This window comes from Chiloscyllium punctatum, chromosome 10 (assembly GCF_047496795.1).
Source record: "Chiloscyllium punctatum isolate Juve2018m chromosome 10, sChiPun1.3, whole genome shotgun sequence".
Classification (NCBI taxonomy): Eukaryota; Metazoa; Chordata; class Chondrichthyes; order Orectolobiformes; family Hemiscylliidae; genus Chiloscyllium; species Chiloscyllium punctatum.
This window is the reverse complement of record NC_092748.1, coordinates 97,915,929-98,460,693: the sequence shown is the minus strand read 5'-3', so window position 1 is coordinate 98,460,693 and position 544,765 is coordinate 97,915,929. Positions and strand designations below refer to the sequence as shown.

At 40.0% G+C, this 544,765-nt stretch overlaps 4 protein-coding genes across 50 annotated transcripts; 2 read left to right on the top strand and 2 right to left on the bottom strand.

Moving 5' to 3' along the window:
* The first annotated feature begins 7,084 nt into the window (after positions 1-7,084).
* On the top strand, positions 7,085-42,334 carry arl5a (ADP-ribosylation factor-like 5A). 2 transcript variants are annotated; one of them, XR_011961721.1, is made up of 7 exons: positions 7,085-7,452; positions 13,647-13,707; positions 21,098-21,245; positions 25,536-25,619; positions 33,410-33,561; positions 34,009-34,357; positions 41,685-42,334. XR_011961721.1 is itself a non-coding variant. In XM_072579846.1 (6 exons), the coding sequence occupies exons 1-6, from the start codon at positions 7,407-7,409 to the stop codon at positions 34,055-34,057; spliced, it is 540 nt and encodes a 179-aa protein (XP_072435947.1). In that variant the 5' UTR covers positions 7,085-7,406; the 3' UTR covers positions 34,058-42,334. The 2 variants fall into 2 exon arrangements, 1 of the variants encoding a protein (XP_072435947.1); XM_072579846.1 differs by having other exon boundaries at positions 34,009-42,334.
* A 30,873-nt stretch (positions 42,335-73,207) lies between these two features.
* Positions 73,208-366,276, top strand: neb (nebulin). Of its 41 annotated transcripts, none has more exons than XM_072579805.1 (154): positions 73,208-73,308; positions 73,937-74,063; positions 74,268-74,367; positions 86,153-86,191; positions 89,870-89,899; positions 90,664-90,693; positions 91,514-91,543; positions 91,635-91,760; positions 93,767-93,874; positions 94,675-94,779; positions 94,914-95,018; positions 96,248-96,352; positions 98,149-98,253; positions 100,087-100,188; positions 104,505-104,612; positions 105,426-105,542; positions 110,078-110,179; positions 110,269-110,376; positions 110,477-110,581; positions 115,608-115,706; positions 116,220-116,324; positions 118,992-119,099; positions 122,616-122,729; positions 127,349-127,546; positions 127,745-127,852; positions 128,109-128,207; positions 130,162-130,266; positions 131,834-131,941; positions 133,682-133,993; positions 138,709-138,915; positions 139,622-139,726; positions 141,350-141,457; positions 142,928-143,239; positions 144,079-144,285; positions 145,423-145,527; positions 151,682-151,789; positions 153,752-154,063; positions 155,995-156,201; positions 158,007-158,111; positions 160,701-160,808; positions 162,210-162,521; positions 165,038-165,244; positions 165,340-165,444; positions 166,862-166,969; positions 167,959-168,270; positions 169,269-169,472; positions 173,375-173,479; positions 173,568-173,675; positions 175,798-176,109; positions 177,658-177,861; positions 177,956-178,060; positions 180,969-181,076; positions 181,201-181,512; positions 183,848-184,051; positions 184,151-184,255; positions 193,565-193,672; positions 193,805-194,116; positions 199,247-199,450; positions 199,999-200,103; positions 200,195-200,302; positions 200,425-200,736; positions 204,037-204,240; positions 204,332-204,436; positions 206,589-206,696; positions 206,822-207,133; positions 208,467-208,670; positions 208,762-208,866; positions 213,413-213,520; positions 213,639-213,950; positions 215,180-215,383; positions 216,396-216,500; positions 216,598-216,705; positions 216,829-217,140; positions 220,446-220,649; positions 221,893-221,997; positions 223,374-223,481; positions 224,588-224,899; positions 228,325-228,528; positions 228,641-228,745; positions 229,492-229,596; positions 232,230-232,541; positions 233,595-233,699; positions 235,741-235,839; positions 235,937-236,038; positions 237,866-237,973; positions 238,359-238,670; positions 239,281-239,385; positions 239,491-239,595; positions 242,590-242,694; positions 243,817-243,924; positions 244,024-244,137; positions 246,554-246,751; positions 247,706-247,810; positions 250,997-251,101; positions 252,836-252,940; positions 255,268-255,375; positions 255,527-255,640; positions 256,235-256,432; positions 257,804-257,908; positions 258,034-258,138; positions 258,860-258,967; positions 259,051-259,158; positions 263,381-263,488; positions 263,587-263,691; positions 263,791-263,895; positions 263,988-264,086; positions 264,800-264,904; positions 270,051-270,155; positions 270,490-270,594; positions 271,011-271,115; positions 271,214-271,318; positions 272,711-272,815; positions 273,948-274,052; positions 281,226-281,330; positions 282,930-283,034; positions 284,139-284,243; positions 285,877-285,984; positions 286,802-286,906; positions 290,419-290,523; positions 292,205-292,315; positions 295,007-295,111; positions 296,605-296,715; positions 297,491-297,601; positions 299,520-299,621; positions 299,719-299,823; positions 304,855-304,953; positions 306,339-306,452; positions 308,846-308,950; positions 311,101-311,205; positions 311,966-312,070; positions 315,939-316,049; positions 316,505-316,615; positions 322,699-322,812; positions 326,209-326,313; positions 328,463-328,567; positions 330,462-330,566; positions 331,019-331,111; positions 333,782-333,874; positions 335,124-335,216; positions 336,617-336,709; positions 337,910-338,002; positions 339,363-339,455; positions 340,652-340,744; positions 342,235-342,327; positions 343,486-343,578; positions 344,669-344,761; positions 346,270-346,362; positions 347,513-347,605; positions 349,412-349,519; positions 355,834-356,017; positions 361,039-361,131; positions 361,558-361,704; positions 364,288-364,394; positions 365,407-366,276. In XM_072579805.1, the coding sequence occupies exons 3-154, from the start codon at positions 74,296-74,298 to the stop codon at positions 365,578-365,580; spliced, it is 20,499 nt and encodes a 6,832-aa protein (XP_072435906.1). In that variant the 5' UTR covers positions 73,208-73,308; positions 73,937-74,063; positions 74,268-74,295; the 3' UTR covers positions 365,581-366,276. The 41 variants fall into 41 exon arrangements, with proteins under 41 accessions (XP_072435906.1, XP_072435905.1, XP_072435908.1 ...); XM_072579804.1 differs by lacking the exon at positions 282,930-283,034 and adding an exon at positions 282,580-282,684; XM_072579807.1 differs by lacking the exons at positions 90,664-90,693; positions 282,930-283,034 and adding an exon at positions 282,580-282,684.
* A 4,895-nt stretch (positions 366,277-371,171) lies between these two features.
* rif1 (replication timing regulatory factor 1) lies at positions 371,172-466,110 on the bottom strand. 6 transcript variants are annotated; one of them, XM_072579798.1, is made up of 36 exons: positions 465,890-466,110; positions 460,397-460,525; positions 459,391-459,469; positions 455,181-455,277; positions 447,368-447,498; positions 445,775-445,866; positions 442,523-442,712; positions 441,699-441,791; positions 439,785-439,923; positions 435,683-435,834; positions 434,761-434,881; positions 434,492-434,665; positions 433,691-433,801; positions 433,163-433,228; positions 432,613-432,713; positions 431,462-431,548; positions 418,552-418,625; positions 416,779-416,959; positions 416,480-416,587; positions 414,267-414,416; positions 412,859-412,955; positions 411,297-411,576; positions 404,177-404,225; positions 400,589-400,791; positions 397,545-397,644; positions 396,464-396,589; positions 395,875-396,020; positions 395,298-395,387; positions 391,518-391,575; positions 386,521-389,685; positions 379,665-379,826; positions 378,444-378,521; positions 377,125-377,240; positions 376,538-376,691; positions 374,703-374,811; positions 371,172-373,598 (listed from the first exon to the last, which is right to left on the bottom strand). In XM_072579798.1, the coding sequence occupies exons 2-36, from the start codon at positions 460,507-460,509 to the stop codon at positions 373,384-373,386; spliced, it is 7,407 nt and encodes a 2,468-aa protein (XP_072435899.1). In that variant the 5' UTR covers positions 460,510-460,525; positions 465,890-466,110; the 3' UTR covers positions 371,172-373,383. The 6 variants fall into 6 exon arrangements, with proteins under 6 accessions (XP_072435899.1, XP_072435902.1, XP_072435904.1 ...); XM_072579801.1 differs by having other exon boundaries at positions 374,703-374,808; XM_072579803.1 differs by having other exon boundaries at positions 431,486-431,548.
* A 7,873-nt stretch (positions 466,111-473,983) lies between these two features.
* On the bottom strand, positions 473,984-528,711 carry tnfaip6 (tumor necrosis factor, alpha-induced protein 6). The gene is made up of 6 exons (XM_072579796.1): positions 528,465-528,711; positions 520,776-520,913; positions 486,829-486,990; positions 483,135-483,363; positions 481,448-481,488; positions 473,984-477,714 (listed from the first exon to the last, which is right to left on the bottom strand). The coding sequence occupies exons 1-6, from the start codon at positions 528,556-528,558 to the stop codon at positions 477,566-477,568; spliced, it is 813 nt and encodes a 270-aa protein (XP_072435897.1). The 5' UTR covers positions 528,559-528,711; the 3' UTR covers positions 473,984-477,565.
* Between the last annotated feature and the right edge of the window lie 16,054 nt (positions 528,712-544,765).

Genomic DNA, 544,765 nt, shown 5'->3' with positions numbered 1-544,765 from the left:
GGCCTGTACTATCTAGAGTTTAGAAGAATGAGAGGAGATCCAGTAAAGTTATATAAAATACGAAAGGGGATTGACATAGAAAGAATGTTGGCAAATCTAGAATGAGAGATCATGATTTTAGGATGAGGGATAAATTTAAACCAGAGATGAGCAATTACTTCTTTCAAAGGGTCATGAATCTCTGGAATACCCCAGAGAGTGTTGAATGCTGGAACACTCAGTAAATGTCAGGAAGAGAGAGACAGATTTTTAATTAGTAATGGGTTGGAGGGTTATGGGGAGCAGGAAGTAAAGTGGGATTGAAGCCAAGATAAGATCCTTAATTGCATCAAATGGTGGAGCAGGCTTGAGGGTTTGAACCACCTAGTCCTGGTCATAGTTCTTAAGTTCTTAATTTATTTCTAGGATAAATACTATATTTGCTTCTGACCTCAGTCCTGCCTCCTTCAAAACTACCCTACAAACTTTCAGTCTCTGGATTTTCTCAGCTAAAATCAATCCTTTCAATCTTTACACCCCTGTCAGAAACCCTACAGTTTCATCAACCTTCTGTTCACACTCCAGGAGTTTGCAATCAACTACTGTCTGACACAAATGGAGTTAGGTCACTGTTCTAGAAAGAATTGTTTGATTTGAAATCTAAGCTCTAGAAATGGTAGTAAAATAAATCCCAAAGTTTCATCACAAGGAATAATTTGATCCAACTCTTTTTTGCGTTATACTGGGTTTTACAGGCATGCCACATCTGAAAAGGTATATCTAAATCTAATCATTCTCGGCATCTAAGCATCGTCAGTAAAGCCAGCACTGAATGCCTGTCTATAGTTCCCCTGAGAAAATGATACTGTGCCTTTTTAATAAAATTGCAGCAGTTGGAACATAGGATTGCAACTTACTAAACCTGGAAAAAAGCTTTTTTAGATCCAGAAGATATATATAAGCAGGAAAGTGAGATGGCATTCAACTCATCCAACTGGTCCAAAGCATGAGTCTTTATCCGGCAAGTATGAAATTACAATTCAGCTATTTTTAGCCTGCTGAACACAATTATGCTTTTATCTTATTTCACTCATGCACAAATATGCAACATAAAAGCTTAAGAAATAGGACCAAGAATGAACAATACAGGCCTTGAAGCCTGCACACCTGTTCATTCATTCAATAAGATTATAGACGAAGTTCTCCCTCGCAATGCTTCTTTGCCCCTTATTATTCTCAATCTTGAAGTCAGTGAACATGTACATCCCCTCGGGTGGAGAATTATTCACAGCCCTCTGTGTGAAGACATTTCTTCCTTGTTCTAATTGGTTTATCCCTTAGCCTGAGACAACATTCCATAGTGCTAGACACTCCAGCGGAATAAAATAGGTTCACAGCATGTGATATTATAGACTTCAAAACTTTAATAACTGTTCATGGATTGAATGGATCAACAAAAGATAAACTGTTACACACAAAGAAGCAGCAATACCTCTCTCTGGAATAAGCTATTATGGGACAGGGATCTAAAGCAATTAGCCATGCCTGGAAGTTGAAGCTACATGAATAAAACTGTTTTGACATCTGCTTGATAACTGGATGCTTGATGACACAAGGACAACTGATTGCCCTGCAGAAGAAATTAAGGAGTTAATTGCAGGAAAGCTGTGTCTTCAAACAAACAGTCAATATCAAATGTAATAAGGACCAAAAAACCTACTTTTGATAAGAAGACAAGCTGCAGCCTTGCTATAATTTGGATGAAAGTATTTAAAGAATCGTCAGTATTACCACATCACAGACCTGGAGGACGAAAATCTGTATCAGAATCTAAAACCAGAACTTCCCTTTGGCAGAACTTCATCTTGTGTTCTACGTAGTAAGCCTATTCTAAGAGGAAATGTGGCAAAATGAGGAAGGGTGAAAATCCATTATGTCTTAAAAAAGACATTTCTAGCAGAGTCGCATTCCTGCTGCTCTGACTAGTGCAGTCATATTTATATAGTACATCCACTTTCCTTGAATAACAGGCTATTGTCAATCCAACTGGTCTGAGGGGAAAGGAACCAGTTGAATCAAGAATGCAATATGTGTAAAGTTGTCTAGCCACATAGAACATTCCCATGTCACCTGTAAGAAGTTGTAACAGTTAATGAGTTCTGAGGTTGATCATAAATGAAGAAACTGGTGAGGTTCACTGTTCTCTTATCATGGTCACTTGGATTGCTGACAATATGGACTAACGTCTTAAGGAAGAGTAGAAACATCAGGGCTAGAGGGCTGAAGGGAACCCAAAATTAAAATGAAAGGAGGCATACTAAGGACTGAGAACATTGTAACTTGAACAAAACTTGCATAAGTGCCATCAGCATTGGCAAGGTCCATCAAGGATTCATAATGGCGAGGACGTCAATGGAGGTGAGATGGCACTAATGATTGGCAACTTTCATTCCAGCAGCAGTGGTGAAGGGGAATTATGCATGGCAAAATGACCCATGACAGAGCACTTAACAAAAAGAACTGTAAATTTGAATGCTTTTTAAAAATTTCTTCATTTCTGTGACTTTGTATTCTATGTTTTTGGTTTATTTTTCAGCATTTTAACAATGGCATCAGAGTGGTGACACTGTACAATACTTTTCACTGCATTTTGTAACAAAATACATGTGACAATAAATAAATGAATATTTACTCAACACCTTGAGATCAACTTTCCCTTTAACCCAGCAAGCTGTTTGCAACACATATTTCCTCAAAAGAGCATGTTCATTTAATAAATGCAATTCAATCAACATTGACAATTTATGCTAACATCTCATTTCTTCTTTGACAGCTGGAATTTAGACAAAACTGGGTAGTCTGCATAATGAGAGGATATTTGCATGTAATTATGGCAATTTTACAATTCAACCTATCTCATTTTGTCAGTAATAACAAGTTAATTGCATCTTCAATCTAGCTGAGCCAGGAGTTTGACTTTACAAACTTTAACAAGCTTGTTATAATTTGTAAATTTCTGTTGGGAATTCAATCATAGTATACTCAAGTACTTGGATTGAGTAAAGTGACTCAAGGATGACATTGAGACCTATACAATGGTATATAGAAAATACAGCTGAACGTGATTTAACTTCATATAATTACAAATCTATCTGTATAGGTACGTGGTGCACAACACTTTCTGAACGCTTCAATGCTTATTTTTAGTAGATGTTTCACTTAGTATTTCTTGTCCTGCGTGGAACATTCGTAACTGTAAAACTGACTTAAAAAATTCAGCACAGTAATAAACTAAACAAGCTTATCCTAGTTTGAAGCCAGTCATTTTGTTTAAGGGTCAACAATTATAAAAATAAATGTAATTATTTGAAGATGCTTTTTTGATTAAATCTTTTATATTGACAGCCCACCAGCCATTCTGCTAATGGCTTCATTTAGGAACCAGCAGAGTGCAATTATTCAGTCGGAGATGTCGGCTTCGCTAGCTTTCCACCATTTATTCTTTATTCCAAATAGCAAGGCAGAGATGAGTGATTTCTGGAACAATGGTAATCAAGTGTAGGTGCTCAAAGTATATTTAAGGAGAGAGTACCAAGATTCCGACCTAGTGACAAGAAAAACAATATTAGTCCAAGTCAGGATGATGATTGATTTGGAGTGAAACTTTCAGGTGATGGTATTCCCATGTATCTGATGCCCTTGTCCTCTTAGTCAGTAATGATCATGATAAGCTGTAAGGCATTTCAGCCTTAAGTGTTGTTTCTCCAGCTTGTGTTGAGCATGACTGGAGCACTGCAGCGGACCAGTGACTCAATATATAGTTTAACAATTCAAGACCTCCTTCCGTGTCTATTACTTACCCACACAACCTCAGGTCCTGTCACGGAATGGGTTGCTCTCAGTACCCATTTTCAATTACTCATAGTCCCCATTATCAACTATCTAGCTCTTTTTGTCCCTGGCTTTCCATCAACAATTTCTTCATCTGCCTATCCTTTCTTTCGAGGCTTTGTCTCTATCTCTCCCCCACTCCTATCATCAGCTTTTCCTAGTTGGTTCTAGTTCTGAAAAAGTGACATTGGACTTGAAAGGTTAACACTGTGTTCTATTCAATGCCTTCTGCTTCCATTGGTGAGGATGTCCTTGGATTCTGCAGAAGTACTAGAAGATTGGAAAACTGCCAATGTGACACCCCTATTGAAAACGTATTGTTGAAAATTTATTGGAATCAATTCTTAAGGAACAATACAAAGGAGGAGAACACGCCCCCATCTACATCAATGGTGCAGAGGTTGAGATGGTTGAGAATGTCACGTTTCTCGGAGTGATGATACCGACACTCTGTCCTGGACTTCCTATGTAAATGTGACAGTTAAGAAGGCACAACAATGCCTCTTCTTTCTCAGACAGCTCAGGAAACATGGCATGTCCATAAGGACCCTCACCAACTTTTACAGATGTATCACAGAAAGCATACTGTCCAGGTGCATAGTGGCCAGGTCTTCCCAGGACAGTATGAAACTATAGAAGGTTGTGTGCACACCCCAGACCATCACAGAAGCCAACCTTCGGTCCATGGACTCCACTTACACCTCTCGTTGCTGTGTAAAGGCTGCCAACATCATCAAAGACCAATCTCACTCTGGTAATGCTCTCCCAGGACCTCTTCCGTCAGGCAGAAGGTAGAGAAACTTGAACACTGCACCAGCAAGTTCTAGAATAGCTTCTTCCCAACCATTATTAGAATGAAGAATGGATTCTCTAACTTCAAATAATACTGATCTTGTTAATGTGTATCTTGCCTTGCTCACGTCCTATGTTGTTTAACTTGTTTGCCTCACCTTTCCAAGTTCTTTTTCATCCTACAATTTGTATGTCCTTGTTTACTATGATCTGCCTGCTCTGCTCACCTACAAAGCTTTTCATTGTACTTAGGTATGCATGACAATAAATCCAATTATATCATAGCAGAAAATTTGGAAATTCATAACTTAGTCAAGCAGAGTCAACATGGCTTCATGAAAGGGAAATCATGTCGGACTAATTTATTAGAGTTTTTTGAAGAAGTGGATCAGAGTGGATAGAGGGGAACCAGTAGATGTATTGCATTTGGACTTCCAGAAGGCATTCAACAAGGTATCTCACAATAGGTTAAGTCGTAAGATCCCACAGCGTTTGGGATATGATATTGGCATGGATAGAGTACTGGCTAATGAATAGAAAAGAGTGAGTGGGATGCGGGGTTCTTTTTAGGTTGATGACCCATAACCAGTAGAGGTCTACAGGGATCAATTCTAGGTAGGAAGTGAACGTACAGCAGTCAATTTTGCAGACAATACAAAAATAAATAGAAGACAGGTTGAGAGGGATACAGTTTGCAGAGAGATACTTAAAGGTTAAGTGAGCAAGAAGTTGGCAAATGGAGTAAAATATGGGAAAATGTGAAGTTGTCCATTTTAGAAGGGAGAACCAAAGAACATTATTATTTAAATGGAGGAAAACTGCAGAAAGCTGCAACACAAAGGGTGGAAGGAGTACTTGTGCATGAAACACAGAAAGCTAGCACACGGGTGCTGCAAGTAATCAGAAAGGCTAATGGAAGCTTAGCTCTTATTTCAAACAAGTTGACGTATAGAATCATAAATCCCTACAGTGCAGAAAGAGGCCATTTGGCCCATTTAGTCTGCACTGAACCTGCAAAGAGCATCCCATCCAGACCCACACTCCACCCAATCCCTGTAACACCACATTTACCATGGCTAATCCAACGAGCCTGCACATCCCTGGATGCTACGATGTAACTTATTACAAGAATAGGGAAATCTTACTGCAACAAGGTGTTCATGAAATCATATTGGAAGTATTGAGTAGTTTTAGTGCCAATAATGAAGAAAAACTTCTTATTTCATTGTAGGCTGTTCAGAGAAGAATCACTGGAATGATTAGACTAGATTAGATTCCCTACAATGTGTAAACAGCCCTTCAGCCCAACAATTCCACACTGACTCTCCGAACAGTAACCCACTCCCCTACATTTACCCCTGACTAATGCATCTAACACTATGAGCAATTTAGCATGACAATTCACTTAACCTGCACATCTTTGGATTGTGGGAGGAAACCAGAGCACCTGGAGGAAACCCACGCAGACATGGGGAGAACGTGCAAACACCACACAAACAGTTGTTTGAGACCAGAATCAAACCCTGGTCCCTGGCCAATGATCCTTGGTACAGATGGACAGTCTTATGAATAACGGTTAATCGGACTCTATCATTGGTGTATAGAAGAATGAGAGATGATCGTATTGAAACATATAGAATTCTTAAGAGAAAACGTTTCTCCCCTGTGGGAGAGTCTAGGGCCAGAAGACATACTCTCAGAATTTTGTCATCACTTTCCTAAAAGCAACTGCTGGTCGGCGACATGTGTCCCAAAGCAAATCCATACCAGCCTTTATCTTCAATCTCATTTGCTGGAGATGCCAACTACACATGCCCAGAAAGCCTGGACATTCATAAACAAATGCTCAGGGGAGAAATTTCCTTTCTCAAAAGATTGTGAGTCTTGACACATTGATTCGTAATCAGTCAGGAGTAACTGGGTGAAAGGGAAGGTTCAAGTTAGGAATATAGGATCCTCCTCTTAAATAGCAGAGCGACTCAATGGTCTGATTGGCCTACTCCTGTTCCTTTTTCTTATGGTCTTATATCAAAGTGCACACATCTTGTGCGAGTTGGTGACGGAGAGGTAAAAATCACAGAACGCAAACCAATTTGGAGAGGCCGTTTATGCTACAGGTGCAGCCCCATCATGCAGGCATTCAAATTTCAGCGCGCAGGCGCATTCCCGTAAAGTTAAACCTGCAACGTCAGCGGCTGCGCGAGAGGTGTGACGGCACACAGATTGCAGGACCAGCTGTGGAGCGGTGCAAATGGTCCGAGAAACGGGCAGCCTGCGCGTGCGCGTTATTCTGCTTCGGTGCGGGTGACAGGTGTAGCCCGCCGGCGCAGCCGCAGTATGTGAAATAGGTTGGATGAGGCGGGGTAGGGAGAAAAGCAATACGGGCTGCGCAGGCGCAATTGCGTGTCCGGCCCCGGGCTGGGTGCGCATGTGCAGTCGGGATCCCCCGGCGCTTAGCGCTAGCGGATGAGACGGAACGTGAGGGGCTGGTGGCGATGGAATTTGCTTCGGGAGACACGTCGCTGACCGGCGGTTGCCATTAGGAAAGTGGCGTCGCGAACCAGACGGGTGGTCTGATATTTGTCTTTTCGCTGTGTAAACGGAGAGCATAAGGCGAGAGGCCGGAGTCCGGGACCACAGGCGCCAACCGCCGCCGCTGTTGTTGTTGTAGCCGGGCTCCTGGGCAGGAGGCCCCGGCCTTGTCGCTGGCGAGACCGTTGCTACAGGCCCTGCCTGCCTGGAGAATGGGAATCATCTTCACCAAACTCTGGAGACTCTTCAACCACCAAGGTGGGGCCCAGACCTGGTAATCTGGCCGGGAGACTGCTGAGGATTGTCTTGCTGCTTACTCGACCCCTTCCTTTGCACAGTCCAAGAGTGTGGCGCTGGAAAAGCACAGCCGGTCAGGCAGCATCCGAGGAGCAGGAGAGTCGGCATAAAGCTCATCAGGAATGAAGGGCTTATGCTCGAAACGTCGACTCTCCTGCTCCTTGGCTGCTGCCTGACCGGCTGTGCTTTTCAAACGCCACACTCTTGTGCTCTGATCTCCAGTATCTACAGTCCTCACTTTTACCTTCCATCGCGCACTTGGGTGTTTCACGGTGTACTACCAGTGCACTTAACGCTGAACAGTCCCGATAACAACTTCAGAGATCAGGCGTCTGCAGTTCCCGCTAGTTGTTAAACTTGATTCATTCATTCAATACCCCATCTGTTATCTCTCGATCAATCGCATTCCTATCAATTTTATCCAATTATTTATTTCAAAATGAACCCCAGTCTAACTTATAGGGCACGTGTTATAAGAAATAGGACAGGGGAGTGCAGTTCGGCCCCTCGAGCTTGCTCTGTCATTCACTAGGATCATGGCTTATCCAATATTCCTCAAGTTTACTTTCCTGCCCTGTACCAGAAACCTTGATTCTCTTACTGATTAAGAATCTATCTATCTATCTGAACTTTATCTATACACAAGGACTCTGCTCTATAGCTCTCTGGCAAGGAGTTACAAGGACTGTAAATCTCTGCAAAAAGAAATTCATCCTCTTCTCAGAGTTAAATTGGTGTCCCTTTATTCTGAATCTATTTATTAGACACTTCTAGGTAAAAAAATTATCTCACTTATGTTTGATTTGTCATATATGATTCACTTAATTTCAGATCCATTGAGCTTCACTGGTATCTGAGATACCCAATCTGTTTCAATTTATTTACCTTTGGTCTAATTGAAATGGTGGGGCTGAACTTTTAATTAGTCTGATTTTATTACTTTCTGTTTCTGTTTGGCTATTCAAGTGCTAACTTTCATATAAGTATGAAAAGGTAAACAGTCATTATAATTTTTTGATTGCCACTGCAATGCATTTTTATTGGGATGTGAAATACTTCAAATATTCCAGTGTTACACTTAGCTCTGTGTGAAATTGAAGGTGATTTTGTTATTTGTACAAAGTTAAAAATCACACAACACCAGGTTATAGTCCAACAGGTTTAATTGGAAGCACACTAGCTTTCGGAGCGACGCTCCTTCATCAGGTGATTGTGGAGGGCTCGATCTTAACACAGAATTTATAGCCTATATTCTGTGTTATAAATTCTGTGTTATGATCGAGCCCTCCACAATCACCTGATGAAGGAGCGTCGCTCCGAAAGCTAGTGTGCTTCCAATTAAACCTGTTGGACTATAACCTGGTGTTGTGTGATTTTTAACTTTGTACACCCCAGTCCAACACCGGCATCTCCGAATCATTGTTATTTGTATTTTGACTTTCCCTGAAGTAAATAGGTTTTTTTCTTTCAGTATAAAATTAAACTTCTGGAACTGCAAATAAAAGTCAGAACAGTTCTCTATTATTAGTAATATTAATGAATTCTGTAGAAAATCAGAAATGAGCAACAGGAGTTAGGGGAAATGGAAGCATTGCAATAAATTTTGTCGATGTGGCAAAATAGATAAGACAAGTTCTGATTTGCAATACAGGGCAAGTGATTGACCTTAAAATTCTGGTTTATTATACTGCAGTTGGTCACAGCCTGATAGCTGTAAACATCAAAGTGCAACTAATAATAAGATATATTGCAGGCTGGGAATATATTTAGCTCAAATTGGAAGTGTTATTTCCCCTTCAGAAAAAGAACCAGAAGTGATATCACCCATTGCAACAGACCAAGACACACACATAGCAAGCGAGATAGAACACCAGCACTTCATTGGAGGCTTAGATGATGTTACTATCATAGTGACGAAATGCATGAGAACAAATCTACCAGTTCAGTGAGCTACTTACAACCTGGTGATTTCCGCAATAGCTACCTTTTTTTAAAGGAGAGGAGGGGTGTGGGTCTCATTGCTTTACTTGTGCTCTATGCAAAGCCATCTTCACTCCTCATCTCTCATAATGAAGTACACCACATTCAGACTCAAATGATCTGAACTCCAGAAGGTCATTCATAATAGGTTTGATTTTAAATCCAGAGGTGATCTGTTTGAGTTAGAGGCCCACATACAGATGATTTCTTTAATTTCTTAACTGCTATAAATGAGCTTTTAACTAAGATATTTTCTATTTGTATTGATGCATTGTGCCACAATTAGTTTCCTGTAATATGAGAGACATTTTACAGTAGAAATAATCATAGAACATAGAACATAGAACAATACAGCGCAGTACAGGCCCTTCGGCCCTCGATGTTGCGCCGATCAAAGCCCACCTAACCTACACTAACCCACTATCCTCCATATACCTATCCAATGCCCGCTTAAATACGCATATAGAGGGAGAGTCCACCATCATGTTATGGTTTTGCCAAGTTAAAGATGTAAAATGACAGAAGTTGCAGATTGGATGTGGAATCAGATATTGGCATGTTCAGCCTAATGTTTGTGTGAGGCGACAAGAACCAATTCCCACTTTTCAGTTGTTGGTTATTGTCCTTGTGGGTGATCGCATTTTAAGTTCCAAACTTAAGTATTTTAGAAAGGTGTGGGTTTCTAACTTCGTCACTCTTCAACTTTTGGGTTCCAGATCCTTATCAGCCTCTGGGTGAACACATTTCTCCTTAATTCAGCTTCACTTCTCTTCCCAGGTAAACATCTCCTGTAACTTTAAAATAAATATAGGTCTGGAAGTATCTGTAAAAAGAGATTAATATTTGGGATACTATTCCTTTAAACTGACATTCAATAGCATTGGACACAGAAGAGCAAACAAATTCTACTAATTGCAGATGAGAGGTTTATTGACTGTATATTGCTTATTTGATAAACAAAGTTGGTGGATGTAAATGAACATATATAAAGTAATATAAAGACATTTAAAACAATCTGTGCAGTACTATTGGCAAATCATTGTATATCATAGTACAAATTCTTCCATTATTTAATGGTGTGAGTTAAATATGTTGAGCGTTGTTTGTTTGTTGTATCTGAGAACAACAGTATATATTGTACAAGGCATGATTGCTCAGGCACACAATATAAACAATGGGGTTTATGCTAGCTAAACCACTGAGTGGCACTATGAACTTTATATGAGTATATTAACATGAATTAGGAGACCACTTAGCCCCTTGAATCTGCTCTGTCATTGAAGAAGATCTGGCTGCTCCAATTACTCCACCTTTCTTCAATAATCTTTCAACAACTTCCTTACCAATAATCTTTATATACCTGCTTTGAAAAGATTCTGTTCCTCAAAAGCAAGTAGACGTGGAATCCTATGGCCTCATCACCCTCTGAGGGGGACAAAATAATTCTTCTTTCTGTGCATTTAAAGGGTGACCCTTATTTTGAAATAATGACCCATGGTTCTTGAATTTTCCAAAAAAAAATCTTTTCACATCCAACCTAAAAGGATCCCTCAATATCTTGGTGTTTTAATCCGAAATCTTGGACCTCTTCTAAACTCCAGTGGATTCAAGCCCTGCCCGACAATCTATCCATTCAGGGACAACCTCTCCAAACTATTCCCAATGCATTTACATCCTTTCTTAAATGAGACCAGTATTATACATGATACTGAAGTAATATTCAATTTAATATTTTAATTTTCAGTTCATTGGTTTGCATATATCTGCCATACTGCTGTTAGGTGTTATACCATCATTCTGGATTGAATTTAATCCTGAGTTAGAAGGATAATTTGAACATCAATTCACATTCTTCAAATGGTAATTTTGTCTTCTGTCTCTAAATCTATCAAATTGGCGAAAATGAGAACCAACTGTTTGCTTCAATTATTATTCTATGTAATATGCTACATTATTCTGATAACTTCATCTACCAAAGTCTGTTCTGCCAATACACAAAGGAGGCTAAGGCTTGAAATGAGTCTTTTGGGGGCGAGGATCAAAAATTGATTTTTCAGATTAAACTTCAAAATGGAAATAAATAGCACTTGCTCGTGATAGGCAGACAGTAGTCGACAACCTAATAAATGCATTTAGTTTCTTATCTTCTAAAGTTACTAAGGTGTGTCTGAAATGGAACACTGCACAAAGTCTGCATCACCTTGAATAATGAGCCAAAAAATAGCTGTTGAGTCTTGTAGTCATTGCAGACAGCTACTTTAAGGGAACATTTTGAGCTAGATAATTTTGGCAGTGTCTATTGAGTAGTTGTGTTTTTAAACAAAAATTTTCAAACACTCGGGAAGTTTACAATTTTCATATTTTGATTAAAATAAAAGAATTGTTAAAGTTTGGATTATTAATCTAACTTGCTTTTGAGTCAAGGAATTGGGTTTCATTGTCCTTCTGGATTTGAGCCCATAATCTAAACTGACATGTAACTGAGGGTGTGTTCTACTGCTGGAAGTATTGTATCACCTTCAGGCTTAACTGATCGTTGAAAAATAATCCTGGCAACCTAACAGCCTAACATGTTGAGTGCAAACTTTGACTGTGATGCGTAGTGATAATGTCAGTGGCCTGATTATCCAGAGGTGGTGGTGATGAGGGGTGGGGGGGGTGGAGAGGAGAGACTAGTTTGACTAATAACTCTTGGAATTGAAAGCTAGCCCCTGTAATGATACTATAAAACTGACATTGCTGAAAAAATGTATTTGGTTTGCTAATGTTCTTTGCGGGAAAGAAATCTGCCATTGTTCTGTCTCACTATTAAGCCATTTTGAATAATTGTCAAGTCACCGTTTTGAACATTCAGTAACAAGCTCCTCCCAGTCTGGAAGTCAATGATGCTGGACTTCAAGAAGAGCCTTTCTTTATCTGTCCCTGAATGTATGTCATTTGGGAGTTAAGAAAACAGGACCTGACATAGAAAAATGCTTTTTGGTCATCTGGGCACAGTGTCCAGTTAATTTTGCAGGAGATGATTTCAAGAATGTTGATTTGTTTTTAACTGGACCTCATTGAATCTGTGGAATGCAACCGAGGTATTGCTGGTAGAATTCCTCAAACTCTGCACTGCTCATACACAGTCCAGGTCTTGCTGCAAGAGTGTGGTGACAATAAAATGACTTTGGCTTGTGGATGTCTCCATTGTCAAATGCTTTTTGCAATATATAGAAGGCTGAGCAGGTCCAGTGATCGAATGCAGCCAATTTCTTTGTTCAAAGTGGCTTTTTTTTTGAGAAGTGGCTGCCAAGGTAAGGGAAGTACTCAACATATTGCAGCATCTCATTCAACAGAGTGGAATATTTGATTGACAATGTTTTGCCAATGTTCAACGATTGGCAGAGTTTCTAAATAGAAAGTTGAAAAGGTTAAGGGTGTCTTGCAAATGCAGAGTGGGTAGCAACATTGCAGTCTTCTGAAATATGGATCATGTAGTCAATTGTGGTCAATTTAGTTTTGGCATGGAGATGACAGGTTCAAGTTTTCTATCCATAAACCAGAATACTAGAAACCAGCTGAACTGTGAGGTGAATAACTCTTTCAGGTAATTGATAAACCACATCTGGGCTATTACACAGCACATGTTTTTATCTTGGTCTGGATTGTGTTTTAGATCTTCCCCTCAATGCTGCTGTGGTTATGTCATCATAAAGTAGTTGCATGATTATGAAGTTTCTTGAACACTGAAATTTTTGGAAAACATTCTTCAGAGTCTTGCGATTAACTGATGCTTTAGCAAAATTGAATGCAGTAAAGAGTTTCTTATGTTCAAATTTTGAAAACTCTTTTGATAAAGAAATGTAAAACAAACAAAAAAAAGTAGCAATTTGGATTAAGGGGACATAGATAAGAGATAGCAATATTCCTTACAGAGATCATAAACCACCTACGTCCATAGTTTTGTTCCTATTTTGATGTAAAGATCTTTAAATCTGATCCCTTGGTACCCATTGATGGTATTGAACTGTAAGACTAATTAACATATCTTTCTGTTAGACCATTTATTTCTAAAAGTATTTCCAATACCTATTCACCTACTGGAAAATCTGACATTTTTCATTTTGGTTTTTGAAACAGTAGTGTTGATGTCTTTGAAATTCATTAAGATTATTGATCCATTTCTCTTTCAGAACATAAAGTAATTATTGTTGGGTTGGATAATGCTGGGAAGACAACAATTCTTTATCAGTTGTAAGTATTAAGAAAACTCGAGAATACTTCACTTTCAGCTATCTCCTTGAATGCAAATATGTGGTGGATAATGTTCTTTCCTATTTTAATGTTTCACAGTTTTCAAAGTTAAACTTTAATCTAACAAGCTCAAGTTGTTGCAGTTATGTTTTGGGTAAAACAAACTAGTATTTAAGCATTTTGTTTTCTAAAAAGAAAAGTCGTTTCTAATTTAATTTTATGCATTTGGTTCAAGGTATAATTAATTATTCAATATTTTTGCTGGTGGTCTAAGCTTTCACCTGTTGAATGTTGGTAATAAAGCAACATTATGGCAAAGCTTCTTATCGTCAGGACTAGTGATCTTAACCCTTATCTATAAAACTTATTTTTACAGATTTAAATACTTTTAAATACTGCAAGTTTGCCCAATATATTTGTATTTCTTTGCTGCATCCTGTTTTTCTCATTATTTTTTAATGTTCAATTTCTTTTACTCAGTTCATCTTTTCTAAACTTTACTTCCATATAAACAATGGTCCAATCTTTTTGTGAGACATAAACTGTTGTAATGGTGTATCAATGTTTAAGGACCCACTTTGCAGGGGAAAAGTCCCAGAATTTTGGCATGAATATCACATTTCATGTGATTTTAGTGAATTAATATTGCTATTCTCCATGTTGAAGCAGTGGAATAACTATTGTCAATTCTAATCATTGTTTAGGTTGCATTAATGCTACTGTAATTGCCACTTTGACTGCAGCAGAATAGCCCCAATGGCTGAGTGCGTTTGGAGTTTCATGTTATGTAATATGTGCAAATTCCTTTTGAAAAGCATTTCCTATTAATTTTATAAATTAATTGCCGGATAACTGCGAAATGTTTGGAAAACCGGCACTCATACATTACTGCTTGTTTCCGGTTATCCAAATAATCAATTATCCAAACAAAATCCTCCTTGCTTGTTTCGTTTGGATAATTAAAGTTCTACTGTGTACAGAATGTGATACAGCAATTTTACTTCTGTGTCAATAACTATTATAAGTAACATTATATCTAACATTGTGCAAATATTTAATTGTTGCAAAAGTTACTTTTACTGTTACTGTCTTTAAACAATCTTAATATTAGCATGTACTCAATTGATACCAGTGCACTAGCATTGCAGTTCCCCTGCTACTAATACTTTCTGTTATGGCGAGAACACTGTTTGTTAGTCGTACCATTCAGTCCGAGCATCAGGATCAACTTTGCTAAAAGAAACCCACGTTTACTGTTTTGTTAATTACTTTTTCTCATTAATAGTTATTGATAAAGAAGTGTGGGCATTTTTTGGATATTCAGCAGGAAGTACTGTAGAATCTCAATTATCCGAACATCAATCATCTGAATTTTGGATTATCCAAGCACGATCTCACGGCATTGGGCAACTCAGCATTCCGTTATCAGTTTAATGGCATTATGGGGTACGTTGCCGGATAACTGAGAAATGTTTGGAAAACCGGCACGCATAGATTACTGCTTGTTTCCGGTTATCCAAATAATCAATTATCCAAACAAAATACTCCCTGCCTGTTTCGTTTGGATAATTAAGGTTCTACTGTGTACAGGATGTGATAGAGCAATATCACTTCTGTGTCAATAACTATTATAAGTAACAGTAATCAGCAAAACAGTGAATGTGAATTTAAAAGTGTTTCTTTTCTAAATCCGCACTCACTGTTTTGCTGATTGCTTTTTCTCATAATTATTGATATAGAAGTTTTGTTCCTCTATCGCATCCTGTACGCTTCCTTCTAAATGTAAAAAAAAAGCGCAGTTCCGAACTAAATTCCAATTTGTATGCATGGAATTCTTACTATTTAGGTCAGGGCTTCCCAAATTGTGGGCCGCAATCATTGTTGGGATAGTGAAATGAAACTCTGGGGGCAGCTTCAAAGTAGCAATAAGTGTCATTGACCTTGAATAGAATGCTAACAGCCCCTTCTAATTTTTTTTAATGGTATGTGTGATCTAACTTTGAGGCTGAATTTCTGCTCCAAAAAAGGTTACAGAAAAGATCACTTTTTTTTCTCTCTAAAATCCATGTTAAACATGTCCCTCCTTATAATGGATTTATTTCCTTCATAACTAATACCATTTAAATAAATTATTTCATGAAGTATGCTGATTAATAGAATAAAGATTTGGCTTAAACTAGTGCAAAATGTGGATTTATTTTTATATGAAGTGCAAGTGGATTAAGTTCAACAAAATTAAATGCAATTATATTGTTACAGCTGAAACGCAAAGTGTTGCAGTATTTAGCTTATGGTCATGTCCTGATTGTTTTGTAGTACCTGCTGACTCAGTTTAGATATCAGTAATCATTTTCAAATAAAAGTGGAAATTCATAACTATTGACACTATATTTTATTTTCTAACTCCACTGGTTTGTTCATTAATAAGAGAATTTTGTTAAAATGGATACAGATCCCTGAGAACAAAGTATATCTAATGGAAAACTCTCTTGTCTCCATATTACTAAACATATGTTATTTGCATTGCTGTGTCTAATTTGCAATGCTATTTGTGCAGTATGTTCTGATAAGTTTTTTCAGAACACTTAGGGTACCTTTTCCACTGGAGAGCCAAGCTGTAAAATGTCCTTTGTAGCCCATATAGACCACAGCAATTATGTTACTCTCATCAACACTCCTTACATTGCAGGAAATTTGTCAAATGTGGCCTTCCCTAAACAAATCCTTGCTGATTAACTATGGTTTAATCTGTGTTTCCTCAAATGCAGATATTTTCTTTCCCTTGAATTCTTTATATCTTTGCCACCATTTTACACTTGCCTGGATGAATGTGACTCCAACAATGCAAGGAGAAGCCACAGAGGGAAAAATAGTTCTCTTGATCGGCACCCTGGACACAACCTTCCACATCCATTCTGTTCACTACCAGTGACCACTAGTAGAAGTGTGTACCATCTACAAGATGCACTGCACGCAGCTCACTAAGGCTGCCATGACAGCACCTTTCCAACCCATGAACTCTGATACCCAGAAAAACAAGGCTGGCAGATGCATAAGAGTACCACAAATCCATTCCAGCTACACCCAATCCTGACATGGAACGAAATTACTACTCCTTTGCTTTCACTGGATCAAGATCCTGGACATTTGTTCCTCATGGCACTGAGTGTGTTCTTACACTGAGGTTCAAGAAAGTACTCAGATGGTAATAAACGTTAACTGCATCTCATGATTGAATTAAAATAAGAACTGCTCAATTTCAAGTTTGTGCCGAGTTTCCCTTTTGCATCCAAGTAGGTTTTCAGTGAGGTAAACCTGATTGTAAAAACATTTTTGAAGAGCAAAGATAAAATGCCATGCATCTTCCCAGATGAATTTAAAGTGTACGAATATCAAAGATAAATGAACATACTTTTTAATTATATATTTGTAGCAACAAATGCAAACTGCACTGGTAGTGCATTACATTTTAGATTAGATGAGTTCCTGATTTTTAATCCAGTTCATGAGTGCACCTAGTTTCCTTTTTAAATAGGATAGGTGAAGAAAAAGTAATAAAATGAGTTGTTGCTTCTCCTATGGTTACTCAGTTATTCCAAAGAACAAGATGATCAATCTGCTTTCCAGGCAGCAAATGATCATTCTCACAGGATGGAATTGTGCAAAGAAAATGTTTTTAGAAGGGTGTGGGACTAGTATAGAATGATAAACTGCGTCATGGGCTCTTTATTGAAAGCAATAATCCTATTGCATTCATAGAATTACACCAATATTGTTTACGTGGTCAAATAAGATCCACTGTGCTTGTAGCTAGATTGGATTACCTGATCTTTGGCAAACGCGCTCTCATTCCATGACGTTTGAATAGTATTTGCCAGCATTCTCTGTGATATGGATTTAGTTGTTGAATGAGATACTTATCTGGTACTCATCTTGCCTGTTTTCTTTTCAGCTTGATAGCTTTGTAGTAATACTTAGTTTATGGCTGAGTTGATGGTGAAATAATTTTGTCTGATTTAAAAGAATGGGAAATATTTCCCATCTGAAGCTTTCTCTCATTTACTTATTTTTCTTCTTGCATTACTTTGCACATATTAGATTTCAACCACTCATAAACACCTAATGATGAGCAGAATAACCTGTAACTGCAAAATAATATAAATGCACACTTGTAATAGTTAACACTGGAAAAATTGCTGTTTGTAACTAGAATTCCTAAAAAAAATAGTTAAACGGCAGGGGAATAGAATTGCAAATTTACTTCGGTTCAATGGATGTAGTGTGTCGCTCAGACTACTTCAAGTTTCATACACGCCCCAAGAAAAATTAGATTGAGCACTACATTTCGGGTATGATCCTTTGTCAATTTTGGTATAATGTCGTATTTGTCCATTTTTCACACTGGTTTGTACAATGAGTGGCTAAAATCTTTTTCTTGAACTCTTGAAGTTGTGCAAAAACATTTTAGTTCTCATGGAAATATACTACATACATGTTTTGACTTCTCCTGTACAGGCTCATATAAACTGAAGCAAACTGTACATTAGGATAGACAATAGTACTGACTACCTCAAATAATGTTCACAATCCAAAAGTTAATATTGCTTGTTAAGAGATCTTGTCAACTTGGACTGTGAAGGAAAAATGGTCTATTTCTGCACTTCAGCTTGTTACTTTCTGATTGCAAAACAAAGTTGACAGATTTTCATGTTTCCTTCTGTAGTTCTGAAGGAAGATATATGTATATGTATATGTAACAATTTTTAAAAATATCTTGGGACTTATTGGAAATAATCTTGGGATTTGGCAAAATTGTGTAAATAGTAAGTGCTTACCAAAGCCCATCAGCTCTGTATATAGCTTTTATTTGTTCATAGGTCATCACTGACTTGGCCAGCATTTATTGTTCATCTCTAATTTTCATTGCAAAAGTTGTTGGTGAGCTATTGCCTTAAATTGCTGCAGTCAAATTGAGTAAAAACACCCACGATACTGGGAGGAGGGGGAAGTCTGAGATTTTGACTCAGCGGTAGCGAAAGCCAGGTGGACTAAGTGAATGATTTGTTTCTGCCTTTTCCTGAGGGCTTCAGCATCACAGATGCCACTCTTCAACCAATTGATTCACTTTATGTGATGTCAAGCAATAACTGAAGGTATTGGTGCTACAAAGGGTCATGAGAGCAATCTGGCAATAGTACTGATGACTTGTGCCCAGAACTTGCATGCCCTGGTCTCAGCCATTCTAGTACAGCTACAACAGCAATGTGGAAGTTCTGCTAATACATCTTGATTACAAAAAGTGCAACAAATAAAAGCCAACTAATTACTGCATGGTCAGTCCACACTTCATCACTTTGCTGATGGTTGAAAGTGTTGTCCACAGTACTATAAAGCAGTGGCAAAACAATAACCTGTTCGCTGATTTGCTGGAAACACTTAGCAGGTTTGACAACATCTGTGGGGAGAAAGCAGAGTTAATGTTTTGAGTCCAGTTAATTTTGATCAAGTAATTGGATTCAAAACATTAACTCTGCTTCTTTCCCACAGATGCTGCCCGATGTGCTGAGTTTCTCCAGAAATTTCTGTTCTTATTTCACATAACCAGCATTTGCAGTTCTTTGTTTTATTTCACTTATTCTCATTTTGGTTTCTGCCTAGACCATTCAACTCCTGATTTCATTGCAGCCTTGGTTCAAATATGCACAAAAGGGTTAAAAGTCCAGAAGTAATATGGAAGTGACTGTCTCGATAACGAGGTAGCATTTAATCAGGTGTGGCTAAAGGCGCCTGAACAGAATTGGAGTCAATGGGATTCGGGTAAACCCCACTGGTTGGAATCATACTTAGCACACAACAAGATGGCTTTGGTAGTTGAAGGTCAATCATCTCTTCAGGTATTCCTCAGGATTCCTCTTTAGCCCAAACATCTTCAGATGCTTTCTTAAATGACCTTCTCTTAATCATAAGGTCTGACGTGGCAAAATTTGCTACTGATTGCGTAATGTTCAGAACCATTCGCAACTCCTCAGGCAATGAAACCGCCCATGTCTATGAGCAGTTTGACCTGGATAACATCAAGGTTTAGACTGATAAGTAGCAAATTACATTCATGCCACATGAGTGTTTATAATAACTTCCAATAGACAAGAATTCAGCCATCATCCCTTTAAGTTCAATGGCACTACCAATGCTGAATCCTCCATTATCAACATTGAGGTCACCATTCAGCAGAAATGGAACTGGACTATCTATATAAAGTATTGTTACCTCCAAGATCAGGTTAAAGGCTGTGAATTATGTGGCAAGTAACTTGCCTCCTATCCACAATCTATAAATGCAAATCAGGAGTGTAATTGAATACCCTCCATCAATGTCCAAGGAGCTTGACACCATTCTGGAAAACGCGGCCTGCCTGATTGGCATACTATTCACCTTCAAAGTTCTCACCCATTGAGACATAGTGGCAGCAGTGTGTTCCATTTATAAGACAATGACGTATTCGTGAAGGCTTTTCGATAGCATGCTCCAACCTCGTGACCTGTACCAACGAGGAGAAGGAGGGCTATAGATGCGTGCGAACATCACTGTTCAAGTCCCCTCCAAGCCACACTCCATCCTGACTTGGAGCTATGTTGTTGTTCCTTCACAATCGCTGGTCAAAATCCTGGAACTCTGTAACACCACTGTTGGTTTACCAACACTCAGCAGTTCAAGAAGGCAGCTCACCTCTGCCTTCTCCGGAGTGGTTAGGGATAGATAGTAAATGCTGATCTGACCACATCCCAATAACAAATAAAGAAAAATCAAATGGACAACTTTTTTTTTTAAATTCACTCGTGGGTGAGGGGATCACTGCCTGGCCAGCATTTATTGTCCATCCCTAGTTTCCCATGAGAAGGTAATGATGAACTTGGTGAAGTTTCCATATGCTGTAGATTGATGCCCAATGCCCTTAAGGAGGGAATTCCAGAAGTTTAACCTAATGACAATTAAGGAGCAGCTATGTATTTCCAAGTCAGGGTGGTGAGCGAAGAGAACTTGCAGGTGGTGATGTTGCCATATATGTGCTGCCCTTGTCTTTCAAGATGGAAGTGGTCATGGGTTTGGAAGGTGCTGTCTAAGAATCTTTGGTGAATTTCTGCAGTGCATCTTCTAGATAGTACACACTCCCACTAGTGAGCATCAGTGGTGGAAGGAGTGGGTGCTTATGGATGTGGTGCCAATCAAGCAGGCTGCTTTGTCCCGGACGGTGTTAAGATTCTTGAGTGTTGTTGGAGCTGCACCCATTCAGATAAGTGGAGAGTATCACCCATCACACTTCTAACTTGTGTGTCTTTTTAAAGATTGTCAGGTTTCTTGCTTATTTGTCATGGTGTATTTTTCTTTCCAGTTCCATGAATGAAGTTGTACATACATCACCTACAATAGGCAGCAACGTAGAAGAGATAGTGGTGAATAATACACATTTCCTGATGTGGGATATCGGAGGTCAGGAGTCATTGCGTTCATCGTGGAATACCTATTATACTAATACAGAGGTGAGATTCAATTTGGGGCTTTTTACTGATCTATCAAACCAAAAACATCTTGTGTAGTCTGATGTTCTTTGATTGTATATTCTGTGAATTTTATTAAAGTGCATTAAGATTACCTCAAACCTTTTTAAGCTAATGAAGCCATTGTTAGTCCAATGTGTCTGTTAAGAATATGAGAAAGTTATCTTAAATAAATCTATCTTTCTGTTGTCTCCTTATTATGCTTTTGCTTCATATTCCAACCCAATAAATCATCCAGATCTCATTCTTGTGTTATCTGTCCTATTCTGGAACCATTTAGTATAGATTCAGATTGTAGTTCATTCCCTTACTTATTAATATCATCTTGCACTATTCTACATTAATAACCATTTTTTTCTTGATCAATCTTGCATTCCAAACTATCCAAATCTCTTAGTTGATTTGTTTCCTTCGTATTGTGTACATTTTCAAACAAAGCTAGTTGGGGAAATACATAGCAAGCAGAATTCAAAGGAATATTCACAGATTAAATGAAAGGGCATGAATGTGACAGGGGATAGAATGTGGGAAAATTTGGAATAATCCACTTTGGCAACTGTAAAAAAAGCAGATCAAATTTTTTTTTCAAAACAAAAAGGTGCACAGGTTGGTAGGCAAACACAAAATTTAACATGCAGGTACAGCAAGAAGTTAGGAAGGTAATTGCCATGAAAGCCTTTATTGCAAGAAGACTGGAGCATAACAGTAAGGGAATTTGGATGCATTTATGTAGGGCTTTGATGAAATCACATCTAGAGTTGTGTGGACAGTTTTGGCCAACTTACCTAAATGAAGATATATATGCTTTTATCTTCCACTTGTAGTTTATAGTGGGTCTTAAAAGAAGAGTTTTTACTCATTCCATCCAATATTTGCCTCTTTGAAAAAAATCTAGGGAAACAGATGAAACAAAGTTTCACTATGTAATCAAATCTGTATATCAAACATCTACCTTGCTCTGAACAATTGCCGTCTAGATTAGAGTGGTGTTGGAAAAGCACAGCAGCATCTGAGGAGCAGGAAACTTGACGCTTCGGGCAATTCTGAACAATTGCTGTCAACTTTGTTTTAAATATCTCTCATCAATTTCTTTTCCTCCTTCCTGTTTGTTTGTTTTAATGCTTTTCTGTCCTAGTTGTCTTAAATTCTCCCGATTACCTTATGAGCCATTTTATAAAGACATTAAATATATGAGGACAGACTTTTGAGGCAAAGTATGACTTCTAGATTCATAGAGTTTTATAGCACAGAAAGGAATCATCTGTCCAACTCATCCATTCCAATCAGACATCCCAATCAGACCTAGTCCTATTTGCTTGTCTTTGGCCCATATCCCTCTAAACCCTTCCTATTCAGATGCCTTTTAAATATTGTAATTGTAACTGGCTCCACCACTTTCTCTGGCAGCTAATTCCATAAACTCACCATTCTCTGTCTGAAAACGTTGCCCTTGAGGTCCTTTTAAAATTTTTCTACTCTTGCATCATGCCTTTGCCCTCTAGTTTTGGACTCCCCTACTCTAGGAAAAACACCCTGACTATTCACCCTATCCATGCCCTTCATGATTTTATAAATCTGTATAAGGCCACCCCTCAGGCCAGGGGAAAAAATGCCACAGTCTATTCAGCCTCTCCTGACAGTTGAAACCCTCCAATCCTAGCAACATCCTTGAAAATCTTTTCTGCACCCTATCAAGAATAACAACACCATTCCTATAGAAGGTTGACTAGAATTATACGCAGTATTCCGAAAGTGGCCTCACCAGTGTCTTATGTGCCCATAACATGACATCCTAACTCGTCTATTCAATGTTATGAACAATGAAGGTAAGCATGCCAAATGCTGCCTTCACCACCCTGCGACTCCATTTTCCAGGAACTATGCACCTGCACCTTTAGGTCCCTTGGTTCAGCAACACTTCCCAAGACCCTACCATTAAATGTATAATGCCTTGGTTTGCCTTGCCAAACTGCAACATCTCGCGTTTTATCTAAATTAAAATGCATTTGCCACTCCTTGGCCCATCTGATCAATGTCCCATTGTATTCTGAAATAATCTTTTTCACTATCCACTAGACCACCAATTTTAATGTCATCTGCAAACTTGCTAACTGTACCTCCTAAATTCACATCTAAATTATTGGTGACTTGAACCCAAAGGTTCTGGTCCAGTGGTAGATACACTATCACTGCACCAAAACAGCCCTTACAAAGATGCAGTTTTTCATCCTCCTTGAAATCAGGTGTAATTTACCCCAAATAGTTCTGGTTCTACATATTTCTTCAGTCAGCGATGATATTCCATCTAAGATCACAACTATTTGTGCCTTCAGTATTGCTTGTCATATTTTCTGTAGATATTTTCCAATCAACTTGTGAGAGATAGTAATACACGTCTCTGTACGTGAACCCGAACTTACTGGTCCAGAACTAAGGACAGGAATGAGGACCCAAACATGACAACAGACCCTTTCCTACTATCTTCATCTGTGAAGAATCTGCCATCATCACTAGCAATCCAATTCACATGAACCTTCACAAATGGCATAGCCTCCAGGGTTTGCCCCAGAGTTTCCAGAATAAGTAATAAGACACAGTATGGAAACAGTCAGGAAGGGACAACTATGAGAAGGTGGGTGGGAGAGGCAGTCAATGCAGGACTGATGGTTTTTATGTAACAGGAAGGCTGCTGAAGGATTTGGTCATGCTTGGCAAGTGGGCAAAGAAATGACAGTTGGAATACAATGCGGCCAAGTGTGAGGAAAATTTTGGTAGGAAGAATAAAGGCATAGACTTATTTTCTAAATAGGGAAAGGCTTCAGAAATCCAAAGCGCAAGAGAGACTTAGGACTCCTAGTTCAGAATTCTTTTGTTTAACATGCAGGTTAGTTTGATGGTTAGGAAGGCAAATGCAATGTTAGCATTCATTTCAAGAGGACTAGATTACAAGAACAGAGATGTACTGCTCAGGCTGTATAAGGCTCTGGTCAGACCGCATTTGGAATATTGTGAGCGGTTTTGGGCCCGGTATCTAAGGAAAGATGTGCTGGCATTGGAGGGGGTCCAAAAGAGGTTTACAAGGATGATCCTGGGATCGAGGACTTGTCACATGAGGGACAGTTGAAGACTGAAACTTCTATTCCGAGAGTGGCCTGGGTGTGGAGAAGATGTTTTCAGTAGTAGGAGAAACTAGGACCCAGGGGCAAAACCTCAGGGTGAAGGAACTACTCTTTTTAGAACTGAGATGAGGAAGTTATTCAGCTAGAGGATTGTGACTGTATGGAACTCATTGCTTCAGGGGACTGTGGAAGTTATTGAAGTATTTAAGACAGAGATAGATATGTTCTTGATTAGTAATGGGATCAAGAGTTAGAGGGAGAAGGTGGGAGAATGGGATTGAGAAACATCAGCCATGATCAAATGGCAGAGCAGATTTTGAGCTGAATGGCCTAATTCTGCTCCTATATCTTATGATTACAATTTACCATGATTTGAAAGCCTAGCTATTACAGTAACCTTTTGGTTGTGTCTTTGACTCATCTAATCTGCTTCTCACTCAATTGGATACGTGGAATAAACATTTTAGTTTGTTAAATCCTAATCCTATCATATTTTATCTTAAATTAATTGGTAGATGTATTCATTCCCAGCTGGAAATCAGCCAGACATACAGCTGACCCATTAAGAAATTTGATTCTAAAACAGAAATTGTTGGACAAACTCAGCAGTATCAGCACCTCGAGTGGCAGCATCTGTGGAGAGAAAATAAAGTTAATGTTTTGAGATCGGTGACCCTTCACTGAAATTTGACTTTCTGGACAGTTTTTAAATGTCTTACTCTGCATTTAACATGTAACCACCAGCCACGCTGCACAGTGGTGCAATAAGATTTTCCATGCTGTCAGTTAAATGTACTTGTTTTATTTATTTATGGGATGTGGGTATTGCTGGCTGGCCAGCATTTATTGCCTGACCCTGATTACCCTTGGTGTTGGTGTTGAGAGTTTACCCTTGCAATGAAAATAAAACATTAATCACCAATATAATTCATGTTTTTTGGAGGATTGACCCATTCACATGATTTGGGTATGAATTAAAAATCTCACCCTTTCTGAGTTAGTCCTTTGCAGACTCAGAAGCTTCAGAACTTAGCTTTGTATACTTGCAAGATCTGCCCTAAGCTGGGTTCTACAGTTGGTTTTATAAGTAGTGTAATCATATTGTAAAGAAAAATCAGTGCATTCATTTTTGCTCTTAATTAATGTGTTTCAGTTTGTAATCGTGGTTGTAGACAGTATGGACAGGGAGAGGATAGCAATAACCAGAGATGAGCTTTACAAAATGTTGGCGCACGAGGTAAGGAAGCATTTTGATTATCTGTTTAAACTGTCCAATTTTTCTTAAGTTCCTTATCTGAATTGTAGATTGCTTGGAAATAGTAAAGAAGGTAAATTAAACATTCCTCCACTATCTTATAGAAATGCCTTATTTTTTGATACATTTTTTTATGTAATAATGCCTGAAACTGTCAATACATATGAGAGTGTTTTTAATATCAGTTATGGAAATAACATTTTATTAAAGGAGTCCAAGCACTTCGCAATTCAATGTATTTCCCTTGTTCAGTCTTCTCTGGTTATTTACTGAATGTTGAATTTGTTTATTTATTTAAAGCAGTAAAATGTCCAGTTTAGAATTGTACCCCAATTTGGTCTGAAGGTCATAATTGGAATGGATTATATACATCTCTCTTTATGCTATGAAAGTAATATGTCTTCATTCTGAAGTTGCGCTCCATCTACAGAGAGAGCGTTTTTTTTCCATCAGATTATTTCTTTCTTGTTCCCTTTAAGTGTTTCCCAAAAAGCATTTTTCTAACTTTTAAATTTGCATTCATCTATCTGTGAATCTTGCACTCTCAAAACATTCATTGTGTCACATGCAAAGGTGTTGCATTAGAAAGTGTCCTCAGTTTCTGTCTGTCATCCTTACAAATTCATACGTAGTTGAAATTAGGCTTTGTTACTATAATTTGACATTTATTTGACTAAATGCAAATGAATCTAAAGATATTTGATTCAGTTAGTGTTTAGTAGTGAGAAATAAGCAAGCAGTAGCAAAAGCAATCAAGTCCCTAAATTCCCTCAATCCACATACCAGGAGCAACCTACTGTAAACTAAGTTACTCAACTTGTACCCCAATGAATGTTATAGTTGGGCCTAAACTTTCATCATCTGCCATATTGGATATTTTGTGTATGTTTATTAATATTATCAGGGTGTCATGTTCTCTTGATTTCATTCTTGAAAGCCCAATTTCAAGTCCAGGTTTTCATCAAATCAATGACACAGAAGGACAGTTCAAAAGAAGAGGGTATTCGAGTTGTTTACCATGAACACCAGACTGGAGAGGATCAGAAATTGAGGAATTTTGTTTTGAATAACATGGGTGAGACCTCTCTATGCCGGAGTTTGTAAAGGTTTCTGTCTCAATGGAGAGATAAAAATTGTATCTTTGTGGGGGAAGAGGAGGAAGTGAATGTGAAGATCATAGTACATAATTGGTTGAGGGAGGGTGACCGAAAGTGAAAATAAAATTATCGAAAATAAGCTGCAAAGGTAGCAATCCTATGAAAAGGAAATGTTTGTCACAGAAAATTGGTTCTGTTGGTATAGAAGTGGTACTATTGGTAATTAACTATCTTTCCTGTGATGATTATAAATGTAACCTCTTCCTTACAGGAATTTCTTTAATCTTGTATTAGTTCCTTGGGATGTCCAAAGGTGCTTCATGACCAGTCACTGTAGTGTCAGTAAACATAGCTGTCAATTTTTAAGTTCTGAGATCTCTGAAACAGCAGCTGAAATGAATGACTGATTGAAAAATGAATATTTATTGCATTCATCTGATAATCCTTTGGCAATTCTGTTCACATTTTATTTTGATTAATTTTGTCCCAGAATGACAGCATTTCCTTCGTGCAACATTCAAAGCAAACCAAGTTCCTGCACTGTTCTCTAATCCAGAAGTGGACCTTAATCTACAGGCTTTTCACTCTTCTGAATATCGTTAGCTGATACAGCCCATTATTTTAAATTATAATTTATATTTTTAGCTCAAAGTTGCTTTATTTAGCCAATTGGAAGTTCAGTTTTTTTTTTGTTCAGAGGAGAAATTATTAGGAAAGCACAAGACTGAAATATGGAGAGAAGTGTTAAGTGTGGAAATTACTAATTGTATACAAATCTATATATGATTTGGAGATGCCGGTGTTGTACTGGGGTGTAAAAGTTAAAAATCACATAACACCAAGTTATAGTCCAACAGTTTAATTGGAAGCACTAGCTTTCGGAGCAGCGAAAGCTGGTGTGTGATTTTTAACTTTGAATCTATATAAGTTTGTTGCTTTGGCATGGATTATCTGGATCCTAAAATACACTGAACTCACTCCAGCCTCAAATAGGTGTTGGCATTAATAAGTCTTATTTTAATAGTTATAGGTAGTATTAGATTTTAACATGTACCCCTGAAGGCTCAAGGTTACAAGTAAGGGTTGTTCTGCAGTTTTATCTTTTTAATGGGGGGCGGGGAGAGAATAGGACAATTTGGGAAGGTTGCAACTTCAGGCTGTTTGGAAGCCATAATTCAAATGCTCATGAGATGTTAAGTCTTGAGCCACTGGTTTTTTATTTCATCCCTGAGCATAGTCTTGAATACAAGGTTTTAACTTTTTAACATGCACCCTTTAGATTGACACTGCATCTTGGTAGTATTGCTTTTAATTAATTTGATTGTTTGATACCTCCTTCTCATAGATTCATAGAGATGTACAGAATGTAAACAGACACTTCAGTCCAACCCGTCCATGCCGACCAAATATTCCAACCTAATCTAGTCCCACCTGCCAGCACCCGGCCCATATCCCTCCAAACTTTTCCTATTCATATGGATTTAATACTGCATTCAAATGTTTACTTATCTCTGACATAATACATCCTGCAAGTATGTTAATTTCTGTGAGACTTTTAAAAATGAGTAAGCTGTAATATATACTGTTTCCTTGTTTGTTCATGCTTTACTACCATATTTTGACTAGAACTTTGAGAGAAGTTAATTTACTCATGTCACCTGAATTCCCACTAGATTTGTGAAGTTAAAGAAATGGCATGGGGGTTGGCCTGCACATTTTGATGGGTTTGGAGTTTAATTTTGATTTTGAGTAATTGTGACAAATAAAGTATTCTCCTTCTAAAAGTGAGTTTATGGTTCAGAAACATGAATGTAAAAAGAGTCGGCATTGGCTTGGGTTATTCAAAATGAAAAAGAGAGTATGGTTGAAATAAATGTGTTAATTGTTCTTCAAAAACTCACTGAGAAGAAAATTAGATTTGCACCATCAAGGGAGATAACCCAGATTTTATCTTGGAATGTCAAAAGAATGTTATGGGTTCAACCTGATGGTTATTGATGTAGTTGATCTTTGGATTCAGTTAAAGCCTAACTTTATTATGATTCTATGAAAATCAAAAATCTGAACAGCAGCCTACAGCTGTTTTCTTAATTTATTAAAGCAGCACATGGTCCTTGATGGATTTTGCTTCTCATGTCCAACCTTAGATGCGATTCCATAATTGAATATTCACTACAAAATCCTGAATGTGCAAGAATTGTACCAACAACCAGTTCAGGATCATCACTCGGGCTAACTATGTGACACATTTTGTACATACTTGAAGTGGCGTATATGAATATACAGGGTCTTGCTCTTTGCAAACAGAACATGTACATGCCCTGTGCCTGTTTGAGTGTAACAAAGGGGTGATTTCCATTCTCTGATTCATTAGTTAAGGCATTGCTTTGAGAAATCAGTCACTCTGCCTTGTTTAAAATTTAAACAAATCATGGCTGTTAACTGCCAGCCATCATTAAGTGATGCAAAACTTCCACCAGTCACTGTTCACTTGCCAACAAAGCAGTCGGACTCTGACTTTAAATGTTATTTTCCCCTTATTTTTGGTATTTCTTGTGAATGGTCCTGTTGAAAGCATGATAAAGATGTTGAAAAGGTATAGGTTTTTAAAAACTCTTGTCATGAAAACTGCTGCATTATTTTTTTAGATATTTGATCCTTTGGCTGCCTCCTATCTTTGAAAAACATATCAGTATCCTCCCACTGTACCAGCCATCATGCTTTCTCTAACGTATATGATCAAATTGATTCACAAAGGGCACTGCTGTTTTTGAAGCTCTTGATACATGGGAAATTGTTGTCTCATCAAGTGATGTAGAAATTATACTGGAAGCAGTTTGTTTAATCTGAATAATTCACATTGGTGCTTAACTTCCATATGAGCTGTCATTCAGCTGAATAGCCCTTTTGTTTTAAAAAGTTTTGTCATATACCTTAAAATGTAATCTGTGTGCCTTATTTTCAAATCCTCAGTTACTGGAAAATGCCTTTCTATGTAATAGAACAAAGAACTGCACTTGCTGGAGACCAGAAACAAACAAGTATAGAAAATTCTGGAGAAACTCAGCATGCAGAGAGAGAAACAAAAGTTAATGCTTCAAGTCCTGTGACTCTTCTGAAGAAAGGTTACTAGACTCGAAATGTGAATAGTTTACTCTCCACAAATGCTGCCAAACCTGCTGAATTTCTCTAGCATTTTCTGTTTTTGTCTATTTCTGTTTAGCTTGCACAGTTTCAGAGTTTTTCCTTCTGCTGACTCCAACTTTCATTCTCTGTAAAGAGCCCCAGTTTTTCTATGTATTTCTGCACACACTGCAGTAATCCAAGTGAACTTGTACTGAACCTATACATTAGCTTCAACATTCTTCCTGTAGTGCAAAAATATATACAACATGCAAGCCATGATCTTAAGCTTTATATGCATGCATATTGCAATTCATTTTTATTTTCTATAATTTTGAATAAATCATTGCGCTTGAAAGCACATACATAATCTGTTAAAGAACAAGAGATTGTTAAAAAGTAAAGTTGCCATAGTCTTCAGACCATAGGGCCACACAGTCATTAAAGAGACCAACTAGTGTTGGTTTAGACTGAGGGTCACCACACCTCCGGCGTGGATAGTGGTTGAGAAGGAGAGTCCTCCATGGTAACCTTAGCTGATATATGAATTGAACACATGCTATTGGCATTGCATATTAATTCAACATGCCTCTTGAATGAAGATTTTATTTTTGTGTGTATACTTGGGTGTCCATGTATGTATTATCCCCCAACAAAAGTTTTTATTAATTCATAACATGTAGGTGTCATTGGTTGGGCCTGAGTTTGCTGTCCATTTATGGTTGCTCTTGAAGTGTAGGTGCTGAGCTGTTTTCTTGAACTGCTACAGTTACCTGATTTAGGTACACCCATGATGCTGTTGGGAGGGAGCTCTTGAGCTTTGACTGAACAAAATTGAAGGAATAATATTTCCGAGTCAGGACGGCGAATGGCTTGAAGAGAAAAATGCAGGTGGCGGTGTTCCTATGTATTTGTTGCCTTTGTCCTTCTAGATGATAGTAATCATAGGTTTGGAAGATACTGTCTTAGGAGTCTTGGTGAATTTCTGTGCATTTGTAGATGGTAAAAATGCTGTTGCTGGTGAGGGAGTGAATGTGGTTGTGATGCCAGTCAAGGAGGCTGCTTTGCTCTGAATAGTTCCAAGCTTGTGTTGTTGGGGCTGCACTCATCTAGTCTAGTGGGGAATATTGTATCACACTTGTGCTTTACAGATGGTAGACAGTGTTTGAAGAGTCAGGAGATGTTCTTTGAGTTGCTCACTGCCTGGTTCCTAGACTCTGACCTTCTCTCTCAGCTGTAGAATCAAATGACGAATTTAGTTCAGTTTCTGGTTAATGGTAATTCCCATGATATTATTAATGGGGATTCAATGATGATATCACCATTGAATGGCAAAGGTGATGGTTTGATTCTTTTTTGCTTAAGGTAATCATTATCTGACACTTAGCTAATGTTGGAATTTTTTTGCCCAAGTTTGGAGATGGTCCAGGTCTTACTGCAATAGTCCAAACATAACTTCTGAGGAGTCATGAATGATGCTGAACATTGTATATCAGTGAACTAATGTGAAAGAAATCAGTCTTTCTGACCATGTGATGGAGAGAATGTCATTGATGCAACAGCCATAAGAGCAGATGATATAATAGGCTTTCTCTATGTTAAAATGTTTCTATGCAAGTTGGTGGTTTGGTCAGACACTTAGTATTGAACTTAATGTGGATTTGATTCTAGGCATTCATTTTGAGAATACAACCTTACTCAGCCACACCATCTTGCTATTTTACATCCTGCAGTTCTGATGTAAAGATGAACTTTTGAACATATGAATAGACGTTCTACGATCAGTATTAAAATATTGAGAAAATAAAAGTTAAAAATCACACAACACCAGGTTATAGTCCAACAGGTTTAATTGGAAGCAGTAGCTTTCGGAGCGCCGCTCCTTCATCAAGTGATTGTGGAGGACACAATTGTAAGACACAATTTATCGCAAAAGTTTACAGTGTGATGTAACTGAAATTATACATTGAAAAATACCTTGTTTGTTGAGTCTTTCATCTGTTTGAACACCATGATTGTTTCACTTCTTTCATGTGTAAATCACAAAACTTTTGTTTTAAAAGTTGCATTCTCAGGTTAACTGTAACAATTGATGTTAGTGAGACAATATGTTGAAGTTGTTAGCCCCATGTGTTCTCTGCCTGTGCCATGATGTTCAGACTGATTCTAATCTACAGAGTGAGATAACAGAGTCTTACATGAATTCATGCAGTTTTTGAGCAAAGTACAATGTAACTCTGCAAGTACAAATTCACCACACAAACGTATCTGTATATGTGTGCACGTGGGTCTTTGTGTGTCTGTCTGTCTGAGTTGGGGGGTTGAGTGTGAGAGAGTGTATATGTGAGTGTAGAGTGCCTTAAGTCTGTGAGGGGGTGGATGTGAGAGTGTGGGAGTGTGTGTGTGTCTGTCTGTCTGGGGTGGGGGGTTGAGAGTGTCTGAGAGAGAGAGAGAGTGTATATGTTTGTGCGTGAGTGTAGATTGGTCTAAGTCTCTGAGAGGATGCATGTGGCAGTGTGTCTCTCTAAGGGTGTGTGAATGTGTGTGTGTGCATGTCTGTGTATACATGTGCGTATAGGAATGTCTGTGTGTGTGTGTATAGTGCAATGGTGGTCACCTGTAGTGTGACATGAACCCAAGGTCCCGGTTGAGTCCTCCCTTTGGGTATGGAATTTAGTTATCAGCCTCTGCTCGGCCATTTTTCGCTGCTGCCTGGCCTGAAGTCTGCCTTGGAGGATGGTCACCCGAAGGTCTGAGGTTGAATGTCCTGGACTGCTGAAGTGTTCCCCAACTGGGAGGGAACACTCCTGTCTGTTGATTGTTGTGCGGTGCCCATTCATCCGTTGTCGTAGCCTTTGCTCGGTTTCCCCATTGTACCATCCTTGCCTGCAACATATAAGATAGACAATATTGGCTGAGTCACATGAGTACCTGCCACATATATGGTGGCAGGTAATCATGTGACATCAGTTAACCTGAGAATGCAACTATTAAAAAAAGTTTTGTGATTTACACATGAAAAAAGTGAAACTATCATGATATTTGAACAGATGAAAGACTCAACAGACAATCAAGGTATTTTTCAACGTATAATTTCAGTTACATCACACTGTAAACTTTTGCTATAAATTCTGTCATACAATTGTCCTCCACAACCACCTGATGAAGGAGCGGTACTCTGAAAGCTACTGCTTCCAATTAAACCTGTTGAACTATAACTTGGTGTTTTGTGATTTTTAACTTTGTACACCCCAGTCCAACACCGGTGTCTCCAAATCAAGAAAATACAATGTAGAGAATGTCTATAAAAGAATGAAACTACTTTTTTCTTCCCTTTGCCACATTGACATCTTGAAGCAACCAGTGTACTGTATTTCTTTCGTATTAGCTTACATGTGATAGCCCAGAGTTTTAAGGAAAGTAGCTCACAATGCTTTTACTTCAGTCTTTATTGGGGTCTGTTCTTAAAAGTTAAAACTTGAAAATCAAGTCTGTAGAAATAACAAGATATACTGTTAAGAATAAAACAATATTTTGTGTTTTGCAATTCAGGATTTGAAGAAAGCAGGACTGCTGATCTTTGCCAACAAACAAGATGTTAAAGAATGCATGACTGTAGCTGAAATTTCTCAATACCTTAAATTGACCTCAATTAAAGACCATCAATGGCATATTCAAGCTTGTTGTGCTCTAACAGGAGAAGGGTGAGTGGTTAGAATTGTACTATTTAGGTGTTTTCTTTTATCTGCGAGCTTATATGACAGAATTAAAATCTAGGATTGGACATCATAGGCTATGGGCAACTGGTGGGAAATAGTATTAAGATAGATGGCTGTTTATTGCCCCACATCATGATGGGCAGAATGGCCTATTTCAATGTTGTAAAAAAAATCAATCTGATATCTGTTGACATTTTTAGTAGTGCTCAACTGCTCTAAAGTAACTATTTGTAATCATTTCTTTATGGGGGTTAGCTATGGATAGGAGCTTGCTTTTTGCAGTATTCCTATGCACCTAGTTTGCTTTTTTGTTCAAGGTAGTGTGCATGTGCTTTCTGGGTGAGGGAAGAGAGGGGACTAACCTCAATTTATTTTTCTGTAATTAAGCATATTGAACAATACTTCTAGTAAGTGCTTTGTCTACCTTTGCAGGTTATGTCAGGGATTAGAATGGATGACATCAAGACTTAAAGTCAGATGACCTCCATGGATGCGGATGCATGGACCATTAATTTCTAAACTGTATATTTCTTCCAGCGCTAACAGCTCCATGCTTGCTGGATTTATTGGTATTTATTTTTTCGACTGAATAAAGTTTACTACTTTCACACTTGCTTCAAGTACAAGTTTGGAAAGACTTTCCTTAAGGATCAAGATTGAGTTCAAGACTCCGAATTCAATTGATCATTTGTAGCTTTTCTTTTAAAGATGGCTGTGATTAATTGACACTTTTTTTTTGGAACCAGCACATTCTGCTCAGGGTAGAGTTTTATAATATTTGGTAAGTATTCGGAGGGGAAGAAGTAAATTTGTATTTCAGCATCATCATATTAATTGCCATTTACTTTGTTAAATAAAAGAAACTATGATCTCAATGGAACACTGTTATAATGTTCACAGCTGGAATCAGCAAGTTCTGGCTGAGCTACCTGTTGCTATTTTGATCTGGTTATGAATGACATTGCTGTGCTGTGAAGAAACTCAAATATTATAACCATTTTTGTTGTTTAAGTGAACAACAAGCAGAATGTTTTATATAATTTTCACTAAACTACATAGGAATGCTTTGGAAATGAATTGCATGATGTAAGAAAGATTAATACTAAAGCCACTAAAAATATTATCAATGTTTAACTGAGAAAAAGGTGTACAAGTAATTTGGTTTTAAATCCTCTTCTTGATTATTTACCTAAACACTACTTCACATAAATTATATTAGTGCAATTATCATAGAGAATTTGGCAAATTTTTAATACTTTTGCATACCTTCATACTGAATATGACAGTTTAGCACAATGAAACTTTGATCCTGCAAAATTTGAAAATGCACTTCGGACTTGGTGATCTTGTTCTGTACTTTCATCAAAGTGAAGATGTGCTTTTAGATTTTGAAATCAAATTTTTCTTTTAGTAAAATGGGGATTTGAAACTTGAGGATATCTGGACAATATTGAAACTGTCAAAGGTGATAACCTGCTTTCTTATAGCTTTATTTGAATTCCCAGCAGAAGTTATTTTCTTGTAATTTAAAAACACTTGGCAATTTTGTGGTACCAGGTTGATTGGAATTGGTATAGAGAATATCCCTCGGGTCCCAATTACAATCTGATAGATCTTTTTTTAAAGTTGTATCAAGCTAGTACATAGCAACTGGGTATGAAATCAAGACTTGAAATCCACTGCTTTTAGCATTTGTGGCCAATATAACTTTGCACAGAAGCTTCTTTCAGGGCTTTGAATTGTGTGGAAGGCTGAGACGCTAAATTATTTGTAGTACTGAAAGATGTCAGTGACAAAGTGGAAAGATCAATCCCAAATGCCTGAACCCAGAAGTTTTGTGTTATGTTTTGGCCTGGGTAGTGGGATGTTGTTGTGATACATAGTTATTAAATAGGAAATCTTGTATTAAACTCTAAATGGAAATGTTGTTTCTAATATATACATATATTTGTATGTGGCAATTCTCCTTACTGATATGGGCAGATCTATTTTTCCGATCTGTAACTAGCATCCAAATTGCAATGTTGCGTATTTACTATATTATTTTAAAAAACTTGTGCATATCTCCAAATTTTAGCACGAGAAGGAACAAGCACATTTTAAAGCAAATGCTTGTACTAAAGGCTTATTTATTCTTCTCTCAAGTGTTCAAAGCACATTTCATTAGATGAAAAATGTTCCAGATTGGTAAGAAGACATTAAATGTTAAATGATCAGCCTTTCTTTGGTACCAGTACATTACTGATAATGGTTTATGGAATAACTATTCCAATTCACAGGGCGAGACTAATTTTTTTTTCTACAATTATTTGTGAAACCAGTGATGTATATTGTGAATCTGACTTCGTGAAAGCAATCAATATGATTAGTAAAATTGGATTTCACCAACCCCGATGTGCTATAATTTGTTTTACAGTACAGGTGAAAAATGTACCAATGACATTTTATTTATGTTGCACATTCAATTTGTGGGAATGCAAGCTAATATTATGATTTTGACATCTGCATTCTGGTATCAATTTGAATTGAGTTTTCAAAAATATTTGCTGCGTTGTAGTTTGATTTTCCTTTTTCTTGAGAGGTAGACAACATAATATAATACAGAGTAACCTTGATTATCCGAACAAGACGGACAGGGAATATTTTGTTTGGATAACGTTTTTAAAGGACCATGACATCTTGTTCGGATAATCTGAAATTCGAATAATTGACGTTTGGTTAATCGAGGCTGCCATGTATGCAGTTATCAGTATTATTTTCATTGTGGATTTTTGAATCAGTCTGGCCTGTTAGCCAAACTGGATTTTGGTGGTAGGCACCCTTTCCTAAGGGATATAACTGAACTCGTTATGATGGTGGACATGGTGGACAACCTTGCAGGGACCTACAATTCAATACTTATGGCCTTCATACAAATTTGGAAGTCTTAATATGATTTTGCATTGCAGTGTGCCTTTGTGCATGGGAAATTGTCTTGCTAACTTGACTGAATTCTTTGAGGAGGTGACAAAGAAGTTTGAAGGCAGAGTAGTAGATGTTTTCTACATGGACTTCAGTAAAGTGTTCGACAAGGTTCCACATGGGAGACTGAATAGTAAGGCCAGATCACATGAGGGAGCTAGCCAATTGGATGCAAAAATTGGCTTGAAGGTGGAGACAGAGGGTGGTGATGGAGGGATGTTTTTCAGACTAGAGGCCTGTGACAAGTGGTGTGTCTCAAGGATCAGTGCTTTTTTGTTGTTTATGTAAATGATTTGGATGTGAATATAGAAGATATGGTTAGTAAGTTTGCAGATGACATCAAAATTGGTAGTCTAGTGGATAGCGAAAAAGATTGAGTACAATGGGACAGCGCTCAGGTGGGCAAGTGGGCCAAGGAGTGGCAGGTGGAGTTTAATTCCGATAAATATGAGGTGTTGTAATTTGGTAAAGCAAACTTGGCAGGACTTGTATGCTCAATGGCAGGGCCCTGGGAGCGTTGCCAAACAGAGACCTGCAGGTGTAACTGTACAGTGCCTGGAAAGTAGAGTTGCAGGTAGATGAAGTGGTGAAGAACGCATTTGGCATGCTTACTCTGTTATGAATAAAAGAAGTATGAATTGGGATGTCGTGGCTGTACAGGACATTGGGTGAGGCCACTTTTGGAATAGTGCGTACAATTCCGGCTGCCCATCTATAGGAAGGATGTTGTTAAACTTGAGAGGGTGCAGAAAGGATTTACAAGGACGGTGCTGGGAGTAGAGGGTTTGAGTTAGAAGTAGAGGCTGTATAGGCTGGGGCTTATTTTCCATGGAGCATCGGAGGCTGAGGGGTGACCATGTAAAGATTTATAGAATCATGTTGAGTAGCCAAGCTTTATTGCTTTGGTAGAGGAAGAGTCCAAAACTAGAGGACACAGGTTTAACCTTAGAACCCCTACAGTGTGGAAACAGGCCATTTGGCCCAACAAATCCACACGGACCCTCCGAAGAGTAACCTACCCAGACCCATTCCTCTACTTTATTATGGTACATTTACCTCTGACTAATGTGGCTAACCTACATATTCCTGAACACAATGGGCAATTTAGCATGGCCTATTCACCTAACCTGCACATCTTTGGATTGTGGGAGAAAACTGAAGCACTTGGAGGAAACCCATGCACACATGGAGAGAATGCGCAAACTCCACACACAGTTGCCAGAGACTGGAATTGAACCCAGGTCTCTGGAGCTGTGAGGCTGCAGTGCTAACCACTGAGTCACTGTGCTGCCATTTAAAGTGAGAGGGAAAGATTTCAAAAGGACCCGAGGGGTAACTTTTTTCACGCAAGGGGTGATGTGTGTATAGAATGAACTACCAAAGGAAGTGATGGAGCTACCAATGGAAGTGATGGAGGCTGGTACAATTACGACATTTAAAGGGCACATGGATCGGTGTATGAATACGAAGATTTCAGAGGGATATGGTCCAAATGCTGGCAAATGGGATATCTGGTCAGTGTGATTTGGACCAAAGGGTCTGTTTCTATGCTGTATGTCTCCATAATTTCCATCATATTTTAATTACATATTTGACTCATTTTTAAATTGCAGAGAAGCCAGATTCCATTTTTGTGATTAACTGAACTAAATACTGGCCAACTGACATTGCGTGCTGTCAAGGTTTCAGATGATTTTTTCACTTCTTTCATCAGATGAGTGTCCCTCAGCATGTCTTTCATCTTCTGCTTCTGTACATACCCTAGGATAGATAACTTATAATGTAAGCTACACAATGTAAAAACAAGCCATTAATTCCATTCAGTCCAGGTGAATCACCTCCTTGCTTTCCACAACTAAACGTATCAACATAAGTCTCACTTACTTCACCTTTGTATAGTTTCCAGCATCCCCTTAACCACAGCTATACTCTAGATCTATATCATTTAGTCATTTCCTGTGCTATATTGTTTTACATCATCTTCACTCTCCAGATTAAGAAGTCGATCTTAATTTTCTGACAACTGAACGCCATGTAAAAAATATAACATACAGTCCTGATGCTGCCACAGTTTTTAAAAGTTTAAACATATTATTTGCTAATGTTGGATCAAAATGTGCTAAGAGAGTATGAATTTCAAATGGATTAAACTTTCACAACCTTCTGATTGGTGTTATCAACTAAGTCACTTATTTTAAAACAAAACCTGTTCGCTTGTACTTCAAATGCCTTGAGAATTTTTCAACAAATTGAATACTGTAACTTGTACAGAAAAGGTAGTTGTATTACATTCAATTTTTCTCTGCTAAATTAGTAATTTGACTAGATTGGAAAAATTTCACATCTAACATTACAGCACAATCCCTCTGCATTTTATAAGCTAGTTACTATCTAAGTCCTTGAATTTATCTTGCTTTGCTGGTACTGCAGATCAAGTTGGTAAACTCATGTTAGGTCTGTGTTCAGTGTGGATGTTAGCTAGATTTTAATTAAGACTCCATTATTGAATTGCTTTTGGTAACATTCTGCAGAAAGTCATTAAAGCTTTATTCATTGTTTTCAGCTCAGGAAAAGGAAAACATTAAAACAAAAGTCTGGAATCATTCCAGTGTACAGTATTTTTGATATGTGAATGAGGAAAAAAAATCAAACTGAATTTTTTTTAAAGAAAGTAACCAAAAGTATTTGGTTCACATTTACTCTTTATCAGTCTCTATCTCAAGTTTGTTTTATTTCAAAACATAGAAACTTACAAAAAGATGATGTGCCCATAAGGAAATGAATTTTTTTTTGGAGGCATGGTTGGGTTATGTATTGGTTGGGGTAGAAATTTAGTTTTCCTGCATTCTGCCACTGAATCACCAGATATGATCTTGAAATTCAACTGACCTCAACCATAAGCAATCCAGCTGTTTTTTTTAACGAGATTTACAAGTGGATTCAATAAATATGAATCTTCTAAACAATGGCACTTCTGACAATGTAGCACTATTTGAGTTAAATATCTCAGGTCCTGGAGAAAATGTGGAACTTGACTAAGGCATAGGTATTGCCAAGTGGCATTTAGAATGAAAATGTCTGTAGAAAATTGAGAGCACGAAGAATATACTTAATATCATCTGACTTTTTGAGTCTCTGTATAATGTCAAAACAGAACCATTTTTCAGGCTGAAACACACAGCTGGCATTTAACACAGCCAATTGTATGTAGACTAATCTGATTGGACAAATATATCTTGGTAGCCACATTGACAGATTGAAAGAGGTAATGGTAAAACTGCCATACTTTTGCCATTGGGCTGTTCTCTCATTAGAGAGAGACGACGAGTGGTGATTCATCCTGACACTCGCCATGCCTCAGGCAAGGGGAAAGTTTGAGCGAGAGAGTCATTCATGGTCACCTCAGCTGGCATGGGATTTGTCCTCAGTTTGAGTTACAAGCCACACTGTCCAGCCAACTGAGCTAAACGACCTCTTGAAAGATGTGAACAACTATATTTAATCTTTAGGGTTAATCTGTAAGGTGTTTGGAATCAGTACACATTTTTCTTTGCATAATGAGCTGAACACCTTGCTTCTTTAATGCAAATTTGAAGCTTCAGTCCCATTAGCATTTTACTATTTACACATAGAATTTTTTAAGCTCCTGAGGTGGCAACATTTACCAAAGTTTGATGATTGCTGTGTTGAACTGGAATGGATGCGTTTTGTGGGAAAGCAGTTTTGGAATCTTGAAAATTCTTGAGGTTTGAACATCACTGACAAGGCCAGCATTTGTATCTGATCCCTTATTGCCTTTGAATTGAATGGCTTGCTAGTGATGAGTTCTGACTGTGATAAGTTGAACAAAAAGCATTTTGTATTATCAACCCTTTTGTATCTTTAGGCCTCCCCACCACATACTTTCTAAAACTAGAGAAAATGAAATATAAATCCAACTTGCAGCTAGGTTAAGCTATTCTAATAGATATAACTGTATCAACTGTATTTAAGACCTGCTCCACCATACTTTTAGGGCTCCATGTATGTAGATTACGAGGGTAAGGAGATTGTATTGACCCAAATGTTACCTCCATTCTGTCACTCCAAAGATGCTGCCTGACCTGCTGAGTATTTTTTGACATTTTCTGTTTCTCGTTTACTGGACATGAGGTAGAAAAATTGGATCAATATTCTGCCTAACGTTTTTATAAAACATCTGCACTGTTTGTAATTCTTCGATTATCTGAAGATACAGTTTTTGTTTGCTTGTTTTGTAGAATCTGTCCAATGCATTGCACAGAGATCCAGAGGAAGATGTCTATCAGATGTTTAAATAATTTTCTGTAAATTACAAGAAATACCCTCAAATATTGCCTATGTAAATGTGTGTATTATCTACATATAAGGATTGCACATGGTTAAACATGTGATAGACTTAACTATCTCAAAGTTTATTTTTAAATTCTCTCTTTCTCGATAAATGTCACTTCTTTTGCGTATACAAGTTCTGGTATTTGAATAAAACCTAAAATGCTGTTGTAATGTAGATCATACTTTCTGTCCTGCAAAGGGTGCACCAGCTTTATATTTTTTAAGAAACAGAAAACACAGAAATCCTCCAAAAATTTCTCCACTTGTGTCCAGTGTGGGTATTCAATGCCTTCGTGGTCTTTTTTAAGTGTGGTTCAGTAAAGACATCTCTTATGAGACTTCAACAAAAAATGTAATTTAAAACTACTTCATAATGAGCATGAATGATTTCTTACTGTTTCTTGGTTTACAAATCACTTAAATGATGTCTTATTTCAGATTGCCTACTGCAATCTTTCTGCTTTTCTACTATCTACTGTAACTGTTAAAGCTGTCGCATGCAAAACTAAGCTTAACTTCTGGCACAACCTGCTGAAACATGCTGTATAGCAGTTGGAAGGATGTACTAGCAAGCAAGAAATTGTGAACCACATATTTAACAATAAAATAAATACAAATTTAATGCAGTAAATTAGTCTAATTTGAACATACTTAACATGTTAAGTGTAACTTCTGATTCATTTGGATCCTAAATCTACAGAAGGAAGATTGCTGATATTATTTTTAAGTAAATTTATCAGTTTATTATCTAAGTGAATTCACTTTCTGACCGGTATTTATTTCTTCTTAATAAGGGACCTCTTGTAGCCCCGCAGTTTCTCCCTGCCTGGAATGTACAAGAAGAGCCTACAGTATGCAGTTCCTCTGTAGCAGGAATGCCAGCACACTGAGCCAGTAGGGGGCATTATAGCCAAATCCAATTTCGCTGTCAGCCATGTGTACAGTTTTAAACATGCCATTAACTTGTAATCAAGGGAAACTGTGATAAAAATAGTTGAGGTCAAAATGGAGGTGGTAATCTGGTATATTTTAATCATGTAAGTAGCAAGAATTTAGTCTCTAAGCCATTTAGGTTGATCAAGTAAACTGAAACTAAGGAGCTTCATTCTAGCTACAATTTCAATTGTATGCTGTCAAAATCCAGTGGAGTTATGGTTAATTGCTTATTAGCAATCTATATAATCACTCCTTTGGCAACACTGCCTGCAAATGCTGTTGATTTGTGTAATACTTGTAATATTTGTGTAAGGGTGAATAATTTTGTGGGTACCTGGGAGTTTGTCCTCCAAGTGTTCCGTCTCTTAAAAGACAAGCTCATTCTTTCAGCAAAACTGTACTGCCAGTAAATAGCTTTCTAATCTATTATCTGTTCTGTAAGTATTGTACTGTTAAATACTTTGATGTTTTTTTGCTTCTGTATTTTTTCAATAAATATGAACTGGTATTTTTAGTCTGTACATTTTTCTGCCACTTTGACGAATATGGTAAGCATCCCACATACTGAGTGTAAATTGTCGTTATTATTTCTAGTGCTGAATTAACACCAGAAAGCTAGCATTATTTTATGTATATATTAGTGAGTTGGAGTTCTTTTTGTTAATATGACTTCATTTTGAGGAATGCTTTGAATTGCTATATTGTTAGGTCTAAAGTGAATTTACATACGTTTCTAGTTTTGCTTTTAAGTCCAATTTCAGGACAATTCTATAAATTTTCAATACTTAAATTGTGAAATTTCATAATCAGCAATCTGGAACTCTTTCTCTTACAGTATACTAAGACATCCCACTTAAGCTATTTTACTCATGTGATACGATATTGTAATACCAACAGTTAAGTGGTAATTTGAAGTGGTAGTACTACCGTTAATTACATAAGATGAATTAAGCTGAAACCAGCTTATAATTAAAAATTTAATTGTGTGGTATTTTTGACAGTATTCTTTAAAACATCAAAAGACAGTAGTCCTCATCTGTTTAACTCGGATAGTTAGAAGCATTAGCCTACATTATCAATTACGCATGTCTTGAATTGGACCTATTTCTTCTTAGTTACCTAACTAACCTTCAGCCATACATATTAAAACGGTTTACTGTGTGCCCCTCCAGTTAATTCAGTACATCTTAATCTGTGGATGAAGATGAAGTACAGTAATGTTAGTTTCAAGTAATAAGTGCTTTACTGCTTAGTTTGGAGTTGAACAAAAGGAATGATGAATTTATTTTGTAAGGTAAAAGGTATTGTTGCAAAATAAAACTGTGTTCTTTGTTTAGTACCTTACATAATTGAGAGACCAGTTAGAGCAAATTTCATGTAGATATTAAGTTGTTATAGTAAAGTACCTTGTTTCTAGAGGAAACTGCCTACAAATGAAATATTTTCTGCAACAAGTTGCTTAAGCATGAACTATGAAAAGCGAATTATGAAATGGGAGCAGAAGTAGACCATTCAGTTCCTCTAGTCTATGCCAGCATCCCATAAGATCAAGGCTGATCTGATTTTGTTATAAATTACCCATCTGCCCTCCAACTCGTGATTTCCTTGCCTAACAGAAATCTATATACTTCTGACTTTAAAATGTTCAATGAATCACAAGAGGAAACATCGTCCCATATTCACTTTAAGACCCTTCAGGGGTCAAATCACCCCTCTTCTAAATTCCAGTGGAAACAAGACCAGTCTGTCCAACCTTTCTTGTAAGATAACTAATTCATTGTAATTTTCAATCTAGTAAAACTGAACTGCCTCAAATGTTACTCTGCAAGTTGCTCAGAAAATTATGATTTCTATTCCAAGAAAATAACTTGGTTATTTAAGTTGAGAAAAGGGAATCATGCAAAGGTCCCTTATGTTTGGTTCACTAATAAAATCAATGCCGATCTTTCATCTGAACTTCCCTTTCAAGCAACTTCCTGATCAAGCATCTGAATTCAATAGGTTTCAAAAATCTATTGATCCCAGCCCCAAACCTATTCCAAGCTTGTGCAACGCTCTAAAGCTGAGATTTATAAAGACTTGGGGAGCCTCCTGAAGAAATTTCTTACCTCAGTCTGGAAGGACAATCCTGGATCCTGAAATGACCCAGAGTTCTCGATTTCAAGTGGTGAAAATAGGTTTTCATAATCATAAGCTGTTCTGAAGGCTCACTGGCCTTAACTTCAATTCTGTTTTCTCTCCCCAGATGCTACCAGACCCGCTGAGCTTCTCCAGCAATTTTTGTTTCAGATTTCCAGCACCTGTAGTTTTCATATTATTTCGTAATCTACTTTGTAAGATAGCCTCTTATTTTTTTGAACTTGAGAATTGTACTGTTCAGTTACACACTATTTCTAGGATGAGATTTTCCAATATTCAGTGAACAATCATAGCTTTTTTTTCCATCCTTCCTTGGTTGTAGCGATCAAAACTAAATGGTCAATATGGACTCCCCAAAGTTCTGTATAATTGTGGAAAGACCACTAATTATTCTGCACAAAGCTCCTATCAATTTGATTCCTAATTGCTCCTTGTTTAATAGGCATGCTAACTTGTTTCATGTAAAGAAAATTCAAATGTCTCTGAACACCAACATTTAAATAGTTCTTTGTGATTATAATCCAAGAGGGAATTAGAAATCAAGAGTTCAGGAAAAGTGTTTCCCCAAAGAGTAGTAAGAATTGGAACTTGTCACCATTGGAAGTGGTTGAATTGGATAGTACAAATGTTTTCAGGAAAAGCCAAGTAGTAATGAAGGGGAGAATGAAATGGATGGTTACACTGGTTGGTTACATGCATTAAAAATAGGAGAAAAGTTGAGGAAGCATCTTCATGCATGGTTGGACCAAATGGCCTATTGCATTATCCTACATAGTTTCTCATTCTTTTCTTTTTCTATTTCTACTTAAGTAATCTCACATTTCACTTCATTTCGATTCTATGCATGAACTTAATGCCAATCAAGTTATAAATCTGGCTTTTGTTTTGGATACCGATTGAGTTCTCTTCACAAGTTACTTAAACTTTTTATTGTCCGTGATCTTGCATGGATTGCACTTGGTTTCCTTCATCTAATCTTTTTAAATAAAGCAAAGTTGCCATAGTTCCATAGGACTTCTCTCTCAGTAGACTGAGCCCTTAGGGTCACCACACCTCAGATGAGGGGAGAGTTTGAGAAAGAGAATCCATCATGGTAACCTCAACCAGTGCAGGAATTGCTGTTGGCATCCCTTTCCATTGCAAACCAGTATTCCAACCAATTCAGCTAACTAATCCCAATGTTTAAAATAGATTGTGAATAATTAAAGCCTTCTACCATGCTACTAGTAACAAACTGACAATGACCTGCTAATTCTTACATTCTCACATTAAATGTAATGGTAAGAAATGGTCCAGAGTACAGATATTCAAATCAAAATACTAGTATTACAAGTTAATAAGGTAATTAAAATAAGCAAACAGACCCAGCATTGATTTCTCGATGGTTAGAACTGTAATGCAATAATGTGCTGAACTTGTGTAGAACCTTTGGTAGGCCATAGTTAGAATGCTATGCACAAGTCTAGACATCCATTTGTTAGTTTTGCTATTGTCCTTGAAAATACTTTGAGGTTATACCCAACAAAGAGATGTGGCTTTTGGAAAAGTGAGAACTTCCTAACAGCATAAAATAATTTGCTAAGGTAGATGAAAAGAGAGTACTTCCACTGGGGTGCTCCAAAACTAAAGGTTATACATTGCCAAAGAACAAAGAAAATTTACAGCTCAGGAACAGGCCCTTCGGCCCTCCAGGTCTGAACCGATCCAAATGTATTGTCTAAAACTGTCGGTCAATTCCTAAGCATCTGTATCCCTCTGCTCCCCACCTTCTCATGCATCTGACCAGATACATCGTAAATGAATCTACCATGCCTGCCTCTACCACCTTTGCTGGCAACGTGTTCCAACGCCCACCAACCTTTGTGAAGTACTTGCTGGGTGTATCCCCCTTATGCTTTCAAAGTGACAAGTGGAAAGTTTGACGTCTCATTATTGAATCCTTCACCCTGGGAAAAAGCTAGTGTCTATCCACTCTCTATACCCTTCATGATTTTGTAAACCTCAATCAGGTCCCCCTTCAATCTCCTTTTTTCTAGTGAAAATAAACATAACCTACTCAACCACTCTTCATAGCTAGCACTTTCCATACCAGGTAACATCCTCGTAAACCTTCTCTGCACCCTCTCCAAAGCGTCCACATCCTTTTGGTAATGTGGCGACCAGAACTGTACACAGTATTCTAACTGCGGCCGAACCAATGTCTTGTACAATTTTAACATGACTTGCCAGCTCTTATACTCAATACCCCTCCAATGAAGGCAAGCATACTATATGCCTTTTTGACCACTCTATCCACATGTGCAGCAACCTTCAGGGTACAGTGGACCTGCACTCCCACATCTTTCTGCTTATCAACTTTTCCCAAGGCTCTTCCATTCATTGTATAATTCGCTCTAGAATTAGACTTGCCTAAATGCATCACCTCACATTTTTCTGGATTGAAAGCCATCTGCCACTTTTTTTGCTCAACTCTTCAGTCTATGTATATCCTCCTGTATTCTCTGACAGTCCCTTATGCTTTCTGCCACTCCACCAATCTTTGTGTCATCTGCAAACTTGCTGATCATATCAACAGTGCCCTCTTCTAGATCATTTATGTATATTACAAACAACAGTGGCCCCAATACTGACCCCTGTGGAACACCACTGGTCACCTTTCTCCATTTCAAGAAACACCCTTCAACTACTACTCTGTCTCCTGTTGCTCAACCAGTTCTTTAACCACCTAGCTAGAACACCCTGCACACCATGTGACTTAAGGTTCCCCATTGTAGACTAATGGAGAAAGTTAGCAAACACCTTACTAAAGTCCATGTATACGACATCAACAGCCCTTCCTTCATCTAACAACTTTGTCACTTCCTCAAAGAACTCTATCTTTGATCTCCCCTGCACAAATCCATGTCGCCCATCACCGATAAGCTCATTCCTTTCCAAATATCAATAGATCCTATCTCTCAGTACCCTCTCCAGCAACTTCCCTACCACCGATGTCAGACTCACTGGTCTGTAGTTACCTGGAATATCCCTACTACCCTTCTTGTATAGGGGGACAACATGAGCAACCTTCCAGTCCTCCGGCACCTCATCTGTATTAAAGGATGCCACAAAGATCTGTCAGGGCCCCAGCTATTTCCCCTCTCACCTCCCTCAGCAACCTGGGATAGATCCCATACAATCCTGGGGATTTGTCCACCTTAATAGCCTCTAGCATTCCCAACACATCTTCCCTACTTATGCCAACGTGATCCAGACCAATCAAACTTCTATCTCTAATCTCAAGATTCATCATGTCCCTCTCCTCTGTGAACACTGATGCAAAGTTACCATTCAGAATCTCACCCATTCTCTCAGGTCTGGCACATAGGCTTCCTTCATTATCTTTTAGTGGACCAATCCTTTCTCTAGTTACCTGCTTGCTTCTTATATAAGAATAAAATGTTTTGGGATTTTCCTTAATTCTGCTAGCTAAAGCCATTTTCATGACCCTTTTTAGTCCACTTGGTTCCTTGTTTAAGACTTGTCTGACTCTTCCGATATTCCTCCAGGGCCTGGTCTGTCCTCAGCTGCCTAGACCTTACGTACACTTCCCTTTTCCTTTTGGCTAGTCACAATTTCTCCTGTCATCCACGGTTCATGAATCTTGCCTTTCCTATCCTTTACCTTCAATGGGACATGCCTATCCTGCACTATCTTTAACCTATCTTTGAAAGTCTCCCACATCTCAAATGTGGACTTCCCTTCAAATAGCTGTGTCCAATCCACATTTCCAAGCCCCTGCCTAATGTTGATAGAATTGGCTTTGGCCCAGTTTAGCATGCTTCCCTTAGGACCACTCTCTTCTTTATGGACGAGTATTCTAAAATTTACAGAATTGTGGTCACTGTTCCCAAAGAAATCCCCCACTGCAACTTCTACCACTTGTCCTGGCTCGTTCCCCAGTACCAGGTCCAATATGGCCCCTTCCCTTGTCGGACTACTGCTCTGGAAAACTCTCCTGGACACTTCATACAAATTCTACTCCATCCAGACTTCTGGCGCTAAGTGTATCCCAGTCAATGTTGGGAAAATTAAAATCTCCCATCACCACTACCCTATTGCCTTTACATCTATTCATAATCTGTTTACCTATTTGTTCTTCTACCTCACGCTCACTGTTGGGAAGTCTGTAATACAGCCCCAACAATGTAACTGCACGCTTCTTATTTCTCAGCTCCACCCATAATGCCTCACTACCCAAGACCGCCTTTAGCACAGCCGTGATATTAGATTAGATTAGATTACTTACAGTGTGGAAACAGGCCCTTCGGCCCAACAAGTCCACACCGACCCGCCGAAGCGCAACCCACCCATGCCCCTACATTTACCCCTTACCTAACACTACGGGCAATTTAGCATGGCCAATTCACCTGACCTGTACATCTTTGGACTGTGGGAGGAAACCGGAGCACCCGGGGGAAATCCACGCAGACACGGGGAGAATGTGCAAACTCCACACAGTCAGTCGCCTAAAGCGGGAATTGAACCCGGGTCTCTGGCGCTGTGAGGCACCAGTGCTAACCACTGTGCCACCGTGCCGCCCTAATGTCCCTGACCAGCAATGCAACTCCACCCCCTCTTTTACTTCCCTCCCTGTCCTGTCTGCAATGTCTATATCCTGGAACATTAGTTGCCAATCATCATGCCCTTCCTTCAACCAAGTCTCTGAATGGCAATAACATCATACTCCCAGGCACCAATCCAAGCCTTAATTCATCTGCCTTACACACTATACTCCTTGCATTAAAGTAGATGCATTTCAGGCCACCAGTTCTTTTGCGCTCACCTGCTCTCTGTCTATTCTTCCCTTTATTAATGCTATCTTCATGATTCTTACAGTCTCCAGTCTCCACCTCACTGCCTACTTGTTTTCTCTCTGGTTCCCAGCCCTCTGCCACATTAGTTTAAAACCTTCCCAACAACAGTAGCAAAAACTCCCCCAAGGACATTGGTTCCGGTCTGGTTCAGATGTAGACCGTCCCTTTTGTAATAGTCCCACCTTCCCCAGAACCGGTCCTAATGTCCAACAAATCTGAACCCCTCCCTCCTACACCATCTCGCAAGCCACATGTTCATCCTGCCTATTTTTTCATTTCTACACTGGCTAGCACGTGGCACTGGTAGTAATCCAGAGATCACCACCTTTGAGGTCCTCCCTTTTAACTTCTCTCCTAGCTCCCCGAATTCTTCTTTCAGGACCTCATCTTGCTTTCTACTTATATCGTTGGTGCCTATATGCACCAACGCAACAAGCTGTTAACCCTCCCCTTTTAGAATGCTCTGCAGCCAATCAATGACATCTCCGACTCGAGCACCTGGGAGGCAACATACCATCCAGGAGTCCTGTTTTCAGCCACAGAATAGCCTATCTACTCCCCTCACAATAGAATCCCCTATGACTATGGCCCTACGTGACTTTTTCCTGACCTTCTGAACAGCAGTGCCCACCACGGTGCCATGATCTTGACAACTGCTGCCCTCCCCTGGTGAGCCACCTCCCCCAACAGTATCCAAAACGGTATACCTGTTTTGGAGGGAGATGACCGCAGGGGACACCTGCACTGCCTTCCTCCTCTTTTTCTGTCATTCCTGATGACAGACCGTAAGGAAACTAAGATGGAATAGTAAGGATGTGGAATTGGCCACCATGAGGAGTCATTGCAATGAATGATGGACAAATTTTAAGTTAGAAGCTTAAACATTAAGGAGAAAAAAATAGGTTATGGGAATTGGTTTATATGAAGAAACCAGGAAGATGGTTTGTGTGGAATATAAATATTGGCATAAACCAGTAGTGGCAATGGTCTGTGGGTGGTATAAATTCTGTAATTTACTTGGCAAGTATGTAGTTTACTGTTACTGTGATGTTCTGTTGCTACAGCTAATTTCCCAAGTGTACAACCTTTCCATGTACAGGACAAGGATGCACTCTGAGTTGGTCACATTATCCTCTTGAAACCTTTTTGTTATTTCATCCATTTTTGTGGGATGATTTGCTTTACCATGAGATTATAAATAAGGGGTAGAAAAGCCCACTCTCTTTAAAGAATAATCTGTAGTATTTTGAGAACTTGTTGTAAAGTATAATTTGAATCTTAGAATGAAGAGTACAGAAATGACCTTCAGCACTACTGGACTAACCATAGCCAGCTTTCCATCCTGTGAATATTTGCTTCCTTCATTTCAGCTGTCATTTATTGTCTCAATCTTGTGGCCGGATGTCACATTCCAATCCTATTCTGCTCTTTCTATTTTAAATTACTATGATAAATAACAATACTGATATCATAGTCTGCTGAGCAAAATAGATGTTTACGCCATGGTTATCTGAATTCTGACGGGGAGAATCATGATGAATATTGGAAGAATGGTGAATCATTCATACATCTAAAATATTAATCTGCAGTGAATTTGCAGATCTCCACTTTTTTGTCCAACTTTAAATCTTTTTATGTAGCATTTTTCCATTCCGTCCTAATTTTCCAAACATTTTATCGTAAAGTGTTTCTTTTCATTCAAAATACAAGAATCCATCAGCTTTAGCTTTGTACTGTTTGGAAGCCTTTGTCATCTTAGTTACTGTTATTCTTATCTATTAATAACAAAACAATTTTATTCAGTTGATAGTACAGACTGCCCCAGTCTGAGAGCTATGTATTTACACTCCAAATTCGGACACTTCACTATAGGTTTTCCAATGTTCTGGCTGGATTGTTTTACATCCTTATGTTTATCTGATTTAGGAACAAGTGATTCTCAGACCTGCTGGGTTTCCCATTAAAAAGTTACTTGTCCAATTCAGGACAAGAACTGCAGTCAGGGATGCCCTATAGAGTAGCAACACTTGAGGCTCTTCAACACCGTTTCAACAAAACATAGGCAGTAAAAGCTGCCCAAGTATTTAAGTAAAATAATGCCAATTATATAGGCCTTTTATTGCTCTTGAAGCCTACTCCACTATTTGCTACAATCATAGCTGACCCTGGGCTTCAACTTGACTTTTCCACCTTAATATCTTGAGAGATCAAAAGTCTGTCTATTTTAGCCTTAAATATAAGCAATAATGGAATGTTAATAACCTTTTCAGGTACATAATTCCAAATATAAATGTCAAACATTTCTCATCTCAGTTGTGACTGATAGCTCACTTTGTCTGAGATTCATTCTCTATTCTAAATTCCCCAGCAGAAACAACCTCTCTGTCTACTTTGTCAAGCCCCTTGGGATTCTTGCGTATTTTTCATAAGATCATTTCTCTTCTCTTAACTCCAGACAACGTGGGTCCAATTTACTCACCCTGTGATCACAAAACATCCCTTGGAGGAATTAAGTGAATGTTTGTTATTGTCTTCCAGTACATCCTTTCTTAACTATGGAAACAAAACATTTGTATAAAAACCCTGTATGATTGTGTGAACACTTCTTTATTTCTGTTGCTCATTATTCCCCTTATAATGAAGGTCACTGTACCATTCACCATCCTAATTGATTGTTGGATCTGCATGCTGTCTATGTAGTTGCTCATACAACTACATCCAAGTCTCTGAATATCAATATTTACATGTTTAGTGGTTTTGAAAAAATCTATAACCGTGCATAACCTCACATGTTATCTTAAATTTGCCACATTGTCCACTCACTTAACCTGCCCTTTCTCCCCTTGTAGCCTTTTTGTCCTCCCAAATTACACTCTACCTAATTTTGTATTGTAAGCAAACTTATGTATGCTACTTTCATAGAAACATAAACATAGAAAAAAAAGTGCAGGAGTAAGCCATCCAGCTCTTCACTACTGTGCCACTTAGACGGTGACCCCTAGTTCTGAACTTCCCCAACGTCAGGAACATTCTTCCCATACCTAGCCTGTTCAGTCCCATACATTTTTGAGATTTCGCACTCCCCAGTCTTCTAAATGCCAGTGAGTACAAGCCCAGTCGACCCAGTCTTTATTAATTTGTCAGTCCTGCCCTCGTGGAATCAGGAGTAGAGTGGTGCTGGAAAAGCACAGCAGTTCAGGCAGCATCTGAGGAGCAGTAAAATCAATGATTCTGGCAAAAGGCCTTCATCAGGAATACAGGTAGAGTGCCTAAAGGGTGGAGGGATAAATGAAAGGGGGGGTGGGGAGAAAGTAGCATAGAGTACAATAGGTGAGTGGGGATGGGGGTGAAGGTGATAGGTCAGGGAAGAGGATGGGGGAAGGTAGCAAAGAGTACAGTGGGTGGATGGGGGTGGGATGAAGGTGATCGGTCGGAGAGGAGGGTGGAGTGGATAGGTGGAAAAGAAGATAGGCCGGTAGGACAGGTCTTGGGGATGGTGCTGAGGTGGGGGGGGGAAGGGGAAATGAGGAAACTGGTGAAGTTCACATTGATGCCTTGGGGTTGTAGTGTTTCGAGGCAGAAGATGAGGCATTCTTCCTCCAGGCGTCGGGTGGTGAGGGAGCGGTGGTGAAGGAGGCCCAGAACCTCCATGTCCTCGGCTGAGTGGGAGGGGGAAGTTTAAATGTTGGACCACAGGCCGGTGTGGTTGATTGGTGCAGGTGTCCCAGAGATGTTCCCTAAAGCGCTCTGCAAGGAGGCGCCCAGTTTCCCCAATGTAGAGGAGACCACATTGGGAGCAACGGATACAATAAATGATACTGGTGGATGTGCAGGTAAAACTTTTGATGGATGTGGAAGGCTCCTTTAGGGCCTTGGAGGGAGGTGAGGGAGGAGGTGTGGGTGCAGGTTTTGCAGTTCCTGCGGTGGCAGGGGAAGGTGCCAGGATGGGAGGGTGGGTTGTTGGAGGGTGTGAACCTGACCAGGTAGTCACGGAGGGAACGGTCTTTGCGGAAGGTGGGGAGGGAAATATATCCCTGGTGGTGGGGTCCGTTTGGAGGTGGCGGAAATGTTGGTGGATGATTTGGTTTATGCGAAGGTTGGTAGGGTGGAAGGTGAGCACCAGGGGCGTTCTGTCCTTGTTACGGTTGGAGGGGTGGGGTCTGAGAGCAGAGGTGCAGGATGTGGACAAGATGCGTTGGGGGGCATCTTTAACCATGTGGGAAGGGAAATTGTGGTCTCTAAAGAAGGAGGCCATCTGGTGTGTTCTGTGGTGGAACTGGTCCTCATAGGAGCAGAGTCGGAGAAATTAGGAATACAGGATGGCATTTTTGCAGGCGATAGGGTATGAAGAGGTGTAATCCAGGTAGCTGTGGGTGTCGGTGGGTTTGTCAAAAATGTCAGTGTCAAGTCAGTCGTCATTAATGGAGATGGAGAGGTCCAGGAAGGGGAGGGAGGTGTCAGAGATAGTCCAGGTAAATTTAAGGTCAGGGTGGAATGTGTTGGTGAAGTTGATGAATTGCTCAACCTCCTCACGGGAGCGCGAGGTGGTGCCAATGCAGTCATCAATGTAGCGGAGGAAGAGGTGGGTTGTGGTGCCGGTGTAACTACGGAAGATGGACTGTTCTACGTAGCCAACAAAGAGACTGGCAAAGCTGGGGCCCATATGGGTGCCCATGGCTACCCCTTTGGTCTGGAGGGAGTGGGGGGATTCAAAGGAGAAATTGTTAAGGGTAAGGACCAGTTCGGCCAAACGAATGAGAGTGTCGGTGGAAGGGTACTGTTGGGGACGTCGGGAGAGGAAGAAACAGAGGGCTTGGAGGCCCTGGTCATGATTGATGGAGGTGTAGAGGGATTGGATATCCATGGTGAAGATGAAGCGTTGGGGCTGGGGAAATGGAAGTATTGGAGGAGGTGGAGGGCATGGGTGGTGTCTCGAACGTATGTGAGGAGTTCCTGGACGAGGGGGGGGGGGGATAGGACAGTGTTGAGGTAGGTACTAGGGGGAATAGGACAGTGTCGAGGTAGTTCAGTCTGGTGCACCTTTGCTGGACTCCCTCAATAACGAGAATGTCCTTCCTCAGACTAGGAGATTAAAACTGAACACAGTACTCGGATTGTTGCCTCACCAAGGCCCTGTACAACTGCAGCAAGGCATTCTTACTCCAATACTCAAATCCTCTTGCTATGAAGGCCAGCATGCCATCAGCTTTCCTCACCACCTGGTGCATCTGCATACCAACCTTCAGCAAGGGTTCAGAAGAGATTTACCAGGATGTTGCCGGATATGGAAAGTTTGAGTTATAAAACTGGGACATAGAACTTTGAGAGATGACCTTATTGAAGTTTCTTAAAATAATGAGGGGTATAGATAGAGTTAATGGTAGTTGTCTTTTCTCCAGGATGGGGGATTTTTAGATTAGGGAGCACAATTTTAACTCTTCCAGAGACTGCACAATGCTGGAAAATAATCACCAACACATTCACCACTTCAAAGATCACTTCCTTAACTACTCTGGGATGTGGAGTATCAGGCCCTAGGGCCTTGTCAGGCTTTTAACCCCAACAATTTCCCCAATTCCATTTCCTGACTAATAAGGAATTCCTTAAGTTCCTCTTTCATGTTTGATCCTCTGTCCCCTGAAAATTATTTGTGTCCTTATCAGTGAAGACAGATCCAAAGTATTTGTTCAACTGGTGAGTCACTTCTTTGTTATCCATTATGAGTTCACTTAATTCTAGCTGCAAGGGACGTACATTTGACTTCACCAGTGCTTTTCTCTTCACATATCTGTAGAAGCTTTTTCAGTCAGTTTTTATGTTTACTGCAAGCTTTCTCTCCTATTCTACTTTTCCCTTTACAAATTAAACCCTTTGTTCTCCTCTGCTAAATTTTAAATTACTCCCAAGTCCTCAGGTGCTGCTTTTTCTGGCCAATGTATATGCCACCTCTGTGGCTTTAACACAATCCCTGATTTCCCTTGTTAGCTGTGGTTCCCTGTTTTACCCCAGGTAGGGATGGACAATTGTTGAAGTGCATCCATGTGTTCTTTAAATGTCTGCCATTAGCCTATTCATCATCCACTCTTCAGCATCCTTGGACAGCTTATCCTAGCCAATGCAAGCCAAAGTTAACTTTAATCTCAAAGCGGAGGCTTCCTGTGTCTTCTACTCAGTCATTAAGGTAGATTTTAAAAAGTTGAGTTAACAGACTGCTAACAGTAGAGTATCTTACAAATGCCTACTTTTTGCTTCTCGACTATTAACCAATCCTGTATCCATGCTAATAAATTACATCTGACTAAAAAAACCCTTATCTTGCAAATAAACCTAGCATGTAACACTTTATTGACTGCATTGAACAATCCCTTCATTTAGCCTAATAAATTCCTCCTCAAAAACCTTTAAGAAATTGGTCAAACAATTGCTGACTCTGCCTCATTGTGCCATGATTTTATAAGTATATTATTAAGACTTCCTGAAGATTTGTTCATATTTTAATTGAAAATGTATGTTTTTACTTCCCTTTGCACTACCTCCACCAAATTAATCTTTCTGAATGCTTAGTATTGTTATGTTCTTTGGTTTATCATGGAATTGATATAGAAAAGGAGCAGCTCACAAAATATAGGTCAAATAAGAATTTTGATGAAAAAGATTTTACTGAAAATAGTGATATTAATGTTCAATAAAAGTTTGACTTTTAAGCAATTATTAATTCTTTGCATTTCAACATACGCTGATACCTATTCTATTTATAATTTATATTGTTCATACATTTCAATTTGAATCTGATTTGCAATGTGTTGCTGTTGACACTGAAAACTTGGCTGACAAAGTTAGGTTGGTGTTTTTTCTGCCTTTTAACCACGATTCCAAGTGATTTCAATTGTGCAGGGACAATTAAACAATGGAGAGCCAATGAAAGTAATGCTCAACATGCAACAAATAAAGTAATTTAGGTATCTTAAGTTCTACTTTGAAATAACTAATGAAAACCTAGAAGCAAGCATTTCCTGAAAACAAAAAAGTAGTGCTGGAAATCGCAGCTTCATCAAAGTCATCTAAATTTGAAATGTTCGCTTGCTCTCTCCCCATGATACTGCCTGACCCGCTTGTTTTCAGCAAGCTTTCCTTGTCCATTTTCAAAAGAAAGTGCAAGAGATACAAACCAGTTACTTATTCTGTAGGTTAGTCAGGTGCTAACTGCCAATATTTTAAATTTGTCATTACTTTAAAAATATTTTTTAAAAAGGAATTTACAGCTTAACAACCGATTATTCACTTCCAATAGTCTATTCCAATGATTTTGATCCACACAGGCTTCCTTCGCCTCTCTTCATCTCCACTTATCAGTATTTCTTTCAAGTGTTTATCTACCTTCTGCGTTAAATATGCCCCTGATACATGGTTCAATTTACTTGTAGGAAGATCCATATTCTTGCTACTCTTTGGACTCTCCTTTTCTTTCTTACTATTGACTATCTTGCACCTATGCCCTCTGGTTTTGATGATAGGTATTTTATTTATGGACTGCAGCACATACAAGTGTCTATATATGTAAGCTTGCCATCTCATATATTCCATTCCAAGTGACCCAGACCATATATTTAGAAGTGCTTAAGAACATTGCTTCTTGAGAACTGTTAATATTAGCACCCTTGCTTATTCCCATGGAGTGGCAAGATTAGCTTACGCTTCCTACCTTTGTCTGGGAACTTTACCAACTCTTTAAACTAAAATATTGAGGTAAACCAGGTAAAATCTTGATTAATTTCTACAATTGAAACTGCCGATTGTGTATTAATGTTGGGGTTGGCCAACCATGTAAATCTTTGAAAAATCTTACAAATATTACTCGTTTGGTCTATTCTTTTTCTTTTACCCACAATTCCAAGGAATTTCAATTGGACGGGAACAATTAAGCAGTGGAGCCATTTAAAGTAATGCTCATCAGGCAACAATTTAAAAAAAAGAAAGCTTTTCCTGCCCAACATGAACAGAGAGATGAAGAGATACAAGCTAGCTTTGATTCCAAACCAGTTATTCATCCTGAAGATTAGTCAGGTGCTAACCGCAATGTGTTTTGGCTGTAGAATGAGTGTTTTATGAGAAGGCATGCAACCCACTGTGGGCTGATTCCATTTACTTTTAGCTTTCATGTGGTTACTTTTCTTGTAAGTTAAAGCCCAGTCACTAACACAATTGATTTACTACATGGTATTTTGAACAGAGAGGAGAATGTTGTGGACATTCAATCAAGTCATTTTTAGTCCTGTAGTTAGTTTTTTAGATTCGATTAGATTACTTACAGTGTGGAAACAGGCCCTTCGGCCCAACAAGTCCACACCGCCCCGCCGAAGCGTAACCCACCCATACCCCTACATCTACATTTACCCCTTACCTAACACTATGGGCAATTTAGCATGGCCAATTCACCTGGCCTGCACATCTTTGGACTGTGGGAGGAAACCGGAGCACCCGGAGGAAACCCACGCAGACACGGGGAGAACGTGCAAACTCCACACAGTCAGTCGCCTGAGGCGGGAATTGAACCCGGGTCTCTGACGCTGTGAGGCCGCAGTGCTAACCACTGTGCCACCGTGCCGCCCACCTCAAGAGTCACAATCAATAGTCTGGATGCAAATGTTTGAACAGTAGGTTCAAGCTATGAAACTGGTATGTCCATTCATCCAATATATAGTTCAGAGAAACATTAATCCCATAGTGACAATTGGATGCATTTAAAAAATCTCAAAAAAATCATTTCGTATATTCCGCATTAAACAAACATTTTAATGCAAATCAATAAATGTCCGTCATGCAGACCTTTTGAAATATCAATGATAGTAATCACAAGCATTCAAAACATCTTTATCATGTGGAAATAAACATTGTGCAATAAACAGATCAAAGATTCAGATCTATCAGAATTTTTTGTGGGTTCAGGTGTTTTGACAGACTAATGGATGCCTAGGCTCTTAGTTGAGCCTCAATGTGCATTCTTGGTGTTTTTAGAGTTTTACAGCATTTCTTCTATCTTCACTTAAAGCCTAATCTTTATTTTTCACTGCAGGGGTGCAAACAGAAACATAACTGCTAACCCCTGTAGAATGTCCCTAGATTGTTCGGCATCAGTCTGAATATCTTTTAAAAATGCTGTCTTATAGTTAATCTTTGCCTCCAATTTATGCTGTCTAAATCTTCTTCCATTAACCCTGCTGGTTTTCTCAGTTCTATTCTATTAATTTTATATTCTACTCATTTCTTTTTTTAAATTCCAGTTTTCTGACCTGTTTTGAATCATTAGCCAAACCCTAATTCTAAGTGATCTTTTGCATCTACTCTATTCATCTCACCTACACTCATAGCAGTTTACTACAGGTTTTCTGTTTGTAGTGAAACTTACAATCTGATCCATATTTTCCTCTGGAGTTCCCTTTTCAGACTCCCTCTTATGAATGACAGCAAGAACCATGGACTTCACTTTCCAGCATTCTGAATGAAGATATCCCACTTTAGTAACAGGGAAATACTTTGGATTTTCACCCATTGAGGAATGGTCACCGGACCTGAAACGTTCACTCTGATTTCTCTGCACAGATGCTGCCAGACCTGCTGAGCTTTTCCGACAATTCCTATTTTGATTCCTGATTTACAGCATCTGTGGTTCTTTTGGTTTTCATTTTGGATTTTCACCTCACCTTCAACACCTTCCTTTCTGATCTGATGAGAAGATCTTGAGGCATGCTGAGAGGTCCTTCCTTTAACAAAAACACAAATTGCTGGGGAAACTCAACAGGTCTGGTTGCATCTGTGGAAAGAAATAGATTTAATGTTTCAGGTCCAGTGACCCTCCTTTCATTACCTTGGCTTTTTGTCTTCCTTTCGCTCTTTTTTAGTTTATGGATCAGATTATCAGCAGCAGCTATTATTATTATCTGTCTAGCTATGACTTCAAATTTATTCACCCCCATAATAGGTAATAATGATTTGAGGAACACTGTCTACAGCCGACTACTCACATTAAATGGTCAATAACAGCCGGCTCTGCTAGATTCTCTGTCATAAAGGCAGAACTGATTAGCAATACTTTAGAGTTGATCAAATGCTATGAAGGTTCAAACTTTTGTCATTGCAAATTCTGTAAAGCCCACTCTCAAATGTACATGAAATTAAATCTCGCAAAGATGAATTCAACATGTATTGATAGAGAAGTCAGCAGCCTTTCTGGTTAGGCAGTAATTTTATTTGTCTGTACCAAGACGAATAGGCCTGAATGAGTGGACACAATTTTGTAAATGATGATGGGTGTCTCTCAGTGAAAGTAATTCTGCTCAAAAATCTCTGGCACTCTAACAAAGCTAATAGGCAGACTCGTTGATCATCTACAGAAATCCTAGTTATGGCTGCTGTCAGAACTCTGGGATAGTGCCCTGGAAATCAGGCCCCACAATTGCTGCAGTCATCACAAATATGAAAAGATTGAATCAAGCTATGCTGGTGAGAAACTAGACAACTCTGAAAGTCAGAGTGGGTACTGGGCAGTTCCAGTTACCTCTTGGTCCTATGGATCTCTAGCCTGGACAGAATTCACCAACATCTCTGCTTATACTTCATGGACAGCAACTGCCTGCAGCCACCACCACCCTCCCCCCCCCAACCCAGTCCAAAGTGTTTGGCTTTAGACACACACCAGTCTCAGCAAACCATCATGGTTCATCTCCAGTCCACTTAGAATTGAGTTCTCCATTTTAATACTGTCCTCCAGAACGTACTGGCACTTCTCACTGTTGCTGCCAGGAAACTTTCCACAGTGAGAAACATCCATTTCAAGAACTGGACCAGAGTGTTTCTCAGAGCTCCTCGCTTGTTCCCTTTATGGTCACTCATTTTAGACCTACTTGGATGCTCACATCATCTATTCCTTGCCTTTTTTCACTCTGTGTTGCCTTAACATTTAGTACAGCCACAAAGCCAGGCACCTTGGCATGATTGTCAGCAGTGACCAGTAAAGAATGTGGATGTGTTGCTATCCGGCTCTGTGCTACATCAGTGTTATATGAGTCATAGAGATGTACAGCATGGAAACAGACCCTTCGCTCCAACCCATCCATACCGACCAGATATCCCAACCCAGTCTAGCCCCACCTGCCAACACCGGCCCATACCCCTCCAAACACTTCCTATTCATATACCCATCCAAATGGCTCTTAAATGTTGCAATTGTACCAGCGTCCACTGCTTCCTCTAGCAGCACATTTGGTACATGTACCACCCTCTGTGTGAAAAAGTTCAACCAAATGGCCACATTTCAAAATCCAAGGCAGCAGTATTCTCTCTAATACTTTGTTCAACTATGCAGATCTCTGATGTCTGTGCATGACAGTGAAGGAGATATTGATGAGCTGATATGCTGATTAGAGTACATGGAAGCTCCCAGTGGCTGTGCAGCCTCGAGGGAATACTGGAGGGGGACTGTCATCAGTCAGGGGTAGCATTTGATCTCAATCCAGTGGTATGAACATGGTAATTCAGCCATTTGGGCCAGGGATTCTATAAATCAATATAGCTTAGAGAGTGAGCCAAGATCAGTCCTGCTGGCCTAGTGCAACCTATCCTGAGATTTGTGATAACTCATACAGGGAACTGCTCCATGGCAATCAGTCAAGGCTACCTGTCCAAGTTGGTCGGTGGGAGAACAGGGACAATTTGTGGAAAACCCTAGTCTTTCCTAGGGGCCACAGAACCATACAGCATAGAAAGAGATCCTTTAGCCCAGTCCATGCCAAATATAATTCCAAAAGAAAATAGTTCGACTTGCTTGCTTCTGGCCCACATTTGTATAAAAAAATTTCCCCCATGTCATTTTTTAAATCTTTCTTCTCTCAGCTTAAAAATGTACCCCCTAGTCTTAATCTCCCATCCTAGGGAAAAGACAATTACCATTAACTCTATCTATACCCCTCATTATTTTACAATCTTCTATAAAGTCACGTCTCAACCTCCTATACACCAGTGAGAAAAGCCCCAGCCTTTCTTTATAACTCATTCCATACCCGCAACATCCCGGTAAATCTCTTCTGAACATTCTCCAGCTTCATAATATCCTACATTCAGAGGAGTTATTAGGGGCCAGGGCTGTCATCTGTGGGGAATGGATGCAGCGGACTGGGAGGGGGAGCTGAACATATTGGGCGGCACGGCGGCACAGTGGTTAGCACTGCTGCCTCACAGCGCTAGAGACCAGAGTTCAATTCCCGCCTCAAGCGACTGACTGTGTGGAGTTTGCACATTCTCCCTGTGTCTGCGTGGGTTTCCTCCGGCTAATCCGGTTTCCTCCCACAGTCCGAAAATGTGCAGGTTAGATGAATTGGCTGTGCTAAATTGCCCGTAGTGTTAGGTGCAGGGGTAAATGTAGAGGAATGGGTCTGGGTGGGTTTGCTTCGGTGGGTCGGTGAGGACTTGTTGGGCCGGAGGGCCTGTTTCCACATTGTAACTAATCTAATCTAATCTAATAGTGGGAAGTGTGATGAAGCTGCTCCTTTTTTCAGAGACATCATAAACAACAAACATCGTAACATCTGGGGTTGAAGGGTTTTAGAGTCAATCCGTTTACAACTAACAGATACTGCCTCAGGCAGACGGCTTTCTAGTTTTAAAAAAGAACATCTGTACAATGAAAGGGAAGTGGTTTTCAGCTTTTTCTCTGGTTTGGTTTGGTTTGGTTTTAGCAGTAGTGTCAAAAAAGCTGCTGCACCCAAAGAAGCAGCTCCAGGCTGGTACTCTCTCTAACTTCTGTCCTGTAAGAATCTGCGTTGGATTTTACCTTTTGTGCCAAGGGCTGTTTATGGGGAATGTTGCAAGTTTTGGAACAGCATCATTTATGTTGGGATAATCTATTGGGTTTTCCGAGGGGTTAAGTTATTCGGTATTCTGTTATTTGTGTTTCTGTCAGTAATTTTGTAAATAAACTCTGTTTTGTTTAAAACTACATGGTTTGACCATTGGCATTTCTCCTGGAATATCCGCGTTACATTTGCTTAAAACAACTAGCAAGGTTAGGCTCTGGGCGACCTTCTTGAAATGTTTTGAGAGGTTCGGCCTGGTCCATAACAGAAGTGATCGTGCATTGAAGGATGTGGATGACTGCAGTGGGAAGGGGGATGGTGAGAGTGGAGATTATCAATGGTAATAACAACCTTAATGGGGGAGCAGTACATCCCGATGTTTGGCATGGCTAAGCTGCAGTGCCAAGGCTCAAATATTTTAGGAGATGACAATATAAATTAAAGAGATAGGCAGAGATGTACGGAAGCTCCGTTTTGATGGAGTAAGCAGGGAGTGAAAGGAAAGAAGGAACTTGGTAGGGTTGGGAGTGGCCAATTGGTTACTTCACTGATTCTGCAGCTCACTCTGCTAAACATGATTGTGTGCCAACTCCAATCCTTATCTGAAACACAAAAGTGTGATTGAATGTGGAAAATGGCTGCAAAGACACTCACTATTTCTTCATGGGAAATGAATATCATTGGCTGATCCAGCATTAATTGCCTGTCTCTAGTTGCCCTTGAGGAGAAGGTGATAAACCTTTTTGAATGGCTGTAGCCCACTTGCTATAGGGAGACCCACATTGCCATTAGGGTGGGAGTTCTAGGATTTTGGTCCAGCAACACTGAAGAAACAGTGAGAATCTGTGGTGGTAAATGGCTTGTAGGATTGGTAGTTAGCAACTTGGTGATGTTCCAATTTGTTTGCTGCCCTTGTCTCTCTAGGTCATAGTGTTGGGTTTGGAAGGTGTTGTCTCAGATGATTTGGTGAGTTTCTGCAGTGCATGGGTTGTCCACACAGCTGCTACTGAATGTTGATGGTGGAGAATGGCTGCTTGTGGATGTGAAGCAAATGAAGTGGGCTGGTTGTACTGCATGGTGTCAACCTTCTTGAGTGTTGTTGGAGCTGCACCCATCCAGGCAAGTGGAGAGTATTCCATCATACTCCTGACGTCTGACTTGTAGAAGGTGGACTGCCTATTTGCTCAAATACAAGCTTCCAGGTTAAGACAAAACTTCTGGTCTAAAATAAATGCTTTTGCTAAGGCCAAGTCAGAAGAAATTGTAAACAATTTGTACTTTTTTAAACTAATATTGTACATATGTGTCATAATTAAAAGTTACCTGACCATTTTAATGAAGTATTTGGAGATCTCGTGATTAATAAACAGAAGAGGCAGATCGTACTTTGTTGGATTTTGAAACCTTCTTTGTCTCTCATCATTTTCACCCTTGACAGCTCTACCTCCTTATTACACTGCATTCAGTATATGTAGCGGATGAAAACCAGCTTTAAGCCATCTTTAGCCACAGTGCCAATGCATCTTTTCCAACAGTAGCAAGACCCAGACGGCTGCTCCTGTCAATCATGAAAAAAGAACACAGAGAAATTCTCTTTTAAAAAAACTATGGTGAGATTATCAAAGACGAAGACATCCTGAATTGTTTATACTTGTGCAGTCCGTAATCAGTCAACTTGGGAATCAGACTCCAATAATCATCCAGAATATCAAGTGTAAGAACTTTTTGATTCTAAACTGAATGTAAATAGCATGGTCTTGATCTCTGAACTCAAACCGAGTTATTTATAAACTCATGCAGCAATGAATTACATTATTTTTATGTAACAGCCTGGAGACAACGTTTGGACAGAGGAGTTTCTGTACAATGTATTTGATAAGTATCTATATGGTAGCACTAATTTCTAACTGCTGATGTACTTCAACACTGACTATTAACATATTGCATAGCTATGAGTATATTTTTGTAATGACAAGAAAAAGGTACCCAAAGCAAATAGTAAAACAATTTTAAAAACCTTATAAACCTCAACAAAGAATTTAGACATCTTTGAGAAACCTTAAAATTTTATAGAGGGCAACTTACTAATAGCATTCTTTTGTCACTGATACATGATTGTTCCAAATGTTAAGGCTCTTAAAATAATTAGATGAATTTCAGGGTTACTTGAGGTCACAGTGCTTCTTGATAATGTTGATCTGCAGTGTCAGGATTTTCATTGTAAAGTCCAGATTTAGTCAAGAGCCCAAAATGCAAGTAATTAACTGATACTAGCAGATCTCCCTTGGTGCTGCTGAAAGTGATGTACGATATTAACCTGACAATGTGAGATTGGTGAAGTGCTTATAAATGGTGACGGCAATTGGGCCCTAGGTAGAAAGCTCTTAACACTTTACAAATTAATCTCTTCCATCATTGCATATGGAGACATAGAATATCTTCTGTGAGCATTAATGGAAGTTATTACAGCACCATTCTGCAGATATTAACTACACTAAAATTTCCAGCTAAAAGTATTAGAATTCATGAAACTTAAAATGGTGTAAATGAGCAGAAACAATTACAACACAAGTGCTGAACCCAAACCGAAATATTTGAAGACATATGGAAATATACTTCACAGCACAGAAACAGGCTGTTCAGCCCAAGAGACCACACCAACATATTTACTCCATCTTTTCTCATCTAACTCCATCTGTAGAATCCTCTATCCTCTTTGTTCTCATATGCTAATGTAGCTTCCCTTTAAATCAGTGCTTCACAAACTATCTTTCAAAATGGTCCCATTTTAACACTTGAAAATTAAGATGCCAAACAGAAACATTACAGTAATAAAATATCAAATTAACATTCAGTATATAATTGTTAAAGTTTGTGTGTTCTCGATCAACATTTAAACACATCATACAAAACGTGCATGTGTGCTTTGAAAGTAATTTGTAAAAATATGGTTTTACCTACTCACTGGTCCATTATTGTGAGCTGTTCCAGCTCTTGTACTTGACATGGTAATAGTAGATGAGTTTGCATTCAGCACGACTGATCAAGAGCACCATCAAGTTCCCTAAATGCCATCTGGACCTCATTGATTCCAATGTAACACAAGTGAAATAAACTTTTAATTTTCTATTACATTGACTATCTTTGCAGCTACTTCCTTTTAAATCCAAGGGTACAACCCATTAACCTTTAGCCTCAATTTTCAAAGTACTTTTTCTTTAGTGATAGTTATTGTGATTTTCTCTGCCCTACCTTTAGCCTCTTCATTATTAATATGTATGAAGTGCTATTAGTATCTTCTGCAATGAAGACTGAGGCAAAGTATTTATTAAACACCATTTCCTGCCTCCCCATTATTATTTCTCCAGCCTCATTCTTTGACATACTAATGTTCATTGTTGCTTCTCTCTTCCTTTTTATATATTTGAAGATGCTCTTACTATCTGTTTTTATCTTACTTGCCAGTTTACTTATAGTTCGTCTTCTCCCTCTTAATTATATTTGGGTTCCATTTTGGTGCATTTTTAAAGCTTTCCCAGCTCCCTGATTTACCACATATCTTTGGAACACATTATATGTTATTTTCTTTCAACTTGATATAATCCCAACTTCCCTGGTTCTTCATGTTTGGTTTGCTCATTCCTGATGAAGGGCTTTTGCCTGAGACTGCTCCTCAGATACTGCCTGACCTGCTTTAATCTTGACTCATGTTTGGTCTATCCCTATCCTAGTATCCATGTTCCTCGCTGGGATTTATGAGTCATGAACTTTTCTTTTAAACTTGTCATTGTTCGTCAACTGTCTTTCCGATTCACTCCCTTCCTGGTCGACTCCAACCCCAAGTCTACCCTCATTCCCATGGAATTACCCTTATTTAAGTTTAGTCATTGATTCCAACATACGTTTCTCTCTCTCAAATTGCTAGATTCTACCACGGTATTGTCACAGTTCCCTTTTAGTCTGAGGTCATTTATTAAACCTGCCTCATTACACATTGCCAGGTCAAAAATAGCTTGACCCAACAATTTGCTTTAGGAAACTATCCTGAATGCACTCTATGAATATGTCCTTACAGCTCATTTGCTAATTTGTTTTACCCAATTGATATGAAGATTAAAGTCATCCATGATTAATATATGGCTTTTTTCATTTGTTCTCATTACCTTCTGATATATTCTCTGTGCTATCAAGCATTTATTGTTAGAAAGCCTAGATTCCTACAGTGTCTTCTTCCCTTTGTTGTTTCTCTCCTCCAACTATCTGGATTCTATATCATTAGATCCAAGATCATTTCTTGCTAATGTACTAATTCCATCTTGTACTAACAATATTACCCCTTCATCCTTCTCTTCCTGTGTTTTTCAAAAGGTCACATACCTCTGAAGGTTCACTTTGATCTTTTAATTCTCACTCCACAATGATTGTCAGACCATATCCATTAACCTCATTTGTGTCATTAATTTACCTTATTCCAAGTCCTACATGCATTCAAGGGCCATTGATTTTGTCGTATTAGCATTTGTTTTCCTATTTGTTCCTATTTGCCTTTTTTACACTTATATACTTTGTCTCTTTCTGTCCCCTATTTGTCAAAATAGTTGTCCCACAATGCTGTCTTATCCCTTTGTTATAAAAACTTAGTTCCCTTGTCTCAAACCTCTCACCCTCTAATTAGTTTGAAGTCTCTCTACAGCCTTATTTATTTGATTTGTCAGGACTTGTTCCCAACACAGTTCAAGTGAAGACCATTATTCCACCAAAGCAGATCTTTATATACCAGTACTGGTCTCAGTGCTTCATTGCCAAAACTTAACCACCTGATTCCTGGAGGAAGAATGCCTCATCTTCCGCCTTGGGACCTTACAACCACATGGGATCAATGTGGACTTCACCAGTTTCCTCATTTTCCCTCTCCCCCACCTTATCCCAATCCCAAGCCTCCAAACTCGGCACCACCCTTGACTGGTCCTACCTGTCCATCTTCCCTCCTTCCCACCTATCTGTTCCACCTTCCCCTCCAACCTATCACTTCCACTCGCACCTTCATCTATTTATCACATTCCTAGCTACCTTCTCCCCAGCCTCATTCCCCCCTCCCACTTATCTCTCAGCGTCCTGGTGCACAAGCCTAATTTCTGATGAAGGACTTATGCCCAAAATGTCCACTCTCCTGCTCCTCTGATGCTGCCTGACCTGCTGTGCTTTTCCAGTACCACACTCACGACTCTGATCTCCAGCATCTGCAGTCCTCACTTTCTCTTAGCTTGGAAAGAGGAAAGGCTTATTGGGATGTTATGACATTTGAGTCCCAGGTAAGCCAGCCTATGGTTTCACCCTGGATCTAGAATCATCAACTTGTGACATGAACGTTCAGAGACATGGAGAAGATATTAGCGCCTTTGGAGGCTAACCTTCTGCATCCAACTAACTGGAGCTAACAATGAGAAACAGTTGCTTCCTCGTACATGTATCTATATATAACATCACAGTATCGATAATCAATGTCTCCATGTGGATTAAGGCACGAAGGGTGAATCTCGATCTGCCAACCCAAAATTTCCTCTGCTGTTTTGTTTCTGAACATGAAATAAATCTAGGATAGAACCAGTAACTTGCAAAAACATCAGTTAAAAAGATCCTGCAGATCAAAGAAATAGAAGGAAAAAAAGCAAAAGTCAGACAAGTGTGCCCCATATTACCGGGTACATAACATCAGTCAGAAACTTTGATTGAGGATGTTGGTTCTTTTAGTAGCTGCCAAAGTTTGATATCAACTTTTCTAATAACCTTAGCATGTTAACTATGATATATAATCAAGAAATTAGGGAACGAAACTTGTACTTTAAAAATAGATAGGTTAGTTAAAACTTAGTTGAAAGAAGTCAGTAAGGATGTTTCCTTCTCAATAGGGGACCAGTTGGAAATCTGAACCCTCTTTAAATCTGAATTCTATTAGTATTTTCCATGCAACATGAGTGCCACAGCTGAATTTCACCTTCTACAAATGTAAACAAATCACTAGCGTATAAAAACAAAAGGAAAGAAGACAAGGATCACAAGAATCACTGAGGTCACCATTCCCGATTGAATTGGTATTAACAGTACCATATCTGGCACCATATATACTCTATTATCAATGTATTGTTTGGGAAAACAAGAAGCTTTTGGTCTTAGAAAGAATGGTTAACTAACTCAAAGATAAAGATGGGCAAGGGCTCAATGGTCACTAAGGTGTGTGAGAGAGAGCAAGAAATGAACAAAGACGTACTATTAAAATCTGTTACCATCAAGCACCACAAAACCTCAGAACTCCAAAACACATGGGTTGACGGTCTCAGTTTCTGCATTTTACAGAACAGCTTCAGGACTGGTAAAGCACACTCAACTGCAATAGGTCATAAATTTCCTTTCCTTGTCTGATTAAATACTGTTTCATACTTAAACTGCTGCTTCTTAAACTCAATAAACTTGCAAAATAATTGAGTGTCAATATTGCAGGTAACTGTGATCATGAAACCCCTGGCCAAAGCCAACAGAGCTGTGAAACAGGGGTAGAAGTTTTAACAATACATTCACAGTGATGATAATGGGAGAGCAGCACAGCATTTGACAATGAATTGGCTCAGGCTTAGATGGCCGAAGGGCCTGTTCCTGGGCTGTAAATTTTCTTTGTTCTTTCTTCTTTGAATCCTACTTGGTTGCTGGGAACATGGACGTCTTGGCTTCACTGCCTGAGCAATTGCTACCTTCTCCTATAAAAGCAAAGATCTTGATGGAGAAAGATGTTGGGCATCCTATCAACCATCTTGGCTGTCTTTGGTACATTATGGCTGTTTTCTTCTGGAATAAGACAAAAAGAGGGATGGAATGAGACTAAAGTAGCTGACAGGAATGGTGGTATGTTGGGAGGGGGTGTGGGGGCAATGTGATTGGATGTTCTGAGTCAGTAGGCAGTATAGCAAGCATACAAGGTTAGTAGTGTGGGGCTTTGGGGCAGTGAGAGCAAATGAGAGAAGATGTTCCAGCAATAGTGGTGATGAGAGCCTTGGTGGGAGGTGGGTGCACTGGCAGAGTTTGCAGGAATATGGGGTTTTCTGTAGAAAGTCTTCAAATTATCAACAACAGAAAGGATTGATTATGATAACTATTCCACTGGTTAGTGATTCTGGAACTAGGGGTGTAGCCTGAGAATTTGAGCCTGACCTTTCAGGAGAGCAGTTAGGAAGCACTTCTACACGCAAAGGGTGGTAGAGGTTTGGAATGCTCCTCCCAAAATGGCAGTAGATGCTGGATCAGTTCCTAGTTTTCAATATAAGATAGATTTGTTTTTTTATCAAGCACCATTATTAAGGGATATGGGCCAAAGGCACGAATATGGAGTTGGGCCACAGAGCAGCCATGAACTCACTGAATGACAGAACAGACTTGAGGGGCTGACTGGCCTACTCCTATTCCTAGAGAGAAGATGGTGGTCATTTCCCTCACAGAGCATAGAAGGTCATTAGCCATGTTGCAACATTACTGGGTGTTTGTCCCCACTGTGGACACTGCACTGATCTGGGTGGCAATTTCAGGCCAGGATCTCGTGCTGTGGTCTCCTCAGATGGACCTGAGGGAAGAGCACAGACTTCTTCCACCCTACCATGTATAGTAGCCTCTCCGGGTTAGCAAATTAGGGAGCTAATGTCTCTTCCTCAAGTATCTCTGGGTAATTCTTCACACCCAGGATCTGTAAAGGGCAGTTCCCAATTGACAGCATGTGACATGATAGGTGGCTACATTTTAAACATACTGCTAAGATTCACAGGCAGTCCCTGTAATGCTGAGTACATCCACCATTGCTGAACGTATGATAGCATGAGTGGAGTACAATACAGGGTGCTGCAATACAGGGTGATGTGAGCTGCAGAGAAATTCCTGCATGAGAAAACGTACTAGAGTTCATGTAGGAACACTTCATGAAACGTAGCTGATTTTTGGTAAAGTTCAGATAAGCTCTCTATATTCCCTGGCAGCAGAACACTCAATGCATCATCATTCCTACCATCCCCTCACAGTTACAATGCAGGCCAGTGAGCTGGTTGAAGGAGAAAGTTAGGGGTTCAGCTCTGATGGCCTCAGCCTGAGCCCAAGTGCTGCTTCTGCCCTTTGGGTAACAATTTTCAATGGTATTCAGAAGAAGGCCAGCAGTGCCATAACTGGATCCAGTAGCAAGGTTTAAGAGGAGAAGGAATATTTTTTTCTTCAACTAGTTTATTTCACACCAATAATGCACAATGATATGATCTGGAGAGAGAGAGGCCAAGAGAAGAACAGGGCAAGTGTTGCTGCCTGGCCGTTACAAGGGCCATTCTCAGGGGAGGGGGAGCTTGCAATTCCAATCATCTCTCTGCAACCCCAGGTGGGGGTCACCCCATAGTTTTGGAGCCACTGCCTTAAATGCATCAAAAGTATTGACCATTTATGTATTATCTATGTCTACACGACCACTCCCTCTAGTAGTTCTACATTGTCACCACTGCCTGGGGGTAAACAAGTTACACTGCATGACCAGCATGGTAGCTCAATGATGAGGACTGCTGCCTCCCGTTGCCAGGGATCCAGGTTCGATTCCAGCCCTCTGCTGCCTGTCTGTGTGGAGTTTGCACATTTTCCGTGTGTTTGTGTAGGCTTCTTCCAGGTGCTCTGGTTTCCTCCCACAGTCAAAAGATGTGCAATTTAAGCGGATTGGCCACGCTTTGTGGGCGGCACGGTGGCACAGTGGTTAGCACTGCTGCCTCACAGCGCCTGAGACCCGGGTTCAATTCCCGCCTCAGGTGACTCTCTGTGTGGAGTTTGCACATTCTCCCCGTGTCTGCGTGGGTTTCCTCCGGGTGCTCCGGTTTCCTCCCACAGTCCAAAGATGTGCAGGTCAGGTGAATTGACCATGCTAAATTGCCCATAGTGTTAGGTAAGGGGTAGATGTAGATGTAGGGGTATGGGTGGGTTGCGCTTCGGCGGGGCGGTGTGGACTTGTTGGGCCGAAGGGCCTGTTTCCACACTGTAAGTAATCTAATCTAATCTAAAGTGTCCAGGCGAAAGTTGGTCCTGCAGATGCTGGAGATTAGAGTAGAGCTGGAAAAGCCCAGCAGGTCAGGCAGGATCCGAGGAACAAGAAAATCAATGTTTCGGGCAAAAGCCCTTCACCAGAAGTGAGGCAGGGAGCCCCCCATGCTAAGGTGTCCCAAAGTGTCCAGGAATGTGTAGTCTAAATGGATTAAGCATGGGGTTATGGGATATAGTAGGAGGCTAGGTCTGGGTGAAACATTTTTCAAAGGATTGGTATGGACTCAGTGGGCTATATAGCCTCCTTCTGCACTGTCGAAATTCTATGAAGCCTACTGGATTTTTTATATTAATGGCACCTAGTCATGCTGTTTCCCACTAATCCACTTATTCCAAGAAAAAGATTTCATCATATAGAAGACCTCTTTTAGCTCATGCTTTAGTCACCTCATCTCAAGAAAATGTGATCGAGTTTTCTCAATGGATATAAACTTCCCAATCCCATTTCTTGATATTCTTGTAAATCTTTTCTTTTAACAAATATGAGTTTCAACTCATTCAGCTACCTTTCAGGTGCACAGGTACAGTGCCCTGGTGACCAGTGCAGCTTCAAATTTTTAATTTTTAACCTAGGCTAAACCTCCTTTAAAAAGTTAATGAAATCAGGTTGTTATATGAAGGCAGCTTCTCAGTTCATGCAATAGCAGGAATCTACAACAAGAGAATCTATAAAGTCACGTTCTGGCGAGTGTGCACTCATGCTTTTAGGCAGGTGAATGTTGATCAATCAATTAATTTCGTTACCTGTCCTACGTTAAATAAATCATGCCTCAATTGCAGACTAAACGTTGACCTGTTAAGAATGTGCACTTAAGCTGCCAATCAAGCATAAAGTTAGTCCTGTGGGCAATATTTGGTGTATTCCTGTAGATCTGAGTAGAGGCCGAGGGTGACTTTCTATCACTTACTTAAAAAATGAACAGATAAAAGAGGCATACTCTATTTTCTAGGAGACATGCAGCCTGCCTGTTTGAATAGTTGTGGTGCTGAATCTGACCAAATTACCAAATATGGGACATAAAAATTTGCACATTTGATAAATAATTTGCAAGATCTAAAACTCCCCCCTGAATCGCTCCATCTCCTTCTCCTTCTTTAAGGCACATCTTAAAACATACAACTTAAACCAAGCTTCTGAACACTTATTTTCATTACTCTTCATATGGCTTGATGTGATGTTTTGTCTAATAATGCACATGTCAAATGGCTTTGGATGTAGCTCTTGTATTATGGCAGTGAACTGAGAATAGTCAACTGAAAAGTTAGATCATATGTTGGCCATTTGCTGTACACCACCACTATCTCTAACTATTGCTTTTGTTTTTAAAAACATAATAATAATTTGCTCAATTTGAACTATATTATCAATGTTTTGGTTACATCTAGTCATTCATAGCCATTCAATGCAACTGCGCAATCTCAAAAGGTATAAGCTAGAAAGATTTCAGCAGATGACACAAATCCCTGTTATAGGGTATCAAGAATGGGCAGCATTGATCAGGACTAACTGTCATCAGCTCACCTGAAAATAATTCATTCATAAAATATATCTCCAAACAGACAAACAGAAATCATGTCCAAACCATGGACCATGTACAAAATGGTGCAGTTGGGGTGATATGGTGCGTTTGAAAATCTAAAGAAAATGAATGAGGGGCAGCCTGAAAATAAACAAATATATTGTCTGAAGAGCATTGGGTGGAAGGAATTGTCCAGTGGAAGAGACTAAATATAACTTAGAATTTCCGTCACATTGCTACTAATTCACTAATCCAATTAATTATACTTAACTCAAACATTTCAGAAATAAGCCTTTTTCTGATTAAGTGCACCATATTTATGGAAACAAAAGAAAGCGCTGTGGATGCTGGAAATACTCAGCAGACCAAGTGGGCATCTATGAAGAGAAAGAGTTAACCTTCCTTTAGATCTGATGGAATATCGTTGACCTGAAGTATTCATACTGTTTCTCTCTGCATACATTGCCTTATCTATTGACAGTTCCCAGCAATTTCAGTTCAAATTTTACATTTGTTGAACTTATTTCCATCCATCCTTTCCATGCAACTACTGGATCATAAAATGTGTCAAAATTAAACATTAGCAACATGAAGAGAAATGATGAAACATTGTTAAGTTTAATGTTTTGAACTCACTGCCTTATACTTAATATACCAATGAAAATGATGAATTGTAAAATTTAGGAGGAAAACTCTCCACTGCTGCAAATTTGAAAAGAAAGCAACACTTCCCTGGAAGCTTCAGCCACTGAATTTGCATTGTCTGAGGTCATCCAAGCTTTTGACCAGCGTCACTGGTGTCCCTCCTCGGGTTTGCTGAACAGGTGGCTATTAAAGGGGTCACTAGGTATATTTAGCAACTGAAACTTGAGTAAAATCGCTCTGTGATTGGTCTGCCAGTTCACATGTTAATTTAGACGCTGATGCAGCCTGTAGCTCTTGCCCAGCGTTTCTTGGGAGGGGAACGTTGGGGAGGCTGTAGCTGCTGGGGAAAATTACTTTTAAATATCACGGGTAAGATTTTGTGATTTGTCTTCATGTCCGGATTGTAAGATGTTCTTGCAAAGAGGTGCTATACTTACTATGTGCTTTAATTACTATACAGTATATCTGATCAGATCAGAATCGATTTGGTCTTCAATTAGTGCACAGTAAATCTTTGAAGTTATTATTCTGTTTGATCCTTTGTTTAAGGATATTTCCAACATGGTGTAACAGCCACTCTGGTTTTGTTGTAATTGTGGAATCGTGTAGAAGATGCTGCTTATTTTATTAGAATATTAGAACATCCAGAGAGAAAAAAAAGTTCAACGGACTCTGTTCCTAAATTTAACTCTGTGCACTTTGCTTGCCTCAGAAGGAATTGCAACTCAGCTAGCTAAACTAAACCAGCCAATCGCACAGTACCATTAACTTATGTGACAAATTTCTCGAAGCATAGGAGCAGCTGTTGCAAACCCTTGCTACTTGATCTAAACACTTCCCTCCCCTCCCCATGTATTGTGCCATCCATGGAGACTTAATACTGACAGTGCAAGCAAATCATTCCTTGAACAAAACTTTGCAAATAAATACTTAGATCTTCATTTTGTTTAATTATTTGTCATCAGCACTTAACTTACTTTCCCCCTCCTTTTTACAGCTGTAAATTTAAGAGTGCAGAAACTGAAGGGAGTACATTCCTATGGTAATTGGACAGTGTCAAGTCTCATTTCTATGAGGTCGTTAGTTATACTTTTTTGCTGACGCCCAGCAAGTATTTTTGTACGGTATGTCTGCCATACATTATTTGTCTATCTAGATGTGTATATAGAGCACCTCAAGGGTTGATTCTTTCTGGATCCCATAACGGAGCCCTTTAAGATAATTTACATTTACAGATTTTCTTTAATGCATCTTCTTTGACTTACCTGTGCATTTTAATCTTCCATTTGGTGCATTGTACTAGAATCTAACAACTTGCTTTGCTTTAGGACGCTCAACCAGTGATAAACAGTAAAAATGGAAGACGATGAGGGAGAATATGAGGAATATGAAGAGTATGAGGAGTATGAAGTGGAGGAGTATATTACGGTAAGAAATGTAAAAGGGTTGTGAGAAACAGGATCAGCTAGGGAAAAAAACAGCAACAAATCTTCTTTCTTACTGCAGTTTTGACTAATATAGTGAACACTTAAAGAGCTATTTTCTAATTATATAGTCCACCAATCAACATAGTCATTTTGATACTGGTTAAATCATTATAGCAATGATTTTTTGAAAACCATTAATGTTAGCACAAGTACACTCTCAAGTCTGGCTGTCCAAACCTCATGCGATCAGAAAACAGGACTGTTTTATGATTGTTCCCCCCCCCCATTCTAAATGGGTTGCACTGATGTATGAAACTTGTAGAGCCATGCGACTTACTAAATCCATTGTATTTTCTCAACAAACCTGGTCAGAGGTGGTATTACACACCTTTGGAACAGGTGGGACTTGAACCCTGGCACTGCTGCACCACAAAAGCCCTTTTTATGAAAAAAAACTCTATTTTTCTAATCAACCTGTTTAGAGGTGTTCTTACACAGTTCTAGAGCAGATGGAACTTGAGCACAGTCCTCCCCGTCTGGAGTATGGACACTACCACTGCACTACAGAGCCATTATTGAAAAAGTACCTTTAATCAACCTGTTCAGAATTGCTATAATTCATCTCTGGAACAGGTGGGACATGAATCCAGGCCTCTCGGTTCAGAGTTAGGGACATTATCACTGCACCGCAAAAGCTCTTATTAATGGGTAAGAGATCAATTAATATCAGCAGTAATACTGCCATTAAGCTGAAGTGTTTTGCAATCAGATCATTTGGTTTCCTTCCAGCGCCTTGGGGTTCCGATCTGTACCAATTTATTACTGAAAACGGCCAAGTTTCACAATTAGGCATTGCCTCCTTTCTGAAGCTGTTGGTTGTTATGAATAAGTCTACCTGCATTTAATCTGCAAAAAATTCACCTTAATGATCAAGTACAGTTATATGTAATCTCCAGCTAAAATTGGGAGGTTGACCTCAACAATTAAGCGATATCTTTTCCCCTAACAGCACAAAAATGTTTCTTCACATCAACAAACAGCAGGCATGTTGTTATTTCTGTATACAGACTCCAACCCCCCCAATAGCAGCAACTCTTTATCTTACAGCTCTTAAATAGAAACGTACGTTTCATATGAAAACAGAACTGAATAAGATTAAACAAAAATGGATTTTTCAACAATTAAAATAAAGTTACACTTGCCTCAAGGTACCGAAATAAAAACTTCAAGTCAAGTTATTTTAATTACTCATTGCAGCTTTCTCAGTTCGTGCCAGAGTCATTCGCTGGACTCAGATAGTTTAGCAGTCAGCATTTAATAAAAGGCACGCTGAACATGCAGAAAGAATTCAGCATCCGTGTTCAATCCGGCTGAGCACTCACTTCTCAAGTGGTTGATAGGGTAAAAGCTGCTCTAACAGATCTGGAATAAAATAATCGGCGATCAAATCCAACGGGAACTAACCGGTCTTCAGTATCGTTATATATTACATACATATACCGTGCCTCGAGAATTGGGCGATGTCCGAAAATCAGGCTTTTTTAAAAAGCTGCGACCACGATTTTTATTTTAAAAAGTTATGAATAACGAAGAAAATAACTTCCTGGCCTTTCAGGCTCAGCTAGATGTTGCTTTGGCTTGGCGCCGCACCGACTAGTTGTTGGTCTTTTCAGGCATTCCAAGTACTCCCTTGAGCCGACCCGAACCCCCCCAACACTTTTCCCCATCCTCTCACCACCCCCATCTGTATTCCTGCATGGATTCAGTCCCAAGTTTGTTTTAGTTTTGAAACGCTGCACTTGTATTGATTTTAGATAAATAATGGACAGTCATAGAGATGTACAGCATAAAAACTGCCTCTTTGGTCCAATTTGTCCATACTGACCAGATGTTCTAAATTAATCTAGTCCCATTTGCCAGCTTTTGGCCCATGTCTCTCCAAACCCTTCCTATTCATGTACCCATCCAGATGCCTTTTAAATGCTGTACCACTTCCACCAGCCTCCACCACTTCCTCTGGCAGCTCATTCCATGCATGCACCACCCTTTGTGTGAAAAAGTTGCCCCTAAGCTTCCTTTTAAGTCTTTTCCCTCTCCCTTAAACTTAGTTATAAATCACATATCACCAGGTTATAGTCCAATAGGTTTACTTGGACTATAACCTGGTGTTGTGTGATTTTTACCTTTGTCCACCCCAGTCCAACACTGGCACTTCCACATCATGGCTACCCTTAAGTCTATGCCTTTAGTTTTGGACTCTCCCACCCTGGGGAAAAGACCTTGGCTATTCACCCTATCCATCTCCCTTATGATTTTATACAGTAATGTAAGGTCACCCCTTAACCTCAAGCTCCAAGGAAAATAGCCCTAGCCTTTTCAGTCTCTCCCAGCAGCTCAAGCCCTCCAGCCCTGGCAAAACCCTAGTAAATCTTTTCTGAACCCTTTCAAGTTTCATAACATTTTTCTATAGCATGGAGACCAGGATTGAACATGATATTCCAAAAGTAGTCTAACCAAATTCCTGTACAACCACAACATGATCTCCCAACTCTTATACTCAATGCTCTAACCAATAATGGCAAGCGCACCAAACACTTTCTTCACTATCCTATCCACCTCCAATTCCACTTTCAAGGACCTATGAACCCAGCACTCCAAGGTCTCTTTGTTTGGCAATACTGCCTAGGACTTTCCCATTAAGTGTATAAGTCCTGCGCTGATTTGCCTGACCAAAATGTAGAACCTCACATTTATCTAAATTAATCTGCTACTTCTCAGCTCATCGGGCCATCCAATCAAGGTCCCATTTTACTCTGGGGTAACCTTCATGGCTGTCCATGACACCATATTCATTATTTATCAGGAATAAGTGATCAAATCTTAATTTCTTCCTTTTTGACAGTTTGCTAATATGTTTTCATAATATTCTGTGATAACTGAAATTTATACTTGGTCAACTTCCTCAATATTTTTAAAATCATTGTTTATTGTCATGGTGAGACTTTGTTTCCTTCCATCTTGTAGACTGCTAATTTACAGCAAAAATCAATCTTTAATTAAACCAATGAATATACATTTGATTTGTTCAATCTATATATTTTTACCTGCAGCTTGAAATTTTCTGATGAATTATAGTGGCAGCCAATCCTTGTTAGCAGGAGTTTTATTAGATTATTCACTTTAGAAAGCAGGATGATTAGTGTTGAATTGGCACGCTGATAGAATAATTTCTCCAAATATAAAGCTCACACCAATAGCACAGAGTTCTCCTGTTTAACTCTTACTAATTAAGTGCACAGATTAATGTATTGAGCTGTTAGATGCACTTTGGAGGTTGGTCTAGACTTGATGAGCTGAATGGTCTCTATCTGCACTGTAGGAATTCTCTGAATTGGTGGCAGGGTTCTGTAATTGACTGTAACATCATGGATTTAGGAAGGAAAACAACTCATGACAATTTTCACTGTTGGTCACCAGGAAGTGACATCTAGTGGAAAATATATGCACGCAGTCAGTGTAAGGTGACTGATCAGGCTCAGTTGTAATTCCCTCAAGAATCAAAAGTGCTCACTGAAATTGTCTGCGTTCTAATGAACAGTTGTGAGAAACTACATTGGGCATTTCAACCTTAGAAGAGGACAGAAAGAAATTTGGACAAAATTATTAATCACCCCTCCCAAATGCAGTATTTGGTGCTGAAATATACCAGTTTTCTTTCCCCCACTTTCTCCTCCAGGAATAAAAATGACAATTAGAACATAGCAACTATTGCTTCAGGTGAAATTAGGAAATGTAGCATAGGCTGAGAATTAAACTTAGTCCCACTAATTCTATAGTACAATATACTACAAATGCTATAATCAACAATCAACAAATCATAGTATGATGTACTATGTTTATTTTCAACCACAATAACTAATAAAAATGATAATTGAAATATATAGAATTCATAGAGGGCTGCATGGATTAGATGGTGTAGGGTTTACTCTTCTGATGATCTAGAACTGGAGATCATTCAAGTTAATCAATCACATATAGGATTTGAAAATTTGGAAATCTTTGGAATTCTGCAGCCCAGAGGACTTTGCATATATCTATTGCGCACTTTCATAACTGAGATTGTTGGATCTTTAAGCATAAAGGATATGGTGATAGGGGGAGAATGTGGAGTTATGAAGTTCAGCCGTGATCTTGAATCATATGGCGTACTCTTAATCCTTTATCTTATGTTATTTATATGCTTGATTTTTCTCACGGCAGTTATCTAGCTAATCCTTCAGTTCCATTAAGATATACAATCAATGTCAGGGCAATGGGATGAACAATAAATTTTGAAATACAAAATTTGAGAGTACATTTGCCTATCAAGCCATCATGGAAATTGGGAAAAAGGTTAGTCAATTGTATTATTCTAAAATGAGAGCACAGAGAAATATTAGTCTTGCAAATATTGAGAGGTGGATAAAGTAATAGGACTTATAATAGGGTATAGTTTGGTTATATTAGAAATCTGTCATAATAACATTGTGTCTTCTAGAAAAAATATGCCACATTTAGCATAATCAGAGTCAGGGAGTCATGCAGCGTAGAAACAGGCCTTTCAGCCCATCAAATCTGTGCTGACCAAAAAGAACAAGAATAACGATTGGCAGCCCTTATAATATATTCTGTTCAAAATCAAAACTAACAAGATTAATCCAAATAAAAAAGTGATGCTGATAAAGAACTGTGATTAAGTGTTCCCAAATCCAAATGTAAAAGTTGTGAGAATATTTTAAGAACCAAGTGCAAATATGTTAATCTATGTTGAGCTAGTTTTCCTGTTGATTGTGTTGATGAATAAAAAAAACTTTATTCATTTTATTGTGTATGTATTGTTTAGCACTCCACTCGCTTGAATGAAGGTGTCATAAGTCACCGCATGCCTCCATTGTGATATGTGTACTTTTTATCTGCTCGTTATGCATTTTTCCATACCCAGGATGCTGGTAATCTTGTAATCATTTTCCCAGCTACATTCTCCATCATTCAGATAATAATCATAATCATGGCCTTTTGTTGAACACTTTCACGTTACTTTCAGAGAAACGTTTGCAGTGTTGTATCAAGCAATAAATGTTGTCCAAGTCAAAGATTGTTTTTCATACCATCAACACGATGAGTGGCTCATTTTCATCCATGCCAAATTTGTTCCATGTTGTCATTGTTTTCTTGACAATGGCTGAGAACCAGCTCTGGAGCGAGTCCATGCAGTCTTGTTAAATAATTGAATTTGAAGTTGCAGCCAGTTACACGACAATGTTTCAAACCTTAAACTGAGTGGGAGATTCTAGTCTAGTGACAGGAGATCGTAGAAAATATGAGTCAGCCTCAGGCTAGTTATAATGAGCTAAATCCACCAAAAATAGACTTGGGTACACAATTACACCAGCTTCAAAATGACTGATGTGAATCAGGTAGCTTGCACTATGGGGATTACAAAAGGTCATCTGAACAGTCTATCCATATCCCAGTTCAGCTACTGACATCATAACAAAATAACTCATGCAGTTGATGTTTTCTTAATGATCTACAGACTTTTTTTTAAACCAGCCTGTTCAGAGATATCATTACATGTGCTTGGAGTAGGTGTGACTTTAAATCAAGCCTCCTAGCCTAGAGGTAGAGACACCATCAGTATACCACAAGGGCCCTTAAGAAATTTGCATTCGATCCACAGTTCCCATCAGATCAATAAGCAGTCATTCCTCGACTGGGAATCAAACATGGGCCGTGGTGATAGCACCAAATTCCAACCATTAGACCATCAGAGAAACTCTTCATGATCGATGATAGACCAAATGTTATTAATTATAGCTGGGAAAATATTGCTGATTTCAGCCATTTAAAGCATTGTCCACTTTAATTTAATTGAATAAACCTCATTTTATTTTGAATAATAACTAATAAATACAATGAAATAATAAATGAAGCTGCTCAGCAATATTTTGTATGTGTTATTTTATTTAAACATCAAGATTTTAACTAATTTTACAATGATTACAACATATAATTAGATAGCTTTAGATATGTTCTGTTGATTAATTGCCTGCACTGGAATAATCCCTTCCCACTGATAATTCTAAAGTTTTGATAAACTTGATTTCTAAACACTCTCTAAGTTGCAAAGTTCAAAGTTCAAGAACCATGCCAGGGCTTGAACACAACAATCCAGGCTAACATAGTTTTGCAAAGCTGTAGGAGTGCTATACTATCAGAGGCGCTGTCTTTTGGATGAAGTGTTAGACAGAGGCACCATGTGCTCTCTTAGATGTAAAGATCCCATGGCATTATTCCAAAGAAGAGCAGGAGAGTTATCCCTGATATTGCGGCCAATATTTATCCTTCAATCAGCATCCCAGCAAAACAAATTATCTGGTCATTATCACGTTGCTGTTTGCGGAAGTTTGCACTGTGCAAATTGGCTGCTGTGTTTCCTATAATACACCAGTGTTGACACTTTAGAAGTTCTTCATTGGCCATTATGTTTGGTGGGCATATCTCCATTCCTACTAGTTGCAGTATGCTCATTTCTCTCATTGGGCAGAGAGAAAAAAAAAATACTTTTGAACTATTTTGGGACACTCTGATGCGAAAGGTGTCTATTTATATCTGCTTTTTGAGGAGATAATTGCCTGTAGTTCCCAGGGATGGGGGATTTCAGTTATGTGAGAGCAGAGGTGATTAACGTGTGATTTAACAGAAGTCATCAAAATTATGAGGGGTTTTGATAGAGGGAATAAAAAGAAACTATTTCCACAAATGAGAAGGTGGTAACCAGAGAGCACAGATTTATGATAATTAGCAAAAGAACCAAAGGGGATATCATCAGAATTTTGCTTTGTACATCGAGTGCTATGATCTCGAATGGTGGAAACAGATTCAGTAGTATCTTGAAAAATTTGAGGAATAAATAAGCAAGAGTTAACTGTATCAAAATGCCATCACATGGATGATGAGCCAAATGTCACCAGTCAGTGTTGTAAGGTTCTGAGATTATGTCTTTGCATTCAGTTTAGCACGGAAAGTAAATCTTCACTCATAATCTTCAAATATAGGGACCCACATGATATTGTATTGAACTCTCATTCTTCTGTCTCCCTTAGTGTAAGTCAAGAGCATTTTTGTCTTGTTGAAAGTATACTCCAGAGATTGCTTCTTAGTAATAAAGAAAATGTTGCTGTCAATATAGTTCAATCAGCCATCAAGCCATAGAGCTTTTATGGCACAGAAGATTATTCAGTCAATGGAGTTTCTGTAGAGGAATCCAATCAGTTCCATTCCTCTCTTAGCTAATTTCCCTCAAGTACTATCTTTATTGAATCATTCTCCCTATTATTGTTTATAAAACTTTACCCATCTCTGAGGTGAAATAGTTCAGTCTAAACTTGCTAGGAGAGACTTTCTTGAATAAATGTCACATTTCCCATTTTTTATCCCTTTGGCACCTTGAAATGTTCAATAGAAATTGGAAAATTAAGGAAAACCTTTCTTCATTTTCCCCAGCCGATTAGATACATGAATAAAAGAACCAACGTATACTTAAAGATAAGTGATTAACACCATCAATTGCATGTGATCTAAACTGAAACAATGTAAGTGTCTGACTGTGACCTCAGAAGCTACGTCCTTTCTTCTATAATACCAGGAGTTACTGTAGTTCAACTGAGTAGTCATTAATTTCAATCACTCCATAGCAAGTTGTAAGCTTATTTTAATAAATCTTCTGGCACCAGGGGAGGGGAATAAGATGTTCATTTAAGATACATTTTAAAAAGTCATCTCCTTCACCGATAATATTCAGGAAAGGAAACCTGTAGATTCCAGGTCCACACTAAATGGTTGCTTCTTATAAACTCACCCAGCCATTCGATTGCAAACAGTAAAAGAAAGAACTGGTATTTTATATCGTGACTTTCACAACCTTAGGACACAACAAAGCACTTCAAAACCATCAAGTGCTCTTTAAGAATTTTGTTTGTAGGAAATCTGATTTTATGCACAGACAGGTCTAATAGCAGCATTGAGAAAAATGACAAGATAGTCTGTTTTAGTCAGGCCCATTGAGGGATGATATTGTCCCAGGGGCCAAGAATAATTCCTTTGCTTTGCTGAAATAGAGAACCTTTTATGTTCACCTGAGAGAGCAGATGTTTAAAGACTCATCTGTTGGTAATGTAGCACTGATGATCCAACCGAACTGTTCTGCCCAAGTCTCTGGAAAAGGCCTTTAACCCCAAACCCTTTGATAGAGATCTGAGTAAGGCTGCTGAACTGGAACAAATACATTTTTATCACCATGAAAGGATGGGTAATAAGGAAAGCCTTGAAAGAATTAACCACATCCCTAACAGATTGCATTAATGGAAACCAGGAAAAGCCTTTAAAAGACACTGAAGTTTCATCACATGTTCGTATTTATATTAGCCCTCATAGAATTACATGAAGAATACAAAATGAAAATCGATGGTTAATCCAATGTAGCATTTTGCATATCTCCCACATGAACAAAACTGCTAATCATGTGTACCCACACTCCCCAATGACAATTTGATTTCCCATTCTTTCAACCAACGATCATAGCCTATTCTGAAAAGTTGACCTGATCTCGCTTCAGTGTCATGGAAATCTGAATTGCTCTCCTCTAAGGTCTGTTGAGCTGAGGTCAGCTGAAATGATAAAAGTAAAATTAATAAGAGTTTTTATCAGCCAAGCATATTCATTAATGTAGGGCAAAGTTATGTTAGTAGAGTTTCAATACAACACATCCACAACTCAATCTATTGATGGAACAGGTTCATGGGGTTGAATAGCCTACCATTGACTCTATAATCCTAATCATAAATTGATGCAATGCAAGTATCCCCAGGTAGTTTGAAGAATATCAATTACAATAAGTCAATCTTGAAGGCTTTTAATGGACTCGCACAAGAGTTGGAAAATAATGGGATAAAGTGATAACTTTTTTTGTCTTTGATTCTCTGTGGGATTTGGCCTGTTGTAGTACCATACATATGAAGGTGAAAAGGTGATAAAGGGAAAAGAGATTACAAAGGTTACAGAGGTAACAAAGGTAATTGCCTGTACCCTATATGTTACAGGCATGCATGAAACAGTTGGTTATGTGGGCTGCTGAGTTAAATATAGTGGCTGAAGTGAACTGTCTAGCTGGAAAAAGCCAAATTTGCCAACTTGCATGAGAGCTTCCTGATAGTCGTTTTATCATTATCCTTTCCTGAGAAGCATCAGGTGTGCAGTTAAACAGGCTGCTATTGATATGTCCGATTCAGATGCTGTCTGACTGAAACCCTTACCCTGAAGCCATATGCTTTGCTGATCTTCAAAGCCACCAGAGTGATACACAACACAAGCCAAATGTTAGCATTTCTATGTGAATAAATTAATCTCCAAAAGAACAGGTTGTGTACAGAATTAAGTAAATTACCACGTTCAAATGCACTTTCAAGTCACTTACTGATTACTATCATCATCACAACTTCCTTATGAGCAATTCAGACCAGTTTCCCAATTCAGATAAATGAATGGAATGTTGTTGTTTCAACCATTGTTGTGAAAGACTTGGAATTTACTTGAATTAGCCTTTGCTCTGGGTGTAATCAGCCTATGAAAACCAACAAAAGAGAAGTGAATGAAAAAGATTGAATGAACTGAATTATATAATGTCATAAATGTGGCTAAGAGTTAAATCTAAGAAATGCATAGCATAACAAACTTTAGAGATCTTCATGCAAGCTGATAGATATTGGTCCAACCTCAGGTAGTATCTTTCCACTGTATACATCCTGTAATAGTGAACATTCTCTCATTGGTGCCGCATTGTAATGTGGTGCTGGTCATACTGGGTAAGTGTCAGTAAGGTGAAGGCATGATTTGTGATTTCTTTAACGACCTGCTAAAACATTTGGAAACTCAATCTGTTTAGAATTGAAAATGCTTGCGGTATCGGACTGTGTCTGATGAGCAGCATTGGGTCTTCACAATAAGCTGCATGGATAATGTTTGATGGATTGTCTGGCTAGAGACCAAGGTTCGAGTTTATGGTTTGAAATATTGTAGAAGAATTCTTCTGAAGAAATTTTTTTTCCCCAGATTTTAAAATGTGTGCATTATTGCTTACTTTGGTTTCAGGCTCACTCTTACATAACTGGCTTATGTAAATTTACAACGTAGTCTTTACCAAGTCGGAAATTATCACGGTTGTTTCTGTCGTACACAATGTACTTGCAAGCAACTTTGTTGCACCTTAGCATTTTTTCTTAAATTGCATCCAATAATTCATAGAATAATTAGTATCAAACACTTTAATTGTCTTTGTATGTCTTGACTTAAAAATAACAAAAGAAGAACTGTACAGAACTGCCAAAATTAGTTGGGGTCGTGGTGACAACATCTCCATCACTAAAAAAAAAAATTCAGACTAGAAAACCTTATTCTTTAAGGCTGATGAACACTTTCAGGAATAGTGTCCACACCTTTTATTCTAATTCTTTCATGGGATGTGGGTATTGCTGGAGAGGTCAGCATTTTGTAGTCCAGCCCTAATTACCTCCAAACTGGTAGAACATTTGAGAGCACAGTTGATAAAGAGTCAACCACGTTACTGTAGATCTGGATTCAGACCATATAAGGTGGCAGACTTACACCCCAAAAGAACATTAATGCACCAAATGAATTTTAAACAACAATCAATGATAGTTTCATGGTACTATTACAGAGAATAACTTTACATTCCAGAATTATCCACTGAATCTAAATTCCATCAGCTGTTGCAGTAGAGTTTGAACCCATGCCCACAGAACCTGGAATACTAGACATTTTCCTATGCCATCTCTCTGCTCAAGAAAAAGGCTAATCTTAATGAGATGATAAACAGCTGAAAAAATGGCATGCCAAAAGTATTGGAAATTCAGAGCTCCAATCAGCTTTTGAGATATATGGATAAGTTAATATATTAGATGTGCCATTTATTATTAGAATCTTGAGATCAAATGTTTCAAACATATGGGTTGATAGTAATGCATGATATTACTAACAAATACAGTGAACCTGATTTTACTCAACCCCCATATCCTAACATTGTTAAAATAGCTCTCAGCACTGCATTATGAAATTTCCCTTGTCTTCAACTTTAAAAATCCTTAATGGCACATCTGTTGTCAACAGGTTAGAAATGAACTGAAAAATGTAAAGTAACCATAGTCTTACCAGACCTTAAGACTACTCTCTTAATAGATAGAAACAAAACGACTAGTGGTGGTTTATCCTGAGAGATATCATGTCTCAGGTGTGGGAAGAGGTTGAGAAGGAGAATCTTCCATAATTACCTCAGCTGGTGCAGGAATTGAACCCACACTGTTGGTATCACTCTTTGTTGTAAACCAGCCATCCAGCCAACTGAACTTGGACAATGTGTTCAACTTGTTTGTGATAAAGCACACAACAATTTCATCCCATTAGCCTTTCTATTCAGGTTTAATTACAGGTAATTTCCTTGGTTTTAAACAAAGAAAGTAAATAATATGTCAAAGTTTCCTGCTTTATGCTTCATAAAAATAAAATTGCCAGCATGGCAATTAAAAAATGAGTTTATTGAATGCTTTGTAACAGGCTGGGTATTGCATGGCTATTCTAAGTAGACTATCTGCCTATCAGCAAAAGTACTGCATGTAACTTAAATGTGACAATGTTTATTTCACTGCTCAGTCAACATGTCTCTTTCCTTGAAGGGGTCAGAGCCACAAACAATCATTCGAGAAGTGAGAACAGTAAGTAACAAGTTGAATATTTTGTGACTGTCAGCTTTTAAATTAAATTTAATCATTTTTTTTCCTGCTGTAAATACTCTGAAAGAACTCTGCAAGTAACCATGTTATGAGCTGCTGTAGCTAGGTCTATGGAACATGTTTTTTTCCACAGACCCAAGATTGTCTGTTGTCCTTTCACGATTTCTATACAATCTCCAGTCTTTGGTGCATTGGGTCGCTACACTGCACTCTTAGAGGCTGTACTGATACTGCTCAGAGTTCATTGCATCTCTAGCTAACTAGGATTAAGGCCCCCTCACTTGCAGTGATACTGAAAAGTCTTTATTTAGATTGTGGTACATGTTTTACTGAATGTAGCTTTCTTGTAAGTTTCATCTTCTGCTCTTTTCAAGTCTCAATCACATGCTTCTCTTTGCTGTGCACTGCTAATGTCAGGTTAGTATGTATCTTCCATCTAAAGGCATATAAATCTAATGATAGCGTCTGTCAACATCTATCCAGAAGTGGAGACAGTTGGAGGCAGGAATAGCTCCAATGGCATGGACTATTGATGGCATCTATATGACAAGGTTATATAAAATTCTTTCTTGGTTTTAGAATCACTGGCCTCTATACAAACTGTTGAATACATGCTCTGTAGTTAGTGATTCCTTGCCATCTACAATTGTCATTTTAGGACTTCTTCCTTGTGGACTCTGGTATAATCAATCTGCAGTTTCATCATTGAAGATGAAGATTTGTCTGTCAGCCTGATCCACTATTGCTCCTGATAGTGCATCAGCTATAACCTGGGCCTTAACTGGGATACAGATTGTCATGTACTCATATATCAGCAATCTGATTCAGAATCTCGATATTCCCAATGGCATTGTCAATTCTTCTTGATTCTACCATAGTGGTCATGGTCTGTTTTATCCTGAAATCTCAACCCCATGAGACGATCCAAGAACATTCGCATACCAGTGTGATTACTAATGCCTCTTCCTCAGCGGTGGCATAGAACTGCTTCATTTCTGCCTATGATTGTGATGCAAAGTACACATGTCTCCTGCTTCTATCATGCTGAACTTGAATGAGTACTGCACCTAATCCTATTGTAGATAATCTTGTGTTGTATTGAGATAACATGTCTGAGAAGAATAGATACTTATTATTCTCCTTAAAAACTGTAGTTGCTCCCCCACTTCAATGCGATTGTTGGCCTTCCTTTAGAAGCTCTCTTAATTGGTTGTGTAAGACTAGCTAGGGTAGAAATTAACTCTCTACTTAGTTTGCCATTCTTTAGAAGAGTTAACTATGATTGATGCATTTCCATTGTGGAACTCACTTATGACTCTTGTCTTTTTGGGGTCCATTGCCATGCCATGCTCTTGAGTCACATGTTCCAAAATCATGATTTTCGTCTTTGAGAATTGACAGTTTTCATTGAGAATAAGGCTGGCATTTTGTTGTGCTTGTAAGACTTCTCTGACTCTGTGGTCATGTTCCTTTCTGGTCTCACCATGGTCTAGTATGTCATCTATATGACAGCTTGTACATTGCTTGCTTTTAAGAAACTGTGACATGGCACACTGGAAGATTTCTAGAGCTGATAAATTTCCAAAAGATAGATGATTGAAATAAATTCATCCAATTAGTGTGGCAAAAGTAATTAAGAATCTTGACTTGTCATCTCGGGTTATTGACCAAAAAACTGTTCTTCACCTCCAATTTCTCGAGTCCTATTCTTTCACATTACTACCACTGAGCTCCCTCTGCTGGACATTCATTGCATTTGTGATATTGCCTCGAACACATTCTTGTAAATCCTAATATGGGATTGTTTCTCCCTTTTTTACTATTTTGTCAGGATTTCTGGAGGCTAAGGTACTATCTTTGGGTACTACATTGGAATAAGCCACAGTATTATTTCCAACAATTGATCAGTTTTGGACACTAGGCTTCGCTTCTGTGGAATATTGCATCGGTTACATGAGTTCCTCTTTTGACTGAAGAAAATAGGACATTTCTCATCCCGAATGCCTGCAATGACCTGATCTCTTATTATTCAACCTGTTCAGGGATGTTATTACACAGCTTTAGAGTAGACAGTACTTAAAGCCAGGCTTACCACTGCACCACAAGTCCTCACCCTTACCTCTTCTAAGCTTATTTTTAAGAGCTCTGCATTCACAGCAACCCACTAATGTCATTTAAAGTGATTCAATCAGATCCTCTTGTTTCTGCAATCTTTCATTAAATCATAGAATCCCTACAGTGTGGAAAATGGCCATTTGGCCCAACAGGTCAACACTGACCCTCCGAAGAGTAACCCATCCAGACCCATTCCCTGACCCTATTACTCTACATTTACCCCTGACTAATGCATCTAACCTACACATCTCTGGACCCTATGGGCAATGTAGCATGGCCAATTCACCTAACCTGCACATCTTTGGAATGTGGGAGGAAAGATTAGATTAGATTACATTACAGTGTGGAAACAGACCCTTCGGCCCAACAAGTCCACACCGACCTGCCAAAGTGCAACCCACCCATACCCCTACATTTATCCCTTACCTAACACTACGGGCAATTTTAGCATAGCCAAATCACCTGACCTGCACATCTTTGGACTGTGAGAGGAAACCGGAGCACCCGGAGGAAACCCACGCAGACACTGGGAGAACGTGCAAACTCCACACAGACAGTCGGCCAAGGCTGGAATTGAATCCAGATCCCTGGTGCTATGAGGCAGCAGTACTAACCACTGAGCCACCGTGCCACCTGATGTACTTGTTCTTACCTGTTCTATTACAGATTCCTCTGTGGACTGAAATGCACATTAAATGTCTTGATTAGAGATTCAGTGGTGCATGAGAACATAATTGACTATAGGTTCAATTGCTTGTAGGTACATACTAACCTGATAGTTTTGTTCTTTTGTGTGCAACCCTGATGCTACCCTGGATCTCACCTTCTACTGTTCTGCCATTGAATTCTTCCAACTTTCTGTTCATCATGGCGGGGTCTTCTTCTGCTTTGTGGACCATGATCTGGCTTAAATTCAATGATATTGAAGTTTCACATGTTGTCACCATACTTTGAGAGAACTCTGTGCTATCAATGCTTTGTACTACTGTAGCTAAGCGAAAGGATTTGCTTTTCCTACACATGCGAGGCTCTCTGGTTGACCTGTATGAATTCTATGCACTTTTGATTCACGAGAGCACTGTGTGTCTACACTGCACTCTTAGAGGTTGCACAGTCTTATCAGACTTCTACTGTTATGAGTAGCTTGCATCTCCATCTTATTATATATGTCATTCATTTTTGAGCTTGAATTGGGAACTAATGGTATGTAGGTTATGATTGAACCAGATTTCAGTCTGAAATCTGACCAGTCCAGGAACAACATCATCTGGGATCATAACACTCGTAAGTCTCTCTCCTTATCAGTAATACTGTAATAATTTTAATTATAATATAGTATACATTATACTGAATGCTCCCCTTCGAGACTCAGATGTATGATTCTCTTTGCTTTGCTGATGTCAGAGAAGCATGATCTTTTATATAATCATCATCATTTACATCATCTTTAACATCATCATCATTAATATATTCACACTCGATTATACTAAAGTAAACATGACCCATTTTTATTTATCTAATCAAAAACATTCTCCTTTCCCCAAGGTTTCTGAACCACAAACATTCATTCGAGAGGTGAGCATTATAAAACACAATATTTGCAAATACAAGTATTAGTAAATAATACCTTTAGTAAGGTGTTAAATGACTTTTGTTCTCTCCTAAAAGTTTTACAACCACATAGAGTCATCCGAGATGTAAGATGTTAACATTTTAAACAGGTTAAAAGATTGGTAAATGGCCGAGATTTTGCTGTGAAATTGTTAGATCTCGTCATCATTGTATGTGTTAATTTTTATTTTGCTTTTGCTAAAATGATTAAAAAGAGGAGGTACTAGTGTTTTTACTTAATGTTTTGCTGTCTTTGAGAATTGTTCAAAATACCTGACAGCTTAGCATGCTTAGTGACATCATTGATCCTGGGTGCAGGAAAGCTCCGTGAACTGATTAAAAACCGAAAGAACTGTGGATGTTGTAAATCAGAAACAAAAATAGAAATTGCTGGAAAAGCTCAGCAAGTCATGCAGCATCTGTGGAAAGAAATCAGAGTTAACCTTTTGGGTCAAGTGACCGTTTCTCAAAACTGATGATAGCTATGAAACAATTAGTTCATATACAGAAGATGGGGTAGGGGAAGAGGTTAAAGAGTAAATAATAGGTGGGGATAGAGCCCAAAGAAAGGAAATAACTATTGGATAGACGTTAATTCTCATTTCTCCTCACAGATGCTGTCAGAGCTGCTGAGTTTTTCCAGAAACTTCTGTTTTTGATTCAGAATTAATGCTATACCTATTGCAATAATTTATTCATCTACTAAAGGACAATTTTTCTTCCCATAGGTCACGCAACCATACACGGTGGTTGAAGAGGTGAGCATAAGTGACATGTTAACCGAATATTGAAAGTTTTTTTTAGTTAATTGTGTAAAACTAATATTATGAAAATGCTGGCTTATATGCAGAAGAGAGGGTGAGGGAAAGGGGGTAAGGAGTAAATGATAGGTGGGGATAGAGCGCAAAGAAAGAAAAGAACAGTTTGACAGAAAAAGACATGGATAACGATTTGGTTAGAAGGGTGAATGGCTGTTAGTGGAGACTGTTAATGGTTAAGGTAGGTTGTGTGTAATAGCAGACTATGTAATAACAAGAAATGATACTGGAATCAAACTAAAATTGGGAAGGGGAAATTCATGCCTCAGAGATCACTGCATCTTTCGGGTAGCTTTCATAAAGTTACCATCGTTTTGCCATTGATTTTGGTGGTGCGTTTGTTCATTCAAACAGAATTAACACTATAAAATAAAAACTAAAAGAACTGTGAATGTTGTAAACCAGAAACAAAAGCAAGAATGAGTGGAAAATCTCAGCGGGTCTGGCAGCATCCACGGAAACAAATCAGAGTTAACTTTTCGAGTCGAGTGACCCTTCCTCAGACCTGATGGTTGCTATGAAGCAATTAGTTCATATGCAGAAGATGTGATGGGGGAAGAGGTTAAAGAGTAAATGATAGATGGGGATAGAGCCCAAAGAAAGAAAATAACTATTGGATAGACGTTAATTCTCATTTCTCCTCACAGATGCTGTCAAAGCTGCTGAGTTTTTCCAGCAACTTCTGTTTTGATTCAGAATTAACACTATACCTGTTGCAATCATTTATTCATCTACTAAAGGACAATTTTCCTTCCCATAGATTACGCAACCATACACGGTTGTTCAAGAGGTGAGCATAAGTGACACATTAACTGAATATGGAAAACTTGTTTTTTTTAGTTAACTGTGTAAAACTAATATTATTTTATTCATTTTATTAGGTGGTTCATAAGTCTGGCTCAGGTCTACCTGTCAGAGAAGTGAGAAGGAGGAAGAAGGTGGACAAGTCAAAGTTTACGACTCCTTACCTTGAACACAGCCATAAGATGAAGGACCTGTTCAGTTCGGTAAGAAGTTTGAATCAACGATTTGCTTTGTGCATCCATTTATTGGTTAAGTCTCAGAAGCACCAAAGGAGTTTTGTCCACTTTGGTCCAAGTTATTAAAGGAACAACTTATAGTGTTAAAGCACATTGAGTGTGCAACTGGTACAATGAGAATTGCTAAGGGAAGACATCACTAGAAATATGCTTTGTTTTTCTTTTGTAAAATAGTTGGCCAAATGACATGACTACAAACGAGAAGCTAGGAGCAGGGGTGGGCCATTAACCCCTTTAAGCCCAAGGAGGCCTGCGTAATAAGATTGGTAATTGCACAGTACACAGTCTGCATTGGCGTGTTCCCTGGCTGCTTTCTCAGTGGAGAGGTCTAAAAAACTGTCATGTATACACTCCAGGGAATGTTCCTCCACAATACCATTGCTAGTTTGTTTTATTCAATCTATGTGTGATTACAGTTGTACTCTTGTTACATGCATCCCTGATTTCTTGTTTAATACCTTCCCTTAAATCTCCACTACTGTTTGGAGACCTATAACAAAACCCCTCAAACAATATTTTCTGCCCCTTGGTGTTTCGTATCTCCCTCCACACAGATTTCATGCCATGATTTTCTGTGACAATATCCTTCCTCACTATTGCATTGAATTCTTCCTTTATTAACAATGTTACTCCACCTCCCTCCCTTCATCTGTCCTTCCTTAATAATGAGTACCCCTGGATTTTCTCTTCCTATCCTTGGTCACCCTGCAGCCATGTCTCTGTATTTGCAACTATATCATGACCATTTATATTTATTCATCTACCCTATTTCAAATGCTCTGTGCATTAAGACACAAAGACTTTAAAATCTAAGGGTTGTGGAATGATATCCTGCATATTTTAAAAGAAAGTCACCTGACACACATTGCAATTGCTGTTCACACTGTTATTTGTTTGAGCAGTGAATGAGGTTAATCAGGAAAGCTGGAGATAAGGACATGTATATAGATGGAAATTCAGCTGAAAACAAATAGCTGATTGGTCCATGGTGTGATAGCCACTTGCTGATGACAAAGGCTTTCAGCCTGCCAACAGCTATGTGATTGGCTCTCAGGCAGCTGAACCGCTTGTGAGTGTAGATGTTTGGTCAGAGGACATCAGATCTTCAAAGGAAGCAATGCTCCTGTTCTTTGCAGTGAAAATATACCTCAAACATGAAGAAAACCATTTTATTTTCCCTTGTCACATTCTGTAAGCTGCAGTTATTAACAAAGTCTAACATACTGGTCCAGATGCAGCCATTTGTATGTTAAAGTTACAATTGTGATCCTTAAGGCTCTTGTGGTGCAGTGATAGTGTCCCTATCTCTGAGCCAGGAGGCTTAGGCCCAAATCTCTCCTGCTCTGAATATTTCTGAACTGATTGATTAAGGAAAATATCTACAATTGTGTTCCTACAGCCAATTGACAGGTCCTCTTTTAAAAACCTTGTTGAAAATTAAATCAGGCAGGAAAATGGGTATGTAAAATGTCTGCTCTAACTTCCTCTGTTGGTCACCAATTGTTTTACATACAAAGCATAATTTTTCATCTTGTAATTAGTGTTATCTTTTCAAAATTATCAAGTCATATATTTTTCCATGGATTAATATGTAACCCATTTCAAGCCTCCATCTCCCTCCCCCAAGAACGTTGACTATTGTCGAAGGGAGACGGGACCTGAGCAGACCTGTGCTGTGATCTGCAATATGACAGCAGACCATTCCTGATTGTTTCTGCTGTGTCAAAGGCTTTGATTAACACTCTGCAGCTTGTAGAATTTGTTAACATGCTCACGTTTCCCCAGAACCTTTTGGGTTATACAAGCACTGTCTGTAGTGCAATAATTTCCCCTGAAATGACATTGTACCTCAGGGAGAACAGAAGCAATGAGCATAAAAGCGAATGTTTAAGAAATACTCGTGTATTTTCCCAGCAATTGTCACCATATCAATGGATTTTTTTAAAAAAAACTGACAATGTTGTTGTTTTTAGAACAAGTATAAGGAAGAATTTGAGAAGGAGAAAGGAAAGCCGTATGCTGTTATCTCAGACACTCCGGAGCTGAAGAGAATTCGGAAGGCTCAGGAACAGCTGAGTGAGGTGAAGAAAATAGATTTGACAAGGTTGGCTCATCCATTTGGGCTAGTGGTTATCAAAACTGACCTATACATTGGAAAATGTATATTAACTAACGTTAATTAGTTACCGTTTTTTTCTCCCTGTTCCATCAGTCGCATTAATCTCTGCTCCACCATGAGCTAGAAACCTTTCCTGTTCATGCAGTACTCAAATCAATGTCCTTGCATCTACATGAGATGATGAACATTCTCCAAATCAGACCTGTTTGAGATGGGAAAAGCTTTATGTAGTAACATTGCTGATGGCTGCAGACAGCAATTCCTGAAGGGCAGGTCCTTCCATTAGTGTCAAACAGGAAATGGATACAAGTTAATACCCCTGCTGCATACTTATCCTTCAGCTCAGCAATGCCAATGGAACCAAATACCAACAAAATGATACACCTGAATGTTGATGGAAAGGATCTTTCTCTAGAACTGTTTCTGCACATAATTGAGCTTGATTGGCCTGGGTAGATCATCGAATGGAGGTTCATTCAAGTAAAAATCACAAAGTTTAAAGTGCAGTTTTCTGTTACGGTATTACTCCCACAACTCCATAAGATCATGGAGATAGGAGCAGAAGTGATCTGTTCGGCCCTTCATGTCTGCTCTGCCATTCAATGAGATGGCTGATCTGATAATCCATAACTCCACTTTCCTGCCTTATTCCCAAAATCCTTACTTCCCTTACTGATTAAAAATATGTCTACCTCAGCTTTGAATATGCTCAATGATCAAGCCTCGGTAGCCTCGGATTAACTTGTTATTTAAATTATAAAGGTCAAGTATCGTTCAGATGGTGACAAGGCAAAGACAATGTGCCACGTTGATGGGACGGCCCGGGATATTGAACACGCCAAAAATGTTTCACAGTTGGTTAGCAAGGTAATATTGCCAACATTAGCTGTCAACATCAAGACCGGGTTTGGGTTGTACCCTAAGTTATTCTTTTGTGTAATACAAATTTATGGCATCTCCTAATCAGCTTAGTGACGTATCTGTTGAACTGTCTGCTTCAGGTGCTGTACAAACAGAAATGGGAAGATACCAAGGATGTTTATCAACTGCCACCAGATGCTCCAGAGCTTGTCCGAGCTGTGAAATTTGCCGAAAACTTCAGTCCGGTAAAGAAATCTAATCAAAATAAGCAGTATCAAATGCCTAGCAAATATCACTCTTGCAATCTTCTTCATCTTTTGTCAGAATTGTGGCATTGTTTTCACATAAAATTCATTCTGCAAATGAATAACTAAGTTGCCCTGGTGATTAACAGAGGGGTTGAACTGATAGTGGAGAGGTTTAACTCTCGTGTGAGTCTTGCTGGATTGCCTGCAAACCAATGTCACCTAATTTTGAGAATTTGCAGTTTTATTGGATAGCCTTGTGAAGGTGAGGTCTCTGCCAGACCCTTTGGTAAGAAGTTACAGTAACAAGGGAGAAGACTCACAGTTGCACGTACTGGTGCCCCACATCCCATTGCAGATCATTTACCTGCTCCTCCAGGGGCAACTAGCTGGTCCAGAGCAAGCAGGTCTCTCTTGGGTTCAAGTAACTTTGGGGATGCAGATCTCTGAAACATGGAGATGTTAAAGTTGTGCTCAGAAAGCCTTTGTAAAGGTGAGTTTGGGTGAGGGTCCATGGGGGGAAGGTGTTCATGGGCAGCACATATATTAAGATAGTTCTGCTACTTTGCTACTTGAAGGTTTTGCACCACACGCAAGTGCACCTTTTCTCCCCCTTTAAAATCGTTGTGAATCTAGAATCTTCCGTAGATGGGTGGGTGGGTGGAGGTGCTCTAGGATTGATCTATAAGTTCTAAGACCATACTGAGACTTGCTCTTGTTTTATATTCAGTGCTCACCAGCTTTGGTGGTATCGATTCACTGTGGTTATGACCTTGGTATATTAGTGAGCTGACGCCCCCATACATTTTCCAGGTCAAAATGTTTATTATTATCTTCTGGGGAGCCATTTCAAGAATATCAAAGAATGATAAAAGCATAATATTTGCCAACAGAGAAATGTCTGCTACAGAAAATGCCCACACAATGAAAGTTCAAGATCATGAATTGAGTCGACAAATGAAGATTATTAGACCAAAGTTTCCAGCTTCTTAATTCTTCAAAGGCAAATTCTGCTACTCAAGGCACCAATGAGCTATCTGATACCTCTCTGACCCTTACTTTGAACTGTTACTGTACCAGTTACAAGAAGTGTTTCAGTTTCAATGTTGGCATTTATTTCATGAAAAAAACAATTATTTTTGATGCCAAGTTGTATGCCACTGTTAGAGTTATAACTTTCATTCTACAATTAAGTTAAATTAATATTGACTGTTTTTCTCCCCATGAAGAAATTATATAAAGAGGCCTGGGAAGAAGAAAAGCCTTTCTATTACCCTTACACTGACAGTCCAGAGCTGAGACGAGTTGCCAATGCTCAGAAAGCTCTGAGTGATGTAAGTGACTTGAAAATGAAGTGTTTGGGGCTTTTGAGTGTGTCAGTTTTTGATGTAATGATCACAAAAATTAAAATGATGTTTGATTAGTTCTGCAGTTATCAACAAAGGAAGGACAATGAGGAAGAAATGCTTTACAAGGTTACAGAGACATGCAGGGCAGCAGGCCATTTGATATATCATTCCCGTGTTGGCTCTTTGAATAAGAAATCCAATCAGTCTCAGTCCCCCAGTTCCTTTACAACCAACTAGAAAATGTCTCCTTTCCAACTACATCTCTAAAATCCTTTTAAAAATTGTGAGTGAGTTGAGTTTCGGACTCCATCATGAGTGCATTCCATTGTGGAAATAAAATGGAAATTCATCCTCATAGTTGTAATAAGATAAAAGATTGAAGCTTGTGCTATTTTCTATTACTCTCAGGGTTTCATTCAATAATATTTTAAAGTCCTAAATATGTTCACTTTAACCCTTCCAAGTTATTTCTCTGAAAAGCTGAAAATACCCAACCTTCTTTAGCTGCTAGTTACTCTTGACACTCTCAAAGCCAGTCCATATCTACAAGGTACAAAGGACGGCATGGTGACTCAGTGATTATCACTGCTGCTTCACAGCGCCAGGGACCCGGGTTTGATTCCGGCCTTGGGCGACTGTATGGAGTTTGCACATTCTCCCTGTGTCTGTGTGGGTTTCCTCCGGTTTTCTCTCACAGTCCAAAGATGTGCAGGTTAGGTGAATTGGCTAAGTTAAATTGCTCATAGTGTTAGGTGCATTAGTCAGGGGTAAATGTAGGGAAATGAGTCTAGGTGGGTTTCTCTCTGGAGGATCGGTGTGGACTTGTTGGCCCGAAGGGCCTGTTTCCACACTGTAGGGAATCTAATCTAATCTAAAAATCAGGAGTGTGGTGGAATACTTCCCACTTGCCTAGATCAGTGCAGCTCCAGTAACACTCAGTAAACCCAACACCATCCAGGACAAAGCAGCCTGCTTGATTGGTATACCACCTTCAACACTCACTCTACCCATCCTGGCAATAGGATGTACCATCTACAAGATGTACTGCACCAACTTACCAAGGCTCCTTCAACTACTTCTTCCACACATGTGACCTTCACTACCACGAAGGGCAAGAGCAACAGATGCCATTTGCAAGTTCCCCTCCAAGCCAAACACCACCCTGACTTGGAACCATATCACTGTTGTGATCAAAATCCTGGACCTTCAATCATACCAGCATTTGGGATTTCCTCTAATTCACAGACTGCAGCAGGCTACAGAAAGCAGCTCACCACCATTTTCTCCAGGGCAATAAATGCTGGCCTAGGCAACGATGCCCACAACCCATGAATACATTTTAACAAATTGAGCAGTTTTGATGCTCTGTTTTCCATCCTCCTGACCTGAATATATCCTATCTGATCAAAACTGATGACAACACTCTGGTGATCAGTATACTGTACAATTTATCACAACTTCCATTAAAACTGTGCAGTTTTGTCAATATAGATGGTTGGTTGCTGTTCTACAATTATCTGGCATATTATAACATCACCACATCTCTTTCAAATTGAGAATCAACTATTTCAGCCTTTTCTATTAAACACTTGTGTTGCTGGTTGCTTGGATCTGTGTGCAGGATTTATATAGTTAAGTACTAACTATATATTTTATTACTAAAATGGCAAGTATCAAATCATTAAGTATTGGGAAAGAGGAACTATCCACATCTCAATGAGGAGTCCAAGGAGTCAAGCTATTTATTTTCATTCATAAGCCAATTTTCTCTTTCTACCCAGATTGAGTACAAGAAAAACCACAATGAACATCTGTCAAAATACACCTCATTGCCCGATCCACCAGATGTCGAGATGGCAAAAAAGGTTGTCAATCAGCTCAGTGATGTGAGTACCAGTAACAACAACAAATATAAGAGCAAATACTATTCCAAGGCATGTGATAAAACGGAATCGAGCAACAAATAGATGACGAGTTTAAGAAGGGGTTATTATACTGACTAATATTATAGCGAAAGGGATATTTCAAAGTGGACTTTCAAGGTGGAGAGGCTGGAGGATGGTTGAGTAGGATGTGTGGTTGAGAGATGGAACTTTATCAAGGATCCATCAGTGACCCCTTGTCTGATGCATCCATGTCATGTCCCTTGATGACAAAATTCAATGACATGACTTCCCTTTCACATATGTGTTGAAGGTCTCACATGTACCTCTGCAGCTTTTCTTTCCACTCTTGCATTGATCCTCTTTGTCCATCGACTGTCCAATAGCCAGCTCCAAATTCCTCCAAAGTCATTGGCTTCAGATTCCAGCTCATGCTCTCATTTCAAGCATTTACAATAACTAGAGAGGTGGTACTGTATAATTATACCCACTGGCGGTTAGCAGAATGACAAGCATGTCAGATTCTGAGGCACTTTGATAGGATAGATGTGGAAAGGGCGGTTCCTGTTACGGGAGAATCTAGAACTTAGGGCTACTGTTTGAAAATAAGGAGTGATTCTTTCAAAATAAAGATGAGGCAAAAATTATTTTCTCACAAAGTGTTATGAATGTTTGGAACTTCCTTTCTGAAAAGGCAGTGGAAGCAGAATCTTTGAATGATTTTAAGGCAGAGTGGGATGGATTCTTGTTCAGTAAAGGAGTAAAAGTTTATTGGGTAGGTGAATTTTAAGTACAATCTGATTAAGCATGGTCTCGTCAGCCAACTTGAGAGTCCGAATAGACTACCTCTGCCCCTTAATTATATGACAATGGCATCAAATGTAAAGAAGAAGGATTGGTTGAGTGGATTGACAGCAGCAGGAGTAACTCAGCTGGTAGTTGTTCAAGGCTAAGCAGTTAGTCAGGTTTAATTTTAATTGTAGTGACTATGGAGTGGGATTCAATCAGCTCCTGGAGGTTTTATCACATGACCTGACCCACACTCCAGCTATCAGTTGGCCAACCCTTAAGAAATACCGACACACTATCCAAATTGGAAAGCAAATTGTTTGAATGAACACATTTGGATTTTCCTCATTTGTGTCTCAAATGAACAGGTATTTAGTATGTGGGAGTTAACTTTGCATCTTCCAATATCCAGTGGGCTACTTCATATTGTAATTCTGCTTTCGGCAAAATTTGTCCAGAGAATAATTGTATTGATAGATGTGTCTTTTACATTAGTTGATTTTTTTTTCAAACAAACAATCTGAAGTAGAAAGCGTTGGTTCAAGGAATGAACAACTGCTCCAGAAATGTGTAATAATGTCTCTGAACAGGTTAATTTGTAAATATCTACCAAGAATCAGATTTGGAGCTTTAAGATATGTGCATTGCTCCACTCTTATTAATCTTAATCCTGTCTCTGGCATCTAATCGTTAGGGTTATTTGAGTATCTTAATAATAGTTGAAATAAATATTCACCAGGTATTGTATTAGAACTGATTAGAATGCCGGAGAGAGTGAACCTCATCCAATTTAATCAATCAAGCAAGAAACTATCTCAGATGTGTTTAACAATTGAAAATTCTCTAGTAATTCTTCTGCACTCCTGAAGTGTTATCAAGGAGAAATACCTTTAAGATTAGCCAAATTTAGATTATTTTTCTTTTGTCACTTTAATAAACTCTTTTCATAATTTTTGCATCCATTTTACCTATATCTTACATCAAGTCTACTTGATTTCCCAAATATAATTAAGAATGACAATAATTTGGCCTTCTATTTTCTTGCAGATTAAGTACCACAAAGACTACAACAAAAATAAGGGCAAGTGGAGCCAGACACCTTGCTATGATGTCGCAGTAGCCCGAATGAATGCTGACAATTTGAGCACTGTAAGTACTCTTTTAATTTCTGTCCTGCTATTCATGTAAAATATGCTGAGGTGAAGAAGAAGCTAAGGGAATTGGTATGTATGCTGTCCAGTCACTAAACCAGCTCAATCCCAGGTTCAGTTTCCTCTCTGTTGATCTAATTGGCCTCGCATTGCCATAGGTTCCAACCAGAAAGGGAGAAAAACAATTTAAAGTTTTCATTTTGATCTCTATTATTGGGTTCAGAGATATCTGTCTCCAGTGCATAACCTAATATAAACATGTATATAGATTGGCTCCAGTTGTATCCTTCACTAGTTGGTTTATCTGGAGAAGGAAAGGTTGAAATCTACAGATTGTAGGGTAGAACATAGAACATAGAACAATACAGCGCAGAACAGACTCTTCGGCCCTCTTGTTGCGCCGACATGTGAACTATTCTCAGCTCATCCCCCAACACGATCCCATCATCATCCATGTGCTTATCCAAGGATTGTTTAAATCTTCCTAATTGGCAGGTAGGGCATTCCACGCCCTTGCCACTCTCTGAGTAAAGAACCTGCGTCTGATATCTGTCTTAAATCTATCACCCCTCAATTTGTAGTTAGGCCCTCTCGTACAACCTGACGTCATCAATCGAGGAACAAGACTTTCACTGTCTACCCTATCTAATCCTCTGATCATCTTGTATGTCTCTATCAAATCCCCTCTTCGCCTTCTTTTTTCCAATGAGAACATTCCTAAGTTTCTCAGCCTTTCCTCATAAGACCTTCTCTCCAGACCAGGCAACATCCTGGTAAATCTCCTCTGCACCTTTTCCAATGCTTCCACATCTTTCCCGAAATATGGTGACCAGAACTGTACACAATATTCCAAGTGTGGCCGCACCAGCATTTTGTATATTTTCAGCATGATATTGCAGTTCCGGAACTCAATCCCTCTACCAATGAAACCTAACACACCGTATGTCTTCTTAACAGCACTATCAACCTGGATGGCAACTTTCAGGGATCTATGTACATGGACTCCGAGATCACTCTGCACATGCATACTACCAAGAATCTTTCCATTGACCCAGTCCTCTGCCTTCGTGTTATTCTTTCCAAAGTGAATCACCTCACATGTAGCTGCATTGAACTCCATTTGTCACTTCTCAACCCAATTCTACAGTTTATCCAAGTCCCCCTGCAACCTGAAACATTCTTTCAAACTGTCCACTACTCTACTGACTTTAGTGTCATCTACAAATTTACTAATCCATCCACCTATGCCTGTGTCTAAGTAATTTATAAAAATGACCAACAGCAGTGTGGTCCCAAAACAAATCCGTGTCACACACCACTCATAACCGGACACCAGGCTGAATATTTTCCATCAACCACCACTCACTGCCTTCTTACAGAAAGCCAGTTTCTAATCCAAACTGCTAAATCACCCTCAATTCCATTTCTCCACATTTTCTCCAACAGCTTACCATGTGGAATTTTATCAAAGGCTTTACTGAAGTCCATGTACACCATGTCAACTGCCCTACCCTCATCTACATGCTTGGTCACCTTCTCAAAAACCCAATGAGGTTTGTGAGACACGACCTGCCCTTGACGAAACCATGTTGACTATCTGAAATCAAAATGTTGCTTGCTAGATGATGATAAATCTTATCTCTTATAATCCTTTCCAAAACCTTTCCTACAACAGAAGTAAGGCTCACTGGTCTATAATCACCTGGGTCATTTCTACTGCCCTTCTTGAACAAGGGCACAAGATTTGCAATCCTCCAGTCCTCTGGTACTAAACCTGTTGACAATGATGACTCATTCCTATACTGCGCTGTATTCTTCTATGTTCTATAGTGTAGGTTAGGTGGGCTTTGATCGGCGCAACATCGAGGGCCGAAGGGCCTGTACTGCGCTGTATTCTTCTATGTTCTATGTTCTATGTAAAGATCAAAGCCAAAGGCTCTGCTATCTCCTTCCTAGCTTCCCAGAGAATCCTTGGATAAATCCCATCCAGTCCAGGGGACTTATCTACTTTCACTCCTTCTAGAACTGATAACACTTGTTCGTAACTGACCTCGATCCTTTCAAGTCTAATATCTCATATCTCATTCTTCTCCTCTACAATATTCTCCTTTTCCTGAGTGAACACCGATGAGAAATGTTCATTTAGTACATCTCCGATCTCGATAGGATCCACACTCAACTTCCCACTTCTGTCTTTGACTGGCCCTATTCCTATCCTGGTCATCCTTTTATTCCTCATATACCTATAGAAAGCTTTAGGGTTCTCCTTTATTCTATTTGCTAAAGACTGCTCGTGTCCTCTCTTTGCTCTTCTTAGCTCTCTGTTTAAATCCTTCCTAGCTGATCTGTAACTCTCCATCGCCTCATCTGTACCATCTTGTCTCATTCCTCTTCCGCTTAACAAGTGATGCAATTTCTGTAGTAAACCACGGTTCCCTTACCCTATCACTTCCTCCCTGCCTGACAAGGACATACCTATCAAGGACATGCAATATCTGTTCCTTAAACCAGCTCCACATTTCCATTGCCTGCATCCCCTGCATTTTATTACACCTTTCTATGCATCCTGATTTTTGCCTAATTGCATTATAATTGCTCTTGCCCCATCGATAATTCTTGACCTGTGGCATGTACCTATCCCTTTCCATCGCTAAACTAAATGTAACTAAATTATGGTCACTCTCTCCAAAGTGTTCACATGCCACTAAATCAAACACCTGGCCTAGTTCATTACCAAGCACCAGATCCAGTGTGGCCTCCCCTCTTGTCGGCCCTTCAACATACTGTGTCAGGAAACCCTCCTGAACACGTTGGACAGAGTGGGATAAGGGTGTTTTGAGCTGAATATTTAAAGGAAGTGGAGATGTATTTAGAACAAAGAACAAAGAAGATCAGGAACAGGCCCATCGGCCCTCTAAGCCTGAGCCGATCCAAATGTACTGTTCAAACCTGTTGGTCAATTCCTAAGCATTTGTATCCCTCTGCTCTCTACCTACTCATACATCTGTCCAGACACATCTTAAATGAATCTAATGTGCCTGCCTCTACCATGTCTGCTGGCAACATGTTCCAAATGCCCACCACCCTCCATGTGAAGTACTTGCCGCGTGTATCCCCCTTAAACTTTCCACCTCTCACCTTGAAAGCATGACCTCTCATCATTGAATCCTTCACCCTGGGAAAAGCTTGTCTCTATCCACCCTGTCTATACCCTTCATGATTTTGTAAACCTCAATCAGGTCCCCCTTAATCTCCTTTTTCCTAGTGAAAAAAACCTAACCTACTCAACCTCTGTCACATATTTGTCACATATTGAATTGCAACTCAGAATCATGGAACTAGAAGGCGGAAGATTGACCAATTGCAAACAGTGAGGAGGTATCATTATTGGCAGAAGACCTGCTTGAGGAGTTCTGGGGACCACTCCTCTCCATCTTGGTCCACAAGGCCTAGAAAGTACAGGTAGCTCCTTTTTCTGTTTGAGTCCAGGGGAATTCCAGCTATCAGCAGCTCAATTTAAATCAGACTCTCAGTTGATCCCTTAAATGATGAGTCCTCCCTCTCCAGGACAGATACACAACACAATTCATTGCACTCAAAAATAAAGTAGTTGTGTATATGGGATTACTATCATAGACTCCCTACAGTGAGGAAACAGGCCATTTGGCCAATCAAGTCCACACCAACCCTCCAAAGAGTATCCCAGCCAGACCTATTCCCCGATCCTTTCATTTTATATTTTTTCTGACGAATGCACCTAACCTATACATCCCTGGACACTACGGACAATTTAGCTTGGCCAATTCACATAACCTGCACTTTTTTGGACTGTGGGAGGAAACTGGAGCACCCAGAGGAAACCCACACAGACACATGGAGAATCTGCAAACTCCACACAGTTGTCCAAGACTAGAATTGTGCACATACTTCTGGTGCTGTGAGGCAGCCGTGTTAACCACTGAGCCACCATATCAACCATATGTCTGTAAAGTGAAGAAAACCAAATTTTAAGTCTATCTGAGATAATTAAGATTGAAGCAAAGAATCATTCTTGCAGCACCCCTGTAAATCTATTCTAAAGACCTCATAATAATTCACAGTTTGAAGGTAAAACAGATGCAGGATCTTAAATATGGTCAAGCCAAGGTTCTGTGGAAGAAACAGGATTTTGTTTTATCCTGAATGATCTTATTAGTATAACCACACAAACTATTTGCTTTGATAATGGCTTCTCAGCTTGAGTTAGTGAACTATCAGATGATGATGAACCATCTGAAACAATAGCTTGATTTATGTTTTTGTACTTTTAATTAGAAAAAATACAATGAGGGCTATGAGGAAATGAAAGACCAAATTTACTTCATGCAAACTGAAACTCCCGAATATGTAGCCAACAAGCGTACTCAGGCAGCTACTAGTCCGGTAAGTGATTCCCGCTTGAATATATTCATCTGATGTTCTGACTGCCACTTCCTTTGTACCAAAATTAATCAATGCTCCTTCTGTGGAAATTTGGAGTGGTACTTAGTGGAAGTAATAGGTATCTCAGCTATTGGCTGGATAGCTGATGAAAACTGCACATCAACACTTTTACTGGGTTATGAGTGAGGTTCAGATAAAACAAATTGATCTAATATAGAAAGTGAGACAACACAGTGAGATCATTGGTTTGCATTTGCAGCAAATATGAATGGTCAAGTGTGGGAAGAAGCATTTCATTTTGGGTGGGTTTTCAGGTAGCTGACCACATTGAGAAGGTAAACTTCAGAAGTATTTTGTTATTGGTATCCAATACTCTTCTTTCATGTTTTCTATGATTAAGACTAGAAAGCTGGTTTCTTTGAAAGTTGTCCTTGTGCCTCATAAGTTCAAATCACATTAGATACAGTAGTTCCCCTATACACGTGCGGGATACATTCCAATACCTACCACAGAAGTCCGAAAACACGGATATGAGTGAATGCATTCATTTAACTGGGAAATGTACCTTCCTGGCTGCCTCTTGGTCCTTGGTTCTGGAACATTCCCTTTTATATGTTTGGGCCACAGTAAACTAGGTAAGTGAAACTGCGGTAACCGGAACCGCGAATACAGGGTCGTCCTGTATTGGCACCTCTGCACTTCAACCATCAGCTGACCTGTCTCCAAAAACACATGTTGGCTTTATGCATTAAGTACCAGCTATCTTATAAGTGAAAGAATTCTATTAATTATTATCCTCTCTTGCTTCTTTAGGTAAAATACAGACAAGATTATGAGAAGACCAAAGATAAAACTGATTACAACACCCTACCAGCTACAGAAAATCCTCTGCTTCAGCAGTTGAAGAAAGCCGGTGATATAGCAAGTGACGTAAGTATTTACAAGCACAATATGCCTTTAAACAGTGAGCACCATTCCTATTGCACATTATCATGGTGCAGAAAGGGGCCACTTGGTCCATTGAGCCTGTACCGGCTCTATTATCTGTCTGTCTTTATTATCCCAGGACTAATCTACTGCCTGTTCCCAAAGTCCCTACATACCATTACTATCCAAATTAAATATCCAATGCCATTATGAATGCATCAATTGAATCTGCCTCCTCCACATTTACAGGCAGTGTATCCCATACATGAACAACCCACTTCATGAAAAATACTTTTTTCACATCGCCCTTGTTTCATTTGCACATTACTTTAAATTTAAGCCCTCTTGTTCTTGTCTTTTTTTAACAAGAAAAACAGCTTCTTCCTACTTACTCTGTGCAGCCCGCTCAATGGTTTTGAACACCTCAATCAGAGCTTCTCTCATCCTCATTCTATGCAGGGACAACAGTCCCAACATGTTCAATCTATCCTCAGGAGTTTCTCATACCTGGGACCATGCTAGTAAATTGTTTCTCTCCAATGTATTCATATGATGTGCAACCCACAACAGTACTCAATACTCCTGCTGGGACAATCCCTTGACAATGCACCAGTGGAAAAAAATACAGAGGACAAAGGAATAAAAATACAAAGGAGGCATGGAAAAATTAAAAATTGCTCATGCTGGAGGTCGAAATTAAAAGACAAACAAGCTGGAAACATTCTGCAGCATTTACAGAGTGAGAATCAGAAATGACTATTCAAGTCAATGACAAACCATGGGAAGGTGTAGGAAAGATTTTTAAAATTTATTTTTGTGGAATATGGGTGTTGCAGGCTGGCCAGCATTAATGGCCTGTCCCTTGCTGCCCCTTGAGAAGGTGGGGGTGAGCTGCCTCTGCAATCCACCTGCTATGGGTTGACCCATAATGCTATAAGGGTGGGAATCCCAGGATGTTGACCCAGTGACAGTGAAGGAGTGGTCAGCATAGTGAGTAGCTTGAAGAGGCATTTGAAGATGGTGGTGTTCCCATGTATGTGCTGTCCTTGTCCTTCCAGATATAAGTGGTCATGTTTTTTTTTAGATTACTTACAGCGTGGAAACAGGCCCTTCGGCCCAACAAGTCCACACCGACCCACCGAAGCGTAATCCACCCAGACCCATTCTCCTACATTTACCCCTTCACCTAACACCACGGGCAATTTAGCATGGTCAATTCACCTAACCTGCACATTTTTGGATTGTGGGAGGAAACCGGAGCACCTGGAGGAAACCCACGCAGACACGGGGAGAATGTGCAAACTCCACACAGAGGCGGGAATTGAACCCAGGTCTCTGGCGCTGTGAGGCAGCAGTGTTAACCACTGTGCCACCGTGCCGCCCACCTTCCCGTTTTGGAAGGTGCTGTCTGAAGATCCTTGGTGAATTTATGCAGTGCATCTTGTACTTAGTACACACTGCTGCCACTGTGCATTGGTGATGGAGAAAGTGGATGCTTGTAGATATGGTGCCAATCAAAAATGCTGCTTGGTCCAGGATGGTGCCAAGCTTCTTGAGTGTTGCTAGAACTGCACCATCCAGGCAAATGGGAAGTATTCCATCACACTCCTGATCTGAGGCTTGTAGATGGTGGACAGGTTTTGGTGCGTCAGGAGATGAGTCACTCACTACTGTAATCCTAGCGTCTAGCCTGCTTTTATAGTCACTGTGTTCATGTGGTGAGTCCAGTTCAGTTTCTGGTCAATGGTAACCCCCAGGATATTGGTCTTAGGGGATTCAGTGATGACAACACCATTGAATGTCGAGGAACAGTGGTTAGTTTGATGGTCATAGCCTAGCATTTGTGTAGTGCAAATGCTACTTGCTTCTTGATAGCACAAGCCTGAATATTGTCCAGATCTTGATGCACTTCAACAAGGATTGCTTCAGTATCTGAGGAGTCATGAATGGTGCTGAACATTGTGCTATTGTAAGCGAACATCCCACTTCTGATCTTATGCTAGAAGGAAGGTCATGGAATGAACAGCTGAAGATGGGTAGGCCTAGGACACTATCTTTAGGAACTCCTGCAGAGATGTCCTGGAGCTGAGCTGACTGACCACCGACACCCATGACCATCTTCCTATGTGTCAGGTATGACTCAGCCAGTGGAGAGTTTGCTCCCTATTACCCACTGATTCCAGTTTTGCTAAGGCTCCTTGATATCATACTTGGTCAAATGCAGCCTTGATGTCAAGGCTGTTATCCTCACCTCACCTCTGGAATTCAACTCTTTTGTTCATGTTTGAACCAAGGCAGTACTAACATCAGGAGTTCAGTGCTCCTGGCGGAACTGAAACTGGGTTTCACTGAGCAGGTTATTGCTGATCAGGTGCTGCGTGATAGCACTGTTGATGATACCTTCCATCATTTTACTGACGATTGAGAGAAGGCTGATGGGGTGGTATTTGGTTGGGTTGGATTTGTCCTGCTTTTTATGTATAGGATATATCTGGACAATTTTCCACATTGTCAGGAAGATATCAGTGATGTAACTGTGCTGTAAGAGCTTGGCTAGGGGAATGTCATATTCTGAAGCACCAATCTTCAGTACTATTGCTGGAATGTTGTCAGGGCCTGCAGTCTTTCCAGTATCCAGTGCCTTCATTTCTTGATATAACATAGAATGAAGCGAATTGGCTGAAGACTGGTATCTGTGATGCTTGGGACCACTGGAGGAGCCTGAGATGGATCATCCGTGCAGCACTTCTGACTGAAGATTGCTGTTAATGCTTCAGCCTTACATTTTTCACTGATGTGCTGTGCTCCTCCACCTTTGAGGATGGGGATATTTGTGGATCCTTCTCCTCCAGTGAGCTGTTTAATTGTCCATCACCATTCTCAAATCTGTTTATGCTGTATTGCATGCAAACAGTCCTGTTTGGTACTTTCACTAAGCTGACACCTCATTTTTATGTATGCGTCAAGCTGCTCCTGGCATATCCTCCTGCATTCTCCATTAAACCAGGGTTGATCCCTTGGCTTGATGGTAATGGTTGAGTGGCAGATATGTTGGGCCATAAGGTTACTGATTTGTGCTGGAGTACAATTCTGCTTCTGTTGGTGGCCCACAGTACCTCATGGATGCCCAGTCTTGAGTTGCCTGATCTGTTTGAAGTCTATTCTGTTTAGCACAGTGATAGTGCCATGCATAACAATGGAGGTTATTCTCAATAGGAAGGCAGGATTTCGTCTCAACAAGGACTGTGTGGTGGTTGCTCTTACTGATAATGGAATGGATAGCTGCATCTGCAGCTGTCAGATTGGAAAGGATGAGGTCAAGTATGTTTATTTTCCTCTTGTTGGTTCCCTCACCACCTGCTGCAGACCCAATTAGTAACTATGTCCCTTAGGACCCAACCAGCTCGATCAGTGTTACGGTTTCCGAGCCACTCTTGGTGGTGTGCATCAAAATCCCCGACCTAGAGTATATTTTGTACTCTTGCCATCCTCAGTGCTTCTTCCAAGTATTGTTCAACATGGGGGAGTATCAATTTGTCAGCTGAGTAAGGTAAGTACGTGATAATCAGCAGGAGTTTTCCTTGAACATGTTTAACCTGAAGCCATGAAGTTTCATAGGGCCCGGGGTCAATGTTGAGGACTCCCAGGATAATTCCCTCTCAACTGTATACCACTGTGCAAATACCTCTGCTGGGTCTGTCTTGCTGGGGGACAGGACATATCCAGGGGTGATGATGATGGTGTCTGGGACATTTTCTGTAAAACATGATTCTGTGAGTACGACTATATCAGACTAGTCCGTGAGACAGATCTCTCAATTTTGTCACTAGCCCCCAGTTGTTAGGACCTTGCAGGGTTGACAGGGCTTATTCTGCCCTCGTCTTTTCTGGTGCTGAGGTCAAGGCCAGGTGATACGTGTGGTTTCATTTCTTTGAGACTTTGTAGTGATTGATACAAATCAATGGCTTGCTAGTCCATTTCAGAGGGAAATTGAGAGTCAACTACATTGCTGTGGGTCTGGGGTCACATGTAGGCCAGACCAGGTAAGAACATTACAAACCAGATGGGTTTTCCGACAATGGAGAATGGTTTCAAGGTCGTTCGTAGATGCTTAATTTTTTTCATTGAATTCAAATTTAACAATCTGCTATGTTGGGATTGAAACCTGGGTTCCCAGAACATAAGTTGAGTTTCTGGATTAATAGTTTTGCAGCAATTCCAAACAGCCATCGCATCCCCAGTCAAAAGCTTGGTGGTGAGAGGTATGGGGAGATAGAAAGGTTTAGGGGGAGCATTCAGAAGGTGCAGCTGAAACAGCTGAAGGATCTGCCATAATATTAAAGGTGGCGTTGGGTGCACTTGATGAAGAAAGAACAAAGTGGGAGTCCAGACACATGTGGGAAGGTATGGTCACAGATATTGGTTGGGCTGAGACATTGAGGAGTTTGAAGATGACATTGAGCATTTTAATTTCTATTGAGTATCAAATAAGTAAATTCTACTTTGCAAACCTGTCACTCGTTGCTTTACTTTTGCAGAAGAAGTACAAGGATGATTACGAAAAGGCTCGCAAAAGTAGCATGAACTACTGTGAAACGCCAAAATTCAAAACTGACCAAACGCTGGCAAATCTCAGTGATGTAAGTACAGGAGTGGTCCACTAACCTAAGGGGTAAAGTACAGTATTTGAACTCAGCTGACATCGCTGCTCTGGATATTTCCATTTTAGGTCAAGTATAAACAGATTTATGAAGATAATATCAAGGGCCATTATGTTGGCAGTCATGAGGATCCATACATGATTCACTGTTTGAAAGTTGGAGCAATGAAGAGTGATGTAAGTAAACAAAATTTAGTTTGGGAACAACCAGTAAATTGATTATGGCCTATCATGTTATCTCTGCCAATAAATAATACTATATTATCTTCTCCTGAAGAAAAATTATAAGGCCGACTATGAGATGGATAAAGGAAACTGTTATTTCCCTCAAACTGTTACCCCAGAGTATGAAGCTATGAAGAATTCTTACCAGTGTAAAGATGTAAGTATCTAAAATGTGTATGATCATGAGCATCTCAATTCAACCACTTCATTCAGAATTCTCATTGTCTGTTCACAAAACCAGCTCCTAATGTTTCATTGAACTAACGTTTTTGAAGAACAGAAGAGTTAACATTTCATGTGATTCTAAGAGTCAAGTGAGAGGGACAGCTTTTCCTCACTGTAGATGAAGTTCAAAAAAGTTCAGATAACTTTGCTTTAGAGTAAAGAAACTACCTCTGACATCTATACTAAATCTGTCACCTCTCAATTTAAAGCTATGTCTCCTTGTGCTAGCAATCGCCATCCGAGAAAAAAGGCTCTCATTGTCCACCCAAGCTAATCCTCTGATTAAATCAATTAAATCACCTCTCACCCTTCTTCTCTCTGACGAAAACAGCCTCAAGTCCTTCAACATTTCCTCAGAAGACCTTCCCTCCATATCAGGCAATGTCCTAATAAATTTCCTCTGCACCCTTTCGAAAGCTTCCACGTCCTTCCTACAATGCGGTGACCAGAACTGTATGCAATACTCTAAGTGAGGCTGTACCAGAGTTTTGTACAGCTGCAGCATGAATTCATAGATCTGAGACTCAATACCTCTACCAATAAAAGCTAACACACCATATGCCTTAACAACCCTATCAACCTGGCTGGCAACTTTCAAGGTTCAATGGAGCTGGACACTGAGATCCCTCTGCTCATCTACACTACTAAGGATCTTACCATTAGCCCAATAATCTGCATTCCTGTTAATCCTTCCAAAGTGAATCACCTAACACTTTTCCACATTAAACTCCATTTGTCATCTCTCAGCCCAGGTCTACAGCTTACTTATGTCCCTCTGTAACCTACAATGTCCTTCGTCAGTATACACAACTCTACCAACCTGAGTGGCATCTGCAAATTTACGAACACATCCTTCGATGCCCTCATCCAGGTCAATTATAAGAATGACAAACAGCAGTGGCCCCAAAACAGATCCTTGCGTTACACTACTAGTAACTGAACTCCAAGATGAATATTTCCCGTCAGCTACCACCCTCTCTCTTCTTTCAGCTAGCCAATTTCTGATCCAAACTGCTAAATCACCCTCAACCCCATGTCTCCATATGTTGTGCAATAGCCTATGGTGGGGAACCTTTTCAATTGCCTTACTGAAATCCATATACACCAAATCAACTGCTTTACCCTTATCCACCTGTTTGATCCCCTTCCCAAAGAACTCAATAAGGTTTATGAGGCACAACCTCCCCTTCACAAAACATTGTTAACTATCAATTTATCAACTTATTCCTTTCTAGATGATTATAAATCGTATCTCTTATAACCCCTTCCAACACTTTACCCACAACTGAAGTAAGGCTCACTGATTTATAATTACCAGTGTTGTCTCTATTCCCCTTCTTGAACAAGGGGAATCCTCCCTTTTGGCACTATTCCTGTAGACAACGACGACATAAAGATCAAAACCAAAGGCTCGGCAATCTCCTCCCTGGCTTCCAGAGAATTCTAGGATAAATCCCATCCGGCCCAATGAACTTATCTATTTTTACACTTTCCAGAATTGCTAACAACTCCTCCTTTGTGAATCTCAATCCCATCTAGGTTCTGGATTAGTGGTGCTGGAAGAGCACAGCAGTTCAGGCAGCATCCAAGGAGCAGTGAAATTGACGTTTCGGGCAAAAGCCCTTCATCAGTAATAAAGGCAGTGAGCCTGAAGTGTGGAGAGGTCAGGTCAGGTCCCCCTCCCCCCTACAACCCACCCTCCCATCCTGGCACCTTCCCCTGCCACCGCAGGAACTGTAAAGCCTGCGTCCACACCTCCTCCCTCACCTCTATCCAAGGCCCTAAAGGAGCCTTTTACATCCATCAAAGTTTTACTTGCACATCCACTAATATCATTTATTGTATCCGTTGCTCCCGATGCGGTCTCCTCTACATTGGGGAGACCGGGCGTCTCCGAGCAGAGTGCTTTAGGGAACATCTCCAGGACACCTGCACCAATCAACTACACCGCCCCATGGCCCAACATTTCAACTCCCCCTCCCACTCTGCCGAGGACATGGAGGTCCTGGGCTTCCTTCACCGCCGCTCCCTCACCACCAGACGCCTGGAGGAAGAACACCTCATCTTCTGCCTCGGACCACTTCAACCCCAGGGCATCAATGTGGACTTCAACAGTTTCCTCATTTCCCCTTCCCCCACCTCACCCTAGTTCCAAATTTCCAGCTCAGCACTGTCCCCATAACTTGTCCGGACCTGTCCTACCTGCCTATCTCCTTTGCCACCTATCCACTCCACCCTCTCCTCCCTGACCTATCACCTTCATCCCCTCCCCCACTCACCCTTTGTACTCTATGCTACTTTCTCCCCACCCCCAATCTCCTCTAGCTTATCTCTCCACGCTTCAAACTCACTTTATTTCTGATGAAGGGCTTTTGCCCGAAACGTCGATTTTGCTGCTCCTTGGATGCTCCCTGAACTGCTGTACTCTTCCAGCACCACTAATCCAGAATCTGGTTTCCAGCATCTGCAGTCATTGTTTTTACCTCAATCCCATCTAGTCTAGTAGCCTGTATCTCAGTATTCTCCTTGATGACATTGTCTTTTTCTAGTGTGAATACTGATGAAAAGTATTCATTTAGTGCTTCCCCTATCTCCTCTGACTCCATGCACAACTTCCCACTACTATCCTGCTTGGTCCTAATCTTACTCTCATCATTCTTTTATTCCTGATATACCAATAGAAAGCTTTTCCTTGATTCTGTTTCAAGGTTTTCCTTGATCCTGTCCATCAATAACTTATCATGTCCCCTCCTGGCTCTTCTTAGTTTTCTCTTTAGGTCTTTCCTAGCTAACTTGTAACTCTAAAGCGCCTAAACTGAGCCATGATATCTCATCGTAACATAAGCCTTCTTCTTCCTCTTGACGAGTTTCAACTTTCTTAGTAAAGCATGGCTCCCGCGCTCGACAACTTCCTCCCTGCCTGACCGGTACATACTTATCAAAGATCTGCAATGGCTGTTCCTTGAATAAGCTCCACGTTTCAATTGTATCCATCCCCTACCGTTTCCTTCCCCATCCTATGCATCCTAAATCCTGCCTAATTGCATCGTAATTGCCTTTTCCCCCAGCTATAACTCCTGCCCTGTGGTATATACCTATCCCTTTCCATCATGAAAGCAAACATAACCGAATTATGGTCGCTATCACCAAAGTGCTCACCTACCTCCAAATCTAACACCTGGCCAGGTTCATTAACCTGTACCAAATCTAATGTGGCCTCACTCATTGTTGGCCTGTCTACATACTGTGTCAGGAAACCCTGCTGCACACATTGGATAAAAACTGACCCAAATAAAGCACTTGAACTGTAGTATTCCCAAACGAGAGTGCAGTGCTGGAAAAGCACAGCAGGTCATACAGCATCCAAGGAGCAGGAGAATCAATGTTTCAGGCATAAGCTCTTCCTGATGAAGGGCTTAAGCCAGAAACATCGATTCATCTGCTCCTCGGATGCTGCTTGATCTGCTGTGCTTTTCTAGCACCATACTTTTTGACTCTGATCTCCAGCACCTGCAGTCCTCACTTTCTTTTAATATTCCCAGTCAATATATGGAAAGTTAAAGTCCCCCATAACAACTACCCTGTCACTCTCGCTCCTACCGAGGATCACCTTTGCTATCCTTTGCTGTACATCTCTGGAACTATTCAGAGGCCTGTAAAAAAACTCACAACAGGATGACATCTTCTTTCCTGTCTCTAACCTCAGCCCATATTACTTCAGTAGACGAGTCCTCAAACGTCCTTTCTGCAACCATAATACTGTCCTTGACTAACAGTGCCAAACTACTCCCTCTTTTTCCATTTTCTCTGTTCTTAATGAAACATGTAAATCCCGGACCTTCAATAACCATTCCTGCCCCTGCTCTATCCATGTCTCCAAAATGGCCACACTAATGAAATCCCAAGTACCAACCCATGCTGCAAATTCACCCACCTTATTTCAAATGCTCTTGGCGTTGAAGTAGACACACTTTAAACCAACTTTTTGCTGGCCAATACCTTCTTGCAACCCTGAAATCTTATTTCTGACCTCACTACTCTCAATCGCCTATATACTCCAACTACAATCCCCCTGCTGAGTTAGTTTAAACCTACCCGAAGCGCATTCGTAAATTCATCCCCCAGGATATTGGTACCCCTCTGGTTCAGGTGAAGACTGTCTTATTTGTAGAGGTCCCACCTACCCCAGAAAGAGCCCCAATTATCCAGGAATACTTTGATTATACAGAATTTACTTTGCAAAATAAATACAATCCCATATTTTAAGTGGAGGTTTTCCTTCCTTTAAAATTATATGTTATATTTTGCTGATGCTCACAGTTCTACAAAACATGCCTTAGTAAATCTATTCAACTGAACACAGCTCTTTTTAGTTATCCAAAGGGAACAGCCTCTAATTCTATTATGTGCTATAACAGATCCTTTGTGTGGAGAACAGCACCCAACTAGTGGGCAGAGTATAGACTGACATGGGAGATAACTTCATCTTCCAATATTCAGAAAAGCTTATTCTTAAAATAAAACAATTAGATTATTTTAGCAATTACAATAAAACATGATGCAATTAAATGTTTGAAACCTAGCTCAATTGGAAAATATATTTGATGTAATGGATAATTTGCTTGATTAGCACAACTCTCCATGTTGTATCTAACCTTATGAGTAGCTTCATTATGAAAACCTAACCCAGCAGAATGTAGCCAAGTTTTCCTTGGCAAAGAATGGTATTACCAAAATTTAATGGGAGCATTGGCAAAACTATATAGCTTTGGATCTCCTCATAACTGGGTCCATTGCTTAGTTGAAACAGGGAGATGGCCTCTGTCTAACTCCTCTTTAAAACAAAATAATTTATTGATTGGTATACCAATGTCCATCAATGAATTGGTGCTATCAGTTTGAACGGTATTTGTTCTAAACTATGTACAAACTGTTTTTGTTCCTTATTTTAATTACAGCAAGTCTATAAGATGCATCCTGATAAAATCAAGTTTACTCAAGTGGCTGATTCTCCAGTGATGTTGCAAGCACAGCTCAATGCTAAACAACTGAGTGACGTGAGTATCTATAAATGCGGCAACTTTCTCACAAGTGTTATTAAAGTTAAATAGTTCTCCTGATTTTGGTCTCGTACATTCTTATATATTTGACTTGAAATGTTCTATCAATTCTAAGACCTCTGTATCCAAGCATTTGCACAATTTTGTGAGTATTGAAATTTGTACAGGCTCAAACACTTGCAAGTATATCATTATATTTTCCACTTCATCACTACAATTAGTGATCTAAAGTAAAAAATATCATCCACAATTTCTTGTTTTAACTAAGAAAGGAAGGTTTACATTAATAAAGTTTCTTCCAAATATGTGTTGCATGTGGGAAGTATTCAGTATGAACCATCTGTTACCAGCAACTCATAAAGTCAACATTATAGGTTATATTGTCCAGCCACAAACAAGTTTATATTTGCAGTCAATGCTTTTCAAATATTATGTGCTGTGGTCCAGTGCTGCATGAAGTATTTTCCACATTATTTATCATCCTAAATTTCATTTTGTTATTTTCCACAGCTAAATTACAAAGCAGACTATGAGAAGAAGAAGTTCAAATGCACTATGCCTCCTGATAACCCCTTTTTCATCCAGTCAAGGGTGAATGCATACAACCTGAGTGATGTAAGTACTTTCAGGGCTTCAGATATTTTCTTTTATTCCAGTTTTCATTCTCATTTTATTGTAAATGGAGATTTCTGACTATGGGTGGATCTTGGTTTACAAGATGTCAAAAATGCCATTGTTTTTGTAAAATCCCTCTTTAAAATAATTAAATTTATTATAGTAGTTAAAGCTTGGGGGTGTGGGATGGTTGGAAGATTGCGGGATGAGAAGAAAGTTGTTGATCAGGTCCCATTTTGAACTGGACCCATTTATTCATTGACCTACTCTATGGGGAATCATTAGTACCTGGATCACTTCAATGGGATGAAAATTGGGGAATTTTGGTAATGGTGGGCAATTTGAATCAGCTTATTCCTTCTGGGGATGCACATGCAAATCACATTCCTTGTGCCATCCATTTCAGGAAACACAGGAGACAGTCTGAGTAACCTGGGGAAGCAAGCTTGGTTGACACTTTGTGACCAACTCCAGATAAGACATGTGGTCAAGAACCAAATTGAAAGACAGATGGAAAGCAAGTGGATAGGGTCCCATACATTGGGAAGTTAACTGGGGATGTTTACTGAGAAGGCCTATTGCAAAAATCACAGTAGCTATATCAAATCACAAGATGGGTGTTTCAGAATATGGCTTCGGTTTCACTATCATGCTACACACCCACCATTAGGTGTCTGCCGAGTGCTCATAGGGATGTATTTTATGCTCTCCCATCAGCAGATTTGAAAGTGGGGAAATAGATAACATATATGTTTGCTGTTTAAGTGAGTTGAGCCCTTTAAGTTGCCATTAAATAGCCTCACCCCAGCCATGCAAGTATTTCCCCAGACTGTGGAGGGCCAATACAGGAAAGCCTACTGACATTTTAACTGTATGTTAGAGGATTATAATGGGAATCATGGGACCCAGGAAAATCCAGCCCTCTGTCTATAAGGTGTCTTTGAACCAATCTCATGCTTTGCTGTGGAATCTTCTGCTTTTAGTTGAATTCAAAATCGTTTGACTAAAGGCTTGCTTTGTTGTCAAGGGGGAGTGATGAACTCATTCTAATTTTACGTTGGCTTTAACACACATAGACTTGCAACCCAGCTGTTTAGAATAGTTTCCAATTGCCTGTATGTGATGTTTGACTTGTATCCATGCTGACTGTGATCAAATTTATTGCTTTTCAAACATTGATTTGCATGGTACAAATACCTTTTCTGATTTGTCTACTGCAAATGTCTCCCTGGCCTCATCTGAAGGATTTCATTAGTTTTTCATCCCTTTAACTCATTAAGTAGATCTATGATACTGATTTTCAATCTGTCCTGGATACAGTATATCCTACTAAAATTCAACTTATTCTTGATTTTTGCTGAGTAATTGTAGTAAAGTATTAATTTAATATTTTATCAGTTGAACCTTCAGTTCCTATGTCCCGTTCAAAACTGAATTGTAACTCCACCTCTAAAAATTCTTACTCTGTGAATGTTTCAGTGTCAGATTAAACATTCATCACTCTGCTGGCCTCTGGAGCCCTTTAGACACATCTAATATCCTTCTTCGTCTATTATGGCTTAACTCCAGACATCTTGAGTTCATCTATTCCTTTTTCTTGTACTCTTTGTATGACTTTGTTGTAATATTAGTTGTTAATTCCCCTTAAACTTTAATTTATATTTATTTTACTTCCATATTTGGTGTTCTATGTTTTCTTAACCAAGAAATCTTGCAGGAAAATTCCACAATTAAATTATTTGAATTAATCTTCTGTGCTTTGAAATTTTCCATTGTAAAATCATATATTTTCTGGTTTGATGACCATACTCTTGACTTTTATTGTGTTGTCATTAATGGTACCCAAAACGTCCCCTGTTGACATTTTTTATCACTAACTGTTGGGACACATTTCCACGCAAACTGAGAGTTCAAAAATATGCACGTGAAGAATTTCAAATACCATTTTGAGTCTTGCAACTCATGGTAGATCACACACTGTAAAGCTACATATTGACATGTAAATTTTGAAATCATTAACAATTGTTGGACATTTAGGGCTAGGTTTTTTTATTTGGTGTCGAAACTCTGATGTTTGAATCATGTCTGGTTCCGATGTTGCACTCTGTCAGAAATAATTACCTGACGCAATTTTGGAAGGAACAACAAGTTAGTGAATAGGCGGTGAACTTGCCATCCAATTAAAGAGGTTCCAGTGATACTTAGCAGCTACACAGTCCCTAGTGGGAGCTGCTGATGTAGGTCAGAGGAAAAGAAAGGGCACTTTGAACTTGAAGCATTCTTTGAGCACCTTTGAGATAAAAATGTAAGCAGATGAGAAAAGGTCAGAGTTGGCAGATCATCCTCAGAAGGGGGAGGCCTTGCATTGGGTGGACTGAGGCCTCAGCTGTGGACATCAAATACAGTATGGTGACTGAAGTGAGATCTAGCCCTGGGATTGCCCTAATATGCCTAATAATGGCCTCAATTGGCTACACATCAGTTGTAGGATGAGTAGATCCTGTGCCCTCTACCTGACCCTTTTGGAAAATGGTTTGGGATTGGAAAAATGCTGACAAAATGGTAGCTAAAGGATGGGAAATCCTGGTCATCCCCAATTCAAGATCTGCCCCCAACACACTTTGTAAGATTGGCTATTACATTTATTATTTGTTTCTTTCTTGCTAGAATTGTTACAACTATGACTGGAACAGAGAAAAAGCCAAACATTGCAACATTAGAGAGGATTCAATCCCTGTTGTTGCAGCAAAGGCACATGCAGAGATTGCAAGTGATGTAAGTAATCTTGGGTGATGTTTAACCTCAATATTTGGAGCCAATTGGAAAATTCTTTGAAAAAGCAATCAACAAAGAGGTGCTGTCACAGGGCACCATGCTGACCACAAGAAGTTGAGGTTAATAGGTTAATGTCAGGACGAGCAAGATAAACAGACAGGGAAGAATGGGAATGAAGGACCATACTGGTGGGGTTAAGTGAAATAGAGATGGAAGATTTTGTTCAAATCTATGGGATGAATGCTTTCTCTGTTTACTGGCTCTAAGGGGCAAATCAGATTTGATTTGTAAAACTATGTGATTGTAATAATTGCGGATTTTAATGTTCCACATATTGACTGGGACTGCCATAGTATTTAAGGTTTGGATGGTGAGGAATTTGTTAAATGTATTCAAGAAAATTACTTGATCAACATATAAATGTTCCTACCAGGGAAGGAACAAAACTTGATCTTCTCTTGGGAAATTAAGACAGGGCAAGTAACTGAAGTGTTAGTGGTCATAATTCTATTAGTTTTAAAATAGTTATGGAAAAGGATAAGCTTTCCATAAAAGTCAAAGTTCTTAATTGGTGTAAGGCAAATTTTAATAGTATGAGACAAGAACTTTCAAAAGTCGATTGGAGTAAACTGTTCACAGTTAAGTTAAAGGAATGACAGACAACAAGGAGGCTTTCAAAAGTGTGATAATAAGAGTTCAGATGTATTTGTTCCTGTTAGAGTAAAAGGTAAGACTAGTAAGATTAGGGAATAATGGATGAATAAAGATATTGAGGTTCTAGTCAAGGATAAAAAAGAATCATATGTTAGATATAGACAGCTGAGATCAAATGAATCTCTTAAAGAGTATAAAAGACTTGGGTTATTCTTAAGAGGGAATTCAGAAAGGCAAAGAGGGATATGAGAGAGCCTTGGTAGATAAGGTTAAGCATAATCCAAAGAGCAAAAGAGCAACTGGAGAGAGAGTAGAACCTCTTAAAGATCAACGAGGTTGTCATTGTGTTGAACCTCAACACGTGAGAAAGATATTAAATGAATACTTTTTGGTCAACTTTTACTGTAGAAAGAAATGGAGGCTAGAGAACTCAGAGAAATAAATATTGATGTTTTGAAAACTGTTCACATTATAGAAGAGGAAGTGCTGGAATTTTTAGAAAACATAAAGGTGGATAAATCTCTGAGATATGACCTAGTGTATCCCAGGATGTTGTGAGAAGTTTGGGAGGAAGTTGTGGCATCTCAGGAGAAATATTTGTGTTATCTATAACCACAAGTGAGGACTGGAAGGTAGCTAATGTTGTGCCTTTATTTAAGAAAGTTTGTAAGGCGAAGCCTTGGAGCTATAAACCTGTGAGTCTGACATCATTGGTGAAGAGGTTGGTGGAAGTGATTCTGAAAGATAGAAATCACATACATTTAGAGAGGCAAGGACTAATTAGGGATAGCCAGATGGTTTTTATGTGAGGGAAATCATGTCTCACAAACTTGATTGTGTTTTTTGAGAAAGTGACCAAACACTTGAGGACAGAGCGATAGATGTTGCTTAGTTGGACTTTACTAAAGCCTTTTATGAGGTTCAGCATGGTAGATTAATTGGTAAAGTTAGATCACATGGAATTGAGGGTGAGTTTACCAATTGGATACAAAATTGGCTTGATGGTAGGAGATAGAGGGTGGTGGCACAGGGATTTTTTTGGACTGTAGACCTGTAGCCTGGGGAGTTCCACAGGGATTGGCACTGGGTCCTTTTTTTATTTGTCATTTATATAAATGATTTTGATGAGAATATAGATGGCATCGTTAGTAAGTTTGCAGATGAGACCAAAATCGGTGGCATAGTGGACAGTGAAGAAGATTATCTAAGATTACCAAAGAGATTTTGATAAATTAGGTAAGTGGACTGAGGTGCATCAAATGAAGTTTAATTTGGATAAATGTGAGGTATTGCATTTAAAACAAACAAGGCTTATACAGTTAATGGTGGAAACCTGGATAGTGTTGTAGAACAGAAAGACCTAGGGGTCCAGATAAATTTCAAAATATTATGTATGTCATAGGCACACAGGGTAGCTGAGAAGGCATTTAGTATGCTTGCCTTCATTTCTCAGACCTTTGAGTAAAGAACGTAGATTCCTGCTTTCTATAGAACATAGAACAGTACAGCACAGTATAGGCCCTTTGGTCCTTGATGTTATGCCAGTGTTCTATCTTACTGTAAGATCAGACTAACCTACGTACCCTTCAGTGTACTGACTTCCATGTGCCATAGGAATTGGGATGTCATGTTGAAGTTATATGGAATGTTAGTGAGGCCTCTTCTGGACTGCTGTATGCAGTTCTGGGTGTCCTTAATAGGAAGAATATAATTACAGTGATTTTAGAAAAGATTCAGAAAAGATTTACCAGGATGTTGTTGGGAATGGAGAGTTTGAGTTATAAAAATACTTTGGGACTTTTTTTCACTGGAGTGTAGGAGGTTGAGGCATGACTTTGTAGGGGTTTCTAAAATCATGAAGGGCATAGATAAGATGAATTGCAAATTATTTTCCTGAAGAAGGGATACGTTCAAACCTAGGGTTTTTTTTAAGGTGAGAGGAGAAAGATTTAAAAGAACCTGAGGGGCTACTTGTTTACACCGAATGGTTAGTGTGTGAAATGAACTGCCGGAGGAAGTAATGAATGTAGGCACAGTTACAACATTTAAAAGACATTTGGATAAGTACATGAATAGGACAGGTTTGGAGGGATATGGACCAAATGCAGGCAGAAAGGACTAGTTTAGGACTAGGGACATGGTTGTGGACTAGTTGGACTGAAGGGTCTGTTTCCATGCAGTATGACTCTCTGCTAGTTTTGCATTAGGTAATTTTTCATGGATGTGGGTTTGTTTACTGAGCTAGGAGGTTCATTTCCAAACGTTTTGTCACCCTACTAGTAACATTTCCAGTGGGCCTCAGTAGAAGCAGTGTACGTGATTCCTGCTTTCTATTTATATGTTTGGGTTTCTTTGGGTTGGTGATGTTATTTCCTGGTTGGTTGTTCACCATAGGAAATAACATCACCAACCCAAAGAGACCCAAACATATAAATAGAAAGCAGGAATCATGTACGTTGCTTCGCATGAGGCCCACTGAAAATGTTACCTAGTAGGATGACGAAACATCTAGAAATGAACCTCCCAGCTCAGCAAGCAAATTTACATCCAGAACCTCAACCTGAGCTGCAAATCCTCTCAAAACTCATCATTTTTCATGTATACAACCATTATGTGGGAAATGTACTTGTTCATTGAAGTTGGAAATGAGATGCATCTTTAACACAGAAAAGAAAGAACTTTGTCTTGTGTTAAACTGTAAAATGTCTTCCCAGAATACTCTAATAATCTTGAAACTGATAATGGCTATTAAAATGGAATTAATGTATGATTTCTTTTCATCTAATCTTCTCACTTGATACTCTTAAATCAAGTATTGAAATGAAATTCTCACCTTATTAACTCTCAGTGTCTACCTTTCAGGTCAAATATAAACAAAGCTATGAAAAGGCTCGTGGGAAGCATATTGGAGCTCGCTCAATAGAAGATGATCCTAAGATCTTACACTCTGTGCATGTGGCAAAGATGCAGAGTGAGGTGAGCAAAAAGTCTGACTGGAAGGATTCAAATGTGGACTTTAAACAAAAAAATAGCATGAGAAGCAAAACATTAGAACAAACAAAATAGAGCACTATTCGACCATTTGGACAATCAAACCTGTTCTGCCATTCAGTAAGATCTTAGCTGGTCTGCCTATGTCTCAAATTTCACCTTCCCTTCTCTTCATGATAACCTTTGATTCCCTTGCCCAACAAGAATCATCAACACCTCTGTCTTAAAAATATCCAATGACCTCGCCTGTACTGCTTTCTGAGGCAGAGAATTCCAAAGCTGCACAACCCTTTGAGAGAAATTTAAATTCCTAACATCTCCATCTCAAATGAACAACTCTTAAGTTTAGTACAGTGCCACTTAGTTCTGGACTCATCCTAAAAAGGAGACATTCTTTCCACATCTATTTTGTCAGAACCATTCACTATCCTGTATTTTTTCCATTAAGACACTCCTTACTCTTAGAGTCATAGTTGTACAGCACAGAAACAGACCCTTTGGTTCAACATGCCAACCAGATATCTTAAATTAATCTAGTCCCATTTGCCAGTACTTGGCCCATATGCCTTTAAATCCTTCCTATTTATATACCCATCCAGATGCCTCTTAAATGTTGTAATTGTACCAGCTTCCACCATCTCCTCTGGCAGCTAAATTCATACATGTACCACCCTTTGCGTGAAAAAGTTACCCCTAAAGTCACTTTTAAATCTTTCTCTTCTCACCGTCAACCTATGCCCTCTAGTTTTGGACTCCTTCACCCTGAGAACAAAACCTTTACTATTCAACCTATCTATGCCCATCATGATTTTATAAACCTCTATAAGGTCACCCCTCAGCCTCTGACACTCCAGGGAAAACAGCCCCAGCCTATTCAGCCTCTCCCTATAGCTCAAACCTTCCAACCCTGGCAACATCCTTGTAAATCTTTTCTGAACCCTTTCAAGCCTCATAACTCCAGTGGAAATAAGCCCATCCTGTCCAACTTAACCTTTTGAGACATGTTGAAGGGTATTCAAGAAGAAGGGAAAGTTTGAGGAGATGATAGCTTTCAAGGACACTGGGGTCAACGTGACATGCAAATGAAGGCTGATGGATTAATTATCCATGGTCCTTTTGCTGGCCTCCTTAGCCAAGCACCAAACTCACTGCACGCAGGGTATGCTTTAATACTTTTGCAAACGTTTGCACGTGGATACAGTTTTGTTGTTGACTTACAACACAAAGCCTACCGACACTTTAAAGGCACGCCTCAACCAGAACTGCAAAGTTGAGAATGTCACATTAATCAAAACAGATTAATATCAAAAGAGTTATCCCTCTGGACAGTAAACTTAATACCAAAGTTTTTATTTCAGGTTGTAGTTGAATGAGCCACAAATTTCCTCAATTCCCAGACCAGTTTGTCTATTTTCCTGTAACTCTGATTTCTATTTTGACAGGTTGAGGTCAGGGACTGATAGTTTGGCACCAAAAGATGGTGCAAATGCATTTGGGTTTAACATTTCAAAAGCCAAATTCAGTTGCTGATATAATCAATCGGAAAAATGTGTTGCTGGAAAAGCGCAGCAGGTCAGGCAGCATCCAAGGAGCAGGAGAATCGACATTTCGGGCATAAGCCCTTCTTCAGGAATGAGGAAGGTGTGCCAAGCAAGCTAAGATAAAAGGTAGGGAGGAGAGACTTGTGGGAGGGGTGTTGGGAATGCGATAGGTGGAAGGAGGTTAAGGTGAGGGTGATAGGCTGGAGAGGGGGTGGGGGCGGAGAGGTAGGGAAGAAGATCGCAGGTCAAGAAGGCGGTGCTGAGCCTGAGGTATAGGACTGAGATAAGCAGGGGGGGAGGGGAAATGAGGAAGCAGGAGAAATCTGCATTCATCCCGTGTGGTTGGGGTTCCTAGGCGGAAGATGAGGCGCTCTTTCTCCAGGCGTCGTGTTGCCATGGTCTGGCGATGGAAGAGGCCAAGGACTTACATGTCCTTGGTGGAGTGGGAGGGGGAGTTAAAGTGTTCAACCACAGGGTGGTTGGGTTGGTTGGTGCGGGTGTCCCAGAGGTGTTCTCTGAAACGTTCTACAAGTAGGCAGCCTGTCTCCCCATGTAGAGGAGGCCACATTGGGTGCAGCGGATGCAGTAAATGATGTGTGTGGAGGTGCAGGTGAATTTGTGATGGATATGGAAGGATCCCTTGGGGCCTTGGAGGGAAGTGAGGGTGGGAGGGGGTGTAATCTAGGTAGCTGTGGGAGTCGGTTCGTTTATAGTGCACCTCCTCCCACCCTGCCCCCTGTAAAAACGCCATCCCATATTCCCAATCCCTTCACCTCCGCCGCATCTGCTCCCAGGAGGACCAATTCCAATACCGAACAACCCAGATGGCCTCCTTCTTCAAAGACCACAATTTCCCCTCAGACATGGTTGATGATGCTTTCCACCACATCTCCTCCACTTCCTGCTCCTCCGCCCTTGAGCCCCGCCCCTCCAATCGCCACCAGGACAGAACCCCACTGGTCCTCACCTACCACCCCACCAACCTCCAGATACATCGTATCATCCTTCATCATTTCCGCCACCTCCAAACGGACCCCAGCACCAAGGATATATTTCCCTCCCCTCCCCTATCAGCATTCCGGAAAGACCACTCCCTCTGCGACTCCCTTGTCAGGTCCACACCCCCCACCAACCCAACCTCCACTCCCGGCACCTTCCCCTGCAACCGCAAGAAATGCAAAACTTGCGCCCACACCTCCCCCCGATGAGAGCATTGTCAACCACGTCTGAGGGGAAATTGCGGTCTTTGAAGAAGGAGGCTATCTGGGTTGTTCGGTATTGGAATAGGTCCTCCTGGGAGCAGATGCGGCGGAGGCGAAGGAATTGGAAATATGGGATGGCGTTTTTACAGGGGGCAAGGTGGGAGGAGGTGTAGTATAGGTTTATAAACCGACCGATTCCCACAGCTACCTAGATTACACCTCCTCCCTCCCTCACTTCCCTCCAAGGTCCCAAGGGATCCTTCCATATCCATCACAAATTCACCTGCACCTCCACACACATCATTTACTGCATCTGCTGCACCCAATGTGGCCTCCTCTACATTGGGGAGACAGGCCGCCTACTTGCGGAACGTTTCAGAGAACACCTCTGGGACACCCACACCAACCAACCCAACCGCCCTGTGGTTGAACACTTTAACTCCCTCTCCCATTCCGCCAAGAACATGCAGGTCCTTGGCCTCCTCCATTGCCAGACCATGGCAACACGACGCCTGGAGGAAGAGCGCCTCATCTTCCGCGTAGGAACCCTCCAACCACAAGGGATGAATGCAGATTTCTCCTGCTTCTTCATTTCCCCTCACCCCCTCCTTATCTCAGTCCCATACCTCGGACTCAGCACCGCCTTCTTGACCTGCGATCTTCTTCCCGACCTCTCTGCCCCCACCCTCTCTCCGGCCTATCACCCTCACCTTAACCTCCTTCCACCTATTGCATTCCCAACACTCCTCCCTACCTTTTATCTTAGCCGGCAAGGTACACCTTCCTCATTGCTGAAGAAGGGCTTATGCCCGAAACGTCGATTCTCCTGCTCCTTGGATGTTGCCTGACCTGCTGCGCTTTTCCAGCAACACATTTTTCAGCTCTGATCTCCAGCATCTGCAGTCCTCACTTTCTCATAATCAATCAGAAGTAAATGACACATCAGAGGCTGAGGGGTGACCTTGTAGAGGCTTATAAAATCAATAGGGGCATGCTTGGGAGAAATAGACAAGGTCTTTTCCCTGGGGTGGGTGAGTTCAGAGCTAGAGGGCGTAGGTTTAGGGTGAGAGGGGAAAGATATAAAAGTGACCTAAGGGGCAACCTTTTCATACAGAGGGCGGTGCATGTATAGAATGAGCTGCCAGAGAAGTGGTAGAGGTTGGTACAATTGCAGCATTTAAAAGGCATCTGTTTGGATATATGAATAACAATGCCATTCAGGGGTATGGGCCACGTGCTGGCAAATGGGATTAGATTAGGCTAGGATATCTGTTTGGCATGGACGAATTGGTCCGAAGGGTTTGTTTCCGTGCTGTATATCTCTGATTCTATGAGTCTAAGTAATGCTCATCACCTTTCAGAGATCAATTCGGCCTCCTTTGAAAGCTGTCTGGACCGTATTTATATGTTCACTGAGTCCCAAGTAGCAAGACAGAAATCATCGCTTCAACAAGCAGCTAATACAGTTTTATTTAAAACTCACAATGTATTAGCTCATGTAAAATTCACATGACAGTTAAATTGACAATTTATGATTTGAACTGAGGTGGGTTCTGCTCCTATCAAGAAAGGTGCATGGATGCTTTCAGATCAGCTTTAGCAGAATAGACAGCATCAGAAAGATTTGACAGTCTTACTTTTATATTGTATATCTAATACACTCAAATCTTAATTGTGGCTGAAGACAGCAAGCTGAACTCACCTCAAGACCTTTCGTAAGGTGCTGCATTATTGTCAGATCTTATCCCCATCTCTCTCAACTCCCTGTTTTGGTCAAGTGCAATCTGCCAATTGTGTCATGATTTGAGAATGTGAGATGGTCTGAAAAGCAAAAATTTATCTGTTTATTCTCTCATTTCAGCGTGCTTATAAAAAGGACTATGAAGACACAAAGACTAAGTATCATACTCCACTTGATATGATCAATGTCTCCCAGGCCAAAAAGGCTCAGGAAATTGCCAGCAACTCATTCTATAAGCAACCAATAAGTCATTATTGTATGCCTCCTGACAGTTTGCCTCTGAATTTGGCTAAGAAATCCTACAGTTTGCAGAGCGATGTAAGTATTTGGTTTAGTTGTTTAATTTAATTCACTTTGTTATTATTTGGGCTCAAGCTGTTTCTTCCCTATATTATTGGACTCACAGGTTCAAATTAGATATCCAAAGCCCTGCTGGGACCTGAATAACAATGTATTGATTATTGATAAGATTGATTATTAGTAAGTAATGTTCCTCTCTGTGTATTTGCTTAACAGAATGAGTATAAAGCTGATTATAATAACTGGCAAAAAGGCATCGGTTGGGTTCCTTTTGGCTCCTTGGATGTTGAAAAGGCTAAGAGAGCTATGGATATCCTCAATGAGGTAGGTCACAATACTGGAGTATCTTTGCATTTGACTGTTCTAAAGCAGCAATTGAACACATTACATGAGCACAACAGTGATTCAGTAGAACTGCGAAAGGAAGAAATTCTCTCACTGTGGTGTAATAATGTATGTTGAGCTTAATAACGCAAACACATTAAAGGATACATGTACCTGAATCTGATTTTACTATGAAGCATCCGATGGCGCTAAATGGAATGATACCTTAACAAGAATCTTTCTTTATCTATAACAGAGAAAGTACCGCCAGCCACCAGACACCATTAAATTCACTTCAATAGAAGATGCCCCAGAAACAGTCTTGGCAAAGGCTAACCAAGCACAGAGGAGTGATGTGAGTAGAGCACTTAGTAAATCTCTTCATCTCAGTTCTAAGGAGCAAAAAAAATTGAACCCTGGAGTACTTTGTAAAAATGGATAAAACTGCTTTGCCTCTCATTCTAAAACATGCTGAAATTAAATGCTTGATTAATGATTATTTCTCTGCAAGATATTTGTTCTTCTACTGGTATTCTTCACTCAATGTTTACTTGCATGGAAACTCTAATTCAACAAGTAAGTTACGCTGTTAAAAATCAACTACGTGAAAGTGAGGGTTGCAGATGCTGGAGATTAGAGTTGAGAGTGTGGTGCTGGAAAAGCACAGCAGGTCAGGCAGCATCCGAAGAGCAGGAGAATTGACGTTTCAGGCAAAAATCCTTCATCAGCATTCAGAAAAAAAATTCAGATGTCAAAATTACTAGACATAACAACATAAGCTTATACGAAGTCGGAGCAGAATTAGCCGTTCAGCTTATTGAGCCTGCCCTGCCAATCAATGAGATCATCGTTCCATGACACATCCATTTTCCCCCAACCCTTGACTCCCTTATCAATCAAGTTTCGGTCAAGCTTGAACTTGAATATAGTCTATGACCAATCCTCCACTGCTCACTTGGGAGTGAATTCTACTGACTAATGATCCTCTGAGGAAAAAAAAATCTTTCTAATCTCCATCTTCAGTGTGAGATTGTTTATTCTGCAAGTGTGCCACCCCGTCTTGCATTTGTCAGTGACAGGAAGCTCCCCAGAACCTTGCATGTTTGAATAAGACCACATCTCTTTTGCTAAACTTTAATGAGTATTGCTTAACAGCTCAACATTCTTCATAAGACTTGTCCTTCATCCCAGGAATCAGTCTCGTGAATCTTCTTTGATCTATTTTCAATATTTCTGATGTATGTATGCAAATGCGTGTAACCAACATTGCACACACCTGTCTCAATAATGCAGTTGTAGCAAGAATTGCCTTTTCTCACTCTAACCCCCTCCCAATAAACACCAGCATTCTGTTTGCCTTCTTAATTACTTGCTGTACTTTCGAGCTGAATTTTTATTATTCATGAACAATGACAGCTATATCCCACTGTACTGTAGCATTCAGCAACCTCCGTCTGCTTAAACTATATACTGGTTTTCTAATCTTCCTGCTAAGGTGGACAAGTTCATATTTTCCCATATTATATTCCAACTGCCAAATTTTGTCCATCGACTTAAGCTACCTTTGTTGCTAATTCTTGTATCCTCCTCAGAACTTGTTTTCCAATCTATCTCCATATCTTCAGTAAATATAGTTATAATACAGTTAATCACTTCATCACAGCCATGAATATTGTTTATAATTAGTTGAAGACACAGCAATAATCCCTTCACTACTGCACTCATTACAATTGTCAACCATAACTGATCTATTTATCCACATTCTCTGTTATGTTTAGTTGGTCAGCCTTGTACCCAATGCTAATATATCACACTCAACATCATATGCTCTTCTTGTTTTGTCGTCAATGTTTCACTGTTGACAGCATCATAAATAATCCCATTGTTGTCCTAAAATTCTGGTGGAGTTGCCTTCTGGAACTACTAGATAATGATTAAGAGGAGGAACTGTGTTTGCTTTTCTCTTCTACAGAACATTTTCTCACCTCTGCTTCAGATACGCTGATGAAGCACAGATCAAGCAACAACTCCAACACGTTTATGATCCATGTGGCATGTTGCAGACTGAGCAGTGCTACATGTTTTTATACATTTGAAACCATTCCACGAGCAATGTAATAATGTGCAACAGACTCAAATCTCTGAAAGACTCAACAATTGTCTCGTCTCCTCATTTACCTGTACATTTAACATGCTTCACGTTTCAATGCTAACAGCCTGTTAACTTATTCTGAATATTAGTTTTGTAATGCTAACAATTTCTTAAAAATCACAGTCTCACATTTTTGAATTTTTGTTTTACCATTTAGATAAACTACAAAGCCAAAGGAGAGAAGATCATTCACAAGTACACTTATCCACCCGATGTGCCAGAGTTTATTCAGGCTAAAGTCAATGCTATTAATGCCAGTGATGTAAGTATATTTGAGTGAATCTGTTCAAACACTGCAGCCACTTTTCCTACCAAATGGAGTTGAGGTTCTCCATGCCCTAACTGAATGACAGAGTAGGCTCATAGGATTCCATTTGTTGCATTACTATGTAGCAATAGTCGATTATGAACAAACAAGTGACAGTTAGTGGTACTTTATATTCAATAATATTCAAAGTGCAGCTGTTTCAATGTCTCAATAGTATTCAGAACATACGCCTAACAAGCACACAAGGAAGTTCCAATATTTCAGACATATTTCAAGAGTCAGACTCAGGTTCTCAGCTTATCCACTTGCCAGTTTCCATTGCTGCCATTTCTTTTAATACACAGGTAAATCACGGGCTGATAGCATAGAAGTAGAAAGCCTGAGCCTTCAACTCCAGATATAGAAGGCATGGTTAAAAAAGCATTTGGCACGCTTGTCTTCATTGCTCAGTCCTTTGAGTATAAGAGATGGGAAGTCATGTAGAAATTGTACAGGACATTGGTGAGGCCTTTCTTGGAATAATGTGTTCAGTTCTGGTTGCCCAGTTATGGGAAGAATATTATTAAGCTGGAGAGAGTTCAGAAGAGATTTACCAGGATGTTGCCAGGTATGGAACGTTTGAGTTATACAAAAAGCCTCGAAAGGCCAGGACGTTTTTCACTGGAACGTAGGAGGTTGAGAAGCAACCTGACGAAAGTTTATAAAATAATGAGAGCACAAATAAAGTTAATAGTAATTGTCTTTTCTCTAGGATGGGGAATCTTGAGACCAGGGGGCACATTTTTTAAAGTAAGAGAGAGATTTAAATAAGACTTGAGAAGCAGTTTTTTTCCACCAAAGTGGTTTGCATGTGGAATGAACTTCCTGCTTAAAAGATATTTGGAGAGGGCCATAAATAGGGAAGGTTTGGACGGATTTGAGCCAGGAGCAGGCAGGTAGGTTTAGTTTAATTTGGGATTATGTCAGGCATGGACTGGTTGCACTGAAGGGTCTGTTTCCATACAGTATGACTCTATGGAATCAACATCAGAGATTTCAGAGGTTTAATATAAAAACCTAGATCTTAATTATGTTAAAATATAGTTGGAAATGAAAACCTGGTATCAGTAAACATGACTGTGACACTGTCAGATGATCAGGAAAAGACAATTCATTCACCAATGTCCTGCAGGAAACAGTAAATACTGTCTTAAACAGAACTCCAATATAGTTGTCACTTAGTTCTCTCCCTGATGTGACATGGCAACCATTTCATTGTATCCAAATCAGGGCATCAAGAGACGGCCAGTAAATATTGCCCGTAATGCAGAAATGGATATTATTTTTAAAACTCTCCTCATTGCACAAAACAATAATTTCCTCTTTTGTTTTAATGCTTTAGAGATATAACCAAGGGGTTCAACACAATATGAGGTGATAGGGATCTTTTGTCAGTCAGAATGGTTACACAGCAGACCAAATAATATACCAGCTCAGCTCAATATATGGCTTTTTTCTTGTAGTCCTGAGTCTACAATGTGATTTAAAAAAAAAATAATTTAATGATCATTTTCCTTTGCAGAATTGCTACAAAGAAGCATGGAAAAAGGATTTATCAAAGGGCTGTAGCATAACTTTTGACGCTATTCCAATTATTGCTGCTAAATCTGCCCGGCATAATGCTAGTGATGTAAGTATATAGTATTCATACTTTTAAATGTACTTTATTATACTATTTCCCCTATAGTATTTTATTTTCCCAATTTTCATTCACCTTACATTGTGTGGTAAGGATAAATTGCAGAAACAAGAATGATAAAATTAATCTTATTGATCTTGTACAAGGAATGTAGGAGGAAAGAACAAAAAAGCAAAATTCACAAGCCTATGGCAGATCAAAGGAGAGAATAAAATTTAGCCTCACGATGTAGCTATGTGAAACAAATGTCGAGACAGAGTATTTGACAAAATTGTATTTAAGTCTTTATATAGGTGACAGGGTTCAACAATTGTTGGACCAGTTGTCTGCAAAAGTTCTGGGATCCTGTTGGAAAGAAGGATTGAGTTCTATCATGATATTAATACTGCAGATGTTATCCAAATGGGATAGGGGAGGGAGTTAGTGATAAGGGATCAACAGGGAGCAATGGAGATAAGTCCATAAAGGAGGAAGTAGGCATAGCTCAGAATCTCCTTAGTATTTCTTATGTTTGTAGTCACAATTTTGACTTAAATGTAGCAAAATCTGAGCATAAATGCATTTCTCTGTATTTTCACCAAAGTTAGAGGGTAAAGTTGGAGAGGTTTGGAGGAAATTTTCACCTCCTCTTTGGATGGAATAGGCTTATTGGATTGGGTGACCGTTATTTACTCCACATCCTCTAATGCATCATGTTCTTGAAAAGACATTCAAACAGCCGTGTAGGCCCTTTTTAATGGTCCATCATCACTTGTGTCTTACATTTCCCTAGTGGATGTGAAGGTACATAGGGATACTTCTCTGATCCAGGAGGATCTTCAGAAAATGTGTGCTGGTGAACTCAGGCCTCATGTCACAGATCCATGCCCAGTCTATGCTAAGTATAAATCTGGAATCTATTGGATCATGGAATCATCCCTGCTGTTTCTGCTCACTCTTATTGCACTCTAAGCTGGACAGAATGCGCGTTGACTGTGGGCGTTTATTTGAACACTGTGATTTGATGCTATTTGACAGAAATATTAGGCTGTTTAATATCTGCAATTTTCTGCTGCAATACTGTTTAAGACTGTACTAATAAACAAGTTTAATCAAAATGAAAATTCAAGACTGAAGAAGTATCCTGTAATATCAGTTTTAGTTCACAATCCTCCAAATTTTGTAAAGTAATTACAATGGTGTTTGGAAAATATTTGTACCCTATTTTAGAAAATACTACATGAACTAAAGGTGCTAAAGTTGCAGTAGCATGGCAAATATAAACATTTCAAAGAAGCATGCTAGGCTTATATTTGAAAAGCAACTTACAATGTAAATGTTACAATGTTTGTTGACAAAATTAAAAAATCACACAACACCAGATTATAGTCCAACAGGTTTAATTGGGAGCACTAGCTTTCGGAGCGCTGCTCCTTCATCAGGTGGCTGTGTCACAAATGTCAAAACCACCTGATGAAGTACCAGCGCTATGAAAGCTAGTGCTTCTAAATAAACCTGTTGGACTACAACCTGGTGTTGTGATTTTCAACTTTGTCCACCCCAGTCCAACACTGGCACCTCCAAATAATGTTTGTTGAGATGTTATTATTGATTGCTTACAGAAACCCAAGGCTGTTAATATTTTTATCTTTGTGTACATACTTTTTATTTTAATGGTGATATTGCTCAGTTGCTGAGATGAGTACTTGTGCTGTACCACCTTCTGTAGTAATTTGAACAATTACCTTACAGGTAAAATACAAGAAAGCTTATGAGCAAGAGAAGGGAAAACATTTCGGCTTCCAGAGCCTCCAAGATGATCCAAAGCTGGTCCATTCCATGCATGTAGCCAAGCTTCAGTCTGACCGTGAATACAAAAAAGACTATGAGAAAAGCAAGACCAAATACCACACGCCACTGGACATGGTCAACATTTCCACTGCCAAAAAGTCCCAGGAAGTAGCCAGCAACAGTAACTACAAGCAACCGATCCATCACTATACCTATCTGCCAGATGCCATGAGCTTGAAACTGTCAAAGAACATGATGAATTTACAGAGTGACGTAAGTCACAATGTTAATTTTTGCTTTATATTATTATAATATTTAAATATTTATCGTGACTTGAATGGGTAAAGAGTACAGATAGATGGAGCGGAGAGGGATTTGGAGGTCTTTGTGCATGAAACAACAAAAAAAGCTAGAACAAAGTTCAGTGGGTAATAGGGAAGGCAAATAGAATCTTTGCCTTTATTTCCAATGGAATGGAATATAAACGTAAGGAGGTCTAGCTAAAGCTATACAAGACACTACTCAGATCACAGCTGGAATATCGTGAACAGTTTTGGTCCCTTTATCCAAGGGAAGGTATACTGACACAGGAGGCAGTCCAAAGAAGGCTCACATGGTTTGGAGTGATTTTCTCATGAGAAGAGGTTGAGTAGATTGAGCTTGTACTCCTTGCTGTTTGGAAGAATAGGAGAAGATCTTATTCAATGGTATTCAAGATACTTAGGGGCTCAACAAGATAAATGCTGAGAGATTATTTCTCCTTTTGAGAGGGGGGGTCATCCATTTATGACAGATGTGGAGGAATTTATTCTTTCAGTGGGTAGTGAATCTAATAGTAATCTTCACCATGCAGGGCTGTCGAGGTTGGATCATTAAGTATATTCAAGTATAGGCAGGTTTTTAATCAATAAGGGAATCGAGATTTATAAGGAAAAGGCAGGAAAGTGTGGAGTTGTGCAATATTGGATCTCACTGATCTTAATAAGTGGAGGAGCAGACTCAAACTCAATTGGCAAATGATCCACTTCTGCTCCAACAACTTATGGTCTTTCTTTCTACTGCAGCACAGGGGGCTTCGATTTCCAAACAGCTCAAGAATTCTGCAGCACCTTTGCTGTGCTCAGTTGGTAGTGTGTGTGCTTCCATACATAGGGAGAGATGTAAAATAACTAATCTGAGAACGTGAAAACAATAGCAGCAGAAATTGTTTTAAATAAAGTGAAGGCTGCAAAAGTTACTCATCTTTCTTTCCATAAAGTCAGAGAATCAAATCTTGAAAACAGAAGTTTGCATAGATAGCTCTTGGTATTTTCCAGCACACTGAGGATTGCTCTGAGCTTGTACTTTATCAAGATGGAGTCATAGAGTCATAAAGATGTGCAGCACAAAAACAGACCCTTCGGTCCAATTCGTCCATGCTGACCAGATATCCTAAATTAATCTAGCCCCATTTGCCAGTAGTTGGCCTGTATCTCTTGAAGCTCTTCCTATTCATACACCCATCCAGTTGCCTTTTAAATGATGTAATAGTACCAGCCTCTACCATCTCCTCTGGCAGCTCATTTCATACGTGCGCCACCCTTCACGTGAAAACATTGTCCCTTAGGTCACTTAAATCATTCTCCCCTCACCTTAAACCTATGTCCTCTAGTTTTGGACTTCCCTACTCTGGGGCGATGTAGACAGTTATTAACCAAGAAAACAGCTTTCATTTGTATGTCACTGTAAATGTAGTAAAACATCTGAAATAATTTCTTAAAACCATTAACAGACAAAATTTGGCACTGAGCCAGAGGTTTTAGGGCAGTAGCAAAAAGCATGAAGAAATAAATAGTTGGAAAAGCCAGAAAACCATCTTAAAGAATTAAAAGATGAAAGAATGTTGAATATATGGAGGTTTTTGAGACAGTTCTAAAGCTGAGGCATAGCAAACTGTAATCTTGTCCACCAATAATGACATAAAAAAACATTAGGATGCACAGCTCCATAACAGGATTGCAAAGTTTCAGGAGGTTTCAGAGATTCAAAGCAATGACATTAATAAACATAAATTACAACAGACTGACAAATCAAGTCAGTTCGAGAGAATGCAAGGAGCAAGTCTAATAAGTTGTCTAGGGACCAAGTAGTTAAGGGACCACAAGCCAATGAGGAAGATACACTGCATTGCCCAAAAAGGATGGACATGTAATCAAATAACTCTGACTTTAAATGAAAGACCCATTATAACACGCTGTATTGGTTCAAAGACGAGATAGACAGGAGTCATTAGTAATGACTTAAAGAATTGTGGAGAATTGGCAGGAAAGTGGAGTTGGCGCTGAGGTGAGATAAGCCATGATCGTGTCAAAGGATGGGGTTAAATTGCCGACTCCTGCTCCTGGTTCTTGTATTGGTGAGTGTATGAAAAATTATTTAACTGAATGTTTATTGAAAATAGAACAAATGCTTACTTATTATGTATGGTTTGTTCATTTCTACATGGAAAAGTCTCAATAAGTCTTTCCTGGGGTACGTTAATGATACAATAGAAATCCTAACCAATATAATGAATTCTCAGTCTTGCTGGACAGGAGCAGATGTTATACATAGTGTTAAACAGAATTCAATCCAAAAGGTATGACAGAAACAAAGCAAGACAATACAAATGGATTCTGAGATATTTATAAAATCATGAGAGACATTCATAGGGTGAATAGCCAAGGTCTTATCTCCAGGGTAATGGAGTCTAAAACTAGAGGGCATAGGTTTAAGGTGAAAGAGGAAAAATTTAAAAGGGACCAAAGTGACAACTTTTTTGCGCAGAGGGTGGTGCGTGTATTGAATGAGCTGCCAGAGGAAGTGATAGAGGCTGGTACAATTACAACATTTAAAAGGCATCTGGATGGGTTTATGAAAGGAAGGGTTTAGAGGGATATTTGCTGTCAAATGGAACCAGATTGATTTGGAATATCTGATCAGCATGGACAGGTTGGACTGAAGGGTCTGTTTTATGCTGTACAGCTCTATGGTTCTATGACTGAAGAGAAGCAGGGCCAATCTTGGGGTTGATGTTTACAGACCCCAGAGGATGAAAATCAGTTAAGAAAGATGGTCAAGACTGTAAATGTTGCTTTTAAGAAAGATGGTCAAGACTGTAAATGTTGCAGAACCCTCATTGCATTTAAATAACACTTGGATCAGCATTTGAGCACTTGAGATTGTAACCTACAGGGCTGTGGACCATGAGTTGGAAGGTGGAATGAGAACAGATAGCTCTTGTTCAGTCAACACAGACACAAAGTATGCCTAATAGCCTTATGGGTGCCATAAATTGTCTTGTGTTTCTAATTCACTGTATTGTTAGGCCAATTAATTCTGTGAACTATAGACCGGTGAACCTGATGTCGGTGGTGGGCAAGTTGTTGGAGGGAATCCTGAGGGACAGGATGTACATGTATTTGGAAAGGCAAGGACTGATTAGGGATAGTTAACATGGCTTTATGCGTGGGAAATCATGTCTCACAAACTTGATTGAGTTTTTAAAGGAAGTAACAAAGAGGACTGATGAGGGCAGAGCAGTAGATGTGATCTATATGGACATCAGTAAGGCGCTCGACAAAGTTCCCCATGGGAGACTGATTAGCAAGGTTAGATCGCATGGAATACAGGGAGAACTAGCCATTTAGATACAGAACATGCCTCAAGGGTAGAAGACAGAGGGTGGTGATGGAGGGTTGTTTTTCAGACTGGAGGCCTGTGACCAGTGGAGTGCCACAAGGATCGGTGCTGGGTCCTCTACTTTTTGTCATTTACATAAATGATTTGGATGCGAGTATAAGAGGTGCAGTTTGTAAGTTTGCAGATGACTCCAAAATTGGAGGTGGAGTGGACAGTGAAGAGGGTTACCTCAGATTACAACAGGATCTTGACCAGATGGGCCAACGGGCTGAGAAGTGTCAGATGGAGTTTAATTTGGATAAATGCGAGGTGCTGCATTTTGGGAAAGCAAATCTTAGCAGGACTTATACACTTAATGGTAAGGTCTGAGGCAGTGTTGCTGAACAAAGAGACATTGGAGTGCAGGTTCTTAGCTCCTTGAAAGTGGAGTCACAGGTAGATAGGATAGTGAAGAAGGCATTTGGTATGCTTTCCTTTATTGGTCAGAATATTGAGAACAGGAGTTGGGAGGTCATGTTGCGGCTGTACAGGACATTGGCTAGGCCACTGTTGGAATATTGCATCCAATTCTGGTCTCCTTCCTATCGGAAAGATGTTGTGAAACTTGAAAGTGTTCAGAAAAGATGTTGCCAGGGTTGGAGGATTTGAGATATAGGGAGAGGATGGATTGGCTGGGACTGTTTTCCCTGGAGCGTCGGAGGTTGAGGGTTGACCTTATAGAGGTTTACAAAATTATGAGGGGCATGGATAGGGTAAATAGGCAAAGTCTCTTCCCTGGGGTCAGGGAGTCCAGAATTAGAGTGCTTAGTTTTAAGGTGAGAGGGGAAAGATATAAAAGAGACCTAAGGGGCAACTTTTTCACACATATAGTGGTATGTGTATGGAATGAGCTGCCAGAGGAAGTGGTGGAGGCTGGTACAATTGCAACATTTAAGAGGCATTTGGATGAGTATATGATTGGGAGGGTTTGGAGGGATATGGGCTGGGTGCTGGCAGGTGGGACTAGATTGGGTTGGGATATCTGGTTGGCATGGATGGGTTGGACTGAAGGGTCTGTTTCTATGCTGTACATTTCTATGACTCTATGACTCTATGACCCAAGCTCCTATCAATAGAGTGAATAAGATTTACCACATACTGCTGTGGAAAACTCCATAATATTCTAAGACCGGTACTCTCTTAAACTCAGCATTATTGGGAAAATGATGATCGATATCAAAGTCTCCTATCTCTTTGTCAAATACATGAACAGTGTGACTAATGTCAATTTGGTAGCAGTTTTGCCATAATTAATATTCCACATTTAAATTGATCTCTTTTTCTTAAAGAACCTGTACAAATCTGATTACAATAACTGGTTTAGAGGCATTGGCTGGAGTCCACTTGGCTCGATAGATGTGGAGAAAGTGAAGAAAGCTGGACAAGTACTCAATGAGCATAATTACAGACAGCACCCAGGTAAACTCAAGTTTACCAGTGTGCCTGACTCCGTTGAAATGGTGCTGGCGAAAACCAATGCACGACAGCTTAATGATGTAAGTGGATCTTCACAGAATATCATTGTTTATCTTACTTTTCAATTTATCTGAGTATCTTTCAATAATTTGTGCTTTTGTTAGCATAGTTCAGCAATAGGCAGTCTGGGAGTTCCTGCCCAATTTCTTTCCAATCATTGCTTTTCAATGTTCAGTGAGAAGTATGCTTGTTATGGGCAAGGAAAATCTTTAACAACTTCTCCTTCAAACCCTCAATAGCATATTGCATTTCCATAATGCTGCTTGTCTGAAGGCAGCTGCCAAATCCCGAAAGAATCTGCTCGCGAGTTGGAATGTTAGCTTCTGCTCAGTTATGACCAGGATGAAAGACCTCTAAATTCACCTTCATGGAATACAGATGTGATGCTACTGATGGCACTAATTGGGTTTTCTACCGATCCTAACCGATTTTCAAGTCCTCGTTGCATTCAGTTTGTACACATGATGACTCATTTAGTTCTTTGGTAGAGGAAGGTCTTTGGTGCTCATGTTTGTCACAGAAACATTGTCTGGGGTTCCTTTGTTAAACACCTCGTCCTTATTATGTCACTATCCAAAGTTTGCAGCAAAATCTATCACATTTGATGATGATCTAAGTGATTTTCCAGTCTCCCATCAAAACTGAGGATCCCCAGGAGAGTTACTGTGTGAAAACACGATGTGCATGCAAGTGGTGATCTTCTTATGACTTGGTTTTACTTTATAGAAACTGTACAGATCTGGTGGAGAGAAGATCAAGCACAAGTATACTTTGCCATCAGATGTTCCACAGTTCGTTCAAGCTCAATGGAATGCTTTCAACCTCAGTGATGTAAGTATTAGTCAACTTGAATTATTTCTCTAGCTTGTTACAAACTCTTCCTGCTAACCTTCTTAAAGACTAGGATACCAATCCGAATCAGGGTTAAGTGATCTTTGCCCTTTTACAATCCCTGAAACACCTGTATTCTTGGTTTGACCCTTTGCAGAGCTCTTTCCCACATTAATTTTCAGTTTCCCTTCTGTCAAACTTTTAAAATTTAAAATTCTATCAAATGGAGTTGCATTACCACCAATGGTATGATTCAGGACTTTTCTGTTAATCAACCTCTTCTGAGTGATCTTGTTGAGATTCTTGAGAATTACCATTACAATCTGATCAGCTCAATTGAATTAAAAGTATAATTTAACAATGGTTTATACAATTCTATATCATTTATTCTCTATGAATGTATATTAGACAGCTGCACAAAAATACTTTCTGTAGAGGCAAAGTCAGCAATACAAAGGTCATATTTTCAATAGTTTTCATTCAGCATCAAAAGATCAAAATTGTGTTTTATTAAGTTTCTTAACTTCAGTCTGTGACTCCTAACCAAGCTTAAGGGGTAGATTTTAGCTACTGAAATGAACAACTTGATTTGGAAAATTCCTTCACTTGATGGACTTTTCTCGGTAAAAAAAATACATTGAATCATAGTACATTTTCATTCTGGATGTGAAGATTGAGAAGAGGTCAGTGAGTATGGAATGAAGTCGAGTTCACATACTCTCAAGACAGATACTTAATAGCCAGAGGTTAGAAAGACTATCTAATTCTCTGGGACTTGGCCAGTTGTTTCAGATGATTTTCAGCCCTCGAGCCCTCATCCCTCTCAATCTTAAACTCTACCCATGCTACCTGGCCCCTTATAGTTCAATGCCAACTCAATGTCAACTGATCTACCACCACTCCACTCCCCCCCCCCCCCCACTTCACCCCCCAACCCCTGCCCTGCCATGACCTTCATAACCCTCAATTTCAGAGAAATAGATTTAACATTTCAGATCAATGTTTTGATGAGAGGTCATCGACTTAAAACATTATCTATGTTTCCCTGCACAGGTGCAGCTGGCTTGCTGAGTTTTTCCAGCATGTTTTTTTTGAAACAATTACTGAAAACTGTAGTTATTTATTATTTTGCAGTTTAAAAAACAGGACATTTAGAAAAAACAGGAAGTTCAATAAATAATTTGTATCATGACAGTCAACAGAACTTATCTGGTCTTCAAGAGGATTATGCTGACTCCATCAATTTGTGACTCCCAGTCTATGGATTAAGGAACAGCTAAAGTGAAATCCATTTGAAATCAGCACTGAGCCTTTCAGATGCTGAAAATATCTGTGCTTAACACAGATGCACCAATGATCTAATATTGGCTACAGGACAAAATTGGCAGAGTTTTAAGATTTTAGTTCTTTTCCAACTCTTAGCCAGACAAGGATACTCAGCTCAGGCAGAGATAAACAAAAGAAAAAGGTAAATCAGAAGTAGATAGAGCACTGAAATTAATGCATGAAAACCTCCCTTAGTCTTGCTGCTGTTACAGATATTTATGCTGCATGCTATTTTCCAATATTTAAGTCTTCAATAAACAGTGTATTCTCATTAAAGTTTCTCTAATCGTTTTACAGAATTGCTACAAAGACAAATGGAAGAAGTCACTAGCTAAAGGATATCATCTTAAGCCTGACGCAATCCCTATTGTTGCAGCCAAATCATCAAGACGTATTGCTAGTGATGTAAGTGCCCAATGTCATTAGCTCAAGTGTGGCTTTTTATGTAAATACTCACAGGTCTTCCTTAATTTCCCAAAGAACTGTTAAATGTGAGGAGGGGGTCGTGACTGAAAAAACATAAATTAGGAAGAGTTGCAAGTTAAGGTTCTCTGGATGAATTAATGTATTGAATTGTAGGTCAGCAGTATAATATTGTGTGTTTTAGACTGAACTGGAAATGAAAAAAAAGACTCAAAAACTAAAATGACAGAATATTAAAACACATTTCAGAATCTTCATGAGTGAACCATTAGAGATAAGATGGAAGGAGAGTTTGGCACACAGAACTTTACAGTGTATGTAAAAGGATATTGTTAACTGTCGGATGAAATCCCTGAAAGAAAATGATAGCCAATTTATAGATGATGATCAAATTGGGGAAGAGGTGCTTAGTAAATACTTTGTATTGGGGCTGCCTCTCAAATGTTTAAGAGTGAGATGAATACTATTTGCAGAAAAGGGAAATTGTAGCGAAAATAATCAGCCAAAAAGGAAAGAACAACACCATGATTTGATGGATAGAGGTGAAAAACACAATTACAAAGGCCCTAGGCATTGCCAAAATCTATTATGTAGGGATACACTCTGGAAAACTGAAGATATGCCAATGATGATTGGGTGGATATTTGATCAAAACTTCACCTTGGGATTGCATACGATATACTGAGGTTATAATTGCCTGGTCCAACTCTTTCCAGGGTGAGAATAGAAAGTTCAGAGGGACAGAATGTAGATGGATATAGGATGATACAGGTTGTTCTGCTATAACATGCATTTCAGAAACATGAATTCGCTATAACACGATTGAGGAATTAGGGAACTGGTTCTAAAACGCAAAGTTTTAAAACCTCTGTTGGCTGTAATGCAATTACATCACCAACAACTTAAGCACTGTTACTAAAGTGCGATTTTTCTATAGAAGAAAGCACAAGAACACAACCAACACATTATAAAAGAATTACTCTACAGGAAAATGATCAATGGCTTTACAGGTATCCCCCGCTTGTCGAAATTTCCCTTTTTATGCCACTTTGCTTTTATGAAAATCCTATATTAGTACCTGTTTTCTCTAACTGAAAGAAATCCAAAGAGGATTTTTGATTTTATGGAAAAAGACAACATTTTTCCCATACAAATTAATGCTTCATCGCTTTACATCATTTTGACTTAGGAAAGGATTCATAGTAATGCTCTACTTTTGGATAGCGGGGGAAACCTGTAACTGTAACATTTGCTATTTCTTGCATTAAGTTTGCTTATTCTTGACAACTGCAATAGCAAACCCCATCATGTCCATTATCTACTTGAAAATTTACCTTTTTTATGATTCACAAGATGTCAAAGAATGGTGAATGTACAGCTTTTGAAAAGAAAGCTCTAGTGAATGAATCCTAAAGCTCCAGTTTGTCACTAAATGCATTATTATTGTTCCAGTACAAATATAAAGAGGCCTATGAGAAGGAAAAGGGCAAACACGTTGGTTTTCGCAGTCTGCGAGATGACCCTAAGCTGGTCCATTCCATGCATATAGCCAAGCTCCAGTCTGACCGTGAATATAAGAAAGATTATGAGAAAAGCAAGACCAAATACCACACACCGCTAGACATGGTCAACATTACCACTGCCAAAAGGTCCCAGGAAGTAGCCAGCAACAGTAACTACAAGCAGCCGGTCCATCACTATACCTATCTGCCAGATGCCATGAGCTTGGAACTGTCGAAGAACATGATGAACATACAGAGCGATGTAAGTCACCAATTAAAGGAAAATTTTCTATCAGTCATGAGTACAGCAACTTCCCACTTCCAGCCAAAATAGATGATCTTCGTTATCAAATATGCAGAGAAAATGCTAGAGTAACTCAGCAAGTCTGGGGACAGAACAGTCCTAAAGAAGAGTCATATTGGACTCAAAACGCTGACTCTATTTTCCAAACACAGATGTTGTCAGCCTTGTGAGGTTTTTCCACCATTTTCTCTGTCAGTTTCAAATTTTTGTAGCATTCAGAGAATTTTGCTTTTATTTCAATGTTCCTCAGTAAGTTGGCTTAACTCAGTCTTGCCTTTCGGCAGATATACGTTTAAAGCCTAAATCAAAAGTTTGAGTTGATCTCTGAGCTGGCAAAGATTGGTAGAGTGGCGTGGGAAGACATTGGTGGTGTCAGCCATTGGAAAGAAGTCTTGCAGGATGCCAACTTGGTGCCAATTAAAGGCCACTTCCAACCTTTGTGACATTTTGCCAATAGGGCTGGGGTGCTCAGCTGAGTGGGAACACTGTTCACTGGAACCTGGTGGACATGCATTGGAGAAAGGGGTCCTGCTATTATCTGGCCCATGGAGGGCACCACCCCCAGCAGCATTGGTTTTCACCAATGGCAAAGACACCATCTGACCATTAAGAATCCCCCAAACCCACTCCTTCGTGGCTGATCTGTATTTGATATGCATTTACCTGCCTTAGTTCCATGTATATTCATGACCTTACCAAACAAAAACCTGAATCTTCAAAGCTCCAATAGATGCATCCTGTCCTTTTTAGTGCTGTGAAATTGGCTCAAATATTTCTGCAACTCTTTGTTTTACCAGAATCTGTATAAGCAAGACTACAATTCCTGGCAAAAGGGAATAGGGTGGATCCCGATTGGTTCGCTTGATGTGGAGAAGGCCAAGAAAGCAGGAGAGGTCTTGAATGAACAAAAGTACCGTCAGCATCCAGACACGCTGAAATTTACCAGTGTCCCTGACTCCGTCAATATGGTTCTTGCCACAAGTAACACAAAACAGCTGAATGAAGTAAGTGGTTTTGTTCTTACACTCAGATCTGTGGCCTCCAGTTGAGTGTTACTGATGGCACAATGCCAAAAGGTAATGATGTTGAAGTGTAAATATAGATTCCTATCTTTGCAAACTGGATGCTTGAGATAATCATAGCAATGTGAAGAAGGATTGCCCTTGTATTTCCCATCCTGGGTCATTTTCATTGCTCTGGTTCAGGTCCAACCTTTGCTGGACTTAGAACTAGAAGGAGGGAAGGAAACGTATTGCTATACTCCAGGCAGTCCTGAAATTATATTTAGGCCCACTGCTTAAAGTCCACTTGGATGTTTGGGGATGGTGAGTAGTGAGGGAGAGTGGGAGGGTGGGAATGCCTCAAAAATGGTGAGATATTTGTCAATCTGTCCTGGCGTTATATCCAACAACTCTCATGCAAATCCCATTGGTATGTCTCTTGGGCACCGCTGGACCCTCCACAATGGGTTACTCAAGTATAGGAGAAAGTGAGAAGAAATAGGAATTTCATCTCTATTGAATGAGTACAGTGGACCTCTATCTATCCAAGCACACACCTGATACAGTCAATTTGGGAAATCCCAGGAAAACATTGAAATCTGATGGTATATCTGATGTACACTCTATCTTCATATTTGTTTCATCATTCTTACAGCCAGGGAACTCAATATATCCCAAGTCCTCTGTAACAGAAATCTCCACTATATTCCTTGGTTTCTATCAGGGAATTTTGAAAAAGGAAAGAATTTTCAAGTGACGACCTTGATTTTGATAACACATTTATAAGGCCTTGTAATAAATTTCTGTTTGGAATCCTTATGCTCAACTTGTATTGCAGCATATTTGTGGAAAATGATTGGGTGAATATTAGAAAATTAAATCTGTTCTCATTTAAGATTTTATCAAGCAGTGAAGGAGCATTTTAAATGGTCTTCTGGTTCTCTTCCAATGGTCCTGAAATAATTTAATTTAACCTTTTTTTGTCATGAGGGAGAATTGGCAAATAAAGATATCTCAAATTAGATGTTGATCTTTGGATTTTCTTTGACAAAGACGAAGATATTAATATTAGTAGTTTTGTTTTTGCACAGTCCATCAGCTTTCATTCAACTGCTAATGATTTTTCCACTTTGCTTTCAGTTTAACTATAGAAAGTCTGGCGAAGATGTGAAGCACAAGTATACTCTTGACATTCAATATCCACCATTCGTACAAGCTAAAGTCAACGCTCATAACTTAAGTGAAGTAAGTACTCAGAAGGATAGCGTTGAAATGGTTCATGTGATTATTTCAGTAAGAGTTAGGCCTTTTGTTCTACTGAGGAAAGGAATTACTTCATTCAGATGCTCGAGATTCTCTGAAGTTCTCTACCTCAGAGGATTATGGATGCTCAGCCATTCAGACAGTAAAAGACAAACCAAATGATTTCTAAATTTCAATGGATATGGGGATAATAGTTTGGAGGTAGAAGATCATCCAAGATCAAGTTAAATGCCGGAGCAGACTCGGGGATCGAAATCAAAGAATCATCGAATCCCTGCAGTGCAGAATGGTCACCTCCTGTTTCTAATGTCTATGCTCCTAGTATTTTATTGGCCAACTGCATATCATTTCTCAATAAACCTGCAAAAATATGAAAAAAAATGCATCGCGAAGTGAAAAGGAATTTTAAACAAACTTAAAATTGGCACCCGAATGTGGAAAAGCAAAGTTTACCACATAATTGGAAGCTTTCTTGTGAATTATGGCCTTTCTGTAACTCCTGCATATCCATTATTCTATAAATAATCTCAATATTTGCTATAAATGTCAACATAGCACAATATCAGAAAAAGTCCAATGTTCCTTCAAAAGGAAAGTTCATCAGATGTTGACAATACATCAGAATGACCAGGTCAATAATGGGGTGTGAAGAATGAAAATGCCATTATTACAATTTATTTTTCTAGAAGTGAACTTATTAACTTATTAATATTAATGTTAACTTATGAACTTATTAATAAAGCAGTTGGTAATTACACAAAGAAAAAATTGTACAAAATATCAATAGCTTTCTAATTTTTAAAATTCACGAATAAACATACAAAAGTCATGAGCTGGGGAAAACCAATCAGTGCAACAGGTAAATTTATCTTTGCTGCCTGGTTGACAATGTAATCAGACATATTGTCTACCATTGGAGAAACTAATTTTAGTTCATTGGAAACAGTAAACTGTAAATTAAGAAGGTTCTTTAAAGGGTGGATTATCATTCAAATGCTGAAGTCAAAAATCTACTCCATTAGGCATTTTAAGGAATCTTAGATAAATATTAGAAAATAGAAAATAAATAAACAGGTATCTAGGACATTCATCATTATGAGTGCAAATCAATGGGATTAGTTTAGGATAACTGGAGCAAAATGCCAGCAGATATGATGGGCCAATGGCTTCCTTCTGTGATGCAAAGCTCAATGGTTCCATCTGGACTCTGTCAGCAAAAACTGAATAATTCCAATGTCAACCTGTCTATTTTGGCAGGAAGGGTAAAACAAAAGCATATTACTTATGGGCGGCATGGTGGTACAGTGGTTAGCACTGCTGCCTCACAGCGCCAGAGACCCGGGTTCAATTCCCTCAGGCGACTGATTGTGTGGAGTTTGTACGTTCTCCCCATGTCTGCGTGGGTTTCCTCCGGGTGCTCTGGTTTCCTCCCACAGTCCAAAGATGTGCAGGTCAGGTGAATTGGCCATGCTAAATTGCCCGTAGTGTTCGGTAAGGGGTAGATGTAGGGGTATGGGTGGGTTGCGCTTCGGCGGGTCGGTGTGGACTTGTTGGGCCGAAGGGCCTGTTTCCACACTGTAAGTAATCTAATCTAATCTAATCTAAATTGTGAGGGATTGTAGATCTCTGAGTTGTAAATTCATCCAGGAGCCCTTGTAATTGATTCACAAAAACGTAATCTGCATATGCACCAAATAATTCAGAAAACTAATGGAATGTTATAGAGTCATAGAAAAATACAGCATGAAAACAATGCTTCAGTCCAACATGTCCATGCCGACCAGTTATCCAAAAATAATCTAGTCCCATTTGCCAGCATTTTGCCCATATCCCTCCAACTCCTTCCAATTCATATACCCATCCAATGCCTTTTAAATTTTGTAATTGTCCCAGCCTCCACCACTTCCCCTAGCAGCTTATTCCATTCACGCACCACCATTTGTGTGAAAAAAATTACCCCTTAGGTCCCTTTTAAATCTTTCCCCTCTCACCTTAAACCTATGCCCTCCAGTTCTGGGCTTCCCTACCTTGTGGAAAAGATCTTGGCTATCCATGCCACTCATGATTTTGTAAACATCTATAAGATCATCCCTCAGCCTCAGATGCTCCAAGGAAAACAGCCCCAGCCTATTCAACCTTGCCCTATCGCTCAAAACCTCCAACCCTGGGAACATCCTTGTAATTCATTTCTGAACCCTTTCAAGTTTCACAACATCCTTCCTATAGCAGGTAGACCAGAATTGCACGCAGTATTCCAAAAGTGGCCTAACCAATGCCTGTACAGCTGCAACATGACCTCCCAACTCCTATACTCAATGCTCTGACCAATAAAGGAAAACATACAAAATACCTTCTTCACTATCCTACCTACCTGGGATTCCACTTTCAATGAACTGCACTCCAAAATCTCTTTATTCAGCAACTCTCCCCAGGACCTTACCATTATGTGTTTAAGTCCTGCCCTGATTTACTTTTCCAAAATGCACCTCACATTTACCTAAGTTAAACTCCAACTGCCACTCCGTAGCCCATTGGCCCATCTGATCAAGATCTTATTGTACTCTGAGGTAACCACCTTCACTATTCACTACACCTCCAATTTTGATGTTACTTACCAATCATACCTCCTACGTTCACATCCAAATCATTTATATAGATGACAAAAAGCAATAGACCCAGCACTGATCCTTGTGGCACATCACTGGTCACAGGCCTTCAGCTAGAAAAGCAACCCTCTATCACCATTCTCTGTCTTCTACCTTTGAGCCATTTCTATATCCAAATGACTAGTTCTCCTTGTATTCCATGTGACCTAACCTTGCTAACCAGTCTACCATGAGGAACATGGTTGAACGCCTTATTGAAGTTCTTATAGATCACATCTACTGTCCTGTCCTCATCAATCCTCTTCTTTACTTCTTCAATGTACTCAATTAAGTTAGTGAGACATAATTGCCCTTGCACAAAGCCATATTGATTATTCCTAATTAGTCCTTGCCTTTCTGAATACATGTAAATCCTGTCCCTCAGGATTTCCTCCTGAATGTTATTAATTATTGTGGTAAAGTTTGGATACAAAGGTTTAGAGACTGTGCTTTAGTTGTACATGAGACTATTGAAACCACAGCTGAAGTAATATATGCAGTATTGATCTACTTATTTACGGAAGGAAGTTCAGAATGTTTAGATTACTTACAGCGTGGAAACAGGCCTTTCGGCCCAACAAGTCCACACCGACCCGCCAAAGCGCAACCCACCCAGACCCATTCTCCTACATTTACCCCTTCACCTAACACTACGGGCAATTTAGCATGGCCAATTCACCTTACCTGCACATTTTTTTTTGACTGTGGGAGGAAACCAGAGCAGCCGGAGGAAACCCACGCAGACACGGGGAGAATGTGCAATCTCCACACAGTCAGTCGCCTGAGGCGGGAATTGAACCCAGGTCTCTCGCGCTGTGAGGCAGCAGTGCTAACCACTGTGCTACCGTGCCGCCCATAGACTAGTACCTGGAGGAATGTGTTGTCTTAAGGGGAAAAGTTGGACAGGTTTGGCTTGTATTCTCTGGAGTTTTGAAGAGTAAAAGGTGTCTTGATTCAAACATATAAGCGCCTGAGGGGAGTTGGCAGAAAGGAAAGGATATTTCTTCTTGTGGAAAAACCTAGGACTAGAGGTAACAAAAACAGAAATCCCTGGAAGAACTCAGCAGGTCTGGCAGCATCTGTGGAGAGAAAGCACAATGAACATATCGGGTTCACTGACCCTTCTTTAGAAAAAAATCCTGTCAGAGAGAGGAGCAGAACTTATTTAATGTGGCCAGCAATTATTGGAAAAATTCAGCAGGTCTGGGAGATGTGGCAGTGAGTTAAACACTAAACCAAGAAACCATAGAACTGTGAAAGCTGGAAATTAAAAATGAAAACACTCAGCCCATCATCTGCTTTGCCATTCAATCATGACTGATATGTTTCTCAACCCCATTCTCCTGCCTTCTCCCAGTAACCCCTGATCTCCTTATGAATCAAGATTCTAATTATCTCTGTCTTATATACACTGAGTGGCTTATCCTCCACAGTCTTCTGTGGCAGTGAGTTCCACAGATTCACCACCCTCTGGCTGAATAAATTCCATATCTTCTCATTTGTAAAAGATTGTCACTTCACTCTGAGGCTGGGCCTTCTGATCCTAGTTTCTCACACTTGTGGAAACATATTCTCCAAATTCATTCTATCAAGGCCTCTCAGTATTCTATATGTTTGAATGAAATCCCTCTCATCGTCCTAAAGTCCATTGAGTATAGACCAGTGTCTTCAACCATTCCTCAAATAGCAAGTGCTTCATTCCCAGGATCATTTATGTAAACCTCCTCTGGACCCCCTTCAAAGCTAGCCCATCTTCCTTTAGAGGTAAAAACAATAACTGCAGATGCTGGAAACCAAATTCTGGATTCATGGTGCTGGAAGAGCACAGCAGTTCAGGCAGCATCCAACAAGCAGCGAAATCAACATTTCGGGCAAAAGCCCTTCATCACGTTTCAAAACTGCTCACAATATTCCATGGTCTGACCAGAGCATTATACAACCTCAGCAGTACACCTCTGCTTTAGTATTCTAACCCCTTTGAAATGAATGCTAACATTTGCCTCCAAACTACCAACTGAACCTGCATGTCAATCTTAAGAGGATCCTGAATTAAGACTCGTAAGTCCCTTTGCACGTAAGATTTCCAAAGGCTTTTCCAATTGGAAAATAGTCTAAATGTCTGCTCTTCTTACCAAAGTACATAACCTCACACATTCCCACATTGTATTCCATCTGACACTTCTTTGGCCTTTCTCCTAGCCTTTCCACTTCTGCAGCCTCTCCACTTCCTCAACACTACCTATTCCTCCACCTATGGGCAGTACGGTGGCTCAGTGGTTAGCACTGCTGCCTCCCAGCACCAGAGTCCTGGGTTCAATTCCCGCCCGTCTGTGTGGAGTTTTCACATTCTCCCCGTGTCTGTGTGGGTTTCCTCCGGGTGCTCCGGTTTCCTCCCACAATCCAAAGATGTGCAGGTCAGGTGAATTGGCCATACTAAATTACCCACAGTGTTAGGTGCGTTTGTCAGGGGTAAATATAAGGTTGGGGAATAGGTTTGGGTGGGTTTCTGTTCGGAGGGGCAGTGTGCACTTGTTGGGCCGAAAGGCCTGTTTCCACACTGTAAAGAATCTAATCTATCTCTGTGTCGTGCCTTGTATGCAGTGAGCAAACTATTAGAAAATTAAGTGCAAGACATATCTGATTTTCTAATCTAATTTTCAGTTCGATATAATTACACCTATATTTGTGATAACTGAGTAACGCTCATATATTTCCGTCATATCAGGGAATGTTATGACCCTTAGTCCTGTGCTGGTGGAGAGAAAGACTTGTTTTATCAAATTACGTTTTTCCCACTGCAATGACTAGAGTTTTTCTGGCTGCTTTACATGACCGTACTGTTCTCTACCCGTGATAACAAGACAATGGCTCAGTGGTTAGCAACTGCTGCCTCACAACGCCAGGGATTGGGTTTGATTGCAGCCTATGGAACACTATGGGTAATTTAGCTTGGCCAATTCACTTGACCTTCACATATTTGGACTGTGGGAGAAAACTGGAGCACCCGGAGGAAACCCACGCAGACACTGGGAGAATGTGCAAACTCCACACAGACAGTCGCCCAAGGCTGGAATCAAACCTGGGACCCTGATGCTGTGAGGCAGCAGTGCTAATCACTGAGCCACCGTGCCGTCCTAGTCAGAGGTAAATATAGGGTAGAGGAATGGGTCTGCGTGGGTTACTCTTCGGAGGGTCAGTGTGGACCTGTTGAGCCAAATGCCCTGTTCCACACTGTCGGTAATCTAATCAAACACAGCTAGATGTGGCACAGAGACTTCAGGCATAAACCATCTGACAACTATTTAGTACAATCTACAATTCAGCGTGAAATTCAATGGTAATTAATTCCCAAGCTCTTCAAACTCCATGGTGTGTGACCATTTTGTGTATGACTTGATAAGAATGTCACATAAATGAATTTATAATTCATTATGCTCCATAATTATTTAACCAAGCTAGCCTAAAATTATTCTTCATGTTTTCTTTTCAAGCAACGCTATAAGCAAGCCTGGCTGAAGACAATAGCTCAAGGCCATGATATCCGGGAAGATGCCATTCCAATTGTTGCAGCCAAAGCTTCAAGAAACATTGCAAGTGATGTGAGTAAATTCATTTTTTAGTATAATTTCGACCATCTAATTCACTTAGGACAGTCCTTTCCTCAACTCAATGACAAGATAAGAGAATCTATTAGTGTCCTATACAAAATAAGACTGTTCCCATTGGCTTCTGAAATAAGGACCATGGGTCTCAGATTTAAGGTTTTGAGTAAAAAATGCAGGGCTGATATAAAGAAGTACTTTTTTATGTAGCCAACATCTGGTCATCATCTGGAACTTACTGCTCATGAGAAATGGTCAATGATTTCAAAACAAAATTGTGTGGTAATATCAAGGAGATGAATTTGGCACAGTGAAGAAGAATGGGACTAAATGGATTGCAATTTGAACTGCTAGCATAGATGCGATAGACTGAATGGCCTTCTTCTCTACCTTATAATAGTCTGTGAAATAGATTTTCAAAAGGCAGCTAGAATTTAGGCACATGGAATTTAAGACAATGCAACAACATTGATTAAAAAAAGGTGATAGGAAGCAAACATCAGTTAAAAAGAATATTTCATTTATCAGACATCAACAAGTGATATCTGACATTGACTGGTGCTGGTGAGGTGATCTGGAATTGGGTATAGTCAAAATGAAAGCAAATTTGCAGTTTTGCTGTCATGAATTGTGAAACAAAGAGGAAAAATGATAAAGACATAGTTAACAGGTGGGACTATTGATCGCAAATACAGTTTATATAATTTGGTCATACAGTTTTAAACATAGGAATGGGAGGTGGGCATACAAATATAGCGTAGAAATGAAGGAACGGGGATTATATATATAAAACATATAACTGAATAGAAGTTAGCTTAAGGGCCAAAAAAGCTGCCAAAATGTCTAATTGGATGATGTTCTTTTCTCACATGAGGCAAAGCACATAAAAGCTAGGCCAGATGTTGTATTAAACAGTGGAGTAATAATACTTACTCTTGACATTGATAAAAGCCTACAAAGATCCAACACTATCTGTGACATGGATCTTACTTTTCTCTGATGCCCATTTAAGCCTGAGCCTAAGCCAAGCAATTTGGGTGGGGTCCCAAAACCATGACCTGTGGTGGAGAGCTGAATCACCAACAGCAATGTCTACACTTCTGTACTGCTTCACGTCTGGAATCCTGAAGCCGTTGTCATGTTCAGTGGAGTAATGACAATGTAGGGTAACACTTCCACCATCATTGTCATCAGGAAATCCAGACATCATTTAACAAGGTGGTAATGAGAGGAAAACATTTGAAATCAAAATAAAAACAATGAAAAGGGAGATTAGAAAGATTAGTTTGCATGGAAGGCAGTTAACATTTCTACTTCTTTGCTATGAAATATTGCTAAAGAAAAGTTGATGAATTTTTTTTCCATTCAATTCAAATAGCTGCTTCAAAAAATATAAAGATATTAAATAATATGGGGTACAAGTAAGATCTTGTGATTAGAGAAGGGCTTATTTAGGGAAAAAAGCAATTGAATGAAATGTTTCCAAACTGCAATGTGGAATGGCCTCCTGTTTCATTTTAATAGCTCTATACTCATGATGTCATTCCTAGTGAATTATTTAAATTTCAGTTTTGATGCAAATGTTAATCACAAATTAGTTTCATAGCACAGATGATACACTAGGCAATTCATATAGTGCGTCTTAAGAGTGAATGAACAAAAAAAAATCTGCCCATAAAACCTGTTTGAATCATAACTTAAATAGGCAGAAAGCAAGATGCATTGTACATCTTTCCACTGTGGAAAATGTATAATTAAGAAAAAATCAAACAATAAGAGCTCACTAGCATGCATTTAGACCATCATTAGAGGTAATATTGCAAAAAAATGCATTTTGTTGAAACTTTTCATCTTGTACACATTAGGACAATTCACAATAACGCTTAAGCACAGATATAACTGTGAATTGTATAGCACAATTATACTTGATCATATTAACTTTCTACTTTCTCATTATAGTATCGATACAAAGCAGCCTACGAGAAGCAAAAAGGTAAACAAGTTGGCTTCCGCAGCCTCCAAGATGACCCTAAGCTGGTCCATTCCATGCACATCGCCAAGATTCAGTCTGAACGTGAATACAAGAAAGACTACGAGAAGAGCAAAACCAAGTATCACACCCCACCTGATATGCTCAATATTACCTCTGCCAAGAAATCCCAGGAAGTGGCCAGCAACAGCAACTACAGGAATTTAATCCACAATTACACCTATTTGCCAGACGCCATGAGTGTGGCACTGTCCAGGAACATGATGGATATACAGAGTGATGTAAGCAAACTCACTTTACTACATGAAATAAATCTGTAATATTATTAAAATCCAGGTTAGTATCTGTCTCTGAGGATGAAATGCTGTCTCATTAATCTCTAAGTACTTAATTAAGGATGTGCAGAAAAGAGGAGCTTTAGAATTCAAGTAAAGATGACTGGGTGGGTGCGCTTCGGCAGGTCAGTGTGGACTTGTTGGGCCGAAGGGCCTGTTTCCACACTGTAAGTAATCTAAACTAATAAGGAATTTTATTTCCGTGTGGAGATTCGGGAGGCCAGGTTTTTTATCCTCAAAGCAAAGAGTGAAAAGGAGAGATTTAATACAGGTGTTCAAAATTTTAAAGTGTTTTAACAGATTAATTAAGAAGGACCATAACCAGAGGAGACAGTTTTAAGATAATCAACAAAAGATCCAGACGGACGATGAGGAGAAACATCTTCACCCGACAAGTTATGACCTGGAATTTAATGGTTTAAAGCAAGCTGGTTGATTTAATAGCATGTTTTGAGTCTTTCAGCCCTGTAGTGGGCTATATTCTCCTAGAGTGAGAAAGAGGCAGCTATTAATGGAGATGAAAATGCAAGACACACTTGTAACTTTTAATGTAACGGGGGGTGGGGGGGGGGGGGGGTCACAATTAAGTGAGTTGGCAGTGCTGTGGGAATGGGAGAGCTTCTTCAAGGAAGGCATCCTTGCAAGAGGATTCGCAGTAGGTTAAAATCAACGAGGAGAAAGTGAGGACTGCAGATGCTGGAAATCAGAGCTTAAAAATGTGTTGCTGGAAAAGCGCAGCAGGTCACGCAGCATCAAAGGAGCAGGAGAATCGACGTTTTGGGTATGATTCCTGAAGAAGGGCTTATGCCCGAAATGTCGATTCTCCTGCTCCTTTGATGCTGCCTGACCTGCTGCGCTTTTCCAGCAACATATTTTTAAGCTCTGATCTCCAGCATCTGCAGTCCTCACTTTCTCCCAGTGCTGTGGGAATGCAGAGTTAATGATGTCATAGTTTGGGATGGACAACAGCAAGTGAGAGAAGATGTTGCAGGCAACAGTATGAGTGATAGAGTATGGGCCTTGGTGGGAGATGGATAGAGTAGCAGAGATAAAGTGAGAATTAAACATTGGAAGAAAGATGGTGATATTTAGCCTGGCAGAGTGGAGAAGGGCATTGCTGAGCAATCTCCACATGTCTGAGACTGTACGAATCCAGGTAGCAACCTCAGACCAGGTGTCATGGTTTCCTCTGGTCCTGGTAGAAAGGAACATTCTTTATCTGTATCACCCCATTCACCAGGACCATCAGGTCCCTGTCCATTAAATGAGGCATCAACTTTCCCTTCTTTCTCAAGACTGGGCCAAATATCAGGAGCAATGAAGGACAGCTCTGGACTAATAATGGTTTGGCCGCAGGTGCAACACCTTTTCACGATGGAGCCAGTGCCAGGAATGCCAGCCCAAAGCAGCAGTGGCGAGTTGCTCTTGTAAGGTCAGGTGGTAGGATGGGGCAGAAATTGCAGGAGAGGAACCATAGTAGTGGGGTAGGTAGTTAATATAGTCAGTTTGATAAAATACGATGAGAAAGCTAACTGGGCCTGTGGAGAGATACACTCCTTGAGACCTGATAAAACCAATAGTTTGTCAAGGAAAATGTAAGATTCAGCCCAACATTTCCAAGTTGCTTTGTTAATGAGTATTTTATTCTATACTTCACCAACTATCCTCTCACATCAAACACTAATGGGATTCTGGTCTGAAAGCCAATTAATTCTTAATGTAGCATAATTTTCATCTCACAGCCAACTGTTATGGCTTTTTTTTTGGATACTGGGCATTTGTCTGTGAGCATTCTAAAATGCAAATAAAAGAATCTGTTAAATCTGCATGTTTGTACTATTTCACTCAAAGTGCTTTGTACTGATTTCTCTTTGCAGAATAATTACAAATTGGATTATAATACCTGGTTTAAAGGTCTTGGCTGGGTTCCTATTGGCTCCTTGGATGTAGAGAAGGCAAAGAAAGCAACAGACATAGCAAGTGAGAAGAAATACCGCCAACATCCAGAAAAATTTGCATTCACAAGCATCCCTGATTCTCTTGAAATGGTTTTGGCCAAGACTAATGCACAGATAATGAACAAGGTAAAGGTTACCCTGGACGTAATCCTCCTCTGCATCAATTTTCAAAGATTTAAATTGTGAATTTCCTCTTTCCTCTGAAGGACATAGGTCCTCAGGTGCACCTCAGCTAAGTCCTTTGTTCTTCTCGAGCAGTTTCTGCATCTTCTGAATGTACTGAGTAACATACAAGAACTCTGGTGATTCATTCCTAGCTCTAGGCAGCTAAGCCAACCGTATAGCTGCAACTGTAACACTTCCTAGTACGAAAACAAGTCTTGAATTTATATAACACCACCTTCATGATCATCAGACATCCAAAGCACTTTATGTTCAACAAAGTACTTTTTGAAATGTAGTCACCATTTTAAGGTAGGAAGCCATAGTCAATTAAATCTAGTTACATGTTGCCTAAGGGAAACCATTCCACAAGCATGGGGAAATGTGAGTAGGCAATCTTCATGAAAGACCATAACAATCTACGGAATTGAGTCCACATTATTGGCTTTACTTTGCACCATATCCTAGTCATCTATGCTACCGGCTCAAGTCCTTGTTGAAATGTAGGAAATAGGGCATTTAATTTGCACACAACAAAACTTTCACAAACAGCAATTGATACTGACCAAACAATCTGCTTGATTTGTAATATTGATTGTAGGTTAAATATTGTCCAGGACACACACCGGGGATAACACCCCTACTCTATCAGAGTACTACACAGAAATTTCCAATTCCATCTGCAGACAGATGAAAATGTCAGTCTTATATCAATTTCATCTGGGGTGGCACTGTGACTCAGTGGTTAGCATTGTTGCCTTGCAGCTCCAGGGACCTGGGTTTGATTCCACCTGGGTTTGATTTGACTGTCTGTGTGGAGTTTGCACTTTCTCCCCGAGTTTACATTGTTTCCTCTGGGTACTCCGATTTCCTCTCACAGTCCAAAGATGTTCATGCTAATTGGATAGGCCATGCTAAGTTGCCCCATAGTATCCAGGGATGTGTAGGTTATGTGGATGAGTTATGGGAAATGCAGGGTTACTGGGAGAGGGTAGGGGATAGGTCTAGGTGGGGCACTCTTCAGAGGGTCAGTGTAAACCAAATGTCTTGCTTCCACACTGTAGGGATTCTATGATACCATGAAAGAGTGCAGTTTCAGAACTACACTGAAGTTCCAGCCTTGATTTTTGTCCTCAAGGTGAATTTGAGCCAAACACTCAAATGTGAGAGTTTTTGACTTATAGCTGATACAAAACACACACACAGACACACACAGACACACACAGACACAGACTCACACAGACTCACACAGACTCACACACACAGACACAGACTCACACAGACTCACACAGACTCACACAGACAGACACAGACACACACACAGACACAATTCTGGAGCCTAATGATACGCTTGGGTTGGTGTCTTTTCTGGCTTTATCAATTGGATCACTCATGGCAGAGGTGGAAGGAGTGGAATTAGGAGAGACTGAGTCTGTTCTTCTGACATTACGACGAATTATCCATGGTGAAAGACACAGTTGTTGTTACATGAAATACTAATAAATGCCTGACTGAAGATGAGTGCTCTCCTGATGTTGGAAGGATTCCTACGCTTCCTACAGAACCTTCCAATTCCCACCACTCCACAGAATGACATGTTTGAGCTGAGAACTTACCTAGTGATCTAACTGTGGCAGGGAGTTATGCTCTACCATAGGCTGAGCTGGAAGGCTCTCCTTGGTAAAACGTTCATGATTGCTGCTATCTCGAGCCCGACTCATTCAACTTTCTTTTAATATCATGGGAATTATTCTTCTACTTTTTGACAGAAATTATACACTCAAGCTTGGGATGAAGACAAGAACAAAGTCCATGTTATGCCTGATACACCAGAAATTGTGTTATCCAAAGTCAATCAAATGAATATGAGTGAGGTAAGTCATCACTGAATTGTGACAAAAAATGAAAATAACCTATGGCTTCTCCTGTGTCTGTGATCCAACTGTGATTGCTGGTGAATCCAGTTGCTGAGGGATTATTTTTCAAACTTTGAAAGCTAATTTAGCAAACACTGGTGTCAAAATTGTAAAATTCATAGCTTAGCATGAATGGGATAAACAATACCAGGTAAAGTTGCATGTCGCGAGGTTTGAAATCAGCCATTTGGAAAAGATAAATTGGAAAATTGTCTTAGTAGTGGGATGCTGGGAATCTGTAGAGGAGCAAAGAGATGCAAGACTCATTATGAAACCAAAAGGTGACAAAAATGGGTCACAAGAATGAGACCTTTACCAGGAGAGATGGAATCTAAAAATGAGGGAGTGCTTTTAGATTTTAGAATAAATGGCAGGTAATATTTATTTGCCTTGAACAGCAGATTCACTGGAGTGATACCAAGGTTGATCAATGAGGATCAATTGCCTTCTATTCCCTTGAGTTTAGAGGGCGATCAGTTCTAGTTCTCTAATAGCATGAAGAGATTTAATAAGACAGATGTAGTTATTTTTCCTTTGGTGGAGGAATACCTAGCATACGTGAGGAATAAGAGAATGATCAGGGAGAAGGTAGGGCTGATCAGGGATAGCGGAGGGAACTTGTGCCTGAAGTCTGAAGAGGTATAGGAGTCTGAAGTCTGAAGAGGTATAGGAGTTTTTTGCTTAGGTTTTCACCAAGGAAAGGGAATTTGTTGTAAATGAAAACTTAGAGGAGCTGGGATACAGTCTTGACCAGATCAATATTAATGAAGTTGATGTGCTAGAAATTTTGGAAAACATTAAGATTGATAAATCCCCAGGGCCAAACCAGATTTATCTGAGGCTGCTCTGGGAAGCGAGAAAGGAGGTTGCTAAGCCTCTGGCAAGGATATTTCCCTCCTCACTCTCCACGGGAGTCGTACCGGAGGATTGGAAGGAGGCGAATGTTGTTCCTCTTTTCAAGAAGGGTAATAGGGAAATCACTGGCAATTATAGACAAGTCAGTCTTGCGTCTGTGATCAGCAAAGTTTTGGAAAGAATTCTGAGGCATAGGATTTATGACTATTTGGCAAAGCATAGTGTGATTAAAGGCAGTCAGCATGGCTTTGTGAGGGGCAGGTCATGCCTCACAAATCTTATTGAATTCTTTTGAGGAGGTGTCAAGATAGGTTGACGAAGGTCGAGCAGTGGATGTGGTGTATATGGATTTCAGCAAGGCATTTGATAGGGTTCCCCATGGTAGGCTCATTCATAAAGTCAGGACGTATGGGATACAGGAAGATTTGGCTACCTGGATTCAGAATTGGCTGGCTGACAGAAGGCAAAGAGTGATTGTAGATGGAAAGTATTCTACCTGGAGGACAGTGTTGAGTGGGGTCCCGCAGGGCTCTGTACTTGGGCCTCTGCTCTTTGTAGATTTTATAAATGACTTGGATGAGGAGGTTGAGGCATGGGTTAGTAAATTTGCAGATGACAGAAAGGTTGGAGGTATTGTCGATAGTATAGAGGGCTACTGCAGGCGGCAGTACGACATAGACAGGATGCAGAGCTGGGCTGAGAAATGGCAGATGGAGTTTAACCTGGATAAATACGAAGGGATGCATTTTGGAAGGTTGAACTTGAATGCTGAATATCGGATTAAAGGCAGGATTCTTGGCAGTATGGAGGAACAGAGGGATCTGGGTGTGCAAGTACATAGATCTCACAAAGTTGACACGCAAGTGGGAAAGTGTTGTTAAGAAAGTATATGGTGTTTTGGCTTTCATCAACAGGGAGATAGAGTTTAAGAGCCATGAGGTTTTGCTGCAGCTCTACAAGTCCGTGGTGAGGCCACACTTGGAATATTGTGTCCAATTCTGGTCACCCTACTATAGGAAAGATACAGAGGCTTTGGAGAGGGTGCAAAGAAGGTTTACTAGGATGCTGCCTGGACTGGAGTGCTTGCCTTATGAAGAAAGGTTGAATAGGCTTGGACTTTTCTCTCTAGAGAGAAGGAGGAAGAGAGGAGACCTGACAGAGGTGTCCAAAATAATGAGAGGTTAGATAGAGTCAATAGCCAGAGACATTTCCCTAGGGCAGGATTGACTGGTACATGAAGTCATAGTTGAAGATATTAGGAGGAAGGTATAAAGGAGACATCAGAGGTAGGTTTTATACACAGAAAGTTGTGAATGCATGGAATGTGTTGCCAGTGGTGGTGGTGAAAGCAGAGTCATTGGGGACATGTAAGCAACTGCTGGACATGCACATGGATAACAGTGAGTTGAGGGGTGCGTAGGTTGTTACAATATTTTACATTAGGATTAAATCTCGGCACAACATCGTGGGCCAAAGATCCTGTTCTGTGCTGTACTTTTCTATGTTCTATGTTCTATGAAAGAATATAATGTTAAAAATTAACGCTAAGCCAGTTAGATGTGAAATTAGAAAGTGAACAGTAATTCTTGAAGGATTCACAAGTATTTTATGATAAAGCAGATTACAGGATCCAGTCCATCAAATAACGAATGTTAATATTGATTTCCTTTTTCCGGCTCCTTTTTTTTTCAGAAATTATACAGGTCTGGCTGGGAAAATGCAAAGAAGAAAGGCTATAACCTGATGCCTGATGCCATTTCAATAAAAGCAGCGAAGGCCAATAGGGATATAGCCAGTGATGTAAGTTTATTTTTTCTGATATTGTTACCAGATATCATCTGATATACAATTACGCCCTAGGACAGCTAAGTTTCAGTGTTGTCATATAAACCATATACATGTCCCCATGCAGCAGATACTATTACAGTCATTGTACAGAGGATAATAGATGGTTTGGATTACAGGTTGTTCTGTTATAACGCACAATTCATTAACGCATATTCACTATAATGATTGACGAATTGGGAACTCTGTTTCTAAAGTTTAAACTTTTAAGTGTATACTTGTTATAATGCGATTCCAATTCCATTAATTTAAATGGTGCTACTGTTACAAGATTTTTTTTATAACACATGGTTGCACAATAAAGGAACTACCACGTTATTGCAAAACCGACTGTATCTTATTTGTTTTAAATTGCCCTTCGTTTGAAGTTGAATGATTACTGCTTGCAAAAACTAAAAAATATTTTTCCTTAGTTTTATTATAATTAATTTTTCAGTTTCAATTCTTTGGGGTTCAGAAGCCCCAGAATTTCAGAACCAAGGTATATTCTTGACGATTTTAATCTTTTGATTATGAAAGTAATATTTATGAAAGTGAGTGCTAAAATCCAAGCATTCAGTGTTTACCTTTGGTTTTTACCTATCAGATTATTAAATTAATCAGGTTTTGAATCATAATTAGAATTTTGTTAGATTTTAGTTTATTCCATTGCAGTTTACCCATGTTCATTTTCACCCCAAGACACTTGGGCTAATCCATTGGTCTCAAGCAAATTGGGCTTTTACGCAAGTACATATGGTAGAAATTGCAATACATATATTCTTTGCATTTGATTGAATTATAACATATAAACTTAATCCCAGCATTCTTATTTCTTATTTGTTTTGCACAGAAGTTATTGATTTTTATTGGTGTTACCAATTGAAATGGCAGAATTAAAGTTTGTGAACAGAAATGTATACTTGCTTAATAAGTCAACAACAAAAGAAATAAAGCTTAAACAGATTTCCCTACTTTCCATTACTGCTGATGAACCTCATCCTACATCTGCTCTGCAGATCTGGAAGCCAGTATTGGAAATCAGTATACTGCCCGGGATCTTTTAGTTTTAAATATTAATGGATAAAAATTCTATGGTATCATAGTACCCTTTCCCAATGCAGGCATCATAAATAATGTTTTTTTTCTCTCTTGAACTCAACATAATCCCAGATACTGAGGTAGTAATCCCTAAAGATTCAAAAGCCTTTGAAATGAACGTGGCCATTACATATAGCAAATTTCACATCAGAGAACAGCATTATGGTTAGATGAGAACAATATGAGTTAACAATTATGTAGACACAAGTTAAATGTAACAAACCTATTGTGCACAATAAGAGCTGTTCAAGTAATACTTGTGCTGTTTTTCGTTAGTATAAATACAAGCTTGCCTACGAAAAGGCAAAAGGAAAACACATTGGTTTCCGTAGCCTGCAGGATGACCCCAAGCTAGTCCACTTCATGAATGTTGCCAAACTTCAATCGGATCGTGAGTACAAAAAAGATTATCAGAAGTCTAAGACAAAGTATAATACACCGATGGACATGGTCAGTATTACAGCTGCTAAACAGTCTCAGGATGTAGCCAGCAACATCAACTACAAGCACCTCATCCATCACTATATAATTCCTCCTGATGCAATGAACTTGGAACTGGCCAAGAACATGATGAACATACAGAGTGATGTAAGTGATTAAAGTGAAATTATTAGACCTTTATCAGTTCCAGTATTGTCCATTTTATATCAATGTTTCATGTGCAGAAGAGGGAATGACTCTGCTACCAAGGCAATGAATGCTTAATATACACCATCAGCTCAGTTCCCTCTTTCCCATTAGATCAGTTAGTTAAGATAGTGAGTTGCTGAGCAACAGAGAGGATATTTGGATCCAACAACTGGTTTAGGGAATTCCACTGAGTCATTGTCTTCTTTCTTCGGAGTCAAGTAATTGTGGGTTCAATAATATAATATAAAGAGTATGGGCTGGGTCTTGGCAGGTGGGACTAGATTGGGTTGGAATATCTGGTCGGCGTGGACATGTTGGACCGGAGGGTCTGTTTCCGTGCTGTACATCACTATGACTCTAAACATTTCAGTGCAGTAGTCGGCAGAGAAAGGACTTGCATTCATACTGTGCCTTTCATCTGCTCAGAATGTTCTGAAGCACTTTGCAAAATAAAAACCATATGCTTTTATTGATGTAAAGTCACAGCTGACGTGCAAGAAGTAGTAGTGTGGTCATTTTTATGTTACTTGATGAACTATCTTTGTCTTTCAAAGTCTATGTAAGATCCCATTAATTATTTGAAGAAAAGTATGAAGTTTCCCAAAGTTCCTAAGTGACATTTATCCCTCAAGCACTATGACTAAAAAATACTAAAGAGATAATAAATGGACATCCTGTCTGCTTGCTCGAATAGATGTCAAAGATTCAACGAAATGTGGAAATGGTTAAAGAATAGTTTCTACATTAGACAAACTTGAAGTACATTGGTTGTTTTTCTGATAGAACAAATATGTCTATTTTCTTCATTCTGTCAGTGCTTTGTGGAGTTACGCAGGGTTGTTGTAGATCTTTCAAACATATCTGTTATGAAATTGTTAAAGTAAAATGAGGAAAGGTTAAAATGGATCTAAGGGCAAGCTCCATTTACAGTTGCTACTTATATCACTGTGTGAAATTAGTAAGGGTAAGGCTCTGCATATGTTGGGGCCAGAGGGCCTGTTCTGCGATGAATTGTTCTATTATTCTAAACGTACACATCCCTAGAATTCCCATGCCATTGTGACTACTAATACTAGAAAATAACTGAACAAATAAGCAATGTGTTTGGAATCATTAAATTATAACTTTAGTTTTAGATGAAGGGTTTTGTCCTTCTTGCTGAGTTTGCACTAATGATTTCCATATGATAACCCCAATTGCCTGATGTAATTGTATCTGTTTTTTAGAGTCATAGAGAATCAGAGTTTTTACAGCATGGAAGAAGGTCCTTTGGCCCATTGTGTCCATACTGGCCATCAAACACCTATCCATTCTAATCCCGTTTTCCAGCACATGACCTGTAGCCTTGAATGTTATGGATTTCAAGTGCTCACCTAAATAGTTTTAAAATAACTTGAGGGTTCCTGTTTCTACTGTGCTTTTAGCCATTGAATTTCAGATACCTACACTTTCTGGGTAAAAGGTTTTTCTTTAGATTCCTTCTAAACCTCCTGCTCCTTACCTTAAAACTGTGCCTCTAGTTATTGATCCCTTTACTGAAAGGAAAGCTTTCTTCCTATCTTCTTAATCTTCCCTCAGAACTTTGTACACCTCTTCCAGCCTTCTCTGCTCTTAAAAAAACCCCCAGCCTGTCTAGTCTCTCTTCATAGCTGAATCACTCCAGCCCAGGCAACATCTTGGTGAATTTTTTCTGCAACCTCTCTAGTGCAATCACATCCTTCCTATGGTGTGGCTATCAGAATACACAGTATTCCAGCTGTGGCCTCACCAACATTCTCTACAGCTCTAACATAATTTCTCTCCTCTTGTATTCAATTCTTGACTATCGTCTTAACCTGTTTATCCTGTCGGCTTCAAAAATTCTACAGATGTATATCGTGGCTATTAGATTTGCTTAAGATATAGACCTGGACAGGATGGTTTAATTGCAGCTATTCATAGTAGAAAACATGTATCTAGCATTTATGTGGTGTCACTACATTGGTGCAACAATCTTTGCTTTAATGCACTACAGGACACAGTAATAACAAAGTGGGAGTTTTATTCAAAACAATACGTGTACCTTTAATGACTAAAATTTGATAAGTGAAGTGGTCCTCCCTTAACCCAATGATGGGCTGTATCTATGATTTCAGAAAACTTTTGTTTCATTCTGAGTCATGATGGAATAGGGCCAGATATTTTCCAAGGTGCTGTGATGAAAAATGACAGTCAAAGAAGCAAAGATTAAGAAGAAGACCTCAGTTACCCAACAAACTTGTCAATAATGCAGAGTTTGTGGCATATTTATAATTGTCGACATCATGCCGGCCTCTATTATGTCAACTTTCATCCTTCATTTGCTTTGGTGTCTCAATTCTTCTGTCTGACCTTCTTACTCTTCATAGCAATGAGTAATACTTTTACACAAGCTGATTCATTTATATATTTTTGGCCTTGTGGCATTCTTGTAACCTTTCTGTCTGTTATTTCAGCTTCTCTATAAATCAGAGTACACTGGCTTTTTGAGAGGTATGGGCTGGATGTCCATTGGCTCACTGGAGGATGAAAAGAACAAGCGAGCTTCAAATATCCTGTGTGAGAAAAGATATCGTCAACACCCAGAGACTTTAAAATACACCATTGATATGGAATCCATGCCTATGGAGTTGGCAAAGGTCAATGCCAAAATCATGAATAGGGTAAGAAGATCTTTTCTTAAAAAAACATTGATTGTGGATGGTACTTCATTATCATTGAGAGCACCCATTACTTATCAACAATTATTATTCTGCAGCATTTGTACAAGGAAGCCTGGGAAAAAGACAAGACACAAGTCCATGTGATGCCAGACACACCAGAAATTGCTCTAGCTAAAGTAAACCAGTACAACATCAGTGAGGTAAGCAGAGTGCATTAACCTGAATTCCTCCCTATTGTCATATATATTGGATACATACAAGTGGATTGAAAGTCTGATTTAGCAAAGCAAGTCACTCCAATTTAAGTTATTACAAGGAAAGTCAAGCAAGTGTATACTTTAAAATGGATCCAAGAGTACTTGTCTGTAAGATAGTAGCCAGTAAAAGTACTTCACATTAATAGTCCCCTTGAAAACTCAGAAATAATATACCTGAGTAGACACAAGAGTCATTAACTTTCTGATTCAAAGATCCACTGTGAAATCAAATATCAATAGAAGACAATTTGTACTGGGTGTCACTGAAAAGCCAAAATTGGACCAGCTACAGAGGATGAAGCAACAATTTAATTATTCTTTTTCAGATTCCAGCAAATAAAGTAAAAGTAGATAGAATCACTGCCCCAATCCTCTGGAGAACCTGAAACAACAATATTTGAGTTTGAAACAAAATGAAAAAATAGTGACATGTAAAGTGCAGTTGTTAAAGTAAAGGGCCTGAAATTATGTTGTTGTACTGTACCTGTCAGACATTTTTGTCCTGTCTGATGAACTGTTCAGTCACAGACTGGATTTAAATTGTATGCAATTCTTCTAAAAATAAAGTGAAAATATTTTGGTGTCCATATACACAAATCCTTAAAGATGGTAGGACAGCTTGATAAAATGACTAAAACCTGAGTATGTAGTAGAGATATAGAATCTAAAAACAAAGAGGTTATGCTAATACTTTATGAATTGCAAACTGGTTCTCAGCTGGAACATTGTGAACCTGCAGATCAGAGGATGATGTTTATCATGTTGTTACAATGGAGGAGGGTCTCAGTTATTAAGACTTTCAAAATGTTAGGACACCCATCCTTAGAACAATGGAGATTCTGACATAACCAAAGAGATAGTGAGCGAATTTAATAGAAGGGTTGGAGAAAACCTGTTACCTCGGACCAGTGAACCAATAACACAATTCTTGGCAAAACACCTATAAGAGAAGAGAATTTTCTTCACTTAAATTTGTTGGGCTCTTTCTGAAAAGGTGGAAACTGAGTCCTGAATTTAATTTAGAGGTGATTTAGACAGGTATTTGAAGATGAAGAACTAACCGGGTTATGGACGAAACATGAGAGCAAATGTTCAAAAAAACTAGCACGAATACAATGGGTCAAATGGCTTTGTTTTGGTGCTGCAGATATATATGATTTTCTGAAAATTTCACTTAAAAACTGGCACGATAATGAATGACTGATAGTGTAGTAAGTTTAGTTCTATTTCGTAAAAATGCTTAGAGAAAAAAGCTAGTAGCTTTGTATCACCTTTTTGTACACTTCCTTGACTTGCTTGATTTAGTTTATTTTGTCTAGAAGAATCCAATAATTTTAGTTTATATTGTCCTCCTTTATAGAAAATGTACAGGCAGAGCATGGAAGAGGATAAGAAGAAGGGACATGATCTCCGTGCTGATGCCATTCCGATCAAAGCTGCCAAAGCCTCAACTAATATTGCTAGTGATGTAAGTGTTTTGCAGTGGTCATGAAATCCATGACCTCCCTTTGTCTTATTTTGTACCAGCTCCTCCGCTATAAAAATGGTCTTGTGCAAGTGACCACCTGCATGATGTTGAGAATTCTTTCTGCTGCTTCCTTAACAGTTTACATACAGTTGCACTTTGCTAGTTAGCGTAATGTTCAAGTGAATTAACCAGATGGACTTTATTATTCAATTGCTTCAAATTGCAAGAGGTGTGGTCATCTTTCCCATCCTGACGCCAACATTCCAAGGCCAAACAGTAACCATTCCACTGGTTAAGAGCAAAATCAACAGTGATTAAGGATTTTACCTGAATTTTGTTCTGTTTGAACCAGTTTAAATTGAAGGAATTGTTCTGTTTCAATTTTATAATGTAGGTATGGATAGGGTAACAGGTTAAGAACCTGGCCACCAGCACAATAAACAATATATTATGTTGCTATTTTTGAATGCACCTCCTAAGTTTGAAATTCTCCAGCTCAGAGAGCTGTGGATGGTCAGTCATTGAATAAAATCAAGACAGGCATCAACAGATTTTGGATGCAAAGGGACATGGTGATAATGTGGGAAGATATAGTTGAGACAGAGGTTGATCCATGGTCTTCTTAAATGATGAAGCAGGCAAGGAGAAACAATTGGCCTACATATTCTACCATTCCTTATATTTTTCTAAAGCATTTTAAAGGTATCTCTTTAATAAACATCACAATGATGTTTGAGTCTGTGCAAAGTTTGGATATGAATCAACCAAGCTTTACAAAAGCTTGTCAACTTCATAACTTTCACCATAGTGAGCTTACATTATTTTTGAGTGAAACATTCAAAGTTTGTTTTCTGCTCAAAACTGGAGGAAAATAGTTTCAAAGCACTGTTTTTTTTCCCCATGATCGGGGCAATGAGATTTGTCATAATTTGGATGGGTTTTTTTTAAACTTGCAAGTGTAATTGTTTTTGACCTTCACTTTCTTACAGTATAAATATAAACAAGCTTACGAGAAAGATAGAGGGAGGCAGATTGGTTTCAAGAATTTGCAGGATGACCCTAAGCTGGTCCATTCCATGCGTGTAGCCAAGCTGCAGTCTGAACGTGAATATAAGAAGGATTATGAAAAGACCAAGACCAAGTACCACATGCCATTGGATATGCTCAGTCTTATGACTGCTAAGAAGTCCCAGGAGGTAGCCACTAATGTGAACTACAAGCAAGAATTCCGCAATTTCACATATCTACCTGATGCCATGAACTTGGAACTTTCCAGAAAGATGATGAACATACAGAGTGATGTAAGCTCACTTTTTTTTTGTTGACACTATTTTACAATTCTGAACTGAATTTAATATCTTCACTGACAATTCACATCTGTGATGCTTATTTTTTAAACCTAGCCTGTCCAGTCTTTTGTGGGACTATTAACATCATCCTCATTGTAACTTCAGCAAAATGAAATACAACTCCAGTGCATTTAATGACCAGTGTTATTTATTTTCCACTTAAAATACGTGCTTGTTGTCAAATCCACTTATACCCACAACAATCTATAATAGGTTGCTACATTATTGTTCGGCTTTTATATCCTCAAACTTTTAAATAGAATGAATATATCTGCATTGTTCTTCATCAGAATAAATTGTACACTATTTTAAAAGTATAATAGTAAGAAATAGTAAACATGAGTTATAAATTAAGGTTATAAGTATAACCTAAATAAATTAGTTATTTTATAGTGCATGATAATCACGGTGGCACAGTGGTTAGCACTGCTGCCTCACAGCGCCAGAGACCCGGGTTCAATTTCCGCCTCAGGCGACTAACTGTGTGGAGTTTGCACGTTCTCCCCGTGTCTGCGTGGGTGCTCCGGTTTCCTCCCACACTCCAAAGATGTGCAGGTCAGGTGAATTGGCCATGCTAAATTGCCCGTAGTGTTAGGTAAAGGGGTAGATGTAGATGTAGGGGTAAGGGTGGGTTACGCTTCGGCGGGGCGGTGTGGACTTGTTGGGCCGAAGGGCCTGTTTCCACACTGTAAGTAATCTAATCTAATAATCAAGGTTATATTAGGCGCTAAACAAAATTAGGCTATATTTCAAAAATGAACTCTGCAGTATTGTAGAATCAACATTTATCGTAGCACATGAGAAATTGATCTACATCTCTGTATTGTAATTAATATACAATATATGTTCAGGTTAAAGTTGATACTTTATATAACATTGTTTTGTCTTAATTTTATGGAACCAGTGTAGAATTTATAACAATTGAAGTGTTGCTGTCTCTGAATTGCTAGAACAATTATAAAGCCGACCTTCAGTGGCTGAGGGGGATTGGTTGGAGTCCGATTGGGTCATTAGACGTTGAGAAGGCGAAGAAAGCAACAGAGATTGCGAGTGAGAAGAAGTACCGCCAGCATCCAGAGGCCTTCCAGTTCACAAGCCCGCCAGACTCTATTGAGATGGTCTTGGCTAAGACTAACACACAAACAATGAAAAAGGTAGGCATTTGGAAAATAAATATTTCAGTGTCATAGTCATCTTTCAACCCTTTTTTTTAACAATACGCTTCCCAACTCTCCTGAAGATATTCACTCCTCATTTATACATCGTTCCATAATTACAAGTTTAAGTCTCCTCTCAGAGCCCATTATATCTGGGTGAGAGCTGGGGAATGGTGAGGAATCATTCCAGGCGATGCCAATTATGTCTTTACCTGACATGCACCTAGACTGCAATCAGGAATAGGAACTTGGTGCTTTCTTTCCCACCCTGTTCTAATTTTAATATTCCTGAACATTTCATCACTAAGGGTAGGGATGGAAGCTTCCCGTGCTTAACATCTAGATATTAAGCAAACAAATCATGTGGCGGAGTTTGGCTGGGGATTTGGTGTTTGATGCATGCAGGGGCCATAATGATTCCTTTAGAGCTTTCTGCAAGATGACTAGAAGTGCTTTGATTGCATAATTGCTGAAACTATGTGTCAAATGGTTTAAGATGGAAACAAAGAAACACTATTAGTCATGAGGTGTGGGTATTGCTGACTAGGTCAGCACTTATTGCCCATCCGGAATTGTTCTTGAGAAGGTAACCTACCTTTCAAGAACACGTGCTATTCAAGGCTACACGTGCTACACGTGCTATCGTAAGGACAGACTGACGGCCAGAGGGGGTGGGGTGGCCTTGTTGGTAAGGGAGAATATTCAGTCCCTTGTGCGGGGGGGCCTAGAGTCAGGGGATGTAGAGTCAGTGTGGATAGAGCTGCAAAATACTAAGGGCAAAAAGACCCTCTTTGGAGTCATCTACAGGCCCCCAAACAGTAGTCTGGATGCTGGATGTAAGTTGAATCAGGAGCTGAAATTGGCCTGTTGCAAAGATGTTACGACAGTTGTTATGGGGGATTTTAACATGCAGGTAGACTGGGAGAATCAGGATGGTATTGGACCTCAAGAAAGACACTTTGTGGAGTGCCTCAGAGATGGATTCTTAGAGCAGCTGATGCTGGAGCCGACCAGGGAGAAGGCAATTCTGGATCTGGTATTGTGTAACGAACCAGAATTGGTCAGAGACCTCGAAGTGAAGGAGCCATTGGGAAGTAGTGACCATAATACATTAAGCTTCAATCTGCAATTTGAGAGGGAGAGGGTACAGTCAGAAGTGACAGTACTTCTGTTAAATAAAGGGAACTATGGAGCTATGAGGGAGGAGCTGGCCAAAGTTCAATGGTGCAATACCTTAGCAGGGATGACCGTGGAGGAACAATGGCGGATACTTCTTTGTATAATGCAGAAGTTGCATGATCAGTTCATTCCTAAAAGGAAGAAAGATCCCAGGAGGAGGCAGGGGCGGCTGTGGCTGACGAGGGAAGTTAAGAAACATATAAAGTTAAAAGAGAAAAAGTATAACATAGCAAAGACAAGTGGGAAAACTGAGGACTGGGAAGCTTTTAAAGAGCAACAGAGGATTACTAAGAAGGAAATACGCAGAGGAAAAATGAGGTACGAAGGTAAACTGGCCAATACTATAAAGGAGGATAGTAAAAGCTTTTTTAAGTATGTGCAAGGCAAAAAACTGATTAGGACTAAAATTGGGCCCTTGAAGACAGAAACAGTGGAATATATTACGGGGAACAAAGAAATGGCAGAAGAATTAAATGGGTACTTCAGATCTGTGTTCACTGGGGAAGACACAAGCAATGTCCCTGAGGTAATAGTGGCTGAAGGCCCTGAACTTAAGGGAACTTATATTTGCCAGGATTTGGTGTTGGAGAGACTGTTAGGTCTGAAGGTTGATAAGTCTCTGGGCCCTGATGGTCTACATCCCAGGGTACTGAAGGAGGTGGCTCGGGAAATCGTGGATGCGTTGGTGATTATTTTCCAGAATTCGATAGATTTGGGGTCAGTTCCTAAGGATTGGAGGGTGGCTAATGTTATACCACTTTTTAAGAAAGGTGGGAGAGAGAAAGCAGGAAATTATAGACCAGTTAGTCTGACCTCAGTGGTGGGAAAGATGCTTGAGTCTATTATAAAGGATGAAATTACGGCACATCTGGATAGTAGTAACAGGATAGGTCAGAGTCAGCATGGATTTATGAAGGGGAAATCATGCTTGACTAATCTTCTGGAATTTTTTGAGGATGTAACTCTGAAGATGGACGAGGGAGATCCAGTAGAGGTAGTGTACCTGGACTTTCAGAAAGCTTTTGATAAAGTCCCATACAGGAGGTTAGTGAGTAAAATTAGGGCGCATGGTATTGGGGGCAAAGTACTAGATTGGATTGAAAATTGGTTGGATGATAGGAAACAAAGGGTAGTGATAAACCGCTCCATTTCGGAATGGCAGGCAGTGACCAGTGAGGTACCGCAGGGATCCGTGCTGGGACCGCAGCTTTTTACAATATATGTTAATGATATAGAAGATGGTATCAGCAATAAATTAGCAAATTTGCTGATGATACAAAGCTGGGTGGCAGGGTGAAATGTGATGAGGATGTTAGGAGATTACAGGGTGACCTGGACAAGTTAGGTGAGTGGGCAGATGCATGGCAGATGCAGTTTAATGTGGATAAATGTATGGTTATCCACTTTGGTGGCAAGAACAGGAAGGCAGATTACTACCTTAATGGAATCAATTTAGGTAAAGGGGCAGTACAGAGAGATCTGGGTGTTCTTGTACACCAGTCAATGAAGGCAAGCATGCAGGTACAGCAGGTAGTGAAGAAGGCTAATAGCATGCTGGCCTTCATAACAAGAGGAATTGAGTATAGAAGCAAAGAGGTGCTTCTGCAGCTGTACAGGGCCCTGGTGAGACCACACCTGGAGTACTGTGTGTAGTTCTAGTCTCCAAATTTGAGGAAAGACATTCTGGCTATTGAGGCAGTGCAGCGTAGGTTCACAAGGTCAATTCCTGGAATGGCAGGATTACCTTACACTGAAAGACTGAAGCGACTGGGCTTGTATATCCTTGAGTTTAGAAGACTGAGAGGGGATCTGATTGAAACATATAAGATTATGAAAGGATTGGACACTCTGGCAGCAGGAAACATGTTTCCGCTGATGGGTGAGTGCCGAACCAGAGGACACAGCTTAAAAATATGGTGTTGACCATTTAGGACAGAGATGAGGAGAAAATTCTTCACCCAGAGAGTGGTGGCTGTGTGGAATACTCTGCCACAGAGGCCAGTGGAGGCCCAGTCTCTGGATTCATTTAAGAAAGAGTTGGAGAGAGCTCTCAAAGATAGTGGAATCAAGGGTTATGGAGATAAGGCAGGAAGAGGATACTGATTAGGAATGATCAGCCATGATTATATTGAATGGCGGTGCAGGCTCGAAGGGCTGAATGGCCTACTCCTGCACCTATTGTCTATTGTCTTTTTGAACCACTATAGTGCACTGGTATAGATACACCCTCCATCCAGTTAGGCAGCGAGATCCAGAATTTAGAACTAGTGATAATGAAGAAATGGAGGTATATTTCTAAATCAGGATAGCTTGTGGATTAGAAGGAAAGGTGTAGTGTTTTCATGCATTTGCTGTTGTTGTCCTCCTTGGCAGTAGTGATCATGGTCTTGAAAGCAACTGTCAAAGGTGTCTTATTGAGTTAAAGTTATAGTCATAGAGTCATACAGCACAGAAACAGACCTTTCGGTCCAACCTGTCCACGCTGACCAGACATCTAATCTGACTTAGTCCCATTTGCTGCTGTAGTGTATCTTGTCAGAACTACACTCTGTGGCCACGATGTACTAGTGGTGGATGAAGTGAATGTTGAAGGAGGATTAGATATAATTGCAGTAATTTCACAATAGTTAAATCAATCCTGAGTCTGCAGTGTTTCTTTTCAGAGCTCTTACAACAATTTCTAAAGAAGCTCAGATGTACATTCCTTTTTATTTTCACAGAATCTGTATACAGACGCCTGGGAGAAAGACAAAACTAAGGTCCACGTGACACTGGATCATCCAGATATCTTACAAGCTAAGGCCAATGCTCATATGTTCAGTAATGTAAGACATTTTAAAAAGAATTCTAATTTAAATAAAATAAAGATTTAAGTCCAGGATTGTAAGCACTAAATGTCTTCTCTCTTTGTAGAACATATATAAGTTGGGCTGGGAACAATCCAAGAAGAAAGGTTATGACCTCAGACCTGATGCTATATCAATAAAGGCTGCAAAGGCATCTACAAATATTGCAAGTGATGTAAGTAAGAAGAATTTTTCAAGTTTATAAATAATTTATATAAAATATTAGTTTTGAATGAATTATTATTAAAATCACAATAAGCTCGATTCAATCTGGTGGTGAACTAAGCAGTCTGGCATGAGGTTGTAATGGAGGCAGATAGGTCAAAACAGACTCCTGGTAGTTTGTCATTTTGCTTAATGAGTTAATTGCTAAGAGCAATAAACTAAGTTTGTTGAGGTCGGGTCCCAGCAGTGTGAAATAGTATCTCTGAAAAGGTTGGTTAAAAATGTCTAATAAGGACAATGTAGTGTTCTTGTGGTGTAGTGGTAGTGTTCTTACCTCTGGGCCAGAAGACTTGGATTCAAGTCCCATCTGTCCCACAGGTGTGTTCTAGCAAATTCTAACTGATTCATTTTTAGTTCAATGTGGCACAATAACAATGTCCCTGCCTTTGAGCCAGGAGGCCTCGGTTCAAGTTTCATTGCTGCAGAGTTTATAATAAGATCTGTGAACACATTGACTAGAAACTGTCTAGAAAGATGAATAGTTAAGTGAGTGCCCGGTGAACTCTGTAGGGGCTAAGGTGCATCATCACCCTGGACAATGATGTTTTGATTTAATAAGTTAATTTTTTTTTATAAGCTACTGTTAACCATTTGATTATGTGTTTATTACATTGTCCCATCAGGGGCTGTTTAACCATTTGATGACTTGCTGTTTTAAGAAAGTAAGAAGGAAAAAGAACTACCTCAACCATAAACCATTAGTGGATGATGCCCAGAGACCAATGTAAATTCATTAAAGATGTTTCGATCCATGTCTAACAATAATAAATGTGGTTTTCAACATTAATTCTCTTTGCTGAAGGCCTTTAATGCAACTGAAAGCTTTTCTTCAACAGAAGGTGGACGTTAAGTGCAGCATGTTCAAACCGAACTCAGTCCAACATGCTCCTCACCTAATCCTTTACTTTTTCATTTCTACTTAAATGCTTCATCAGCTTATTTAAACTGCTGATTCTGTTGCGTCAGGTACCTTGTCCTTCTTGTTTTATTATTGACTCTTCTCTGCTCAAATGTTTATCCTCCATTTGAAACTTACACAAGTGGCAGGAGTGCCTATGATTTTGAATATCCTTGTTGCTCCTTCGACTCCATTTCTTAAATCTAACTTTCCAGCAAAGAACTTCTTTTTTGTTAATATGGAGTTTTGCTTAGCTCTACAGAGGTTATTTGTGATCATGTGCCCCTATTGAGGACTGCCATTTGAAGGAAATGGATCTCATGAAATCTATGCCAATGCAATCCATTAGTCTCCATCCATTGCAGTATTCCTGCATTGTCCTGAGTTTTTCCATCTGTAACAATCCTTTACCAATGGAGTTCCAGTGGACAGACACATCCCTTTAAATGCAGTTGCTACCAGTTGTGCTGATCAACTATTCCAATTTGGCAAAATTCTTCACTTTTGAACCAAAGAATGTGGTAGGATCAGGCCTTATTCTCTGTTAAGTCAACATTCCTATCATAATAACATAATAGAAACATAGAAACAATAGCATGGCCTACGTCATTTGGCCTTTCAAGCTTTTTCTGTCATTCAGCAGAACCATAGTCGATCCTTTATCTCAATGCCACTTTCCTGCTATTTGCACATACCTCTAGATGTATTTAAAATTTTAAAAAATTTCAATGCCTGTCTTCCTTAGGAGATTCCTTCTAAAAGCTCTCTCCTTTACCATCTCTTAAAAAGCGCTGTCAATGTTTTTTCAACTCAGCCTTTGTTTCACCCTCATTACCAACCTAGTCTTCTTCAGACTCGTGACTTTTCTGCTTCTGCTTTAGTTATGTTGCCATCATGGGCAAATATCTGTATTCCAGCTGAGTTTTATACTACATCTATCTAACCAGGCCTTTTGTGCTGAGGTGGTAGACCTGATTTTCTTGTAATGCACTCTGAGAAACTGTTTTCTACAATTAGAATAAGATGATACTGGTGTATAACCCAAGTTGCCACAAGTATGCACATTTGTCACCATGAATGTAACTCTTCTGAGAAATGCGACTGTTTTGAGATTGCAAAATTGTTTTCATTTCACTGTAGGAAATACCACTAAATGTTCATAACTATTTTTCAGTACAAATACAAAACAGCCTATCGCCAGCAGCTTGGCCACCACATTGGATGCCGTAACATTCAAGATGACCCCAAGATGGTTTGGTCCATGCACGTGGCCAAGATCCAGAGCGACCGGGAATACAAGAAGAACTTTGAGAAGACGAAGACCAAGTTCAACATGCCAGTTGACATGCTGGACATCCTGTTGGCCAAGAAGTGCCAGACTCTGGTCAGTGACATTGATTACAGACGGTACCTGCACCAATGGACCTGTCTGCCAGACCAGACTGATGTGATCCAGGCAAAGAAGGCCTATGATCTGCAAAGTGATGTGAGTATCTCACCAATGGTATAATGGAGTTAGTCATTCTGTTCAAATCTTTTCCCCAATGTTGATCACTCTAAATTATTATGAAGTCATTCCAAATTTGAAAGTTCTATACAATCAAGTCTTGGCACCTAAGAACCTTGTGTTCACTGTTCAACCTTTTTCCTTAATTTTAGCTCAGATAAGTTGATACATGAATGCACAGACATCAGAAAAGCCATTCAATTATGCCATAGTAATGTGGTTATTGGCAATAAATACTGGCCTAGACTGTGATGCCCTCATCCTGTGAGTTTGAAAAACATTCAGTAAGGTCACGCCTGATCTGCATTCTAATTCAATCTGGGCTATTCTTAATTCCATGAGTAGCTTTGAAAATCATAAAAAGACAATCTTTCTCAATTATTACATTTCAATTGATCTACTTCAATAGCATTTATGGGGGCTGAACTTCTCGATTCTCACTGCTGTTCACTTGTGTCAATACATGTTCTGTGATATCACCTCTGTATTCCCCACTTTTATTTTTATGGTTAATTGCCCTTGTTTTGGAATTGAATTGAAAAATGTGATGCTGGAAAAGCACAGCAGGTCAGGCAACATCCAAGGAGCAGGAGAATCGAATGTCAGGCACTAGCCTGAAACATCGATTCTCCTGCTCCCCAGATGCTGCCTGACCTGCTGTGCTTTTCCAGCACCAAACTCTTCAACTCTGATCCCCAGCATCTGCAGACCTCATTTTCTTCTTGTTTGGGATTTCCTCACCTGGAAACATATTTTGTTCTATCAACCTCGTAGGCTTTTGTTTCAACAGATACCTATCTAACTCAACTCATGACACTCCAGCCGAGAGTTGTCACAAAAAACAGGGAATTTTTTTGTTGCTATTCTACCTGCAAATGAGGAATATTTTGACTCCGACTCTCTACTTTGTTACTTGGACCTCTGCAAGGCAGTGCTTTCTGACTGTCAAGTTAGGCCTTGGATCCAAAAAGAACCTACTCCTTCATCCTCCTTCTTGACACTGCATCCTGAAATTAAATAACGCACATTTGGGAAACACAGCAGAGGCAATGTATTCAAAAGCAGAGGTTGCTGGAAAAGCTCAACAGATTTGGCAGCATCTGTGAAGAGAAATCAAGGTTAACATTTTGGGTCCAGTCACCCTTCCTCAGATCATTCTGAGAAAGAGTCACTGGACCTAAGATGTTAATTTTGATTTCTCTGCACAGATGCTGCCAGACCTGCTGAGCTTTTCCAGCAACTTCTGTTTTTGTTTCTGATTTACAGCATCAGCAGTTCTTTCAGTTTTTAGAGGCAATGCATTGTTCAATTACTTACCATTATTAGTATTATTGCACATTGGCATCAATATTATGTTGGAAAAACCTGTGAGTAAGGGTGGTGAACCAAAATTTGAGATGGCAGAGTGAAGTCCAACCTTCTCCTTTGTAATTGTCTGAGAAAGAATAAGGGGGATGGCAGACATTTTAGTTCACTGTAGATTTGCACGGTAGTGCAAGTAATCAATGATTTTTCATTACCTTCCAGAATCTATACAAAGCAGACCTTGGGTGGCTAAAAGGTATCGGATGGTCTCCTCTGGAATCACTAGATGTGGGCAAAGTCAAAAGAGCTGGAGAGATCCTGAGTGAGACCAAATACCGCCAGCATCCTTCCAAGTTGAAATTCAACAGTTTATCTGACTCCATGGACATGACCCTGGCAAAGAATAATGCACATATAATGAACAAGGCAAGAGTATTTTACACATAGATGGTTTAGTTGATGTGGTAAACATAATCCCATGCCCTTGTTACTCTAATTACATTTCTTATATTTATAACAGCGACTTTACACAGAAGCCTGGGAGAAGGACAAGGTGAAGATTCATGTCATGCCTGACACTCCTGAGATTGAACAGGCCAAAACAAACACACTGAACTTTAGTAATGTAAGTGTCCTTTCTGATGTGCAAATTTCATTAACTTTTCACTCATCTGCGTAATAGTCAATATTGCATATAACAAGGGGAATATTAATGCATTTCACTCAAGGTGTTAGACCACTGACTTGCTGATTTCTCCAGGGGTCAATATAATTTTCTTTGGGTGGGCTTTTCTTGATTTTTCTCGAGAGTTATGTTTAGGTTTTCTATGATATATTTTTCATTTTCACAAACCCATTTATTAGGTTATTCTGTTACATTTTTTTAAAATGCCACCTGTATTTGTGCTGATATATGGGATATTTACTTTACACAGAAATGGAAGGAGAAGAATTAATTAATATCATCAATAATTATTAATCCTCCATTCAACTTAAAACTGCAGCATCGACAAAAGCGTTAATTTTCCAGACACCACAGTGTTTCAATTGACATGAGACAAATGCACATATTGTACAAACACTTTTTCAAAATAACCGACATACACTTCTACTCATAAACAAAAGTGACCCTAAATATGCTCTTTATAGACTAGTGAAGTTCAAGCTAATTCCCACTATAGATCCACAAAGCTGAAATGTTTTAATTAGGCAATTAGTATGCTTTTATCTACATCTCAAATCTCAATCTCACATTTAAATTTAACAATTAACAGAGTGTTCATCATAATGGAATCTAATAAACATTTTTCCATTTGAAAGGATCAAGAACTTATGGAGCTTTAACATAAGGTTCCACATTCCTTTTTAAGAAATCCATTACCTCAGTAATTTGAGTTTATTCTAGTGAGTTGAGAATTCCTTTGTTAATGGGTTTGAAACTACATTTCCTCCTTTCAATCTTGTAGACTTCCTCTCCTCAACCCTTTTCTCTCTTTCTCTCTTCCTGCAGCCACATTCTTCCTAGTGTACATAGCCCCTTTTCCCAATATTCATGTCACAGCCTTCTAGCCCACGCCTGTTACCACAACCTCCTTCCCTAACCATCCCCCATATTCTTTGGAGCCTCCTTCACCCCACATCTTTCTTTCAGTCTCCATGTCCTCCATCCAGAACCCCCCAATCCATTTGCAGCCTTCTTCCCACTTCCACAAAGCTATCCCTTTACCCAGTCCCATGGCCTCTTCCAATCCCATGCCAAATTATAGAACTTCCTGTTGACACTTGCACAAAGTATTGACTGAATGTTAATCATAGGCTACCAATAAACTCGATGATGACAACCCTCATGTTGGGTCGGATGAGGTGCCATTGGATGTGGTGGGGGTTGCACTGTCTGGTATGTGACATGCATGAGAAATGAAAGAGGGTGTTGAGGAAGTGTGTTGAATGAGGGCTAGAGGGTGTGATGATTTTCATTATAAAGTGGAAGAAGTTCCACTGAGAAGTGACAAGCATTTTACGCAGCCCAGATCAACACCTTGTAACCCATGTAGTTCTGCGCAGAACTTTCTCAAGTTAGCTGGTCGAATTTCAATCCATTCTGCGTGACCCTCCCACACCCCTAGCAGTAAGATCCCACCTTTCCAAATGCTTTCTCGGAAGACAGGTATATGAAGTCACCTGCCACGACCAACCTTGACAATAAAAATACAGGTCGTGGAGAGGGAATTCCAGAGCTTATACTATAGACGGCTGAAGGGACATCAGCCAGGTTTGGGGGTAAGGGAGCTAAGTGCAAAAGTAGCTGAATTAGAGGAACACAGAGTTCTTGGTGAGTGGATGCTTCTGAGTTAAAATGCTTTGATTGTCTATAAAATGCAGGGGATAGGGAATAACAACTGACACAATCTTACTGCAAATCCATCCATTTTGTAATGAGAAAAATGTTTAAAAACTTAAAGCATTACAAAGCAATTGTATAAACAAACAGTTGCTTGCCAGATGGTCAGCTGAGGTTGACTTGAATTTATGGGATCTAACCTGACTAGCATTGTTTTGCTTCCAAACAAGACTTCCTTCATGGTCTTGCTCCAAATACAACTTGCCTAAATGAGCTTTTCTTTCCATATGTTGATGACAAAGCAACTGACCTCATGTTTAGATCAGAGTGGTGCTGGAAAAGCACAGCAGGTCAGGCAGCATCCGAGGAGCAGGGATATCGACAGTTCAGGCAAAAGCCCTTCATCAGTCCTCACTTTTGCCTGCCTGACTGATCTCATGTTGACCATTCTGCATTCTTTGGTTTCTGAAATGCATGATTGGTTTGTAATTGTTTCAGTTTGAGCTCTACTTCATTCCAAAATATTGTCAGTTTTCCCATAGGTGTCTAACCACAGGATGTCCAGCCTATTTACCTGTTTTATTTTTCGAAGTTCATACTGTCTCACAAGTAGTTGTGAGACCATTTGACAAATAAGCTTTTGTCTGGACCAAAATCATTTGAGTGAATGCAACAGTAGAATTTTTTTTGTGGAAGTCTAAACGTTTTTGAGATTCATAACTCATTCCAAGAACTGGAGGATAGCAAATGTTGTTCCCCTATTCAAGAAGGGGAGTAGAGACAACCCTGGTAATTATAATCTGGTGAGCCTTACTTTGGTTGTGGGTAAAGTGTTTTAGCCAGCAGTGTTAAAACGTAAAAATATATTTTAACCAGATTTTCATGTATCTAGACTACTTCCCTTTTTTTACCTCGTTCTTCCCACCTCAATGAACAATTTTTTGATTCCTTCAATGATACTTGGCTGGGATGAGCATGTATTAGAGCTAAGGTTTATGTTTGTTTTGCCATTGTGTGGGAACCAACAGTGCCCGTCCCAACCTTGGTAATGCCTTTTTAACTGTAAAGTGAAATAGAGTCTCCAAATAAAGCTTACAAATATCTTCCACACAGTTCAGCTAAAATCAGGAACATAAAAAGAAACCACTGTTGGTGTAATCCTGATGCTGAAACTATTACTTCTTTTTCTCAGAAACTGTACAGACTCGCTATGGAGGAGGATAAGAAGAAGGGCTATGATTTGCGCCCTGATGCCATTTCCATCAAAGCAGCAAAAGCATCCCGCGATATCGCCAGTGATGTAAGTGAACCTGCTATTTTGACTCAGGGAGTTCTATATTAAAAACCGAGATGCCCATACCCGTTCTTTGAATTTAAAGTTAGTGATTCAATTAACCATTATTTGTTTGACCTCTGTGTTTCAGTATAAATACAAAACAGCCTATCGCCAGCAACTTGGCCACCATATTGGATGCCGAAACCTTCAAGATGATCCCAAGATGGTTTGGTCCATGCATGTGGCCAAGATCCAGAGCGACCGGGAATACAAAAAGGACTTTGAAAAAACAAAGACCAAGTTCAACATGCCAGTCGACATGCTGGACATCCTGTTGGCCAAGAAGTGCCAGACTCTGGTCAGCGACATTGATTACAGACGGTACCTGCATCAGTGGACCTGTCTGCCAGACCAGACTGATGTGATCCAGGCAAAGAAAGCCTATGATTTGCAGAGTGATGTATGTATTGGAAATCAAGAGGAACAATTATTTGTGTGATAATACTATCTCACTGTAACAAATGTTAGAAATATATGCAGCTTTTACATGGTTATTATTAGCAACATCTTCAAGGTAATCCTGTATTGAAAAAAATAGTTTGAGCTTTGCTTCATTTATTCCATGAGTCCTTATTTTCTAAATTCAATCATACGTTGAAACGGAGATAGAATCACAGTGTCATACAGTAGGGAAACAGACCTTCGGTCCAACCAGTCCATACTTGCAATGTTCCCAAACTTACACATCCCATCTGCCTGCAGTTAGCCCATATACCTCCAAACCTTTCCTTATCATGTACTTATCCAAATGTCTTTTAAAGGTTGTAACTGCACCCGGATCCAACACTTCCTTTGACTGTTCATTCCACACACTAACCATACACTGTGTTAAAAAAGTTGCTCCTCTTGCCCTTTTTAAATCCTTCTCCTCTCACCTTCATAATATGACCCCTATTTTAAATTCCCCCACCTTAAGGAAAAGATCTTTGCTGTTCACCTTATGTATGCCCCTCATGATTTTGCAAACGTCTATAAGATCACCCTTCAACCTCCTACGCTCTACTGGAAGAAGTTCCAACCTATCCAGCCTATTTTTATAACTCAAACACTCCATTTCTAGCAACATTCAAGTAAATCTTTTCTGAACCCTTTCCAGTTTAATATTATCCATCTGATAAAAGTGCATCCATAACTGCACACAGTATTGCAGAAGAGGCCTCACCAATGTCCTATACAACCTCAACATGTTGTCCCAGCTCCTATATTTAAAGGTCTGAACAATGAAGGCAAGCATGCTAATGCCTTCTCAACCATCCTGTCTACCTGTGGCAAAAATTTCAAATAATTGTGTACCTGAGCCCCTAGTCCTCTCAGTTCTACAAAATTACCCAGGGTCCTACCATTAATTGTATAGATCCTGCATGGTTATTTACCTAAATGCAATCTCATTTGTCAAAATTAAACTCCATCTGGCAATCCTCAGCCAATTGACCCAATTGGTCAAGATCTCTTCGTAACCTTAGATAACCTTCTTCGCTGTCCACTATACCACCAATTTTGGTGTCACCCACAAACTTATTAACTATTCTTCCTACATTCTCATCCATTTCATTTATATAAATGGCAAATAAAAATGGACCCAGTACGAATCCCTGTGGAACACCGCTGTTCCGACAAAGAACCCTCCACCTTATGTTTCCCACCAGAAAGCCAATTTTGTATCCAATTGGCCAGTTCACCCTGAATCCCATGTGATCTAATGCTATTAATTAGTTGGCCATGCAGGAATTTGTCAAAGGCTTTACTAAAGTCCAACTCAACAACGTTTACTGCTCTGCCTTCATCAATCTTTTAGGTTACTTCCTCAAAATATTCAATCAAATTTGTGAGATATGATTTCTCTCATAGAAAACTATGCTGACTATCCCTAATCATCCCTTGCCTCTCCAAATGAATGTAAATTTGGTCTTTCAGAATCATCTGTTTTGATATTAAAATGTGAACAATTATATATAATTAATAAAATAACATGCAGAGTTCAAATTTTCCAAAGATGACCCATTAAATTTCAGAATATCTGTTGACATCAATATGTCAATAAGTTATAAATAAGCTTGACTAACCTTTGAAAGGTAAACTTTATTCTCCACAATCTTTATTAAAATTCCTAACACACAACTTGGTTATTTTTGATGCTGCAGAGGTGGATTCATCCTTGCATCTTGATGTTGGAATGAATTGTTGATTATTTCAAGTATGAAAAATTTATTTGGAATATAAAAATCATGAGTTTTTTTCTGTACGTCACCACAGGACCATTACTGAGAGCACAGACTAAGCACTAACTGTGGCCTGCTCCTCCTTTATCAGTATGTCTCTGCAATGTCTTGTTGTAAGCTTTTATTAACAGCACTGCTGTGCAATGTTGCCAGAATTCAAGTTCAGGAAAATTCCCTTTGAATGTGGAAAATAGTTTTAAAACATCAGGCCACCCTTTCATTTCCTATTGGTACTCCTTATAGTCCAAAGAAATTGACTCATTACAAATCATAGCAAACTCTGAAGAAAGCATAAACGTATTTATAAATGTATTTTCTGTTACACAAATAAAGCGTGGTTCGGGACTGCAATCGAAATCAAATCGTTGATGAGAAAATCTTACAATTTAAATAGTATGCCTTTGCCCTAACCCATCCCTTCAACCTTTAACCATTTCACTTGTCTTTATTTAGATGTAACCTCGATAACACTTAACTCAATGTGAAAACAGTAAATAACTTTTTATTGCTTTCCAGAATCTATACAAAGCAGATCTTGGGTGGCTAAAGGGTATCGGATGGTCTCCTCTGGAATCACTAGACGTGGCCAAAGTCAAAAGAGCTGGAGAGATTCTGAGTGAGACCAATTACCGCCAGCATCCTTCCAAGTTGAAATTCAGCAGTTTGTCTGACTCCATGGACATGACCCTGGCAAAGAATAATGCGCGTATAATGAACAAGGTTGAATCACTTCGCTTTTTAAAATTTCTTTGAAAATACTCATTGTTCAATTGACTTCTTTGGTCAATTGACATACTAACACATGTGTATATTTTTCAGCGTGCGTACCTTGAAGCCTGGGAAGCAGACAAGACTAAAATTCATGTCATGCCAGATACACCAGAAATAATATTAGCAAAACAGAATCAGATCACCTGCAGTGATGTAAGTGTGTGCAAGTATTTTGAAGAAGTAATCCCGTATGTTTCTCTTTAGAAAAGGAATGGAGATTTGGGAGCTCAGACTGGTTTTAGCATACATTGATTAACAAAGATCTAGTCACTTTACATGCATGGGGTTGGACCAGAATTGTGCAAGTCACATTTTCAGAAGCCAGTGTTTCAACACTGATGTTGCAAATTTAATAATCTGCTAATTTATTGGGTAGTGCTGGGAAAAGTAGCCATGAAAACTTTTAGAGTGTAATCTAGTTCACCATACTGAGTTGTATATACATGAATACAAGTCATTACTGGGCTTGGAGGCACACAAACCTCTGTGTGTAGAAGAAGGAAGTTAAAAAGGGGCATTGATAGAATTTGTGTGAGGGCACAACTGTAGCATGTGAAGTTCAATGTTGGGAAATGCTAGGTTATTCTCTTTGGATTCAAACAGCACTATTTGTAATGTTTCCTTCAATGTGAGAGTCCTAGAGAAGCAGCACAATGCAAATGTCTATGAATGTACATTATTGGCTCAGTAAATAGTCAACTGTTAAATGTAACATTAATAGAATTAAAAAGGCAGTAGCTGCATAGATACAAATATGGTTTGGAGGTGGCAAGGGTAATAGAGCCTGAAGAAGGGCTCATGCCCGAAACGTTGATTCTCCTGCTCCTTGGATGATGCCTGACCTGCTGCACTTTTCCAGCAACATATTTTCAGGAATAGAGCATACTGAGCAGTTCACTGAGACCTCCACCAGCAGATGGTGATAGTGCGGGAGGCAGATGGAACAGTTGAAGTGACTCTTGTTGGGAATAAAAATGTGTTGTTGATGAAAGCAGGACTGATGGGAAGGAGGAGCAGAAGGGCTTATTCAGGCCAATGTAATCCACAGACCTTGTTTCATGTACATAGTGTAAATAGTTCCCTGTTTATCCTTAATGCCCCTTCCTGTTTGGAATGACCTGATGCTGATGAAATAAAGAATCACTGCTTTTTGGTCTTTGAGCCTTCCATGTGTTCAAATCTCAAGTTACATAAGGGATGGGAAGCAGAGAGGAATGGTGAATAGTTGTTTTCCGGTCTGGGAATAATTGTACAGTCGAATTCACCAAGTTTCAGTGTTGGGATATTCTTATTTTGAGCTAAGTTAAATGACCTGGATTTAGATAATAAACTAGCGGAAGATCCAAAATTCAAAATGTAGCAAGATATGAGGAGATAGTAATAGACCTCAGGAGGACTTGGAGACAGGTGAACTGGGCAGACACATCACAAATTAAATATTGATTATTGTGAAGGGATATGACTTTGTAGAAGACCTAGGACAAGCAATATAAAATTAAAGGCATGCAAGAGCAGGGAGACTGGAAAGTCCATAATTCCTTGAAGGTGGCAGGACAAGTTAAAAATGCTCCATTACTATTGCTAGCTTTATTATTGAATAAAGAATAGAAGTTATGCTAAACCTTTATAAACGCTAGTTCAGCCTCAACCGAGTACTGTTACGTTCTGAGTACTACACTTTAGAAATTGCGAAAGAAATTTCCTCGAATGGTAGATGGAATGAGGAACTTATGTGAAGAAACAGGAATAGCTGGAATTGGTCTCCTCAGAGCAGAAACACATGAGAGGAGGTTTGATAGAGTTCTTCAATTCCACGACTAACTTTGACAGAGTGGGAGAGGGAGAAACTGTTTCCAGTGGCAAAATGGCCACAGGTAAGAGGCCACTGATTGGGAAAAGCATGAGTGGCCACAAGAGAAATCAATTTTAAAAAGCAATTTGTTTATAGAATCTGGACATTGCTGGCTAGGCAGCATTTATTACCCTTCCCCTAATTGCCCAGAATGCAGCTCAGAGTCAGCCACATTCCTGCAGGTCTGGAGTCACATGGAAGCCAGACCAGGTAAGGATGGCAGATTTCCTTCCCGAAAGAACCTGAGTTCTTCACAATAATTTGCTATCATTATGTATTTGCTTTGTAACTCATTATTTTCATTGAATTTAAATTTCAAATGAGGCAATTTGACCTTATACCCTGAGAAATTAGCCTGTGGTTCTGGATTGATAGTGCACTGCGTCCTTTCGGTTTTCTTTAACACATTGAGTTGTGATCTGAAATACATGGCTAGAAAGCCTGGTGAAAGCAAATTAAACAGTAGCATTCATAAGAGAACTAGATAAATGCATGAAGGATAAAAGTACTGATCAGGCTCTTTGGAAAGAACAATTGGAAAATACTTAAAAAAAAAGGACTGGTACAGATACAATGGCCTAAATGGCCTCCTCCTGTATAGTGCCACTCTCTGATGCTATGAGAAGGCCACTGAAATGTTGACCTTTATCTCAAGGGGGTAATAATGCAATCGTGAGGAAATAACATTTTAGTTGTGAACAACCTTGTTCAGACTTTAACAGGATACCACATCTCACGAAGAAAATATCTATTCAATTTGAACAGACTGCTGCCAGGCAAAGGACTAAATTATAAAAACATGTTGTTTAGTATTCCCTTGAATTTAAGGTTAATGGATGTTCTCATTAACATTGATTCACATTGTAATTTTAACATAAGGGTGAACATATGAAATTTACAAATTAGGAGCATAAGTAGACATTTCAGCCCATAAAATCATGGCCGATTTGATAATGGCCACATTCCTGCTTACCTCTAATAATTGTCGATTTTGGAATTACTTCTTTTGGTAGCTTCATCTTAAAATTAAAGCAAAGTCTTTAGAATTGAAATTGGAAATCAGGCTTTAAAACAAAAAAGGTTAGTGGAATCTGGAACACTCTTCCCCAAGAAGATACAGATGCTAAGTCTTTTAAAATATTCAAAATGGAGATTGACAAGTGTGTTGTAAGTAAGGGTATTGAGGGAACATGGAATAAGTTTTAAGTTAATGGAATTGAGGGGCAAATCATCCATAATCAAATTGTGGAGATGTTGGTGTTTGGCTGGGGTGGACAATGTGGTCACTTCATCTGAAGAAGGAGCATTATTCTTAAAACTTGTGATTTTAAAAAAACCTGTTGAACTATAACCTGTTTTTATGTGACTTCTGACATAATCATATTGAATAATAGGACTGGTTTGAGTGATGGATTGATCGTACTCCTTGTTTAAAATTCTAAATTAGTCCATTAAATGTCTGGGAAGGAAATATGTTATCCTTACTGGCGTAAGAAAGACTGCAATTCCCCCACTATACGATTAAATCTTAATATACTCAGAATCATGTCCACAGCATGAGTACAAATACATAATCAATAAAATAAGAGAGGGAGAAAGTAAACATTGAGGGTAAAATTCCAAGGAGTATCGGGGTGTACAACAAGAGCTTCTTTAAATATTTAAAAGAAAGAGAGATGCCAATGTGAGGCTAGGGCCCCTTGAGAATGAGTCTGCAAAAATAATAATGGAAAACCAGAAAATAGCAGAGGAGTTGAATTAAGTTTTGTATCAGACTGAACAGTAGAAGATATGACTACTATTCCAAAAATACAAATTGTTAAAGGGAGTTAGGAGGAGATGAAATAAGTATAAAAACAATCATCAATGTGCTGGAGATAAATGGGGTGAAAAGTCCCATGGCCCTGCCCTCCAATGCATCTCATCTACATCCTGCACCTCCGCCCTCAGACCCCACCCCTCCAACCGTAACAAGGACAGAATGCCCCTGGTGCTCACCTTCCTCCCTACCAACCTTCGCATAAACCAAATCATCCACCAACATTTCTGCCACCTCCAAAAAGACCCCACCACCAGGGATATATTTCCCTCCCCACCCCTTTCCACCTTCTACAAAGACCGTTCCCTCCATGACTACCTGGTCAGATCCACGCCCCCCCCTACAACCCACCCTCCCATCCTGGCACCTTCCCCTGCCACCGCAAGAACTGCAAAACCTGCACCCACACCTCCTCCCTCACCTCCATCCAAGGCCCTAAAGGTGCCTTCCACATCCATCAAAGTTTTACCTGCACATCCACTAATATCATTTATTGCATCCGTTGCTCCCGATGCAGTCTCCTCTACATTGGGGAGACTGGACGCCTCCTAGCAGAGCGCTTTAGGGAACATCTCCGGGACACCCACACCAATCAACCACACCACCCTGTGGCCCAACATTTCAATTCCCCCTCCCACTCTGCCGAGGACATGGAGGTCCTGGGCCTCCTTCACCGCCGCTCCCTCACCACCAGACGCCTGGAGGAAGAATGCCTTATCTTCTGTCTCGGAACACTTCAATCCCAGGGCGTCAATGTGGACTTCAACAGTTTCCTCATTTCCCCTTCCCCCACCTCACCCTAGTTCCAAACTTCCAGCTCAGCACTGTCCCCATGACTAGTCCTACCTGCCTATCTCCTTTTCCACCTATCCACTCCACCCTCCTCCCTGACCTATCACCTTCATCACCCCCCCCCCCCCCACTCACCTATTGTACTCCATGCTACTTTCTTCCCACCCCCACCCTCCTCTAGCTTATCTCTCCACGCTTCAAGCTCACTTTATTCCTGATGAAGGGCTTTTGCCTGAAACGTCGATTTTGCTGCTCCTTGGATGCTGCCTGAACTGCTGTGTTCTTCGAGCACCACTAATCCAAAACTTGATGGGATATATCCTAGGACGTTAAAAGAAGTAGCTAAAGTGATAGTAGACGTACTGTTAGTCATCTTCCAAGAATACTTAGATTCTGGAAAAGTCCCGGGAATTGGAAAACTGCCAATTTAATACCTATACTTAAAAAGGGAAAGAGGCATAAAAGAAGCAACTATAGGCCAGTTTAGCTTAACATCTGCTTTGGGAAGTTATTAGTCTATTATAAAGAATGTAATAGAAGAGCATTTAAAAATATAGATAAACATCCAGTTGAGTCAGTATGAATTTATGGAGCGGAAACAAATTCATGAGAATTCTTTGAGGAGCTAACAAGTAGGATAAAGGGGTAAGCAAAGGACGTAATATAATTGGATTTCTAAAAAGCATTTGATAAACTACCACATTTAACAAGATAACAGCCATCTGTATTGGAGGTCATATGTTAGCACGATTAAGGGATGTTTTTAAACTAATACAAGACAGAGTTTTGGGCTAAGGGGGACATTTTCAGGATGACAACTTGAAGCTAGTCGAGTGCCACAGGGATCAGAGCTGGAGATACAATTATTTACTATAATGACTCGGATGAAGAAAGTCTAAATGTATTATAACAAAGTTTGCTGCTAACACAAAAATAGGTGGGAAGGTAAATGGTCAGGATGATACAGAGTCCACAGAGGGAAATAGACAGGTTAAGTGAATGATCAAAAACTTGGCAGATTGAATGTAATGTGGGAAAATGTGAGGTTGTGCTGTGTGGCTAGAACAGAAGAGCTGAAAGGGAAAGCAACAGGGAGAATGGAGACAAATACAAAGGTAAGCAGCAGGTTAGCATGTGTGCAGGGTTTAGGTTCGAGGCAGACTAGGAATGAAGCAAAAAGGAAGGAGAACTTAGGAATATTACTGGAGATGATGGAAATCATGAGGATAAGAAAATTAGCATTAAGGTACTTTACCTGAATGCTCATAGTGTTTGTAACAGCATAAATCATGGTGAATGATTATGAGGTGGTAGGCATCACAGAGATGTAGTTGCAAGGCTTTCAGGACTGACAGTTAAACATCCAAGGATTCACAACCTATTGAAAAGACAGGGAGATGGACAGTGGGGTAGGGGTTGCCTTGTTAGTCAAGCATGAAATTAAATCTGTGGCACTGAATGACATAGGGTCAGCTGATGTGGTGTCTGTGTGGGTGGAGTTGAGGAACCACAATAGCAAAAAACTGTGATGGGAGTTATGTATAGATCTCCCAGCAGTGGTCAGGATCAGGGGCGCAAGATTTATCAAAAAATAGATTGGGCATGTCAGAAAGACAAGGTCATGGTGATCATGGGGGACTTCAATATGCAAATGGACTGCGTGAATAATGTTGCCAGTGGATCCAAAGAAAGGGAATTCATGGAATGCTTACAGGATGGCTTTTTGGAACAACTTGTGATGGAGCCCACAAGGGACGAGCCTATGTAATGAGCCAGACTTTATAAAATATCTTAAAGTAAGGGAATACTTAGGAGGCCGAGATCATAATATGGTACAGTTCAGCCTGCAGTTGAAAGAGAGAAGGCAAAATCACATGTAATGGTGTTACAGTTAAATAAAGATAATTACACGGGCATGAGAGAGGAACTGATGAAAATCGACTGGAATCAGAGCCTAGTGGGGAAGACAGTGGAGCACCAATGGCAGGAGTTTCTGTGTGTAATTGAATACAGAGGTTCATCCCAAAGAAAAGAAAGATTATCTGGGGAGAGGTTAGACAGCCATGGCTAACAAAGGAAGTCAGGAAATGTATCAAAGAAAAAGGGAGAGTGTATAAAGTAGCCAAGAGCACTGGGAAATCAGAAGCTTGGGAAGACGACAAAAATAAACAGAAGATAGCAAAGAGAGAAATAAGGAAGGAGAAGATCAAATATGAAGGTAAACTAGCCAGTAATATTAGGAATAATAGTAAAAGTTTCTTTCAATACATAATAAACAAATGAGAGGCAAAAGTAGAGATTGAGCCGCTCCAAATTGATGCAGAAAGGCTAATGATGGGAGATAAGGAAAGAGCTAAAGAACTTAATACTCTATGTCAGTCTTCACAGTGGAAGACATGAGTAATATCCAAACAATTAAGGAGAGTTAAGAGATAGAGTTGAATATGGTAGACATTACAAAAGAGAAAGTGCTGGAAAAGCTAGAAGTCTAAAAATTGATAAATCTGGCCCGGATGGGCTACATCCTCGAGGTCTGAGAGAGTTGGCTGAAGAAATAGTGGAGGCGTTGGCTGTAATCTTTCAAAAATCACTGGAGTCAGGGAAAGTCCCAGATGATTGGAAAATCACTATTGTAACCCCCTTTTTCAAGAAAGGATCAAGACAAAAGATGGAAAATTATAAGCTGATTAGCCTATCCTCAGTTGCAGGTAAAATTCTAGAATCCATCATTAAGGATGAGGTTTCTAAATTCTTGGAAGTGCAGGTTCGGATTAGAATAAATCAGCATAGACTTAGTGAGGGGAAGTCGTGCCTGACAAACCTGTTAGAATTCTTTGAAGAGGAAACAAGTAGGTTAGACCAGGGAAACCTAGTGGATGTTATCTACCTAGACTTCCAAAAGGCCTTTGAAAAGGTGCCTATTGGGAGGCTGCTGAGTAAGGTGAGGGCCCATGGTGTTCAAGGTGAGCTACTGGCATGGATTGAAGATTGGGTGTTTGACAGAAGGCAGGGAGTTGGGATAAAAGGCTCTTTTTCAGAATGGCAGCTGGTGACAAGTGGGGTCCTGCAGGGTTCAGTGTTGGGGTCGTTCACTTTATATATTAATGATCTGGATGAAGGGACTGAGGGCATTCTGGCAAAGTTCACCGATGATATGCAGTTAGGTGGACAGGCAGGTAGTTCTGAGGAGGTGGGGAGGCTGAAGAAAGATTTAGATAGTTCAGGAGAATTGTCCAAGAAATGGCTGATGAAATTCAATGTGAACAAATGTGAGGTCTTGCACTTTGGAAAAAATAATACAGGCATGGAATAATTTATAAATGGTGAGAAACTTCATATAGCCAAAGTGAAAGGGACCTGAGAGTGCTCGTCCAGGATTCTCTGAAGGTTGACTTGTAGGTTAAGTCCATGGTTAAGAAAGCAAATGTAATGTTGTCATTTATCTCAAGACGGTTGGAATGTAAAAGCAGCAATCTGCTACTGAGACTTTATAAAACTCTGGTTAGGCCCCATCTAGAATACTGTGTTCAGTTTTGGGCCCCACACCTCAGGAAGGACATACTAGCACTGGAGTGTGTCCAGCAGAGATTCACAAGGATGATCCCTGGAATGGTAGGCCTAACATATGATGAACGGCTAAGGATCCTGGGATTGTATTCCTTGGAGTTTAGAAGGTTGACGGGAGATCTAATAGAAATTTAGAAGATAATGCATGGCTTAGAAAGGGTGGATACTGGGAATTTGTTTCTGTTAGGCAGGGATACTAGGAACCATGGGCACAGCCTTAGAATTAGAGGGGGTCGATTTAGAATGGAAATGAGGAGACATTTCTTCAGCCAGAGTGTGGTGGGTCTGTGGAATTCATTGCCACAGAGCACAGTGGAGGCCAGGACGTTAAATGTCTTCAGGGCAGAGATTGACAAATTCTTGGTCTCGCAAGGAATTAAGGGCTTCAGGGAGAGTGCAGGTAAGACGCTTTGAAATGCCCATCAGCCATCATTGAATGGTGGGATAGACTCGTTGGGCTGAATGGTCTTACTTTTATTCCTATGTCTTGTGGTCTTATGGTCTTATTTGAATTAATTACAAACATCTAATACCAAAGTTCAATAGGTAACAAGGAAGGCAAATGGAATGTTGGTGTTTATTTCAAAGGGAATGTAGTATAAAAATAAGGAAAAATAGGGAATTGCTGAAACTTTGCAATGCACAAGTCAGACTACAGTTAGAATACTGTAAATGGTTTTGGTCCCCTTTACTGAAGAAAGATATATTGGCATTGGAGGCAGTCCAGAGAAAGATGACTAGGTCGATACCAGGTATGGAGGGATTGGCTTATGAGAAGAATTCAAGTGGGTTAGCCCTGTAATCATTGGATTTTTGAAGAATGAAAGGTGACATTATTAAAACATGAAAGTTTCTGAAGGGATTTCACAGGGTCAATATGGAAAGGTTGTTTCTCCTTGTGGGAGAATCTAGGAACAGAGGGCATAATCTCAGAATAGGGGTTCACCATTTAGGACAGAGATGAGATTTTTTTTCTCTCAGAGTGTAGTGAATCTGTGGAATTTCCTACCACTGAGGGCTATAGAGGTTAGGTAATTAAGTATATTCAAGGTTGAGATGGACAGATTTTTAATCAGCAAAGGAATCAAGATCATGGGACAAGGGTAAGAAAGTGGAGTTGACAATTATCAGAACAGCAATCATATCTCTGAATAGCAGAGCAGATTTGATGGCCTGAATGGCCTGCTTCTACTTCTGTGTCTTATGGTCTTCTGATGATTTGTGTACACAATAAATCAGTTCACTTTTAGATGAAAAGTTAACAAGCTGAAGAAACACAATACAAAAAGAGGAAGAAGTCGATACAGCGTAAAAGTCTGATGTTGAAAGACAGAGCCCACTCCAACCCAGCTCCAAAAAGTCAGGTTTAGAAAGTTGTTGGAAGATTGACAATTTTGGACTTTCACTGAACATGTTACTATTATCCCCACAGAAACTGTACAGACTCGGTATGGAGGAGTCAAAGAAGAAAGGTCATAACTTGAATGCTGACGCCATTCCAATTAAGGCAGCGAAAGCATCCCGAGATATTGCGAGTGATGTGAGTTGAAACATTTATCTGGTTATGGAATGCTAAATTAGAAATGGCAATACTAAGCATTTTCCAAGTGTATTTACATCAAATTAAATTTAGTAAATGATTGAGATTATTATTGCTTGACTTCTTATTCAGTACAAGTATAAAACAGCCTACCGCAAGCAGCTTGGCCACCATGTTGGATGCCGTAACATTCAAGATGACCCTAAGATGGTTTGGTCCATGCATGTGGCTAAGATTCAGAGTGATCGGGAATACAAGAAGAACTTTGAGAAGACAAAGACCAATTTCAACATGCCAGTCGACATGCTGGACATCTTGTTGGCCAAGAAGTGCCAAACTCTGGTCAGCGACATTGACTACAGACGGTATCTGCACCAGTGGACCTGTCTGCCTGACCAGAATGATGTGATCCATGCCAAGAAGGCTTATGACCTGCAAAGTGATGTGAGTATATAAATTCTTAGTGATATGCATTGTACTTGCCTATTGTTAACAGAAAATTAGATAGTTTTCTGAGCAGTTGGTATATTGTAGCAAATTCTGTCTCTACAACTCAAATCTGTAGAAGTGAACATGTATGCTTCCTAATTTCAGACTGAGAAGATGGGCTGGATTGGGAATCAGTAGAGGTGACCAGCAAAAAGCAGGTGAAACTGCCTGATTCCCAAGGCAAGCTGTGTGGGAAGACTGTCTGGAGTCTCAAGCACTGAGTTGAAAGTTTAAATGAAGATTAAACATGAAAAGTCTCTTCCACTCTCAAAGAATGAGAGGGGATATCATTGAACTCCATAAAGTTCAAACAGGACTAGATGTAGGAAGGATGTTCCCATTGATGAGGGAGTCTAGAACCAGGGTCACACTCTAAGGATATGGTGTTAACCATTTAGGACTGAGATGAGTAGAAATTTCTCCACCCAGTGAATGATGAGCCTATTGAATTCATTACCACAGAAAGCAGTCAAGACCAAAATATTATATGATTTCAAGAAAGAGTTGGATTTAGCACTTGTGACTAAAAGAATCAAAAGATATGGTGAACAGGCTATTCATTTAGATGATTAGCCATGATCATCATGAACGGCAAACCCCACCCCAACCCTCACCTCAAATAGCCAATTACTGCCGCTATTTTCTATTCTTCTATGTGTCTATCCTCTTTTTTTACCTTACTCATCCTACCCGGTCAACTTAAACTTGTGCCACCTAATGCCCATACATGTTCCATGGCTCATCATACCCTTCTGACAACCTTATCTCCAGTCTCCATTCTTCATGGCTTCTGTAACTATTCTCCAAGGCCTCTTACACCCCGCACCAATCTGGACCCATCTACCTATATCCCATGGCCTCTCATGCTTGTGCTCCAAATCATCCCAGAGTCCAGGATAACTGATGGAAACTCATATCTCTCACAGATATTCCTCCTCACCCTTCTCTCTCCATTCCAAATCATCTGTTGTCTATTGTGGACATACATCAGAATGCAGTCGAGGATGTGGTGCTGGAAAAGCACAGCAGGTCAGGCATCATCCGAAGAGCAGGAAAATTGATGTTTTGGCCCGATGAAGGATTTTTGATCGAAACTTCGATTTTCCTGCTCTTCGGATTGTGCCTTACCTGCTGTGCTTTTCCAACACCACACTCTCGACTCTAATCTCTAGCATTTGCAGTCCTCACGTTCGCCTGTACATCAGAAGTCATGCTAAAAGAAAATAAAAATATTATATCACCACTGAAAAAAAATCCTTATAACACAAAACAATTCAATGTATCAAAATTAATTTAACTAATCCCTTATGCAAACAGATATTTCAGTTAAGTGTTCAGTTATCTGCATTGGTAAACACGTATTTATATTCTATAAGCAGTCAGAGCTATCCATCAAAATGCTCATTTAATAGGCATCCCAGTTTGAAAATGACAGCTTGCAAACTCAACCAGCGTAATCCTAGATTGGCTGATGTCAACACAAACATTAATGTACTTCATGCTCTTTAAGGACAGCCCCTTCAGTTTTGCCATTGTCAATCATAATCGCAGTTATCAGCAAAATGATGAAAAGGGTCGCTCACAGTAATGTAAAACAGCACTTGCTCAGCAATAACCTGCTCAACGATACTCAGTTTGGGTTCTGCCAGGGCTACTTAGCTCCTCGCCTAATTACAAACTAGTCTAAACATGGACAAAAGAGTGGAATGTCAGAGGTGAAGTGAGAGCGGCTGCCCTTGATATCAAGTTTTGATTTAATATTTTGACCGAGAATAGTAAGAAGGAAAGCTAGCAAAACTAGAATCAATAAAATTTGAGGGGAATAATTTGGAGTCATGCCTGGCACAAAGGAAGGTGGTTGTGGTTGTCGGAGATCAATCTTTTTAAACCCAAGACTTTATTGCTGGAGTTCCTCAGGGCAGTGTCCAAGGCTAAATGATCTTCAGCTGCTTTATTAATAACCTTCCCTTCATCATAGGGTCATATGATTACACCTGGTCAGCACCATTAGCAGCCTGACACTGAAGCATCCCATGTCTATGTGAGACAATACCTGAACAACATCTAATTTGGGTGGGTAAGAGGCAAATAGCATTCATGTCACAAAAGGGCCAGGTAGTAACCATATCCAACAAGAAAGAGTCTAATCATCTCCATTTGAAGTTTAATTGTATTGCCAATGCTGAATCTCCCAGTATCAACACCATGAGAGTTACCATTGACCAGCTGGTATTGAAGACAGTTCAGACAAGGTTCTCTGGGCTGATATCAGATATGGAAGGTCAGTCTTATTAGAAGAGATTGAGTAGGTTGGGTCTGTGCTCGGTTGGAATGTTGAAGAATGAGAGGTGACGTTATTGAAACATACAAGATCCTTAGAGACTTGACAGGGTAAGTGTGAAATGTGGAATACAATGTGGAATGTAGAATTGATGCGTTTTCCCTTCTGGGGGAGTTTAGGATCAGAAAACATAACTTTAGAATAAGGGGCTCAGTGGATAGAATTCATTACTACAAAGGCTTGTAGAAGTTGGGTCTTTAAGTATTTTAATGGTTGAAATAGACAGTTTTTTTTTAGAAATTAATAAAGGAATTTTTGGATTACAGGGAAAGGATGGGAAAGTAGTGTTGAGGATTATCAGATCAGCCATGATCTCATTGAATGGCAGAGCAGACTTGAGCAGCTGAATAGCCTATTTCTGCTCCTATAATTTATGTTCTTAGGCAACCATTTACAAACACAAACACAGGTCAAAAGCTGAGATTTCTGTGTTGAGTAACCTATCTCCTACCTCCCCACTGCCTTTCCACCATCTACAAGACGCATAAATCAGGAAAGTGATTGAATACTTTCCACTTGACTGGATACCAGCTCCAAACATGTTTCATAAGGATGACACCATCCAGGACAAAACAGCCCATTTGATTCTTGCCCAATCCGCCACTTTAAACATTCACTTCCTTCACCACCAATGCACAGCAGCAGCAGTGTGTACCATTTGCAAGATTCACTGTAGTAATTCACCAAAGATCCTAAGACAACATCTTCCAGATCTGCAACCTCTTCTACTAAGAAGGACAAGGGCAGCAGATGCATGGAAACACCACCACCTCTAACATTCCCCTCAAGCCTCTCACCATCTCATCTCACATTGCTATTCCTGCAGTGTTAATGGGTCAAAATCCTGGAGCTCCCTTCCCAACAACACTGTGGGTGTCTCTCCATCCAAAGACTACAGTGGTTCAGAAGGCACCTTATCACTCCTCCCGAGGGCAATTAGATTGGTCAATAACTGCAAAAGTCATATTCCGTGAATGACTAAAAAAGAGTTTATACACTTCTTACACATAAGCATATCTAATATTTTACAATCCCAAAAGGTGTCTCACCCTCCACCAAAGAATACTTTCGCTCTTTTAAAAGTGTCCTAGAATGAGATCCAAAGGGTCTTACCTTTCCAAGAGGATATCTTAGCTATTTAAAAGAATCACATTGAGAATAGACTCTCTGTTAATGGGTTTAACCTGCACACTCAGGGTTCCATAGTCGGGGTTCAAAATCCAATTTCTTTGGAGTCATTTGGTCATTTCAGTGTCAAGCCCAGCCATCTCCAGAAGCTACACTTGTGCAAACAATTTGACCCCAGTCCTGGCCTCATGATAAAGAGTGATGGTAGGATTAGGGGTGGGGGTGGGGGGGAGGGGAGGTGTCGAACTGGAGATTCAAAACTTCTTCCTCTTTTGCCACAACTGAGAAATTGGAACCTCAGTCTCTGTTATTGAATTTTTCATGCATTGAAGTGAATGCATGAGACTGCGTGGTATGTAATTAAATAGATAGCAAAGAAAAAAGAAATGCAGCTTCCTTGTTCTGATTGTATTGCTAGTATTAAGAACGAATTTTAAAAAGCCACTAAATAGTTTTATCCCAGTTTCATAACACAGAACTGATGATAATTCAGCAGCAAAATCCTTGTCCTTTTTGAAACCAAAAGGTAATTCTCTCTGCTCTTAGACTTACGATATTTCCTTCTGGAGCAAAGTCTGTTTTCCATGAATTGACTCATTTTCACGCCTGCTTTTGAGGTTTTTGATCCTGTACATTTTCTGAAATAAGGCCTGAAGCATAGAAACACTGCAAGTAGGATCATTGCTCTCCTGATCAGCCTTGGCATTTCAAGCACCTCCCTGCTCCCATGTTATGGCAAGAGCAGATCTTGCAGACTGAACCCTTAGTAATGGAAAATTGCATTAGCTTCAAAAAACAGTCAAATGTGCTTCAGGGACAAAATTCATGGAGTATGTTACAGAACCATCACCTTTTTGATGATTTATCTAAGTTATCAGTAATGAGATATCGAGTCATAGAGATGGACAGCATGGAAACAGACCCTTCGGTCCAACCCTTCCATGCCGACCAGATATCCCAACCCAATCTAGTCCCACCTGCCAGCACCCAGCCCATATCCCTCCAAACCCTTCCTATTCATATACCCATCCAAATGCCTCTTAGATGTTGCAATTGTACCAGTCTCCACCACTTCCTCTGGCAGCTCATTCCATACATGTACCACCCTCTGTGTGAAAAAGTTGCCCCTTAGGTCTCTTTTATATCTTTCCCCTCTCACCCTAAACCTATGCCCTCTAGTTGTGGACTCCCCCACCCCAGGGAAAAGACTTTGTCTATTTACCCTATCCATGCCCCTCATAATTTTGTATAAGGTCACTCCTCAGCCTCCGACGCTCCAGGGAAAACAGCCTCAGCCTGTTTAGCCTCTCCCTATAGAGTTAAATATTTCAGTAGTTTACAGCAGAGCTACTTGAAACCAATAAATCTGAGTTAAGATACAACAACAGCTTGTTGTGTTTGTAATGGGCTATGTTTCTCCATTATTATGCTCACCTTCAATGACAGATTGCATAATCAGTGTTGCATTACATTTTATGATGTAAAAAGATCATCTTGGCAATAATTCAAATAAATTGCGTTGGGTAGACTGGGCAAAAGTGGTATTTGATTGCAATGAATATCATTGGAAAATGTTTGGCAATATAATCTAAGATTGTTTTATTTGTGTGACACAGCTCCAATACAAGGCTGATCTTCAGTGGCTAAAAGGCATTGGTTGGATCCCAACTGGATCTCTGGATGTTGAAAAGGCTAAAAAAGCCAGCGAAATTCTTAGTGAGAGAAATTACCGTCAGCCCCCAAGCACTTTCAAGTTCAGCAGTTTGCTCGATTCCATGGCTTTAGTCCTGGCGAAGCATAATTCAAAAACTCTTAACCAGGTAATGTGCTTCTTAATGCAAGAAATTACCTTCCTTATTATATGCAGGTTACACCTTCAAGTCTTTCTTATCCTTGATATGTGTGGGTGTTGGTGAGCTCAGTTGGCTGATTGGTCTGTTTGTGTTTGTGATGCCAACTTTGTAGGTTCAATTCCTGCATTAGCCGTGGTTTTCCTGAAGGTCCCACCTTCTCAACCCTACCCCTTGCCTGAGGCACATGATCCTCAGGTTAGGCCTCACCATCAGTCATCTCCCTTTAATGAGAGAGCACCCGTATGGTCCAATAGAAAAATGGTGACTTTGTATTTTACCTCGCAACCAGATTACTTTATAAATAACACACGGTACTGACAAATAATAAGCAGCTGTGAACAGTGAAAAAGTAAGTTACAACATACAGGATTATTCCCTCACTTTAATCTGTGGAGAATAAGAAATATTATTCAGCATGTATGTGTGGGATATATTTAATTGAAAAATTCATTTATGAATGTTTTATCTAGGTCACTGCATTAATTTTTTTACCTAATAATTTAATCTCTTTGCAGCGTTTGTACACTGAAGCATGGGAAAAGGATAAGCTGCAAATCCATATTATGCCAGATACACCAGAGATATTGCTGGCAAGTCAGAACAAGATAAATTATAGCGATGTGAGTAAATAAAATTGTGTTTTTTGAGAAAGCCTAACTACTCCACCTATTCCGATGTAATATTACACTTATTTACAATTTCTATGCCTAGAAACAATACCGACTTGCACTGGAAGAATCAAAGAAAAAAGGATATGATCTACGCCCTGATGCCATTTCTATTAAGGCAGCCAAGGCTTCAAGAGACATTGCCAGTGATGTAAGTCTATTTGTGATAATTTTATTTGAAATTGGTTTGATTAATTTTTGGGATGTTATTTCAGATTTTCCTTCATTTCTATTTTTGTCATTTTTAAGCACTAATAATTTTCTTTTTAACAGTACAAATATAAAACAGCCTATCGCCAGCAGCTTGGCCACCATGTTGGATGCCGTAACATTCAAGATGATCCCAAGATGGTTTGGTCCATGCACGTGGCCAAGATCCAGAGCGACCGGGAATACAAAAAGGACTTTGAGAAAACAAAGACCAAGTTCAACATGCCAGTTGACATGCTGGACATCCTGTTGGCCAAGAAGTGCCAGACTCTGGTCAGTGACATTGACTACAGACATTATCTGCACCAGTGGACCTGTCTGCCAGACCAGAACGATGTGATCCAGGCAAAGAAGGCATATGAATTGCAGAGTGATGTGAGTACCTTGTTGAAACTGTGAAAATATCTTTGAAAATTCTTGAGAGGTTGGTCAGGAAATCTGAAGAATCATATTCTTTACAATCATGAACGTAATAGGGTATTGATCCTGCTCAGTTGACCAACTTACAATTAAAGGAGAGTGGTGAATATTTCATCAAATTGACGTTCTTATTGGGCCCATATCTAAGGAAGGAATTGCTGGTATTGGAGAGGGTCCAGAAGAAGTTTGCAAAAAGTGATCCCAGGGAGAAAGAACATGTCATATAAGTAACAATTCAGGACTCTGAGTCAGAACTTGATGGAGTTTATGAGGATGAGGGCGGGTGGGGCGGGTGGGGGTGGACTCTCACTGAAACTTACATAACACTAAGATATCTTGATAAAATAGACATGGAGAAGCTGTATCCACTAGTAGGAGAATGAGGATGTGAGGACAAAGCATCAGAGCGAAAGGATGACCCTTTGGAAATGAGATGAGGGGGAGTTTCTTCAGCCAGAGGATGATTAATTTATGTAACTCATTATCTCATAAGGCTAAGCTATCAAATGTATTTAAGGCAGAGATAGGTTCTTGATTATTAAGAGGATCAAGGATTATGGAGAGAAGGCTGGAGAATGGGATTGAGAAATATATCAGCCATGATATATTGGAGGCACAGTGTCTCAGTGGTTAGCACTGCTTCCTCACAGCACCAGGGTCCCAGGTTCAATTCCAGCCTTGGGCGACTATCTGTGTGGAGTTTGCACATTCTCTCTGTGTCTGTGTGGGTTTCCTCTGGGTGCTCGGGTTTCCTCCCACAGTCCAAAGATGTGCAGGCCAGGTGAATTGGCGATGCTAAATTGCCCCATAGTGTTAGGCCAATTGGTCAGAGGGAAATGGGTCTGGGTGTGTTACTCTTCGGAGTGTCGGTGTGGACTGGTTGGGTCGAAGGGCCTGTTTCCACACTGTAGGGAATCTAACCTAATCTCATGACTGAATAGTGGAGTAGGCTCAGTGGACTGAATGGCTTATTTCTGCTCCTACACTGTGTGGTCTTATGGCCAATGGAGTCCAGTTTCTGAAGAAATGTCAGCTGGTAGAATCATTGATGGAATCCTGATATAGAAAGCTGACGCAATTGATTGAAGTACTTCCTAATAGTACAAAAATAATTTGAATATTTGCAGATGAATACCAGCAATGGTGGGCAATATATTTCCTTTCAACCAATATCCAATTGATCATTGTATTGAAGGCAAGTTTAAAGACAGGCCAAATTGGATTCTCATTGGTAGTGAATTCAAACTTTTGATTGGTATTGCTGAATCATCATTTGCTTTTGTATTTGTATGTCAACTTACAAATAATATAGATCTGAGCCTGTGTATTTTCAAATGAAGTTCAAAATGTTCTCCTTCAAATTATATTAAATATAAAGTTGGGGACAGAATTTAAGAAAAGAACTGAAGTTTGTTCTTGAATGGTTACAAAGTGACCAGTGGGAGATATACGTACAGTAAGAAATACTATTAAACTGGCAATTGGGCCTATATTCCATTTTGAACATACAAAACAAAAAAACAGTATTTCAGAAATTGCTGAAGAAGGGTCACTGGACCTGAAACACTAACTGTTTTCTCTCCACAGATGCTGCCAGTCCTGTTGACTTTTTCCAGCAATTTCCATTTTTGTTTCCATGATGTGCAGGTGCCAGTGTTTGACTGGGATGGACAAGGTCAGAAGTCACACGTCACCAGATTATAGTCCCACAGGTTTATTTGAGATCTCAAGCTTTCGGAGCACTGTTCCTTCATCAGCTGAAGTGAAGAAAAGCATATACACAAATGGAATTTATAGGCAGAGAGATCAAAAGATCATACAAGTGGTGTGAGTGGAGTGTCAATAGACTGAGTATTAAGTTCTCTATTCCTGATGAAAGGCTTTTACCCGAAACGTCGATTTTCCTGCTCCTCTGATGCTGCCTGACCTGCTGTGCTTTTCCAGCACCGCTCTAATCTAGACTCTGAATAATAAGTCTTTGCAGGTGATCATAAGTGTCAGGCAGTGTGAGTAAAGAATCAATAGCTGAATAGTAAGTGAAGGGATGACTTACAATCTGATCAATTGGGGCAGGGAGATAATTACAAAAAAATAAAAATAAAGTGGTGCTGGAGACAAACCAAATGGCTGGAATAATAGGTATAAGAGTCACATACCAAGGGTCTAACCAAAGTAACAGGCAATCCAAAACTGTGCAAACCAATTTAATCCCTTCTCTTACTTTCAGCTGATATTACTCGCACCATATGACACTTAAAATTACCTGCAGAAACCTATTATTCCACCTATTGACACTCCACTCACACCATTTGTATGATATTTTGATCTCCCTGCTGATTGATCACTCTGCCTGTAAATTCTGTGCCTGTATGCTTTTCTTCACCTGATGAAAGAGCAGCGCTCCGAAAGCTTGTGATTTTGAACAAACCTGTTGGACTATAACCTGGTGTTGTGTAACTTCTGTTTTTGTTGCAAAAGACAAAGGGGTTATTAATCTTTGGAAGCAGAGCAAATAGATCTCAAAAGGATGTAAATTAAGATGTGAAGAGGAGAGAATTAGTCCTTTCTGTTGAGGCAAAACAAACATTGTACAAACATGACTAGAAAACTAAAAGAACTGCAAATGCTGGTAATCAGAAACAAAAACAAAAGTTTTTCAGATAGAAGAACTCAACAGGTCTGGCAGCATCCGTGGAGAGAAAGCAAAGATAATGTTTTGGATCCAGTAACCCTTCTTGACAACAAGCATGGCAAGGCTGTTGGGGCAGGGTGACAGAATGTAAGAAGAATGGAGAACAAGCATAATGCAGTAAGGCTCTGAAGTTTTTGACTTCAATATTGCGACCTGGCGCCTGTAAAATGCCTAAGTGGAAAATGAGATATTGTTCCTTGATCTTGCATTTGTGCTTCATTAGAACATTGTACCAGGCCTAGGACAAAATTGAAATGGCAAGTAACTTGGATATCAGGGTAATTCTTTTGGATAGAACAAACGTATTCTTTAGATCTGAAACAGAGTTATATCATATTCAAAATGTGAGCTCTCTATCTCTGTCCACCAATAGAACTGCTAACTTTCTCCAGCATTCTCTGTTTCCATTTCCCAGTTTCAACTTTCCACAGTATTTTGCTTTTGTAGCCAAGGCACTGGTTGCATTGATGTTACTGGATAAACTCAAGTTATCTTCATGCTCTATATGTGTGATACCAGTTGTAAGTACCAAGTTAACAGTTACACTTTTAATTACCTTCCAGAATTTGTACAAAGCAGACCTTGATTGGCTAAAGGGTATCGGATGGTCTCCTCTGGAATCACTAGATGTGGCTAAAGTCAAAAGAGCTGGAGAGATTCTGAGTGAGACCAATTACCGCCAGCACCCTTCCAAGTTGAAGTTCAGCAGTTTGTCTGACTCCATGGACATGACCCTGGCAAAGAATAATGCACAGATTATGAATAAGGTTAGATTTATTTTTTGATTAATTGACAAATGTACTTTAAATGTTAACCATTAAATCACCAATCTTTGTACCTGTCATTCCTTTTTCCTAGCGTGCATACATCGAAGCCTGGGAAGCAGACAAGACTAAAATTCATGTCATGCCAGATACACCAGAGATAACATTAGCGAGAGAGAACCAGATTCACTGCAGTGATGTAAGTCTCTGAATCAATTTTTCATGACACTTCCTTGCTGTGTTAATCTTTGTTGCACATATAATCCTGTTTATGCAAATTGTGCTGAAAATGCAGACAGCCAGATGATTAAGATAAAATGTAGAACCTCTCTCTAGCTACTTAACATCATTTAATTACACTGATGTCTATCATTTAACATCAACCTGAAACAACACAGAACCTCTCATTCATCCTGTTCCTGTATACATATATAGGAGCAACACCCAATGGATGACCAATTAACAGGAGGGATACCAAACCTGAAATGTGATAATATCAGTGATTTTTGCCTTCCCTTACATGGAACATTACAGCGCAATACAGGCCCTCCGGCCCTCGATATTGCGCCGCCCTGTCATACTAATCTGAAGCCCATCCCACCTACACTATTCCATGTACGTCCATTTGACTGTCCAATGACGACTTAAATGCACTTAAACTTGGCGAATCTACTGCCGTTGTAGGCAAAGCATTCCATACCCGTACTACTCTCTGAGTAAAGAAACTACCTCTGACATCTGTCTTATACCTATCTCCCCTCACTTTAAAGTTGTGTCCCCTCGTGTTTGCTGTCCCCATACTTGGAAAAAGGCTCTCCCTGTCCACCCTATCTAACCCTCTGATTATCTTGTATGTCTCTACATTGGTAACAATTTCTTTACCTCTGTTGCAAAGCAAAACTATGTAAGGTTCAGTGGGATTTCAGCCTCCAGGATGTGGTGAAGTGGGTTTTCTACCTCCCAACTTGCTGGAACTGATTGAACAATCTCTTCTGCAATTCTAAGATGGGTTTCTGGAAGTGTTCTTGCTTGCATCAGGAGCCAGCCTTGTTTATATAGTTTGGAGATGTGGAAAAGTGGAGGCTCTAAGCATCAGCTACAGTCCAGTGTCTCGGGCAATAGCAGAACCTTCTAAATTTCATCAATTAAGGGAGTGAATTAATTAATCTTTATTGATGGTACTCCATTTGGTAGGGGTGTGAGAAAGGCAGAACAATTAAATCATGTAATATTTGCAACACTGTAAACTGGACATCTGGTTTAGGCCAGTATTGTTTGTCTTGGGTTGTAAAGTTGAATCAAATGCAGAGAATGCTGGAGAAACTCTCAGCAGATCTGGGAGCATTTGTAGAGAGGAACACAACATTTCCAGTCTGGTATGACTGAACTGAAAATTCATATCAGACTCAAAATGTTAACTCTATTTCTGCTCCAGTTGTTGCCATACCTGCTGAGTTTCTCCAACATTGTGTTTGTTTCAGATACCCACCATCTGGAGTCAGTTGCTTTTATGAGTACATTTGGATCATCTGACAATACCTTGTCAGTTATCTTCCGTCCCCACCCATATATCGGCAGGACCTCTAGGCTGCCACCATCATTTGAATCATTCAATTAGAAAGATTCTTGGGCAGGGATTTGGCATTGTATATTCTCATCCAGTCTTATTGCAGTTGTCTACTTGAAGTAAGACCCATATTTATTGGGATTCTAAATCAAGTTCTGAACATTGTGGGAGCATGCCATCAACTGATGTGTGACAAGTAGAGAAAGAGATGGTGATCCTAGAAATGTGCAGGCAGTATATTCCAGTACAAGGGCACTGGGTGACTGTTATGTTTTTAAGTCTTGTTGATGGGCATGGGGTCAGATCTGAATCAAACCCACCTTCGTCCTGTTTTGAATGGTCAAGCCAAAGGTGCTGATAAGGGCACTGAATACTTGCTGATGATTAAATAGATTGCTTTGGCCAGCAGTGCTAAAACCTAGAAATATATTTTAATCAGACCTCCATGTATCTCGACTATTTCCCTGTTTCACCTCATTTTTCCACCTCAGTGAATGATTTGTTGATTCCTTTCACTATATTTGGCTGGGATGCACATATATAAGGGCTATGGCTTTTATTTGTTTTGCTTGCATATCAAATTAGGTGTCATTGTGTGGGAGCCAACAGTGCCCATGCCAACCTTGGTAATGCCTTTTTAACTGCAAGTTGAAATGCTGTCTCCATCTAAGGCCATCGGCAAGCTTATGAATCTCTTCAATATAGTTCGGCTGAAATCAGGAACATAAAATGAAACCACTGTTGGTATGGATCTGATGCTGAAACTATTATTTCTTTTTCTCAGAAACTGTACAGACTCGCTATGGAGGAGGATAAGAAGAAGGGCTATGATTTGCGCCCTGATGCCATTTCCATCAAAGCAGCAAAAGCATCCCGCGATATCGCCAGTGATGTAAGTGAACCTGCTTATTTTGACTCAGGGAGTTCTATATTAAAAACTGATAAGTCTATACCCTATCTATGAACTTACAGTCAATGATTTAATTAAACATTGTTTGTTTGACCTCTGTGTTTCAGTATAAATACAAAACAGCCTATCGCCAGCAACTTGGCCACCACGTTGGCTGCCGTAACGTCCAAGATGACCCCAAGATGGTTTGGTCCATGCATGTGGCCAAGATTCAGAGTGACCGGGAATACAAGAAGGACTTTGAGAAGACAAAGACCAATTTCAACATGCCAGTCGACATGCTGGACATCCTGTTGGCCAAGAAATGCCAAACTCTGGTCAGTGACATTGACTACAGACATTACCTGCACCAGTGGACCTGTCTGCCAGACCAGAACGATGTGATCCAGGCAAGGAAGGCCTACGATTTGCAGAGTGATGTGAGTACTTTGCTAAAATTGTGAAAATACCGTTGAAAATTATTGTAAACTTTATGGAAAAACTTGAGGAATTCTGGTCTTTTAATTATGAATTTACAAAGGCGCAGATTTGAGTCAGTTTGCTGTTTTATCGGAGGTATAAAAGTGAGTCAAAAATATTTGACAGTATTTACACAGTGATTGCGGTGACAAGCCCCAAGAACTATATCTAACCACTTTAGAAAACATTCATTACTTTGGTTTCAATTGCTTTCCATGACAGAGAATTCCACAGGTTCACCACTGTCTGGGTGAAGATGTATCTCCTCATCTCAGTCCTAAATGGATTTCCCTGTACCCTTAGAATGTGACCCCTGGTTTGGACTCCCCAGCCATTGGGCCATCCTTCCTGTGTTTGCCTTGTCAAGTCCTGTTAGAATTTAATAAGTTTGTAAATCTGTGCTGATTTTGTCCAATCCTGTCACCATTTTCCGAGTGAGCATATTTCCTTCTATACAAATGAAAGCAACCGTTATAAATGAACTTGGATTCTTTAACTAAAACGCTACTCTATTCTATATTTAATTTCATTGAAAGGAGAACCACCTTTTGAACTTTTGCTTAAAAATTATTTCACTGCCAGGATAAATGGGATTAATTCTGATCATTCTGATTTTATTTTTAGACTAAGGAGAAAAAGGGTGAATCAGGATATGTAGCTTTGTTGTGTAAGCTGTTACAAGAGTAGAGAAATGGCTTGGAAAGTATAGCCAAATGCTTCATGGACTCAGTTGTGCCATCCTGTGTAAATCAGAAGCTAATGTTCTTTCAGCAACATTTCACGATCTGCGTAATTAACTTGTGCTGTCAGTCCAGTAGAGGACTGAAGGAGTGTTCCCATTTTAATAAGCTATTAAACTGAGATCCAACATGCCTGTCAGTGAACTCGTGGGTTTAGTGAAAGAATAACAGGAAATTCTGAAAATGACCTGCCAAACTTTGCTTCCTCACGCATCACTATCAAAACATCTCAAATGACCATTTGGCTTAATGCTGTTTGTCAAACATTTGTCTTAGAAAGCAACAGTCATTACATTTCAAATGTAACGTTAACCTGTTTTTTTCAGAAACTTGATAAAATGTTTTACAAATTCAAGCCTTTCATTAACACATCAATGAAGTTTATAATAGTTTATTTTTAATAATGATTTGTCCTACAGCCAGATTATTAATTATCTTAATTGCATTGATGTTACTGGATGACCAAAACCTACTTCATGACATCTGTTTTATCAATTTCAAGCATCTAGTAGGCAGTTGTTTGTGGCACTAATGCCTTTTCATTGTCTTCCAGAATTTGTACAAAGCAGACCTTGGGTGGCTAAAGGGTATCGGATGGTCTCCTCTGGAATCACTAGACGTGGCCAAAGTCAAAAGAGCTGGAGAGATTCTGAGTGAGACCAATTACCGCCAGCACCCTTCCAAGTTGAAGTTCAGCAGTTTGTCTGACTCCATGGACATGACCCTGGCAAAGAATAATGCACAGATTATGAATAAGGTTAGATTTATTTTTTGATTAATTGACAAATGTACTTTAAATGTTAACCATTAAATCACCAATCTTTGTACCTGTCATTCCTTTTTCCTAGCGTGCATACATCGAAGCCTGGGAAGCAGACAAGACTAAAATTCATGTCATGCCAGATACTCCAGAGATAACATTAGCGAGAGAGAACCAGATTCACTGCAGTGATGTAAGTCTCTGAAACCATTTTTAATGACATTTCCCTGCTGTGTTTGTCATTGTTGCACATAGAGGACCCATCCTGTTTAGGGAAACAGGGCTGAAACAGCAGACAGCCAGGTCATGGAGTTAGAGTCCTGGATACTGATATTAAATTATTTTGAGACTATCATTTATATAGACCCACAGTGCATGTCATAAACATATGGCAAAAAAGCTTTCCTTGAATCTGCTCTTAGATGCATATATCAATGAGCAGTGCTTAACCCCTAATGGTACCTAGCATATGTAAAGCATAGAATCCTTGCAGTGCAGAAAGAGGCCTTTCAGCTCATCAATTCTGCACTGCCTTCCAAAAAGCAGTTTATCCAATCCTGCCCCCTATCCTATCCCCATAACTCTGCATTTAGAATGGCTAATCCATCTCGCATGCATTCCATACAGTGGGTTTTGAAAACTCATGTTGAGAACTCATTTGTAGCTCATGTTGAGGATCTGGGCTGGAAGGTTTGTTTTCAGACATTTCATCACCATACTAGGTAACATCAGTGAGCCTATGGTGAAGCACTGGTGTTAGTGGCCTGCTTTCTATTTATATGTTTAGGTTTCCTTATGGTGGTGTCATCACCACAGGAAATGACATCACCAATCCAAGGAAACCTAAACACATAACCAGAAAGTAGGTCACTAACACCAGTGCACCATCAGAGGCTCACTGATGATGTTATCTAGTATGGTAATGAAACATCTGAAAATGAACCTTCCAACTCAAGGAGCAAGCTTACATACAGTTTAGCACAGCTAATCCAACAAACCTGAACATCTTGAACTTTTGGAGCAGACCAGAGCACGCAGCAGAAACCCATATAGGCAGGAACCTCCGCACAGATAGTCACCCTAGGCTGGAATTGAACCTGGTTCCCTGGCACAATGAGGCAGTACTGCTAGCCACTGAGCCACCGTGCCACCTAAATAACACCCAGTTAATGTATAATTAAAGATCTGAAATGTGTGAAAGAAGTGACAAACAAGATGTATTTTTGCCAAGTCGCTCATTAGCAGTCTCTACCACACAATCACAAATAGGAAACACACAAATGTTGGTAAGAGCTCTGCTGCCAAACTATCATAGAGTCGTACAATACAGAAGAAGCCCTTTGACCCGTGTGTTGGAGTGGGCTTGCTGCCAATGCATCAAGTCACTGCACTGGCTCAAAAAGCCTTTGTAGTAATTTTCTAACTGGATTTCTGATTGGGTGTCTGATTGTTTTCCTGGCTGCATCAGGAGTCATCAGGACTTGGATTAATCAGGATATTGTCATGGGAAGTGTAGCAAGTCTGCAGTTGGCCAATATCTACTAGATAATAGTGATTATGCTAGGAGTTATTCCAGAAACCAATCTAAGATGATCAGTTGGGTTTACAATGTGTTTCATTTGTGTGTGTTAGATATTCCATATACGGATACACGGAACTCTGTTCCCTGTAGGCAAAAGGAATACCTATTTCACTTAGGAAGCTCAATATTCAGTTGATATTAAAACAAAGATGTGCAGATGCTGGAGACATGAAACAAAACAATTGATATTTCTTGATTCTACTTTCATTGACAGATGCGGAGGGTTTTTAGGCTATTAAATCCTATGACATTTCCAACACTTCAGGAATGCTAGCCACCTGTTCTGGGATAGTATTTTTGAATTTGGGTGTAAATGAGTTATTAACGTTGGAAACGTTGACAGGCATGCACAATTTGCAAATTACTTTTCCTTACTTCCCCATCCATTATCATTTGAAACACATGCAAAGGATGGTTTCATAAGCGTGGATATAGTTTGCACATTCCCACTCAATTTGATATGGATTGCCCACCTCAGAATCACCACAAAAGTCTTGACCAAAGAGTTTAGAATTCAACTGCAATCAGTATCAGGTCTCCAACCTAAACTAATACAAATATTACACACATTCATTTGGCATTCACTTAAGCAAAATAGAGGTCAATAACAGAGATAGTTACTGGAAATTTTAAAAAATATTGGCTCTCGAAATCTATGTGTCAGTACCTCATAGCATGAAAGACCTTAAGGTTGGAAGGTTTGACATGTCTGAAGTCTATCTGGTGGGCTTGGGGATGGGGGTGTTGAAAATGCTGGAAGGTTTAGCTAAAGAAGCTCAATCTGATCACAGAATCATTACTGCGCAGCAGATGGCCATTCAGTCCAACACACCTGCATTGGCTCTATTACCTAATGCCAATCTCCTGTCTTTTCCCCATATCATTCCAATCCCCTTACTCTGTCCAGCCTGCTCATGATTTTGAAAACCTCAGTCAGATCTCCTCTCACCCTTCTTCTCTCTGAAGAGATCAGTCCCAACTACTTCAATCTATTCTCATAGATAAAGTTTCTCATTCCAGGGACTATTCTCATAAATCATTTCTGCACTCTCTGCAATGTATCTGCACCTTTCCTATAATGTGGCATCTACAACTATACATAAAACTCCAGCTGAAGTCTAACAGTGTTTTGTACAAAATCAACATCATCTCCTTGCTGCTATGTCCCATTAATGAAGCTGAGAAAACTGTATACTTTCTTTTACTGCTCTCTCCACCGTTAATCACCTTCAATGATCTCTGCTGATGGCAGGAATCCATGATCCAAATCCTGAGGAAATGGATTCCCATGTACAATATATAGTACCACTGCCTCTCTGTTCCCCTCTTTGTTCTGTTGGGAAGTGAAGACAAAATTTGTTCAGTATAGTTACCTGCTATAAATCCATATCCATCGAACAACCATAGTTTTTCCATTAATCCATGTGACTGAAGCCAGCTATCCTTAGATTCATTCTTGTAAATCATTTTTGAACCCTGCCTGAAGCTTTCAGAGCTTTAGTTTCCTAAAAGTGCATTGCCCAGAATTTGGCATTCTGGATTTTTTTTTTCCATTTTTATTCTAAGTGGCGATTAGATTTCTTTTGATATCCCCCAATCTGCACCAACGTGAAATCCCGCTTGATCGAAAACTGATCAGGCACTTAAGCGTGACTCAGTGGGCTTCCCAGCCAATTAGTCCCTGAGGTAACAATGATCAAACATCCCTGAAGTTGCAAACCAACCAGAGACCAGCAGACACTGTGTGAAGCACAGTGCTGGCTACACAGCGAGTAATGAAGACAAGGAGCAGTGGGAAGCTAAGTCCCATTTTAGAATCATAGAGACGTGCAGCATGGAAACAGATCCTCTGGTCCAACTCGACCATGCTGACCGGATATCTTAACCTAATCTAGTCCCATTTGCTTGCACTTGGCCCATATCCCTCAAAACCCTTCTTATTCATATACCCATCCAGATGCCTTTTAAATACTGTTATTGTACCAGCCTCCACCACTTCCTCTAGCAGCTCATTCCATACACGTACCACCCTCTGCGTGAAAAGGTTGCTGCTTAGGTCTCTTTCCCCTCTCGCCCTAAATCTATACCCTCTAGTTCTGGACTCCCCCAACCTCAGGAAAAGATCTTGTCTATTTACCCTATCCATGCTCTTCGTGATTTTATAAACCTCTAGAAGGTCACCTCTCAGCCTCTGATGCTCCAGGGAAAACAGCCCCAGTCTATTCAGCCTCTCCCTATAGCTCAAATCCTCCAACCCTGGCAACATCCTTGTAAATCTTTTCTGAACCCTTTCAAGTTTCACAACATCTTTCCGATAGGAAGGAGACCAGAATCGCATGCAATATTCCAACTGTGGCCTAACCAATGTCCTGTACAGCCGCAACATGACTCCCAACTCCTATACTCAATGCTCTGACCAATAAAGGAAAGCATACCAAGCACCTTCTTCTCTAGCCTATCTACCTGCGACTCCACTTTCATGGTAGAGGGGATTGTATTCAATTCTAATCACTTGCTGTTGTGCATAATAACATTTTTAAATTTGTGCATGAGGACATCCAAATCCCCCTGAATCTGAGTTCTGTAATCTCTTACCATTTAGAAAATATGCTTCTCTTTTATTCTTCCTGCCAAATAGACAAATTCACATTTTCTCATTTTTTACCCTTTACCACATCATTGTCTACTCACTTAACCTGACCATACTTTTTTGTAACCTCCTTGGGTCATCTTCACAACCTACTTTTGTACCTACCTTTGTGTTGCCAAGCATATTTAGTAACCATATTTTTTATCCATTCATCCAAGTCATTTGTGTAAATTGTAAAGATAGATAAAATCTTCTCTGTCTTTGAAAGTGATGCTTTGAGCATCACTTCTCTGCCAGAGAAACAATATAAACCTGGCCTTCAGTCAGTGATAATCATGCATAAGGATGCATAATGACAGTCTTTTGAAGGGAAAATCAAATTAGGTGCCATTGCAGAGGAGCCAACAGTGCTCAGCCCAACCCTGACAATGCCTCCTTAAATGTAAATTGAAATGGGATCTCCACCTATAGTCATCTCTCCTCCGTGGTTTTGTCGAAGTTAACAACACAGAAGGAAACCACTCTTATTTTGAACATGATGCTATAACTATTATTTTCTCTTCTCAGAAACTGTACAGACTCGCTATGGAGGAGGATAAGAAGAAGGGCTATGATTTGCGCCCTGATGCCATTTCCATCAAAGCAGCAAAAGCATCCCGCGATATCGCCAGTGATGTAAGTGAACTTGTTTATTTTGACTCCAAGAATTCTATATTAAAAATTGCCATATCTGTACCATTTCTTTGAACTTCTTTAATTCAATTGAACCTTATTTGTTTGACCTCTGTTACAGTACAAATATAAAACAGCCTATCGCCAGCAGCTTGGCCACCATGTTGGATGCCGTGACATTCATGATGATCCCAAGATGGTTTGGTCCATGCATGTGGCCAAAATCCAGAGTGACCTGGAATACAAGAAGGACTTTGAGAAGACAAAGACCAAGTTCAACATGCCAGTTGACATGCTGGACATCCTGTTGGCCAAGAAATGCCAGACTCTGGTCAGTGACATTGACTACAGACATTACCTGCACCAGTGGACCTGTCTGCCAGACCAAAACGATGTGATCCAGGCAAAGAAGGCATACGATTTGCAGAGTGATGTGAGTACCTCGGTATAAATGTGAAAATTCCATTAAGGAATTCTGAGAACCTGTTAATTTTGGTAAATATCATTTTAATATTCAAAGATTCAAATATATACATTGTTGTGGTTAAATAGATCATTGCATGAGCTGACCAAAATGTGAAGATTTGAATTAAATTTTAAAATATCAACACTAGTTTAGTAATGCTAGTTATTACTTCTATTAACATTAAAGTATTTAATATTTTTTGTGTATCTTTGGATTAATAAATTTTACATTTTTTGTTCTATTGTTGGATATGAATGTTGCTGGAAAGTCCAGAATTTGTTCCCATTACTGATTCCTCTTGAGAAGGTGGTGGGTGTTGAACCATTAGCATGGTGGCTTTGGCAGTACCACCACCAGTTCTCTCTCAGTTACAGCTCACTGTCAGCCTGCAACATGAGGGAGAAAACACCACAATGCTCAGGTGTCCTGGAAGGCAGCTAAGTTTTCCCGTGGAAGCTGGGGGCAGGAAGATGCCCCCTGTGGAGCTATGTGTGTGGTGGGTGCAGTCAGTTAGACAGAGGAATGGCTATTTCACATGATACTCCCATTGTAAAGGAAGGATGCTCCACAGTCTGCCTCCTCATCTCTGGGAACACTCCTGGGAGGTACTAGTATTTATTTACCAGTGTCCCATGCAGCAGCAAGCTCTTTTGATGGTGGAAAAATGGGAGTGGGTCCTTGGTCTTAATTGGGCTTGTGATTGGTTCCATTGGCTGTCCAAAGTAGCACACTAGTGCAACAAGAAAATATTAAGCTCCACTTCCAATACCTTTCCCTCCCACACTACCTGCCCTTTCGCTTCCCAGCCCATCTACAAAGAGCCGGGGGGTATTTATGCATTGAAGGCGTGGACTAAATACACAAAAGGGACTGAGTTGCAAACTTTGTTTTATCAGATTTTGATTTAACTAGTCCTACACTCCATCAAACTAACAGTTCCAGGAGTAAGTTTTAGTTGTTTTGTAATGCATCAGTTTGAAAATACAAGATAAATAATTGTTTGTAATGTTCGATGCAAGAGGGTCTGATTGTTAGACAGACACAAGATACCAATGTAATTGAGGTTACTTTCGACTGAGTCCTCAGCAGATGCAGTTTGAAGGTGTTCAACTTTAAATCTGTGCTATGTACTCCATCAATGGCTATTTTCATCTTCCTCTTCTCCATCTTAAACAAAATAACTCTTGTGATTTCAGCTGTTGTACAAGTCAGATTTGGAATGGCTTCGTGGTATTGGATGGAGTCCTGTTGATTCATTGGACATACAAAAAGTTAAGAAAGCTGGAGAGATTCTGAGTGAAAAGAATTATCGGCAACCGCCTAGCACACTTAAGTTCTCAAGCATCCTTGATTCTCTTGAACTGGAATTAGCCAAGAACAATGCTAAAAATCTCAACAAAGTAAGTACCACCTTAACTTACTGATAGAAGCAAATACTTTTCCAGGATGATTATTTTTTTCCTCAGGATGCATTGATTTTGAAACTTATGGCAAAGACAAAATGACTTTTCATTTTATTATGAAGTCTTTGTAGAAGGAAATACACTAAAGGTTCAGTGCATTATTATGAAATCATGTTAGTATTGTTTTAATCAGTACATTAATCTATTGGGCAATTTTAACATAATTTCCTAGACTGCTATTCATCAGTGTCATTTCAATGACTGGGGGACTTCAGAAATGTAGCAGCAATATTTGTCAACAGGAGGAGTCAAAAATCAATGGTTCTTCTGTCATGAGAATACACTAGAATGACTGCAAAGTAAGGACCCACACAATGTGGGCTCCTGCCTTAGGTGACAATCAGGGAAAGTACATGTGCATCAGGGAGAAAGCACGAGGATATGAGAATAGGATTAGATGAATAAGGTTAGGAATAAGGTCAGTTGGGTGAAAGGTGGTGTAAATTAAATATAAGTTGATGAAATAACAGTGGGCCCAGCTTAAAAAGAATATACCCTCATCTGCCTCTTGAAAGGAAGTGATTTTGGAAGTGATTTTGGATTAGTACAAGGAAAGTCTTGATCCAGGAACAATGATGAACTGCTGATTAGGCAGAACAGAGCAGGGTAGGAACAGAAAGAGAGACCGTCACATCAAGGTAAGTTGGAGGCTGCAGTAGCAAGGCAATGGGACTGAAAGTTGTAAAGGATCTTGGAAATTGGACAAAGGTTTGATGATAGGTAAGCAAGGTGAACAATGCCACTTATTATTGGGACGTCTGTAATGCAATGCTTGAAGATGAATAATCCAAAGTTTGGAAAATAAGTCAAATAGATGTTGTTTGATGTGTTACTTAATACATAGTAAATCAGTATGACAAGAGCAATGCTCACCGTTCCATGTATTTTGATATAATATATTATAAGATTGTTATTATCTGTCTCATTCCTTGATTTTCTTTTTTCACAGCGCTTATACACAGAAGCTTGGGATAATGATAAGACTATAATTCATGTCATGCCAGACACCCCTGAAATTAATCTGGCCAAAAGCAACTCAGCCAACATCAGCCAGGTATGCATCCTTGAGACTAAACTGATTGAGATTTGAGTTTACTAAATGATCAGAAGCAAAATGCCCCAAGTTAAATCATGTACCTTTGTCCATTTAGAAACTATACCGTCAAGCATGGGAGGATTCCAAGCTAAATGGTTATGATTTGCGAGCTGATGCCATTCCAATCAGAGCAGCAAAGGCCTCCAGAGATATTGCAAGCATGGTGAGAATTGTTTGTCAGCCAGCATTAACCACTGAGAATTTTATTTGTAAACCAAATATCAAAATCATTGCGGGTGACTGAACAATGGATAAAGATAAAGTTACATTCTTTCTTCACAATCAGTACAAATACACAGAAGCCTATCGCCAGCAGCTTGGCCACCACATTGGATGCCGTGACGTTCATGATGACCCCAAGATGGTTTGGTCCATGCATGTGGCCAAGATCCAGAGCGATCGGGAATACAAGAAGGACTTTGAGAAGACCAAGACCAAGTTCAACATGCCAGTTGACATGCTGGACATCCTGTTGGCCAAGAAGTGCCAGACTCTGGTCAGTGACATTGACTACAGACATTACCTGCATGAGTGGACCTGTCTGCCAGACCAGAACGATGTGATCCAGGCGAGGAAGGCCTACGATTTACAGAGTGATGTGAGTACTTCTCATTCATTTTTCTCTTTATGACTAAATAAGTAAATCAAACAGCATTTGATTAAAGATGAAACAGTAGCTTGAAAATGCAGAAATATATATAAAAGAGGAGCTTTGAAATTGATTTAATGAGAACATCAAATTAAAAGAATGAACTATCACTTATTGTTTGGAAATAAAAATTACTATAATTCGCTTTATTGTGTGCCAAGATCTCTAATATTTCTGATGCTTTACTATCACAGAAACTCACAGCACTAAAGGATACAACTTGACTAATCTTGTTGATTGTGCCTCCTTGTTAGGTCAATCCAAAAATACATCCATCTCTCTCCTGTGTCATGCCTTTTGCAGCTTTAAGTATTTATCTTATTGCCCCTAAAAGATATATTTGCTTTTATCTTAACTGACTCTTGTGGCAGAGATGCCCATGCTGAACAACCCTTTGAGTAAACCTATTTTCCTCATATATCTCCTCACTTTCATAGCGGCAATCTTAATTTGAGCAATCACCATTCCAAGCAGAGGAAATAGTCTATCCTCATAATCTCCACTTTAACTTCTTTGCTCCACATCTCAACATCTTGCATCTGCCCTTTTAACAATAATTTCCAGTCCCTGTCAATATACTGTTGAATGTTTGATGTATATTTTATGAATCTGTGTGCTGCCTCATGGGCCACAATGAAAATACATCTGCCACCTATCTGTCCATCTTATTAGACATTCTAGTTCCTCTTGAAATCATGTTTGCCAAATCCACTACATTTACTTCACTACTAGAAATTTTCTGTGACATGTACTTTATGCTTAAGTTTAAATAATTTGTATATGTTGCATTAAAAGTATTCCAATGCTGACTCTGGGTAATATCATTCCTTCCCGAGTACAACCAATACCCGTTTACCTTAATCCTTGATTTTGTGTCCGTCAACTCAGTTTCCTTTTGCACTGTTACATTTCTATTTATACCATTAAGTTTAGATCAAGTGTTCCACAAAATATATTATGTAAATTTATTAACATGACATTTACAATTGGTTGGTGCTTTAAAACTTGAACACTATTAAAGTTGTCAGATATAATTTGCTTTTAATCAAATAAAACAAGAAGGCTGAGTCAATGAGTGTATTTAAGACAGAGATAAATATGTTTTTGTTTGGTAATGGAATCAACATTTACAAAGAGAATGGGGTTGAGAAACAGATCACCTATGATCGAATAGCAGAGCAGAATCGATGGACCAAATGGTCTAATTCTGCCCCTATATCTTATGGTCTTCTGGTCTAAAAAAACTGCAAATGCTGGAGAAACTCAACAGGTCTGGCAGCATCTGTGGAGAGAAAACAGAGTTAATGTTTTGAGTCCAGTAACTCTCCATCAGAACTTAATCTCTGCTCGTGATCATGGTCCATGGTCTGACAGCTGGCCTTTAATCAAACCAAGTCCGTAACTGACCAGATATTTCTAAATATTTGTTAGTTGATTATCAAATTATGATGGATTATGAGAATTTGCTTACAGGTGTCATCAAAGTAATTGACCCATGGTTATCTAATTTATCCTTCTGTCCATTGGTGAACAGATGTGTTACATTGACTAGTGTCCAGACTAACAGAACTATTTTAATCTCTAAGCAATATTGTCAGCAGAACTTTCTCAATATTTCAGAATTAATTCATTTTCTATACTTCAATTCAATAATTCATTTCCATCCCTGTCTGAACGTTCTTACTTCTACCACTGTCAAAACTGATGCATGTAACTCTGGCCCAGTTTTTGGTAAAATAATTTTGAAATTTCATATGGCACTTTAACTCATGGGATATGTCAATGGGATCATGCTAGGAACAAGGGAGGTTATGCAAGTACATAGGAGGGAAGTCCTAAGCATCACTTTAGAGTTCTGTTACAATCTCAGTTGATGTAACTCCTGGACAAGTCTGATGCCAAATGAAATAGACTTGATAAGCCATATTTTGTTATTTTTCTATCTATAATGGCAGTCTTTTACTGAAACAAAATCTCATATACTCTCCAATGCCATCATTTCATAGTCACTTAAAAAGCAGGAAAATTTTCCTTCCCCATCAAATCTGTAGGCTTGATATAGGTTTTTTTTTATCATTTCCAGTTCTGTGAGCTGTAATTTTTTTTTTTGACTGACATTACTGAAAGCTTAGACTTTCTCAGATTCAAATAATCAACACAGGTTTCAAACCAAACACTCGTGGTGTGGATTTATTTCCGTGAACTGCAGTCTTTCAATGAGGTAACTTATTTCCTTAAATTCTCTGATTCTAGGAGAGATTTTTTTTCTTTATATCATTTTTTTTGTTTTAGGTTTACTACAATCGCGTTATCTGCAGAACATCATTCTTAGATAGAACATAAAACCTGGAGCAGGAGTAGGCCATCTGACCCTTCGAGCCTGCTTTGCCATTCAATGAGATCATGGTGTTTTTGTGGCCTCTACTCCATTTACCCACTCTCTTACCAAAACCTGTAATTCCTTTACTGTTCAAAAAATATCTTCCTTAGCTTTAAAACACATCCTCTTTTTTGCCTAATAGGAATATGCTAATTTTATTTCCTCATGTCCAAACAAATTATCATGGCTGTATTGTTGTCTTCTTTTCAAATTTGAGCTAGATCAGTCGACTCTAAATATTTGACCTTATTTTGATCAGGACCCTAACCTTTGACTTTTCAGAGAATCACAGAAGTGCAATAACACAGAACCACACCAATTAGCCCATCATGTCAATACCAACTGTCCGAATAAACAATCCCCTTGCCTTTTTCCTGTAGACTTGTATACCCTCCCTTTAAAGATAATGATCTGTTTCCCTCAAAAGGCCTCTCTATCCAGACCCTTTATGCTTTTGAATACCTCTGTTAAATCTTTTCCCAACCTTCTTGTCTTCCAGGAAAGCTATCCAAACTCATCCAATCCATTTAAGAATGAAAGTTCCTTATCCTGAAACAATTCGAATGAATAATTTTTGTACTCTAAGATCTTCACATTTTTCATGCAATGTTTCCAGTACCTTTTTCTACTGAAATACTGAACTTTACAACAATATTCTGTCTTTGTTCTATTCTATTCTAGATTGGTTTCACAGGTCAGTGCAACATCGAGTGTCGAAAAGCCTGTACTGCACTGTAATGTTCTATATTCTATTCTATTCTATTTTACATTGGTTAATATTAAAGGACATCTGGTTTGATGAGATTAATTGATAATTATTAATAGGAAAAGTTTTATACACTGTGATTTGAGATTTGCTCTTGTCCCTTTGCAGTTGCAGTACAAGTCTGATATGGAATGGATCCGTGGCTGTGGCTGGATGCCAAATGATTCTCTCGATGTTAAGAAAGTACAAAGGGCTCAGGAGATTCTCAGTGAGCGTAACTACCGCCAGCCCCCACATAAGTTCAGCTTCACCAGCATTGCTGACCATCCCAGCATAATCCAGGCTAAAATCAACTCTGATCTACTGAGTGATGTAAGCATTGCTGTAGTTTTCTCCTCAATGTGCACTGAAAAAATGCACATGACCCTAACACCGTGTTCGCAGATGTGTTTGCCATTAGTTCTGCATGCTGCTTATAATGATTCAATTGGATATTTTAAGAGTATTTATTTTAATTAAGAACATTGTAGAGTATTTTACTTCTGTACAGAGAAATATTTATTGCAAAGTTGTTCACCACTAGTTAACAAATTCTTAAAGTAGACCATCCTTTTGCAATTACAGGACCTAAGTTGTGCAGTCCTATCGGTGTAATAGAGTCACAGAGTCATAGAGGCATTAAGTCAAATAGTACGGAAACAGACTCTTCGGTCCAACTCATCCATGCTAACCAGGTTTCCGAAAGGTTTTTCAATTTAAAAGAATCCTATAAAATGGCTGAGAATAGTGATTGAACCCTGTGAACTTGTACTGCTGATTTGCAGAATCAAGCTGAAATTCTAAGATAAGAGGACAATAGAGTTTTCATAAATGAATACTGACACATTAATTGACCATTCGAACTAACCTTGAACTCCTACCATGGCATGATGATCTACATAAATAAATACTAACCATGCTTCCCAAACAGCTTATATAAATGACAAGCAACAGTGGACCCAGCACCAATCCCTGCGGAACAGTGCTGCTTACAGGCCTCCAGTTTGAAAAGTATCCCTTTGTCTCCTACCGTCAAACCAATTTTGTATCCAATTGGCAAGCTCACCCTGAATCCCTTGTGATCCAAATTTACTAATCAGTCTACCATACAAAACCTTGTCAAAGACCTTACTAAAGTCAATGTAGACAATGCTACAACTCTGCCCTCATCTATCTTCTTGGTCACATCCTCATAACACTACTTCCTGTACAAAAAGTCATGTTGACTATCCCTAATCAGTCCTTGCCTCTCCAAATGCATGATCCAATCCTTTCAAAAGTCATGAATTAGTCTTTTAGAGAATACAATATTTTATTTTCCAGACACAAGAATAGGCTGCACTCAATTCTCCTACATTCTGCAGATTTGAATTCAGGCCCTTAGAATTGCATTTAGTTGTCAGCGTGCTCACTCTTCCCATCAGAAGTTTGCAGAGGCTTGAGCATGTATTAACTTCATATTTCTCTGTATTCTATGCTACGAGAAGTATATAAGAGTTCATTGTGTAGATTAAGCTTTAGTTTTGTCAGATTATTATTGGAAGTAAAATTCAATGACACTTTCTCTTGTCTTTAGCGCCTGTACCATAGTGCCTGGGAGAATGACAAACTCATAATTCATCTTCCTAATGATACACCTGAGATGGTGTTGTCTAAACAGAACTCTGCCAACATCAGTTCGGTAAGAAATATTCTGTGTCTGTTTGTTAATTAGTGAGAAGCACATTGCGATCATATTTCCACTTTATGTCTTTACCTTCATTAGACAATTACCTTTGTTGTGAATTGTAACTCTTAAAAGCCATGGAAGTTTTCTATTTAATTATATCTATTCATTTTAAGGAACCTCCTGCAAGGTGGTCATGTCTCAGCAAGTAGAATATTAGGAGCTCCTTGTTAGTTTCTGGAGAAATAGAAACAGCAGTTGTGATACAGAGGCTCTTAATTAGGCAGTGATTCCATTCCCTGTGGGGTCATTAGTTAATAGATTAGAGTGGTGCTGGAAAAGTACAGCAGTTCAGGCAGCATCCGAGGAACAGGAAAATCGACGTTTCAGGCAAAAGCCCTTCATCAGGAATAGAGGCAGAGTGCCTGCAGGGTGGAGAGTTTTTACCTGGTCACCAATTAATAATCAAGAAGGGAAAACCGGCTTAAATTCCTCCATCTGGAGGTATTTTGAGGCCTTCCTATATAAATCACATCTGAGAATATTTAACCTAATATGAACCAGAGTTCAAGAGCTGGTACTTTCTGGTTTGTCTCACTCAGACATTGATTAAACCATATGCATTCAAAATAGGAGCATGAATAAGCATTCAGTTCACTCGCTCTTCCATTCAATCTGATTGTGGAAAATGTTTGATCTGTACATACGTAAGAAAAAGGAACAGGAATAGGCCACTCAGTCCTTTGGGTATGCCTTTTGTTAAATGGAAGACTTGAGCAAAATAATCACAAGGATCTGGAAGAACGAGAGCTTCCACAGCTATCTTTGATTTAATTTCTATGCCACCCTGGTCCCGCTTCAACTTACCAAAAAAGTCAAGATCAGATCATCTCTACTGAAAGTACGCACAATAATATTGAGATTTGTTTCTGGCGACTTGGTGTATAATAATCTCCATTCACGTTAAGGTGAACTGTTCGGTAGATTGATTTGTCAGTCAACTTATAGTGCACAGAATAAGGATGGAATTTTCTAGTCAACAGCAAAGTTTTGAAATTGCCACAATAATTCTACTTAATATTGCTTTATTAGTTTTAACAGGGAATTAATAAAACTTGAGAATTAAAAAAAAAGCTTTTGAACAGATACAAATGCTAATTTTAACTCTGGGTGAGCAGTGAACATGAGGCCAATGAGGTGTGGGAAGCGCAGAGGGACATGGGTCTGGGGACTGAAGGTGTTCACAATGGCACGGTTGGCTGCATGGTTGGGGGCTGGGAATATTGGATCAGTGAGAATGAGGTGGAGTGGTGCTTTTGGAGTTCATAATGGCTTGCTATCTCTGCTCTCACTTTGAATGACATCTCATTCCTCCTTTTTCTGCTGTGTAGAAACTATATAAACTCAGTTGGGAAGAATCGAAGAAGGATGGGTATGATCTAAGGAGTGATGCCATCTCGATCAAGGCTGCAAAAGCTTCCAGAGAAATTGCTAGTGATGTAAGTGAGCTCACACAGTGAGCAGTTATTATTAAATTCTGAACGTATTGCTTAAGTCACGTATTGATTTGAAGTACTTTTTTTCTATTCACAAATTAAAAGGCAAGTTCATATAATAGCAGCATCCAAAAGCCCAGGTGGTTGGTTAGACTTGCTCCAGATGCTTCAGCTTTCTGTGTACAGAAATTAACTGAAACCCGAAGCTGAAAACAGGGCTGTGAGCGAAACAGGACATCAAAGGCCCAAGAGACCAGTACAATCAAAAGGGCATCTCCTTAACCAAAAGGAATAAAAATGGGGAGATAAACAAAGAAAGGACTGAGAAAGATGATAAATTAGACTGGCCAAATTCAGTATCCAAACAGATATAGAAAGAGAAATCACGGAAAATAAATTAAGATTGGATCAAGAGAAATTTAAAAATGAGCAGCCAGGAAAAGAAAGAAAGACAAATTGTCAAAATAATAAGTTGATATTTCAAAGGACTCCACTATAGCAAAGATTAATTTGAGATACCAGAGAAGCATTGAAGGCAATAATCACCCTTATTATGTTGTTAAACAGCTAATTACAATCATAATGCCAAGATATAATCTTCTCTGACAAATTTAATTCTTAATTAATGGGTAAGTATAGTATATTCCTGAAGAAATTAGAGAACCTAAGGCCAGAATGCTGCTGGATGTTTATATTTAACCATGCATTTGATCCTAGCCAGAAGATATTGTACCATTCACCCCTGACTGATGTGATTAGCCTTACCATTATGTTGGCAGCAAATTTGGACTTAATGCTGCATATCCATTTTACTTAAAAATAATAGTTCCAAACATTATTTTTTGTGAATATATCTGTTTAAAAATAAATAGATGCACAGAGGCTAATTTTGATGGACATCAGAAGGAGGTGACAAGTCATAATTTGACAATTGAAGAAAAAGGAGTTAGATAAGCACAGAAATCAGATTCTGCACCTCATGCAATTCTTAGCACTGAAAATGAATGAAGATAATGTTAAGTATGCAACCTTGCCAGTGTCTCACTTTAATATTTATGATATTAAGGATAATAATGTGTATTAAAGTTATTCTACTTTCTTATAACCAGTACAAATACAAAGAAGCCTATCGCCAGCAGCTTGGCCACCACATTGGATGCCGTGATGTTCATGATGATCCCAAGATGGTTTGGTCTATGCATGTGGCCAAAATCCAGAGTGACCTGGAATACAAGAAGGACTTTGAGAAGACAAAGACTAAGTTCAACATGCCAGTCGACATGCTGGACATCCTGTTGGCCAAGAAATGCCAGACTTTGGTCAGTGACATTGACTACAGACATTACCTGCACCAGTGGACCTGTCTGCCAGACCAGAACGATGTGATCCAGGCAAGGAAGGCCTACAATTTGCAGAGTGATGTGAGTATTAATATATTTCTACCTCAGTAAAAATATTTATTTGGCTAATAATTATTTTTAAAAAATCTTAGATCTTAGAACAGTGTATTCCAACCATGTGGTATGAGATATTAGCATTACTTAATTTATTTTCCAGTTGGACTAAGGGAAGGAAATGAATCTGAAGACTAATCAATAATCTCTGGCACACAAATGTTTCATGCATTTCCCTTTTAGTGATGTTTTAGCAGAGATATCAACCGTGTAAATTCCCTATATTGTAATGGAAGGGAATTGCAGACAAAGAACTGAAGCAGTTTCTTGTATTACTAATTTTAAAGCTATTGAGATTTTTGAAGCTAAGCCACCAGCAACTAACAGTGCAGGGTGATGGCTACAAGTCATCAGAATACATGTGTGGTTTTCGAATGACTAGCCGTGAATTAAGACCTGCTTGCATTTATATACATCTTTAACATACAACGTTTGTGAGAAGATTTGTAGCTCGGGTGTTCGTTGTTGTGTTTCTGTTCGCCGAGCTGGGAATTTGTGTTGCAGACGTTTCGTCCCCTGTCTAGGTGACATCCTCAGTGCTTGGGAGCCTCCTGTGAAGCGCTTCTGTGATCTTTCCTCCGGCATTTGTAGTGGTTTGTCTCTGCCGCTTCCGGTTGTCAGTTCCAGCTGTCTGCTGCAGTGGTCGGTATATTGGGTCCAGGTCGATGTGCTTATTGATTGAATCTGTGGATGAGTGCCATGCCTCTAGGAATTCCCTGGCTGTTCTCTGTTTGGCTTGTCCTATAATAGTAGGACAACACTACTATTATAGGACAAGCCAAACAGAGAACAGCCAGGGAATTCCTAGAGGCATGGCACTCATCCACAGATTCAATCAATAAGCACATCGACCTGGACCCAATATACCGACCACTGCAGCAGACAGCTGGAACTGACAACCGGAAGCGGCAGATTCAAACCACTACAAATGCCGGAGGAAAGATCACAGAAGCGCTTCACAGGAGGCTCCCAAGCACTGAGGATGTCACCTAGACAGGGGACGAAACGTCTGCAACACAAATTCCCACTCGGCGAACAGAACCACAACAACATCTTTAACATGTCACAAGATATTTCACAAGAACCTTATCATTGTGTGGTTACATTCAACCTTTCTTGTCTGTGACAGGTCCCTACAAAGGTGAATTCCTCAGCCCTTTTCCCACAATCCTGTAACTGATTATTCTTCAAATACTTACCCAATTCCCTTTGAGAATTATACTTGAATCTAGCTCAGTCACACTCCTGCATGCACCTAACCCCTGGCTGAGTGAAAAGGGTTTTACTCACATCATCATTTGTTCTTTTGCTGTTCACCGTATATTGCTGGCCTCTAGTTCTTCAAGCTTCTGTCAATGAGAATTGTATCCTCACACCTTCCACCTTGCTGCACCCCAAGCGCCTCCCCCCACCGCTGCCCCCCCACCCCACGATTAATCTGTGTGAATCATTCACAACTTTAAACACTTCTATCAATCTTCTGCCAATCTTCACTTCTGTAAGGAGCTTCTCCCAGCTAACCATTTTACTGAAGCCCCTCACCACAGATCCATTTTCATATGTTGCCTTCACCCTTCTTCCTAAGTATTATCTCCAGAATTAATCTTTAGTTCCTCAGTTCAGGCCAAACCAGTGTTTTATAAAATATCATTTTAACTTCATTGTTTTGGTATATGCCTCTATTTGTAAACTCTAGCAATGCAACACTTCATACTCAATTACCCTGCCATCGGATTTGTGTAAATACTATAGTCTCGGGTCTCTCTGTCCTGCACCCTTTTGGACTTGCAGCCTTGATTTTATATTGCCTATTCCATTTTCTCTTCCAAAATATATAATTTCACATGCCTTATGACACAAAGTTGGACATTGACCTGCATAAGAAGTTAAACAGGTTTGAAAGGAGAGTAAGAAAGTGACAGAGGGAGGTAGAAGCAAAAAATAGAAATTGTTGGAAAAACTCAGCAGATCTTACAGCATCAGTGGAGAGAAAGCAGAGTTAACAGTTCTGGTTGAGTGACCCTCCTTCTGAGTTCAGAACGTCAATTCTGAAGAAGGGTCACTGGACCCGAAATGTTAACTCTGATTTCTCTCCACAGATGCTAACAGACCTGCTGCATTTTTCAGCAATTTCTCTTTCTGATTTCCAGCATTCACAGTTCTTACAGTTTTTTTAAGAGAGGAAGAGGGTTCTGGGGAGGGGTTTGGGGGGAGTTCCACCATTTGGAAAATGAAAACAAAGTTCTGGAAATACTCAGTATATCTGGTAGAATGAGCCAAGAGAGAAAAGAGTTAATGTTTTGAATCCAATGTTCTGCTTTGGAATTATTCCAAAAAGGAGTTGTGTTGAACTTGAAACATTAACTCTGAGTTTCTCCAGCATTTTCTACCTTTATTTCAGATCTGCAGCATCTGCATATTATGCTTTAGTCCAGACCTTGGAGGCTTGCCAACTGAATGCATAGCCAGCATCAATGAAGTGATTCATATCTGAGGATGTCATAGAGTCTTAGAGTCATAGAGATGTACAGGATGGAAACACACCCTTTGGACCAACCCCTTCCTGCTGACCAGATATCCCAACCCAATCTAGTCCCACCTGCCAGCAGCTGGCCCAAATCCGTCCAAACACTTCCTATTCAAATACCCATTCAAATGCCTTTTAAATGTTGCAATTGTACCAGCCTCCACCACTTCCTCTAGCATCTCATTCCATACACGTACCAGTCTCTGTGTGAAAAAGTTGCCCCTTAAATCTCTTTTATATCTTTCCCCTCTCACCCTAAACCTATGCCCTCTAATTCTGGACTCCCCCATCCCAGGGAAAGACTTTGTCTATTTACACTATCCATGCCCCTCATAATTTTGTAAATCTCTATAAGGTCACCTCTCAGCCTCTGATGTTCCAGGGAAAACAGTCCCAGCCTGTTCAGCCTCTCCCTATAGCTCAAATCCTCCAACCCTGGCAACATTCTTGTAAGTCTTGTCCTTACCACCCTTCTTAAACAGTGGCACCACGTTAGCCAACCTCCAGTCTTCTGGCACCTCACCTGTGACTATCAATGATACAAACATCTCAGCAAGAGGCCCAGCAATCACTTCTCTAGCTTCCCACAGAGTTCTAGGGTATGCCTGATCAAGTCCTAGGGATTTATCCACCTTTATGCATTTCAAAACATCCATGTGCAAGAAACCAGAGTTAGAAGATCACAGAGAACATGGCAGGTGTACGGCTGGAGGAGTTCCAGTGTTGGACATTTATATATTTTACTGAATAAATGTAATTGGCTGTCCTAATTGATCCTGTTTTTAATTGTACATATTAAGTAATAAGATTAATCTGACACCCAATTTATTGTCTGTGACCTATGTTTCTCTGACTTTTCCTCTAGTTGCAGTACAAATCTGATATGGAATGGATCCGTGGCTGTGGCTGGATGCCAAATGAATCTCTTGATGTTAAGAAAGTGCAAAGGGCTCAGGAGATTCTGAGTGAACGTCACTACCGTCAGCCTCCAGATAGGTTCAGTTTCACCAGCATTGTTGATGATCCCAACATAGTCCAGGCTAAAATCAACGCAAACCAACTGAGTGCTGTAAGAACACTTAAAATCTCGTAATGATCCTGTGCTTTCCTCTTCATTTTATTTTAAATTAATTGTATACTAAGCATATGTTGATTTAAAAAAAATTCTTGTAATTGTCTAGGGAAAATACAAAGAAGCCTGGGAAAAAGACAAGACACAGATTCACGTCCTTCCTGACACACCAGAGATTTTGTTGGCTAAATCCAATGCTGCTAACATTAGTCAGGTAAGTGTAAAATAACTAATTGCCACTATCACAACTCAATTAACTACTGAATTGACTGGTAATGTATTTTTATTGTTAAGGAGAGGCAGTAGTGGAGTGGCATTATGATAGACTATCATTCAAGGGCTCCATATAATGTTCTGGAGACCTGGGTTCAAATCCTGCCATCACAGATAGTGGAATTTGAACTCCATAACAATTTAGAATTAAGAATCTAATGATGGTCTCAAAATGATTGTTGGAAAAAAAAATCTATCTAGTTCTATTAATGTTATTTAGGGAAGGAAACTGCCATCCTTACCTGGTCTGGCCTACATATGACTTGAGACCCACAGCAATGTGGTTATCTTGTATCTGCCCTCTGGGCAATTAGGGACAGGCAATAAATAATAGTTAGGTTGCTATTCCCACATATCGTGAATGAATAAAAATAGGTCCATTTAATGGCTGTACATACATTTTTTTAAAGTCTCAACATTGGTATGACACATAATTCCTATATTAATGGAAGTATTTTCTTTTATTTTAAATGTGTTACATTTTCAGACAAAGGTCATGCATACGAATTAACTCAGTGTTTGTATGGTCATCCTAAATAACGCTACTTGACCCCAAAAATCAGTCATTGGCTTTTAAAAAATATTGTAGCCTTACTGGAAGCAGGTTTATTCCAATTTAGTCAGACTATTTAAATCAAACTGCAGTATTCAGGTTGTGAAATGAATGGTGATGATTCTCCTTTACAGAAACTTTACAAGGAGGGCTGGGAAGATGCGAAAAAAAGTGTTGATTATCGTGCTGATGCCATTGATATCAAACATGCAAAAGCTTCTCGAAACATTGCAAGCGATGTAAGTATGAATCTTTAAATGAACATTGATGCTTTTGGAAGTCCTGAGTGTATCATGTGGACAGCACATAAAATGGCACCAGCCACTTTTAATATAGGTTGTTCTGTCATAACACGCATTTCATAAAAGCGAATTCGCTGTAATGCAATTGATAAATTGGAGATGCTGTTTCTACAGTGCAAACTTTTAAAATGTGTTGTTTTAAGTGTTGTTTCTAAAGTGTGATTTTTATAGAACATAGGGTTGCACAAGAACGATATAAAAGAACTGACAGTAGATCCACTAGAGAGCTGAAAACAATACCAACTGAACTTAAAGCCATGCATTTATAATGTTATTTGCTCACAATAACAAGTTGTGTAAGTACTCAAATTCTGGAATATCCAAGATCAAAAGAAATCAGAGCAGGTGGAGGCTACATGGGCATTGCTGTCCAATCAATCAAAGCTAACCTTGGCTTTCAGCTCCATTTTCTGCCCACTCCCCATATCCTTTGTTCCTCTGGCAGACCAAAAAACTGTCTATCCCAGTCATAAATGTATTCAAAAATAGAGCCTTCACAACCATTTGGGGCAGAGAATTCCAAAGTTTCAGAAAGCTTTGAGTGAATAACTATCTCCTCATTTCATCCTCAGCCCATTATCCCAAGGAAGTGTCCTCTATTTTGGCTTCCCTCACCAATGAAAGCAATCTCTCATCATCCACCTTATTAAGCCCTTCAGAACCTTGAACATTCCAATATGATGGCCTCCCTCTTCTAAATGATCCTGAAAATATTGACCCCATTTGCTTAAGCTGTCATCGTAGGACAATCCTTTCACACCAGGTACTAATTTAGTGAAACGTCATTGTACTGCCTCCAGTGCAAGTATATCTTTTCTTAAATGCGGATACCAGAATTTCATGGGGATTAGTAGTGAGATTTAAATAAAATGCATGTCATGTTAAGACAGAAGTTTGTCATAAGAGTTTGTTGTTTTACTTTAGCCTGTGTCACAATAAATTAGACCAAGCTAATAACACATGTTGATGTATTTTGCCCTTAGACCGGTAAATGAATAATGTGTCCTTCAACACTATTGACTTTGGAAATTTATCCTCACTGATATTAAAATTGACTATTATCAGATTAGATGTAAGAATAAATTAAGTAGATCATCATTCAAAACTTGCAATGTAACAAGATATAAATGTCACTTCCATTAGCTTTAGCAGCATGCTAGTTTCTATCGGTTTCTCTGAGTCATGTCTGATTACTTCTGCAATTTTGAGAAACTTCACAAAAGCAGATAGTCAGGCAGCACTAAAGTAGACAAATGTATCTGAATGACAAGATATTGATCCAAAATTTACTGAGTCCATAATTGTAAATATAAGTTCAAGCCTAACAATGGGATGATCACATTTGGGAAAAAAATGGGAGGAAACATTGCATTAAATGAGGGAAAACTATGTAAAAATATCATAAATATCTAGCCTGTGAATGATAAACAAGTGCAGAAGAAGGAACAAAACAAATATTTTTGTAATCAGTTAAGTTTTATATTTTAGCCTGTACTGCCATTGCTTAATTTAAACCTTTAATCTGAAAATAATTGATATACTGTTTTAAAAATTACTTCTCAATTTCAATTCCAGCATAAAATTATTAATTTAATATGAAATTAATGAAAAGCTATAGGATTGATTCTTAACATCAAAACAGGGTGGGTCAGTGTCACATCAGAAGTTAAACAACAAAAAGCAGAAAAGGATCCCAAGCCATTGTAATACTTGGAATAATATTGCAGGTGGGATGAAAGGTGATTATCAGTGCATTTGTTTTATTATAATGAGGCGACTTTTTATCGCCTATTCTATCTTCTAAATGTTTCGGCTGAGCTATGTTGGCTTCCCAAACCTAACAGCAAGGAGGAAGTGCAAAGAGCTGAAGCCATGATGTAAGTGCCTTTCCAGCACTGCACATGGGCAAGGAAGAGCACAATTCTCTGTAATGTCACAAGAAGCTACCTATTAAACTTCTCTCTGCAATTTGTCTGCCCCCATTGACTTTAATTGATGCTTCCTGGTCATCTTCTCCCACCCCTTTCCAACTACCATCTCCTCCTCCCTAACTGCTCAAGACTTCTTCCAATCATTACTAGAATTCCCTCACCCATGCAAAATGATTGGACCACACCAACATTTTCTTAACTATGAGTAGGAATTCCCCACTGGTAAGTGGGTAGCCCCAGTTACCTTCAGATTAACACCTAGATAAAATCAAGACCTTACCTCCAGCTTTATTCCCCTTCCCCAACCTCGCACACAATCCATATCATCAGTCTTCCCTCAACTCCTCTGCCACTATCCCTGCCTACCCAATCATGTCCCTCACCATTCTATTAATCTATCAAATTGCCCCAGTCTATGTATCTGGTCTTGTCAGCTGTGCCTTGTGAAGATAAACTTCCAAACTGATAATTAGAAAGAACAAGATATTTAGGAATCCATTCTTCTGGATTACCTCATTTTGCAATAATGCACTGTTGTGCATGGAATTCATCTCACAGCTAAACTCCAAGACACATTAATGTTCCTACAATAAGTTAAAACACCAAGTGAAATTGATATCCTTCTGCATTTTCCCTCAGTACCAATACAAAGAAATCTATCGCAAGCAACTTGGTCACCTCATCGGATACCGTGACATGTATGATGATCCCAAAATGGTTTGGTGTATGCATGTCGGCAAGATGCAGAGCGACAAGGAGTACAGGAAGGAATTTGAAAAAACTAAAGCTAATATTAACGTGCCAGCCGACATGATGGACATTGTAATGGGCAAATTATGTCAGACTCGGGTCAGTGAGATTGACTACAGGCATTACCTACATGAATGGACCTGCCTGCCAGATCAGAATGATGTCATCCAGGCAAAGAAAGCGTACAGTTTGCAAAGTGATGTGAGTAAAAATAAATAATGATGTTTGTTTTTTTGCCATGAAATTTCACCTTGAATCATATGTACCTGAATGCATTCCATGTCCAAGTGCAGCAAGACATGGACAATATGCAAACTTGTGCTGAAAGGTGGCATGTAGCATTCACGCATCACAAATGCCAGTCAATGACCATCCTCCATAAGAGGCAATCTAATCATATCCCCTTGACTTTCGATGGTGTTACCATCATTGAATCCCCCACTATCCACATCCTGGAGGTTCCCATTGAATACTGACTGAATTGGACTAGCTATATAAAACCATTGAGGTTTTTGAAGATGTGACAAAGATTGATGAAGTCAGAGCAGTATATGTTATCTGTGTGGATTTCAGCAAAGCATCCAACAAGGTTCCACTTGGTAGACTGATTAGCAAGGTTAAATTGCATGGGATCCAGGGGAGTTGGCCAGTTGGATACAAAATTGGTAGAGTGGTTAGCAAGGCTAAATCACATGGGATTGGGTGAGTTAGCTAACTGGTTACAAAGTTAGCTTGAAAATAGGGGACACAGGGTGGTAGAGGGTTGCTTTTTGGACTGAAGGTCTGTGACCAGTGGTGTGCCACAAAGACTGATGCTGGGTCAACTGTTTTTTTAACATTTATATAAGTGATTTGGATGTGAATATAGGAGGTATTGTTAGTACGTTTGCAGATGACACCACAGATATGCCTAGTTGTGAGTCCTCCCTTTTAATTGGAAGCCAAATACATCAATCCAGCTGACCACCAGATAGGAAACTTGCAGAATTAAATCCCAACTTTGAGGTTTCCCATCTGAATCTCTCCCTCACATATCCACCCCAATACTTAAAATCTCATAGAGACATCTTTGTTAAAATTCCTTCTGGCATTCATTTCTCCTCGTATTGAAAATGGAATGCAACATATAGTTTGAGGGAGAAATGGAAAGAGTTGAAGTGATACAGAGTATTAATAATTCTCCGATAACAATAATCATAACTGAGTAATTCAGAAATGGAAAAAATTAAGAATAATCGATTTTCTTCTCATTAGGTCAATTACAAAGCAGATATGGAATGGATGCGTGGAATTGGATGGATTCCAACAGACTCTGTAGATGTTAAGAAAGTAAAGCATGCCCAGGACATCTTAAGTGATGTAAGTATAAGAAATTCCTACCATCATATGATCAGCAGCATAAAATAGTGCATAAATAATGACTCTCACTTTAATAAAATGGGCACTGACAGCTATGCCTATGATTTATTTTGATATTTTTGAGTATATTTTGCACTGATCTGTCATGGATATGTCCATATGCATCCATAATGCACAGACATAATCTTCAGCCTCACTGCTTCTTTGGTAAACTGGCAGAGTTAACTTACATGGCCATTACAGACCCACAAATTTACATTGTGATTGAAATCAGTAGTGATTTTATTTTTGTCAGGCACAATCTGCCAGAATAGCACGCAAGTTGCAAACATAGGAATTAATTCCAAGTGTTCTTATTACATTCACTCTTCATCTAATTGTCACCACTAGATTTTATCAAATTGAGCTGAAAATCCTCTGCTGCATAATCTTCTAAGTGTTTAAATATTAAAATGTGCCACAGATAGAATTCACTTATTCAAATTTAGTCTTGTATTAAAATAGTACGAAGGAGGTCTTCAACAGCAGCTGAACTGAAACAAGGTCAGCTTCACTAGGATGAGTAATGTTCTAACAATGCTCAAGAATTTCAACTCCATCTAGGACAGAGCAGCCCTTTGACCAGCATCTTATCCTCCAGCTTAAATATTCAATGCTCCCTACCACTGACACACAGTGGTAGCAGTGTCTACTGTATATAGGATGCATCATAGCAACACACTAAGCCTCCTTTGACAGCACTTTCCAAATTCATGACTTCTACAATGTAGAAAGACAAGATTTAGCAGAAAGTCTTCAAGCCACACATAATCCTGACCTGGAACTAACTGTACTGCCACTCTTTCACTGTCACTGGATTGAAATCCTGGAACTCTCTCCCTCATTGCCCTGTGACATATCTATGCCAAATGGACTGCAAAGTTTCAAGAAAACAGCTTGTTACTAACTTAGGGTTGGGCAACAACTATTCCCATGAATGACTAAAAAATTGTTGCAGTAGTGAGAATATGATGGCACGGATATGTGATCAGTAGCTCACCTTGGGGTCAAATATGATACTAAGTTTGAAAACAGACTGATTTAAGTCTTACACTACTGCCAAAGCAAAGAATGGAGCCAGTAGCAGTGAATGGAATAGACAGAAAGCAAAGGCTTCAATTTTGCCAATGTTTAATTGGAGAAAATTTCTGCTAATTGATTGTGAAACATGTAGTTTGACAATTTAACAACAGTGGAGGAAACGAAAGGGTTTTTGATAAGATAGAGCTGTATCTCATCAGGATCCACATGAAAACTAACATTCTAGGGCAGCACAGTGGCTCAATGGTTAGCACTGCTGCCTCAGAGCACCAGGGACCTGGATTTGATTCCATCCTTGGGCGACTGTCTGTGTGGAGTTAGCGTGATCTCCCCGTGTCTGCGTGAGTTTCTACTAGGTGCTCTGATTTGCTCCCACAGTCCAAAGATGTGCACGTTAGGTGGATTGGCCATGCTAAATTGCCCATAGTGACCAGGGATGTACAGGCAGGTGGATTAGCCAAGGAAAATACAAGGATGGGGTGGTCTGGGTGGGATGCTCTTCAGAGGGTCAACATGGACTCGATGAGCTAAGGGGCCTGCTTTCACAATGTACTGAGTCTATACTGTCAGCTAATGTTGACAAGTGACAGCACATAGATGAGAAATACAGGGGTCCAAGGATTAGATGGGAGATGCCAGTCAAGATAACAGGAGCAATAAGAGAAGCCTTTACAAGCTATGAACTGGTTATGGTAGATTGATAAGACTGGAAACAGATGAAAGCATTCCCAGCCCCTGCTGGTGGAAAGTATAGAGAGACTTTAGATGAGGACGTGATAGATATGGCAATCTCATCGTCCATGCAACTAATTGAAATAAATTTCATTGAGAGAAGCTTTGAATTTGGAATGATACTTGAAACTGTTAGAAAATGTTTCAGTCCATCATGCTTGCGCTGGCTTTGCACCAACAGAAGAAACCTTTTATTCTTTCAGTTAATCATTTCTGTTGTTTTCAACAGAGAAATTACAAGACAAAAGCGGATACTCTCCAGTTTACACCGGTGACAGATAGAGTTGATTACGTTACAGCTAAACAGAGTGGGGACATTCTGAATGATGTGAGTGCCTGTCCTGCTGCCTCTAATTATGCTAGTTTCCACCATGGTAAAATCTTGTTGCTGTTATGTCTCATAAGTGCTCCCCTTTAATGATTAGATCAAGTATCGTGAAGCCTGGCATGCCTGTAAGACCAAGTACACGCTGGTGGATTCACCAACAATGGTTGCAGCACGGGATGCAGCTCGAAACCTTAATGAAGTAAGTGCCACAAAGAAATATGGAAGCTTTATTTTGGACCCCATTGTCTTCTCCTGCCAAATAGACTGAGATGCTTGCTTGGTTCTCAGATTTTTTAAAAGCATCCACATTACCATCGTCAATAAATCCTGGTTTCAATGTATGTTGAAAACAATATGATAGTCAAATAGAACTCTTTCAGAATTTTCTAAATCAAAGTTATCTTCCAAAGATTTTGTGTTAATACAGAATCCATCAATCAAAATAACATATTAACATCTGAGGAAGTCATGAATTAAATGTTACTTTAAGCTGTAAACACTTAGCATGTAAAACTTATCAGGTAGGTTTTAACTAACAACAGGCATGTGACATATACAGTCCTAGGAGGCTTCCAGTCTAGAGAAATGAAGAGTTACAGACTTAGTACCAATTCAGAAGGAAATTAAAATTCACATGCTTTGGAATTCTGCTCAATTGTCTTTAAAAAAGGATATATTTTTATCTGCAGGAGGAATATCCATTTCGTCTTGGAAATATTATTGAGAATTTAATTAGGAATTGTATTGTAATTAGGATTATTAGAAACTATTCAAACCAGCCATTCATTTTTCATAAAATTTATAGTGAAAGACAGCAATTTAGCTCAAGAAATCCATATCAGCACATATGTTTACACAAGACTCCCCTCAACCTACTTCATATAGCCCTATCCACACAGCATTCCATTTTTTTTCTCCTTCATATAATTCACCAGTTTTACCTTTAAATGCATCAGTGCTGTTCAGTTCATGATATTTTATTTGGGGCACAATTTTGGTTTTCCCACATCATGCAAATCCCAATCCCTAACCTGCATTAATACTGAAAATCATCCAACATCTTTTTTTTTGCAAACCACATTCAGTTAAAATTGACTGATTTCTATTTCATCTGTATGTCTTGGCAACTGCTGCCTCATAGCGGCAGAGACCCGGGTTCAATTCCTGACTCGGGCGACTGACTGTGTGAGTTTGCACGTTCTCCCCGTATCTGCGTGGGTTTCCTCCGGGTGCTCCGGTTTCCTCCCACAGTCCAAAGATATGCAGGTCAGGTGAATTGGCCATGCTAAATTGCCCATAGTGTTATGTAGGGGAATGGGTGGGTTGCGCTTCGGCGGGTCGGTGTGGACTTGTTGGGCTGAAGGGCCTGTTACCACACTGTAAGTAATCTAATCTAATCTAAAAATTCATGAACCAATGAAACATGTTGCTGACTCACTTTTGACAGAGAAGTATGATGAGTCTGTTTTCCTCACTTTCCCATTAAAAAGATGGCACTCTTAGGAATTATGTAAAGCACACCATCAGCTTAGAATTAGAGAGGAAATGTGATGCTTCGTAAATCGCTCATTTGCTGCAATAACTCTCAAGATTTATGTGTCTAGTTTCGGACTAAACTGCTTGTTCTTGTTGATGGCCTCATGAATGTCTTTAAAAAGTATGCTGCAACACCAGACTTTAGCTAGCAAGTTAGTAGGGAACACCACAATTGCTATTCAAAACATTCTTGCTGATCAGAATCAAGTCCCAGCTCAACCAAGAACCTATCGTCCCGCTTTCTTACTTGTACTCGGCAAGACATCCAATAGTTGTCACCCTGTGATAATAATACCAAAACATTTTTATTAGCTCATATGTTTCACGTAAAGTAAATAATAGAACAAAGGAGATAATGATGTTTTCCATTCTTTCATTGCTCTGATTCATTCCCCTTTTCCAGAAGACATGTTAATTATATATTTACCTGTATCATGATTGATTTGTATCATTCTTCATCTAATACTTGATTGTGTTTCCTTCTTTTTAGAAATTGTACAAATCTGGCTGGGAAAAGCTGAAAGCAACTGGTTACAAAATGCCAGTTGATGCTGTGTCAATCTGCCATGCCAAAGCATCACAAGACAAACAGAGTGAGGTGGGTCCTGTTCAGAACAATACCACTAGCAGTTAATTGCCTGACTACAGAGGTATTTCAGTGACTATTTGTATAATAACCATTAAAAAGTGTAACACTGAGACAGTCAACATATTCCACCATGGAATGATAATTTCCGAACAAGGTTACAATGTTGCTCTGATCATTGACAAACATATTCAATAAAATTGAATTTGTTTGTTAGTTAGTGGAATTCCCAGGCTGGGAATCTATGTGTTGCTAAGTGAATATTAGTCAAAGATTGGTAAAACCAGCTTTATGAATTAAAACACTTTCCATTCATGCAGCTTGACTTCAATATCTCTTGTTTACTGCTAATCATTCTGTAACTAACTGGTTGTACCTTATTTTTTTTGTATTACAGCTTAAGTATAAAGCTGATTATGTCAAGCAACGTGGCCATCTTATAGGATGCCATGACCTTCAGGATGACCCCAAAATGGTTTGGTGTATGCATGTGGGTAAGATGCTGAGTGACAAGGAGTACAGGAAGGAATTTGAAAAAACTAAGGCAAATATAAACGTGCCAGTTGACATGTTGGACATCGTGATGGCTAAGATATGTCAAGGACGGGTCAGTGAGATTGACTACAGACATTACCTACATGAATGGACCTGTCTGCCAGACCAGAACGATGTGATCCAGGCAAAGAAGGCTTATGATTTGCAGAGTGATGTGAGTATTAGCTTATTTCCATTTAGTCTTTTACCCTACCAATTTTAATGATTCATCCTGCACACTAGTGTCCTTCTGGTACCTTATCCATTTGGCCCTCCCCCACAATATCCCAGTCCCAAGCCTCCAATTCGTTGCCGTCCATCACTGCCCCCTCTGACCTATCACCTTCTCCCTCACCTATCGCTTTCCCAGCTACCTCCCCCCAACCCTACTACCCTCCAATTTATCTCTCAACCCCAACCCACAAGCCTCATTCCTGATGAAGGGCTTATGCCCAAAATGTCAATACTGCTGCTCCTCGGATGCTGCCTGACCTGCTGTGTTTTTCCAGCACCAAAATCTTGACCCTGAACATAGGTAGCCTCTGTTGACCCTGCCCTTTTGCGAAGCGTGTTTTTTTGGGAGTGGTGCAGCAAATATTGACCCAATCTGATATATTAACATCATTTTGTCACCATCAGTTATTATGTGATTCATCTAAAGGACCATACAGAGAACATACTGAATAAAATTAAGGAAGATTCAAAACCAAGGTGTATCTCACTTCATTTTTTTTTGCCATTTTGAACTTTGCCATTGTTTTCATATGCCATTTTTTTCCTTTTAGTTTCTGTACAAGTCAGACCTTGAATGGGTACGTGGTTGTGGTTGGATTCCCTTGGATTCAGTTGAACATAAAAAGGTGAAAAATGCACAGGCGATGTTAAATGAAGTGAGTAAAGATTTTTCCTGTTGGTGGCCCACTGTTCTTTCAGAGATTTTCATTCTACATTGGCATAAAACATTTGATGCATTCTACTTCTTTGTTCATTTTCAGAAAGCATATAAAGAAAATGCTGTTGCTAATTTTGCCAAGTTTACACCAATTACTGACCCGCCAGAGGTGGTCCAGGCCAAGATAAATACAAACAACTTGAGTGATGTAAGTGGTCCTTCAGTGTTTTATAATGAATACTTAAAACACTTTGAGATTACTGTTTGGAAGAACAGTGCAATGTTGCAATAGCAGTAATATCAACACGTTTTATCGTTTGATACAGGCTTATGTATCCAGTTTGTCTTTGACTGACTGTCACCTTTATATTTTAACATAGTTGTACTGAAAGTCAAATTCATGACTAAATACAATAATTTCATGATGAAAATTTAAAAAATTGTGAGTCCTTTGTTCATTGATTTTATTAAGTAAATAGCTTAAGCTGATCTTATTCAACCAATGTGGCTAGTTCTTTAGGAGGAAATCAAGGATATACTTTTTCACTCTGGAAGCAAATTGATTGTCAAATTCTCTCTGGCTGCAATTGCCAGAAGACTGCAAGGAAACTGATGAGGTTACCATTCTTGTTCAAGAATGATGGTAGTGGTCAACCAGGGACAATAACATCAGTGATAGGGAAACTCTCCATTTGGAGAGACAAGGAGCATTTCAGGGGACGTCTCTGGGACACACACACACACACACACACACCAAACAACCCCACCGTCCTGTGACTGACCACTTCAACTCCCCCTCCCACTCTCTCAAGAATATGCAAATCCTGGGCTGCCTCCACCACCAAATCCAAGCCACCCTATGAATGGAGGAAGAACACCTCACCTTCTATCTTTGGACTCTTTAATCACACATCATCAACATCGACTTCACTAGTTTCCGAATCTCCCCTCCCCCCACCTTATCCTAGATCCAGCCCTTTAACTGAACACCACTCTGTTGCCTTGTCCTACCTGTCTATCTTCCTTCCCATCAATTCGCCCCAGTCTCCCCACCATCTCCACCGACCTATCACAATCACTTCCCACCTGCATCTACCTATTGCCTTCCCAGCTACCTTCCCCCAGACTCACCCCCACCCTCCTATTTATCTCTCAGCAACCCCCCACCCACCCCAACATATTTGGATGAAGGGATTGTACCTGAAACATCGACTTCCCTGCTCCTCGGATGCTGCCTGACTTGCTGTGCCTTTCCAGCGCCACACTTTTCGACTCAGCAGAAGATAATATCTGATGATTTGATTGCAGTTTGTGCAGATGAGGGTAATGTTGTTTATATAATCTACCTGGACTTCAGTAAAGTTTTTGACACTTGTTGGATGGGAAGCTGATCAAGAAGGTAAAAGTCCACAGGTTCCAGGGCAATTGGCAAGTTGACTCCAAAGTTGGCAGGATACAGAGGGTGCTGGTCTAAAGTGTGTTTGGAAACCTGTGTCTAGTGGCATATCACAGAGTTCGGTGCAGGATCCATTCCCATCTGCAATGAACGTTAATGATCTAGACATGAATGTAGGAGGTTTAGCAAGCAAGTTTACTCAGAATACAAAATTTGACAGTGTAGGAAATAACGAGGAGGAAAGCCTTACACAGTGGGAGGAAGTCAATGGTTGGTCAGATGGGCTGAGCATTGGCTGACAGAGTTCATTCCTGAAAGCTGTAAGTTGTAGGGCAATGGGCCATTTACAAAAAGCTGGGATACGAAAGGGCATCAGCATGCACCAGATGGGCCAAATGGTCCCCTTCTATGCTGTATCATTTCTGTAGTTCTATGGTTCTGAGGTGTGGAGTGATGCATTTTGGGAAGACTAACAAAGCAAGAAAGTACAGAATGAATGATAGGACCCTGGGGAGTACAGAGGATCAAGGAGACCTTGGTATTTATACCTATAAATCCTTGGAGGCAATATGGCAGATGGATAGGTGATATAAGAAGGCTTATGTGAATCTAGCCTATATTAGTTGAGGTACTTATTAGTTGAGACAGTGAATGCAGGAGCACCAAGGTTGTGATGAAAATATATAAGTTACTATATGAAGATGTTGGTTGGGCCACAACTGGAAAACTGTATGTGGTTCTAGTCACCACACTATTGGAAAAATGTGATTGCATAGGAGAGAGTGCATAGGAGATTCACCAGGATGTTTCCAGGGTTGGAACATTTCACAAATTGCTGTGAAGAGAGACTAGATAGGCTGGGGTTGTTTTCCTTGGAGCAGGGAAGATTGATGGATGACTGAAGGTCTGCAAAATTATTGGTAAGGAGCAGATGATCTAGAGATGACTTATGATCGGAAGGTGGTGCGTAATGGGAGTTCACAGCATGAAACAGTGGTTGAGGTCGGAAACATTACAATGTTTAAGAAGTAATTTGAATACTTGAAATGCCATAGAGTACAAAGCTGTGAGCCAAGTGCTGGGAAATGGAATGGGTGCTTGATGCCTGGAGCAGACTCAGTGGTCCTTTCTGTGCTATAATACGTTATGACTCCATGATTGTAAGTTTATATAATTTTCTCTACAAATGCAACAATTAGCTATGTCAAGGTAAAGATAGAGATTTTAATTTTGTAAGGTTATCAGGAGATATGGTGAAAAGGTGAGAAAACCGACTTTGATGTAACAGTCAGCCATGATTGAATGGAGGAGCAAATTCCATTGACTGAACAGCTTAGTTATAATCATCAGATTCTATTAAACCTTATTGTCAAATAATATAGTAACGAATTATTGTGGCTCTGGAAATATGAAATAAAACTAAAGGTCTGGAAATGTCTCAGCAAGCCTGGTAGCATCTGTAATAATGGAGACAGAATTAACATTTTGAGTCAAGTAACGAATTTGATTAGTCAGTTTTGGCTTGTAAAGTTTTGACACTCTCTCAAGCTGAACAGAAATCTTAAATGTGTTGAGAATCACCTGCAGGCTATTGTTGATATCTATTAACTATAAGAATGGTACCAGTAACAGGTGAGTGAATGAGTGATATTGGTTACATCCTGAGCCCCACTTTAGGTTTTTTTGCCATGACAATTTTATCACAGGATGTAAAGTTCCTCACATTTGTCTCAATGTTCATTGAATGCTGAAGCCATTGCTATAATGATTTGATTTTAATAAGGTCGCTGATGTTGTTTTTATCAGTTGAAGTACAAAGAGACATTTAACCTGGAAAAGGGCAAGTATATTGGTGCCGCTGACTATCCCCATTTGGCTCATTCAAGGGAAATGGCAAAGCATGTTAGTCAGGTGAGTGGTGATATGTTTTGATCTGAAAATGTAACTTAATAATTGAAAATCATGTTGTACAATTTTACACATTCAGACTTTTTTCAGTTCCAATTGTAGATCAAGTTTGAAAGAACAATGTAAAGTTTATGAAAATGCATCACTACAAAACTGTTTATACAATTTTTACAGAATTTATTATGTTTGTCATAACCATTGCTTCTTGACAATAAATGGCAAGACCAATACTTAATCATTCACAATCTACATCTTGGGTGTTATCATTGACTATGAACTGTTCTGGACTAGCCATATAAATACTGTGGCTACAAGAGCGGGTCAAAGGATAAGAATCAAGCAGTGACTAACTCAAATCCTTACTCGTCATAACCTACATGCTGTCTGCAAAGCACCTTCAGAAATGTAATCGAATGCCTCTACCTGCCTGGATTAGTGTAGCTCCAACAATGGTCTAGAAGCTTGACACCATCCTGGAAAAGGAACTCATTTGATTACAACCATACCTGAACATTCATTCCATCACCACTGGTACACTGTAGCAATAATGTGTACTATCTATACACTGCAGAAATTCACTAAGGCTCCTTAGGTGTATGTCTTAAACTCACAATCATTATCCAGGCAGCAGATACATGGGAACAACCACCTGCAAGTTCCCTCTGGACAACTCTGCTTCTTGACTTGGAAATATATAACTGTTCCTTCAGTTTTGCTCCCTCCCTAATGGCTTTTTGAGTCCACCTATGCCAAATAGTTCAAGAAGGAATCATTTTCTCAAGGGCAACTAGGAATGGACCAAAATGCTGGCCACATCCTGTGAGTTAAATCATAAACCAATGCCCTTTCTTTTGACTTGGGCACTATGACATTTTCCCTGTAGAAATCACTTAACAACTGACAACAATCAAACTAAATCACTTGCTTGATTATGTCAAAATAACAATTATCGAAAATAATGCAATCTTGAAGTTGCTGTTTTAAAATTTTTTTTACACTGTATAATTAATGCTATCATGTAATGAACCTCATTTATTGGATGATGCCATGCAGATTGACTCAGTTGTCTGGCTGTACTGTTTTTGACTTTATCTTTTTATATTATAATACATTTATATTCTGCAGAACGTTTATAAAAATGACTGGGATAGCCATAAAGCCTTAGGATACACCTTGCCTCCGGACTATCTGCCGCTGGTTGTTGCTAAGCATGCTGATAACGTAAGCAGCAATGTAAGTAGAGTCTAATTCTCAATTACTTGGTAAAGTTTTGTTACTGTGGCATTCATTTATTTGGCATGCTTACTAACAAAAATAAATTTGGTTTCCCAGTTGAAGTACAAGGAACTGTATGAAAAGCTCAGGGGACATTATTTGGCTGGAGGAGATATTAAGGACTTCCCTGGTATAATCCATGCCATGGCCATGGATAAATTGAGGAACATGGTATGTACCATTTGAACATTATAAACCTGTTAGATAAACACAAGTATTACCATTTAGTAATATTATGTAATCTAGTGTGTCAATATTGCAAAACACAAATGCATACCTTCCTTGCAAGCTTTGCTACTGCAACACTCCTGATGTTTGCCCAGACAGCATAACAGGGGACATGATCTCAAGCCTGGTGAATGGTGTTAGGAAAGGGAGTCAAGACGAGACATAATGGTTTTTCTGGAGATCAGCAATCATTGTCATTCCACCAAACATTTCCCCAACTTGAAGTTTCCCTGCATTTTTTCCGGAACCCTTAAGTCTGACTTTACCAGAAATGTCGATGATAGCATCCATCTGAAAGTGAAGCAGAGCAGAATATAGGGAAAGACAGACACTCTTTTCTTTTTGACACTACAGTCTCCATGGTAACTTTAGAGGTTTCATTTAAATATTAGTGAGTGTATAAATGGGTGGGAACAAGCTTTGAGTTAGATGGGTAGTGGGATAAGGTGAGTGAGACTGCTGGCCAAGCCAATTCTGCTCACATCCCATGAATGATTTTTTTTTTAAAATGGTGCTTAAGGTGATAATAGGTAGGGTGGCACATGGGTAATGTGGTATATGGGTAGGAGTGCACATGAATGAGATGGTAGTGAGGTAGACCATGAAGTGGAAAAGGTAGCAAGTGGATTAAAGTGGTAGATGTGTGTGGTGGCAGGTGAGTGCAAACGTGTCTGAAGGCATTAAAACTGAGAGAGCCTTAAGTACCACACACTATGATGATATCATTAGGGCATGGTGGAAGAACAAATTTGGACCTGAAAGGACTAAAATCCAATAACAGGTCCTCCTCATAATTTCTGGAACAATATCTAACTTTATGAATAGTTACTGACATGCAATAGTGTTCTCATTAGTTCTCCTGAACCACATCTTGCTAAGTTTTGAATTTCAATTACAGTGGTGAAGGGAGCCAACGGGCTGGGAATGGTTGTTTAGAAAGAGCTTTGAGAAATACAAGCACTTTCAAATAGAAAGTTTTCATTGGGCCTTGCCTGCAGCCTTGTATGCATTGTATCAGCTGCAGACTTGGAGAGTGGTCTGCTTGTAAGCTTGTGATCCCTCCTTCTTGGTAGGTATTGTGTATAGATGGAATTGAATACTCAGGAGAATAACTTGACCAAAATATCATCACATTGTGCAGAAATGAATGAAATCCTACATTACAAGTATCCTCCATAACATTTTCATAGAATCTGCACAATATGAATTGAGTTGAGATCTTCACATATTATCAAGCTAAGTGAGTAGATTGTATAATAGTTGGAAGAGATGCACATCCAAGTAATATCTTGTGTATTTAGAACTTGTCTTTTCACTTAAGGTGGCACAGTGGCTCAGTGGTTAGCACTGCTGCCTCACAGTACCAGGGATCCAGGTTTGATACCAGCCTTGGGTGACTGTTTGTGTAGAGTTTACAAATTCTCCCTCCGTGTGCGTGGGCTTCCTCCAGGCGCTGCAGTTTCCAGCCACAGTACAAAGATTTGCAGGTTAGGTGGGTTGGCCATGGTAAATTGCCCTATAGTATCCAGGATGTGCAGTCTAGTAAGGTTAGCCATAGTATATGTAGGATTACAGGGAAAGCATGTGGGGCAGTGTGGGTCTGGATGGGAGGGTTGATGAAAACTCAATAGGTTGAGTGGCCTTTCTTGCACTGTAGAGATTCTATGACCTGCATATGACTTTATTTTAATGACAAAGTGACTGGAATAGGCTAAATGTAGTTCCATTTATAAAGCACAGGCACAATGAGAACAACTTCTGGGCAACAAAATGCACAAACAGTGACTATAGGCTGCATAGTCCTTTCATTGCAACTTTGCTTGATACACTAGCTTTCGGAGCACTGCTTCTTCATCGGGTAGCTGTGGAACAGGACCATAAGACATAGAATTGTTGGACTATAACTTGGTGTTGTACAATTTTTAACTTCGTCCACCCCAGTCCAACATCAGCTCCTCCACATCTTGATCTACAAAGACCAAGAAAGCCCCACATACTTTACAGTTGGAGTCATGCAGGTCATCTCAGTACCTCTGGGTAGAGTTGAAACCAAAAAGCCAACTCAGTAACTTTGAGTTAAAGTAGAGGTGATACAGTTAGTATCAGTCCATTCTGGTTAGGATGGGGAAATGCAACCAAGATTCTTATTGTTGATTCTTATTCAACTGACCTAGCTTGAAGTATGCACAAGCAGACATTAGAATTTCATCTCAACACACTCTGTGCACCTAGAGTTTGTTCAACATTTTGTAAATTGTCACTTCAGATTCTATTTCAGAGAGGTGCTTGTGATTATTTTTGGTATTTAACCTCATATTATATTTCCTGTACTTTACATAATTATTGTTTACTTTTTTAGCTGGATTATAGGAGGAGTTATGAAGCTACTAAGGCTGCAGTTCACATCCCCAATGACATGATTAGCAACATTGTGGCAAAGAGGTGCCAACATATTCTCAGCGACCTGGAATACCGCACCTATCTTCATCATTGGACCTGCCTGCCTGATGAGCATGATGTAATTCATGCTAAGAAAGCACAAGAGATCTTAAGCGATGTATGTAACAATTTAATATATTCATGGGTCTTAACCATAAATGGTGTAGCACTAGGGAGAGATGTGATTTATTAGGTATCCGTGGACAGTCCATGCTGGAACCTGTAATGTAATGGGAATTAATACGTTGACAAGTGATTGATACACCAATGGAGCAGGAGAGAAATATTAAATGAAAGAGCTTCATTCAGTGTATATTCTAGTGCAAATAAAGAGTTTACAGGATTTACTGAGAATGAAGGAGAGGTACTCTGAGTTAAGGATAAGGTAAAAATGCAGGCAACGCAGCAATCTAACTAGATACAGCAGCCTTTACAGTCCAGTGCAAAGACCCAACAACCAAGAGAAGTCATATAAATGGAATCCATGAAGGGGTAAACACGCAGGGTTTAGTCAATAGGAGAAGCATAGTCATGAGTATATATCCGCTAACTACAAACTACATCCTATAAGGAGATTAGACTGATCAAAGTAATTTTATATTTGGCTTTGACCAATATGGATAATAGAGCTGCAAGAAATAGTTCCATAGTCTCTCAATCATGGTTGAATTTAGTCAGTACTTGTCATGTTGGTGAAGTGAGTGGAGCAACCATGGAAACGGCAAACAAGGTGGTTTTGCCAGCTTGGAAGCTTTGCCTTTGTAGCTTTCATCGGCTCTGCTGTTTAAAGTTGGGCCTTCCTATTAAAATAATGAAACAGTTTAAACAGTTAATCAATATATTTCTTACATAAAATGAAAATGCCCATGAGGTTGCTTTGTTCCTATCATTCATCTTCATCTCCATGTAACAGAGGATATTTGCTACAGTTTGATATTGGTGTTTGTAGAACAGAAATTTAACTTTCTTGGAAGTTCTCCTTGCTGATCTGTGGTTTCTCGAATGACTGATTTCAAAATAGCTGACAGAAGGAGATGTCAACTTTTGCTAACTTTGGTTTTCAATGTTACAGTTTGTGTACAAGGATGACCTGAACTGGCTGAAGGGCATGGGCTGTTATGCCTGGGACACTCCAGAAATTCTACTAGCCAAACATTCCTATGACCTACAGAGTGAAGTAAGATATTCTTAGCTGTGTTCTTTTAAGTTTGATGAAGTAAACCTGTGGAACCTGAAATCAAGTTCAGTTCAGCAAGATATATATCAAAAATAATGAATGCCAAGTTAGTCTGTGCTATCAGTTTGCATGCTATTAAAACACTTCAGATAAATTTTTGCAACATCTTATTGCTGTTAGTTTTTTGCATTAGGTTTTGGGACTTGAAAGAATCCATTAGGCCATACACTAGAACTTACTTACATAACAACTTGCAAAATATGTTAAATATTGTGAAAGAAGGATAGGAACTCAATTTTTTTTTTTGTTTTACATTCATCAGGATCGAGATTAGACTGTGGCTCTCATTGTTGATGTAATCGAGCCTATTGACTCTCAAACTGAGCTAATTGATTAACCTTAGGTCAGGCAGGTCAACTGTCACTGGTCAGGGCATTACCATAGGAAATGCAGCACAGACTGACAGTCCCATAACCCTTTGTCACTGAAAAAGGGTGACCAGACTAATTAGTGCCCATTCCCATGCTGTATAAATTGATGTTCCCTTTCAAAGTTTGGTTTCTTGCATCCCAGCCCTGATGAATGCAAAACTTAAATCTCTTTTTCGTAAAATTTAAATTCTGTACTACTGAGCAATTATTTATAAAAGATCACATTGTTTCACGTGGTAAAACAGTTGGTTGAATCCATACTTTGGTGACTAGTGGGAAGATAGATTAGTGTACAAAAATACAGTGCCATTAAATACAAGCTCTACTCAGTGATTTTTCAAATGCTGAGTTTCTAATCTCACCCAAGTCTATCACAAGAAAGTGCTAAGTGGAACCAAAAGGGAAATGTCAGGAAAAATAGCAGCAAGTCTTTGAAGCTTTATGCTACCTTGCTATGGGGATAGTGCATGCAGAAGACTGGAAGCAGCCACTGTTCTTTCCAATAAATTACAGTTATATATAGCTTGTAGATTAACATGACAAGAAATGAGCATTAGCAAAGCACAACACAACATTATCATGAAAAATAACTAAATAACATTTAAAAAGTTAAATATGATGCAATGCTTCAAATTAGTGATATTTGCAGTGTACTGTTAGACCAACGATCCTCAGTTTAACAAAATATGAGTACTGGAAGCTGAGTGGAATCTTGTGCTCAGCTTATAGACAGGATAGTCACATAACAAGGTGCTCTCTTGTGGTATCCCTGAATTTCTATGCCTTCTACCCGCTCTCCACTGTAACTAGGCTTGGAGCTACGGACATGCTTGATATGGGGCCCTTCAAAGGCCAATTAAGTGCCAGGAAAGGCCACCACCCCACAGCAGCTTGAATTGACCAAGGTGTAGGCAGTTCTGTAGCAATGTAGTGTGAATGACAGGTAAACTTGGGTAAGTAAACCTGTCAGCTCTGGGGGGAATGGAGGATGCAGGAGTCCCTTAATCACAGGCAATTGGAGAGACAATAGGGAGTCCACTGAACGCTACACTTCCTCTCACTTCTGATTACCATTCCTCAATCCAGAAAGCTCTCAACCACATGTTCTAAATTAAGCACCCCCACCCTCCCACCATCCCAGGCCAACGAGTAATTTACTTATTTTTCAACTCGGTCCTTGAAGTTTAAAGTGATGTACAAAGAAAGCAAAAGTCATATAGTCATAGGGATGCACAACATGGAAACAGGCCCCTCAGCCCACCTCTTCTATGCTGATCAGATATCCTAAATGAATCTAGTCCCATTTGCCAGCATTCAGCCTAAATCCCTCTAAACCCTTTCTTTTATGTATCCATCCAGAAGCTTTTAAAATGTAATCGTACCAGCCTCCACCACCTCCTCTGGCAGTTCATTTCAACACCCTCTGCATGAAAATGATGCCCATAAGGTCTCTTTTAAATTTTTTCCCTTAAAACTATAGTAAAAAGGCCTTGACTATTTACCCTGTCCGTGCCCCTCATGTTCCAGGGAAAACAGCCCCAGCCTATTCAGCCTCTGCCTATAGCTCAAAACCTCCAACCTGGCATTTTCCTTGTAAATCTTTACTGAACTCTTTCACATTTCACAACATTTGGTGATTGGTTAGAGTATGGAATGCACTGGAAGTATAGTGGAAGCAGGTTCAATTGAGATATTCAAGAGACTGCTAATGATTATTGGGATAGAAAAAAGTGTACAAGGGTATGTGGAGAAAGCAAAAGATTGGCACTAAGAAATGAAACTTGTTTGGAGAGCTGGTGCAGGTATGATGGGCCATATGGCCTCCTCCTGCACAAAAACTAGGCAATCTACTGTCTGTTGCCTCACCACTGCTTGACTAGCATTAGATTTGATCCTTGTCTTAAGGAGTCAATGACATATATCACATTCTTTCCAGCTGTCTGACCAGACAAGTTTCTGCCTATTGTCTGAAATAAAATAGAGCTACTAAAGGACACATTCTTCTTGATATAATCTTTATCTTGCATTCAATGAGTAAACCAACAAGTGTATTTCGTGAGAGCAGAATACTGATTCGTTGGCAAATCATCTCTGATTGATAGAGGTGTTGCCACGGAAAATGCATCCATTCATGAGGACTGACAGTTAAATCTAGCAGTGAATTGATAATTATCATAAATGCGTGCATTCTCCATAACAATGTCTCTACATATCAGTCTACCTGCCAATTTATCAGCACTTTCCTCTCTTTTGTTTCATTCACTAGTGGGCCATGCCAGCATTTATTACCTCCTTTGTCCTGTTGTCGTCTATATGCTATAGGTTAATCCACATGCCATTAGAGAGAGAATTCCAGAATTATGACCCAGTGACAGTGAAAGAACAGCAATATATTTCCAAGTAAGAACAGTGAGTGGCTAGGAGAGGCACTTGCTGTTTGTAGTCTCCCCATGTATCTGCTGGCTTTGTCCTTCTAGATGGATCTGGTCATGGGTTCAGAAGGTGTTGCATAATGATCATTGTTGAATTTCTGTAGTGTTTACTGTAGATAGTCCACACAACAGTCTAACTGTTGATCTTCACCTTGGATTGGCATTCTTACAAAATTGTCCTGATGAATGCAAGTTGAAAAGTTTGACAAATATCTTATTTCAGGAATACTCAAGTTCTGAGTCATCAAACAACTGTTTGAGATGATATATCTTGTTGGCAGGAAAACAACATTTGATAAATTTGTACACTTGATTTATTGCAGATCAAATACAGAACTGATGGAAAGAAAAATTTTGAGAACTATACTGTGATCACAGATACACCAGTCTATGTGACAGCTGTTCAGAGTGGCCTTCAGTTAAGTGATGTAAGTATTTGTCTGCTTTCACTCCAATAGTCTTAAATAGCTTGACTTTTTAGTCTGCAAATTCATCATTATCTGAGAACTCTTTCCATGTATACTCCTGTGTGAGCTCTTCTGTCTTTTAAACTCCTTTATGTAGCAGGGCCTGGAGGTTATGGTTGGTCTGACTGGTAGATTAATGTATTTCATTCACATTCCTCTCCCTGACATTTTAGCTCTGGTTAAAATAAAAAAGTTTAGATTAAACCTTCATTGACAAAGTTCTCCAGTCGAGACGTGTGGTGCTGGAAAAACACAGCAGGCCAGGCAGCATCCGAGGAGCTTCTGAAGAAGGGCTTATGCCCGAAATGTCGATTCTCCTGCTCCTCGGATACTGCCTGGCCTGCTGTGTTTTTCCAGCACCACACTTCTCAACTCTGGTCTCCAGCATCTGCAGTCCTCTTTCTCCTAGTTGATCTTAACCTACTGCGAATCCTCTTGCAAGGATGCAAACCTTGAAGAAGCTCTCCTCCTCCCTCATTCCTGAAGAAGGGCTTATGCCCGAAACGTCAATTCTCCTGCAGTCCTCACTTTCTCAAAGTCCTCCAGGTGTTGTGCCCCAACTATATTGGGTTAGAAACTTTCAATCATCATGTTGGTTATTTGGGTGAAAAAGTAGAATGGCGGAGCAGTACTGCTACACAATATTTCATGTCAAATTGGCCTCAAGAAACTGGTGGCTTCAAAATTGGAAGAGGGTAATTTCCTCATGTCTACTGGCTTCACTGAGAGAAATGTGAAAAACCCAGAACATTTATGCCACAGAAAGAGGTCATTCAGTCTATCATGTCTGTGCCAACCAAAAAAGAGTTATGAAGCCTTATCCCATTTTTCAGCTCCCTTTATGTTATGCAATTTAAGTGTGTATCCAAGTACCATATATACTCGAGTAATAGTCAAATCTTTTGGACTACTTTTTAAGGTTAAATTTATGGGGTTGACTATTACATGGATGCTACTTTTGAGGGGCTGAAATTCATACCATATCATTAGCAGAAGCCCAGTTGATCTCTAAACAAATGAAGAAAAAAAAGAAAATTATGGTAATTCTGAAAACCCAGAACAGAACAAAACAGCCAGTGGACTGGAAGACCGGGAACGGAGTGGAACAACCGGCAGACTGGAAACTGGAGCGGGGTGTGACGGCTGGCACACTGACTCATAAACATTGATCTGCCATCTGTGAAGAACTAGAGTCGACTTTTACATGAAATATATGGAATATTTCAGGTTATTTGACCAAAAATAGGAGTTGATTTTTATGAGATTGACTATTACTCGAGCCTATACAGTATATGATGAGGATTTTTGACTCTACCACCCATTCAGACAGATGCCTTATATATGTAAATTATGCTCATAGCATTTGTCTGAGGACCAACTCCCAATTTTGCATTAACTAAATCGAACTTTCCCTGTAAACAATTGGTCCAGAACTATCATGACCTAATCAGCAGATCTTGAAGGAACTGTTGGAGTCTATTCACAAAAAGAGGGTGCAAACATTTTTATGTTTATGTTCTTTGAAGGCAAGAGGAGGAAGGCCTCTATCTGCAGTTTTGCATCCTTTGTTTCACCTGATGGATGGCAGTTATTGTCCTTTCTGTGTACTAATTTTATTGGGAAGATTTCCATGTCTTAGGTCACAATATGTTATGTAACCTACAACTAACAGGTGGATTGTTTTTGTTGTTGCAGGTTAGATACAAAGAGAACTATGAGAAAAACAAGGACAAATACACAACTGTTTTAAATACAGTGGACTACAACAGGACCAATGACCTCAAAACTATGTTTAGCAGTGTAAGTTTTACAGCATGGATATTTTGAGGAAGTAGTAAATGGATTTTCTTTACAAGGGGATAAACCGATATATTTCAGAAATACGCATGGAGGTTCAGTGAATAAGTGCACTACATGATGATGCATTTAGCAAAATATTCTTTGGTCAGATGAACATGAGTGAATGGTGATCTGGTATCAGAGCTAGGTCAGTTCCGCTGAAACTGCAATCTAAAATTAATTGTCATCTTTGGGTAAGTTGAGGAAGAAAGGAGAAGAAATGGAAAAATCTCTTTCCCCTATCCTTAATATGTGAGATGATTGGAATTATGTTATTGCTGTGTTAGTGATACCATTGCAAAAGTCTCTGTTAACAATAACTGCCAACCATATGAGATGGATATGAAGACATTGCCCAATGAAGACAAGTATGATTGTCCAATGCCTTTGTCTACTCATACATGTTACTATTGACGATATTTTAAACGTACTTACTTATCAAAATTGTTAGGTGTTAGTCATCCCATCAGTTCACCTGTAGTCACTAGACATTCCTTTCCACTGTGCTCTTTCCAGTTTGTCACTCTTCCCTTCATAAGATATGATTGGGATAGTTTTTCAGATGGTAGTCAAAAACTTAAACTGCAGGACTGGGATGAGGCAGGTAACTTAAAAAAAATCTGGTTTCTTTTGTAAAAGTAGTATGAACTATTTCATGTATTTTGAGAAACTTGAGTCAAGGGCCAGAACACTCAGAATTAGACACATCCAAATTGGCATATGATAAAGAAAAAACAAAATATACTAGGATGCAGCAATCAGATGATTCCAAACTTGCGATTTGCAAATTTGTAGATTAATGGAGAAAAGGAAATCAGAGGAAGGTGAAAAATCCCACAAGTTGAAGTTCCTGGAGGAGAACCAGTTACTAGCGGTGTACTGCAAGGCTTGGTGTTGGGTCCACTTCTGTTCGTCATTTTTATAAATGACCTGGATGAGGGCTTAGAAGGGTGGGTTATAAATCTGCGGACGACACTAAGGTCGGTGGAGTTGTGGATAATGACGAAAGATGTAGTAGGTTTCAGAGACACATAGATAGGATGCAGAGCTGGGCTGAGAGGTGGCAAATGGAATTTAATGTGGACAAGTGTGAGGTGATGCACTTTGACTGGAGTAATCGGAATGCAAAGTACTGAGCTAATGGTAGGATTCTTGAGAGTGCAGATGAGCACAGATCACTGAAAGTTGCCACCCAGATTGACAGGGCTGTTAAGAAGGCATACAGTGTTTTGGCCTTTATTAATAGAGGGATTGAGTTCCGAAATCAGGAGGTCATCCTGCAGCTGTACAAAACTCCGGTACGGCCACACTTGGAGTATTGTGAACAGTTCTGGTCACCGCATTATAAGAAGGAAGTGGAAGCTTTGGAAAGGGTGCAGAGGAGATTTACTAGGATGTTGCCTGGTATGGAAGGAATGGCTTACGAAGAAAGTCTGAGGGCCTTGAGGCTGTTCTCGTTAGAGAGAAGAAGGTTGAGAGGTGACTTAATAGAGACATATAAGATAACCAGAGGGTTAGATAGGGTGGACAGGGAGAGCCTTTTTCCAAGTATGAGAATGGCAAACACGAGGGGACACAACTTTAAAGTGAGGGGAGATAGGTATAAGACAGATGTCAGAGGTAGTTTCTTTACTCAGAGAGTAGTAAGGGTATGGAATGCTTTGCCTGCATCGGTCGTAGATTCGCCAAGTTTAAGTGCATTTAAGTCGTCGTTGGACAGGCAAGTGGACGTACATGGAATAGTGTAGGTGGGATGGGCTTCAGATTAGTATGACAGGGCGGTGTAACATCAAGGGCCGAAGGCCCTGTACTGCACTGTAATGTTCTATGTTCCATGTACTAATTAGAAGGGAAAGGTTTCAATGCAGTGAGGAGTAGGATGGATTAGAAATGTGTAAGGATGACAAAATTTATGCAACAGCTCATTAACTTTGATAAAATAATGCTGTTATGCTCTTGTATTTCATGGCATCATCCAAGACTTTGGTGTATGATTGTGTCTTTTCTTGGGCAGTCAAGTGACGTGCTCCCCATCTCTTGTCATTTATTTATTTGACTGTTCATGTTTGCATCTTTGTGGTATCAAGATCATCAACATTCTGGAACAATATGCAATGTTTGTTCTAGTAACATGCATTCTTGCCAACTTGTTGAATTGCTTATCTGTTTGTTAGTATGTTAATTTGAATCGCCATCATTGTTTTACATGCTGTTTCTGACAATGTTGTTTAATGTGAAAACAATGCTTCTTCGACTTCCACATAATCAACTATGTATTGTTTCTCTAGAATGCTTACAAACTGGCCTGGGATAAGATGAAAGCAACAAGTTATACAATGCCAGGAGATGCGTTTTCGATAGCTCTGGCCAAGAATCAGAAAGACGTTCTTAGTCCAGTAAGTAGAAAATTGTCATCAAATGTAATTAAGGCCAAGTTGCTGAGGGTACATCCTTACCTTCCTGGCAGTGGCAAGAAGAACGAGTTTTTGCAATTTGTTTTTTTTCTCTCATGCAAGTTTATCAAACTGTGTGCACTCAATCTTTCAGATAAAGTATCGTGAAGAGTACGAGAAGTTCAAGGCTCTCTACACATTGCCACGTTCTGTGGAGGATGACCCACATACCATGCAATGTCTAAAAGCTGGCAAGTTGAACCTTGACGTAAGTAGTGCTCAGGTTGGACCATGAATCCCGTGTGAGTAGGCCTAAATAATTTACAACCCTCCCTAATTACCACTGCACTTCCTTCTGTGGCCACTGTAACTCTGTTACGGCCAAAGTATCCTCAGGTGTTCCAAGAATTGAGTTGATCGGAGCATGTTTTTAAGAAACAAGAGGAAGAATGATTTTGATCTGGGGGTAGGGGTTAAATTCTCCCCAGTGCTCTGTTATTAAACCAGAATCGTTTGATAATTACAGACAGATCAAGTATCACCCAGGGTGCACTATACTCACTCTTCGTGCAAAGTCCTGTATAAGTCATAATGAACTGCCTCAATTAATTATTTTGCATTGACTTGTTTAAACTTGTATTTTTTTTCTATTCTTACAATATTAAACATATTTTTTGCCAAACGTTTGTACATTTTACAAACACCAGTTGTCTACTTTGTATCAGGCCATGACATAAGGAGAATTATTGTTGAGCCTTATTCTTTTTGCTGAATTTTATTTGTTGCTATTTCATTTAATGAGAGTTGACTATTGGGATGAAAATTCGCTGGGATTAATCCACTTGGCCTGTGCTTTGTGCAGCGTCTGTACAGAAAAAATTACGAAGATAACAAAATGAAGGTGCACATCATGCCTGACATGCTGGAAGTGGTTAGTGCCAAAGACACCCAAGCCAAAGTCAGCTATATTGACTATCGCAAGTATCTCCACGAATGGACATGCCTGCCAGATCTGCAGATTAATATACATGCCAAGAAGGTCTGCGAGCAACTGAGTGATGTAAGTGTTAGTTTTCGTTTCATATTAATTTAGACCAAATAGGCAGTTGTAGTAGCTGAAAATGTGTTGCTGGAAAAGCGCAGCGGGTCAGACAGCATCCAAGGAGCAGGAGAATCGACGTTTCGGGCATGAGCCCTTCAAATGACCTGCTGCGCTTTTCCAGCAATACATTTTCAGCTCTGGTCTCCAGCATCTGCAGTCCTCACTTTCTCCTAGTTGTAGTAGCTGTCCAGTACTGAAGTACAAAGATTCAGTGAAAATGGAATCATGAGAGAATAAAAAACATCTCACTGGAATCTTGGCAAAACATATTGGGAAGCAGATTCAGTAGCAACATTTGAATGGAAAGCATAAATTGGATGTGCACTTTTATAGGTACATAATTATAGAAAGTTCTGGAGCAATGCAGGGAGAGCAGCGGGATGGCTAGTTCTCCCAAATTGCTATCACAGGCACCAAAAGTCCACCTTCTATGCAATTTCCTGGTTCAATGGATAAAGGCAATGTACCATCAACTACCGATGCATAAAGTTGTGGTACACATCGGTACCAATGACATCTGTAGGGAAAGGGAGAAGGACCTGAAAAGAGAAAATAGGGAGTTAGATTGGAAGCTAGAAGGCAGGATAAGCGGAGTAGTATCGGAATGAATATGACCCTACTGTTTGTACAGTTTACTACATGGGCATGTAGAAAACCACAAAGCACACTCAGTGAAGCTTACTAAACACTGAGAGGTCTGGATAGGGTGGATGAGGAGAAAATGTTTCCACTAGTAAGAGAGACTAGGACCTGAGAGCACAGCCTCAGAGTGAAGGGATGAACCTTTAGAACTGAGATAAGAAGGAGTTTCTTCAGCTAGTGGGTGGTGAGTCTGTGGAACTCATTGCCGTAGAACGCTGTGGAGACCAAGTCATTGACTATATTTAAGACAGAGATAGCTAGGTTCTTGATGATTAAGGAGATCAAGGTTTAAGTATAGAAGGCAGGAGAATGGGTTGAGAAAAATGTCAAACGTGACTGAATGGTGGGCTGAATGAACTAATTCTGCTACTGTCTCTCATGGTATTATGGTCTTATGCTGGAAGCAAGCAATTACATCAGCATCTAAGACTAAGCAATCTTTGGAGGTGCTAAGAAGAAGGCCTAATAAATTTCATGCTCTTTATATAGTGGCCTCTAGCAATCCCTACCAATGTGATAATTAGACTGCTTCCTACTTGTTGGAAATGCTGAAAGTTAGAAATTACAGTTGAAGTTCCCTTCTCTTGTATTTCTACTGTTGTTTTCCTATCTTTTGGTCAGATTTGAGTTAGATGACAGCTAACAAGCATCGTCGTGATAATTATGTTTTTCGTTCTATCTTTTCAGGTTCTGTACAAAGATGATCTCAACTGGCTTAAAGGAATTGGTTGCAATGTCTGGGACACTCCTCAGATACTTCATGCTAAGAAATCCTATGATCTCCAAAGTGCTGTATGTTGGAGGGATTTGTCACTGCAATGTGTTATTGGCATTGATTCTCTCTTTCCTTCTTGTTACTTGTCTTTTAACTGCCACTGATCATTTAATTTCTTTTCCACTTTTATTTATCTCTGCAGATTCAATACAAGGCGAAGGCTGAGGCATCAAGGGACCAGTTCACACCAGTCATGGATACTCCCACTTACCGGCAGTCTGTCACCAATGCTAAACAGTTGAGTGATGTAAGTATTTTTTGAACCAGTTTCTAAAAAGAGACGTCAATAACATAGACTTAGAAATCTACTATCAGCTACAGGTTAAAACAGAATGATAAATTCTAGATAGTGCTGCTTCCATACAAAACAGGTACTGTTTTATTACACTTTAATAATAAGTGTACGGGCAGCACGGTGGCTCAGTGGTTAGCACTGCTGCATCACAGCATCAGGGACCCAGGTTCAATTCCTGCCTTGGGCAAATGTCTGTGTGGAGTTTGCACATTCTCCCCGTGTCTGCGTGGGTTTGCTCCGGTTTCCTCCCACAGTCCAAAGATGTGCAAGTTAGGTGAATTGGCCATGTTAAATTGCCCGTAGTGTTCAGTGCAGGGGAATGGGTCTGGGTGGGTTGCTCTTCAGAGGGTCAGTGTGGACTTGTTGGGCCGAAGGGCCTGTTTCCACACTGTAGGGAATCTAATCTCATCGAATAAAATATCATCAAAGCTCAACCTGATTTGTCGTATGTTTTCTGACTTTTGAATATTTACATATATGTCTATTTACGTTGTGTATTCATATTAGAAGATATATACTTCTACTGATACACATTGTACTGACATAAAAGCATTTCAAGAGAGAGATATATGTACATTGATGTGTAATTCAATTATTTTGCTTTCAATATTTTGATAATATAGTATGATTGAAAGTGAAATATTCTATTTATTCTCTTCCTTCTGTTTTTCAGTTTGTGTATCACAATGCTTATGTGACAAATATTAGAGGCACAGTTGCTCCAACCACAAAGACTGTGGATCTGGATAGAGCTAGGCATGCCTATAAGTTACAGAGTGAGGTAAGTGTGCATCTCTGTTAGATTTTCAAAATAAATTGCGAGAAGCCTCTCCAACTAATTGGACTTTAACATTCCTTTTGTAGAATCTTTATCGTGATACAGGCCGAAGCCTTCTCCCCACTGGATATACCATTCCAGCAGATATCCCATTCTTAAAGCATGCCAGAAATGTTGACCATAACCGCAGCGATGTAAGTATTACCCTAAACCCCACATTTGAATCTCTCGAATCAGGTTTCCACACTTGCTGCTGCACTAAATGAACTGTTCGCGAAGTTACAAAGCATGTTCTGTCTGACGATGACAAACATAGATTTCTCTCCAGGTCTTCAGCCTTTGACATGGTTCTCAATGCTGTTTTTATCCAATGCTTCTCCACTGCTATCAGGCAGGCAGGACTGAGGTCACATAATTCCATTCTTATTTATGAAACTTCAGTCAATCACTGGATCTCCAGGACCTATCCATGGCCACCCTACTATTTCTCATCTACATGCTGCCCTCCAGCTACATCATTCAAAGACACAGAATTAACTTTTCCATGTACCGCACTTTGCTCTCTCTCACCACCATTTCTCTCAATTCCTCCACTGTTAGTAAATTATGCAACTGTTTATCTCTCATTCAGTACTGGATGAACAGAAATTTTCTCCAATTAAATAATGAAAAGGCTGAAGCCAATGTTTTCAGTCAGTACTCCAGAATTTCATTTCCCAGTCACCATCACCATCCTGGTCTCTAGCAATGGTCTAATATTCAGCCAGTCTGCTTTCTTTGTGTTAATTTTGATTTCAAGTCAGGTTTTCACCATGAATGAGATCACTTATTTCCATTTCAGAACATCAGCTCTTAACTCATCAGCTACTCTTTTATGCCTTTGTTTCCTCTAGACCTGACCATTCCAAAACACTCTTGGTTGGTCTCCTATATTCTATCCTTCAGAAAGTTTCAAAACTCTGCTGCCTGTAACTTAACACAGCAAGTGTTATCCCTTTATCCCTGTACTCACAACATGCATTGGCTCCATCCGGATTTAAAATTCCCAATTCTTGCTTTCATGTCTATGACTTTGCCCCTTTCTGTCTCCGGGGTCTCTTCCCAGATATCTGTGCTTCTCCAATACTGACCGTTTGTGCAACTCCAATTTCAATTGCACCTCCACTACTGGTCATGCTTTTCATTTCTTGGGCCGCAACTCACCCTTCAGCTCTCTGTCTCTTAAAGACACTCCTTAACTATTTCTCTAACCAAGCTTTTGGCCATTTAACCTAATATTGAAATGACACCCATATCATGAATTGTTGATAATCAGCCAGATAATATTAGGGTCTGAGAACTACTTCTCAGTGATGTATGCCCCCACCAGAGATACAAAGTCAGGTTTCTGAAATGGCCAAACAGAAGACTGTGTGAGACTATATAAATTATAACATGGATAGAAACTGATGAACGAACTCAATAAGCAATTCAAGTATAATTGGAATGTTAAACTGTTTCAAAAAAATAAAAGAGAAGATATAACTTTATCTCAAGGGCAGAATCCTGGTTCACATAATGGATAGTGTTACAATAAAACATATCAACTACAGTGTCCAGCAAGTCTTAAAGCGGAATCTATCAACTATGGTATCTATCAATTCTGAAAGTAACATTTACTTTAATTGCCTCAGTGTAATTATCATTTACATAAATGATTTGGATGCGAGCATAAGAGGTAGTTAGTAAGTTTGCAGATGACACCAAAATTGGAGGTGTAGTGGACAGCAAGAGGGTTATCTCAGATTACAACAGGATCTGGACCAGATGGGCCAATGGGCTGAATAGTGGCAGATGGAGTTTAATTCAGATAAATGTGAGGTGCTGCATTTTGGAAAAGCAAATCTTAGCAGGACTTATACACTTAATGGTAAGGACCTAGGGAGTGTTGCTGAACGAAGAGACCTTGGAGTGCAGGTTCATAGCTCCTTGAAAGTGGAGTCGCAGGTAGATAGGATAGTGAAGAAGGCATTTGATATGCTTTCCTTTATTGGTCAGAGTATTGAGTACAGGAGTTGGGAGGTCATGTTGCGGCTGTACAGGACATTGGTTAGGCCACTGTTGGAATATTGCGTGCAATTCTGGTCTCCTTCCTATCGGAAAGATGTTGTGAAACTTGAAAGGGTTCAGAAAAGATATACAAGGATGTTGTGAGGGTTGGAGGATCTGAGCTAGGGAGAGGCTGAACAGGCTGGGGCTGTTTTCCCTGGACCGTCAGAGGCTGAGGGGTGACCTTATAGAGGTTAACAAAATTATGAGGGGCATGGATAGGATAAAGAGACAAAGTCTTTTCCCTGGGGTCTGAGAGTCCAGAACTAGAGGGCATAGGTTTAGGGTGAGAGGGGAAATATAGAAAAGAGACCTAAGGGACAACCTTTTCATGCAGAGGGTGATATGTGTATGGAACAAGCTGCCAGAGGATGTGGTGGAGGCTGGTACAATTGCAACATTTAAGAGGCATTTGGATGGGTATATGAATAGGAAGGGTTTGGAGGGATATGGGCCGGGTGCTGGCAAGTGGGACTAGATTGGGTTGGGATATCTGTCGTCATGGATGGGTTGGACCGAAGGGTCTGTTTCCATGCTGTACATCTCTATGACTCTATGACTAAGTGAAATATATCTGTCCCAGTTTTGGAGAAAATCATCTTCGCTGAATCTCAGCAGTTAAACCTTTATCTTAAGATGAGACTCGTAAGTGAGGGAAGTTAATCTGAAGAATACATCGATTTCAACCTGTTTAATGTTCTTTGAAGATGGAAAATAATTCCTCATGCATAGGATGGTTTCTTAATTGTAATTAATTTCAGCCCATTTATAATAAAAATTTGGTTTTAATCACTTCCTTCCGACTTCAGAACAACATTTTCTGATTCTATGAAAATTTATATAACTAAAATTTACAAAACAATATCTCAGAGTATTATTGATTCTAGAAACGCTTAGTTTGCGAGGGCTGTGGTGCTTAACTTCCATTAGTTTTAGGATTATGATGTGCTTCTAGATCGTTTAAATTCCAATTGAGTGTGGATTATCAGTACATTTTACCAAATTTACCTACATTGCACTTTTGTTACCAGACATTGTGTAAGAAATATGCAAGTGTGCAGTTTTTGGGTGTGGATTTCTTACCACGAAATCTGTAAAAGTCATTGTCTTTAAAAAAGCCCTTTTAAATTATTTTCACCATTTTTAGCCTAACATACTTAATTAAGGCTGTTTTTGTTTAAATAGATTCTTGACAGCAAAATGTATTGAGTAGAGCGAAATTAAATATAATATCCTTTATTGTCATGTGTACTCTGTACAGAAGTACTGCAGTACAGTGAAAAGATTTTACCTATTGGTACTGGTACCAGTACCTAGGTACAAATCTAGGATACAAAAGATCAATGAAAAGTAGTATCATTATTTAGTGTCTTAACAAATAAGTTAGAGGTAAGATTGTTATAACATAATTGATGGGTTGACATTACAGTCTGGTAAAGTATTTCAGATCGACATTACTTTGCAGCAGCACATTGAACACATGGTTTGACTGCCCCCCCCCCCCACCCCAAAGTTCTGTAAATGCATTTTTTTCCAACTGCTGTGCCATTTGTGTTTAGTTGTCAACATCCACATTTGCTTTGCTGCATAACTTTTCCACAAAGCATCCTGTTCTCTTTCTGACAATATTCCATCAGCAATCATTAAAGACCAGTTTTTAACTTTTTAGCCTTTTTAAAAAAAATTATAGCTATTTTTCTTTCCTGCCCTTTGCTAACAGTTCTGTAGTAGCACTTATATCAGAATATTGTAGATTCAAGTCCCAGTCTGGAGGTAGTGGCACAAAATCTAGCTGGAAGTACCATGTGAGTACCAGTGACAGGCACCATCTGTTGGATGGAATATTATATGCAGCTTCACCTGCTTGTTTGGATGGACATGAAAATCGCTTGGTATAATTTCAGGGAAGGAGGAAATGTTATCTCTGGTGTCATGGCTAGTACATATCCATCAAACAGTATAACTGAAATATATTACCTGCTATGGTATTATTCCTGCCCTTAATTACTTCATAGTCAATACTTTGAAATGTCACTGATGTAACGTAGGGAAGTATTGCTTGTACTGTTCCTCTAGGGTGAATGCTAATCATCCATTGTTTCTCAGGATAATAGTCACACAAACCCATGTGGTGAATGCAGGTAGTGGTATTAGAACAATATTCACTGTAACTCAGAAAGGTCACTAGACTAAATACAAACACATGGAATCAAAGGGTTTATATGGCACAAATATTTATGTTTGTGCCTTCTGTTCAAACACTATAACTAAGACTTTGTTCTTTAGATGGGCTTGATTGTCAAAAACATTTCTCATTTTCTTTTATAGCTGAAGTACAAGGAAGCTTATGAACATATGAAAGCAAGAGGCTACAAATTGATCCCAGAAACCATTAGCATTACTGCAGCCAAGAAAGCAGATCTTATTTTGAACCAGGTAATGTAGGTGTACTGTTAGCATGAACACATCCATCAGAAAAGATTACCTTGGGAAAGGTGAATATTTGATGCATTTAATTCCTTTCTCTGATGCAGCGTCTATATCGGTTACTTTATGACACTAACAAAGACAAGATTCACCCAACGCATGACACTCCAGAAATTCGTCAAGTCAAAGCTACACAGGAGGCGATCAGTGATGTAAGTTTAAGAATTGAGTGAAATTGTCTCAATAAATTAACCAAGCATACTCTATTTGATGAACAGAATTCAATGATTTTACTTTTTGCCTTCCTTTAGCTGATATATAAGTCGGACTACTTCCGGTTGAAAGGTCAGAAGATTTCCCTTCCCATCACTCCTGAGCTGCTCCATCACCGATATGTTGGTGTTATCACCAGCGATGTAATTATTAAATCATTTATTCATACATTTTGTTTAAATTTTTCTTTAATGTTTTCTGAATAGTACTAAGTTTGTGACTATTCCTTCTAAAGAATAAGTACAAGGAAGAGCTTCAGTGGCTGAGGGGCATTGGATGCTTCCTGTATGGAACTCCTGAAATGATACGAGTGCGTGACTTCCACAAATTCTGGGTATGCTTTCCATTTTTTGTAATCCAGATATACCAGTTGTTATGATCTAAAATTATGTCATAAAAGTGAGTTTTAATTTAGCCAAAAAGGTTGGTCTAAGATCATGAATGATGCTGAAGGGCTTTGGCCCAAAGGACTTTCCTGCCCCTTGGATGCTGTCTGACTCACTGTGCTCTTCCAGTTCCACATCCATTGACTCTGACTTACAGCATCTGCAGTCCTTACTGTGTCCGAAGCAGTCTGTTAGCAGGATGGCTGTTTGTGATGCACAGTAACGCCAACAGTACAAGTTCAGTTCCTGTAGTGGCTGAGATCACCATGAAGGTCCCACCTTCTCACCCTACCCCTTGCCTGAGACATAGTGACCCTTAGGCTAAACAACCACCAGTTGTTTCTCTCTAATGAGAGAGCTGGCCTATGGTTCCCTGGGACAGCGGTACGTTTGCCTTACATATACGTAAATGACAGGAAAACTCCATGAATGTTGAAATTCTGAAATAAAACTGACAATGCTGGAAATGCTCATTTGATCTAGCAACATCTCTAGAGTGAGAAAAATGAAGTTAATCTTTCAGTTTGGCAGCCTAGCTTACTGGGGGTAAACATTGTAACTCTTGAGATAGTAAGTAGTATTTCTGAAAATACTTATCTTCCCGATCTAGTAAAATTTACTTGAAAATACTTTAAACTTCTTTTTTGTGTTTTTCTTTCAGACTGGCTATGACAAAGCTGCCAAAAAATTGCGTGACAAGCATACTTCAGTTCTTGATACTCCTGAATACAGACGCGTGACGGAACTGAAAACTCACTTGAGCAATGTAAGTATCCAACCACTTCATGGAATGCAAATAAGAATGGAATTGTAACTCCACCTTTAATCTCAAATGGATGGTAGATTTTTATTATGCATGAATAAGGGAGGACATGATGGCTCAGTGGTTAGCACTGCTGCCTCCCAATGCCAGGGACCAGGGTTCGATTCCACCCTCGGGCAGCTGTCTTTGTGGAGTTTGCACGTTCTCCCATTGTCTGCGTGGGTTTCCTCCCACAGTCTGGGGATGTGTAGTTTAGGTGAATCAGCTATGAGAAATGTAGGGTTACAAGGAAAGGGTAAGAGGTTGGATTTGGGTAGGATGCCCTTCAGAGAGTTGATGTTGGCTCGATGGTGTTGTGCTGGAAAAGCACAGTAGGTCAGGCAGCATCTGAGGAGCAGGAGAATCAGCATTTCGGGTATAAGCCCTTCATCAGGAATGAGGCTTGTGGACCGGGGAGCTGAGAGATAAATGGGGGAGTTGGGGCTAGAGGGAAGGTAGCTGGGAATGTAGTAGGTAGATGAAGGTTGGGGGTGAAGATGATACATCGGAGTGGAGGGTGGAGTGGATAGATGGGAAAGATGATGGACAGGTCAGGAGGGTGGTGCCGAGTTGGAGGCTTGGGACTAGGATAATGTGGGGGGAGGAGAATTGAGGAAACTGTTGAAATTCACATTGATCCCGTGTGGTAGCAGGGTCCTAAGGTGCAATATGAGGTGTTCTTCCTCCAGGCGTTGGGTAATTCGGGTTTGGTGATGGACGAGGCCCAGGACCTGCATGTCCTTGACCAAGTGGAAGGGGGAGTTGAAGTGTTCAGCTATAGGTTGGTGGGATTGGTTGGTGCAGGTGTCCCAGAGATGCTCTCTGAAACGATCTGCAAGGAGGCATCCTAACTCCCCGATGTAAAGGAGACCACATCGGGTGCAATGGATGCAATAGATGACATTGGTGGAGGTACAGGTAAATCTCTGTTGGATGTGGAAGGCTTCTTTGGGGCCATGGATGGAGGTGAGGGGAATGGTGTGGTCGCAGGTTTTGCACTTCCTGTGGTGGTAGGGGAAGGTGCCAGCAATGGCGTGTGGGCTGGTGGGGGATTTAGACCTGACTAGGCAGTCGTGGAGGGAATGGTCTCTCCGGAACATTGATAGGGGTGGGGTGGGAAATATCTCTCTGGTGGTGGGGTCCATTTGTAGGTGGACCAAGTGATGGAGGATGATGCGATGTATGCAGAGGTTGGTGGGGTGGAAGGTGAGAAGCAGGGGATGTTTTGTCCTTGTTGCATTGGGGTGGGGCTCAAGGGCAGTGATGCGGGAAGTGGAGGAGATGTGCTGGAGGGCATCATTGACCATGTGGGAAAGGAAATTGCAATCTTGTAAGAAGGAGGCCACCTGGGATTTTCTGAGGTGAAATTGGTCATCCAGGGAACAGATGTGGTGGACATGGAGGAATTGGGAATAAGGGATGGTGTTTTTACAGGAAGTAGTATGGGAGGAGGTGAAGTCTAGGTAGCTGTGGGAGTTGCTGGGCTTGTAGTAGATGTCCATGGTCAGTCAGTTGTCGGAGATGGAGATGGAGAGGTGCAGGAAGGGAGGTTACTGAAATGGTCCAGGTGAATTTGAGGTCAGGGTGGAAGGTATTGGTAAAGTTGATGAACTGTTCAACCTCCTCGTGGAAGAATGAGGTAGCACCAATATGGTCATCGATGTAGAAAAAGACAGGTGGGGGCTGGTGCCAGTGTAACTGTGGAAGCTGGATTGTTCCATGTATCCAACAAAGAGGCAGCATAGCTGGGTCCCATGCAGGTGCTCATGGCTACCCCTTGGTTTGGAGGACGTGGGAGAAGAGGTTGTTTTGGGTGAGGACCAATTCAGCCAGGCCCCCCACTGCCCCTCAACCATAACCTCATCACCCATCACCAAGCCATCATCTCCCAGACCATCCACAAACTCATCACCTCTGGGGATCTCCCATCCACAGCCTTCAACCTGATTGTCCGTGAACTCTGCACCACCCAATTCTACCTCCTACCGAAGAGTCACAAACCTGACTGCTCCAGTCAACTCATTGGCTCAGCCTGCTCCTGTCCCACTGAACTCATCGCTGCATACCTTGACACCGTTCTGTCCCCTTTAGTCTAGGAACTCCCTACCTACGTTCAGGACACCACCCACGCATTTGACATACTCCAAGATTTATGTTTTCCCAGCCCCCAAAATCTCATCTTCACCATGGGCTTCCAGTCCTTGTACACATCATCCGCCATGATGAAGGCCTCCAAGCCCTTTGTTTCTTCCTCTCACATTGTCCCAACCAGTAGTCTTCCACCAACTCCCTCATCCACCTGGCTGAACTGGTCCTCACCCTTAACAATTTCTCCATCCAATCCTCCCACTTCCTCCAAACCAAAGGGGTAGCCATGGGCACCTGCATGGGCCTCAGCTATGCCTGCCTCTTTGTCGAGTACATGGAACAGTCCACCTTCTGTAGTTACACTGGCACCACCCCCACCTTTCCTCCACTACATTGATGAATGTGTCGGCGCTACCTCGTGCTCCCAAGAGGAGGTCGAACAGTTCAGCAACTTCACCAACACCTTTCACCCCAACCTCAAATGGTCTCCTCCATTGCCAAATCCTAACCTCCCGAGGTCTGGAGGAATTTGAATTGAATGGAATTGAATTGAATTTATAGTCACATGTACCAAGGCACAGTGAAAAGCTTTGTCTTGTGATCAATACAAGCAGATCACAGAGTTAAATAGCATAGATAAATAAATAAATAATAGGCAAACAGTGACAAAAACCAAAACACAGGTACAGGCGAATGTTAAGAGTTTGTGAGTCCATTCAATATTCTAACAATACTAGGGTAGGAACTGTTGCAAAACCGGCTGGTGCGAGTGTTCAGGCTTCTGTACCTTCTCCCCGATGGTAGAGGTTGTAGAAAAGCTTTGCCAGGGTGGGATGGATCTTTGAGAATGCTGGCGGCCTTTCCTTGACAGCGGGCCTGGTAGATGAATTATATAGATGGGAGGTTGGCCTTTGTGACTGTCCAGGCCGAGTTCACCACTCTCTGTAACCATCTCCGATCTTGAATGGTACAGTTGCCATACCAGGTAGTGATACATCCAGACAGAATGCTCTCGATGGTGAACCTATAAAAATTGGCAAGGGTATTTACCATCATGCCAAATTTTCTCAGCTGCCTGAGGAAGAAGAGATATTGTTGGGCCTTTGTAACCAGTGCGTCCACACGAAGAATCCAAGAAAGCTTTTTGTTGATCATATTCCCAGGAGCTTGACACTCTCCACTTGTTCCACCTCTGTGCTGTTAAGGTGTAGGGAGGCATGAGTAACATCCCACCAAAAATCAAAAATATTCCGCCTTGGGACCCTACAACCAAATGGGATCAATGTGGATTTCAACATTTTCCTCATTTCCCCTCCCTCCGCATTTTCCCATGCCTTCAACTCTGCCCCTCCCTCCTGACCTGTCCATCACCTTTCCCATCTGTCAACTCCACCCTCCTCTCCGACCTTCTCCCTCACCTTCATCTACCTGTTGCATTCTCTGCTACCTTTCATCTCGCCCCACCCCCCTCCCATTTATCTCTCAGGTCGCCAGGCCCACAAGCCTAATTCCTGATGAAGAGCTTATGCCCGAAATGTCGATTCTCCTGCTACTTGGGTGCTGCCGACCTGCTGTGCTTTTCCAGCACCACAGTCTCGACTCTGATCTCCAGCATCTGCAGTCCTCCCTTTCTACTTGTGGACTCGATGGGCCAAATGACCTGCTTCTACACTATCAGGATTCTATGAAAATGCTATGTAACTTCAGGAAAATGATCTAGCGTTCTATGCTGTTATTTGAAATTAAGCAATGTAAAGGAAATATTTCTTCAGTCTGTGATCAACCTCTGATGGGGATTTTTGACAAAGAGGAAAACTGCAGGAAGACAGAGTTGTAGAGTATACCAATTACACCTCAGAACTCAAGAAAGGTGATCTACCTCATAATGGGCACACCTCTCTTTCCATCCCCGACTTCCTTCCTAGCCCTGCCCCCTCCCTTCTATTCCTCCGATTGACCCTTCCTTTCAGCTACCAAAGAGATTCATTCCTCCCATCAACCAACCAGGTCATACCCTCTACCTGTGTTCACCTATTCCTACTTTACCATCCCATGCCCCACCTCATCCCCTTATTTAAAGCTGCTCTTACACCCACCCCAGTCCTGAAGAAGAATTACGTCCAAAATGTTGGCTTCTCCACCTCCTAATGCTGCCTGGTTTGCTGTGTTCTTCCAGCCTCCTGCTTGTCTACCTTGGATTCCAGCATCTGCAATTTTTTTGTCTCACATCCCCTTTTCTGCCAAGATCACAATAAAAAGATCTGAATTATTCAGCGGTTGATGTGTAATCATTGCACTCAGTATTGAATTTAATGCAGGGAACATCAAGATGGTTGCTGAAGGCTTTGTGATTTGTTTGATGTTATGTATAAAACTTTGTGATCACACATCCTGAGATTTCTCCAAGCTAAGAATTTATTTTTGAATCTGTACACATTCAAGTTAAGGCACTAATATTATTTATGCCAAAATACGTACTCCCCTCTGTTTGGCCAGTCGTGTTGCTTTTAAGGGACCTCTATTATCTTACGTGTTTGACCATGAGCTTTAGTCCTTAATTATGAACTTTGCATTGATCAGCTTGTTCTTTGTAAAGCAGGAAGATAAGAACATTTATCTCAGGGTTCATTTTGTTCTAATGCGACTTGCTTGCTAATGCAAGATTGGAACTCAATCAAATTTCTATGACACAATTGATAATCCAACGCCTGAACCAAGGAAGTCCATAGCCAATCTTAATAATGCCGTAACTCCATATCTCTACATTCTGTTTTCCAACAAAAATCGATAAAGATCAGTCTTGAAAGGTTCGCTTGTCACAGCAATGATACAGATAAATATTCCAAATTTAGCAAAATGTGGACACTGACAGGATTAAGGTCCTGGAGACTCTTGAAGCATCATGACAGATTTGGTAAACGGGGACACCCAACCTATCATAGATCTAAGCAAAGACAAAACAGAACATGTGTCACATTTTAGTGAGATAATTGATCTTTCATTTGCCTCTTGTCAATTTTAGCTGGTATACCGTGCTCAGGGAAATAAAGCAAAGACGAAGTACACAACAAGGCTTGATACTGTGGATCTAAACCGAGCCAAACACGGCCAGAAGATACAGAGTCAGGTGAGGCCAGACAAACTGTTAAATGAAAATGATGGTTCTTATAGTGAAAAGCTTCTGAGTAGAAACTAAAAGGAGGCTTTTAAGCATGGTATCAAAGCAAGATATGTATTGAATATAGTTGAAAATTACTGACCACAGTCAGAAGATAAAATATTTTTTATTATCACTTCAAAGGAAGTGATGTATCAGTGAGTAACATGATAGAAAATTCAGGAACCGTTGTGTTCTTCAGTGTGGAAAGATATGACAAAAGTTCTGTGCTAGTTTGAAAGTATTGTGAAACCTGTCTATTATCACACATCTTATTAAAGATGTTTTCTTTTTCCTTCTGCAGTACCTGTATGTTGAATTAGCTAGAAAAGATAGACCGCATTACATTCCTCATGAGCATACTACATCCCTGGATCATGCCAAGCATGTCAAAGATTTTGCCAGTGAGGTAAGACACAAATAAGCAGCTATTTGGAAAACCTCTTACACAAGTAATACATATATAAATATGTTGTTTCAACTTATTTTTAAATGTACTCAATTTCGAGGAAATAAGTTGCTTACATTTGCAAGTCAAGAAAATGCACAGAATTAATTAAAAAACACAATGAGTATGAAATTATCCTGTTGCTATTTAAACAGGGCAGTTAACAAATTGAAAAGAAAACTATATCAGTCTACACCTTCATACAAATAGTAGCTCATGGCTTTTCAATAATTCATGTGCAATACATATCACTTCTCAATGTGACATGGGTTCCAGGATGCAACGTACTAAATGTGTGAAAAGTTAAGATAGAAAGACCTGCTTTTATTCAATTAATTTCATGATTCTAATCTATCTTTTTTTCTTTCCAATGTTAGAAAAAATACAAGGCACAATATGAGAAGTTCAAGAGTAAATACACTACAATCCCAGATACTCCAACATTGTTGATTTCTAAGAAAGCGTACATAATTGCCAGTGATGTATGTATTGAATAATTCCTTCTTACTGGTATATAAAGAGATTTCATAACCATCTGTGATTTTCCACATTTTGAAGACACTCTTTTTGCTTTTAATAGTTACGATATAAGGAAGCCTTTGAACATGCAAAAGGTCATTACCGTACAGTGAAAGATGCCCTGAACATTGTCTACCATCGCAAAGTCACAGATGATATCAGTGAGGTACATTATGTTTATATTTAAGTAACTGAAATCTTTGAAGTATTTAAAAGCTATTCATATTGTGTGAGCATGTTACATAGAATAATGAGACTAACATTGTAATGCATAGCGACCTTTTGGATTTGCCTCTTTTCTACAGAAATATGGGTATCTTTAACTTGTTATCACTCTCTGACAATAAGACAGAGACCAGGATCAGGCTTTCAGCTATGGCCCAGATCCCCCCAGCCACTCCAACGTCGTGTGAATATGTTGTGGGCGATGGTGTGGAAGGCTTTACAGTTGTGTGGAATGATGTGTTTTCTTGCCCATTGTCTTCCCACTTCTGCTGGGATGTTACCATCAGCGACAGAGATGTTGGGTAACTCTCTGGCCCCAAAGACCAGTGAAGGCCTTTAAGTTGCTAATTAATCAACCCCATTCACCATTTCTCCAGGTCTCCTCACCATTCCCAGGACCTGTTGCAATCCCAACACAAAAGGGGGCCACCATCTTAAATGGAGTGCCCCTTTTTACTTAGTGCATTACCAACCACATAATGTTCTGGATCTGAGTTTGGATCTTGTCACCGCAGATGGTGGAACTTGACTTCAATAAAAAAATAAATAAAGTCTGGACTTAAAACCCATCCAGTTCACAAATGTCCTTCAGAGAACAAAATCTGCCATCCTCACCTGGTCTGGCCTACATGTGACTCCAGACCCACAACAATGTAGTTGACTCTCAACTGCCCTCTGGGAAATCAGGGATAGGCAATGATTACTGGCCCAATTAGTAAAAGCCACATCCTGCAATTACATTTTTTTAAAAATCCTCCTAAAATATTTACCCCCTTTTTTCCCACCTTCAAATGAACTTGGGTAAAAGGCCAACCTTCTCCCTCATGCCCTTTGTCTACTGTCCAGAATATAATGCTGAAGGTATATAGACCTTAATGCGGGCACGTTAGTGGTCACTTTGCCCACCTTGTGTGTTATAGGACTGGTTTGGAGTGTGCACAAAGGAAGATGGATTGCCAACTGATGTATTTTACATGAGGCCCTGCCAAAAACACAGGAAGCCCATAAAATCAAATCCCAGACCTTTGCAAGGAGAAATTATTGAAACAGGGTTATTATTGTAAGCCGGGTCAATTAGAATGAAGAATCAAGTAATTGTACCCATACTGTGTTCCTTCATCTTTGTTCTGCATACACTGATAGGATGAAAATTCTCAAATATTGCATGGTATTCTCAACTGACACAGCTTCAGGTTCAGCTAAGCATTCACGGGCAAGGGAAACCAGGTCCATTTAGGAATATTCGGAAACCTTCTTGGTCCCAGTGCAGTCCTCATTTCTATCAGTTTCCTCATTTCTGGTTAGTGACTTTTCATTAACATTGTGGTCCTAGGTCAAATACAAGGAGAAGTACATCCAACAGTTGGGTGTGTGGAGATCAATCCCTGACCCACCTGAGCACATGCACCACCGTATGGTAACCGACGCCATCAGCACTGTGAGTCTTTAACTTTGTCCTCTTTAATTTTGTATTTTTGTTTAGAGATATAGTGCAAATATAGTACCACTACAATCTTAAATTTGTTGCTGTTGTCGACTGTTAAACATATAAACACATAATGCTTTCAATGATAATCTAAATTCAAAATTGAACAAGACAAGTATGCAACTTTAAGATGTGCCCACACACAGGATGTCTCATTTAATGAGATACTATTTTTGAATTTCTGACGAATAGATCGGGACTGTAAGTGACATTTTACAGATTCTTAATGCTAGAAGGTGATTTTGTCCTGTAGCTTGTCATAATTAGACATGCTATTTTTGAATTTTTACCGTAAAATCCATGCCATATCTCTTCGCTTCTTCCTCCCCTGCTGGGCTGCTAAATGCTTAGGTGCCTGGTGACCTTTTGGTACCACATCCAAAAGACGATGGGGTGGGTGATAGCCTGGTGGTGTTATCACTAGACTATTAATCCAGAAACCCAGGTAATATTCTGGGGCCCTTGGTTCAAATCCTGCCATGCAGATAGTGGAATTTGAATTCAATAAAAAATCTGGAAATCAGTGTTTAATGATGACCATAAAACCATTGCCAATTGTCAGGAAAAAACCCATCTATTTCACTAATGTACTTTGGGATGGAAATCTGCCTTTCCTACCAGGTCTAGCCTACATGTGACTCTGGCCCCACAGCAATGTGTTTGACTCTTAACTGTCCTCTGGGCAATTAAGGATGGGTGATAAATGCTGACCTCGACTGTGACACCCACATCCTGAGAACGAATTTTAAAAGAAGACAGATAGTCAGGTGTGAGCATGGACATGCTTTTTGTTTGTCTGGGTCTCACATTTGCATACAACCACCCAAGTCTAGGAAATAAGTGTTTCATCAAATTTCACAGCCTCTCAAGAAAGCTTCAGAGTTTCAGGGACCAGTCAGATTACCTTGATTTTTTTTCTCTCTGGTCCTTTGCAATACAGTATTCTTTGTGTTTAGTATTTAAAGTACTGAAATTAACTGTTTGAAAGTTCGTTTTGTCATTTTCAGAAAATGCGACTGTTTATCAGTGTCATTACATGCCCAAGATCTGATGCCTGAAATAAAAATGATTATTTTCTAACTAGGTTAAATACAAAGAAGACTTGGGATGGCTGAGAGGAATTGGTTGCTATGCATGGGACACACCTGACTTGACATTGGCTGGAAAGAACAAGGAGCTCTACAGCCAGGTATGAGCAGCTTCACTATATGACCTGACATGCTCATGTGAGTGAGTTGGACACCTAACAGAACCAGACATCTCTTCATCTTTATTTAGGGCCACACATCTCAACATTTGCTGCTGTATGAAGTATATCTGTCAGTCTTCAGGCTTGTGCCTCCACACTCTTATTGACCATTAGGGATCCTTTTTGTTTTGGTAAAATCCTTTATTTCAACTTCACTTTCATTTTCTCTTCTCTCTGAAGGTATTCATGTTAATTTATCTCATTCCGCATATACCTGCCTCACTCCTGTTCCAGTGTCATATGGCCTTGTGTAGAAAGCAAGCTACTCAACTATGGGATTACGGAGATGAGCCTGATTCTGCCTTTACCCAATAGTTTCTCATCTCACACACATATCTAATTTAAGGGAATACAATTTGAAATAAGATGTAGACAGGGATAGAATGCTGAAAGGGTTAGATGAAGAGTTGTGCAAGCAAGGTCCTCTGGAACTTCAGTGAGTTGGGTTGAATGGCCTATCTCTGTGCTCTATTTGCTATTTAATTTCATCAGGATTTACTCATTTGGATCAAAGGATTAAGGCTTGAAGGGCAGAATCTCAGAATAAGGAGTTATAGAAGATAGAAGAATGCAGCACAGTACAGGCCCTTCAGCCCTTGATGTTGTGCCAATCCTTTATCTAATCCTAAAATCAAACTAACCTATCTACCCTATGTTTTATTATCATCTATATGGCTATCCAAGAGTTGCTTAAATGTCCCTAATGTATCTGGCTCTACTACCACTGCTGGCAGTGCATTCTATGCACCCAAAAACCTACTTCTGACATCTCCCCTAAACCCTCCTCCAGTCACCTTAAAATTATGCCCCAGCGTGATAGCCACTCCTGCCCTGGAAAAAAAGTCTCTGGGTATCCACTCTATCTATGCTTCTTATCATCTTGTACACCTCTATCAAGTCACCTCTTATCTTTCTTCGTTCCAATGAGAAAAGCCCTAGCTCCCTCAGCTTTCTTTCTATGACACAGCCTCCAGTCCAGGTGGCATCCTGGTAAATCTCCTTGCACCCTCTCTAAAGCTTCCATATCATAGAACATAGAATATAGAACAGTACAGCACAGAACAGGCCCTTCAGCCCATGATGTTGTGCTGACCATTGATCCGCATGTAAGGTAAACCTAATGTACGAACCCTCAAATTTCTGTGACCATATCCATGTCCAGCAGTCTCTTAAATATCCCCAATGAACCTCGCTTCCACAACTGCTGCTGGCAACACATTCCATGCTCTCTCAACTCTCTGTGTAAAGAATCGGCCTCTGATATCCCCTCTATACTTTCTGCCAAACAGCTTAAAACTATGACCCTCGTGTTAACAATTTCTGCCCTGGGAAAAAGTCTCTGGCTATCAACTCTATATATGAGAAAATGCGACTATTTATCAGTGTCATTACATGCCCAAGATCTGATGCCTGAAATAAAAATGATTATTTTCTAACTAGGTTAAATACAAAGAAGACTTGGGATGGCTGAGAGGAATTATCTTGTACACCTCAATTAGGTCCCCTCTCTTCCTTCTTTTTTCCAATGATAAAAGTCCGAGCTCAGTCAACCTCTCTTTATAAGATAAGCCCTCCATTCCAGGCAGCATCCTGGTAAACCTCCTCTGAACCCTCTCCAAAGCATCCACATTTTTCCTATAATAGGGCGACTAGAACTGGACACAGTATTCCAAGTGCGGTCTAACCAAAGTTTTATAGAGCTGCTACAAGATCTCACGGCTCTTAAAGTCAATCCCCCTGTTAATGAAAGCCGAAACACCATATGCTTCCTTAACAACCCTATCCACCTGGGTGGCAATTTTAGGGGATCTATGTACCTGCACACCAAGATCCCGCTGTTCCTCCACACTGCCAAGAATCCTGTTTTTAATCCTGTACTCAACCTTCAAGTTCAACCTTCCAAAATGCATCACTTTGCATTTATCCAGGTTAAACTCCATCTGCCACCTCTCATCCCATCTCTGCATCCTGTCAATGTCACGCTGCAGTCTACAACAGTCGTCTATACTGTCAACGATACCTCCAACCTTTGTGTCATCTGCAAACTTGCTAACTCATCCCTCAATCTCTTCATCCAAGTCATTAATAAAAATTACAAAGAGTAGAGGCCCAAGAACAGAGCCCTGTGGAAGACCACTCACCACTGACTTCCAGGCAGAATTCTTTCCTTCCACTACCACTCACTGTCTTCTGTCGACCAACCAATTCTGTATCCAGCTAAATTTCCCTGTATCCCATTCCTCCTGACCTTCTGAACGAGCCTATCATGGGGAACCTTGTCAAATGCCTTGCTGAAGTCCATATACACCACATCCACCACTTGACCCTCATCAACTTGTCTAGTAACATCCTCAAAGAACTCAATAAGATTTGTGAGGCATGACCTGCCCCTCACAAAGCCGTGCTGACTGCATTTAATTGAGCCATGCTCTTCCAGATGGTCATAAATCCTATCCCTCAGAATCCTTTCTAACACCTTGCAGACGACAGACGTGAGACTGACTGCTCTGTAATTGCTGGGGATTTCCCTATTTCCTTTCTTGAAGAGAGGAATCCTTCTGATAATGACGTGACCAGAACCGAACACAATATTTCAAGTGTGGTCTAACCTGGGCACTATAGAGCTGCAGCATAACCTCATGGCTCTTAAAGTCAATCCCCCCCGCTAAGAAAAACCAATACAACATATGCCTTCTTAATAACCTGATCAACTTGGGTGCAACTTTGAGGGATCTATGGACATGGTCCCTAAGATCCCTCTGTTCCTCCACACTGCCAAGAATCCTGCCTTTAACCCTGTATTCTGCATTCAAATTTGACCTTCCAAAATGAATCACTTCACACTTTTCCAGATTGAGCTCTGTCTGCCACTTCTCAGCCCATTTTTGCATCCTGTTAATTTCCCGTTGCAACCTACAACAGCCCTCCACACTATCCAAAACTCCACTAACCTTCATATCATCGGCAAACTTACTAACTCACCTTTCCACTTCCTCATCCCGGTCACTTATAAAAATCACAAAGAGCAGATGTCCCGAGATCCCTGCGGAACACCACTGATCACCACTGATTAGGAATTGGCTGGCTGGAAGAAGACAGAGGGTAGTAGTTGATGGCAAAGGTTCATCTTGGAGTGCCGTCACTAGCGGTGTTCTGCAAGGATCTGTTTTGGGACCATTGCTGTTTGTCATTTTTATAAATGACCTGGAGGAAGGGTTAGAAGGTTGGGTGAGCAAGTTTGCGGATGATACGAAAGTCTGAGGAGTTGTAGACAGTGAGGAAGGATGTGGCAGGTTACAGCGGGATATAGAGAAGCTGCAGAGCTGGGCAGAAAGGTGGCAAATGGAGTTCAATATAGCTAAGTGTGAGGTGATTCACTTTGGTAAGAGTAACAAAAAGATGGGGTACTGGGCTAATGGTCGGATACTTGGTAGTGTGGAAGAGCAGAGGGATCTTGGTGTCCATGTACACAGATCTCTGAAAGTTGCCACCCAGGTAAATAGTGCAGTGAAGAAGGCATATGGCGTACTGGCTTTTATTGGTAGAGGAATTGAGTTCCGGAGTCCTGAGGTCATGCTGCAGTTGTATAAGACTCTGGTGCGGCCGCATCTGGAATATTGTGTGCAGCTTTGGTCGCCATACTATAGGAAGGATGTGGAGGCACTGGAACGGGTGCAGAGGAAGTTTACCAGGATGTTGCCTGGTATGGTAGGAAGATCCTATGAGGAAAGGCTGAGGCACTTGGGGTTGTTTTCATTGGAGAAAAGAAGGTTTAGGGGTGACTTGATAGAGGTGTACAAGATGATTAGGGGGTTAGATAGGGTTGACAGTGAGAACCTTTTTCCACGTATGGAGTCAGCTATTACAAGGGGGCATAGCTTTAAATTAAGGGGGGGTAGATATAGGACTGATGTTAGGGGTGGGTTCTTCACTCAGCGAGTCGTAAATTCATGGAATGCCCTGCCAGTAGCAGTGGTGGACTCTCCCTCTTTATGGGTATTTAAGCGGGCATTGGATAGGTATATGGAGGATAGTGGGTTAGTGTAGGTTAGGTGGGCTTTGATCGGGGCAACATCGAGGGCCGAAGGGCCTGTACTGCGCTGTATTCTTCTATGTTCTATGTTCTATGTTCTATGATCACCGAGCTTCAGACTGAATACTTTCCAACTACCGCCACCCTCTGTCTTCTATGGGCCAGCCAATTCTGTATCTAGACAGTCAAATTTCCCTGTGTCCCATGCCTCCTTACTTCTGAATGAGCCTACCTTGGGATCCTTATAAAATGCCTTGCTAAAATGCATGTACACCACATCCACTGCTCTACCTTCATCAATGTGTTTTGTCACATCCTCAAAGAATTCAAAAAGGTTTGTGAGGCCCTCGTAAGACCTGCCCCCCTCAAAGGATAAAGTGAGGACTGCAGATGCTGGAGATCAGAGTTGAAGACCATGGTGCTGGAAAAGTACAGTAGGTCAGGCAACATCCGAGGGGCAGGAGAATCGACATTTCCTGATGAAGAGCTTGTACTTGAAATGTTGACTCTCCTGCTCCTCGGATGCTGCCTGACCGGCTGTGCTTTTCCAGCACCGCACTCTTTGACTCTGTCTCTCGTAAAGCCATGGACTACCTCTATTCAAGCTCTGCTTTTCCAAATTATCTTTAAGTCCTCTTTCTCAGAATCCTCTCCAATAATTTGTCCACCACTGACGAAGACTGACTGGTCTTTTAAGTTAGATTTAAGGAGGAACTTTTTTCTCTCAGAGTGTGATGAATCTGAAGAATTCTTTATTACAAAGGGGTGTTGAGGCTGGGGTGTTAACTATACTCAAGCCTGCTAAGCATATTCATTTACACATTTTTAATCATTAAAGGAATTGAGGCTCATGGAAAAATGGCAGGAAAGTGGAGTTGCAGATTATCAGATCAACCATGATCTTGTTGAAAGGCAGAGCAGATCTGAATGACCAAATTCTGTTCCTGTCGCTTCTGAGTCTTATGGTCAAAACAAATACTGCTCTGCAAATACTACTATCCCAGCTGCATGAGGTTTTATAACATGCAAGCCTCTTCTGATCACCTGACAGCTTCCCCCAACGCACAGCCAGTGAGCTGCCTACTTTCTCATCTCTGCAGTTCTTCTTCTGAGTTTTGACTCTTACACTTATCTGCCTATTGGTTTCCAGAACCTCTCAAATTTCCAATAGCATGGAAACATCCAACTGCTCTTGACTTCTGACTGAAAGCCCTTCACAGAATCTGTGTAACTCAGCTGCCTGTCCAGCAATACTAACTGCAGCACATTTAGACAGTCTACATCCCTTTGACTACTGTCACGTACTCATTTCCCAACCCTCATATCCTTCTTCAACTAAACGTGACCCAGAACTTTTCTTCAGTGACCAAAACTATTTGAGTTAACAGTTGAAAACCTGGCAATAAGCCCCACTCCTACTGTTGGGTAGAAATGTCACATTTCTTTGGTTGCCTGTTTCTGGTATCACAAATTACTTATGTAAAGAAGAATTCATCACACCGCAGATAGTTTATTCTTCCCAAATGATCTTTATTTTTCAATGAACTGTCTCCTTTCTGAGAGTTATGAGATCACCCCTTAAGTGTCTGCTACTGCTTCTCTACCATTTAATCTATTAACCTGATCCACACTAGCCACCTTAATCTTCATACCCCTGTAATTGTCTTTAATTGTGTTTAAGATAATAGGTTAAGGCTCACATTTCTCACCCTCAGTCTGAATATGAAATTCTATCATGTTACTCAGAGAGAACCTTTAGTATGAGGAAAATAATTAATCCTGCCTCATTATACATTACCAGATTTAAAATAGTCTACTCTATGTTTGGTTTCAGAATGTATTATTCCATGTAACTGTCCCAAACACTCTCTAAACTCATCTGTCAGGCTACTTTTTTGATTCATCCAATCCATACGATTGCTAAATCTCCCATAGTTAATTCAGTACCTTTATTACAAGTGCCAATTATTTCTTGATCTATTCTCCATTCTACAGAATAGGAAGGGTTTGGAGAGTTATGGGCCGGGTGCTGGCAGGGTTGGGATATTTAGTCGGCATGGACAAGTTGGACCAACAGGTTTGTTTCCATGCTGTACATCTCTATGACTCTATTGCAGAAATTTACAACTGAGGGATCAGGAAAAGTAGAGTAACACTCTAAACATGTGCTATGTTACAACCACCAACATTTCACTGGTCAGGTCCTATTGTCTGTTTGGTTTGCCATCTGATACATAGAGTCATAAAGTCATAAAGATGTACAGCATGGAAACAGACCCTTCGGTCCAACCCGTCCATGCCGACCAGATATCCCAATCCAATCTAGTCCCACCTGCCAGCATCTGGCCCATATCCCTCCAAACCCTTTTGATTCACATACCCATCCAGATGCCTTTTAAATGTTGCAATTGTGCTAGCCCCCAATACTTCCTCTGGCAGCTAATTCCATACATGTACCAACCTCTGCGTACAAAAGTTGCCTCTTAGGTCTCTTTTATATCTTTCCCCTCTCACCCGAAACCTATGCCCTCTAGTTCTAGACTCCCCCACCCCAGGGTAAAGACTTTGTCTATTTATCCTATCCATACCCCTCATGATTTTACAAACCTCTATAAGGTCACCCCTCAGCCTCCGACGCTCCAGAGAAAACAGCCCTAGCCTATCCAACCTCTCCCTATAGCTCAAATCCTCCAACCCTGGCAACATCCTTGTAAATCTTTTATGAACCCTTTCAAGTTTCACAACATCTTTCCGATAGGAAGGAGACCAGAATTGCACGCAATATTTCCAACCCTGGCCTAACCAATGTCCTGTACAGCCGCAACATGACCTCCCAACTCCTGTACTCAATACTCTGACCAATAAAGGAAAGCATAATATGATTAAATGTTGTTAACAGTGGCCTAAGCTGCATGTTCTGACACTATAAATTTAACAAAACCTTAGAAGGAGCACACTATGTTCAATAATTCCAAACATAAACTACTTAGTGAAAATAAAGTGGATGTTTCATTCTGTTGTTCAGCTTTTAGAGAAGGTTTGCTGTCCATCTTACTTATCTGTAAAATTTTCTTTTGCAGTACAAGTACCGAGAATCAGTTGCAAAACTAAGAAACAACTTCAAGTACACGGCCGATACTCCACACATCCGGCACGCTAGGGCGGCAACAGCAATTTTAGATGAGGTTTGTGCAATTGGGATAGAGTTAATAAGGCAATATTACAAATATCCGACATGTGTTGGAGCCTTCAAGCCCTTGCGACCCAACCTTGAAAGCCCAGGCAATTCAGTCCTGTTCACATTGCATCGCGTACTTGTTAATGGCTCCCATTTTGTATTTAGTGACACTGAAGAGTTTAAAAGTGCTGCTTTTAGCACTGTTGCCTGAATAGTGGATGAATCCTTAGTCAGAGCACTAAGATGTGCTGTATCAGTAACTGAATATAGGGATATGGGTTTCAACTCAAGGCTCTCTGGTGCAAACCTTCCAACATAAAACCTGGACATTCTTGATCTATATTTTTGTCTCAAAATATATATAAATATTAAATCTGTTAATAACATTACCTCTTTTTGAATTTGCTTTCAAGGAAAAAAATAGAAAATATAAATATTAGACTGAGTAAATTCTGTGAATGGGTACTAACATTCCTTTAATGTACCATTAGTTTTTCTTATTCGATCTGGTACTTTGTGGCAGCTTGGGATTTTCTTTGATAATGTAGAGCTTGAACCCTTCACTGAACTGTATTGTGTTAAGAAAGTTTTTTTTAGTCTTTCCGGATAAAATGACTCCAAATCCAAAGGGTTAGCTTTTACAGAGGCATGTATTACATTATTTCCTTACCACTCATTTTTCTTTGCGATTTTCTTAACTGCTACCTAGAGGAGCCTAGAAATTATTATAAGGTAAAAACAAAGGTAAGTATATGTATGACTTTCCCATTACCACAGGTATAAATAAATCTGCTTCCCTAACACAGTTGTTCAACTTTTAATTAAATCACTTCTTCCTGAATATTGAAACTGTTCATTTCAAAAACTGAAATTAGTGGTGGAACTAAAACCTCTTTGATCTATACTGTGCTTGAGCGAATAATTAAGAACAAAGATAAAATGTATCATTAGGCTGTAGATATCCATGAAGATAATGAAAATACATATTTTACAACTTATCTGACCAAACATTACCTAAACATTTTTTGACAGATGCAAAAAGAATTTTAATATTCATCATTTGCTTTATCTGAGATACTAGGCGGTTCATTAATTGTTACAATCCTCACTGACTTGTCCTAGAGCCAGATATTGAAATATTTCATCCCCATGCAACAGTTAAATCAGTTAATTCCCTCACCTCACACTTCCTTTACAAAAACTTTGAATCATTGAATAGAATGCATTATTTTAACTACATCTCATATTCTGAGCAGAAGTCATACAAAGCTTTCTATGAGAAGCAGAAGAGCAAGTATACCTTGGTTTTGGATGATCCTAGAAACCTTCTAGCCAAAAGGTCGGGGCGACTAAGTAGCCAGGTAATTCGGTGGAGCTTGCACTAGAATGCTGGCCATCTACAACATAACCAGCAGTCATCTGCTGGTATGCTTTATGTGGATGTCATCTACCCAAATAAATGTTTTATTGGGTAGGCCTGTCGCAGCTTGTAAGAACCTTTTCACTGATAGAGTGACTGAGTTCGAGGATGATGAACACTGGTGTCCTTTTCTGGCTTAGCTTACGTTCCATCATCCTTTGCATGCATGTGCATTTTTATTGACAGCAATCATATAAGTCTGAAGCCAAATTCAAATTAAGGCGAGGATGCAATGAACTTCTACGGCCTGATATGCTGACTGCCATATACAACTCAATCTTAGGGAGCCAGGTAAAAGCGCTCGGTGTTGTGCACTATTGTATCTCCTTTATATTTTTTGGATTGTCTCAAACTAAAGCATTGAACACTAAGCATTAATCATTTTAAAAGTTCATTTGGAAATAGATTAATCAATATTTTGGTGAATTTCAGTTGCAAACCAAATTGAGATTAATTTCTAAAATGTTCCCTACTAATTCAAGCACAAGTAATCTTGCTGTGTGCATGTGTGGCACTGTCTTCTTTAATTAACACTTTCTGCATGTTTTTTGATTGATATTCTATTGATATTGGGCCAGATTTTGATAAAATGGGGCATTTTGCTTCACCTTCTTAGATGCAAAATTTTAGTTTTGGGCTTTAAAAATACTTTGCCCACAAAACAGTTGGAAATGCAAGCTGGTACTGCAAGGACAATAGGGCATCTCAACTTCTGATGAACAAGTTCATCTGTTTGACCAATAGGATGTAAGCTTTGCAAAAGAGCCAGAGATATGGCACAGGAGGGTGATCTAGAGTGGATTAATTCAATGTCTAATCATTTTCTGGATCAGATAAATGTCAAATAGTGTTGTAAGAACAAGAAAGAGAGAGAGAAAGGAAAAGAGCAGAAAGGAGAAATAAGACTAAAAATACATTTTGAAGCATTTCACAACCTAAAGAATTGAGATTGCATCATACTCACTGACAGGAAAAGAAAGGTTGATGACAATCATTAACAGTTATGAAATTAGTCAAAGAGTACTGTGCTGCTAGTTACAAACCTATCCTTTGTGATAAGTTTAAATGGGAAATTAATGTGCAATTAGAACAACTTCATAAAAGTCTCGGGCATGTTAAGAACAACATACAATTGTCACTAAAGCTAATGACAGAGAGGTACAAATTACCAGCAAATTGTATGGTGGTTTACAATTTTCAGGATATTTCTTCCTCACCACAAATTGCTGCTAATTTACTGATTAATAAGTGTTCAGCAAGACCTCGTGGTGGCTGGTTAGTTCAGATGGTTAGAACATGATGCCAATAATGCCTGGAATACAGCTTTTCAGCAAGATCTGGCCCATTGGGTTGACATTGATTGCTCTACATTAATTATTTGCTCGCTGTATACAGTGGATTTATCGGAAGGACTACGAAAAGGTGAAAGACAAATACACTTCAATTTTTGAGACCCCTGACAATCTCCGAACTAAAAAAGTGACAAAGCTCATCAGTGATGTAAGTTAAGTTTTTAATGCAATGCATATGTGTTTAAATTAAATCTGTTTAAATAGTAGTTACCATGACTGAGCACAGAAATTAGCTATACCTATTATGCACATATGGAGTTGTTACTGATCTTTAGTTAGGGGCGGCATGTTGGCTCAGTGGTTAGCACTGCTGCATCACAGCACCAAGTCCCAGGTTTGATTCTAGCCTCGGGCGACTGTCTGTGTGGAGTTTGCACATTCTCCCCATGTCTGCGTGGGTTTCCTCCGGGTGCTCCGGTTTCCTCCCACAGTCCAAAGATGTGCAGATTAGGTGAATTGACCATGCTAAATTGCCCATAGTGTAAGGTGCATTAGTCAGAGGGAAATGGGTCTGGGTGGGTTACTCTTCGGAGGGTTGGTGGGCCGAAGGGCCTGTTTTCACGCTGTAGAGAATCTAAAGCTTTCCACACTGTAGAGAGATAAATGCAGCTATTACAATCAGCTACATATGGGTATATTCAGAACTTTGTGTTTCTTTCCTATTACCTGGATAAAAAGAGCAGAGTTACAATGAATCCACTGGTAAAATTCCCCAATTTATTATAGTTCCAAACAGGATGAAGGGTTTATGCCTGAAATGTCAACTTTTCTCCTCCTCAGATGCTGCCTGACCTGCTGTGCCTTTTCAATGCCAGCATCTGCAGTCCTCACTTTCTCCCAGACAGGATACTCCAAGCTATCCCCCTCTTTATTCACCCCCCTCCGCATCCACCCCCCCTCCCCCGCCCCCCCACCACCCCCCCCCCCCCCGCCCCCCCCCCCGCCGGCCCCCCCACCCCCCGCCGGCCCCCCCACCAATCGGTTGGCCACAACGAGGTTAATTTAAAAAGATCCATCCCTTGTCAGTGCTTTTCTCCCAGAAAAAAATGAATTTGTGTTTTAAAAGGAGCTAATTAATCTGGCGTCCTTGAGTAAACAAAGAATGAGCATATTAATACAGAAAAGAAATGATAACTCATATAGATACAGATTAAAGAAGTGAGAAAAGAGTCCAAAAAAAGAGAAAAGTTAAATGACATGTGAATCAGTCTCTGGTTGCTGTGTGAAGACTAAATAGTGTAATAATGATTGTTGAGTAGTTAATTTCAAGATACTTGGCTTTGCAGTTTAGCTGAAATTCTTTTGTTCTATCCCCTTTTTATCTGGCTTGCTGGATGGCATCCAGCACTCAGAGTGAGAAATTCCTCTACCTGCGACTCCACTTTCAAGGAACTACACACCTGTACCCCTAGGTCTCTTTGTCATACTTGCCTTTAAAACAACAGCTAGCATGACATGATTTTAGTACTATTAATTGAATCCATATTTTGCTAAAGTTACAAATGGTTCCACATTTTCCTTTCTTGATCTGCTGCATGGTTTCTAACTTCAAATTTTTGAACTCAGTTAGCTACAATTAATGCCAGTACAAAATAATCATTTGACATTTGTCATGACAATTATCTACATTAGTTTTGGCATGAGGGAAATATTCATGATATTTAATTGCACATCTATAGAATGGAGCAATGTAAAGATGGATCTTCACATAATTCAGAAAAAACAACTTGCATAATAATCACATTTTTATATGAGAACCTTCCTTTTTTGTGTTTTTGCAGATTAAATATAAACTGGAGCATAACCGGGACAAAGCTAAGGGCTACACTACTATCCATGACACGCCAATGCTGCTACACATGCGAAGTGTGAAAGACAAAATTAGTGATGTAAGTATTCACCACACCCAATGATAGAAATAAGGTTGCCTTTTGCTTTAAAGCAATTTAAACTTTGCAATCTCCTACCAATACTGGGCGTTCTGGGAAGGACTGTGGGGAGAAATAGGTCAGAGTTGTGAAAGGCGGGAGCAGGTAGGTTGTTTTCAGATATCAGCCCCTTGCTCAACATCAGCAACTCCAAATGTCCCAGGTTAGGGCAACTGGACATCCCCCTAACCTGGCAGGCAGGTCACCTGTTGGGTAACCAGTTGCTTTCCTTGCATGCTGGGAAGGAAATTAACTGGCGAGGCAGAGATTTAATCAACTTATGACCACTTCAGGGCCTATTTGATGATCGATCAAGAGAGTCTCCAATTGAGGAATTAAGGGCTACGGGGAGAACGCTGGCAAGTGGAGCTGAAATGCGCATCAGCCATGATTGAATGGCGGAGTGGACTCAATGGGCCGAATGGCCTTACTTCCACTCCTATGTCTTATGGTCTTATGGACCTTCTTACAAACTCGCAACTAAATTGCAGAAGATAGTGAGAAGGAGGTGCAAGGACCAATTCATTCAATTCCTTCCCCTTCTTGCCACCTCCGGGGAAGGGGAAATTCTGCTTTATGTTTCGCCTCTCTAGGAATGTCAAGATAGTAACCTTCACCATCAGTTGCTAATTAATTACACAAAAATAAAACTTGCATTGTAACCCACTCATGACATCTAAATAAGTAACTCTCAAAATGCACCAAACATGAAACTTTCGCTGATGGAATGACTCTTACGTGATTGGCAGGATTTCAAATATTGCTCTTTTGTTGACAGTTGAAATACAAGGAGAATTATGAGCGCAACAAATCTGATTGCAACATTCACGGTGATGCATTTTCGATCAGGGCTGCCAAGAGTGCGTACAAGAACACAACCAACGTAAGTGTCTTTTGGTGTGTTTTGATCTGAAATTATGAAAGATACAGCATCTTCCACAACCTCAGCATGCTCCAATGTGTTTTATTATCAAATACGTGCTTTTGAAATATAGTCACTGAGTGTGCCTCAAGGCTGTGGAAAATATACATTTCTCTCATGTATTTTTCACTGTTTCATATGAAAAGCATGTTCTACAAAGGTGTATAAATGTTGCAAAGAGTTCTCTATTTTCAAACAGATAGGGTTAGATTTAATGCAGCTTGTCATGAGGGGAAATATGGTGGCTGTGCTAGTTTGATTGAAGGAGAGGCCTCACCCCAATCTCGCGAAAGCAGGAAACCCTCCCACACCCCACCCATCACGCTACCCAATACGTTTCAGAGTGGAAGTTGCTGAGGAGGGATTCATGGCTGCTATCACAAGATACTGGATTAGTGGTGCTGGAAGAGCACAGCAGTTCAGGCAGCATCCAACGAGCAGCGAAATCAACGTTTCGGGCAAAAGCCCTTCATCAGGAATAAAGGCAGTGAGCCTGAAGCATGGAGAGATAAGCTAGAGGAGGGTGGGGGTGGGGAGAGAGTAGCATAGAGTACAATGGGTGAGTGGGGGAGGAGATGAAGGTGATAGGTCAAGGAGGAGAGGGTGGAGTGGATAGGTGGAAAAGAAGATAGGCAGGTCGGACAAGTCAAGGAGACAGTAACTGAGCTGGAAGTTTGAAACTAGGATGAGGTGGGGGAAGGGGAAATGAGGAAGCTGTTGAAGTCCACATTGATGCCCTGGGGTTGAAGTGTTCCGAGGCGGAAGATGAGGCGTTCTTCCTCCAGGCGTCTGGTGGTGAGGGAGCGGCGGTGAAGGAGGCCCAGGACCTCCATGTCCTCGGCAGAGTGGGAGGGGGAGTTGAAATGTTGGGCCACGGGGAGGTTTGGTTGATTAGTGCGGGTGTCTCGGAGATATTCCCTAAAGCACTCTGCTAGGAGGCACCCAGTCTCCCCAATGTAGAGGAGACCACATCGGGAGCAACGGATACAATAAATGATATTGGTGGATGTGCAGGTGAAACTTTGATGGATGTGGAAGGCTCCTTTAGGGCCTTGGATAGAGGTGAGGGAGGAGGTGTGGGCACAGGTTTTACAGTTCCTGCGGTGGCAGGGGAAAGTGCCAGAATGGGAGGGTGGGTCGTAGGGGGGTGTGGACCTGACCAGGTAGTCACGGAGGGAACGGTCTTTGCGGAAGGCGGAAAGGGGTGGGGAGGGAAATATATCCCTGGTGGTGGGGTCTTTTTGGAGGTGGCGGAAATGTCGGTGGATGATTTGGTTGATGCGAAGGTTTGTAGGGTGGAAGGTGAGCACCAGGGGCGTTCTGTCCTTGATTCGGTTGGAGGGGTGGGGTCTGAGGGTGGAGGTGCGGGATGTGGACGAGATGCGTTGGAGGGCATCTTTAACCACGTGGGAAGGGAAATTGCGGTCTCTAAAGAAGGAGGCCATCTGGTGTGTCCTATGGTGGAACTGGTCCTCCTGGGAGCAGATACGGCGGAGGGGGAGAAATTTGGAATACGGGATGGCATTTTTGCAAGAGATAGGGTGGGAAGAGGTGTAATCCAGGTAGCTATGGGAGTCAGAGGGTTTGTAAAAAATGTCAGTGTCAAGTCGGTCGTCACTAATTCCCATAATATTACTGTTCCCTGACTTCACTGGAATAGAAAATTAACCTGATATCAGCATTGTACCTGATCCTAAGCACAATACAAGCTGAGGGAACAGCACCCCATTTTCTCTTTAGGCACTTTACATCTTTTGGATTCAACATTAAATTCAACAACTTTATACCAAGAACTTTGTTCTCCATTTTGTTTCCGCTACTCCTATCTGTGTCTTTTAATCCCTTACCCTCTAACCTGCTCCTTCTTCCTTTCTGTTCAAATTGATGCCCACTCCACCTGCCCATTCAACCACTCCGCCACACACGCACGCACATATATACACACACTTCCTACACTGGAAAACCGGTGGTTTAAGCTAAAGTTGCCCCAGTGTCATTGTTGTATCTTGAAGTGAAAAGGTCTTTTCATGCAGGTCTGAATTGTTTACAAGCTGTTACATCATAATCATAATGCTTCACGTGTGAGAAAGATTACGAATGTGGCTTTGGTGCTAGTCCAGCTGCTCAACTAGATATTTTGCTAAGTTACACCAACCACTTCAGTCACTTGCACTGAAGACATACCATTGCTTGGAGAAATATTTTACAAGGTAATTGACTTATCAAGAGAAAGTCGTGATATTTTCTACAGGATAAAGTCCCTATCCTATTGTCTCACAGTTTCTATAGCCCTTTTTAAATTTTCTGATAGTTTCACACTGGTTAACTGCACCAGGGACTCAGGATCTATTCCAGCTTCAGATGGCTGTCTGTGTGGAGTTTGCATATTCTCCCTGTGTCTGTGTGGTTTCCTCTAGGTGCTCCGATTTCCTCCCACAGTCCAAAGATGGGCAGGTTAGGTGGATTGGCCATGCTAAATTGCCCCCAGCGTCCAGTGATATGTGGTTAGGTGGATTAGCCATGGGAAATGTTGGGATTGGGTAGGGGGTGCAGATACAGAGTTCCTTGAAAGTGGAACCACAGGTAAATATGATAGTGACAAAGGCCTTTGGTATGCTTTCCTTTATTGGTCAGTGCCTCGAGTATAGGAGTTGGGAGGTCATGTTGCAGCTATACAGGACATTGGTTAAGCCACCTTTGGAACATTACATGCAATTCTGGTCTGTCTGCTATAGGAACAATGTTGCAAAACTTGAAAGAGTTCAGAAAATATTTACAAGGATGTTGCTACGATTGGAGGGTTTGAGCTAAAGGGAGAGGCTGAATAGACTAGGGCTGTTATTCCTGGAGCAGCGGAGGCTGAGAGGTGAAGTTATCGAGGTTTATAATATCATGAGGGCATGAATAGGGTAAATAGACAAGGACGTTTCCCTGGGGTTGGGAGTCTCCAGGCATAGGTTTGGGTGAGAGGGGAAAGATTTAGAAGGGATCTGAGGGGCAACTTCTTCATGCACTGAATGAGCCAGAGGAAGTGGGAGAGGCTGGTACAATTATAACATTTCAAAGGCATCTGGATGGGCATATGAATAGGAAGGGTTTTGAGAGGTATGTGTCAAATGCTGGCAAATGGGACTAGATTAATTTAGGACATGTGGTTGGACTGAAGGGTCTGTTTCCGTGATGTATATCTCTATGACCTTATGAACGAGCAATCAGTGGTACATTGTACAACACATCTGCCAGTGCTCATTTAGTGGTACCCCATCGCAAGTTGCTGTCATGATAAGTGATAGAAGGAAAAAAGGAAATAAATTTTAGGTCAGCTTTGTGAAAAAAAATAATAATTCTGGAGAAATTTTCAGAATTTTCAGAATTAAGTTGAAACAGATAACTCACTGAAATTTTTCATCTAAATTATCGTACTGGGACTTAGTTCTCTAGTTTCAATGATATTTCCATTGCTTGATTTGTAGCTTGATTACAAGAAGAAGTATGAGGCCACCAAAGCCAAATGGATGTGGACTGTTGACAGACCTGACTTTGTGCAGGCTCACAAGGCCTCACAGCAGCAGAGTGAGGTAAGAGGAACAATAAATTACTCTGTGGTGATGCAAATAACTCAATCCTCTGTGTGCATTGATATAATGTATTTCTATAATATACAATCAATTTTTATCAAACTAACCTCAAATTCACTATAAGATTAAGTTAAAACCAGGTGGAAACTATGATTAGACAATAGCACAGATTGAATTTCAAATTAGGAAATTATTCTGGGGACTAGCTAACTTATTATTCCAATGGTTTTGTGACAACAAGCTGTACCTGTAGGTGTATACATGCGTCATATTAAATCATAGTAATAAACAATACTGGTATCTCATTTTAAAATTTTTGTTACTCATGCTTAAACACAGTCAAGCAGATTTTTTTTTATCATTCTGTCGTGGGATCTGGGTGTGACTGCAGAGGTCAGCATTTATTAAACATCCCCGTGGTATTTGAACTGAGTGTCATGCAAGGTCATTTCAGAGAGAGGTGAAGTGTTGACCACATTCCTGTGGGTCTGGTGTTGCATGTAGATCAGATCAGGTTAGTGAATCATATGGGTCTTTATGAAAATGGACGGTAATTGTCATGATCACAATTATTCCAATCAGCTTTATATCTCAGTTTTATTAATTGAGTTTTAAGTTTCACGAGCTGTTGTGGGAGATTTGAACACATGTCCACAGAGCTTGAGGCTAGACCTACTGAATTAGTAATCCAATGACATTTCCAGTATACCATCCTCTTTCCCCCCCTAGCTGATAACATCGTTATAGTCCCAGAGGACCATAAGGCTAATCTCTCATTGAAGAGAGATGACTGGTAGTGGGTTTAATCTGGAGGTCACAATGCCTGAAGAGAGGGGTGAGATTGAGAAAGTAGGACCGTCATGCTTGTACAGGAATTGAACCTGCACTGTTAGTTTCACTCTGCATCACAGAAGTAACTAGAAATGCAGCAATTAATTTCTAGCCTTTTCTGAGGAATGATACTCATATGCTACATATTACTGAATATTCACTTTGTTCAATGATGTGTGAAATAGCTTAGTAACTATACACATGATCCAGACAAAATAGAGCAATAAAGTCACATAATATTCAGAAAAAGTCTGGCCAATATCGAGCTGTACTAATTGTTGACAGAATGTGTAAAACAAGAAGACAGGACTGAGGCCAAGTGCTGGCAAATGGGATTAGAATAAGTTAGGATATCTGATCAGCATGGATGAGTTGGACAGAAAGGTCTGCTTCCATGCTGCACATCTCTATGACTCTGTAATAATAACTGAAAGCTCAAAACTGGAAGAAATGTGCTAAGACAGTGAAAGAGAACCAACAAATATAATATTCACCATAAAGGATTGGTTTTATGACTTGCAAACTGCCTTTGTGCATATCGGGGCCACTGGGTAATAAAAGATCAAATGCCACCTCATTTGCCTTTGTTATTCTGCAAATCAATGATAGTGGAGTTGTGACTAGTCAAGAAAATTAATTGCTATTAATAATTCTGCAGAAAACACAAATTTTTAGATGGAATCAATGAAATAAAAATGAAAGGAATGTTCAAATAGTTTGAATTGTAAAGACATAGGAGAGGAACATTTGTTTGTTAGATTCAAACACCCTATATTGAGTTACTGTAATACTGCATGATGCGGATGTTTATGTACTGTTACCAACTCCATCTCTTTGTCGTGTGTAATAGGTGGATTACAAGTTGGACAGAGAATATTTGAAAGGTTGCAAGATCTCAGTGCCTGTCTATGGAGATAAGAATATGATACTAGCTGTAGAAAATACAGAATTGGCTAGTGGGGTAAGTACTAAGGTTTATCAATTTGGCACTTGATTCCTATCATTGTTGGGACCTGAGCACAATTCAGCCTTTTACTGACAGGATTACTATCTCTGTTCTGCTGACTATCCCCATGTGGCATTTCTTGGTCAGGAAAGTACGTGATATATCTGACGTCAAGCTCTACCTGTTCTCTTCCACTAATGTGGTTTATTGCCAATCTCAGATGGGCAACTCTGATGTATTAGTGTGATGAGTCTGTAGCTATCTCAAAGTAGCATCTAATAGATGTGGGTCTATAGCACAGCATTATGATGATTTAACACAAATTAACATTTCAGTCCCAGAGATGGATGTAAGGACTGGATTAAAAGAACACTTACGCATCAAAGATGATCAGCTGATATTTTCAACAAAGCATGTTAGTGAAAGACAGCAGCAAAAGCTTGACACCATGTGAAACTCATTCATTCCTGACAAAGTAATGTCTAATGTTGTTAGTGATTACCAAAATTGGGAACACTTACCATCCTGTCTCTCATATTTTATCAACCGGAATAAAGCACGATGAAGGAAAATCTTGGCATTTTCATTGTTTTTCATTCCTGGTACGTAGAAAAATGGGAAAAACAAGATCACAATTAGCATCAGTGCAATGTACTCTGCTTAACAAAGTTCAACTCATTGCTCTAGTATTGTTTCAAAAATTTGCCTATTTGGATTTCAATTACCAGTCAGGAATTCAAAGCAACAACGTTTTTATTTTCTGTGTCAGGTAGTGCCCCTCTCTCCAACTCCAATCTGCTACACAGACAAATTTAGAAGAAAGATTTTTCTGCAGAAGTTACAGATTAAGCAAAATTTGCTAGGCTACTGCTTTTTCTTATTGTCAGGCAAGGTGTATGTTGGGAGGGGGCGCTGGGTTTGTGGTGGGATGGGAGAGTTACTTTTTCAAGTGTAGCAGAATGTAAAGCATGATTAAGAAAATGTTCAATAATCCATTTGTAGAATTACATTGGGGGAATTCCATCAAAGTTTAGGTGGGCCGTTAGCTCAGTTGGCTGGTTTGAAATGCAAGGCAATGCCAACAGCTTGGGTTCAAAACCCGCACAGGCTTACATTGTCATGAAGGAACCTCCTACTCAACCTTTCCCCTTGCCTGAGGTGCTGGTGTTGGACTGGGGCGTACAAAGTTAAAAACCACACAACACCAGGTTATGGTCCAACAGGTTTATTTGGAAGCACTAGCTTTCGGAGTGCTGCTCCTTCATCAGGCAATTGTGGAGAATAAGATTGTAAGACACAGAATTTATAGCAAAAGTTTACAGTGTGAGGTAACTGAAATTATATATCGAAAAATGATCTGAATTGTTTGTTAAGTCTCTCATCTGTTAGAATGACCATGTTGGTTTCAGTTCTTTCATAGGTAAATCGCAAAATGTTTTTTAAAAATTACATTCTTAAGTGAACTTTAACAATTCGTGTCATGTCGGCCCAGATAATGTATCGAAGGTGTTAGTTTCCCTGTGTGAGACTGACTGTCTGTGCCACAATGGTCAGATTGATTCTAATTTAAAAAACAGATTTACAGAATCTTACATGGATTCATGCTGTTTTTGAGCAAAGTAAACTGTAATTCTGCAAGTACAAATTCACCCCACAAACTTACATGTGTATATGTGCATGTGGTGGTTTGTGTGTGCGTATGTGTGTGTGTGTGTGTGGAGGGGGAGGCTATGTGTCTGAGAATATGTTTATGTGTGTGTGTGTGTGTCTGTGTGTGTGTGTGTGTGTGTTGGGGGGGGGGGGGGGGGCGGGGAGGGGGGTGGTGGTGGGGTCACCTGTAATGTGACATGAACCTAAGGTCCCGGTTGAGGCAATCCTCATAAGTACTGAACTTGGCTATCAGCCTCTGCTTGGCCACTTTTCGTTGTTGCTGGTCCCGAAGTCTGCCTTGGAGGATGGTCACCCGAAGCCCCCCCACCACATGCACACATGCACATAAAGGTTTGTGGGGTGAATTTGTACTTGCAGAATTACAGCTTACTTTGCTGAAAAACTGCATTAATCCATGTAAGATTCTGTAAATCAATTTTTTTAGATTAGAATCAGTCTGAACATTGTGGCACAGACAGTCTCACATAGGGCACCTCACATCTTCAATACATTATCTGGGTAGATTGTTAAAGTTCACTTAAGAATGTAATTTTTTTAAAAAAGTTTTGCGATTTACCTATAAAAGAACTGAAACCAACATGGCCATTCTAACAGATGAGAGACTTACCAAACAATCCAGATCTTTTATTTTTCAGTTATATAATTTCAGTTACATCACACTGTAAACTTTTGCTATAAATTCTGAGTCTTACAATCTTATACTCCACAACCATTTAATGAAGGAGCAGCGCTCCGAAAGCTAGTGCTTCCAAATAAACCTGTTGGACTATAACCTGGTGTTGTGTGATTTTTCACTTTGTACACTCTCAGATCAAGCCACTTCCGGTCTTCTCTCTCTAATGACAGAGTCCTATGATTTGGTAAGACCACAGTGACTTTACCTTTACCTGAGTTTAATAGAAGAAAGAAAACATTTGCAGGGTTCTGGTGGGGAAAGCAGGAGAGGAGGACTCATCAGATAGTTCTTACAGATTTTGCAGAGGTGTGAGGGGCCCTTTTTATCGCAAGATACTAATCATTTTGTGCCATTCACAGATAAAATACCAGCTGAAGCACAAGAAAGAAAAAGGCATTTTCCAAGCAGTTCCAGACACACCACAGATGCTCCATGCCAAATCTGTTGCTAGCCTAATGTCTGAGGTACTGCAGTCATTTTCCATCAAGTGTTGCTAACTGTTGAATTAACCAAGGTTGCAGAAATGTTGTTCCATAAAGCTCCATTTAATCTACCGATGAATTTACTATTTTATAGCTCATGATGGAGAAAGTGAGGACTGCAGATGCTGGAGATCAGAGCTGAAAATGTGTTGCTGGAAAAGCGCAGCAGGTCAGGCAGCATTCAAGGAGCAGGAGAATCGACGTTTCGGGCATGAGAAGGACTCATGCCCGAAACGTCGATTCTCCTGCTCCTTGGATGCTGCCTGACCTGCTGCGCTTTTCCAGCAACACATTTTCAGCTGTTGCTCATGATGGTTTGGAAGTCAGGGCATTACATCAGCAATTCAGAATAACATTATCTGGAACTTAAATTTAATAAATAAAACCTGAAACTAAAAGCTTATTTCTGTAATAGTGACCATGAAACCATTATCAATTATTGTAAAAACCCATTTGATTTACTGATGCCCATTATGGCAAGAAATCAGCTGTCCTTACCAAGTTTATGATTAATGGTCTAGCAGGCTGCTCAGTTCATGTGTTTCGGGATGGTAACAATGATGCCCTTGCCAGCATTCCATCCCATGATGTCATTAAAAATTGCAATTTCATGTATTATGTATGACTGGGAGGTTAATACACTATCATTTTAACTTGACATCCTAATTTAGGCCTTTCATGGTCAATTAATTAGGATAGAGTGCACAGAGGAACCTCGATTATCCAAAGGACATGGGTGGGAAGTACTTTGTTCAGGTAATCAAATTCCAGATAATCGAATGCCAGATAACATAGTAACATAGCCAAGCATCTGGACCTTGCAATCTTGCCAGATAATCCAAAATTCGAATAATCGAATGCTGGATAATTGAGGTTCCTCTGTACGTGCTTCTAGGATTAAGTTATCTTTTCTCATTCTGTGCTAGGTCTTAAGTTTAACTCATTGGTAACATGTTACATCCTTTGTGTCTGATGTTGAAGATTGAGGATATGCTCTGTATCCATGTGGCATGAGGACAAAAGAGCCTAAGTGAAAAAAAGGCCAGGGATGTACAATTTTCTGTCAAAGAGAAAAACACCACAAAAATGAAATAACCACTGCCAATTATTGTAAAAGTCCATTTAGTTCACTCATGTCCTTCAGCGAAGGAAATCTGCTATTTTTATCTGGTCTGGCCTAGACATGGCTCCAGAACCACAGCAGTGCGGTTGACTGTACAGCTCTCTGGGCAATCAGGGATGGACAATAATTTCGGGCCTAGCCAGCAACATCCACAAGTGAATGAATTTTTGAAAATAAATTTAGTAAATTTTGGTATTGCAATTTAATCAAAAAATGGAGGGATTGTTTACTGTCTATTTGTGGCTTTGGAATGATTATTCTTATTTTCGTTGAATGCAAGAATTTCTTTAACAGTTTTTGTTTCAACTGCTTTTAAGTTACTCATTCATTCCTTCCTCATTCTGCTTTGCAGAAAAAGTACAAAGAAGCTGTGAAGAAGGAACTTCCCAATGCTGCTTACATGAAATTGCCTGAGACCCGTGGGACTTCACACGTTAGAGAGGTGTCTAAGTTACTGAGTGGGGTGAGTATTCACACGTTATCATATTTTATGCGAGAAGCTTAGGCCATCAATTGTCTTTCTATATGTGGCCGCACAAAATTGCTTTGTGGTCTCTGTTTCTGCAAGTCTGTGACCCAGTTAAAATTAGGCAGAGAGATAAGTTTAGACCTAATTACCCCAATGACATGCCAACCAGAATTTTGTTCTTCTGCCATGACCATCAGTGACTGAACGTTCCTCACCCATTTCATGCAAGTTGTGGATTTATTCTTCCCTCCTTGTCGGTTCCACTTCCACTTCTCAACATTCCCACAAGCAAGTTACTGTAGTGCTAGGCCTCAGGAAATGGAGGTTAGTGCTGGATGTGCCTCTATGGCAGGCATTCTGTCTCCCTCGAGAAACCCCATCTCTGCCAATGTCTTCAATGGTTTTGGTTCTCAGTCATTAAGATTTCTTCAGTATCCCTCACTGGATTCTACAATGCTGTTCTATTTTCCCAGCTATTGAGTTTCCACCCTTGCACTTATTATATCTCAATTAAAATTGAGGACTTTAGAGGCAGAAAATTAGGGTCATACATCTAAGTACTAGGTACAGCAGACTTGTTTATTTTATGCTACACCACCTCAGTTATACTGTAAAATGAAAGGACCTCCCGGCTGGAGGCCATGCTGAATGGCTTCATTTACATTCTAAACTTCGGTATTATTCTTGGATGTATTATGGAGTTTTTAAAAATGTAATGATGACTCGTGAAGCATTATCTGATTGTTAATATGCATTTCTTTGCCCACAGAAACTGTACAAGAAGCAGTTTGAGAAAGATAAAGGCAAATCCTCATATTCCATTATGATGGAGCCTCCAGAAGTAAAACATGCAATGAATGTGGCCAAATGTCAGAGTAACGTAAGCATGCTAATCATTTTGCATCTTTTCCTTCAGTTGCATGTTTTCTTAATTGTCTTAATTTCTTAATCTCTGTATTGAATTAAATGTTGGTCAATTTCTTTTCCCACGAGGCCTGGACTCCATTTTTAATGTTAACTAAACTTTTGTCCCGCTACAATGAGCAGAAAACAATCCAGCTCTGCTTTATTCAAAACTGACCAATTAATGATCGACTGGCTCAGAAAGAAAATTATTAGCTATCTGCTCCTGCGGTTTCAATGGATGTCATTATTAATTTTTTCCCAAGCGTATGATTACAGCTGTGCCTGCTAAGAATGCTTTGCTGAGTTTCAAAAGCTCAAAACTCATTTGTCTGAGTTGAAATTTATAAGCTATAAATCGAAATTTACATTTGAGAGGCCATTACATGATTAGCTATCTTTGTGTTAATGAATAAAATTTTTGTTTTTACAGCAGATTGACAACTTGATATTTAATTCTTTTCATGAAATAGAGATCTCTTATAAAAATTGGGTGTATAGTAGTGGGAACTCTCTTTGTTTGGGTAAACTGGATGAGTGGTTATGGAAGATATGAGAGAGAATGGAACATGGTATATGAGTGAGGGACACATGTGGTGGAATGGTGGTGAAGGATCAGGGTTTCAGGTCCTTAAGGCCTTTCAAGCAACTGGGTCAAAGTCTCAGAGAACCAAAGCAGGCCTTTTAATAACCTCACCTTAGCATGTGTCTAGCTCCATGGCTACTCTCAAATGCCTTCATCCTCTGCTTCCCTCTCCACCCAGCTCCCAACTTGGCTAGAAGGAAAATATGGATGGTAGGGAGAGTTTTAAAAAAACTAGATCTTCCACAATTTAGCCCACAATCTCATTGAATCTTTTAACTTTAAAATAAACATTCCCCTCAGCAGCCAAATTTTGTGGCTGTTTAGAGGTGCGAGGAGTCTCTCTGCAGAGTATCTTGTGAATGCAGTTATATCTAGACAGGGGGATCTCCTCAAAGCCTGGCAGGAGAGCTAACTCCCAGTCTGCTGCTCAAGCCTACCTACAGGCAGCTTAACTGTTCCCACACAACTCCAGGATCCTAGAGACTAACCAGAGAATTTTGGTCAGCTGATGAAAATAGGCCTCATTCTCCAGGCGTTTAGCATGCTCAGTTGGCTCTCTGCCACTTAAGGGCAGCAGCAAACCCCATCCAACCTTCAGGTAGATGTCCCAGAAGGAGACTGGAGCCAGAAAATCAGCATGCCAGCCAGAAGCACAACCTCCTGTGATCTTTTGTGTTCTGCATTCTACTGGGCCTTACAAATTAAACTGCCATTACAGAGGAGGATCTCCAAGATGTTTCTATTAGGCTATGTGAACCTACATGATGCACAGAAAGGTTAATAATCAGATGCAGGTTATTTTCCCACTAATACCTTTTTGAGCCACTTGCCTGGTGTGTGTGGAGAGGATGAGGCCAGCTTGAAATGAAAGTGCCTCGACTGTTTAACTTGCAATCTTCAAGATCAGATAATGATTTGAGATTGGTCAGCACATCCTCTTGCAGTTGATTCAATTCAGGCCTTGTGGTCCTTCCCTAATTTCCAAACTGATCTTTTCCACCATGATTTCAGTCAGTCTCTCTTGTATCGCCCTCCACCACTCCGTGTCTGTTCCCTTACCTATCACAACATATCTTTGCTCTCTCTCCACATCACCACCACCCCAGCCCACACAGCCTCCATACTGCATAGGACCATGATATATTGTCTGCATTAGAAGTATTATATAATTCCAAGCTCGCCATATCAAATTGAGAAATAGGAACTTTAGAACATATGGAATGAGCAATTTATTTGGAATGTATTTCTCAAATTTCAATCCTTAGCAAAGCAGCATATCAGTGATGATAAAACGTTCTCTGTTCTGCAGATCGATTACAAGAAAGATGCTAAATCCAAACTAGCTTACACATCTGTGGCAGATCGACCAGATATTCTTAAAGCCACTGAAGCTGCCAAGTTAATAAGTGATGTGAGTATGTTTCATTCATTTAAGCTGTATTCCTCAAGATATTATCTTGGCTCAGGTACAGCCCATCACATGAGTTTTGTCTGGTGTCTTTTTTCAGATTGGATACAGGACAAAAGCACGTGAGGAGGCTAGTCGTGGTATAATCAGCCTTGGACGCCCAGACATTGAACTTGCCAAAGAGGTTTCCAAACTCACCAGCCAGGTAAAACAGATAAGGGTAATTTATGAGAAGCTGAAGTAGATACCTGAATAACCTCACAAAGAAAACAGGATTGTAAGATTGTCTGCGACTCCAGATTGTGTCATACTGTACCGGTCTATACTAAGTCACATAAGATTGTAGCAAACATGTTAAATTGTGCTATGTTGCATTAGACTGTATCCAACGTTACATTGTAATAGTGTCATAAACTATCAGAAAGAAGAAAATCAAACCAATGAAATTGAGAGAAAATGGTTAAGTTGACTGGCCGGAGAAAGTCTGATGAATCGTGCAAGATGCAACTATTCTAGAAGTTTCAATATTTGTTCTCCTCAAGAGTTTCAATGTCATTTTAAATCAATAACTTCTTTCTAGTGTTCATTCTTGCATGTTGATTTCTATCTCCTTTCTGCTTTACTGTTTATTTTGCAGGTTGTTTGTTGTGATTTTATGCATTTATCTTAAGGTTAATTTTGATGCTGTGTCCAAGTTGTTACTCTCAACTTGTCATGTCTCTTAGTGGTAGCACAATCAACTCTGTAAAAGCATTGGTCTCTTTTCTTTCCAGAAAAGATAAGGGTGATGGGTGTCAAAATAGACGTGTTTAAAATTATGACTTTTTTTGGTAGAGAATGTTGACTTAATCAACATAAGATAGTCCCTAAGAATTCAAACAGAGAATTATAAAGAAACTACGTATCCAGAGAGTGAGGAGAGTATGGAATTCTCTACCACAGAGTGTAGTTGAGGCATATAATGATGATGTAACTAAGTGGGGCTAGACAATTCTCTGAGAAAGAGGGAGGTAGAGGTTTTGGCTCATGGAAGTTGATGGGAAAGGCAATGGAGCATAAAACACTGGCACGGACAAATTGGGCTAGTTGACTGTGTTTGTGCTGTGTGTTCTATGTAAATTTTGTAGCATGAAAGCAAATAATAGGAGTAATTTACACAGGAAAGGTAGTCAATCAGTAGCAACAGCAACCTGCCTAATAAACTGTCCTTTAGGTGATAGAAAGACCAGCGATAGAGAAGAGGCAAGTGATGGCTTTGTAGGTAATTTTAAACACTCCTCTCTCCCTAAAAATGGGTGGATCATGGTCAGGTAAGAAGTCAAAATGTTAAAAATGCAAAACAAGAACCAAGACCTGGTCTGAATCTGCAAACTCCCAGATTTAAAGAAGAGAGACAAAGTAAGAACAGAAGAAGAATGAGTTATAGACTCATGATTAGATTAGATTCCCTACAGTATGGAAACAGGCCCTTCTGCCCAACAAGTCTACACTGACCTTCCAAAGAGTAGCCCAACCAGACCTATTCCCTACCCTATATTTACCATTGACTAATGTACCAAACACTATGGGGAATTTACCATGGCCAATTCACCAGATCTGCACACCTTTGGGTTGTGGGAGGAAATCCACGCAGACATGGGGAGAATGTGCAAAATCCACAGACAGTCACCACCCGAGGTGGGAATCAACCCGAGTCCCTGGTGCTGTGAGGCAGCAGTGCTAACCACTGTGCCACTGTGCTGCCCCGTATTTAATGTTTTCAGTTGAGTGGTGCTTTCTGTTTGATTTTAAATGCCTCTGTTAATCAGACTCAGTTGATTCTTGGTTTCAAGAAAAAGTCATTCAAACTGATATTTTGGGCTTTCAACTGGTAAACCAATTGTCATTTCCTAAATGCCACCTCAAGGATCATTCTTCCGAATCCAACATGTATCATTCCAAAGGCACTCAATCAAGTGTACAGAGATAACTATACCCATTGTGACCCCAAGTTATAAGATTACAGGAGCAGAATTAGGCCATTCGGTCCTTCGAGTCTGCTCTGTAATTCGATAATGACTGATATGCTGCTCACCCCCATTTCCCTGCCTTTTCTCCATATCCCTTCAACCCATTACCAATTACAAATCTGACTAGCTCCTCCTTAAATTTACTCACTGTCCCATCATCCACTGCACTTTGTGGTAGTGAATTCCACAGATTCACAACGCTTTGGGAGAATTAGTTTCTCTCAACTCTGTTTTAATTTGCTACCCCCAATCTTAACTTCCCCTCCAACATCCCACAATTCATGTTCTTCTTGCTTGGCTTTTTCCTCTGTCTTGTGGTCTCTCTGTCTCAATGCCCTCTTATTAAAAGATACTCATTATTCATTTCCCATTCAAGTTGGCACTATTCTTTCCCAATATTGGCAAATATCCTCCATCCTCACAGAATCTTATGTTCACTTTCCTCCCTTCCTCAGTTTAGATGCAACAGACCTTTAACAAAGAATCATTGGAGTGCAAAAGGGGCCATTTGACTCATTGTTGCAATGACTTTCCAAATGAGCATTCTAATTTAGTTCTTTCGCCTGACTTTTCCCACATACCATTGCACATTGTTTCTATACAAATAATCATCCAATTCCCTCTTGAATGCCTCAATTAATTCTCTCTCCACCACACTTCCAGGTAATGCTTTTGACATTCATGGTCAGTTCAGGAAGATACTCGAACAAGTGTATAGAGATGACTGTACCTATTGTGACCTGAACTTTCTGACTCAGCAAGGGTTCAAAACAACTTTGTACCTTTTTTCAAAGATTGCATTTTTCATTCTATACATAATATGATTGGGGATTAAGTATTATCAAGTAAGGGACCATTCCTTTATATGTTCTGACACATTGTGCTGGGCCCCACTGAGTATGGGAAGGGGGACTCCTTGGCCTTTCGCCAGTTCTTTGGTTGCACCTTGAATCCCAAATCATTTTCCAGAGGGAAGATTGATTGGGGGCTGGATAAGGTGATAGAGCTAATTAAAAGCCTGTTAATGATTGAAAATGAAGACCAACTATACTTTGACACCACATTGGATTTTCCAGGGAAAATCACATTGAATTCTGTAGCCTGCATAGTGCAGTTATTTAATCCCCATTTCAGCCTAACAGTGAGTTTCAGAGCCTACAGGAAAAGGTATTGCTCCATGTTTGTGATGAGGTCAGTTATTTGTGAATAGTTTGAACATGGAAGACCAACTCGCCTCGTTTTCAGGACTACTTTTCAACATAAAGCTGTATATTTCAAGAATATGCATGCTAACTTTAGAGCAAATTGTTGAGAGGATTTTCAGATATTTATTCTATTATGTCACATAAATAGATATACAATGGGTGACCAAAGTTTGATAAAGAGGGAAGTTTTGAGTAGCAATTTAAAAGGGGAACAGGTGACCAAGACAGGGTACAAGGTTTAAGGAAAGAATTCCAGAACTTGGACTTTACACATCGAAATATCCAACCAGGAATGGAGGAGCAATGGTCATGTGCAAAAGGTCAAATTGGTAAGATTTTGCAGAGATTTCCAAAGATAGTCAAACCAGAGATTGTTTCTGAGATGGAGGAGGATGAGGACATGGAGGAATGTGCAAACAAGGAGGAGAACTTTAAATACAAAATTGTGGTTGAATGGGGAGCCAATATAGGTCAGAAACACAATGGTCACAGGTAATTAGACAAAAAATTGTTTTCACAAAAAAATTCACTTATGTACCCCACAGCTTCAAGGTCAAGAGTGAAATGTTGGTTCAAACTGTGAAAAAATTGTGCAGCATCATAAATCTTTCCCTGCAATTTCCATTTTATATTGTGGTAACATTTTGGAGGGAAATGAGATGATATTCTCAACAGTGTGGAAACAGGTCCTTTGGCCCAACAAGTCCACACCAACCCTCCAAAGAGCAACCCACCCAGTCCCATTTCCCTCTGACTAATGCACCTAACACGATGGGGCAATGTAGCATGGCCAATTCACCTAACCTGCACATCTTTGGACTGCGGGAGGAAGCCAGAGCACCTGGAGGAAACCCACACAGACACAGGGAGAATGTGCAAACTTCACACAGGCAGTCACCCAAGGCTGCAATTGAACCTGGGACCCTGTTGCTCTGAGGCAGCAGTGCTAACCACTGAGCCACTGTGCTGCCCTTAGATGTGGCCATAAAAGTGCAAACTTTACAAGGAGAATTGGTTAGATACTTGTAAAGAAAAAATGTGTGCTAGAGGGATAAGGTGGGAATGTAACACTAATTTAGGTAGCTCTTACAATAAACCAGGGCAGCTAGGATGACTAGATTCCTTCTGTGATGGAAAGTTCGATGAACTGCTTAAAGCAACATATCCATGGCCCAAGATATTATTGCTTTATTTGGGATATTGGGTCAATCTAATTTTCTTCTGGTTCAACTTTGTGACAGCACATCAACTGATGTTCACCCAATGCTGTTGTAACATATGTCTCGAGCAAATTACTGCTCAAAGGGCTCAAAGAGTGCTTCAAGAAAATACATTTTATTTTATAATACCAGATATTGTAATGCATAATTCAACCTGGTGTTTAAGATGATTCCATTCTTTCAGCACCAAGGTGCATGTTTAGACAAGTATGCACTTAAACATTTATTATACACGATACACTTAGTGTATCAATCACCCACCATCACCATTTTTCATCTAATAAATACACATTTGGGGAAATACTGGCATGAGACTTCAATATTTCAGCTCTATGGTTAATCTCCACCTTATGAGTTGGTGCATGGGATCAAGCAGGTGATGGATTATGTTGCCAAGAAAATGTGTCCATAGAGAGCATAGTGAGCAATGAACAGAAGTTAACCGTCTACACCAACATGCACAGTTCACGTTTTATATTCTGCGTATATGTGAGTCCCATTCAAAGAAGGATTTTGGGAAGCTTCAATGTTGATTTGTGCATTGCAATCTCTGGTATATGATAATAGTCAAAATCCATTTTATTGTGAAATATATATAATCTATCATTGTATGGTAAAATTGAGCAGGATCCTGCTTCTAACTAGTCATTTACTGACTGGAGTTAAATACATATCTGCTGCTGTCCATGTATTAATTTGTTTGTTCCAAGCTCTTCTATCTCATGCTTGCAATTCCATCCAGGCTACCCATTAATTGCTAATTAATGTTGCTCTGATCATACCATCTTGCTACGCTTCATAGGTGGAATATACCAAACAGAAACTCAGAGGCCATGGAGCTGCTTCATATGACACTCCCACGATGAGGCTTGCAAAGAAAGCAAACATCCTCTCAAGCAACGTAAGACAACCATAAATACCAAAAATCCCTGTACAGTGTTTCTGCGTTTTATATTCTGCCCTTGCCCTTTGTGCAAATTACGTTTTTGTTGTCGGGGGGAGTGGGTGTGCCTTCCAGTGCGAATGGTATTCTAGCACCAATAGTATTCATACGCAGAAGTCAATCCAATTAAAGATTAAGATGAAATCAAAGGACCGAACAGGAATAGTCCTAAACTAAGCCATCATGCCTGGGTTGTTTTGCATTCATGTTTTTGGCACAATTCACTGTATTGGATTCCAAGTTTTCAATTCAGTCTTCTATTTTCCCCAGTCTCTACCAAAGGGAAAACAGAGTTCTAAGATTCAGCAATTTCCACTTTTGAGCCTAGAGCTACAAAAATGTAACTTCTCTGAATTATCTATCAACCATGAACATTTTTTACTTCTCCAAGAATGGTCAAAGCTTCCGAGCCTTCTTGAATCCCCCGCCCACCCCCCCCCCCCCCCCCCCCACCTCCCACCACCCCCAAGCTGTCAGTAATGCTAATCCATTTCTCATTACATCTTCAGCTTTCTTCTTCTTAATGGTTCATTCTGCTTCAGCTCAAGATCATACTTGAATGATACGCTTTTTCTTAAGGTTTTGTGCTTAGAAAGGTTGTGCGTATGTATCTCTGACTCTGGAATTCTTTTTGAACCATGGTGTTGTCCACTTTCTTTGATAAGAGAGAAGAAAGTTTCCACCCAAGTGCATTTTGTATTTTTCTTTTGTTTGATTATCTTTTACTCTTGAAATTTTACACACTTTTTTTGTAGGAATCCAGGCTTTTGAAATGGTGAATTTTGCCATCTGTGTTCCAGGCCTGGTATCTGGACGTGGAAGTGGACAATCTAATGGTTTCACCTTTTAAAATATAATCTGTGCACATATTAATATTTTAAAGATAGAGTTAAATATAAACAAATTGATATGAGTATGAAAGTAACTCAGGTCTGTGAGCAATTGTTATGCTAACACTGCATTCAAGAAACTGATATTTTGTACATCAAGTTGTTTCCAGGATCTGATCACTGGATCAGATTTTATTTTCTTTTGATTGTTCATTTGTTAAACATTGCCAACTTTTTTTGGCTCACCACTCTTTGTCATTCCTATTATATACCGCCTTGCCAACCTACACCCTCTTATGTCTATCCCTGTTTGTTGTTTGTTACCAGACAACTGTGCGCCCCATCTTTGTCATTGTGAGTTTTAAGGTAGTTTTTGTCATCCTTCCTAATCAATGTCATTTGTCCAAACTGTTCAACTGATTTGTTTATTGTTTCTTTATTGTACTGAGTTACAAAGCTGATTGTATTCATGTTGGGGATAATTAAGTAATATTGTTTTTAATTCACGCACAGCTTAAGTACAAAGAGAAGTTTGAGAAAGAGTTTAAAGGACAGAGGCCGAAGTTTGATTTGAAGGAAAGCTCAGGATACAAGTCAATGAAAGATGCAAATATTTTTGCTAGTGAAGTGAGTATCAAGACACTTCCAACTACAATTACTAAACTGTTTGAGGTTGGTTGATGATGCCAGTACTTCAAGACAAAACAAAAGTTGTATGTTTATAGAAATAATTGGATAAGAATCACCTGTCTGTGAGCTTCTGAAATTTAAAATACGTTTCCATTGCATATTCACCCAGGTACATGTTGACTTTTGATTTTAAAAAATTACAGGATTTGAAAATGCAATAATTAGGAGACTGGAGAACACCCAAAGCCATTGTGGAGACTCTATTGCAACAGTCTTCAGTGTCTGGAGGTTTCTGACATTTCAAAGTGGTGCAGACCAACCATCTGTCCATCTGTCCATCTATCTATCTATCTAACTATCTATCTGTCTATCTGTCTATCTATCCTGGATATGGAGTAGAACTTCTCTACACCAGAACTCTCCATTGCCCGGCTGATTTAGGACCCATTGTCCATCAGAAAACTGAAATGTTATATGACTTTAGGGTGACACGCCTTCAGGAAAAATGGCCTGGAGCCCTAATAAAAAGATGCATGACTTGTATCGGACCCTATTTTACATGAGGAGGAGATGGGGATTGAGTTGAGGAGAACACCATGACTAAGGGAGGGTCTCAGCAATCTACATTACCAGGTGGGCAGCAACCACAACAGCACATTTTTCTGCCCTTCAACTTAAGTGACCTCCAGCTCACCCTGCAGACTCCAGCAGGGTTGTCGCTGGGGAACAACAGCTGGTGGCATCCCCAAAATAAATAATAGGCTTATACTCTTCAGAATTTCCATGACAGAATGTGAGCAAACATTAATTCAAAATTCTAGTAATTTCATCTTCTGAAGGCCTACATTACCCAATCCCTTTTCAGTTCAAAGCCCACTGATACACCTCTCCAAGTGGGCTTTGCAGACTTACTATGGTTTGAAAGGGAAAGGGACATTGACTAGAACAGACAGGACAATTGAGTTTTGGCCACTTAAAACAGCCATGACTCTATTAACAGTTAGAAAGAGAAAAACTGCAGATGCTGGAATCAAAAATAGACAGGCAGAAGGCTGGAAGAACACAATAAGCCAGGCAGCATCAGGAGTTGGAGGACACTGGAAAAACCTTCCAGTCACCACCCATTTCAATTCCCCTTCCCACTCCCTTTTCGACATGACTATCTTTGGCCTCCTCCATTGCCACAATGAACCAAACTGCAAATTGGAGTAGCAACACCTCATCTTCCACCTGGGCAACCTACACCTGGAGGACTCAACATTGAGTTCTCCAATTTGAAATAAACTCCTTCCCATCCCGTGATTCCCTTGCCAGCCCCTCCCCCTCCTTCTACTCTTCCCTGGCACCAGCTGGATTCATTCCTCCCACTGACCAACCAGGTCATACCCTCTACCTGTCTTCATCTATCCCCACTTCATCACCCTGCCCCCACCACTTCCTTTACCTGCAGCTCCCCCTACACCCATCCCCAGTCCTGAAGAAAGGTTACAGCCAAAAGGTAGATTTCTCCATCTCCTGATGCTGCCTGGCTTGCTGTGTTCTTCCAGGCTCTTGTCTGTCTACCATGCACCTATTAACAGGAAATGCAGGGGCCTGCTCTTACTTTTAATCTTCTGAACAACAGCCCCTTCTCCCAATGGCCCACACGACCCAAAATCTCTAAAATGGTCAAAGCATCTAAGGCAGGAAATAATGCTATATAACATGAATGTTTAGAGATTTTTGAGATTTGTTGCTCAGGTTGATGATAAGTATGTAAGTTAGCTTGCTGAGCTGGAAGGTTTGTTTTCAGATGTTTTGTCACCATACTAGGTAATATCATCAATGAGTGTCTCTAGTGAAGCACTAGTGGTATATCTCGCCTCTCTATTTATAGGTCTTGGTTTCTTAAAGTTGGTGATGTCATTTCCGCTTTTTTTTCAAGGTAAGGTAGATGGGATCTAAGTCGATGTGCTTATTGATGGAGTTCTGGTTAGAATGCCATATCTCTAAGAATTCCCATGTGTGTCTTTGTTTTGCCTGTCCTAGGGTGTGTGTGTTGTCCCAGTCAAAGTGGTGTCCTTCTTTGTCTTTTGGTGGCTAGTTGATGTTCATGTATCCTAGTGGCTAGTTTCTTGCTTGTGATTCTCACTGATGATGTTACCTAGTCATGGTGACGAAACAAACCTTCCAGCTCAGTGAGCTAACTTACGTACTTATGAATGTTTAGGTTTTTAGCATACATTAATTGAAGATTAAGTGTGTCAGACATTGGAGTGAAATGTTGTGGAGAACAGGAGAAACTTGAATTGAATCTCACCAGTGTTGCCCTGCAATCTAAATTCTGCAGCTAAAATACTTTGATATCAGTCAGAAGAATAATAGTGTTACTGTTTTGCTTCACATTTCAGGTTATATACAAGCAGGACCTGAAGAAGATGCACAAACCTGTAACAGATATGTCTGAATCCTTACAAATGCAGCATAATCTTTCCACTAGCAAGCTATCGAGTCAAGTAAGCAGTTGAACTGACAAACTCACATCCACTTTCATAACTTGTCCTGTCTCATTATAATCTGAATGAGTTAAGGATTAACACTTCTCCTCTTCTCATCACTGAGGGGATATCCCTGGTTGTGACCTACTCATCTCTTACCCATAGTTGTTCTCATCAGCCTCAATGACCATTTTGAACATTATGTGTCATAATTTTTTCTAATTAAAACTTCTTGTATTTTTATCAAGTTACTAATTAGCCACTTCACTGAAAATTTGTTGGTTGTCATCTTGTCGTTAGGCTTTTTTTAACACTAACAAATGGTTTTTTTAACAAGCCCTTTTCATTATTCTCATACTACTTCAGGAAATGAATGAAATCCTTTTTCATGTGCGTGAACATTAACATCTTCAGATGGTTGGATATTTATGCTTTTGTAATGGAAAGCACACATTGACTGAAGCCAAAATGGCACTCTGCCTGTTGGTGGACCAACCATTAACAAACCAGAGTTTCCCCATGAATCAGACGCAAAGAGATGCTCAAGAAATTTACAGGTTATAAATAGCCATCATGTGATCACCCACTCAGGTGATGCTGAATAATAAAATATCATTTGAGGATGAAAGAAATCAATATTGGTACTCATACTATCTCAATGCAGTTCTTAGTATCAGTTTATCTGTAGAATAAGTCAACAATCACAAAGTCTTGCATTTGTATAGTGCCTTTAATGTAGTAAAATAATTCAGGTTGCTTCATAGGAGCATTATCAAATGAAATGGAAGGATGCAATAATGGGACATTTCAAAAGTACCAATGATATTATACAAATTCAACAAATATATGTCAGTGATTTTGATGAGGAAGGTAAGTGTAATATTTCCAAATTTGCTAATGGCACATTGGGAGTTGAAGTAATGAAAGGGTGAAAAGGGACAGATGTAATCTAACATGGAAAAATAAGTTGTCCACTTAATATGGCATCTGCTATAGTGCACTTGTTAGCACACTTGAAATTGTGGATTCAGGTCCCATTCCAAAACAAGAACATTGTATTTGATACTCCTGTGCAGTACGAAAGTGTGCAAAAGTGTCTGAGGTGCCATCTATTGGATGAGATGTTAAAACAAGGTCCTTTTCACACTCTCAGGTCGATAAAAAAGATCCCATTGCATTTTTTTTGTCCTGTCCAATTTTCATTCCTCAGTTAATAATACTTTAACAGATTACCTGGTTATGATCATATTGCTGTTTGTGAGTGCTTGATTTGTGCAAAATGTCTGCTATATTTCCCACATTACAATATGGACTATCCTCTGTTTATTCACTTTTGAGATGCGACACTGAAGGAGCGATGATATGGTTCCAAGTCAGGATGATTTGTGGCTTGGAAGGAAACCCTTGGATGGTGGTGTTCTCGTATATCTGTAGCCCTTGTCCTTTTAGGTGTTGGAGGTTGTGGGTTTGGGACAGTAAGCACTTCAAAAGTACATAATTGGCTGCAAAAGCACTTTGAGGCATCCTGAATCATGTAAAGCACTGAATAAATGCAAGCCTTTTTTTCTCTTTTATGAAAACTCCATAAGACTTTCTCAACTATAGTTACTTTAAAAGTCCTGTCAGATTGAAATATTTTCTCATCCTCATCAAATATCTTCACAAATAAAATTACGTAAAATGGAAGAGTAATCATAGGGAGCTGAGAGGATTGTCCATTAAAATCTTTTCTCTACAATAGAAATATTTCTTGGATTATTTTCAAATATATTATTTTTGCTTTTCACACAGTATTACGTTTTGTAATTGTTATTTTATTTTTAAAACATCTTCTTTTGTGGTTCTTAACAAATCATTATAATTAACATCAAAGGATAATCCATTCAAATGAAACCAGCTTGTTAATGGTTGCTCTATTAGCTCTTCAGTGTAAATGACATTTCTCAGTAGCTTTTTCTGTTTTCATTTAGAAATGTCCATACCATTGTGTGTAACCCCACAGCCATAATCTATCCACCACATCCCATTTTTTGATTGGATTTCTTTTCTTGCTTTTCCATTTTATTGTTTAACGGAATATTTTTTGTGAGCACCTTTTTGTAGATGGGTCACAATATTCAGACTCTGTAGTCTCTCTGTTATTGAGGTGGTTTTTGACCCTCTCATAGTACCAGTACAAGAAGGAGTTTGAGAAGAGTAAAGGTCACTACCATTTGGTATCCGATTCACCTGAACAAATTCATCTAAAGGAGGCAACTGAGTTACAGAGCCAAGTAAGTCAGCTGAGGAAAAATGAATGTATGTTCATATGCACATTTAACTTTGTCTCCTGGATTCAAACTCATCCAGTACTAATGTGCGGCAAGTTCTACAGTTTACTGAAGACATGACCTATAGCAATGTTCTAACATAAAGCAAGAAGGCATATTTTTCTGTAGCCTATATTTTAAAATGGTAAAACTGAAAATGAAGGTCAAAACGTTCTTTCTTCTTTTGTTGAGCCTGTGAGTTTACTTACTTACTGTTTTTTTTAAACTGTGGTTTCTTCCCCCACTTCTATTTTATTTACAATATTAACTTGGTTCCTTTGTGCCCCCTAACTGAAGTACAATGAGCTAAGGCAATTGTCAGACAGCGTTTCATGTCAGTTCACTTTGACTTTATCATGGTTATTCTAAGAAAATTTCTAGCTTCCATTTGACACTGCTTCCAGATAATTTGGCTGAAATGGATAAATGCCACATGAGCCAATATAGCGATTCCAAAAATTCTTAAATGATGTTACAAATTGATGGGGAACTATAGGATTATATCATCATATATTAATGAAAGGGGCAGTTTTAACACACAACTATAATCTGAGCAGTTCCAAACAACTTTTAGCTTTTTTCAGTTCATTTATACAATAGGGGACACAGTGAGTGTTGATTTGCAGTAGTTCTATTATTAGAAATGCCATATTCTACAACGAAAATAATATCAATTATGTAAAGCTTATTCTGTTATGCAAAGTAACCATGTTGTACATTTCAGATAAAATACAAGGAACTGTATGAGAAAGAAAGAGGCAAGGCGATGCTGGACTTTGAAACACCTGTTTATGTTACTGCTTTGGAAACCCAGCATATGCAGAGTGAGGTACGGTCAAGGAATAACTCCATGAGGTTGTATTGTTGAATAGCGCCTGTTTTTGAAGAGAATAGGATTTATGAATGCCCGTGTTTGGGTTCCTCAATCAATTCATGTGGCCTTGGAAAATGTTTATTCGGAGGTGAAAAGGAAACTTATATACAGGTTGTGCCAGACTTGTATTAAGTATGCTGTCACCATGGCAAATACTTAAAGTTGATTTGTCTCCCAAAATATCTCATCTGCTCTTCAGCTATCTTAATCCCTTGCTCCTTGTGCACTGGGACACAACCCAACGTTGTCCAGCCAGGCTATTGAGAAATGTTCGGTTCAGCCTTTTCACAGTCCATCAGTTAGTCAGCAAGCAGCATAGTTACAATGAGATGCTAGACATAACAATGTGTTCCTTCCTTAATATCCACTACTTTACCTGCAATCTACTAAAGATTGCCATAATTGAAGACAGACCTGCTGTCACTCACTTGTGGCTTGGGTACCTCAGTGGTTCTGTGCCTCAGGTTGGTGTACCAGCAATTGCCATCATCCATCATTGACAATGCTATTCAGTGGAGCAGCCTGCCTCCCCTGTCAAATGCCTGAGTGACACAGTGGGGGAGTCTTCCCAATAAAGAGCAGCTGAGATCCTTGTTACCTCAGCAAGATTTCATCCATCCTTTCTGAATACAATCCCTATTGAACCCAATGTTAGCAAGATTTGTCCATGTTCTTTCTTGTAATGTTGTCTTGTTCACTTATAAATCATTTTCTGACCATAAGGCTTAGGATCAGAAGTAGGCCTTTCAGCCCATAGAGTCTGCTCTGCCATTCTGATAATCCTTAACTGTACCTTCCTCTCTTTTCCCCAGAACTCTTAATTCCCTTACTGATTAAAAATCTATCTATCTCAGTTTTGAATATACATAATATACAACCCAACCTTGACAGCCCTTCTTCTCTCTGCATTAAATGTGGCTTTCCTTGTTCTGTGATTATATCCTTTGATCCTACACACTTCCATAAAGATATACAACACCTTCACCCAGACAAGTTCACTAAGAATAGAACATAGAACATAGAACATAGGACAATACAGCACAGAACAGGCCCTTCGGCCCACGATGTTGTGCCGAACATTTGTCCTAGCTTAGCACCTATCCATGTACCTATCCATTGCCGCTTAAAGGTCACCAATGATTCTGACTCTGCCACTCCCACAGGCAGCGCATTCCATGCTGGGTAAAGAACCTCCCCCTGACATCCCCCCATTCCTTCCACCCTTCACCTTAAATTTAATTCCCCTTGTAACACTCTGTTGTACCCGGGGAAAAAGTCTCTGACTGTCTACTCTATCTATTCCCCTGATCATCTTATAAACCTCTATCAAGTCACCCCTCATCCTTCGCTGTTCCAATGAAAAAAGGCCTAGCACTCTCAACCTATTCTCGTATGATCTATTGTCCATTCCACGCAACATCCTGGTAAATCTCCTCTGCATCCTCTCCAAAGCTTCCACATCTTTCCTAAAATGAGGTGACCAGAACTGCACACAGTACTCCAAATGTGGCCTTACCAAGGTCCTGAAGAGCTGCAACATCACCTCACGACTCTTGAATTCAATCCCTCTGCTAATGAACGCTAATGCACCATAGACCTTCTTACAAGCTCTATCACCTGAGTGGCAACTTTCAAAGATCTATGAACATAGACCCCAAGATCCCTCTGCTCCTCCACCTTACGAAGAACCCTACCGTTAACCCTGTATTCCGCATTCTTATTTGTCCTTCCAAAATGGACAAGCTCACACTTGACAGGGTTGAACTCTATCTGCCACTCCTTAGCCCAGCTCTGCATCATATCTAAGTCCCTTTGCAGCCGACAACCGCCCTCCTCACTATCCACAACTCCACCAATCTTCGTATCGTCTGTAAATTTACTGACCCACCCTTCGACTCCCTCTTCCAAGTCATTAATAAAAATTACAAACAGCAGAGGACCCAGAACTGATCCCTGCGGAACTCCACTTCTAACTGGGCTCCAGACTGAATATTTACCATCTACCACCACTCTCTGACTTCGACCGGTTAGCCAGTTCTCTATCCAACTGGCCAAACTTCCCACTATCCCATGCCTCCTGACTTTCCGCATAAGCCTACCATGGGGAACCTTATCAAATGCCTTACAAAAATCCATGTACACTACATCCACTGCTCTACCCTCATCCACATGCTTGGTCACCTCCTCGAAGAATTCAATAAGACTTGTAAGATAAGACCTATCCCTCACAAATCCGTGCTGGCTGTCCCTAATCAAGCAGTGTCTTTCCAGATACTCATAAATCCTATCCCTCAGTACCCTTTCCATTACTTTGCCTACCACTGAAGTAAGACTAACTGGCCTTTAATTCCCAGGGTTATCCCTATTCCCTTTTTCGAACAGGGGCACAACATTCGCCACTCTCCAGTCCCTTGGTACCATCCCCGTTGACAGTGAAGACGAAAAGATCATTGCCAACGGCTCTGCAATTTCCTCTCTTGCTTCCCACATAATCCTAGGATATATCCTGTCAGGCCCAGGGGACTTGTCTATCCTCAAGTTTTTCAAAATGCCCAACACATCTTCCTTCCTAATAAGTATCTCCTCTAGCTTACCAGTCTGTTTCATACTCTCCTCTTCAACAATACGGTCCCTCTCATTTGTAAATACTGAAGAAAAGTACCTCATTCAAGACCTCTCCTATCTCTTCTGACTCAATACATAGTCTCCCACTACTGTCCTTGATCGGACCTACCCTCATTCTCGTCATTCTCATGACTCTCACATACGCATAAAAGGCCTTGGGGTTATCCTTGATCCTACCCACCAAAGATTTTTCATGCCCTCTCTTAGCTTTCCTAATCCCTTTCTTCAGCTCCCTCCTGGCTATCCTGTATCCCTCCAACGCTCTGTCTGAACCTTGTTTCCTCAACCTTATGTAAGTCTCCTTCTTCCACTTGACAAGAGATTCAACCTCCCTCGTCAACCAAGGTTCCCTCACACAACCATCTCTTTCCCGCCTGATAGGTACATACATATCAAGGACACGTCGTATCTGTTCCTTGAAAAAGTTCCACATTTCAACGACATCCTTCCCTGACAGCCTATGCTCCCAATTTATGCTCCTCAGAACCTGTCTTGCAGTATCGTATTTACCCTTCCCCCAATTGTAAAACCTACCCTGTTGCACGCACCTATCTCTCTCCATAACGTAGGTGAAAGTCACAGAATTGTGGTCACCATCATCAAAATGCTCACCCACTAACAAGCCCATCACTTGAATCTTGTATGTTTCAATAAGGTCACCTCCTATTCTTCTTAATTCCAGTGAATACAGGCACAATCTATTCAACCTCTCCTCAGAAATCAATCCTCCATCCATGGTATCTGCCTAGTGAACCTTCTCTGGATTACCTCCAATGCCAATATATATTTCTTAGATTGATATGTGCAAAACTGTTCGCAGTATTGCATGTGGAGCATGTCTTGTGTCCTGCATAGTTTTAGCAAAGGCTCCCACTTTTATACTCCATTCACTATGAAATTGAGGCCAACTAAGTTGGATGCCAACTTTTTGTGATTTAGAAATAAGGGCTCCCAAATCCCTTTCTCTACAGCTTTCTGCAGTCTTTCTCCATTTAACTAATATTCAGCTGCCAAAGAGCATAACTTCGCAATAGTACATTTGGTGGTCCATAAAAATGTGGAACTGTATAAAAATGATTATACCCACCAAGAATGTTTTAAGAATTTTCAATTGTCTGTTATATACATGCTGACCACTTATTTTTAATTCTGCTGCAAATTTCTTGTCTACTTTATTTCTTCTCCCTATCACCAATAGAAAGAATATAAGAAGGATTTGGAAGAGCACATAAAAGGCAGGAATCTTTCTGGTTTGGAGATTACGCCCGCAATGTTGCATGTCAAATATGCAACTAAAATAGGCTGTGAGGTATCCAGTCTATTTCTTTGTTGTTTAACAATTTGAAAAGTAATTATTGCTTTGTGTTGAAACAAATAAAATTTGGAATATGTCATGAGTAAGTTCATGCACAACCATGTTTTCACTAATCATGAAAGAAATTTTCTGCATATTTTTACGCATTTTGTTTATAATTTGTAGAATAATTTAGTTATTCAGTGGCTTGTAATCTATCTTTTGCTGGTGTCTCTCTCAGTATTTGGCAATTATGCATCATGTTCATTCAGAGCATTGTCACGCTAATTTCTTGTAATGGTAATGTAAAGAAACTTGCATTTCAGTCAATTAATTGTGCTTGAAGTGTTTTATCTATCTTAACACAATGAAAGATGCGTGTGCCATTCTGTTGTCTAGTCTCAGTTTACTGTCTGGGCAGAGATGTCATATAGTCAGTATTTCTGTAGCTATTTTTTCCATTTCTTTAGAAAGAGTACAGGAAGGATCTCGAGGAAGGTGTGAAGGGCAAGGGCTTAACGGTGGTTGAGGAGACTCCTGAGATGATGCGAGCAAAGAATGCCACGTACATTCTCAATGAGGTAAATATAACCCAGTGTCAGCAATGTGTGTCCTGTGCTCAGGATAACGAAATGTTACATTCTATAGAGTTATGAAAATATTGTAGGGCACACTTTCCTACTGTAGCAGATAAGTCAAATTTGTCATAAGAGCAGAGGACCATAGGGCTACTCTATCATTAGAGATGATAGTTTTATCTGAAGGTCACCATGCCTCAGGTGAGGGGTGAAATTAAGAAGGTGGGACCTAATGGTGACCTCAGCTGGTATGGGAATTGACACCATGCTGTTGGCATCGCTGTATACAGCAAACCATCCATCCAGCCAACTGAACTAACAAAGAACAAAAGAACGTGATAGTTAGCACCGCTGCCTCACAGCGCCAGAGACCCGGGTTCAATTCCCGCCTCGGGCAACTCTCTGTGTGGAGTTTGCACATTGTCCCCGTGTCTGCGTGGGTTTCCTCCGGGTGCTCCGGTTCCCTCCCACTGTCCAAAAATGTGCAGGTTAGGTGAATTGGCCATGCTAACTTGCCTGTAGTGTTAGGTGAAGGGGTAAATGTAGGGGAATGGGTCTGGATGGGTTGCTCTTCGGAGGGTCGGTGTGGACTTGTTGGGCCGAAGGGCCTGTTTCCACACTGTAAGTAATCTAATCTAATCTAAGAAAAATACAGCACAGCAATAGGCCCTGCAAGCCCTGCAAGCCTGTGCCAATCCAAATCGTCTATCTAAATTTGTTGCCTATTTTCTAAGGATCTCTATCCCTCTGGTCCCTGCCCATTCATGTATCTGTCTCGATACGTCTTAAATGATGTTATCATGTCCACCTCTACCACCTCCTCTGGGAACTCATTCCAGGCACCCACCGCCCTCTGCCTAAAGAACTTTTGATGTTAAGTTCATACCTTTAGCTCATACACTTTACCTATTAGAAAGTTGATCATTGCAGAATATATTAGCAGATTTCTCAGAATGGCCTAGTTTGATTGAACTATCTAAATGCACAATCATATCCTTTATATCTACATGTGCTTATATTTCTGTTTGTTTTCATAATTTGGAAACGGATATTGGAATTGACAGGAAGTATGTTTAACTTTTCTTTCTGCCCCATGCCCTAGGATTGTTGAAGCCAATTGTAGAGGTAGCACTGCTTCCCACAATAATTCATGGATATTTATCTGCCTCTTTTAGATTTTAAAAGTGATGATACCCTTTTCTCTCAGTAGTTTAGTGTCCTTGTAAAATTAGACCAATTTTACGTACAGTTTTGGTCAGATTTAAACATTGATTTGACTGTCTCAAAGGAATTGTTGACATTGAGTTTTTTGAAGAAGTAACAAAGAGAATTGATGAGGGCAGAGTGGTAGATGTGATCAATATGGACTTCAGTAAGGCATTCGGCAAGGTTCAGAAACATGGCTCAGAAATGGGCAGGACTGGCAGCTTAATGTTCCAGGATACAAATGTTCCAGGAAGGATAGAATGGGAGGCAAGGGCGGAGGGTGAGTGGCGTTTTTGATAAGGGATAGCATTACAGCTGTACTGAGGGAGGATATTCCTGGAAATATATCCAGGGAAGTTATTTGGGTGGAACTGAGAAATAAGAAAGGGATGATAACCTTACTGGGATTGTATTATAGACCCCCTAATAGTCAGAGGGAAATTGAGAAACAAACTTGTAAGGAGACCTCAGCTATCTGTAAGAATAATAGAGTGGTTATGGTAGGGGATTTTAACTTTCCAAACATAGACTGGGAATGCCATAGTGTTAAAGGTTTAGATCGAGAGGAATTTTCTGATTCAGAATGTGGGTGTAGAGAAGGTGCAAAACCTGACCTACTCTTGGGAAATAAGGCAGGGCAGGTGATTGAGGTGTCAGTGGGGGAGCACTTTGGGACCAGCGACCATAATTCTATTAGATTTAAAATAGTGATGGAAGAGGATAGACTAGATCTAAAAGTTGAAGTTCTAAATTGGAGAAAGGCCAATTTTGATGGTATTAGGCAAGAACTTTCAAAAGCAGATTGGGGGCAGATGTTCACAGGTAAAGGGACGGCTGGAAAATGGGAAGCCTTCAGAAAGGAGATAACAAGAATCCAGAGAAAGTATATTCCTGTTAGGGTGAAAGGAAAGGCTGGTAGGTAGAGGAAATGCTGGATGACTAAAGGAATTGAGCATATGTAAGGTACAGGCAGGATAGATCGAATGAATCCTTAGAAGAGTATAAAGGCAGTAGGAGTATACTAAAGAGGGAAATCAGGAGGGCAAAAAGGGGACATGAAGTAGCTTTAGCAAATAGAATTAAGGAGGATCCAAAGGGTTTTTACAAATACATTAAGGACAAAAGGGTAACTAGAGAGAGAATAGGGCGCCTCAAAGATCAGCAAGGCGGCCTATGTGTGGAGCCCCAGGAGATGGGGCAGATACTAAATGAGTATTTTCTGTGGAAAAGGATATGGAAGATATAGAAAGTAGCGAAATAGATGGTGACACCTTGCAAAATGTCCATATTACAGAGGAGGAAGTGCTGGATGTCTTGAAATGCATAAAAGTGGATAAATCCCCAGGACCTGATCAGGTATACCCGAGAACTCTGTGGGAAGCGAGAGAAGTGATTGCTGGGCCCCTTGCTGAGATATTTGTATCATCGATAGTCACAGTTGAGGTGCCGGAAGACTGGAGGTTGGCTCACATGGTGCCACTCTTTAAGAAGGGTAGTAAGGATAAGCCAGGGAACTATAGACCAGTGAGCCTGAAGTCGGTGGTGGGCAGGTTGTTGGAGGGAATCCTGAGGGACAGGATGTACATGTATTTGAAAAGGCAAGGACTGATTAGGGATAGTCAACATGGCTTTGTGCGTGGGAAATCATGTCTCACAAAATCGATTGAGTTTTTTTGAAGAAGTAACAAAGAGGATTGATGAGGGCAGAGTGGTAGATGTGATGTATATGGACTTCAGTAAGGCGTTCAACAAGATTCCCCATGGGAGACTGGTTAGCAAGGTTAGATCTCACGGAATAAAGGGAGAACTAGCCATTTGGATACAGAACTGGCTCAAAGGTAGAAGACAGAGGGTGGTGGTGGAGGGTTGTTTTTCAGACTGGAGGCCTGTGACCAGTGGAGTGCCACAAGAATCGGTGCTGGGTCCTCTATTTTTTGTTATTTACATAAATGATTTATTTACATAAATCCATATACTTGGATGCAAGTATAAGAGGTACAGTTAGTAAGTTTGCAGATGACACCAAAATTGGGGGTGTAGTGGATAGCGAAGAAAGTTACCTCAGATTACAACAGGATCTTGATCAGACAGGCCAATGGGCTGAGAAGTGGCAGATGGAGTTTAATTCAGATAAATGTGAGGTGCTGCATTTCAGGAAAGCAAATCTTAGCAGGACTTATACACTTAATGGTAAGATCCGCGGGAGTGTTGCTGAACAAAGAGACCATGGAGTGCAGGTTCATAGCTCCTTGAAAGTGGAGTCGCAGGTGGATAGGATAATGAAGAAGGCATTTGGTATGCTTTCCCTTATCGGTCAGAGTATTGAGTACAGGAGTTGGGAGATCATGTTGCGGCTGTACAGGACATTGGTTGGACTATTGTTGAAATATTGCGTACAATTCTGGTCTCCTTCCTATCAGAAGGATGTTGTAAAACTTGAAAGGATTCAGAAATGATTTACAAGGATGTTGCCAGAGTTGGACAATTCGAGCTATAGGGAGAGGCTGAACAGGCTGGGGCTGTTTTCTCTGGAGCGTCGGAGACTGAGGGGTGACCTTATAGAGGTTTACAAAATTATGAGGGGCATGGATAGGATAAATAGACAAAGTCTTTTCCCTGGGGTCGAGGAGTCCAGAACTAGAGGGCTTAGGTTTAGGGTGAGAGGGGAAAGCTATAAAAGGGACCTAAGGGGCAATGTTTTCATGCAGAGGGTGGTACATGTATGGGATGAGCTGCCAGAGGAAGTGGTGGAGCTGAAAAATGTGTTGCTGGAAAAGCGCAGCAGGTCAGGCAGCATCCGTGGAGCAGGAGAATCGATGTTTCGGGCATAAGCCCTTCTTCTGCTCCTTGGATGCTGCCTGACCTGCTGCGCTTTTCCAGCAACACATTTTTCAGCCCTGATCTCCCGCACCTTAGAGGAAGTGTTGGAGGCTGGTACAATTGCAACATTTAAGAGGCATTTGTATGGGTATATGAATAGAAAGGGGTTGGAGGGATATGGGCCGGGTGCTGGCCGGTGGGACTAGATTGGTTGAGATATCCGGTCAGCACGGATGAGTTGGACAGAAGGGCCTGTTTCCGTGCTGTACATCTCTATGACTCTATAAGAGAGTTATTGCAAGTATTTATCTTCTTGGTATGAAACCATGACAAGGAGCATGAGAATAAAGAAGAGGTCATTTAGTCCACAGGGTTGGCTCAGGAACTGCAGTTTAAGCCACTTGTGAACCTTTAGGGCTTACGGAACCAAGTGAGAACGAGAGAGAGAGCGCCTTTAGCTGCTTGGTACTATTTCCACCAATGAATCCAAAGGTGCAGGAATTAAATCTTACTGAAGACAGTTCTGGTGAGTGGAGATTGGTTCTAACTCTGATGTCTAGTTTCCTTCTGGAGGTTGGCCTAAAAGATTTGTTATCAAAGAGAGTTTTGATCAGGTGACCACCAAATCAAATGCTTCTATTGTCCAACCAGAACCTTTTAAAGTTGAAAGCCTTAATGAATGGAAGGAGCTCTGGTTACACCTACTTATGATAAACTGACTTCTTTTTTCCTTTCTTTGTTAAGAATCAAGCCCACAGATACAGAACCTTGAGGATCTATAGGTTCTGTCATTTGAGTAAATTCCACAGATGAATTTTGTCTTAGTATGCCCGTAGAAGAGGGAGACTGCTACCCATAGTTAATCAATTAGGAAATTTCTGGAGACTTGAGATAGTCTGTGTAAAAAATATTTTAAAAAGTCACCTGATTTGCAGAAACCACATTAGTCACACTTTTTTGATGTAATTTCTTTTTCAGAAACTTCACGGTAAAAACAATCCATATAAAATTAAGAATACGGGATGCCTTTCTTGGGACAGAGCAAACAAATGGTGTTTAAGCAGATAGATTGAGCTATCACTCATAACAGTGTTCACAGGCATAAGTCTTTTCTTTCAGTCTGTTTATCTCCAATCACCTAGACCAAGAATCAACCAGATTGAACAGATCAATAATATATGTAAATAGCCAGATAAGCTCCTCTGTTTAGATCAATCTGCCTTTGCAGTTAAGATTAGAATGGTGCTGGAAAAACACAGCAGGTCAGGCAGCATCCGAGGAGCAGGAAAATCGACATTTCGGCAAAATCCCTTCATCAGGAATGAGACTGGGAGCCTCGGGGGTGGAGAGATAAATGGGATGGAGTCACGCTGGGGGGAAGGTAGCTGAATGTGCAATCGGTGGATAGAGGTGGAGGTGAAGGTGATAGGTCAGAGAGGAGGGTGGAGTGGATAGGTGGAAAGTAAGGTGGACAGGTCATGAGGGCAGTGCTGAGCTGGAAGGTTGGAACTGGGGTAAAGTGGGGCGAGGGGAAATGAGGAAACTGGTGAAGTCTACATTGATGCCATGGGGTTGAAGGTCTCGAGGTGGAAGATGAGGCATTCTTCCTCCAGTGGTTTTGCAGTTGCCAACATACCAAGATGAACTGGTGGTCTTGGCTGTGGATCTGGTTTTCCGAACAGAACAATAGAGTTCAAGTAGCACATTGGGCCATAGAACTCTGTCTCTGAACCAAACCCTCCAGATTGAAACGTGCCCAGCACTTGATAGTCAAGGCACATATATTCCAAACAGATGATCAAATCCTTTCAACACTGGCCAGTGACAGGGGATAAGAGTGCAAGAGATCCCTGGTCAACCATGTGAAGAAAGAATGTTGGAGCCTTTATTATCACCACCCATTGCTCTCGAGTAAGGCATGCCAAGAAAAGTGCATGTTGCCATCCCATAGTGTGGTAGAGGCAATTCTTGACTATATTGTAATTAGATTTCCAGTAGGGCTATTCCCACATACTAATTACAAAACTATTGATGAGTGGCCTTTTTTTTGTCTAACTCAGAAAGAGTACAAGAGGTCATTGGATGAAGAAATCAAGGGTAAAGGGCTCGTGGCACTTGCTAATGAAACACCAGACTTTGCCAGAGCCAAGAATGCTACAGAAATTTTAAGCCAGGTGAGTGGGTATGGACACAATAGATTAATTCTTCTACATAATTAAAGATATCCTATTGGCCTTGCCCTTGACAACAGTAAGTTTGTTTTTCATGTCTTTGTTCATTCGTGTGAGAGGAGAAAGATTTAAAAAGGACATGGGGGCAACCTTTTTACGGAGAGTGGAATGAACTGCCAGAGAAAGTGTGAATGCAGGTTCAGTTATAATATTTAAAAGACACATAGATAGGTTCATGATTAGGAAAGGTTTAGAGGGATATGAGTCAAGCGCAGGTAGATGGGACTAGTTTAGGTTGGGAACATGGTCAGCTTGGATTGTTTGGACCGAAGGTTCTGTTTCTGTTCTGCATGACTCTGATTCTATGACTCATGGGTTACGGGTCATAGCTGACAAATTCTGAAATTACTTAATTGCATTTGAGAAAGTGATGGCGAGTTGCCTTCATGAACCACCTGGTGAATGCATATCCCCCTTCGATGAAGTTCCAAGATATTTGACCCGGTGATAATGAAGGAATGTGGATGTATTTCCAAGTCAGGATCTATGTGATTTTGAGGGAAATTTGCAGAATGTGGTCATCCCATTTTCCAGCTGTACTTGTTCTTCTGGCTGGTAGATGAAATGGATTTGGAAGATGCTATTGAGTCAGCCTTGATGAATTGTTGCAGTCATCCTGTAGGTAGTAAACAAGAACTATGCATTAATGGTGGAAGAAGTGAATGTTTAAGGTGATGGATGGGGATCAATCAGAGCTGATTTGTCCTGGATGGAATCAAGCTTTTTGAATATTGTTGAAGCTGCATTCACCCAGACAAGTGAAGAATATTCCATCACCGTCCTGACCTCTAGATAGTGGGCATACTCTGGTAAAAAAAGGAGATGAATTACTCTTAGCAGAATTCCCAACTTTAGCTTGCATTAATAGCCACAGTGTTTTTATGGTTGGTCCAGTTATGCTCTGTCAATGGTAACATCCTGCATGATGTTACTGAGGGATACAATGATAGTATTAATCAATGTTATGAGGAGATGGATAGGTCTCTCTTGCTGGAGATAGTCCTTGCACAATACTCGTATGGAATGTATGTTATTTGCCCTTCCACAATCTTAGCCTTAGTGTTGTCCATGCAAGGATAGACAGTTTCTGTATCCGAGAATTCACAAATCGTACTGAGAACTAGAGTCTGAACTTTTGATTCTGGGTTGCGAGTATTGAGTTAGGAGACTTCTTGGCTGCGTAAAAGCAACCAGAGATAAATCGCCTTAAATGTTTCCATTTTCATTTGGGGGTTGGTGGTTAGGGGAGAGTCATCTAAGGCAATAGAAGTCATGGTCATCACCCCACAAAGAGTTGATTTCAGTAACAGACAACAACAATACAGTCTCCCAAACTTCATCACTCACAGGTACCAAGCTCCTACACACTTACATCTTTGCCAATCCATACCACTTCATGCCCCCACCCAACCTCTACTGCCTACCCACTCCCATTGCCCTTTGTATCTCCTTGCCAACAGTACCAAGTCATACCATTCTCATGCCTCTTACAAACCTTAGCCCTTACAGCCTCTATGTCAACTCACCCATAATCCTCATGCTTATGTCAATGGACAGAGTGAAATAGCAAGCACTGATTCTTTTTTTCAAAACTGTAGACAGTTTTAAATGCTCGACAGCATGTTTTACAATGTGTTTGACTGTTCAAATGCATTTATTCACTTCTTTTACATCCAACTATTGAAACTTGCACCTGACCAAAGGCAGCAATGCTTTCAGATGTGTTATTGCCTCTTTAAATCACTCACATACAAACTATATCCCGTCCCAATTCCCTTCCCATCATATGGTGAAAAATGCCATTATCAGGTTCAGAGATGGAACTTCCAGAATTAGGTGCCATTTGGCTCAGCCAGAAACCCTTTGCAACATGACAAAAATTCTGGCTTGCATAACATCAGCAAACATTCTGACCCTGTGATGGAGCAATATTATTGTTAAGGCTGTTGAAGCTGTTTGAGCTGAGGACACTAACTGTAGGAACACGTGCAGAGACGTCCAGTAGCTGAGATGACTGACCTCCAGCAAACACAACCATCTTCCCTTGTGCCAGGTCTAATTCTAACCAGTAGAGAGTTTCCCCCGATTTCCATTCATTCCAGTTTTGCTAGGGTCCTTAATGTCTCAGTCAAATGTTTTGATGTCACGGGCAGTTACTTTCACCATATTTCTGGAAGCTAACACTTTAGTTTGTCCATTTTTGGACCAAGGCACGTTGAGGGAAGGAGCTGAGTGGCCCTGGAAGAACTGAAACTGAGGATCAGTGAGTAGCTTATTGCTCAGTGAGTGCTGCTCAATACACTGCTGATGGCATTTTCCATTGTTTCCTGATGTCTAAGAGTGGACTGAGAGGGCAATAACTGGCCAGATTGGATTATCCTGCATTAGTGTAAAGGGACTACCTGAACAAGTTTGCACATTGGTACGTTCAAGAAGGCAGCCCACCATTACCTTTTCAAGAGCAACTGGATTCAGGCAATAAATATGGGCCAGCCAGCAACACACATATCCCATGAATAAATAATAATTTATAAAAGTACTCGTGTTGTAGCTGTACTGAAACATCCTGGCCAGTCGTGCAGCAAGTTCTGGAATGTATTGAGTTCTATTGTTGGAGCATTATCAGGGCCCATAGTCTTTTCAGTTTCATAACTGTTGAACAAAGGCTGTAATAAAGAACAGAGCCAAATGATCCAAATGGAAGCAAAACTGAGCATTAGTGAGTATTTGTCCCTCTCAAGAATATATTGTTATTTTACTAACAGTTATGGGTAGGCCGATGGTACAGATTTGTCCTGCTTTTTGTGGAGAGGACATACCTGATCAACCTTTGGGTCATTCGAATATTGTAACTGTATTGTAATTTCTTGTGTACGGTTATGGTTACTTTGGAAATACAAGTCTTTAGAATTAAAAAAAATTTGTTGTTGTGGCCTGTAATATTTACAGTGTTTAGCATGTTTGGCCATTTCTTGATATCACTTGGAATGAATCAAACTGACTGAAAGCATTCATTGTAGTGGTTGGTGCTTCAGAAATTCACTTTGCACTTGTGGCTATAGACGACAGCAGATGCTTCAGCCTCGTCTTTTGCATTTGTTGCCTGTGCTCTATCATCATTGACAATGGGGTCTGCCTCTGGGGGCCTGCTCCCATTAGTTCTCTGTTGCCACATGTGCAGAGGTTGGAGAGCTCTGGAAACGAATGACTGATCCAGTTTTCTGTCATAACCTTCCAAATCTGTAAATTATAACTCCATCCCAACTCAGTGATGTTCATTGATTAATCAAATGGCTGAAATGGTATCTGTGTGGTTAACATTGACCTCATTCTTTTTAGGTAAAATACAAGCAGTTGGCTGAAATGGACAGGCCAAATTACACGACAGTTGTAGATACACCTGATATAATTCACGCTCATAATGTGAAGTATTTGAGCAGCCAGGTAAAGCATTTCTTTCTCCTATCTATTTTCAGTTCTGCTGCCCATTTTCACAACAGATCTGACCATTGCTGGCCAGGAGGAGGATGTCTGCAATGTTGGTGCAGATGTAACAGAGCAGAACCACAACTGCCCTCACCCCAAGCCATCGATTCCTGAACTCTGTTGGTGGCGGGGCCACTTTAGGAATGGATAGGTACATATGCCCTCTTTAATGCAGGTATAACATACTAGATATTCACAAATGGCTGAGTAAACATGATCTTACATGTTAAATTAGAGAAAACTGAATGGGAAAGAATTTATTTTTTAATTAAGAAAAATGTCTCAGACAATATGAGGCAGGCAGTGGTATTTACTAAATATCGGAACTGCTGGTGAATGTTCCCCAACCTCTCTAATGTATCCTTGTAACAAGTGTACTGATGAAGGGCTCTTGCCTGAAACGTCGACTCTGCCGCTCCTCGGACGTTGCCTAACATGCTGTGCTTTTCTAGCACTACATTCTTGACTCTAATCTCCAGCATCTACATTCCTCACTTTTGCCTACATTCGCAACATGTGTCCTCCAGCAGTAATCCGTGACCTGGTAGGAATCAAGGAAACTTCTCCACTTCTAACCTTTTGGTCTTCAGTATCTTCTAATTACGTTGCATGTCTTAGTAACAATTTGAGGTCTACATTGGGATGAGAACAATCTTTCACTTCTCATCAACTTACACCAAGCTAACTTCCTGGGGATGGCCAGAAGCTGGATAATGGAACACCCCCTTGCTGATATTTAAATGTAATGGACATAAGGTGCACATAATTGCAAGGTGCCCCAGTCCTCACCCCGTGAAGGCAAACTGGGATTTCTGTCCTCTCCAGCCCCAAATAATTCCAAAAGCTTTCTTTTTGACAGACTATGTTTTTCCAACTCTGTTGGCTAGCAGTTGCCATGTCTTCTCAGTGATATTACAGTACAAATCATTTCATCCAACATTTCTTTTGTTGAATATGTCAATTGCAATTAAGCATTTTGTGAGATGCACTTTAAAAATAGTCTCAAATGTTCATCAGCAATTCCAGGAATGAGAAACCTCTGTTACAAGGATACATTAGAGAGGTTGGGGAACATTCACCAGCAGTTCCGATATTTAGTAAATACCACTGCCTGCCTCATATTGCCTGAGACATTTTTCTTAATTAAAAAATAAATTCTTTCCCATTCAGTTTTCTCTAATTTGACATGTAAGATTATGTTTACTCAGCCATTTGTGAATATCTAGTATGTTATACCTGCATTAAAGAGGGCAAATGCCATTATTCCTCCAGCTTCTATTCACTGTATGTACAGCTCCACTTTGACATTGCAGTACTTGGCTGGGGAATTTATGCATTTGAAATTACCGTGTTCTTCAAACTTGTTTCAAGAACTTCAAGTACTTCAGGTTTCCATCGCAAGTGATTTGCAAAATCCCCAATGTAAAACTATCAATGAATTCATGTAACAGAGTAGGTTGAACGAGTGCAATTAAGATTTAATACAATAAATTCTTGTGTTCACTTCCAGTAATGCAGTACATTCCTGTCTCCTCCAAATTTATACATAATTAAAGGGTGGCACGGTGGCACAGTGGTTAGCACTGCTGCCTCACAGCGCCAGGCACCCGGGTCCAATTCTAGCCTCGGGCAATTGTCTGTATGGAGCTTGCACATTCTCCCTGTGTCTGTGTGTGTTTTCTCCAGTTGGTCTGGTTTCCTCCCATTGTCTAAATATGTGCAGGTTAGGTGAATTGGCCATGCAGAATTGACCATAATGTTCAGGGATTTGTAGGCTGGGTGCATTAGTCAGAGGTTAAATATAGGGGAATGGATCTGGGGGGGGGTTACTCCTTGAGGGTTGCTGTGGACTTGTTGGGCCAAAGGGCCTGTTTCCACACAGTAGGGTTTCTATTCTAAAGAAGACAATGAAAATTAAATAGTTTAATTTAAGTACACTGCTGTGTTTTTTACACAGTCCAATTTAGACCCTGATGAGTTTTAGTCTGGGCTTAGCCATTTGACATCCTTTATTGTTATGAAATGTCTGAACTGTAGCTGATTCTGGTGCAATGTAATATGCCTTTCCATTGCCATCTACTAATGTTGTTCTGACTTGCTTATGTAGAACCAATATAAGGCAGATGCTGTGAAGACCATGTCTCAATATGTCTCAGTAACGGATACACCTGAGATGCACAGAGTCCGTGAAAACCAGAAGAACATCAGTACGGTAAGTCAATAAGTTTTACCATATCTGGCGCTCAGTTCAATCGTGTGGGAACCCAAGGCCTTTGCTTTCTGATTTGAAGTGTTGACCAAGTTTTCAGTCAACGTTTTCTGTGCTCCATGGTTGTTCTGCAGCAAAACCAATAGCATAATACATGCTAAAAGAACAAAGAACAGGACACCCTCAACATGTTCTCAATTCAATGTAATCCGTGTTTGGCAAAAGCTAAAAAGATTCAACCTTATTTTGGGACACACTGCAGAAATGCTGATGTTGTCTTCAAAGGGGTTAAGTACTGTGTCACTGTTGCCTGTCTGGACAATCAGTGTCCAACATGTTTACTGGGAACAGTAAACATCAAAATTGTTTGTGTACTTTATTTGCTTTATATGTTTTTTATGGAATTCAACAGGGCTTTAACAAAATATTATTAACATTCTAGCAGAGCGATAGTTATTTCCCTTCTTCCAACTCCCACATACTTTATAATATATTATCTCTATTTGTCTCCTTTAGTCCCCCTTTCCTCTCTCACTGTGCACTGTTCCTTGATCGTGAGCGAAGCCAATTCCCAGGTCAGTGCCCAATACTGCTCGGTGAGCTCTCAGGTCTGAGGATGACTCTCCAACCTTTTGTGACTGGATGGCATATCAGAGATAGTGATGGGGAGATTTTTGGAGTGATCATGAGACCATAAGGCATAGGAGCAGAAATTAGTCCATTCTGCCAATCAAGTCTGCTCCACCATTCAATCATGGCTGTTAAGTTTCTCAACTCCGTTTTCCCGCTTTCTCCCTGTGACCCTTGATCCCCTTGACAATCAAGAACCTGTCTATCTCTGTCTTAAATATACTTAATGACCTGGCCTCCACAGTTCTTTGTGGCAATGGATTCCATAGATTCACCACTCTCTGGCTGAAGAAGTTTCTCCTTATCTCTGTTCTAAAAGGTCTTAGATTTTAACCCCCTTCCTACAGAGAAGACTGCACAGGAGAAGATTTAAAATCAGGCAGAGTCCACTGAATGGTCTAAGGACATTCCTGTTCACACTATTTACACCTGGTGACTTCTGAGTTTCACCGATTCGAAACCAGTTGAGGCCCCCCCAGTGCAGACAAATACAGGCCTAATTTAAATGTGAGAGTCTGAGTCCAAAGGCATAATCAATAATGTCACTGAGAAAATCCATTTAATTGGGGTTAGAACATAGAACACAGGACATAGGGTTCAGCCATTTAAATCAATAGCGCCTCTGTACTGTAGATTCTCCTGGGGCACTGCCTGATTCAGGGATCATATGCACTCAATCTTCCCTCCTCCTTTAAAGCTGGTAGAGAATCTTGCATGCAAAAACTCATATGAAGGTGTAGTGGTGCAATGAGTAGTGCCCCTACCCCTGAGCCAACAGGTTCCCATCCAACTCCAGGACTTAATGGCCATGGAAGGTGTCTTCATGGTGCAGTCAAATGGGTTGATTGCCAACTTGCAACTCTGCCAATGCACCAATGGGAAGAATGGGAGACACTCTTGGTCAGTCATGTTTGATACACCATAGTGTCCCTCAGCTTCAGGCTGTTCCTAAACAAATGTAACCATGGGCTTTGTCTGCTTTCAAAGCTTGGAGAAGCCGGATCCTGACATGCTTTTTGTTCATAATGAACTTTGAACAAATGTTATTCCAGCTGTTTGATACCTTGTAGCCTCAGAGAATGAGAGTTGGACAGGCAAAAAAAGTAAGAATCATCTAAATATTTAGACCAAGCATTTGAATGTAGAGATAATCCCATGGAAACCTTTTGTTAGAGCCCTGGAATTCATCAGCTTTGCCTGGTCTTATCAATGTTCCTTTAATTGTTGTTTCTGTTTTCTTACTGCTGATTTTCACTCTGTTTTATAGCTTCAGTACACTTCAGAACTTAAACACATTAAAGGAAAGGTTACCACAGTAAAAGACACACCTGAAATCCTGCGAGCTAAGGAAAACCAAAAGAATTTCAGCTTGGTACTTCTTTTACCTAAATATTTTTCCAATGCTAACCTACTCACCATTTGTAATTTTTAAAGCCATTTTCTACTTTTCTCCTTACCCTTTTATCTACACATTTTACTTCTAACAAAATTCAGCAATTACAGTAATATAACAATTTCCATTTGATACCTCAGTAGTGCAGATATTTTCTAATAATAGACTTGTATATTTATTGCATATGATGTCTTTTAAAGGTTTTTCATGCCCTTAATTGTCTTTTGGTTAAAATTAACTCTACTGGGTTTATTACTATTTATCAACCTCTTACAGGTTTCTGGTTTAATTGGTTTGTTACTTGTAACCTATATCAATTTGTTATTGAATTTTTGCCTGGTTTGGATATATGGTTTCTGAGTTCCATTGCCAAATCAAGACCATCTCTGTCCTGCCCTTCATTCTAATATCTTGCTTCTATGTGTGTAAAGATCGCATATAAAGAAGAGGTTGGTACAGGGACATCAATTAAAGAAACACCAGAGATGGAGAGAATCAAAAGAACACAGGAGGCCATTAGTTCGGTATAATCCTTGACAGCACCAATCCTCCTCTTCCTAATTCATGCTAATCCTTTTATTTACACTACTCTCAAACTTTTAATCTTTCACCTGTGTGAAATTTGTTCTCCTTAATAACAATAGTTACATAATCCGTTATATTCACAGATAACCCAGGTTATGATGCAGCTAGGATTTGCAATGCAATAGAAAACACCCTGAAAAATTATTTCCACATGTCTGTATTTCCAATTAACTGTATTGAGGACAGTGTTCACAATGTGGGCACAGTAAGGTAATGGCTATGGTACATGGCTCTCAACCAGAGGTTCTTGATTATCAATCCGGGAAAAGTGGGTTCAAAAATAAAAACAAAGTGTTGGAGAATCTCAGCAGGTCTGGCAGCAAGAGAGAAACCGTTAGCATTTAGAGTCCAATATGACTTCTCCAGAACCATTCCTGATGTGTTTCTCCAGCATTTCCTGTTTTTATTTCAGATTTCCAGCATCTGCAGTATTTCATTTTTATTTTAACATGCATTCAAATTCCACCAAGGGAATTTGGACTTTGTATTTAACAAGCAAAAACCTGTGGAAATAATAGCTGATGTCAGTAGAAGTGACTGTGAAGCCCAAGTGGTCTTTATGGAAACAAACCTGGGGTCCTTATTGGTCTGGTCTTTATGTGACTCTAACCCCTGAAGTGGTCCACAAGGAGAAGCCACCATTATTTCCTCAGGGCAACTGTACTCTGGTTGATCTGAGGTTGGTGAGAATATGGAAATTAGTACCACCAGAAAATGTTGAGGCAAACAGAATTATTGCAGTTAGGGGGAAGCCAGGTAGTTCAAGAAATAAGGGACTTGAGTGTTATGATGATACATTAGCTGAAGTTGGATGGGAGAAGACAGGCTCCTGTAAAGCATAAAAACAGCAAGGACTGGTTGGACACAATAACTTGTTTCTACATGTTATATGGAATTAAGGAACTGCCAAAATACTGGATTTGTCAGTATAAACCTGATTCTGAGAATGATTATTGAAATTAATCAGCCTTGGTCACTCAGTTCTGTTTAACTATTGTTGATTTTCAGGACTGTACAGTTATTTTGGTCTAAAACTATTCAGAGGGATAAAAGAATCCAGAGGCAATGATTACTGAATGCTGCATTTGTATTGTCACATTGTGACCATCGTTAAGGATATCTAATTAACACAAGTTGCTCTGAGGCATTTGGATACCCTCTGCTAGTTTCTGCAATGGTGACAAATATCAATGGGCATCCCAGATGACATTTTTGACTTGAACCTCTATAGATTTGTATGTCGTCCAAGACTAGAAATCTAAGGTTACTTGAGAACTACTCTGAATCCCTTCTCGCTTTTATAGTCACAACCATAGATTTCATTCTTCGATATAACGTTCGAGTAATATTAGTATTGTCACCAGGTTCCGAGTTCCACGTCTCAGGAATGAACAGGGTAAATTCACTGCATCCAGTGTTCCTGACATGTTGCAAAACTACTCAGGTGCAAATACAGCTAAGACAAAATGTACTGGATGCTGTACATATAAAACAAAGGCATGTTATAACTCAGTCAGAAATACTTTACTACTCCAATCCTCTGAGAAAGGCAGACAATTTATTACTTATAGTCCAGTATTATAAAGCTCTAAGTAGTTGCATTTAAATATTTTGATGGATTGTACCAGCTGAAAAATAGCTTGCTTTTTTTCAAAATCTAAAACATGGAACAAATGATGAAATGATGGAAGTTTTTACATCTACTGTTTTTGATCTTAACCAATAGAAGATCCTATATCATTGAGATCAGGAACTTATTGGTCTTTAATGATGCCCAAAGCTCATAAAATGCGTCTGATAGCCAAGTGTTGCAGTCTGAAAACACATGCCAGCCATACAGTGATGGAATGTTATTATCATCAGCAAGGTGGATTCAAGAAATCCTGACCTCTCAAACCTGCATCATGCTAAAGCATAGCCTGGGTTACTCTAGCAATGATGAAAGTCATTACACTATTTTGGTTTTCTTTCAAGTTTTAACATAACTTAATTTATCTTATGTTTATCAAGTTTAAAGACAGTTATATTTGAAATGAACCTTGAATGTGAGTTTCAACAAAATCCCCCTGCTCATTCATTGTAACTGTTCCAGAAGAGCTGTGAAAAATGAAAAGAATTGCGTCGACACTCTTCGACCACTCACACTGGATGTGCAGGAGGATTTGTGGAAATTCATTCTTTCCTTTAAAACAAATGCAACAAAGTCAGTGTTAACACAAAGTTTAATCTATCTAACCTTATCCAGAGCTTCCCACTAAAATCTTTAATCTTTTGGTTATGTTCTTTTCCTTCAACTATTCAAACTATATTCTAATTCACCAACAACATTTAACTAAATAATTCTTATGAAATAATAAGTGTTAATACTTTTTAAATGAAATGAGTTAAAACAAATATTACTCACAGTGCTTTGGCTGCACGGATCTCGTTAACCAACTCGTTAACGACTGGCACACAATTGGTAGCGTATCTGATTTATTTCACGTCCTGAAGTGCAGTTTTTTTGTAATCTATGATCTGGTGCAGTGTGTGATTTAATTTGGTTTGCAGTTTGTCCAGAATACCCACTGACAGTTTGTCCTTTCCTCCCCGATCTGCACACTTTGTAGATCAAATACAAGGAAAATGTTGGTCAAGGAACAGCAATCTCTGACCTGCCTGAGGTGAAGCGTGTGAAGGAAACACAGAAGAACATCAGCTCGGTAGTTGCTGGTTACATTCCTTTATATCACCTCATGACCCATCTGGACCATCTAACCCATTCTGTCACTAAACTAAAGTTCATTCATACGGTTTCTCACTCATTTCTGTTTCATTTTTCAAATCATTCAAATTCATTCGCTTTTATTTTTGAAACATGAACATCTTTGTGAGGACATATTTTAAGGTTTATTTTTAAAATAAGTTTCGGAAGAAAACCGTTGACGTGGTAGCGAGTCACCTGGGGAAAAGAGCTTTATTATAAATACACGCATACACATGGTGTGGTAAATTATCATCATCAGAGGGAGATAGTCAAACAGTTTTTAAAAGACCAACCCAGAGTAATGCTTTTGATTGTATTGGGAAACTCTGGTTCGGTATTTAATGATACAAATTTAGATCACCACTTTTTGAATCTTAAAATCAAGATTCACTTTCAGTTTCATGAATTTAGTTTCACTTTGAAATTTTCCAAAAATGAATTACAATTATTTGGAAAAATGCTGTTTTGGAATTTTTAAGTCAGATAATATAGGTGCGGATTTAGCATTCAGCATCAGCCCATCATCATATCAAACTTAAACACAATTTCAGGATTTAGCTTTGCTTCATCAGGTAATTTTTAAAAAAACATTGATTGCAAGCAATTTTAATGAACATGAACTGACCATTAACATGTCTCCAACATTTCACCATATTTGTAAAGACCACTATAATAAAATAGTTACGAATTTTGAATTCATATCTTAGACATTCCAATGAAGCAAGCAGACTGCCATTATTTTTGTTATTTTTTTAACAGTTTAGTTCCTATTGTGGGACATGGGTATTGCTGGCTGGGCCAGCATTTATTGCCTACCCCGAGTTGCCCGAGAGAAAGTGGTGGTGAGCTGTCTCTTTCAACCACTGCAGTCCATGTGCTGGACTAAGATATATATCATATTGGTTCTGAGGTTCAAACTAATTACCCATTTATGTAAGAAAATCAGATTACATATGTTGGTATTCCTTAATATTGCACATAGTAAATTAATTTAATTGCAACTTTAAAATATCCAATTGGATTAAAATAGATTAGATTTGATTGTTAGCTGATGCATTATTAGCCTGTGTGACACTGGTTGCTCTGTGTAGTTTGTTATGGCAGTGTTTATTATGTTGTGATATGTTGTTCTCACAGTCTATTTGTCATTGTTTGTCACGCATTTACATTTTGGTCCTTTCCTCTCTGATCTGCATACTTTGTAGATCAAATATAAGGAAAGTGTTGGTCAAGGAACTGCAATCTCTGACCCACCTGAAGTACAGCGTGTAAAAGAGACGCAGAAGAACATCAGCTCGGTAGCTGTCAATTTTATTCCCCCTCCCCTCCCTGTGTTATGCCATAATCCCTCTTTTTACCACTTTGTCTCTCCTGGCACTAAACACACTTCACATCTAATTTCTGTCATCTAATTTATTTTGATTTAACTAGAACTTATTCTAGTATTCTAACAATTGTTAGAATTGCTATTCTGATTTTTATGAAATTAACCAAAGGCTTTTCAAGTTCAAAGAGTCATGAATAAGCAAAACCTATTCACCAACCCTAACAAAAATAAGAAACAAAAACGATTAGATGACTTATTTAACCTGCAGTTGCCTTTTTTTTGTTTGCAGTATGTAGTGTGAATGTAGTGCTTTTTCTTTCATTGCCTTCACTGTCCTCCACTGAAGATGAGCAAGTTTTCTTTCGGATAGGGAAACATGAGCACATTCCTCCAGTACATTCCTCACGTGCTCATTATCCATAAGTGGAATCAAACTTATTATTTCTTCACCGATTGGAACAGGTTGCTAAAGATCGGGAGTATTTTTTTTCCTTTGCTCACTTGAGGAACCTGAGGCTTGTTTCTAATCTGTCTGCCAGAAGCATTTAATTAAGAATGAAGATGGGGCTTTACTTTCAACTCAGAGTGGGACTGATGTGTGGGCATAGGCCCATAGAAGACTACAAACTCACCTGCTAAGGCCCAGAGAAACGTTAACCTGAGCACTGCATTTATGTATGCTCTGAACTTGTCAGATATCACTGACCAATGGTGGGGAGAGTAAGAACTGCAGAGACGAGTGACCAACTACTGTCAGAGACCAACGGGAATGCTTTCTATACAGTGCATCCCCACTGGTGGGCAGGATACGATCGAGCTCAAGGACGGTGAAGATGAGCGGGGAATAGCTTGTTGCTTCCTGTTGATACACAAAGAGAGAATAGGCAAAGGTTGTCTCTTTCAGTCTTCGCTGATGCTCCCTGGCAGGTTCAGCTGCATGGGGAAGCCCTCACCCTCATCTGATGAACTGCAATTGTACCTTGTGAACTAGCTGGTTTGCCATAGTTAAATTGTGACCTCTAGCCTTACTGGGAGTTGTTTCCATTTCAGTTTGTGGCACATTACTTGAAAGAACTCAGGCTTAGATTACGTTGAGATACGTGACTTGCACACTGAAAGAGGACTCCAATTTTTCTATCACATTTTAATCATGGCCTCCCACTCCCTTCCATTAGCAATGTGGGAGCTGAATTAATATCTCGGTGAGGGATCTACTACTTTGTGTACAGTGCACAGGTGCATGACCAGTGGAGGATAACTCGAGTCAGTGCAACGTGTGTGGCTGGGTGTTGTTTGCAGATAGTATGCGTGCTGTTTGTTTGTCATGTGCTTACAGTTTGTCCTTTCCTCCCTGATCTGCACACTTTGTAGATCAAATACAAGGAAAATATTGGTCAAGGAACTGCAATCTCCGACCTGCCTGAGGTGCAGCGTGTGAAAGAGACTCAGAAGAACATCAGCTCGGTAGTTGCCAATTTGTTTCCCCCTTTTTTTAACCCACAGCCCCAACTCCTTACTACCCTACATTTTCTACCACTAAACATAATTAATGGTGTTTCAACTTTTTCCTTTTTTATTTAAGTTTGATTTTAACATTTTTCTAATTCTGGAAACACTTCTTTTGTCAATTTTGACATTTTTATATCATTTATGGTGGGAATGGATAACTGCAAACAACTTGTAGAGCTGTGCAGCATTAAAGACAGCAAAAAAGGTAGTATTGAAACCATGATTGTGGTTTGAATGCACCACTTTTAGGATAATTCACACCACTTCCAGCAAAACAACAGATAAGCAAGTTTTATAATATGATGGAATCTTGATCAGAACCCCAAAATTTATACTTAGCAACATACTTTGATTCTGTTAAGAATCTCATGTTTTAAGGCCAGATTGATTGTTGAGACTTCCAAATTTCAATTAAAAAGCTTGTAGTTGACCTTTTTGGCCTGCAGTCTGCTGTAAAGTATACTTTATTTCTCTTTCTCTGCCTTCCTTGGTTGTCAAGGCCAAATGGTATTTGTGGATTAGGTTCCTGCTCCAGCAGACCCTCACCCATTCAAGCAAGTGGCCCTCCTCTTCTAGATTCTAGATTAGATAATGGGCTATTCAACCGTGGAACAATCCCTAAGCTGCCAACGCAGAATTTGCAGGAATGGAAATTGATGAATAGGCATCAACACTGGCCTTTTGGAATGAGTTTTCAATCCCTATCACAGAGTGTCTGAAGCTGGTTATGGTTTCTCTACATGTTTCTGCAGCTAAACTAAAATTGCTATGATTTACCAGAATAATTCTCTCCACTTGGTCACTGAGGAAGATTCCAATGTGCAATGTTATTTGGGAGAATGTAATGTACAGTGTCAGTCTGTGACTTGTAATTGTTCATATAAAGTCTACGTGTTATTGTAGACCTGGAATTCCCTCCTCCCTCTGTTCTTATATGTTCTTTTGTCCTTTGAAGCACCCTTAAAACTCACTTCGCTTTAGTTCCCTGTTGCCTTATGTGCTTCAATGTTGAGTTTTGTTTTATAATAGTTCCTCTGAAGCACCTTTGGCAGGTTTTACTACAATAAAGGTGCTATATAAATACTGATATTTTTGTTATTTGTTTGTCATGTGCTTACAGTCTGTCCTTTCCTCCCTAATCACCACACTTTGTAGATCAAATACAAGGAAAATGTTGGTCAAGGAACTGCAATTTCTGACCTGCCTGAGGTGAAGCGTGTGAAGGAAACACAGAAGAACATCAGTTTGGTAGTTGACAGTTTGATTCCCTTTTTTTATAAACCCATTATCTTCCCACCAACTCTCGCGATTTTTGATCCAATGTTTTCTTCTTATTAATTACATTTTTGTCACCTGTTTTCACGACTATTTTAACATTCATCAGTTGATATTTTTGGCATATGCAGGCTTTCTTGTAATTTTTTAAGATTTATATCTTACTCAAGGTGAAACATAATTGATAAGAAATGCTTTGTCATGCTTTACGGACAATAAACAAAGTAACGAAACCATGATCATAAAGTGAGTACAGCATCTATAGATTCTAAAATCGTAGTTTACAGAAATCAACAGGTAAACAGACTTGAGCATCTTTATAGATTTTGTATCAGAACCACAAAATTGAAGTCCAGTTCTGTACTTCTCTCATCTCTGAGTGAGAACTTATAAATTGAGGTTCGTGAACCGGGATCAATTTTGAAATATCATGAAGCTTTAGGAATTGAAACTGTTATCTGTGCAGCCAGGGATGTGTGGAATTAGAACTGCATGAGCTGTTAAACATAAACCTTTTTTTTATTTCTTTCTAGTAGACTCCCTCTGCTGATACATATGTGTATGGTAGTATCAAGTGGACAAAATGCACAATGCCCTTTTCAATATATTACAGGATATGCAATCAGAATTTTACTGAAGAAACCCATCATTTTTGTTGTGTCTATAATGCATGGTTTGTTATAACATGTACTTTCTTCCCTCCTTTGCTGAAGGGGCTAACTGATATTGTAATATAGATACATGAACCAACAGCCTAACACCCATGTCACCCAAGTGGCTCTTTCAATATGGGTAGGCTATGCAACAGTGGGAGTATCACTATAAAGTTTCATTCTGGCTTTGCGGAAGTGGAAATTTCTGGTTAATCATCCACATTGAGATTCCCTTCCAGCCTTTGATATACTAAAGCTGGTATAGCACTTCATGTGTCTCAAATTAATCTCACAAAACCAACTGGGAACTAACACAATGGCACTTGCTGGTTTGTATGAATTAGTTCGAGACTGGCTGTTACCTTTACTCACTTGGTCAAAGGGGAGAATTCTGTGTTGGTTAGTTCAGTATATGACTTAAGCTTGTTTGTAAAATGTTTACTGCAGGTCTAGATTCTCTCCCTAAACTTCTCCACTTTTCTGCCCCATTTAAAACACTCCTTAAAACCTACCTTGTCTGCCTTAATGTTGCATTATGTTTCTCCACTGTCCAATCTTGTTTGGTAAAGTGTCCTGTGAAATACCTTGAGACATCTTATGGTGCTGCATAATAGCTGTCATTGTTTGTTTGTCATGTACTTACAGTCTGTCCTTTCCTCCCCAAATGACACATTTTGTAGATCAAATACAAGGAAAATGTTGGTCAAGGAACTGCAATCTCTGACTTGCCTGAGGTGCAGCGTGTGAAGGAGACACAGAAGAACATTAGCTCGGTAGCTGCCAATTTTTCCCCCTTTTTTTAACCTAAGATTTACCTCACATCTTACTACCCAACATTTCCTATCAATAAACACAATTAATGTAATTTTTTTTCAAGTCAATTTTTTCACTTTCAATTTAACTTTTTCTAATTCTTGAAACATTTTGTGGAACTTACTCAAAAAGATTTTTTATTAATCAGTTTTGACATTTCTATATTATTGGAGTGAAAGAAATTTCTTTTGCCATTAAATGCAATGCATTGAAAGGAAATTAATATCTACATAACAAAAACCTGATTGTAATATGAATACAATGACTACAACATAGATTTATACAGCTTACAAAAAAGATTTTTTTAACCAATTTATATTATAATCTCAAAGTTAATGTTTATCCCATTAATTTTATTACTTCCACATCAGAATTTGATTTTTATGGTTTTAAATCGACATTAACTTTGAGAACTACAGTTCAGAATTTCATTGGTGAAACCTACCGTTCCCTAATACACCTGCACAGAATAATTTGACGTAGAGTAATATATACTTAAATGCTCTCCTCCTGATGTCCTTTGTTAAAGGGGCTGCCTGATATTTTGGGGTGGAATCACACTGCAATGACCAACATCATCTCACTCAAATAGCCCTTTTTGTGAACTTGGATCATGGATGGACTATTAAAATGCAGAAACATCAATTCAAGGCTTCATCCTGGCTTTGAAGAAGCAGAAATTGCTGGACAGATATCTGCATTGGCATTTCCCATTAAAGTGCATCATATTTTGCTATCACTAATTGTTCAAAACTGATCTGCAATTGAACGAAGGCTGTTTATTGGTTTTTTTTCTGTTCGTGCTAGATTGACTGATCCCTTTGCCCGTGAGGCTAATGAAATAGATTTCAATATGTCGCATGATGCAAGTTATATGCCTGACCTCATTTGTATATAATGTCCACATGTTACTCTAAATCTGGAATTCCCACCCTAAACCTCTCCAGCCTCTCAATCTTTTTTATATGACTATAAAAAACCTTCCTCCTCTGTCCTTGATTGTTTAATATGCTTTGGTGTCACATTTTCTTGATGGTTTCTGTTATGTAGGACAATGTGAATGTACTATGTTGAAGGTGCTATGCAAGTGCCAGTTGTCGTTGTTTGTCATATGCTTACAGTTTGTCTTCTCCTCCCTGATCTGCACACCATGTAGATCAAATACAAGGAAAATGTTGGCCAAGGAACTGCAATCTCTGAGCTGCCTGAGGTGCAGCGTGTGAAGGAAACACAGAAAAACATCAGCTCGGTAGCTGCCAATTTGATTTCCCCCTTTTTTAACCTAAGATTTACCCTTGCTTTTTTTACTATGCAATATTTCTTACCACTAAACGCAATGAGCATCAATTCATTTTCTAGCCTTTCTTCAAGTTTATTTTAACCTTTTCTAATTTTACAAACGTTTTTGCAAAGTTTACTTCAGTTTTTGAACTCCTTGTTGACATTTTATATATATTTGAAGGGGGAAGAGTTAATGTGTCAGCTTTGATCAGATATTCTAATACATTGCATTAAGAAAGTAAGGAAAATTCAACATCACAAATGGTGATCTTAATAGTAATACAGTAATTATTGGATATATTACACAGTTTCCAGCAAACAGTGGGGAAAACAGACTTTAGCAAATTGAAATTTGAAACTGAACCTTAGTATGCTAAGATCTACTTTAATCCATTCTTTCTCCTCTCCTTTGCTAAAGGGGATGACTGATATTGTAGGAAATACTAATTTAGCCCCAAACTTTTATTATCTCTACATCAGAGTTTAGTTCATTAAATGCTGATTAATTTTTGAGATCTATCAATCAGAATTCCATTAGAGATACAGAACTCCAGACCTTCACTTTTAGCATCTTAAGAATTTTAAATAATCCATATCAAGCCACAAGTTCTTGACAAAGAAATCTGTTTGAAATTGTTATTATTTCTTTAATGATAAGGTTGCACTGTTTTATCATGTTGTTTTCTTCATCTTAAATACAACATTTTTATATTTTGTGTTTCTACTAAAATTCAAATGATCAATTTCAAACCTGTGTTAGGTCTATAAGTTATATGAAGGCAAATTAGTAAACAAACAATGCAATTCATTTTAATGAAAGAGCTAGACGATATTTAAAAATTAAATTATTAGTGTTGAAGGTACTCAGAGATTCGCGACTACATAATGAAAATATTATTTGCAAACTTGACTTGCAGTCCCTTTTATATGACTAGGCATGTATCGTATGATGTTACATCGATGTTATTTCCCACTTTCTGCCTCCCTTTGCTGAAGGGGCTGACTCATACTGAGGTGTAGATTCACATTCTGCCAACCGCCCATCAGGAACCCCAGGTCACCTTACATCCATAATCTTACATAATGGGTAATAGTTCAGATAGTAGGTATTCAAGCTACTCAACTCTATTGGTGCTAGGCTGAATGATGCTTTTACCTATCAGGCCAATGAGGGAGATTCCAATGTGTGGTGTGCTGCAGTCTGTGATTGACATTTACATGTTACTACAGCTCTGAAAATACCCCATAACCTCTATCTTTCCTCCTTTAATCCGTTCTTCAAGTTCCCCTGTTTCTACTCTAATGATTACTTATGTGTTTCTTTCTGTTTGATATTGTATCCTGTGAAATGTGTTGCTGCAGTTTACTATGGTAAATGTGCTATATAAATGCTAGTTGTTGTTTGTTTGTCATGTGCTTACAGTTTGTCCTTTCCTCCCCGATCTGCACATTTTGTAGATCAAATACAAGGAAAATATTGGTCAAGGAACAGCAATCTCTGATCTGCCTGAGGTGCAGCGTGTGAAGGAGACACAGAAGAACATCAGCTCGGTAGCTGTTGATATGATCTCCCTTTTAACCCATCTTCCACCCATTGCTTTTCCTCTTACCATTTGAAAAAAACATTTTTGAACGTTTTGATGGAATTTTTTTCAATGTTCCTTTCAGTTTTGAAACTTATAAATTTTCGAAATTGAAAAATAAGTAACGCATTTTTGTCAGATTTTAAGTTGCAGATTGTATTCAGAAAGTACACCAAAATTAACATAACAAACCTATGATTAGAATGTGAAAGTAGCAGCTAAAGTGTAAATTATGCAGCTCCAAAAGAAACAGTAGGAAAACAAGTAAATCATTCCATTTTGATGGGATTGAATCCGAAGCTCAAAGTTTTCATTTAATCCTTTTTTACTGCTGAATTATAATTTTAACATTTAAGATTTTTGAATACAGATTAATTTTGGCCCAAACAAATCATATTTTCATTAGCAAAAGCTACAATTCCCCTTCTGGCCTAGAGAGTGCAAATTGATGGAACACATATTTTATTCCCTTCATTCTGCTGTCCTCCTTTGCTGAATTGGGAGACTGACATTGTGGTATGGATTCATGCTTCTGTACCAGTTCATCACAGTAGTTTATCAAGTAGCTATCCTTAATAAGTAGACCATTCAATAGTGTGAATATCACTATGAATCTTCATTCCAACTTTGTGGAAGCAGAAATTGCTGGATTAACTCCATCATTGGTAATGCTGATGTAGATTTTCTTCTGTAGCCTCCGGGATGCAAAGACCCTCCCTGCACAGGATATTTGTTATTGTGGTAATATAGATAGGGAATTAAAGCAAGTGTGAGTCAATGTAAAACTGCTTGATGACCTTATTAACCAGGCCAAAGGAAAAGAATTACACACATCGTTTGGTGCGGTCTGTGACTTGACTTCATTTGAGTAAAAAGTCAACCTGTTACTGTGCCAGGAATTGCATACCTTTCTCCTCTCTTTCCTCCTACAAGATATTCCTTAACAAATGTCCCTTCTGCCGTAACGTTGCTTCAAGTGGTTTGTTGTCAAAGTTTGTTAACTGGTAATAGGACCAATGTGGTACATTGGGACATTAAAGGCCAGATGCAAATGCTGGTTGTTTTGTTTCTTGTTTGTTATGTGCTTACTGTTTGTCCTTTCCTCCTCGATCTGCACACTTTGTAGATCAAATACAAGGAAAATGTTGGTCAAGGAACTGCAATCTCCGACCTGCCTGAGGTGCAGCGTGTGAAGGAGACACAGAAGAACATCAGCTCGGTAGTTGCTAGTTTGATTCCCTTTTTTTAAAAACTCATGATTTCCCCCTATCCAAAATTTCCTACTAGTAAACAGCAATGGCTTTTGAAATTTATGTAACTTTTTACAAAATCTGTGAAACTATTTTTGTGAAATATACGCTTTATCAATTTTGAGATGTATATTTCATTGTGGGGTGAAATCTTAATGTGTAAGCAATATTTTTTCAAGAGCTTACAAAGCTGTGGAGAGAGAAAATAAACTAAATGGCAGCAGTAAAAAAAAAAGCCACGATTGCAATATCAGTGCAGCATCTAAAACGTGAATTATGTAGGTTTCAAGAAAGTGGCCGGAAAGCAGGCTTTTGAACGCCGATGGAATTTGAATTAGAACCTCAAAGCTAACATTTAAGTCTTATTATCTGCAGATCAGAACTTATAGGATGTTTTACAGATTTTTGAATCCATATTGATTTTTGAAATGTACCAATTTGCATTATATATTCATGCTCTGGCAGCTATGTGCCATGTTAGACAAGGGTGTGTGCTTAGATTTTAGGGTTGCCATTCAAATGTGCAATCAAGCTTCACCTTGATTTTCAGAAGCACAGGCTGCTGAATGGACACTAGAGCATTTCTGATTGAATTTTTTTCCTTCCCTGTCCTGTGCTAAGTCCATTTGTAGCTCTTTCCTTGTTGCCATGGTATGTACACACCTCAGAGTGAGAATGAAATAGAGACTGCTTTCTGGTTAATGACAATTGATGGCAAACTGGTTATTGTTCGGCACTGGATAGAGAATCCAATCCACAGTGTCGTACAGATTGTGACTTGACATTGTTCATTTGAAATTTCTGTTATTATAGTTCAGAATTCCTCTTCAAATCTTTCTGTCTATCTCTCTTTCCAATGCTAAGAAACTCATTAAAATTTACCTTCTCTATTTTTTTGCCACTTATGTAGATCCATGTCAAATTTTGTTCAATATTTGCTTATCTGAAGCACCATGGGACATTTTTATTGTTTGGGTTCTATGTAAATGCACATTGTTGTTGTTTGTTTGTCATATGCTTATTGTTTGTCCTTTCCTCCCCGATCTGCACATTTTGTAGATCAAATACAAGGAAAATGTTGGTCAAGGAACAGCAATCTCTGACCTGCCTGAGGTGCAGCGTGTGAAGGAAACACAGAAGAACATCAGCTCGGTAGCTGTTGGTTTGATCCCTGTGTTAACCCATGATCTTCCCTCTTTGTCACCCAACCATTCAAAGCACTAAAACATCACTCATACAATGTCCTCCTTTTCTGCAGTTGCCTTCTCACTGTCATTTTAACAGATTTCCCCTGATTGCTGAAACAGAAACTTTTGAAATTAATATCAACTTTGTTTTCGTCAAGGTAATGATGTTCTAACTTTTTGAGATTTTTGTGGAAGCAACTGAAGTTTGTGTGTCTCTGTGAAGACAATTTCACTGAGAGACAACTAAGAATGCCGGTTGTGATGGGGGTATGTTGGTTGTCCTGATCTTCTTCATAACATGCCATAGTTACAGTTAACAGCAATGCAGCTTTATTGCACATTACATCTAGAGTACACATGTCAATTAACTCAAAAGGCTTTTAAATACAAAATCAGTCAGAGCATGTTTGTAATCTAAATTTGAATTTCAGATGCAGAGCTCCTTGGAATTAAAGTTCTGCTTTTTAATTGTTCACATTTGAAGTTTGGTTTGACATTCTTTCAAAACTATTTTGACCGTAGCAATTAACCATCAACTTGAATTGCAAGACGTTGCCTCAATTTCCTGCAATTAGTTTTGGCATTGATAGCAATATATCTGAGAAATGGCCAAGGGGAATTCTCCACATCAATTTTGACAATCTCCTTCTGTATCTGTGGCAAAACCAGCTGAAGAAAAAGGCTATATTTTTTGTCATTTTATAAGGCAAGAAGGGACTGGGGCCAAACAGAGGACATGAGAATTTCTGCTCCTGAGCCTGGAGGACATACTTTTCTAATAAACCTGTTCAGAGATGTTATTGCACACCTCTGGAGCAGATGGGACTTAAACTCAGGCCTTCAGGTCCAGGAGCAAGGACAATACCACTGCCACAATTCCTCTGAGCCTGGAGGAGGTGGTTGTGTGTATTTGTGGCAGCTGGTATACCAAGTAAGCAGAGATTTCATGGCCTCTCTACATGCACCCTTGGACCTTATCAATAAAATCATCAGCAGTAAACTTATTGCATTCCAGCTTCAGTACTTATGGTTATGTGGGAGTCAAGTTGTCAGTGAAATTATGCCAATTATGCTGAAGGGCATTGTGGGGCATAATTGTGAGATTTCTTTCAGTGATGGAAATATCAGGAATTTCACCATGACTGGTTGTCTCCCTTTTAAAGTGATCTTTCTGCAAAACATGTTCGTAAGTTTGATTTTAACTAACTAATTTTCCAACTAATGAACTTTTTATTATCAATTTGCTTCATTTCATATGAACATCACATTGAACTTCAGAACTGCATTTTCCTTTGATAGTTTGTGATTACTTTGACTCTAGTTAATTGATGTTTCAGTAATGTACCAATTCATCAGTTCAACTCCTTACTACTTGAACTGTGTAACTTGTTGCAGTTTATGTGGGTCTGTGTGTTACTGTTTGTCATGTGCTGACAGGTTGTCCTTTTCTTTTCTGATCTACACACTCTGTAGATCAAATACAAGGAAGGTATTGGGAAAGGAACTGCAATCTCTGACCTGCCTGAGGTGAAGCGTGTAAAAGAGACACAGAAGAACATTAGCTCGGTAGCTGTTGGTTTTAATTCTCTGTGCTAACCTGTAATTTCAGCTTCCCACAGCACTAAACACAAGTCATACCATTTCAATTGTTTTCACTTGCTTAATATCCTGTATGTTTATATTTACATTTTTCTAATTTTTTTTAAATGAGTATTTTTTTGTGGAGCTTAAACCAGGGCTGTGCCAACTTTAAGGGATTCTCTAAAGAGAAAGAAGGCAGTTTTCAGAATCTGGTTTTTCAAGTAACTTTTAGAAAATCAATCTGTAATGTTATACAAAGATCAAAGGTAGCACAAAGTATTGTTATCCTTTCAGAATCAGTACTTCATTGGACTTGACGTCTTTAGAACTAGCTGTTCACTGGATTCAGGCTATTTTGAAATCAGTGTTCCTCGGGATTCAGAGATTTGCTGAATTCAATTCTCTGTTGGATTCAGTGCTCAATGCTTGATATGCCCAAGCCATATCTTCAGTTCCAATTTTTTTAATCAACATTTTATTGCACAGCATTAGCCCTTTGCTGCTCCATCAGCACAAACAGGTTCTAGCTATAATAATCTTCTGTGAAATCTGAAATGATCCTAGTTCACATATCAGTTTGGATTCCAAATATTATTGGGCGTGCATGAGAAAAGCATACTAGGAAAGTAGCAAACAAATTTGCCAACATCAGAATACAAATTCACTTTGTCTTTAATCTACCTATGTTTGGAAAAGCATAAATTCTCATTCATTAAAAATATCTGTTTATGATTGTTCTATCGGCTATCTGGGCAATGTAATTGTTGTTTTTACCTCCAGAATAAACACCATCTAAGATATTTTTGATTCAGACTAATTGAACGTACAGATAGTGTGCTGCAAATGCTTGCATTTGGTGCTCATAAGAATGAATTTCTGACTGCCTGCTTGGGTAGTATTTGTAATCAGGAATGGGTAATTCCATTCTCTGAAACCAAATTTTGGCATAGCCCTGACCACTTTTTCTCATCCACTACATTTTCGCTAAAGCTGTTTCATTTTTACTTTAATAGAAACTAATTTTTGTTAACATCTTATTTTTTTAAACTTCTCAACCTTCATTTTTAACCTCATCGAGATTTATTTCTGGTGAGTATTGAACACGATCTTCATTTTGGGTGCTTTACTTCTGCAGGTCTTATACAAAGAGAACCTGGGTAAAGGAATCGCTGTGGTGTACACCCCAGAGATGCAGCGCGTTAAACGCAATCAAGAAAATATTAGCTCGGTATTTAAGTTTAAGAAAAAAAAATTCACTGTTTTCCTTTCGCATTCTAACTTTTCCCCATTTTTTTGCTAATGCTTCTTTCCTCCTTTCTCATTCTTAATACCATAATAACCATGGCATTTTCACTATAACTACTGGTACTCCAAAGGCCCACTGACAAAAAAAACTAAGATTATACATAAGAGCGATGCGATGTTTAATTGGTGCCTCTCAAATCCAGCTCATTTTGTTAATGTGAGAGGGAAAGCACAGAAAGACATCTTTAATTGAGGTGTTATTACTTAGTTGTCTGTCATTTACTTAGCTTTTCAAAATAAAATAAAACATCATGGAAAATTAGACACTATAAAAAACATGGGAAACAAAATAATACCCATGAAACTTTGTGGTTGGTCCATGACCCCACTCTTGAAGTGTTTTGTTTTCTTGTTAGCTGGGAGGTCTCTTCCAATCTTGTCCTTACATCTATGTGCAGGCCAGTTGAATACAAGGAAAGGGAGGGATGAGAAAAACAAAACATAGTGCCCACCAATGTGTATCTTTATTATGTTCGAACACTCACAGTTTACTATTAAATTGTGACTTGAATGCACCTAAAACCTGTATTGTCAGAAGGACATTCCATTCTAGTCCAACAATTGGTCGTGCTCAATCCAACCCCGTTTCCTTGCACTTTTACCTTTTGGATTGTGCCTTTTTCATTTCTTTTTAGTTTTCTAATTCCTAATAAATAGTATGTTCTCTGTTTTAATGTCATGTTATGGCTTTCATGTCCTACAAATCCTTTGAAAGCAGAATTCTTGTGACGAATAACTTAACAAAATTGTTTACTATCATGCTTACCTGTTATAGAGACGTACAGCATGGAAACAGACCCTTTGGTCCAACTCGTCTGTGCCGACCAGATGTCCTAACCTAATCTAGTCCCATTTGCCAGAATTTGGCCCAAATTCCTCAAAACCCTTCCTATTCGTATACCCATCCAGATGCCTTTTAAATGTTGCAGTTGTACCAGCCACCACTACTTCCTCTGGCAGCCCATTCCATACACACACCACCCTCTGTGTGAAAAAGTTGCCCCTTAGAACCCTTTTAAATCTTTCCCCTCTCAGCCTAAACCTATGCCGTCTAGTTCAGGACTCCCCCACCCCAGGGAAAAGACTTTGTCTATTTATCCTAACCATGCCCCTCATGATTTTATAAACCTCTATGAGGTCACCCTTCTTTGGTGCAGGGTCCTTGTAGTTTGCAATGCCAAACTCATAAACAATGGCAGCACCAAACTGGGACAAGGTGCCTTCTGTAAACCATAGGGGGATAATCAAATAATTTATGGCTAAGAATGTTGGCAGCAGAGACCAGGAACATGTTTTTAGTTTAAGCAGCAAAATCTTTTCCACGTTTGATAAGAAAATGAATGAAATCATGGTCCTAGTTTGATTGGCTATTTTTAAAATTTATTTTATATAAAAGTACCAGTAAAAATGCAAAAATATTGAGTAATAGACAAAATAATTCTTAAAAAATTCATCTCCACTGTTAATACGAATTGTCTTTGGAGATCATTCATGCTGAGGAGGCCCATAGCATTATAATGTAAATCAGAAGCAAAGTTTTTTTTTCCCCTCTTATACCTCAAAGCCAAAGATTGAAAATTAATCTCATTAACTTGCTTAAGTCTTATTCCTAACAAAACAGCTAACCCTATCATCACCACGACTGTGCACCTAGGTAAAGTAAATATGGAGAAATGAGATACTCTAGTACAGAATGGTCTGTTCAGCAATTTCCCTCTTCCTCTTACAGATACTATACTCTGACAGCTTCCGGAAGCAAGTACAAGGTCGAGCAGCTTATGTGTTGGACACACCAGAGATGAGACGTGTCCGGGATTCTCAGCGCAATATATCAACGGTAAGTTAATATCAGTGCCTGCCTCCTTCATGTGTTTTTTCAGTTGTTATTAAAATGTTCCAAAAACATTTTTATGTTATCCTTCCAATTAAGTCATGTATTAACTGCAGCATACACTCAATAAAAAATACATAAGCAGATTCAGTGTGTTCCATAAATCAAAGTTAAAACTCACACAAAACAAGGTTATAGTCCAACAGGTTAATTTGGAAGCACTAACTTTCTGAGCGCTGCTCCATCATCAGGGGGCTGTGGAGCAGGAGTATAAAACACAGAATTTATAGCAAAAGATCACAGTGTCATACGTGCAGCTGATACAATGTATTGAACAACCTGGATTGCTAGGAGAAAGTGAGGACTGCAGATGCTGAAGATCAGAGCCAAGCAGTGAAGAGCTTATACTTGAAACATTGACTCTGCTGCTCCTTGGATGCTGCCAATCCTAGGTTGCTGTTAAGTCTTTCATCTTTTAGAATGGGTTGCAGGTTTTGGTTCATTAATATGTAAATCCCAAAACTCCTCTCAAATCACATTCTCAAGCTAAGTTAAGGTTTTATTAAAAAAAAGGTGACATCTCAGCTCAGACAATGCATTCAAGGTGTGAGCTTAGAGTCTGTCTGTATCCCAATCTTGATTCAGATAGGTTCTGTTTCCAAAGTAGGAATTTATAAAATGTTATGTGGATTGATTGCCTGCAGATTGTGTGCTTTTTGAACAAAATTGAATGGTTCTCCAATTGCAATTTCAGAATTGCAAATGCCAATTCACCCCACAGACTTGTGTGTGTGTGTGTGTGTGTGTGTGTGTGTGAGTGAGAGAGGGGGGGGGAGGGAGAGTGCGCATATGTGTGGGAGAGAGTGAGAGTGTGTGTGTGCATGTATATGAGTCTGAGGGAGAACTTGTGTGTGAGATAAGGTCTGCGTGAGTGTGTGAGTATGTATGTGTGTGTGTGTATAGTGTAATGGAATCACCTAAAGTGTGAGACACTCTCACACTCACACAGACCCTCTCTCAGACACACACATACAACCCCCATACACGCACAAACACACACTCCACTCACACACTCTCTCCCACACACACTCTCTCTCTGCTTTCCTCTCCCTCATATACATGCACACACACAAAATAAGTCTATGGAGTGAATGTGCATTTGCAGAATTGTAATTCCAGATACATTCTATTTTGTTCAAAAACTACATAATCTGCAGGCAGTCAATCCGTTTAACATCTCATAAATTCCTACTTTGGGGATAGAACCAGTCTGACTTAAGATTGGGATACAGATAGACACTATCTTCAGACCTTTAATGCATTGTCTGAGCTGAAATGTCACTTTTTTTTAATATAAAACCTTAACTTATTTTGGGCAGCACAATGGCACAGTGGTTAGCACTGCTGCCTCACAGCGCCAGAGACCCGGGTTCAATTCCCACCTCAGGTGACTGACTGTGTGGAGTTTGCACATTCTCCCCGTGTCTGCGTGGGTTCCCTCTGGGTGCTCCAGTTTTCTCCCATAGTCCAAAAATGTGCAGGTTAGGTAAATTGGCCATACTAAGTTGAAAAATGTGGTGCTGGAAAAACACAGCAGGCCAGGCAGCATCCGAGGAGCAGGAGAATCGACGTTTCGGGCATAAGCCCTTCTTTAGGAATGTGTGCCCGAAATGTCGATTCTCCTGCTCCTGGGATGCTGCTGTGTTTTTCCAGCACCACATTTTTCAACTCTGGTTTCCAGAATCTGCAGTCCTCACTTTCTCCTAAATTGCCTGTAGTGTCAGGTGAAGAGGTAAATGTAGGGGAATGGGTGGGTTGCACTTTGGCGGGTCAGTGTGGACTTGTTGGGTCGAAGTGCCTGTTTCCACACTGTAAGTAATCTAATCTAATCTAACCAATTGCAAGAATGTGATTTGAAAGAAGTTCTGGGATTTACATATTAATGAACCAAAACCTGCAATCCATTCTAAAAGATGAAAGACTTAACGGCAATCAACGTTTGTCCAATATATTGCTTCAGCTAAGTGCATGACAATGATCGTTTGCTATAAATTCTGTGTCTCATGATCCTGCTCCACAGCTGCCTGATGAAGGAGCAGCGCTCCAAAACTTAGTACTTCCAAATAAACCTGTTGGACTTTAACCTGGTGTTGTCTGAATTTCCTGCTCCTCAGAAGCTGCCTGAACTGCTGTGCTTTTCCATGCACCACTCTGTCTCCAGAATCTGGTTTCCAGCATCTGCAGTCATTGTTTTTACCTAGTTGATTTTTAACTTTGCTCATCCCAGTTCAACTCCAGCACCTTTATATCATAAATCAAAGATAAAGTAGAAACTAAATTTGTCTGAAAACTATTCTTCAATTTTTTCTCCTTTTCTACTTTATACCTTCAGAAAGTGATCATTCACGAGGGTTAATGCTTCAGTACCTTGCTGAAGCTTCCATTCTCCAAAACACAAGCCTAATATTGGGTGACAGGCTATTTGGCCAAAGGAGGGTGGTCAGAGTCCAACATCTCAAGGCCGAACATATCCTTTCCTTATACATTGCCCTCACACTTTCCAGTTGGGTTCACTGCTTTGTGATTATAATGGTTGGTGTCTTGCTCCACTTATGCCAGAGTTAACTATTATAGCATAGACCAAGGATTTTGTGGACTTTAATAGAGTCATAGAGATGTACAGCACAGAAAATGATCCTTTGGTCCAGCTCATCCTTGCTGATCAGACATCCTATATAAATCTAGTCCCATTTGCCAGCATTTAGACCATATCCCTCTAAATGTTTCCGATTCATATACCCTTCCAGATGCTTTTTAAATGTTGTAATTGTACCAGCCTCCACCACTTCCTCTGTCAGCTCATTCCAAACAGCTCATTCCACACCCTCTGTGTGAAAAAGTTGCCCTTCATGTCCCTTTTTAAATCTTTCCCCTCTCACCGTAAACCTATGCCCTCTAAGTTTTGGACTCCCCCACCCCAGAGAAAAGACCATGTCTATTTATCCTATACATGCCCCTCATGATTTTATAAACCTCTGTAAGGTCGCCACTCAGCCTCCAACACTCCATGCAAAATAGTCCCAACCTATTCAGCCTCTCCCTATAGCTCAAACCCTCCAACCCTGACAACATCCTTGTTAATCTTTTCTGAACCTTTTCAAGTTTCACATCCTTCCTATAGGAGGGAATCCAGAATTGTACACAATACTCCAAAAATGGCCGAACCATGTCCTGTACAGACACAACATGACCTATCAACTCCTATACTCAATGCACTGACCAGTAAAGGCAAGCATACAAACTTGTAGTTTTAGTCCTGTCAGTGAACAACAATCCAGATATAAACCGTGTTCACTTCAATAAGGTAATAAAGCAACACAAAGTCACCTTATCTACTAGTGTTCCTATCACACTTCAAGTTAAAATAAAATGAATGTGAAATATTTAATATTTCCATTGCAGTTAACAGCCTGCAAGACGTTATGCAAATATGAATGAATATTATGCTCATAATCCAATAACTCCCATTAGAATTTATTTGCTTATCAGATGCACTGGTCCATTCCACAAGCAAAACAAATATTTCTAACAAGATAGTTTTGTTTAGGCCAAAGGATAAATCCATGTATCCACAGATCTCTGAAATTCATTTCAGTTTGTTCCCTCTTCTAGCTTTTCTCTGAAGTACAAAATTTCATGGGATCCTTTTATTGGCATTTGATTAAACAATCTGCCAACTTTTCTTCAAAACTCACAACTATGGACTTCTCAACTCATGCTTAGGTTTCACTACATTCTCTAAGATTATTTTAATTTTGAGGGTTATTGTAGATATTTTCCTCTTCCATTAACCTAGGATATCTTCCAGCCTCTCTTCCCCTCAAACTTTGTCTCTAAGTTGAACACCAGCTACTATACACATTTCAAATAATTGATGGATTTTCTCTGTTTACACTGTAGGTCTTGCTAACATTTATCTCTTTCCTTCCCACAACTCATGTGAGTTGATATCCTCCACTCCTGCTAACTGCCTGCTTCGGGGAGCAAACTCTTCCACTGATAAATTACATCCAAGAAATGTTGTCTCCCCAGAGTCGATATTCATGGCAATGTGGCATATGATGGATATTCAAAACAGAAATGTGAATTACATATCTTTCCTTTTCAAAGCAATCCAAATTTTGTGAGGCACATGATTATATCTTTAATGGGCATAATTGTCCTGTCTCCAGACTCCTTGATTCTTCCAAGAAGTTCTCTTATTTTCAAAGATGTTCTTAGCCAGTCTGTGCTGGGAACAGCATGAATAATTTAAATTCCTTACAAAGACAATTATCAAAGTCTTGTTTCTATCAAGAAACTCAAAAGAAAGTCAATTGGTTTATCCTATTAAATTTTAACATCATTAAATAAACATGGATGACCCTTTGAACTATAATTAACTCAGCTCTGTTTACCAATTCCTCAGCCTAATGTTTCCATTCATCTACAGTTAACATTTTACATCCTAAAACTAATTCTGTGGAAACACATGAATTATGGAATCGGATATTTGAACTGTAGAATAATAGGAAATGTGTGTGAAAAACAGAGTTGATAAAGGAATTATAGTAAAGAATATTAATGTATTCATTTGTAACTTTGTTTTCCTTGTGTTTTGTAGTGAATGTGTTTTAAAATTCTCCTTTTTTCCTTTTCCATGTGGCCACATACCTTTAACTTAAAAACAAAGACTTCAACACTAGTTGCCATATTGCTGATGGTAGGACGTTACTACTGATTGCCCAGTAATCAGTAATGCTAATGATCTCCCATACTCGATACAGAGGAACCCCGATTATCCGAATGAGATGGGTGGGCGGTATTTCGTTTGGATAATTGATTATGCAGTTAATTGATTCAATGCTTCTTCTCTAGGGCCCAGAGTTTTCTGAAGTTTCCTTTTTCCTCGCCCTGCCTGCCTTGCTCCCTCTCTGTCTCAGGGTTTGTTTCTGAGCAGACACACACTTGTGTGAAAGGGACCTGCAGCATTGCTGAATCCTACCCCAAGGCAGCTGGACTGAACACTCACAACAACAAGACTGCTGCTGCCTTTTTTTGGGGTGGGGGGGGGTGGGGAGGAGAAACAGTTCAAAAAAGCGTGCACACACACCTTCTTACTGCAACTTTTTGACAAGTTCCACCTTTGCCCTGTACAGGACAATGTTGGAGAGATTATCTGGGAAAGGAGGGTTTAGGATATACTCCTGTGAAGAACTCCAGGGAAAGTGGGAGAGAGAGAGAGCGCGAGAGAGAGCGTGAGAGAGAGAGAGAGAGAGAGAGAGAGCGCGGGCCGTAAGTCATTTGGAGACAGTGCCTGGGCTCCCATCGATGTCCAGGACTGTTCTCGGTGGTATTTCAGTAAGCCGAGTTTGTTTTTAATCATTGTAAACAAAAGACGCGATCAGTGTTGGAAACACCTCTTTGATGTAAGGTTTCTAGCAGGACTTCGAGACTTTCTTCGGATAATCTGAAATTCGGATAACTGATATTCAGATAACCGAGATTCCTCTGTACTTGTTATGGTTCAGATCAGGAACCATTTGGAATGGACTTGGAACAGTCCCTACTCCACTACTTTGAACCTAGTTGCAATAACATTTTGCGTTGCAATTGACATGTAATTTCTTTTTAATTGCCACTTCATCTTAATTGGTCATATTCTACCACTGTGTCATCATTTTGTGCAGTCCAACTTTGTTATTTCAAAAATATAGTCTTCATAAAAAAATCATAGTCACACACAGTTCAGTTCTAGACAGTAGCATATCATCTCTATCCAAACAAACCAAAGGCGTCTCTTGAAGTAGACTATGTTTACATGTATTTGAGGCATTAGGAGGGTCTGCTATTTGAATAGAGTCCCACTTAACTTCAGTAGGAAGACGGTGGTCTTTCCCCACTGCACCTTGATAGCAGCTTTCTTTAATTTTAAAAATATACTTTATTCATAAAAAATCTTTGTATATATACATAGTCAAAAATGCAGTTCATTTCTGTACAGTAGCATATCAATGAAGCAAAACAAAATTAGCTCCATCCAAACAAAGCAAAGACATCTCTTACACATATAAGGCTACATTTACATGCATTTGACTTGCCCCACTTCAGAACATGAGAGCATATTGGAGACTGACATTTTCCCTTGCAGTGTCTCTTGCTTTGCAGAGGGAACAGTGTGTCTTGTAGGAGATGCTGGCTTTTGTTGCTTGTTCCATTGGCTGACCTATTTTAAGAAGGTAGGAATTACTTCGTTTGCTAAGTATTTTCCAATTTCAAAGGTAAAATACCACGAAGACTTTGAGAAGACCAAGGGAAGCTTCACGTCTGTAGTCACTGATCCCATTACTGAGCGCGTAAAGAAAAACATGCAAGACTTCAGTGACATCAGCTACCGCGGCATCCAAAGACGGGTTGTAGAGATGCAGAGGCGACGTGTGGAAAATGAAGCAGAGAGCCTCACAGGTTGGTGACTGGTTTGAACACCTCTGTAGCTTCTATTACAACCATGACTTAAAAAATCAAAGCACTGTATAAACTAGCTTTGGCTTCAGGTGATTGTGGGTGCCATCTTATCAAAATGTTTAAAATGTTAAAAGGAGTTCATAAGGGTAGATGTGAAAAACTCTTCCCCTCTGATGGGGAGCCAAAAACAAAGGCACAACATCTTAAAATTACAGCTGGATTATACAGGAGGCGAATTAGGAAAAACACTTGATCCACAAAAAAGGTGGTAGAAATCAAATTCTCTCTCCATATATCCGTGTGAGGGCTGGAGTTTTCAAGGTGTACTCTATGGAGTTTTATCAGTTGATGTTATCAAGTTGATGTGGCCTCCTCTATATTGGCCTCCTCCTTGCGGAACGTTTCAGAGAACACCTCTGGGACACCTGGACCAACCAACCCAACCGCCCCGTGGCTCAACACTTCAACTCCCTCTCCCACTCCACCAAGGACATGCAGGTCCTTGGACTCCTCCATCGCCAGACCACAGCAACACAACGGTTGGAGGAAGAGCGCCTCATCTTCCACCTAGGAACCCTCCAACCACAAGGGATGAACTCAGATTTCTCCAGTTTCCTCATTTCCCCTCCCCCCACCTTGTCTCAGTCAAATCCCTCGAACTCAACACCGCCTTCCTAACCTGCAATCTTCTTCTTGACCTCTCCGTCCCTACCCCCACTCCGGCCTATCACCTTCACCTTGACCTCCTGACCCCTATCACATTTCCAATGCCCCTCTCCCAAGTCCCTCCTCCCTACCTTTTATCTTAGCCTGCTGGACACACTTTCCTCATTCCTGAAGAAGAGCTCATGCCTGAAACGTCGATTTTCCTGCTCCTTGGATGCTGCCTGACCTGCTGCGCTTTTCCAGCAACACATTTTCAGCTCTGATCTCCAGCATCTGCAGTCCTCACTTTCTCCTTGATGGTATCAAGGGACATGGAAGTAAAGCAAATAAATGGAGTTGAGATTCAGATCAGCTGTGACCTAATTGAATGGTGGAGCTGTCAATAAAGCCATAAAAGTTCAAGAAGGCAGCTCACCACCACCTTCCCAAGGGCAATTAGGGATTAGCACTAATTCAAGATTCCCCTAGAGTGTGGAAACAGGCCCTTTGGCCCAACAAGTCCACATCAACCCTCTGAAGAGTAACCCACTTAGACCCATCTCCCTCTGACTAATGCACCTCACACTGGGCAATTTACCATGGCTAATCCACCTAACCTGCACATCTTTGGACTGTGGGAGGAAACCGGAGCACCCAGAGGAAACCCACGCAGACACAGGAGAACGTGCAAACTCCACAATTCTCCCGAGGCTGGAATCAAACCTAGGTCCCTGGCACTGTGAGGCCACAGTGCCGCCCTACTGGCCAGCCAGTGTCACACAATGAATAGATAAAGTTGATGTTTAATGTTCTTCGAAGCAAGTAATGCATTTAAGAACATTGCCTTTGCCACATTACCTTATCTGGCACACAAAAATTGATATCTTTTCAACACAGGATTTTACAGCTCTCTCTGATTTGGGTGACTTACATTTCCCATGTGATGTTTTCACCATAAAACCAAGTCTGGCTTGTAAACAATGTTATTTAATTTCCATACCTTTATTAATAATATTACTCATATTTTTCCCGACTATTCTTGTGGATATTACAGGTATTGTATATATTTGATTCCACTGCTGACTACTACATATTAAGAGACTTCCGAGATATACATTCTGCAAGGAAAATATGAATTCAATATGTAGCACTGTACAGTTGTAGTGACGATTGAATAAGTTCCTATTCCTTAATTCTATAAACGTACTTCATTCCAACGTTATTATAGTAACTATAGATTATTGTGAGGTATAAATAATGAATTGCCCTCACCTTGGTTGACAAATAATAAATGAATTCTCCTGACTAGTAAATAATTCATACATTTTGCCCGATACAGATGTGTAGATGATTAATTCATTGTGCTCCTTCATATTTTAATAAGTCACCATGAGCTACATCAGCTCCAAGAAGAATATCAAATGCTGGGCGAGGTAAGGGGAGAGGATAGATGCAGGAGTGAATGACAGGAGATAAAGGCTGGGAGTGGGAACAAAAGAGGAGTGGGAGGGAATGATAGATTTGAGAGTGAGAGACTGGACTGGGAAACATTCAGGGAAAGATGGCATTAGAGTAGTGAGTAGGGGGTGGAAGGAGGACAGCAAATGGCCACTTTGGGGAGGACTGGTAAGGTTTCTGAATGAAGAAGGTCTTGAGGTATTCTGATAGGTTAGGAGATGAGAGCAGGGGATAGAGGATGGAAGAAGTAGTTATTTGCAGTGACCGGGTGTTTCAACTGAGTAAAAGTCAGTATTAATGAGTGAGGTGAACGGAGAATTACTGGACCAGGGTAAGGCAGGTTTGTGAACACAATCCTGTTGTCTTAGAAAAGGGATTCGGGGGTTCTGCTGAAGAAAGGACAGACACTGGCTACCTTCCAAAACTCAGGTTCTCTGGCCTGTTGGGTGGACAAGACAGTTAAATATCTCAAATACTTTGGCCCTTTCCAGGAACATTAGGATTGTAATCTAATGCATCCATACTTTGTGTTTAAAACACTCACTTTCCTCCACCACTTTGTACTGTGCGTGTAGCCCAAACTGATTCCTTCACAGTCACCTAGTGGTGCATGTAGGAATTGCAGGCTGGCTCATGATTTTTAAAAAGTACTGGGTATTTGGATTTTTACAATTTTTACATTTCTCAGTCTTCAGTAATGAGAAGATTTAGAGATTGATTCAAAGTAAGAAAGGTGAACCCATGAATACTCTCTCTCCAGGGTCATAACCATCTTCTTATCAGCTAATAAGGTAACTAGTTCCATATGACAGAAGAGATGTCTGATCTCCCAGTAACCGTACAATTTGGACACATCAATTCCCAACCATGCTCTGGTCTCCAGGCACTAGAACTGTCTGGTGTAGGGATCAAACACTGCATCTTCTGACTCAGGGACAGGGATATTATGACTAAGGGAAGAGCTTGCTCCAGTATTAGCATGATGGGTCTCTTACTACTTATGATTCTGTTACAGCTCCATGCAACCAATTCAGACCCTTTATTAATGGATATTGTCAGACTTGCAGCGCTCAAATGCATTTTGCAGCAGAATATTGCAACCACTTAACAATCTGAGTATTTATTAGACAATACACATTACTGTTTTAATGTTTTAAATTGAAATATGTGGAGAATTTTACAATTCAAATTGCACAATTCAAATCCAAGACCTTAATGAAGTACCATATAATTCAATGAATTAACTTTATTTATTCAATCACTCCAAATGGTGCCTGAAAACAATGTGTTATATATTTTTATATAGCAGAAGCACACTGACTGTGGCACCAGCCAGCACAGAGTCAGTGCCCTAAACTGAAGGGACTCTAAATCTCCTGGTTATATATATTTTCTCTCCCTTACCCCTACACTACTGCCTAACTGTGGTAGTGCTTATTCTTCCCAGCACCCATGTTGTGTGTGTGCAGATGTGAGACACAGTGAAAGACACAAGGTATACAAATCTTTGTTTCCTCCTGGTGGTGGAAATTGAATAATGTGTTATATTGTAGATAAGTCCATTTATCTTTGATGTTGCACAATGTCAGGTGTAATTATAATAAATAATTAATCTTATTTCTTTCAAATATTCAGACATATTTTTCTTCCATTTATAAAAGTTCATTTAAAGTTAAGATGTTTCTATTTATCTATGCAAATTGCAAGGGAGGAAATTGTAATGTGATCTCTTTGAAAAATCAGTGTGCACCTGCAATAGATTTGTTTTACATTTCAACCAACTAACCTGCAGCTTCACTAGTTGAAAGTTGGGAGTGTCTGTAAAACCAAAACATTTAGAAAATTAAGGAAACTGGAATGTTGTTAATGAGATATGGTCATGACTCCTGTTGGCTCCTCAGGATCATTGAATCATACAGTACAGAAGAAGCCATTCAGCCCATTGGGGCTGTATCTTCTTGTATGGCTATACGCTTATTGAAATCCTAATTGTAGTTTTCACCCACACTCTTGACCAGTCTCTCTTGTATGGTAATATTGTACCCCACACCCTCACACACACGCACAGTGACTAAACCATGTCAATGGTTAGAAATAAATTTAGTCCATGATTGAGAAAAAGGGAGGTAGGGATTTGGAAACAGAGCAAATGCATACACAACAGATTGCGTGGAGGATCAACGTTGACCTGACAATCTGCTTCCCCTGTTGTGATTTCAACACCACTTATTTGCACAGGAGTCAGCCATCCATTCATTTGTTTCATGTGTATTTCTGATTTCAATCTTTTCCTTACTCTGATAAAGTTCTATGGACCCAGGTTTGAATCCTGCCTTGGCAAATGGTGGAAGCTGAATTCAATACAAGTCTGGAATTAATAAGAGTCTAATGATAACCATGAAACTGCAGTAGACTGTCAGAAAAAAAAGTCTGCTTCACTCATGTCCTTTAAGAAAGGAATCTATTGTCCTCACCTGGTCAGGCCTTCATGTGACTCCAGATCCACAGCAATGTAATTGCCTTGAGGCAGTTAAGTGTCAATTAGGGATGGGCAATAAATGCAGGCCTGGCCAGTGACATCCACATCCCATGATTTTAATTTTTTAAATTCACTTACTAAATTTTGCCAGATGTGATTCAATGAGTGGAATGAACTTCCTGAGGAAATGGTGGATATGGATACAATTACAATGTTTAAAAGATATATGGACGAGTACATGAATTGGGAAAAGTTTGGAGGGATATGGGGCAGGAGCATGGCAGGTGGGACTAGCTTAGTTTGAGATTATTGTTGGCATGGAGTGGTTGGAGTGAAGGGTCTGTTGTCCATGTTGTACAACTCTATGATTACAGTAGGAATAATGAAATAACGTAAAGTAAAAACTTATTGTCCATCTAACCCTCTAAATCTTCGACAGATCTGCGTGTGTGGCGCACCAACCCTGGCTCAGTGTTTGATTATGATCCAGCTGAAGACAACATTCAGTCCAGGAGTTTGCATATGCTAAGCAGTAAGTCCCTATTAGTTCTATTCTTTATAATCAACTACTTTGTAGGATGTGTTATGAAGCAGGACTTTGTTACTCAAAGACTGATGATTTGTTTGGAATAAAGCAACTAGCCCAGATTTACCATAAATTTGAAAGTAAATATCAGCCAGTCAAATTTGATAAAATTTCAGAAGTCTGATTATAATAGAATTGAAGAAATTGGAAATAGAAATGGGAAATAAATCTTAGATATCTAGTGGTAGTTTCCCTACCTCTGGGCCAGAAAGCTTGGCCTCACATCTCATTTGCTTCAGACACATCTGAGCAGGCCAATTTAAAAGAAAATCTAGAGAGAAACAAAATAATTTGTTTGTGTTTTAAGAGACTAAAATGTCTGTGTATCTTTTGCAGCTATTTATTCACTTACTCCAACATTCTTGTTTCCAGTTCAAGCCCAGCGTCGCAGCCGGGAGCACTCACGCTCTGCTAGCGCTCTGAGCCTGAGTGGCGGAGATGAGAAATCAGAACTTTCCGAACCTGACCAGACCATTACTTACTACAACGGAAACAACTTCTTCCAGACAACCGCCACTAGTTTGTGACCAATTTACTTGATTTTAGTACCACAGTACTTGGAAAATGTTGCAAGCCGTTTATTCCCTTGTTTAATGCTCTTCTTTTAGTTGAAACTCCTAAAACCTGGTGATGAGTTATAATGTGTTACAAACCAGAAGAAAGCTTCCCATATTAAACATACGACATAACTCATTAGATTGAAGGCTGGGAGAAGGGACAGGAGACTCAGAGGAGATGTGGGGAAAGAAAACTTTTCACTCTGAGTGGTGGAATATCTGTAATGCACTGCCTGGGAAGGTAGTGGAGGCTGAAAACGTTAAAATAAAAATTTGGTTGACTACTTCAAAATATCATAACATTCAAGGATTTGGGACAAGTGCAGGAAATTGGGATTATCGCACCTTTACTGATAGTTACATCAGTGTAGACTCAAAGGCACCTTTCTGCACTGAATGAATCTATGAAACACCTAAGAAGGAAGATTGGTCTGGTTAGATTAGTACTTCCGAAGCCTTTTTTTTAATTCTGTAACTTCAATTCATGTCTTGATAATTGACCTAATTTGAGGTACTCACCCCCATTTGGTTAAAAATCACACAGCACCAGATTATAGTCCAACAGGTTTAATTGGAAGCACACTAGCTTTCGGAGCACTGCTCCTTCATCAGATGGTTGTGGAGGATACAGTTGTAAGGCACAGAATTTATAGCAATTTATAACAATTGTGTCCTCCACAACCACCTGATGGAGTGGTCCTCCGAAAGCTAGTGCTTCCAATTAAACCTAGTGGACTATAACCTGGTGTTGTGTGATTTTTAACTTTGTAAACCCCAGTCCAACACCGGCATCTCTAAATCATGGCCCCCATTTTGGGAAGCCTTGGGCTCTTGGGTACACTTGTTTATCATTTGACAGAGAAAATTTGGCAACTTGACAGACAATCCTGTGAATGACAGTTTTCACCATATACTCCTTGATGACAGTGATAATTCGCTTCTTAACCAATGTCAAGAATGAGATTCTATCTTAGATGCTCGCAAGCTTCCAAACATCAGAGATGTTTAGGTTTCAGTGGCAAATATATTGACAGAAGTTTACAAAATTATGGGAGACATGGATAGAATGGACAGTCGGAGTCTTCTTCCCAGGGTAGAAATGTCAATTACTGGGTTAAGTTTGAAGGTGGTGTGAGAGGCAGGATTTTCACACACAGGTGGTAAGTGCCTGTAATTCACTGCCAGATAATGGTGGATGTGCTTACAGTAGCAACATTTATGAGGCATCTTTCCAGATATGAATAGGCAGGGAATGGAAGGATAAGGACCACGTACAGACAAAATATTTTTAATTTAAGGCACACGTGTCAGCGCAGTCTTGATGGACCAAAGGGCCGGTTCCTATTCTATACTGTTCTTTGTTCTAATGGAGATGAAATGCATGAAGTTTGGATGTGACCATAGAAGGTATGGTTAGTAGGTTTGCAGATGACACCAAAGTTGATGGTATAGTGGATAGCAAAGGTGGTTACCTCAGAGTACAATGGGACCTTGACCAGATGAGCCAATGAGCAAAGAAGTGGCAAATGGAATTTAATTTAGACAAACGTGAAATGTTGCATTTTGATAAGGCAAATCAAGGCACAACTATGGTATGGTCTTGGGGAGTGCTGCCAAAGAAAGGGACCTAGGAATGTAAGTGTAAGTGCATAGTCCCTTGAAAGTACAGTCGCAGGTAGACAAGGTGGTGAAGGTAGTGTTTGGCTTGTTGCCTTTATTAGTCAACTCCTATAGGAGTTGGGATATCATGCTAGGGCTGTGCAGGACATTGGTTAGGCCACTTTTAGAATACGATGTTCAGTTCTTGTCTCCCTGTTATAGGAAAGATGTGACTTGAAAGGGTTCAGAAAAGATTTACAAGAATTGGAGGGTTTGAGCTAAAGCGAGAGGCTGAATAGGCTGGGCTTGTTTTCCCTGGAGGCTGAGGGGTGACTTTAGAGGTTTATAAAATCATGAGGGGCATGGATAGGATGAATAGCCAAGGTCTTTTTACCAAAGTAGGGGAGTCCAAAAGTAGAGGGCAGAGATTTAGGTGAGAGGGCAAAGATTTAAAAAGGAAGCTGAGGGGCAACTTTTTAACACAGAGGGTGGTGTGTGAATTAATGAACTGCCAGAGGAAGTGGTGGAAGCTGGCACAATTACAACATTTTAAAGTCACCTGGATAGATAAATAAATAGGAAGGGTTTGGAGGGATAGGGGCCAAAAGCTGACAAATGGGACTAGATTAATTTAGAATATCTAGTCAGTTTGGATGAGTTAGACTGAAGCATCTGTTTCTGCGTTGTTTAACTGACAACTAAAATCTAGATTTATAGAATCAGTTAGTTCACTACACTTAGGTGTGGACTAGGCCTTTGCAATTGAAACGTTTCCAGATAACTGGAAAGGTTTGCAATTGTAAATCTCTTTTCTAAAAAGAAAATGCAGAATGGTACATCTTGAACTGCAGCTGAAATAATTATTTAAAAGCTGCCTATCAAAGAAACTATTTGTGCATTAATTAGCATTAACTTTCTAACAGATCTTTTTTCTGGTTTATTCTAGGCTACCAACACACCAAAACCACTGTCCTGCCACAGCAGAGATCATCCTCTGTTGCTACACAGCAGACCACAGTGTCATCCATTCCCTCTCATCCTTCAACAACTGGCGTAAGTGGCTGATGCATCAAACCTAAATTTATATTGCACAGCAAATAATATGGTAGTGATGAAGTAGTCTCATGCAAACTTAAGTCCTTTCAACTCTTGCAACATCCAGTCTTAGAAGTTACATGTGATTTTCTGGTCAGTCATGATGTGATTGTGCTGTTCTTACGAGAGTATGGCATACTTTCCTACATTTTTCCTAAATCAACCAAGAGATGTTTTCTATTACAAAGAGAATGGAAGCTCTGCTTGTACACACTCTTTGCTATGAAAATACATTCTAATGTTCGGCTGTGCTTTACCATAAACAACTGTGTTGAGAATAAATGCACATAAGCACATTACTGTACAAACCACCTATTATCTTAAGTGATTTATCATCATGGGATTTGCTCTTTCATGATTGAGGTGATATATCAGTCATCATTCCCAAATTACAGGAGGATTATCTTTTCTGCCAACTGTCTACAAATTTTCACATTCCTTTCAGAATTGACCAAAAGGCAGTACTATTCATTGGAAACCAAATGTGAGTTTAAAACATTTCTTAGAATCACAGTTAAATCTTGCCCCTCCTATGATATATGTCCAATCCGGAGAGGTTAATGACATAGTAAAATGAGAACTTTGACAATGCTTTTCTTTCCAGCCCAAGAATATAAAACCCAATCTTAAGAGCCGTTCTAGCGATGAACTGATCAAAAAAGATCAGTACTAGGATCATGCAATTTTCTCAAAGTCATGGAGCTCTGCACAACACCACCACCTTCAAAGTTGTTGAGCAGTGACAGATGTATTATCTCCTTGATTATGTAATATCACATACTTTGTCTCTAACTCCCACCTGAAACAATATTTCCTTAGTAGCCATGATGCCAGGATCTTATTGTCTGCTTCTGCTGTTGACTTACTATACTTCAACACATTTTCTACTATAATGAAGTTATATCAACAATTTGTGCAGCTCAGTTGCAACTACAGACCAGATTATCTGAATTCATTTATTTTTCCACAGAAAACCTACCGTGCCATATATGATTATTCAGCAGCTGATGCAGATGAAGTCTCTTTCAAAGATGGTGACGTCCTTATGAATGTGCAGTCCATTGATGAAGGATGGATGTACGGTACTGTGCAAAGGACTGGGATGACAGGCATGTTGCCAGCCAACTATGTGGATGCTATCTAAGTTACATCAATTCTTCCAGAGACTTCCCACAGTCCCCTCCTAAAACAAAAACACAAATTACAAGTAAAACCATAAAACCATCATTTGATGTTTTCAAATGGAATTTAATTTCTTACAGGACAAAAAAAAAACCTTCTCCCATTGTCCATCCAACTCTTATTAACCCATGTTACAAGACATGATAAATCCTAGGCATATACAAAGAAAAAGTGGTGCCTAAGTTGTTCACTGGTATAACTGGTACTTCTGCTGTATTGAAACTAGTAAATAGTGTTCCGATTCTTTTCGCCAACATTTAACTCTACAGACCATTTAACTTGTATTCAGAGATGTACTCCATATGTTATATCCAAACTAAACCATTTGGTCTCATCTGATGTAGGAAAATGTATTATCTAGCATAACTTGCTCATGACAAATGTGATATCAGTACAACTCTACTTAATCAACTATAATATTGTTTCTGTATCCTGACAAATGTGTAGTTAGTATGCAAATTCTTACAAGAGCTTTAAAAAAACAGGTTGCCATTGAAAGACTTGATTTTCATAACTGGAGACCCTTTTGGTGGAGGTTATTAAGGAACTTGATAGCCTCCCTACTTCACTGCTCAAGGTGAACTTGTACATGTATTGTCTGTTTTCTCAACACCAGATAACTAGCTGTGGGGTCAAATAAAGCTCAGTTTCTGCAAAATATTTCCAATTGTGGTCATTTTAAAAATGAATACATTGCAGCATTGGAATATTAGTTTTATCTGAAATTTCTAGTTTTCATTTTTCTCTGAGATCTGATACTACCAAGGGTGATGTGATGGTGCAACATTGTCACAGGATTAGTAATTTAGTAACCCAGGTAATGTTCTAGGAATCCACTCAACAGATGGAATTTGTATTCAATAAAAATTTGGAATTAGATTCATTCACTTAATGATCATGAAACCATTGTCAATTGTCATGAAAATCCATCTTGTTTACTAATGTCTTCAGTGTCTTTACTTGGTCTGCCCAACCTGGGACTCCAGACCCTCAGCAGTGTGGTTGACTCTTAACTAGCACTCAAATTGACCTGACAACCACCCAGTTGAATCAACTGTTAAAACAAAAATTAAACCACACAAATCATTTGTCAACAACTGAAGCACAGTGGCTCAATGGTTAGCACTGCTGCATCACAGCACCAGGGACCCAGGTTCAATTCCATCCTTGCACAATGTCAGCCCAAAGACATGCAGGTTAGGAGGATTGGCCATGATAAATTGCTCAGTGTCCAGGGCTGTGTAGGTTAGATAGATGGGCCATGGGAAATGCAAGATTACAGGGATAAGATAGGGCAGTGAGTCTGGGTGGGATGCTTTCTCCAAAGAGCCAGTGTGAACTTGTTGGGCTGAATGGCTTCCCCCCTCCCGTGTTGGAATTCTGATTAAATGACAATGGTAAACTTAGCTCTGTTGATTGTGCAAAGTTGGTTCTTCCCAACATCTGAGGACTATCATTGCAATCTCACTGATAAGTCAAACACCAACCTGTCTTTCATACTCTCAATTATACCTTACACACAATGTCCCAGACTATATAATCCTTATCGTGGGGTCTGGCCTATCCCAAAGGCAGAGGTGGTAGCAGAGTGGTTATACATATTACAAGGGAGTTGCACTGGGAGTTCAATATTGGACCCCAAATAGTCTTGTGGTATCAGGTAAAACATGAGACTCCCTGATGATCACATAACCCATTTCTCATTTATGGATCAATGTTCCTCCATGTTGAGCAATACTGAAAGTGGAAAGGGTGCATAATACATTCTGGTGGACATTGAAGTCATCGACCCAATGAGTGTCTCAACAACACTATTGACCGAAATGGTCAAGTCCTCAAGGATCTAGCTGTTAGACTGGGTCTGTGACAGCTCGTGAGGAAAGTAATAAGAGCAAAAAACAAACTTTACCTCATTCTTATCACTCTGCATGTACAGGTGTATCTGTCCAATAGTATTGGTAATAGTAGCCACAACATAGTCTGTATGGGGATGATAGTCGTCACATCGAGGATATCCTCTATCATTGTATCACAGCGCTAAATGGAACACACATTGAACAGAACTAGGAACTCAAGACTGGTATCCACGAGCCATTGTGGGCCATCATCAGCAATAGAATTGTACTTAACCACAATCTGCAACCTCATGGTCTAGCATTTTTCCCACTTTACCATTAAGTCACGGTACCCACCTTGGTTCAACAGAGTGTGTGCAGGAGGGCATTCCAGAAGTAGCACCTGGCATATCTAAAAATAAAGCATTAATGCAGTGAAGCTACAAAGCCGCAGGACTTGTGTACTGAATAGCAACTCTTCATCAGAGATAAGATAGTTGTGGAATTGCTCAGCTAAGTTCTACAGTCCGGCTGCACCTAGTTGCGAATGGTATTTGACAATAAAACAACACACCAGAAGAGACAGCTCCACAAATATCCCCCTTAATGATGGTGCAAGAGAGAAGACTGAAGCATTTGCAACAATCTTCAGCCTGAAGTGCCAAGCCAATAATCCACCTCTATTCCTCCAGAGATGCCAGTCTTTGGCCAATTCATTTCACTGCACATATCAGTAAATGGTTGAAGGCACTGAATAGCACAAAGGCTATGGATCCTGACAACATACCAGCAATAGCATTAAAAATGCAACATCCAGAACTTAGCACATTCATGACCAGGCTGTTCCAATACAGCTATAACATGGACAATTTACCCAAACATATGGAAAATTGTTGATATGTCTTATACACAAAAAGCAGGTCAAAACCAAAACAGTTACCACTCCATCAGTCTACTCGATCACAAATTGATGACTGTATTATTAAGTGCTATCAAGCAGCATTTGCTTAGCAATAACCTGTGCAGAGTTTAGCTTAAGCTACACCTAAGCCAACCAGCTCCTGACCTCATCACAAACACTTAGCATCAAGGTGCCCCAGCAAAACTGCAGTCAATGACCTCCAGTTGAGTGTCATACCTCGGACAAAGAAGATGATCAGGTTGTTGGAGGTCAGTTAACTAAGCTCCAGGACATCTCTGCACGAGCTCAGCACAAACTTCTTCGACAGCTTCATCAACAATCCGTCCAATATAAAGTCAGAAATGGGGACATTTGCTGATGAGTGAAGAATGTTCAACACCATTCACAATGGAGTCAGAGATGTACAGCACAGAACCTGACCCTTCGGTCTAACTCATCCATGCCAACCAGATATCCGAACCTAATCTAGTCCCATACCCCTCGAAACCTTTCCTATTCATATACCCATCCAGAGGCCTTTTAAATGTTGTACTTGTACTAGCCATCATCACTTCCTCTGGCAGCTCATTCTATACATACATCACCCTCTGTATGAAAACGTTGCTGCTTAGGTCCCTTTTAAATCTTTCCCCTCTCACCCTAAACCTATGCCTTCTAGTTCTGGACTCCTGCACCCCAGGGAAAAAAAAACTTTGTTATTTACCCTATTCATGCCCCTCATGATTTTTTGAGCTGCTATAAGGTCACCCCTCAGCCTCCGACAGTCCAGGGTAAACACCCCAGCTTATCCAGCCTCTCCCTATAGCTCAAATCTTCCAACCCTGACAACATCCTTGTAAATCTTTTCTGAACCCTTTCAAGTTTCACAACATCCTTTCGATTGGAGACGAGGATTGCACACAATATTCTGAATATGGCCTAAACAATGTCCTGTAAAGCTGCAATATGACCTCTCAACTCCTATACTCAATGCTCTGACTAATAAAGGAAAGCATGCTAAATGCCTCCTTCACTATCTTATCAACTGTGACTCCACTTTCAGGGAACTATGAACCTGCACTCCAAGATCTCTTTGTTCAGCAACACTCCCTAGGACCTTACCATTAAGTGCACAAGTCTGCTCTGATTTGCCTTTCCAAAATGCAGCCCCTCAAAGTTATCTAAATTAAACTCCATCTGCCAATCCTCAGCCCACTGGCCCATTTGATCAAGATCCCATTGTATTCGGAAGTAACCTTCTTTGCAGTTCACTGCACTTTCAATTTTGGTGTCATCTGCAAACTTAGTAACTATGCTTTCTATGTTCACTTCCAAATCCTTTATATAATGACAAAAAGCAATGGACTCAGCACTGACTCTTGAGGCACACCACTGGTCACAGGCCTCCAGTCTAAAAGGCAACCATCCATCACCATGTCTTCTACCCTCGAGCCAGTTCTGTAACCAAATAGCTAGTTCTCCCCATATTCCATGAGAGCTAACCTTGCTAACTAGTCTTACATACTAAAACAGTCCAAGTTCGAATGCAGCAACAGCTGGACAATATTCAGACTCTCTTGCTTCTGAATCTGCCTTTTCATCACCACACTTTATTGACTGACTTCTCCAGCATCCCCCAGTCTGACTCGAGATTGGGATACAGACAGACTCTAACCTTACATCTTTAATATATTGTCTGAGCCGAGATGAAACTTTTTAAAACATAAAACCTTAACTTATCTCGAGAATGTGACTTAAAAGGAGTTCTGGGATTTACAGATGAATAAACCAAACCTGTAAACCATTCTAAAAGATGAAAGACTTAACACCAATCTAGATTTATTCAATATCTCGTTTCAATTGCATTACATTGTAATCCAATGCTACAAATTCTGTTTTATGATCCTGCTCCACGACTACCTGACGAAGGAGCTGCGCTCTGAAAGCTAGTACTTCCAAATAAACCCGGTGTTGTGATTTTTAACTTTGCCCACCTGAGTCCAACACCGGCACCTCCACAACCTAATATCCAGGTAAATAACACTTATGTTGCACAAATGCAAGGTAATGACCATCTCTAATAAGACAGAACCACTGTACTTTGACATTCAGTGGCATTACTATAACTTAATCCTCCACTATCAATATCTTGGGGTTGCTGCTGACCAGAAACTAAGTTGGGCTATCCATATAAGTAGCAACTATAAAGGGCATGTCAGAGGCAAAGCAAGCAAGCAACACACTTTCCAACCACTCAAAGCCTGCCCACTATCTACAAGGAACAAGACAGGAGTGTAATGGAATATTCCCCACATCTCATGAATAATAAAATAAAAACAGGGACACCAGAAACTAGGCCCAGTAAGATCAGCTATTATCTTAATATACAGAGGTGGCTTTAGGGGTCAGAAAGCCTACTCCTGCATCTTCTATTCTAAGAATATTTGGTAATATTTTTGACAAAGTGATTGTTCTAGGAATGGATCTTCAGTTTACATTTTAGGTTAATTCAGAGCCCACACACCATGCTCACCATCTGTAAAGTATGGCTAAAGGCACTCAATACATGCTAAAAATAGTGAAGTGTGCCTTTCTTTTCTCAAACCTCAACAGATATCCTAACTCCATACCCAACTCCCTTCTTTCTATATCCTGAAATGCCATAATTCATGCTAAACCAAGCGGACAGATGAAGTTCTGCAACTCGGCTTCCCCTATCCTGCAGGCATACAAATATAGCCAGTATGATGAAGCTACCCAATACTGAAGGTTTTGATAGAAACATTAACCTTTTTAAATATTGATCTACGAGTTGCATATTTCCAGCATGCTTTGCTTTTATTAGCATTGTAAGTGCTGAAGAACGTCAATTTCCCAGAAATTCCTAATAAGATCAGACCATGCTTTTTATACAAAGATGGACACATTTTGCTTAAAAAAAAGTTAAAGGCAACTGAACTATTCAGATTACATCTGTTGCTCAAGTTACAGTGAAAACTAAAAATCATTGATTTCCATAGAAAACAAATTTAATTCCACTTGCTACACATCCACTTCATGGTGGAGTCTTCTCAACAAAATCTTAATTCATCTTACAAAATTTAAATTCCCACTGTACAAGATGGATGGAAAGGAGCTTGCATTTCACTAATGACATCAATGACTGATGTCCCATAAAATACTTCATAACCAATTCAGTTTAGCTTTTAAACAGGTAACTGTAAACTATAAAAAATGTGGCTAAAAGTTTTAAAATACTGCCACAGTACATCCACTTAGAAGATGGAGAATCCATAATAACAGTTCATCCAAAAGACACCATCATTAACAGCGCAGCAATTACCAGAATGAGCCCACATTGACACTGGAATGGTTTTTGAATTCATAACTTTCTAATACTGGAGGTAGGATAGTGATCACTAACAAACCTTGATTCTAGTTATTTATTATATTCTAGACAAGTATGGATACATTTTCCCCATATTGCTTATCATTTGTTTTCAACACAGATATTGCTGCCAATCAAATAGAATTTATTGCCAATCTCTGACTGCTTTCAAGCTAATGTTAAGCTTTATTGAACTACTGTAGCCTGTAATGAAGATATTCATACAGAGCTCTCAGGACTCATTCCCAGCTATGATGCAGGAACTGCATTATAAGTCCAAGTCAAGGCAGAGAGACACATGAAGGAGATGTTCCCACAAAAGTCTTATTTTTTAAAAATTTTGATGGTGCTTTCAGAGTAATGGCAAGTTGTGGCAGATTTGGAACTAGAAAGCTGGCAAAAATATTTTTGCACTGATATCCAGGCTCAGACGAGTGCCCTCCAATATTCAACCCATTGCAGAGATTTCGGCTTTGGCACTGGACGGTCAAATACATCGTTAATATTATTGCCATCACGTGTACCTCTGGAACTCAACTCCAAGGCTACTTTTTTCACCAAAACAAAACAAGGCTGCAATTCAAATTTGAGAAGAGGTCTTGAGCCAAGCAGTCCTAGCAAAACAAACTAAAACTGAGCAGTGAGCAAAGTAAGCCAACTAAACACAAGATTTCAATTCCTTTTATTTGTACAAGAATGAGTATCGTGGTGAGCTCAAACACAGCTTTAATAATTAAAAAAAAGTGCAGCTCTGATTCCATTTCTGTGCACTGATTTACTCTGGCATCTATAAACAAGGTCAAGTAATGGCCAGAGATACAGAATTAGCAGCAATATTTCACTGCAAATTCCATTGACAAAAAACTCCATTTGGTAAAACATTATAATTTATCACAAAATTATTTTCCTTACAGGAAATTTTATTCTTTTAAAAACTAGTTTTACCAATTTACATAGCACGAATGAGTCTCTCAAATGAAAGCTCCATGTGTGGTCCTCTTCCTGCATAGATTCTACCATCCTGTTTTTAAAAACAATCATTTTCACCGAGTGAGACCCTCTCCAGTTACCAGCACCTTATCTGCTTTTATGTAAAGAAATCCACCAAAATAAGACTAGGAGTTTTGGCTTACATTTTTGCTTTAGAAAATTAATTCTTAATCTCTGAACAAAATTCCTTTCAACCTCATTCTTTAAATATAAAACATCCCTCCCCATGTGTCCTTCATGGAAGCCACTCTCCCATGATTTTGGCATAGCTGGTGACATCCACTCTGGATCAGCCAGAAGGAATGAGTTCTCTAGAACAGGTAGTGCACATTGCTGAATTGTTACTCCCATTCTGACCAGGCCACTTATTGCTGTATTTTACCAGAACACCTCCACAAGAGGAGGACAGATGGGTTTGAGCAGCAGACAAGACTGCAATTCAAATTCTTAATCCTTTAAGGTAGAGGGAAAGGCTCAGGTTAGAGCAGCTGGATGTTAACGAAGGGGAAAATTACACCAATCTGAAAGAATGCGGCAAATTATCAAAAGGCAAGAAGAGATTAAGTCCATTGTGAAGAGAAAATAGTGCGAGGGAGTCAATGATCTCTATTCTTTTGGTTGTACTTTCCCAGTCTAAGTGACTTAGAAATATCAGTCAGCAGCTTCATGTGGAGGTGACCTCCAGCGAGACCGTAGATTTCCCATGATACAGTTCATCATGCTGCTCAGTTGTTGATGCATTGCGAAGAGTTGACTCCCGGAGTGTTCATTCAAGTTCTCAGAGAAAAACCGAGCAGAAAGGGCATTAACCTCAGAAACCAGAGCTGTAGAAGGAGTAGTGGCAGATGGCCCAGGTTCAACTAAATCTGAAAGAATACAAAAGGCCAGGTCAATACAGCTTTCATATTAAAACACACAACACATAATTAAGCTATGGGCAAAAAGTGGATAAGCTTTTAAATGACCATTATTCAGACTGGACAGTTGTCAAAGGATTGGAGTGGGAGATCTACTGGAATGGCACGAAGTTTAGAGGGACTTCAGTGAGACTGGACAAGCTGGAATTACTCTGCTTACAACAGAAGTTAAAAAGGAACTTTGATAAAGATGCTAAAATCATGAATAATTGCTGTCACTAACAGAATGTGAGCTTTGAGCATTCCTTTTGTAGAAGTTTAAAGATTGAGTCTCGGCAGGGGGACTGGACTTAATCCTAGTCACAATGAATTTCACCAATTATATTATGAAAAACTGTCAACGTCCTTCTTTATAAAAAGATTTAATTTAAAAAAGAAATATTCATGGGACGAAGACATTGCTGGCAAGGCCAGTATTTACTGCCCATCGCTAATTGAGGGCAATTAACTACATTACTGTGGGTCTGAAGTCACATGTAGGCCAGACCAGGTAAGGATGTCCATTTCCTTCCCCAAAGGACATTAGTGAACCAGATGGGTTTTTCCAACAGTCAATTCATGGTCATCATTAGACTCTTAATTCCAGATTTTTATTGAATTCAAAATCCACCATCTGCTGTGATGTATTTGAATCTGGGTCCCCAGAATATTATCCTAGTCTCCAGGCTAACAGTCGAGCGATAAGACCACTAAACCACCACCTCCCCAATTTTCCCATGTAAACCTGCGAATGGAATTTCTTTTGTGGCTTTTCAGCGACTGCTAAGTTGTTTTTAAAACATGGTCAGTTGGTCATGCTTGATAAGTAATGGGGTTGAGATTGTTCTCCCTTAAGAACTGTAGACTTAAGATAATTCATTCAGCATGGCTGACCCAAATCTAGATCCTGAAAGTGAAATCCCACGGTCTCACCCAGTCTTATTCTAAATGGCTCTGGGATACAGATTCTTAACTCAATACTTCAGTTTAAAAGCATAAATAAGTATAAGTTTTAAAGTGGATTTTAAAAATTAATTTAATGAAGAGATCCAATTGAGACAGCTTTAATTTTACCTGTTGCTAGTTTCTCATCATCAACATTGGAGTAACTGCTGTCCTCCATCCCATTTACTATCTTCTCATTTTCAAACACATTATCTTCATCTAAACCAAGGGATTTCTTCTGAAACAGAAAAAGAAAGCACTTAGTACAGAACTACAAACCATTCTTCTAATCTAAAATGCAAATCAGAGCTGAAAAATAATGAATTCAAAAATAGTAATATTGTTTTATTCTGGAAATATTTATTAGCCATGAAGATGAACTCATCAAGTTGAAAAAATTGAAGCTATTCAAAAGCCCTGTTTAAACCAGAGGTTCACTGGATATGTTTCTAAGTATTAATGTACTAAGACTTCTGCTACCTGTACAAACTCTCAATTGTCTATCAACCCATTCTTTTCCAAAATAGATTGGTTCCTAGTTGATTGCCTCAAAATTAGGAATAATCAATATTCACTTTTAATTTCTTCAGGCCTGCCAATTTCTGCAACATTCACTCCTCTAACCTCACAAATCCTCCATAAGTAAACATTTCTCCGAATTCAGCACCTTTTGCATTATGCCTGTTTGCTTTCTGCTATTGCAGACAGGCAGAAGACTGGAAGAACACAGCAAGCCAGCAGCATCAGGTGGCACAGAAGTATATGTTTCAGGTGTAATCCTTCTTCAGGACTCAGCTATAAACAGTTCCCCTGCCGTCCCACCTTTAAGCATCCTTTTCAATACCCACAGTTTGCTTTGCTGACAATTACAACATCCAACGAAAGTTGTTCAGAAAGATCAAGCCATCCCTGTGCTGCTTCTTTCTTCATTACTGAGGTGTGTTTAAAGTCAGGCATCAAGTCAAGGAGATGCCTTGGCATTCAGCAGTAGGGATGTCAGGAAGCTAGGCATGTAATTACAGAAAACCAGAAAAATTAAAAACATTTTTTAAAATCAATCATGGGTTGGGCATTGTGTAAGGCCAACATTTGCAGCCCATCCCTAAATGGTCTTGAACTTATCAACTTGCTAGGTCACTTCAGAGGGCAGTTAGGAGTGCTATGGATCTGCAATCACATGGAGCACAGGTGGCAGATTGCCCTCCCTTAAGTGCATGAGTGAAGCGATGGGACTTTACCAAAAAAAAACAATGACCATTGTCATAGACATCATTATGGAGACTTGTTTTTAATTTCAGATTTATTAACTGAATTCAAATTTCACCAGCTGCCATGGAGGATGTGAACATGTCCCCAGAGCATTCATGACGACTTTTGAATTACAAGTCTTTTACTATTACCATGATGCCACAATTGCCAAACCTTGGTATTCATGCCTCCTCAGAAACCTTGGGTTGCTAACCAAGACTTGGTATCACAATTAGCCAATAAAAGAAACAAGAATGAGATAGCACTAATTTAAGGCGATTGGCAAAAGAATCTATGAAATAGGAGCAAACAAAACCCTTAAATTAAAAATAAAACTGCATGTAAATTCAATCATGACATTCAAATGGGATTTGGAATAGGTACCTGGAAGTAAAAGAAAACGCTATGACACTGGCAAAGGGCAGGAGAGTGGGACTGTTATATTGATTTCGAGAGAACTAACATGGATTCAACAAGCCAAATGACCTTTTCTGTATACCATAACCACACCATCATTCCAACATGGAAAAGTACTTCGAATAAAATTAGATATTAATCATGGAGACTGTACTATTAGCAAATATTTTTTGAAATATTCTGGAGTAAGTTTATGAACACAACTTGACAACTTGCATCAGTTTATCATGCATAAATAGCTGATCTTTAGCAAAGTCAAAGTTCAGATAGGACTTATCGATTTACAGGAAATAACTCACTTGCTGTTCGTAGAAGGATTTGAGAGCCTTTTTTACAACAAAGACTTTTGGAGAACGGATTGGAAGCAACTTAATTTCAGCTGCTGTAAGCGAGCTCAGGTCACCGATTGTCTTGATATTTTTAGCTCTTACAAGCTGCCCCAAACCTCGGGCCCTTGTAGGAGGGAAAAAAAAGAAGTTTAGGTAAAAATAAGAGACAGATTGCTTAGCAACATCTTGACTGACACCGACTAGAAGTTTGGTTGCATGCTTTTCTTTTAGTAAACCTGCAAGTTTAAAACTGGAATTCAAGAGCAACATTTTAAAACATGGGTCTTGAAATGCAAAAGAAAGTGAGGACCGCAGATGCTGGAGATCAGAGCTGAAAATGTGTTGCTGGAAAAGCGCAGCAGGTCAGGCAGCATCCAAGGAGCAGGAGAATCTACGTTTCGGGCATGAGCCTTTCTTCAGGAGCTCTGAAGAAGGGCTCATGCCCGAAACGTCGATTCTCCTGCTCCTTGGATGCTGCCTGACCTGCTGCGCTTTTCCAGCAACACAGTTTCAGCCCTTGAAATGCAGGACAACTAAATGCATCAAAGTTTACTTACCACATGTTAGAAGCAAGCTGGGGTAGAATGGTTTCTACTGGTAAAGAGCAGCTGATCAGAGCTGGATACACAGCAGCTGTAGATAAGGCCGCTGGCTCTTTGCTCATCTCGGAGATCTTGAGAATTAAAAAAAAGCTTTATGTTTTAAGTACCATACTTTAATTCAATATTTTGTAAATGGTATTATTCTGTTTAAATGGCCTCATCGTCCTCTACGCCATCTGAAAGGTAGAATTGTTCTATTCAGAAAAAAAAACTTTTTATTAAAACAAGTTGGAATCAAATCTAAAAATTGTTGTTTCCAGGTATTAGTCACATTAGTGCTTTTCTGTGTCTTTAGCTTTGAAACACACTTCAGCAGAAATTGCAACTTACATATATATTTCTTTCACTTTAGTATAATGCATACGCTGCGAACAATACAGGCTGCTCTATGTTGTAGAGATCAAACATCAAGGATTTTATCTTCTTATTTATACATAAGTCAGCTGTGGGAGTCACAAGGAAGGCTGACATTTCTGGTCTATCATAATTGCCCATGAACTGAGAGAATTGTTGAGGGCAGTTAAGAGTCAACCACTTTGCTGTGGATCTGGAGTCACATGCAGGTAAATTGGTAAGGATCATTAATAATTATATTTCATTAGACTAGTGTTTTTTATTTTCAGATTTTTTAAAAAATTGAATTCAGATTGCTGTGGTTGGGTTCAACCTCAAATGTCCCAAGGATATTCAGCTTGGGGTTTTGGATTATTAGTCCAGCAGTCTTACCACTACATGACAGCTTTATGAAACACCTCGGCTCAGTACATAACAACAATTTTGACCATTTTGTTGCCTGTCATTTTAACTTGTCACCTTACTTGCCCATTGAGGACTCAAGTTCACCAATTCCAGACTTGAACCTCTTCCCCATTTTGTTTCTTTCAGCTTTGCAGATTTCAGTTTTACTCTCATGCAAGCTTTCAGATAACAGCTGCAAAGCTCCTCCTCTGTTGTGTTTCTTAATTTAACTACCGGTCTTACCACATCATCCTTTAGAGCTGCACACCAGCTCTTATTTAATCTCTCCCAATTTATACTCTAGTATTAATCCTGTTCGGCTGCTCTTTCTCCACTTCCCCTTTCACTTGCTTATAGAGAAAATCACTAACGCTACCCCGTTCTTAAGAAAAAAATCGACCTTAAGCATTAACTGTTTCTCTCTGGATATGCTGCCGGTACTGTTCAATGCTTTGCATTTCAAATACGAAATGGAGAATACAAAGTAGTACATAGTGTAACTTAATCACATGATAACTAAATTGCCTTCAACTTACCAAACATTTCTTTGAACTTTTATAGCCAGAGCTGCGAGCACTTGGAGACAGGAAACCTTTTGTTGGAGTGGTATTGTACTGAACGAATTAAAAATACAAAGTTGAAAGTCAACATAATTATAGCAACCCCAATGTTTCAATAAACACTGACTAAATTTTAAAAAATGAGCTAATACCATAAAGATCAAACATTTGTAAAATCGAAAAAGACAGCATGAAACAAAACAAAGACGTGCATGTATATAGTGCTGTTGACGGCCTTAAAACAGATCAAAGATTTTTAAAACTTTTTGAACAGCAACAATTCTTATAACGTTGGCAATGTTGCAGGAATTTTGAATTTCTTTTCACTGGCATGAGATAAATATTAGCTAGATACAGGGAGAAAACCCTGGTCCACTCTGGTGACTAAAGAAATCATGACAGCTTTCAGAGTACAAGCCACCTTGGTATATGTGTTATCTGAAAGATGACGCCTCAGTGCAAAATTCCCTCAGCACTACACTGAAATGCCAACTTATATTGCGTAAGAATATTTAGAGTGGGACTTTAATCAATAACTCCCAGCTTCACAAAGATAATAATTGGAATTAACATACAATGATTATTTCTATTTAAAGGCAAAAAAAAATCACAAAATGCGACAGGTTACCAGCAGACAATAGGTTTCTGAATTATTTTGTAGTGATTTTGCTAGTGGGCTAGGTGTTGGCCAGGATACCAGAATGCTTCTAGTCTTCTTCAAACAGTTTCATGCATCTTGCATGCCAACTTGAATAACAGAAATGCCTTCGTTTACCTTCTCATTCCAAACGTGGCAATTGTGTTATTTGAACTTCCTCAGCCCTATACTGAAGAACCAGCTTAAAGTAGAACTGGAATGAGTGATTTAAAAGTTAACCACTAAGTCAAACTAATCTCGGTTAAATTGAAAACATACTGGCTCAAACATACTGTCTTTCTTATACAAATGGCTTGAATTCAAAAACTCATTGTGCAAATAATTATGAGAATATGGAATTGGGTGAGCCAGTTCAGAAATGGCAATATATAAGAAAATTCTCATGTCTTTTTCATCTAATAACATTCTAGCACAGCAAGTAACTGGATGCAAGAGACCATTAATTTATTCATCCAAAAAAATCCTAAGTGAGAACAATAGCTTCACCACCTATAACTATCTGGTAGAACGGAGATCTGAATGAGAAGAATGAACCTTACCTTGGATTGATTATTGGGCTGGCTGCAACCATTTGTGACAGCATAATTTAATCCAGGAGAACTTCCAGAAGAGGAATGAGATCGCACTACCGGGCTACGACGATCAATGTCATCTGCTAATCCTTCCCGCTGAATTGGATCTGCAAACGAAACACGACGAATCTACAGAGAACACAGAACACAGGAAAATTTGGACTCTCATGAAGATGTAAACGACAGGGTACCTTCTCACAAGATTCTAAACTGCAGGACTATCTTAAAACAAACATTGTTCCGGGTTTTTAAAACTAGTTTATGCAACCAATGCTTGTAACTTCTGATAAATATAGTCAGATTGGGAATATTTAAACAATTCAAAAACAAAGTATTGCATATTCGGTCACACAATTAACTTTTGTCTTTATTTTTTAAAAAAAAACATTCATAAATTACCACCGGGCTACATGCAGAACGGCATTGACTACATAAAAGTAAAGGTTAACACTTAGTTCAGAAATTGGTGTGGGAGAAATAGATTCTGGTTCAAGCAGCCACACCTCTGAGAGGGTATTTACTTGGAATCTCCTCATGGCCAATCTTTTTATAAACTACATAACTAAGGAAGTAGTGCAGATTTTAAACTAAATGGTGGGGGCAAGAGATCACATATATAAATATGTGGAGTAAAGAGTAGGGTCATAGTTAAGAGAAGAAAGTCACAAGACAGGAAACAAGGGTCACTGAATAATAAAGGGGCAGAGGAAAATCCTAGGAATATGCCAACAATCAAGACTAGATGTTATAAAGTGGAAGCAAAAGCTCTGTAGCTAAATGCATTTGTAGCATTTGCAACAAAGTAAATGAAATGATAGTGCACACTGAAGTAAACAAACATAACCTGACAGCCATGACAGAGATAAAGCTTCAGGATGACAGGGATTGGTCAGGCAGGTGGAATAGAATGTGAGAAAATGGAGTTATTTACTTTGCCGGGAAGAATGAAAAAGCAGAATAGTAATCAAATGGAGATCAATGTGCAATCATGAAGATAGTAGATCTCAATGGGATGAGGCGGACATGGCCAGAATAGAATGGGACCAAATATTTACAGGAAAATGGCAACAGATAGGGAAAGCAACATTCTTCAAAATGACAAGAGAAAGAATACGATGAAATATCTTATTTTAAAAAAGAATGAGATCACATGATGGTGAATTCTTCAAAAGAGAGCAAGGTCAAAAACAAATAATTGATAAGGATTGCCAGTCTCATTGTCCTCTTTGAAAGAGAATGAAAATACAGTTGCAGTCAACAAAAAAGAATCCAAAATAGTGATCAGTAGGTAGACAAGTGAGCACTGAGGTGACTGGAGAACAGGATTCACTGTTGAGTTATGATGCAAGCAGAATTTTCGATGACTTCAAGTTTACACTGGAATAGTTGAAGCTAATGGTAATTAAGGCAATGACAAGAGTTTCAACAAGAGATGAGCTAAGACAAGGGAGAAGTGGAACACGCAAAGAATGTTTTTTTTTAAAAAAGAGGTATAGGGTAAGGCTAGTTACACTGTGCTTTATTTTGATATTTATTAAATAGATTACTGATTGAGCAGCAGTAGGAGTTGAGATGGTAGAGGAAATGGATAGGATGAAAATTGGTAGCCAAGATGTCCAGTAAAGGCTGGCTATGCTTAAGACAAGTTGCTGTTTTGGAAGGCTTACATCCTAGGGTGATAAACAAAGTGGGTGCAGAAACAGCAAAAGGATTACAATCTTCCTCATTAGACCTATAGGATTGGAGAAGGGCAAATGTGACATGCATTCGAGAAAACAAAAAAGTACAAAAAAAAACTCCTTGTACCTCAGGCGCGGTAAACTTAATATCAGCAGTAAGGCTTAAAAAAAACAATAATTCAGCAAGAAAGAAATTAACAGGCACATGAAGAAGCAAAGAAAACCATTAAGTCTAAATAGTTAATCTAAATGACGTTAGGAAGAAGTTACGCAGTGGATGCTGTCTATACAGATTACGAAAGTTGGCTGACAAAACTGAAGCTCATTAAATTGGAGGGTCAAACTAAACTTGGAAAGAGCAGCAAAACGATGACAACAATTAACTGCAATAGAGAATGAACAGGCAAGTCGAACATGTAAATTCAATACACAGAAGTGTGAGCTGATGTGAAGTGGCAGAGGGAATGGAAAATATAGACTTAATCACACAATTCTAAAAAGTGCACAGAGGCAGGTGCCACCAGGGAGTTCATTTGCATACATTACTGCGTGAGACAAGGTACATTTCAGCAAATAGTTATCAAATCACAGAATCACAAGCTTCATAAAGTTGAAAATCAAACACATCAGGTTTTATATCTCAATAGGTTTAGTTGAAAGTATAAGCTTGCGGAGCACAGCTCCTTTGTCACGTAGCTAGTGGGGCAGGATCACAGGACACAGAATTTATAGTAAAAGATCAATGTGTCATACAACTGATGCAATGCATTGAACAAAGATAGATTGCTGCTAAATATTTAATCACTTAGAATGGTATGCAGGTTTTGATTGATTAAAATGCAAATCCCAGAACTGCTTTCCAGTCACGTTCCAGAGAACTTGAAGTTTTATAAAAAGGTGACATCTCAGCTCAGACAATGCATTAAAGATGTGAGATTAGTGTCTGTCTGTATTCCAATCTTGAGTAGAACCAGTTCTATTTCCAAAGCAGAAATTTATAAAATGTTACATGGACTGACTGCTAAGAGATTGTGTGCTTTTTGAACAAAATAGATTGTACCTGCAAATGTAATTTCACCCTAAAGAGTGACATGTGTGTGCACATGTGTGTGACAGGGAGAAAGGGAATGAGGGAATGTGGGAATGTGATTTTTAACTTTGTCCATCCCAGTCCAACACAGACACCTCCAACTCAAACAAAGCAACTGAATGAATAAGTAGAACAGTTATGTTTCACTTTCAAAAAGTTCTAGGTGGGTCACAACTACAACATTGCATGTAGTCCTGATCACCATACTTTTAGTGTACGAAGTTTCCTGAGAGGGCATAGAGAAAATTTACCAGAACGGTTTCAGGGATAAGGGAATTTAGTTTCAAGATGAGGTTGGAGATGCTGAGTTTGCCCCACCAACAGCAAAGGAGATTGAGGTGGGATTTGAAGGTTTAGAAAAGGTTTAGCACAACTGTTCCCATAAGCTTATGATACAGGTATTTTCCCTAAAAATGTTAAACAAGGAGGTACAAGGCAAACTTGAATAACTTGTATGATCATGTAATGATACTGAAACTACAGTGATATATTTTCAGTCAGGATGGTGTGGGACTTGGAGATAGTGGCTTTCCCAAATATCAGCTGCCCGTGTTTCGAGAAGGAAGTGGCTGAGACTTGGAAGTTGCCAGGGAATTTCTGCAGTTCGCTTTGGAGATGGTACACATTGCTGCTACCGCGTTAGTGGTGGAGGGAGTGGATATTTATTGATCTGGTGCCAATCAAGATGTCTACTTTGTCCTGGATGTTGGTGGAGTTGCACTCATCTAAACAAGTGGTGAGTTTTCCATCATTCTCCTGACTTGTGCCTTGTAGAAGTTGGACAGGCTCTCAGGAGTCAGGTGGTGATTCACTTGTTGCAGTATTCCTAGCCTCTAATGTGCTGTTACAACCACGGTATTTACGTAGCTAGGCAAGTTTAGTTTCTGATTAACCCCCAGGATGTTGGTAGCGAAGGACTCAGGATAGCAACACCATTGAATGTCAAGGGGTGTTTGAAGATGGTCATTACCTGGCATTTGTATAACGACTCATTGGCTGCTTTTCAGCCCTAGCCTAGATATTATTCAGATCTTGCTGCATTATGATGTGGACTGCTTCAGTATGTGTAAAGTCACAAATGGTGCTGAATATTGTTCACTGATTATTACAGATCCCTACATCTGACCCTATGATGGAGGGAAGATCATTGATGAAGCAGCTGAAGACGGATGAGCCTGGAATACTATTGAGGAATTCCTAAAGATACCCTGGAGCTGAGATAAATAGACATCCAAAAACCACAAGCTTCACCCTTTGTGCGAGGTTTGACTCCAACCAGCATATGTTCAGTGGACCTGGTACAACCAAAATTACTGACAGTTAGCAGGGTATTACTAAGTAGGTGCTGACTGACAGTAGCAATGTCATTTGGGACTCAATCAGTAGTTCTGCCACCAAGCCAAACAGTTGTGGGCACTGAAATCGCCCAAAATACATTTTGCAACCTTGCTATCTCAGTGCTTCCTCCAAGTTTTGGGGGAGGTGGTATGTGGTAAATCAGGAGGTTTCCCTACCCATATTTGATTTGGTGCCCCGAGACTTCATGGTATTCAAAGTCAACATTGAGAATTCCCAGGCCAACATCCTTCTTCCACTATATACCACGGTGATGCTACCTCTGCTGGGCCTGTCCTGTTGATGAGAATGGACATACCTAGAGTAGCGACGTGCTGCCTGGCACATCGTGTGTAAGGTATGATTATGAGTGTATGACTGTATCATCCTTTTCTGGATTAGTGGTGCTGGAAGAGCACAGCAGTTCAGGCAGCATCCAACGAGCAGCGAAATCAACGTTTCGGGCAAAAGCCCTTCATCAGCAATAAAAAGCTTTTTATTCCTGATGAAGGGCTTTTGCCCGAAACGTTGATTTCGCTGCTCGTTGGATGCTGCCTGAACTGCTGTGCTCTTCCAGCACCACTAATCCAGAATTTGATTTTCAGCATCTGCAGTCATTGTTTTTACCTTGTATCATCCTTTTGCTTGACTGTTTGTAAGTAGCACTCCCAATTTTGGCACTAGCCCTCAGAAATAAGGAAAGAGAACTTTGCAGGGTCACCACAGCTAGTCTCATTTCTTGCCTGATACCTGTGTGACTGTTACAGCTGAATGGTTTGCTCGGTCATTTCAAAAGGGCAGTTTCAAGTCAACCACATTGCTATAGGTCTGCAGTAACATGTAGGTCAGATAGGTAAAGATGGTAGTTTTCTTCCTCACAGGACATCAGTGAACCATTAGTGACCTCTTTCCAAGCTACAATTCCTCTAGGACCCTTGCACTGAAACTGTTATTGTCACACTTTAAAAATTCTGACTACAAAGGGAAGCTTAAACAAAAGCAAGCCAAATTAGCTTAAAGTGATGGCTTTGGAACTTAAATTTAACTAACAGCAAAACTTTACTGGAAAAAGCCTTGACAAATGGTACTTACTAATACTGTAAAAGTTCAAAAACTTTAAAAAAAAACAAAGCAGGAGTCTCATTGTCCACTCAGGTAGTTGACAAAAGGGATATATTATCCTCATCACAAAGTTGTTCCCCCATCAAATGGAACCCAGGTTTTCCAAAGACTGGAAAAGTGAATTCTTTCCAAAAAAAAACACATCCAATTATTTTAGATTAAACAGTCCCATTCAGCCTCAGGTTTTGACTGGAGCAAAACACGCAGAAATACGAAGCTGTGGTCAATGAATACGCTAATCTAGCACAAGAAAAGGACCCACCAGATAGGCAAAACCCTAGAAATTACAGAGTACCTTATTTTGGAATCCAGATTCAACAATCTTTGAATTAGTCTTAGGTAGTACTGCCCATCAGAATGTCCTTTATATAATTTCTCCCCCACTATGCAAACCCAGTTAAAGCATACCAAAAAAGGTTCCCCACACTGGGCAGAAATGAATCCTTACACCAGTGAACAAATCACTATTTTTATCCAAAGTTTTACACAACTAAGTTGAGGAAACTTGGTGAACTTGTAAACATTTAACTTTTGTAGCCACTATCAGAATGGTGAGGCTTGATTTCCAGCACACCACCTGAGTGAGGAATGCCATACTTTATCCTTGCTAAACTCATTCATCTTCCATATATGTCCGTACCCTAGCAGCAGTACGGTGTTATCTATTCCAAATGGTAATCAACCCTATTGATTTAGTGAAAGTGAATATTGTTTAGTAATTTTGTAAAGTAGGATTCCAATTCTGGTTTCTTCAATCAATCCACAGGATTCACATAAATTCTTTGGAAAATGGAAATAAAATCAGTCACTCCTCAGAAGGGCTAGGAAACTCAAAATTTGTCTTTATGATTGAACTTCTACTCTGCTTTTTTGGGCAGCCATGGTCATGGCTGAACCAAGGAAGGAGAAATTTAATTCCCCAGTTGGGGTTTCCAAGGCATGCAGGAAATAGGAGTTCAATAGCAATGCTGAACTGCAGGTACAGGCACTGGCTGACTAACCAGACTGCTCTGCAACTGGATACTGGAGAGGTAGATCAGTAACTGGAAGCTGACATTTTATCCTTCAAATCTGTTCTAGTGAACACCTGCCATCATGTTAATTTGCAGTATAGCTGTAGAATCACCACAGGGTTCAATGCTTGGTGAGTTTAGCTCGTTAAATTCTAACATGTTGAGACTTAAACTCAAGGTTTTACAGGTGTACAGTTTTCTATAGCATAGTTTGGCGATTCAGCATGAAAACTCAAAAGGTAAAGCACTGGTCTATGTAATTCCCAATAGTAACAGGTTTTCATCAATTGTTACAAGCAAGCCTTAAAACGCACCAGCAAGTTACTTTGACAATCATGCAGCTAAACTTGCTTCAATACACTTCACGCAGAACTGATTGGGATTGTATCTTAGCTTATGTTTCACTCGAAACTAAGGAGTGACATTAAACATAACATTACCTACATCATGCTCAAGGTTAGCCAATTCAGCACTAGCCAATATGGGTCAGTTACTCAGTGGGGGAAAAAAAAAACACAAAAAAAAAGTAGCTGTAAACTTATCCAAACTGAAAGAGTCATAAGTATTTGATTTATTTTACAAACCTTAGTCATTGGAGACGGAGAATCATTTTCAGATGGTCGTTTAATTCCCTTCTTGAGAATACTTGTAGAAGGTGATGCTGTTGGTGACCATACACAACATGCCTGCATTTCAGAAGGACTGTGCATTGATCCAACCAGAAATGAGGCATCATTTTTAGTCTTTTGTGGTGATTCCATGAGATGTGCTGATATGGGTTTGGAGACATCAACTTGCGTGGTTAACTCCACCTCTGGAGAAGTCTCTTCAGTGCCAATGGTCTCTGCATCTTTAAAATGCTCTGCAGTCACTGGCTCGTCTTGTACATTTTCTTTGTCAAATGGGATTGGAACACTTGGCCTGCCCATTTGATCAGTTTCAGCTTGTACAGTGGTCACTCCATCACTTGGGATAGTTACACCTGTCGTGCTAGGTTGATCTTGGTCCAACTCATAGCCAGCTAGTGATTCTTTGCTTTTCAATGGTTCATCCTTTATCAAAGCAACATCGTTGGATACTGGTTCTCCTTCTGACATTGACAATTCAACGGTGCCAACATCTTCCTTCACTGATTTTACTTGTTCATTCCCTCCATTTTTGAAATATTCCTCTGCTTTTTGCTCTGTTGAAGACTCTTGCACCACTTTCTGCTCTGTGAAAGAGGAATTGATCATTTCCTGCTCTGTAGAGGATGACTCTGGTACTGCAGTTTGCTCCACTGAAGAGCCACCTGTCACCTGTGCACCAGTGGAAGACTCCAACACTTTCTGTTCCACGGAAGAATCATTCACTGCCATCTCTTCCCTAGAGAGCTCCTGCCGCCCCGCAGAGGGCTCCTCCGCCTCCTGCCGCCCCGCAGAGGGCTCCTCCGCCTCCTGCCGCCCCGCAGAGGGCTCCCCCGCCTCCTGCCGACCCGCAGAGGGCTCCCCCGCCTCCTGCCGACCCGCAGAGGGCTCCTCCGCCTCCTGCCGACCCGCAGAGGGCTCCTCCGCCTCCTGCCGACCCGCAGAGGGCTCCTCCGCCTCCTGCCGACCCGCAGAGGGCTCCTCCGCCTCCTGCCGACCCGCAGAGGGCTCCTCCGCCTCCTGCCGCCCCGCAGAGGTTTCAATCCTTGGGATGACCTTTCTTTCTTCTGTCAAATCCACCTCTGATGTAACAGTACTAAGAGAACCACCAAAAAACTGAATTTTGCTATCCCCAGACAGAGGTGTGCTGAATGCACAAGGTCCATCATTTACAGTGTTGTTAAACCTGGGACTCTCTAATAGCTTCTCCGTAGAAGAATAATTAATTGAAGAGCTTAGGTGCAAAGTATCCTCTTTTTGATCAGATTCTGGCTCTTGTTTGGTGGAACTCTCTTTATTTTCTAATTGCAATTTTCCATGCTGTGAAGAGCCTTTGCAGCAATCACAATTTTTAGTTTTTCGAGTCCTTTTACTTCTCACATGGCACTCATCCGACTTCTGGCTCTTCTTGACTGAAAGCTGTCTATCTGAAAGATTTGAACAATCAGCTGATAAAACCCCTGTCTCATAAGGCAAGTGGTGAACATGGACAACTGTGAAGGCTTCTTCAGTTTTGTCTGGTTCTAAATAAAGCTCAGTTTTTACATTTTCAATAGTTTCAGGTTGTTCTTTTGGGTTTTGTGCTGGGTTATGTGTTTTAAGGTCCTTTTCTATGTTTGACTCTTCGACTGAAGTATGAAGCACTGGAGACATCGGTGAACTATGCATTTCACCAAGATTTTCTGCACCTTCCACTTGGGTCATCACTTCAACATCATGCTGATTTTCAACCTCCAACTCTTTTTCTGAACGTTTCACCTCTTCATTTTCATTTTTTGAGCACACCTGACTGTCTACAGTTATTTCATCTTCCATCAGACCTTTGGTCTTGCTGTTCTTGAGGGATAACTCTTTAGTCTTTGTTCTTCCCTTGGACCTTCTCCTTTTCTTCTGACCATCCTGAAGTTTTGGGTTGCCTTCAGAACCCTCCGATTCAGTCATGCTATAGCAACTGTTCTCTGCTTCAGTCAAGCCTTGGGATGCTCTACGAGTCTGGTAGCGAGGGCGGACTTTGTTACCAGCATCTGGTGTATTTTTGGTGGAATCAGACTCCTGAGAAACATTTTTTGAAGTCCTGCTTTTCTCAGTTGCTGATTTACCAGATAAAGATTTCGAATCATTTTCTTTTGCTTTGAAAAGCTCATGATGCTGGAGAGAATTTTGAAGATACTCCTCTCCCTCATTTTGTGATTTTTTTCCTGGGTTATCATCTCTTTTTTCCTTGCTGTCATTCTGATTTGTAACTGCCACATCCAAGTGCTTCCTTGAAGAACGCCTTAGCATTTTTTTTGTTAGTACTTCAGAAGAATCATTCTTCTCTTGTACGCTCGAAACATTTTCAAACGAGGCTGTCTCTTTCAAGTCTACAGGAGTAATTTCAGAATTTTCTTCATTAGAAACACTGTTTTTTGTCTGTTTGTTACTTGTCTGGCTCTCAGAATCCTGACGACATACAGCTTCGCTTTTATTAAAATGGTCCCGATTATTAATTGTAGAATTTTCTTTTGCATCTAATGATTCAATTGTAGAACTCTTAATACTTTTTGGTGCCTTAGTGTACTTGGTTGAATTTTCTACAGTTGACCTTTCAGTTTTATTTTGCCTACGTCTACCATGTTTGCCAGTTTTTGTTGTACTCAAATTGACTTCCCGGCAAACTTTGCTCTTCTCATGCTGTGATGCAACTTCCACCTCCATTGCTTCAGCCCGCTGAGGAATGAAAACTTCAGCAGCTGCTTGTGCCATTTTAACCAAAGGGGAGTTACTGAAGCAACATGTAGTGGAGGGATCAAACTTCTCCAGAGTAATAAATGACTGCCTTCTGCTGCTGGTTTTCTGTGGCGTTCCAGAGATGATGTCAGAAGAGGTAGAACTACCACTCACATCAGCACTGCTAACCCCCGATTCAGAACCAGTGCAGTTTGATTTAGATTGAGCCACCATGTTTCTCACTTCCTCCTGTTTGCCACTGCAAACACAATCTACGGAATCTTCAACGTTCATTCTACTTCCCTCGTGGTCAGCACATTCTTGGTCAGTTCCTTGAGAAGGCAATTCATTTTCATTATTTGCCTCAATGGCAATCTGGGTATCAAGCTCATTTTCGGTTTCCATATTTTCATCCTGGGGGGAAAAAAAATCATTTTGAATGTTTAACAGATGCAATAAGGCATAATTAATCAACCCTTGCTCTTCAGAAAAGAAGCAATCTTCAAAGTGTAGCATATCAGTACAGACTGGCTTTGAAATCTTACAGTCCATTAGCAGCATTGACCACGACAAGTTTAACAGCACCAAATACAGACATTCTATTTCTTTGCGGAATTCATTGTATTCAGAAGAATGCCCCCTATTGCAATAGTATTCTACTAAGAAATACCTGTTTGTCAAGGTTAACATATTTGTATTTGAGCAGACCAATTCATGAATTTAACTCCAAGACTCATCCTTACAAGTGTGTTAATTGGGGTTCAACATTAAACCATGACCTGGCCTGTGAAATAACTCTTTTTGGAAAGAATGCACAAGTAAACCTTCACAATCTAATTCATTGATCACAGTTGTGAAAAATGTATAGGTACACTGCATATTTTGTATTCATTTAGATTTTTTTAAACAACAATGAATCTTAAGAAAGGCCCCTAATAATCACATGACAAACTTTGTGGATTCAGTTGGTCCTGAGATCAGATCGCAATTACCTCAAGGTGATGGCAGGAATAGCCATTCTTATATCACCAACTTGACAACAATCATAAGTCAAGCTAATGACTGAAGACTTAAAAAAAAAAGTAATTGCCTCAACTAAAAGACAATTATGCATCGGCATCCCAAACTTACACTGGCCTAGTACCAAACATGAAGCATGGTTTAACAGTTTTGAGATAGCAACAGCTTTAAGTTTTGAACTGTCTAAAAGTCCTGTGAGCAACCATTTTGTGCAGACATCTTGACAGAATCACTGTTTCATAACAGGGTGACAAGAGGATGATTTTAGGTCTGTGTACTAAGCCAAGCTACCATGGGCCATCACCTAACTGCCATAAAATCAGTCAATCCCAGGACCTGTTCTGCTCTATCCATCTATGGGAACAGTCTTCAACTATTTGACCACAGAAATCATGACAGTTGCTGAATTAAACACTTCAAACCTTCACTTTGGAAAGAGAATCTTCAACAATCTTAGATACTGGACAGAACTGAAAATGTGTTGCTGGAAAAGCGCAGCAGGTCAGGCAGCATCCAAGGAACAGGAGAATCGACATTTCGGGCATAAGCCCTTCTTCAGGAATCTGGACATACTTGCACCTTCACAACTATCTTATTTTTAACTTTTGCATTTGTATTTTCGGTTAATACCTGTCACTTTCACTTGATTAACTACAGCAGTGGTTTAGCAATAAACTAACCTTTATTTAAACAAATTCTTGCTTCTGGTTGCTTTTAAATTGAAATAAGCTAGAAAGAGGCCATATACAAACTTACTTAAATTTATAATCCACAGATGTCATGGGTTTGGAACAATCAATTTATACTGGATTCCAATAATAATTTGTGGGGAAGCTGAATAGGCCATTAATTAGTCAACACTCAAGCAATAGGACGCACATCTGTATAACAAGAGTATCTAAGGGCAAAGAGATCTCTTTCAATCCTTCATGGATTATCTCTTGGCAACCAATTTGAATCTCAGTAGTTTCATCAGTTGAATATCAAGATTTGAGCCCAGATGTGATAAAAACTAATTAAAAAATAAATAATACGGCCTAATTAGACTATAACATGCGGAGGAATCTTTCAGGGATACATCCATCTCCAGACCAAAATAGAATCAACTCAAATTATCCATTAAGACTGCAGTTCAATTAATGTTCAATCTTTTGTTTCCTTGTGACTAGGTTACATTTGCACCTAATCACTTTAAAGAACAATTTTGCTAAAAAGCTATCATTCACCTGTGGTAGGTTTTCAGAGGTTTCCGTTGTTTCTCCAAGTTTTTTTGCAGGATTAGCTCTGGAGGGGGGAGGAAAAAAAAGCACAAATCTGGTAACAAAATTAGATCACTGTATAACTAAGGGATCTTGGTTACATTTCAAGTCTCGTTAACCTGAACTTAAGAAATTTGAAAATAATTAAATCAAATTTTGCTTTTGAGGAACAGGATTATGGGGTGGAAAATAAAAGCTGTTTTTCCAAATGCAAAGAATGAGGCTTAAGTTGAACCAGAACAAATCTGAAACTGCTTAATTCATTATAATTCTGCCCAAAGAAGTCATTTCCTTTTCTGCTCTTTTGGTGCTATTTTGTCAGGATGATGGATCAAAACCTTGAAGTATTTTAAACATTTCAAAATTTGTTTACCAAATGTATTTTGGAATGAAAGAGGACTGATACAGACAACAAAAAATAATGCAGATGCAAATTCAGTACGGTCAAAGTCCTGTTTGTTACCAATGGCATGTCACATCTATAAAGTGTCAGGAAAGCAGAGAGGCAGCTGGAAGAGATAATGAACTGACTATCTTCCTTCTTGTATTTTGCCCTTCCAGAAATATTTTAAAAACTGGTGTTAAAAAACAGACAGCAACTCTGGTGTGTGCGCTAGCGAACACAGACACTTATGTGCTGGCCTGGGTCTGAGCACCAGTATATTGTGAAGGTCTCAACTGAATAACAATCAATTATTTTACGTATGTACTAGACATAAACTAACTCTTTCACTCTTAGTGATGTCCGCTAACCAAAAGGAAACGAGGGGGGGGAACAAAAGTAAAACCACACTAAGACAAAAATCCCAAATACTTTCCACAACTATGTTCTACTACACAGACGTCACTAATAATCCAGAGGTGATGTATATATCTGTACATCTTAACTTTTATGGATTTAAATGTTTCTAATTTATGTGAGAGACACATTAATTCTTCTCAATTATTAACTCATAAATCAACCTTTAGTTAAATGAAAAAAGCTTGTCTAACAGAGGGAACAAGATGATAAAGAGCAAATTCACCTTTCCACACTTGGGGGTTCAATGATTTGGGGATCTTGCCTGAAGTCTGGGCTTAACATGACAGTTTTTAAAAAGTTCCAAAGAGCCATTGAACTCAAAACAGCAATTCTGTTTCTCTCTGCTCAGATAGAGTCATACAGATGTACAGCGCAGAAACATACCCCTTTGTCCGACTCGTCCATGCTGACTAGATATCCTAAATTAATCTAGTCCCATTTACTAGCACTTAGCTCATATCCTCTAAACCCTTCTTATTCACATACCCATCCAGATGCTTTTTGAAATGCTGTAATTGTACCAGTCTCCACCACTTCCTCTGGCAGCTCATTCCACACATGCACCACCCTCTGCGTGAAAAAGCTGCCCCTTCGGTCTCTCAAATTTTTCCCCATCACCATAAATCAACGCCTACTTGCTCTGGTCTCCCCAGCCCAAGGAAAAGACCTTGTCTATCCATTTACCCTTTCCATGCCCCTCATGATTTTATAAACCTCTAAGGTCACCCCTCAGCCTCCGACACTCGAGGGAAAACAGTCCTAGTCTATTCAGCCTCTCCCTAAAGCTTAAATCTTCCAACCCTGGCAACATTCTTGTAAATCTTTTCTTAACTCTTCCAAGTTTCACAACATCCAAAAGGAGGGAGACTAGAATTGCACACAGTATGCCAAAAGTGGCCTAACCAATGTTCTGTACAGCCACAACATGACCTCCCAACTCAAATGCTCAGACTAATAAAGGAAAGCAAACCAAACGCCTTCATTATCCGACCTACCTATGACTCCACTCTTAACCTGCACTCAAGGTCTCTTTGTTCAGCAACATTCTGCCAAGACATTGTATTTCTCCAACACTTTTTCAGTTCCCTGCACCTACAGTATTTTGCATTTGTTTATTTAGTTCACTATTCCTTCATACAAAATGAGGTGAAGGAAACAGGAAAAAATACACAATGAGGCAGTGAGCACATAGGCATCTTGAAATCTGTATTATTCCCAAAATCTCCAAATTATCACCAAACCAAGCTCCATGTTCAAGATGCAAGTAGAGAGGAACCTCGATTATCTGAACGAAATGGGCAGGATAACTGCTCAGATAACTGATTATTTGGATAATCGATTTTACCTTAAACAAGGGAAGCCATGCTGATCTAACAGTGTGCTCTACCACAGAATTTGTTTAAATATATAATTTTAATGTATTGAGCGCAAGAGGTCACAGATTTTACATAATGTGCAAAATAAAGCAATAACACAAGAAAACATTTTTAAAAATGCAGTAGTTAGCATTTCGCAAAGAGTGGTGAAGACTGCATTAATCAAGGTCCCAAGCAGCTTCTACGATCGCAAGAGCATTTGTCAGTTTCTAGGAACTCAGTCTCATGATAGAAATATAGAAGCATTGCCTCACGCATCAGTGTATGTTCTTGATTAAGTGCCAGGAATACTGTAAAACACATTTTTATATAGGGCTGTATAACAACCCTTACCTAAAAAGTATCCCATCGGCAATGCTTGAGCTGCTTGTGTTTCTTTGTTTTTGCCAGTGTTTTTGCATGTTCTTCAGTAGAGATAAATCAAATACACTTACTTCTTTGATGTAACGTTTTTGCAGGATATTGAAATTTGGATAATCGATATTTGGCTAATCGAGGTACCTCTATAGCCAATTTAGATCAAATATTAAAAGAAAACCAAACTGCTGGAGATACTCCGAAGTTGAATTTGTGGGCATTTGGGTTGTGATGACATAACGGTAAGGTCACTGAACCAGCAATCCAGAACACCAAGCAATATTCTGGAGGACTTAGACTCAAATCACCATAAGTGAAATCCAGATTTTTAGTAAATTTAGAATAGGAAAACTAGCCTAATGACAGTCATATAATTAGTGTCAATAGCTGTTAAAAAATAGATGGCTCACTAATGTCCTGTAGGAACAAAATCTGTCATCCTAATTTGGTCTGGCCTACATGTGACTCCAGATCCATAACAACGTAAAATCTACTCAACTGCCCTCTGGGATGAATAAATGCTGGCCCAGCTAGTGATGCCCACATCACTATTAAAATGAGGTAATTAAAGTAAACCATAAACCAGTTGGTTGAATGATTTCAAATCATAGAACTCCTACGATGCAGACAGAGGCCATAAAGCCCATCGAGTCTGCACTGATCCTCCAAAGAGCATCCCAACCAGACCCATCGCCCCATCTTGCTCCAACGAACCTTCATTTACCATGGCTAATCCAAGTAGCTTGCATGTCCCTGGATACAATAGGGCAACTTAGCATGGTCAATCCACATGACCAGCACATCTTTGGAATTTGCCCTGTGTTTTGCTTGTGTTGCAAATTCTAAGATTGAATAAAAGAACAACTCTGGTGAGGCAAGGAATTCTGAAAATTCTGCAAGACTGTAAAATATATATTTATCAGTAAAACTAATATCAAAAATGCAGCCCTATCTAAGTCAAATTTCAGCAAATGGTCAAGTTTGCTAATTGCTGTAAGCTTTTCTAAAATAACCCAAAAAAAGAGCTGCTTAGAGCTGCTTCAAATTGCAACATGTATTTTCAAGCTGGGTTACTCAAAATAGAACAGTATTATACAATTCAGTTTGCATAATTACCATACAGACAGAACAAATAGTGCTTGGGTGTTAAAGCATTTTATTAGCGTGCAAACTAAATGAGCTTGTGGATACCAAGTGAAATGATCTACTTACAAGTTGTCCTCCTGAGATTGTGTATACTGGGAAAACAAGTGAGAATCCTGAGATGCATCCAAATTATTGTACATGGCAGGAAGGTCAGTCCTGATTTGGAGAAAATAAATGATAAAATGGAGAAGCCCTTCAAAATGCTTATTTTGGCATTCATCTGTTGAATGTGTTACAAGTGAAGGTAAATCATTAAAATTAAAGTAATTTTGCAATTATCTGATCTGCAGAAGTGAATAGATACTGTTCCAACATTTTCACAAAATAATGTATAAAAGCCTGATTTTTTTTAAACTAGAAATCAAATTGCATTCTTAAAATAAACATTTATAAATAATGGTAAAACACAACAGTTTTCATGCACAAATAAAGAGACAGCCATTCTTGTTCTGATAATGCTGGGATGAATAAGAACTCAGATACAGCTACAGACACAAGAGGGCAACACTGTCTCACCTCATTCCCACACAAACAGCTTGTCTACTAGTCTAAAGGGGGCGAAGATCGGATATACATTGGATCAGTTTTTCTTTCCATAGCCCATGAGAAATAAGCAGACAATGACTTTCTTCCTTCAACCTACCTCTTTGTCCATAACACCTCTTTCTGATGCTCTGTCAAAATCCGCTCTTTAGGTTCAGGTGGTATAAACACAAAATCTATTGACTTCTCCTCCTCCAGCAGTCGCTCTTGTCGTGGCATTTTGGGAGAAGAAAAATCTAGCTTCAACTATAAAGGGGGAGAATGCGCAAGTAGTAAAAAGGTAAGGAGGTTGGATTGGTCTCAGCCTTCGAGCTTACAAAAGAAGAGCAATATCAACAAACTTGGTTTAAAAATATTTTCACCGCAAAATACCAAAACATAAAATTGGGCTTCCAAACAGAAGTTTAAGCAATTACAGACAGTCACACATCAATGGTATCTACTGCATTGAGCATCTCACCAATAGAAGCGTTTTTGAAGAAATCTGCATTAGCTCTCCAAGATGATACTTCTCAGAAAAAAAAGCTGTAATCCCCTTGACTCATTTAAATTACAAATACTCAATTTCTTTCTCCCCACAATCTTTGAAACCATAACCTCAAACAACCATTTCAGTAAGTCGTCCGATATACTCCGGACTCAACGTTCTATATACACAGCCTCATGCAAAACATTTGCACTCAACTTACTTTTGCTGGAGTTTGAGGCACACACTTCTCTTTCAGATCTTCAGCTCTAGCAAGCAATGACTCTCTTTTTCCAAATGAATTAACTTGCACACCACTGACTTTAGTGTCGAATTGGGAATGTTCGGACTGCGAGAAAAATACGTAGAGTAAACACATGCTGGAAATCTGAAACAAAAGGTATGCTGGAGAAACATACAGGCCTGACAGCATTTGTGAAGAGAAAACAGAGCTAACATTTCAAGTCTAGTGATCTTTCATCCTTAATGTGCAAAGGGTTACTGGATTTGAAAACGGTAATTCTGATTTCACTCTAAAGAGACTGCCAGACCAGTTGTTTTTCTCCAGCACATGCTTTGTCACATGAAAAAGTGTAACTGATGCAGCTGAACACTTATTTTCTGTAGGATATTTAAGTCAGCATGCATTCTCGACCTAAGGCAAAGAATCAAAATAGCAGCATTAAAGCTAAAACATTACATATTTCACACTGTCACTTTTATGTTGCTATTTTGATTCTTTGCCACTGCAAACTGTACGGCGAAGATGCTCCAAAAATGCCATAGCAATGCTATAACTGAAAAGTCACTTTGAAGGCAATCAAATGTGGGGTGCCATGTCTTGTCAATTCCAAAGGATCCTGCTCTTAAAAAAATGCATTAGTGAAGCAGCTTTGTTTTCACAACATCCAGCTGCAGAATGCAGTATTTGACTTTTTTTTTATTGTAAACAAAAGTCAATTTCCAACTACCACGTTGACAATTAAAACTGGTTTTCTAATCCAACAAAGCAAAAATTTAAGCCATGCAAATGGGTTGAATGTGCAGAAGTATTAAACATGTTGCTCCAATATTTTGTGCTTTGTAGGATATAGACACATTAAGGGTGAACAATGTAGTACGCTGGCAGTTAGGAACGTTAATTTGCTTATGAAGCTAATAAAAATATTCTCAAACACAACTGAAATACTGAAATCTTATAAAGATATTCAAATCTTAAACTTAGAATATGTATTTTGGATTTTTAAAAAAAAATCAGACTATGCTGTTACAGCAGAAAGATAAACTGTGCTTAATAAATGTACCAAATCAGAATAAGGCCCACTTGACTCTTCCGTCAATTCCAAGGTCTCAAAACCAGGCAATATTATGGGTGTCTTCTGCTTGACCCGACTTAAGACCAACCTATAGTAAAGCAAAAAACTTAACATGTCATCTCATACACACTTTACAAACAACCCTGGAGACACAGTCCAAAGGATGAGGAGGAATATGTCTCTAAAAGAGAAATAAATTTATCAAAAGAATATCAATGAAAAATAGTTAAAAATTAGAACATCTTTCAAAATTTCAAATAAAAACAGCAACTGCCTTTAACTAGATCGATGCAACATGCAGAGCAAGATCCTGTCTTAAGTGATATTGCATTATTAGTTAATGAACACATAACCCCATTTAGTTTTGAGAATTTTATCTTTTCTCATCATATCTGACATGGGCTAGCATGACACACCCTATGCAATCCAACATGGCTTCAGACTGAGCTCACCTGCTCAACTAGTTTCTTTTCTTTCTTTCCCCCTCTTTTTTTTTTTAAAAATGCTGGTGTTTCTTTTCCCCTCCTCCTCTCTTCTTTCTTCTCCTGACCATGGACTCCTAGCCTCACACCAGGCAAACCCCAGTGGCCCAGTGTGGTGGTATCTATGTACAGCATGGTCTCAGCGTTGACTTCCAATCTCAGGGAAATTCCTTGAACTGTGGTCCTACCGTGGCTATGCTGTAATGTTGAACTTCCAACTCTTTTTACTTAAAACTGAGCAAGTGTTACCGTACTATAGTTACTGCAATGTTTAATTTTTAACTTTGTTCTTTCTACCTGGTTTTAAAATTCTGTACCTAGGTACTTTTACCCAAGATGGTGCCTTTTAAAACAAAAATCATCAGACATGGACATAATCGGGTTGTGCCAGCTTTTTTTCCCTCATCTCTAAATGTCCTCGAGACTATGGTGAGCTGCTTTAGCGAACAGCTGCAGTGCATGTACTCTAGATAGATCCATAATGCCATTAAAGGGAGGGAATTCCATGACTTTTGACCCAGTGACAGTGAAGGAATGGTAAGGCATTTCCAAATTTGGATGGTGAGTGCCTTGAAGGGGGACTTACAGGTGTCGTTCTTCTAGATAGATGTAGTTATAGGTTTAGAAGCTGCTGTACAAGGATCTTTAGTGAATTGCTATAGTGCATCATGTAGATAGGACACACTGCTACTGAGTGTTGGTGGAAGGAGTAGGAGTAGAAGATTGTGGATACAGTGCCAATCAAGTGGCCTGTTTTGCTCTAGATGGTGAAAGTGAGGACTGCAGATGCTGGAGATTACAGTCGAGTGTGGTGCTGGAAAAGCACAGTAGGTCAGGCAGCATCTGAGCATTCCTGATGAAGGGCTTTTGCCAAAAACATCGACTTCCCGCTCCTCGGATGCTGCCTGACCTGCTGTGCTTTTCCAGTACCACATTCTTGCTCTAGATGGGGTCCAGCTCTATAGTGTTTTGCTGGAGCTGCACTCATCTGACAAGTGGCGTGTATCAATCACACAACTGACTTGACCCATATTGTTGCTGGACAGGATTTTAGAAGTCAGGTGGTGAGTTACTCGACAGTATTCCTAGCCTCCAACCTGCTCTTGCCTTTATTTGGCAAATCCAGTTCAGGCTCTTGTCTGTGGCAACCCCAAGGATATTGATTGGTGAGAGATTCAGTGATGGTAATGTCATTACGCTGAATGTCAAGGGACAGTGGGTGGATTGTTTCTTATTAGAGATGACCATGGCCTGGCATTTGTGTGACGTGAATATCACTCATCACCCCAAGCTGGATATAGCCCAGTTCGTGTTGCTTTTCAACATGCACTGCTTTAATATCCAAGTTGTGAATGGTGCTGAATACTTTGCAATCAGCCAACATCACAATTTCTGACCTGACAATGGAGGGAAAACCATTGAAGGTAGTGATTGGGCCTAGGACAGTACCCTGAGAACTCTTCCAGAGACATCCTAGAGCTGAACTGACTGAACAACCACACCCACCCTCCCACTTGCCAGGGATGCCTCCAACCAAAAGGTTTGCCCCAACTCTTATGTTTTGCTGGAGCTCCTTGATGCCGCAAATCAGTCAAATATGGCCTTGGTCTACAGCTGCCACTCTCATCACAGGAATTGTCTAGTGTTTGAACCAGGTCTGTAATAAGATCACGAGTTGATTCACGAGTCCCTGGCAATTGGGTCAGTGAGCAGATTATTGCTGAGGAGTTGCTGCCTGATAGCATTGTTGATACCTTCCATTACTACAATGATGATTGCAAGTAGACTGATAGGGCAATAACTGGCTTGGTTGGACTTGGCCTACCTTTTGCATACAGGACATACTTGGGCAATTTCTCCAATTGGAGGTAGATGCCAGCATCATAGCTGTACCAGAACAGCTTGGCTAAGAGTGAGTCAAGTTCTGGAACACAAATCTTCAGAACTATTACGAAAGTACGGTCAGGGTTCATATACTTTGCAGCATCTCAGTGCCTCAAACTGTTCCTTGATATCATTATATTGATTGAATCAAATTGGCTGAAGGCTGGCATCTATGATACTGGAGACCTCTGGAGGAGGCAGAGATGAATCATCCATTCAAGCTTAAGGTCTTCAGGCTGAAGATTATTGCGAATGCTTCAGCCTCATCTTTTGTACTTATGAGTTGGGCTCTTGCATTATTGAGGATGGGTACAGGAATGGAGCTTCCTCCTCCAGTGAGTTGTTTACATCTATAACTGCATGTAACAGGACTGTAGAACTTAGGTTGTAGGATCATTTAGATTTGTCTATTACTTCCTGCTTATGCTGTTTTGTAGTTTCATCAAGTTAACCCCTCATTCTTAGGCATGCCCTCTTGCACTTATTGTATAGTCATTTTACAAGAATAAATAAGCTGAAATAGTACATAATACAATGAAGGGCTGACCAATATCTTGAAGCATGTTAAAAATAATGTTTGACAAAGCTTGAACAAAATGGCTTTCAACTCAAAAGCAACTGATAAGGTTATATCCAAAAACATGTTTAAAACAAAGTCATGCTCACTTAATTTGCTGCGGATAGTGTAACAATGTACTTTTGGCAAATGTAGCATTCCAAAACTGTGTGGTCTGGTTCCTGATCTGCCGGTTCTTATGTAGGAAAGTGATACTGAGCAGAGATGACAGTTGTTCCAAGACGTCACTATCAAAGGACGATGTGTAACGGGATTGCAAGCAAAGAAGAATATCTGCATACAGTTTCTCCAACTAGAGGAAACAAAGAATTTGACCATAAAACCAGTCAGACACTTGATATATTGAAGACTAGAATTTAAACAGGTCTGCAACTAGAAAAAAAATGTTAATCCACAATTAATTGGTTAAAATAAAAGGATCAGTTCAAACCAAGTTAAAAATACACAATGCTCATTATTAAAATGACTCCACTACTGCAAACTGGAAAAGACAGCACATGCAGAAAAAATAGGAAGATCAGCCATTATTTTATAGTCTAGAGGAAACTTCTAATCTGGAACCACACAAGCAAACGGTCACATCTGGTTTCCCTAATGATAGCTAGCATGGCGATATACACCAATGATTTAAACATTTTATATCCTATTGTCACAGTAAAACAAAGCCAGGTGCAATTTGTCAATGCCATGTTAGGAATTAATTAGATCACTTAGTGTGGAAACAGGCCCTTCGGCCCAACAAGCCCACACCGACCCTCCGAAGAGCAACCCATCCAGACCCATTCCCCTACATTCACCTAACATCACAAGCAATTTAGCATAGCCAATTTACCTCACCTGCACATTTTTGGACTGTGGGAGGAAACTGGAGCACCCGGAGGAAACCCACGCAGACATGGGAAGAATGTGAAAACTCCACACAGACTGAGGCGGGAAATGAACCCGGGTCTCTGGCGCTGTAAGGCAGCAGTGCTAACCACTGTGCCACCATGTGGAATTAATTAAATCAGTTAATGTGTTAACAACCAACTGTTGTTCCACCGAGCTCTTTTTAAGAGTAAGCATCCAAGGCCTAACAAGTTGAAAAGACTGCACAGTTCAGAAGGAACAAATGATAACCAAGCGACTTATTACTTGGGAGAGCAACTGGAAGTGTCAATATGGAAAAAGGTAATTTTGAGAATCCTTTTGAAGAAGTTTCAGAAGTGGTGATGGATGTCACAAAATGTAGGATACAGACCTCTGATGGGAGTTCAGGAAGATTGCTTCAATGTAACTGTCAATAGTGTGTATCTCCTAGTGAAATTGGCAAAATTACTGGTTCAACGTGACTTGATGAAAGAAAATCCGCAAAAGACAGACAGCACCTGAACCAATTATAAACATTCAGGGTGGTGAAGCAATTGGGTAAACTCAAAACTTCAAAATGTCAGAAATTAATATTACTTTTGGGGTTGTAGTAAACCAAGTAATTCCATGCAATTTTTATACTTTAAAAATTCACTTGTGGGACATAGACATATCTGGCTAACCAATATTTATTGCACTCAAGAGGGTGATGAGCCTCTGGCAGGTTAAAGATATCTAGTGATACCACAGCCAAGGGAACAGGCTTGGCAGAATCAGCAAGGAAAGAAGACAATGTTCAACTTGACTCTCATCTGGCACAGTGAAGAGACACAAGAGGTGGAGAGTGAACTGCTGCAGCCCACATGATGTAGGTTGACTCACTACACCCTTAAGGAGGAAATTTCAGAATTTTTACCCTGCATTAGTGAAGGAACAGCAACATATTTCAAGTCAAAATGGAGGGGAACTTGGAAGTGATAGTGTTCCCTTTCCTCTGCTGCCCTTGTCCTTCTAGGTGGAAATGGTCATGAGTTTGGAAGATACTGTCTTAAAGATCTTTGGTGACTTTCTGCAGTGCATCTTGTTGATAGCACACACTATTATTACTGCTGTGTATTGGTGGTGGAGGGAGTAAACATTTATGGATGTGGTGCCAATTACGTGGCTGCTTTGTCCTGCACGGTGTCAAGTTTCTTAAGTGTTGTTCAAGCTTCACCCATTCAGGCAAATAGGGAGACTGCCATCACATTCCTAATTTCTGCCTTGTAAATTGTAGACAAGCTTTGGGGAATCAAGTGGTGAGTTATTTGCTGCAGTATTCAAGTCCTCTGACCTGCTCTTGCAGCCAGTTATGCGGCAGATCCAGATGAGCTTCTGGTCAATGGGAAATCTAACAATGCTGATAGTGGGGGGATTCAATGACAGTAACAGCACTGAATGTCAAAAGGGCCACAGTTAGATAGTCTCTTATTTGACATGATCATTGTCTAGCAATTGCGTGGTGCAAATGCTGCTTGCCACTCATCAGCCAAAGCCTGGATATTATCCAGATCTTGTTATATTTGAACATGGGATTGCTTCAGCATCAGCACCACGTAGAAAACCAGGAAAATAGGAAACAAGTGCAATTTAAAAATTGAAAGTCACAATACCAGGTTATAGTCCAACAGGTTTATTCCATTAAATCTGTTGGACTATAACCTGGTGTTGTGATTTTTAACTTTGTCCATCCCAGTACAACACCAGCACCTCTAAATCATGACTGTAATTTAAAATGGCATCAAAAACAGAACAAAGTAAAATTTACAGCCCAGGAACAGGCCCTTCGGCCCTCCAAGCCTGAGCCAATCCAAATGTACTGGCTAAACCGGTCGGTCAATTTCTAAGCATTTGTATCCCTCTGCTCCCCACCTATGCATGCATCTGTCCAAACGCATCTTAAATGAATCTACTGTATCTGCCTCTACCACCTTTGTGGGCAACGCATTCCAAACGCCCACCCCCTCGGTATGAAGTACTTGCCGCGTGTATCCCCCTTAAATTTTCCACCTCTCATCTTGAAAGCATGACCTCTCGTTATTGAATCCTTCACCCTGGGAAAAAGCTGGTCTCTATTCACCCTGTCTACACCCTTCACGATTTTGTAAACCTCAATCAGGTCCCCCTTCAATCTCCTTTTATCTAGTGAAAATAAACCTAACCTACTCAAACCTCTCTTCATAGCTAGCACCTTCAATACCAGGTAAACCTTCTCTGCACCTTCTCCAAAGTGTCTACACCCTTTTGGTAATGTGGCGACCGGAACTGTACACAGTATTCTAAATGCAGCCGAACCAATGTCTTGTACAATTTTACAATGACTTACCAGCTCTTATAATCAGTACCCCGTCCAACGAAGGCAAGCATATGTTGTGCCTTCTTGACCACTCTATCCACCTGTGCAGCAACCTTCAGGGTACAATGGACCTGCACTCCCAGATCTTTCTGCCCATCATCTTTTCCCAAGTCTCTTCCATTCATTGTATAATTTGCTCTAGAATTAGTCTTGCATCACCTCACATTTGCCTGGATTGAATGCCATCTGGTACTTTTCCGCCCAATTCTCCAGTCTATCTATATCTTCCTGTATTCTCTGACAGTCCCTTATGCTTTCTGTTACTCTACCAATCTTTGTGTCATCTGCAAACTTGCTGATCATACCAACAGTGATCATTCTGCAAATTAAGCATATATCACAATGCCCCAGGACACATTAAGTAGCGTTCCATTTCATACTACTTTACTCCTTCCTTCAACAGCTCCACGCAGTCTTTTTCAAAATTGCTTACCTTGTTACACAGATGAGTGTTGTACACTTTTGAAGTCCCATTAACTGAACTGCAAAAAATAGAAACAGGTGAGAAACAATGCAGTGGCATAAGCAAACTGACAAAATATAGCACTAGCCAATGACATCAAACATTTTTCATTTTAATAAACATAGCTACATAAGCCCCACTGGAACAAAATAAAGCAGCTACACAAAAATTACACCAGTGGAACAGTTATCATCTCTTCCTTCAAATCATTTATCTGATTTATTTTTAAATGTCAGTTCTCTCTTCAAGCCTTAAATCCAGTGATGCTTCCAGTCATATAATTATATGTACAGCAGCTTCTTCTGCACCGTCATAAACCTGGTTAAAATTAATTATATACTTTGACCCCTTTGTATAATAGCCTCAACGGTCAGTGTTTTTCCTGCCTCATTTATTTATTCAATCAATTTTAAGCAGGTTATATCAAATTATCCATCACCTATTCTTACAAAAGTATCCTCAATTCCTGATACCTGCATATTTGCATTTACAGTCGATTCTCCTAAACTGCGATAGTTGCGTTCCCATGAACCTCAAGTTGTAGAAAATTGCACAATAGAAATAATGGTGCCTATGGGAAAAACAGGGCTGGTCCAAACCACCAAAAATCAAAACAAAAACAGTAGCATAAAGTAAATGTTAAAGTCATATTTTAATGAAATAATACAATAAATTTAACACTTCAAGGGTTTAGCATTGTATTAAGATAGGGGCGGAGGGTCATCGGTAGTAGAAATAGCACTTTGAGGTTTTCAGAAAGCTCACCAATCGTGGGGGGATTGCTTAGTGCATTACTTCCAGGTGCAGGTTATGACGACAGAAAATATTTAGTCCAGAAGTGGATAGCTTGGTGGTTGACTGGCCTCACCTGTTTCTTGGGGGTTGGCTTAAAAAAAAGGCACCTAGTTTTAGCTGCTTTGTCATTTTCCTGCTTTCACGAGGAGGCTGTTCATAGGTGTCAGATAAGACATCCCACTGCTATACTGCTGCATTCTGCATTGTAGTCATTGTCTTTTAAGAGCTGCAACTGCTTCTCAATTTCCCTCAGGATAGAAGACAAAAGGGAAGTGGAAGGTTCACTTGGTGTTCTATCCTGGACTTCATAGCCTTCATCACAAACTTCAAATTTCCTCCACAGCAACAAGTTGCTGTATATCAGCTGTGGAGAAGCATTCACAATGGGACTCAAGCAGCTCCTCAACATCCTCAGGTCTCCACTTCTTGAAATCTAACTTGCTTTGCAAGAGCAACACAATGTTCTTTGATTGCTGGAAGCTTTTGACTGTTCAATGCCTTTAAAATTATTAAGAAAATCTGGAAGCAGTTTCCACCAAACTACACGCAAGCAGTCCTTACTTGATGTCACCCCAGGCTTCCACAATAATGTCAACAGCATTGGTAAAGGTAAAGCTCTTCCAAACTTGAAGAACCCTGTCCTTATCATCACCCTCAGTAGCTGCAATCAATTCCTTGAATGTGCGCTTTGAATAATAACCTTTAAAAGCTGCTATTGCACTCTGGTCCATGGGTTGAATGAGAGGTTGTGTTCAGTAGTAGAAATAGCACTTTGATGATTTCAGAAAGCTCACCAATTGTGGGAGGATGGCTTAGTGCATTGTACAGAATGAGGAGAATCTTGAAATCCAAATTTGCTCTCTTGCAAATACAACAACAAGAAGGTCAGAAAAAATTTGTCCTGTCATCCAACCATTTTTTGCTTGACCTGGAGTCAACACCTAAAGGACTTAATGCAACCTTTCAAGGCTCGCAAAGTGGTACAACCAAAACAGGCTTAAGCTTTAATTCTCCACTAGCACTGGCACCCAACAACATAGCCATACGATCCTTTGCAACCTTAAAACCTGGAGGGTGTGCTCTATTCTTAGAAATATAAGTTCTGGATGGCATTTGCTTCCAGTATAAGCCCATCTCATCCAAATTGAAGATTTGATCTAAGAAGTAGCCGCCTTCCTCAATTTTTTTCACCATGGGAGTAAATGACAGCATACATTTCTCATCTCCACTAGCAGCTTTGCCACATAAAAAAACTTTACGTAATAAGCATGGCGGTTCTTAAACCCAGCAAACCAGTCACTACCAGCACTGAAGGCAGACATTGCAGAATTTTCAGCTTTTTTCCATAGATGCTCATAAATTGATAAGGCTTTCTGTTTTATGGGGAGAATGGTGGTCCCAGATCATTTTTTCAATTGACTTTCTATCCATACACTTAAAAGCTGTTCCAACTCAAGTTCCTTTTTCAAGATCTTGCAAACGTGCTAGCACTCAGATTTGTTCCAGCAATGCAGCTTGCTTTAACTCTTTCCGCATCGTCTCTAATGGTGCACAACATAGACTTCTTTATTTCTGTTACATGAGCAATATCACATGCTCTTTCATTATGCTCAAAACGCTTTTTAACAACTAGCCTCTATTCAAATGTTATAGCATTTTTATGGTCACCACCCACGATTTTTTCACCTGGATGCTTCTTGTCGACATTCTTGCAACTTTGTCCTTCCATATTCATGGGAAACAGTGGGATCTGCAAAAAACAGGACCTAAATTACGGAGTTGAAAAATGTGGCACTGGAAAAACACAGCAGGCCAGACAGCATCTGAGGAGCAGGAGAATCGATGTTTTGGGCATAAGTTCTTTTTCTGAAGAAGGGCTTATGCCCGAAACGTCAATTCTCCTGCTCCTTGGATGCTGCCTGGCCTGCTGTGTTTTTCCAGCACCACATTTTTCAACTCTGGTCTCCAGCATCTGCAGTCCTCACTTTCTCCTAAATTACTGAGTACAGCACTGTGCCCTTCACGAAGCTTTTCACCAGAAAGTGCATGGGCTGACTGACCACATGACATTGGCACAGAGTCCAGTCCTCCACACACTGCAACAGCTAGTGCCAGGGATAGAATCATGTAATAGTCGATTTACAGAAAAACAATTCCCCACAGCAGTGATGAAGCACGTTATAGAATGACCTGCATTTTCACCAAACAATTTCTTAATAAATCAATGCTTATTTCAACTTCCTTTGGTGTGAAACCCAGAACTGATGTATTCATGAGTGATGCTCAATTCTTATACACTGTACCTTTTTCAAACATTATTCCTTTGTTTTTAAATTCCACAGAATCATTACCATCATAAGGAATTCTTCATCTGTTTTAAGTGGGCAAATCCTTACTGACATTAATATGCTCTGGAACTAGACTCTCCCACAAGTGAAAACGATCATCTACACTGTCAAACCCCCAACGATTGAGTTTCTATAAAAGTAATCTCTCAATCAGAACTCCAATGACCCCAAATGGGCCTACTCAATCTCTTAAAATCACTACACATCTAGGATTTTATAAACTGCAGATGTTTCCCCAAGCTGTGCGGCAATTTATTTTTAATTCATCTGTGGGACCTGGCATCGCTGGCTGGCCAGCATTGATAGCCCATCCCTATTTGCCTTTCAGAAAGTGGTGGTGAACTGCTTTCTTGAATCGCTGCAGTCCTCTTGCTGTGAGTTGACCCACAATGCCAGTAGGGAGGGAATTCCAGGATTTTGAACCAATGACTGAAGGAACGGTGGTATATTTCCAAGTCAGGGTGTTGGGTGGCTTGGAGGGGAACTTGCAGGTAGTGTGTCCCCAAGTACCTATTGCTCTTGTCCTTCTCGATGGAAATGGTTGCGAGTTTGAAAAGTGCTGCCTAAGGACATTTGATGAATGTCTGCAGAGCACACACTGATGCTACCGAGTGAGAATGGTGGAGGGACTGCATGTTCGCAGATGTGGTGCCAATCAAGCGGGTTGCTTTATCCTGGATGGTGTCAAGCTTCTTCACCCATTCAGGCAAGTGGGGAGTATTCCATCATGCTCCTGACATGTGCCTCATAGGTGGTGGATAGACTTTGGGGTGTCAGGAGGAGAATTACTCGTCACAGTTTCCTAGACTCTGACCTGCTCCTGGAGCCACTGTGTTTATGTGGTGAGTCCAGTTGTAGTTGCTGGTCAATGATAACCCCAAGGATGTTGACAGTGGAGGATTCAGTGATAGTAATACCATTGAATGACAAGTGGCTGTGGTTAGAGTGTCTCTTATTGGTGATGATCATTGTCTGGCATTTATGTGGCACAAATCTTACTTGCCACTTATCCAGGCTTGAGCGGGGATGTCCAGATCTTGCTGCATTTGAGTCGTCGCAAATGGTGCTGAACACTGCAAATCAATCAATCGAACATCTGCACTTCTGACCTTCTGACAGAAGGAAGGTCATTGATGAAGCAGCTGAAGATTGTTGGGTCTAGGACACTACCCTGAGGTACTCCTGCAGAGATGTCCTGGAGATAAAATGACTGACCCTTCACAATCATCTTCCTTTGTGCCTGGTATGACTCTAACAAGTGGAGTGTTTGCTCCTGATGCCCAGTTTCCTGTTTTGCTAGAAACTGCAGGCTCCTTGATGCCATACTTGTTGAAACACACCCTTGATGTCAGGGACTGTCACTCTCACCTCAGGAATTCAGTTCTTTTGTCCATGCTTGAACCAAGGCTGTAAGAAGATCAGGAGCTGACTGACCCTGGTGAAACCTAAACTGGGCGTCACTGAGCAGGGGCTGCTTGATAGCACTGCTAATGACCCCTTCCATCACTTTACTGATGGAGAGTAGACTGACTGGGCGGTAATTGACTGGGTTGAATTTGTCCTGGTTTGTGTAAAGGACATACCTGGACAGTTTTCCATATTGTCGGATAGATGCCAGGTGTTGTAACTGTACTGGAAGAGCTTGGCTAGGGAAGCAGCAAGTTCTGGAGCACACGTCTACAGTACTATTGCTGGAATGTCATCAGGGCCCATTGCTTTTAGAGTATCCAGTGCCTCCAGCGGTTTCTTGATATCACGTGGAGTGAATCAAATTGGCATCTGTGATGCTGGGGACCACTGGAAGAGCCAGAGATAGATCATTCACTTGGCACTTCTGACTGAAGATTTTTGTGAATGCATCAGCCTTTGCAATGATGTGCTGGGGTCCTCCATCTTTGAGAATGGGGATATTTGTGGAGCCACCTCCTTCAGCGAGTTGTTAATTATCCACCACCATTCATGACTAGATGTGGAATGACCGCAGAGCTTAGATATGATCCGTTGGTTATGGGATCGCTTAACTCTATCGTCTGCTGTTTATGCTGTTTGGCACGCAAGTAGTTCTGTTTGGTAGCTTCACAAGGTTGAAAGCTCATTTTTAGGTGTGCCTGATGCTGCCCTCCATTGAACTGGGGTTGATCCTCTAGCTTGATGGCAATGGTTGAGTGGGGGATATGCCAGGCCATGAGGTTGCAGATTGTGCTGGAGTACAATTCTGCTGTTGATGGCCCACAACACCTCACGGATGCCCAATCTTGAGCTGCTAGATCGGTTCGAAGTTTGTCCCATTTAGCACAGTGTTAGTGCCACACAACACAACGGAGATTATGCTCAGTGTGAAGGCGGCATTTGGTCTCCACAAGGACAGTGCGGTAGTCACTTTTACCTATACTGTCATGGACAGATGCTTCTGTAGCCAGCAGATTAGTAAGGATGAGGTAAAGTATGTTTTTTCCTCTTGTTGGCTCCATCACCACCTGCCACAGACCCAGTTCTATCCTTTCAACCCAACCAGTTCAATCAGTAATATTGTTGCCAAACAACTCTTGGTGGTGGACATTGAAATCCTCCACCCAGAGTACATTTTGCACCCTTGTCACCCTCACTGCTTTCTCCACACATTGTTCAACATGGAGGAGTACTAATTCATTAGCCGAAGGAGGACAGTTACATGGTAACCAGTAAGGTTTCCTTGCCAGTGTTTAACCTGAAACCATGAGACTTCATGGGGTTTGGAATAGATGTCAAGGATTCCCAGGACAGCTCCTTCCAGATTGTATACCACCGAGCCTCCTGCTGGGACTGTCCTGTTGGTGGGCCAGGACATATCCAGGGATGGTAATGATGTGTCTGGTGTATTATGTGAGGTATAATTCAGAAAGAATGACTATGTAAGGCTGTTGCTTGACTATTCTAAGAGACAGCTCTCCAAATTTCAGCACAAGACCCTAGAAGTTGGTAAGGAGGACTTTGCATGGTCGATAGCTCTATTTGTGTTTCTGCCATTGTCTTTTTCAGTTCCAAGGTCAATACCAGGTAGCCTGTCTGATTTAATTTCTTTGTTGTGACTTTCTAGTGATTGACACAACTGAGTGGCTTGCTCAGCCATTTCAGAGGGCAGTTGTGGCTGTGGAATCACATGTAGGCCAGACCAGGATGGCAGATTTCCATCCCTAAATAACATTAGTGAACCAGATGGCTTTTTCTGACAATTGATAATGGTTTCATGGTCATCAGTCGACCCTTAATTCCAGATTACTTTTATGGAATCGAAATTCCACGATCTGCCATGGCAGGATTCAAACCCAGGCCTCCAGAACATTATTCTGCGTTTCTGCATTAATAGTTGGGCAACAATACCACTAGGCCATCACTGCCTGTTACCATGAATAGCTCAGTCTATTTAAGGCTTTCTGAAGGTCCTTGCAGAATATACAACACACTTCAACTAGAAATGTCATCTATTCAACTATCCTAATCTTGCTGACTGCTTACATTTAGATGAAGAGAAAATAATTATATAAAATACTTGCTCTTTCATTCAAGGCCCAACCCTACAACCCAACCAAATGAGTTTAGCTTTTTCTCATGACTCCCTCTAAAGTTTTCAGATAATTACTTATTGAATAATACATGCAACCTTTTGTAGATTCATGATATCAAAGTAAATGGGAACATTTCCAAAAAAGAGAAACTTCCCAAAAGACAGAACCTTTCCAATTGAACTGAAAGAAAGAGCAATTAACCTAGCCAATTGAATGTGGGTATAGCAATTAGGCTTTGTGGCAAAACAGGATTACAAACATACACTCTGCAGCACACTAACAGTCCACTGAGTGATAAAAAAACACTGCTTGGTCTTAGGCATCACTCACTGCCTATCTTTTAACTCACTAAAGTGAAACTGTCAATGGTGAACTTAAAAAACACAAAATTGTAATACATACCTTGAAGTCCTCTCATAGAAGGTTGATATAGAGCCCGTCAAGTGGGCTAAAACTGCTTTAATTGCTGAAGCCAGGGATAAGTGATTGAAGATACTGGACAGAATGTTGACAATACCAACTCCAATGGATACCAAGCCTGCTGTTGGTGTTTCAAATTGAAATTCGTTGGAACTTAGTTCATGAAAAGCATCTGTGATTTTCACTAAAAGTTTGAGCAGTGAAGTTAGATTTCCTAGAGGTTCCTGTTTCTTCGTTAGCCAGTGGGTAGGGGTGTGAGGTGCTAAGAGAGAAAACAATTGATAGGTTGAGCTATTCATGGTAATAACAAATGCAAATAATAAAAGTGGCCTTCCAAATTTAGTATTCTTAAACTGTTTGAAAACATTGTGGGGAACCTTTCCAATCAAGCAGAAAAACATCAGCCCTAGAAAATAAAAACTAAAAAAAAAAGTGTTTTTCACAGGTCAGGACCCCTAGTTAAATAGTAAAACCATATTGGCCAACGATATTATGGAGACCTCAAATTAACAAGACCAATGGTAATTCAGAGACATGTTTTTAAAGATCAAACTAGTATTTCTATTGTGAATTTAGCATCTAGTTAGGACAGCATCTTATTCTGAATCTATGTTGGCTAAAGTTTGAATGTGACTGTCTAAAAGCCAGTTTTGACCTGGATTCAATGCCCTGGGACAAATGACAGCATGCTAACCCATTCCAGCAGTGTCAAAGTAAATATAAAATGCTTTATGAGACAAATATCTTAGCCATTATTGAGTAACAAATAAATAATTTTGCAGCAAGTATAAGACCATAAGACAAGAGCAGAAATTAGGCCATTCTGCCCATCAAGTCTGCTCCACCATTCAATTATGGCTGATAAGTTTCTGAACCATTCTCCCATTTTGTCCTTGTAAACATTGATCCCTTTGACAATCAAGAACTTATCTCAGTCCTAAATACACTAAATGACCTAGCCTCCACAGCCTTCTGAGGCAATGAATTCCATAGATTCACCACACTCTAGCTGAAGAAGTTTGTCCTTACCTCCATTCTAAAAGGGTATTCCCTTTACTCTAGGGCTGCACCCTCAGATCCTAGTCTCTCCTACCAATGGAAACATCTTCCCAACATCCACTCAGTCCAGACTATTCAGTATTCTGAAAGTTTCAATTAGATCCCCCTCATCCTTCTAAACCCCATCAAGTATGGACCCAGAGTCCACAAACATATGTTAAGCTTGAGATTAATCAAAATTATCCAGAAATCTGAAGTGAAGTACCTAGATTGAAAATGGACAGAAAATTAGATTTATTAGAATTGTTAATAGGCACAAAGATGAGTTATCCTAATGTATTGCTTCTTCTAGTTTCACATATTAGTTGCATTTGGAATAAATGGGTAAGTAAAATTCTTCAGGGATTCACCTTTCCTCGACCTCTGAAGCACAGGGAAACTTGCTTGGATTACATCTAATTTCCAAATATATTACACCACAATTCTCTCCATTTACAACAATGCATATGGTAGTGTAGTTAAAGATAAGAAAGTAGGATACTTACAGTTTGATTTTTGCTGAAACTTTGAGAACTGAGAGAAATCAACACAGTCAATCATCACATTCAGAACATGAATGATGGCATCCAATGTGGATAAATTCTGAAGAAAGGACAGAAAAATCCTCAATTAAACTATTCTTCACTTAGTTTTGATATATTGATTGCACAAGAATGCTCAAGACTTCAATTATCCATCCAGAAATTTACTAGCCTCCTACCATGCTACTTTTACTTCCATAATTAGCAAATAGTACATTTTATTAGCTGATTATACTCAACAATCAGCCACTATTCACATCCCTCGGTCATTGAATATAGAGTCATAGAGATGTACAGCACGGAAACAGACCCTTTAGTTCAACTCGCCCATGCCAACCAGATATCTTCACCTAATCTAGTCCCATTTGCCAGCACATGGCCCATATCCCTCCAAACCCTTCCTATTCATGTACCCATCCAGGTGCTTTTTACATGCAAACAGCTCATTCCATACACACACCACACTCTCAAGTCTCTTTTAAATTTTTCCCCCTCACTCTAAACTTATGCCCTCTAGTTCTGGACTCCCCCAGCCCAGGGAAAAATACCTTATCTATTTACCCTATCCATGCCCCTCATGATTTGATAAATCTAAGATTACCACAGCCCAGCCGATTCAGCCTCTCCCTGTAGCTCAAATCAAATCCTCTGAAACAACATCCTTGTAAATTTTTCTGAACCCTTTCATAGCAGTAGTAATATAGATTTATTATTTTTACACTGTTTGCCACTTTGCTTCCCCTCAGCTGTCTTCAAAGATTGAAAAGTCTAGTTTTTCCCAGCTTTCCTTCATAAATTACATAACAGTTTGGAGTGATAGATTCTGCCCAAACTACCTTGAACACATTTCCACTGGATCAGGAGAAAGTACTGAAATTAGCATTGTTGCCTAACTGCAAACCATATGGAGTCATAGCATGACATATCCCAAAAGGGTAGAATACTTAGGTTATGTAGACTGTTTTGCTGTTTGCCTGATGGAGATAATAGAGGTGGTTGATGAAAGATGCATTATTTTCCTACATTTTACCCCTAATTTCAACCTTCTTTTATTACAGCAAATTACCCAATTATCTTAAATTCGATTATTAAAAAGGTATATTACTCCTGCACATTTGGTATATCTTGTTCTTGGGATTCACGCTTCCAAACTATTAATTACAGCTAACCTGGAAGTTGGTTAGGGTTAAAAACACAGCTCTTAAAAGAGCCGTTTCCTAGATTCTATTTCAGAGCAATTTAAAACCAGATAAGAAGCTGAGAAGTTGGACTGCAGACAACAGATGAAAAGAGTAATTGTTTCCAGACTGAAGATAGCACTCAATAAATCATAGACAAATCAGTTCCACCTGTTGCATAAATAACTACTTACAGATAAGGTAGCATCATCCAATGCTGATAAGATTTTGGCACTTAATTCCTCACAGCAAATGTTGGCTTCTGCTGTTGCCACAAGAGCTGCGCAGCGTGCAAATGTTTTATACAACTCAGCCCACGTTCTCAGTAGTGACTTCATTGTGGACTGAAGGACAGAAGAGAAACAAAAAACAATTCTATAACTATAAAATTCATTCCACAAAAATTACACCCATGATATTTTTTTATATGGTGACTTTAACCATTAAAAAATTCTTAAAGCGCATCTGTACAGCTTACAGAAGTTACCAGTTCCATAGTGATTATAGTTGCAACTATTTCTGCTTAACTGGCCAGACACATATACCATTCTATAATTCTCACTGCCTTTTCAAATCTTTCTCCTCTCGCCTTAAGAATATCCAGAAGGTCAACCCTCAACCTCCTATACTCCAGCCCCGGCCTCTCAGAGTCCGAGATGTACAGCAGGGAAACAGACCAGTCTATGCTGACCAGATATCCCAACCTAATCTATTCCCACCCGCCAGCACTCGACCCATATTCCTCTAAGCCCTTCCTATTCATATACCCATCCAAATGCCTCTTAAATGTTGCAATTGTACCAGCCTCCACCACTTCCTCTGGCAGCTCATTCCATACACGTACCATGTTGTGTGTGAAAAAGTTGCCCTTTAAGTCTCTTTCCCCTCTCACCCTAAACCTATGCCCTCTAATTCTGGACTCCCCGACCCCAGGGTAAAGACATTGCTTATTTATTCTATCCATGCCCTTCATAATTTTGTAAACCTCTCAGCCTCCGACACTCCAAGGAAAACAGCCCCAGCCTGTTCAGCCTCTCCCTATAGCTCAAATCCTCCAACCTTGGCAACATTCTTGCAAATCTTTTCTAAACACTTTCAAATTTCACAACATTTTTCCGATAGGAAGGAGACCAGAATTGGGTGCAATATTCCAACACTGGTCTAGCCAATGTCTTGTACAGCCGCAACATGACCTCCCAACTCCTGTACTCAATACTCTGACCAATAAAGGAAAGCATACCAAACGCCTTCTTCACTATCCTATCTGCCTGTGACTCCACTTTCAAGGAGCTATGAACCTGACCTCCAAGGTCTTTTTGTTCATCAACACTCCCAAGGACCTTACCATTAAGTGTATAAGTCCTGCTAAGATTTGCTTTGCCAAAATGCAGCACCTCGCATTTATCTGAATTAAACTCCATCTGCCATTTCTCAGCCCATCTGATCAAGATCCTGTTGTAATCTGAGGTAACCTTCTTCGCTGTCCACTACACCTCCAACTTTGGTGTCATCTCTCCTGGCAACTCGAACACTGCATACCTGTCAGCATTCTGGTAAATCTTTTCTGAACCCGCTTTAGTTTAATAATATTCTTCTATAACAGGGTGACCAGAACTGCACACATTACTCCAGAAGAGGTCTGTACAACTCAACATGAGATCTGAACTCTCTTATTCAAAGGTCTGAGCAATGAAGTCAAGCGTGCTAAACACCTTCTTAACCACCTCGTCTACCGGTGACGCAGATTTCAAAAAACTATGTACCTGAACTCCTAGGTCTCTGTTCTATGACACTACCCAGGGCGGTACCATTAATTGTACAAGTCCTGTCCTTGTTTGTTTACTAAAATGCAATACTTTGTATTTGTCCAAGTTAAATGCCACTCAACCTAACTGGTCAAGATCATATTCTATTAGGCTACTTAATTATTTGCTGTAATTGGCACTAATCATTAGTGACTTATGCACTTGAATACTTAAACCCTGTTACACATCAGAATTCTGCAATCATTCTCAATTCAAGTAAATACTCTACTTTTACTTCTCCTGCCAAAAAGTGAACAATTTCATATTTCCCTACGTTATACACCATGTACAGACTCACCTAAACTATATCCGTCACCATATTCTGATCCTGCTCACAAGATACTTTTTAAAAAAAGCTACATTTGCAGATGATGCAAAGATAAATGACAATGTCTTATTAAATTTAAACAGTTTAATACATACTACCTCTTAAATCATAGCGTCCTCTTTTCTAAGCATTTATTGAGTGATAGAACTGCTTGGTTCTGGTTTTAATCTTGTACAATGTTTTTGTCAGTCCCTCGACATATTTTATCATTGGAGACCAGAAGTGTACATTATCAAACTAAATTACATGCTTTTGTCTTGAATATTATGGTTACCTGTGGAAAATTCTGCATTGAGAACAAATGATTTATGGGTAGCATCAATGCGATGTATAAAGCACTGAAATTATGCTCAAGTGCATCCCCTTGATTTACTTCATTGGTCTAAAGAAACAAAGAACAACATAAATCTCAATTTTGCAATTAAACTTAAGATATTGTGTCAATGTTTTAAGAGTGTAGAGATTGATGAATGTCCTATGTACATTAGAACAGCCTAGAGAATAGTAATTTTGTAAATCACAAAAAACAAGAATGGAATAGGGAAGGAAGATTCTAGTTTATAATCATCATACCTGGGTTACCCGATCAATCAACGGATTAACAACAATGCTCCACATTCGCCAAAGGTGCTCCTTGTTTATGACCAGTATTGCAGATTGGTTAATAACATTTAAAACAGACTCACTGAATGCTAATGAACATGTGGGACCAGACAGTCCATATTCAACAAGTGTCTCGAGTATCATAAAAAACCTGAATTAAAAGATTAAAAATAAAAATCAGTCAGCATAGGTACTTGTAGAAACATTCCAATGCATCATAAATTTCCCAGCAACCAATTGCAATTCATTGAGAAATTATTTGTAATCTTGCCACAACCTGAGCTTCCATACTAGATACACAACTCTAGCACTGTCTCCCAAAACAGTTTTGAAAAATCCACGAGAAAAGTCACATGTAGTGTTTAGCAAAACAGGGCATTAGATTAATTCAGTCTAAAAAGCCCACAACACCATTTCTAAACTCCAGGGAATTAAGTACATTACCATATAAGGCAACTCCTAATTCCAGGAATCAGTCTAACGAACATTCCTTGAAATGCTTGCAGTGCTAAGTATTGCTTCTACAAAAAAAAGGACCAAACTCCAGTACAATTGCTGTGAGATTTCCTGACTGGCATATTCTCTTTGCAATAAGAGACAGAATTTTTGATATACAGTGGTGCCTTGGAATCAGACTTTAACTCGTTCCAGGAGGTTGTTCGGATTGCGAAAAGTTCGGATTCCGAAACTATTTTCCCCATAAGAAATAATGGAAAGTGAATTAATCCATTTCTAGATCCAAAAAAAAACATTTTCAAGACACTTTCAACTCAACTGTCGTTCTCACTGATTTCCTCTTACTTATTTGCTTCACTGCTCTTCTTGGGTGCCACGGTGAATGCACAAGGGTGATAATTAAAAATAAAACCCAGCACAAATCAAGATGAAAACAGGAGGTAAAGTAGTGATGGACACATGAGAGATGCTTTCATAACTACTTCCCGGGACGAACTGAACAAACAACCTGCGACCTGAATGGTACGTGGTGTTCGGATTCTGAAAATGTGTTCGGATTTTAGGGCAAAAGTTTCTCAAAATAATTGTTCGGATTCTAATTTGTTCGAACAATAGGGCGTTTGGATTCCAGGAGACTACCCTGACTGACTCCTGCAATGACTTCCTGAGACGGAGATAATCGACTTCTGACGACCACAACCATCTTCCTCTTTTGTGGGATACATTTCAATCAGTTGAGAAGTTTCCTCCGGATTCTAACTGACTTCAGTTTTGTGAGGGCTCCTTGATGCCAAAGTTGCCTTGAGATCAAGAGCAGATTCTCTCAAAATGAGAAATGACACAACACCAGGTTATAGTTCAACTTGCTTATTTGGAAGCATTAGCTTTTGGAGTGCTGCTCCTTCAACCACCTGATGAAGGAGCAGTGCTCTGAAAGCTAGTGCTGCCAAATAAACCTGTTGGATTATAACCTGGTGTTGTGGGATTTTTAACTTTGTACACCCCAGTCCAACACTGGCATCTCCAAATCAAATATTGAGTAATGGTTGACTAAATACTAAGAATCAAGCAAATGCATATTCAGATTATGAACAAGACCAGCAATTCAGTTTCTTTTGAAAAGTGGGGAAAGAAAAGGCAGCTACAGAACATGATACCAAGAAAATAAAAATCCTCATGTATCAAATTAAAGTCAAGATAAAGAAGGTACATGGTACTTCAAACATATTTAGGAAACAGGTGAAAGATAAATCCTTTAGGTATTGGTAGTAAAGTGCAAAGACACACCTTTCTTCAACCACACAATCTTCCAGTAAACTGTTGTGAAACAGCAGTATGATCAAGAAGAGTGCAGGAGTACCCTGAAATTACAATACAATTTTGATTAAATTAAGTGTCTAAGAGATTGGATCAGCAACATTAGATTCCTTAATTTCTAACTGTGTTAAACAAAATAAATGATAAGACCACTGACACAAAACTGCAACGGTAGGGATAAACAGTTATACTTGCTGTATATTTCATGCCAATCATCATGCCCACATACAGGCAAGTCAACTACAAATATTGCTGCTGAAAGGTTTTTGTTTGCACTCACCCTGACAACTCAAGAAATAACATTTAGACTGTATGAGGAGTACACTGATTAGTAAACAAATGATGTGACGTGTAGAGAAGAATGACATGGAGAATGACTGAAAGTTACCTGCCAAGAAGTGTTACACGACACAGGGTAAACACTCCTGCTTAATTTAAAGCAGCAGATTTGTCCCATACAGTAATCTGTGAAAATTTGAAGGCTGAGAACTATTTAAAGTAAAAAATTAACTTTTTTTTTTAAAAGTATGACAGAATAAATAAGTAACAACTATCTCCAACTCTTTCCTTTCCTATCTTTTACCTACCCCTTCCACAATACTAGATCAATAAAACTCAATTAGAATTTAGAAAACAAAGCTTGTTATCACAAAATCACGATGGATCAGCGATTAGTACTGCTGCCTCACAAGACCAAGGACCAGGGTTTGATTCCTCAGGTGACTGTCTGTGTAGAGTTTGCACACACTCTCAGCGTCTGCGTGGGTTTCCTCCCACATCCCAAAAGATGTGAAGGTTAGGCAGATTACCCAGAGTGTTCAGGGATGTGTAGGTTTGGTAAGTCAGGGATAAACGTAGGGGAAAGGGTCTGGGTGGGTTACTCTTCAGAGTGTCGGTGTGGACTTATTGGACCAAAAGGCCTGTTGCCACACTGTAGTGAACCTAATTTAAAAATCTAATAAAACCAGGCAGCTTTCAGTTTGCTCTGTATTCCTGTCTTTTCTTCGTGGGGATTTTGTTTCACAGGTCACCGATTGATAAAGGTACCTTTAAGAGAGCTATTTTTCAGACAATCTCTATATGCTGGTGGCTTGGCAGTTCTCCTCCCAACTGTTCAATATTTCCCAGTCTTACACCCCCAAAACATTGGATTGTGATACTGTCTTTTAAGATGGTCAATATATTAAATTCAAAGTGCATTGGAGATTTTTTTGGGATATAATTTAAACTGACCGGCCTAATTCAAATTGGTTGTGTCGTTTCCTAGCAACCAGCTACACTAGCTACTCCAAGCAGCTGGAGCACAAGTGACATTGTATCTTATAGAGAACACTTAGTGCTATCACTGCTATAACTCAAAAAAAAGGTACAGTACACCCAGATCTTCATAACCTCACCCCTTAAGAAAAAAAATGAACCATCATAATGCAAAGATGACTTCATTTTTTTTCCCCAGACACATTACCCTAACATATGGATAACCTTAATGTAAGTTCACCTTAACTTTCAATGAAATCCGCAATATCGCATCTGCCATTACATTCTTACAAACTGCAACATGTATGATTTTTAAAATTTAAAGTCTGTAACATAAAATTCTAGCAAAATAATCTCATTATCTTTAAAGCGTTCTAAGAATGTAAGCAGTTTGTGACTTGTGTACACAACAGTCTCTAACGCATTCTTTATTACATGCTCATTAAAATGTTGTAAGGCCAGTACCAAACTCAATAGTTCCTTTTCGATTGCGGAATATTTCCTCTAGTGGACGTTGATCTTCTTTGAATAGTAACCAACTGGCAGTTCAATCCCATTCTCATCTTCCTGCAGGAGTACAGCTCCAACTCCAATGTCACTGGCAACTATAAAAGGCTTTGAAAGGTCGGTTGCAGCTAAAACTGGTTTAGTGGTTAATATGGCTTTCAAATGGTCGAATGCCTCCTGGTTCTGTCCACCGAAACTTTGTGTTCTTCTTCAGCAAATCGATTAACGGATCCACTGCACTGCTGAAGTTTGGAACAAACTTCCGACAGAATCCACCAAGTCCTAAGAATCGAAACACCTCTTTCTTCGAGGTTGGGAGTGGAAATTCCTCAATGGCCTTAGTCTTTGTGTTCCGTGGGATCAACCTCCCATGACCAATGTTATGTCCCAAGAACATCACCTTCGAAAATTCTACTTTATTTAAGTTTATCACCGGTTTTGCGTCTCATAGTCATTCAAAGAGCTTTGCCAATTGCACCAGGTGATCTTTCCAGGACTTAAAGATCACTACATCGTCCAAATAGACTGCAGTTTGTTAACCCAGCCACAACTCTTGGTTCATGTATCTTTGGAATGTAGCGGGTGCGCTTTTCATTCCAAGTGCATCACTTTAAACTAATACAGCCTAATAGATGTAACAAACATCTCTGACAAAGGCACCTGGCGGTAACCACGTATTAAGTCTAACTCGTGATGTAACTGGCTTGTCTGACTTTCTAAGTTCAGTACTCCAATCTAGGAAGCGGATACACGTCCGATTTTGTAACAGCGTTGACCTTCCGATAATCTAGCCAGAATCATTGAGTCCCATCCACTTTGGGAACTAAGACGACGAGCGAACTCCACTCGCTCTGGTTCGGTTCGATTATGTCCGCTACCTCCTTTTGGACCTGTCTGACTTTGACAGGATTAAGCTGATAGGGGTGTTGTTTTATCAGAGCAGTACTCCCTAAGCCTATTTCATGTACAATAGCATTAGTCCTCCCAATCTGATTCTTACATTTGTCCTTACACTGCAGTAGTAAATCTTTCAACTGCATTCTATGCTCCTGAGACAGATAGGTTACTAACCTATCCCACTCAAGGACTTCATTTTTATATCTATTTTGAGGCACACCAAAATCCACATCATCTGGATTTGATTCCTAACTATGTTGGGCAGCAACTAATACTGGTTTCTCCAGTTCTTTCTCTCCAGTATAATTCAGTTTCAACATGTTCACATGACAAGCAGATACCTTTTTTCCCTATTTGCATCTTTACTAGATAGTTCACCTGACTCGACTTTTTCTCAATCTGATAGGGATAAATAAACCTAGCTTTGAAGGGATCTCCTATCACACGTCATTCCCTCGGGGAAAATGTCAGAGTCTCAGAGCCAACTGCCACTTGCTTCATTCTACATCGTGCCCTCTTTAGGTGCTGTTTAGCTAACTCACCTACTCACCCTCACCTCTGATACATCATCAAAGTGTGAAATCTCAGAGTTTGGTCCTGTCAATTCTTTAATTTCAAAGGGTCTCTCACTTCATGACCGAATATTAACTCAAAGGGAATGAACTGAGTAGATTCATTTGGGGCATCTTGAACGGCAAACAATACAAATATGATACCTTTATCCCAATCATTTGGGTAGTCCTGACAGTATGCTCTCAACATGGTTTTCAAAAGTCTGAGGCCACCTTTCTAAAGCTCCCAAGGATTCAGGATGACATGCATTGGATTTGAAGTGTTGTATACCAAAGCTATCCATAACTTCTTTAAACAGCCGAGCAATAAAATTTGACCCTTGATCTTACTGAATCTCTCTGGATAGCCTATATCATGTGAAGAAAGATACTAACTCCATACCCAGCCCCTGCCTAGGTTGTGCACTCTCCTCTGCTCTTCTTTGTGTCTCTTCTACTATCTTCACTAAGGACACTTGCTTAGCTTCTTTGACCAAGTTTTCCCACAGCGCCTTTATTTAAATGGCTAGCACTGTGACTTGACATGTCCCACTTAACCACAGTGGAAACACCTGAGGCCTTTCACCTCCTTTCCACCTTCTTGGGCTTCTGTTTCATCCTGTGGTAAACTCTTACCTGTGTTCTCTACTCTTGGTTTCATAGTGTCCCATCTCCCCTTCTCCCAGTTTCTATCTCTCACAGGACGAAATGCTGGTCGGAAGCTTATCTTATGCACCAACATGTACTCATCTGCTAATTCTGCTGCCCTTCTCACTTCCTGAATCTTCTGTTTCTCTGTGAATTCTTACCATCTCTGGGAGTTTTTAAAACTCCTCCAGCAGAATAATCTCTCAGAGCCTCAAAGTCCAATCTATTTTCATAGCATGCACCCATCGATCAAAATGACTGATTAATTCTTTCGAACTCAAACTAAGCCTGACCTGGTTCCTCCTTTGAGTTTCTGAACTGCTGTCTATATGCTTCTGGTACCAATTCATAAGCACTTTAAAATAGCCCGTTTAATCTCCACAATCTCTTGATCCCTCATCTGACAGTGCAGCAAATACCTCACTAACTCTGCTTCCCAGTTTAGTCTGAACTAGCATTACCTATAAATCCTTGGACCACTCCATCTGCCTAGACAATTTTTCAAATGAAATAAAGAAGGCTTCAACATCTTTCTCAAAATGTGGCAGAGTTTTGGCATATAGCACTATCCTTCTCTTTTAATCTCCATTCTGTTAACTTGACTTTGCTACTAAGTTGCAAATTCTCAAATTCAAATTCTCTTTGTCTCTCCTTTTCCTCTCTCTCTCTCTGCTCAGTTAAGAACTTTCTCTCTCAGTTTATCTTCAAATTACAATTGAGGAAGATGGAGTTAAAGTTTTTCTACCTCGACTGCACTTATCTGTTTCTCTACACACCTAAGTAATTGAGTAACCCCTTTATAATTTCAGCTTTGCTTTTGTCATTGATTAAACTCAAATCTAATGTATTTGCTAATTCTAAAGACATGGCCTTTTCCTTTCCTTCTAAGCTTTGCTGGCAAATTTGGGAATCACCTTCAAATCTCAGAACCTCTTTAGCAATTTTAAGAGCCATTTCTCTCACTTTTAATTTAAATCAACCACAAGTCACCGAAATTAAACAAATTGTCTTGTCTATGTTTTATTTAAAGAATTAGGACACTAACCTATTCTGTATTTAAACCTAAGTGTTTAAATCTGCTGGGATTTTTCATACCTCCAAATCTATTCAAATGTCAAAACCAGTTCAAATCACAGACCCGAGCCCAAGCCCCCAAACTGTTACAACACGAGGTAAGCCCTCCTGCTTAATTTAAAACAGCAACACAGATAAGCTTTATCCACGCAGTAATCTCTGAAATTCGAGCTGCCAAGAACTATTTGAAGTAAAAATTAACAACTTTATTTTTTTTAAGGTCTAACAGAATAATTAACAAGTATTTGCAACTCCTTCCTCCCATCTTTTACCTTGTCCTTCCACAGTACTAGCCCAATATAACTCTCAATTAACATTTACAAAACAAAACTTATTATCTCAAAACCAGGTAACTTTCAGTTTTCTCTGTATTCCTGTCTTCTTTTCTTCTTCTTGGGGATTTTGCTTCACAGGTTACTTATCGATAAAGGTACCTTTAAGAAAGCTATTTTTCAGACAGTCTTTAGTAGCTTGGCAGTTCTCCCAACCGTTCAATTTTCCCTGGTCTTATTCCCCAAAAGCATCGGATTGTGTCTGACTTTTAAGACTGTCAATATACTTAAATTCAAACTGAATTGGAGTTTGGTATTTTTCAGGATATAATTTAAACTGATTGGTAAAATTAAATCTGTTTTGTTATTTCCAGGCAACCAGCTAACCTAGCTGCCCCAGTAGCTGGAACACATGTTACATTGTATCTTACGGAGAACACTTGCTAGCTTTTAACACTCAAAAAAGGTACAATACACCCACATCTTCATAACAAGTGCACCTTTTACCAAAGTCTACTCACCAACTAGTCAGCACTCTCCTTGTACAGAATAAACCTTGATTTTGTTTAACACTGGTATTTCTTGCCAATTGTTCCAAGTGCAAGACAAAGGACTTCAACAAAATTTAAGTTTTGAAATGGGAATTCCAAAGAAGTCATATTGGACTGCAAACATCAACTTTATTGTTCTCTCTGTAGGTGCTGCCAGACCTGAAGACCGGATTTTACTTCAAAAATAAAGTGCCTTGTTAGGGCAATACAGTAGACCAAGTTCTGTACAACTAGAGTTATTGTTAATTCAATTTGAATGTATTCCTCAATAAAAAAAGACACTGTTGAAGCTGCATGTTTTACACTCATCAGGACAATTTGCAAGAACAATTCAAGGGGGATGAATGAGAGGAAAGGCAAACAGATAATAGCATTCATACTGTATGAGGAGTTTATCGATTGGTGCATGCACCATGGCAATGCCACCTACCAATTAAATAATGACCATCAGTTAACTATATAAAACCAGCCAGACTGACTGACTGATCAGGGCAAAGAAGAGAGATGACCCAGCAAAAAGCTGTCAACTATGTTGCTGAAATGGAACAGACATAAGTATAAGTATATTCTGTCAGGAAAGGGCTTTGTGTGTGTATTAATATATGTAGCTTCCGCGACATGCAGATGCACCACTTAAAAGCCTGACTGACAAGCCTAAATCGGTTGCAACATCATTCTTGACAGGATTATCCAACAAATGTTGCCCAATTGCATAATCACATCTAAATGATGGAAACACGTACAATTTTTTTTCGAACACAGGCTGATTGGGGTATAGTGAGTACCTTCCTTGAAGGGATATGCTGCTTAATACAATCAAGTCTTTGGGATAATGGCCTACATATCTGGCATCACACTGGCAATGAAATTCATACATCACATTATTAATTTGCTCGATAAGTAGAACATCTTTTTGTTTAGGTGGCAGCCTGCATTCCCTCTACTTTTTCTTCCAATGCATGTACCTCCATAATCTCTCCAAATTTGAGTCTGATCAGACTCAATATCAGAACCAGAGTCCTGAATAGCTCTGAGGAACAGTCACATTGGCTTGGAATCGCGTACTTTGTTTCACTCTCTCCACAGATGTCGCCAGATCTACTGAGTTTCACCAGTACGACCACTGTTTGAGATATCTTACCAATTGGAGATAGACTGGGACTTTTCAAGATCAAAACAGAATGTGGGGGTCTTTTAGGAATTGCGTATATATGAAAGAATGATCTGATCTGGAAGCCAATATCCCAACATGATGGCTTTGATGTGATCTATTTCAGCACTAGGTTTACAGGAATGGTTCAGGCACTATTTATGAGTGCTAATAAGACCGATTTTGCAGCACCAATTAGGACTGTCAGGCTCACAGAATGGCAAGTTTATTACGTTAACATTCAGGTCCCTGTTCTTGGCTGACAGGGAGAACACTAACATGCATTATTCCTTTTTCAACTCAACAAAACATCAGACAAGTAGCTAATTTCTCAGGGCAGTTTCTTGACTGGTGTCAAACTGTCAGGATTGGTTTGAAGTTTAAACAAAACATTAATTGATAGAACCACCTAACAATGCCTCTACCAAGTCTACTTGCCAAATAATTAGCACTCTCCCCTCATGCAGTAATGTTGTTAGCCTTCACCTCAAATTAACATTCTTGCAAATTGCCCTGATGAACGAAAGACAAAAAACTTTAAAAAAATGAAACCAAGAACCGTAGATGCTAGAAATCTGAAACAAAAACAGCAACTACTGAACAAACACAGAAGTTCTGGCATCTATGGAGAGCAAAACTCTTCAAGTTGAGTGATTTTCCTTCAGATTTGAAGGAGGGTGTAAAATGCTGGTTTTTATGTTGTTAATGATGAACACATATTTATCTTTACTAGCCAATATTTTTAGTGCTATAACAAAGAGGCAGAAATAGAAAATAACAGATGGCATTCACAACATTAGACTGGATGCTGAAGCAGACTAGGGCTTTATTATTGAACAAGTTGAAACTGAAACTGCTATTTATGTTATAGAAGACTAACTGTTCCCAGTGTGAAGGAACTCTCTTATGAGCAAAGGCTAAACAGGTTGGGAACCTACTCACTGGGGTTAAGAAGAAGGAGGTGTGATATCATTAAAACATATTAGGATTCCTCAGGGGCTTAATAGGGAAAATGCTGTGAGAATGCTGCCTCTCAGGGGAGAGTCAAGATTGAGATGGTGGAGTCACACAATAAAGGTGTGCCAATTTAAGGCTGAGGTGAGGAGTTTCTTCTTTCAGAGGGTTGAGTGTCTGTGGAACTCCTTGCCACAGAGAGTTGTAGGAAAGAGCCCTTGCGGATATTTAAGGCTAAGACACACGGATTATTGATTAGTAGAGGAATCAGGGGTTTATGGAGAAGGGGTAGAAAGTCAAATGGTAGAACAGTCATAAGACAGACGGATAGGTTCTTGATTGGAAACGGTGGTCCAATTGGCCTAAAAATTGGTCATTGGGAAAGTGCTAGAATACATTAAGAATATAAGAGGATACAGGTCATTCTTCTATTATTTAATAGTTGCATTTTTATGCAACCCATGTTATAGAGAAGTTGTGCTTTAGAACAGCACTTCAAGTGTTGGCAATGTAATCGCATTACAGCCAACACGTGTTAAAAGTTATCGCTTTAGAAACAATGGCCCCAATTTGTCAATCGCATTACAGTAAATATGCCAACGAAACGCACATTATAGCAGTTCAACGTGTATTTATAAAATCATAATATAATCAGGCCGAATCCACACAATTGTTAGAAAGGGCAATTGTACTTGACAAATTTTCAGCGTTCTTTGAAAATGCAACAAGCAGGGTACAAACTATTAGTAGATGTAATAATTTAAATTTCCAGAAGGTATTCAAGAAGTTGCAAATCAAAGCTTAGGGTCGAAGGGGACATATTAACAAGGATACAGAATTAACTAATAGGAAAACAGCGGTAAATAGATCATTTTCAGTTTGGCAGAACAGTTGCTAATGGAGTGATGCTGCGGAGGGGGTTTAGTCATTATGATTAATCTTTAAGCTTTGGATGAAGGGACTGACTATGATATACGAAATACAAAGATAGGACCTTTCTGTAAATGATAAAGTTTGCAAATTGATGCAAACCTTCCAGCTCAGCGAGCAAACTGACAATCTGAACATCAACCTGAGCCACAAATCTTCTCAAAAATCACAATGGATACATATCATCCATATTTTGAAATGTTTTACTGATCTTTTGCTGGCAATGGGTCAAGATCCTGGAACAGTACTATTGGTGCACCTACTCCTTGCACCACAACAGTGGAGAGATGGCAGCTCACCAATACTGTCAGGGCAATTAGAAATCAGCCATACGTTCCACCCTGGTCAGTGATGCCCACATTGTGCGATCAACTTAAGAGGTGAAAAAATATGGCAGATGAAATTACTTTGACAAGGAGGACAGCAAAATTAAAAACATATAGTGGCAAAGTTAAAAATCACAACTCTAGATTATAGTCCAACAGGTTTATTTGAAAGCACTAGCTTTCGGAGTGTTGCTCCTTTATCAGCTGCCTGGTTTTGAAATAACCTGCTTTGCTTTCTAACTTTGTCCACCACAGTCCAACACTCATTCCTCCACATTATATAATGGCAAAACAGTGAAGAGTGTCATGGTATACAGGGACCTGACAAACCATAAGTTAACTTGCCAGTCTAGCTAGTAAGGGAATATTGTTCTTTACTACAAGGGAAATGGATGGTTGGAAAGTCTTGCAATAACTGTACAAGAAGCAGGGTTTATAATATACAGTTTCTGATTCAAGAGTACAATTGCATTGGACACAGTTCAGAGAAGATCCACCAGGCTGATTTCTGAGATGGAGGGGTCAGCTTATGAAGTAAAAGGAGAGATAGTTAAAGCCATACCCATTACAATTTATAAGAATAAGAGGTAATCTTACTGGAAGGTAAGATGCTGAAGGGACTTTGATGGAACAGATCTTGAAAGAAATTGTTCCCTTCATTGGGAATCTAGAATTAGGGGGGCAGATTAATAAAGCAGGAGTCGCCCAATTAAGATAGAGATAATAAGAATTCCTACTGAAATCAGTAAGTACTGAGTCAATGAACATTCAAAACGGAGTTAGAGATTTCTGATTTGTCAAAAAGATTATGGGGGCAGATTGAATAGTAGTTATGGCTGTAACCAGATCAGCTTTGATCGTACTGAATGGCAGAGCAGGCCCCATGGATCAAAAATGGACTGTTCTTGCTTTTTTTAAAAAAAATGTTATAAAGCTAACCATCTCCTGATTGCTCTCAAGTCAACAACATATAGGATGAGATAGTACAGGTAACTGCTTGGCTCGACAGAACCGGAGATTCCTGATATGTCAGTGCTGGTTTTAGGGTAGGTACGACCTGTATGGAACTAGAACCAACCTCTCAGCCACATTTGCTAGAGCTGTTGAGATATATTGAAACCAGTTTGGCAGTTGATTGTGAGTCCAAGTACAGATTCAGGAATCAGAAGCTGAAAGTTAATGAGTAGTGGCACAAATTGCCATTCAAGGAGTCCATGAATAAAAGAGGTGAATTTTGGTTACAGGTAAATACTTGGAGGGCTGCTATCATTAAGATGTTAATGAAAATGAAATACTTAAACAAGTAGCAGGAATGGCTGCTCAACATTTCCATTAACAGGATTTTCTACATAAAAAGGCAATTAAAAACGGGACTATACCGGTCATGAGCAACAAATAAATTAAGGTTGTGAAGAGGGATAATAGAGTAGAAGGAGAATTAAATGAAATCACGTAGGTTGAACTAAAGAAGAAAAAGACATTCATACTGTTCCGAATATACTGTACAGCACCAGAGACTCAGGTGGACGAGCAAATTGAAGAAAAGGCACCATTAGGGAATATCAAATATCCCAAAATAAATTGGAACAATTTCATTGAAAAGATAAGAGGATGCAGAATTTCTAAAATGCATTCGGAAGAACTTATTTGGTAGTGCTTGCAGCAAGTACAAGCGAGGTGACAGTTCTGAATTTTACTAAGCTGAAAGTTGGTGCAACAAAATAACGGACTGATCTTTCAAGTTGTTGTTTTCAGTGTCACTTCCACAAAGTAAAAATTATGGGACTCAAATCTAGACCATCCTTGCTGCCAAAGAATATAAAAAATAGAATAGAATAAGGGAAAGGAAAGAAATTCTGTCAGATATTACAGCTCAATCCTGCACAAAGCAGGAGGATTACAGAAAAAACAGTGAAACTGTACAGCAATAAGGAAAGCAAAAAGAGGCCATGAAAACATGTCCACCAATAAAACCATTGTAACTTCCAGCCTATAGAGAGGCCTGGAAAGAGTAGATGTGGGGATGATTTTCCAATAGGAGGAGGAGGAGAGACTAAAACCAGAGGGCACATCCTCAGAGTGAAGGGAAGACCCTTTTGAATTAAAATAAGAACTTTCTTTAGCTAGCAGGGTGGTGAATTTGTGGAATTCATTGCTGAAGCGGGTTGTGACCGCAAAGTCACTGAGCACATTTAAGACAGACGGATAGGTTCTTGATTAGAAAAAGGAATTGGGGTAATGAATAAAAAGGCAGGAGAATGGGGATGAAAAACATATCAATTACAATTGAAATGGTGGAGCAGATGTGATGGGCTGAATGACCTAATTCTGCCTCATTTCTTATGGTCTAAGCAAGGGAAGAAATAAGGAATTTTTCACCAATCTTTTCAATCTTTGCTGGCTATTGGAATCCTCCAGTGCTATAACTAATGTCATATAAAAGAGGGCAGAATGGATTGTACAAGTTATTGCAGGCCACTCAGTCTAATCTCAAATGTTGGGCAAGTGAATGGAAGCATTTCTGTGATGATACAAATCAGTAGAGAAGCACAGATTATTCAGGGGCAGTCAGCGTGTTTTTTTTTAAAAAAAGGACTGTACCTGAGGGAGAGGATTGTACCTTACGGAGAGGATCAATTTTTTTTAAAATGCTCATTACAAGTTTGGTCAATGAGGGTAGCACATTTGATGTGGCCTACAGAGACTTTGGCACAATTCGACAAGGCTCCATATTATAGGCTTGACGACACCGGAGATCCAAAGGAAATTGTCAAATTAGATCCAAAATTGACTCAGTGGCTGGAAGCAAAGAGACATTTGTGCAACTCAAGGGCTCGGTACTTGGCTCCTTGCTCTTTATGGGGTATGACAAGGATGTAGATTTAAATGTAGGAACGTTATTCTCTGGAAAATTTCATAATCAAAAAAAAAATTGACATGCAGTTGATAATCAAAGAATAAAAGCAAGATATTTTTGAAAATAGCAATGAAAAAATCACGTGGACCAAAAATAGTCAAATATAATGCAAATTAGAAAAGTAAAGAGTAATTTATTGGGAAAAGGAATTCTAAGATTAGATGAACAATTGCAAATACATGCAGTGTACATCTATAGATTTGAAGATGGTAGGACAAGAAATAAAAATGATTTAGATGGTATACTGATACTTTATTTGACAAGATCTAGAGTTTAACAACAGCGAGATCATGCTAGAACTATGCTAGTTAGACTGCAGCTATAGTTCTTTGCAAAGTTCTGGTCACTACTATACGAATGATGTGATCTCATTAGAAAGGGCACATCCCAGATTTACAAGAATACAGACAGAAGTGAGAACCTGTCATAACACTGGATTGACTGGGTTTGATCTCTTTGGAACAGCGCATAATGAAGAGAAGACTTGATGGGGGTGAACAATATTAAAGGATAAGAGAAGTCAAAGAACTGCAAATGGAGATTAAAGACAAAAACAGGAATTACTGTAGAAACTCAGTACGTCGAGCAGCATCTGCAGGGAGAAATTAGAATTAAATGTTTCAAGCCCTGATGAATAATCAGTGCAGACTCAAAATCGGTCAAATGGCCTTTTTCTGCATTGTTAGGTATTCTATGATTCAAGACTTATTCAAAGTAGAATACTTAAGTTGACCCAAACAGATCTACTCAAGGAAGGGTACTTGTATCGATTAGGGGTTGACAAAGAGTAATCGCTCTAAGCGCATCTTTTCTCACATAACAACATAACACAAGGTACATGCATACGTTCAGAAGGTCCATGTTGGCGACCTGGTATGCTGGTGATCCCAAAATCTTTTGAGGGAGTCCTCTGACAGTTGCCTCTATAAGAGCCTAGAAAGAAAAGCAAGCAAAATAATAGCATTATTCATCTATAAATCACTCTACCTGTATTGATGAAAGTATAAGACCAAACCAAACAGAATACAAGATTTAAGATATAAATTTCAAATACGCATCAAATTAGGAAGACAACAAGGGATGCGAGTCGGGTCTCAACACAAGCGTACACAAGGATTTAATGAGGAATGAGCATCAACAGTTGAATGTTAACACACTGTTTATGATCAAGCATGAACAATCTTGAATAAGGTACCAGAGGAAAATGGGTGTGTAAGAAATCAAAGGGAGATGAAGAGGACAAAGAAAAGGAGTTTTAAAATGCTGGGAAAAATAAATTAAAAATCGCATATTCTTCATTTAGCAGCATTTTATTTCAAGTTGAGATTTGTAGTTTCTTGTAAAAAACTGCTTGCATTAGTACAAATTTCAGTGTTGACTTTTTAACCAAAAAAAAAACAGCTTTACTATTTGGATGCACCACACTACACTGAATGTATAAGTTTATTTCAAAATAATAGGCATTACAGTCCCACTGGTGCAATTCATATTGTCAAGAGTCAAGATAACCAAGGACAGGGTCAGAAGAAATAAAAACAATTGGAAAATATAACTTTTCACTGTCTAATAAAGATTGAAGCAAGTGGTGTTTGGAGAAAACAGCTGGATTCAAACACAAAAGTGTTTAAGAACTCAAAACAAACAAGATGATGGAGAAACTCAGCTTTTATTACTTTAAAATAAAAGCAAAGTAAGAATTCAGCCACACAATTATACCCAAGGTAAACTGAACACTTTGTTCATGAAGTGTCAATTGAAATGAAAATGCATTCCAAGAAACTGGTACATTAAGACTTGAACAATGATAAAATATTACAACATGCCTCCAAAGGAAGTTTTTACTTTTGATAATACTAACATACGGTCGGAACTTAAAGATACTTACTTAAAAAATGTAATGTAGACTACCCTTTTTTGCTAAAGTAAAATGAATAAACAAATTTTTAAAAGACACAATTGGCTAAGTATTTCAAAAACAAATAGTTTAATGTACTTACCAAAGCTTTCTGTGCGGAGATTGCATTTGAACTCACTATTTGTTGTAATGCTTGCAACAGGAGTGTCAATACTTCTGATGGCTGTCGCTCCTTCTTTGAGCCTTAAGTTAAAAAACTAAGTCTTAATATTATAAACAAATGCTTTCACATCGTTCGGCATAATTCAAAGTTCCTGACAGTTTTGCTTAATTATTTACAGCAGTTTAAGATATTATATAACAGATTAGAACAATACGGTGCCATTTCTCACATGGCAATATCGGGGCAACAAAATGCTTACACACAACCATACAAATTAGCAGAAGCAAGCTACTCGGTTACTTCTTGTGAGCCTTTTCTGACATTCAACACCATCCACATTCCCACTCACTCCAATGACATTTCAACCACTGCTTGTGAAGAATCTACCTTTACTTCTATATTCAAAGACTCTGATTTCACTATCTTTCCAGAAAGCGGGTTCCAGGTATTAGTCTAGTAAATCTTCTTTCTACTTCCATCACAATTTCATCCTTCCTTACAGGGTGCACTATTTTCAGAATTTACTGACCTGACTCAATGGCATTTTTCACATAGCTGATCAGATACTTCCAAATAAGATTAAGCATGGCATCTACTGAAGATAAGAAAAGGAACTAACATTAACACAGGCATAAATTACGAACAATGGAAATCTGAAAGAAAACCCATTAGAAAACCCACTTAAGTTTAGCATCATCTGAAGGCAGTAAATAGTTAAGATTTCAATGAATGACTTTTTAAATTAAGAGTTCATGAACCAAAACATTAACTCTCCCTCGCCTCAGAAATAGTGCATGAGCGGTGGTGTGTCCCCAGTGTTTTCCATTTATATATTTAATTCGGTCAACTTATTATTCCAATATTTACCTCAAACACACCCCCCCCCCCCCCACCCCCAAAAACAAAATCTAAACACTGAATAGCCCAAGTTAACTTTCTAGAGATAAAAGGACAGGGCCTAACTTCAATTAATTTTGTGATTGACAAGTGCTACACTATTGTATGAAATGAGGTTAAGTACAGTAAATCAAAACTCCTTTGCTAAAAAATGACTTACCTTCAACCAGCTTGCCAACAGAAAGGAATGCATCTCTAACTGCAGTTATAAGGGTTCCAGCATTTTTGCAAAAGAATGACGAGCTATTAATTAATGGGTGCTGCAGAGGATCTGTAGGAGACAACAATGGCACATTTCAAAGAAAGCAAGGAAAAAAAGCAGTGCAAGTGCTTAAATATACAAAGACACATCAGAAATGTATTCATTAAGTAAAGTTTAACATGTTAATTAGTGTAGAGAAAACTCCTTACAATATAATTCATTGGTTAATTTCTGATTAATATCTAAATCAGCCAGTTTCAACTAAAGCAGAAATTAGCTTTAGCTGCGCCCATTTTGAAACAACTGTCTTGCTGAATTAAGTGACTTATTGAGCACATTTGTAAATTTGCTTTGCTCACATTCTACACTCAATTGGCATTACCTTTTGGGTAATGGAACTTTCAATGTATCTAAACAAGTTCAAATTGAGACCTTCAGAGGCAACAATGTTGACATTTGGATCAAGATCAGCTGAGACACCACAGTCAATTACTAAATGAGATCAATCTGTCCGACCTCTCTGAATGTTAAGCCAGAAGCCCAATTACAACCCTGAGATTCGACTGAGACAACAGGGTATTCTCTGCCCCAGAATCATCCAATAGCAGACTAGGCTCAACACATCTCTAAAGAAAAGTGAAACTCACTGTTCCAAGCAGACATCCAGTGAAATCCATAGAAACTGCAGCTCCAAATGTGTTACTAATGCATTACAGTACAGGTGAACAAAGCACTGTAAAATAAACCAATTAAGCGTACCTAAACTAAGCTGCAGCTTGTTCTGTTTAACCAGATCGGTGACCGCAGGACCCACCAGGAAATGAAGTAATACTTCGACTCCTACAAGCTGCACCGCTTGCATTACAGGCAACGCAGAGAGGCTAGAATTCAGCTGAAACCTTGGCACTGTTGGACTTGGTGAAGGAAAACCTGCTGAAAGAAAGTGTCCACGGACAATGAAAGATAATATTTTAATGTGTTTTATTGCAGCATCATACACACTGCCTGAAATATTTATCAAATTTTACCTGGTTTCTGAGCAGAAGCTGGGGTTGTATTAGGAGAGACCATTGCAGTTCTGCAAGGTGTTCCTGATGGTTGCACAGTTCCATCAATACCAAATGCATTCTGTAGCAGCGGGACACAAACCTACCATAATATTAGAAGATTGCATCAAATATTTAATATTGAGAAAATATAGTTAATAATATCAGACATAACTTATTTTCAATGATGTTATTTCATAAGCATTATAAAACCTGTTTAGCATCAAAATACCTGGATAATATTCTATTCAAGCAAGTTTTAGTCAAAAGTCTGAAAGCAGTTCAAACAAACAACTTTGAACAAGTGAGAACCCTTTTTACATTTGAGGGCAGCTCCAATGTGGAGACAGTTTAAAAGCTTTTTAAAATAAAAAGGAAACAATAAAGGAATGAAGACAATTCAGTTTCAGAAAGCAGTTACGTATAGTTTTTACTAAACTGAATCTGCTTCAAAGGTGAATGGGTTCTAAGAGTGCAATGGAACCTTTCTTGTAACCCTAGTGCTTGAAACCAAAATATAGAAATAATGCTACTAGTGTACATGATGCAGCAAATCCCAAACCCCACTGGACAAAGATGTAGCAAAAGCCCAGAAGATCTTGGCTAGCCTATCAAAAGATTACAAGGTTTCCTTTATTACTGACCATTTCCATCACAAAGTAGCTGTGAACAACTCAGACTTGGTCAAATTTTCACAAACCTTGAGTAAATGTTTTCAAAGCCAAGACTAATAAAGTTAAAAAATCTCTAGATATTATTAATCCACAAACTTTCTCACCTCAGTAAATTAACAGTAAACAATATTTCTTTCCTGTTTGCAGCATCATACAGGAGACAAACAAACCAGTCAGCAAATATGACGTGCAAACATAGATGCACTCCTCAGACTGTTGACTTTTCTTACCTGATCAAAGTTAGCAGAAAGCTGTGGTCCTAGTCGAAGAGCCAAGTACCACCAAACCTCTAGTTTGGCCAGGCCCAAAATCTCTGTTCTTACATGAATGGAACTCAGTGGCTGCATGAGCAGCCGGAGCCGTTTTGCACTGCAAAGTATATCTGCACAGTAAAGGAAAATTTAATATATATAACACTGAAAGAATGGATGATTAAAATATTTGAAATAATTTTCTTTCATCAACAAAAATTCCTGTACATTTAACTTTTTGCTCGCATTTCCTTTTCATCTTTTCCCAGTGTCTTACAACCTGCCAACATGAGAACGATTTAGAGTTGTGCCAAGGACTGTGTTAATAGTGTTTCTAACAAGGGAGGAATATTGCCAAGTCAAGATCAGAGTGCAAGTAAAAAGGCATGATGCCAAGAAACTTTCATACGAAGTTACATTCACATCACAATGTCAGGCAATGATCTTCTCTAACAAGAGATAATTAATCATCTCCACTTGACGTTAAAAGGCATTACCATTGAAGCCCTAATGTCAACAAACTGTTTACTTTTGACCAGAAACTTAACTGGATCAGCCTTAAAATACTGTGGTTACAAAAGCAAAAAAATTCCACCACAAGCCACACACCATCCTGATATGGTTACACAATTGCCTTTAGTAGCAAAAGCCCAGACGCTGACTAAGCCATGCAGCATATTGAACAGGTGCACTTCAGAATCAAAGGAGCCATAAATGGTGCTAAACAACTGCCATGTCTATGTAAGTGCACTCTTCTGGTGGGAGGGTCATTGCTGAAGCAGCTTAAGATAGTTGAGCCTAGTGGTATTATTGCTAGTCTTTTTAATCCAGAGACCTAGATAATGTTCTGAGGTCTGTAGTTCAAATCTACCAAACAACTAGCAGATTGTCTCTAGAGTCCTTAAATCACAAGCCAATCAGAGTCTCTACCTCTAAACCAGAAGGTCTGGCTTTTCGTCTCACCTGCTTCAGAGAGCTGTCATAATATCTTGGAACAGGTCGATTAAGAAGATACCTAACCAAAAAAACTGTTGCAGTGAAACCCTGAATAGAGATGACTGACCTCCAACTAACCCAAAACATCTTCCTTTGCCCTAGGTCGGACTCCAAGAAATGCAGAATTGTTTCCCACGCCAAAGCCTGATTAATCTGAGGCTAGTTAAAGGTTAAAAGCGGACTTCAGTTTTGCTACGACAACTTGATGTCACATTCAGTCAAATGCAAGTTTTGAGAAGATTTGTAGCTCAGTTTGAGGTTTTGGATGTAGGTTTGCTCGCTGAGCTGAAAGGTTCATTTCCAGAAGTTTCATTACCTTACTAGGTAACATCTTCAGTGGACCTTACGCGAAACAATGCTGAAACTTCCTGCTTTCTATTTACATGTTTGGGTTAGTAATGTTATTTCCAGTGAAGTCACTTCCTGTTCCTTTTCTCAGGGGTGGTAGATGGGGTCTAACTCGATGTGTTTGTTGATAGAGTTCTGGTTGGAATGCCACACTTCTAGGAATTCTCGTGCATGTCTTTGTTTGGCTTCTCCTTGGATGGATGTATTGTCCCAGTCGAAGTGGTGTCCTTCCTCATCCGTATGTGAGGATACTAGTGAGAGAAGGTCATGTCTTTCTGTGGCTAGTTGGTGTCCATGTAGCCTAGTGGCTAGTCTTCTGCCTGTTTGTCCAATGTATTGTTTATTACAATCCTTGCACAGTATTTTGTAAATGACATCAGCTTTGCTCATTGTCTGTATAGGGTCTTTCAAGTTCATTAACTGCTGTTTTAGTGTGTTGGTGGGTTGGTGGGCTACCATGATGCCAAGGGGTCTGAGTAGTATGGCAGTCATTTCCAAGATATCTTTGATGTAGGGGAGTGTGGCTAGGGTTTCTGGACATGTTTTGTCTGCTTGTTTGGGTTTGTTGCTGAGAAATCGGCAGACTGTGTTCATTGGGTACCCATTCTTTTTGAACACACTGTACAGGTGATTTTCCTCTGCTCTGCTTAGTTCCTTTGCATTGAAATAATGTTTTGATGCAGCTTCATTTGTGGGTGGTGAGATGATTGCTTCTGTAGTTCTGTAGATGTTGTTTTTGGTCTGTACTTGTTGTTTTTCTGTAGACACTGGTTCTAAGTTCGCCACTGGCTGTTCGCTCTACTGAGACATCTAGGAATGGCAGTTTGTTGTTGTTTTCCTCCTCTTCAGTGAATTTTATGCCAGTAAGGGTATTATTGATGGTCTTGAAGGTTTCCTCTAACTTACTGCCTCTGCTACGAACCCTGATATCAGAGATCCCATGGGTGTTCCATTGGTTCGTCTGTAAGTTGTTGTTGTCGTTGAAGGTCAAGTGGATCGTAAGGCACAGGTCCACTAGAATATCATCAAGTTAGTGATGAGGAAGGACACCACTTCGACTGGGACAATACATTCATCTGAGGAGAAGCCAAAGAAAGACATGCACGAGAATTCCTAGAAGCATGGCATTCCAACCAGAACTCTATTAACAAACACATCGAGTTAGACCCCATCTACCACCCCAAGAAAAAGGAACAGGAAGTAACTTCACCACAGGAAATAACATCACCAACCCAAAGAAACCCAAACATATAAATAGAAAGCAGGAAGTTTCAGCATTGCTTCGCATGAGGCCCACTGAAGATGTTACTTAGTAAGGTAATGAAACGTCTGGAAATGAGCCTTTCAGCTCAGTAAGCAAACCTACATCCACTTGAGTCAAATGTTGTCTCCATGGTACCTCACCTCTGGGGTTCATCTCTTTCACTCATATGTGAATCAAGGCTGTAACAAGGGGAACAGCAGAATGGGTAGAACCCAAAGCAAGTACTGGCGGGGGGGGGGAAATCACTGGCTAACAACTATTGATGAACCCTCCCACCATTTTTTTGATGCTTTAGAATAGACTGATGGGAGAGTATGATAGCATATTGATTTGTCTCACTGTCAGTGAACATTTCTTTCGAATGTGCTGTTGTTGGTTTTCACATTAACCAATTACTTCAAGTTCTCGCTCATGACCAGCTCTCTAGATTCCTTCACTGTTGTTAAATTATCAGACATCCAGGATTTACAGAACCTCTTTGCAATTGAATATTGGAAATACTGAAATCATTGTTATCAGCCCTTAAACTAAACTCCATTCCTGGCTATCAATCTCATCCTTCTCAACACCAACAGCTGAGATTATGCTAGCTCATCCATAACAGTAAATGTCACGTTGAATTCAAAGATAAACTTCTGACTTCACATTTGTGGAATTTGAGTGTGACTATTTCACTACCAAATCCATTTCACCCATTTTAGCTCACCTGTGAAAATTCTCATTTTGTTTGTTACATCTAATTCAACTACTCAAATGCATGATCTTAAATTTTACAGTTTTCATTCATGGTTACAAATACTCAATGTCCTCAGCCCTCTGAATCCTACTCCATTCCAACAATTAAGAGAGAGATATCTGCACTCCTTTGATTCTGCTCTCATGCATGATCATTTTTAATTGCTCTATCGTTTTGATTCCTGCACTCAAAACTCCAGAATGCCATCTGCATGCTCCTTACCAAGCTTTTCCCTTGAATATGTTTCTCAAAATCTACCTCTTTGACCAGGCTTCTGAACAATAACTATTATCACCTTTGTGGCTCAGTGTTATTTTGTCTTACAATGCTCTTGCACTAAAGCACTTGAAGATGTTTCACAATATTAAAAGAGCACTACATTGTCTTTTAAGTAGTTGTACACAGGGAACAGAGATCAACCACATTGAAAAAGAGAAATCGGGAATCCAAATGCACTGAGCGCACCTTTTGCTATCATAAATTCAAGACTCAGACTTTGCACTTGCTCATTACTTCTTCATAGCCCTCAAATAAAAACAGTATTAGCTCAGGAATATTAGTTGTGACGGTAGTTAGGGGTAAGGCAAGTCAGAAGAAACAATGGCTTGCAAATCCCCCAACACTTCATATTCAAAAACAGTTAGTTAATTTATCAAAAACATCATACAGCAAAACATTTTTAAAATATTAGTACTGTTCTATTTCTCAAAGTAATAGTTTAACATGTCTTCACATACCAGGATTCAATGCGAAATTATCGATCAAGCTTTTCCAAGCAATGAAAGCTATTTTCTTGACAACTGGAGAGCCACTACGAAAACCCAATTCTTCCAAATGCAGTAGAGAATTAATGAAACTTCCTCCACGGTGCAATGACTTGTAGAGGAAAGAGATTAATTTGGTAAATTAAGAGAAAATAAAATGTAACTGTGGGTTAGTCTGTGTTGCAGGTTTGACAACTTCCGAAACAAAATGGATGACATTTTGTAATCCCCATTATGCTAAACATATAAACACAATCTATAACTTTAAAAAAATGAATTGACCATAATAATTGAATGGGAAAGGTATGGAAGAGGACAGTCTTGCCCTCATACCCTTTCTAGATATGGATTTCAAAGCTGCAGATGAAGAAAAGGACATGCAATTAAAGCTTAATGGTTAATAGCTCAGAGATGAAGGTGTTCATGGCTCTTCTTCCTCACTTAAGTGAACATGGGTAATGTCACTGACTAAGTAATTCAGTTGTCAAAACTAAAAAGGTCTGAAGGCAAGAGTCTAAAATTCAATAGCAGTTGAGAAGAATTTAAACCTAATAAATAATTCTGGAATAAAATGCTATGCTCAATAATGTACATCAACTACCAGATTGTTGTAGAAACCCAACTGGTTCACTACTGTCTGTTTATCAGGGAGAAAATCTACCATCCCTACTGGATCTGGGCTACATGCAACTCCAGATTTATAGCATTATGTTGCTGACTCTCAACTGACTTCTGAAACTGTGCTGCGCTGTATCAAACCTCTTCAGAAAAAAGGTACCACTTACTTCAGAAGCTCACATCACGAGAAGAATAAAAATTAACTACCTTTGGGGGTTAAAAAAAAATGTTTTTTAACTGTGACTGGTTCAATACTCTTCTTCAGCTTCTTGGTCTTAGTACAAAGGGATTGCAGTGCAGGAATAAGGACATTTGCTACTATTGTAGAGGGCTTTTGAGAGACATACCTGGAGTATTGGGTGTAATTTTGGTTTCATATTTAGGAGAGATATACAGTGCAATAAATGTTCATTAGATTGGATCCTGAGGTTAGGGCATTACTTTGTGATGATTCTAGATTTAAGAAGGAGGAGGGATGATCTCATTGAAGCACTCAATTCTTTCAACATGCTTAGTTAAAAATCAAAACATCAGGTTTAGTCCAACAGGTATATTTGAAAGTACTGGCTTTCAGAGCACTGCTCCTTCATTAGGCAGCTGTGGAGCAGGACCATATGACATAGAACTTCTAGCAAAAGAACAGTGTCCTGCAACTGAAATGATATATTGAACAATGATTTTGCTCAATATATCATTTCAGTTGCATGACACTGTTCTTTTGCTACAAATTTGGTGTCTCATGGTCCTGCTCCACAACTGCCTGATGAAGGAGTACTGTTTCCAAATAAACCTGTTAGACTATAACCTAGTGTTGTGTGATTTTTAACTTTGTCCACCCCACTCAAAAACTGACTCCTCCACTTCAATGGGCTTGACAGGATAGGTACAGGATGTTACTCTGGTTACAGGAACAAGAACATCTAGGCAGAGTATCAGAGTATGGGCTGTACAATGAGGACAGAGAAGAGTAATTTCTTCACTCAGATTTAGAATTCTCTGCAATTATCTACCCTACTGGGTTATGGCTGGTCATTGTGAAAATGTTCCAAGTTGAAGAATGAATAGATAAAGGAACCAGGCAGGACACACATGGAATGGAGAGGGCGGGGTGGGGGATTCCAGTCAAGTCCTTTCTCGTGACTTTCGATATTCTAGAGAAATACATATGGACTCCAATACTTAACAGCTTTAAGCAACATAATCAGCCATATAATTGAGAAAATAACAAATTTATCACCTATTTAGAGGCAATGTCTAGGATAATCTTACCTTTCCCAAAAGTTTCACAAAGAGAGGCCACAATTTCAACACATAAGTTTCATTTTTTGTTGTGAAAAGTTTCTGGAGCTCTGGAATCATTTTCTGAAATGGTATAAAAGATTTTTAAGTCATGACTACAGCCTTCATCTTTTTAAAAGGCAAGTTATGAAGAAACAAGGAGACATTTGCTGCACCAACTTGTTGCCCCACAGAATGAGGCTAAGGCTTAGGCTTGCACTTTGCCTTCCAAAACGGCAAGTCCAATACTTCAGTAGACAGAATCCTCCTTAGTTAATCTGATTTAGCCACAGCAGGCTTTTATTTTTAAAGACAGATAAAACTTGTTGTTGATTAAGAGACAAATGATCAATGACAACACCAAAACAAAACTCTCAAGGTCCTTTGAAATATTGCCATGAATTTTATTCACCCACACGAGGGCACAGAAAAGCCTCAACCTAATACCTCACCTGAAATACAGTACCCAAGACTACAGAAATATCAGGGACCACATTCCTCATTGTCTACCTGGATCTGTGCTCAAGTCTCTGAACCCACAACTTTCTAACTCAAGAGGCAAGAGTGCCACCACCAAGTCAAAGCTGATAGAGACACACAGGCTCAAACAGACATGCAAATAGCAATGAAGATAAAATGGACGTTCACATGTGTTCCCTCTGGATTGACACCCAAAGTGGACATTTACTTGGCAATCACAAAAGAAAACTTAAAATTAAAAATGCTTTGACATTCCAATGTTAATCAGTTAGCTAAAGAAATTTTGATTAAAAAGCAAAAGTCAAAATGGCAAGGATTCTTGCTCTCATACTTACTGAGATCATTAAGGGCTCAATTATGCCTGCAACCTCCTGCTGTTTTTGAAGGAGAAGTGGGAGGCTCATTTCAAGAGCTGTTGCTGCCCGTAACCGCACTTTGGGGGCTGAATGAACTACGAGGGGAAGTATTAGCTTGGCCCAACGAACAGCAGTTTCTCCCATCTGAACAGGTGTCTGTTCTATCAGCCTTCAAACAGAAGAAGCAAAAGTTTATAAAAGCTACCTACAGAAACTTTTCTTAAACCACAAATAGATCTCACATGCTTTGAATAAAAGAAGTTTACAAATACTATAACATGACATGTTGAAACATCTTGATGGACCAATTAATTGCAAAGAGATTCAAAGGCTGCACCAATAGAGCATCCAACTTCTGGAAAAATATTTTTAAAAGATCTTAAACAAAACAGGATGAAGGAAAGCTTTTGGTATGCTTGCTTTCATTGGTCAGAGCAGTGACTTTAGGAGCAGCGACATCTTATTACAGCTGTACATGACAGTTGAGGTCACATGCGAAATACTGCATTCAGTTCTGGTTGGGGCCCAGAGGGGCAATTTTTTCCACACAGGTGGTGGTGAGTGGCTGAAATGGGCTGCCAGAGGTACTGGTGGAAGGGAGTACAGTTTTGTCATTTAACAAACATTTAGACAGGTACATAATGGAGGGATGTAGACCGAATGTAGGCAAATAAGAAGTGGTTAAGTTGTGAAAACTAAGCAGCATGGGCAAGTTAGGCAGAAGGGCCTGTTTCCATGCTGCAGACCTCTATGATTCTGACTCTATTTACCACCAGGAAACCATAGGACATGTCCTGATAAAAGATTATACTAACAGTTAAGAATCAGCAGCTTTTCTAAGCTAATTGTGAGCCTAAGAAGTATAGTTAGCAAACTTGTACATATCACCAAAATTGGAGATGTAGTGGACAGCGAAGGTGGTTACTTCAGATTACAACAGGATCTGGACCAGATGGGCCAATGGGCTGAGAAGTGGCAGATGCAGTTTAATTCAGATAAATGCAAGGTGCTGCATTTTGTGAAAGCAAATCAGTGCAGGACTTATACACTTAATGGTAAGGTCCTAGGGAGTGTTGCTGAACAAAGAGACCTTGGAGTGAAGGTTCATAGCCCCTTGAATGTGGACTTGCAGGTAGTTAGGATTGTGAAAACGGCATTTGGTATGCTTTCCTTTATTGGTCAGAGCATTGAGTACAGGAGTTGGGAGGTCATGTTGCAGCTGTACAAGACATTATTTAGACCAGTGTTGGAATATTGTGTGCAATTCTGGTCTCTTTCCTATCAGAAAGAAGTTGTGAAACGTGAAAGGGTTCAGAAAAGATTTACAAGGACATTGCTAGGGTTGAAGGATCTGAGCCAGAGGGAGACATTGAATAGGCTGTGCTATTTTCTCTGGAGCATTGGAGGCTGAGCGGTGACCTTATAGAGGTTCATAAAATCATGAGTGGCATGGATAGGATAAATAGACAAAGTCTTTTCACTGGGGTGGGGGATTCCAGAACTAGAGGGCATAGGTTTAGGGTGAGACGAGAAAGATATAAAAGAAACCTAAGGTGCAAGTGTTTCACACAGAGGGTGGTGCGTGCATGGAATAAACTGCAAGAGGAAATGGTGGAGCTTAGTACAAATGCAACACTTAAAAGACATCTGGATGGGTATATGAATAGAAAGGGTTTGGAGGGATATGGGCCAGGTGCTGGCAGGTGGGACTAGATTAGATTGGGATATCTGGTTGGCATGGAAGAGTTGGACCGAAGGGTCTGTTTCCATGCTTTACATTTCTATGACTCTATGACATGTACCAACTCATCTTGATATGTTCAAATTTGGTCAGTTTTGAGAAATATAAAGTTTTTGTTTCTGGAGACTCAACTTTTAATCTTTTAGCTATGACAAGTACATATGTGAAAGAAAATCTTAAATTTACAATGTCATCAGGTTTGATGTTTGTTCAGATATAAATCAAGCACCAATGTCTGTGCAGACGTTTAATCATTTTATTATATAACACTGCAAAAGAATCTTTACAAAACGTAGGACAGTATTAAACCACAATATTTGATATTGTAAAATGCTGGATGTAGGTTTGCTCGCTGAGCTGGAAGGTTAGTTTTCATAAGTTTCATCACCACACTAGCCAACATCTTCAGTGAGCCTTCTACCTGTTCATCCAATGAAGTGTTTGTTACAGTTCTTGCAAGGTATTTTGTAAATGACATTAGTTTTGCTTGTTGTCTGTATAGAGTCTTTCAAGTTCATTCGACGCTGTTTTAGTGTGTTGTTGTGTTTGTGGGCTATCATGGACAAACAGGCAGAAAACTAGCCACCAGGATATATGAACATCAACGAGCCACAAAACTATATGACCCACTGTCATTAGTATCCTTGCGTACGGATGCGGAAGGATACCACTTCGACTGGGACAACATATCCATCCTATGACAAGCCAAACAAAGCCACATATGAGAATTTCTAGAAGCATGGCATTCCAACCAAACCTCTATCAACAAACACACTGACTTGGCTCCGATTGACCACACTGAGAAAAAGAACAGGAAATGGCATCATAGTAGGAAATGATGTCACCACAGGAAATGACATCACCAACCCTAGGAAAATCAAACATGCAAATAAAAAGCAGGCTAGACCACCAGTGCTTAATTTGGAGGCTCACTGAAGATGTTACGTAGTATGGTGATGAAACATCTGAAAACTAACCTTCCAGCTCAATGAGCAAACTTGCATCCATAACTTCAACCTGAGCTACAAATCTTCTCAAAACTTGCCAATCGTTAAATGTTCCTTGTCAAATACTACGTTCCCACCCCATTCAAAAAACACTGAATTCTTCTTTCTTGCAAAGTACCACTCCATCACCAACTTCCTGTACCTCTCCAAAGTCTTAGAAAATGTTGCAGGCTCCCAAATCTGTACCCACTCCTGCAATTCCATGTCAGTCTCTTCAATCTGGCTTCTAGCCCCACCTCAGTACTGAAACGCACTTGTTTGAAGTCTCATGACATTCTATCCCTTATTATTCTTCTCAATATACCCGCACCATACATAAACTAGATATCATCAAAAACTTGGCATATAGTAACTCAAGTTATTCCAAGTCTTATTCATTCATTACCTACTAAAGAATCCACCAAAAATAATACTTCCTTACTCTATGAAATCACGTTTTAAAATGCCAATTTTGTAACTAATTCTGCTTTGGTCCATGCTTACCTTATTATAAGATTTAAGGCTTCATGTTCAACAACCATTGACTGCTGATCTCTAGTTAATATTGTTTCCATTGCTGCAACTATATTTTGAACCTAACAGAAAAGCAAAACGTGAGCATTTTGGTAACTCATCAACACAAGCTTAAAATAAGCCTAAAAATAGTAGAAAGGTTAGGCTAAAATTGCCTTATTGTTTTAAAGTTGTACTGAATCAATAGTTCAAAATTATGTTTGGAGTTGCATGTATGCTACAAATTAGATACCGAACCAATTTTGACCAATTGATCAACTCACAGGCCACTAATTGAAAATTTTCAGGATTTTGTATGTTACTTGTGACATTTTCTAGTGGAAAAATTGAGTGATCTACTTTCTGGTTAAGTGAAGTTTGATCACATGCTGGCATGTGGATTTGAATTACATTTAATTCACCTTTCAGCTGGGCTGAAACATTTCAGGATTTAAGAATTACTTTATAAATCGTCACATTAATAAATGCAGCAGCCAGTTTACAGATGAAATCCCAGGTGTGTTAGTGGTGGAAAGCTCTGGTCAGAATATAGGTGAATACACTGTTCTTCTTCAAACTACCTTGAAAGGAAGCATGTGACTCTCAGAACATGAGTAATAGTGAAGCTTTTATATTTATAGCATTATAATTTGATTATACTTTAAATTGTTTAACCTATGAAAGAATTTACAAATTGGCCAATGCAGCAGAAAAGATTTGTCAAGAACTTTCAACAGTGGTAGCAAAACAAATCAAGGACTGCATCTGAATTGGACACTAGATATGGAGGCAGGGCAGAAGGAGGAAAATAACAAATTACACAATGGTATGAATGAGATTTCCCCCCCCGATATCTTATAACAGGGAATTGCAGAAATGTGGAAAACTCAAACAATTTAAATTCTACTTTTTCTTTAATATTAGTTATTTTCTACCAAAATTATACATGCAAAGATGGGGACACACCTTTCTAACTTATGCTCAACATTAATTTGGACTTCAGTATTGTTAGATCGTTTTCATGACTATTTATAACTTCCCATACCTTGGACAGTAGCCAAATGAAGCTTAAGTTTAATTGTTATATATTTACTGTCGGCATATGTTCATAAACTCAACTTCCACGAAGCTCAAGTACTGTAAATAACAATTTTCACTCAATCTTATTGAAATCTAAACAATTTTAGCCATTCCTTGGAAATTGACCTTCTAGAATTTCACAACTAATAGTTAAGCACTTCAAAAGGAACCCAAGCCTAGTATGAATAAGGTAGTTCCTTTTGCATCCTGACAAAGGTGGATTGGAAATATCATACCACACACATTTATATTAAAAAAAAAGTAAACTGTCACATGCAAACCTATAGAACATTAAGTCTGAATTATTAATGAAACATGGTATGCATAGCATTATAATCTGCTTTAGAGATTTGAAACAGATTATCCATCAAATTTAAAAGCTAAACCAAATTTGAACAATCATGTCTACTTGGGCCAGAAAAAGTTTGTGTCATTTAATATCCAGAGCACAAGACATATAAATACATGAGGTAAGAAACATCTGCTCATTTGCAGGAAACTCACCTCCTTCTCGACCACTTTGGTACAAAAATTTTGTTTTGATATAACCCACAGTGCTCTTGTACATGTGTTCTTATCAGCTGATTTGATTGCAATATCACAGAGTGTAACAATCAATTGCTTGGCTTCATGTTCTGCAAGTAAAATAAAGTCATTCTTAATTATATGGGAGGTCAACCCAAAAAGGTAATGACACTATTATGTATCAACATATTATAACATTCCCACAAGCCAGGGAACAGACTATCTTAAAACAGGTTTTAAATAGTTAGGCATTTTGTCATCATATATAGTATCTTTACCAGAGTCAATCATTCAAAGACACTAACAGGATTATTAGAAAATCAGGTATGACTAAAAGATGACCAACTAGACCACAGAATTAGTTTTTATAAAAAGGATTTTTAAAGTGAAGAGAAGAGATAGAAAAATGTAAGCAGAGTATTCCAGAATTTGAAGTCTAGCCAACTGAAGGCACAGCCAATGGTGGAACAATTAAAATTGGGAACTCGTAAGACCAAAATTAGAACAGTCCAAATATCACAGATTGAGAGGTTGGAGGAGACTTTAGAGACAGGGAGGATCAAGTGAAAGGAGGAGTGCAAAAATAAAGACAAGAATTTTGAGAATCACGATACTGTTGACAAGGAGGCAATGTAGATCAGCAAGCAGAGTTGTGAATGGTACTTCATGCAAACTAGGAAAACTGGCACTGTATCAGAGGATAGAATGTGGGAGACAAGACGGAAGTGTGTAGGAATAGTCAAGACAAGGTAATGAAGGAATGACTGTGATAGATGAGTGAAGTTATGAGCAAAGTTGGGCAAAATAATGGTGGTAGAAACAAGCAATCTTCCTGAAGACTGGATGCTCTTGGAAGCTCATCTCAGAGTTAAGTTTACCAAAAAGGATGCAAATAGACTGGCTTGAACTTAACAGATGCTGCACTAAAAGACAGATTCCAAGCTAAGGAAAAGCATTTGGAGCAGCGTCAAGATACAATACAATAGAAAACTACATATTATTAAATATTGGGAAGACTGCACTGAAGCAAATTTCTGTCATCCAGTATAAGATGGCAGATGAGCAGTCTAACTATTTAGCAACAATACAAGAATCAAAAGATGGTCATGTTAGAACTGGGAGATGGTGTGAGAAAATTAATGGTGTGCTTTTGAATGATGTTGCTCAGGCCTAGCATGTAGCTAAAAATGTGGGAGCGGTTCAGGGAATAATCTCTGGGGAACACCAAATGTAATGGTGAGGGAGCATAAAGAGAAGCCATTCTTATCTAAATGGTTCTAGTCAAAGTGAAACCAACTGAACTACCCAAATCAACAAGAAAGAGACTAGAGCACCAGGTCAAACCTGTCAGTTGCTAAAGGCAATTCAAGAAGAATGAGGAAGGAAAGATGGCCTCAGTCTCCTAAGATGCCATTTGTGACTTTGAAAACGTCTCTTCTGGCTCCGTAGGAGTGGAAACCTAACTGGATGGATTTAAACATGGAGTAGCAGGAACGATGGACACCAATAAGGCAGGTTACAGCTAGGATAATAGACACTGTCTCTCCCCTGGAGGGGTGGGAGTCCTACACTAGCGGGCATAGGTTAAGGGGAGAAGGGAAAGATTTTAAAAAGGCACCCAAGGGAAAACATTTCCATGCAGACTGTGCTGCATGTATGGAATGGAGACTGGCAGGAGGCTGGAAGGGCACAGCAAGGCAGGAAGCATCAGAAGGTGCAGAAGTCAATATTTCAGGTGTAACCCTACTTCAGGGCTGAGGGTCAGTGTGGGGGGAGCTGCAGATAAAGGTGGGTGGCAGGGGCAGGGTTGCGAAGTGAGGATAGGTGAAGACAGGGAGAGGGTACAACCTGATTGGTCAACGGAAGGAATGAATCTTGTTGGTGGCAGGGAGTAGTGGAAGGGACAGAGGGGGGACGGGCTGGGAAGGAAGGTTATTTGAAATTGGAGAACTCAAAGTTGAGCCCTCCGGACTGTAGGCTGCCCAGGCGGGAGATGAGGTGATGTTCCTCCAAATTGTGATGCAGTTCATTGTGACAATGGTGGTGGCCAAGGATGGTCACGTCGAAAATGGAGTGGGAAGGGGAATTAAAAATGGGTGGTGACTGGAAGGTCCGGTCAGCCACAATGGGCCCGGCTGAGATGCTCGGCGAACCATTCCCTAAGTTAACCGTTGTGGCAATGGAGGAGGCCAAGGATGGTCATACCTACTTTGCCTGTCTACTTTGGATTCCAGCATCTGCAAGCTTTTTTTGATTCTAAGCATGTATGGAATGAGCTAACAGAGGAAGTGGTGAAGGCTGGTAGAATAACAACATTTTGAAAAGGCATCTGGATAGGTATATGAATAAGAAGGGTTTGCAGAGACATAGGCCAAATGCTGGCTAATGGGCCTAAATTAATTTAAGATATCTGGTCAGCATGGATGATTTTGACTGAAGGGTCTGTTTCTGTGCTGTACAACTTTGAGGAAAGGAAGGTTGAAGATTACTTCTGAACTGTGGTTTGCAAGACAAAAAGGTTTTTTTTTTAAAAAAAGAGGTGTAATGACAGCATATTTAAAGGAAAGGGACAACAAATCAAGAGAAGAACAGTATTGGCTAACATGGGACCAGAAGAGAAACCAGAACAGTCAAACATTCAGCGCAATTAGTAATGTGGGAAAAAATTGAGAGTTTGTGAATTACGTTGCTGCAGCAGGAGGAGGAGGAGAAACTAGAGAGAAACTAGATAATGTTTGTGCTTAAGTCTAGTCCAAGAGGAGCACAACAGAAAATTTGGCCAGCTCAGTCCATGCAAGCAAACAATATGATAACGTCAGTGCATCAGATAATTTAGTTTTCTGTATTTTATAGTGAGCATTGCAAAGGAAAAGACAAGTCAAAACATTTTGTCTTGTGCTTACTAGGGCAATTTGCAAGAATGGTTTTCCTTGTAAATTTGCCAATGTTTACACTATATGGAGAAATGAGTGCTCAATAGTTGGGAAGTGAATTCTGCTTGGTCGAGGCATTATCGTGGAGAATGCATTAGTAATGATGATATAATCAGGCTCATGTAAATGTTAAACAGGCACGTTGACCTCCAGACTTCCTCTCAGCCATTTTTGGAGTTGACTCGGGTGCAGTGCATGCATGTATTTGTTCATTCGGGAATGCTTGGCCTCATTCCTGATGAAGGGCTTTTGCCTGAAACGTCTATTCTCCTGCTCCTCGGATGCTGCCTGATCTGCTGTGCTTTTCCAGCACCACATTCTCTACTCTGATTTCCAGCATCTGCAGTCCTCACTTTCACTTGTATGTTTGTTCAACCTGTAAAGAACAGTGTCAAGATGACGGTGGTGCTGGAAAAGCACAGCAGGTCAGGTAGCATCCAAGGAAAAGAAAAATCGACATTTCGGTTGATTTACTTGCTCCTTGGATGCTGCCTGATGTGCTGTGCTTTTCCAGCACCACTCCAATCTTGACTCTAATCTCCAGCATCTGCAGTACCGACTTCCACCCTGTGGAGAACAGAGCCTTGTGTACGAATAGTTTCCAGTACACACAGGTGTATCTTTGCAAGCCCAACTGACAATCCTAGATTGGGTCACCAACTGGAAACCCACATCTAATGTTGGGATACTGTTGCAAATTTTGCAAGGATGAGCTGATTCCACCTTGTTTGTTGCTAACAATCAAAGGGATATGCTGTTTGATACAATCCACCAGTCTTTAGAATGTACAGCCTACTTATAGACAATAGACAATAGATGCAGGAGTAGGCCATTCTGCCCTTCGAGCCTGCACCGCCATTCAATATGATCATGGCTGATCATTCCTAATCAGTATCCTGTTCCAGCCTTATCTCCATACCCCTTGACTCCACTATCTTTAAGAGCTCTATTCAATTCTTTCTTAAAAGAATCCAGAGACTGGGCCTCCACTGCCCTCTGGGGCAGAGCATTCCACACAGCCACCACTCTCTTGGTGAAGTAGTTTCTCCTCATCTCTGTCCTAAATGGTCTACCCCGTATTTTTAAGTTGTGTCCTCTGGTTCGGCACTCCCCCATCAACGGAAATATGTTCCCTCCTGCCAGAGTGTCCAGTCCTTTCATAATCCTATACGTTTCAATCAGATCCCCTCTCAGTCTTCTAAACTCAAGGGTATACAAGCCCAGTCGCTTCAGTCTTTCCGTGTAAGGCAATCCTGCCATTCCAGGAATTGACCTCGTGAACCTACGCTGCACTCCCTCAATAGCCAGAATGTCTTTCCACAAATTTGGAGACCAGAACTGTACACAGTACTCCAGGTGTGGTCTCACCAGGGCCCTGTACAGCTGCAGAAGCACCTCTTTGCTTCTATACTCAATCCCTCTTGTTATGAAGGCCAGCATGCTATTAGCCTTCTTCACGACCTGCTGTACCTGCATGCTTGCCTTCATTGACTGGTGGATAAGAACACCCAGATCTCTCTGAACAGCCCCTTTACCTAATTTGATACCATTGAGGTAGTAATCTGCCTTCCTGTTCTTGCCACCAAAGTGGATAACCAGACATTTATCCACATTAAACTGCATCTGCCATGCATCTGCCCACTCACCTAACTTGTCCAGGTCACCCTGTAATCCCCTAATATCCTCATCACATTTCACCCTACCACCTAGCATTATATCTGGCATTACATCAGCGTTGAAATTCATATGCCCCAATATGAATGCACAATGGGCAAAATACATTTTAGTCTAGTGGCTGCATCCTGTTTATGGTGAACATGGCTTAGATTAGATTACTTACAGTGTGGAAACAGGCCTTTCGGCCCAACAAATCCACACCAACCCTCCGAAGAGCAACCCACCTAGACCCATTCCCTAACATTTACCCCTTCACCTAAGACTATGGGCAATTTAGCATGGCCAATTCACGTAATCTGCACATTTTTGGACTGTGGGAGGAAACTGGAGCACTCTGAGGAAACCCATGCAGAGAATGTGCAAACTCCACACAGACACGTTGCCTGAGGCGGGAATTGAACCCAGGTCTCTGGCGCTGTGAGGCAGCAGTGCTAACCACTGTGCCACCGTGCCGCCCATTAGCTTGTGCCGCTACTGCAAATAAAGTAGTGTCAAACAGCTAGTTTCACCTGTTGCTCAGAACTTTGTAATACTTTACCCTTCATCTTAAGTTAGATTGGGTAGACTTAGACCTTTGGAGCCCAGAGTGACTTCCTTAGGATCATTCTTGACTTTACAAATGGATTAGTAGGAACTAACATACTAATATTTGGTCTCTTGAACCGACTCAGACATTTAATAGAATGATGGCAGATATGTCTCTGTTTTGAATTTCATTTTATCATCTACTCCAATAATCTTTAATTCCCTTAACAAGAATCTACCTCTTCATTAAATACTTTTGGGGTACTTGTTTCTGCCACCTTCGGAGTTAGAGTAGAGAAGATTAAGAGATGACCTTATTGAAGTGTTCAAAATTATGAACTGTTTCCACTAGTTGGTATATCTGTAATGAGGGATCATGATTTCAAGACTGCCAGCAAGAGAATTAAGAATGAGAGGAGAAACTTCTTTACTCAATTATTAGGATTTGAAATGTACTACCTGGGAAAGTGTTGCAGGTGGATTCTACGGGAAATTCCAGAGGAGCTTGGATATATATTTGCAAGTGATGAATTAGAGGGCAACATAAAGACTTAGGACTGGAGAATGGGATTGGCAAGGCAGCTCTTTTGGGAGACGATACAGATACGGTGGGTTGAATGACTTCCTTCTGTACTGCAAAACTCTGACTCTACTTACTCACACTAGTTTTATGCCAGCCAAATAATCAATATTACCCTCCATGCCACGAGCTTTCAAATTTTCAATAATTTTTTGTATAACACTTTATCAAATGCCTTCTGAAAATCCATGTATTGCATGTTTATGCTTCCTCTTTACATAAGCATGGGGAACTCCTTCAAAGAGTTCATGTGACCGGATCAGGATATCTATTAGCCTGCATGAAGCCTTTATGTCCTTTGTTCCAGTGTCAAGCATGCACAATACAAAAATGGTAAGGGATTTCTTTTCAAGGCTACAATAATGGAATCAAACACAGAGTCTCAATGTGTATACTGATCACTGGGAGCAGGATTACAGTGACAATATGAGAGAACTCCCAGCTGATTCCTCAAATGTGCTAACTGAGGAAAAGGATCATTTGACTGGTCCATTTTGAAGGTGAATTTGAGCACAGCATATAGCACATTAAGACGTGAGGAAACTCTGTGGTTTAAAATACACTCAATGTGTACACAGATCAGATTTATGAGAGGCAGAATTTCAGCGTAATTCCAAGAACATTTCTCATGGCATCCAACAAAGATGTTTGAAAGAGTAGGGCTCAGTGGGGATACCACAGCAGCTCCATCTACATAAGTCATACAGCTATACAACATGGAAACAGATCCTTCAGTCCAACTTGTCCATTCCGACTAGATATCCTAAATTAATCGAGTCTCATTTGCCAGCGTTTAGCCCATACTCCTCTAAATTCTATGTATTCATACATCCATTAAGAAGCTTTTTAGATGTTGTAATTGTACCAGCCTCCACCACTTCCTTTGTCAGAGCACTCAGTGTTAAAATGTTGCCCCTTAGATCCCTTTTAAATCTTTCACCTCTCACCTTATGGCCTCTAGTTGTGGACTCCCCTGCCCTGGGAAATACCTTGGCCAATCACCCTATTCTAAAATCACGAGGGGCATGAAAGTTCTAAAGGTCACCTCTTAACCTCCAGGGAAAACAGCCCCAGGCTATTCAGCATTGCACAATAGCTCAAACCCTCCAAACCTGGCAACATGCTTGTAAGTCTTTTCTGAACCCTTTCAAGTTTCACAACATCCTTCCTATAGCAGGGAGACCAGAATCGAATGCAGTATTCCAAAATCAGCCTAACTAATATCCTGTACAGCTGCATCATGGCCTCCCAACTCAATGCGCTGACCAATAAAGGCAAGCATACTAATGCCTTCTTCACTATTCTGTCTCCTGCAACTTCACTATCAAGAAACTATGAATCGGCACTCCAAGGTCTGGCCATATGGTGTCATTAAAACTGGACTCAAATGCAAGGAATTGCTGAGTTAATTCAATGAATACTAACTCAAGACAATGATGGCACATCTAGATTGCCATGATATAATGCTACAGTGACGTGGGCTTCCTTGAGTGGCACATTGATGAATGGGCTAGCCATGTCAAATGATCAAATGAATACTGCAGGGCTATCTATATGCAAGTATAATCGCAAATGTGAAGAAATCCCTTGCTTCACAAGCCAAAAACTTGCTCAAAACTGGTTGCAGTAATTCACCCAACCATTTGGCCTGCTCATGTTGTCTCGAACTGGTCACAAAAGAAATATGATTTTTGTGTGGGCTGTCCAAGATACACACATGCAGATGCAATGAGCCACAAGGACAAACTCTACCATATACATCAGTGGGCTCAGTAAATATCTTGTTTTAATGTTCCATGGCAATGCCTCCATCAGAGCCTAATTGCCAACCAATCAGAACTCTTTCCATACAGTACATATGTTGATTTCCCCTTGAAACAGTACTTTTTTGCAAATTGTCCAAAAGAGTTAAAGACAAAATGTTTGACAAACTACATCTCTTTACAGCAATACTCAAGTATTGTACTACGAAGTGACTAAAATTAGTAATTACTTTCACATGTTCAGTACATAAAAATATATAGCTGAAGTTTTATAATGACTTTAAGTGCATAAAGACAATTTCTATTAACTGTACCTGACAATCCAGCACTAATATTATTGTGGAAAACACAGAATCCCAAGGCCTGTAGTGCTGCGTTACAAAGTTCTGAATCCGAATTTGAAACGTGAGTCTTGATGGAAAGAAAAGAGACGTGAAGAGGAAAATTTCAACAACCCAGAAAGTTTTTACTTACTAACTATATGTAATTGATAAAAGCAGCTTTTATAACAGAACAATAATATCAGCAATAAAGGTCTCTTTTAAAGATAAAAGGATAGAAGGAGATAGAATAGATGTTCTCTATTCAGGGTTTATAGAGTTTGACAATAAAATGCTAGTTAGATTCATAGAGATAAGTATATAAAATTTTGCTTTTCAAAATTCTCCCATGTCATTTTTGAGTGAAGGTGCATTAATTCTCATTTTGACTGTACAATTGTTGTTAAATCACAATCAACAGCAAATAAAGCCATTTGGTAGAGTTAACAATGTTGGCGAGAGGAGAGAAGAGGTGGAGTACCTTATGAAGGCCAACTCAAAAGCGAGTTTTCTAAAAACAGTACAGCAAAGGAACAGGCCCTTTGGCCACTGTGTCTATGCTGACCACAATACCATTCTAAACTGAGCTCATCTGCCTACACATGGTCTGTATCCCTCTGTTCCCTGTGTGCTCATTTGTCTGTCCAGGCATCCACCATCCTCTGGACAAAAAATAAATTTGCCTACATATTACCTTTAAACTTTACTCATCTCACCTTAAACCTGTGTCCCCTAGTATTTAGATTTCCACAGGGAATACAACTCCACTATCTATGCTTCTCATAATTCTACATCGGTCTATCAGGTTTCCTCCCCCTCTAATGACACTAGTGAAAACAATTAAGCTTGTCCAACATCTCTTTATTGCGAATACACTCCAATCTAGACAACATCCTGGTAAACCTCTTTTGCATCCTCTTCAAAGCCTCTACAATCTTTCCTATAGTGTGGCAACCAGAGTGGTGCACAATACTCCAAATATGGCCTAAAGTTTTGCACAGCAGCAAAATGACTTGCCAATTTTTATAGGCAAAGCAAGGCAAGCATGCTGTATTTCCTTATCAACTTGTGTTGCTACTTCCAAGGAGCTATGGACTAGCCTCCCCAAGATCCCTCCGCATATCAATGATCCAAAGGGTCCTGACATTTACTGTATATTTTCCTCTTGCATTTGACTTCCTAAAATGCCTCACCTCACACTTCTCTGGATTAAGCTTCATCTGTCATTTGTCCACCCATCTTTCCAACTGATCTATATCCTGCTGTACTCTGACAACATTCCTCATGAACCTCAACTTCACCAATTTTCAGTTTGTCTTCAAACTTATCAGCTAATCTACATTCTCCTCCAACTCTTTTACAAATATAAGAGGCCCCAGCATTGATCCTCGAGGAGCACCAATGGTTACAGACCTCCAGCCAGATCACCACCACTCCACAATACCCTGTCTTCTTTGACCAAGCCAATTTTGTACCCATTATTTTCCAAATGCAAACAAATCCTGTCTTGAAAACCTTCTCTAATAATTTATCTATCATTGATGCTCACTGCATACAATAATAATCCAAGACCATCTTACTGTCCTTTTAAAACAAACTAACATGAGTAAATATTCTCCAGTCTTCCAGAGATCTCATCTGTGACAAAAGAGGATACAAAGATCTCTGGTGAGGCCCTAGCAATATCCTCCCTTGCCTCCCTCAATATCCTGGGATAAATCCCATCAGGCCCTGGTGACCTACTGACCTTAATGTTTTTCAAGATACCTAATAACTCCTCCTTCTTAATATCGACATGCCTTAGAACATCAAGATACCCCTACCTAAATCTTATCATCCATGTCCTCCTTCTTGGTGAATACCAATGCAAAGAACTCATTAAGGACCTTACCCCATTACCCCACTCCTTTGGCTCCATAGATAAGTTTCTTCTTTTGTCCTCGCATGGATCTACTCTTTCCCGAGCTACCTGCTTGCTCCTAATGCATATATAATATGTCTTGGGATTCTCCATAATCCTACTTGCAGAGGACATTTCATGGTCCATTTTAGTCCACCTAATTCCTTGTTTAAAGTTTCTTCTTGCTTCTTTTGTATTCCAAGAGATTTCATTTTCCCATATGCTTCCTCTTCCTTTCTGACTGAACTTTAATATCTCTCAGAGTTCCTAAATCTTGCCATCGTTATCTTTCGTCTTCAAAGGAACATACTGGTCCTGAATTCTGACTAACTCACTATTAAAAGACTCCATCAGACGCAGGTTTGCCCTCAAACAGCTGATCCCAATTTAATCTCTTCAGTTCCTGCCTCATTGTTTAAAAAAGTCTTCCCCCAATTTAGCACTTGCACTGAAGAACCATTCTTAACCTTCTTCATAACTATCTAAAATTTACCGAATTTAGATCACTGTTCCCAGAATGCTTCTCCACTGATGACCTGGTCAGACTCATTCCCCAATACAAGGTTATTAAGACCCTTTCCCAAGTTGAACGATGTACAGATTCTGCCTCGTCTCAACCCCTGGCACTAGGGGAACCCTAGTCAAAACTGGACAAGTTTAAAGAGAATCATCCACTACACCAACCCTGTGACTTTTACATCTCTTCATGATCTGCTTACATATCAATTCATCTTCCTCCTGCTTGCTATTCTGATTTCTATAATATAACCACAAAGTGATTGCATCTTTCTTATTCCTGAGTTCTAGCCATATGGCCTTGTTGGATGAGCCCAAGACGTCCTCTTTTAAATGGAGCTATGACATTCCTCTTAATCAGTAATGCAACACCTCACTAATTTTACATTTCTCTCTCACCTGAAATATCTAAACCCTGGAATGTTGAGCTGCCAGTCCTGCCCTTCTCTCAGCTAAGTTTTTGTAATGACTATATCATCATAGTTCCATATGTAAATCCATGCTCTAAGCTTATCTGCCTCACCTTTTTATATTTCCCACATTGAAATTAATATACTTCAGACTGCCTGCTGTGTTCATTAACTTGGTCCTGCCTGTTTTTCCAGTTAGACTTACTTAACATCTATATTCTCCTCAATCCCTTCACATGCTGACCTACTGCTCTGGTTCTCACCTGTAACACTGCTTCAAGAACAGCTCAAAAGAAAATTTTGAACATTTTATGTATTATATGTAACAATAGATTTACAATGAATTTCTGAAAAAAAGAGTTGACCTGAGAGAACTATAATATGTAAATATTGAATAGACCAGACATGCCCATAATAAAAACAAGCAAACATTCTATGACAGGCAATTTAAATATTTATTATCTGTCCTGTTAACAATTGACAACTGAATCTCAACATGAAAATAAAATCAAATTTTAAAATATGCCACCCTGAACTAGATTTTCTAATATATATTGGTTCACAAACAAAATATTTCTACTGGTCAACACACAAAACATCACGTTTCTCAGATGTCAGATTGTTACTGTTATACATACTTTTCAAACTATTTAAGATCCATTCAAAAATGTAACATGGAGTGACATCTCAGAACATAACAGAAAAAGCCATTACATATCAAAGTAGTCTCAAAGATACAATATTATACCTCTCAATTGGTTTTGTTCCTAAATATTCACCCAGACCCCGCCAGAACTGAATAGCAGATTTGAAAAGGACAATATTCTTGCTGTATTTTTAGGAATTTAGAAACAGTTACAACTTCATAGAACTATCCTGTTCTGGTGACACACCCCACTAACAGTAGCAGGCAATAACTTTTTTTTAAAACTTTGAACCACATAAATAAAGCAGTCAAAATCCCTGTGTAAAAAGCTTTTCCAAACAACTTTAAAATTCTATCAGCAAGAGGAATATTAATTGTTTAGTTCTTCCCAAGCTCTCAAAGGTGCTGTTCCATCTAGTCACCAGAAGGCAATTAAATATAGTCTGGTGATTGTTCTCCCTAGAAAAGTGCCTTTCCACAAGGTACCTTCACTCAGAATAGCACGACAAATCCAGAAATAAGTGACTGACCGTGAACATCTTATGGTCATAATTTAAGAGACAGAGTGCAAATCATGACCTTGACAAGATAGCAAGAAAGGTACTCTCCAAATAAAATGTTAATACACATTTGACAGAATACAGCTTCCACAATTTCATCACGAACAAATAATGAGAAACTAATATTGCTCTGATCGTTTCACTGGTGTGTATTGGGGTGAAAATAACTTACTTTGAACACTCCACAGATGCGAGGAAACTGTTTGCCAACTGCAGTTGCAAATTCTTTCCCATCCTCTCCACTCAGACGGCTGAAATACAGAATAGATACAACCAGTTAATTAACATTTACAAGTGTGGTTTAGATTTGAAAACTGTATATATATTTTCAATTTGAATCAGCACCCATATGATATTTGCATATCCAGCATCACCTTTGTAGATCATCAGAAATCATTCCCATCAAATCTATGTTGCAATTCCTCAATGTCCAAACTTATTTGCTTTCGACTATTTGGACTCAAAGGAAAGACGTGATCACTAACTGAAGTAAACTCTAAACCAAAAGGCAATATGTTTTCCTTTCAAACAGAAATTTGCAATATAAAGCCTTTCTGCGAGGCATACTTTGCTTTGGGGATGGGTAAAACTTAACCTTAAATATATTCCTTTTAATATAATTTTGTCATTGCAGAATTAATTTTAGTGAATGAACTCACAAGTCTGCAACCGTTGCCACCCAAAAGCCAAGGAAGGGAGATGGATGAATCACCACCACTTGAAAGTTTAATTTACAAACCCATCCTGATTGGAACCATATCATTCCTTCAGTGTCACTGGGTCAAAATCCTGGAACTTCCTTCCTAACAGTCCTATTAATATACCAACACCATACGGATTGCAGTGGTTCTGGAAGCTGTTTGCTGCTACTTTCAAGTGCCATCATGAACGAGTAATAAATGTGGTCTAGTCAGCACATCTATATCCAGTGAAAGAATAACAGCGTGACTTGGTTGTTAACTGGCTGAAAAATTAAAATGCCCCCCATATATACCATTATTTTAGCAACGAAACAATTAATGTGATACTCTTATAAATTCTTTCCACCTCAAAGAAACTGGTGAAAACACAGCAAATTATTTGCATAAGAAATTCTGTATACCATTTCTTCTAAATGTGCTGAGTAAGGCAGCAATGAGCCTATTACTTAATATTGCTGAATTGTTTTATATACTGACCTGGCAATTGTAAGGTAAGCATCCACTTGCTCCGTGGATGAAACAGATAAATCTTCTAAGATTTCCAACAGCGGTAGTAAGCCAGAAACTACTGGGTGAGCAGCAGCCATCATTCTTGTGCTTGCAATTCTGCCAGGTTAGAGGTAAAAATGGGCACTGATTAATCAATCATCTTCTTATAAATACATCTGAAAATTTTCTATTTTCCGCATGCAGAATTTCAATGCCACAGTCCAATTACACTTTTCTAACTTCAGCCCTAAAAAGAACAAATTTCAGTTAATCCTGATAAACTTTACTTAAAACAATTTAAATTTACGCATCTTATGTACAATTAACAAATCATTCTATAGCTATGCAACTTGAAGACAGCAAGAACTGCAGATGATGAAAGGCAGAGTCACTATAGCTATGCAACTTGAAGGCAGAGTCAACAGATGTGAAGGTGGGGAAAAGTCCACCAGGTCAGACAGCATCGAAATAGCAGTAAAGTCAACATTTCAGATCAAAACCCTTCATCAGGGCTGAGGAGGGTGCGAGAGCCCGATACTTCTGGGCTTCATTTTGAAGGTATGTAAAACATTTCAAAATTAAAACTTTCACTGGTCATTAACATACATGAGCATAACATGATTCTTGAAGGAGCATGAACAAACAGTCAATCAGGAAGACTGATTTGAATCTGAGGAAGCTGCAAAGTTAAAGTCACCTCAATAGCAGTCACTTCTTAACTTTACCCAGGGTTAACTAAATAAACTCAGAATCTATACTTTAAAACATCTCCGACACACTTCAAATAATGGGTCATTTGAAGTAGCAGTGAAAAGATCAACATTTTGATTCTACAAAGCGTAAGAGTAAAGAAACTTGCAATAGATATGCACAAGACAATGATAAAGCCACTGCTGGCTGTAACTTTTTGTTGTTGATAGGCCATGGAGTACTCTGCTTAGTTTCATGATAAAGTTATCATGAGGTACTTGGAACTATAAACTGTTAACAGAAAAGGTTAAAAGAAGGTTTTTAGTTGCTTATAAACTTACAAAGAATTTAGTAAACAAGAAAACAGAATTTATTTCTGTTTTGGATTTAATGACTAGAGCTTATCAACCTAAAAATGAAAGTTGAGAGCAAGGATTAGTAATAGTGTATTCCCAACAGTTAGTTTAGTTGAATATTTGAGGCACAAATTTCATTCTTCAAAAGATAACATTTAATCTTCTCGATAGAAAATAGATTTTAAAAGCTTTCCTTTCATATCCAACAGTATTTGACAAGAAAGAAAAGATAGATAATGACTTGCAGAGAAAGAATAATGACTTCAAAAAAAGAACATGATGGTGGATCTTGACTGTGTCACTAGAGCCAGCAGAGCTAAAGAGGAACAAATTGTTTCCTTAAACTGTGAATTCCCAGGTAATTTGACGATCTGATTTTTCCCTTTCATAAAGCTTTCAAATAGCATTCTAGTGGACTTTCACCTTAAACCACTACAGTCTTTATGGTGCTTTTCCAGTGCTGCCAAGCAGAAAATTATAGCGACACATTAACAGAAGAATGACAACACATGACTACAGGAATGGTGCAGGAAGGAGGGTTTCAGATACCTGGATAATTTGGGCTCATTCTGGGGTAGGTGGAACCTCTACAAACAAGACAGTCTACAACTGAACCAGAAGGGTTGAAACTCAGCATGTCAGACACTCTTTGTCCACAAAAAGAGTGTAAGTGTCAAGTTCAATATGACTGTTATTTAGAACCAATTCCTCAGGGGAAATCGATAGGAGCCATGCTTGTGGCACTGCAGTGATTCATTAACTCGGAAGGAGAGGAAGAAGAAAGGAGGAGAATAGTGATAGGGGACTCATTCATTCATTCATTTGTGGAGCAGACAGGCAGATGGCATGTTGCCTCCCTGCTGACATGGTCTGTATTGGTCCTAATGACTTAGGTAGGGAGATGACCAAGGTGACAGTGGGGGAGCACTTTGGGGCCAGCGACCATAATTCTATTCGTTTTAAAATAGTGATGGAAAAGGATGGACCAGATCTAAAAGTTGAAGTTCTAAATTGGAGAAAGGCCAATTTGGACGGCATTAGGCAAGAACTTTCAAAAGCTGATTGGATGCAGATGTTCACAGGTAAGGGGACAACAGGAAAATGGGAAGCCTTCAGGAATGAGATAATAAGAATCCAGAGAAAGTATATTCCTGTCAGGGTGAAAGGAAAGGCTGGTAGCTATAGGGAATGCTGGATGACTAAAGAAATTGAGGATACTGGATTAGTGGTGCTGGAAGAGCACAGCAGTTCAGGCAGCATCCAACGAGCAGCGAAATCGATGTTGAAGGGCTTTTGCCCGAAACGTCGATTTCGCTGCTCGTTGGATGCTGCCTGAACTGCTGTGCTCTTCCAGCACCACTAATCCAGTATTTGCTTTCCAGCATCTGCAGTCATTGTTTTCACCTAAAGAAATTGAGGGTTTGGTTAAGAAAAAGAAGGAAGCATATGTCAGGTATAGACAGGATAGATCGAGTGAATCCTTAGAAGAGTATAAAAAAAGTAGGAGTGTACTCAAGAGGGAAATCAGGAGGGCAAAAAGGGGACATGAGATAGCTTTGGCAAAAAGAATTAAGGAGAATCCAAAGGGTTTTTACAAATATATTAAGGACAAAAGGGTAACTAGGGAGAGACTAGGGCCCCTCAAAGATCAGCAAGGCGGCCTTTGCGTGGAGCCACAGAAAATGGGGGAGATACTAAATGAATATTTTGCATCAGTATTTACTGTGGAAAAAGATATGGAAGATATAGACTGTAGGGAAATGGATGGTGACATCTTGCAAAATGTCCATATTACTGAGGAGGTGTCTTGAAACGGTTAAAGATGAAAAAATCCCCAGGACCTGATCAGGTGTACCCGAGAACTCTGTGGGAAGCGAGAGAAGTGATTGCTGGGCCTCTTGCTGAGATATTTGTATCATCGATAGTCACAGGGGAGGTGCCAGAAGACTGGAGATTGGCAAACATGGTGCCACTGTTTAAGAAGGGTGGTAAGGACAAGCCAGGGAACTATAGACCAGTGAGCCTGATGTCGGTGGTGGGCAAGTTGTTGAAGGGCACAGGATGTACATGTATTTGGAAAGGCAAAGATTGATTAGGAGTAGTCAACATGGCTTTGTGCATGGGAAATCATGTGTCATTAACTTGATTGAGTTTTTTGAAGAAGTAACAAAGAAGGTTGATGAGGGCAGAGCAGTAGATGGAATCTAGCTGGACTTCAGTAAGGCGTTTGACAAGGTTCCCCATGGGAGACTGATTAGCAAGGTTAGATCTCATGGAACACAAGAAGAACTAGCCATTTGGATACAGAACTGGCTCAAAGGTAGAAAACAGAGGGTGCTGGGGAGGGTTGTCTTTCAGTCTGGAGGCTTGTGACCAATGGAGTGCCACCAGGATCCGTGCTGGGCCCTCTACTTTTTGGCATTTACATAAGTGATTTGGCTGCGAACATAAGAGGTATAGTTAGTAAGTTTGCAGATGACACCAAAATTGCACGTGTAGTGGACAGCGATTACAACAGGATCTTGACCAGATGGGCCAATGGGCTGAGAAGTGGCAGATGGAGTTTAATTCAGATAAATGAGAGGTGCTGCATTTTGGGAAAGCAAATCTTAGCAGGACTTATACACTTAATGGTAAGGTCCTAGGGAGTGTTGCTGAACAAAGAGACCTTGGAGGGCAGGTTCATAGCTCCTTGAAAGTGCAGTCGCAGATAGATAGGATAGTGAAGAAGGCGTTTGGTATACTTTCCTTTTTTGGTCAGAGTATTGAGTACAGGAGTTGGGATGTCATGTTGCGGCTGTACAGGACATTGGTTAGGCCACTGTTGGAATATTGTGCCCAATTCTGGTCTCCTTCCTATCGGAAAGATCTTGTGAAACTTGTAAATCTTTTCTGAACCTTTTGAAGGATGTTGCCAGGGTTGGAGGATCTGAGCTACAGGGAGAGGCTGAACAGGCTGGGGCTGTTTTCCCTGGAGCGTCGGAGACTGAGGGGTGACCTTATAGAGGTTTACAAAATTATGAAGGGCATGGATAGGATAAATAGGCAAAGTCTTTTCCCTGGGGTCGGGGAGTCCAGAACTAGAGGGCATAGGTTTAGGGTGAGAGGGAAAAGACATAAAAGGGACCTAAGTGGCAACTTTTTCACGCAGAGGGTGGTACGTGTATGAATGAGCTGCCAGAGGATGTGGTGAAGGCTGGTACAATTGCAACATTTAAGAGGCATTTGGATGGGTATATGAATAGGAAGGGTTTGGAGGGATATGGGCTGGGTGCTGGCAGGTGGGACTAGATTGGGTTGGGATATCTGGTCAGCATGGACGGGTTGGACCAAAGGGTCTGTTTCCATGCTGTACATCTCTATGACTCTGTGGTCTTGAAACAAATTAAGGAGCTAGGTAGAAAGTTACCAAGCCAGACCTCAACTATAGCAATTTCTGGAGTACTCCCAGTGCCTGATACAAGTGAGAAAAGAGCTAAGAAGAAAAAGGAGATGGATTTATGACCGGAAGGAATCTAGATTCCTGCTCCTTGGATGCTGCCTGACCTGCTGCGCTTTTCCAGCAACACATTTTCAGCTCCGATCTCCAGCATCTGCAGTCCTCACTTTCTCCTGGGACAGTAGGACTGGTTTTGAAGAAGAAGGCACCAATACAAGCTGGAACAGAGCTCCTTGCAGGCTGTTTTGCTAGTGCTTTAAAAGGTTTTAAAGTAACTTCACAGAAGTGTGGGAACCAAGGGAGAGAAAATCAGGTTTCACAAATCACACATACAACTGGTACTCGCATAGACAACAGCAAGTTTGTAAGTGAAGTCAAAATAAGGAAGAAAAAAAATGAGTCTAAATGAGGGTTTCTGTGCACAAATGTAAATAATGATGGGGCGTTTCAGGCGTTGATTGCCATCGGAACTTTGGTGCTGTGATGGTAACAGATCTGGCTCAAGGAAAGCGAAGACTTGATGCTAAACATTCCTAGGAAATATTCAGGTCCGGAGTTGGGGGGGGGGGGAAAAGAGGTCAAGGCTGGGGTGTTGGTGGGGGGGGAAGAAGATCAGGGCCGGGGTGTTGGTGGGGGAGGGAACAAGGTCAGGGCCGGGGTGTTGGGGAGGGGGGGGGTGTTGGTGGAAGGTCAGGGCCGGGGGGGGGTGGTTGGGGTGAGGTCAGGGCCGGGGTGTTGGGGAGGGGGGGGTGTTGGTGGAAGGTCAGGGCCGGGGGGGGGGTGGTTGGGGTGAGGTCAGGGCCGGGGTGTTGGGGAGGGGGGGGTGTTGGTGGAAGGTCAGGGCCGGGGGGGGGGGGGTGGTTGGGGTGAGGTCAGGGCCGGGGTGTTGGGGGGGGGGGGGGGGGGGGGGAGAAAGAGGTCAGGGCCGGGGTAGAGGATACGGCGGGGAAGGCGTGCGGACAGAACGGTCTCCCTCTCTCTCTAGCACACACTCACCGCCGAGCTGGCCTCCTCTATCCAGACATCGCCCGCTTCGTACAGTCCGTCAGGACGATCGGTCGCTGGAGCCACCGTCACCGCCTCACCGTTTCTCCCCTCCCGCTGTCGCCTGAAGGAATGTTCGCGAACACTCCGCACTGCCCGAGACAAGCCGCTCGCGCGAACCCGCGGGAAAGAAAAATACTCGCGCCAAAGAGAGCGGGCAGCCTGGGTAACGACCTTTCACCCCAGCAACCATCACCGCCTCCCCACCCCCAAAGAACAAATACGTTTGAAATAAAGAGGGAAGAAAAATAAAATCCAACCACACACGGGTAGAGGTTGCGTCTCGGGTTAAAGCGAAATTTAAAATATAAAAGAAATTATACAATCGCTCAGTAAGAGTTGGATGGAAAGTTGACCATTTGTTGGCGCGCATGCGCCTAGTTGTGCACTCAGTCTCTCTCTGTGTGTGTGTGTGTGTGTATTCCAGAGCTTGGGAACCGGCTGCTGGACTGAGATGTCATTAGACTAGTGATTCAGAACCCGAACTCTAACCTGAAGTTAATGTTGTGGGAAACCAAAAACAGAAATTGCTGGAAGGAACCCTGCCATCACAATGAGGAAGAAACAACTATTTGAGTCTGGTAGGACTCTTAGAGTCGTAGAGATGAACAGCACAAAAACAGACCCTTCTGTCCAACCGTCCATGCTGACGACATATCCCAAATCAATCTAGTCCAACCTGCCAGCATGGCCCATATCCATTAAACCCTTCCTATTCAAATACCCAAGTAAATGCCTCTTAAATGTTGCAACTGTACCAGCCTCCACCACTTCCTCTGGGAGCTCATTCCATACCTTTGCATGAAAACATTGCCCCTTAGGTCTCTTTTATATCTTTCCCCTTTCACCCTAAACCTGTGCCCTCTAGTTCTGGACAACCCAATCCCAGGGAAAAGTCCATGTCTATTTATCCTATCCATGTCCCTCATGATTTTATAAACCTTTATAAAGTCACCCCTCAGCCCCCTCACATGCCAGGGAAAACAGCCCCAGCCTATTCAACCTCTCCCTATAGCTTAAATCCTCCAACCCTGGTAACATCCTTGTAAATCTTTTCTGAACCCTTTCAAGTTTCACAACATCTTTCCAATACGAAGGAGACCAGAATTGCACACAATATTCCAACAATGGCCTAACCAATGTCCTCAATATTCTGACCAATAAAGGAAAGCATACCACAAGTAATCTAATCTAATCAAACGCCTTCTTCACTATCCTATTTACCTGCAACTCCACTTTCAAGGAGCTATGAACCGACACTCCAAGGTCTCTTTGTTCAGCAACACTCCCGAGGACCTGACTATTAACTGTATAAGTCCTGCTAAGATTTGCTTTGCCAAAATGCAGCACCTCACATTTATCTAAATTAAACTCCATCTGCCACTTCTCAGCCCATTGGCCCATCTGATCAAGATCCTGTTGTAATCTGAAGTAACCTTCTTCGCTGTCCACTACACCTCCAATTTTGGTGTCATCTGCAAACTTACTAACTATACCTCTTATGCTCACATCCAAATAATTTATATAAATGATGAAAAGTAGTGGACCCAGCACTGATCCTTGTGGCACTCCACTGGTCACAAACCTCCAGCCTGAAAAGCAAACCTCCACCACCACCCTCTGTCTCCTACCTTTGAGTCAGTTCCATATCCAAATTAGTGAGTTCTCCCTGTATTCAATGAGATTTAACCTTGCTCACCGGTCTCCCATGGGGAACCTTGTTGAACGCCTTACTGAAGTCCATGTAGACCATATCTACCACTCTGCTCTCATCAATCCTCTTTGTTACTTCTTCAAAACACTCAAGTTTGTGAGACATGATTTCCCACACATAAAGCCATGTTGACTATCCCTAATCAGTCCTTGCCTTTCCAAATACATGTACATCCTGTCCCTCAGGATTCCCTCCAACAACTTGCCCACCACCGACGTCAGGCTCACTGGTCTATTGTTCCCTGGCTTGATCTTACCACCTTTCTTAAACAGTGGCACCACGTTAGCCAACCTCCAGTCTTCCAGCACCTCACCTGTGACTATCGAAGATACAAATATCTCAGTAAGAGGCCCAGCAGTCACTTCTCTAGCTTCCCATAGAGTTCATGGGAACACCTGATCAGGTCCTGGGGATTTATTCACTATTATGCATTTCAAGACATCCAGCACTTCCTCCTGTGTAATATGGATATTTTTCAAGATGTCACCATCTATTTCCCTACATTCTATATCTTCCATGTCCTTTTCCACAGTAAGTATTGATACAAAATATTCGTTTAGTATTTGCCCCATCTCCTGCGGCACCATACAAAGGCCGCCTTGCTGATCTTTGAGGGGCTCTATTCTCTCCCTAGCTACCCTTTTATCCTTAATATATTTGCAAAAACCCTTTGGATTCTCCTTGACTCTATTTCCCCCCTTTGTCCCCCTTATGCCCTCCTGATTTCTCTCTTAAGTATACTCCTACTTCCTTTGTACTCTTCTAAGGATTCACTCGATCTATCTTGTCTATACCTGACATATGCTTCCTTCTTTTTCTTAAACAAACATTCAAATACTTTAGTCATCCAGCATTCCCTATGCCTACCAGCCTTTCCTTTCACCCTAACAGGAATAAACTTTCTCTGGGCTCTCGTTATCTCATTCCTGAAGGCTTCCCATTTTCCAGCCATCCCTTTACCTGCGAACATCTGCATCCAATCAGCTTTTAAAAGTTCTTGCCTAATACCATCAAAATTAGCCTTCCTCCAATTTAGAACTTCAACTTTTAGATCTGGTCAATCCTTTTCCAGCACTATTTTAAAACGAATAGAATTATGGTCGCTGGCCCCAAAGTGCTCCCCCACTGACACCTCAGTCACCTGCCCTGCCTTTTTCCCAAGAGTCGGTCAAGTTTTGCACCTTCTCTAGTAGGTACATCCGCGTACTGAATCAGAAAATTGTCTTGTACACACTTAACAGATTCCTCTCCATCTAAACATTTAACACTATGGCAGTCCCAGTCTATGTCTGGAAAGTTAAAATCCCCTACTGTAACCACCCTATTATTCTTACAGATAACTGAGATTTCCTTACAAGTTTGCTTCTCAATTTCCCTCTGACTTTTAGGGGGTTTATTATACAATCCCAATAGGGTGATCATCCCTTTCTTATTTCTCAGTTCCACCCAAATAACTTCCCTGAATGTATTTCCGGGAATATCCTTGCTAAGTACAGCTGTAATGCTATCCCTTATCAAAAAGGCTACTCCCCCATCTCTCTTACCTCCCTTTCTGTCCTTCCTTTAGCATTTGTATCCTGGAACATTAAGCTGCCAGTCATGTCCATCCCTGAGCCACGTTTCTGTAATTGCTATGATATCGTAGTCCCATGTTCCTAACCATGCCTTAAGTTCATCTACCTTCCCTGTTTGGCCTCCTGCATTGAAATAACTGCAGTTTAGTTTATCAGTCCTACCTTGGTCTCTGCTTTGTCTTTGCCTGCCCAGATTGTTTGACTCACCTTTGTTCTCAACTGTACCAGTCTCAGATTGAAATCTTTCCTCACTATGTCCCTGGGTCCCATCCCCCAACCTTACTAGTTTAAATCTTCCCGATCAGCTCGAGCAAATCTCCTTGCCAGTATTTTAGTCCCCTTCCAATTTAGGTGCAATCCGTCCTTCTTGTACAAGTCACTTCTACCCCAAAACAGCTTCCATTGATCCAAAAATGTGAATCCTTCTCCTGTACACCAGCTCCTCAGCCATGCACTCATCTGCCCTCACTAGCTTGTAGCACCGGGAGTAATCCAGATATTATGACTATCAGGACCTCTTTTGTAAAATTCCTGCCTAACACTCTGTAATCTTCCTTCAGAATGTCAACCTTTTCCCTTCCTTTGTCATTGGTTCCAATGTGTACAATGACCTCCTGCTGATCCCTCTCCCCCTTGAGAACATTCTGCACCCTCTCTGAGATATCCTTCATCCTGGTACCAGGGAAGCAATACAACATTCTGATTTTTCACTGCTGACCGCAGAAACATCTGTCTGTACCTTGGACTGGAGAGTCCCCTAACACAATCGATCGCTTGCAACCCGATGTACCTCTTATTACACCAGAGCCAGTCTCAATACCAGAAATTTGGCTGTTTGTGCTACGTATTGCTGAGTGTCCATCATCCCCTACATTTTCCATACTTGCTTGAAATGGGGATAGCCACAGAAGACTCCTGTAATACCAACCTACCTCTCTTACCTTTCCTGGAGTTAACCCATCTGTGTGACCATATCTGAGACATTCCTCCCTCCCTATAACTGCCATCCATTACATCCCCATTCTCTTGTAAATTCCTCATTGCCTCTAACTGCCTCTCCAACCAATCTATTCGATCTGATAGGATTTGCAACGAATAGCATTTATAATCCTCAGTAACCCGTAAACCCCCCTTAAACTCCCACATCCGACAAGAAGAGCATATCACTCCACTAAGGGTCATTTTTGCTTCTTTCAATCTACAGACCCAGAAAATAGCACTGTCTTATTCCTCTACTAAACACTGCTCCAGGTTAAATTAATATGTATGGCTTATATTTTAAGTTTAATCAAGAGACATAGCTCAGTAAAACATATAATCAAGAAAGAACCCACTCTACTCACTACTACAGACTTATTTTAAGGCAGCACTTCAAATCCACTTATCTGCCTCTGTGCTGTGACCTTTCCCAAACAGGTTCTTCCAAGGTCAGTTGTGAATTTCACTTTTTTTAAATTTTCCGAGATGCACTCCGATGTCCAGCGATACATGAATTCAACAGCAAAGGCAATGTGGGTTTCTTTCTCGCTCTCTCTCCTGCACTGACCTCACCATGTACTTCCTTTGTTCTTCTCCCTTTTATAACTGCTGTTGTTTTGTTTTTTTCCTCCAAAGCTACAAAACAATGCAACAGCATATAAAACAGTAGTTGTTGCTCCTGGAATTCAAGGAAATCACCTTCAACACCTAAAACACCTCAAAGAAGGAGCTGCTGTTACAGCCAGAAATGTTTCCCGTCCTCCATCTTGGATTATCCAGAATCCTGTCTTCAGAACTCATTTTCTGGGGAGCACTAGGTTAAATCCCATCCATGGCGGATGGTGAAATTTGAACGGCTCATGTGGTGCAGCGGTAATGCCTCTACCTCTGAATCTAGAGGAACCAGCATCAAGTCCCACCTGCATAATGACATCTTCAAACAGGTCCATTGGAAAATAGCTTGTTCTGAAGCCCTTCATGGCCCAGCGAATGCTGGGCATTGGGAAATTAATTTGCTTTCCTTTTGTTCCTGTATTTGTGCAGGGACTTGCTTTCTCAGGAATGTGATGGAATACTCCCCATTTTGCCTGGGCGACTGCAGTTCCAACAACACCCGAAGCTTGACACCATCCTGAACAAAGCAATCCACTTGATTGGCGACCACAAACATCCAGTCCCACTACCAGTGATGCTCAGTAGCAGCAGTGTGTACTATCTCCAAGGTGCACTGTAGAAAATTGCCAAAGATCCTGAGACAGCAGCTTCCATACCAATGACCACATCTATTTAGAAGGACAAAGACACCAAATAGATGCATACACCACCACCTGCAAGTTCCTCTTCAAGCTAATCACCATCATGATTTGGACATATATCACCTTTGCTTCATTGTCATTGGGTCAAATTCCTGGAATTCCCTTCTTAATAACATTGTGGATCTACCAACAGCACATAAACTCCAACAGTTGAAGAAGGCAGCTAACTACTACCTTCTCAAGGACAACTAGGAGTGGGAATAAATGCTAGTCAGGCAGGTACATACAAATCACTTAAGACATTGAGCAACAGAGTGAATTCCCATTTATCGCTCTACCCCCTTGGCTCACAAGCCTCATTCCTGACGAAGGGCTTATGCCCAAAATGTCGATTCTTCTGCTCCTTGGGTGCAGACTGACCTGCTGCGCTTTTCCAGCATCACACTCTCAATTCTGATCTCCAGCATTTGCAGTCTTCACTTCCTCCTGGAGTGAATTCCCTGTCAGCAGTTATTTGGTCTTTCTGAAGGCTTTTGATAAAGTCCCTCATGAGAGTATGAGATACAGGATCTTACATACTGATGACCAAAGTTCAAGCTCAGCATGGCATTTGAAGCAAATGATTGCCCCACTTAGGACATTGAGCAGCATAGTCTAGAATAAAATACCGGTATTATAATTAAGATAGGACTAGTGATATTCCTCCAGGATTAGTGTTATAGCCCTCAACTGTTCATCTTATCAAGGAACAAGACTAAGCCACTTGGCCCTTTGAGCTGCTTTGCCACTCAATAAGATCATGGCTGATCTGATTTTAACTTCAACCCTGCATTTCTGTATATCCCTGAAAATCTTTAGCCCTTGGTAATCAAGAAGCTCTCTACATCTGCCTTAAAGATATTTAAATATTCTACATCCATTGCCATTTGAGGAAGGGAATGCCAAAGATTCAAACATCTAAGAGAAAAAAAACAATTCTTCCTTATCTCTTTTAAATAAGGGTGCACCCTTATTTCTAAACTATGATCCCTAGCTAAAGAAAGTAGTTAAACAGACTAACTTAATGCCTGACTGAATGTGAACAATCAGTTATTAAAATTATTTTAAAATGGATTTGCAGTCAGGAAAGAAAATTGTTGTTTTAATGATTAGTATCTACGGTATTTGCCACATCTATGTGGGATGAATTTACTGCAGCAAGTTTAAATGTACAATCATACATAGACTAGGTAACTACATTGCAGAATACCTACACTCTGTTGGCAAAAAAGGTTCTGAGCTTCCAGCTGCCTGCCTCTTCAACACACAATCCTATTCCTTGGCCTACATCTCTGTCTCAGACTTGCTACTGTGCTCCAGTGAAGCTCAGTGCAAGCTGGAAGAACAGTATTAGGGATGAGCTGGCAAGATGGATACAGAACTGGCTTCGTCAATGGAGACAGTGGGTAGCGGTAGTGGGATGCTTTTCGGAATAGAGGGCCAGGACTGGTGTTGTTCCACAGGGATCTATGCTGGGACCACTGCTGTTTATGACCTACATAAATGATTTGGAGGAAAGCATAGCTGGTCTAATTAGTAAGTTCGAGGATGATAAAATGATTGGTAGAGTTGCAGATAGGTATAGATCAGTTAGAGGCATGGGCAGAAAATGGCAGATGAAGTTTAATCCGGACAAATGTGAGATGATGCATTTTGGAAGGTGGAAATTATACATGATTGGCAGAACTCTTAGGAGTATTGATATGCAAAGGGATCTGGATGTGCAGGTCCACAGATCACTGAAGATAGTAGTGCAGGTAGATAAGGTAGTTAAAAAGGACTATGACATGTTTGCCTTCATTTGAAAGGGCATTGAGTGTGAGGATAGACAAGTTATGCTGCAGCTTTATAGAACATCAGTTAGGCCACACTTGGAATATTGCGTACAGTTCTGGTCGCCACACTACCATAAGGATGTGGATGCTCTGGAAAGGGTATGATCAGCAAGAAGTTGACTACTCGCTATATGATGGTATATTTAATTCATTATTTTAAATTTTGTGAATCATTGGTATTTTATTAAATGATATATTGTATTGTTTATACCTAATAAAAACATTTGAGTTCACTATTTTCTCCGCTTCATTTTTTCATGTCCAAACTTTAGCATAACCTGTTAAACTAGCAGGCTAGAAGGTTACATCTTACATAGATATGGTTCAAAAAGCAGTGCCAAATCTTTCAGGCCTGAAATTAGGAAGTATTTATTCATGCAACTGATGTAGAAGTTTGAAACTATCTTGTGCAAAAATCAATTGCTGCTAAATTTAGACTCAAATCGAGAGATGTTTATTAGTTAGATTCTTTTTATTCATTCACAGGATGTGGGCACCACTGGGTATGCTAGCATTTATTGCCCATGCCAAATTGTCCCGAGGCCAGTTAAGAGTTAACCATATTGCTGTTAGTCTGGAGTCACATGTAGGCCAGGCCAGACCAGGAAAAATTGCATCTCAATGAAAGAGAAAAAAACTTACATAGTATGTGAATTCTTTAATTATTTATTAATATCTATACCATACACATATATTTTCATAGCCATCATCCATATATTTAACTAAAATGCTTTGCTCTTACATGTTACATAAAACTTTTACTATTGAAAGGTAGGCCTATTAAGGACAGGATCAATATTACCCTTTTGCCTGCATTTCCTTCCTCTTCATTGGCATTCATCCCTCCCCCCTTCATTGTTGTCCAGACAATTCCGCTCCCCTCTTCAGTATCTCTGACATTTAACTGCTTTCTGCCTTTCCTCTTTTCACCACTCACCTTACCATCCATTCCACCTCCTTCAGCAACCTATCTATTTCCTACATAAGAGTGCATTCAGTTCAGGTCGTGGGAGTTCTACTTGCAAGCTGAAGAGCCATCGACCTGCAATACCTTCTTTGAGAAAGGCCACCATATCGTTGTGTAAGTGACCATTGGAAGGCTTTCATTGTGATCAGATACCCTGAAGAGTTCTTGGCTGATCAGAGACTGGAAGCTCTCCATTGCAGGTAGTAGCACTGTGAATGTGGTGTTAGCTGCTGGCAATATATCCAAGAGGCCCAGAATCAGCAAGAGACCCATGCCTCAGATGAGAAAAAGGACCAACTGGGGATTGCTGGGTGGGAATCACTCACTGTTGAGAGAGAGGGTTGTCGGGAGTTTGAAGAAATGTCAGGGGTTTGTACTTGTCACAGTGAGTAACTAACAATGGGGGACTCCTCCTCCTCCACCACCACCACACAAGTGAACCTGACGGAATTTGCTTCTCAGACATTCTGTGTGGCAATTGTTCCCTTGTGCTATTGGTTGAATGACAGCAGTTACAGTCTGAAGACTGTAAGTGGGTGTTACTACCTACTTAGTGGCTTCATTTGGCATCAGGGCAAGGCTCCCACCCCAGTTTAATCAGGGCAAAGGCAGGAATTCAGCAGGGTACTCACCCCACATCTTCCAACACAATTTCCTTCTCTTCCTCCCATCTTAAACTCACCTCAGGGGAAAGCATTAAATTCTCCCCGATGTATCTTATGATGGTATAACATAGAACAAGGCCATTCAAAACATTATGCCCATGCTGACTCATTACAATTAAGTTCCACTGCCCTACATTTTCTCAGTAACTGGAGTTTTTTTTCTAATTCAAATATTCAACTAAATATAATTGAATCTGCCTCTACCATTTGAGGGAATGTCCTCCAGATCATAACCACCCACTACATTTTGTTTTCCTAAAGTCACCTCCATTTATTTTGTCAACTACCTTATATCTATGTCCATTCATTAACTGTCGTGTATCGCTAGGAACAATTTCTCTTCATTCATACAATTGAAACCCTTATCACTTTGATCAGCTCTTTCAAATCTCTGTGCATTCTCTGTTTTATTGAGAACAACCTTAGTTTCTCCATATTTTGAACAGAAAGTTTTCATTCATGGTACCATTCTGGAGACTCTTCAAGGTTTTGATACTTTCTCTAAAGTGTGATAATTAGAAATGTCACAGTGCTGCAGCTCAGTGTTTCATAAAGTTTTGGGAAAATATAATTGCTTTCATACTTTATTTGTAAATCCAGAGATCCTGGATGGCATTTTTAGGTCCCTCTCAACATGCCCTACCATCTTCAATGATTTGTAAAGGTCCAATTCTAGATATCTATATTCTTGAGTCATATTAGGAGCTTTAACTTTGGACTCTCTTCCTTTCCCCACATGCAAATGCATCTAGTCTGAATCCAAACTACATGCTCCTTGCAGGCTTCCCATGTAATGTTTTATCAACCAATTGATCCTATCTAGCTGGGGAAGATTACTTTTCAACTCACTGAAATCATCTTTGAATTGAATAGCTCCACCTTTTATTGTACCTTATTCTTTTGTATACCTAAACCTAGATATAGTGAAGAGGGGTGAACTGCAATGCCTGGGAGTTTTAATTATTTGCAACACGAAATTATATTAGCCTTTAGCTAAAATTTTGTACTGATTAATTTAAGCCAATTTCAAGTTTCTTCTGAGTGAAGAAATGAGAAGTTTTATTACTTGCTAACCTCAAAAAAATTAATAAATGCAGCATGAAACACAAACACAAGTATAAGGTTAAAAAAGGGGAGAGTTCTACTATTAGAAAGATTTTTTTAAAATGCATTTTAAGAAATTTTTATAGCTCTTGAGTTGTTATAGTTGTACCTGAGATCATGGCTGTTTAATATGTCTTGAAATCTGTAGAATCCTTGAGTTTTCAATGAATGGATGTTTTACCAATTTGATTTATTACTAAAACCGACTTTTTGAGATGATGAGAAGGAAACAGGAAGAGAGTCTTCCAGATCTTGCTGTTACCAATTGATTTTCCTTTCCCTCTATTTGTTTCTGTACAAACAACTACCAAAACATGGTGCCTTTGTGTATTTCTGAATCTGCTTTCACATTCTCTCCAAACTGGATAGTAGCAGGCAACTTTCAAATTTATTTTCTTAAATTCTTTTTAACAGGATGTGGGCATCACTGGCTAGACAGCAGAGAGTCAACCACTTTGTTATGGATCTGGAGTCACATGTAGGCCAGACCAGGTAAGGATGGCAGTTTCCTTTCCCTAAGAGATGTTAGTAAACAAGATGGGTTTTCTGACAATTGGCAATGGATTTATAGCAGTCATGAGATTCTTAATTCCAGATGTTTATCGAGTTCAAATTCCACCATCTGCCATGGTGGGATTTGAACCCAGGTCTCCAGAATATTGCCTGGGGTCTCTAGATTAACAGTCCAGTGATAATACCACTAGGCCATCGCCTCTGATATGTGCAACTTATCACCTTTAGTGTAAATTTAATGTAAATTTGTTGTAAGTTTCTTGATAGTTCTTACAACTGAGATTTTTCTGTTCGATAGATTCAGTTGTGACAAGCACAATTCAATTATTTAATTAATAATTTTTAAGAGCAGGAGTGAATAGTTATTTGAATATTTTATTGGGATTTAAACTGTAAAAGTGTGAGTTAGTTTCTGCCTGAATAGCTGCTCTGATGGCACCTCTCAAAAACAAATAGAAAATATCTTTTGAAAGTATTTTTGTATGAAGCACAACTTTAAGACTCATTTGCAGTTAGGGGGAATAGCAAGTTAACTGGACACTTGGTTGATAAAAATAAGAAAAACAAATGAAAGGAAAGCTCAATACCTCTGATTTCCTTGGACTCAGGAATTGAGACATATATTGAAAGTGGTGGTGTTTTTTGTTGATATATGTTAGATTAGACAGACAGACTATCTTTTAAATAAGATAATTAAATATTAGATAGAGGGCCATTGAATAATCCTCGATTGTTTTCTCAAACTAAATAACAGTTGCATACATGAGCTTTTCTGTCAGTAGCTAGTCTGTGCATTATGTTTTAACCAGTCATAGAGAAAATGTGGAAAATTTAAGGAACTCTACTATGAAGAAAAACTAAACCTAAATCAAGTTTGTGTTTGATGCTAGGTTAAGAATTGGATATAAGAGATTCCAAGTTATCTGTGATCATTTTTGAGACAATTAACTGAATTCATTAAACAGTGAGTTTTGTTTGACTGCCTAGGAAACAGTGTAATTTATTTCACTTTTGCTGTCTTCTGTCTGGTCAGTTGAGGCTGGAGTAGATGGCATGATGACCTTGTAAGTAAGTTGGAAACCTTTAGCTGTAACTGAAGAATCTGACAAGAACTTCAGAGTCATAACATTGCCTATGGTAGAAGGAAAATAAAATTGTGAATGAATTTCTTGGTAGTAATTTGCTCTACGTTTGAAAAGTTGACATGAAGTTAATCATCATCAATTTTCCAATTTTGTAATTTTTGTAGCAGAATCAAACTTAAACTAACTACTGATATGAATGAGAAGAAAATATTGAACATCCATAGAAGGATTGAAAATCTGTAGAATAATGTGTGTTCCTGTGGATAGAGTTCTATATAGCTGGAGAAATCTAAGGCTTAATTGAAAATAGCTCACAAAAGATTTAAATGCTCCTTTACATACCCCATTTACCTACCGTGTGGAAACAGGCCATTTGGCCCAACAGGTCCACACCAACCTTCCAAAGAGTAACCCACCCAGACCCATTTCCCTCTGACTAATGCACCTAACACTAAGGGCAATTTTGCATACCCAATCCACCTGACCTGCACATCTTTGGATTGTGGGATTGTGTGATTTGGAGAATGTGCAAACTCCGCACAGACAGGCCCCCAAGGCTGGTATCAAAACTGGGTCTCTGGCACTATGAGGCTACAGTGCTAATCACTGAGCTGCCCTAAAGGCGATGACAAACACAGACCCTTCGAACCTATTCCTTGCTAACCCCAATGCCACACCAGGTTACTGTGGGGATTTAACCCATGACCTTGGGCATTATTAGCACCACACTCTAACCATCTACACGAACTGACCAACACGTAGATCATGACAGTTGGAGTTTTATCCTGTTAAAGACAACAGTGCTTCAAATGTAATGGGAGAATGTGAAAATACACAAGAAAAGCAAGGAAATACTATTACAGTAGATAGCCCAGGCTCTCTCCTCACTCCAGTTTTGAGGTTAGTGAGCTAGAAATTGGGGAAAGGCTTTATTACATCATAACCCTGAACTGTTTCTATGCTGTGGTTCCTGATTGTGAGCAGAGGGCTAAGAGGAAATCCTTTGAAATTAATGTCACCAATATCTGATTGGTGCAAAATTTTGAATTCTTAACATCTTTTTAATGACCCAAGTGGGAATCACCAAAATGTTAAAGGCAGAGAATGCCACGGCAACTGGTTGCTTTATTCAGCCATCCTATTTTTCTCAAGTGCTGTTGTTATGTCTTAAGGGCAGTATGTTAGTGTGAATCTACTCATGGTATCATCACTGTATTACAGCATGGGACCTGCAATTACAATTGTATTATAGCATGTGACCTGAGGGTATAAATATACAATACAAGGAACAATATTAGGCCCTTCAGGCCTGCTCCACTATTCAACAGATTAACTTGGTCAGTGACCAGTACATACATAGTACTCCAGATGCGGCTTCACCAAAGCCCTCTATAAGTGAAGCATAACCTCTTTGTGCTTACATTCAATTTCTCTCACCTTCCCAAATAACTTGCTGGACCTGTATACTAATCTTCTGCAATTCATGCACAAGGACATTCGGATCTGCCTGTATCTCAGAACTCTACAATCTCACACTATTAAGCTGATAAGCTTATTTGTTATTCTTCTTGCCAAAATGTGTATTTTCCCACTTTCCCACATTGTACTCCATTTGCCAGAACTTTGCCCACGCGCATAACCTATCTGTATTCCTTGCAGGCTTCTTATGTCCTCTTCATGACTCATTTCCCTATTTATGATTGTGTCATCAGCAAAGTTAGTTACTATACTTTCGGTCCTTTTAACCAAATCTTTATTATAAATTGTAAAGAGTTGAAGGCCCAGTACTGACACTTGTGGGACACGACTCATAACATCCATTCAGCCAGAAAAGACCCATTTCTTCCTACAATCTGGTCCAGGTCCAATTTAGCCAGCCAACCTCCCAACAATGCCAATATATTATTCCCTATACCATTTGCTTTTTACACAATAACCCTATCAAATACATTCTGGAAACCTAAATACAATACATCCACTGATTCTCCCTTATCTACAGTATGAATTACTTTTTCAAAGAATTCCAATTATTTAATTAAACATGATTATCCTTTGACCAAATCATGTTGGCTCTGCTTGGTTACCTTGAACTTATCCACGTGTTCTATTATAATGTCTTGAATAACATTTTTCTTATGATAGATGTTAAGCTAATGGCCTGTAGTTTCCTGCTTTCTGCCTCCCTCCCTTTTTGAATAAAGAAGTTTCATTAACTCTTTTCCAATCAAAATGAACTTTCCTTGAATCTAATGAGTTTTAAAAATTAAAACCCATGTTGTTTGGTCAGCTATGTTTTTTTGGGGGGGTCTGCCTTGTATTTGGAACCAGATTTACTGCACATTTATGTCCAATATTCCTTACGCTTTACAGATTTAAAGAAAAGCTGGATAGCTTTTGGGGAGTTGAGACAAACCACACCTTTTGCAGATTTTGTTGTTGGGTACACTTTGCAGATCATTACAATTATATTTGTTTCAGGAGAGGGGCATTAAAGAGGAGAAGAGAGGTTTATTGATTTAGCAATCACCTTCATGCCAAATAGAGCCTTTATCTAAGTTCTTTAAGACAAGAAAAGTACCAGGTCATTGATGCAATGCTTCAGGACAAAGCATAAAACCATAGCGACAGGCCATCAAAAATTACATGCTTTAGGTGCAGCTGAAAAATATTCATCACTGTGTCATAGCAAATGACTTGAAGGCCTAAAGTTCTCATGCTAAATTTTACCTTGACTGTTTTAAACATGGCATGCTAATGGGAGCAGTTCCTTGTATTGTATATTTACACCCTCAGGTCACATGCTATAATACAATTGTAATTGCAGGTCCCATGCTGTAAATTCTTAGCTTCATATTAGCCCAGACACTTTTCTTATTCAAGAATGAAATATAATAGCTGCAACAAATCTCCTTTGGATCCTTCAATCTCATGATATTCATGACTAGTTTCTTGTGTTGTAGGAGATAACATTAACATTGCAATGTCAGGTAAAATACACTATTGAAGGCAAACTCACACCAAATGCTGCCATTTCTAACCAACTGTCTAATCCTACTAATGGCATTTGTTTAGTGCTATAGAATCCCCACATTACCATTGTTATTGGCACCGAAATTGTGTTATGGATGTTTGTACCTGATAGTCAATTCAGCTGAAGAATTGACTATTGCACATGTGTTTGCAAAATGTCATACATCTGTGGTTAATTTCTATGATGTTTACATTTTGTGCATGTCTGTTAGGTAAGTGTTGGACTCAAGTCTTATCTGTTGGGCTGACCTCTAATTGCACCATTGGAGATTTGTTGGGTTCAGAGCTGAGTGTCATGTCACTTTAATACTGCTTTTTCCAACATTAATTGTAATTCAAAAAGCAAAGATATTAAAGTTCATTAACATCTTAAGGTCAATGTCTTTCTTCCTTGCGTCTAAAAAATTGGTTTGAGATTGGTTAGTTATGATGGCTACTCAATGGATCACAGCAGCAATCTGTGAGTTGAATAAATTAAAGGCGCACATTTTCTGCAGTTGTATTGGACTAGGTATTGTCATCAGGAACTAGTGCCCCTTTGGTTGGAATGAAATTGATACATAAGTAGTAATGGAAAATTTGTTCAGGAAACAATGTCACAAATAACTTGAGCACTTCATATGCAACACTATATGAAGAGAATTTGACATTTTTTCAACAATTCTTAAAGAAAGTTGACTTCAGAAAATTCTAAAATGTTGAGAAGTATTTCTAGCTCAACACACAAGCATTATTAAATTATATGGTTACCTGTACTAATGATGTCACTTGGTAATTTGTTTCCACAAAACCTGAGAACACACAAAATAGAAAGTTTGAAATTGAGCAGTAGAAATGGAAGATTCCCTAGTGAAAAATATAAACTTAAAGATGCAAATTGGATTTCCAGTCTGCAAGATAATCAGAGACACATTTTGACTTGAAGCATATTTCCCAATGTGGAAACATTGTCTTTACATTACAGTCTTTACATATGTAATGTTTTTCAGGAGACAGGAATATATCTTGATTCTGGATTTGGAATCAATTATTAAACAGGTTACAACTGTTAGAAAAATTCAAGGTAATCTCAAAGTCAGCATTGTTACAGGAAAGGGTAATCATGTTTAATCAATTTATTGGATTTTCTTGAAGGAGTAACATGATGTGGATAAAGGGGAGTCTGTAGACATGGATTGTGGATTTCTAGAAGTCATTTGACCAGATACCACATGAAAGGTGCACAAAGTAGCAACACATGATGTTGAAGGTAACATGCTAGAATGGATCGAAGTTTGTCGACTGGCTGGCTGGCAGAAGATGGAATATGCATTAGTAGGTCATTTTCTGATTGATAGGTGTGAAGTGTAAAGTTCCATCGAGGCTTTACAATTTATAATATTGACTTAGAGAAGAGAAAAAGAGGAGCAGGGCAACTAAATCCGTGGCTAATACAGAGATAGGTGAGTAGGTATGCTGTAAAGAAGATATAAAGAGGATACAGGTAAACATAGATAGGTTGAGTGGGCAAAAATCTGATAAATGAAGTTTAATATAGGAAAATGTGATATCTGGCAGGAAGAATAAAAAAGAGTATTACCTCAATGGAGAACATCTGAATAAATTCCAAGGTGTAGAAGGATTTAGGTATTCTAACACATGAGTTAAAAAAATGTTAGTGTGCAGGTACATCAAGAAATTAAATTGGCCAATAGAATGCTAATGTAAGTAATGAGAGGAATTGAATGTAAAAGTAAGGAAGCTATGCTTCAGTTACACAGGACCAAATTTTGAATACAGTTTATAGTTTTAGTTTTCTTATTTCGAGAAGAATGAAAATACATTGGTGGTGGTTCTGAAAAAAATTACTATATTGATATCTGGACTGAGTGGCTTGTCTTGTCATAGAAAGGTTGGAGAGACTAAGCATGCATTCTCTGGAATTTAGAAATATGAGGTGTGGTTTGATTGAATTCGATAAGATCTTGAATGGTCTTGACAAAGTGAACATGGAAAAAGTGTTTCCTCCTGTGGGCCAGTAAGAGCTAAGGGCTCTGTTTTAAAATTAGGTGTCACCCTTTTATGACAGAGATTAGATTTCTTTTCTCTCAGAGATTGTGCGACTTTGGAACTCCACCTTAGAAGGTGGTGGAGGCAGGTTCACTTAAAATTTTTAAGGCAAAGAGAGATAGATTTTTGTTAGGCAAGGGTATCAAAGATTGTTGGAAGCATAGAAATGTGAAATTCAAAACACAAACTATGATCTTATTGAGTTGTACAATCGGCATAAGGGGTCGAATGGTCCAATTATGCTCCTAATTCATCTATTTCTATGTTTATTTAAAAGCAAAAATTAAATCTACGTGAAACTGGAAAATTTGAAATTTACCCAATCTCACTGTGTTATCACAGTACTGTTCTCATACATTATTATCCCATCATTCCAATAAACATTTACCTGCCAACAAAGCCTAGCAAATCATCATAACTGTCATACACTTCAAGGTAGTCAGATAAGCAAGATGGGTCATCTTCTATATCAAATTCCAGAAACTGTAAATGGATGCGTTGCTTGTATTTAAGTCGAATGTGCCAGTAACAGACTTGTTGATCCTCATACTCATCTGGGAAATTTGGGGACTTGATAATCCGTTCTGGATCTGTTAGAACACCACCACATTGTTTTGCTGAAGAGTAGAAAATATAAGCAAAGAGATTATACTCTGCAAAAAACTTGAAACATTCTTCTATGAAATATATTGTCATGGTAATAGATCATAATTCTGAATTATTTATGGACATATTTGAACTTTTAAGTCTGACAAGTTGTTTCAGTTCTTTGTTGAAAAAGGGCATACGAGCCAGACATGGCTGTATTGTAATTCAGTGACTGTCTGGAATGTTCCTGTTTGGATTGCCCTCAGCATCAATACAGACTGTGGAATATTGAATAAAAGGATGTCAAAGGATTGCAAAGAAACACTACAAAAGAAGCGACACAATGAAAAAACCTGAACCATCTCCGTGTATTACACCCCCAGATGATGGATGTTATGTGACAGATTAGAAATACAGTGTGGGCAAAAGAAATGTCTGTGCTGTAACCTGCCAGGAATATAAAAAAGATGAGGTTAAAAGCCATTATTGCATTTCTTGTGCAATAGAAAGATTATTAATCAGCAAGGGAATCAGGGTTATGAATAAAATGGAGCTGTCAGATCAGCCATGATCTGGTGTTACAGGGATAAAGTGTGGTGCTGTGATGGTAACAGCTAAGAACATCCTTTGAGTTTGAAAATAAGAAGGATACAATGGGAACTCTGTCTCTCTCACTTTTTGACTGCTGAAGCAAGTTACCAGCCAAAACCCACAGCCAAACAGCAAACCAAATTACTCTTCCAGCAAATCTGCAAAATCCACAATCACCAAAATAAATGGTCAACTACCAGAATCAATGCTACCAAAATTACCCAACTCAACAGCCACAACGTTTCACCATCTACTCCACAAGGACCACCCAAAGGTTGATTGATTTGTCTTTTTTAAAAAGTTATCTTTTTATTTACTACTTATTTCTCATTTGGGTTTATGTGGGTTGTTTTTTTTATTTCTCCTCATGTTTTTGCAATGAATAAACACACTCTTTGCATATTAATCAATTGAAACATGCACCTCATTTCTAACTGATTGAAGATTCAACAGTCATCTGAGATGTGTTGTCGGTAATCTAATCTAATTCATTTGCATCAGTAGTATGATCCTTTGATCTTTTACTTATAAATTCTGTGTCAATGGTCTGTCTCTCACTAGCACCTGAAGAAGGAGCGAGAGTCCAAAAGCTTGTATTTTCAAATAAATCTCTTGGACTATAATCTGGTATTGTGTGATTGGACCTTATCCAACACAGTCCAACATCGGCTGAAGTGGACTAGATAGGACTGCTAAAGGATAAATCAGTAGTGAACCAGTGGGAGATAACTAAAAAGTGAGAATCTTAGGGCACAAAGCAGACTTGTCCTCTCCAAATATAAGAATGGTAGTGCCAAATTTAGACCCCATGGTTGTCTAGAAAAATATAGGGGAAGATTAAGCAAAAAAAGGAAGTTTATGATAGTCTCAAAAACTCAACACTGCAGGTATTCTAGAACAGTAGAAAGTACAGAGATCAAGTGAAAAAGAAATGAGGAAATCAAAGAGAGGGCATGAACAACTATTAGCAACAAGATAAAGGAAAACCCAAACATGTTTTACTAATAAATAAAGAGCAAAAGGATAATTAAGGAAAATGTGGGGCTTACCAGAGATGAGAAAGGGAAATTGAGTAATGATGCAGAGGATATGGGCAGAATTTTAAAATCATTTTTTTTGTTTCTGTATTCTCAAGGAAAAAGATGGTGTGGATATGGTCATCTAAGAGGAATAGTGTGAAATATTGGACAAAATAATCATGACAAGAGAGAATGTGTTGGAAGTGTTGGAATCCTTAAGATACCAGAGTCAGATGGATTGTTTGCTAGCATATTGAAGGGGGTCAGGGAGGAAATAGCAGGTGTTCTGAGGTGAGGTACTGGAGGAAAGCAAACATTGTTCTGTTGTTTAAAAAGGGCACAAAGGAAATGTCAAACAATTATAGGCAAGTTAGCCTTACTTTGGCGGTGGGCAAATTGTTAGAATCAATCCTGAGGGGTTGAATAAACTGTCAGTTAGAAAGGCATGGACCAGTCAGGGATAGTCAGCATGGCTTTGTTAATTGAAGGTCATGCCTAATAAATTTGATTGAAATATTTGAGGAAGTGACAAGGAGGATTGATGAGGGTAATGCAGTGGATGTTATCAACGTGGATTTTAGTAAAGCATTTGACAAGGTCCCACATGGCAGACTAGTCAAAAAAGTAAAAAGCCCATGGGATACAGGGTAATGTGTTGAAATGGATCGGAAATTGGCTGAGTAACAGCAAATGAAGGGAATGGTTGATGGCTGCCTTTGCGAATGGAAAGCTGTGTGAAGTGGTATTCCATAGGGTTCGGTGTTGGGACCCCTGCTATTTGTTTTATACATTAATGAATTGGACTTTAACAGGGTGGGGTTACAGTTGGGATATCTACAGACAAAAATTGGATGTGTAGTGGATATTGTAAAGGATAGCTGTAAGCTCCAAATTATTATAGATAGGCTGGTGGCGTAGGCAGCAAAGTGGTAGATGGTGTTCAACTATGATAAGTGTGAGGTAATGCCATTAGGGAGGTCAAACAGTAAAAGGAAATACAACAAAAAAGTGAGAATACACTGAGAGGGGTAGATGAAGTGAGAGATCTTTGTGTCCAAGTGTACACGTCTCAAAACATTGCAGTATGGTAGGTAAGGTTATAACCAAGGTATATGGAATGCTTTCCTTCAGTGGCAGAGGTACAAAATACAAAAGTAGGGATATAATGATGAAATTGTATAAGACATTGCTGAGGCCACAACTGGAGTATTGTGTGCAGCCTGGTCACTACACTACAGGAAGGATGAAATTGCTCTGGAGACAGTGCAAGGAAGATTGACTAGAAAGTTGCTAGGGCTGGAGAATTGTAGCTCTAAGGAGAGATTGGAGAAGTTGGGGTTGTTAGTGTTGGAACAGAGAAGGCTGAGGGGTGACATGATTGAGGTATACAAAATTGGGAGGGGTAATGATAGAGTAGATGGGGGAACTTGTTTCCCTTAGCAGAGGGTTCAATAACCAGGGGTCAAAATTTCAAGCTCAGTGGCAGATGGATTATAGGGGACAAAGGAAAAAGTTCATTTACGCAGACGGTGGTGGGTATCTGGAATTCACTGCTTGAGTTGGTGGTGGAGGCAGAGACTCTCAACCTTTTTAAAAACTACCTGGATGTGCACCTTAGGTGCTATAAGCTGCAGGGCTTTGGGCCGTATGCAGGAAGATGGGATTAGATGGTATGTGGGTGTCTTTGGGCAGCATGGAGAAGAGGGCTGAATGGCCCCCTTCTGTTCTGTATCATTTCTATGATTCTAATCCTGTGTAATTATAGTGATGCTGTTATACTGTCACAGTATCCAGCAGTTGTAATTGGTTGTGTTCTTCATTGCTATTATGCAAATATTGATTACATTTTAAAGATTAAGAAAAGCGTAACTCTATTGAACAAACCATGTGGATTGTAGCAGTAAGCATCCCATAATTCTGATTTATTCACTCGATGTCCATAGTCAATTATACCAGTTTTTCCACCTCCACAGTTGGTTCCAGGTTTTACTATTGGATATCCAACTCTCCCTCCTGAAAGCCATCCAGCAGCACATACATGAAATCCTGCAAAATTAATAAACAGCAGAGTTAACCTAATTGGTGTAGGGTACTTCAATCAGTTTAAAGCAGGTCTACTGATTGGTCATTCAGGATTATTAATTCTGATGAAAGGTCACAGACTTCAAACTTTAACTCCATTTCTCTCTCCAGAGGTACTGCCCAGATCTCCTGGGTATTTCCAGTATTTTCTGCTTCTATTTAGGATTGGTTCGCAGTTTTTAAGTATTATAATCACAGCTATTGATAATACTGGACCATTCAGATCTTACAGTGAAACCTGACTTGATTCGGAAAAGGTTTTTCTTTTCAAATTTTGTTACCATGCTGCTCAATCATTGAACATATTAAGTAAACATATTCTTATAACGAAAGAACACTGTGCTCCGGTTTCTTCCCACAGTCCAAAAATGTGCAGATTAGGTGAATTGGCTGTGCTAAATTGCCTGTAGTGATAGGTGCATTAGTCAGGGGTAAATGTAGGGGAATGGGTCTGGGTGGGTTGCTCTTCGGAGGGTCAGTGTGGACTTGTTGGGCTAAAGGGCCTGTTTCCACACTGTAAGTAATCTAATCTAATCTTTACTAACATTTCTGAACTGAAATATAAGAAACACCCTGTAAACTAAAACTGCAAGAACAATGTAAAGACCTCTCTTTGGCTCTGGATGTCTGGATTGCCACAAACTAAACTGCCTTTGTGTTAGTGACAGCATTGTTTACTTAGATGAAACCTGATTACAGCCCCTGGTCAGTCTTTCTGCATAGCATTAAAGTTCAACTATATCTTTTCACCAATTATCTATCGCGTTTGAACTCGTTGTTCAAAATTACCTCTGACCTTTGTTCAGACCATAAGACCATAAGAGTTAAATGAAACAAATCAATTATACAGAAATTTAGTTTACCTCTAAATCTAAATTGCCAAATGATCTGAATGTTTTATAAATATAAACACTGCACCTTTTTATTTTTCTATATTTTGAACTATGATATAAAATGGGGGAAGGATTACTTAAAAACCAGGAACTGTGGAGGGAATTGTGGCTGTTTTGAAAATAAATAATTTATTGTGTGTTGTATTTACATGACTGATTTGGAAGAAGTGGAGGTGAGATAAGATAGCATAGCACCTGGGAATGTGTCCAAAGTGATATTCAGCCAGCAACAGGTAGCTGATTGGTTTGTGCAATTGTGATCATTTGTGGATTTCAAAGGTCATCAACTTGATGAAAACTCTCTGGTTCCTAGTCGCCAAACAGCTTGTGTGTATGGACAAGGTAGTGGCAGATGATTTTCCACATTGGAAGACGCTGGGGTCTCTCTCTACATCTATTTTGAGACAGTCAGTTATTCTCTCTCACCATTTGCTATTAGCTGTTGATTCTAAAGTGACTACAAAACTGTGAAAATCAATGTTATCTTTGACAAAGAACTGAGAGCCTGGAAGGATGGACATCAGAAAACAGAAGATTTTGTGAAAAAAATGAAGATCTCATGGAAGCCTCTAGACTGGCACTACTGAAAGGTGATTTCCCAGCATTTTTCCTCCATTCACAACACCCACAGTTCTTGTCTGTCTCTATGTGTGTGTAGAGATTTTAAAAGGACCTTTGAGTTTTAACTAGTTGGGTCATATGTTGACAGTTCATAGCTGTTTACTTGTGATTAGAGTTTACTGATTTGTAATAGATAATTGTTAAGTACAGGAATCTAGTGAGCATAATTCCATAGATAGATAATTTGGGAACTTTGCATACTTTGATTTAAACTATTAATTTTTCTGGTGAACCATGCCTAATGGGGCTTGAGAATCAGTGCACTTTCCCAAAAGTCCTGGTAGTGCCAAGTTCCTCTGTCACTGGTGAACTGAAGAGAGGATGAGCATGGAACACAGTTAATGAGTTGAGCTGCAGGTAATCGTAGGAGTAAAAGTCACTACAACTCATGAAGAGAAATAGACCACGAATCTCCCTGAAATTAACACCTAGTCTTTTTCTATTGAAATTTATTGTGTTCAAATGTCTAGATTACAGATTACAAAGTACGTAAAAGCTTTGGAAAGACTGCAGAAGAACTTTATTAGAGTTGTGCTAGGATTAGGGATTACAGTTACATGAATGGATAGGTAAAACTGATTTGCTTTCCTTCAAGGAGAAAAGTCTAGAATAGAAGTCTAAAGCTAAAGCAGAAAATGCTTGAATTCCAGGATGAAATACTAATGATCTGAAGCATTGACTCTTTTTCTGTCTTCACAGATGCTGCCTGACCTGCTGACTATTTCCAGCATTTTGTTTTAGTTTCAGAAAAGTTGAGCTACCTGGCTGATGACTGGGAAAAAAGGGATGAAAGATAAAAATAAGATTCAAAAACAAAGATAAATAATTTTTTGAGCTATTTATCAGTGGGCATCTGGACCGATTCCATTCAACAGTTTACTTAATCATCTTCTTTCATATTGTTTTAATTACCAGTTACAATTTTAATCACACAGACATGAAACACCAATCCCCAAATCCACTCAAATCTATTGTACTCAAATCATTATTTGACAAAAGGTAGAACATAGAACATTACAGTGCAGTACAGGCACTTCGGTCCTCAATGTTGCACCGAACTGTGGAACCAATTTGAACCCTGTCTAACCTACACTATTCTATTCTCGTCCATATGCCTATCGAATGACCATTTAAATGCCTTTAAAGTGGCGAGTCTACAACTGTTGCAGGCAGTGCATTCCATGCTGCCGCTACTCTCTGAGTAAAGAAACTACCTCTGACATCTGACCTATATCTATCACCCATTAATTTAAAGCTATGTCCCCTCTTGCTAGCCATTGCCATCCAAGGAGAAAGGCTCTCACTGTCCACCCTATCTAACCCTCTGATTATTTTATATGTCTCAATAAAGTCACCTCTCAACCTTCTTCTCTCTAATGAAAACAGCCTCAAGTCCCTCAGCCTTTCCTCATAAGACCTTCCCTCCATACCAGGCAATATCCTAGCAAAGCTCATCTGAACCCTTTCCAAGGCTTCCTCATCCTTCTTATAATGCTATGACCAGAACTGTACGCAATATTCCTTTCATTATTTTGCTTTATTTCTTTATTTTGCTTTACTAGGTTTGGTGGAGTCTAAATAAATATAGAAGGTTTCATTTATAATTTTTATTAATCATTCTCCCGACTCTTAAGAGTCACTTTCAAAATCGTCATGAGCAAATTCATAACTCAATGGATTTAGAGCCATAGAGTCATAGAGATGTACAGCATGGAAACAGACCCTTCAGTCGAATCCATCCATGCTGACCAGATATCCCAACCCAATCTAGTCCCACCTGCCAGCACCCGGCCCATACCCCTCCAAACCCTTCCTATTCATATACCCATCCAAAAGCCTCTTAACTGTTGCAATTGTACCAGCCTCCACCACATCCTCTGGCAGCTCATTCCATACATGTACCACCCTCTGTGTGAAAAAGTTGCCCCTTAGGTCTCTTTTATATCTTTCCCCTCTCACCCTAAACCTATGCCCTCTAGTTCTGGACTCCCCGACCCCAGGGAACAGACTTTGTCTATTTATCCTATCCATGTGCCTCATAATTTTGTAAACCTCTGTAAAGTCACCCCTCAGCCTCTGACACTCCAGGGAAAACAGCCCCAGCCTGTTCAGCCTCTCCATGAAGCTCAAATCCTCCAACCCTGGCAACATCCTTGTAAATCTTTGCTGAACCCTTTCAAGTTTCACAACATCTTTCTGATAGGAAGGAGACCAGAATTGTATGCAATATTCCAACAGTGGCCTAACCAATGTCCTGTACAGCCACAACATGACCTCCCAACTCCAGTACTCAATACTCTGACCAATAAAGGAAAGCATACCAAATGCCTTCTTCACTATCCTATCTACCTGTGACTCCACTTTCAAGGAACTATGAACCTCCACTCCAAGGTCTCTTTGTTCAGCAAGACTCCCTAGGACCTTACCATTAAGTGTATAAGTCCTGCTAAGATTTTTAAGAAATGCAGCACCTCGCATTTATCTGAATTAAACTCCATCTGCCACTTCTCAGCCCATTGGCCCATCTGGTCAAGATCCTGTTGTAATCTGAGGTAACCCTCTTTGCTGTCCACTGCACTTCCAATTTTGGTGTCATCTGCAAACTTACTAACTGTACCTCATATGCTCGCATCCAAATCATTTATGTAAATGACAAAAAGTAGAGAGACCAGCACTGATCCTTGTGGCACTCCACTGGTCACAGGCCTCCAGTCTGAAAAACAATCCTCCACCACCACCCTCTGTCTTCTATCTTTGAGCCAGTTCTGTATCCAAATGGCTAATTCTCCTTGTGTTCCATGAGATCTAACATTGCTAGTCAGTCTCCCATGGGGAACCTTGTTGAACGCCTTACTGAAGTCCAGATAGATCTACTGCTCTGCCCTCATCAATCTTCTTTGTTACTTCTTCAAAAAACTCAATCAAGTTTGTGAGACATGATTTCCCACGCACAAAGCCATGTTGACTATCCCAAATCAGTCCTTGCCTTCCCAAATACATGTACATCATGTCCCTCAGGATTCCCTCCAGCAACTTGCCCACCACCGACATCAGGCTCACTGGTCTATAGTTCCCTGGCTTGTCTTTACCACCCTTCTTAAACAGTGGCACCACGTTTGCCAACCTCCAGTCTTCTGGCACCTCACCTGCAACTATCGATGATACAAATATCTCAGCAAGAGGCCCAGCAATCACTTCTCTCGTTTCCCACAGAGTTCTCGGGTACTCCTGATCAGGCCATGGGGATTTATCCGCTTTTAACCGTTTCAAGACATCCAGCACTTCCTCCTCTGTAATCTGAACATTTTGCAAGATGTCACCATCTATTTCCCTACAGTCTATATCTTCCATATCCTTTTCCACAGTAAATACTGATGCAAAATATTCATTTAGTATCTCCCCCATTTTCTGTGACTCCACACAAAGACCGCCTTGCTGATCTTTGAGGGGCCCTATTCTCTCCCTAGTTACCCTTTTGTCCTTAATATATTTGTAAAAACCCTTTGGATTCTCCTTAATTCTTTTTGCCAAAGCTATCTCATGTCCCTGTTTTTCCCTCCTGATTTCCCTCTTAAGTATACTCCTACTTTCTTTACATTCTTCTAAGGATTCACTCGATCTATCCTGTCTATATCTGACATATGCTTCCTTCTGTTTCCTAACCAAACCCTCAAATTCTTTAGTCATCCAGCATTCCCTATGCCTACCAGCCTTCCCTTTCAACTTGACAGGAATATACTTTCTCTGGATTCTTGGTATCTCATTTCTGAAGGCCTCCCATTTTCCAGCCGTCCCTTTACCTGTGAACATCTGCCTCCAATCAGCTTTTGAAAGTTCTTGCCTAATACTATCAAAATTGGCCTTTCTCCAATTTAGAACTTCAACTTTTAGATCTAGTCTATCCTTTTCCATCACTATTTTAAAGCGAATAGAATTTGGATTTCTTTAATGTTTGTTAATATTCTGATTTCTTAAACATCTGTGTAAAAATCAACATCTGTCATCTCAATTTCTACATTATCATTGCCACTTTCTTTCATTTGCAGTGTTGTTTAAAATATTAAATATTGCATGACAAACCACATTTAAAGGTTGTTGAGCCAAAAGAAACTTATTTCTTGGCAATGCAACTCAGGAGTTATATGTTCAGATGTTTTTCAAGTGTTTTGATTTTGTCTTTGTTCCCACCCACAAGAAGACTATTCAATGTATCAGATGGTATTATGGAGTCATAGAGTCGTACTGTATGGAAACAAACCCTTCGGTCCAGTCAGTCCATGCCGAACATGATCCCAAACTAAACTAGTCCCACCTGCCTGCTCCTGGCTCATATCCTTCCAAACTTTTTCCATTCATGTATCCATACAAATGTCTTTTAAATGGAATTGTAACCACATCCATCACTTCCTCAAGACGTTCATTCCACACATGAACCACTCTCTTTCTAAAAACTTTGCCTTTTATGTCTGTTTCAAATCTCTCTCCTCTCACCTTAAAAAAGTACCCCCTTGTCTTGAAATTACCCATCTTTGGGAAAAGACAACTACCATCAACTCTATCTATATTTCAATATTTTATAAACTTCCATCAGGTCGCCCCTCAACCTTCTGCACTCCAGTGGAAAAATGTCCCAGCTTATCCAGCCTTTCTTTAGAACTCAAACCTTCCATACCCGGCAACATCCTAATAAATCTCTTCTGTGAAGATGGTTAGACTGTCTGCTGTTGGAGGTGACAGTTACAGATTTGATATTAGCATTCAACAGAAATCGGATAATTACATGAAGCAGAAAAATTGCAAGGATGTGAAGAAAGAAGACAGTGAGTCTTACAGTATTACTCTTGATCATAACAAGCTCCCCTATTTTTAAACCCCAGTCAGTCACAAAAAATATTTTCATTTCTTTTTCAGAATGTAGCAATCACTCTACAATTAACATTACTTAATCAGATTAAAGATAAGAGGAGAGCCATTTCCAAGGTTTGTTTGGGTGAATGAGAGTAAGTAGGGTTTTATTATCCATTCAATCCAAGAGAAATAAGAAATCTCAAACATATACAGACAACACAGGTAATAAGCTTCAAAAAGAGGAGTAAGCAGTATATCTATACAAACAGGAAGATAAAAGTAATGCAGTTGCAGTGCATAGAGTTTAAAGTCCTTGAGTTACAAGAATGAAACCTGAGAGTCAACTGTTTAGCTGTTGCACTATTTCCTTATGAAGGGTGAAGCTTGCAGATAACTGTGATTTCACAGTGAGCGGGGGTTTTCACAAGTTACTTTTTCACTACACTAGTTTCTGGGACTTAGAGAAGAGTTTTCAGATTCCCTGCATTTATTCATGCATGTTGCTTTCTCTCTCACTTGTTGCTCAAAGGCTGTTGATATATGGTTCCTCTGGGGATTGTGTCATTGTTTCACTCCAAACTGAATAGTTGGAAGCAAGATTTAATCTTCCAACATGTGAATTTATCATTGAAGTGTGAATATAACAGGAGATGAGAATTTCTTGACATCTCTCTGAGCTTCAGTGCCTCTTAATTAAAATGGTAATTCTGAGGCAACTAATTTCATGTGGGTTTCCTGGGGTTGGCAGATGAACACAGCAGCTATTTTACATGATAGAATTTTAAAAGGTTGGTTTTGCTGATACTGCAGAGCATGCATGCTTTTCCCCATGAATATACACTTTAACAGATGCAGCCATAAACAGAGAGGGAGAAGGACCAGACAGAACTAGACCGAGGGGAGATAGGACCAACCTAAGGATGGTGGGACGGCTTTGTGGGGAAAACCATCAGGCTGGTGGGCATGAAGGGGGAAAGGTTGGGAAGGTGAGCAAAGGTGGAGGAAACCAGAGTACCTGGAGGAAACCTATCCAGACACAGAGAGAACATGCAAATTCCATGTAGACACTGGCCCGAGGGTGAAATCAAATGGGTCCCTTGTGAGGCAGCAGTGTCAATGACTTATCCCCGTGCCACCCAATCATTCTTGAACCCTATACAGCACCAGCAATCAAGTTCAAGAACATTCATGAAGTTTTTATGCAATATTCATCCTGAGAGACTTACAAATGCAAGCTTTGGGAGGCATTGGATTATAATTTAATATTAATTATTTGGAAATAATTCTGTCAAAGCCTTTTGATACAAGATCATTCTTTTTCTGTTTTGAGGTTTACAATTTACCTCACTTTTCCAATTGTTCTTCAGGTTTCCTATGTTTTACGACAAATCTGTAATCGTCCTATCTTTGGTAGCAGAATGCCTGTTTCTGTGAGAAATATGATAGCAAACTGGAATATAGAATCACCACATTTTAATATAACATTGGATAATAATGCCAACTACAATCTGTTTGTAATAAAGCCCCATTGTTGAAAATATATTGTACGTCTTTATTCATGACAGTTAAGAGAAGATTTCAATAAAGTCAGAGCGATTAGAGTCATAGATTCATAGAGATGTACAGCATGGAAACAGACACTTTGGTCCAACCCGTCCATGCTGACCAGATATCCCAATCCAATCTAGTCCCGCCTGATAGCACCGGCCCATATTCCTCCAAACCCTTCCTATTCATATACCCATCCAAATGCTTCTTAAATGTTGCAATTGTACCAGCCTCCACCACTTCCCCTGGCAGCTCATTCCATACATGTACCACCCTCTGTGTGAAAAGAGTGCCTCTTAGTTCTCTTTTATATCTTTCCCCTCTCACCCTAAACCTATGCCTTCTAGTTCTGGCCTCCCTGATCTCAGGGGAGTCCATTTTGCCTATTTACCCTATCCATGCCCCTCATAATTTTGTAAACCTCTATAAGGTCACCCCTCAGCCTCCGATGCTCCAGGGAAAACAGCCCAAGCCTGTCCGGCCTCTCCCTATAGCTCAAATCCTCCAACCCTGGCAACATCCTTGTAAATTCTGGATTAGTGGTGCTGGAAGTGCACAGCAGTTCAGGCAGCATCCAAGGAGCTTTGAAATCGACGTTTCGGGCAAAAGCCCTTCATCAGCAATAAAGGCAGTGAGCCTGAAGCGTGGAGCGATAAGCTAGAGGAGGGTGTGGATGGGGAGAAAGTAGCATAGAGTACAATGGGTGAGTGGGGGAGGGGATGAAGGTGATAGGTCAGGGAGGAGAGGGTGGAGTGGATAGGTGGAAAAGGAGATAGGCAGGTAGGACAAGTCCGGACAAGTCATGGGGACAGTGCTGAGCTGGAAGTTTAGAACTAGGGTGAGGTGGGGGAAGGGGAAATGAGGAAACTGTTGAAGTCCACATTGATGCCCTGGGGTTGAAGTGGTCCGAGGCGGAAGATGAGGTGTTCTTCCTCCAGGCGTCTGGTGGTGAGGGAGCAGGAGTGAAGGAGGCCCAGGACCTCCATGTCCTCGGCAGAATGGGAGGGGGAGTTGAAATGTTGGGCCATGGGATGGTGTGGTTGATTGGTGCGGGTGTCCCGGAGATGTTCCCTAAAGTGTTCTGCTGGGAGGCACACAGTCTCCCCAATGTAGAGGAGACCGCATCGGGAGCAACGGATACAATAAATGATATTAGTGGATGTGCAAGTAAAACTTTGATGGATGTGGAAGGCTCCTTTAGGGCCTTGCATAGAGGTGAGGGAGGAGGTGTGGCCGCAGGTTTTACAGTTCCTGCGGTGGCAGGGGAAAGTGCCAGGATGGGAGGGTGGGTTGTAGGAGGGCGTGGACCTGACCAGGTAGTCACGGAGGGAACGGTCTTTGCGGAAGGCGTAAAGGGGTGGGGAGAGAAATATATCCCTGGTGGTGGGGTCTGTTTGGAGGTGGCGGAAATGTCGGCGGATGATTTGGTTTATGCGAAGGTTGGTAGGGTGGAAAGTGAGCACAAGGGGTGTTCTATCCTTGTTCCGGTTGGAGGGGTGGAGTCTGAGGGCGGAGGTGCGGGATGTAGACGAGATGCTTTGGAGGACATCTTTAACCACATGGGAAGGGAAATTGCCGTCTCTAAAGAAGGAGGCCATCTGGTGTGTTCTGTGGTGGAACTGGTCCTCCTGGGAGGTAAAAACAATGACTGCAGATGCTGGAAACCAGATTCTGGATTAGTGGTGCTGGAAGAGCACAGCAGTTCAGGCAGCATCCAAGTCGATTCGAAATCGACGTTTCGGGCAAAAGCCCTTCCAAGGGCTTTTGCCCGAAACATCGATTTCGAAGCTACTTGGATGCTGCCTGAACTGCTGTAGTCCTCCTGGAAGCAGATCCGGCGGAGGCGGAGAAATTGGGAATACGGGATGGCATTTTTGCAAGAGGTAGGGTGGGAAGAGGTGTAATCCAGGTAGCTGTGGGAGTCGGTGAGTTTGTAAAAAATGTCAGTGTCGAGTCGGTCGTCATTAATGGAGATGGAGAGGTCCAGGAAGGGGAGAGAGGTGTCAGAGATGGTCCAGGTAAATTTAAGGTCAGGGTGGAATGTGTTGGTGAAGTTGATGAGTTGCTCAACCTCCTCGCGGGAGCACGAGGTGGCGCCAATGCAGTCATCAATGTAGCAGAGGAAGAGGTGGGGAGTGGTGCCGGTGTAATTACGGAAGATCAACTGCTCTACGTAGCCAACAAAGAGACAGGCATAGCTGGGGCCCATACGTGTGCCCATGGCTACCCCTTTGGTCTGGAGGAAGTGGGAGGATTCAAAGGAGAAATTGTTAAGGGTGAGGACCAGTTCGGCCAAATGAATGAGAGTGTCGGTGGAAGGGTACTGTTGGGGACGTCTGGAGAGGAAAAACCGGAGGGCTTGGAGGCCCTGGTCATGGCGGATGGAGGTGTAGAGGGATTGGATATCCATGGTGAAGATGAGGCGTTGGGGGCCGGGGAAACGGAAGTCTTGGAGGATGTGGAGGGCGTGGGTGGTGTCTCGAACGTATGTGGGGAGTTCCTGGACTATAGGGGATAGGACAGTGTCGAGGTAGTTAGAGATGAGTTCAGTGGGGCAGGAGCATGCTAAAACAATGGGTCGGCCAGAGTGGTCAGGCTTGTGGATCTTGGGAAGGAGGTAGAACCAGGCAGTGCGGGGTTCCCGGAATATGAGGTTGGAAGCTGTGGGTGGGAGATCTCCTGAGGTGATGAGGTTCTGTATGGTCTGGGAGATGATGGTTTGGTGGTGGGGGGTGGGGTCATGGTCGAGGAGTCAGTAGGAAGAGGTGTCCTCGAGTTTAAGTTTGGCTTCAGCGGTTTAGAGGTCAGTGTGCCAGACTACCACTGCGCCCCCTTTATCCGCTGGCTTGATGGTGAGGTTGGGATTGGAGCAGAGGGATTGGAGGGCTGCGCGTTGTGAGGGTGAGAGGTTGGAGTGGGGGACGAAGGTAGACAGGTTGAGGCGGTTAATGTCCCGGCGGCAATTGGAAATGAAGAGGTCAAAGACAGGTAATAGGCCAGCGCGGGGTGTCCAGGTGGATGCAGTGTGTTGGAGGTGGGCAAAGGGGTCCTCGGAAGGTGGGCGGGAGTCCTGATTGTGAAAGTAAGCTCGGAGGCGGAGGTGACGGAAGAATTGTTCGACGTCACGGCGTGTATTAAATTCATTGATGAAGGTGAGTCCTTTGCGGAGGACTGATTGTTCATCCTCAGTGAGGGGGAGGTCTGGGGGGATGGTGAAAACTCGGCAGGGCTGGGAGCTGGGATCTGGTGTGGGTGTAGAGCTGGGAGTGGGGGTGGAACCTGTAACTGGAGTGGGTATGATGGTGGGGGGAATGGGGGTGGAGTCATGAGCAGGGTAGTGTTCCCCTCGGGGTTCTGGGCGATGGGGATAGTGATATTGGGGTCTGTGGGTGGCATGTCAGCAGAATGCAGGTGAGTGGCGCTGGTGGGGGCGGAAGTGATGGTGACCACGGCAGTTGGGGTGGCGGAAGTCACTGAGCATGTGGCATCAGCGATGATGGTAAGGCGGACGTGATGTCACATGTGATGCATGAGGAATTGTGAGGGGTGGAAGTGGTTGTGGGAGTGGCCATGATGGGGGCGGAAGTGACATCATCAATCAGCGTTGGGGTGGCAGCAGCATTAGCTGCATGGCTAATGGCGGAATAGATTCCGAGGCCAGGGAAATCTTCTGGAATGTTTGAGGAGCGCTGGTTATGGAGATGGGTGGATAAAAGTTTGTTGTACTTACAGTTTTTGATGTTTGAGATGGAATTGAAATACTGTTTGTTGAGAGCATGAAATCTCCTGAGGATGTAGTACAGAGTAGTGGGTCCTTTGCAATTCTGAGAGAGTGTGGCCCTCAGCTGAGGCAGGGCTGACTGTAGAGAGGTTAGGAGCCGGTGCATTGCTGCAAGAGTGGAGCGGAGGATCTTGAAGGAGAACTGTTGCTGGTGTTTTTGACTCTGTAGTCTGTACTGTTTGTCCTGTTCGGGTCCGAACTCTGCTGGTTTAAAGGTGGTCCGGAGTCCGTGTGGGATAAATTGGTTACAGAGGCAGGCACTGAGGAAGCAAACGTGGCTGTGGTAGCGAGTTTGTTTCACGACATGGTTGAAGAGCTTCAGGGCAGAGGAAATGACCTTGGAGTTGCAGTGGGAGAGGGACTGCTTGAGATTCTTGTAGAGAGAGGAGGAAAACTTCTTCAAGGCAGGCATCCTTGTAAATCTTTGCTGAGCCCTTTCAAGTTTCACAGCATCTTTCCGGTAGGAAGGAGACTAGGATTGCACAGAATATTCCAACAGTGCCCTAACCAATCCTGTACAGCCGCAACATGACCTCCCAACTCCTCTACTCAATACTTTGACCAATAAAGGAAAGCAGTCCAAACACCTTCTTCACTATCCAATCTACCTGTGACTCCACTTTCAATGAGATATGAACTTGCACTCCAAGGTCTCTTTGTACAGCAACACTCCCTTGGACCTTACAATTAAGTGTATAAGTCCTGCTAAGATTTGCTTTCTCAAAAAGCAGCACCTCACATTTATCTGAATTAAACTCCATCTGCCATTTCTCAGCCCATTGGCCCATCTGGTCAATATCCTGTTGTAATCTGAGGTAACCCTCTTTGCTATCCACTACACCTCCAATTGTGATGTTATCTGCAAACTTACTAACTGTACCTCTTATGCTCACATCCAAATCATTTATGTAAATGACAAAAAGTAGAGGGACCAGCACTGATCCTTGTGGCACTCCACTGGTCACAGGCCTCCAGTCTGAAAAACAACCCTTCACCACCACCCTCTGTCTTCTACCTTTGAGCCAGTTCTGTATACAAATGGCTTGTTCTCCCTGTATTCCATGAGATCTAACCTTGCTAATCAGAATCCCATGGGGAACCGTGTCGAACGCCTTACTGAAGTCCATATAGATCACATCTACTGCTCTGCCCTCATCAATCTTCTTTGTTACTTCTTCAAAAAACTCAATCAAGTTTGTGAGACATGATTTCCCATGCACAAAGCCATGTTGACTATCCCTTGCCTTTCCAAATACATGTACATCCTGTCCCTCAGGATTCCCTCCAACAACTTGTCCACCACCGACGTCAGGTTCACTGGTCTATAGTTCCCTGGTTTGTCCTTACCACCCTTCTTAAACTATGGCATCATGTTTATCAACCTCCAATCTTCCAGTACCACACCTGTGACTATCGATGATACAAATATCTCAGCCAGAGGCCCAACAATCACTTCTCTAGCTTCCCACAGAGTTCTCGGGTACACCTGATTAGGTCCTGGGGATTTATCCACCTTTAACCATTTCAAGACATCCATCACTTCCTCCTCTGTAATCTGGACATTTTGCAAGATGTCACCATCTATTTCCCTACAGTCAATATCTTCCATATCCTTTTCCACAGTAAATACTGATGCAAAATATTCATTTAGTATCTCCCCATTTTCTGTGGCTCCACACATAGGCCGCCTTGCTGATCTTTGAGGGGCCCTAGTCTCTCCCTAGTTACCCTTTTGTCCTTAATGTATTTGTAAAAACCCTTTGGATTCTCCTTAATTCTATTTGCCAAAGTTATCTCATGTTCCCTTTTTGCCCTCCTGATTTCCCTCTTAAGTATACTCCTACTTCCTTTGTACTCTTCTAATGATTCACTCGATCTATCCTGTCTATACCTGACATATGCTTCCTTCTTTTTCTTAAACAAACATTCAAATTCTTTAGTCATCCAGCATTCCCATACCTACCAGCCTTTCCTTTCACCCTGACGGAAATATACTTTCTCTGAGTTATTTGAGTTTACCTTTAAACTTTGAAAGTATTTATTAACTAGTCATTGAAGATGGCAGATAATCAACAGAATTAATACCTCTTTCCCAAAATGTAATTTCCATCTAACAAATATTGCTTGTTCTTCGAGATCAGACACTCGTAAATGTAATTTGAATTACAGGGGTTTTGTTTTGTAGTAGTTTTGGTCCTGTTCTGTCAATGGCATTTAAGACAAATTTGAAAGTGAAAGATATTTTTGTTTACATTCATTTCATCAATGTACTCAAAAGAATATAAAAAATGTGAAGTTTACATTCTGCGGCAAAAAAAAACTTCCTTTAACTCTTCGTGTTTTGATGGAGGAGTTATGATCAGAACCCATTTCAAGTGGTATCCATTTTTGATCACTTGATGTGAGAATATAATTCTTTTCAAATTCCAACAACAAAAATTAACCTTGAAGAATTTGTCACAGATATGAGTTAGTCAAATGGCTTTCTTCTTTGTGCATGATTCTATGATTAAAGAGTCTTTACAAAGTACACATGATGCAGGAACAAGGTATTCAACCTAATTAGCTCATGCATGTTTATTCTTCATTTTAGCCTTCCCCTACCCTCCACCCCAACTCCCCCTACCACCCCACCAACCACCATCCACCATGTCAATCTACCATCAAACCCACACGTTGACTATTTCTTCAATTGCTTGTGCTGATTCCCCTTAATATAATCTCTGATATTTGCTCCAGTTACTCCTAGTTGTTGTGTATTCCATGTTCTAGCCACTCTCTATGTAAAATAAGCTTCTTCTGAATTCCCTGTTGGATTCCCTATTGACTATCTCATATTGATAGCCTTTATTTATGTTCTCTTCCATTAGATGAAATATTTTCTATTGGATTTTATAACTGATCAGAAAATTGTGAGTGAATCCATTTCCCAATATCATATTCCTGAGATCTGTATAAATATGCACATACTGGTCATTTTCACTCTGGAATCAGGGTGACTGCATCTCAACATATGGCTGGGATGGAGGCAAGGCAAGAGTGAAAGGTCAGAGCTGAAAAATGTTGCAGGAAAAGCGCAGCAGGTCAGGCAGCATCCAAGGAGCAGGAGAATCGACATTTCGGGCATAGGCCCTTCTTCAGGAATGAGGAGGGTGTGCCAAGCAGGCTAAGATAAAAGGTAGGGAGGAGGGACTTGGGGAAGGGGCATTGGGAATGCCATAGGTGGAAGGAGGTTAAGGTGAGGGTGATAGACCGGAGAGGGGGTGGGGGCTGAGAGGTTGGGAAGAAGATTGCAGGTCAAGAAGGCTGTGCTGAGTCCGAGGGTTGGGACTGAGATTGGGTGGGGGGGAAGGGGTAATGAGGAAGCTGGAGAAATCTGCATTCATCCCTTGTGGTTGGAGGGTTCCGAGGTGGAAGATGAGGCGCTCTTCCTCCAGGCGTCGTGTTGCCATGGTCTGGCGATGGAGGAGGCCAAGGACCTGCATGTCCTTGGTGGAGTGGGAGGGGGAGTTAAAATGTTCAGCCACAGGGCGGTTGGGTTGGTTGGTGCGGGTGTCCCAGAGGTGTTCTCTGAAACGTTCTGCAAGTAGGCGGCCTGTCTCCCCAATGTAGAGGAGGCCACATTGGGTGCAGCGGATGCAGTAAATGATGTGTGTGGAGGTGCAGGTGAATATGTGATGGATGTAGAAGGATCCCTTGGGGCCTTGGAGGGAAGTGAGGGGGGAGGTGTGGGCGCAAGTTTTGCATTTCTTGCGGTTGCAGGGGAAGGTATCGGGAGTGGAGGTTGGGTTGGTGCGGGGTGTGGACCTGACGAGGGAGTCGCAGAGGGAGTGGTCTTTCCGGAACGCTGATAGGGGTGGGGAGGGAAATATATCCCTGGTGGTAGAGTCTGTTTGGAGGTGACGGAAATGACGAAGGATGATATGATGTATCTGGAGGTTGGTGGGATGGTAGGTGAGGACCAGTGGGGTTCTGTCCTGGTGGCGATTGGAGGGGCGGGGTTCAAGGGCGGAGGAGCGGGAAGTGGAGGAGATGCAGTGGAGAGCATCGTCAACCACGTCTGAGAGGAAATTGCGGTCTTTGAAGAAGGAGGCTATCTGGGTTGTTCGGTATTGGAATTGGTCCTCCTGGGAGCAGATGCGGCGGAGGCGAAGGAATTGGGAGTATGGGATGGAGTTTTTACAGGAGGCAGGGTGGGAGTTGGTTGGTTTATAGTAAATGTCCGTGTTGAGTCCGTCGCCGAGATAGAAATGGTCGAGGCAGTCTAGGAAGGGGAGGGAGGAGTTTGAGACGGTCCAGGTATTTTTGAAGTCGGGGTGGAAGGTGTTAGTAAAGTGGATGAACTGTTCAACCTCCTCATGAGAGCACAGGTAGCACCGATACAGTCATCGAATTAGCAGAGGAAAAGGTGGGAAGTGGTGCCAGTGTGGCTGCGGAAGATGGACTGTTCCACATATCCGATGAAGAGGCAGGCATAGCTGGGGCCCATGGCTACTCCTTTGGTTTGGAGGAAGTGGGAGGATTGGAAAGTGAAGTTGTTCAGAGTGAGGACCAGTTCAGTCAGTTGAAGGAAGGTGTCAGTGGAAGGGTACTGGTTGGGAAGGAAGAAGCGGAGGGCTTTGAGGCCTTAGTGATGGGGGATGGAGGTGTATAGGGACTGGATGTTCATGGTGAAGATAAGGCGTTGGGGGCCAGGGAAGCGAAAATCATGGAGGAGGTGGGGGGTGTGGGTGGTATCCCAAACGTAGGTGGGGAGTTCTTGGACTAAGGGGGACAGGACCGTGTCGAGATATGCAGAAATGAGTTCGGTGGGGCAGGAGCAGGTTGAGACAATGGGTCGGCCGGGGCAGTCAGGTTTGTGGATTTTGGGCAGGAGGTAGAAACGGGCGGTGCGGGGTTGTGGGACGATGACGTTGGAGGCGGTGGATGGGAGATCCCCTGAGGTGATGAGGTTATGGATGGTCTGGGAGATGATGGCTTGGTGGTGGGAGGTGGGGTCGTGGTCAAGGGGTAGTAGCAGGAGGTGTCCGTGAGCTGGCGTTTAGCCTCAGCAATGTAAAGATCGGTGTGCCAAACTACCACCGCACCTCCCTTGTCTGCCGGTTTGATAGTGAGGTTGGGGTTGGAGCAGAGGGAGTGGAGGGGTGTTTGTTGTGAGAGTGAGAGGTTGGAGTGAGTAAGAGGGGTGGACAGGTTGAGGCGATTAATGTCGCATGGGCCCCAGCTATGCCTGCATCTTCGAGGGATATGTGGAACACTCCATCTTCCGCAGCTACACTGGCACCACCCCCAAACCTTTCCTCCGCTACATCGATGACAGTATCGGCGCTGCCTCATGCTCCCACGAGGAGGTTGAACAGTTCATCCACTTTACTAACACCTTCCAACCCGACCTCAAATTTACCTGGACCGTCTCAGACTCCTCCCTCCCCTTCCTCGACCTCTCCATTTTTATCTCAGGCGACCGACTCAACACGGACATTTATGATAAACCGTCCGACTCCCACAGCTACCTAGGTTACACCCCTCCCACCCTGCCCCCTGTAAAAACACCATCCCATATTCCCAATTCCTTCGCCACCGCCGCATCTGTTCCCAGGAGGACCAATTCCACTACCAAACAACCCAGATGGCCTCCTTCTTCAAAGACCGCAATTTCCTCTCAGACGTGGTTGACGATGCTCTCCACCACATCTCCTCCACTTCCTGCTCCTCTGTCCTTGAACTCCACCCCTCCAATCGCCACCAGGACAGAACCCCATTGGTCCTCACCTACCACCCCACCAACCTCCAGATACATCATATCATCCTTCGTCATTTCCGCCACCTCCAAACAGACCCCCCACCAAGGATATATTTCTCTCCCCTCCCCTGTCAGCGTTCCGGAAAGACCACTCCCTCCGCCACTCCCTTGTCAGGTCCACACCCCTCACCAACCCAACCCCCACTCCCGGCACCTTCCCCTGCAACCGCAAGAAATGCAAAACTTGCACCCACACCTCCCCCCTCACTTCCCTCCAAGGCCCCAAGGGATCCTTCTACATCCATCACAAATTCACCTGCACCTCCACACATATCATTTACTGCATCCGCTGCACCCAATGTGGCCTCCTCTACATTGGGGAGACAGGCCACCTACTTGCAGAACGTTTCAGAGAACACCTCTGGGACACCCGCACCAACCAACCCAACCGCCCTGTGGCTGAACATTTTAACTCCCCCTCCCACTCCACCAAGGACATGCAGGTCCTTGGCCTCCTCCATCGCCAGACCATGGCAACAGGACGCCTGGAGGAAGTGCATCTCATCTTCTGCCTAGGAACCCTCCAACCCCAAGGAATGAATGCAGATTTCTCCAGCTTCCTCATTTCCCCCCTCCCCCCCCCCACCTTATCTCAGTCCCAACCCTCAGACTCAGCACAGCCTTCTTGACTTGCAATCTTCTTCCCGACCTCTCCACCCCGACCCCCTCTTCGGCCTATCACCCTCACCTTAACCTTCTTCCACCTATCGCATTCCCAACGCCTCTCCCCCAAGTCCCTCCTCCCTACCTTTTATCTTAGCCTGCTTGGCACACCGTCCTCATTCCTGAAGAAGGGCTTATGCCCAAGACGTCGATCCTCCTTCTCCTTGGATGCTGCTGCCTGACCTGCTGCGCTTTTCCAGCGACACATGTTTCAGCTCTGATCTCCAGCATCTGCAGTCCTCACTTTCTCCAAGAGTGAAAGATTAGTATGCCCACCTGTGTTTAAGGACATTGGCCTATTTGTGACTGTTCAACCATCAGTTCTCACTCTCACTATCCTACCAACCCTCCTTCATGCATCTTCATATCTCACATATCTCCCTTACACTCTCCAAATCCCTTTCATATCCTTTCACATTTTTCAATCTCCCTCCATACAACAATCCCCATTATCGACTTAGACCACTTTACACTCATGCACACACATATACACTCTCTCTCACAGACACTCACAACCTCCCACCCCAGGCACACACACACACTCCCACATGGACCCCCTCACAGATTTAAGACACTTTACATTCACTACACACACATATACACTCTCTCTCACACTCACAACCCCCAACTCAAACAGAAAGACACACACAGACAGACAGACACAAGGACCCCACATACACACATATATTTTGTGGGGTGAATTTGTACTTGCAGAGTTACATTGTACTTTGCTCAAAAACTGCATGAATTCATGTAAACTCTGTTATCTCACTTTTTAGATAAGAATTAATCTAAGTATCATGGCATAGACAGAGAACACAGGGGGCTAACACCTTCAACATATTGTCTAGCTAACACCAATTGTTACAGTTAATCTGAGAATGCAACTTTTAAAAAAAAGGTGTTGTGATTTACACATGAAAGAAGTGAAACTATCATGGTATTCGAACAGATGAAAGACTCAACAGGCAATCAAGATATTTTTCAATGTCTAATTTCAGTTACATCACACTGTAAATTTTTGCTATAAATTCTGTGCCTTACAATTGTGTCCTCCATAACCACCTGATGAAAGAGCAGCGCCCCGAAAGCTTCCAATTAAACCTGTTGGACTAAAACCTGGTGTTGTGATTTTTAACCCATTATCTACTGTGGACAAAACTCATAGCAGTAGGAAGTCATTGAAATGAACGGGAAATGAAAAACATGATCCACTCAAACTTCAGACGAAACAAATGCATCTCTTGGAAACTCATTCAGCTGTTAACCAAACACGCATTGAAACCATTAAAACCTACTTGGAAATCCAACCTTTGCTCTTAAGTGCTTATAAATAAGTTAAGGTAAATAAAACTGCCAAAACAACAAAGAAAACCTCCACAACTATGTAAATGAAACTTGCTGCGCTAAATGCTTCAGTGAGGATCAGAATTCTGTTGTGCTTTCATAAGATTCAGTTGTGCAACTGAGAAATACTCTGGAGCTCAATACAATGAAATTGCTGGAGTAAATGACATGACCAGTCATCTGTTTACACTTTCAAAAGTTCAGCAAGTGGATCAAAGAAGTATTGTATCTGTTCATTTTTTTCAAAGGGTCAAAAGATGATTGGAACTAAAATCAATTTTATCAGCATGCAAAGTGGTATGATTACACATTAAAAACAGAACTTGAGAATTGCCGAGAACAGATACAAGAAAATTGCAAGAATATTCAGATAAGTCCTAATGTCTTCCCTTTACATTGATCTATTTGGAAATTGTCCTGAGGAGCGAAAGGTGAAAAGTTTCAACAAAATTTGTTAATTATCAACAAATTTGTAATACTGTAATTTGTAGACAAGCACTTTATCCACTGTAAAGTAATCTGATGCATGTAAATAGTTGAACAGTGCTGGTACTTGTGTCACTTATAATTTAAGAACTATGCTCAATTGTTACATTAAAACATATATAAATTATTATATATCACGACTGGAGGTGCTGGTGTTGGACTGGGATGGACAAAGTTAAAAAACACACAACGTCAGCAGGTTTATTTGGAAGCAGTAGCCTTCAGGGTGCTGCTCCTTCATCAGGTGGTTGTGGAGGTTAAAATCATGCTCACAGAATTTATAGGTAAAGGAGTCCAGTGTCATGGAGATGTGATACCATACAGATGTAGTACAGATGTTGGCCTATTGCCTGGTATTGTGTGATTTTTAACTTTATCCAACCTCTCCTCAGAAATAAAACCTTCCAGAGAGTAGACTTGGACGATCAACTTGTGTATGCGATGATAATTCTTCTGCTGTAAGGCATCTGGAAATGCCAAGGAAATAGTCAAGGATGAATAATTTAGAAAATAAGTTCATAAAAATATTCTGGAGTTTTGCCACATCGTATTTTCAGGTGGTTGAGAATGTAATACATGTCAGCCTTTATTTAAGAAATAAAATGGCTGAAGTAGAGCTCACTCTGAATAATATTGTACAAAAACCAGAAGGTTAGTAGGATGATTAGCTTTTATTATTCTGTGCTCCCTTACATTGTTCCTTAGAGGACGTTTTTCAGATGTCATGAACATGATTCTAAGCAGCCAGTCAAACATACTCCAGGATATGTACAATTGAAATTTATCTAATGTACTGTCTGGGGAACTTTAAATCTATTCTCTAATTGACAGCACATGGACTTGGCAATACAATTCCTGTGTGGAAAGTTTCATGTCAGTTTTTGTCCGTTACATGAAATTTGTGCTTATCTCTTGCTTGTGTGAACTGTTGTTCAATTAATGCTTTTATTTTGATTGTTTCTTTCCCCAGCAGAGATATTTATATCTACAGCCACAGGTGAGGTGCCGGAGCACTGAAGGGTGGCTAATGTTGAGCCTTTATTTCAGAAAGGCTGTAAAGACAAGCCTGGAAACTATAGACTGATGAGTCTAACATCAGTGGTCAGTAAGTTCATAGAAGATCAAGGGATCCCTACAATGTGGAAACAGGCTCTTCAGACCAACAAGTCCACACTGACGCTCCACAGAATAACCCACCCAGACCCATTCCCTGAACCTATTACTCTACATTTACCCCTAAATAATAACATCCCTGAACACTATGGGCAATTTAGCATGATCAATTCACCTAATCTTTGGTGAATTTGGATTTGGGAGGATCTTGGATCGTGAGAGGAAACCCACAGGGAGAATGTGCAAACTCCACACAGACAGTCAGTTAAGGCTGGAATCGAAACTGAGTCCCTGGCGCTGTGAGGCAGCAGTGGTAACCAATAAGCCACCGTGCCACCCACAAAGTTGTTGGAGGGGACTCTGAGAGAAAGGATTTAAATAGGATTTGGAGAGGCAAAGACTGATTAGGTATAGTCAGCATGGCTTTGTGTGAGAGAAATCATGTTTCCCAAACTCGATTGAGGGCGGCACAGTGGCTCAGTGGCTAGTACTGCAGCCTTAAGCGCCAGGAACCCGGGTTCAATTACAGCCTCAGGCGACTGTCTGTGTGGAGTTTGCACGTTCTCCCTGTGTCTGCATGGGTTTCCTCCGGGTGCTCCAGTTTCCTCCCACAGTCCAAAGATGTGCAGGTTAGGTGAATTGGCCATACTAAATTGCTCATAGTCTTAGTTGCATTAGTCAGAGGGAAATGGGTCTGGTAGGTTACTCTTTGGAGGCTTGGTGTGGACTTGTTGAGCCAAAGGGCCTGTTTCCACGCTGTAGTGAATCTATAAAAAACCCAAGAAGATAGATGAGGGCAAAGCGGTAGATGTTGTCTACATAGACTTTAGTAAAGCCTTTGACAAGGTTCCACATGATAAACTAATTCGTAAAGTTAGATCACATTGGACTTAGGGAGAGTTTGCCAATTGAATGCAAAATTGGCTTAATAGTAGGAGACAGGGGTGGTGGTGAGGGGATGTTTTTGGATTGAATGCCTGTGACCAATGGTGTTCCACAGGGATCGGTGCTGAGTCCACTGTTGTTTGTCATTTATATAAGTGATTTGGATGAGAATTTAGGAGTCTTGGTTAGTAAGTGTTCAGATGATAGCGATGGTATAGTCAACAGTGAAAACGTTGTATAAGATTACAAAGGGATCTTGATCAATTGTGCCAATGGGCTGAGGAGTGGCAGATGGAGCTTAATTTGGATAAATGCAAGGTATTACACTTTTTGGTAAAACAAACAAGGGCATGACTTATACAGTTAATGATAGGGTCATGTACCTCTGTTGTAGAACAGAGAGATTTAGGCATTCAGGTACATAGTTCTTTGAAGTTTGCGTCAAAGGTAGGCAGGGTGCTTAAGACAGCATTTAGCACACTTGCCTTCATTGCTCAGACTATTGAGTATAGGAGTTGGGATGTCATGTTGAGGTTGTACACGACAATGGTTAGGCCACTTTTAGAGTACTGTGTACAATTTTGGTCATCCTGCTACAGGAAGAATATTATTAAATTATAAGTGTTCAGAAATGATTTATCAAGATTTGCTAGGACTGGAGGGTTTCAATTATAAGGAGAGGCTGAATAGGCTTGGACCTTTTTCACTGGAGTGTAGGAGGAGGTTGAAGGGTGACCCTATAGAGGTTTATTAAATAATAAATAGCCAGGGTCTTTTTCCCTAAGGTGGGGGAGTTCAAAATGAGGGAGCTTATTTTTAAAATGAGAGGTGAAAGATTTAAAAGGGATCTTATGAGCAACTTCTCCACACAGAAGGTGTGAACTGCCAGAAGAAATGGTAGATGCATGTACAGTTACAACATTAAAAGACATTTTGACAGGTCTATGAATATGAAAGATTAAGAAGGATAGGCAAGCGGGACTAGTTTATTTTGGGAAACTTGTGTCAGCATTTATGAATTGAACCGAGATTCTCTTTCCGTGCTATCTGACTTTATGACTCTCTATGACTCTGATTCACTCACCGTGATTTTACAGTTGATAAACTTCCTTCAGTTGTCTAAGTATTGCTGCCTGAGCTTGTAACTCTCACCATAATTCAGTCATATTAATAAGCATTTAAAAATATCCAACAAATATAGTGGCATTGAGTTGTGAAGGTAAGTTATATTTGAGAAATCTATGTAGTTTTATAAAGAGGTGACTCATTGATTGAGACAATGGAATTGCAGTGCAGTTTTTTTGCATTTTCAGATGATGTTGGGTAAATTATCTATCAGGGTTGTTTGGAAGAGATCAGATTTGTGGTATACAAGAAATAAAGCAGTGTGAATCCAAAGTTAGTTAATGGATTGCAAGGAAAAGTGTAAATGCTCAGACTACAGGATTTTGGGAAGTACAACAGTGAGAGCTGAAACATGTTGGGTTCAATTTATTTGCAGTTTACATTATATGAACCTCAGCATAGAGGAGAAAAAAAAAATCAAATCTTGCTGATGAGACAAAAAGGGAGATTTGGACAACAATGAAGTTGATTGTAAAAGACTGGCAGACAAGTAACAGAATGAACAGACATTAACTGAGGTAATTTGATATGAGTGACAGCAGATTATATTTTTGAGAAGAAAAGGAAGGAACTAGAGTATACACTTAGAGTCATAGAGTCATATAGCACAGAAACAGACCCTTCAGTCCAACCAGTCCCAAGCTAAACTAGTCCCACCTGCCTGCTCCTGGCCATTATCTTTCCCACTCATGTGTCCATCCATATGTCTTTTAAATGGTGTAATTGTATCCGCAACCATCGCTTCCTCAGGAAGTTCATTCCTTATGTAAACCATCCTCTGTGTAAAAAAATTTGCCTCATGTCTTTTTAAAATCTCTCTCCTCTCACCTTAAAATGTGCCCCAAGTCTTAGAAAAAAGGCAACTTATTGGAAAATATGTAGATGAAGAGGAAAAAACTGTTTCCTGTCTTCACAGAGTCACTGGGAAAGGTCTAATTTTTTTTTGTAAAGACAACACATCTCTTAACCATTATGGACCAAAGGGTTATAAGTTGGCATGGACAGTGTAAGGCCCACATAGGTGGAGGGATAGAGGTTTTCATGGGGTGAATGACGGAGGTCATGAGGTGGCATTAATGGGGCATGGGTAGTCTATTTAGGTGCAGTGAGCAGTTGTGAGGGATGCGGGTTAGAGGCCTGTCCGCATTTTTCAAATGTTTGATGAAGAGTGAGTTCACTAAAACATCAACTGAAGAATAATTCAGGGAGGCAGGTGGGGATAGAAGAAATGTCTCTGACTAAGAAAAATGGATCATGGACTGTTTTGCCAAAGTAAGCAGTTCAGATAGAAGTTCTTGCATTCTTAAAGGAAAACTGGATAACTACTTCATCCCAGATGCCGTGAAGTTAATTGTAGGTCACCGCTGTTTAACTAGGTCTCCAGCAGCAACTGGTGAAGTTAAGAAAAGGCAGCAAGTAGAGAAGCCAGACAATCGATCCCTGTGGATCATCAATGAAGGAAGAACATCTTTGTCACGTTGGGAATGGAATGAGTGATCTGGTGGAGGGAGAAAATCAGGGGCAAAGGATTTCTGAACCAAAATGTACAACTACTGGCAGAATCTAATGAAAATATTCTGTTTTCCTCGATATGCCATTAATTTCCCTTAACATTTATAAAGGCATGACACTAGTGAAATAAAGAATCCCTGCTCTATAATCTATAGGTTGTCTATTTTTGTAAATTCATTTACGGAATGAGGTCATTGCTTGTTAGGCCCATCTCTAATTGCCTAAAGGTCAGTTTGAAAGTCAACCACAATGCTATGGGTCTGGAATCATTGTAGGCCAGCCTGGGTAATGACAGCAGTTTCCTTCCCTAAAGGATATTAGTTAGCCAGATGGGTTTTGCCAATAATTGGCAATAGCTTCATGGTCATCATTAGACTCTTACTTCCAGATTTTCTTTTTGCATTCAAATTACACCATTTGCAATGACAGAGTTGGACCTCAGGTCCCTGGTTTTCTGGATTAATGGTCTAGCAAAAGTACCACACAGCCATTGCCTCCGCTAGTTGTATATGCTTGAACCTCACGTAACACCCAGGCTTATCGGTAGATCAGTAATGAAGCCTGGGTTTCATGGTTCACTTCTGATTACCTTCACCGGTTGATCCAACAGAACAGATTATCATTGTTTAATTGAAACAGTGCAAATGCCGGTGTTTCCAAGGCAAGTTATGTAGAGAGACTGGAAAAATGGCATCATTCCACTGGACGCAGAGAAGGTTAAGAAGTAGCTTGATGAAGCTGCACAAAATCATGAAAGGTTTTGATAGAGAATTGTTTGTAGGTGCAGAAGGATTGTTGATACAGATTTAAAATAATTAGCGAATGAGGTGATGTGACAAAATACGTTTTTACACATTAAGCTTTTTGCAATGTGGAATGTACTGCCTAAAAATAAATTGGAAGCAGATTTATGAGTGATTATCAAAAGATAATTGGATAAATTCTTGAAGAGACAAACATGTGCAGAAAGAATAAGAGCATAGGATTAACTGGATTATACAACTGGCTATATCAAAAGGGCTGACACAGCTACAATGGACCAAATGATTTACCTCTGTGCTGTATCATCTTGTGATTCTGTGATGAGTTAAATTAATAATTTACAATGGAAATTGTTAATGTAAGTTGACATATTACAAACATTCCCACATTCTACTTTGATGTAGGGCTTCTTCGTGTTTTATTTTCATTCTCACTTGACTTCCTACAACCCGATTTCAAGTCTGAAATGACCACAATCCAGAATTAAGGCTTTGTAGATTCCTTAGAAATGTCTTGTAGTGAATTTCAGCAAGAGGTGTGAAATCAATTATAAACTCTGGGGATTGATGTGTTTGTTTTCAACAGAAGTAAATTAAATTCACAACAATGCTCAATGAAAATATTGCGGAGAAATAAAAAAAACCTGTATATGTAAAATAAGTCCCTTTAAATATTTCAGCTGAAGTTTGAATACGAGTTTGTGTTTGGTCTGATCTTTTTGAGTCATTTTTTGTCAGATCTTGTTGGAGCCAAATTTTGATTATTAACATTCCTGTGGAACATTTTACTGTGCCATGACATTCTATTTGATGACAAAGTAAGATGTATACGGCATCTTCTTGACATATGTACAACCTTTGGCACATTTGCCTGCATGATCCTCCTTCATAAAATGAGACAGCAATGGTCTAGCAACCCAGAACGCCCAGTAAATGGCATGAGGGCATGGGTTCGTATTGTGCCACATCAGATTATGAAATTTGAATTCAACATAAAAAAATTCAGAATAAAGCCCCAATCCTAACTTATCCACCTTGCCTGGATGGTGACTATGTACCACTGTCAATTGCCATAAAAATCCATCATAGAAAAGTACAGCACAGAACAGGCCCTTTGGCCCACGATGTTGTGCCGAGGTTTAATCCTAATATAAAATACAATAACCTACGCACCCCTCAACTCACTGCTATTCATGTGCATGTTCAGCAGTCACTTAAATGTCCCTAATGACTCTGCTTCCACCACCACTACTGGCAACGCATTCCATGCATTCACAACTCTCTGCAGAAAGAACCTTCCGCTGACGTCCCTTTATACCTTTCTCCTAATATCTTAAAACTATGACTCCTTGTAACAGTCAATCTTGCCCTGGGAAAAAGTCTCTGGCTATCGACCCTATCTATTCCTTTCATTATCATGTATACCTCGATCAGGTATCCTCTGTTCCTCCTTCTCTCTAGAGAAAAAAGTCTGAGCGTATTCAACCTTTCTTCATAAGGCAAGCCCTCCAGTCCAGGCAGCATCCTGGTAAACCTTCTTTGCCCCCTCTCCAAAGCCTCTGTATCTTTTCTATAGTAGGGCGACCAGAATTGGACACAATATTCCAAGTGTCATCTCACCCAGACCCATTCCCCTACTTTTACCCCTTCACTTAACACTAGGGGTAATTTAGCATGGCCAATTAATCTAAACTGCACATTTTTGGATTGTGGGAGGAAACCGGAGCACCCGGAGGACACCCACGCAGACACTGAGAGAATGTGCAAACTCCACACAGACAGTCACCTGAGGCAGGAATTGAACCTGGGTCTCTGGCGCTGTGAGGCCGCAGTGCTAACCACTGTGCAACCGTGCCACCCCTTACTGCCTTCCTTACTTGGACTAGCCTACATGTGACTCCAAACCTATAGCTATTAGGATTAGATTACTTACAGTGTGGAAACAGGCCCTTCGGCCCAACAAGTTCACACCGCCCCGCCGAAGCGCAACCCACCCATACCCCTACATCTACCCCTTACCTAACACTACGGGCAATTTACCATGGCCAATTCACCTGACCTGCACATCTTTGGACTGTGGGAGGAAACCAGAGCACCTGGAGGAAACCCACGCAGACACGGAGAAGAATGTGCAAACTCCACACAGTCAGTCGCCTGAGGCAGGAATTGAACCCAGGTCTCTGGCGCTCTGAGGCAGCAGTGCTAACCACTGTGCCACCGTGCTGCCCTAAATGGATGGGCATTAAATGCTGGCCTACCCATTGATGCCTGAATCCATTTCATGAATAAAAAGAGTCCCTCATTGAGAAAAACCCCTCTCATCTACTTCTGTTCCTATCCAACTGTTGCCTCACAGCGCCAGAGACCTGGGTTTATTTGCCGCCTTAGGCGACTCTCTGTGTGGAGTTTGCACATTCTCTCCGTGTCTGCGTGGGTTTCCTCCAGGTGCTCCGGTTTCCCCCCACAATCCAAAAATGTGCAGGTTAGGTGAATTGGCCATGCTAAATTGCCTGTAGTGTTAGGTGAAGGGGTAAATGTAGGGGAATGGGTCTGAGTGGGTTGCGCTTCGACGGGTCGATGTGAACTTGTTTCCACGCTCTAAGTAATCTAGTCACATTCCTTTGGAATTCAATGATATTGCCATCTTCATGCCCTCCACTGTCATCATTTTGAAGGTTACCATTGACCAGGAAATTAAGTGGGCCAGCTATATAAATACCGTGACTATAAGAGAAGGTCAGAAGCTGGAAATTCCACAAGCCATAACTCCTGACTCTGCACAGATGTCCACAATCTGGAAGGAAAAAGTCAGCAGTATGATGGAATATTCTCCAACTTACATTTAAAATGTTCCTGCAGTAGAAGGGATGTATAAATGCATGCAGTTGTTATGTGAAAGAATTGTTGCAATTCATTAGCTCTAGTGTGAAGTATAGAATCATGGAATCATTAATATAAAAGGAATGAATAACATTTTGCATTTTGCATAAAATATAATATTGCCTGATATTGCTTTATTCCATAATTGCTGTTATATTTATTTTTTGATCCTATTAGTCAGTACCTAGTTATTTTGTGAGAAATTTGCCAACCCCCACTCTTGATAGTTATACAGTATTCTAACAATTTACATATAAGTCCTACTTGTTAGAAAAATAATTTTAAAACTAACAAATAAAGATATGACTGCATCACAAGGAAATAGTTCCTTCTTTTTAGAGGAAAGTTGTTAGAGTAATTTTCAAAACCGATTTTTTATTTTACGAATGCCACAGTGAAACAAAGCTATTGTCAAACTATGCAGGAATTATTTTGTCGCACTGACCTGGAGGCTACCTGGTGGGTATTGAATGCAGGTATGTCAGTGAATCTACTGACATAAACCTTCAGGTCTCTAACTTTCAAAATATGGGAAGCCGATAGTTGTCTGCCTTACCTCATAGGTTACACCTTGTGCTAAAAAGAAATGCTCACTGCTTCTCTCTGCAATGTCTCCACAACCCCAGCTGTAGCCTTTGTGTGGGGCAGTAAAAATAGCCTGTCAAGAAAATCCGTGCCAATTACACATAACTGTTCATTATCAGGCAAAACAAAGTGTTCCTAAGACTTGCTAATGAGATACATAATGAGGATACACCAAAAGTATGAAAAATAACTGTACCTTCCCTTTTTTAAATAAGTGAGCTTTCAGTTAATTTATTTAATGCAGGCTACCATGAGGTACCAGATCAGATTATTTGCATCTTATACTTTAAAAACTGTCTTTCAGACCACTGTCTTTTACTGTACCATCCCACAAAATTGCAAATTATTGTGCATAAAGTTAATTCAAAATTGCAAATTTACCAATTAACTCATAAATGTGAGGTGATGTATTTTGATAGGTATATGTGGGCAAACAATATGAAATAGAGGCTTAAGGGATGCAGGAGCAGAGAGGATTGCACAGAAAGCAGTAGGATAGGTAGAGAGAGTAATTAATAAAGCATGGGCTTTATAAATAAGGGCACGCAGTACAAGTAAAAGTAAAAACACAAAGAACAGAGAACAATATAGCGCAGAACATGCCCTTCGGTCCTCAATGTTGCACCGACCTGTGAACTAATCTAAGCCCAACCCCTTACGCTATCCCATCATCATCCATGCGCTTCTCCAAGGATTGTTTAAGTCTCCCTAATGTGGCTGAGTTAACTACATTGGCAGGCAGGGCATTCCATGCCCTTGCCACTCTCTGAGTAAAGAACCTGCCTCTGACATCTGTCTTAAATCTATCACCCCTCAATTTGTAGCTATGCCCCCTTGTACAAGCTGACGTCATCATCCTAGGAAAAAGACTTTCACTGTCTATCTAATCATCTGATCATCTTGTATGTCTCTATAAAATCCCTTATTAGTCTTAGAGTCATAGAGTCCTAGAGATGGACAGCATGGAAACAGACCCTTCGGTCCAACCTGTCCATGCCGACCAGATATCCCAACCCAATCTAGTCCCACCTGCCAGCACCCAGCCCATATCCCTCCAAACCCTTCCTATTCATATACCCATCCAAATGTCTTTTAAATGTTGCAATTGTACCAGCCTCCACCACTTTATCTGGCAGCTCATTCCATAGATGTACCACCCTCTGCATGAAAAAGTTGCCCCTGAGGTCTCTTTTATATATTTCCCCTCTCACCCTAAACCTATGCCCTCTAGTTCTGGACTCCCTGATCCCAGGGAAAAGACTTTGTCTATTTATCCTATCCATGCCCCTCATAATTTTGTAAACCTCTGTAAGGTTCCGACGCTCCAGGGAAAAAAACGCCCCAGCCTGTTCAGCTTCTCCCTATAGCTCAAATCCTCGAACCCTGGCAACATCCTTGTCAATCGTTCCAATGAGAACAAACCCAAGTCTCTCAACCTTTCATCATAAGACCTTCCCTCCAGACAAGACAACATCCCGATAATTCTTCTCTGCATCTTTTCCAATGCTTCCACATCCTTCCTGTAATAGCGCGATCAGAACTGTACACAATATTCCAAGTGGGGCTGCACTAGCATTTTGTATAGTTGCAGCATGACATTATTGCTCCGGAACTAGATTGCTCTACCAATAAAACCTAACACACCGTATGCCTTCTTAACAGCACTATCAACCTGGGTGGCAACTTTCAGGGATCTATGTAGATGGATTCCAAGATCCTTCTACACATTCACACTACCAAAAATCTTTCCATTTACCCAGTATTCTGTCTTCCTGTTATTCTTCTCAAAGTGAATCACCTCACATTTAGCTGCATTGAACTCCATTTGCCACCTCTCAGCCCAATTCTGCAGTTTATCCAAATCCCCCTGCAACTTGCAACATTTTTCCACACTGTCCACTACTCCACCGACATTAGTGTCATCTGCAAACCTACTAACCCATCCATCTGTGCCTGCGTCCAAGTCATTTATAAAAATAACAAACAGCAGTGTTCCCAAAACAGATCCTTGTGGCTCACCACTAGTAACCGGACTCCAGACTGAATATTTTCCATCAACCACCTTCTTACAGAAAGCCAATTTCTAATCCAAACTGCTAAATCACCCTCAATCCCATGCCTCTGCATTTTCTCCAACAGCATATCATGTCGAACCTTATCAAGGGCTTTACTGAAGTTCATGTACACCACATCAACTGCCCTACCCTCATCCACATGCTTGGTCATCTTCTCAAAAAACTCAATGAGGTTTATGAGACATGACCTGCACTTGCGGAACGTTTCAGAGAACACCTCTGGGACACCCGGGCCAACCAACCCAACCACCCTGTAGCTCAACACTTCAACTCCATCTCCCACTCCACCAAGGACATGCAGGTCCTTGGACCCCTCCATCGCCAGACCATAGCAACATGACGGTTGGAGGAAGAGCGCCTCATCTTCCGCCTAGGAACCCTCCAACCACAAGGGATGAACTCAGATTTCTCCAGTTTCCTCATTTCTCCTCCCCCCACCTTGTCTCAGTCAAATCCCTCGAACTCAGCACAGCCTTCCTAACCTGCAATCTTCTTCCTGACCTCTCTGCCCCCACCCCACTCCGGCCTATCACCCTCACCTTGACCTCCTTCCACCTATCACATTTCCAACGCCCCTCCCCCAAGTCCCTCCTCCCTACCTTTTATCTTAGCCTGCTGGACACACTTTCCTCATTCCTGAAGAAGGGCTTATGCCCGAAACATCGATTCTCCTGTTCCTTGAATGCTGCCTGACCTGCTGCGCTTTTCCAGCAACACATTTTCAGCCTTGATGAAAACATGTTGACTATCTGCAATCAAATTGTTGCTTTCTAGATGATTATAAATCCTATCTCTTATAATCCTTTCCAAAACTTTTCCTGCAACAAACATAAGACTCACTGGTCTATAATTACCTGGGTCATCTCTACTGCCCTTCTTGAACAAGGGCACGACATTTGCAATCCTCCAGTCCTCCGGTACTAAACCTGTAGACAATTACGACTCCTAGATCAAAGCCAAAAGCTCCAACACCACCTCCCTAGCTTCTCAGAGAATCTTCGGATAAATCCCATCTGGCCTAGGGGACTTGTCTACTTTCAGTCCTTTGAGAATTGAGAACACCTCTTCCTTACTAACCTCTATCCTTTCTAGTCTAGTATCTTGTATCTCATGCTTCTTCTCTACAATATTCTCCTACAATATTAGTTGAATAGAAATGAATGCTGACGAAACCCAGTAGGTCTGGTTGCATCTGTGGAGAGAGGAACAGAATTAATGTTTCAAGTCTAATCTTATTCTTCTTCGTAACTTAGAAGCTGTTAACTCTGTTTCTGTTTTCATCGATGCTGCCAGATCTGCTAAGTTTTTCCAGTGACTCTCTGTTTTTTTCAGATTCCTAGCATCTGCATATTTTGCTTTTATATAAGTACAACTAGTTGTTTAAGATTCTTTAATATATGGGGATATATAATTTAAGTATATTAAGCTAATTTAGAGGTTAGGTAAAAATGATGCAAGACACTTGTTACACATCAACTAGCGTGTTGTGTACAATTCTGGAAACCATACTAAAAAAAAAGGATGTTAACACATTGGAGAGAATGTAATAGAAATTTATGAAAATAGTTCCAGGAATGAGAAATTTCAGTTATGAGGATAGATTGGAGAGATCTGGAAAATTCTCTTTGGTGAGAAGAGGTTTAAAAGGAGATCTGGGCAAAGCTTTCAAAATGAAGAGAGGTGTGGATAGAGTAGGTAGGGAGAAACTGCCCCTGCTTGTAAAAGGATTGAGAATATACTGGCACAGATTTGATGTGATATATAAATTTGGCAAATGTGAATTGATAGAAAACTTATTCACACAATGTTCGAGTTTGTTATGCACAGTCTGGAAGTCTCATCGAGGCAGATTCAATTTGGGCATTAATTAGCTGATTAGTTGAATAGAAACAATGTGTAAAGGTGTGGGGACAAAGAAGGCAAATAGTATTCATATAGAATCCGTGTCATATAGGCTATTTGACCCTACCAGTTTTCACTGTCCCTCTGAAGCTTTGAATCTCTGAATCAAGACTAACAGAAAAGAATCCTGTGACTTTCAGCCATTTGTATTACAATTTTATAATGCCTTCGATTTGAGAGACCAGCCAAACAGAAGGAAAATATTTAAATAAATACGAGGATAGTTTTAAAAAAACAGGTTTGTCAGGCGTACAATTCCAGGATAATAATTAGGAAACAGAATGAGGAAAAAGAAAAAAACCAAATAAGTAAAAGTAAGCAGTTTAAAATTGTTTACTCAATTGCCTTGGATGGATTGTTTAACACTTTAAAGCTCATTTTAGGTCATAAAATTTCTCTTGAATAAGGACAAAAGAAAAATGCCCAGCAGGTCAGGCAGGATCTTCGGACTGAAATAAAATTTCCATTTCAGATCAATAATTCTTCAACAGAAAGTTTCTCTTGTCATTGGGCTAATTTTTAACTATAAAGCAGATATTATTTTAGTTCAAAACATGTTTGTAATATAAAATGGTTTGTCCAGTGACAGTGAGCTGCTTTCAACCTCAGAACCAATCTAAAGTGTTGCAATCATGGAAAGTTATTCCTTTATTTTCCTAGGGAAAATTAATTCTAGGAATTTGATGAATAAGTGGTTCATGTAAGTGATGCATGTCTTTATCATTACTATCATGATTATGCAACAGGAATCTGGTATTATTTCCACAGTGAAGTTCTTCAGTTCTGCTCTTTCACAGAAAAAAAGCAATATCACATTCATAAAAGTCACTGCTCATTGTGCAATTAATAACACTGTGCCAATCACATGTTTAACTTAATAACATTTCATCCAAAATGGTAAATGCACAGACTCTTTCCTACCTATACGCTGAGCTAACTCTAATTGTTTATACGTTGCAAGGGTGCCTCCTTCAAAATTACAGACCACTTTAGCTTCTTTCAAGGTGAGCTGATATTTTCCTTTGCGCGACTCTCTGTGATAAACACCAGCTGCTTGTTCTGTAATTACATGACAAAACAATACATCAGTTTTGAAAAATTCTGTACAATCTACTTTCTATGCATTGAGAAGTCAAACCTTTCAGTTTAGTTTCCAATATATAAAAAGACAAAAAAAAACTGCAGATGCTGGAATCTAAAATAGACAGGCAAGAAGCTGGAAGACACAGCAAGCCGGGTAGAGTCAGGAGGTGGAGAAGTCGACATTTCAGGTGTAATCCTTCTTCAGGACTGGAGAAGGGTTACACCTGAAATGTTGACTTCTCCACCTCCTGATGCTGCCTGGCTTGCTGTGCTCTTCCAGCTTCTTGCCTGTCTATTTTATATCCAATATATAAAAAGATAAGCTTGCTTTTGTTTCCTATTTCTGTCATTTTGTTTTATTGCTGTGGAAATGAAGCAACAAATACTTTTATAGTTCAGAATAAGTAGATGGGCATATGAATAAAAATGTTAAACACAAGATAATTTTAAAATAGAAGTTGTGGTGCTACTTTTCTATTAAATTAAATATTGCAATATGAGGGGATATGACTCATAATATTACAGATAAAATAGACAAGGACACAGAGGGCTGTGGTTGTATCTACTGTGTGACACACTTAATGAAACTTTTAAAACAAATAATTTTAACTTCCTTGGGAATGGTGGAAACCCAGATTTTGGAGACCAAGGGTCAAATTATTGTTCATTGTAAGGGGAATAGTCTGGAAAAACTTGAGTCAGAACACAAAAAAACATGTTTTTGAATGGGTTCATATTCCCATGTCATAAAAATGGTTGGAGTGTTTCACTAAAAAGTGAATCTTAGTATGAAGAAATAATATTCGTCAAGAGTAAGCTATCTATGCTCAGGAACGAGAGACCACAACTAGAGTGAGACACAACCTGAATGAATATATAGTTTGAGGGACTTGGAGGCAGCATAGGAATGGAACAGCTAAATGTTTCTCCATTTTAAAAGTTTAAAACTAAGTAGTCTAGTTAAAAGTTTAATAAAGTAGCTGACTCAGCTGACTGATGAACAGTTATAAGTCAATTACTGAAAGCCTGAATGGGGCCTCAACATGCGTTGGTTATTTATTGAAGCTTAACTATTGCGAGTCATCTTAGCTTTGTTCAGCTCTATTTAAGAGAAGGCTTATTAAATGTGCATGACCAGTAGTCTGCACATGGTCAAGGTGGAGAGATCACTTCTGGAATGAGACATGGCCTGTGTTAATATTTAGTTTGGCAAATTTGGAGCAGTGTGGGAATTTGGTGCAGAGGGGACGAGGTGGTTTTGTTTGCTATTTTAGTTCTTAGTTTGTTAGGTCTTTTTACTGGATAAATTGAAGCCTCGGAATGGGGTCCAGCACAAAAGAAAGAGTGACAAAACTGTAAGTTCATTGGTTGGAAATGGCTGCTAATTTGATCATCTATTGTAGGTTACTTTCACGTTGAAGGTAAATCGGGAAATATTTATAGGTTACAAACTAAAAGGCAAGCAGGATTTTAAAAAGATAAATTAAAAAACTAAATAAAGTAAAGATGCAGGGCCAGGCTATGTATTGTACTTCATGATGTGGGAGCTGATAGACTTCATTGTATTGCATAGTGACAACATCAGTAGCAAGTGTTGGTTGCTTGAGGGACTCTACCTCAGATTTGATGAGTTGAAGTCTGAGCTTCAAACACTGAGACACATCAGAGAGGGGGAGAATTACTTGGAAGTTGTGTTTCAGGAGGCAGTCACATCCCTGAGATTAACCTCCTCAAATTTGGTCAATGATCAGGCACAAAAGGATGTGATTATGAGCAAGGCAGATAGAGTGATCCACAAGGTAGTGCTGAAAGAACTTCAGCCCCTGAGCTTGTCCAAGAGATTTGCGATTCTTCCTTCCCACATGAATGAGAGCAAGGCCTGCAGGAAGGATTAGCAAACCATCATAGCACCATGGTACTGCAAGCCATCCAAGAGGGAGGAGACAACAGAAATGTGGTTGTAACTGGCGACAGTATAGTCAGGGGAATAGACACTATTCTCTGTGGCCAGGATGGAGAATCCCAAAAGCTGTTTTGCCTACCTGGTGCTCGCATCAGGATATTTCATTTGGGCTTCAGAGAAATTTGGAGCCGGAGGGGAAAGATTTAGTTGTCATGTCCCACATTGGGACCAACGATACAAGGTACAAAGAGGAAAGAGGGTCTGCTGAGGGAATTTTGAGCAGTTAGGGACTAAATTAAGAAGTAGTGCTAAAAAGGTAATAATCTCCAGATTACTACTTGAGCCATGAGCTAATTGGCACAGGGTCAACAAAATTAAAGAGATAAACGTGTGGCTTAAGGGTTGGTGTGGGAGAAATGATTCAAACTCATGGGGCAATGGCATAAGTACAGGGGTTAGAAGGAATGATTTCAATGGGACAGGCTTTACTTGAATCTTACTTGGACCAGAGTCCTGGTGAATCTCATAACTAGGACTGTGGGTAGGACTTTATTGGGTTCACTTAAATGGAAACTAATGGAAATACTTAGAAGGGGAAAGCTCAGCAGAAGTTATCATAGTTTCCACAACAAGTATTAGGACAGGGAGTATGAAGAAGCTCAGGAGAGCTTCAGGCACAGCGGATAAGGGGACAACTATGAGAAAGGAGGCTGTCAACACAAGTCTGAAGATGTTGTACGTAAATGCATACAGTATACAAACAAGGTAAATGAGCTTGTAGCGCAGATTGAAATTGACTGGTACAATGTTGTGGGCATCTCAGACATATGGACTGCAAGGGTATCAGGGCTCAGAACAAAATATTCAAGGCTATGCTTTCTTGAAGATGGGTAGGGGGATGGGTTTGCACTATTAGTAAGAAGTTAAAATAATTCGATAGCAATTGGTGATATAGAGTTGGAAGTTATAGAATCTGTGTGGATAAAGTTGAGCAACTGCACAAGAAACCTCTTGGACCAGCTTGTTGTAGAGCACTATAGAACAGGCAATTCTGGATTTTATGATGTTCATTGAAGCAGAGTTGATTCGGTGAAGGAACTCCTCGGGTGCAGTGACCATAATATAACAGATTCACACTGCGGTTTGAGAAAGAGAAGCTTGAATCAGATATATTGCAATTGAGTAAAGGTAACGACAATTACATGAGGGAGCAACTGGCCAGAGTTGATTGGAAAGGGAGCCTAGAAGGGAAAATGGTGGAGCAACAATGGAAGGAGCTTTTAAGGTTAATTTGGGAGGGACAGCAGAAAATCATCCCAAGGAAGAAAAGTTATTGGGAAGCCTTTAAAAACCAGCAGAGGACAACAAAAGAAACAATAAGGGGACAGAAGATGAAGTATGAGGGTGAGCTAGCTAATAAAATAAAAGAAGATAGCAAGAGGTTTTTATTTGAATATGTAATAAGTAAGAGAGAGACAGAAGTGAATATTAGACTGCTAGAAAATGAGACTGGAGAAAGTAATAGGGTACAAAGAAATGGCGGGCAAGTGAATAGATACTTTGCATCAGTGTTCATGGTGAAAGACCGCAATAGCATAGCAGAAATTCAAAAGAATCTGGGCAGAGGTGAGTGTGGTGACCAAAGGCTGAGGAGAAGGTGCTGGGGAAGCTGAAAGGACTGAAGATGGATAAATCACCCGAACTGGATAGAGAACACTCTAGATTTCTGAAGGAGATAGCTGAGAAGATTGTTGAATTGTTGATGGTGATCATCTAGGGAAAAAAATACTGGAGTCAGGGACAGTCTCATAGGACTGGAAAATAACTAATATTGCACCTCTGTTTAAGGAGAAAGGGAGGCAGAAGACACAAAATTATGGGCTGCTTAGCCTGACCTCATTCATTGGTAACATTTTACAGTCCATTATTAAGGATGAGATTGTGGAGGTTTTGGAAGTGTGTAGTAAAATACGGTTGAGTCAGCATGGCTTCGTCAAGGGGACACCATGCCTGACAAATCTGTCACAGTTCTTTGAAGAGATAAAAAGAAAGTTAGGTAAAGGAGAGCCAGTGGTTGTGATCTGTTTGGATTTCCAGAAGGCCTTTGACAAGATGCCATGCAGGAGGCTGCAAAATAAAAGAAGAGCCCACAGTGTGAGGGGAAAGCTACTGGCATGGATAGAGGATTGGTTGACTGGCAGAAGACAGAGAGTGGGAATAAAGGGATCTTTTTTGGGATAGCAGCTGGTCACTAGTGGAGTTTTGCAGGGGTCAGTGTTGAGATGACAATGATTCACATTATGCATTAATGATCTAGGTGAAGGAACTGAAGGCATTGTTGCTGAATTTGCAGATGACACAAAGATATATGAAGGGGCAGGTAGTGTTGAGGCCAGGCTAGGACATTGAGAAAAGAAATGGCAGATGAAATACAGTGTAGTAAAGTGTGAGATTATGCACTATGTTAGGAAGAATAAAGGCGCGGACAATTTTGTAAATTGGGAAAGGTTTCAGAAGTCTGAAGCATAAAGGGACTTCACAATCCTAGCTCAGAATTGTCTTAATTGGAAGTTAGGAATGCAAATGCAACATTAGCATTCATTTCAAGAAGACAAGAATACTAGAACAGAGATGAAATGCTGAGGTTACATAAGGCTCTGGTAAGACCACATTTAGAACATTTTGAGCAGCTTTGGGGTCTGTTTCAAAAGAAGGATATACTGGCATTGGAGAGAATCCAGAGGACATTCACAAGAATGATCCTGGGGATGAAGGGCTTGTCAACTGAGAGGCGGTTGTGGACTTTGGGTCTGTACTCAGTGGAGATTAGAAGGATGAGGGAGATCTCATTGACACTTACAGAATATTGAGAGGCCTGGACAGAATGATCATGGAGAAGATATTTCCATTGGTAGGAGAGACCGGAACCCAAGGGCACAGCATCAAAGTAAAGGGACAGCCCTTTAGAACTGAGATGAGGAGGAATTTCTTCAGTCAGAGGGTGATAAATCTGTGAAACTCATTGCCACAGAAGACAGTGAAGGCCAAGTAATTGAGAGTATTTAAGACAGAGATAGATTGGCTCTTGATTAGTAATGGGATCAAGAGTTATAAGGGAAAGGTAAAAGAGTGGAGTTGTGAAACGTATCAACCATGATTGAAATGTGGGGCAAATTCAACAAGCCAAATGGCCTAATTTTGCTCCTGGATTTTATTATCTAAAAGCTTTAGTCAAATGAACTGAATATGAAACATAAAAACAGTTAAAATCACATTGTCAACCTGTAGTATTTTGTTTCTTAAAACATAAAGTCAATATTGAAGAATTGCCAATACCCAAATAATCAAACAAAAAGTGAATGAACAGATTATGATCACCCTTTCCACTTTGCTCCCCTGTTCTAATGAGAGAATTATTTCACAAGACAAGAAAGAGAGTGGAATGTATGTGTGTACAGATGTGAAAATCTGGTTTGTGAATGCATCACAACAGCTTTGTATCTTTTTGGTTTTCCATCACCAATAAACACTAAATGTTTAGAAAGGAACATCTTTATTAATTTGCTGCTGAAGAGCAATCTTTTCATTTGAATTTTGTTCCTCATGTGCAGTTAACGCAAACCTTGGAAGTACTGTGAAAATAATAAGAGTTCAAAAGGACACAGACAGGCTGATGGAATGAATGCCAGATGACATTTAGTGTAGTGAGAAGAGTGAGGAAATGGAGTTTAAAATAAATGAAAGTAATGGTGATAGACTCCTTGCCAAAACTGCAAGTGATTTCAAATGTCACACTTTTTCATCTAACCTACCCTCAGACGTAATTGCAGGAATGGTAAGCTGCTACACTCTCTTGTCTCTCTGCTGACTTTGCATGATACCAGATGCAAGGAGGATCCGAACGTCTGTGCAGCTTGGCAACTGTAGTGCATGACCGGTACAGGGAGTTCCTCTGCTTTCATCCTTCACTACAGTGTACCAAGCATTGCTAATCATGCCTTATTTAGACGATGATACCATGGGATAAGGTAGGGAGATATCTCGGACAGAATGAGGAATTAAACTCATGCAATGGCATTAATCTGCACCACACCAATTGAAGAACTGGCTTCCTATCATAAAGGGTACAATTCTAAAGGAGTGCTGGAACCTGGGGGTATATGTCTGCAAATCAGGGAAGGTAATAGGACAACTTTTGAAAGTTGTTAAAACATCATATAGAATCCAGAACTTTATAAATACAGTCACAGAATACAAATGAAAAGAAGTTATAAGGAACCTTTACAAAACTCTCGTTCAATCTTATCTGGTGTATTGTGTCCAATTCTGAGTGCCACTCTTCAGGAAGGATGTGAGGACTTTGGAGAAGATGCCGAAAAGATATACAAAAAATGGTGTCAGGGAGGATTTCAAGTAAGTGGATAGACTGGAGAAGCTGTGGTTATTTTCCAAGAATAGGGGGTGAAAAGAGATTAGATAAAGGCGTGAAAGTCCTGAAGGGTCTAGCCAGAGTCAATAGGGAGAAACTCTTATTGTTGGTAAAAGAGTTGAAAACTCAAGGAAATGGACATAAGGTGACTCACTTCACCCCCCCGCCCCCTCCCCCCCAAGTTCCACCCAAGCCCTGGTCCGGCCCAAAAAGGCAACGAATGAGGAAATCTTATTTTATGGACTAAGTGATTTGGATCTGCCTGAGAGTGTGGTGAAGGTAGATTCAGTTTAGGCTTTGAGGTAAGCACCTAACAAGAAAAAGGTTGAGGGGCTAAAGTGAAAGATTAGAGAATGGGGCAAATAAAACTGCTCTTGCAGGCACACACACATGGTCTCTTCTTGTAATTTAAGCATTCTCTGAACCAAAGATTTATGAGCTGTGAAACTATTCTTTGTATGAGACTGAAAGTGAGTGTGATAACTGTTTGGTAGTGATAAGGATCACAGAAATCACAGACACTATTCTTACTCAATATCCACCAACGGCACACTTTCTAGCTAGGACTTTTGGAGATTGTAAAATTTTACAGCATTTAAGGAGGTCTTTTGTAAATGTATCCACCAATTCCCAAAGTATTTCTTGCTATATTCACCTATTTCCATTTTAAACAAAGAATGGGAACACTTTTTCTTTAAACATTCCCTGAGCCAAAGTACTACTGAGATCAACCCTTAAGCCTCTATTTACATTTTGGTGAAACAGTATATTTTACAGTATAGTGTAATTCCGTCTATTTATTCACATATAATGTTTGTGATTTTTTGACATGAACTTTAAAAATTAAAGAAATCTTTCAGACAATCAATGAGTTATACAAAAATGAGTTGATCATCTAAAAGATAATAGTTTGGACCCCAATAAGAGGCACATATATTTTGGTAGATTACAGAATTTTGAAGCATCAAAAGATATGCCAGTCGCAGATTCTCAGTAGTTTGAACATCAACAACAAATGAGCCAAAAGGTTCATGTTAAGAAATTAAAACCCAATTTTACAGCACCAAATGAAATAACAATCTTCCTCCTGTTTTAGAGCATCAGATGAAATAAAGATCATGCTCTGTGCTGAAATTAATTTGTCATTTTTAAAACAAAATAGGAGATATAACGCAGGAAACAACCACAGCCTTACCTAACCATATTGAGTTGTGCAGTACTCCATTCTTCAGCCCCCAGGTGACTGTCTCATGCCATAGTAAAACAAAAAAAAAGAATGTCAAAAGCATGGTAACAGTCGTACCTCAAGGTTTGAGGGTGTTCTAGTAAATGTTTAGTGCTGTAATAGTCTCAAATAGATGTAGCTTCCAGTAAATTACGTTGTGCTCCAACATCTGGTCTCCAGACGTTATTTCCTAACTGTTTAATAGCTGTGAGGTCATTGTAGTTGCTAAGACTGCAGTTGCTGGAGTACAACAGTACTCCAATTGTAATGTGAACAATTGTTATTTTAAGTGGTTTCAGATGTGCTATAATTAACGAACATTTTAATTAAAATGAGAGTGATGGTTACATGTGTGATGGTTCTCTAATTAACAATTCCGTATTTATTTCCCCTTTATTCTAGTTTAGTCTCTTGGAGGATGCATGTAGACAGGGTTGGCAGCTGATTTACCATAGCTCAGCTGAGACAATGCAGTCACTGTGTAAGACATTAGAATTATAAGCACATCTACTTCAACTTTGTGGTTTTCTGTTTCCCCATCCCCAAAGTCCAAGAACAAGTATCATGTTTTTTGGGCTGTGTAGGTATGAATTCCAATCCCTGTATTCTAAAGAGGGGACCTTATTTTGTTTGCAAATTTCACTGCTTCTGAACTATTTCACGGTATTATTGTAAATGATGCCATGAAAACAATTTATTTCCAAAATTGAAATCACCGAAAAGATGGTCCATTTTCAACCTTTACAGCAGACATGTAGGACAAAAGGTTGCCAGACCACATACATTTAAATAAAAACAAAAATTATATTGCAAGCTTTATGAATAGTGTAAAAGAGAGAAAAATGGACAGTTAATAGCAGAACACAGACATGCTCCTTAATTCCAGCATTTTATACTTTTATTTCTGATTCTCAGCATTTACATTCTATTTAATACAGCCTCTTTTTAAACATACAAAAGTCCATTTTAGAGTTGTGCCCATCTTATACCTGTAACAAATTGACACAAATCTGTGGGTTTCCAAACTGTACATACCTCTTCTAGCTATCTAGTAGTAAGGGCTGGGTTTTGCACCATCTGCTGGCTGTCGTTTTGGTGGTGGCAGGGAGTGGTGGTGATGCATACAATATAGGGGTGCCAATGATCCCACCTTCCAGCCATTTCAGACCTGCCCCCTCAACTGCAAACCACCATCCCTCTCCCAAGAATATATTAAGTTGGAGGGCGCTGCAATTGGCAGCCCAATCGCTATATTTAAAACCAAGAATTAAAGGTCAGTTGAGCTTGTCACCATGTTGACAACACTATAATATGGTTAGTGGGTAGGAAGAAATGGGGAGTATTCTTTTGAAGATAACAAGGAAAGCAGAGTACATAACTTGTTGGAGTTGTTCTGTGAGCACCAGAGAATACCCCTGCCAAGATGCCAACCTCATCCTCCCTACATTCCTCACTGCCTGACCTCTAAATCCCAATTTGGAAACTGTGAGGACTGCACATGCTGGAAAATCACAGTCAATATGGAGCTGGAGAAAGCACAGCAGATCAAGCATCATCAGAGGAACAGAGAGTCGATGAAGGGCCCCGCTCAAAATGTCAACTCTCCTGCTCCTCTGATGCTGCTTGACCTGCTGTGCTGTTTCCAACTCCACATTTTATCGACTCTAATTCCCAATCACTCAATCCTTCTTCCCCTCCTCCCAGGACTCTTAGAATCCCATCCCAGTCTTACTCCCCCAGGGCCTAACTGGTTCCAGTGCCCATCTTATCTTCTTCAAAGGACTGCTGCAGTCCCAGCAGTTCCTGCCAGCTGAGCTCTGCTATCTCTGCTATCTTATCTCGGCAAAGTAGATTGGCTGGCACTTCTTGAAGGCGACACTTTTTCGTATTAAAGTGCGAATGTATCGCTTTCTCCTCAGTTAGACCCCTGAAGCATGTAAGTACTATAGGATGGGGCTCTCTCTCATGTGTTGGCTGCTGGCTTACTTGCCTTCCACGGAAATGAGCCATCTACCCTTCCCCACCCCAATCCACCCATCACCACCACACTGGTCCAGCTTAAAATTGAGTCCCACACTAGCAGAAATGCAATACTAAAGAAAATTGTTAGCTATTTACTTCAGAAAGTTAGGTAATACATATATTTCCCCTTGAGGAAGCCTCTGTTGGGTAAATTATTTCTTGGCTTGAGTAGTCTATGATTGATGACAGCCAAGTTTGAACTTTCTTGAACTTGCTTTTATTTACTCAAAGCCACATAGAGAGGATTAATTGAGTCATGATTAAACAAAAGAAATATTGTCTTGACAAATGCAAGATATTACAGATGCTGGAAATCTAAAACAAAATCAGAAAATGTTTGAATCATTTGGTAGGTCAGGCAGTATGGGCGTAGAGGCTGTTAATATTTCATATTAATCTCCATTCCTCAGTGTCCAAAGATGTTAGGGTTGATCAATAAGACAGGGCTCTGGAAAGAACAATAGAGAGGAGGGAACAATGGGGTATTGAGGAGATATAAATGATAATGGCAGAACAGTTCAAGGGCAGGAACGCATGGAGAATCCAATAGGATAGAAAAGATTATTTTAGTTTGGAATATGGCCAGGGTAAAGCAATTAGATCTCAGCTGTGTAATATGCCAACACAGAGAGGTCCAATGCTGGCATCAATCCACACATTTCTCCATTCCCACTGACTCTGGCATAGCAGTGTTCTATTAGCAGCTTCTATGCCTGAGACAAAATAGGAGCATGGTTTATGATCTGAAGTTGTTTAACTCAAGGTTAAGGACAGAGGCTGTAGTGTACCCAGTAGAAAGCAAACATAATATTCATTGTTTTAGCAATGAATTTCATTGAGACAGTGAGGTGGTCAAGAGTAGGGAAAGCAGTGTTGGAGTGTAATAGAGAATTGAAGAGAGAGAGAGAGTCAGAGTTATGCAGTGCAGAAAAGACTCTTTGGCACTGACAATAACTACATTGAAGATGCATTAAATCGCAATTCCCAGGCAGTGCATTCCAGATTCCCACCACCCTCTGAGAGATATTTTTTTCAAATCCACTCTGAATCTCCTGTCCTTTACCCTAAAACTATGCCCCCTCATGACTGACCCTTTAACCAAAGGGAACAGCTGTTTCCTTTGTATCCTGTCTGTACCCCTCATAATCATCTACACTTCAGTCATGTCCACCCTCCAGCCTTCTCTGCTCTAAAGAAAAAATATAAGCCTATCAAATCTCTCTTTATAGCTCAATTGCTCCATCCCTGACAACAACCTGGTGAACTTTCTCTGTATCCCCTCTAGTGTTATCACATCCTTCCTATGAAATTTCCTGCCTTGCATCCCCCAACTGCCTGGGATGCAATTCATCCGGGTCTCACTGATGTGAGACTCACCAGTCTGTAATTTCCCACTTCATTTATACCACATTAGTGGAAAGTGGAACCATGTTAGCTGACTTCTGGAACTTTCCCTCTGACAAGACAGATATTAAAAATTTGTGTCAGAGCCTCTGAAATTTCCTGCCTCGCATCCCATAACTGCCTGGGATGCAATTCATCCAGGCCAGAAGATTTGTCTGTTTTTAAGCCGGAGCCTCCAACACCTCCCCATTTCCTTTATCAAACTATGCAAGTTCCTCACAGTTCCTTTTCCTGAATTCCGTACCTATGTTCTCCTTTTCCAGAGTGCAGACTGAAGAGAAGCATTCATTCAACACCCTTCCAATATCCTGCAACTTCACACGCAGATTGCCCCTTGGTCACTAATGGGTCCTACTCTTTCCCTGGTTAACCTCTTTCCTTTAATGCGTTTATAGAATATCTTAGATTCTCCCAAATCCTGCTCATAAGTCTTTTCTAATGCCCCCTTTTTGCTCTTCTAATTGCTTTCTTCAGTTCCCTCTTACACATTCTATGTTCCTCTAGGGCTAGAGCTGAATTGGTCCCTTTGGACCTACTCAAAGCATTCTTCATCTTCTTCCTTAACCAGTTCTGAATTGTCCTAGATATCCAGGGGTTCCCTGAACTTATTACTCCTATATTTCCCTGTAAAGGGTACATATTGGATCTGTACTCTTCTTAGCTGCTTTTTGAATGCCCTCCAACCGCTCCACTATGGACTTATCTGAAAGGAGCTGTACTTTAATAAAATCTGCCTTTCCCAGTCCAAAGTTGTTTTTTTTTGTAGGCCACCTGTCTCCTTGTCCAGAACAAATTTAAACCTTTGTATATTTTGGATACGTTTCATGAACTCCACCCCTTCTAAACCCATAAGACTATGACTATCCAAATTTATGTTTAGAAAGTTGAAATCCCCTGATATAATTACTCAATTATTACTCTTACACACCTCATAGAGCTATAGAGTCATAGAGATGTGCAGCATGGAAATAGGCCTTTTGGTCCAACTCGTCCATGCCGACCAGATATCCCTTCCCAATATAGTCCCAGTTGGCAGCACCTGGCCCATATCCCACCAAACCCTTCCTATTCATATACCCATCCAGATGCCTTTTAAATGTTGCAATTGTACCAGCCTCCATCAGTTCCTCTGGCAGCTCATTCCATACACGTACTACCCTCTGTGTGAAAAAGTTGCCCCTTAAGTCTCTTTTATATCTTTCCTCTCTCATCCTAAACCTATGCCCTCTAGTTCTGGACTCCCCCACCCCAGGGAAAAGACTTTGTCTATTTATCCATTCCATGTCCCTCAGGGTCACCCCTCAGCAGATCTCACCAAATGGCAGAACAGACTCAATGAGCCAAATGGCCTATTTCTGCTTGTGTCTTATGGCCACACCATCTCACAGTCAACCACGTGCTCACTATGCTTCAAATTTAAAGTTTTCCCTCTTGTCTGAATTCCTTCAGCACTTTACCTCTTAAGATCTATAACCAAGGTGGCCTCTGCAATTCTCAGATATGTTCACCTGTGCCTCCCCACCCCCACTTCTTTCACTCCACCACTGTGGCTGTCTCTTCAATCATGTAGATGCCATACTCTGGAATTAGCTTAAACCCCTCAGTCTCCTTTTTCTTACCCAACATCTCTCTATCTAAGCTTTCACTCATATTCTATCTCAGAACTCATTTTTGTCTGATTATGTGAAGCAGCGTGATCATTTTTCTGTAAATTAAAGTCAAAATTTAATTCAAAGTCTAAATTGTTTTGCTATAAGAATACAAGTTGTTTGTTTTCTGTGGATTAGTGCAGCATCTGGTTCTGCATGGCCAAATGCAATGAATAAAGTGACACTGAATCAGGCTTTTTGTGGTGTTAGAAGTATTAGGAACATTGACTAAGACATGTCATACTCTGATTAATAAAATTTACAACTATTAAAAAATTGCTTGTTATCCAAAAGCATTTAATTGAGTTTTAAGCCCACATCCCTATACAGTGCCAAACCCTATGTATTTCTTCCTCGCCTTACCTGTGTGGAAGGTACAGGGGCAGGTGTGGATTGTGTTACCATGGTAACTGCCCCACTCTGTGCTGTAGATGCAGTGGTTGCGGTGTTTGTTGTTCCTGCTGTTGCTGTTTCACCATGCACACTTTCAGGAATACCTTGTGCATTCATAGAAGGTAGCTGGACTTGATTTGATGCAACTCTGTGAACTATCTACATATTTGCTCCTCTATTTCCTTCTGACTCTTTAGGAGCCTATACTACACTCCCAGTAATGTGACTGCTCCCTCAACATTCATAAATTTTACCCACAAAGCCACGATTGAAGAACTTTCCAAGATATCTAAGGGTTTGAGCTACAGTGAGAGGCTGAATAAGCTGGGGCTATTTTCCCTGGAGTGTCTGAGGCTGAGGGGTGACCTTATAGAAGTTCATAAAATCATGAGGGACATGGATTGGGTGAATAATCAAGATCCTTTCCTCAGAGTAGGGGAGTCCAAAAGTAGATGGCATACATTTAAGGTGAGAGGGGAAAGTTTTAAAAGGGACCTAAGGGACAACCTTTTCACACAGGAGGCAGTGCATGTATGCCAAAAGAAGTGGTGGAGGCTGGTGCAATTACAGCATTTGAAAAGCATCTTGATGGGTACATGAATAGAAAGAGTTTAGAAGGATATGAGACAAATGCTGACAAATGGGACGAAATTAATTTAGAATATCTGGTCAACATGCTTGAGTTGGGTCTGTTTCCATGCTGTACATCCTTATAATTTGATATCATTTCTCCTTATTCCAGTAATTGATTACTTAATTAACAGTGCTACTCCACCACAGTTATTTACACCCTCCTCTGTCTTGTCTAAAGACTTTATACCCCGGTATATTGAGTTGCCAGACCAGCCCTTCCCTTAACCATGTTTCTGTAGTGGCAACAGTATTACACTTCAATGTGTTAATTCACACATTAACACATCAGTCTTACCTATTGCACTCCTAGCATTACAATAAAGACTACCCAGCCTTACCTTACTCTCAAAACACTCAATGTAGCTGAATTCACTCTGACTTGTTTTCTTTACTGTTGCATGGTGTATCACCATTTCATCAATTAAAGTCAGTGACAGAAAACCCAGGGTCAGGACGGAGAGGAGATATTAAGGAACGTGTTTTCCCAGTCTAGTCTCACAAGTGTAAAGGTGATTGCATGTAAGCAGTGAATGCAGTACACTAGGCTGAAAGAAGTAAAAGTGAATCACTGTTTCATCCTGGATGAAGTTACTGGATAATATGAATGGACGACATGAGAGTGCATCTTCAGCACTTACGCAGGAAGTTTCTAGGGAAAAGGAAACCAATCTTAGGAGTGATGGATGAGTGTACAGGGTCCCTTAATAGACAGATCCTATAGAATGTTGGAAGGATTGGAGAGGGTAGGGGAAAGTAAATATTGATACTTTCGTGTTGTGTTTTCCTCCAATTATAAATTCCTCTAGGATAATATTGATCTAAAATGATAGAGATTTTAACAATTCGAACTTTACAAACACAGCACCTCTCTATGTATCCATTGTATTTTATAGTTAATTTTCCAAAGACATCAATATTTGGTCTTTCAAAGCCTCTACATTTTTTGACAGCATTAAAAAGAATAAAATTTAAAACTGCCTGTAGCCTTTTGTCATGCTGGTGAAGATTGTGTCTGTTGGGAACTGGGACGAAAATGATGCAGTCTTACCTGTTGAGATTTTCAACTTTTTGAATTATTTATGATAGAGCATAACTGTGTATGCAGGCTGAGATTCAAAATCAAAATATATCCTCTGCAGAAAGACCTAGAGCCAACCAGACTGTAAACAGTCTCAGTCAAGGTCACCATCACCTTCTGTCTTTATTCCTCCAGTTTTTCCAGGCTGTGATAGAGGGTCTCTGGGATATCAATTTTGTCTCCCAGATATGTCAAGCCAAGTGACTGGCATTTTCAAAGAAACCTTGACATTGAACCACATAAAGTGATCTCTGAACAGTTGTTCACAAGTTCAGTCAATGATTGTTTTTAATTGGTTTAAGGGATGTAGCCATCACTGGTGAGGCCAGATCTTTTTTCCATATTCAGACCAAGGCTGTAATGTATTGCCCTGGAGGAATGCAATGAAGCATGAGTGAATACATTATTGTGAAGTAAGTGTCACTTAACAGCATTGTCAACAACATCTTCCATCACTTTGCTGAGACTTAACTGATGACAATTTGCCGGGTTACATTTACACTGCTTTTCATGCATATGACATTTTTTCACATTCCTGATTATATACCAATGCTGAAGCTTTACTGGAATAGCTTTGTTAGGAGTGTCATTGGTTGTCGAGTGTGAATCTTCAGCACTGTAACGAGAAGATTGTCAGCATTTATAGCCTGTGAAGTATCCAGGATCTTCAACCATTTCTTGCAATAATGTGGAGTGAATTGGAGTGGCATGATGGCTCACTGGTTAGCACTGCTGCCTCACATCACAAGCAACCCAGATTTGATTCCATTCTCAGGTGGCTGTCTGTGTGGAATTTGAACATTCTCCCCATGTCTGTGTGGGTTTCGTTCAGGAACTCCAGTTTCTTCCCACAGTCCAAAGGTGTACTAGTTAGGTAGATCGGCCATGTGTAGGCTAGGTGGGTTAGCCATGGGAAATGCAGCCTTTTGGGTTGTGGATCTGCATAGGATGCTTGTTGGAGGTGTGGACTCAATGGACAAATAGGCCTGCTTCCATGCTGTGGGAATTCTTTGAATTGAGTGACTGACAATGCTGGGTGCCTCGGAGGAGGCTGAAATGGATTACCACTTTGAATGTCTGGGGTGAGATGCTTGCAAATGTTTTGTGCTTTGCATTGATATGTCAAGCTGAAAAATGTGTTGCTGGAAAAGCACAGCAGGTCAGGCAGCATCCAAGGAGCAGGAGAATCGATGTTTCGGGCACAAGCCCTTCTCCTAATTGATATGTTAAGCTCCCACATAATTAAGGATGGAGATCTTACTCACTCCAGTTAGTTGTTTAATTGCCCACAAGCATTCACAACCAGATGTAACAGGACTGCAGAGTTTAGATCTGATCCATTAGTTGTGGAATTACTTAGCTCTGCTTGACATGCAAGTGGTCTTGCGTGTTAGTTTCACAAGGTTTTTGGTCTGTCAAGGGAAGCAAGGAATACAGGAGTGGACAGGAAATGGAACTGAAGCTGAGCATCAGTCTTGAATGGAACAATGTTGACAGACTATATGATCTCCTATTTGTTATGCTTTTAACCATGAGCCATTCAGACAAAGTGGATAAGAAGATCAAATTTCCTTTGGTTGATGGATCAATAACTGAGCTCAGAGCCAAGACGATTAGAGGGAATTTGGAGGATCTTGTTTCATCACCCAAGAGGGTGGTGAAAATCTGGAAATTGCTGTTTGAAAGGGTGGTAGAGACAGAAGCCTCCATCACATTTAAAAGGTAGTTGGATAAGCACCTGAATTGATATAAATTACAAAGCTTGGGACCATGACCTGAAAATTAGCATTTGGCCATATGGCTACTTCTTGACCAGCACAGACGTTACTCTGGTCTGGAAGCACAGTTGTTCAGTGCTTCACAGCACCAGAGACTCGGCTTCAAGTCTATCCTCATGTTTGTATGTTGTTCCCGTGTCTGCGTGGGTATCCTCCAGGTGCGCTGGTTTCTTCCCACAGTCGAAAAATGTGCAGTTCTGATGGATTGGCCATGCTAAATTGTCCACAATGTCCAGGAATGAGCAGGCTCAGTGAATTAGGCATGGGAAATGCAGGGCTACAGGGATAGGTAGGTGGGGATGTGATTCGGAAGGTGGACTCAATGGGCCAAATGGCCTGCTTCCATACTGTAGGGAATCTATGATTCTGGCAGTGGGTTTAAATGTGAGGAGCATGTCCAATCTGGTGGAGTAGTCTGCTCAGCTGCTCCAACCCAAATGTAATTTTATTGAAAATAGGATGGCATCAAATAGCCTGCCTGCCACTGAACCAATTGAACCTCACTTAAGGGCCTCATTGTGCCATCAGCATTTTGTTTCACCAGCGGTGCCTGAGGCCCACATCAGGCAATTCATTGTTTACTAAATGGGCTGATGATGAGCTGGAGGGGAATCATTCAAAGGAGTAATCCTCCTCCCAAGATTCCTCTGCATTACCTCTGCATGCCCCTCTCCCCTCCACCATCCTCTTCACTGGGACAGAACAATATGACATCCAGAGAGACTGCTGATTTACCTGCAGGGCTACATCCAACACAGCAGGCCTCATCTTGGTGTCATTTGTGTGCTGGCAGTGGTCATTACTCCTGGATACGCTACTGGTAGCAGAGGATTGCAGGCTTCTGATTGGCTGGTAGCTCTCTAAGGCAGAACCTCTTTTCCTGAGGGGTTGAAATCCCATCTCATCTTTCTTTATTATCTACCTGACATATGATGACAATGGGCACCAGCATGGATTCCCCACTTGGAGTGATAGTCATACAGCACAGAAACAAACCCTTCACTCCAACTCATCCCCACCAACCAGACATCCCAACCTGACTTAGTCCCATTTTCCAGCACTTGGCCGATATCCTTCTAAACCCTTCCTATTCATATACCCATCCAGATGCCTTTTAAATATTGTAATTGTACGCACCCCACCACTTCCTCCAGCAGCTTGATCCATATATGCCTTGTAGTTTTGGACACCCCCTCTCTCCACAGAGGAAAAAGACCTTGTCTATTTATCCTATCCATGCCCCTCATGATTTTATAAACTTCTATAAGGTGACCCCTCAGCCTCTGACAGTCCACGGAAAACAGCCCCAGCCTATTTAGCCTTTCCCTACAATTCAAACCCTCCAGTACCAGCAACATGTTTGTAAATCTTTTCTGCACCCTCTAAAGTTTAACAATATCTTTCCTATAGAAAGATAATGGTGTCTCTCCTCCCCTTCCTCCTAAAATCACCCAGATCAACAAAACAAATGCCACACACAGCAGATATGAAGATGACCAGCTCAGAGGAAGTGCCATGGACTGTAAGTGTGGACTGCGAGGCAATGAGTTCTTCTGCAAGGTCTTTGAAGATTATATTCATGACAAGTTCAATCTGACTGTCTGAATGTGCAGGTGCCTCATTACCACTAAGTGTTGGATATGATTCTGGACCTTGAGCCCAATAAGGAACTGGAGGACAATCCGAACCAAAGCGACCTTATCAAGTAGACTGTCGAGGTGCTGTATGGATTGATCCATGCCTGCTACATTCGCATCAACCAAGGGATTGCTCAGATACTCGAGAAATACCAACAACAGCACGACCAGAATTGTATGCTGTATTCTAACAGTGGCATTACCAATGTCTTGTACAGCCGTAAAATGACATTCCAACTGGTATACTTAATGTTCTGACCAATGAGGGCAAGCTTGCCAAATGCTTCTTCACCACTTGTCGGTAGGAAGGTAGCGGAGTCTTCAAAGGCAGCGTGACTAACAGTTGGCTGGACTGTGAAGCCTGGTGTGGGACTCTTGATTCTGTGTGGTGTGGGCCCCTGGCAGCAGCATGACGTGGGCTGGTGTAGCCCAGAGCGAGACTGTGGCAGTGGCATGGTGTGGGCTGGTGTATCCCAGAGTGGGACCATAGCAGTGGAGAAGGAAACGTCGGACTCTCTAAGTTATCTTTCTCTATTTTTGATTTTATTTTAAGTTAATGGACAGCATGGTGGCTCAGTGGTTAGCACTGCTGCCTCACAGCGCCAAGGACCTGGGTTTGATTCCAGTCTCAGGTGACTGTCTGTGTGGAGTGTGCACATTTTCCCCGTGTCTGCATGGGTTCCCTCTGGGTGCTCCAGTTTCCTCCCACATTCCAAAAGATGTGAAGGTCAGGTGAATTGGCCATGCTAAATTGCCTATAGTGTGAGGTGCATTAGTCAGAGGAAAATGAGACTGGATGGGTTACTCTTCGGAGGGTCGGTGGGGACTTAGAGTCATAGAGGTGTACAGCATAGAAACAGACCCTTCGGTCTAACTCATCCATGCTAATCAGATATCACAACCCAATCTAGTCCCACCTGCCAGCACATGGCCCATATCCCTCCAAACCCTTCCTATTCATATACCCATCCAACTGCCTCTTAAATGTTGCAATTATTCCAGCCTCTGCCACTTCCTCTGGCAGCTCATTCCATACACGTACCACCCCCCTCATGAAAAATTACCCCTCTCACCCTAAACCTATGCCCTCTAGTTCTAGACTCCCCGACCCCAGGGAAAAGACTTTGTCTATTTATCCTATCCATTCACTTCATGATTTTATAAACCTCTATAAGGTCACCCCTCAGCCTCCGACGCTCCAGGGAAAACAGCCCAAGCTTGTTCAGCCTCTCCGTATAGCTCAAATCCTCCAACCCTGGCAACATCCTTGTAAATCTTTTCTGAACCTTTTCAAGTTTCACAACATCTTTCCGATAGGAAGGAGACCAGAATTGCATGCAATATTCCAACAGTGGCATAACCAAAGTCCTTACAGCCGCAACATGATCTCCCAACTCCTGTACTCAATACTCTGACCAATAAAGGAAAGCATACCAAACGCCTTCTTCACTATCCTATCTACCTTCAAGGAGCTATGAACGTGCACTCCAAGGTCTCTTTTTTCAGGAACGGTCCCTAGGACTTTACCATTAAGTGTATAAGTCCTACTAAGATTTGCTTTCTCAAAATGCATCACCTCGCATTTATCTAAATTAAACTCCATCTGCCACTTCTCAGCCCATTAGCCCATTTGATCAAGATCCCATTGTAATCTGAGATAACCTTCTTCACTGTCCACTACACCTCCAATTTTGGTGTCATCTGCAAAATGACTAACTATATCTCTTCTGCTCACATCCAAATCATTTATATAAATGATGAAAAGAAGTGGACCCAGCACCGATCCTTGTGGCACTCCACTGGTCACAGGCCTCCAGCCTTAAAAACAACCCTCCACCACCACCCTCTATCTTCTACCTTTGAGCAATTTCTGTATCCAAATGGCTAGTTCTCTCTGTATTCCATGAGATCTAACCTTACTAACCAGTCTCCCATGGGGAATCTTGTCAAATGCTTACTGAAGTCCATATAGATCATGTCCACCATTCTGCCCTTATCAATCCTCTTTGTTACTTCTTTAAAAAACTCAATCAAGTTTGTGAGACATGATTTCCCATCACAAAGCCATGTTGACTATCCCTAATCAGTCCTTGCCTTGCCAAATACATGTACATCCTGTCCCTCAGGATTCCCTCCAACAAAATGCTCACCACTGAGGTCAGGCTCACTGGTCTATAGTTCCCTGGCTTGTCCTTACCATCCTTCTTAAACAGTGGCACCACGTTATCCAACATTCTGTCTTCCGGCACCTCACCTGTGACTATTGATGACACAAATATCTCTGTAAGAGGCTCAGCAATCACTCCCCTAGCTTCCCACAGAGTTCTAGGGTACACCTGATTAAGTCCTGGTGATTTATCCACTTTTATGTGTTTCAAGACATCCAGCACTTCCTCCTCTGCAATATGGACATTTTGTAAGATGTCACCATCTATTTCCCTACATTCTATATCTTCCATGTCCTTTTCCACAGTAAATACTGATGCAAAATACTCATTTAGTATCTCCCCCATCTCCTGTGGCTCCAAACAAAGGCCGCCTTACTGATCTTTGAGGGGCCCTATTCTCTCCCTAATTACCCTTTTGTCCTTAATGTATTTGTAAAAACCCTTTGGATTCTCCTTAATGCTATTTGCCAAGGCTACCTCATGTCACCTTTTTGCCCTCCTGATTTCTCTCCTAAGTATACCTCACACTGTAGGGAATCTAATGTAATATAATGTGAATAGTGCCTATGCATGGAGATGGTACACACTTTTCACTGTATTTTATACTGAATATACATGACAATGAAAGATTCAAAGTGTCACACTGTCTACCCATGACTCCACTTTCAAGGAACTGTGCACCTGCAAGAAACTTTTTAAGCTATAAAATAATATCAAGCCAGCTCAGGCATTCTACAAATCCAGTAGGCACATGATGTAAATGTACTTAATACGTTTTTCTTTGCATTGTGAGCTATTTCAGTTGGGACAAAGAAAATTATTAAGAGCAGAAAAGATTGTGGTAAATACAAACACTAGATAGCCAATTTGGGTGCATTTTTAATGCAACTGTCAACTTCAAAACAAAAAAAAAATTCTTAAAGCAATAATGTAGAACTTCCTTCATTAAATTCAAGAGTATAAACTGAAGAGGAGCACAAGGGTGAAGGTATGAGTGTGAAACATAAAGCCACCACTAACTATCTAACATCCTGGGAAATTCAAAGACAGCATTTGAATTTTGGTTTATTTGTACTGGAGGTGCAGTGGTGTCTCAATCTTTGAGTGGAATTAGACAGGATCTGACATCAGATGTGATGTCAGACATCCTTTAAAAGGGTTCTGGTTTGTAATCAGCAATTGTCTGCTTTTTAAGTGGTTTGAATCACCCCAGATCCCTGGTTCAAGACACTGGACACTTTTAGGGGATATGAAATGAAGAAGGCAGTAGACAGGTGTTTCAGGGCAAAAAAAAATCACTTTATTGACAATACAAAAGGTAAGTATAATATATACATAGTAGGGTAAATGCAATAAACAGGGAAATTGACACAATCAATTCTACAGAGAACAGGAATACTATTAAATACACTATTAGCTTGATTGAACACTATTAAAATCTAAAGACAGCAGTTTTTAAATCACAAAACCTTTAATCAGGCTTCCTACTCTAGGGGTCCCATGCACAGTCACCACCCACCTTCCCCTCCCTGTTAGCTAGGTCGGAACCATGGAGTTTCAGCTCACTACTGAGGGAATCACAGCTTAAAGTGCATCCGGTTGTTGAAGTTCTTGCTGTTGGTTTTCTTGGTTTAGAACAAGCTTGTGCCTGGGAGCTGTTGTTTGGGAAGCTCTGGTTGGCTTTCCACTCTCGATGTCTTTTGTTCTGATGAGTCCCTTGCTTCTCAGTTCAGCCTCGGGTAGTTCTTGATTCCAAAGCTGTTTGTTGCGGCTGGCAGCCTGTGGAGGAACTATTTCTGTGTACGCTTTTTGTTGAAAAAGGCCTCCTCCAGGTGAGATCAGGCAGTTATACAGAGTGGTAAAAACAATGACTGCAGATGTTGAAAACCAAATACTGGATTAGTGGTGCTGGAAGAGCACAGCAGTCAGGCAGCATCCAATGAGCAGCGAAATCAACATTTCGGGCAACAGCCCTTCAATTTTGCTGCTCGTTGGATGCTGCCTGAACTGCTGTGCTCTTCCAGCACCACTAATCCAGTTATACAGAGTGTCATTAGAGAGGTACAGCATGGAAACAGACCCTTCCGTCCAACTTGTCCATGCTGACCAGATGTCCTAACCAAATCTAGTCCCATTTGCCAGCACCCAGGCCATATCCCTAGAAACTTTTGCGATTCATATGTCCATCAGGAAGCCTTTAAATGCTGCAATTGGACCACCCTTCACCACTTCCCCTGGCAGCTCAATCCATACACACATGAAAAAGTTACCACTTAGATCCCTTTTATATCTTTGCCCTCTCATCCTAGACCTATGATCTTTAGTTCTGGACTCCCCTACCTAAAGGAAAAGACTTTGTCTATTTATCATATCCATGCCCCTGTTACAACATGGGATAAACCCTCCTGCTTAATTTAAACCAGCAACACAGAAAAAAATTATCCTGGTGCAGTAATCTGTGAAAATTCTAAAGGCCAAGAACTATTTAAAGTAAAAATTAGCAACTTTATTTAAAGTATAACAGAGAATAATTAACTTACAACTATTTACAACTCCTTCTTCAAACCTATCTTTTACTTACCTGTCTACAATACTAGTCCAATAAAAATCCCAATTAGAATTTACAAAACAAAACTTCTTATCTCCAAACCAGGTTTTGACTCCTTTCTGTATTCCTGTCTTCTTTTTCTTCTTCTTGGGGACTCAGTTTCACAGGTTACTGATTGATAAAGGTATCTTTAAGAGAGCAATTTTTTGGGCAGTCTTTTCATGCTGGTGGCTTGGCAGTTCCACCCAAAGCATCGGATTGTGTCATTGGCTTTTAAGATCGTCAATATACTAAATTCAAACTTGATTGAAATTTGGTACTTTTTAGGGTATAATTTAAATTGATTGACCTAATTCAAATCTGTTTTTGTCTCCAGGCAACCCAGCTCATCTAGCTCAAGTGTTAAATTGTTACATTATTGAGAACACATGGTGCTCTCAGTCAGCTCTGCTAGCTTTGAACTCTCTTAAAGATACAGTACACCCACATCTTCAGAACATCCGTCATAATTTTATAAATCTCTATAGGGTCACCTCTCAGCCTCTGATGCTCCAGGGAAAGCAGCCCCAGCCTATTCAGCTTCCCCCATAGTTCAAATCCTCTAACTCTGGTAACATCCTTGTGAATCTTTTCTGAACCCTTTCAAGTTTCACAACATCCTTCTGATAGGAAGGAGAAAAGAATTGCTGCAATACTCCAAAAGTGGCCTAACCAATGTCCTGTACAGCCACAAATAAACCTCCCCAACTCCTATACTCAATGCTCTGTTCAATAAAGGAAAGCATCCCAAACACCTTCTTCACTATCCTATCTACCTGCATCTCTACTTTCAAGAAACTATGAACCTACACTCCTAGGTCTCTTTGTTCAGCAACATTCCCTCGGACCTTACCATTAAGTGTATAAGTCCTGCTCTGATTTGCTTTTCCAAAATGCAGCACCTCGCATTTATCTGAATTAA

Excerpts from the sequence above, each read along its gene's own strand:
- arl5a (XM_072579846.1), top strand. The coding sequence starts at position 7,407 with ATGGGAATCATCTTCACCAAACTCTGGAGACTCTTCAACCACCAAG. Across the intron at positions 13,708-21,097 it reads ACAACAATTCTTTATCAGTT|TTCCATGAATGAAGTTGTAC; the intron begins GTAAGTATTAAG and ends TTTTCTTTCCAG. Across the intron at positions 25,620-33,409 it reads ACAAAATGTTGGCGCACGAG|GATTTGAAGAAAGCAGGACT; the intron begins GTAAGGAAGCAT and ends TTTGCAATTCAG.
- neb (XM_072579805.1), top strand. The coding sequence starts at position 74,296 with ATGGAAGACGATGAGGGAGAATATGAGGAATATGAAGAGTATGAGGAG. Across the intron at positions 271,319-272,710 it reads TCACAGATGATATCAGTGAG|GTCAAATACAAGGAGAAGTA; the intron begins GTACATTATGTT and ends TTGTGGTCCTAG. Across the intron at positions 283,035-284,138 it reads ACTCAATCTTAGGGAGCCAG|TGGATTTATCGGAAGGACTA; the intron begins GTAAAAGCGCTC and ends CGCTGTATACAG.
- rif1 (XM_072579798.1), bottom strand. The coding sequence starts at position 460,509 with ATGATGGCTGCTGCTCACCCAGTAGTTTCTGGCTTACTACCGCTGTTG. Across the intron at positions 455,278-459,390 it reads GCATCTGTGGAGTGTTCAAA|ACTCACGTTTCAAATTCGGA; the intron begins GTAAGTTATTTT and ends CTTTCCATCAAG. Across the intron at positions 434,666-434,760 it reads AGCTTCTGCTCAGAAACCAG|CAGGTTTTCCTTCACCAAGT; the intron begins GTAAAATTTGAT and ends ACTTTCTTTCAG.
- tnfaip6 (XM_072579796.1), bottom strand. The coding sequence starts at position 528,558 with ATGCTTTTGACATTCTTTTTTTTTGTTTTACTATGGCATGAGACAGTC. Across the intron at positions 520,914-528,464 it reads GCACAACTCAATATGGTTAG|AACAAGCAGCTGGTGTTTAT; the intron begins GTAAGGCTGTGG and ends ATGTAATTACAG. Across the intron at positions 481,489-483,134 it reads TTGCTAGGCTTTGTTGGCAG|GTTTTGTGGAAACAAATTAC; the intron begins GTAAATGTTTAT and ends GTGTGTTCTCAG.